Source organism: Mobula birostris, chromosome 3 (assembly GCF_030028105.1).
Source record: "Mobula birostris isolate sMobBir1 chromosome 3, sMobBir1.hap1, whole genome shotgun sequence".
NCBI classification, from domain to species: Eukaryota; Metazoa; Chordata; class Chondrichthyes; order Myliobatiformes; family Myliobatidae; genus Mobula; species Mobula birostris.
The window spans coordinates 175975847-176552562 of NC_092372.1; the positions used below are offsets into that span (position 1 = coordinate 175975847).

The window sequence follows — 576716 nt, forward strand, 5'->3', positions numbered from 1 at the left end:
CATATGTTCACGGCAACATCCTTGAAAGGTTCTCAAACTTCTAAACCTCAAAGTATGTATAAATCCCTGCTAAATGAAATGTGTGTCCTTGATAAAGATAACTGGCCTGCTGAAATACCACCTAGTTATGGAGAAGCTGCAATATCATCTCTCTGTAAGAGGTTTAAGCTTTCTTCTTCCTCTGTAATAACTGCCTTCAGAGAAAATGTGGAGGATCATGGACGCCTCATCCCCCAAGATTTACGCCCATTACTGAGCTGTTCACAAGTTATTCCTATTAGTACTGCTGAGTGTGAGAGAGGATTCAGTCACATGAACTTGATAATAACAACAACACGATCAAGAATTCTCATAAACATGTATCAGTACTTATGTTTGTTAAACTACACGGACCTCCTCTAGTTCAGTGGAATCCTGAGCCGTATGTCACATCATGGCTGCGGTACCACAGATCAGCAGATGACACTAAGACAAGAGTTGCTTCAGACCCCTGGACACATATTACACCTGACCCTTTGTGGAAATTATTGTGAAACTTCTCATTGGTGGCATTTGGTAAGTAGGTAATTACTTTTAAATTGGTAAAATACATGATTACTGTCTTTTTCTTTACTTGCTTGGTAATTATATTTTATGATAATTAGTAAGTGCAACTGTGCAATACTTTGTCATATTATTAAATAAGGTATTATATGTTTTATTGTACCATTTATACACTGAAATGTAGTGATAGGCTATAATCTTATTAAAGTCTTAACTATCACTATATTTCTGTGCAGCTCTGGAATTCATATATTTCTTTCATCTTGTTTTAGTGCTTGACATTGTAAGAAGCCATATATATATATATATCACACCCAATTTGTGTACCTGCTCATTACATGAATGGGGCAAGGAAGTTGCCCAGTACATGAAATGAGCAGGTACACAAATTGGGGGTGACATATATATAGAGAGGATATAGGAAATGGCAAGCATTTTGTCTACTCTGGCACCTAAAAAATTAGCACTGCACCCCTGGATGCACCTCTCATTTTCCTTCCTCAACCAAAAACAACAGTAATTATAGAGAAAGGATATGTTATGCTATAATTGGTCTTTGATGGCTCTAGGCCTGTATTTGCTGGAGTTTAGAAGAAATGGGTGGAGGGTTAACTTATTGAAACCTATTGAATAATGAAAGGCCTAGATAGAATTAACAACATGGAGAGGATATTTTCTACAGTGGGGTTGTCCCTTTCAAATGGAGATGAGAGGAATTTATTTAGACAGGATGGTGAATCTGTAAAACTCATTGCCACAGACAGCTGTGGGGGCCAAGATATTGGGTATATTTAAAGTGGGAGTTGATATGTTCTTAATTAGTAAGGGTATCAAAGGTTATGTGAGAAGGGAGGAGAATGTGATTGAGGAGGATAATAAATCAACCATGATGGAATGGTGGAGCAGACTTGATTGGCTAAATGGCCTAATTCTGCTCCCGTGTCTTATGACCTTATACATATAAAGGTTGTGGAATAATACATTTCTGCTTGCTGTTTATGGAACATAGAACAGTACAACACAGGCCCTGATGTGGTGCCAACCTTTTCAACCTGTTCCTTCCCTCCCACATAGCCCTCCATTTTTCTTTCATCCATGTGTGTCCTCACCTACCACCCCATCAGCCTCAGTGTACAAGATATACTTCTCCACAACTTCTGCCATCTCCCACCACCAAGTATATCTTACCCCCCACCCCACCCCACTTTCCACAGGGATCACTCCCTATGTGATTCCCCTGTCCATTCACCATTCCCCACTGATCTCCCTCCTGGCTCTTATCCTTGCCAGTGGAGCAAGTACTGCACCCACCTCTACACCTCCTCCCTCATTAACACTTTAGGGCCCCAAATAGTCCTTCTAGGTGAGGCAACACTTCACTTGTGAATCTGTTGGGGTCATTTACTATGCTTGGTGCTCCTGGTGTGGCCTCCTGTACATCTGTGTGATGCGACATGGATTGGGAGACTGCTTCGCTGAGTATCTACCCTCCATCCACCAGAAAATGCGGGATCTCCCAGTGGCCACCCATTTTAATTCCACTTCCCGTTCCCATTTTGACATGTCTGACCATGGCTGCTTCTACTGCTGTGATGAGACCACACTCAGTTTGGAGTAGCAGCATCTTATAGTCCATCTGGGTAGCCTCCAACCTGATGGAATGAACATTGATTTTTCAAACTTCTGGTATTTGCCCCCTCCATTACTCATTCCCACTTCCCTCTCTCACCTTGTCTCCTTGTCTGCCCATCACCTCTGGTGCTGCTACCCCTTCCCTTTCTCCCATGGCTTTCTGTCCTCTCCTGTTAGATTGCTTTTTCTCTCGCCCTTTATCTCATTCATCTATCGATTTCCCAGCTCTTCATTTCAGTCCTCCCCCTCCCAATTTCACCTATCACCTACTACCTTGTATCTCTTTCTCTCTGCACTATTCCCCCCCCCCCCCCCACACACGATGCTCTGACTGCTAATCTCTTTTTCCTGTCCTGACGAAAGGTCTTGGCCCAAAGCGTTGACTGTTTACTCTTTTCCATAGTTACTATCTGGCCTGCTGAGCTCCTCCATCATTTTGTGTGTATTACTTTGATTTCCAGCATCTGCAGATTTTCTCCTATTTGTGACTGAGTATAGGAATTGGGAACATTATGTCGTAGTGGTATAAGTCCTGCCGAGGCTGCTCTTGAAGCACTGTTTACAAGTTTGGTCACCCTATTACAAAAAAGATGTGGTTAAATTGAAAAGAGTGCAGAGAAGATTTACAAGGTTGTTGCCAGGACTAAAGTACTTTAGTTATAGGGGGAGTTTAGTCAGAATAAGTTTTTATTCATTGAAATAAAGGAGAATAAGGGATGACCTAATAGAGGCATTTGAAATAATGAGATGCATAGATAAAGTGAGTGTAAACAGTTTGTTCCCCCAGAGTAGTAGAGTCTAAAGCTCGGGGGCATGGGTTTAGGATAAAAGGGGAAAGATTAAAAAGGGACTTGAGGGGCAACTTTTACATGCAGAGTGTGATGAATACTTGCAACGGGTGCAAGAGGAAGTAGTTGAGGCAAGAAGAGTAGTGAAATTTGGATAGGTACTTAGAGGGTCAGTGCTTGGAGGGATATGGGCTGAATGCAAGAAACGGGTAACTGATTGGGTAGGCACTATGGTTGGCTTGGACTAGTTGGACCAAAGGACCTGCCTGTATCTGTGCTGTATTGCTCATTGACTATAAGAACACCTTAACTTTCATCATGGTGGAAGTGGGTTGGTACTGGAAATATTATCTGAAGTAACCCATGTATTGAGTGATGCAGCAAGATTATAATCAAGAATCTCCAAATATAAGATAATAGTTGCATTGTTGAAGTCCCAATGGTGATGAAGGCTGGCTTAAATACATTTCTTTTCTCTTATTTCAATCAGTACCTCCTTAGCAGTTTCTACAGTGGTATTGCATACACTGACTCTAATACAAGCAATCTATATCTTTGCTTGGAGCCTAGGGTCCACTCTGTGGTAACATCACTCACTCCTGTTTAACCCTGCATTAGACATTTTGCACAGCTGGCCAGCTTTTTCCTCCTCCCTATTTCACTGTTTTTGCATTTCATAAAACTGCTTTTGACTTCCCTATAGCTGTTTTAACTTTTCCTTCTGTCGGGAATATTGGGTTGAAATGACTTGGAGGCTGGAAATAAGAATTATTTTGTAAACATAATAAGCACCGAGCAGATCAACTTTCAGGAGGAAACAACATGTATGTTATTCCTTTTGGACCAAAAATGTTTGGAGAATTGCTCCAAAAGGAAGGAAGGCTCATACAACCTACCACACAATTGGTTGGTTGACAAACCAGTCTATAGAACCTTCTAATTTCTGGAGAGTGACAATCTAACAGGCTGTCCCTAATTGCCAGCAGTAGACAAGCAGGTTAGGCTAGAATTCCCAGCATTATCATGAAAAATACATTCGGTAGACTCAAATTGTATAATCAATCTAAAGCTTCTTAAAATCTCTTCCTAATCTATATTAACAACATGAGGTTGTGGGTACTGGACATAATTTCAAATCTTGAGGACATCAGGGAATTCAGAACAATAGTAATCATTGAAGAGGATGGTGTCACATCAAGGAGAGAATAAACGACCTTGAATGTGGGAGTATGAATAGAACGTAGCAGCATGTTGCTATAAGCAAAAATGAGATCATTACTACCCCCTTTGTTGTGAGTTGTGTGTCTCATGGACAAAACACAAGAGGTTACTCCCCTACTTGTCTTTGAAGATGTTTCCAGTGTCCTTCATTTCCTCATGAGTTGGCGTCTTGGTTTACCATCTGATTGGAAAGGTGGAACTTCTGCCAGTACAGCTTGCCTTAGTACTGTACTGGAGTGTTTGTTCAGCAATAATCTGCTGACTTCAGCATTGTGCTGCCTGCTGAGTCACTGATGTGTGGAGCAGTGAAACATAAAAGAAGTTTTGATTGAAGTAATCATGAATTGTTTGATAGAGTAAATAAAAAGATTGGTAATCACAGGGTTCTGATTTAAAGTGATTGGTTGAAAGACCAGGAGAAGCATTTTATGCTAAAGTTGGCATGCCTGTGGCAGAAATGCAACGGTATCTTTCATTGAAGAATTGAATAAATTCTCAAAGGGGTTGGAAGTAATAGGTTATAGAGAAAGAGCAGAAGAGCTGGACTAATCAGATAACAGCACCATAGAGCCAGTGTAGATATGATAGCTCAAAAAGCCTGTGTCTGTGCGATTTCATCCTATCATTCTAAGATTCCATAACATTTATATTAGCTGACACTAATTTCAACAGATCACCTTACAAAAAAGGGATTTGGTGCCTTCCTGGCGTATATGATGAATAAACTCTTTTCTGGCTTCCAGCTGGGTATGGGTATCAATTATAACTGATGCTTCGATGACCAACTCCACCACCTTCATCCCTGAGAAGAGTTTATAGATCACTTTACGTTGGCCAAGAAAATGTGGGTAATATCTTTTGCCAATTTCTGACAATAAGATGCTGAAGTTTTGAGAGTTTGTAATTAAATTGTCTCCACCCCAAAGTGCTCAGATATTTCTCATCATTGTAATAAGAACAGAGGAGATGGAATATTCTAAATTAATCAGTGATAGTGAATTATTCTTTCATTTTAAATGTTACTTTGCAATATAAACATTCTGACAGTAAGAGTAGAAAATATGTGGTAACATGAGGACAGTTAGGAACAGTCAGGATGTACTGTATATTGTATACATTCCTCTGACATTAAATGCACCTATTGAAGACTCCTATAACAATAAAATAACTGCATACATTGTTCCATTATCTTTCTAAAAATTGTCAAAGGAATTTCGGCTGCCTCAAAGATCCAGTATCATTCCAATTGACAGTCTTAGTAAGGAAAAGATAGAATACAGCATTGCAGGTGTAGAATATCGCTACATGGCATCTCTAATTTTTTTTTAAAAACTGCTTTTCATGAGCAGGTCAGCCAATGAATCATTGCATCCAAGTTTTTACATTAGGTATTGAAATTCGTATCTTATATTTGTTTTAAATTAATATTCTTGCAGTACTGAATTAATTTCCTTCCTTTGGATTCAAATTTAAATTTTCAAGTTAAATTACAAATATCTTATTTATGTGACTTCATGTTTTCATTTATATCGTAGCTGAACCCTTTGAATTATGTACAAAAGTGCTGCTGATTTACAAAGCTTTTATTTTTATACTGTAATTTTTTCTGTCTACCTTGGTATTCTTTACATCAAGAATTCTTTAATAATAACAACTAATTTATTTATTTAGAAAAGAGTGGCATGTTAGTGTAGTGGTTAGCACAATGCTTTTACAGCTCAGGGCATTCAAGTTTGGAATTCAATCCTAGCATCCTCTGTAAGGAGTTTGCATACCTTCCCCATGAAATGCATGGGTTTCCTCCAGGTGCTCTGGTTCCTTCCAAATGGCCAATGAAGTACCAGCTGGGAAATTAATTGGTCATTGTAAGTTGTCCCATGATTAGGCTAGGGTTAACTCAGTGGGTTACGGGTGGCGCGGTTTGAATGGCTGGAAGGTCCTGTTTCATGCTGTATCTCTAAATAGATAAAACTCAAGCTATTTGGAAGATAAAACTCAATCCCAGAACATAATCTTTTCCTGTTTTCAGTGGTTTGAGTGAAGCTTATAGTGATCAAAGCCTGTACACATTTTGGCCTGTTGCACTTCATTTAGATATACACTTTTGGTTACAGGATCTTTGACATATGTTTTTCAATCACTTTAAGTTAATAATTTATTAGTAGTATTCCTTATGTTTATAGAATATTCTTGTTCTCTTTTCAGTTATTTCTGGTTCACCTTAATGTATTTAATTGCCTTATTTGAACGATATTATTAAGAGGATAGTGTTTGGTTATGAATTTCTGAATGGAATGCTATCTTTATAACAATGTATGTACCAATCTTTGTGTGAGAAGCAAAGGTAGTGTGATCTGTCTTGCAAGCAGCATTGTAGCAAGTCTTAGGATGACTTATACTGTTTTTAAACAAGTAAATACATGTCCGCCATTTTTATACCAGGACAGCGAGATGTTTAATAATTTTTTATATAATTTGATGAATGTAATATGTTCTATGTCTTATTTTTGTAATGCCATTCAAATATTTTTTACAATACAGTAATCACTGAACATTTCATGAAATCTATTTCCACAATTGCAATTTTATGCTTGGATTTAACAGCAGCAGTTCAACAGACTCATTTTAAAGATGTGTCATGGCATAAAATTGCTCCAGTGTCTCATAATTAAGCCTGATCTCAGCAAGTAACATGAATGCTAATATATTCTTGATTTCCAAATGTAATCTGAAACCATACATTCTCCTCAGTTATTTTCTATATACTACCATGATATGATAAAGAAATGGGCAAACATTGATTAATACAGGAATACTTTGACCTTTGGAGGAATATTGCACTGATGCTATATCATTAAGATATTTGCTTTAATGAAAACTGGATTTGATGAATTATATGGTAACCTTTTCTATTATGCACTTAGGAAAGAGATCTTCAAAATGTTTTTGTGAAGATGGTACTGGTTTATTCAAAATAAACCACATAAAATAACTCTTGTTGTAAATAATGCCATAGGGAGGAACATATATATTTATTTGGGTGTTGTCTGAATATGTATTGTAATTGCTGTGCTTACTAGGATGGTGCTTTGGAATCACAGGTGTCCAAGGATATTTAACCTTTCAATTGTAAGTACTTTTCAATGTTTGCCTCAAACTATTCTGCCAGCTGAGGGTGAGAAGGTTTTTACTGTCAGAGAGAAATCATAGAGAAATACAACACAGAAACAGGCCCTTCAGCCTATTTAGTCCATGCTGAAAGCATTTTAACTGCCTCATCCCATCGACTAACACTGGGGCATAGCCGTTCATACCCCTACCATCCAGGTACCTAAGAAAACTTCACTTATATGTTGAAATAGAGCTTGCATGCACCACTTGTGCTGGCAGCTCATTTCATGCACTCAGGATCCTCCGAATGAAGAAGTTTCCCCTCAAGTTTTCCTAAAACTTTTCACCTTTCACCCTTAACCCATGATCTCTGGTTGTAGTCCCACCAAACCTCAGTGGAAAAATTCTGCTGGCATTTACCCTATCTATACCCCTCATAATTTTGTATGCATCTATCAAAGCTCCTCTCAATCTTCTACGTACTATGAAATAAACTATGCAATTTTTCCATATAACTCAGGTCCTCCAGACCTGGTAACGTCCTTGTAATTTTCTCTGTACTCTTTCAATCTTATTTACATCTTTCCTATAGGTAGGTGGCCAAGACTACACTCAATACTCAGGATTAGACATCATCAATGTCTTATACATAGCATTCCATCTCCTGTACACAGTAGTTTGATTTATGAAGGCCGATGTGCCAAAAGCTTTCTTTACGACTCTATCTACCTGTGTCACTACTTTAACAATTTATAGACCTGCATTCCCTGATCCATTTGTTCTACCACACTCCTCAGTGCCCTACCATTCACTGTGTAAGACCTACCCTGGCTAGTCCTACCAAAGTGCAACACCTTGCACTTGACTGCATTAAATTCCATCTGCCATTTTTCAGCTCAGTTTACCAGCTGTTCCAAATCCCTCTGCAAGCCATGATAGCCTTCCTTGCTGTCCACTATGCTCAAAACCTTGGTGTAATACACAAATTTGCTGATCTAGTTAACCACATTATCATCCAGATCATTGATATAGATGACAAACAACAATGGACCTTTCACTGATCCCTGCAAAATACCACTAGTCACAGGCCTCCAGACAGAGAGGCAACCATCTACTACCACTCTCTGGCTTCTCCCACAAAGCCAATGTCTAATCCAATTTACTGCTCATCTTGAATGCTGAGTGAACCTTCTTGACAAGCCTTCTATGCAGAACCTTGTCAAGTGCCTTGCTAAAGTTAAGTAGTCAACATCCACTGCCTTGCCTTCATCCACTTTCCTGGTAACTTCCTCAAAAAACTCTGAGATTGGTTAGACCTGATCTGCCACGCATGAAACCATGCTGACTATCCTTGATCAGTCCATGTCTATCGAGATATAGAGACTTTATAAAGAACTGGTGAGGCCTCACTTGGAGTATTATGAGTGGTTTTGGGCCCCTTATCTTAGAAAGGACATACTGAACTTGGAGAGGGTTCAAAGAAGGTTCATGAAAATGATTCCAGGTTTGAGCAGCTTATCATATGAAGAGCATTTGATGGCTCTGGGCCTGTATTAACTGGAACTCAGAAAACTGAGGGGTAACCTCATTGAAACCTAGCAAATGATGAAAGGCCTTGATAGAGTGGTTGTGGAGAGGATGTGTTTAATGGTGGGAGTGTCTAAAACCGGAGGACACAACCTAAGAATAGAGGGGCAACCTAAGAATTAGAATGGAGATGAGGAGGAGTTTCTTTCACCAGAGAGTGGTGAATCTATAGAATTCATTGCCACAGGTGGCTGTGGAGAACAAGTCTGTATGTATATTTAAGGCAGAAGTTGATATGTTCTTGACTGGTCAGGGCATGAAGGGATATGGGGAGAAGTCAGGAGATTGGGGCTGAGAGGAAAATTAGATCAGCCATGATGAAATGGCAGAGCAGACTTGATGGGCCAAGTGGCCTAATTCTGCTCCTATATCTTATGGTCTCAAATACTTATATATCCGGTCCCTTAGAGTACCTTCCAATAACTTTCCCACAGCTGATGTCAGACTCACTGCCTTATACTGTTCTGGTTTATGTTTAGAGGCTTTCTTAAACAGCCAAACAATATTGACTACTTCCCAATCCCCTGATACCTCTGCTAGGGCCCTGGCAATTTCTGCGCTTGCCTCCTGTAGTCTGAGGGAGCACCTTGTCAGGCTCTGGGGATTTATCTACGTTGATTTGCCTCAAAGTAGCAAACACCTCCTCCTCTGTAATCTGTACAGGGTCCATGAAGTTGATGCTGCTTTGCCTCACTTCTATAGAGAGAGAGAGAGAGAGTGTGTGTGTGTGTGTGTCTCCTGAGTAAATACAGAAGCAAAAATTTACATAAGATCTCCCCCATCTGTTTTGGCTCCACAAGTAGATCACCATTCTGATCTTGCAGAGGACCGAGTTTGTCCCTTGCAATTGTTTTGCCCTTAACGTTTCTGTAGAATCCCTTCAGATTCTCCTTCACCTTGTCTGCTAGAGCAACTTCATGCCTTCTTTGAGCCCTCTTGATTTCTTTCTTTAAGTGTTCTCTTGCATTTCTTATACTCCATAAGCACCTCATTTGTTCTTTCCTACCTGCCTATACTTGCTATTCCACCCCCCCCCCCACTTTTTCTCTTAACTAGGTCCTCATTATCTCTTGAAAACCAAGGTTCCCTACACTTGTTACCTTTATCTTTTATTCTGACAGGCACACGTAAGCTTTGTACTCTTAAAATTTCAATTTTGAAGGCCTCCCACTACCAATTCCACTTTTGCCAGGAAATAGCGTGTCCCAGTCCACACTTGCCAGATCATTTCTGATATTGGCAAAATTGACCTTTCTCCAATTAAGAATCTCAGCCTACAGACCAGACCTGTCTTTTTGCATATTTACTTTAAAACTAATGGCATTGTGATCATTAGTTACAAAGTGTGCTCCTACACAAACTACTGTCATCTGCCCTGTCTCATTCTCTAATAGCAGATCTAGTATCGCAGAATCTCTCCTTGGGACTTCTACATACTGATTAAGGAAATTTTCCTGAACACATTTGACAAACTCTAACCTATCTAGTCCTTTTATAGTATGGGAGACCCAGTCAATGTGTGGAAAGTTAAAATCACCTACTTTAACAATCTTATGTTTATAGCAAGTCTGCGATCTCTCTACAGATAGTAAATCCTTCGGGATGTTGAGTGGTCTGTAATATAGCCCCGTTAGTGTGATCATGACACCCATAACACCTCAGTAACCGAGTTCTCCAGTCTGCCCTAATGGAGCACTGCCATGACACTTGCCACCTCTCCTCTTTTAATCCTTCCCACTCTGTCACATCTAAGACAATGGAACCCCGGAATACTGAGCTGCCAGTCCTGCCCCTCCAGCAACCAAGACTTACTAAAGGATACAATTTCATAATTGCAGGTGTTTGATCCATGCCCTGAGCTCATCCGCCTTTCCTGATACTTTTTGCATTGAAATATATGCAGGTCAGGATACTAGTCTCACCATGTTCAACCTTTTGATCCCTGAGTTTGTATGGGGTCTTACGAACATCTGTCTCCACAATCTCTCCACTAAGTCTTCTGGCATTTTGGTTCCCATCCCCCTGCAACTCTAGTTTAAACCCCACCAATCAGCAATAGCAAACCTTTCCACTAGGATATTAGTTCCCTTCCAGTTCAGCTGCAAACTCTCTTCTCTACAGGTGCCACCTTCCCTGAAGGAGAGCCCAAAGATCCAAAAACTCCTGAGCCATGTATTAAACTATATAATCTTCCTATTTCTGGCCTTACTAAACTTGGCACAGGCAGCAATCCTGAGATCACAACCCTGGAGATCTTGCCCTTTAACTTAGTACCTAACTCCCTGAGCTCTCTTTGCAGAAACTTGTCAGTCGAACTACCCATGTCATTGGTACCTACTAGGACCATGATTTCTGGCTGTTTGCCCTCCCACTTGAGAATGTGGAGGATGCGATCTGAGATGTCCCAGACACTGGTGCCCAGCAGGCAGCAGACCATCTGGATCTCTTTCCTGTACCCCTTACAAATCCCCTATCAGCACAGTTTGCCTCTCCTTGCCTTCCCTCCTGAGTCACAGAGCCAAAGACCTGACTGCTGTGACTTTTCTCTGCTAGTTCACCCCCCCCCCCCCCACAACATCCAAAGTGATATACCTGTTTTTGAGGGCGATGGCCATAGGTGTACTGCACTGGCTCCTTAACCCCTTTCCCCTTCCTGACAGTCACCCTTTCTCCTGTGTCCTGCACCTTGGGTGTAACTACCACTCTGTATGTCCTATCTATCACTCCCTCAGCCTCCTTAATGATCCGGAATTCATTCAGTTCCAGCTCCAACTCCTTAACGCAGATTGTTAGAAGCTGCTACTGGATACACTTCTCACAGTTGTAGTTGTGAGGGATGCTGGAGGTCTCCCTGCTTTTCCCCGTCCCGCAAGAGGAGGATTCCACTGTTCTGCCTGGCATCTCTACTGTCTTAACTGATCAAATGTTTCAGATTTGTTTTTGCCTTCTCAATTCTCTTCTTTTTACTGAAGTCTCAAATCTCCATCCTGACTCTGTCCACTCCAACAGTGGCTATAGCGACAATAGCCACTCTGCTTGCCCCAGCCTTACTTTCATTTGATTTTGCAAATTGATCCCAAATACTGATAGGCTGTTGCTCAAAGCCCAAAAAACTGCGGCAAATCACTGCCTTTAATAGTTGGTCAGAGAACCTGAACGATTGCGTCCTCTCAAGGTTCTGATCTTTCCAAATGGTTTCTGTCTTGCAAAAAAGTTCCTTCTCAGGTTAAGTTCAGTTGAAACATGAACGTAGAACAATCGATATGAATGAGTGATTCAGCTGAGAACCATATTGATAGTCGTTTTGATTTATTATTGTCAGATGTGCCAAGACACAGTGAAAAGTTTATCTTGCATACTGCTTATTTCCAACAATGATGAAATAGCCTACAGAGGGGAAGTCAACGCCCTGACACAGTGCTGCCAAGAATACCTCAATGTCTAAGAAACAAAGGAATTGATCGTGGATTACAGGAGGAACAGAGATAGGCTGACATTAATGGGATTGTAGTTCAGAAAGTGAGCAGTTTCAAGTTCCTTGGTATACACATCACTGAGGATCTCACCTGGATTGTACAGTACATACTGGTGAGAAAAGCTCAACAGCACCTCTTTCACCTCAGTTGGCTGAAGAAGTCTGGCACGAGTCCCAAATGCTCCGGATTTTCTTCAGGGGCACTGTTGAGAGCATCCTGACTGGCTTTGTCACCGCCTGGTACGGGAACTGTACTACCCTCAATTGCAAGACACTGCAGAGAGTGGTGCGGACAGACGAGTGCCTCTGTGGATGTGAACTGTCCTCTATTCAGGACACTTACAGCAGAAAGATCATCAGGGACTCCACCCACCCCAACCACAAACTGTTTTCAGCTGCATCTGTCTGGCAGCCAGTATCTCAGCATTCAGGCCAGGACAACTTCTTTCATCAGGCCATCAGATTGATCAATACACATTGATCCGATTGTATATCTGACTGTGGACACACGTATACAAAACAATTATGTATACAATCTTAGTGTTTGGGCAATATCCTCCCAGATTTCCCTTCCTTATTGCTTTTACATAGCAATGGAAATACAACATGAAGATTTTTACTCCCTCACGTTATGAGATGGATGTAAGAAAAAAAAATAATCTATTCTATTCTATGCTTATACAGATCAAATCAATGCTAAAATAATGAGCAACAGATAAGACGTTGGAGGAACACAGTGGGTCGGACAGCATCAGTGGATGAAAATAGACAGTCAATGTTTTAGTATGAGGTTCTTCATTCAGTCCATCTGAAACATCAACTGTCCATTTCCCTCCACAGTTAACTGCCTTGGCCCATTGACTTCCTTCAATATCTTGTATGTTGTTCCAGATCCTAGCATCTGCAGTCTTTCATGTCTCCACTAAAATAATGAGACTGACCTGTATTCAGAGTCATTCAGGCATTACAACTCAGTTATTCATAGCCACTCCTAGTTCACTATTGCACTTACTGTGTGCCGTATCCTGCTGTGGTTTACTGTCATTACTTATCCGGTCAGGCCCTCTTTTACTTGGTTTCACCATCCCAGCTTTGACCTTTAATGAAAGTAGGGATCTCTGCTGGTGAGGGTTTCTTTGCTGGCAATTGCTCAGCAGCCCGAGTTAGAGAACTTGTCTTGGCACTTTTGGGAAGCTTCTGGCCTGGTCATCTGTCTATGGTTCTTTTCCTCATATTCTCGTCAGCATTTAGTATGTACTCAGACTAAGACATTTTAGGACATTCTGCAACCTACAGATTTTCTTTTGCTGCTCCTGAAAATTCAAATTTTTCCCTTTTAAAATGAACATTCACACTCAGTAAAGGTTATTGCCATGCAGAAAGGAGTTTTGTTCTGTTGATAATTATTGAGTTTGTTAATATATTCATATTATTTAAGTTTGATTCTTGATGTTTGTGCTAATTGTTGGTTATTGTCTTGCACTACTGTCTTGTAAATGGTTGGATGCTATTGTGTTGTCTGTTCTGGTATTGTCCTATGTTTTATGCTTGCACCAAACTACGATCAATTCTGGTATGTTTCACATTCTGGCAATAAAGTGATTCTGACTCTGAAGTTGGCAAGACATGTTGCGACTGTATAAAGCTTTAGTTAGCCCATCTTTGTAGTATTGTGTGCAGTTCTGTTGCCACAAATAGTTCTTAAAATAAGACCATAAGACATAGGAGCAGAATTATGCCATTTAGCTCATTGAGTCTGCTCCACCATTCAATCATCATTGACTCCCCTCCTCAGCCCCACTCCCCGGCCTTCTCCCTATATCCTTTGATGCCATGTCCAATCAAGAGCCTATCAGTTCTGCCTTAAGTACACCTAACGACCTGGCCTCCACAGCTGCCTGTGGTAAGAAATTACACAAGCTCACCAGGCTCTGGCTATGAAATTTCTCTGCATCTCTGTTTTAAATGGAGGTCTTCTATCCTGAGGCTGTGCCCTCTTATCCTAGACTCTCCCACCATGGGAAACATCCCTTCCACATCTACTCTGTTTAGGCCTTTCAACATTCGAAAGGTTTCAGTGAGATCCCCCTCATCCTTCTAAATTCCAACAAATGCAGAACCAGAGCCATCAAATGTTCCTCTTATGATACTCTTTTTATTCCTGGAATCATCCTTCTGAGCCTGCTCTGAACCGTCTCCAATGCTAGCACATCTTTTCTTAGATAAGGAGACCAGAACTGTTCACAATACTCAAGTTGAGTCCTCACCGGTGCCTTATAAAACCTCAGCATTACATCCCTGCTCTTGTATTCTAGACCCCTTGAAGTGAATACTAACATTGCATTTGCCTTCCGCACCACCAACTCAACCAGCAAATTAACCTTTAGGGTGTTCTGCACAAGGACTCCCAAGTCGCTTTGCATCTCAGGTTTTTGGATTTTCTCCCTGTTTAGAAAATAGTCTCCGCATTTATTTCTACTACCAAAGTGCATGACCATGCATTTTCCAACATTGTATTTCATTTGACACTTTCTTGCCAATTCTCCTAATCTGATTAAATCCTTCTGCAGCCTATCTGTTCCCTCAACACTTGCTGTCCCCAAATCTTTGTATCATCTACAAACTTGGCAACAAAGCCATCTATTCCATCATCTAAATCATCGATATACAGCATAAAAAGAAGTGGTCCCAACAACCACCCCTGTGGAACACCGCTAGTCACTGGCAGCCAACCAGAAAAGGATACTTTTATTCCCACTCGCTGCCTCCTACCAATCAGCCAATGCTCTAACTATGCTAGTAAATTTCCTGCAATACCCTAGGCTCCTAACTTGGGTAACCAGCCTCGTGTGGCACGTTGCCAAAGGTTTTTTCACAATCTAGCCATACAACATCCACTGCATCCCCTTTATCTGTCTTACTTGTAATCTCCTCAAAGACTTCCAACAGCTTTGTCAGGTAAGATTTTTCCTTAAGGAAACCATGCTTTCTTTGTCCTATCTTGTCCTGTGTCACTAAGTACTCCATAACCTCATCCTTAACAATTGACTCCAACATCTTCTCAACCACTGAGGTCAGGCTAATAATTTGTGGGCCAAAGGGCCTGTATTGTGCTGTAGGTTTAATTTCCTTTCTGCTGCCTTCCTCCTTTCTTAAAGTGTGGAGTGGCATTTGCAGTTTTCCAGTCTTCTGGCACCATGACAGAGTCCAATGATTTTTGAAAGATCATTACTAATGCTTCCACATTCTGTACCGTTACCTCTTTCAGTACCCTAGGGTGCAGTTCATCTGGTCCAGGTGATTTATGAACCTTTAGATCTATCAGCTTTTTGAGCACCTTCTCCCTTGTAATAGTAACTGCACTGACTTCTCTTCCCTCATACTTTGAACGTCTGGCTAGTGTCTTCCACAGTGAAGACTGATGCAAAATATTAATTTAGCTCATTTGCCATCTCCTTGTCTCCCATTATTATTTCTCCGGCCTCATTTTCTAGCGGTCTTATATACACTCTTATCTCTCTTTTATTTTCTTTTACATACTTGAAAAAGCTTTCATTATCCACTTTGACATTGTTTGCTGGCTTGCTTTCATATTTCATCTTTTCCCTCCTAATGATTCTTTTTGTTGTTCTCTATAGGTTTTTAAAAGCTTCCCAATCCCCTATCTTCCCACTAATTTTTGATTTGTTGTATGCTGTCTCTTTTACTTTTACATTAGTTTTGAGTTCCCTTGTAGCCACGGTCACACTGTTTTGCCATTTGAGTAATTCTTCATATATCAAATACATCTATCCTACACCTTCCTCATGTTTCCCAGAAACTCACACCATTGCTGCTCTGTTATCATCTCTGCCAGCAGCTCCTTCCAATTTACATAGGCCAACTTGCTATGTCAGACTTTACTTTCTTCTTATCAGATTTCAAGTTGTACTCAATCATATTGTGATCACTGCCTCCTAAGGCTTCTTTTATCTTAAGCTCTCTAATTGTCTCTGTCTCATTACATAACACCCAACCCAGTGTAGCTGATCACCTGGGAGGGTCAACGACAAACAAAAAGCCATCACATAGGCATTCAACAAACTCATTCTTTTGAGATACATTTCCAACATGATTTTCCTAATTGACCTGTTTGTTGAAATCTTCCATGACTATCATAATATTGCCCTTTTGACACGCCTTTTCTATTTCCTGTTGTAATCTGTGGTCTACCTCCCGGCTACTTTTGGGAGGCCTGTATATTACCACCATCAGGGTCCTTCTACCCTTGTAGTTTCTTAACTCAACCCACAAGGATTCAAACAAGAGAATATCTGCAGATGCTAGAAATCCGAGCAACATACACAAAATACTGGTGGAACTCAACTCTTTTCCATAGATGTTGCCTGGCCTGCTGAGTTCCTCCAGCATTTTGTGTGTGTTGCCCACAATGATTCAAAATCTTCCGATCCTATGTCATATCTTTCTACTGATTTGGTGCCATTCTTTACCAGCAGAGCTACACCACCCCCTCTGCCTATCTTCCTATCCCTCCAATACAAAATCTAACTTTGGGCATTCAGCTCCCAACTACAACCATCCTTCAGCCATGATTCGGTGATGGCCACAATATCATGCCTGACAATCTGTAATAATGCAACAAGATCATCCACCTTATTTCTTATACTCCATGCACTCAGATTTAACACTTTGAGTACTGTTTTTGCTATCCTTTTTGATTCTGCATCCCTAATACACTAATAATCATCCAGCTGGCTGCAATTTTGTCCTATCATCTGCCTGCCCTTCCTGACAATCTGACTGCACGCTATCTTTGTTTTTTTATCATCTGCCCTATCCTGAGTCCCTTCACTCCAGTTTCCACCTCCCTGCCAAATTAATTCAAACCCTCCCCAACAGCTCTAACAAACTTTCCCATGAGAATATTGGTCCACTTTGGGTACAGGTGCAACCTGTCACTTTTGAACAGGTCATACTTCTCCAACAAAGGATCCCAATGACCCAAGAACCTGAAGCCCTGCTCCCTGCACCAAATTCTCAGCCACACATTAATTTGCCTAATCATCCTGTTCCTACTCTCACTGGTTTATATGGCACAGGCAGCAATCCAGAAATTACTACCCGGGAAGTCCTGCTTCTCAGCTTTCAGCCCACCTCTCTAAATTCTCTCTTCTGGACCTCATTGCTTATCCTTCCTATGACATTGGTACCAATATGTACCACGACATCTGGCTCCTCTCCCTCCCCCTCCAAAATGCTGTGTGAATGATCCGAGACATCCCTGACCCTGGCATCTGGGAGGCAATGTACCATTTGGGTGCCCTGTCTGTTCCTCTTGACTATTGAGTCCCCAATCACTACCAGTCCCCTCTTCTCCCTCCTTCCGTTCTGCACCACAGACCCATGCTCAGTGCCAGTAACCTGGTTTCCGTAGCATTGCCCTGGGTGGTCATCCCCCACACCAGTGTCCAAAATGGTATACTTATTATTGAGAGGAATGCCCACAGAGGTGCTTTTTCTAACTGCCTATTCACATTACCATTTCTCCTGACAGTCACCCAGCTACTCACCTCCTGCATCTTTAGGGGTGACCACTTCCCTGTAATTCTGATTAATTATCTCCTCACTTTCCCGTACAAGCTGAAGGTCATCCAACTGCTGCTCCAGATCCCTAACACGTTCTTCAAATAGTTGCAGCTGGATGCACTTCACGCAGATGTAGTTCCCTGGTAGACTCTGCGTCTGCCAGGATTCCTAACATCTGCATGAAGAAAACACAATGGCCATTTACTACACTAGGTACAGTAAGAGGGAAAAAAAGGGAACCTTAACAGACACCTAGCCAGAGCCAACCCCTCTTTCAAGCCAAAGCCTCCTTTGAGCCAAAGCCTGACACTCCTACTTCACCACTGGCCTACTCCCAACAATGACCGCCCCACTTGTCCTTTCTTTTTCTACTTTTAAACAAGCATTGCCAACCTGCAAGAAACCTCCTCGCTGTGCTCTACTCATGCTCTTGATCGGGCCACTGGAATGAGCCCAAATGCCCGTGAAGCTCTCCTTTTAAATAAGCATCACTGACCTGTGAGAAATCCTGTTGTCTTGGGCTGCCACTACCGCTGATTGGGACACTGGAATGAGCCTGGACGCCCATGAAACTCTGCTTTTAAACATGCCGTTGTTGCTGACCTGCGAGAAACCTTGTCACTGTGGCCTGCTCCTGCTGCTGATTGGGTCATCGGAAAATAGGAAAGATGTGGAGACTTTGGAGAGGACCCTGAAGAGATTCACCAGGATGTTGACTGGATTGGAATGTATAAACTATAAGGAGAAACTGGACAAAATTGGATTGTGTTCTCAGGAGAGGCTGAGGTACAACTTGATGGAAGTGTATAACGCTATGAGAGGCAGAGATGTAGTAGGTGGTCAGGGTCTTTTTTTTCTCCCTAGATTGGAAGTGGCAATTACTAGAGGATATAACTTCAAGATAAGGAAGAAAAGCTTGAAGAAGATTTAAGAGTCAAGCTTTCTGCTCAGCGAATGTGGGTGCCAGTAGAAGTGGCAGAAGCAGATATGATAGTAATGGTTAAGAGGCTTTGGGAGAACCTCATGAATAGATAGACATAGAGGGATAAGGACAATGCGTAGATATAGAGGATTAGTTAGATCGACATCATGGTCAACTTGGTGGTTGAAGGACCCATTCCTGTGCTAGACTCTTTTATGTTCTGACATTTTTTTCAATAGTGTATTGAGTGAATGAATATGAGGAAATGTGACGTACTAATTACTGCTTTGCTCAGCGCACAAACATTTGGTAACTGGTCACAATTGAATGGCCTCCACGTTCTTTCCCTCACCCAACAGCATTGCGAGACTTGGAAAGGCCATGGTCAGGGCAGTGTCCACAGTGAGGGATCAATATGAAACGAGACTTTGTAGTTTCAATTGTAATCCTCAGATTCGGCCTGGCGGCTTTAGTCTAGGGAAAGCAGTCTCCGGCCCCGCCAAATGTATGAAGTCTCATTTGTGTGGATACTGTGTGATGTGTTACCCTGTTACAAATCAGTACCACAAAATATCAGACAGTACACCATATGCAATTAAACGACTTAGCTATATAATTTTAATTTGACTAGAGGATTAGTAAAGAAAAACAAAAAGAAAAGGGCCCATTTTAATGAAACAGTCTAATGTGCACGTTGGAGCTTATGGTTTCCCGTCCGTTAGTCCTCCATCGATATTCCCCCAGGCGTTATTGACTCACAGTCCCTCACTCCAAGTCCACTCCATCCGGCGGTCTGTGACCTCTCCTTTCTTGCGTCTTCTCTTTTCACCTCTCGCCGAACAAAAGACCGTGAATACCTCGCTCTCAGGCATACAACAAGAAAATACATGCCCTCATTGGATGGCGCACATTCCAAAGCCCCCATTATCTCTAGTCATAAACCAAACACTGCAGAGAGACCATAACATTAGCAGTGAAACCTTTCCCAAGGTGTTACAGAAGTCAAACTTGAGTTTATTGTTGTATGCACAAGCTTATGATATGGATGCACAGGTACAATGAAAAACTTGTATGCAGTAACATCACAGACACGTCACATCAGATACATAACATTCACAAGAAAAACATAAATTAAACACTCTTACAAGAAAGAACACAATTAGAACAAAATGCCATCGTAGTGCAAAGTGGTTGAAGTAGTCATAGTATTGCTATACTGAGATAGTATTGATTAGGGTTCTGCAGGTTAGTTCTTGAACTGAATGGTTGGAGGGAAGTACTTGTTCTTGAACCTGGTGCTGTCAGACCTAAGGCATCTGTATCTGCTGCCTGGTGGTAGATATGAGTAGTTGGCATGGCCCAAATCGTGCAGATCTTTGAAGATAGATGTTGCCTTCTTGAGAAACTGCCTCATGTAGATACTACCAATGGTGGGGAGGGATTGTTTTGTACTGTTTAGTGATTTAGTGATACATTTGAGTCCACAACTGTCTGTGCATTGGAATTGCCGTACCAGACCATGCTGTTGGTGTGGATTGGGATCAGTGGGTTAATTTAAGCCTTGGAGGCTGATTAGAGCATGGTACATTGAACCAGAACTACAGATAAGAGGCTGGGGATGAGGGTGGTGTTGCTATTCATGACCTAAGAATTGGATCAGGGCTGCAGAAAGGGAGCTGGATGATGTGAATGTGGCTGGTAGTGGGGGCATCATAGAATCAACACTTCCAGTTGGGTTTTGGATTGTGGCTAAATGTTCAGGGTCTGTGAGGGTACAATCAGATTTGGGGATCGGGGGAGAGTACCATATTGATGGATTGGGGCTTATGGGCTTGAATTGGGGCTTGGGATCAGAGAGTTATACTGTTGAGGTATTGGAGATTCAAATTCTGTTGGTTGGGGAAGGGTGGGGGTGGGGGAGGATCAGAGTTGCTTGTGGAACTTTTGGGAGGGTACTAGGCCAGAGCAGTGAGAGTGAAGTTTCACTGGCACAGAAGACACAACTTTCCAAATATATAATAGCACAAATGCTGAAAATCTGAAATAAAACCCAGAAAATACTGGAATTGTGCTCCAGGTCAGGCAAAATCTGAAACTATTAGTGTTCCAAGTTGACAGCCTTTGAACTTACTGGCACTCAATGTTCATTTCCATTGTCATGTGGGCTACTTTATGATTGCGATTCTCTGTTGCAGTGCTGAGTTACATTTACCATCTGATTTACAGTAGACAGATAATATCAGTGGAAGATATCTGGACTACATTAAACTTCGCAATGATAACACTGCAGACATTGATCAAAGTGCAAATTTAAACAAGATTAAATACATTTTAATTATTTTGATCCAATTATTTGCAGTATCGTTTGCCTTCATTGGAAGAATTTGAAAGTCTTCTAAATTGCACGTAGGTTTTGAAAGCCCTTTTCAGTGGCTCGATTGCCACTGTGGTTAGACGCATAGTTTGGTTGAAGCAGGAAGATTGTTAAAAGTTTCATTAAATGATTAAGGCTATCATCTGGTGTTTCTGACTCAATTAATATAAATAAGATTAAGTAGGCTCAAATTTGTTCCCAGGTGTACATGAGCTGGACAATGGCAGTAGATTATCAACAATCAGCATTATCAATTGAAGAACCAGTTTCTAAGACAGAAACAAAATACTGCTCAAATATAAATGGTTTTACAATGACTGAGTGAAAAGCAGTAGAAAAGGAATTTTTCAAAGCATTGGTTTTAACTTTATCAAATAATACCTAAGCTTTCAATTCTATAATAGACCATTTACAATCAAGCACATTGATAGTTGGCACTTCTAAGAACTCAATCAGTAACATTTTTAAAAAATGAATGAAAATTTCATATTGCAGCAGTCTATAAGAGATAAGAGACCACTTGTTATTTGATTGAATTATTTCACCTGCTAATATGTAATAAGATAAGAATACTTAATGAATGTTGCTGCTACAATCAGAGATGCACTTCAAAGCAACAAGTGCCCTGTGCAAGTAATGACACAATCTATCAGTACAATTCGATAAATTTAATTAATCTCTGTTTACTGTTAAGCAAAGCATTCAGTGTTTTTGTTAGGTTTATTGGCCATTCCTAATTGCCATTTCTTCCCAAGAAATCAAAGAATATTTTATAGGAGGGAAGGGGCAAAGAAGGGAATGCAGTAATAATCTCTGTCTATTAAATAGATGCAATTTTCAGCTCTTTCACAGAATATTTACAGGTATGCAGCAATATTATTGCATGCCTCAAGGCTGTGTGCTGAGCCCTGTTCTGTACTCCCTTTTCACCTATGACTGCATTCCTGTACATGGTTCTAACTCCATAATCAAGTTCGTAGATGACACCACGGTGGTTGGCCTGATCGGAGGGGATGACAAGACGGTCTACAGGGACGAGGTCCAGCACCTGGCCACGTGGTGTGCCGACAACAACCTGGCCCTTAACACTCAGAAGACCAAGGAGATCATTGTGGACTTCAGGCATGCTAGGAGCCACACTCACGTCCCCACCTACATCAACGGAGCTATAGTGGAGCATGTATCAAGCTTCAAATTCCTTGGTGTCCACATTTCCAAGGATCTCACCTGGTCCCTGAACTCCTCCATCCTGATCAAAAAGGCGCAACATTTTGAAAAGGCGGAGCATCAAGAAAGCTCACCTCTGTCCCAGGATACTGACGGACTTTTACCGCTGTACCGCTGAGAGCATACTCACCAACTGCATCTCACTGTGGTATGGCGATTGTCCTGTATCGGACTGCAAAGCACTTCAGCGTGTGGTGAAAACTGCCCAGCGGATTATCGGCACTCAATTGCCCAGCATTGAGAACATCTACCATAAATGCTGCCTGGGCAGGACGAAAAGCATTATCAAGGATGCATCTCACCCTAACCATGGACTTTTTACTCTCCTCCCATCCGGTAGGCGCTACAGGAGCCTCTGCTCCCACACCAGCAGGCACAGGAAGAGCTTCTTCCCTCAGGCTATGACCCTGCTGAACCTCACATCACAGCGCTGAGCAGTACTGCACCCATATTGTACTGTCTCAGTACTTTTATATTTGTGTGCTGTAGCACTTTTTTTATTCACAGTTATTTTGTAAATAACACTATTCTTTGCATTTCTGGTCAGATGCTAACTATATTTTATTGGCTTTGTATCTGTACTTGGCACAATGACAATAAAGTTGAACCTAATCTAATCTAATATTAGACATCTTATTAAATGGCCAAGCTGCTCAGTTACAGCTTCTGTATTTATTGGAAAGGATCGTTCAAACTGAAAGGAAAGCTGAGTTGGGTCTCTTTAATGACCAAAGAAAGTTGACTGTTTGCATACAATTGTAACAGAACATCATTTCACTCTCTCTTTTCTTTTTATACATTACTCTTTGTTTATTTGGAACATGATGGCGATTAGGCCCATAACCCATGAAAAGAAACTGATTGGTGGTTCATTTATGAGCAGAACTTAATTCAAAGAATCCAATTTTATTGACAGGTTGCCTAGCTTTGATCATTCTAACATTTGTTTAATAAACATACAGTATATTCTATGTTAATTCAGTCTTAGCAGTAAGTATGATTTTGTGACATTAACGTAAGAAGAATCTATGGGAAGCTTACAGAATAATATGCGGTGACCCAGGTGACATGGAGGATGAAGCAGACTTGATACAAGCTTTCACATGAGAATTTAATATATTCCTGCAAAGAAAGATCTTGCATGGCTTTGGAGAAAAAGTATGAAAGTGAGACTAATTGAGACTAATTGCTTGTACATTCCAGCACAGGCTTGATATAACTAGTATGCTGTTTCACAATTCTAAAAGAGTGAAATACTTGTTTTGGCCTGATCTGAACTGGTGGGCCAAATCTAGTTGACGGTTGCAATGTTTTATTTTACAGAGTTATCTGGAGCTTGCTGCCAAAGGAAACGGTTGAATCAAATACAGTCAAAAATCAAAAACATCTAAACTATGTTTAGAGCCATAGAGCAATACAGGAGAGATGCGGGGCCTTTGGCCCAATTAGTCCATGCCAACTACAGTAGTCCCAATTTCCTGCATTTGGCTCATGTCCATCTAAGTACTGCCGTACCCTCCCCCCACCCCCCCACATGCATCTATCCAATTGCTCCTTACATAATACTATTGTGTTGGCTTCAACCATGTTCATATACTCATCAGCCATTGTGTGAAAAAGTTGTCCCTCAAGTCCCTTTTAAATCTTTCCTCTCTCATCCTTAATCTGTGCCCTCTAGTTTTGGTCTCCCTGACCCTGGAGAAAAGGCTGTTACCATCTATCTTATCGATGCCTCATAATTTTAAACATTTCTGCAAGGTCATTCTCTATATTGTAAGGACTAAAGACCCAGCATGGGCAACCTCTGCCCATAACTCAGGTCTTCTAGTCTTGGCAACATCCTTGCAAATCTTTTCAAAAAGAGGCAAAAGGACAGGCACTTATGTAGATAAGGCATTGAAGGGTATGTCCCTAATGCAGAAAATTGTGATTTGGGTAAGTGACCAAAAAGATTGGCATGGACGTGGTGAGTCAAGATGCCTGTTTCTGTGCTGTACAGTTTATGACTCTGTGATTCTATTGGCACTGCCAACTTTCAACTATTGAAACTTGAAAGTACAGCAGTTCAAGACCTTCTGCATGACAGATTTATTGACTACTACAATGCTGTCATTGGGCTCCATGTGGTGGAAGGTAAAGTCCAGTAATGCTAAGATTTCCTAGCATTATGTTGGAAATAGTTTTTTGGAACTTCTCTCACTCCCTCTGTTCCTACCCTCCCTCCCCCCCCCCCACCATATATTACCATGAGATTCATTTCCTTGTGGGCATTTACAGTGAACACAAAGAAACACAATAGAATCAATAAAAAACTGCACACCACAAAGACAAGCAACCAATGTGCAAAACACAACAAACTGTTAAAATACAAAAGAGGAAAAGATTGAAATAATAATAAAAATAAGCAATAAATATTGAGAACATGAGTTGTAGAGTCCTTGAAAGTGAGTCCATAGGTCGTGAAACCAGTTTCCTGTTGGGGCGAGTGAAGTTATACCCTCTGGTTCAGTAGTCTGATGGTTGAAGAGAATGACTGTTCCTGAACCCGGTAGTATGGGACATGAGCTTCCTGTACCTCCTATCTGACAGCAGCAGTGTGAAGAGATTATGGCTTAAATGGTGGGGTGTCCTTGACGATGGATGCTGACTTCCTGCAATAGCACACCTTGTAGATGTGCTCAATGGTAGGGAGAGCTTTACCCATGATAGATTCGGCAGTATTGCTACTTTTTGTTGCCTATCCTGTACAAGGGCATTGGTGTTTCAATACCAGCCTACGATGAAACCAGTCAGTATACTTTCCACCATGCATCTATAGTAGTACATCAAAGTTTTAGATGTCATGTTGAGTAATTGCAGACTTCTAAATTTCTAAGAATTCCAGTTCTGATAATGCTCTCTTCACTTTATATTTATGATTGTGACGGGGAAAGCCACTGTAGCGTAGCAGTTAGTGCAACTCTAATACAGCTCAGGGTTTTCCAAAGTTTGGAGTTTAATTCCAGCACCGTTCTGTAAGGAGTCTCTGCATACCCTCCCTGTGGAATGTATGGGTTTTCCCTGGGAGCTCCAGTTTCCTCCCACAGTCCAAAGACGTACTGGGAAGGTGAGCTTGTCATTGTAAATTGTGCTGTGATTAGGTTAGAGTTAATCGTGGTTGTGGGGTTGCTGGGGTGGTGCGGCTGCGAGGGCCTGCTTTGTGCTGTGTTGCTAAATAGATAAATAAATAACTGGATGTCTGTGAGCCAGTCCTCATCAGGGGAATGGATATGCGGAGAGGCTCAGTAGATTTAAATTCCTTCGTGTCAACATATCAGGACATCTGTCCTGTGACTAGCAGAAAAGTCAGAATCAGGTTTATTATCACCGGCATGTGACGTGAAATTTGTAAACTTAGCAGCAGCAGTTCAATGCAATACATAATCTAGCAGAGAGAGAAAAAAAGAATAAATAAAATAAAATAATAATAATAAGTAAATTAATTACATATATTGAATAGATTTCAAAACGTGCAAAAACACAAATACTGTATATTTTTTAAAAAGTGAGGTAGTGTCCAAAGCTTCAATGTCCATTTAGGAATCGAATGGGAGAGGGGAAGAAGCTGTTCCTGAATCGCTGAGTGTGTGCCTTCAGGCTTCTGTCTCTCCATCCTGATGATAACAGTGAGAAAAGGGCATGCCCTGGGTGCTGGAGGCCCTTAATAATGGATGCTGCCTTTCTGAGACATCGCTCCCTGAAGATGTCCTGGGTACTTTGTAGGCTAGTACCCAAGATGGAGCTGACCAGATTTACAACTTTCTGCAGTTTATTTCAGTCCTATGCAGTTGCCCCTCCATACCAGACAGTGATGCAGCCTGTCAAAATGCTCTCCATGGAACAACTACAGAAGTTTTTGAGTGTATTTGTTGACATGCCAAATCTCAAGTGTCATCATAAAGACACTTTCTTAGAGGTAGATTCAGCATATCACCAAAAAATTGACTCATTTCTATAGATTCACAGTAGAGAGTATCCTAAATGGTTGCATCATTGCCCAGGAACATAAAAGGTTACAGAAAGTGGTGGATACAGCCCAGCTTTTCACAGGCAAAGCCCTCCTCACCAATGAGAATTTGTGTAAAGCACTGCCACAAGAAAGCAGCATCCAAATCAAAGACCCCTACTATCTAGGCCATGTCCTCTTTTCACTACTACCATTGGTCAGGAGGTACAGAAGCTTTAGGTCTCATGCTATCAGGTTCAGGAATAGTTATTACTTTACAAGCATCAGGCTCCTGAACTTCACTCACCACTACTCTGAACTAATTCTACAATGTACATACTCATTTTCAAGAACTCTTTACAACTTATGTTCTCAGTATTATCTTCACTTGTACAGCTTGTCTTTTGCACATTGGTTGTTTTTCAGTCTTTGGGTTTTCTTGAATAGTATTTTGTAAAATTCTATTGTATTACTTTTTTTTCTGAAAGTGGCAGCAAGAACAGAAATCTTAAGATATTATATGTTGACACATACATACTTTGATAATTTATTTACTTTGAACTTATATGCATACAGCTGCTTAGGAAAATATAAGATTAACTACATCATTTGTGTAGATCTAATTCTTCAGCTTTCAATTTATAGATTATGAGGTTTAATATTATATAGTTTAATTACAACTGTTATTGTAATATATTACATACCAGGAGCTCTGTGTGATACTTGTTGAATGAGAATTGAATTATTAATAAACTGCTATTTTTATGAAATGATGCTTTCTGGAAAATTAATTTAAAAATCTCTCTCATATAATTCTCTATTTAGTATCTGAAGTGTTATTGTGCAAGGCTGTTTATTTCTTGATGCATTTCTGAAAGTCTTATCTGGTAATTATTTAATATATATTAAGCAGTTTGAAGCATTTTCAGGTAGACTAATAGCTATTGCACATCAAGATTCTGTGTGGCAAAGATTGATTTCTACCTTGTCAGTGTAAACCAGCCTTCCATAATTTAGACAGTCATCATCCATTTGTAAAATTATAGCTTACTTTAAGCGTTAACTCTTTTCATTATATGCAGTATTGATGTCCTCTTCCTTTGTCCTCTTCTTTTGCATTGTAGGGTGTAAGTCTACCAAAGAGTGCAGAGCAGAGAATGCACACTGAATTCATTTGTAATTCTGAAATAAATACAGAAGTTAGTGCACATATTCATATCATGAAACAACATTCTATAGAAGGACTAACATCATTTATGATTTGGTCAATGGTCCTTCGTTGTAATAAGTACTCAGGACATCTTTAGGGAGCAGTGTCTCAGAAAGGCAACATCCTTTATTAAGGACCTCCAGCACCCAGGGCATGCCCTTTTCTCACTGTTACCATCAGAGAGGAGGCACAGAAGGCTGAAGGTACACACTCAGCGATTCAGGAACAGCTTCTTCCCCTCTGCCATCTGATTCCAAAATGGACGCTGAAGCTTTGGACACTATCTCACTTTTTTTTAAATACGCAGTATTTCTGTCTTTGCACATTTTTAAAAAATCTATTCAATACAATGTAATTGATTTACTTGTTTATTTATTATTATGTTTTTTAAAAATTTATTATTTTTTTCTCTCTGCTAGATTATGTATTACATTGAACTGCTTCTGCTAAGTTAACAAATCTCAGGACACATGCCGGTGATAATAAACCTGATTCTGATTCTGATTCTACTGGGGTGCCCATGATGGAGTTGGCTGAGTTCAATTCAAAATAGCACTGAGCTATGGTCTCTGTTGAGCTAGTGGTTCAGATTTAGTTAGTTTTTAAGTTTGTTTTAGCTTTGAAAGGATGTCTTTGGGGACAGAGAGGGGAGTTAGGGGTCAGTTTAGGGATTAGAGAGAGCGATATAGGAAAATTTGAGGATATGTTGGTGTCTAAGCCCAAATCTATGCCCGCGCTCCGCGTTCGAAGGCCAGCAGCATGGGTGTGATTGGAGTTTGAGCCTAGTTTTCAGTGTCTTGTTATCGACAAGCCTATTTGGGACCTGGAGTTTGTGTTCTCATATAGGGTCCTCATTCATCGTTACCCGCATTTGTCGGTTGATATTGAAGATCAAAGTCTGAAGGCCAATCGGAGGTCTGGATTGAAGCCCAAAGGCCAATCAGAAGCCCAATTGAGATCCAGTGGTGGAGCCCTCATGTTAGACGACTGTGCATGTGCCTGGGTATTGTTTGGGAGTATAGGATGAACTGGCTTGCTGGTCTGTTGTTGCTTTGTTTCTTGGTATGTTCTGTTTTATTGTGTTGTGTGTTGTTCTGCCAAGCACTGTGGGCATGCTACATTGGTGCTGGAATGTATGGCAACACATGTGGTTTGCCCCCTGCACATCCTCGGTTATGTTGGTTGTCAATGCAAGTGATACATTTAACTGTATGTTTCAATGTACATAAGACCATTAGACAAAGGAGCAGAAGTCGGCCATTTGGCCCATCAAGTCTGCTCTGCCATTTTATCATGAGCTGATCCATTCTCCCATTTAGTCCCACTCCCCCACCTTCTCACCATAACCTTTGATGCCCTGGCTACTCAGACACCTGTCAATCTCTGCCCTAAATACACCCAATGACTTGGCCTCCACTGCCGCCCGTGGCAACAAATTGCATAGATTCACCACCCTCTGACTAAAAAAATTTCTTTGCATCTCTGTTCTGAATGATGCCCTTCAATCCTTAAGTCGTGCCCTCTCGTGGCAACAACTTTGCCACATCCACTCTGTTCATGCCTTTCAACATTCGAAATGTTTCTATGAGGACCCCCCTCATTCTTCTAAACTCCAAGGTGTACAGTCCAAGAGCGGTCAAACATTCCTCATATGTTAACCCTCTCATTCCCGGAATCATTCTAGTGAATCTTCTCTGAACCCTCTCCAACGTCAGTAAATCCTTTCTTAAATAAGGAGCCCAAAACTACACACAGTACTCCAAGTGAGGTCTTACCAGTGCCTTATAGAGCCTCAACATCACATCCTGCTCTATACTCTATTCCTCTTGAAATGAATGCCAACATTGCGTTGGCCTTCTTCACCACCAACTCAACCTGGAGGTTAACCTTAAGGGTATCCTGCACGAGGTCTTCCAGGTCCCATTGCATCTCAGAACTTTGAATTCTCTCCCCATTTAAATAATAGTCTGTCCGTTTATTTCTTCTACCACAGTGCATGACCATACACTTTCCAACATCGTATTTCATTTGCCACATCTTTGCCCATTCTGCCAATCTATCCAAGCCTCTCTGCAGACTCTCAGTTTCCTCAGCACTACCGGCTCCTCCACCTATCTTTGTATCATCAGCAAACTTAGCCACAAAGCCATCTATTCCATAATCCAAATCGTTGATGTACAATTTAAAAAGAAGTGGCCCCAACACAGACTCCTGTGGAACACCACTGGTAAATGGCAGCCAACCAGAATGGGATCCCTTTATTCACACTCTCTGTTTCCTGCCAATCAGCCAATGCTCTATCCACGTATGTAACTTTCCCGTAATTCCAAGGGCTCTTATCTTGTTTAGCAGCCTCATGTGCAGCACCTTGTCAAAGGCCTTCTGAAAATCCAAATATACAACATCCACTTCATCTCCCTTATCTAGCCTACTTGTAATTTCCTCAAAAATTGCAATAGGTTTGTCAGGCAGGGTTTTCTTCTAAGGAAACCATGCTGAGTTCTGCCTATCTTGTCATATGCCTCCAGGTATTCTGTAACCTCATTCTTGACAATCGACTCGACAACTTCCCAACCACCAATGTCAAGCTAACAGGTCTATAATTTCCTTTTTGCTTCCTTACCCCCTTCTTCAATAGCAGAGTGACATTTGCAATCTTCCAGTCCTCCGGAACCATGCCAGAATTTATTGACTTTTGAAAGATCATTGCTAATTCCTCCGCAATCGCCACAGCTACTTCCTTCAGAACACGAGGGTACATTCCATCTGGTCTGGGAGATTTATCTACCCTTCGACTATTTAGCTTCCTGAGTACTCTCTCTGTCGTAATTGTGACTGCGCACACTTCTCTTCCCTGCCACCCTTGAGTGTCCGGTATATTGCTGATGTCTTCCTCAGTGAAGACTGATGCAAAATACTCATTCAGTTCCACCACCATCTCCTTATCTCCCAGTACAGTTTCTCCAGCATCATTTTCTATTGGACCTATATCTACTCTCACCTGTCTTTTACTCTTTATATAATTGAAAAAGCTTTTAGTATCCTTTTTGATATTATTTGCTAGCTTCCTTTCATAGTTAATCTTTTCCCTATTAATGACCTTCTTAGTTTCCTTTTGTAAGCTTTTAAAAACTTCCCAATCCTCTGTCTTCCCACTAATTTTTGCTTCCTTGTATGCCTTCTCCTTAGCTTTAACTTTGGTTTTGACTTCTCTTGTCAACCATGGTTGCATCCTTTTTCCACTCGAAAATTTCTTCTTTTTTGGAATATACCTGTCTTGCACCTTCCTCATTTCTCGCATAAACTCCAGCCACTGCTGCTCTGCAGTCTTTCCCGCCAGTGTCTCTTTCCAGTCAACTTTGGTCAGTTCCTCTCTCATGCCAATGTAATTTCCTTTACTCCACTGAAATACCGACACATCTGATTTTGGCTCCTCTTTCTCAAATTTCACAGTGAACTCAATCATGTTATGATTACTGCCTCCTAAGGGTTCCTTCACCTCAATCTCTCTAATCACCTCCAGTTCATTACAAAATACCCAATCCAGTACAGCTGATCCCCTTGTGGGCTCAACAACAAGCTGTTCTAAAAAGCCATCTCGTAGGCATTCTACAAATTCTCTCTCTTGAGATCCAGTGCCGACCTGATTTTCCCAATCCACTCACATGTTAAAATCTCCCACAGTTATCATAACACTGCCCTTCTGACAAGCCTTTTCTACTTCCAGTTGTAATTTGTAGCCCACATCACTGCAGCTGTTAGGAGGCCTGTAGATAACTGCCATCAGGGTCCTTTTACCCCTGCAATTTCTTAGCTCAACCCATTAAGATTCTCCGATCCTATGTCACCTCTTTCTAATGAGTTAATATATTTCTTACCAATAAAGCCACACCACCCTCTCTGCCTACCTGCCTATCCTTCCGATACACCGTGTATCCTTGGACATTCAGCTCCCAGATACATGCATCCTTTAGCCACGTCTCAGTGATGACCACAATATCATACCTGCCAATCTGTAGCTGTACGACAAGATCATCCACCTTTTAATTATAACATTTATCTACATTTAATTATAACACCTTAAGTCCAGTATTTGGTACTATTTGCTTTGATTGCACTGCAACGTTATTCCACTGCAACTCATCCCAATGGTTGCAAATTTGCCCCATCACCTGTCTGTCCTTCCTGACATCTTTACTGCTCACTATCTTAGATTTATTTCTGTTTTCCCCCTCCCCCACTCTATCATTCCTGTTCTCATCCCCTGCCAAATTAGTTTAAACCCTCCCTAACAGCTCTATTAAACCTTCCCACGAGGATATTGTTCCCCTTCGGGTTCAGATGTAACCCGTCCTTTTTCAACAGTTCATACTTCCTCCAGAAGAGATTCCAAAGATCCAAGAATCTGAAGCCCTGCCCCCTGCACCAGTCTCTCAGCCACGCGTTCATCTGCTTGATCCTACTATTCTTGGCCTCGCTAGCATGTGGCACAGTAGCAATCCTAAGATTACTACCCTGGAGGTCTTGCTTCTCAGCTTCCTTCCTAACTCCCAGAAATCTCTCTTCAGGACCTCCTCCTTTGCCCTATCTATGTCATTGGTACCAACATGTAGCAAGACAGCTGGCTGCTCGCCCTCTCCCATTCAGAATATTCTGGACCCGATCCAAGACATCCTGTACCCTGGCACCTGGGAGGCAACACACCATGTGGGTATTTCTATCAGGCTCACAGAATCTCCTGTCCATTCCTCTGACTATGGAATCCCCTATGACTAGCGCATTCCTCTTCTCCCTCCTTCCCTTCTGCAGAACAGCGCCAGGCTCAGTGCCAGAGACCCGGTCACCGTGGACGTCCCCTGTCAGGTCATCCCCCTCAACAGCATCCAAAACAATATACTTGTTGCTGAGGGGGCAGCCACAGGGGTGTTCTCCACTATCCGGGCATTTCCCTTCCCTCTCCTGACAGTCACCCAGTTTTCTGACCCCTGTAGCCTAGGGATGACTACCTCCCTGTAGCTCCTGTCTTTCACCTCTTCACTTTCCCTAATAAGCAGTAGGTCATCAAGCTGCTGCTCCAGATCCCTAACACGGTCTCTGAGGAGCTGCATCTCGGTGCACCTGGTGCAGATGTGGCCGGCATGGAGGCTGGAGGCCTCCCAGGATTCCCATATCTGACACCCTGAACAAAGAACTAACCTTGCAGACATGCTACCTAATTCTACAGGAATGAAACAGGGAAAAACTAGTCTACTCACCCACTTACCTTGCCAAACACACGAACTTTTTAAGCCGTTAGCTCATACCATTAGCTCTGTAAGCCCTGCTGTTCCTCCGTCTGTCTGGGCCGATTCGCCAAGGGGAAAAAAAGAGTTTGTGCCTCGCTGTTGCCTCTTCCTGGTACCGCCTAAGCCCATTGAGCCAAAGCCCTACACTCTGCTGCCACTCACTCCACTGCCCGCTGTATAGGGTGGTCTTCTTTTTAAATCCCCTGCACTGTGATGAATAAATCTGAATCAGAGCTTACAACCCTTTGCAGCTTCTTCCAATCCTGTGTATTGGTGCCTCCATACTAGGTAATCATGCAACCAGTTAGAATGCATCCATAGAAATTTGCAAGAGTCTTTGGTGCCACACCAAATCCTCCGAAGCTTCTAATGAAATATAGCTGCTGGCTGCTTTCCTTGTAATTGCATCAATATTAGATAGATTCAACTTTATTGTCATTGTGCCGAGTACAGATACAAACCCAATGAAATGCAGTTAGCATCTAACCAGAAATGCAAAGAATAGTGTTATTAACAAAATAACTGCGAACAAAAGGTAAGTGCTACAGCACACAGATATAAAAGTACTGAGACAGTACAATATGGGTGCAATGCTGCTTAGTGCTGTGATGTGAGGTTCAGCAGGGTCACAGCCTCAGGGAAGAAGCTCTTCCTGTGCCTGCTGGTGTGGAAGTGGAGGCTCCTGTAGCGCCTACCGGTTGGGAGGAGAGTAAAAAGTCCATGGTTAGGGTGAGATGCATCCTCGATAATGCTTTTTGCCCTGACTAGGCAGCGTTTATGGTAGATGTTCTCAATGGTGGGCAATTGGGTGCTGATAATCCGCTGGGCAGTTTTCACCACACACTGGAGTGCTTTGCAGTCCGATACGGGACAATTGCCACACTACACTGAGATGCAATTGGTGAGTACGCTCTCAATGGTATAGCGGTAAATGTCCTCAGTATCCTAGGACACAGATGAGCTTTCTTGATGCTCCGCAAGAAATAAAGGCACTGTTGCGCCTTTTTGATCAGGATGGAGGAATTCAGAAACCAGGTGAGATCCTCGGAAATGTGGACACCAAGGAAGTTGAAGCTTGATACACTCCACTACAGCTCCATTGATGTAGATGGGGATGTGAGTGTGGCTCCTAGCATGCCTGAAGTCCACAATGATCTCCTTGGTCTTCTGTGTGTTAAGGACCAGGTTGTTTTCGGCACACCATGTGGCTAGGTGCTGGACCTCGTCCCTGTAGGCTGTCTCCTCATCCCTTCTGATCAGGCCAACCACTGTGGTGTCGTCTGCGAACTTGATTATGGAGTTAGAACCATGTACAGGAATGCAGTCATAGGTGAAAAAGGAGTACATAAGAGGACTCAGCACACAGCCTTGAGGCACGCCAGTGTTCAGAGTGAGAGTGGAGGAGGAGAGGTTGTCTAACTTAACTGATTGGGGTCTGTTAGTCAGAAAGTTCAAGGTCCAATTACAGAGGGAAGAGCTGATACCAAGCTGGCGAAGTTTGGCGATCAGTTTGGCGGGGATCACAGTATTGAATACAGAACGAAAGTCAATGAACAGCATTCTGATGTAAGAGCTGGGGCTGTCCAGGTGGGTCAGGGTAGAGTGAATTGCTGTGGAGATGGCATCCTCTATTGACCTGTTGGTGCAATAGGCAAATTGATGGGGGTCCAGGGTAGTGGGCAGACAGGATTTCAGATGTGATAGAACCAGTCTCTCAAAGCACTTTGCAATGATGTGGGTGAGTGCAACTGGAGGGAAGTTCAGAGACATTGACACCCAGAAATTTGAACTGTTCACCTGTCCACTGCTGACCCCTTGATGAGGACAGGGTGTGTTCCCTCAACTTTCCGAAGTCCACAATCAGTTGCTTGGTCTTACTGATGTTGAGTGCAAAGTTGTTGTGACACCTGTCAACCAGCTGATCTATCTCGCTCCTGTGTGCCTCCTTGTCACCATCTGAAATTGTGCCAACAGTAGCTGTAACATCTGTAACTTTATAGATGGTGTTTGTGCTGTGCCTAGCTCTACAGTCAAGGCTGTAGAGAGGATAGAACAGCAGGCTAAGCACACATCGTTGAGGTGTGCCTGTGTTGATTGTCAGCAAGGAGGAGATGTTATTTCTGATCCACACTGTTTGTGTTCTCCTGATGAGGAAATCAAAAATCCAGTTGCAGAGAAAGGTATAGAGGCTCAGGTTTTGAAGCTTACTGAGGGAATAATGGCGTTGAACACTGAGCTGTAATTTATAATCAGCAACCTGACACATCTGCTTTACACCTCCTGTACCTAAAAAGAGGTCACCGATTGTATGTTTGTGGTCTTCTGCTCCTGTAGTCCATCCACTTGATGGTTTGCCGTGTTCAGAGATGCCATTGTTATAATAGTGGTTATTTGAGTTACTGTTGCCTTCCTATCAGCTTGACCCAGTCTGGCCATTCTCCTCTGACCTCTCACTTAGCAAAGCATTTTCACCACAGGTGTCACATGGTTGGCTGATTAGATATTTGCAGTAATGAGCAGATGTTCATGTGTATCTAATAACATGGTCACTGGGTGTATCGTGGTAGTAGGTGAATCACAGTGGGTCCAAGCCCATGCTTAGGCAGGAATTAATTCTAGCCATGATCTAGCTCTCAAAGTATTTCATCACAGTATGTGAAAGCAACTGGATGATAGTTGTTGAGGCAGCTCACCCTTCTCTTGAGTACCAGAGAGATTGATGTTCTTTTGAGCAGGTGGGAATCTCTGACTGTAGCAGTGAGAGGTTGAAGATGTACTTGAATACTCCAGTAAGTTGGTTAGCACAGGATTTCAGTGCCCTACCAGATACGCAGTCAGGGCCTGACACCTTACGACTGTTCTCCCTCTTTAAAGATGTTTTGATGTCGTGTTCTGAGGCAGATATCACAGGGTCACAAAGGTATAGTCATTCAGTTACCACATTGTTGTAAAAAATAATAGCTACGTGTTTCTTCCTGGATACTAAAATCCCATAGTCTTATTAAGTGGAGATATGGATATACTGCTTCAAACACCCAAGTACAAATAGTTTAGGGTAGGAATATTAAAATACTTAACTGGTATATGAAAAGCAAAGAACTCTTATTTTGATGGACAGAAGTAACTCAGAAGTCAGTTAGATCTTCCGAGATGCTACACTAGCACCAGCTATCTAAGAAGTAACTTGCAACCTCAGTCTGATGAATAAACTAAAGAAAGGCAGAAAGCTAGAAGGGAGCTTTGCATCTCTCCTTGTATCTCCAGCTCTTGGAGCTGTCAGATAACTGAGACACATTCTTATATGCGTGGACCTTCATGTATTTGAACATCTAACTTCCAGTGCAGAATTACGTATGGTCTGCAGACCTGGTTCTCCGCAGCACTACCAGCTGTTCGATAAGTGAGAGAGGCAGAAAGCTATTTAATATCTGTCACTGCAGGCAATGTGGAACAATTCACAATAGTCACTCAGAATCAACATGGTTCAATGAAAAGGACATCACATTTGACCAATTTATTGGAGTTAATTGAAAAAAGAACAAGTGAGTGGATTAATTGGAAGTAGTGATGGTTCTGTATTCTTATTTGGAGAACGCAATAAATAAAATGCTATATGAATGATTATTGAGAAAAATAAAATCTCATCGTATAATATAACATCTTAGCAGAGAAAGAAGATTGGTGGTTTAACGTAGACGTGAACAAGCTGGATGAGAATGTGGATGATATCATTAGTAGATTTGCAGGTGACACAAAGATTTGTGGAGTCATAGAGAGTGAAGGAGTTTGTCTAAATATACAGCAGGACTTGGGTCAATTGGAAAGTTGCATGGAGCAGTGACAGATGGAATTTTATCCAGACAACTGTGAGGTAATGCACTGTGGGAAGTCAAATTCTAGTTGGACATGTAGAGTAAATGGCAGGGTTCTTAACAGCATTCATGTACACCTTCGGATGGAAGACCATATCTCTGTGAAAGTGATGCCACAGCTGGATAGGCAGTAGTGAAGAAGGTATTTGGTATCCTTGTATATATCCTTAGGCTAAGGCATTGAGTATAAGATTTTTGACATCATGTCACAGCTGAATAAGCATTCATTAGACCATATTTAGAGTAGTAGTATGTACAGTTCTTCTTGCCGGATTATGGGATGTGGTAGCCTTAGAGAGTGCAAAAGAGAATCACCAAGATTTTGCCTGGTACAGAAAGATGTAGTTATAAGGAGAGATTGGATAGACTGTGATTCTTCTCACTGGAATGTAGAAGGCTGAGAGGTAACCATCCAGAGATCTATAAAATGATGAAAGGCATGACTGAATTAAAGACCCCAGGTTTAGGATGAGACAGGAAAATTTTAAAGGAGCTGTGAAGGGAAAGGTTTTCATACAGAAGCTGGTGAATATCTGGCCCAAGCTGCCACAGGAAGTAATGGAAGCAGATACTATTACAATGTTTTGAAAGCCATTTGGGCAGGGACTTGAATAGGAATGATGTAGAGGGATACAGGCTTAATGCAGGCAAATTGGATTAACGTACATAGGCGTCACAATCAGTGTGGACAAGGTGGGCTGAAAGGGACGGATACTGTGCTATACAATTCTATTATCCAAAAAGGCACTGAAAGTATACGCACTTGCTAAGTTTACGGATGCCACTAACGTAGCTAGTAAATGGTGAAGAGGCAGTCAGCAGGATGAGTTGAAATGTAACATAGGAGCAAAATCAAAAAGGTTATTAATACAGGACTGAATGTGTTACATTTGAATGCACACAATATATGGAATAAAGTAGGTGATTTATACCACAATTAGAGATTGGCAAGTTGTTGACATCAGAAGTTCAAAAGTTCAGTTTATTGTCAAAGTGCAAGTACAATACAACTTTGATAATTTGTCCACTCCTCATAGCCATGAAGTACAGAGAGACAATGGGTGTTGTTGAAAGAAGAGACAACAACTCATCCTCCCAGCACAAAAAGGAAAAAAAACAAAATTTGCAAACCCCGAAATTCCTCACTCCCCCTCCCTGTAGAAAAACAACAGTGCCAATAGCATCAAATCCCATATCCCCCTCTTGCAGAAAAAAACAGCAACAATAGCAACAAATCCCCAAGTAACAATCCCCAACTTCCTCACTTGCAAAAAAGAGCAATTATAGTAGCATCTGAACCCTCAACCCCCTCACACACACAAGAGACTAATAGATCACCCACCTGCCAATTGGCCACAAGGAAGAAAACACCAAAAAACAGAAGGAGGCCAATATAAAGTACAGTTCAATAATCACATAAATGTTAGAATATCAAAAACATCTTTCCATCAGCATGTGAGGAGAGCGGCTGCATGAACTCAGATCTTCTGTGAAGAGCGACCATACTGGGTCTGAATGCAGCTGATGACTGTCGTCGCCCAGGTGGATTCTGCTGGGAGCAATCCCTGACCAGGTCCAAACACCGCCAACCTGGCTGCTAACTGTTGTCCCAAGTGGCCTCCGTTGGGAGCGATAACTGACCAGCTCCAAACGCCGCCAAACTGGCTGCTGACTGTCATCGTCCCAAGTGGTCTCTGTTGGGAGCGATAACTGACCAGGTCCAAACACCACCAACCTGGCTGCTGACTGTTGTCACCCCGGTGGATTCCATTGGGAGCGATCACTGACCAGCTCCAAACACCGCCAACCTGGCTGCTGACTGTCGTCAGGAGACATTGCTGACTGAGTCTAAATACCACTGACCCAGGTAGGAATACCGCTAACCCAGTTGCTGACCGTCAATGTCTCAGTGGCCTCGGGAGCAATCGCTGATTCCCTCTGCATTCACCTTGATGCGTCAGCCTTCCTCGCTGTTTCGAGATGGAGTCATACATGATCTCGCGCCCTAACTCTGGTCTTTTCCACAAGTTAGCTCCTGCTCTCGGTCCTTTTCAGGTCCCCATCTCTGATCTTCACAATGCAGCTCTCCGGACACAGCAGAGCGCTAGATCATTTGATTGAGTTCCAAACCGCATGTAATCAGTTTCAACAGTTTCCGTAACACAAACAAGACAAAAAGAACAAGCAGAAGGCGTACAAAAAGTGAAATATTTTAAGAGCCTGGCTATCTGGAAGATGTTGTCTGAGGAATCATTGTTTGCTGGCTCCACCTTGACCGGAAGATCACTGAGTTGTGGTTGAAAGAAGCTCATAGTTGGGAGCTCCAAAAATGTAACTATGCGTAACGGCGACTCAGACCGCAACAACTGTGATTGGTCCGCTTGGTAGCATCGCATTTCCTCCTACGCATTTCTGGTTGCTTCTTCTCCGCCATTTCAGAATTGAGAGAGAAGAGAGAAGAAGAATGGGAGTTGAGCGTTCTTAGCTCTACATGAGCGCCAACTCCAACATGATGCACTCAGTTTCAATCGCCGTTGTTTGAAGTACAGGAAGAAACTCAACACAGTGGCATAGAAACCCCACCGCCAACTAGCGTTTTGGCAGTGAATTGCAGAGCGACGCAGACACACCAACGCACAAGTATAAATGCTCACAACGGTGTAGGCCACTTGTGTAGGCTACGGCGTAGCCCATACACACAAGTGTAAATCAGCCTTTACCGCTACACTATCATGCCACTTTGAATCTCTGCAATTTCCTTGCTTGCATGTTTACTCTGCTACATTTCCTCTTCCAGCTGGCTGTAGACTAATCCCACTAGTGTAATCACACCTCTATTGTTTTGTAATTGTGAACAGATGGATTTTGTCTTTATTTATTCCAGACTATTCTGTCTCACCAGCACTGCAATATTATCCTGAATCAACATTGCTGCTCCCCCTCCTTTATTCCCATCCCTATTTTTCTTAAATACATTCTGTCAAGGAACGTTAGAATCACTAATGTTGTTTGTTTAGTTGGGTCTCTGTTATTGCAATGACCTTGTGGGTAGTTGCACTTGTACTGTAAACTGTTCTTATATCTCCTTGTGCTCCATTTTAGCCTGGTCCTTCTAGCCTATTTCTTGTCCTGGTGCTATTTATTTCTCATAATTTTTTGAGTCTTTTTCTCCATTTCACTGCCACCTTCCTGAGTTAGGTTATCTGCCAAGTTAATTTAAACCTCTCCCTACAGCAATGCGTTAGTGTCATCTTAAAATAACACAAGGTTTCGGTTTGAGATTCTGACCTGTGCTAGGAGGCTGGGTTGGGAGAGGAATCAGAGCAACAATGGCGATACAAAACTTGCAGTGAACATCTCATCTCGGTTACACACTGGAGGTCCAATTGAATGATTAGCAATGATCACTTCAACAAAATGGAAAAAGGCAACAACCAGATGACATAATTGAGGCATACACTCAGTGGCCACTTTATTAGGTACATCTCAAAGTGTTATAAATCAATGCACGGAGTATAAGGAATAAGGTGGATGAACTTGTTGCACTTTTACAGATTTTCTAAGGTTAGACATTGTTTTGGAGCGATAGGAAGGTGGGTAGAAGGGGTGCCATGGCTATGATTAAGTTCAACTTGAAATTTGATCGAGACAAAATAAAGTCTGGCGTAGCAGTATGTCAGTAGAGTAAAGGAAATTACAGTGGTATGAGTAAATTAGAAGGAGATGCTGGCAGGGATGACAGCAGAGCAGCAATGGTGTGAGATTCTGGGAAGGTGCAGGATAGATGTATTCAAATGTCATAATCGAAACAACCATGGCTTACAAGGGAAGTCAAAGCTAATGTAAAAGCAAAAGAGAGGGCATATAACAAAGTAAAAATTAGTGAGAAGATAGAGGATTGGGAAGCTTTTAAAGACCTACAGAAAATAACTAAAAGAATCATTAGGAGGGAATAGATGAAATATGAAAGCAAGCTAGTAAACAATATCAAAGTGGATAGTAAAAGCTTTTTGAAGAATGTAAAAAATAAAAGAGGGATCAGAGTGGATATAGGACTGCTAGAAGATGAGGGAGTAGAAATAATGGGATAAGGAGCTGGCAGATGAACTAAATGAATATTTTGCATCAGTCTTCACTGTGGAAGACAAATAGCAGTGTGCCAAATGTTGAAGGGTGTAAGGGAAGAGAAGTGAGTACAGTTACTATTACAAGGGAGAAGATGCTCAAGAAGCTGAAAGATCTGAGGGTACATAAACAGCACCCTACGGTTCTGAAAGAGGTAGCGGTAGAGATTGTGGATGCATTAGTAATGATCTTTCAAGAATCAGGGACTCTGGCATGGTTCTGGAGGAGTGGAAAATTGCTAATACCACTCCATTCTTTATGAAGAAGGGAGGCAGCAGAAAGGGAATTATGGGCCAGTTAGCTAGACCTCAGTGGTTGGGAAGATGTTGGCGTCTATTGTTAAGGATGAGGTTATGGAGTACTTGGTGACACAGGACAAGATAGGACAAAGTCAGCATGGTTTCATTAAGGGAAAATCTTGCTTGATGAACCTGTTGGAATTCTTTGAGAAGATTACAAGTAAGATAGATAAAGGGAATGCAGTGGATGTTGTATATTCAGATTGTCAGAAGGCCTTTGACAAGGTGCTACACTCGAGACTGCTTACCAAGTTAAGAGCCCATGGTATTACAGGAAAGTCACTTGCATGGTTAGAGCTGATTGCTAGGAGGCAGTGAATGGGAATAAAAGGATCCTCCTGGTTGGCTGCCTGTCACTATGTCACAACCATGAATTCAGCAGCGCAGTAGATACGACAATTGTGCTTGTGAATTTGCATGTGTCAGGTAATTATTATTTAATTGTGATAGTATTTAACTCCATTATTGTCGTCGTAGTGCTTGTTGAGACTTGGACAGAGCATAGCAATGCTTCACTGCTGTTTTGTATTCGGCCTTTCCTGAGATATTGGACTTTCTAATCAATTGGCTTTGAAGACTAGCGGTATTCGTTTAATGTTTAGATGTTCTTTTCAGCTGCAGTGTAGGCTTCGTTTTCCTTTGAGAGTTTTAGTTAACAGCCCTGTTTGGCCTGGCGTTTATTATAGTCTGTGAACTATCGACCTGTTTCAGTGTCTCTCACTCTGCACTTGGGCCATATCCTAACAGTGGTGACACACTAGTGGTGGTCCACAGGGTTCGGTGTTGCAATTGCTTATTTTTATGCTCTGTATCAATGATTTAGATGATGGAATATATGGTTTTGTTGCCAGGTTTGCAGATGATACGAGGATTGGTGGAGGGGCAGTTAGTGTTGAGGAAACAGGAAGGCTGTAGAAGGACTCAGACAGATCAGGAGAATGGGCAAGAAAGTGGCAAATGAAATATAATGTTGAAAATTGCATGGTCATCCACTTTATAAATGGGGATTATATCCAAAAACCTGAGAAACAAAGGGACTTGGGAGTCCTTGTGCAGAAAACCTGAACGTTTATCTTGCAGTTTGAGTTAGTGGTAAGGAGGGCAAATGTAATGCTAGCATTCATTTCAAGAAGTTGAGAATTTAGGAGCAGGGATGTGAATCTGAGGCTTTAAAAGCACTGCTGAGGCCTCACCTTGAGTGTAGTGAACAGTTTTGGACTCCTTATCGAAGAAAAGATGTGCTGGCATTGGAGAGCATTCAAAGGAGGTTCACAAGGATCATTCTGGGAATGAAAGGATTACCATATGAGGGATGTTTAATAGCTCTGGGCCTGTACTCACTGGAATGTGGAAGGATGAGTGGGGATCTCAATGAAACCTTCCAAATGTTCAAAGGCCGAGACAGAGTAGATGTCGAAAGAATGTTTCCCATGATGGGGGAGTCTAGGACACGAGGGAATGGCCTCAGGATAGAGGCAAGCCGTTTAAAACAGAGATGTGGAGAAATTTCTTTAGCCAGAGGCTGTCAACTGTGGAGGCCAGGTTGTTGAGTGTATTTAAGGTGGAGACTGATAGGTTCTTGACTGGACACAGCATCAAAAGTTACAGGGAGAAGGCCAGGGGGTGGGGCTGAGGAAGGGATAAAAGAATCAGCCTGATTGAATGGCGGAGCAGACTTGATGGGTAAAGTGGCCTATTTCTGCTCCTACGACTGTCTCATTATCTGTATTAGCTCGTTAATGCAAATATCTAATTAGTCATTCATGTGGAGACAACTCATTACATCAAAGCATGCCCACATGGTCAAGAGATCCAGTTGTTGTTCAGACCAAACACCAGAATCGGGAAGGAATGTCATCTCAAATGATTGTTGGTGCCAAGCAGGGTGGTTTGAGTATCTTAGAAACTGCTGATCTCCTGGGATTTTAATGCATAACATTGTCTAGAGTTTACGGAGAATGTTTTTTGCAAAAAACAAAAAACATCAGAGGTCAGAAGAGAATGGCTAGAGTGGTTCAAGCTGACAGAAAGGTGACAGAAACTCAAAGCAACACACATTACACCAGTAGCGTGCAGAAGGGTATCTGAATGTACAACAGGTCGATCTCTGAAGTGGATGGCTATAGCAGTAGAGGACCATGAAAATACACTCAGTGGCCACTTTATTAGGTACAGGAGGTACAAAATAAAATGGCCACTGAGTACACTATCAATACAATTTATTAATTTACACAGAAGAAAAAGTAACATATGAACTGTTAGATCGGCCCGAAGTTCCAGCTCCTTTCTTCATCACTCAGAAAAATTGTGGCAGATTCTTCCTTGTCCCCAACACCATTTTTCTGCTCTCTGCTCATGTCCTGAGTCCCTCCTCACCTAGTCCATCCCTCTCACAATCCTAGATGATTCATTATGGTTATCTCTCACAGGCTCAAGCAGTTCATCCATTCTTCATGCAGAAATCTCTTATTCACTTTTTGACTTCCCCTCTGAATTTTTGCATCAGTCGGATTCTTCATTGTCATATGCTTTCTTTGTTTTGGTTTTTCTTTCCTTTACCTTCTTGGTCGTTGATGGAACCAAATTTTAATTTAATTAAATTGTTAATCAATAGCACACTTAATATCCTTCTTATTTAATAGCCTCCTGGATGCCAATCAAACTAGGTAGAGGCATAATTTGTCCTATGGGGATAGGTAGAGAAAGCTACAGCTTTTCTCTTTGGAGAAAATGAGGTTGAGAAATGACTTGATAGAGATGCACAAGACAAAAAGAGGCATAGATCATGTGGATAGCCAGAAACTTTTTCACAGGACAGAAATGGCTAATACAAGGCAACCTAATTTTAAGGTTTTTGGAGGAAAGTATTGGGGGGAGGGAGATGTCAGAGGTAAGTTTTTTTTACACAGAGTGGAGAGTACCAAGGGTGGTGGCAGATATATTAGAGGCATGCAAGAAACTTGTAGATAGGCACATGGATTATAGAAAAATGAAATAGAGGGCTTCATAGGAAGAAAGTGTTAGATTGTTCTTGGAGAAAGTATAGTATATGTTGCTATGTTCTATAATGATGGGAAATGTTCATATTCAATGCTTATAAGCACTGCCATCCATTGTCTGCATTGTTCAGAAATTATATTATGCCATGGGCAACACCCCTTTAGGATAAAGTGCCCCTGAAATGTATTAACTACATATTTTTACCTTCTTCCTAAAGTTGCAGGAGTCTGAGAAATAAACTACTGATATTCATGAGAAATAAGTGGTGCAGGAAGAATGGGCATGGGCACCATCAAGGGAGTGGCTGGCACCTACACAGGTGTTCAAGGTAGAAGCCAGGAGAGGAAGAATGGTCTCCTCTGTGCCATATTAAGAAGGAGGAATATTGGAAGGAAGTCACTGCATCTGTCCCAAGCACTTGGATAAAATACTTCTGTATTTTACCACTAAATATGCAAGTTGCAGATATCGCTGTTTAAATGTCCTTGTAATCACACCATTGTTTCTTACAAGCATGAAACTGAGAAAAATGTTTTGATCCCTTAAGAGCTTTGTGTGAATTATAACTGAACACAGATTGTGTTAACTACAAAAGTAGTAATGACATACACAGGGAGGATGGTGAATTGGTGCAGCTAGCAGCTGGCATTGTTGCCTCATGGTTCCAGTGATCCGGGTTCAATCCTGATCTCAAGTGCTGTCTGTGCAGTTTGCATGTTCTCCCTGTCACCATGTTGGTTCTTCCACGTACTCCATCTTTTGATCTTATCCCAAAAGTTGACAGAATATTAGGTTATTTGTCCACTATTTATTGTTCTTGGTCTGTAAGATGTGTGATGGAATCTGGGACTGTGAGGAGGAAGAAATGGGGTTTGAGTAGGATTACTGCAAATGTCTGTTTGATGGTCCAACACCTCTTTGCATCAATCCTACACTAAGTTTGTGAACCAAAGGGCTTGTTCCCATCCTGTATGGTTTTCGTTTTGGATGGTGCAGAGCTTATTAGACATTCTGGAGCATGGAGAGTTCTTTGACTTGTGTCTTTTGATGGTACAACAGCTTTAGTTAGTCATGGGATGGATGATATGGCACAGAATATCAATCCTCCCACCTGCTCTGTGGGTCTTACAATGGGGCTACAGACTTGCACCAGAAGATGATCAAGATTGATGAGACACCATCCCAAGGAGTGCTGGGTGTATTGGGTTGAAATTGATCATGGCTGCATCATGAAGTAGGAACTGGATGTTCTCTCTCAGGAATGCCACTCTTACCCTCCCACTTCTCTCATTCCACACAGGATTTTGCCATTCCCTGTTTGCCATCCAGCCCCGACTACTGTCACACGAGGCGAGTTGAATCTGTTCACAGCTGTCTTGACACAGTGCTGCTGGAGGTCATCTTGCTTATCCGTCTGTCAAGTCCACCACTGCATGTTTGAAGCTTATAGACACTGGAGCGGAATGGCAAATGACAGACACACAAACCCCAAAGAAACCTGGCACCAAGAAACTGCACAATGCAATTAGTTGATTTTTGGATACAGAATGTCCTGATCTCACCTATAAATTTAATTTTGAATATTTCATGTATAATAGCTTTAATAGTTTTGGATAATTGCCAAGCCCATGTCAGTGACAAAGGAAACGTAGGATGTGGAACTATTGTACCAAAGAGGAAAATCCAGGTGTTCCAAAACCATAAGTTATGGATCAAACTAGAAGATCCACTTCCAACTGAAGTACAGGTCTCCAGCATTCAAATCGGGTGACCTGACCTTTTCAAGAAGTTGAGATATGAAGTTGGCTTGCTGCTGCTTCTGCATGGGAGGGGGAGCTGGCGGTGGGGGGGAGGTTGCTTTGCAGTGCTAACATTTAACTGTCATTCATTCTTTGGGGCACTCCTCTGTTTTCATGGATGTTTGCAAAGAAAAGAATTTCAGGATTTATATTGTATACTCTTCTCTGAGATTAAATGTACCTATTGAAACCTATTGATCACCATAAAGCTATCCGGAGATGCTAAAATGTAGCAGCCCAAAATCGAGCCCCAGATCAGCCATCAGTTGTGGCAGGGCTTGCTTGCCATAAAATGTAGTCTGCCAACATCCCTTCCAGATGAGCTTAACACATTCTGTGTACGTTTTGAACAGAAAGGAATGATTATGTCACATCTCACCCTAACGGCCTTTAATGCACCTGATCCCACAGTCACCACTGCAGATGTCCAGAGTGGATGCATGGAAAGCATCTGGCTTGAATAGTGTCCTTGACTGTGTCCTTAGATCCTGTGCTGGTGAGAGCATTTGCAAACATTTGAACCTCTCCCTGCTTTAATCTGTGGTTTTCTTTCAGAAGACTATTATCATCCAGGTACCCAAGAAAAACAGGATAATGTACCTAAATGACGATCATCCAGAGTATGTGATATCAAATGTCATGAAGTGCTTTGGGAGGCAGGTCATGGTATACATTAACTCCAGCCTTACAGACAACCTTAACCCTCTGCTGTTCACCTACTGCTGAAACAGGTCCATGGTAGGTGCCATCTTCCTGGCCCTACACTCATCTCTGTAGCAGCTGGATAGTAAAGACACCGAAATCAGACAAATGCTTATTGACTATAGCTCCACCTTCAACAGTATGATTCCAACCAAAGTCATCACCTGAGAGACAATGTCTCCCTCTGCAACTGTATCCTTGACTTGCTGACCAATAGACCACAGTTAGTAAGGATAGGCAGCAACATCTCCACAGCGGTTATTCTAAACACAGCTGCTCCACAAGGTTGTTGTCATAAGGGGGCAATGGAAGCGGACCCAAATGCAACACACAGACACTGAAGTACTAGGAACTGGACTATGTTTATTAAGAATGCTAGGGAAGCCAAGGAGCAAGGACAAAATGATAAAACAAAGGTAGACAAAGAGTGACAAACCGGAAAACCTGGACTTGGACTTGGACTTGGACTTGGACTTGAACTTGACAGGGAACTCAGGTCATGACTCGGGACCCGGGTCTTGTCAGAGACTCGTACCTGGGTCTCAACTTGTCTCTTGACTAGAACTCGGGTTTGGCTTGGACTGGACTCAACCTAGGCTTGGACTGGACTCGGACTAGGCTTGGATTTGACTCTCGACTTGGATTTGGAACTTGACTCTCGACTTGGATTTGGAACTTGACTCTCGACTTGGATTTGGAACTTGACTCTCGACTTGGACTTGGAACTAGACTCTTGACTTAGACCTTGAACTTGACTCTTGACTTGGACTAGGCTCAGACATGACTTAGACACAGGACACAGAACACTGAGCCGGGGCTCCTCTTTGGACACAGGACATAGAGCCGGGACTCTTCTTCCACACAGGGGACAAAACACTGAGACCGTTCCCCCCTCAGGGTAGCGGCAAACGGCCAGACCTACCCAGTGGAGGAGAGAACATGGAGAGACAAAACTACACAACGATAGACTGTTCGTTATCTTGACATGAAAAGGCTCCAAGTAGTGGCAAGCCCTTGACGCAGCCCAGGAATTAAAGACAGCGGCTCTGGACTCACTCCGGCTGGTTAACTTGAAGGGGATTCTGACGAGGTTACTGACGAGGACGGTCCAGCAAGGAATCACTGGAATTCACTGAGCTATTTATTTTGCCAGCCCAAAACGAGAATCAGGTGCCTCAATTAAGGTGCCCAACGGAACAAGGGAAAAAAGGAGTAGCCGAAATACAGAATCCACGGACTGGATCGTGATCTGGAATGTGGACTTCACAGACTGGACCGTGACAGTTGTGTCCTCAACCCATTTCACTACTCCATGGCCAGATGGTGCTTTAACTCTAATTTTGTATATGACCCCGCCCTAATGGACCATACCTCAGGTAATATAAGTCAGAGTACAGAAAGGGCTTATAGTGATATGGTCTCAGGTCCTCAGTGTCAGCAAAACAAAATAGCTGGTCATTGATTTCAGGAAGGGCGGCTGTGTTCAAGCACCTGTCTTCATGAAAGAGTCTTGAGGATGAGAGGGCTGAGAGCTTCAGGTTCTAAGGAATGAACAACAACAATAGATTTTCGAGGTCCAACCACTGCAGATGTCATAGCCAAGAAAACTCACCAATGCCTCTATTTCCTCAGGAGGCTAAAGAAATGTGGCATGACCTCATCGACCCTTACCAATTTCAAAGTTCAAAATAATTTTTTTCTCAAAGTACATACAGCATAGATCAGCATATACAACCCTGAGATTCATTTTCTTGCAGGCATACTCAATAAATCCAAAATAGAAAAATAGCCATAACAGAAGCAGTGAAAGAACGCACCAACTTGGGTGTTCAACCAGTGTGAAAAAGTCAAGAAACTGCAAATACAAAAAGGAAGCAATAATAGTAATAGTAATCATTAAATAAACAATGAATATTGAGAACATGGGATGAAGAGACCTTGAAAGTGAGTCCAGAGGTCGTGAGAACATTTCAATGGTGGAGCAAGTGAAGTTGGGTGAAATTTATCCCCTTTGGTTCAAGAGCCTGATGGTTGAGGGGTAATAATTGCTCCTGAACCTTGTGGTGTGATTCCTGAGGCTCCTGGGCCATCTTAGTTGATGCATCTTATAAGATGGACTTGGGAGTCCTTGTGCAGGATTCCCCAAAGGTTAATTTGCAGGTTGAGTCTGGTGAGACCTCACTTGGAGTATTGTGAGCAGTATTAGACCCCTTATCTTAGAAAGGATGTGCTGAAACTGGAGAGGGTTCAAAGGCAGTTCATAAAAATATTCCGGGATTGAATAGCTTGTCATCTCAAGAATGTTTGATGGCTCTGGGACTGTATTCACTAGAATTCAGAAGAATGAGGGGTGCCTTCATTGAAACCTATCGAATGATGAAAGGCCTTCATAGAATGGATGTGCAGAGGATGTTTCTTATGATGGGAGAGTCTAAGACCAGAAGCCTCAGAATAGAAAGGTGTCCTTTTAGAATGGAGATGAGGAAAAGTTTCTTTAGCCAGAGAGTAGTAAATCTGTGGAATTCTTTGCTACAGGCAGATGTGGAGGCCAAGTCTTTATGTATGCTTATTTATGGTTGATAGATTCTTGATTGGTCAGGGCATGAAGGGATACTGGGAGAAGGCAGGAGATTGTGGCTGAGAGGAAAAATGGTGGAACAGACTCGATGGTCCAAATGGCCTAATTCTGCTCCTATATCGTATGGTCTTATAATGGCCTGGTAAGGCAACTGTTCTGCACGTGACTGCAAGAAACTGCAGAGAGTTATGAACACAGCTGAGCACATCACAGAAACCAGCATCCCTTCTCTAGACTCTGTCTACACTTCTCGCTGCCTCAGTGTAGCAACCAGCATAATCAAGTTCACCACCATCCCCAGACATTCTCTCTTCTACTTCTTCTATCAGGCAGAAAACACAAAAGCCTGAAAAAATGTATCACTGGGCTCAGAGACCGCTTCCACCCAACTGTTGTAAGACTATTATTTTTTTAAATTTAGTGATACAGCATAGTAACAGGCCCTTCTGACCTAATGAGCTTGCACCCATGTGACTGACTATCCTACTAACAGTTACATCTTTGGGATGTGGAACGAACCAGGGTATCGGGATGAAACTCAAGTGGTCACAGGGAGAACGTACAAGCTCCTTACAGACAGACACAGAAATTGAAGCCGGGTCACAGGCACTGTAATAGTATTATGCTAATCGCTACACTACCCTGGAATAGTTCCTTATTATGATAAATTGGATTCTTGACCTCACAATCTACCTTGTTATGATCTTGCACCTTCTCATCTATCTGCACCTTCTCTGTAGCTGCTTCACTGCATAGTTACTGTTTTACCTTGTTCTACCTACCTCAGTGCACTGTGTAATGCTCTGTTTTCTATGAACAGTGTGCGAGGAAAGATTTTCACTGGTATCTCAGAACATGTGGACAATAATAAACCAATACCGATGTACACAATTGCAGCACAGTCTCAAAACTAAAATCGTGATACCATATGATATCGCCAGTGAATGATAAACCACTCTTCACACCATGTATATTTGGCAGCCCCTATTATCTTCTCCTACTCATCCTGGCGAAGGTGACAGTGAACTACAGTGTAAAACCAAGGCAGCCCCATGCGTTAACTGTGTTTGCTTGGAGCTGCTGAGAAGAATGTTCCAGGGTTGTGACTTTGGTATAGTGTGATGCTGGTGATATATTTACAAAATAGACATGGCATGTGACTCAGAAGGACTTTTATGGACAACGATGTTCTCAAATGCTCACTGTTGTAACCATGCAGGCAATTGAAATCACAGTTTTGGTAGGTGCTGTGAAAGAGGTTTTGAGGAGTTGCTGAGTGTCTGTTTTGTCTTTCTAAACATCTTTTTTGCAAGTGCAAGATAATGCTGGACATTAAGAACTTTGTGTAGTTCAGGTCTACCCCATTATTAAGCTGCTCGTTGGCGGAGGAGCTGGACTTGATGCGGACCGTGTTACTGCCTGCTACAGGAAGGCATCAGAGTTGATGCACAAAGGCAGTGTGCAGTCTAACAGCGAGTGATTGTCTTGGGACATTTGGCTTGTGATCGTAAGAGTCTGTTGAACATTGGTAAAGCAAAATGCTGTAAATCTATTTTCTTTGTTTATTGGTGAGGCAGATGACTGAAAAGCTGTGTGGCCTCAGTTTTAGCAAGGACTAGGCCTCAAGCTGCTGGCTTGCCTGTTGCAACGGTCTGTGTGCGGCGTAGCGTGTGTCCATGTTGAGTTGGGGGCTAGCCCTTCCCATCGGTGCTGCCCTCCAGTGTTTGATCAGTGGAATGACAAGTTGGATTGTGTGTACATTCACCTACGGACTGCAGAGAACTGCCTGTTCTTGCCGATAATACCCATGCACCATCAATTTACAAGACGCGTCACTCAGGGACCTGGACTATATGTGTTATGTGACTGTATCTTTACTTGCTATCTTATATGTGCCTTGTGCTGTATATGACTGTTGGTACTGTGTTTGGTGCCTTGGCCCCAGAGGAGCACTATTTCATTTGGCTGTATTCACGTATGGCTGAATAATAATAAAAATTGAACTTGAACTTGAAGTAGTGCATGTTGTGGATTGATAATTTAATGGTGCATTAGTTCTAGAGGAAGTGAGTGCTTAACATGGTGGATAGCACTCCAGTTAAGCAAGCTGCTTTAAACTGGGTGGCTGTAAGATTCTTCAGTATCAATGGAGTTGCAGTAATGATAGAAGGTCTAAAGGCACTCAGGACAGGAGTCACTAATTGCAGAATCTCCAGCCTCTGATTTGCTCTCCCAATCACTTTATTGATTCAGTTGTCCTTTGCAATAGGTATTGCAAAAAGTGAAATCTTACACGAGTTAACAAAATATACAACTGATGTTATGCAAGAAATGATATTGTTGCCTTCAGTACAAATGTTTCTCTGCAGAAAAACTTGATAGCACAATATCTATGTCCCTGAAATTAATTTTGCATTTCACTGAAAAATGTAAAGGAGCCTTCCGAATGCAGGCAACAGTGAACCTTCAAAGGCAGACTTCTGAAATCTGAAGATACAATGCATTTTGTTGACTGCACTGTGTTTTCTTCTCTCCCTCCAGCCATGAGGGCTAATTGGCTTCTCAACCTCATTCAGCAGCTGCCAATTGCAGTGCTGCTCCTTGCAGCACTAGCAATGGATGGTAAAGTGAAAAGGCTGTTTTCTATTAGTTTAAAGGTGTTGCTCCAGGAAACTCTACAGTCCACTGGATTTGTTCTTAGACCCTAAAGCAGGTTTATTAGGTGCTGGGGCAGGTGCCACAGGCTGTGTATATGCTATGCCTGTACTCAAAATTGGTGGTTATTTTCAGAGTGTGTCCACATCCACTGTGATTACCTGTGCTCCACTAGGCAAAATATAGTACTGTAGGAGCTGTGAGCTTCCAGCAGCCATAGTGGAGGCCTACCTAGTACTATCAAAAAGCAACAAACTGAAGGATTCTACACATTCCTCTCTCCAATGCACCTTTCACTTTCATACACCACTGAAGAAGTTTTGAAAATAAAGGGAAAAGGCTTCATTGGAAAGAAAATGAGGTCGTCACATCCTTATGCTTCATATACAAAACACCTGCCTGATAAAGGTGGAAGCTTCCTTTGCTGTCAGTGGCCACTGCTGTGATCTGTGGTCTTAGAATAGTTAGAATGGAACAGAAAGAAAAATAGACTCCATTGTTTTTCTGAATACATGTGATAGATCAACAAAAAACATTTTAGAAGTATTTATCCAGAATCCAGAGACTTTAGAGATAATGAATAAGGGACTGGTTATCGTTGGAAGGAGAGTGATCAGGAGCAGAATTCATATGTTAGTTTATATTTTATTGATGAAACTGTGAATTTCCTCATTCCACAGTTAACCAAAAACAGAGGTGACTTTTCTGTTAGATGAAAAAAAGGTAATTTTTCCTTGCAAGAATATTTTTTGTTTAGATTGGAATATTGTTTCCTTGATTCATCAGCATCTTTAGCTCACTGCTGTTTTCGTACTTCATTTACATTAAGAACAGTAGGATGACAAATGGAATGTTGCTCCCTTTAGCTGTAGTCGTCTGTGTTCTCTGTATGAATTACCTCCAATTATAAATTTCCTCTGGGGTTGTCTGCCTGTTATCTATTGACCTATTAGACAGCATATGTTGTGGAAGTTACTATGTATGCCTGCAGCCATGTTACTACCAGAATAGCTTGATCGGTAGTTCATTAGAGTGGTAACCTTGTGCACAGGAAGATCTTAATCCAATATGTATAGAAGATAATCTTGTTTGTTCAATATAATTGCATTTCATTGGGTGAATGAAAAGCCTGTGTCAAATATGCATTACCTAATTCTCCCACAGCACTAACTAGGGCTATTTTAATTTATTTGCTTGAAACATGTAATTTTACAATTGCAACAGTTACTGTTGAAAGTTAAACAAATTAATTTTCTTAAGGGTTGCAATTTTTATGAAGTTGTACTCAACTGAGTTTTTTTTTTGGATCATTATTTTTGGGTCAGTGCAACTTCAGTTCAATGTTTAGATTTTTGTTCAAACTTAAATAGAAATTCATACATTTGTGGCATTCATAAGATACACAGTCCTCGTGTTTATATTACCTTGTTTCTTACTTCCTGCTGTTAAGGTGTGTATTTGTTCTTGTAGGATTACTAAAAAAACAGTCTATGAAAGCAGTAGGAATAGTCTCTTGGTTGCCTCATTTCTAAATTTTGTCACTTCAATTACAGAGACTTCCTATACCTGCTGACATTCAACTTCATTAGGGGATCTAATTCTTCTTATTCATCATTTTGCTGTGTATATTCTTGGATTATTAAAATAGATTTCTTGTATTGCACTGAACTTTCCAATAAAATAATTGCCTGTAGTAATTTCAGGTGATATATTTTCAAACATAGATGACTTTGTTTATCAGAATGAGCTGATTGCCATAGAATTGCTTTAGTCCCATTATACTGGCCACCTTCCCATCAGAAGCATATAGCTGTGGCTACAACAAATAGGTAAGCCATCAATGTTACTGTCTCTCCCAAACACACTGACAGGAGAAAAGCCAAATGTTTAACATCCTGCCAAATTGATTGTTATGTTTAACAATCTCTTCTATCTCCCAGATGACCATTTTTTATCAAAGAATGGTCTTACCTTAGGACAGCTCAAATACGGGTATAATTGTGTACCATTCATGCTCACTTGTAATAGGAAGAACTGGTGAGTACGGTAGACATGATGAAGAATGTGAAGTAAACCTCTGCACTTGGTATAGGATGTTCACCTAAACTGATGGAAAGACCTACTGTTCTCCTTATCAAATAGGGCCACTCTAGCACCTTATTCTGCTTTTTACTTCCATTACATTTGTAAGAAGCATTCCAACATATTCTAGTAATTACTCACTATCAGTCTCCGAAGACATCAAAATATTCCTAACGTAGTGTAAGTGTTGTCAGTAAGAAAATTGCCTTTTGAAAAAATTGCCCCTGAATGATTACTGTGTCTGGATAGTAAATAAGAATAAAACTCATAGAATAACGTGGTTTTGCATTGATGTCCAGTTTTAATTACATGAGAGAAGAAATTGGGACAAATGTAAATAATTGGCTGATTCACTTGAGTCTTGTTTTGAACAGTTGCACAGTCCAAATGCAAGGCCTGTGCTTGAAAACAATTTTTCACTGGGTCTGAACCGTAGAATGTTTGAGGAACATTCTTATCTTTAGTACTTGCATGTAATCTGATAGAAGGACTTAGCTATTGAAGAATCCCTGCAAATTTCATTTTGTTAGTTTTTTAAAAATTAAATGAGCCAATTCTATAATGGGAAAGCCACTTGGCAGATTACTGTCTCAGAGGTAAAGAAAAAAAAGAGTTGTAAGGAGGAACCTACAGAAAGAGGGAGTAATGGAGAAGACTGCTCAAAAAGGCATTTTAGAGCTTGTACCAATTGATGTACCAATTCAAGATTCAGAGATTCTAGTACATTTATTATCAAGGTACAGGTTTCCCCCGCCACCCGAAGGTAGAGCATTCCTATGAAACAGTTCGTAAGCCAAAATGTCGTAAAGCGAAGAAGCAATTACCATTTATTTATATGGGAAAATTTTGTGAGCGTTCGCAGACCCAAAAATAACCTACCAAATCATGCCAAATAACACACAAAACCTAAAATAACAGTAACATATAGTAAAAGCAGGAATGATATGATAAATACACAGCCTATATAAAGTAGAGATACTTCTCTACAACAATTGCCTGCACAGATCTCCGTAGCAAAAATCTCACGCAAGCACTCTCGTCAGAAAATCTCACACAAGCGCTGTTGGCATAAACACGCTCTCCAGTAACCTTTAAACTATGAAGCTGCCAAATCTACCAAATAACACGTAAAAATACACAGCCTATATAAAGTAGAAATAATGTATGTACAGTGTAGTATCACTTACCGGAATTGGGAAGACATCGAGCACACTGATGATGGTGTGTTAGACTGAGTCGTCGCAGGTTGGGTGGTGCAGTGGCCCCCATCCTCCAGGCCGCCGGCCGATACATTGCCGCGAAGAACGCAGGGGTAGCCGGGAGGCACACAGCACATCTTTAAGAAAAAAGCCAAAATAAACATGCTAATTAATTAGGTGCTGCCCGGCACTTAAATGTCAGCGCAGATCAGAGATGATTGCCGATTGCATCGGCACTGATCTGGGCCGACAATTACGTGTTGGGCAGCACCTAATTAATTAGCACGTTTATTTCGGCTTTTTTCTTAAAGATGTGCTGTGTGCCTCCTGGCTACTGCTGCATTCTCCGCGAATTGGTACAGTATCTGTCCGGGGCCCGGGTGTTGGGGTGGTGGGACACGGGGGTGTCATCTGATCGTCGATCAGGGCAGGCAGCTCATCTTCTCCTATGACTGCCCGCCTCAATGTCGAAGATCAAGGTTCGTCGTCTGCTGTGGCTGATGTGGAAGGCTTGCTTGACTGCTGAGCCTCGTGCATTTTTCTATCACACAGTTCTTTGTAAGGACTGAAACCATCCTGCAAATATCCCCTAAACCTACGTACCCTTTCAAAATTAAAGTCGTACTTTATCATTGCAGCGAAAAACTCATGCAGTTGCTTCACGTTCAGTTCCTGGATGACTTCACTTCTGCTATTGCATTCGATTTCGATTGTTATCCTTTCCTCTTCCAATTGCATCGGCTCTTCATCTATCAGTTCTTGGTCATGGGATGCCAAAACCTCTTCAACATCATCTTCATCACCTTCCACAAGCCAAACTCACTTTGTCCTTGCTTCGTTCACCACGATCAAAACGCTTAATTATGTCTAGTTTTATGCTAAGTGTAACACCCTTACGAGCTCTCTCAGGCTTTTCCAACACCGTAGAACTCATCTTGCTAACGGCTGCTCAATGCAACGTGTTTAAGCAATGCCGTTCCGAATCAGGGGGAGAGCGGCTGCTCGGGGTGCGCGCTGCCTTCTGTCACGCGCTGCCTTCCTTCGTAACAGTGAAAACACCTTCTGAAAGCGAAAACAGAGTACTAATGTAGGTCTTTCATAACAGTGAGGTTTTGTAAAGTGAACGTTCGAAAAGCAGGGGACACCTGTATGTATGCTGTAAACAACCATGAGAGTCATCTTCCCACAGACAGAAAGAGAACATTAACCCCCCCCCCAACGCACAAGAAAAGAACAAATCACTCAAACAGCAAAAAAACTAGTGAAAAACACAATATAAAACACCAAACCACAAATCATTGTAACAGTCCAGACATATTCATTTCAGCTTTATTCAGTTCAATTCAGAGCTGTGTCGTTCGTTAACTTCAGTTTGCAGAGCCAGTCCGACCCATTCAAAAATAGCACAAAATAGCAGTGAAAAATGAGTTACCAAAAACCAGAAACACTTCATAATGTTAACCAGAGTCCAATCCACAACCATGTCGATTGAACCTTGCCCAAAAACCAAGACTCTGGGAACATCCTCCGGCAGCATCGAGTGAGACGGAGAGAGAGACAATTTGAATGCAGGGACCTTCCTCTGGGAGCAGCAGATGAGAGGGACACAGGGACTATCACACATAGACACCTTCCTGCAGTAGAGGTGAGCGAGGTGGAGAGTGAGACTAGTCACCCAAAGGTAGTCGACGCTCAGCAGCCACCCACCTTCCACTCTCATCCTCAATGTTCTCAATCTAGCTTAATCAGCAAGATAGTGAGAAAGGGAGTCAATATTGGGGTCAGGCACCGTCTCCAGTTTCTAGGCCTTCCCAGACCACACACTTCCCTCAAAATCTCACTGAACCCCCTCGGAGACCACAAAGTGCCAGGTCGCTCAATTGGCCCGAAAACATGCCACCAAAATGTAGGTCACAAGCTCCAACAGTAACAGAACCATATTTGAAAGAAAAAGAAGTATAAGAAATGAAAGAAGTAGTTTTGTGAACCTTCTGAAGGATGTCACCCTTGGTCGCGTTGTTTGCTGGTACCATCTCAGATTCTTGGAAATTGTGGAATATACAGAGCAAGAGTTCAGAAGGTGTAAATTTTGGAAGATTATGGAACTAGAGAAGACAACTGAAAAAGAGATTGGTGACACTATAGAGAAACTTAAAAACAACAAAGCCAACTTTAATATGAAGGAGTTGCAGGCCGAGAGCCAGTTTAGGTCAGGAGGCTCATTGATAGTTTGTACTGTAGGTATTTAGGTCTTAGTGTGAGTTAGGGCAAACATGAAGTGCAAGTTACAATATTGGAAGGCAATAATTGTGTCCAAGAAGAAGAAGAATGTTTGTGTTTGGTCAGAATTCCACGTATGTTGTGCTACCAGTTCTCCCAGTTCCTTTTTGATTTATTTTGGCTGTGGATATCGCTCTCCCTATAACCAGAAAATCAGTGGCTTTGATCATCAGAGCTCATCAATTTCCTTGAGTCTCAAAATGTGCGTTTGACTCTTCAGCAAAAAGTTAAATTAAATTGCCAGTGTGAATATCTGAAAGAGATCCGGTTTTGGGAAATATCCCATTTTAATGGTCCTCAAGTGTGAAGTGAAAAAAGGACGCAAGACATAGAAGCAGGTGAGTGGTATTTGGACTTGCATGCTTGCTCCACCATTTAATGAAATCATGGCTAATCTTTTAATTTGGATGACACATGTCATATAAACAGGTATAATGAAATGCCATTTCTAACCACTAGACACATTTGTTAATTGCGTTTTCCTGCTTGAATTTCCACTTTATAGGTTAGTTATTTCAATCAAAGGGTACTCATTTCCCCATAAATCTATAACATTTTGCCTGTTAAAGATTGGAATTGCTATAAGGATTGTAAGAGAGATTTAGTGGCAGCAAGCAAACCAGATTTAACTAATGCAGTTTTATAAAATGAAATGTGACTGTTCCAAATCTGAAGTAAGGAAAGAGTTGTATGCCAAATTTATTGTCATTTGTAAAGAGGAAGTAATGTCACTGCCACTTAAACATTAGGAATATGGCTGCCATCCATGGTTCGGGAAGCTACCAGTCTGCATCTGCTGGGCAAAAAGGCCTTATCATTCAGTCTATAACATTAATGTTAGGCATAGATTAACATTGTTGTGAGTTAAGATCAATAGAAAGTAGAACGAAGGGATTAATTTTGAATTCATCTATCAAATTTCTGATATTGGAGCAATTAGCCAAATTGTTTTCTGTGCTAAAAGGGTTTATGTTTCTATGCTTCTATCTCTGTCCTGGCTGAGATCATCAGGTCTTTCACACTTTGGCTGATCCTGGCCTTCTTGTGAAATGCACTTGAAAAGCTAATGCACTGAACTAGTGAAGGAGAGCCATTTCTTATTTTGAACAATAAAAATGTTTTGTGGTTGAAATTAGCGCTTCTGACATCAAAATAAACTACGGCATTCTAGCTAGCATTCCCCAGTTGAATTATTTTGTTAATTTGTGAACAATTAGGAATTGAACCTGAGAGTGCCTGGTTTGAACAATGCATGCATGCCAGCTGTTTTTTTTGCAGAACTGCAAAGTGTAATGTTGAATGGCATTTTAATTTACTTACATTGTTGATTCTTCATCTGCCCTCTAACGCTGAAAATGACACAGTAGAACTATCTCCTTATTCTCCATTTGGTTCTGACATGTCATAAGTTACTGCTGCTGGATTTATTTAATCGAGTGAGCTTAGCTAAGCTATGCACCACTTTTGTTAAAATGTTGTCAGTTCATTAGCACAAGGAGAAATATTTGTTCAATTATCAGAATATGTATGGTTTAGCATGATAATATCTTTTTCTTATGAAACTATCAACATTTGACGTAATTCAATTATATAAATAGATAATTTATTTCTTGTAAATAAACAAGCTTGCAGTTACTTTGGCAATATTATCCAGTAGTAATAGTATCCTTTGGGGACTGCAGCACTCCGATTTGGGGCAAGAAACAGAGTGGTTAATAGGTTCAAAGCTAAGTACTCATAAAATCTTAGGGAGGTGAGTCCATCACTGATAAATGTCTTAAAGTGTTTTAGAGAAAACAGCAGATTCTAGCTACTAAAGCATATAAGCACATGAAGTGGGGGGGGGGCGGAGTGGGATTGGCATGAGCTGTGATTGGAGGGAAACTAAAACGAGATACAAGTTTGGGACTACAGCACATCATAATCAGCTCATGCCAATTCAAAACTCATTTTGTCCATGAAAGTCCCCCTGTGCTTTCTTAGTTGAATTCCCAATGGACTGCTGATCATTGTGCATATTTGATATTATAGCTGATAGAAGACTGTTCATTCTCCTCAGTTAATTGCTTTTTCCTTCACTTTTGCCATCATCCATCAAAAATGTTCACATTTTGACCTTATTCTTGCAAATTCTCCATCCTCTAGCCACCTTCATCTTACCTCTGTAATGATGGAATGTGTTGTGACTTTCTAAAATCATGCACAACATATCAAATAATGCTTCTTTATGTTGCTCCAGTTAGGTTTAACACGAATAAATAGATTTACCTCCTGTTATATCAAATATAATTATAACTGAATTAATCTGATCTTTGATCGCATTGTTGTGCGGCGACCAGTCAACAGAGAGGGAGTGTGTAAAAAGAGCTACCTTTTCAATTAGGTCTGCAATCGAGATTTAAAAGGCAGAGCTTTGCGGCAGTTTCTCTGAGCTGTGTGGTAACCATTCAACAGAGAGGGATTCATTAGAAAGGGCAAATAAAAGTAACGCAGGTGCAAGCAGAGTGACCATTCTTTTGAATGTGCCAGTTTTTAGAGTGGCTTTGTGCAAGGTAAAGTATCTGCCAACTTTCTGTTTCTGTCCTTAGTTCTCATTACTCGTCTGTTAGGGCATAGTAGTGAATGGCTCCAAGGGCAGTGTTTAGTACTGTGTGGGGGATAGGGGTAGTCTGGGAGACATCCGGTGCACCCAGCTGCAGCTTCTGAGAGAACGTGTTAAGCAACTGTAACTGCAGCTTAATGACCTTCGATTCATACGGGAGAATGAGGAGGTGATTGACAGGAGCTGCAGGGAGATAGTCACCCCTAGGTTGCAGGAGGCAGGTAACTGGGTGACTGTCAGGAGAAGCAGGGGAAATGCACAGCCAGTACAGGGTACACCTGTGGCCGTTCCCCTCAAATATAAGCATACAACTTTAGGTACTGCTGAGGGGGTTGACCTACCGGGGGGGAGAGCCACAGTGACTGGGTCTCTGGCACTGAGTCCGCTGCTGTGGCTTAGAAGACTAGCGAGGTTCAAAAGTTCATTTAATGTCAGAGAAATGTATACAGTATACATCCTGGTATGCTTTTACTTCACAAACATACACAACAACAGAAAAATGCCCCAAATAATGAACGACAGTTAAACATGAGAACCCCAAAGTGCCCACCCAGCTCCCCCCTCCTGTGTGTAAGCGGCAGCAAGCAATGATCCCCCTCCCCAGCAAAAAAAAGCACACCCGCTTCTGAGCTCAAGTGTGAACTAGGCGATAGCAAAGACATAGACTTTGCAGCTAGCCCAAAGACTATCACATTTCATCCAGCATTCGACAAACCACAGGATCTCTCTCTCCCTAATAAGGGAGAGGGAGGTGTCCCCCATTTTCACGGCGAGCGAGAGACATAACAACAACCCGTTGGTTTTTCGATGTGAAAATGTCTGTTTTGCCGCATTTTACGAGCTTTGTGCCTGAAGATCACAAAGATCTTGGGTCTTCAGGCCCACCCGTGACACCGACCTTTGATCCACTCATCTCCAGAGCCCGAGATCTTAGGCTTTCGAATTCAAGCCGGACTCTCAGGCCGAACCCTTAGGGTGCCAAACAACAGCAGTTGGTCCTGAAACCCCAAGTACGGGTCCCATTGCCACAAAGAACCGGTGTCTGCGTGTAACTTTAGGTCAGGGTCTTCAAAAGAACCCTGAAAGGGAAAAGATGGAAATGGAGCTGTTTCTGAAGATGCAAGCAAAGGAGTGGCCATTTAGCGCCATCTTAACTCCGCCTCCAACTCCAGCTGAAAGGTGAAGAGGACTGCAGCGATGATAAGAGATTCCATCATCAGGGAAATAGAGACAAAGTTCTGTGGGTGCGACAGAGACATCTGGATAGTATGTTGCCTCCCTGGTGCCAGGATCAGGGACGTCTCAGATCAGGTCCATGGCATTCTCAAGGGTGAGGGTGAGCAACCAGAAGTCTTGATGCAAATTGGCACCAATGACATAGTAATCTTTGGATTACTGCCTGAGCCACATGCCAGTGAGGGTTTGAAAAGGATGATTTGGTTGAATGCATGGCTGAGGAACAGCTGCAAGGGGACAGGGGTTCAGATTTCTGGATCATTGGGATCTCTTAGAGAAGGTACAACATGTACAAAAAGGACGGGTTGCACCTAAACCTGAGGGGGTCCAATGTCCTTGTGTGCAGGATTGCTAGAGTTGTTTGAGAGGATTTAAGCTAATTTGGCAAGGGGATGGGGACTGGATTGATCATGCTGAGGATGATGTAGTTGGTTTACAAACAAAGGCAATCTGTAATGAGACTCCTAGCAAGGAGAGGCTGATGACAAGGCAAAACTGCAGTCAACAGGATGAGTTGCAAAGTAAAAGGCAGACAAAATTGAAAATGGTCAATACAGGACTGAAGGTGTTATACAAGATTGAAAGTTGAATGTGTGCAGTATAAGGGATGAGGCAGATAAACTTGTAGCACAGTTACAGATTAGCGTTTATGATGTTGCAGGCATCACTGAATCATGGCTGAAAGAAGATTATAGCTGGGAGCTTAACATTCAAGGATGCACATTGTATCGAAAGACAGGCAGGTAGGCAGACGGAGTGGCATGGCTGTATTGGTAAAAAGTGAAACCAAATCATTAGAAAGAGGTGACATAGGTTCAGAATGTGTTGAATCATTGTGGGTCGAGCAAAGGAAATGCAAGGGTTAAGAGACCTTGTGGGAGTTATATACAGACACCCAAACAGTAGTAATGATGTGCTGTACAAATTACAATGGAGATGGAGATGAAAATACACACCTAAAGAGCAACATTACAAAACTCATAGAGGGATTTCAATATGCAGGTTGATTTGGAAAATCAGGTTGGTGCTGGATCCCAAGAAGGGAAATTTCTAGAATGCCCACGAGATGGCTTTTTCAATCATTTCTTGGTTGTGTCCACTTGCAGATCAGCTATTCTGGATTATGCGATGAACTGGAATTGATTAGAGATCTTAAGGTAAAAGAACCCTCAGGGGAAGTTGATTATAATTTGATCAAATTCACCCTGAAATTTGAGAAGGAGAAGCTAATGTTAAATGTATCAGTATTACAGTGGAATAAAAGGAATTACAGAGGCATGAGAAAAGAGTTGGCCAAAATTGATTGGAAAAGAACACTGGCAAGGATGATGGCAGGGCAGCAATGGCTGAAATTTCTGGAAGCAATTCAGAAGGCACAAGGATATATACATCCCAAAAAGGAAGAAGTATTCTAAAGGCAAGATGAGCAAAGAAGTGACAGATGGAATACAGTATCATGAAGTATATGGTCATGCAATTTGATAGAAGAAATAAAAGAGTAGACATTTTTCTAAATGGAGAGAAAATTCAAGTCTGAGGTGCAAGGGAGCTTGGGAGTCATTCAAGATTCCCTAAAGGTTAGTCTGCAGTTTGAGTCTCTGGTGAGGAAGGCAAATGCAATGTTAGCATTAACTTTAAGAGGAGTATATATAAAAGCAAGGATGTAATATTGAGGTTTTATAAAGCACTGGTCCCAATCATTGGGGACCCAAACCACTCCAACCACAACCTATTCCAACTGCTACCATCGGGAAATGGTACCGCAACATAAAAGCCAGGACCAACAGGCTCCAGGACAGCTTCTTCCACCAGGCCATCAGACCGATTAACTCACGCTGATTTGAGTGTATTTCTGTTATATTGACTGTTCTATTTATTATAAATTATTAAAAATTACCATGATTGCACATTGCACATTTCTACAGAGACATAATGTAAAGGTTTTTACTCCTCATGTATGTGAAGGATGTAAGAAATGAAGTCAATTCTATTCAATAAATTCAGTTTAGCGAGGCCTCACTTGCAGTCTTGTGAATAGTTTTGGACCCCTTATCTTGGAAAGGATGTGCTGAAACTAGAGAGGGTTCAAAGTAAGTTCACGAAGATGGTTCCAGAATTCAATGGCTTGTCATATGAAGAACATTTGATGGCTCTGGCCCTATATTTACAAGAATTCAGAAGAATGAGGGGTTACCTCATTGAAATCTATTAAATGGTGAAAGGCCTTAATAGAGTGGAGAGGATGTTTCCTACGGAGGGAGAAACTAAGACCAGAGGATACAGCCTCAGAATATAGGGGCATCCTTTTAGAATGGAGTTGAGGAGTAATTTATTTAGCCGGAGAGCAGTGAATCTGTAGAATTGGTTGCCACAGGCAGACGTAGAGGTGAAGTCTTTATGTATACATCAGGCAGAGGTTGATAGATTCTTGATTGGTAAAGGCATGAGGGGATATAGGAGAAGGCAGGAGATTGGGGCTGAGAGAAAAATTGGATCAGCCATGATGAAATGGTAAAGCAAACTCGATAGGCCAAATGGTGTAATTCTGCTCCTATATCTTATGGTCATACCACATCATCCTCTTTTAGTGTCTTTGTACCATTATCTCACTGCCTGGCTAATTGAGTGCACTCACCCTTATCCAGGAAATCAACAGCCTTGGCTTCTCTTCCTAAGCCCTATTATTGCCTTTAGTATTCTTTAAGAATCTATCCCTTGATCCTCCTCTTCTTTCTCACTTTCTAGCTCCTCTTTGCAGCATCACTGAAAAATGCTGTCAATTTCCTCATGTGCACTGATAACATCTGACCACACCTCTTCTCAAACACTCTTGACTACAACACTGCCCCTCTGAATTACATAATTGGTTGTTCGTCATTCAGAACTAGATGAGCAAAATTTTTTTCCAAACTACAAAGGTCAAAATGAGCATTCAGAGCCTAAGGTGGGAAGGGAGTGAGAGGTCTCAGAATGAGTCCCTTCCCACCTTACAGTTGCCTCATCACCTAACAACCACTTCTGCTCTATGTGCCCTATGTTCATTTTCCAAGGGAGCTTGGAGCTGTATTCCAAGGGGAAAGCCAGCAGCTGCACACGCCAGAGAGCAGCTGGATTGCAAATTAGATGGAAGTAAAGACAAAGTCTTTCGGAACTTAACATACAATTCCTGATAGTCTTCAGCAGCCTTAATAAGATTAGACCTTTGCACAATCACAACACAACCAGGAGAAATAAAGCAATATGTGATTTCTTTCAACTGATCAGGTTCGGATGGAGGTAGGGTGGCAGTCTTACTACTGAACACAAAATTATGTACCTCCAGTATTTATCTATTTCTCCTTGACTGTTGCTGCGACACGAGTGAGTATTAACTAGAGCATTAACTTCAATTCCGCAATATTCTTCAAATCAAATCAATGTTGCATGCTGATTGAAGACAAGTTTAGCCTGTTTGGCAGGCTTATGTCATGGTTTCAAGTACAATGATGCTCATGCCAATATGGAGCAATTAGCTCTCTAAGATGTTCATTAGCTGCCATGTTGGAATGAACATTGTACCCATGCAGCCAAACTACAGGTGCTTTCAAGCCAAATTTTGTGGTAATTATTTTTATCCTTTTTCAATTTATATTTTTGTTTTGTGCTTTTGCTTACACAGATAGATAAATGTTAACTTCATGCATTAAGAAGAGCTATGCATATGAAAAGAGTGAATACTTTCCCGTATATTTTTGTGTAGAAAATGAACAAACCAATTGTGAAAATGGAAATGGAAGGTGTGTAATTACTGAGTTGTTTCTGTGCAGATGAATTGATTTTCTCAATAATGGAGCAGGTGGAGGCTCAGGAGCATATTATTTTTCTGGCTTAATGGATGCAGCATATAACTCAGATAGGTCTTTTATGAAATAGTGATAATAAGTACTCTTATATAATGAAAGCATAGAATTGTGCAACAGAGAAGAAAGCCTTCGGTGCAAAGTGGCTATGGTGGTTCTTTTAAGTAATCAGACCTACTCTCTTTTTTTCCCTTCGTGCCCATGTAATTATCCACATTGATTAGGTATAGAGATCTGCAGCACAGAATCAGGCCCTTTGGCCCAGCACATCTGTGCTGACCTCTTTGCCCAATCTATACTAATCCCATTTTCCTGGATTATGGTTGTATCCTTCTATGCCATATCTAGGTACCCTTCCTTATCATGGAAAAGAATGACTCTCCATCCCATTTCTGCTTCTGATAACACTGGACAACAAATATTTTGCTTCCTGAATACATGGATTTTGGGTTGCTGATCATGAAAATCACCATGAAATTCCCCTCTCATACAGCATTTTTTAAAAAAATCACTTATATTTGTCTTTTCAATTCATGCTTCAAGTCAGAATAACTGATGCCAAGATTAAGGAAGGCATTTTTGTTGGTCCACAAATCAAACAAGCCCTCAGTGATCAGCAATTTGATGAACTTCTAGTGGGGCCAGAGAAAGTCACATAGAAAGCAATGAAGGACGTTGTTGAAAAATTTCTTGGCAACCACAGAATACCAAGCTACGTTCATCTGGTCGAGAACATGCTTTAAGCATACAAAACCATGAAGTGTAACATGCAATAAAGATTAATTTTCTGCATTCCCATTTAGACTTCTTCCCTGCAAATTCTGCTGCTGTCAGCATAGTGAGAGGCTTCATCAAGATATTGTAGTCATGGAGAAACTGTATCCATCAGTGTTGGGTAATTATTTTTGGACACAAGCAAAAAGCCTCAGACATTGAGTATAAATGAAAATCATTAACAAAACATTTTAGCTTAGTTGAACTATTGCTTAGAGTCAGCACCATTATGCACTTGAATGCATTGTATTCAATTTAAGTTAATTTCTTGTTTCTGCAAATTCCTACGTGATGCAAGTAGTCTGAAGTTATATTTGCGTTCAGCTTCAAGCAGTCTATCAGAAACAAAAATAAAATTCTGAGTAAGCAAAAGTTTTGAAAAACTTTGTTCTCAAATGTAATTTTTTATACTTCTATCAGGTCATCTTTCAGCCTTCTTCACTCTAGTGAAAACTATCCAATCTTACTCCATGACTAAAGTCCTCCAATACAGGCAACATCCTGGTGAATTTCCTCTGCACTCCCTCTAGTGCAATTGCATCCTTGAACACACATTCCTTAACCGTTTTTCCTTTGTAAGGTTTTGGTGAATCTGATTCCCTATCCTGTCAGTAGGACATCAACACGGCAGAAGACAAGCCACTTCCACCATTTTCTTCCGCCATGCTATCTCAGCTCCTTTTGCTTTGCTTATTGACTACTTTGCCACCATCAGCATTTTCTCTTTACACACAGTGTGAAATTGTTTCTGCATTATGAAGGAACTGTCCCATTGTGAGGAATCCAGCCAAAAAATAAATCACTTTTTCCTTCCAGGATAGTCCTAAATTTATCAATTTAATAGTAAATTTGGCTTTTCTAGCAGTACCCTATCACCATGATCACTAGTCTAAATTGATACTGGGAACAACAGCTTTAAAAATGTTATAATGGCAGAAGGTGGTAAGTATATCAGCTGCAGTCTGAATGGTGACTTGGATCTGCTCCAATTCGCCAACCAAAGCAACAGGTCTATAGCAGATGCTATCTCATTGGCTCTTCCCACAACCCTGGAGCATCGCATCTGAACAGCAAAGATACACACATTAAGTTACTCCTTATCAACTACAGGTTGGCAGTGAATACCAGCATCTCCTCAAAACTAATCAGTAAACTCTAAGACTTAGGCCTCAATACCCCTTTGCACAATTGAATCCTGGATTTCCTCACTTGTAGATGGCAGTCAGTTCGGATTGACAAAAATATCTCCTCCATAATCTCCTTCAGCACAGGGGCACTGCAGGGATGTGTGCTTAGCCCCCTGCTTGACTTGCTTTACACCAATGATTGTGTGGCTAAGTACAGCTCCAACACCATATACAAGTTTGCTGATGACACCACTGTTCTGGGCGGTATTAAATGTGGTGATGAATCGGCATACAGGAGAGAGATTGAAAATCTGGTTGAGTGGTGTAATAACAACAACCTCTCACTCAATGACAGCAGGACCAAGGAACTGATTGGATACTTCAGGAGAGGGAAACCAGAGGTCCTTAAGCTAGTAATCATTGAAGAATCAGAGGTGGAGAGGGTCAGTAAATTTAAATTCCTGGTTATTACTATCTTAGAGGACCTGTCCTGCATCCATCATATAAATATTATTGTGAAGAAAGCACAACAGTGTCTCCATTTCCTCAAGAGTCTGCAGAAGTTCAGCATGTCATCAAAAACCTTGGCAAATGTCTATAGATGTGTGGTGGAAAGTGTGCTGACTGGTTGCATTATGGCCTGGCATGGGAGCACCAATGCCTATGAGCGGAAAATCCTACCAATGGTAGTGGATTCATCAAGGGTAAAACCCTCCCAACCATTGAGCACATCTACATGAAATGTTGCCGTAGAAAAGCAGCATCAATCATCAAAGATCCTCACCACAAAGGGCATGCTCTTTTCTCACTGCTGCCGTCAGGTAGAAGGTACAAATACCTCAGGGCTCACTCCACCATGTTCGAGAACAGTCACTACCCCTCAACCATCAGGCTCTTAAACAAAAGGGGATAGCTACACTTAGTTAAGGACTCTGTTATGTTGTTATTTCATGCTCATTATTTATTACTATTTATTTTCACAGTTTGTTTTCAGTTAACAGTTACTGATGTTTACATTTTACAGTTACTTGTCTATAGATTTGCTAAACTTGACCCCAGAGAAAGACTCTCCGGTTGTATGTGGTGACATGTATGTACTCTGATAATAAATTTTACTTTGAACTGTGAAGAAAGGTGCAACTTTAAGGCAACCACACACAAAAACTACCCAAAAGTACATGGCACATTGAGCATGCTGGAATATCACTCCCCTGAGGTGTCACTTGGACCTGGTGTGCAGTCCTTATAATACCCTTGTCATGGTCTGGTCCGTGAAGTCCGGATTCTGGTTCATGGTCCGGTTCACAGTCCGGTCCATCTTCCCTATTCCAGGTTTTCTGGTTTTCCCCAGTTTCTGTTGAGGCAGCTGATTTTCGTTTGGGCTGGCTTCATAAATACCTTCAGGATTCAGCCTCTGGTGGCTAGGTTGCTCCTGTCCTAAACCCCTGTCTGAATCCCTACTCTGCCCCTTCCTCCTGAAGTCTCGCCTTGCCTCGTCTGAAGACTTGCCTCGCCTAGTTCTGGAGTCTGACCCCAAGTCAAGTCCCAGGTTCTGACATGAAGAATGAATTGAAAAGACAAATATAAGTGATTTTTAAAAAATGCTGTATGGGAGGGAAATTTCATGGTGATTTTCATGATCAGTCCCAGGCCACCCAACGCCCGTCCCCATTATGACAACCCTGTTTCAATGTAGATTTTTGCATTGAAGTATTTCTAGGCCTTTGCCTTTTTTTTTATAACCCCATGGGTTCTCTATACTTTTTGAGCATTTTCTCATCATGCCCTAAAGCAGGAAATCCCAACCTTTTTTATGTCATGGACCCCTACCATTAACCGAGGGGTCTGTGGATGCTAGTTTGGGAACCCCTGTCCTAAAGCATTAAGAGTTCCTTGGATTCTTCTCAAAAGAGCTCTCTATTTTGTAATATTTCGCAGTTCTGGTGAAAAATCATCATTCTGATACATCATCTCTGGTTCTCACTGCACAGATGTTGCCTGACCTACAAACTAATTCCAGCGTTTTTCAATTTGCATCTATATTCCTTTATTTCTTTTATTATTATGCCATGGAGTTTATATTGCATCTCCTCATTTGTTCTTTGCCCTAAAATCTCTTTTCTTGTGCTGTCCTGCCTCAAATTTTATCATTTCATCTGTGTTGCCTACTGGTTTTGAATTCCACTGCTAGCCTTCATCATTATTTTCAGCATTTCTGAGTGGGCTCTAAACTGAATGGATAAATATGTTGATACAGTAAGCAGTCGTTCGGTGGAGCTGGGTTCCGAGGAGTTGTACCAGTGCAAACCACAAAGCCGATGTGAACTGCGCACCCCTGTCTGAAGTGACGTGGGCTGGGAGTCTGAACCGTGCCACCCAAGTGGTAATCAGGGCTCTGGGGCACGTCTCCGTGGCCGTGTCAGCAAATGGGACAGCTTCTGGCCACCTCATGAACCTGTCCACCATGGTGAACAGGTATCTTGCTCCTCTCGAAACCGGCAGTGGGCCGACGATGCCCACGTGGACATGTTCAAACCTCCTACGTGTTGGCTGGAGGGGCTGCAGTGGGGCCCACACGTGCCTCTGGATTTTGGATGTTTGACAGTGCATGTATGTCCTGGCCCAGTGCCCGACCTGCTTGTGTAGGCCGTGCCACACAAACCTGTCTGCGATCAGCCGGATGGTCGCCCGGATGGAAGGGTGGGCTAAACTGTGCAAGGAAGGTGTCAAAAACGTGGCGCCTCCAAGCGGTCGGGAGAGTGGGTCGAGGTCGCCTGGTGGACACATCGCAAAGGAGCTTCTTACCTTTGGGCCCAATGGGTATGCCTTTGAGGCGAAGTTCTGAGACTGCAGTTCGGTACGCCGGCATCTCTCCGTCCAGCCGTTGCGCCTCAACTAATGCCGCATAATCCACCCCCGGAGACAGAGAGTGCACTGATTGGACGGAGGCGCGTGACAGCGCGTCGGCCACCATGTTGTTCTTCCCAGAGATGTGCTTGATCATGGTGGTAAACTCCAAGATGTACAACAGATAACATTGTTGATGGCCTGACCACGGGTCTGACACTTCGGCAAACGTGAAAGTGAGAGGCTTGTGGTCTCTGAAGACCGTGAACTCTCTCCCTTCCAGGAAGTACCAGAAGTGCCGGATGGCAAGGTACAGGGCCAGCAGCTCCCTGTCGAAAGCACTGTACTTAAGTTCCGGGGGTCATGGGTGCCGGATGAAGAAAGCGAGCGGCTTCCACTGGCTTTTGATGAGCTGCTGGAGCACGCCGCCAACTGCCACGTCGGAGGCATCCGCAGTGAGAGCAGTGGGGACGTCGACTTGGGTGTGGACTAGGAGCGTAGTGTTTGCTAGCGCATTCTTAGCTTGTTAGAAAGCCGTCTTCGCCTCCTCTGTCCAGGTGACCTCTTTGACCTTGCCGGACATCAAGCCAAAAAGGGACCACATGATCCGGGCCACTAAGGGCAGGAAACGCTGGTAAAAGTTAACCATCCCAACAGATTCCTGCAGGCCTTTAACAGTGCTGGGTCTGGCGAATTGGCGGATGGCCTCAACTTTTGCCGGCAAGGCACAGCTCCATGGCGGTCGATCCGGTATCCCAAGAAGTCAATGGCGGATAGGTGAAAATGGCACTTGGCGGGTTGATAGCCAAGCCGTAGTCGCTTAGGCGGCGGCAGAGCAGACGTAGATGTGCTAGATGTTCCTGGCGGAAGCGGCTGGCAATAAGTATGTCATCCAGGTAGATGAACAGAAAGTCCGGACCTTGCCCTACTGCGTCCATCAAGCGCTGGAAAGTCTGCGCTGCGTTTTTGAGCCCGAACAGCATCCTGAGGAACTCGAGCAGGCCAAAGGGGGTAATGAAGGCCGTCTTGGGTACGTCATCCGGGTGGACTGGGATCTGATGATACCCTCGGACCAGGTCAATCTTCGAAAAGAAGCGTGCCCCATGCAGGTTGGCTGTAAAATCCTGGATGTGCGGTACTGGATAGCGATCGGACGTGGTGGCGTCGTTCAGCCTCCGATAGTCACCGCACAGTCTCCACCCTCCCGCGGACTTGGGCACCAAATGGAGTGGGGGGGGGGGCCCACAGGCTGTTGGAATGCCGCACAATCCCCATCTCCTCCATTTTCTTGATTTCCTCCTTCGCAAGGCGGAGCTTGTCGGACGGTAGCCTGCAGGGCCGGGCAGGAAGTGGAGGTCCCTGTGTGGGGATGCGGTGCATCACGCCATGCTTGGGATTTGTTGAGGAAAACTGCGGCATGATGATAGATGGAAACTTCGATAACACTCTGGCGAACTCGTTGTCGGAATAAGTGACGGAGTCGAGGTGCGGGGCCGGTAACCTGGCCTCACCGAGGGAGAAAGACTGGAACGTCTTTGTATCGACCAATTGTTGTCCCTTCAAATCCACGAGCAGGCAGTGCGAGCGGAGGAAGTCCGCGCCTAGCAATGGCTGTGACACTGCGGCCAGCGTAAATGTCCATGTAAAGCGGCTGGAACCGAACTGCAAGGGGATGGTTCTTGCGCCGTAGGTGCAGATGGTGCTGCTGTTGGCTGCCGTAAGTTCCGGTCCTGTTCTTCTAGTTCGGGTATTGTGGCTCGAGGGGCGTAGAACACTGATCTCTGCCCCCGTGTCCACCAGGAATCTTCGCCTGGAGAGCTTGTCCCAAATGTAGAGGAGGCTGTCACGGTGACCAGCCGCCGTAGCCATCAGCGACAGCTGGTCCTGGTGTTTCCCTGGAACGAGCATGGCGGTCGGCAGCGGCGGGCCCCAGAACCCCACCTTTGATGATAAAAACACCAAGACTCAGAAGTGGTGCCGTCCCTTGGTGTGGGTGTTACGTGCTCCGCTGCTGGGGTGTGAGAGGGCCGGGCTTTCGGCCGTGCCGCAGCACTAATTCCGATGGTTGTTCCGCCAATTTGTTTGGCACGCCAGAGCACGTCTGCGCGGGGCTCTGAAGTCTTCATCTGCTAGCAGGAGGCGGATGTCTTCTGGCATTTGCTCCAAGAAGATCTGTTCAAACAGCAGGCAAGGCTTATGGCCGTCTGCCAGTGCTAGCATGTCGCTCATCAGGGCTGATGGTGCCCAGTTGCCCAGGCAGTCCATATGTAGTAACTGCGCGGCCCGTTCGCAGTGGGAGAGGCCAAACGTGCGGATTAACAGGGCCTTGAGTGCCTCGTACCTGTCTGTTGCCGGGGGCTGATGCAGGCGGCCCGCTGTGTCCTGGTCGAGGGCACCCACCACCTAGTAATACCTGGTGGCATCTGAGAGAATTTGCCTGACCTGGAACTGGGCCTCCGCTTGCTCAAACCAGACCAGGGGTTGGGTGGTCCAGAAGGTTGGAAGTTTAAGAGAAACTGCATTCTTCAGAGCCGAGTCGTTCATGCTGGGTCCAAATGCCGTTGGACCGTCGGGGTCACCAATGTGGTCGCGCTGATATGCAACAAGTGAAAGCAACACACTGAGTCGAGCAGGGTCGGCTTGAACTGTTTACTGTTTGAATCAGCGCGCGCTCAAGTAACCCGCTCCCAGCAACCCCCGCTCTTTGCAAGGCAGAAGCGACGTCGGCTTCCGGGCCGAGGTCTGCCCCGCACTCAGAGTCCTCTTGGTTGCCGCTGGCTGCTGAAGCTGGTTCGTTTGCCGCATGGGCGAGCGGCCACAAATATATATATAATTATATTTGAAATGAGCAATATATGCAAATGAGAACTAGCTAATTGAAATGCATCAAATTACTGATCATTCTTAACCCCACTGGAGTAATTAAATCAAAATTTGTATGTTTTATGTGTTATTTATGTTTTAGCGTTTATATATTTAATAAGTTTTCTTTATTATGGCCATTTCCAGACAACACATTTCCTGATGATCTGAACCATGTAGAAAGTTACCTATCTAAAGGTATTATTCAACTTCAAGATAAGTGGAGGAAAATAAATCTATAGAATAAAAACTATTAGAGACAATCAAATATGTTTTTAATCAAAATTCCAATAAATATGGCTATTCACTAAACTGTTCCATGCTCCCAACTGCTCAGTTTTGGAAGCTGACGCATTTGTTTGCAATGTCCTTACTACCTACTATTCATGGTCACCTTTATTTTGATGGAGTAAGGTCCATGCAAATTCATATCAAAACTATCCAGCTTTGATACTATTTGCCCATAAAAAATATTAGTATCATAGAATCTTAGTAGGAGGCCATTTTCCATATTCTGTATGCAATCTATTCAGTCCTATTTTCTTTTTCCCCTTTCCTCTGCAAAATATTTTCCCTCATTCCCCTGATCAATTTCCAAGTGCTGATTGATTGTTTCTTGCCCACTCTCATATACACAGAACATTCCAGATCATAATCACTTTATATCAAACATGGTTTCCTTTCATGCACTTTTGCTTATTACTTTAAATCCATGATTCTGGGATTCCAACTAATCTTCCAAGTATGCTGAGTCTGTTGAGCACCATCTATGAATAGACCCTTCCTTATAGCCAGGAGAAGAGTAGAGCAGTTACAGTTTACAAATCAGAGCTGGAAGTAAGGTGATGTGCCAAATAAAAGCTCATATCTGCAGGTGAAAACTAACCATTGAAGAGGTGAGGATAAGTATGATAATAGAAAACAATATGAGCCTATTTTATCAGAAATTGAAAAACTTACTGTTTGTTCCAGAAGGGTGCAAAGTGATGAGCTGAATTCTCCATATCTTTCCATCTTAGAATATAAGAGGTGGAGATGAGTAGATCCTTTAGTTAGCCAGAAGAAACTGCAGTCTGATCAAGGACAGGTGAAGCAGGCAAGCCAAGTGTCTTTGTTTCCCCCATTTTGTGGACTCCTTGCTCTGGGACAATCTAATCAGAGCAATGTACCTGAGACCATTCTCAGAGGAGTAGCTACTTGTTAAGTAAAATGCCAGACCTGCAATCGGTAATCTTGTCTGGGTTGCCTCATTTAACTGGTTTGGACCAGTCGGAGTGTAAAGACACAAATACACAAGGCTGGGGTGGGCAGAGCCATGGAACAATGTTGGCTGTAGCCCTGTACAATGACCAGAAAGAAGGTGACCCAGGTAGGTCAGGTGACCTTGAGCCAATTGGATGGAGATCCAATGGTTCAATTGATGAGGAACAGTATGAGACTAAGGAGCTCCAAATACGCACGAGCAATAACTCTCTAGCAGCCAGAGACCAACCAGCACGGATAAGGAGGACCCCACAGACACGTGGAGATCGGGACCACGAGCAACGCCTGGCCAGTGTAGACTGCTTTCCCGGGTAATATCCTTTTCTCCTCATTGACTGTTCATGGCCTGTCAGGGAATTCTAGTAGGGTGCACACAGAGACAGTTTGTAAACCCACGTGCTTTTAGTTGAAACAATAAAAGTTATTTGTCGGTAACTGCAGATTCTCTGTGCCTCACTGATCATTATTACAAGAGGTGAATCTTGTAACAGAATTGCCGTCCCTGGATGGGCTTGAGGATAAATCTCTTTGTTCAGTGGGAGTCTCGAGTCGGACCACGTGGGTGAGGTACAGAGATCTGGGACTGGGTAGCTAGCGGTTACTGACCCAGGATGAAGAATTCAGGAAATTCTGCAAGTCCACAGGACTTGGATTGTTTTGATTGGAGGGGAAACCTCCAGAAATATGTGTTGGTAAGTGGCCACAAAATGAGGAGTTTGTCAGTCACCCTGGTTGTGATGGGAAAACTGCTGGTGATGCTGTATGGAAAATCGCCCAAGGGAAGCTGTTGAGCAGGAAGTTTAAACAATTACAAAAACCAGTAGCAGTTGGTTGTTTAATTGAGGATTTGATAGAATTATGTCAAAATGCTAAAGGAGAACGGCATAGATTAGAATTGGCATAAAGCAGAAGTCGAGCGAGATAGGTTACGACAGGAAATTCTAGAATATCAGCATAAAGCAGAAGCCGACCGAGATAGGTTAGAAGGAGAACACAAATTGCTCCAAAAGGAGGTAGAAACCTTTAGAGAAAGGGTTACTGATTTACAGGGTCAGAGAGGTATGGGCTTGATGCATATGAACCAGTTTCAGTTGAAGTGTGAGAAATTACTTGAAGAGAAAAGTAAATGAGAGAAAGCAGCCACACTGGCAAAGGATGAAATGGAAGGATGAAGGAAACAGTGCAGTGATCTAAAGACGGCTATGAATGTGATTCAGAAATCAGCACAGGAAATGACGAGTAAGACTGGAGATCATGCAAAGTGTTTAAAGCATATTCAAAAGCTGTGGGACCAACTTGCAGCATAGCGAGGAATAAAATGTGCTTTTGGATCTGAAAAAGGGGAGGAAGGTGAATATGGAGATATTGATTGGCAGGATTTAGCAGATGAAGCTACTAGATACAGTTATGATAATTACTAAACACTATTTCCCGAGGAACTCCCACCGACACCCTACCAACGACAGCCGGTGCTACCGTCTGCACGATTGGCACCCCTAGTTACTATCATAGAGGGGGGAACAAATCAATATCAGTATATAACATACATCACACTGTTCAGGGTACAGCAGCTTAGAGATATCGCTAAAGGTATTGGGACGTGTGCTCAGAGATGATCCTTGAGAGCTCTTCCAAGCAACTCGACTTCAGAGAATAATACATGGCCTAGACAACTCTGAGGAAAGGAAATTGATTATAATATGTTTACATCCAAATATACACCCAGCTTTGCCAGATATACAACGACGTGGTGGGGGAAACAAGTAAGGAACTGAAAAGCGCAATAATGACTGTTATGGGAGTTAACAGAGGGAACGCAGTAGACACTCTAGCCAAATGTTACCAAAGGAGAGATGAACATCCCACTGTATTTGCATCCCGTTTATGGACTGTGTTCCAAGGGGTTTATGGGACAGCATTAGAGTGGGACCACTTAGGACCAGAGGCGTCAAATAGATGGTTGAGGACACTGGTGTCTCACTGTACTGATGAATCTAAAAAGGCACTGGATATGTTTGTTCCTTCTGAACCCACACATACTGAGGCATGAGTACTGAGGAAAATGTGTAGAGCATGGGAAAAGGAGACACAAAGACCATCTAAGCTCCCTAATGGGAAGGTGATGCCTGTTAAAAGTCAGGCACCTGCCTGGAGAAATGAGGGTAGGGGATGCACCCTGAGGACCTCCCTGCCACACCAGCCTCCACTAACAACTCATCCATATGGCCAGTGAAAAAACCAGATGGTAGTTGGAGACTGACAATAGACTATCGAGAGCTGAATAAAGTATCTCCATTAACAGCCCCAACTGTAGCAACTAATCCAGAAACAATGGTCAAACAGAATGAAAGAGTGCAATGGTTCACAGTTTTAGACATAAATAATGGATTTTGGTCTATCCCACTAGAAAGAGAGGGTCAATACAAGTTTGCATTTACCTTTCAGGGACAGCAGTATACATGGAAATAACGTAAATTGGGAGATACAAGGTAAAATTATCCTAAGTGGATTCACAGGACATTCACAAGTGGGACATGTGAGTGCACCATTGGAAGTTAGAATAGGAGACATAGCATTAGAACCTTCAGTAGTGTTGGTGAAATTACCTAGGGAGCAGGAACATATATTGGGGTGTAATTACATGGCCAAAGCAGGACTTTGTTTTGACCCAGTTAATTGTATGATTTGGCAGATGCCAACTGGCATGAATAACATACACCACATGCAAATACCAGTTGGAGAATATCAGAATAGAATATGCACAATGGGTGAAATGTGGATAAAACCAGGAGAGATGAGCAATGATCAGAAGGTGCAGCAAATTATTGCACAGAACTCGCGAGCATTTGCAAGGCATGAGTATGACTGCAGAAAGATGGCTGGCAGTGTGTGTGTACAAGGTTCAGACCCCAAACCACAGAAGCAATATGGGTTTCCAAAAAAGCAGAGGAAGATGTCAGTAACTACAGATTCTCTGCGCCTCACTGATCATTATTACAAGGGGTGATTCTTGTAACGCTTTGTACCTGATCCGCCATTCATTAAAATCATGACTAAACTTTAATCTGAGTGCCACTTTTTAGAATAGGGCCTTCGGTTAACCAGGGCATCCAGTTATTTGGGACAACGCTTGAAGAACAAAAACTAATTGGGATTTCTTGCATTTATTTGGGACACTATGGTACTTAATTGGAGCAGGAAACTGTTGCCGAACAGGTTCTAATGAGTGTCAGTCATGTGCACTTCTGTAGCCTTAAATGCTACACTGTGCTTAGAGCAAACAGTTTTTAACTAGCATTAGTTGCGTGTTTGTGTTCAAGAAGAGGTGATTTTTGTCACTGATAGGTGGTAATTCCAAACTGTTTTGCTCACTGCAGTTTTAAGCATTCAGGCTTGGAGAAGCGAGAAACAGCTAGGTGTAAAAGTGAAATGATTTCACAACTTCAGCAAATTAGGAACTATGAAGAATTTGTAGGTATCACAATCATTTGAATGTTACAAGAAAAATGAAGACTTTGAGGATGCAACTATCAATAGCTTTGTATGAAAGCAATTCATTATCTATTCGGTATCTGCACTGATTTTGTTCATTGCATACACTGGATGAATTTCTCCATGGATTCATCCATCAATAACTATTAGGAACTGATACACAGTTTTACAGTACTGTACTACTATTGATAGTGTTCTAGTTTGTTCTGTATTTCATTTGTGTAAGGGGTTTCTTCTTTATTATGTTAAAATTAAAATGGCTTCTTTGTTATGTTAATTGTTTATGTTGCATATGTGAATTAAAATGGCTTCAATGTTAAATGCTGAGGAAGTCTCTAGCTGGCACTTTGATCGGGTTATAAGAGATAGCAGATGTACTATGAGCCAATGGGTGTCCATGTTATTCTTTCTTGGGGTTGTATGTTGTCTCATATGGCTGGGAACCAGGGGCTTTTGGCGGGGAGTTGGAGGAGAGACTGTGAGGACGACGGACATGCAGGGAACGCTCAGGTTTATCACTCTGGGTGGTCCTGAGCCGCGAGTTGAAGGGGTCGGAGTGGTCTCGAAGAGGTTCCCGAGCTCCAACGTGTGCACGAAGAAATTGAACTTTGATAAGTCTGGCAGCTTTTCCATTCCTTTTTTGTATTGAACTTCTATTAATCTCATAGACCTAGTAATATCTATAAAGTGTAATTGGTGAAACGTTCGTTGTGTGCTGGCTGATGATTGATGTTTGAAGCCGAATCAGGTGGCAGTTGTACAGCAACCAACGTAGCCAGGAGACCAGGTGGGCAGTGAACAGGTTTCCCCGGATAAATATGAGCCAATGTAGCTGAGTGTTACATACACAATTTGTTACTCATTTCATCTTTTATATACCTTTTTAACTATTTCCATGAAACCTCGGTCAATTGGGGCAGCTGCTTAATATTTAAAAAATCTAATTTATTGTGAAAATCTCTTCTATAGAGTAGGTACAAGATCACCATGTTACTAACCTCTTCATGAAGGTGCATGTAATCTTACACAACAGATCATTTTATTAATGCTAACTGATAACCTCAGATAACTCTTTTAAGCCATGTTATGCATAGGATGTTGCACAATTTTTTGAGAAGTGTTCACAATTGAGTTCTTAAAGGTTGCAGTTGAGGTATTCTCAAGTCAGTTTATGTAAAAAAAAGTAGTCAGTTCACTGACATTTTGGATTGTTGAGTGGATTCTTTATACAGTTTATTTTCTTTTCAATATTATGGTTTATTCAATGATACAAGTAGTTGTAAAACAATCATGCAAAAACAATGGCCCAAAATATTCAATTATTTGTGTTTAAGTTAATTAGCTGTAAAGACTACAATCTTCATAAGTTTTATATTAATATGCATTTTGGTACTCATGCAATATTTCTACTTAATGAGAGAGACAGAACATCTTCTTTGATCGTAAAATCTAAATCTGACAGAATGTGTCATTGAGAGATTGACAGTAGCTCCCAGTTTCAAAGATCAGTAAGTAAGTGAGCATTATTGTGACTAACCCAAGCTGAAATTGAAGGCAAGGAAGCTGAGGTGTGTGTGTTCTTAAAAATCATGTGATGAAGGTCTTGTGCATTGGGGAGTAGTTTCCTCTTTTACATGCAATTGAGATGCACGTCTTTCAGAAATAATGGGCAATTTGCTATATTCCATCTGTATGGTTCCCCAATTGCCCTTGACAATCAGGCAAGGTATTCCAGCAATGCATCGCAACAGAAATTATAACATTGGATTTTGTAACATCAGTCTTCAAGGACCTGTTCCTGTACTGTACTGTTCTTTGTGAAAGAGCAATGTAAATCACAATAATCTGATGAATTTTGCTTGCTGTTTGCTTTGCTTGAAATGTTGTTACCCCTCATTCCCTGGGATAATACTGGGAACCTCTTCTTAATTTTTTGTTCTATTCAAAAATAGATGGAAAAGAATAATTCAAAAATGCCTCCCTAAAATATGTAATCAAAAGTACAAATTATAAAATTATCCTAACAATGCTATCTTCTGCAAGACAGGATATAATAATTTTGGCGGTAGTGAGAGCGGATGGAACTTTATTCATATGTGTATTGAAAAACCAAGTCAATAGCTGAAATTAAAAAAGGGCATTGAATGGGTGAATCAGATATGGGCTACTTATTGGGTATTAATCTCTTGCCATTTAAGTGCTCAAGGTTAGATTCAACTTGCATTGAGTTTGTTCTCTGCACTATCTGTAGACAAACACAGCAAAGTTTGGAAAATCTATCATGGAGAAAGAGTGCAGGGAGTTTAACATTCTTTTCTGCAGATGGCAATTGTTGCTAAATTAGTTCCAGTTTTAAATCTGAGATTGTTTTTTTTTGTTAACTAAAAGCTGGAAAAGGAAGTGGTGATAATGTTGGTATGTGGAGTTAAGTGATAGATTAGGTAAGATCTCTGTGGATGGTACAATAGCCTTGGGCACCAATAGTCCATAGATATTCCTATGTTCTAGAAAAGCTTTGACTGACCCATAGATAGAGATTTGACTGACCCATAGATAGAGATTTGACTGGCCCGTAGATAGAGATTTGACTGGCCCGTAGATAGAGAGTTGTTGACTGGCCTGTAGATAGAGAGTTGACTGGCCAATAGATAGAGATTTGACTGACCCACAGTTTTGTCAAAACAGAAAATACTGGAATACTCATCAGGTCAGGCAGTATCTGTAGAAAGAAAGGGAAACATTTTGGATGAGAAGTATTTTCAGCAATTTCTGTTTCATTTTCACATTTCCAGCAACTGCAATATTTTATGACACTTCACATGTTTAATTTAATTACTTTCTACAAATATTGTCATGGAAGGTCAGTGATCCCAAACAGTATTCGGATGGAACTCTGGCGCATGTGAACAGGAGACCTTTGTAGCAGCTGAGGAGGTAATGAATCTCATGAAGTGGAATAAACTAGTTTATCAGACAATTTTACATACAAAGTAGAGAAGAACTCACATCCAAAATTCCAAACAGTAACATGTTCAAAAATTCAAGGAGAGCATTAAGTTGGTGAACTTAAGGTAAAGAGATTCTGGTGGGGGGGCAGTTGTAGAATTTAACATTACAATTGGTGCAATTGACAGTTTGAAAGAACTGATTTTTTCAGGAACCATTTTTAAAATTACAACTTTAACAACAATCTTTGGCATTTCTCCCTCAATTCATTACTAACAACAAATAGCATGATGAGGATGTATTTAATGTTCCATAGGAAGATTTCATGTTTGCCAGTGAATTCTTGTGAGTCTGTGGTATGATTAGCCATCTGTCATTCTCAATGCCTCTGTCACTAATGTCATGGACGAATAACTTATTGACAACTGAGAGGAAAGAGCTTTCAGTGAAATAAGCCCATGTCTTGTATGAAGGTCTATTTTGATGGCCCTTTAGCTTTTCAATTGACAATTCAATGTGATGCTATTTGTCTCAATGTTTTGCTTTTGGAAGGCAAGTGCAGAGAGATGTACAGGTGAGGCACACAGCTATTGTCACCAACAAATGGTTAGTTCAAAATGATAGAAACTACTTTCCCAATTTTTAAGGCAATACTAAACTTTGTAATTTTGCGTGCTATGTCCAAGATCAATTTGAAAATATGCACTTAGCACTATACATTTAATTTTGACCATTTCAACCTGAGGAATCTATTAGTCTGTATTTCTGCAGTAATTAAATTTTCTATATGTTGTCAAACACAATGAAGTTCCTGGCAATAATTACTTTTTACAGTACAGCATCTCCTGTGTATCAATCTTTAAAACACTCTCTCTGTGGTAAGAACTTCAACAAATTATTGGGGTTGACCAGTTAATCTGAATTTTCTGTAGAATTGACCAGTTAAACTGAATTTTCTGTAGTATTGCTTGTGAGCTAAAAAAAAATGATGAGGAGACTGAGGGAACTCAGTGCTGCTGCTCCTCAGAATGTCGAAAGAATCTCCAACTTCCACCTGAACAGGCAGTTCTACAGCTTCACATCATGCCTCAATATTCCTTCAATATCCAAATGAAATAAAACCATAGATTAGGTGCTGAAGACCTGGAATGTATCCAAACCTTCAACTTTCTAACTTGGTTCCAAAAGTCCCATCAATTGAGCCCATCTGACAATAACAAATGGCACTAAGAGACTTCATAAATCATCTTCGCTTCATGATGATTTATTGCCGATATGCTAAAGGAGCACCAGCATCATATTAATAATTTACACTGATAGACCTCAAAGCAGAGGCACAAATCCAAACACAGATGACTTTCTGCAGAGCTTTGACACATTTCTGTATGAATCGAAACAGTTTCTCATAATTCCATTTCTGCTGAAAATCTGTTGCAATAAAATTCCTGCTCCTTATAAATAGAAACATGGGCGAGAGTAAGTCTTTTGTTGTGCCAGTGACCTTTGGCTGCTCTGCCAGATACTATTACTACCTGAAGGCTGACAATTATGCTTGAATTTAGATGAGCATTATTCAAGTCTATAACTGAATACATATTTTTTAGGAATGCAAACTGTTCAAATTAAAGAATTAATGTATTTGAAGAGATAGCTCAGGACACGCAGCCCCTGCAGTTACATAAGTCGATAATTCCAGCAAAAAAATAGATTAAACATAAAATGATAAAAGTCAGTGACATTTGAAAATTTCGACAAAGGATGTAAGAGGTAGGCAAAGGAAGTTGCATATCAGGAGAAAGCTTAACTGAAGAAATTATGTTATTTCCGGGCCTGGCCCACGCATTATTGCCATTCACTCCTGTAGTACTGTATTATATGATTCTCATATTCTAATCACATTGTGATACAATTCCTGTGAATTAGGGTAAGGCCTTCAATGGGGTTAAGTTCATAATCGGCCCTTTTGAGTGGTCTTGACCACATTTCTCTGGCCCATGGCCCAACGGAGATATTGCTGCCCCACTTAATGTATCTTCAAACAGAGACACAGGTTTCGCCTGAGATATGATGACATCATAACTTTTCCCCTTTATTAATCACAGCGCTCGAGGTTGAATTTAAACAATAGTTGAGTGACCGTGGTCATTAATTCATAACAAGAATAGTAGAAGCAGAACAAATGAAAAAGAAGAGTAGACAGTATAGTGTAGAGTATCTGAAATATGGATTTATACCAGCACCAAGTTGCCAGCAGCAGCCCATGTGTCTGTTGAGCAAAAAAGATTTTTTTCCAATGTGTTAATGAAACTGTCCAGGCTCCATGAACATTTGAAGAGTACACTCTGATAAAGCAAACAAGAACTTGGCTTAATTTTAGTCACTTCATGAAAACTTTCAGAAATGGAAAACACTTCAGAACATGTTTGCCAGCAATTCACAACAAAGCAGTGATAGTTTGTGTGCTTCCTACAACATTTCCTTGCTTGTTGCTACACTGGAAAGCCCTATACAATTGGAGAAGAACTGATTCTGCCAGCAGTAAGAGAGCTTGTGAGTAGGGTTTTGCATAAATCACCAAACCAAATAATTAAAGCAATTCTGCTCAGTGACTCCTCTGTTCTAAGACAAATAGATGAAATGTGAGAATGTGGAAGACACATTGTGCAACATACTTAGGACAACAGAATTTGCACTGTAGTTGTATGAGGCAACTTTTTTACATACTTACCTTTCACTGTGCAATTCACAAACAGCATCTTGTCAAAAAATACCTAATGGATCGGCTGCACAAATCATTAGAAACTGTTATCTCAGCGGTTAATAAAATCAAGACCCATGCTGTCGGTTCTCGACTATTTGTACTGAGAATGATGGAGAGTTTGAATGCTTGCTGTTGCACACAGAAATCAGATGGCACTCAAAAGGAAACTGCCTGAGGCACTTTTATCACTTTTAAAATTGTGGTAAAATTATTTGAAGACTCAAATTCTATAATCATCTCAAGAATATTAGACATGACTGCTTATTTGTCATAAATATTTGTAAAATTTAATTAAATCAATCTTCAATTGCAAGGAAATGATGTGAATCTTATCATCAAAGTTAAATCAGTTGTCTCCACATTTCTGTATGAATTAACTCTATTTCAGTGCGATATTGCCTTCACAACCTTTTCCAGTTTCTGAGCCTCTGAATTGGAAGAAAAAGAAAGAATATCAGATGATGATCTTCCAAGTATACTGTGCCCATTTGGGTGAAATGCATAAAACCATGTCAGAGAAATTTCAGGATCTTCTTTTGATCCAAATTCCAGATTGGGTAATAAATCCATTCCTGGACACTAGTGATGAGAAATTACCAGGGAGGATGGAGGACGATCTGATCTCACTACAAAATGACTTTGAGCTGAAGCTGAGGTTCAAAAAATCATATCAAGACTTTTGGTTGCAGAAAGAAATCTCAGAATGCTATCCTGCATTATGGAAATGATCCTTTAATGTCTTTCCAGCATCATATTTAGTGCAATTCAGTTCCAGTGCTGTCACCCAACTTCTTTCAAAGCAATGAAGCAGACTGCAAATTACTGAACGCGGGAATCTGAGACTCCTTCTGAGTGACATTCAGCCTGATGTCATTGATATCACTGCCTCAAATCCATCCCTCTCATTGAAAGGTGATAAAGCATTGAAGTAGTAAATTGTTGGACTATTAATGTCCACTCTAAAACTATTAATAAAAATTGTTTTTACTGTAATCACATAAAGAAATCATTTTATTTACAGCTTAAAGTCAATCGGAATAATTTTTGCAATTATTTGTCACTGCTTTGAATTTGCAGTTCCTATTTTTACTCACCGTGCATCATAAACTGATTTTTTCTAGTTTTATGAAATCATTGTAAAAGGATGGCAGGGGGCACTGAGGATGTGATCTAGGAGCCAAGGGGGTGGTAACCCAAAAAAGTTTGTGAACCACTGGCTTAAATTGATTTTGGAGTTGGTTAAAATGCACATCATCATGGGCCTAAGGGCCTGTACTGTGTCATGTTGTTCCATGGTTTGTTCTGTGTTCTGTTTTTTTTATTTTCACTTTGAGTATCACATGACATATGTACTTGGCCATTTCATACAATTAAGTACACCAGTGTTTTTCCCTTCCCAAAGACTAAAGGAAAAAGTAGATGTACTGTGTTGGAGACATAAGGACATTGCAGGTGCTGGGTCAGCAATCAGTTTGCTGGAAGAATTCAGCAGGTCAAGCAGCATCTGTTGCGGGAGAAGAATTGGACCGATTCTCTACCCCTCCTCAGTCACTCGTCATCTTCTCTTTATACTAGTTATATTCTATGTCCATCCTTGGTTCGGATGCAGAGCTTCACTTGAAACATCGACAGATCCTTTCTCCCCCATCGCTGTTGCCCAATCCGCTGATTATTCTTATGTCGCTATATTCCTAACACCACTTGTCCTACTTTTATGATGATGACATAAGAATTTTGATTTGTGATGCACAGGCCATGCTCTCTTCTCATTGCTGCCATCAGAAAGAAGGTGCAGGAGCCTCAAGAATAGTTACTACCGATTAACTTTCAGGCTCTTGTACCAGAGAGAATAACTTCACTCGCCCAATCACCGATCTGTGCCCTCAACCTATGGACTCCCTTATAAGGATACTTCATCCCATGTTATTGATATTTATTGTTTATTTATTTATTATTATCATTTCTATGTTCTTTTTGTATTTGCATTGTATGTTCTGTTAGGTGTGATCTTCCATTGATTCTATTATGTTTCTTGTATGTACTGTGAATGGGCAAGTGAAGTTGGGAGGTTAAAGATACAGGTTAGCACTCCAGCTAATTGATAACTGGAGTTGATCTGGTCTTTAGGACTCAGCCAGCTACCCTGTCTGGGCGAGATGCTTTCCGTGGGTTCACTCTAGAATGTTGATGAGGCATCTCCAGTCAGGTCAAGTTATATCTAAGAATTAAAATTACAAACACATAAAACCATGAAAAATGTCAAAAGCTTTTACTTTTTCTCAAGTTATAGACTTGATAAACAACACTGTAGCAGCCAGTGAATTGGAGTCAGATGATCAGGGTATATGACTTGGAGAAAGCTGTTTATTGCACATCAAGCAAAGTCAATTTACTGAGAGAGCAAAGTCTATTTGAAGAGCAAAAGAGACTGCAACAGCATCTCCTAGTAGAGATAGGGCAATCCCTCCAGGACAGTGCAATGAATGAAAGATGGTTACAAATAAATTATGCATTAAAAATCAATTTCACTCACCTCCTACAAAGTAGAGCCAAGTGACAAAAACAAGGTTGTGCTCCTAGTTGAGCTCAATGCCTTTCTAGCTCACTTTGACTGCCAAAACATGAAGGGACCTTCACGAATTCCCACAGCCACTGACAACCCTGTCAGGAGGGGGAAGGGAGAACATCAAGCTCCTTAGGGACCACGTTAGGGAACTGGAGCTGCAGCTCAATGATCTTCGGTGTGTCAGGTAAAGTGAAGCGGTGATAGACAGGGAGGTAGCCACCCCAAGGCTGCAGGAGACATTATTCGGTGACTGTCAGAGAGAAGGGAGAACATCAGATAGTGGAGAGCACACCTGTGGCCATCCCCCTCAGCAATAAGTATTCCATTTTCAGTACTGTTGGGAGGGATGATCTCCTGGGAGAAGGAACAGCAGCTGTGATCTCTGGCATTGAGTCTGGTTCTGTGGCTCAGAAGGGTAGGGAACTGAAAAGGATGGCAGCAGCAATAGGGGACTCTATAGTCCGGGGGACAGGTAGGTGATTCTGTGAATGCAAAAAGGAAACAAAAATGGTAGTTTGCCTCCCAGGTGCCAATGTCCACAATGTTTCGGAACGTGTCCACAATATCCTGAAAGGGAGCGTGAGCAGCCTGAAGTTGTAGTACATATTGGTACCCACAACATAGGTAGAAAAAGGGATGAGTTCCTGAAAAAAGAATGCAGGAAGGAAGCTGACAAGCAAGACCTCAAGGGGTAGTAGCCTCGGGACTGCTGCCTGTGCTATGTGATGGTGAGGATAGGAATAGAATAAGGTGGCAGATAGATGTGTGGCTGAAGAATTGAAGCGGGGGGCAATGATTCAGATTTCTGGATAATTGAGAGCTCTTCTGGGACAAGTGTGACCTGCACAATAAGGACGGGTTACACTTGAATCTGAGGGGGACCAGTATTCTTGCGGGCAGGTTTACTAGAGCTGTTGGGAGTGGTTTTAACTAATATGACAGGGAGATGGGAACCATTATGATAGAGCTGAGGGTGAGCCAGCAGATTTACAAGTAGATGATGGGTGTGGCATGAATGTAAGGAAGGGCAGGTCAATGACTGGGAACGAATGCAGGCAGAGCAAAGAGTTAAATTGTACCACAAAGGCAAAATTCAAAAGGGCAAAGAATACAGAACTGAAGGTGCTATATTTAAATACATGTAGTATTTGGAATAAAGTGGCCAAACTCGTGCCATAATTACAGATTGGTCGGTATGACATTGTGGGCATCACTGAGTCGTGGCTGAAAGAAGACCATAGTTGGGAGCTGAACATCAAATGATATACTTTGCACCAAAAGGACAGGCAGGAAGGCATAGGTTGTGGTGTGGCTCTGTTGGTAAGGGATGGAGTTACATCTTTAGAAAGAGGTGACGTAGGGCCAGAGAATTTTGAATCTTTGTGACTGCAGTTAAGAAACTGCAAATGTAAAAAAACCCATCATGGGAATCATATATAGGGTTCCAAGTAGTAGCCAAGATGTGGGCTTGAAATTGCAAAGGGAGCTGGAAAGGGCATGTAATAAAGGTGATGACACTATTATAATAGGGGACATCAAAATGCAAGAGGATTGGGAAAATCAGGTTTGTATCGGATCGCAAGGGAGTGAATTTGTTGAATGCCTACAAGATGGCTTTTTAGAGCAGCTTGTGCTTGAGTCTACTCGGGGAAAGGCTATCTTAGTTTGGGTGTTGTATAATTACCCAGATCTTATTAGGGAGTTTAACATAAAGAAACCCTTAGGAGGCAGTGATCATAATATGATTGAATTGAGAAGGAGAAGCATAAGTCACATGTATCAGTGCTGCAATGGAATAAAGAGAAATTACAGAGGCATGAGAGAGGAGCTTACCTAGGTGGATTGGAGGAGAATACTGGCGGGGATGAGAGCAGAGCAGAGGTGGCTGAACTTTCTGGGAATAGTTCACAAGGCACAGGATGGATATGTCTCTCAGAAGAAGTAGTTCTCAAATCACAGGGGTAGGCAACAAGGGAAGATAAGAACTGCATAAAAGCTAGGGAAAGGGCATAAAAGGTAGCAAAAGTGAGTGGGAAGTGGGATGATTAGGAAGCTTTTAAAATTCAACAAAAGGCAACGAAAAAGAGATAAGAAGGGAAAAGATGAAATATGAAGGCAGACTTGCCAGTAATATAAACCAGGATACTAAATTTTTTTTTCAGTTATCTAAAAAGAGTAAAGGGAGGTGAGGGCAGATATTGGACCACTGGAAAATGATGCTGGTGAGGTAGTAATGAGGGACAAAGAAATAGCAGATGAACTTAATGAGTACTTTGCATCAGTCTTCACTGTGGAAGACACTGGGAGTGTACCAGAGCCTGTAAGTGTGCGGGAGCAGGAGCGACTGTCATTGCTAATACAGAGGCAAATGTCCTAGGCAAACTCAAAGGTCTTAGGGTGAATAAGTCACCTGGACCAGATGAACTACAGCCCAGAGTCCTGAGAGAGGTTGCTGAAGAGATAACGGATGCATTGGCCATGATCTTTCAAGAATCAATTGATTCTGGCATGGTGCTAGAGGACTAGAAAATTATAGGCCAGTTTAGCCTAACCTCAGTGGTTGGGAAAGTGTTGGAGTCTATTATTAAGGATGAGGTTTCGGGGTACTTAGAGACTAATGGTAAATTAAGTCAAAGTCAGCATGATTTCTGTAAAGGGAAATCTTGTCTGACAAATCAGTTAGAGTCCTTTGAGGAAGTAACAAGCAGGGTGGACAAAGGAGTGGTAGTGGATGTCATTTACTTGGATTTTCAGAAGGCATTGGATAAGGTGCCACACATGAGGCTGCTTAACATGATAAAACCCTATGGTGTTACAGGAAAGATACTGGCATGGATAGCAGAATGGCTGACAGGAAAGAGGCAACTCATGAGAATAAATGGTTGGCTGCTGGTGACTAGTGGTGTTCCTCAGGGGTCAGTATTTGGACAGTTACTTTTCACATTGTTTGTCAGTGATTTAGATAATGGAAGTGATGGCTTTGTGGATGATACGAAGATAGGTGGAGGTGTAGGTAGTGCAGACGAACCAATGCAATTGCAGCAAGACTTAAACAAATTGGAAGAGTGGGCAAAAAAGTGACAGATTGAATACAGTGTTGGGAAATGCATGATAATGCATCTGGGTAAAATGAAGAAAAGTGCAGAATATTATTTAAATGGGGAGAAGGTTCAAACATCAGAGGTGCAGAGGGACTTGAGGGTCCTTGTGCAAGACTCCCAGAAGGTTAATTTACAGGTTGAGTCTGTGGTAAAGAAGGCAAATGTAACGTTAGCATTTATTTCAAGGGAAATGGAATATAAAAGCAAGGAGATAATGCTGAGTCTTTATAAGGCACTAGTCAGGCCGCACTTGGAGTATTGTCAACAGTTTTGGGCCCCATATCTCAGAAGGGATGTGTTAACATTGGAGAGGGTCCAGTGCAGGTTCACAAGGATGATTCTGGAATGAAGGGATTAACATGTGAGGGGAACTTGGTAGCTTTAGGCCTGTACTTACTGGAATTTAGAAGAATATGGGGGGACTCATTGAAACCTACTGAATATTGAAAGGACTAGATAAGTTGAATGTGGAGAGTATGTTTCCTGTGGTGGGGGTGTCCAGAGCTATAGAGCACAGCCTCAAAATTGAGGGGCAACTTTCTAGAACAGAGGTAAGGAGGAATTTTTTTGAGAGTAGTGAATCTGTGGAATGTTCTGAAACCTACTACAGTGGAGGTGAAATCCATGGGTATATTTAAAGTGGAACCTGACAGTTTCCTGATTGGTCAGGGCGTCAAAGGATATAACCATATAACAATTACAGCACAGAAACAGGCCATCTTGGCCCTTCTAGTCCATGCAGATATGGTGAGAAGGCAGGTGTATGGGATTGACTGGGATCCAGGATCAGCCATGTTGGTATGGAGGAGCAGACTTGATGGGCTGAATGGCCTAATTCTGCTCCTATATCAGAATCAGGTTTATTATCACTGGCATGTATTGCAGAATTTGTTAGCTTAGCAGCAGCAGTTCAATGCAATCCTATGGTCTTATGGTCTAACCCATGATTTCAGTCTCTGAGGCTTATGTGAGAGCATCGTTCAGGAATATGAACCCACGGAAAGTATCCCACCCAGATGGGGTACCTGGCTGGGAACTAAATACTTGTGCTGGTCAACTGGCTGGAATGTTCACCAAAATCATTAACCTCTTTCTTTGATAGTCTGAGGAACCCACCTGCTTCAAGCAGGCTTTGGTTGTACTGGGGATGGAGAGGAACATGGCAACCTGAATCAATGACTGTCATCTAATGGCACATTCATCCGCCATGATGAAGTGGCATTTAGTTGCTGACTTCCTGCACTCTCTCCATCTATCATCCTATCTTAAGGTCACAGTGTCTGTGCTGGGCTCTGCCTTTACTTGCTTATGGAGTTGCTTCTCTTCCCTTGCTTCCAAGTACATTTGCGATTTATTAGCTCCTCAATATTCTGGTGATTGTCATAACAAACAATCCCTGGTGGAGGAACAAGGAGCCTTTTCATAGCCGCCAATACGGAAGATTTAAGGAAGATCATATGCTGTGGAGGCTCTGTGTCTTTGTAGGCTGGCAGTCGACAGGTTGTCAGTGACTCATAGTCTGAAAAGAACTGCTTTGGTGGGGATCTTCCATGTGATAACACTTATGTTGATGCTGTTGTTTTGAGCCTGTGTTGATGGAGGCAGTGGTCAGTCCTGTAGTCATTAATGTATTATGTGTTGCGGTTGAGGTCAAACCCCAAACAGTTTTTCTAGAGGAAGAACCCATTGGAGTTCACATTCCCAACACATTCCTTCCCCACCACATTTTGCTGGGTCTTGTCAATTCCCACCTGATATTAACTTAACTCCAGGAGAATCAGTTTGCCTCACTTTAGTATGCAGACCATGATTGTTTCAGGCGCAGAATAAAAGTCCTCCTTGGTCTCATGTAGTTGGGAAACCCTGGTCTCCCAAGGTTGGGGTGTATGCATTGATGACCATAATACAGGAGTTTGTTCTATGCTGGAAGGTCTAATGCTATGAAGATGCATTTTATTATTCTATCATTTAAAATGCTTTATATTTCACTAATTTTTATACCTGTTAGTAACAAGTTGCTCTTATTTTGTTCTTATTAACAACTAACTTGGTTAGTGTTGTTAAAGTGAATCTCATTGAAGGTCAAAGATTATTCAAGCTAATACAGCTTCACTTGATAAAAAGAATGTTTACTGTACCTTCCTGGCAGCAGCACAGTTCACCAACCTTTGCTTTGAGTGACCTCATCTTCTACCTCAGTGCCATTTTTCAACAATAATTCCATAATTCTAATTATACATTATGTTTAGAAATTGATTGCTTTTGACTTTGAAAGAACACAACGACTGGGCCCACAGTATCATTCAGGGTGGAGAATTCCAAAGATTCATCACAGTCTAGGTGAAAACTTGGTCCTAAATGGCATACCCCTTTTAATGACACCGTGCCTTCGATCCTAGACTGCCAAAATGTGGAAAAAAGATCTCATTTACCTGATTAAGCTATTTTAAAATGTTGTTTGTTTCTATGTGATCTTGCATTTCTAAATTCTGGAGAATCCAGCCTCAGTCTCCATATATAACTAATCAACTACCTCTGGCATCAGTCTAGTGAAGCTTCACTGTATCCTCTCTATTGCAAGTATAATGTTTGCTAAGGTAGGAAGACTAAAACTGCATGAATACTTCAACTGTAGTCTCACCAAGACCCCAAATAATTACAACAAGACTTATTTACTCCTATATGCAAATCCTTTTGCAATAAATGCTGTCATACAAGTTACCCTTTAAATTACATGTTGTCCTTTAACACCTTGTGTTCAAGTACATCGAGATCCTTTTGAACATCAGTTCTTCCCAGTTTCTCACCATAGCACGGGTGTAGTTTACTAAAGTCATTATTGGAAAGAATGGACTGTCTCATCAGGAATGTTTGAACCGGTTAGACTCATGAAATTTAGACCTGTGACCTTTAAACTCCAGTGGAGGTTTAAACAATGAGAGGGTTCTTGATTGATCCTACTAAGACTCTGAAGAGGTCTTGATCTGATGCATGTGGTAAGTCTGATTTTGTGTTTTTTTTGTGAGGGAAGCTGGAACTAGGGGCCACTACTTAAAGATATTTAAAACCAATGTGAGATGTAATTTTTTCTTTCTCTCAGAGAGCTTTGGAAATCTTTGGAATTTTGGTCTTTGGAACTCATTTCCTTGAAGACCAGAGAAGCAGTGTTTGAATAATTTTATGGCAAAGTGATACAGATTCTGAATAAGCAAGGAGGTAGGTAAGAATGTAGAGATGAGGTTAGAAACCTACTGCTCCTAACTGGCATATTTCCATGTACTGGTGTGCACTGAACTCCATATAATTCAATTGCTCTCCCGAAAATTTAATTTAATTTTGCTGTTAATTAAGAAACTGTTTGTCAAATCACCCATGGCTGTCTTAATTTAGCTCACAATTTCAACTGCATGAGGAAAAGAATACAGAATAGTACAGGCCCTTCAGCCCACAATGTTGTGCCAAACATTTAACCTACTCAGTCTGACTCTTACTTCCCATATTCCCGTCCATTTTTCTTTCGTCCATGTTGCTATTTAAGAATCTATTAAATGTCCCTGATGTATCTGCCCCTATCATCATCCCTGGCACTACATTACATGCAGCTACTGCTCTCTGTGTTAAAAAACATACTACTGACATCCTCCCTATACTTTTCTCCAAACACCTTAAAGTTATGCTCCCTCGTATTAGACATTTCTGCTCTCATGCTGTCTACTCTATCCATGCCTCTTATTATCTTGTAGACTAATATCTAATCATCTCTCAACCTTCCTTGCTCCAAAGAGAAAAGACCTAGCTTGCTCAGCCTCTGCTCATTAGACGTGCTCGCTAATCCAGGCAGCATCCTGGTAAACCTCCTCCGCACCCTCTCTAAAGCTTCCGTATTGTTCCTACACAGAGGTGACCAGAACTGAGCACCATACTCCAAATGTGGTCTAACCAGTTTTATACAGGTGCAACATTACCTTCTAGGTCTTGAGCTTAATCCCCCAATTAATAAAGACCAACACACCATGTGCCTACTTAATCACCCATTGCAACTGTGAGGGATTTTTAAAGATGGACCCCTAGATACCTTTGTTCCTCCACACTATTAAGAATCCTGCCATTAACCCTGTATTCTGCCTTCAAGTTCAACCTTCTAAAGGGAATCACTTCACATTTTTCCAGATTGATCGCCATATGCCGCTTCTCAGCCTAGCTCTGCATCATATTTAAGTGCCGGGCTGAATTGGAAAAGTCGGCTCCAGGTCAAATTGGGGCAGTGAGGTCCAGGCCCCGGAGCATATCAGTGTGTGTGAACCCTGTGCTTTGATGATGATTTAAGTGTGAGGCCAGATTGAAAAGGTCAGAGTGTCGGGGCCCGATGTGAGGGATGGGCTAGTTCAGCTCGCTGCTCTGCAGCATTTATTCAGCTCTGCACTAAGCTGAGGGTCTGTGGATGTACTGTCTTTGTGGACTTCAGTTCAGAACACTACTTACTTGTTTTTATTGTTTGCATGATTTGCTTCTTTTCTTTCTGCACGGTGTGTGATGGTCTTTTTTATGGCTGTTTTGACTTTCTTTGATTTGTGGCTGCCTGTAAGGAGACAAATCTCAAGGTTGTAAAACATTTATATACTTTGATAATGAACTTTGAACTTCAATATCAAAGTCCCATTGTAACTTACGGCAACCTTCTACACTATCCATAACAGCACCAACCAGTAAGTAATGTAATGCAGGTAATAATTAGAGACATGATAGTAACGGAAGGTACTATTCTTCTTTGTCATGTTCTTTTATCAAAATGGTCAAACTGATGATGCTATAAAACTGGCATATGTTGAAATGCACACAATGATTAATGTTGGCAAACTTCCATCAATTCTATTCCTCTCTCTTCAGGTTTTGCCTAACCTGCTGATATTTTCTGTTATATATTAAGTTCTTTCAGTCTGACTTAGAAGATCTTTGATTATATTCAAAATATGTTAACTTAGTTAATCCAATGTTTTTACAAAATCATTAACTAAGCAAAAACTGTACATGTCAACTTTTAGTGTGATGGTACTGAAGCAAAGACTTGAAACTCTGCCGGATATCGCCACCAGTACTCTCACTAAAGGGAGATTATACCGTTAACTGCCCAATCTTAGTGTACATGCGCTGGTCGTGCATGCAGCCTGGTACAGCCATTCCGATCTATTCTTACCTTCTTCTTCTTACTTTTTAATTTACGTTATTTTTTGTATTTTTTTTTCTCACGGTAACACGTCGAGGCTGCACCCTCTCTAACATGCTGGTAGAGAGAGTTTTATTTGGGTTTTCTTTAGCACTGGAAATGGTTACATCCCGACACACAGTACAGAAGCAAGGTCGCATTGTGTATTCCACGGACCAGCAAATACCGGCCGGTTTAGCAAGCAGAGCGGCGGACACCCCTGCTGAAATCCGAAGGAAAACACACAGAGGATGCAGAGGGGGATCACAAAGCGGAGGAAAGAGGACTGGGTCGAGACAACAGAGACTTTTGGAGAAGAGGAGTTCGGTGGATAATACCATTCCGGCTGACTGGAAGTGCACTGAGAGCGGTAAGCGTAAAGGAATTGGGTGCTTACTGATCTGGTTAACAACAGTTGGTGCAATCCGGGGTATATTACGATCGAGGAATGTGTTTGCAGACTGGATATTGAACTTTTTACTGTTGGACTTTGGCCACATTCCACCATGATACAACACTTGGCGGCGCGGGAGGTCGTTCCTGCCTGTGGCCATCGAACATGCAGCTCCTCCCATGGAGGGTCAGACACCCTGAGCCAATAGACTGGTCCTGGACTTATTTTCCATCTGGTATAGTTTGCAGTTTGTTGTTTGATTGTTGGGGGGTTTTGTATTGCTATATTTACTCTCTATTCTTGGTTGGTGCAGCTGTAACGAAACTAAATTTCCCTCGGGATTAATAAAGTATATCTATCTATCTATCTATCTTCTAAGACTAGTTTACTTGCTGTTTATTCTCCACAGCAAGTTTAGCTGCCAGTACCCCCTTTTCAAGTGGTGGGTCCTCTCTCCCTACCAAGGAGAAGATATTTTCAGCTAACAATGTAACTTATAACACAGTGTTTTTATTTAAATCCAAACAACACTCTTGAAACACATTTGTAACTCACAAAGGATTTCCATCTTAAGCATTTCCCAATTCTTACAGTGGATTTCTATCTTGTCTTGAATCATTGAATCTTTATATTTAATTATGAAACATTTCCAAATTACAAAGCATTTCTAAAACACAAAACATAAATCACAAAGCACAGAGCATTTCTTAGCAAAAATGCTAAGGATTCCTTAAAGTCGAAGCATTTCTAAAATCCAAAGGATTTGTCAAACATAGAGGATTTTCACAATGCAGGTACAATTTCTATAAACTAAAAAGACATACCAACATGCAGACAAGCAAATTGTGTGTTGCTGGAGGAACGGATTCTCATTGACCCCTTGTTTCTGTCATGGCTTCTTGATGTTCTTTACTCTATTCCGAATAATCCTGAACTTCTCTCTACATTTACACCCTTTTTCTCCCACTTGGGTGACTCCGCAACCATGTGATATTTCTTCAAATATCCTTTAACACTAACAGTCTAAAAGCTCTTTTCGAGGCATAGATCTTAGCTAGCTGCCATTAACATAAGAAATCAAGCAGATGCTGGAAATCCAAAACAACACACAGAGAAACTCAACAGGTCAGGCAGCATCTATGGAAATGAATAAATAGTTGACGTTTCAGGCTAAGGCCTTCTTCAGGACTCATGCTGTAAAGCTAACTTCTTCGAGTACTGTACATAAATCTTCTACTGTAAACACCTTAGTTATTGATATTCTAAAAGTTATTTTTAATCTAGTTCTGAAAGCTTCCTTGAAGTAAACAGCTCAAGAGCTTGTCTGTTTTGAGCATCTCAAATTAAACAACCTGTTGTCTTCTACTACAACTTGACCAGTACGAAAGCAGATGTAGCAATAGCATCTGCTTCTACACAGAGCGTCTCCAAAATGCAGAACTTTTTTGCAAAGCTGCAATTTAACTTCAAGCCGATTACCATTTTCCATTTCCACTTTAAGAACTGAAGGCTGACTTCCTTTTACAATCAGAAGTTAAACAAACTGCTAGTTAGAGGTTTACTTACATGTGTTTTTGATCTTGCAAGTGGCAGCTGGTTTGAAAGCAAGGTTAGCACAAAAATGAGGAGTGAGTGTCTTATCACAAGGTAGAACATACAGGGTTAATGGTAAGGCACTGAGGAGTGCAGTGGAACAGAGGGATCTGGGAATACAGATACAAAATTCCCTAAAAGTGGTATCACAGGTAGATAGGGTCGTAAAGAGAGCTTTTGGTACATTGGCCTTTATTAATCAAAGTATTGAGTATAAGAGCTGGAATGTTATGATGAGGTTGTATGTGAGGCCGAATCTGGAGTATTGTGTTCAGTTTTGGTCACCAAATTACAGGAAGGATATAAATAAGGTTGAAAGAGTGCAGAGAAGGTTTACAAGGATGTTGCCGGGACTTGAGAAACTTAGTTACAGAGAAAGGTTGAATAGGTTAGGACTTTATTCCCTGGAGCGTAGAAGAATGAGGGGAGATTTGATAGAGGTATATAAAATTATGATGGGTATTGATAGAGTGAATGCAAGCAGGTTTTTTCCACTGAGGCAAGGGGAGAAAAAAATCAGAGAACATGGGTTAAGGGTGAGGGGGGAAAAGTTTAAAGGGAACATCAGGGGCTTCTTCACACAGAAAGTGGTGGGTGTATGGAATGAGCTGCCAGACAAGGTGGTAAATGCGGGTTCTTTTTTAACATTTAAGAATAAATTGGACAGGTACATGGATGGGAGGTGTATGAAGTGATATGGTCCGTGTGCAGGTCAGTGGGACTAGGCAGAAAATGGTTCGGCACAGCCAAGAAGGGCCAAAAGGCCTGTTTCTGTGCTGTAGTTTCTATGGTTTCTATGGTTTCACATTGGCTCTGAACATCTTTATGAAACTATTTCAAATTCCTTTTAAAATGTTGCCTTGATTTACTCAGACTTTACAGTGAAATTTGTCAATAATTAGCTTATTCTGGTATGTAACAAAAAAGCAACAGAAACAAAATAAGCTCACACAGTCCAATTCCTGAACATTCTCAACTCAAGAAGATTTACCATATAGTTTTCAGTAGCACATTGCACAGCTGAATTTCTTCCATTTCTCTGTAATCCTCAATTTCTTCATTTTTTTTTACAAATAAAAGCCGTGGAAAAATGTAGGTGATGCAGAGCAGTCCGTACCTGGGGAGATGAAGTCTGCTTAAAAATTCATTTCAGGGAGCCTAATGCCAACTGTTGGTGCGTGGCCAAGTGGTTAAGGCGTCGGTCTAGTGATCTGAAGGTTGCTAGTTCAAGCCTCAGCTGAGGCAGTGTGTTGTGTCCTTGAGCAAGGCACTTAACCACACATTGCTCTGCGACAACACTGGTGCCAAGCTGTGTCGGCCCTAGTGCCCTTCCCTTGGACAACATTGGTGGTGTGGAGAGGGGAGACTTGCAGCATGGACAACTGCCGGTCCAGGCCTGCACCCTGGAAACCTTCCAAGGCGCAAATCCATGGTCTCACGAGCCTAACGGATGCCTATAAAAAATGCCAACTAGCCCAGTGCTGAAAGCACTGCCACCCCGCTGTGGCAGAACCTCAATAACTCTACTCATTTGACAGAGCCGGAGCATAGATTATTGGAATGGTCTAGTATCTTCAGAGTCCCCTTGAATGCTGGTGTCCAGACCAATAATAACAGCATTAACATACAGAAAATGCTGGAGGGACTCAGCAGGACAGGCAGCATCCATGAAAATAAGCAAACGGTCATTGTTTTTGGGCCAAGACCCTTCTTCAACACTCAGCAGTATGAGCTTTCACGGCAAATGTTTAAGCACTCACTCCAGCATACAACAATTGGACATCCTTCACTTGTGCTGCAGTATGAGCTGAAATGTTGCCCATCAGATACTGCATCATGGTTGGGTGCACAAGTGCTGAAATAGAGCTGACCTGTACTGCTGTGCAGGGAAGGTTGGGCTGTGTGCCAGTTGGAACTTGTTTTCCTGAGCTTTCAAGTTCAACTCTCAAAGTTGTACTTTAGAACTAATTTCCCTCACAGCATTATTTCTGTACCCAACTCAATTCAGCTGAGGTTTGGGCTCTTAAAACCATCTATATATCTTAAGCCACTACCACTCCTCTGCATTTCAATTTTTGCCAACTTATTCCTTCATAGGATATGATTGTGCTAGAGAGTGTGCAGAAGAAATTCACTGGGATGTTGCCAGAATTAGAAGATTTCTTGTTATGGGGGAGATTAGATAGGCTGGGTTTGTCTTACCTGGAGTGAAGGAGGCTGAGGAGTGAACTAGTAGAGGTATTTAAGAATATGAGAGAGGCATAGATAGGGTAGGTTGTCAAAATCTTTAATTCCCATATAATTAACAAGAATGTATAGGTTTAAGATGAGTGGAAGAAGCTTTAAAGGTGATCTGAGAGGTAAGTTTTGACACTGAGAGTGGTTGATATCTGGAACTTGCTGTCAGAGGAATCATTAGACAAATGTTTAAATAGGCCAGGTTTAGAAGGATACAGTCCTACTCTGTGCAAATGGGATTAGAGTAGATGGCAACAAGGTCAGCTTGGACATGGCTGGTCAAAGGGCCTGTTTCTGTGATTGTGTGACATTCTCACTTCTCCACATCAAGGTACCATACACATTGATAGCTTCAAAACACAACATGGAGATGACTCAGTTTGTCATTTGTTTGCAATCACCTCATGCATGAAAGGTAATCAGTACACAAAAAGTAATATAATTTCAGAACATGTGCCAGAAATGTGATTTTCCCTAATTTTATTGAGCTAAATGGTCCTTGTTTGGGCATTCATGAGGACATCATATACAATAGGGTCTTTTACGAACTTTTGGATAGGTACATGGAACTTACAAAAAGAGAGGGCTATGGGTAACCCCAGTAATTTCTAAGGCAGGGACATGTTCGGCCCAAATTTGTGGGCCAAAGAGCCTGTTTTGTGCTGAAGGTTTTCTATGTTTCTATGACATCAGAGAGCAGCAGCAGGAGTGGGTCTTTTAAACCCACCAAGCCTGAGCCACCATTCAATATGATGATCGCTAATCTATCTAAGGCCTCAGCTCTTCTTCTGTGCCAGTTTCCTATAGCCCTCAATTAACTGTTCTTACAAAATTTTATTTACTTCCTCTTTAAATACTTCCAAAGATCTAGCCCCCGTTGAACTCAAGGGTAGAGAATTCCAGAGATTCACCCTCCTCTACAAGAAGAAGAATTCATGCCATTTGGCATCAGATGGTCCCCCATCCATTACAGTCAGTGGCAGCCATTGATTCGTGGATCATGGCATCCGTGAAGTGCATTTCAACCCTTTCAGTTTGTGGTACCCCTGTATGGATTGTGAGTTCTTTACAAAGATCATTAATCCAATCTGTTGATCCACTCTCTTAATAGGTGCTATACACATTGAAGACCTCAAAATGCAACCTATGAACTACTTCGGTAATAAAGTGAAGAGTGGGAAAAAGTGCCCCATAGGCAGACCTGCAACCAGAAAGAGAACCCTTTGTACCATTGGCACACAGATAAAAAAAAACTAAGAATATTCTACATCTTATTTAATTTCTGAGCTTATTTGTTAATTTGTTATCTGAAGCAATATACCATGTTATTTTGTGCAAAGGAAGCCTGATGTAATCTTTCCTAAAGCAATGAACTGTGTCAGGGAGTCTGATTCTGATTCCTAGCTTCTGAAAAGTATGATTAATCAACCTCATCTTGTTCCTGTTCCCAGCTTTATTGTACTTTTCACAATTCTTTGCAGTGTATCAGCATTCCCAATCACCTTATCTCCCAGTGAAAGAAATAATGTACTGAATTCAAAACTATAGATAGATGCTTAAAGTAATCCAGGTCTGTAGCAGTGACTTGACCAAGAGCGCAAATTTGGCAACACTCTGCTGCAAATACATATCAGCCTGATACCCAGTTATCCAAAGATTTGTTCTTCTTGAGCACACATGCCTTACAAAATTTATCCAAAAATCTGGCTTGGAATTTATATTAACTCTGGACATTTTCAACCAATCAACTTATCAAATGTCTGCTAGATTCCCCTGAAATGCTGTACCTTTGGCATTTTCCAACAACTTCGTTTCAAGCAGGATTCTTTCTGTTGTTACAAGATGTAATTTTTACCTAAATGACTGAAACTAGGGCCCATTGGAATAGTCACATTATCAACAACAAACCAAAGGAAGCAGATTAACAATTTGGTAACAATTAGGCAGATGCAGAGTAGTTCAGAGTCTGAGCGTTACCAGAATGGAATGAAGCGATCACAACCGAAAGAGTGGAATAAGTGGTGTCAGCATTCCTGGTTTAAGGAGCTCTAAATGGAGCAGAACTAATGGCAATTCAGGATGCTGAGGTGAAATAGTGAGCATGTACTCATTTGCTTGGAAGCAGAGATAAAGCCAAGTAATATGCTGGCATTAGAAGCACAGGCACGCATAAGTGGACCATTAGCTGCAGTGCTTGGGTCATCAATCACTTGTTGTCAACATATGGTTGCCACATTCAGGAGTTGTGAAAAGGTGGGAAGCAAATGAAAATGTATCTGCCTGGGAATGGATGGTTGTCCCATCTGCTCAAGTAACTTTTGCAGTAATGCAATGCTTGTGGTAGGTGATTCATAGACTGAGCAATTGGTAGTTATGGACTCTGTTGTATGTACTGTATGTCTGAATGGTGGCATTGACTTAACAAGTAGAAGTGGTTACTGATTGATTACTTTTGCTAAGTAAGGCAATCCAATGGATCACACCCTTAATTCTGTAAAAGACAAGCGAGGTCTCAGTTGAATTTATTTCTTTGAACCTGAATAAATGCCATAATTTAAATGATAGACATTCACTGTAAACAACAAAATTCAATGTTGTTTTTAAATTAACAAATGAGTTCATCATGTTTAGTGAAGCTACCACAGAAATGAGTGCTGTGTACATAGCTTTGCTGTACCTCATGTCAAAGAATTGTTGCCATGAATTTATTATTCCATACATGTATAGTTGGAGAATTAAATGTCAACATGCTAGAATGTGAATTTATGAGGTTATAACTCTATTTTATCTTGCAGAAATGAAATATTGATGCAATGAATTTATTCAGTTTTCCATTACTTGCTATTCAAATGTATTGCAGCATCTTCCTTTGCTCACTAGCCGGGTACTGAAAAGCAAAATTGCTGATCGTGAAAAGGCAAAAAAAAAAGACAAATATATTGCTTTCTGAATTCTTGATCAAATCACTGTCAGCAGTTAAGTAAGTGAATGCTGTAAGATTCATTTCTCTGACCAGTACACAAGCTTTCATCAGTATTTATGGCATCATGGGGAGTTATGATATCGATCTCAACTCACTGTGTGTGTGGAACTCTGTGAAATAAAAATCTGTTTACTAAAATCTGTAATTAAACAGAAGTCATTTTTAAGCAATAAAGGACATTTTTTTATATGATTGTGTTATGCTAATTGGAAGCTCTACTCTCACAGTTACAATTCTACAATTGATTTGATTAGACAGAAATCACCTCAGGATTAATCAAATGTGACCCTTTCCCATTTCCAATCCAATTTTCTTCTAAATCTAATACTGTAGTTGAAGCAAGAAGCTGAAGCCCTCAACTGTATCCAATACTTCAGCGATCTTCCCCCTCCCCATGCCAGAATATATTTTAAACAAAGTTTGTGAACAAAATCTAAAGTGGATTGGGTGGATTGGAGGAGGATACTGGCAGGGATGACGACAGAGGAGAGATGGCTGAAGTTTCTGGGGTAGACAACCGTGGCCAACAAGGGAAGTTAAGGACTCCATAAAAACCAAGGAAAGGGCATATAAGGTAGCAAAAGTGAGTGGGAAGTTCAATGATTGGGAAGCTTTTGAAATCCAACAAGAAGAATGTGAAAACCATTGAAAGGGTGCAGAGGAGATTTACAAGGATGTTGCCTGGATTAGGGAGCATGCCTTATGAAAACAGGTTGAGTGAACTCAGCCTTTTCTCCTTGGAGCGACGGAGGATAAGAGGTGACCTGATAGAGGTGTATAAGATGATGAGAGGCATTGATCATATGGATAGTCAGAGGCGTTTTCCCAGGGCTGAAATGGCTGCTACAAGAGGACACAGGTTTAAGGTGCTTGGGAGTAGGTACAGAGGAGATATTCGGGGTAAGTTTTTTACGCAGAGAGCGGTGAGTGCATGGAGTGGGCTGCTGGCAACGTGGTGGAGGCAGATACGATAGGGTCTTTTAAGAGACTTTTGGATAGGCATGGGGCTTAGAAAATAGAGGGCTATGGGTAACCCTAGTAATTTCTAAGGTAAGAAAAGTTTGGCACAACTTTGTGGGATGAAGGGCCTATATTGTGCTGTAGGTTTTCTATGTTTCTAAAAGGCAACTAAAAAAGTTTTAAGAAGGGAAAAGATGAAATATGAGGGCAGACCTGCCAATAATATAAAACAGGACACCAAAAGATTTTTCAGTTATGTAAGAGTAAAAGGGAGGTGAGAGTTGATATTGGACCACAGGAAAATGATGCTGATGAGGTAGTAATGGGGGTCAAAGAAGTGGCAGATGAACTTAGTGGGTACTTTGCACGGAAGACTAGCAGTGTACCAGAGGTCTGTGAGTATCAGAGAGCAGGAGTGAGTGCCATTGCTATTACAGAGGAAAAAGTGCTGTGCAAACTGAGCCAGATGGACTACATCTCAGAGTCCCTGAGAGAGATAGCTGAAGAGATAGCAGATACATTGGCTGTGATCTTTCAAGAATCGTTTGTTCCTGGCAAGGTCTTGAAGGACTTCTTCTTCTCCTTCTTCTTCTTGCGCCCTTAACTCCTGATGGTGTTGTTGGGGCGCCGTCATGACAAGCTTTGCATCAGCTTTTTGGTGTGCTCATCATGCAGCGTCTTGGGCATTTGAAACCTGGTGGAGCCCATCCCTCTCCAGGTTTGACCACAGCCGATTTCCTCTATCTAGGCCTTGGTCATGAACACATGGCCGTTATAGTTCATCTGAGAACCTTTCCATCCTGGCTGGTGACTTCATCATGGAAGTCATTCGCCCAGTGGTGCTGTGTTAACACCACCCCCTCACGTGGCTTAGCCCGCCAGCTGAAGTGGTTTACCGGGGTATGGCGCTTGGAGCCAACACGTGAGAGAATTAGGAGATGGATGAAGACCAGTGATGCCTGTCCACCCTGTCTAGTAGGGAGCAGCATGCCAGACATCAAAGGTACTACCTCTATCAAGAGCCCGCTATACCCCCCTGGAGGACTGGAAGATTGCAAATGTCACTCCACTCTTTAAGAAGGGAGGACGGCAATTATAGGCCAGTTAGCCTAACCTCAGTAGTTGGGAAAGTGTTGGAGTCTATTATTAGGAATGAGGTTTCAAAGTACTTGGAGACTAATGATAAAATATGTCAAAGTCAGCATGGTTTCTGTAAAGGAAAATCTTGCCTGACAGATCTGTTAGAGTGCTTTGAGGAAGTAACAAGCAGAGTGGACAAAGGAGAGAGAGGCAGTGGATCTCATTTACTTGGATTTCCAGAAGGCGTTTAATAAGGTGCCACACATGAGGCTGCTTAACAAGATAAAATCCTGTGATGTTACAGGACAGATACTGGCATAGGTAGTAGATTGGCTGACAGGCAGGAGGCAGTGAGTGGAAATAAAAACAGCCTTTTCTGGTTGGCTGCCAGTGACTAGTGTTGTTCCTCAGGGGTCAGTATTCGGACCACTGCCCTTCACATTGTTTGTTGATGATTTAGTTAATGGAATTGATGGCTTTGCGGTAAACTTTGCGGATGATATGAAGAGGATCCAGACTCAAAATTGAGAGGTGACCCTTTAGAATAGAAGTAAGGAGGAATGTTACAAGCCTGAGCCAGTAAATCTGTGGAATGCTTTGCCACAGACTGTGGTGGAGGTCAAATCCGTGGGTATATTTAAGACGGAAGTTGATGGTTTTCTGATCAGTCAGGGCATCAAGGGATATGGCGAGAAAGCAGGTGTATGGGGTTGAGTGGGATCCGGGATCAGCCATGATGGAATGGTGGAGCAGTCTCGATGGGCTGATGGCCTGCGTCTGCTCCTATGTCTTACGTGTAACTAAAATATCAAAGTGAATATACACTTCAGTTATACTCAAAGTGTTAAATAAATAGAATTGAGTGTAAAGCAGTTTCGATTATTCAGGAAAAATCAATGAAATCAGGACATTATTATTTTCTACGGTGCCGATCCAGCAAATAATGCTTGAACCAAAGGGTAGGTTACTCCAGAACTGCCACTTCAACTGTGTGAAAGGACCCGTGAAGCTGTGATCAGCAGGAAATGATTTACTTGAACAATTGTGAAAGGAGGACCTTAAGATTAACCCGCTTTCATTTGGGTCCTGATACAGCGGTGGATATCTAAAGCTATAATCTTGAAATGTTCAACACTACTTCCAGCTAAATACAAAAGCTGAGTACTGTGAATGCTGGAGATCTGAAATAGATATTGCTCAGCAGATCAGGTATCGTTGTGGAGTAAAAACAGTCAATAGTTCAGGTTAATGATTTTTCAAAAATATAGCCTGGTTCAATAGCAATGCCTAATGATGTCCTCGCACGATAATTGTTTTTACAGAAGTTTATATTTTCATATTTTGTCAGAGTATATAGACAATCAATTCAATGTAAATTTATTGGATGAACCTTTTCCAAAGATGAAAATATGTGTTTTAAAATGAAATTTCAAAAACGTATTTGTACTAACAGTTAACTAGAAATGGAGCGTCTAACTTTTGGGCTGAGGGGAGGTGTTTTACAAAGTGGTCACCAACTTTACATTTGTTTTCTCTAAAGTAAAGGAGACCACCTCAAGGGCAGTGAATAGAGTACACAGAATTGGAAGAATTACAAGTGTACTGCTGCTCCACACGAAGGATGTTTTGGTCTTTGTATGATGAGAAGGGTGAGGTAAAGGGCCAGGTTGAATTCCTCACAGTTGCATGTGAAAATTCAATGAGATGAGGAGTGGTTGATGGAGATGGGAGTTAAGCTGCTTGACCTTGCCAACATAAATGCTCATGCAGTTGGGGGCAAGTCAAGAATTTTTTCTCTGACCAACTGTTCCATCATAAACGTGCTGGCAAAACAAGGTCACAGAAACCCAGCAGCCAAAACAATTGCCTCTCTTTGATGTGTACATCCAAAATTTGCTCAGTTAGCAAATAAACAGAAATCTGAGGAAAACAACAGGAATTCTGCAGATGCTGGAAATTTAAGCAACACACATAAAAGTTGCTGGTGAACACAGCAGGCCAGGCAGCATCTGTAGGAAGAGGTGCAGTCGACGTTTCAGGCCGAGACCCTTCATCAGGACTAACTGAAGGAAGAGTGAGTAAGGGATTTGAAAGTTGGGGGGGGAGGGGGAGATCCAAAATGATAGAAGAAGACAGGAGGGGGAGGGATGGAGCCAAGAGCTGGACAGGTGATAGGCAAAAGGGATACGAGAGGATCATGGGACAGGAGGTCTGGGAAGAAAGACAAGGGGGGGGGGACCCAGAGGATGGGCAAGGGGTATATTCAGAGGGACAGAGGGAGAAAAAGGAGAGTGAGAGAAAGAACGTGTGTATAAAAATAAGTAACAGATGGGGTACGAGGGGGAGGTGGGGCATTAGCGGAAGTTAGAGAAGTCGATGTTCATGCCATCAGGTTGGAGGCTACCCAGACGGAATATAAGATGTTGTTCCTCCAACCTGAGTGTGGCTTCATCTTTACAGTAGAGGAGGCCGTGGATAGACATGTCAGAATGGGAATGGGATGTGGAATTAAAATGTGTGGCCACTGGGAATGTAGAAATCTGAGGATCTCCTTTAGCCAAGATGTATAAGAGAGTGGAATTTAACAGTTACTTTAACAGTTTACTTTCCATTCCCATACTCCAGTTGAATTCATTCTGTAAAATCTGGAATAACCCTACTAATGATTGGGAAGATTAAAAAGTGTGACTGCTTGTCCACTTGAAACGCAAAAGGCAGCCACTGCTTGTTCCTGCTAGGAAGTGGAACCAATGTCCCACTAACAAGACAGGAACACAATGCTCTTATCTAACCTGACCTGTTACAGCACATTGTTAATGAGGCCTGCTAATTAAAATAGCCCTTGCCTATTTTCTGCTGCTGATTCAACCTCACCATTACCAACCCAAAGATAAGTCTGACATAAACAAATAATATGCTCTTGGTGGTCTGATAATTTGTTCAGAAATGCAATTTTGAAAAGAAAATTTTGAAACCACTAATATTCAGCACTGACGTGAATTTATGACAGTGCAACGACACCTCACTTTGAACATCTTTGATAAGAAATATTGTTAAAATATCAAAATGCTGGAATGCAGAAGATTCAATCAAAATATTTCCACTAATATAAAAATATTAATACTTGAAGAACAATTAGCTTAGTTTAAACAAACATTTTGTGGCTCTTGTCTTTGTTATGTTGTGTTATGGAATTGTCATTTTGAGATCAGTGTCAGCTTGTTGGAATGCAATGTTTAATTAATGCCAAGTGAGAAACATAATGAAATGTAATGAGCAAAAAGATATATAGTTAACTATATACACTGTATTAGATAATCATTACATACATTGCACAGGATCAGCCGAGGAAGTCAGATGGTTTTCTTTTGGGAATTGTTTAATTTGCCCAGAAGAAACTAAAAACTACCGTTCATGTCATTTATCAGTGCAAATGATTGTTGGCATTGTTACATCCACATGAGGTCATAGACATGAAGCTTCTAAATTTTGGTGAGGCATTTCTGGAAAAGCAACTTCTGCCACAAATACCATAACTGGAATTATTATTGACTTTTCGTCTGGGTGATCTATAGTTCTGCATATGGTGTCTGGGACATTTATAGAGCTGTTGAAACTATCTCTGTGGTGATTCCTCCATGCACAACCAATGTCCCACTTCACTTCCGTCATTACTATAGTTTGCCACTTGTCCTAATCCTCAAATTAGAGCTCTGGATACCATAGTAGTCTTTTGGCTTGGGCCATCTCCCCAATACATAGATACTCACAAATGTGACATTTTTTTTCACTCTTTTCACAAGGAATGTAGACTTAAAATAATAATCAGATCGGCCTTGGTAGCTTTTAAAGGTCGAACTATAAGAAAGTTTATGAGCATATTATGAATGTCCCTGTTGTCTTCAAATGCCTACATGTTGCAGCAGATGATTCTATTGGATGTTCAAAACTTTCAAACATGGCAACATGTACCATGTGGTTCTCAGGTCTGAACTGGTTTACTATTGAATAATTAGTCCCTAACAATTAATGTCCTAAAATCTTGTGATAGTATTATGCGCCTTACAGAATCTTCTCTTGTGGTTCTGCCTGGGTTGGTTTAAGATAATTGCCAACAAATAATAAAATTGTAGAAAAACTATTTAGCCTTATGAAATTATATTGGAGGCTTGAGGGCTAAATGGTTAACTCCTGCTCATAAATTGCATGCTTGTATGTTCATCTTTAAGATCTGCATTTTTAACATGCCGATGTTTGGCAATAGAACATGACTGGCAAACAGCTCCAAGAATGACTGAGTGCAATTAATGATATTTTAAATACAGTACGCTTATCTTGAAGCTAGATGCAAAAAAATTGAAACTGAATAAGAAAATTTCAGATTGATTCATATCCAGACATCCCACCTCTCCGGGAAGTTCTGGGAGTCTTCTGCATATTAATAGTGGCTCCCTGATGCCCGCAAATTATATACAATATCACGGAAATCAATTTTTTTGAGAGCGAGCGAGCGCGAGAGCGAGAGAGAAAGTAAGAGAGAGCACGAAAGCGACCACAAGAGAGAGAGAGTGAGCACGCGCCATGGCAGAGTATTCCAAAAAAAGAAAATATAGAACGTACGTCACCCCAAACTACAGTAAAGTGTACCCCTGCTTAATAGGGGTCAAAATAATGACAGTATTGCTCGCTGCACTGTTTGCAACAGTGACTTTTCTATTGCCCATGGTGGGTTAAGAGAAAGACATGCTGAGGTGAGTTTAACAGGTGTCATTCGTTCATTAGCATAGCTAACGTTATTTAAACTAGCTGGTTAGCTGCTCAGGAGCTACTCTATTGCAGACATTCCACCTCTCCCAGAAGTTCTGGGAGTCTCCCGCAAATCGATGGTGCAGCCTCCCTGAAATGAGTTTTTGCAGGGTGGGATGTCTGGGATATCTGTACTGACTACTGAATTTTTATTTTCAGTTTGAGAAGTGTTAAACACAAGTTAATTTACTAACAAAGATGTAAAATAGTAAGCAGACTATTTTCTTATTGGTGTAGTAAGTATTTAGCCTGAAAATATGTCCATCAAAACCTGACCTCTATCCTTAAAAATCGAGCATTGGCTGAATTCAAGCATTTCATTTGTGAGCCAGAATAAGCAAGATTCAACTTGGAATTCATTTCATGGTCGACCCAAATTCACATACAATTCTGTTGGTTGGCTTGGTTCCATGATTTTCATATGATTACTGTCTGTTTACACTGCAAAATTCAGCAGCAGGCAAACAAAATTTCTCTCTCTGGTTGCCAGGCTCATTGCACATATGGAGCTTGAAATGGTTGGATTGTACTCTGATTTAAATCAGTGCCCAATGCCCCTGTGTGATCCCCGTGTCCATTTTACTAACTCACACAGCCTTACACAGAGCAGTGTAAGCAGTAGTCAAAATAGTCAAATTTAAACACTCCACTCCAGTGTTCTGCCAGTGCCTATACGGTTGCATCCCGCCCCTACAGCCCACAACTATCATAATTTCCTCCATCCACACTCATGTATTGCATTTCAGTCAAGTTTTGTGCTGGAACCAGCTAATCAACAGCCTGCCATGGAGTTCTCATGGCTTCATGCAAAAAAAAAATTGTCTCCAAGGTACCTAATGCCTCCTAATGCTGTGATCAGTTGAACAACTGTGTTTGAGGGAATGATAATGGCAACAGAGTAGTACTGCAGAGGCATGAACTGATAATTCAGAGTTTTGATTTAAAATCCCACCGAGTGGTATGGAATTTTAATTAAGCAAATAATTTGGAATTTCAAAAATGATTAGTAATGATGACAATGAAACCACTAGATTTTAGTAAAACTCATTTGGAACCAATGTAGATAGAGTGTAGAGAAAGCATTTGGCATGTTTGCTTTCATTGGTCAAGGCAGCTAGCATGAATTTTTAAAAGTTATTGAAGACTGGTGAAATCCCTAAGGACTGGAAATGGGCTAACCTTGTCCCAATATATAAAAAGAGTGACTGCACTGGCCCTGGTAACTATAGACCAGTAAGCTTAACGTATATCATAGGTAAGATAATGGAAACAATAATAAAGAATGAGATCGAAAAGTAGCTGATAAGAACAGGCATGTTAGCAGAAAGCCAACATAGGTTCAGAAAGGGGAACTCATGTCTTACTAATATGCTGGAGTTCTATGAAGAGACAAATAAAATTTATGATAACAATAGAGCGGTTAATATCATTTGTGTGGGCACGTGGCCAAGTGGTTAAGGCATTGGACTAGTGACCTGAAGGTCGTGAGTTCGAGCCCCAGCCAAGGGAACGTGTTGTGTCCTTGAGCAAGGCACTTAATCACACATTGCTCTGTGATGACACTGGTGCCAAGCTGTATGGGTCCTAATGCCCTTCCCTTGGCCAACATTGGTGTCGTGGAGAGGGGAGACTTGCAGCATGGGCAATTGCTGGTCTTCCATACAACCTTGCCCAGGCTTGCGCCCTGGAGAGTGAAGACTTTCCAGGTGCAGATCCATGGTCTTGCAAGACTAACGGATGCCATTATTATCATTTACTTGGACTTTCAGAAGGCTTTTGACAAGGTACCCCACGAAAGGTTAATAATCGAATTACAGCAGGTAAGGATTCAGGGTAAGGTGTGTGATTGGGTGCAGAATTGGTTCAAAAACCGAAAACAAGTTATGGTGAGAGGATCATTTTCACACCTAAAAGATGTTAAAAGTGGGGTTCCACAGGAATCGGTTTTGGGGCTATTGCTGTTTTTAATTTATATTAATGATTCGGATAATCACATAACAAATAAGCTGGTAAAGTTAGCCAATAACACAAAATTAGACTGACGGGCTGATAACATTCAGACAGCAGAAGCTATACGGTTAGATCTTAACAACATCCTGATAAATGGCTGATGAAATTTAATGTAAGTAAATGTAAAGTATTGCATGTAGGAAGGAGAAATATTAAATACAAATATACAAGGGGGATTTTGAGTTAGGAGGTCACGATATGAGAAGGATTTTGGCGTCCTGGTAGATCCATCACTATCAACGTCCAGACAATGCACAGAAGTGATTAGGAAGGCTGATAGAATTTTGGCTTACATAATGCACTCAGTGGAGTTCAAGTCATGAGGTGTTCTCCTTAAGCTGTATAATGGGCTTTTGAGGCCACACCTTGAATACTGTGTACAGTTTTGGTCTCTATATTTTGTGAGAGATGTGAGGGCACTGGAGGCAGTCCAGGGAAGGGTGACAAGACTCATTTCAGGTCTGCAGAGTATGAGCAATGAAGAAAGATTGAAAGAATTAAATCTTTTTAGCTAGGTAGATGTAGAATGAGAGGAGACATGATAGAAGTGTTCAAAGTCATTAAGGTTATAAATAAAGTGGATGCCAGCTGCTACTTCGAAATTAATCCATCATCAAGGACACGGGGTGATAGGTGGAGGCTGGTTAGGGGGATATTTCAGACTAACATCAGGAAGCATTTCTTTACACAGCGAGTGGTGGACACATGGAACAAAGTACCTAGTTGTGTGGTGTAGTTGAGAGTAGTACCTTAGAGACTTCCAAATTGAAACTCAATAGTTATTTCAACACAATGTGTGAATCGGAATTCGGCAAGCTTTGTTGGGCTGAATAGCCTGTTCTGTTCTAAAGTCATGTTGCAACCGCATAAAACTTCAGTTGGGCCGAACTTAGAGTCATACAGTCATACAGCATGGACAGAGGTCTCTTTGGACCACAAGTCCATGCCAACCAAGATTCCCATCTAAGTTAGCCCTATTTGTCCACATTCTACCTATATTCCTCTAAATCTTTCTTATCCATTTCCCTGTCCAAGTACATTTCACTTGGAGTATTGTGTGAAGTTCTGTATGTCCCATTACCGAAGGATTTGGAGGCTTTGGAAAAGGTGCAGAAGAGATTTACCAGGATGCTGCCTTTACTCTTTTAGCAGTAAGGATAGATAGGACAAATATGGATCGTTTTCTGTGGAGTGTCAGAGGAAAGCTGATAAGAGTTTATAAAATTATGAGAGGAGTAGATAGGCTAGACAGTCGGAGTATTTTTTCCCCCAGGGTGGAAATATCAAATACTAGAGGACAAAGCTTTAAGGTGAGAGGGGCTAAGTTTAAAGGGGATGTGTGGTTCAACGTTTTAGACAGATGGTGGTAGGTCCCTGGAAGGCACTGCTTGGGTAGTGTGGAAGCAGATATGATAGTGGCTTTCAGATAGGCACAGGAATATGCAGGGAATGTGGGATGCGGATCATATGCAAGCAGAAGGGACAGTTTAACTTGGAATGATGTTCTACACAGATATTATGGGCTGACAGGCCTGCTCCTATACAACACCATTCTATGCTTACTCATTTCCTTTACAATAGCTGCTCTAGCCTATACAGTGTATGACTTCTGGACCACAGCAATGTGGCTCTTGAATCACTTCTGAAGTGGTGTAGCAAGTCAGGCCAGTGAAAATTGGACAATAAGTTTAGGCTTTGGCAGTGATGCTCACATTATGAAAAAAATGACTAAATAAATTGGATAATTACTGCAGAAGAGAAAAAATAAGCCCCATATTGCCACTTTACTGGCATAATTTTAAACTGATGCTGTGACTAACTGATAATGGAATTTAACAACTTAAAAATGGAAGGAAACAATTTCTGCTGTGAAATTATCCTACTGCGAATGTAGACCAGCCTCACAACTCCAGTATAACCACCACATTACTCAATTTTTTATTGGTCCTTTGGGTATTATATGAATATTTCTGCACCAAAATCTGTGGTGTGCCAGTGAGCCTTAGCATATTTTATTCAGTGTTTGAAAAGTGAAATGTTGACGAGATTGTGTCAAAGGATTTTTAATTAATTTACTGTTCAAACATTTTCATCTTTTCAGATTCTACTCCATTGAAGCATGTTCAAAGTAAAATATTCGAAGTACAAAATGTAATTTATTATGTATTCTAATTATTTTTCTCTGTGTGCAATGTTTGATGGATATCTGCATATTTATATATAGTATAAATATGCAATTTGGATCTCATGAGATTTTGTTTATTTTATATCAGAACGTATGCTGCATTTTATAAGTGGGAGATTATGCCATGAAATTGTTTTAATGCATTGTTTTATTGCTGCAAAGCCTAATTGCTGTTAAGTAAACATTTACACTTTAATTGGGATTCAAGCTACAGCCCCGAACCTTCTTCTTATTTATTCTTCTTTGCATCAAAGTCAATGAAAATGAAAAAGTCATCTGGGTACTACACCAGATGGCTGATCTGCAAAGCCAGTTTAATGCCTGGGCGTTAAGTTGAAAATTCAGTCCTCTGACTTTGATGTGTACTGCATGCTAAACAGCTTCCTGTGACCCTTTATACTTGTGTTTCAATATGTGGAAGAAGTTATAGAAGGAAACCTAAAATTTGACAGACAAGAGCTGCATACTCAATAAACATTTCCTATATCCCAGTGAACTGTCTTCAGCACTACTCATGGTAAACTGAAAGGCACAGTATTTTCAGAGTTCAGGAATATTATACTAATAAATTCCCATTTTTCTTCCAATTATCTCAGCTGAAAAGTCTAATGAAAATGAGTCTGTGTGGACATATGATTTGGTGTGTGATGCCCTGCCCTTTCACAGGCCAGGTATGTGCAAAATAATTTCAAGCAAATGAGTCGAGAGTTTGTACTCTTTCACATCATTGTCCTTAGTACAACCTCCGTACAGGAGGAGACTGTGTGCAAAGAAGACAACAATTAACAGGGAACTGCATCAACATACATTAAGTATCTGAGCCGTGTAAATTTTATTGCAAAATGAGAGTGCACAGAAACACTGTGTTGTGGAATGGAACCTCAAGGCCAATATATCTTATGCTGAAATATCACATCCATCCCTCTGATGTCGCAGATTCTTATTCAATTAAGTATTTGCTGGATTTCTGCCCTGAGTGTAAGTTATTTTATGCACTCTTTGTTCTTCCATTCTCCTTCTAGAATTCTTCCTTCTCTTCACTTTCAATTGTCTGCCTAGAAATTCACCTCCAGTCAAGTACCATATAGTCGTGTCAGCACATTCTACTCTGTCTCTGAGATTCATCCCGTAGATTTCAATGCAGCTTTCCATCTTCTTCGCTCCAGTGGCCAAGGTTCAGGACTGACCTTGGGTGTTGTCTTTGGGAAGTTTGCGAACTATGACAGTTTCCTCTTACATCCTGAAGACACGCTGGAAACACCAGGATATCGGTTTGAGAATTTAGAACACAGAACAGTATCACACAGGAACAGGCTCTTGGCTCAGAACATTGTGCCAAACTAATTAAATTAATACTTAGTAGCATTGAAGTGCAGGAGGTCAAAAGAGAGAGGCCCACAATTAAACCCCAAATTCAATCAATAAGGGACTTTAAACAAAATGCCAAATACTTCAGATGCTAAAATCGTGAAATAAATAATAGATTTTGTTGGTAATATTGGTATTGGTTTATTAATGTCACATGTACCAAGATATAGCAAAAAAAGTATGTCTTGCATACTGTTCATACAGATCACATTGCTACACAGTGCATTGAGGAAAAACAAGGTAAAACCATGAAGAATAAAGTGTAAAAGCCACAAAGAAAGTGTAGTGTAAGTAAACAATAAAGTGCAAGATCTTAACGAGGTAAATTGTGATGTCTATATTTTTCTTAGCAGATTAGGCAGCAACTGTGGAGTGAGGAACATAGGTAATGCTTAACTTTGATAACACATCAGAACTCAGATGCTTTAAATTGTAGAGATTAAGTTGGGACAGAGAAACGCCATCCCCTTCTCGCAATTCCTCTGTCTCCGCCGCATCTGCTCTCAGGATGAGGCTTTTCATTCTAGGAAGAGGGAGATGTCTTCCTTTTTTAAAAAAAGGGGCTTCCCTTCCTCCACTATCAACTCTGCTCTTAAACGCATCTCCCCCATTTCACGTACATCTGCTCTCACTCCATCCTCCCACCACCCCACTAGGAATAGGGTTCCCCTGGTCCTCACCTACCACCCCACCAGCTCCGGGTCCAACATATTATTCTCCATAACTTCCGCCACCTCCAACAGGATCCCACCACTAAGCACATCTTTCCCTCCCCACCTCTCTCTGCATTCCGCAGGGATCGCTCCCTACACAACTCCCTTGTCCATTCGTCCCCCCCATCCCTCCCCACTGATTTCCCTCCTGGCACTTATCCGTGTAAGCGGAACAAGTGCTACACATGCCCTTACACTTCCTCCCTTACCACCATTCAGGGCCCCAAACAGTCCTTCCAGGTGAGGCAACACTTCACCTGTGAGTCGGCTGGGGTGATATACTGCGTCCGGTGCTCCTGATGTGGCCTTTTATATATTGGCAAGACCCGACGCAGACTGGGAGACCGCTTTGCTGAACATCTACGCTCTGTCCGCCAGAGAAAGCAGGATCTCCCAGTGGCCACACATTTTAATTCCACATCCCATTCCCATTCTGACATGTCTATCCACGGCCTCCTCTACTGTAAAGATGAAGCCACACTCAGGTTGGAGGAACAACACCTTATATTCTGTCTGGGTAGCCTCCAACCTGATGGCATGAACATCGACTTCTCTAACTTCTGCTAATGCCCCACCTCCCCCTCGTACCCCATCTGTTACTTATTTTTATACACACATTCTTTCTCTCACTCTCCTTTTTCTCCCTCTGTCCCTCTGAATATACCCCTTGCCCATCCTCTGGGTCCCCCCCCCCTTGTCTTTCTTCTCGGACCTCCTGTCCCATGATCCTCTCGTATCCCTTTTGCTTATCACCTGTCCAGCTCTTGGCTCCATCCCTCCCCCTCCTGTCTTCTTCTATCATTTTGGATCTCCCCCTCCCCCTCTAGCTTTCAAATCCCTTACTCACTCTTCCTTTAGTTAGTCCTGACGAAGGGTCTCGGCCCGAAACGTCGACTGTACCTCTTCCTAGAGATGCTGCCTGGCCTGCTGCGTTCACCAGCAACTTCTATGTGTGTTGCTTGAATTTCCAGCGTCTGCAGAATTCCTGTTGTTTTCTATTCCTTCTAGTCCATTTACAGTATGGGAGTCCCAGTCAATATGTGGAAAATTAAAATCACCTATTATCACAACCTTACGTGGTATGTCAACAAATACACTCAAAAACTTCTATAGATGTACTGTGGAGAGCATTCTGACAGACTGCATCACTGTCTGGTATGAGGGTGGGGGGACACTACTGCACAGGACCGAAAGAAGCTGCAGAATGTTGTAAATCTAGTCAGCTCTATCTTGGGTACTAGCTTACAAAGTACCCAGGACATCTTCAGGGAGTGATTTCTCAGAAAGGCAGCGTCCATTATTAAGGACCTCCAAACACCCAGGGCATGTCCTTTTCTCACTGTTACCATCAGGTAAGAGGTACAGAAGCCTGAAGGCACACACTCAGCGATTCAGGAACAGCTTCTTCCCCTCTGCTATCCAATTCCTAAATGGTCATTGAACCCTTGAAAACTACCTCACTTTTTAAATATATATTATTTCTGTTTTGCACGATTTTTAATCTATTCAATATCCGTATACTATAATTGATTTATTTATTTATTTATTTTTCTTCTATATTATGTACTGCATTGAACTGCTGCTGTTAAGTCAACAAATTTCGTGACACATGCCGGTGATAATAAACCTGATTCTGATTCTGATTATGTTTCTTGCAACAGCCTGCGATCTTTCTACATATTTATTCCACTAAATCCCTCGGACTGTTAGGTGATCTGTCATGTCGCCCCCATTAATGTGGTCATACCATTCTTATTACTCAGTTACCCCATAATGCCTCACTAGACGAGTTCTCCAGTCTGTCCTGACTGAGTATTAACATAGAATGGTACAGCACAGTACAGGCCCTTTGGCCCACAATGTTGTGCCAACCCTCAAACCCTGCCTCCCATATAAGCCCCCACCTTAAATTCCTCCATATATCTGTCTAGTAGTCTCTTAAACTTCACTAGTGTATCTGCCTCCACCACTGACTCAGGCAGTGCATTCCACGCACCAACCACTCTCTGAGTAAAAAGCCTTCCTGTAATGTCCCCTTTGAACTTCCCACCCCTTACCTTAAAGCCATGTCCTCTTGTATTGAGCAGTAGTGCCCTGGGGAAGAGGCGCTGGCTATTCACTCTATCTATTCCTCTTATTATCTTGTACACCTCTATCATGTCTCCTCTCATCCTCCTTCTCTCCAAAGAGTAAAGCCCTAGATCCCTTAATCTCTGATCATAACTTTTTCCTTGATTACTAACGCCACCCCTCCTCCTTTAATCCCTCCCGCTCTGTCATATTTAAAACAGAATGCTAAGCTTCTTGTCCTGTCCCTCACGCAATCAAGTCTCATTAATGGCTACGATATCATAATTCCAGGTGTTGATCCATTCCCTGAGTTCATCTACATTTCCAACGATGCTTCTTGCATTGAAACATATGCAGCTCAGGACATTAGTCGCACCATGCTCAACCTTTTGATTCCTGACTTTGCCTGAGTTCTTAATAACATCTGTCTCCATTACCACTCCAATATCTATTCTGGCACTCTGGTTCCCATCCCCCTGCAATGCTAGTTTAAACTACATTCAGCATGACATCTAAAACTTTGACAAACTTCTATAGATGTGTGGTGGAGAGTATATTGAGTGGCTGCATCACAGCCTGGAATGGAAGCACCAATGGCCCTGAACAGAAAATCCTACAAAAACAAATGGGTATAGCCCAGTCCATCATGGGTAAATGTCTCACCACCACTCAGCACATCTATATGGAGCAGTATCTATCATCAGAGATCCCCAACACCTAGGTCATGCTCTCTTCTTGCTGCTGCCATCAGGAAGAAGGTACAAGAGCCTTGTGACTCATACCACCAGCTTCAGGAGCAGATATTACCCCTCAACCATCAGGCAGAGGAGATAACTTCACTCAACTTCACTTGGCCCATCATTGAACTGTTCCCACAGCCCATGGACTCATTTCAAATACTCTTCATCTCATGTCCTCGATGTTTATTGATTATTTATGTATTTATTATTATTTCTGATTTTTTTCTTTTGTATTTCACAGTTCATTGTCTTTTGCACATTAGTTGCCTGCCCTGTTGGCTGTGGTCTTTCATTGATCCTATTGTGGTTATTGGTTTTACCGAGTATGTCTGCAAGTAAACAAATCTCAGAGTTGTATACTGTATAGTGATATATACAGGATATATTTTGATAATAAATTTACTTTGAACTTTGAACCTTGAAAAGTCAAGAGTACACTCCCTTCCACCCATATTTACCCAACCCACCTTGTCAAACACCTCCTGCCGCACTTGTGGCAGAACCTCTGGGTCTCAAATGGGCCTTATCAGCCATTTCTCAACCCAAAGAGCTGGAGTGGAAGCAAATCTCCATCAACGATGACATTTCAAATTAAATAGATAAAGGGAGTAGGTGGAGCAAGCAGTTAATTAAATGAGGCATTAACTGAAGTTCAGAATACCCCTGCAGGTGTTCTGTTAAAAGCGTGAGCTTTATCTTTTTCTTTTGTAACTCTCTCAGAAGAGATGTTGTGTTTCTGCAGTAATATTCAGTCAATGCAAATGAAGATCGCTGTTGTTCAGAGTGACAGAGTCACACAGCACAGAAACAGACCCTTCAGCTCATTATGGTTATGCCAACCATCAAGTACAGTATACTAATTGGTAAATTTGTAAATAGTTTAATTTTTGTCACATCAACCAAGGAAAAATGAAAATTCTTATTGTGCATGCCATCCATTACAAAGTGCACTGAGATAGTACAAGTAACGGGCTACAGTTACAGAGACAGCGCAGTGCAGGCAGACAATGAAGTATAAGGCCATAACAATGTAGATTGTGAGGTCAAGAGTCCGTCTCATTGTACCAGGACAACATTCAATAGTCTTATAACAGTGGGGTAGAAGCTGACCTTCAGTCTGGTGGTTTGGAGTTTCATGCTTACTCATCTATCTTACCAGAACTGGGACCACAGCTTCTTATTTGTTGGCATTTTGCATGCTTACCAGATACTTAATAAATGTTGTGCAATTACTCAGGGTGTGCAATTTAGATTCCCACAGCCCCTTCCACATATCACATCTAAACCTCTTTCCTCCTATCCTAAATGCATGCACTCTGGTTTTAAATGTCCCTGCTATGGAGAAAGGTTCTCTATTTTATACCCTAGTTACAGCCCCCTATAGATTCCCTCTCAGATTGCTCTGATGAAGCGAAAACATGCCTAACTCATCCAGTGACACCCTATAACTGAAATCCTCCATCACAGGCAACTTCCTGGTGAATCTCTCTGCACGCTCTCTAATACAGCCATCTCCTTTCCATAGTAAAGTGACCAGAACTGCACACAATATTCCAAAGGTGGTCTTACCAGTGGCAAAGCATAATGTCCCTGCTTGTAAATTCTATGTGAAGGCAAGCATGCACTATGCCTTGTTCACCACCCTAACTGGCAGCTATAAAGTTGAATTGCTCTGATCATCAATTTCCTAAGTGCCTTACCATTTACTGTGCATGTCCTACCCTGAATAGACTTCCCAAAATGCATTATTTTGCACTGATCAGGATTAAATTTTATCTGCCAGTGCTCTGCCCAACTTTCCATCTTATCTCTATGGGAATAACTTCCAATATTCTGGCACGACTGAAGACTTCTGTGTGCCACATTAGTGGAGTTTTACTGAACTTTGGTGGCCATGAGTTCCTTTAGAGATCCAAAATTGCCAGATTCTGAGTTGGTCTAGGCATTAACATAAGTGTAATGAGCACAGTAAGAAGTATGCAGTGTAATATTATTACAGCAGTCACTGTAATGATGTGCAACATTGATTTTACTGCCTTTCTGGGATGCTACATTTCTTCTAACCTTAAATGCTGATCGAGCCTTAAGCAACAGGGAGGACCTCATCGGTAATCGTAAAAGTAATAACGATACACTGAGATTACTAATTGAATTCTGGAGACTGCTGAATGGCAGAACAGGCGTATGAGGAAAACTGGCTGAAACTTGTTTCTATTTTTGTGCTGTTATGATGTGAAAGCTGTTCTTGTGAGCTGCACCCTCTTGAAATGCACAGCAGCTTTCTTCACTATCTACTGCTGAGCCTTATCAAGGGTGGTGGTAGAGTGGCAAAGGTAGGACAAGCAATGTTGTGAGCCTGGGAGAAGATAGTAGTTTCTGCTGCAAGGCGGCATGCTGGCATTGAATGACAGCTTTGACTGTCACCACAGAAAATGGATCTCATCCAGCACATTTTATCCACTTCGTGAACCAATTTCAATGAAAAATAAAATGAAAATCTAGGACCTCATGTGAGTTGAATGAATTCTGTGATCTTCCTTCTTGAATCCTCTATGTACCTGATACTTAGCATGTTTGACATGTGGCTTCCAGTGACGTACAATAAACCTGGTCACTGATTCTTAGATTCTCAATGGTGTTGGTTTGCACTGGCAAAGCTGCTTGTGCAACGGCTGCTTTAGTCTAATTTATTGGTGACCTCCCTGAGCAAGTACAAGGAGTACATTTCAATTCTCATTCTTGTTCTGACATGTCAGTCCTTGGCCTCCTCTTGTGCCATGATGAGGCTACCCTCAGGGTGGAGGAGCAACACGTAATATTCCATCAGGGTAGAGTCCAACCTGACGGCATGAAAATTGATTTTTCCTTCCGGTAAAAAAAATTCCCTCGCCCTCTCCTCTTATTCTATTTGTCAATCTGGCCTCTTACCTCTTCTTACCCGCCTATCACCCCCCCCCCCGGGTCCTCTCCTCCTCCTTCCCTTTCTCCTATCAGATTCCTTGCTCTCAAGTCCTTTACTTCCCCACCCACCTGGCTTTGCCTATCACCTTCTAGTTATTCTCCTTCCCCGTCTCTCACCTTTTAATACTGGCATCTTCCCTCTTCTTGTCCAGTACTGAAGAAGGGACTCGGCCCAAAATATTTTCCATAGATGCTGCCTGACCTGCTGAGTTCCTCCAGCATTTTGTCTGTGTTACTTATAACTAATTAAGGCACCTAACCTTTCTACAGACATCTCACTCACGCCCTAAACCCCACGTCCAGAGTTGTGACTTTCACCTTCCAAGCACACCTGACTCCTGCAGCCCAACACTTAATCTTGACCTCTTCAAAAACCCTGATCAACAACCAATGATCCTCTCCTCTCTGTTGACTCCCACCCCACAGTCCAACCAATGATCATGCTCTGACCTACTGCGGTTTACCCTCGACCAATCCTTGTTTCCTTTTCCCCTGGATCTAACCCCAACCCTACATATAGCTAATTTCATTTGTGGAGAGAAAGCAATAAGCCTGTTGGCCAATAAGGCCCATTCAGTAACGTGCATGACATTGGATGTTGTGCACTACTGGACTTTCTAATGGTAGACTTCCAATTGTTTGGTAGATTTTTGCAAGCACCAATAGAAAGTCCAGCTTTTATGTCTTCACCACCATTGTTAGTAGATGAGTAATTGGGATGGGTGATTGGGAACAGTGATGTGCTCACCTGTCAGGATTTTACTCCTGGCATTGATCCTAGGGATGACCTTTCCCACTTCTTCAAAAGGCCTCATAATTTCCTCTGGATCTCTCCCACTATCCAGCTCTCCTGTGAAGGCCTCCGGGACAGCAGCCAAGATCCCTGAAACCTATGTTCTATTATCTTGTGCCAATCTCCAGTGATTCCCAGGTCAGGTTCGATTGTAGTTACTTCATGGACAGCCTCTCCTCCAGCCACCATGCATTGCATCCCTCTGTTTAAGAGTTTCAGGATGATTTAAAACTGCTAGCGAAGGCTCTCACAATACTAACTCCTAGCTGAACAGGGCAGCTGATTCACCACATGGCTTAATGCTCTTGGATGAGACTATTATGGTCATGAGGAGACACCACATACATTATCATTTTATCTGCATCCAGGTTTAATTGCATCAATGAGCCCAGGTTAATCGCCCACTGTGATTCTCTCCCTGGCCTTTTAAAAGGGACTCTTGAGTTGTTTTTTTTCTGGGTCAGTAAGGCTAAATCAATTTTACAATGCAACAGTATTGACAGGGGTGTAATTCCTGAGAACCCAATTCTGTCATTTCAATTTATTGGCATCAAGAAACAAAAATTTATTTTTTTATCAGCTATGTTGAGCATTTTGAGAAATGTTTAACTTCCATATTAAATGGAAATGGAATACTTTGGATTAGTTAATGGAACGACTCTTGTTACAACTTACCTTCTGAAATGAAGATTATAAGTTACCAGGTAAATGTTGTGTTTCTGTGAAAGCTATTTTCTACTTTGCAAATTCGCCGTGATCTCTCAGTAAATAGGATCATATGCCCATGAAGAAATCATCTAGCTAATTTTTGCTACTTAGTATGGGTAGTTTTGAAAGCATTGGACCTGATCTTTCTTACTGGACTCCAAAAGGCATGTGATGTGTCAATTTATCCGTTCATACATCGTTCTTTTAAAACCATTGCCCGGTGAATTTCTCAAATTCAGTGTCAAAATTAGGATGTTTTGTAATTCTACATGGCTTAAATGCATTTGTTTTAATTAATATTTTATTTAAATATGTTTTGGGCCTTGTTATAAGTTTCTTTGAGGAATTAAACCATCACTTGAGGTTCATGATGTATGAGAGTTCTACTCGGTTTAAATTTAGCAACTTTAAATTCTTAAATGGGCAAAGAGCAGGATATTATATTCCTAAAATATGTATAAGATTTTGTATTTCTGAGATTCTTCTCCACTTGAGGTATAATTCAGCTCTTTCTTCTTTTTGTTGCAAAGCCTTGGCAGTGTAGAAGAGCCAGAAGATTATGGAAGATTTTCTAAGTATGCGTTACTGTTATATTTTTGTCTAATTTATTCACATAATTCCTTCTATATATAGTGTGAGCGTAATGCACAAAGATTTGCATCTGTCATTGCAAAATATGAAGGGAATTGCAGAGGAAATATTATTTCATTTCTCAATATATCAAAAGAAGAGAGATCTTGCCAAACGCTGAAGCTTATTAAACAGATGAAAGCTTGTGAATAAGCAAGTCTGTGTTAAAAATAGTAATCTTTACAGATAACCTTGCATCCTAGTAGTCATCTTGAGCAATAACAGAGAGAATGTAGAAGGGATTAAGTAATATTTCAAACAGAACAAAATGATTTTCTCCAATGTGGCCTTATTCAGAATGTTAAATCTAGTTAATTTGCCCAAGAATACTTGAACTATGAGGGGTGATTGATAAGTTTGTGGCCTAAGTTAGAAGGAGATGAGTTATTAACTTCAAACTTTCTGCATAATCACTCAAAGAGCTGAATTGCATGTGCATGTAACAAGAGCTGTATAACCCATCTCCTTCTACCTTAGGCCATGAACTTAACAATTACCCCTGCTGTGGACACTTTCTGGAGGTGCAAGATCAGTATGCTCCACGACCGCTGGACTAAGTGTGTAAATGTAGGAGGGGACTATGTTGAAAAATAAATGTGCTAGGTTTTCTAAAATTGACTCCTTCTACCTTAGGCCACGAACTTATCAATCACCCCTCGTAGTACAGGTCCGTGCAGTAGTAATTGACCCTGAGAGTACCCAACATTGGAAAGCAAGGTTAGTGAGTAACAATAAAAGAGCCAAATCATTCTGGGGTATCCTGTCATCATTGCAAGAGATTCAACCAAGGTTCTCTTAATCAAGAAACTTTGAATACCTCTTGCTTGTTTTCGTGCCTAGATCTTTATATGAGATCAAGAATATGTGCAGCTCTCACAGCTTGAGGAATGTTTACCAAAATTCTCACTGTCCATACTTCAGGCTCATTCCATGAAATCACTTGGCAGAGCACCTAATTTTAGACAGTTCAAGAGCAACTGAAAATAAATGAAAGAGTGTGATTAATTTATACCGAATTTGTGGCTTCTCTAAGGTATATCTATGCTATGGAAAATCAAAATATAAAGCCTCATCATTACTACAATTAATAAGGGTTTAATTCTCTCATAGATAAAAAGGATGCAAGGTTATCTGTATGGACTATATAAGAAGGAGGGTGCCCACCTGATGACCCCGATTATGTACCTACCTTCCTTGTCACCACTCCAAGCCCACTGCCAACATTGAGAGTGCCGACTTACCATAGGGATTCAAACATCAAGTCCTAGTAGCTCTACTGATCTTCTGGGAGAAAACCAGTGACTGCTGTGAAAGTGCAGCCACCAACAAGGGAAAGACCGTGTGACAGCTGGAGAGACAACTGACAGGAGGAAATAGACCCCAACGGGGCTGTTATGGGCTAGCTACCCATAACAGCAGGCTCCGTCACCTTGTCAGGGCACAAGAGCGACCCTCACTTGGCTACAGAAAGTTTAAAAAGAAGTATACCCCTAGAGCCTGCAAGAAGACTCTCTGACTGACCTCCTGGTAACGAACCTTGGTATGGACACGACAATGAATCAAGAATGTGGCAATACTCTTGACAAACCAGCAGCTGGACATGTTCTTCAGACCTGTAGGTGTGGCTGGACTAAAGTAACATCAACTCATGGTCTAGAAATTCATCAAGGACGGAAGAAATGCTTGAAAATCTCCAACCCAGGGCCCCGCATTGACCAGATTCTGTTAAGAGGAAGGTCAAATCAGTCTGATGAAACTCAGCAGCAGGAAGAAACCAACAGTCCGCAGAGTATCAGCACCCTACAGGATGTGGAAGAAGTTTCAGGCACAAGCAGCAGTCCAAGGCACAGCCAGGCACATCATAAAGTGGAGAACATGCAAGGACGTAAGTCGTTGGTGAAATGGCCAAAGTCTAACAGCAAGGAGTGGGAAACCATCAATGCAGATGTGAGCCTGATCTTAAGTGGCATCAAGGGATCAGCAGAAAAGAAGTTGGAGAAGATGGGTGACCTGATCTACAGCTACAGAAAGGAGAAATTTGGAGTGAAGAAACAAGTCTGCAGGAAAGATATGCCTCCTCCTCCCAAATCCTATCGTCTCCAGGAAATCCAACGATTTGTTAAAGAAAGAAGAGGCCTGAGGAAGGTGTGGAAAAAAGCAACAGCAGAAGAAAGGGAGGGCATCAACCTCCTTCAAGAGGACCTAAAACAGAGGCTCTCGAAGCTGCGCAGAGCAGAGAATTTAAGGAAACGACACAAAAAGAAGGAAAAAGCGAGAACAGACTTCTACAAAGATCCCTTTAAATATGTGAAAGGCACTTTCACAAAAGAGAAAAGCGGATACTTGAAAGTATCAAAAGAGGAGGTTGAAAGACACCTCAGAATCATCCACACTGATAAGCGAAAAGATGAACCGATGCTTGTCCCAGCTGATATCTCACCAATCGCACCCACACAACGTCAATTTAACATCAGCCCTCCCAAGCTGAGTGAGGTGAAAGAGGCAGTGAAGAAGGCAAGATCGGCATCAGCACCAGGCCCTAACGGTGTTCCGTATTGTGTCTACAAGAATGCCCCGGATGTTCTGAAATTCCTTTGGAAAAACATGAGGGTTGCGTGGGAAAAGCAAGTTATCTCCAAAGCCTGGAGAAGAGCTGAGGGAGTTCTGATCCCAAAAGAGAAGAATTCATCCACCATCAGGCAGTTTCGCCAAATAAACTTTCTGAACATAGAAGGAAAAGTCTTTTTCAGCGTGTTGGCACAAAGACTCACAAAGTATCTGAAACAAAACCATTTCATTGATACGTCAATCCAAAAGGCTGGAATAGCGGGTTTCTTGGGATGCCGTGAGCATATCAGCGTCATATGGCATCAAATCCAAATGGCTAAGAAAGAAAGCAAGGATCTACATGTCTTGTTCCTCGACCTGGCCAATGCCTATGGATCAGATCCTCATTCCCTACTGTGGACTGCTTTTGAATTCTTTCAGGTGCCTGCAATAATAAAAAATCTGGTAAAACACTACTTCCAGGATCTGCAAATCTGTCTCACAACATCAGACTTCACCACAGTGTGGCAACCACTGGAAGTAGGCATCATGGCAGGGTGCACCATCTCCCCATTGGCCTTCACTATGGCAATGGAGCTCATTATCAGAGCCTCAAAATGGCTTGCGGGAGGTAAAGGGCTACAGTTTGGTCAACAGTTACCACCGATACAAGCCTATATGGACAATATAACGATACTGACGACAACTGTCCCCTGCACCAAGAGACTTCTGGAAAAGCTTCATCAAAACATCACATGGGCGAGGATGAAGATCAAGCCCAGCAAGTGCAGAAGCATCTCCATTGTCATAGGTCAAGTCACGGATAAAAGATTTCATATTGATGGAAGACCTGTCCCAACTGTTTCAGAAATGCCAGGGAAGAGCTTGGGCCGACGGTATGATGCTAAGCTCAGGGACACTGAGCAGTTTGAACAACTCAAAAAAGATACCATCATGTACATAGCTCGCATCAACAAGACCTTGCAGCCAGGAAAACTCAAGCTGTGGTGCTTCCAGTTCGGCATACTCCCAAGACTCATGTGGCCTTTAACAGTGTATGAAATCCCCATCGGCAAGGTTGAAAAGCTTGAAAGAATGATCAGCACACATGTAAAACAGTGGCTTGGACTTTCATGGTGCTTAAGTCCTGTTGGACTGTATGGGAACGGCAAATTGGAATTACCAATTGCAAGCCTTGTGGAAGAATTCAGATGCACCAAAGCAAGGTTGGTCATGACCCTCACTGAATCTGAAGATACTGTTATTCGAACAGCAGCCCCCCGTGTGGCAATGGGGAGGAAGTGAACTCCATCTGAAGCTGTTCAGAGTGCTAAGTCTGCTCTTCGCTTCAGGGATATGGTTGGCCAAGTCTAACATGGGAGAGCCGGGCTCGGGCTTGATCCAAAAGTTCCTCAATGGCACAAGACAACATCAGTACAGAAGAGACGACTCGTGCTGGAGGAGTTGAGAAGACAGGAGGAGGAGAGCGACACGCCAGGGCCATCTCAATGGCCAAGCAGGGCCACTGGACTAATTGGGAGAGCCTGGAAAAGAGGAAACTTAGCTGGTGTGACATCTGGGAGATGGAGGGATCCCGGCTAAGTTTTGTCATCAGAGCCACTTATGACTTCCTACCCACACCCCAGAACCTGAGCCAGTGGTGGGGAGAAGACCTCGCTTGCTCTCTTTGTCAAGCACCTGAATCACTAAGGCACATTTTAACAGGATGCACCATGAGCCTGACCCAGGGGCGGCACATTTGGCGGCATAACCAAGTTCTCAGACAGCTGGCATCAATCTTGGAACAGAGGCGAATCTCCACAAATGCTCTCCTACAAACATCGGCAGGAAATGTCCACATCACACGATTTGTACTAGCAGGCCAACCTCCGGAGCACCATATGACATCAAAAGATGTAAGCATTCTGCAGGTTGCTCAGGATTGGAAAATGGATGTGGACTTGGAAAAAAAAGCTTGTGTTTCCCCCAGACATTGTGGCTACAGCAATCCTGTGGTCCACAACAGCCAAGCTGGCATTTGTTATGGAATTGACGGTACCGTGGGAAGATTATGTCGAAGAAGCTTATGAGAGGGAAAAGACCAAGTACTCTGAACTGGCAACTGAAGCTGCCCAGAATGGCTGGAAGACCAAGATTTTCCCTGTAGAAGTGGGATGCAGGGGATTCGTTGCTACATCTACGACCAGTCTATTGAAGAAGATGGGGTTGAGGGGTCACTCCCTCCAACAAGCAATCAAGTCCTTGTCAATTGCAACAGAAGAAAGCAGCAATTGGATTTGAATTAAAAGGAAAGACAACAACTGGGCTGCAAGATGAAGACAGGAGGGTATCGAACTGAGGGGGGTGTATCTGGGAACCAGGTAGCACCATTGAGCCCTCTGGAGACGTCGTGGGCTTATCAACGAAACGTCAAAGAAGGAGGGTGCCCACCTGATGACCCCGATGATGTACCTACCCTCCATCCTTGTCACCACTCCAAGCCCACTGCCAACATTGGGAGTGCCGACTTACCATAGGGATTGAAACATCAAGTCCTAGTAGCTCTACTCTACTGAAAGTAAAATTTGTATTTATATAGTCTACTTGATCTTTTGATGTTCACAGAATGATGCAGTGGTCTAAATTTTACTCCATACTCTAAGTATCTGACAACTTAGGAAGTGGAATTACAGTTAAGAGGACAAAGCACAACAGCCAATTTCTATAAAGCAAGCTCCCTCAAACAGCATTTTGTACTTTTAATGGTATTGTTCAAGAGGTAGTATTGACTAGCACCCCAGTGGAGATAAAATGTAACCAACTTGAAACTTCAGCTCTGTTTGTCTCTCTCCACAGCTACTACCTAACATGCTTAGTTCCAGAATTCTCAATTTTTTATTTTCTAGATTGAATTTGCTTTCCTTGTCCTGTTTCCATACTTGTTAGTTGTGTATTGATTTATGGGATGTTGATGTTGTTATTGATGCCAACGTTGATTGCTTACTGCTATTTGTCTTTAGAAGGTGATGACGAGCCACAGTCTTGAACTTTTGCCATCCCTTTCATGCTACGTTATTCTGTAAGAGTACCAGAATTTATATCTGATAATGTAGAGGGAACACTGATAGACACTCAGTGGCCACTTTATTTGATACAGGAGTAGAATCTGGTGTGATCTTCTACTGCTCTAGACCATCCACTTCAAGATTCAAGATGTTGTACATTCAGAAATACTCTTCTGTACACCACTGTTGTAATGCATGGTTATTTGAGTTATTGTTGCCTTCCTGTCAGCTTGAACCAGTCTGGTCATTCTCTTCTGACCTTTCTCATTGGCAACACATTTTTGCCCATAGAACTGCCACTCACTAGGTGTTTTTTTTTTTTGTTTTTGCACCATTCACTGTAAGCTCAGGAGACTGTTGTGTGTGGAAGTCCCAGGAGATCAGCAGTTTCTGCGATATTCAGAACCAGCTCTGTGGCACCAACATTCATTCTATCGTCAAAGTCACTTATATCACATTTCTTCCTCATTCTGATGTTTGGATGAAACAACTGAACCTCATGACCATGTCTGCATGCTTTTGTGCATTGAGTTTCTGCCAAATAATTGGCTGATGAGATATTTGCATTAAAGAGCAAATGTACCTAACAGAGTGGCAACTGAGTGAAGACATGTGATTTGGAGATGAACTTGTAAGTGCTGATATTCCTATGAACCTGTTTGTCCTCTCCTTCTCTGTGGTCAGCATTTGGGAAATATTGATAAAATAATCTTGCTAAGTATTGGCAGATTACTTAGTATATGGTACCCTCCAAAGTAAATTATTGGCAGGTGAGTGGACAGCCATTTCTAGCTAAATGCTAGAAATCTGTAACATCAAGCCAATCTCCAAAACTGTAACTACTTCCAGAACTGCATCTCTTTGTTTTCTAAACTGTTAAGTCCTCAAAGAAGAGCTTTCTCAAAATCCTTGAATAATTCTCTCTGGCCATTAAGAGGTAAAGATAGGCTTTATTTGTCACATGTACCTTGAAGCTCCAAACCATACAGTCAAATGCATTGTTTGTGTCACAACCAACACAGTTCAAGTGTGCGCTGGAGACAGCCCGCAAGTGGTGCCATGCTTCTGGTGGCAAAACAGCATGCCCACAACGTCCTAACCCTAATCCATACATCTTTGGAAAGTGGGGGAAAACTGGAGCACCCAGAGGAAAGCCACACAGTCACGTAGAGAGCGTACAAACTCCTTACAGACAACAGCAGGAACTGAACCTGGATCACTAGCGCCGTAAAACATGCAAAAGGAGAGCAAGGAATGTGGTTGAATATTACCAAAATTGAAAGAGTTGGAGAAACCTGCTATAAGTATAATTTCTTCAATTGCAACATAACAACTAAACTTCATTTATTAATATAGAACAGTTTTTGAAGAAAACTTCCCACCTTAGAGGCCTCCTAATTGCATAGGTAGTCAAGATCAAAAGATTATATTCCCACAAATTGATCACAAAGAAATTTCTCCCCTGCCATTCCCAGCTTGTCTCTCCCCAGACCTGAGGTTTCTCTATCCTAGGGAGCCCAGCCAAAGTCACTTCTGGCATTGGAGAATGCTTCACCCTTATAATTTGAATTTGAATTCAGGTATTTAGAATGATGGTTCCTGGCAAAATCTTCTGCAGAATAACAGATTTCCTGAATTTTGTTGTAAAATCTTGTCACATTCATTCAGGATTTAAATAGTGGAAAGAAGCAGACGAACACAGGTGACAAGTACATGGATGTAAGAATTTAAGAGGCAACCACAAATTGCACAATGAAAGAAGGTAGAACAATTTCCATTTTGTCTACTATTAGCAACACAGACTAGGAAGTTGTACATGATCTTAAGTGCTACGCTCTGCCACATTAAATCATTTGGTCTCACCTTATTATAAATGCTTCCTTTGTTCTTCTTGTCCCTTCCCACCTTCTCTGCAAATGAATATTCATATTTCCTAGTTGTCAGGAATTGGCTTTGATCAAAAAAAACAGAAATTGTTTCTCTTTCCACTGATGAGTATTTCCAGTACTTTTAGTTTATTTCTTTGAATAAAAATACATTTGCATTTTCTGATTAAAATAACTGCTCTTCATATTGCAGCAATTCTTCCAATTCAAATGAAATTACCCACTCATGATGGATAAGTCTGTTTATGTTTTAGTGCATTTACCTTTATTGTTGCATAATCCTTCAAGTCTAGACTCATGAATTCTATTTCCCATACCTCAATGAGACATGCACACACACACTGCACCAACTCTTCTATATACCTTTCTAACCTGTTTCTGCTCTGTATTATTCAGAGCATCTTACTAATGACTCCACAACTAGGATAGTGCCACTCTGTGTCAGTAGCTGAAAGTCACATCTTGCTGCTTGGAAAGCTAAAAAAGGGGTTAGGGATTTCAGAAATATTTATATTTCTGTTGGTTACTATCTCTAATATTTGTCAGCATCAAAATGTATTAAAGAGCGAATTTTAAAATGTGGAATCTCAAAGCTCATAAGAGACAATTATGGAAATATAATACTATTTGTCTAATGTGTTTACATTGATGAAAACTGATGGCAGGCGAGGAAGGCTTGAGCACTTCACCTTTGCTTAATGAGTTCAGAATTGCTTCTCACCATACTTTTCTCCAGAAGAAAGCTATGTAAATCTAAAGGTTGGAACTTTAGGTTTAAGACCAATTCAATGAGACACCTGAATTTTGGACAGCACTTGTTGCCTTTTATCTGCCTTGAAGCAATTCACAAGCATTCTGACATCAGTAAGTTATGCTGTGTGTTGCATTTTAAGTGTGGAGCTCTGACTTCCTTAGATGAAGTGCAATATGAATTACTGATGTCATCAAACAGGCACAAAGAGGTCCATATCATTAATGAAGCGAACCTGACACACAGACTGCTTTGTCGAGCACCTCCGCTCCATCCGCCACAACAGACAGGATCTCCCGGTTGCCACCCATTTCAACTCTGCTTCACATTCCCATTCGGATATGTCCATACATGGCCTCCTCTACTACCATGATGAGGCTAAACTCAGGTTGGAGAAGCAACACCTCATATACCATCTACGTAGTTTCCAGCCCCTTGGTGTGAACATAGAATTCTCCAACAACCGGTAATTCCCTCCCCCTCCCTTCCCCTATCCCTATTTCACTGTGCCCCCTCCCCAGCTGCCTATCACCTCCCTCATGGTTCCGCCTCCTTCTACTACCTATTGTGTTTTCCCCTATTCCTTCTTCACCTTTCCTGCCTATCACCTTCCTGCTTCCCCTCCCCCACCCCCTTATCTTTCCCCTTACTGGTTTTTCACCTGGAACCTACCAGCCTTCTCCTTCCCACCCTCCCCCCACCTTCTTTATAGGGCCTCTGCCCCTTCCCTGTACAATCCTGACAAAGGGTTCCGGCCGGAAACGTTGACTGTTCGTTTCCACGGATGCTGCCCGACCTGCTGAGTTCCTCCAGCGTGTTGTGAGTGTTACTTTGACCCCAGCATCTGCAGAGTATTTTGTGTTGAAGAGGCAAGAAGAATGGTTCAATTCCTGCAGGAATTTGTGTTATTCATTGTTGTGTAGATTTGATATTTACAGTGCTACACAAAGTCTCAGAAAATCATACAGTTAGCAGTGTTATCAGCATCTGTGAAGGGAGCTGTCATTTCTGGGCTTCCCAAGGAGGACTTGCAGTATAATTCCACTGCTCAGTTTCTTTGCTCATTGCTCATACTTATTATCTACTGAGGGTTTTTCTTAATAAAAATAAACGACTTGTTCTCTATCCAAATGGATAGCTAAATATGAATCTTGCAATAAAGAAATATTTAATCTCCATCTCATTTTCCCCTTAGAGTCTACTCAATATTAAGTTAATTGGCACTTGATTGGAGGTCATATCAAACACATCCTAGGAGCACCAGCAGAGTTACACAACATATTGCTTTAATTATTTCTAAAAGCTACCTAACTTTTATGTCTGATGTATAAATAAAATCACTATAGGTTAGATTCTCTAGTCATCAGGAATGTGTTTAGTATGTAAGTGGTGAACAAACTAATGGAGAGGGTTCTTAAGGACAGGATTTATGAGCACTGGGAGAAGCATAGTGTTATGAGGAATGGCTTTGTGAGGAGCAGGTCGTGCCTCCAGTGCCTGTTTGAGTTTGTGGAGAAGGTGACAAAACAAGATAAGGAAGGAAGAGCAGTGGTTTTGGTGACTTTGGATTTTAGTAAGGCAAGATTCCCCATAGGAGGCTCATTCAGAAAGTCATGAGACATGGGATCCATGAAGCGTGACCAAGTGTATTCAGAACTGGCTGGCCACAGAAGGCATGGGATGTAAGTAGATGGAACATATTCGTCCTGGAGGTCGGTGACTAAATGTGTGCCACATGGACCTCTACACTTAGTGGTATTTATAAATGACTTGGATAAAGAAGTGAAAGTTTGCTGATGACACAAAGGTTGGTGGTGTTGGGAATGGTGTCAGAGGTTGATGGTCTTGTGGATAATGCAGAAGATTGTTGTACAATGGGATATGGACAGGATGCATGCAGTGCTGGGCAGGGTTCAGTTATTGGAGTCAGACATAGGCCTGGCCAAATAAGGATAAATACTGCCTTTACCAGCAATCTGATAGGCTGATTGTCACCATTACTGGCATGAGACTTTTCATTTAGATTTATTACTATTCAGTGTTTACTTAATTAAATTAATTACAATTGGGCAGCTGTTAGGGTGGGATTAGTTCCCTGAACCTAGTGGTGTGGGGCATAATGCATGTTCCGGGACGATTCTGGTGCCTGCAGCATTCAGGGTGTTCCGGGCTACATGCAGTTTAATCACATAGAGCACTCCCTCAAAGAACTGCTGGAGGTAGCCGGAGAAAAAAGGAATACTTAGAAAGTATTTCACTGGATTGAAGCTACTGCTGTCTGTCATTTGCTTTTTTTCTGCTACCCCACTCCCTGACTTCCCAGAGATTCCAATACGAAATGATCTGAGTTAATACCAAATTACGTGCCTGCTTCTGGAACCTGCAGTGCACAAAATGACAGCTGCATTTATCTGCTTTACAACAATGGATGTACTTCAGGAAGTACTTCATTAAATCTAAAGTGCTTTGAAGTATTTGGAAATCTGAGCACAATACGATTTTCCAGCTAACATTCAGGACCTTTATTCAATCTATAAAGAGCCTGCATTTACACAGAAAGCATCTTTAAAGAACTGAAGGTGTCCCAAAGTCTTTACTGCCCACAAACTATACGATCTCTATTGTAACGTAGCAAATTACAACTATTAATTTATGCACAGTAAGGTTCCCGAAACATTAATTAGGTAATGACCGGATCACTTGTTTTTGTGATGTTGGTAGAGGGATAAATATTGCTCAGGGCAGCTGGATCTCAGTCAGTCTTCTTTGCATAGAGCCATTTTCATCCAGAAGATGATCTGTTACTTACTTGCTGTAGGTATACTGTAAACACAATCAACCTGGGCTTTCACAGGAGAACCGATAAGAATTCAGACAGGATAACTTGCAAGGGGAATAGGACTTAAGTGATTGCACCAATCCGAAGTGGCTTCCTCAGTAATTCTTAAACTGAATTGTAACCATTGTTGATATCCTTAAATTTTAGAGAAGGACTTACAACTACAGCCTTCCAACACATAGATAGAGTCATAGAGCACTACAGCACAGAAACAGGTTATTCAGCCCATCTAGTCTGTGCTGAATTAGATGGGCCAAAGGTGAGTCTTACATGAAAGTAAAAACAAAAATTAAGAACTTGCAGGATTTGTCATTATTCATTACCAACCCATTTCTTATGGTAGTTAGTGAAGGTTTTACAATGTTACACATAAAAAAATCTCAGCAAATATTCTGACATTACATGTTTGTCTAAAAGGCTGTTATAAACATTGCCTTAATTGGAAGATAGTTTTTGATTGGATGCAGATAGACTTGTATATATATTTCAAAGACAACTGCAAGCTGCCAGTTCTTTTATTCTTTATCACAGAGGTTTAGCTTACAATTTTATTGAAAGCTTTAATGGTTCTTAATGTGATAGATTTCACGGCATTCTCATAAATCTTTACTCATTACCTTTATTTAAATGTGCTGTCTGATTGATTAGTTTGCTCATATGGGTTGCTGCTATTTTATGTTACGGTGTGATCTGGCCAATGAATCACAACCTTTTGTCTACTTGTGAGCCCAGAGTACATAAAGAAACAATTCATACACAGTATAATTCAATCTTCAATAAAGTTTCTTTCAACAGAACTACAGCTAAACTGCTGAACATTCTTTCCTTTTAATTTAATATGTACAGAATATCAATGACAAGAGATCTAAGAAGGAAGTGAATTTTGGATACTTTCAAGATCGATCAAAGGAATGTCTTGCTGATTAGATTTTGCTGACCAGTTTATGCAGCAGCATCATATATTTTGTTTGAGCCATTTAATTTTCAGATTTTCTGTGCCAGTTGTCCATTAAGGTTTTCCTCATATGGTCAGCATCATGTACTGTTAGGACTGGTGTACATGACTTTAAATGCCTCCAAAGGCAATAATTATTAACTGAAACTGGTGTATACATGATGCATGCTCCTCCCAGCTGACCAAACCCAGTCTGATTGGCAACAATGAACATTGCACAAATCCCTCAGAATCATCTGAAGGATGTGACAGGACTTTCCTCAGTGATCTAATATTAAATGAATATCAGAAGATACTTTTTGAGTTCACAGTAGGTCCAAGACCCAATCTAAAACAGGGACTGGCAGCAGGCGGGAGCTGATTCAAATATGATCAACTCAGTTATGTGAAATGACTGCAGTGAGTTAACACGTGTCAGACTGCTTTCAAATGCCTACATTTGACTGACACCATTTGTGCATTAATAAAAATATTGGGTAAAAAGTACCCTAATCACCTTATTTTGCCTACTTGCACCCCTTTTTTCCCCAGAGCTTATGTGGTTCTGTAATTTAAGAACATAAGAAATAGGAGCAGGAGTAGGCCATGTGGCCTGTCGAGCCTGCTCTGCCATTCAATAAGATCATGGCTGATCTGGCCATGAGCTCATCTCCACCTACCTGCCTTTTCCCCATAACCCTTAATTCTCCTACTATGCAAAAATTATCCAACCTTGTCTTTATATATTTAGTGTGGTAGCCTCCAGTTCTTCATTGGGCAGAGGATTCCACAGATTCACCACCTTCTGGGAAAAGCAGTTCCTCCTCATCTCCATCCTAAATCTACGCCCCTGAATCCTGAGGCTATGTCCCCCAGTTCTAGTCTTACCTACCAGTGAAAACAACTTTCGTGCCTCCCTTATCCATCCCTTTCATAATTTTATATGTTTCTATAAGATTTCCTCTCATTCTTCTGAATTCCAGCAAGTACAGTCCCAGGCGACTCAATCTCTCTTCGTAGTCTAACCCCCATATCTCTGGAATCAACCTGGTGAACCTCCTCTGCACCACCTCCAAAGCCAGTATATCCTTCCTCAAGTAAGGAGACCAGAACTGCACGCAGTACTCCAGGTGTGGCCTCACCAGTACCATGTACTGTTGCAGCATAACCTCCCTGCTCTTAAATTTAATCCCTCTAGCAATGAAGGCCAACATCCCATTTACCTTCTAGATAGCCTGCTGCACCTGAAAACCAACCTTTTGTGATTCATACAGAAGCACTCCCAAATCCCTCTGCACAGCAGCATGCTGCAATTTTTTACTATTTAAATAATAATCAGCTCTTCCATTTCTCCTTCCAAAGTGGACGACCTCGCATTTACCAACACTGTACTCCATCTGCAGATTAGTTCAACCAAAAGTTTATGCTTTACCATAGAGGAACAATCTACCAAACTCCGTCTCCACCACCAAGACGAAAGCTGCATTTAATCCTTTAACTCTTTCTCATGATCAGTAGGGTAATATTTATTCTCATCAGAAGTAAGATAGTGATTTATTTTTCAATATCTTTAGAAGTACTGCATAATGGAGGAAGTAAACTGAGTATATGCACGTGGTCTGCTATTAGTGAAAATCCCAGGAGATCAGCAGTCTCTGAGATACTCAAACCACACCGTCTGGCAGCAGCTATCATTCTACAGTCAAATGTACTTGGATCACATTTCTTCCCCATTCTTATGTTTGGTCTGAACAACAACTAAACCTCTTGACTGCATCTGCATGCATTGATGCATTGAGTTGCTGCCATGCAGTTGGCTAATAATGTATTTGCATAAAGTAGCAGTGTATAAGAGTACCTTATAAAGTGGTTACTGAGTGTAAGGAGAACTTGCTGGTTCCCTTTGAAATACAGGTAGATATTTGAAGAATTCCATTGCACAATTCCTGTAACTGGGCACACTGATCAGGATGTGCAGATTTTGAATAATGTGGGCAGCGCCTCATTATTGGAGCATCCAGTAATTACTAACCATCTTGACTTTAGTAAAGCCTAATAATAGGCAACCAATGCCATGAATGGATGGTAGCAGTAATTATCCTAGCATAGGTAGCGTTTTGATACAGCTAATGTGGAAAATAGTTATAGACTTGAATCTATCTTGATGCAAAGGGCATGAGTGGGAGCTCCAGCTTTTTTTAAGATGCTGTTTCAGAGGCATTCATGGAAGAGATGGAAATTTGGAGATATGTCCTCCGGAGCAGGATGCGATGAACAGAATGCAGTGGGCAACACACAACAAATGTTGGGATGGCACAGTAGTACAGAGTTAGTGGAACGATTTACAGTGCCACTCTCCCCATGACTGCATGGGTTTCCTCCGGGTGCTCTGGTTTATTCCCACATTCCAAAGGCATACGAGTTAGGATTAGTAAACTGGGAATGATCTGTTGACACCAGAAATGCGGCAGCACTAGCGGGCTCCCCCACCCCACAACGTTGGCTACTGACGCTAAATTATGCACTTCACTGTACACTTAGATGTTTTAATATAAATGTGACAACTAAAGCTAATCTTTATCTCTATCTTTAACGCTGTGCAAACACAGCAAATGGGAAAGCATCTATGACGGAAATAAATGTTCACAAATTTCGGGCCTGACTTGCAAAGTTCCTCCAACGTTTTCTGAGTGTTGCTCAACATTTCCAGTATCTACATAATCTCTTGTATCTCAGAATATTGCGGGATTGGATTGCTTTGAAGACACGTCCCACTCTTAAGTTGGAATGCAGTGCCGAAGGGGTCCAGTGAGCACACACAATTAATCAAGGTTACTCAATACGTCTGTAAGTACAATAATTCCACCAACTATACAGTCAGCTCATCCCCTTTAGTCTCTGACCAGCACACTCAACTAGGTGATGGCGGGGGGAGTAAGAGGTACAGTACAAGACCTGAAGCTTATAAATCAGTAGATGCAAGCTCTCAAGCGAAAAAGCTTTGATAATGTTTCTGTATCAGGTGATTCAAATGAAAAGGGGTCAATAACTCTACTAAGTGTTTTTTATAGGCTACCCAATAGTAACAGGGATATCGAGGAGCAGATAGGGAAACAGTTCCTGGAAAGGTGTAATAACAACAGAGTTGTCATGGTGGGAGATTTTAATTTCCCAAATATCGATTGGCATCTCCCTAGAGCAAGGGGTTTAGATGAGGTTGAGTTTGTTAGATGTGTTCAAGAAGGTTTCTTGAAACAATATGTAGATAAGCCTACAAGAGGAGAGACTGTTCTTGATTTGTTATTGGGAAATGAACCTGGTCAGGTATCAGATCTCTCAGTGGGAGAGCATTTTGGAGATAGTGATCATAATTCTATCTTCTTTACAATAGCATTGGAGAGAGATAGGAGCAGACAAGTTAGAAAAGCATTTAGTTGGAGTAATAGGAATTATGAGGCTATCAGGCAGGAACCTGGAAGCTTAAATTGGGAAGAGATGTTCTCAGGGAAAAGTACAGAAGAAATATGGCACATGTTCAGGGGATATTTGTGTAGAGTTCTGCATAGGTACGTTCCAATGAGACAAGGAAGTTATGGTAGGGTACAGGAACTGTGGTGTACAAAGGCTGTAGTAAATCTAGTCAAGAAAAGAAAAGCTTATGAAAGCTAGGTAATGTTAGAGATCTAGAAGATTATAAGGCTAACAGGAAGGAGCTTAAGAAAGAAATTAGAAGAACCAGAAGGGGCCATGAGAAGGTCTTGGCAGGCAGAATTAAGGAAAACCCCAAGGTATTCTACAAGTATGCAAAGAGCAAGAGGATAAGACGTGAAAGAATAGAACCTATCAAGTGTGACAGTGGGAAAGTGTCTATGGAGGAAATAGCAGAGATACTTAATGAATACTTTATTTCAGTATTCACTATGGAAAAGGATCTTGGTGATTGTAGTGATGACTTGTAGCGGACTGAAAAGCTTGAGCATGTAGATATTAAGAAAGAGGATGTGCTGGAGCTTTTGGAAAGCATCAAGTTGGGTACGTCTCCGGGACCGCATGAGATGTACCCCAGGCTACTGTGGGAGGTGGGGAAGGAGATTACTGAGCCTCTAGTGATGATCTTTGCATCATTAATGTGGGGATGGGAGAGGTTCCAAAGGATTGGCGGATTGCAGATGTTGTTCCCTTATTCAAGGAAGGGAGGAGAGATAGCCCAGGAAATTATAGACTAGTGAGTCTTACTTCAGTGGTTGGTAAGTTGATGGAGAAGATCCTGAGAGGCAGGATTTATGAACATTTGGAGAGGTATAATATGATTAGGAATAGTCAGCATGGTTTTGTCTAGGGCAGGTCGTGCATTACCAGCCTGATTGAATTATTTGAGGATGCGAATAAACACATTGATGAAGGAAGAGCAGTAGATGTAATGTATGTATATGGATTTCAGCAAGGCATTTGATAGGGTACCCCATGCAAGGCTTATTGAGAAAGTAAGGAGGCATGGGATCCAATAGGATCCAGTTGTGGATCCAGAACTGGCTTGCCCACAGAAGGCAAAGAGTGGTTGTAGATGGGTCATATTCTGCATGGAGGTCGATGACCAGCGGTGTGCCTCAGGGATCTGTTCTGGAACCCTTGCTCTTTGTGATTTTTATAAAGGACCTGGATGAGGAAGTAGGGAGATGGGTTAGTAAGTTTGTTGATGACACAAAGGTTGGAGGTGTTGTAGATAGTGTGGAGGGCTGTCAAAGGTTACAGCGGGACATTGATAGGATGCAAAACTGGGCTAAGAAGTGGCAGATGGAGTTCAACCCAGATAAGTATGAAGTGGTTCATTTTGGTAGGTCAAATATGATGGCAGAATATAGTATTAATGGTAAGACATCAGAGGGATCTTGGGGTCCGAGTCCATAGGACGCTCAAGGCAGCTGTGCAGGTTGACTCTGTGGTTAAGAAGGCATACAGTGTATTGGCCTTCATCAATTGTGGAATTGAATTTAGGAGCCAAGAGGTAATGTTGCAGCTATATAGGACCCTGTTCATACCCCACTTGGAGTACTGTGCTCAGTTCTGGTCGCCTCACTACAGGAAGGATGTGGAAACCATAGAAAGGGTGCAGAGGAGATTTATAAGGATGTTGCCTGGATTGGGGAGCACGCCTTATGAAAACAGGTTGAGTGAACTTGGATTTTTCTCCTTGGAGCGACGGAGGATGAGAGGTGACCTGATAGAGGTGTGTGAGATGATGAGAGGTATTGATTGTGTGGATAGTCAGAGGCTTTTTCCTAGACTGAAATGGCTGCCACAAGCGGGCACAGGTTTAAGGTGCTTAGGAGGAGGTACAGAGGTGACGTCAGGGGTAAGTTTTTTTATGCAGAGAGTGGTGAGTGCGTGGAATGGGCTGCCGGCAACGGTGGTGGAGGCAGATATGATAGGGTCCTTTAAGAGACTTTTGGATAGGTACATGGAGCTTAGAAAAATAGAGGGCTATGGGTAACCAGAGGTAATTTCTAAAGTAAGTACATGTTCGGCACAGCTTTGTGGGCCAAGAGCCTGTGTTGTGCTGTAGGTTTTCTGTGTTTCTAAAATATGGAAGGGCAAAACAAGATACAGAATAGATTCTTCAGATGCTGGAAATGTTAAGCAATACAGACAAAATGCGGAAAAACTCCTCCAGCATTTCTGTGTTGCTTTGAAGCTGGAGAAATAGACTGAAACATATGCACATCTAAATATTTAGATCATTGGTAAGTTTGACCAAAAGACTAGTCTCATTGTCACCTGTTGTACCATGTCAGTTTATTGCCATGAAAACTCAGACTATGACTAACATGTCCTTGAACATAATTCTGGGGTTGGTGAAGAACTACTCTGGGGCAGCTTGTAAAACTAATCTGGTCTGCTTTCTCTCTGGCTGGCTTTACTATTCCAATTGTCAGTCAGCCTGCAATGATGCCATTCATTTTGAGACCTTGCAGTTCTCAGTTAGAACACTTATATCTTGAGCCACTGGGTATCATGGCTTAAAAGGCACTTGAGCAGGTAGTTAAGTGGGAAAAAAATTTAGAGGGATTTCGACCTAACACAAGCAAATGGGATTGTTGTAGATGTGAGTGATGAACAGCAGAGATGTAATGGGCCAACAGGACCTCTTTCTATGCTGTCACGAGGAAATCTGCAGGTGCTGGAATTTCAAGCAACACACATAAAAGTTGCTGGTGAACGCAGCAGGCCAGGCAGCATCTCTAGAAGAGGTACAGTCGATGTTTCGGGCCGAGACCCTTCGTCAGGATTGACTGAAAGAAGAGCTAGTAAGAGATTTGAAAATGGGAGGGGGAGGGGGAGATCCAAAATGATAGGAGAAGACAGGAGGGGGAGGGATGGAGCCAAGATAACATCTAATTACTTCATATTCTTATATATCTTAATTTAAGTTATATATAATTTATATTACATTATTATAATATCTAATTCTTCTACTGACATCTTCCCCCTTCCTTACCAGTCCCAAAGAAGGATCTCGGCCCAAAGCATCAACCATCCACTCACCTCCATAGATGCTGCCTGACTGCTGAGTTCCTCCAGTATTTTCCATGTGCTGATCTAATTTATATTGTATTACTTCCAGCAATCTTTCAAAATACTTTTCATCTCCCGTCAGTCAGTAGAAGATTTAGATATTATAATAATGTAATATAAATTCCCTTATATATAACATAAATTAAGTTATATATAAGAATATGAAGTAATTAGATGTTATCTTGGCTCCATCCCTCCCCCTCCTGTCTTCTCCTATCATTTCAGATCTCCCCCTCCTCCTCCCACTTTCAAATCTCTTACTAGCTCTTCTTTTAGTTAGTCCTGACAAAGGGTCTTGGCCCGAAACATCGACTGTACCTCTTCCTGGAGATGCTGCCTGGCCTGCTGCGTTCACCAGCAACTTTTATGTGTCTTTCTATGCTGTACTCAGATTGCACTATCTCTCTTTCTCTCATTGGGGGAGGAGAGTTTGTTGCTCATTCTTGAGTCAGAGAATTTGGAGAGGTAAAAAGTGACTCGGCAGACTTTAACATTGTAAATCAGCGATTTGTTTTGTTTATGTCTTCCCTCTTGCCAAGTGACACCTCTCTTCTTCTTTATTAGGGAGAGAGAGAGAGCCTGTGCTATGTTGAATTGTTGGATGAATGAAAGATCATGGTCTTTCTTGGGGGTGTTGCTATTGCTTGCTTGGTGAGTGGAGGGTGCTGATTCTTCTTGCTGAAGTAAGTAGCGGAGAGGAGGGTCGATACTTTGCTGCTGCTTGTGCGTGGGAGGGGGAGTAGGGGGCATTGGGGTTCTAACGTTTTTATGTTCACTCATTCTTTGGGGCACTTTTGTTTTCATGGATGTCTGCAAAGAACAAGAATTTCAGGTTGTATATTGTATACATTCTCTGATATTAAATGGAACTATTAAACTATTGTATGATTCCATGATTTTAGGAAGCTATCCATAATTACCTCTACTGAAAGTCAGTAATGCTTCCATCAGCCATTACAGTAGTGTTATACTATAGACTCTAGGCAGGCCATGTGATTTTTTTGATTAAAAATTGTTTAGAATATTAATTTAGTGTTACTGCACATTGATAGAGGAAAGGCATGAACTCTAAATGGCTACTGTCTCCTACGGTTTGCCCGACTCTGAATGCTGCATTCTGTTCCTCCCTATCATGGGAAAATGGGAATACTATATCCAAAGCAACCAGCTGGTGCCGAAGCCTGAAGTCAGCACCTGACTCTGCACTTGTAGAATCATATACTCAGTCCCTGTTCTACTGTTAGCCAGTCAGCCTGGACTACTCTCATCCATTTGACAATGATCACCAACAACCAGCCGTTAAGTTCCTTTAACTAGTAACTAGTATCCTTTCCACTGCTGAACACAGGTCTATCAGGGTGAGGTTAAGAGTGCTTTCTACTGGCATAATGAAATACAAATTAGAATTACATATAATTGACAAAGACTTACTCTCTCTGCTTCTAAATAATAGCATTGAATGAAGCACCCAATCTCTATGGTAACTGAAAATTTTAAAAAATGTAATACATTTGCTCTCACAGCCTCACCAATCTGACATCTAGAATAATTGGCTCTACAAACATGCTCTGTCATAAGCATAATTGTGGGTTTCCAAGGACCTTCATAGCATCGAGGAACAGCCACAAACAAATGGAGTATAGGCCTTTTAATTCCTCATTGATCAAATGTGGGCGGATTTTGAAAGATTGACTCTTGGCATTCTTACTATTTCCAGCCTCTACTTGTGAACGAAATGAAATACTAATTGTCTTTGTCTGCCTTTTCCTGTGGAAAACAAAAGTTGTAAGCATTTCTTTTACATCCTGCTGTCAAAATATAAAATGACAAAATTACTTCACCATTAAAGCCAACGATGTATAACAGCTAGGAAATTTCATGGAGCTCATACAGGACTTCAAGTAAGGTTTTAATAACAACAAAGTAGTTTTCAAGTAGTTTTTCAGTCTTTAATTCTCACTGTGTGTTTAGTTTGTCAAATCATAAAAGTTAAAAGAAGGTGAATCTGCTAAAGACTCAAAACTCCAAAGCATTAAAAATTCTAGGATTGAAAATAACGATAGTGTGTTTTCTGGTATAACTGCAAAAATGAGTGAGGTTTATTTTCTGAATTATTCTTTCTATCTAGTTTATTAACATTATTGCATTAAGGTAGTCAGATACTACAGGGGCATATTGTAGGCATAGAATCACCAGTGACATTATGATACCCACCATCTCCAAACCTTCATCAAAAGTCTTACAAGTTTTACAAAGTATTTTCTTAGTTTGCACTTTCAGTTATAATTTTTGGAAGTATAATTATGTAGGTGGGGGGGGGGGGCGCTGGAGCAGTTTTGGTATATTGAGAGTTTTGAGTGCAGTCAGCAAAGGAGTTAAAGTAGTTCCAGCAGGGAAAGAGTAGTGGAAGGATCTGTTTCATGTAGGATTTTAGCCATGGACTAACCTAAGAATGAAATTTTATGTGGGAGATACAGGCCATACAGAGCCCAAAGAGATATTCATAACTTCCATATGAAGGTGCAAGTGGTGATCTCTGAACAGAGTGTAGCAGCCATTTCATTTTGCTGGCCAGCATTTCTTGTCATTGGTGAAACACAGGAGCATGAGGTCCACAAAAGGATAAACTGGAACTGCATCAGGGTCTTAGACGGTAGGTCAAAGAAAGCTTGTGTATTTAAATACTGTTCATTCCTTTCACAAAATACTATACCAGGGCAGATAATAGCAAAGGTCCGGTGATTCCACATCAAAAGTCCATCTCTTAACTCTCCTCTTGCACCAAGTAGAGGTAATTTATTTCCTTCCTCAGTGTATGTAGTAATCTTCATTGTCTAATAAAAACTTATGAGTAGAAATTTGAGAATAATTCCTCCCATGACCATAATCAGTGATGTTTAAATAATATTGAGAACATGTGCATAATTCCTTTCAAAGTCACCAGCCTGGCTCAAGTGCTTTGCTAACCTACGAATTTAACAGTATCTAGAAAGCAACATAAGAAACACTAATAAATGTCCTGCTTCCAAGAGAAAATAAACACAGCTCTTAAAGATTTCTCATCCTTTAATTTTTTGCAGAGGTGCATTTGGTATATCAAATCATACCAACGGCATTGATGATGCACAACCCAAAGTGCTGCCAGACCAGTTAGCATGGTTGTTAAGTTACTGGATCCAGAGATGTGAATAAGCAACTCAGGAGTGAATACATATCCTACCTAGGATTGTGGAGTTTAGATTTGATTAATCATCTGGAATTTTATTAGTGATGAAGACTGCAAAACTACCTGATTATTGCAGAAGCCCATCTGATTCACCAATGGAAATCTTCCATCCTAACCTGGTCTGGCCTCCAAGTACTTCCAGACCTACCAATGTGGTTGACTTTTAGATGTCTTCTGAAATGCCCTAGCAAGTTACTCACCTTAAGGGCAAGGGTGGGCAATAACTGCTTACCTTTGCAACGATGCTCTGATACTGAAAAAAATGGCATTTAAGAAAATGGAAAAGTTTTCAGTTCTGAATTTGCTAGTTTTGTTATTATGATCAGTATTTCTGCTGTTTTGCTATGTCTCTATTTTTCTAGATTATATAAATTTAAATAACAGTTTTTAACCTGTAGCCTTTAGCTTGGCCTCAAGTTTTGTTTATGATTTCTGAGCTGATGAAAATAAAACATGGAAAACCTCAGCTTTTCAAGTGAGTAATTGATTGTGCTTGGGGATTAAAATGTAAATATGGGATTGCTAACCTGCATTTTGCCCAGAGTGAAGAAAATTCAGAGCACACTTGATTTTCTTTTGCAGAATGCTACCCATTTGCAGGGACAAATAAAAAATGTTCTCTAATCTCTAACCCTTGTCTCTGTACAACAGACTAATAATATAATATAGATTGCCACCGTGAAAGCATTTGCTTTCTTTCTTCTCACTGGTGACTAAATATGCAATAGTTTGCAGACTGATGATAATCATGAAGAAACTGCTGGTGTTTCTTTTGAAATAAAAATAATGGTAGGCAAGCACTTTTCCATCAGAACAAAATGTTTTAAAAAAATCAGCACAAGAAGAGTGACTGGAGCAGCATGTTAAACAGAAAACCCACTGGCTAATGCATTTATTGAATGGAATTGTGCTTGAACCTGTGTCTGCTTTATATTGTCTCATGGAAGCAGGGTATTTATCAAGTTGTATTAAATTACTGCATCAACAATGTTAAACCAAGGGTCAGCAAGACAATGAAGCATTTGGGCTTGGCTATTCACTAAGGAAAGAATTGTATGAATGTAGTTAGGATAAATGGATGTTTCTCTGGTTGACAGTCAGTGGTGAGTGGAGTGTTGCAAGTATCGCTGCTGGGTCCACAACGGTTCATGATATACATTACCGATTTAGAAAAGACAACCAACTATAGTATATCCAAGTTTGCTGGCGGAGTGAATATGCAAATTGTGCAGAATCTACAGAATGACATGGATAGGGTAAGTGAATGGACAGGGGTCTGGCAGATAGTGTGCAACGTTGGTAAATGTGAGGTCATCCACCTTGGGAGGGAAAAATAGAAAATCGGTGAAAGATTGCAGCATGCTGTTGTGCAGAGGGAGTGCTTGTGCATGAAGCGTAATAGTTGTTTTACAGGTACAGCAGGATATCAAGGGAAATGTAATATTGGCCTTCATTGCTAAAGGGATGACATTTAGGAATAAGACCATAAGATATAGGAGCAGGAGTAGGCCATTCGGCCCATCGAGTCTGCTCCACCATTCAATCATGGGCTGATCCAATTCTTCCAGTCATCCCCACTACCCTACCTTCTCCCCATACTCTTTGATGCCCTGGCTAATCAAGAACCTATCTATCTCTTCCTTAAACGCACCCAATGACTTGGGCTCCACAGCTGCTTGTGGCAACAAATTCCACAGATTTGCCACCCTCTAACTAAAGTATTTTCTCTGCATCTCTGTTCTAAATAGACACCTTTCAATCCTGAAGTCGTGCCCTCTCGTCCTAGACTCCCCTACCTTGGAAAATAACTTTGCCATGTCTAATCTGTTCAGACCTTTTAACATTCGGAATGTTTTGATGAGATCCCCACTCATTCTCCCAAACTCCAGGGAATACAGCCCAAGAGCTGCCAGATGTTCCTCATACAGTAACCCTTTCATTCCTGGAATCATTCTCGTGAACCTTCTCTGAAGCCTCTCCAATATCAGTATATCCTTTCTAAAATAAGGAGCCTAAAACTGTACATAATACTTTGTGTGATCTCATGAGTGCCTTATAGGGCCTCAACATCACATCCCTGCTCTTATATTCTATACCTCTAGAAATGAATGCCAACATTGCATTCGCCTTCTTCACCACCAACTCAACATGGAGGTTAACCTTTAGGGTATCCTGCACAAGGATTCCCAAGTCTCTTTGCATCTCTGCATTTTGAATTCAACCCCCCCCCCATCTAAATAATAGTCTGCTCATTTATTTCTTCCACCAAAGTGCATGCCATACACTGAATTTTATTTGCCACTTCTTTGCCCATTCCCCTAAACTATCTACATCTCTCTGCTGGCTCTGTTTCCCCAATACTATACACTCTTCTACCTATCTTTGTATCATCAGCAAATTTAGCCACAGATCCATTAATCCCATAGTCCAAATCATTGACATACATCATAAAAAGCAGTGGTCCCAAAACCAACTCCTGTGGAATTCCACTGGTAACTGGCAGCCAGCCAGAATAGGATCCCTTTATTCCCACTCTGTTTTCTGCTGATCAGCCAATGCTCCACCCATGTTAGTAACTTCCTTGTAATTCCGTGGGCTCTTATCTTGCTAGCAGCCTCATGTGCGGCACCTTGTCAAAGGCCTCCTGAAAATTCAAGTACACCACATCTACTACAATTCCTTTATCTACCCTGCTTGTAATTTCCTCAAAAAATTGCAGTAGGTTAGTCAGGCAGGTTTTCCTTTCAGGAAACCATGCTGGCTTTGACCTGTCTTGTCATGTGCCTCCAGGTACCCCGTAATCTCATCACTAACAATTGATTCCAACAACTACTCAACCACTGATGTCACCTTAACAAGTCTATAGTTTCCTTCCTGATGCCTCCCACCCTTCTTAAATAGTGGAGTAACATCTGCAATTTTCCACTCATCCAGAATCTATTCATTCTTGAAAGATCATTGTTAATGCCTCCACAATCTCTCCAGCTATTTCCTTTAGAACCCTAGGGTACATTCCATCAGGTCCAGGAGATTTATCTACCCTCAGACCATTAAGCTTCCAGAGCACCTTCTCAGTCATAGTTTTCACTGCACATACTTCACTTCCCTGACACTCTTGAATGTCTGGTATACTGCAGATGTCTTCCACTGTGAAGACTGATGCAAAATACGCATTCAGTTCCTCTGCCATCTCTGCATCTCATTACAATACCTCCAGCGTCATTTTCTATTGGTCTTATAGCTATCTTCAACTCTTTTACCCTTTATATACTTAAAAAAGCTTTTAGTATCTTCTTTGATATTAGTCGCCAGCTTCCTTTCATAATTCATCTTTTCCTTCCTAATGACCTTCTTAGTTTCCTTCTGCAAGTTTTAAAAAGCTTCCCAATCCTCTATCTTCCCACTAGCTTTGGCCTCCTTGTATGCCCTCTCTTTTGCTTTTACTTTGGCTCTGACTTCACTTGTTAGCCACGGTATTGTCTTTCCATTCGAAAATTTCTTCTTATTTATAATATATCTGACTTACACTTCCCTCATTTTTCACAGAAGCTCCAGCCATTTCTGCTCTGCTGTCCTTCCTACTAGTGTCCCTTTCCAGTCAACTTTGGCCAATTCCCCTCTCATGCCATTGTAATTTCCTTTATTTCACTGAAATACCGACATATTGGAATTTAGTTTCTCCTTCTCAAATTTCAAAGTGAACTCGATCATATTGTGATCACTGTTTCCTAAGGGTTCTTTAACCTTAAACTCTCTTATCACTTCTGGATCATTGCACAACACCCAATTCAGCACAGCCCATCTCCTAGTGGGCTCAACAACACGCTGTTCTAAAAAGCCATCCTGTAGACATTTTACAAATTCTCTCTCTTGAGGTCCAGTACTGACCTGGTTTTCCCAATCCACTTTCTTTCTTTTTCAATCTTTTTTTAAGTTTCAAAATTAATAAACATAACAATAGTAATGATACAAAGAGATTGGGATTACATTAATAACAGTTAACGTGTACAAGCACAGATTCCAAGTAACTAAATATAGTTTAGCCTCCCAATCTCAAAGTAACTAACCATGAAAAAGGTATTTTATAAAGAGGAAAAAAACCCTAAACTAAAAAAAACAAAGAAAGATTGGGCTGTCATATTACATTGGCTAAAATTATTACTATGGATCCTTCGGTTAAATTTGAAGGGACTTGGAAGCCACTTATTCAATATTTTCAAATGATGTAAGTTGACCCTTTCTGAATCCTTTGTAGTAACTTCTTGTTCATGTATAGAGGAGGGAGTTAACGACAAATAATAATTTTAGCCAATCCACTTTCATGTTAAAATCCTCAACGATTTTCTTGACATTGACCTTCTGACACACCTTTTCTATCTCCTGCTATAATTTGTAATCCACATCCCGGCTGCTGTTTGGAGGCCTGTATACAACCGCCATTAGGGTCCTTTTACCCTTGCCATTTCTTAACTCAACCCATAGAGACTCTACACCTTCCAATCCTATGTCATCCAGTGACGGTGGTGGAGGCGGAAATGATAGGATGTTTTTTAAGAGACTGTTGGATAGGTACATGGAGCTTAGAAAAATAGAGTGCTGTGGGTAAGCCTAGGTAGTTCTAAGGGAAGGACATGTTCGGCACAGCATTGTGGGCCAAAGGACCTGTATTGTGCTGTAGGTTTTCTATGTTTCTATACCCTTTCTAATAATTTAATATTATTTCTTATACACAGGGCCACACCATCTCCTTTGCCTACTAACCTATTTTTTTGATACACCATATATCCTTGGACGTTCAGCTCCCAATGACAGCCATCCTTTAGCCAAAGTTTCAGAGATGGCCACAACATCACTTGCCAATCTGTAGCTGAATTTCAAGATCATCCATTTTATTTCTCATGCTACATGCATTCAAATATAACACGTTCAGTCCAGCATTTGTTGCTTTCTGTTATAACTCATCCCACTGGCTGTGATTATGCTTCATCTCTTGTCTGTTCTTTCTATCATCTTTCTTGCACGCTATCTTTGATTTATTTCTGTTTTCCCCTTCCTCAGCCCTATCACTGGTTCCTATCCCCCTGCCAAATTAGTTTAAATCCTCCTTAACAGCTCTATTAAACTTGCCTGCTAGGATATTGGACCCCTTTGGGTTCAGATGTAACATGTCCTTTTTGTACAGTAGGGAGGTTATGTTGCAATTGGACATGGTACTGGTGAGGCTGCACCTGGAGTACTGTGTGTAGTTCCAGTCTCTGTACTTGAGGAAAGATATTCTGACTTTGGATATGGTGCAGAGGAGGCTCACCAAGTTGACTTCACACCTGAAGTTTTGGCCTATGAGGTGAGATTGAGTTTCCTGGGACTATGCCTCCTAGAATTTGGAAGAATGAAAGGGAATCTTATTGAAATATATAAAATTATGAAAAGGATGGATAAGGTAGATGCAGGAAAGTTGTTTCCACTGGGATGGGAGACTAGAACCAGGGGATATGGTTTTAAGATTCAGAGGAATAGATTTAGGATGGAGTTGAGGAGAAATTGCATTTCTCAGAAAATAGTGAATCTGTGGAATTCTCTGCCTGGGGAAGTAGAAGAGGCTACTTCACTAAATGTATTTAAGACACAGACAGATTTTTACTTTGCAGCAAAGTTAAGGATTATGGGGAAAAGCAGACATCCCACCTCTCCTGGAAGTTCCTGGAGTCTCCCGCATATTAAGTGGCTCCCTGATGCCCGAAAATTATATACAATATCACGGAGGTCAATTTTTTTTGAGAGCGAGCGAGAGAGAAAGCAAGCGAGAGCGCGACCGAGAGAGAGAGAGAGAGAGCGCGCGCGCGCCATGGTAGAGTGTTCCAAAAGAAGAAAATATAAAACGTACGTCACCCCAGACTACACTAAAGTGTACCCCTGCTTAATAGGGGTCAAAATAATGACAGTGTTGCTCGCTGCACTGTTTGCAACAGTGACTTTTCTATTGCCCATGGTGGGTTAAGACTATAAAAGACATGTTGAGGTGAGTTTAACAGGTGTCATCCATTCATTAGCATAGCAAACATTATTTAAACTAGCTGGCTAGCTGCTAAAGAGCTACTCTATTGCAGACATCCCACCTCTCCCGGAAGTCTCCCACAAATTGATGGTGCTACCTCCCTGAAATGGGTTTTTGCAGGGTGGGATGTCTGGGAAAAGGAAGGGGGTGAAGCTGAGTTTACTTCTAGATCACCCATGATCTTATTGAATGGCAGAGTAGGATCGATGGACCAGCTTGGCCTAGTCACGCTCCTATTTATTATGTTCTTACTGAAATTAAAATACAAAATGATAGGCTACAAAAACAATAACACAATGAACATTTCACTTCAAACTACATTGATGGACTTATGTAGAGCAGAAGCAGGGCCTTCAACCCAACTTGCCTATCTACCTTAATCCAATTTGTCTGTGCTTGGCCCTTTCCCTCTTTAATATTTCCAATTCAGGTACTTGTCCAAATATCATTTAAGACTTGTCTATGTCAGGAAGAAGGAATTGATATAAAAGATTTACCTTTATGTTGAAAAGAAATTGATTTAATTTCAAAATAAGACAAGTATATGTTTGTGTCTAATAGATTCATCGTAAGACAGGTCTTGAAATTTTCCTCAGTTAGAAAGCTTCTGACAGTCAAACTGAATCCAGGTGGAGACTGATAAGATCAACCCTTTGAAAACCTGGAAATAAAGATTAACATGTTGCTGAGGGAATGCAATGCAAGGAAATTGTCAAAAGTGATTTACTCTCCAGGCATAGGTCATACTTAATGATCCAGTGCAATTGGCCAAGGGCCAATGGTGTACAATGCCAATGTTAATGCAGTCCGGTTTGCACAGATCCCTGCTGATGTGCTGCAAGCATCCCCTGTTAGAGGCATACTTATCCAAAACTTCTGCAGTGGGAAATAAGTGATCACCAGGTGACTCAAATGATATAAATGGTTTGGAATTCTATGGATATTTTATTGTATCCACATATTTTTGGTTTTGAGCTCTGTTCACGGCTGTGCAAAGAACTGACAGTTGTTCATAGAGCCCAAAATCAAGAAAGAATCTTTTAACTAAAGTAGTGATTAAAAGCACCAGTATAACACACTACAGAGACTGGAAGGATCAGTTCTAGCTCTCTGTGGACTAGTGCAAGGCATTAAGGGACAGGAGCAATCAAGTTAATGCCACCTGTGAGTTTTCATTAAATGATGTAATTCAACAGGGCTAGCTTGTATGCCATTAGGTCTTGTCTAATAGCTAGTATATTCTCTACTGACAGTTATTAAGTATGTACAATTTCCACAGTGAATTGAGTATTTATTAACTAATCTGGCAGCAGTCTAACTTGGCTGTCTGTTTTATGGTTCACCCCATTTGACTTTACCCTCCAGTAAATTCAGTGAGGTTTAAAGTGGGGACCAACTCAAACCTGTCCATCCTTTGCTCAGTACATTACATTGTGATTACCCTCAAGGTTTCAAGCTACAACTCCTGTTGAAGTGAAATAAGGAGACAAAAGCTTTTTCAAGATCTGTCTGTAGATGAACTTAGTTTGACAGTGTCACTTTGCATATTTGATCTGGTAGGAGGAAGTATGATGAGCAAATTCACAGATGAGGTGTTGATAATGAAGAAGAGTACTGTAGGCTTCTGAGTGAAATTGATCAGTTGGTAAAATGGAGAAGGGATCACAGATGGAATTAAATCCTGGTAAGTGTTAGGTGATGCACTGTGGGAGGATTCATAAGGTAATGACATATGCAGTGAACAGTAGGGTTTTAGAGTGTTGAGACACACAGGGACTTGTGTATCTGAGGATTCCAGAGGAAGCAGCACAGACAGAAGGTTGTGAAGGCAGACTTATCTTCATTAGTCTTGGTATAGATTATAAGAGCAGTCATTATGGTTTAACTTTTTATAACATTGGTTAGTCACAGCTGGAGTATTATATACAGTCCGGGTCACTCTGCCAAAGGAAGAAAATGATTGCCATTTTCAACCTCTCACTGCCACATGCAAAAGTTCCCATTTGCTTCAAAAAAGCAACAATTATAGCAGTGCCTAAGAAGAATAATGTGAGCTGCCTTAATGATTATCACCTGGTAGCACTCACATCTACAGTGATTAAATGCTTTGAGAGGTTGGTCATGACTAGACTGAACTCCTGCCTTAGCAAGGAGCTGGACCCATTGCAATTTCCCTATTGTCACAAAAGGTCAACGGCAGATGCAATCTCAATGGCTCTTCACAAGGCCTTAGACCACCTGGACAACACAAACACCTATATGAGGATACTGTTTGTTCACTTTAGCTCAGCATTTCATACCATTATTCCCCCAATCCTGATGAGAACCTGGACTTCTATACCTCCTTCTGTAATTGGATTCTCGGCTTCCTAACCGGAAGACCAGTCTCCTCCTCACTGACTATCAACACTGGTGCACCTCAAAGGTGTGTGCTTAGTCCACTACTCTACTCTCTCTATATACCCATGACTGTGTGGCTAGGCATAGCTCAAATGCCATCTGTAAATTTGCTGATGATACAACCATTGTTGGTAGAATCTCAGGTGGAGATGAGAGAGCATACAGGAGTGAGGTATGCCAACTAGTGGAGTGGTGCCACAGCAACAACCTGGCACTCAACGTCAGTAAGATGAAAAAGCTGATTGTGGACCTCAGGAATGGTAAGACGAAGGAACACATATCAGTCCTCAGAGGGATCAGAAGTGGAGAGAGTGAACAATTTCAATTTCCTGGGTGTCAAGATCTTTGAGAACCTAACCTAGGCCTAACATATTTATGCAGTTATAAAGAAGGCAAGACAATGACTATACTTCATTAGGAGTTTGAAGAAATTTGGTATGTTAACAAATGCATTCAAAAACTTCTATAGATGTACTATGGAGAGCATTCTGACAGGCTGCATCATGGCTGGTATGGGTGGGCTACTGCACAGGATTGAAAGAAGCTGCAGAAGGTTGTAAATCTAGTCAGCTCTATCTTGGGTACTAGCCTACAAAGCACCCAGGACATCTTCAAGGAGCAGTGCCTCAAAAAGGCAGCGTCCATTATTAAGGACCTCCAGCACCCAGGGCATGACCTTTTCTCACTGTTACTGTCAGGTAGGAGGTACAGAAGCCTGAAGGCACACACTCAGTGATTCAGGAACAGCTTCTTCCCCTCTGCCATCTGATTCCTAAATAGACATTGAACCCGTGAACACTACCTCACTTTTTAAATATATATAATTTCTGTTTTTGCACAATTTTTAATCTATTCAATATATATATACTGTAATTGATTTACTTATTTTTTCTTCTATATTATGTATTGCATTGAACTGCTGCTGCTAAGTTAACAAATTTCATGACACATACTGGTGATAATAAACCTGTCACAATGGGGGGTGTTGGGAACAGACCCAAATGCAAGACACAGACACTGAAGTACAAGGAACAGGACTTGACTAGAGTTGGGACATGACAGGATACAGACAAGGACCAGGGACAAGAATGCAGACTTGGGCTAGGACATGGACAAGACAGGGAACCTGGACAAGGATCTATGCACTAGGAGCCTAGGCTTGGACTCCAAGCCAGAGACTAGACAAGGACCCAGAACCTGGGTCTTGTCTTGGGCTCGCTCCCCAGAACCAGGCAAGGACATGACATGACTACAGGACAGGATGTGGCTGGGGTCTTGGCTCTTGAGGCTTGCAGGCTGGGGTCTTGGTTCTTGAGGCTTGCAGGCTGATAACTCAGAAGCTGGAGCTCAGAGAGACTGGGAACTGTATATCAACGAAGAGCCAGGACTCATCCTTCAAAAAGCCAGGACTCATCTTTAACACGACACCAACATGAGACAGGACAGTACATAGACATAGAGCCAGGACTTAGACAAGCTAGGACTCAACTTCTTCTCCACACCAAGGTGGGACAGGACCATCTGTCAGGTAACGGCAGAACAGCCAGACTTACCCAACAGAGGCAAAGACAAGACAAGACAGATCCCCCCCACAGGGCAACAGCAGGACAGCCTGACTTACCCCACAGAGGCATGAACAAGAAGGGACAAACACCAAAGAATGACAGACAGTTCCATCTCTGCATCAGGGTTACTCCGAGTAGCAGTTACAGCCAGCAACCTCGGCTGGCTACAGAAACAGCCGGATCCCTACCTAGCTTGGAGTGGCTGACGGCCACTCAGCTGGCCCAGGAAACAGCCGAATCGATACCACAAAAACAGCTCCAACTACTAACAGCAAGGCTCAATGAGGGGATGATTCCTCAACACAGCCTAAAAATGGCAAGGTCACTCTAGCCTTCCACCAGCAAGTTGCTCCCAGGGGATCTTGACAAGACAACCCAGCAGCCCACACTCAACCCCAAGGCTACTCATATTCCAAGCTCAAGATGGGAATCAGGTGCCTATGATTAACTCAAACAAAACAAGGAACAGCTGGAAGACCCGGAGTCCTGGGTCCACGGACCGGACCGTAAACCGGAATGCAGACTTCACGGACCGGACCATGACAAAACCTGATTCTGATTCTGATTCTGAGCACATGCAGATGAGATTCATCAGAATGTTGCTTGAGATTAAGCATTTAGCTTTGAGAAAAATTTGAGATGATTTTCTTTCGAGCAGAGGGAGGACCTGATATAGATATACAAAATTATGAAGATAAGGTTGATAATACTAAAACTAAAATTAAAACTAAAAGAGATAGGATTAGGGAAAGGAGTAAGAGGTTTAGAGAGAGACTGATGAAGAACAATTTCACTCAGAGGGTGGTTGGAATTTGGAATGTGCTGAGACAGTGATGGAGGTAGATACTATCTTAATATTTCAGAAGTACCTGGACAGGCACTTGAATTACCAAGGTACAGAAGGCTACAGACTATATGTTAGCAAACGGGATCAGTAAAAATTTTTGCTTCATTGTTGGCCAAAGAGCCTATTTCTGTGCTGTATGCCTTTCTATCTGAATGAGAATTTCAGAGAATTGTCAAAGTTCAAGAGGAGAAATAAATATCCAAGGACTGCTTGTGTCCAAACAATTGAAGATTACCACTGAAATCTCAATACTGTACAGAGTGAACCATTGCAAAGAGGAGAGAATCCATTATAAACACGAGATTCTGCAGATGCTGGAAATCCAGAGTAACACAGGCAAAATACTGGAGGAACTCAGCAGGTCAGGTAGCATCTATGGAAAGCAATAAAAACTTAATATTTTAGACTGAGACCCTTCATCAGGACTGCATTACTGTGATCAAGAATCAAGCTGTCAATTTCTGGAGCATATTTATTATGAAATGTCAACTATTGAAAAGAAACCATAGGAAATTTCAGCATCAGTATTTTTGTTGGACAGTAGAAATAGAAACATGAGAATTACAGTCAGTTAAGGAATTGACACACTGATTAAACTCATTTGATTGATGAAGAATCCTGATGAATTATGATTTTGTGTTTGGAGCTATGTGATAGAAAAAGTTGAGTGAGAGAGCAAACAGTCTTAACAAAGAAATCAATGCTGTAAAAAGACCTGGAGCTTCACCCATAGCAGCTTGTCGCTTCCGATAGTATGAATGTATCAAGCTAAGGAAGAAAGCGGTTCATTTCAAAGAGACTGAACTATCATTCAGTGAAATCATAGAAACAAAGAATCAAGAATAGTTACAGCATAACGGGAGACTATTTGGTCTGACATGTCCATATTGGCTCCATGTAAATTAACCCAGCTGATCAAACTGCCCCCCCTCTTCTCATAGCCCTGCAAATTCTTTCCTTTTAGATATGATCCATTCACTTCTGAATGCTACATTCAACTCTTCCAGTTCCAGCTTCTTCTCCACATTCTCCTTAATTTCCTGGCCTTCAAATTCACATTTCCTGTCGGCTACCTCCATTGAAGGAGTGTATAGTCCTGCACTTGCTAGAAGAAATTAAAGGGTTGACTATTTTCTAAATGGTAAGAAAATACAAAAAATTCAGGTGCAAAGTGACTTGGGAGTCCTTGTGCAAGATTCTATAAAGGTTAATCTGCAGATTGAGTTTGCAGTGAGGAAGGCATATGCAATGTTAGCATTCATTTCAAGAAGATGAGAATAAAAAAGCAAGGATGTAATGTTGAAACTTTATAAAGCACTGGTGAGGCCTCATGGATTATTGTGAGAACGTTTGGGCTGCTCATCTTCAAAAAGATGGGCTGAAACTGGAAAGGGTTCAAAGGAGGTTCGTGAAAATGATTCCAGGATTGAATTGCTTGTCATATGAATAGTGTTTGATAGCTCTGGGCCAGAAAGTTTGAGGGATGACCTCATTGAAACCTATCAAATGGTGAAAAGTCTTGATTGAGTGGATGTTGAGAGGACGTTTGCTATGGTGAGAAAGTTTAAGACCAGAGGGCACAGCCTCAGAATAGAGAAGCATCCTTATCGAACAGAGATGAGAAGGAATTTCTTCAGCCAGAGAGCGGTGAATCTGTGGAATTCTTTGCCACAGGCATCTATGCAGACCATCTTTATGTATATTTAAGGCGAAGATTGATAGGCTGTTGATTGGTCAGGGCATGAAGGGATGCAGGGAGAAGGCAGGAGACTGGGGCTGAGAGGAAAATTGGATCAATCATGATGAAATGGTGGAGCAGACTCGATGGGCCAAAGGGCCTAATTCAGCTCCTATATCTTATGTTCTTATTCCCTGTCCATTTTTTCCGCTCCTCTGGGAGAATAGGAGAAACCTCAACCGTGAGGTCCTAAACTGAAGATGTTTCAATTTCAAGTCTCATGGTGTCCCATGATTTGTGTGAAATCAAAGTTTTAATTTTCCATGAAGTTCTAACCAAGAGAAGATAATACCATCATTCAGGAGTGACTAATAAAGACATTCCACTACTTAAAATCATCTCGTTAATAGATCTTTGCTGTAGCACCATTGACTCTGTAGACTACTTGTCTTCAATTCTCAAATCCAAGGCCACTCTTCACCCATAAAAGAACATATAATACATCTTGTGTCCTCACAATTTTCAGAATATTGCTTAATGAAACATCTTCCAAGCATTCAAGGAATGGCAGTGCCAATGTTACCCAAGAGAATAAAATGATAATAAACAACCTGGATTGAAAATGAATGGTCAGTGACCCAAGATACTTTATACTGAATTGTTAAACTGCCAAATTTGTGAAAAGATCTATCCTCAGGAAAGGAATCAATATTCAGCATTAAAGCTGACACAGAACAAGGGATTTCAAAGTTATTTTGCTGCTAGGTATAAGAGAGAAGTCAACCAATGCATATGAATGTGAAACATATGCACAAACTGTAAGTATTGTGAGATGTAAACAGTAAAATCTGCATCTTTAAAGAAAGGTATTATCACATATAAACTTAGAATTAAATAACTGTGCATAAAGCAAGCATGAGTTGGATCAGTGAGAGAGGCATTGACCACTGTAAAGGATGTAGAACCTATTTATTTATGGAGCAGTATTGTTTCAATTACAGGTAAATGTTTAGGATGAAATGAGGAGAATTTAAAAGAAGGATTAATGTAGAATTGGTGTAAGTATTGCTGTGGACTCAGTGGGCTAAGGGAACTGAGTTCATGTTGCATGTCTTGATGATTCTATAATGATGCCTATTGATGGATGATAAGATGGAAGTTGCGTGCTGTCGCTGTGGCTAATACCTTCAGCAGTTTAAGAGTGGGTTAACCAAAGAGGAAGAACAGATAAAAAGAAAGTTAGCATCAACATTAAGCGCAAGAGGCCTTAGATCATGCTGCCTCTCTTTAGCAAAAAGGTAGCCTGCAAGAGCAACTTAAACCAAAATTAAAGGGGTGTGTGCATCAATGTTAATGCCATTAACACTCAGATACTCAAGACAGTGCGCAGAAAGGATTAGTGACTCAATTGGGTTGGTATAGGAAGTACAGATAAAGCTCACATAAACTCTTCTTCATATTGTAGCGAAAAATGTAATAATTTTACTAGAAACTTGGATGTGGCAAATTAAACCTTATCTATATGTCAGTGATGAAAAGAGCAGCACTTCTGTCCACTCCAGCCAACATCACCATCGTGACTGATGAAAGGAAGTTTCCACATACTAGGGCTTCCTGCACCAAAGGTCTCTTGCCTGGTGGATCAACAATGCCTCGTTCTCTGGGCAATAGCAAGTTAGTCTGAGTGCACGGTGATGAACTAGGTTCACCTGGAGGTCAAGTTCTGTGTTGGAATTTGGTTCCCTACATAGGGCAATCTGTCATCACTTTGACAGCTAGCAAAGAGAGCAAAGTGATTTATTGGGTGAGAGGAAAGGGAATAGATGACCGATCTATGTGTGGATTGAGGAAAGGAACAAATAATGCAGTGTTGCTGTTGGAGAATATCTACCACTACTGCCAAAGCTACGGCTTGTGGATCTTTAGAACCAATAGGCAAACATTTGCGAGCAGGACAACTGCCCAGAATCACCTAGACCAGGGGTAAATGACCAGTTTCAGTGAACCTTTGCATCTGGGTAGTATCCAAAGCTACCTGAGTGGTGAGTCCTGATACTCATCCTAACCTTTCTTTCCCATAAATATCTGATGGGCTTTGACAGGAGGCAATCCTGTGGTTAAGGTCTTGGAGTCCTTTAGACTTTAAACATCCGATAATGAGAAGAAAATGATAAGTAAAAATATATGTAAAAATATAAAGAAATGTTTTTAATAGAAAACATGAAACAAATAGAAGTAAAAATAGTCTTAAAATAAAACAATTTTAAAAAATGACACAACTTCCCCATTCTCCAGATTAGTGAATCCACTTCAAATGAATTGCCATGTCAAGTCTGCCTGGATTTACCTGAATGGAAACATCTGAGCCTCTGCAATCCCACAGGAACCACTAGGTACATGCAGCATGGTTTTGCTCTTCTGTTTTCTGGAATTGAGGGCAGCTGCTACCCTACATTATTACATAAGACCATCAAGAAAACACTTACCATATGACTAACCTCTGAGAAAATTACCCATGTGTTTATTGATGCATTTGAAAACAACAGGGTGACCAAATATTGACAGAACGTGACGGACATTTAAATCGAAAGCAGCGTGAAACCAGTGGTGGATCCAACGAATATAATTTGTAATTAGTTAGGGAAATCAGTCAGGACAGAGTTGTGCAGTATGACAGCCATTAGTTAATTCTGTCCACTTAGAAATAAAATCATGAATAATGATATTTTCAGTTTTGTGACGAACAATTTGGGGTGGCATGGTAGTGTATCTGTTAATGTAATGCTAGTACAAGGCCAGAGACCCAGGTTCTGTTCTATTGCTGTCTGTCAGGAGTTTGTACGTTCTTGCCACCGCCGTGTGTGTTTCCTCTGGGTGCTCTGGTTTTGTCCTATGTTCCAAAGATCTATGGGTTACCAGGTCTCATGGGTGTCATCGTGGCTATCCCTCGAGGTTGAGGATGATGGTCTTCGTTCTGTTGACCTACTTATGGGCTCTCAAGTGGCTTATGAGTCCAATATTGGCTTTGAAAGTTCTTCCGCATTCAGGACAGGTAGTTCCAGATGGCAGATCGGGCTTTGGTTGTTGCTGCCTCTCTTTCCATTTTCTTCTCTTTTCTTCTAATTCTGCACATCTGTTGGCTTTGAAAGTTGCTGTTCCTTCTCAGATGATGGCTTGCCAGAGTTTCCTGTCCTTGGCATTGGTTTCCCAATTGTTGATGTTGATGTTACATTTCTTCATGTTGGCTTTTAAGACGTCTTTGAATCTCTTCTGTTGTCTGCCTCTTTTACGTTTGCCTTCTTTAAGCTGGGAGTAGAAGATTTGTTTTGGCAGATATTTGTCTTTCATCCGAACAACATGACTGCTCCATCTTAGTTGGTTCTTGATGACGTGGGCTTCAATGCTTGTTGTTTTTACTTGCTGTAACAGGAGGGGGGTGAGGGTGTGCTCTTTGGGCCAGAAGGCCTGTTATTATAGAGTATCTCTAAATAAATTACCATTGCCATTAGGATGTAAGTCTTTTACTGAAATTAGCACAGAACTGTGTGCTTTAAATTTTCTGCAATTGTTGGTAAGATGAGAAACATAGTTTGGAAGTGTTCTCTGATCATTGTGAGTTGTGCTAATCTTTCTCGTTTTTTTCTATCTGCTGTGATGTTGAGCATAACAGATGAGATGAAATCACCAGGTTTCAGTACCGTGCCAATGACAGGAATGTTATATGGAGAGACCACGATCACTGTTAATGACCAAACCCTTAATAACAGTCATCCCTCTCAGATATTTCTCTAGGTACTTAACTCAGTTCTCTCAAAATTTGCTGACACAGTCAGTCCCAATGCCTCTCCAGAAACACACTTTGAATGACAATCTATCATTTTGGCATTCTAAACCATCCACTCACCCCACCACCGACACACTGTAGCAGCAGTTTGTACATTCTACAGGATGCATTCCAATAACTCACCAGGACTCAATATTCAAAGTTCAAAGTAAATTTTTTATCAAAGCATATATATGTCACCAATTACTGAGATCCTGAGGTTCATTTTCTTGCATGCATTCACAGTAGAACAAAGAAATGCAAAAACTACACACAAAGACTGACAAATAACTGATGTGCAAGAGGAGACAAATTGTTCCTCTGCCTCTGCACTCCACCCCATCCTGTCCCACCTGGAAAAAGTGCCTCATATGCCAGGATGCTGCTTATCAACTTCATCTCGGTGTTTGATACAATCATCCCTCAGATGCTGGTGGGTAAACTGTCCTCCTTTGGGTCTCAGCAGGTCTCTCTGTAAGTTGATCCCGGACTTCTTGACAGGAGGATCACAGTCAGCCTCAGTGCATGTTGGCAGAAACATCCCTGGTTCCACCACGCGGAACAGTGGCGCTCCCCGGGACCACACGCTCAGCCCGCTGCTCTTCACGCCGTTGACGCATGACTACATTGCTAGATCCAGTTCAAGCTGAATCAATGAGTTCACTGACTTCATCAACAATGGCTACGAGATGGCATATACGGATGAGGTAAGCGGCAGATTGAATGGCACAAGCACAACAACTTGAGTCCCAATGTGGACAAGACCAGAGAGATGATTGTGGACTTTATGAAAGCGCAGGCTGACCACTCCTTGCTGTGCATACACGGTTCCTCCTTGGAGAGAGTTAGGAGCATCAAGTTTTCTGGGATTGCACATAACGGACGATCTTAGCTGGTCCCACAGCATATCTCTTTGGTCAAGAAAGCACAGGAATAAGTAAACAAATAATATTGAGGATATGAACTGCAGAGTCCTTGAAAGTGAGTTCGTAGGTTGTTGAGTCAGTTCAGTGCTGAGGTGAGTGAAGTTGTCCATGATTGTTCGGGAGCCCGACGGTTCCTGAACCTGCTGGTGTGGGACCTAAGGGTCCTGTACCCCTTTCCCAATGGCAGCAGTGAGAAGAGGGCATGGCCTAGGTGTGCGAGTCCTTGATGATAAAGACCCATTAGACTTTCAAACCCATGCCCTCTGCCAGGTAGGAGAACCAGGAAAAGCTTTGAGACACCACCAGCTGGAAGTTTCTCTCCAAGCCATACACCATTCTGACTTGGAATTATATCGCCGTTCCTTCACCATCATGAGACCATAAGATATATCAGCTGTATTAGGCTGTTTCGCCCATCAAGTCTGCTCCATCATTTCATCATGGCTGATCCATTTTTTCCTCTCAGACCCAGTCTCCTGCCTTTCCCCTGTATGGCCTGACCAATCAAAAATCTATCAAACTCTGCCTTAAATATGCATAAAGACTTAGACACCACAGCTGCCTGTGGCAATGAATTCCACAGATTCACCACTGTCTGGCTAAAGAAATTCCTCCTCATCTCATTCTAAAAAGACACCCCTCTAATAAGAGGCTGTGTCCTCTGGCTTAGACTCTGAAACCATAGGAAACATCCTCTCCATATCCACTCTACATAGGCCTTTCACTGTTCAATAGGTTTCAATGAGGTCACCCCTCATTCTTCTGAATTCTAGTGAATACAGGCCCAGAGCCATCAAATGCTCTTCATATGACAAGCCATTCAATCCTGGAATCATTTTTGTGAATCTCCTTTGAACCCTCTCCAGTTTCAGCACATCCTTTCTAAGATAAGGGGCCCAAAACTGCTCACAATACTCACCACTGCTTTATCAAGTCTCAACATTACATCCTTGCTTTTATATTCTAGTCCTCTTATATTCTAGCCTTTCTCACCAGAGGCTCAACCTGCAAGCTAACCTTTAGGAAATCCTGCACAAGGACTCCTAAGTCTCTTGCGCCTCAGTTTTTTTGTATTTTTTCTCCACTTAGAAAAAAATCTCCCTTTTTTCTTAAACCAAAGTGCATGACCATACACTTCCTGATTCTGTATTCCATGTTTTCCCATTTTAGGTAATCTGTCTTAAGTCCTTCTGTAGCCTCTCTACTTCCTCAAAACTACCTTCCCATGCACCTATCTTTGTATCACCTGTAAACTTTGCAACAAAGCCATCAATTCCATCATTCAAATCCTTGACATGTAACATAAAAAGAATCAATCTAACACAGAATGCTGTGGATCCCTTCTAGTCACACACATCCAACCAGAAAAGGCTACCTTTATTCTCTCTCTTTGCTTCCTGCCAATTAGCCACTGCTTTATCCATGCTAGAATCTTTCCTGTAATACCATGGGCTCATAACTTTTCAAGCAGCTTCGTGTGTGGCACCTTGTCAAAGGCCTTCTAAAAATCCAAGTACACAACACCAACCAATTCTCCTTTGTCTATCCTGCTTATTATTTCTTCAAAGAATACTAACAGATTTGTCAGGCAAGATTTTCCCCTGAGGAAACCATTTTGACTACAGTCTATTTTATCATGTGCCTCCAAGTACCCGGAAACCACATCCTTAACAGTTGACTCCAATATCTCCACTCCGTCCACCACAACGGACAGGATCTCCCAGTTGCCACCCACTTCAACTCTGCTTCCCACTCCCATTCAGATATGTCCATACATGGCCTCCTCTACTGCCGTGATGAGGCTAAACTCAGGTTGGAGGAGCAACACCTCATATACCGTCTAGGTAGTCTCCAGCCCCTTGGTATGAACATAGAATTCTCCAACTTCCGGTAATTCCCTCCCCCTCCCTTCCTCTATCCCTATTTCACTCTGCCCCCTCCCCCAGCTGCCTATCACCTCCCTCATGGTTCCACCTCCTTTTACTACCCATTGTGTTTTCCCCTATTCCTTCTTCACCTTTCCTGCTTATCACCTCCCTGCTTCCCCTCCCCCACCCCTTGATCTTTCCCCTTACTGGTTTTTCACCTGATACCTACCAGCCTTCTCCTTTCCACCCTCCCCCCACCTTCTTTATAGGGCCTCTGCCTCCTCCCTCTTCAGTCCTGATGAAGGGTTCCGGCCCAAAACGTTGACTGATCGTTTCCACGGATGCTGCCCGACCTGCTGAGTTCCTTCAGTGTGTTGTGAGTGTTGTTTTGACTCCAACATCTTCGCAACCACTGTGGTCAAACTCATTGGCCTACATTTTCCTTTCTTCTGCCTCTCGCTTGGTGAATGGAGAGAGATTTGCAATTTCCCCTCTTCTGGAACAACTGGATCAACATCCTGGAACTCCCTCACTAATAGCATTGTGAGGATAATCATACCTCAAGGACTGCACAGTTCAGGAAGGAAACACACCACCACTTACTCAAGGGTGAACATCTCTTGAAAGAATATAAGCAAAATATACATCAAAAATTACCGTCGATAAAGAGGACAAGTTTTGAGTTTTTTTTCAAAGGAAGACTGCATTATCTACATAGATGCTTGATTTCCAGAGCTTTCCCAAGTAGGAAGATAGATGTAGAGGAATCTGTTTCATCTTCTGTTGCAGCTCTAACAGGTTGCTGTCTGCATATCATGTATCATATTGGAGTGTTGCAATGGGTCCAAAAGATTTGTCTTAGTACCATAGTTATATCAACTGTGGAACATCGCAATCATGATTCACGGCCAGTTCCAGGATAACCCCTATCTTTCTCAGACATTTCTCTGTGCGTATTCAGTGAAAGACACTCTATAGGTAGGACGTTTATCAGGAGATGTGCTGGTCCAGCAGGCATGAGTTTCTCAGCAGCTACAGTAACAAGATGAACAAGGACAGAAACGTTCACAATTTCAAGCCACTGCTCACTGGATAAAAATTAAGCTTTCCTTCACTGAACCAAAGCCTTTCTTTGAAATATGTTGAAGACGATAAGCCCGGCTTTGGAAAAGATTTGGTACAAATGAAGTACTGGTTGTGATAACGATCTCAGACTTGTAAGATTAACTGTTTCTCTTTATGACAGAGTCTGCTTAACTTGTTCAGTATTTCTAGTATTTTCTGTTTTATTTTACGGCGAGGAAACAGGTCACAAGGCCAGAAGACACAGGAGCAGGTTTAGGTCCATCTAATTTGGTAGGCCTCTCGACCCAACCTGTCCGCACCAACTAATAATTGATTACTTGGCCTATATCCTCTGCTTCACATAACAGTGTGCATCTAGACATTTCATAAATGTTGTCGTCGGCTCTCTCCTGCAATGTATAGGCTTTGGTTTGGCCACATTTGGAGCACAACATCTACTTCAGGCTGCCAGAGCACAGGAAGGATGTGGAGACCTTGCAAAAGAGGCCAAGTCTCTTCCACTTGTGATTTTAGTCCCATTGCGCCTTGTTTGAAATTACTCTTTAAACCCAGTATCTTGTTTACTTTGAACTATATTTTATCAAACACATTGTTTCACTGTAATGGATATCTAGCAGATAATGATTTTGCTTATTCCCTTTGATATGTAGTGGATCCAGACTGATTTCTCATGACTTCCACCATCAGCGAGACCTGCTGTGACTGTCAAAGCTGACAGTTTTAATCCAGTTTCAGTTTATGCAGAAGATGGATTTCCAGAGACAGGGCTGATATTCCAGTTTGGACCAGCTTGTCAGAGGCACCATGTGACTTCAAAGATCCTTTCGTCTGTGATTTGTAATAGATATAACAAATACCACATGCTGAGATGTCATCTTTGATTTCAGCATTCATGCCAGGAATAGTATTAATATCTTCGGCTTAGTGCACACACACTTTAATTCAAAAATGGCCTGAGATGATATTCTGTATCATTGCTGCCATCAGACCTCCTGTGATGATGATTGTGCTTTTCATAGATCACCATACCTTGAAAAAATTAATGTTTTTTAATCATCAGAGGAAGCATTATATTTTGCAATCAAGCCTTCCAGTTTGAGCTGGAGTTATAAGTTCAACTCCTTTTTATAGCTGTATTTCATCAAGATGGCATTCTAAGGTCCAGAGTTACTCGGCAAAATTGATTTCTTGATCAATTCAGTGAACTTTGTTATGTTCTCATTCGTTTTGTCTGATTTTATCTATCTCAGCAATTAGTCCTCTCAAAACTTCGGGGATGAGCATATTGGAATTAAATTTTCCTTTGATCTTTAGTATTTAATCTGATGTGCTGAGCAGTGTTGATTGGTTTCACTGACATGTCATCAAGACTATAACACATAGGAACAGAACTAGATCATTCAGCCCATTGAGTCTGTTCCACCATCCCACCATGGCTGATTTATTATTATCCCTCTCAACCCCATTCTCCTGCCTTTACCCCATAACCTTTGACACCCTTATGAATCAAGAACATATCAGCCATCACTTTAAATATACCCAATGACTTGGCCACCACAGCTGTCCGTGGCGGTGAATTCTGCAGATTCACCATCCTCTGGCTCAGGACATCCTTCTTCATCTTTCTTCTAATGGGACATCCTTCGACTTTAAGGGTGGTCCCTCTCGTCCTAGATTTCCCATGCTATAGGAAACATCCTCTCAAGATATAACTGTGGGCATTGGTTATGGTGATGGCTATGGATTTGGAAAACATCTCAACTGTAATGCTGACTACAACGATGGTGTCTTCCCTTAACAAGGAGCATTGCACCATACCATTCACCAGTCTGGGCAAATATTGCATTTAGTTAAACCCTCAATTGTGCCCGACGCCGGCCCCCTAGGCCTGAGTCGATGTAGTAGTAGTAGTAGTAAACCCTCGATAGTCGGGTAATGGAAGGTGACTTAGTGACATTAATGTCCTTTATTCACTAATAACTTGGTCACCAGTGTTTATCTTTTGTTTTACCAGGATAACCAGGCTGCAGAACTGGTACAAAAATGAACAGAGGTCTTAAGTTATTGAAGTGAGGTGAAATGACATCAGAGTGCACTTAATTCAATGAGATCTAAGGGAGCTCTAGTAAAATATAATAAATGGAATTGAAAAAAATATATCCCCATTCACTGACTGGAGTCATTCCTATCTGAAAGAAAAATGGCTGTGGTTATGCTGGTCAGTCATCTCCGTTCCATTATATTACTTCAAGACAGTGTACTATGCCCAAACATACAGTGTCTATAAAAAGTATTCACCCCCCCCCTTTGAATTTTTCAGGTTTTATTGTTTTACAACAATGAATCACAGTGGATTTAATTTGGCTTGTTTGATATTGATCAACAAAAAAGGACTTTTTCTTGTCAAAGTGAAAACAGATCTCTATAAAGTGTTCTAAATTAATTACAACCACAAAACGCAAAATAATTGATTGCATAAATATTCACCCCCCCTCCCTTTAACATGACACACCAAATCTTCACTGGTGCAGACAATTGGATTTAGAAGTCACATAATTAGTTAAGTAGAGATCTGTGTTTGGAGATCACCATGTGCAGTCAAGGTGTTTCATTTGATTAGAGGAAAAATACACCTTTATCTGTAAGGTCCAGTTGCTGGTGAGTCAGTATCCTGTCAAAAACTACACCATGAAGACAAAAGAACACTCCAAGCAACTCTGCAAACAGGCTATTGAAAAGCACAAGTGAGGAGATGGATACAACAAAAACTTCCAAGTCACAGAATATCCCCTGGAGTACAGTTAAGTCAATCATCAAGAAATGGAAAGAATATAGCACAGCTTAAATATGCCTAGAACAGGCCGTCCTCAAAAACAGAGTGACCCTGCAAGAAGGGGACTAGTGAGGGAGGCCACTAAGAGACCGACAACAACTCTGGAGGAGACACAAGCTTCAGAGACTGAGATCGGAGAGACTGCGCATACAACTGTTACCCAGATGCTTCACCAGTCACAGCTTTATGGGAGAGTGGCTAAGAGAAAGCCACTGTTAAAAAAACTCACATGAAATCTCGACTAGAGTTTGCCAGAAGGCATGTGAGAGACTTTGGGGTCAGCTGGAAGAAGGTTCTATAGTCTGATGAAACCAAAATTGATCTTTTTGGCCATCAGACTAAACACTACGCCAAACACAGCACATCATCATAAACACACCAACCCTTCCTTGAAGCATGATGGTAGCTGCATCATGCTGAGGGAATGCTTCACTGCAGAAGGTCCTGGAAGTCTTGGGAAGGTAGCGGGTAAAATGAGTGCAGCAAAATACAGCGAAATCCTGGAAGTAAGCCTGCAAGAGAACTGTGACTTGGGAGGACCTATTGACTCCAACACTGGCAGCCCTGGATCCTCCAGATTGTGATTCCTGCTGCTGACCTCAATGGCTCTAACAACCCAGAGCAGGCTCAAACCCCAGACATCCCCGCCATAATGCAAGTTCCAATGACCTCGGACACCTCCAACTCTGACTCTGGCCTTGACCGCAAGGACGGGTCTTCACACGCTGCCATTGGAACCACAGTCTCCTTTTCCCCCCATTACCACTCCACAATCCTGTCTCTCTCAAGTCCCAACACTAGCTCCTGGGTCCTTGGAGACTCCACCTTGCTCTTGCCCCGCCATCCCTGACCCCAAACCCCCCGTTCTCATCAGACACCACCAATCCCCTTCCCTCCTCTGATCCCAGCTCTCACCCATGCCAGGTTTTCAACATTCTCTCTGACCTCCCCTCTCTGAGACAGAACGTTCTGTCCTCACTTTTGTCCCCCTGCACCCACACCTTAGTGAGTTCTGCGCCTGGCATGACGCTGACCTCTTTTTCCACTGCCTCTGTTCTCCAAGCCTATTTAGACCATAAGACCGTAAAATATAGAAGCAGAATTAGGCCATCTGGCCCATCGAGTCTGCTCCACCATTCAGTCATGGCTGATCGTTTTAGTTCTCTCCTCCTCAACCCCAATTCCCGGCCTTCTCCCTGTATCCTTTGATGCCATATCCAATCAAGAACCTATCAATCTCTACCTTAAATGCACCCAATGACCTGTCCTCTACAGCTACATGTGGCAACAAATTCCACAAATTCACCACCCTTCAGCTAAAGAAATTTCTCTGCATCTCTGTTTTGAAAGGGCACCCTTCTATCTTGAGGCTGTGCCCTCTTGTCGTAGACTCCTCCACCATGGGAAACATCCTTTCCACAGCTACCCTGTCTAGGCCTTTCAACATTTGAAAGGTTTCAATGAGATCCCCCCCTCGTCCTTCTGAATTCCAGTGAGTACAAACCTATTTCTTTGGCAAGGACCCCCCACCCTGCACCAATGACTCCTTCTCCCATCTTCAACCCTCCTCCTCTTCCTGTTCATCCTGTCCTGGTCTCCTGCCTGCTCTGGACCTTTTCATTGCCAACTGCCAACGGGACATTAACCGTCTAGACTTCAACACTCCTCTCGCTTATTCTAACCTCAGTCTTTCCGAATGCTCAACTCTCCACTCCCTCCAGACTAATCCTAACCTCACCACCAAACCAGCAGATAAGGGAGGGGCTGTAGTAGTCTGGCACACTGACCTCTACCTTGCTGAGGTCCAGTGCCAACTCTTAGTCACCTCCTCTTACTTTACCCTCGAACAGGACCCCACTAAGAAATATCAGGCCATTGTCTCCCACATTATCAACAAGCTTATTGACTCTGGGGATCTCCCATCCACTGCTATCAGCCTCATAGTTCCCGCCTCCAGCACCTTCCTTTTCTACCTCCTACTCAAAATCCACAAACCTGCTTGTCCAGGTAGAACCATTGTTTCAGCTTGTTCCTGCCCCACTGAACTCATATCTGCGTACCTCGACTCTGCTTTATCTCCCCGGTTCAGTCCCTTCCAACACACATCTGTGACACCTCACACGCTCTTGATCTTTTCCAGGATTTTAGGTTCCCTGGCCCCTATGGATGTCCAGTCCCTTTCTGGACAGCAGTCCCAACCAGTTCCCCTCCACCACCACTCTCCTCCACCTAGCGGAACTTGTCCTCACTCTAAATAATTTCTTCTTTGAGTCCTCCCACTTCCTTTAAAGAAGAGGGGTAGCCATGGGCACTCGCATGGGTCCCAGCTATGCCTGCCTGTTTGTCGGCTACATGGAACAGTCTGTGTTCCAAGCCTACCCTGGTGACTGTCCCACACTTTTCCTACGCTACATCGAAGACTGCATTGGTGCTGCTTCCTGCACCCGTGCTGAACTTGTTGATTCCATCCAGTTTGCCTTCAACCTCCACCCTGCCCTCAAATTCACCTGATCCATTTCTGCAACTTCCCTTCCCTTTCTCAATCTCACTAGGTCGATCTTTCTTGATCTCCGGAGACAGCTTAACCATGATGTCTATTATAAACCAAGGACTCTCACGGCCACCTGGACTACATCTTGGCCCACCCTGCTACTTGTAAAAATGCCATCCCCTTCTCTCAATTCCTCCGGCTCCACCACATCTGCTCTTAAGATGAGAAGTTTCATTCTAGAATGAAGATATCCTCCTTTTTCAAAGAAAGGGGCTTCCTTACCTCCACCATCAACGCTGCCCTCAACCACATCTCTTCCATTTCGTGCATGTCTGCTCTTACCCCATCCTCCCTCCACGCTACCAGGGATAGGGTTCCTCTTCTCCTCACCTACCAGCCCACCAGCCTCCGCGTCCAACGCATAATTTTCTGAAACTTCCGCACCTCCAACTGAATCCCACCACCAAACACATCTTTCCCTCCCCCCACTTCCTGCTTTCCCTAAACGACTCCCTTATCCAATTGTCCCTCCTCACTGATCACCCTCCTGTGCTATACCTCTTCCCTCACTACCATTCAGAACCTCAAACCTGGAGTCCTTCCAGGTGAGATGACACTTCACTGTAAATCCACTGTGATTCAATGTAAAACAATAGAACATGAAAACTTCCAAGTGAGGGTGAATACTTTTTATAGGCACTGTATTCGGCATGTACTTCACTGGCCATAGGGTCAAGATCAGGGTAGATGCACAATGACTGCATAATGCTTCATTCCATTTCCAGCCCTTCAGAAACTGAAACTGTCCACAGCTGCATGTAACAAAAGCTGGACAGCATTCAGGCTTGCACTGCAAAATGGTCAGCAATACTTGCATTGTACAAGTGCCAGACAATGACCTTCTCATTGTATCTAATGAGCTCTCATTGACATTTAACAATATAAGCAATCACCATTGGCTTTAGATTCAAGTAGATTAGTTACCTAACTGCTGTAGAACAGTCAGAGCTAAGTCTTCACATCCGGACTCCCCCAAAGCCTTTCTGCTCCTGTGAAAATATACTCTTTAAGTCGTAACCATGCTGGAAGGATTACACCTGAACTCAAGAGGGACCGATATCCTTGCATATAGGTATGCTAACAGTTGCTTGGGAGGGTTCAAGCTAATTTGCCAGGGGAGTGGCAACCGGAGTGATTGGACTGAGGATGGGGTAGTAGGTTTACAAACAGAGGCAGTATGTAGTGAGACTGCTAACAGGAGAGGCTGATGAAAGGGCAAAATTGCAGTCAAGGGGATGAGTTGCGATAGAAAAGGGTGAAGTATACTGGGCTGAAGGTGTTATATTTGAATGTAGCAATATGTGGAATAAGGTAGATAAAGTTGTAGCACAGACTGGCGTGTATGACATTTTGGTACTGCTGAACTGTGGCTGAAAGAAGATTATAGCTGGGAGCTTAACATCCAAGGATACATATTGTATCAAAAGGATAGGCAGGTAGGCCGAAAGGGTGGGGTGGTCCTGTTGGTAAAAAATGAAATCAAATCATGAGAAAGAGGTGACATGGTTGGTGTAGAACTGTGGGCCAAGCTAAGAAACTGGAGGTTAAAAGACCCTGTTGGGAGATTGATACAGACCTCCAAACAATGGCAAAGATCAGGTCTACAAATTACGATGGGAAGTAGAAAATGCATGTCAAAAGAGCAATGTTACGATAGTCATGTAGGATTTCAAGGTTCAGGTAGATTGTGAAAATCAGAGTCATTGCTGGTTCCCAAGGGGAAATTTGCAGAATGCCTACAAGAGAAGGTGCTTAAAAAGTTGAAAGACCTGCAGGTACATAAGTCACCCGGACCAGAGGAACTGCACTCTAGGGTTCTGAAAGGGGTAGCGTTAGAGATTGTGGTGGCATTAGAAATGATCTTTCAGAAATCATTGGACTCTGGCATGGTGCCAGAGGGCTGGAAAACTGCAAATGCCACTCCACTGTTTAAGAAAGGAGGAAGGCAAGTGGTTGGGAAGATGTTTGAGTCAATTGTTAAGGATGGGGTGATGGAGTACATGGTGACACAGAACAACATAGTACAAAGTCAGCATAGTTCCTTTAAGGGAAAATCCTGCCTGACGAACCTGTTGGAATTCTTTGAGGATATTACAAGTAGGACAGATAAAGGGGATGTAGTGGATGTTGTATATTTGGACTTTCAGAAGGCCTTTGACAAGATGCCATACATGAAGCTGATTACCAAGTTAAGAGCCCATGGTATTACAGGGAAGTTACTAACATGGTTAGAGCATTGGCTGATTGGTAGGAGGTAGCAAGTGAGGAAAAAAAGGATTCTTTTCTGGTTGGCTGCCAGTGACTAGTGGTGTTCTGCAGGGGTCGATGTTGGGACCACTTCTTTTTATGTTGTACATAAACAATTTAGATGATGGAATAGATAGCTTTGTTGCTAAGTTTGCAGATAGTACAAAGATTTTTGGTGGAGGGGCAGTTAGTGTTGAGGAAACAGGAAGGATGCAGAATGACTTAGACAGATTAGGGCAGCGGTCCCCAACCACCGGGCTGCAAAGCATGTGCTACCGGGCCATGAGGAAACGATACGAGTCAGCTGCACCTTTCCTGACTCCCTGTCACACACGGTTGGACTTGAACATAGGGTTGCCAACTGTCCCGTATTTGCCGGGACATCCCGTATATTGGGCTAAATTGGTTTGTCCCATATTTCCCCCACTAAGGTAGAGCGTTCCTATGAAACCTTTCATGCCGAAATGGCGTGAAGCGCAGAAGCAATTAACATTAATTTATATGGGAAAAATTTTTGAGCGTTCCTAGACCCAAAAGGTAACCTAGCAAATCATACCAAATAACACATAAAGCTGAAAATAAATAACATTAACATATAGTAAAAGCAGAAATGATATGATAAATACACAGTCTATATAAAGTAGAAATAATGTATATGCAGTATAGTCAGGAAGATGAAGGTAAAACTGATTAGCGGGGGAAAAAAATCGGCACGTACGCACATGTCATGCATGCGCACACAGGTGCCCGCGCAAGGCTTCATGGTCATGGTAGTCTTCCCTGGGGTAAAGTGTCGCGGGATTTGACTGCTACTTTTGTCCCTTATTTGGGAGTGAGAAAGTTGGCAACCCTAACTGTAAAAGACATATTGAGGTGAGTTTAACCCTACTTGAACACTCCACCCCCTGGTCGGTCGGTCCGCAAGGATGTTGTCAATATTAAACCGGTCCGCGGTTTAGGGGAATTGGGGATTAGGGGAATGGGAAAAGTGGTAAATGAAATCTAATGTTGAAAAATGCATGGTCATGCACTTTGATAGTAGAAGTAAATGTGCGGACTATTTTCTAAACGGAGAAAATCCAAAAATCTGAGATGCAAAGGGACTTGGGAGTCCTTCTGTAGAACACCCTGAAGGTTAACTTGCAGGTTGAGTCGGTGGTGAGGAAGGCAAATGCCATATTAGCATTCATTTTAAGAGGTCTAGAATACAAAAGCAAGGATGTGATGCTGAGGCTTTATAAGGCACTGGTGAGGCCTCACCTTGAGTATTGTGAACAGTTTTGGGCCCCTCATTTTAGAAAAGATGTGCTGGCTTTGGAGAGGGTCCAGAGGAGGTTCACAAGGATGATTCCAGGAATGAAAGGGTTATCATACGAGGAATATTTGATGGCTCTGGGTTTGTATTTGCTGGAATTCAGAAGGATGAGGGGGGATCTTTATGATACCTTTCGAATGTTGAAAATCCTAGGCTGAGTAGACATGGAGAGGATGTTTCCCGTGGTGGGAGGGTCTAGGACAAGCGATCACAGCTTCAGGATAGAGAGGTTTCCTTTCAAAACAGAGATGCAGAGAAATTTCTTTAGCCAAAGGGTGGTGAATTTGTGGAATTTGTTACCACAGGCAGCTGTGGAGGCCAGGTTATTGGGTGTATTTAAGGCAGAACTTGATAGGTCTTGATTGGACGTGGCATCAAAGGTTATGGGAGAAGGCTGGGGAGTGGGGCTGAGGAGGGAAGACAAGTGTGATTGAACAGGATGGTCCAGATAGATCTAATTCTGCTTCTATGTCTTATGGTCTTATAGCCTTACAAGTTGCTTTTTACAGCAGCTTGTGGTTGAGCCTACTAAGGGATCAGCAATTCTGGATTGGGTGTTGTGCAACAAACTGGAATTGATTAGAGAGCTCAAGGTAAAGGTACCTATAGGAGAAATTGTTCATAATAAGATAGAAATCACCATCAGTTTGAGAAGGGGATGCTGAAGTCAGATGTGTCAGTGCTACAGTGGAGTAAAAGGAATTACAGAGGCATGAAGACAGGAGCCGGCCGAAATTGATTGGAAGGGAACACAAGCAGGGATGATGGTGGGGCAGCAACGGCTGGAGGTTCTGCAAGAAATCCAGAAGGTGCAGGATAGATACATCCCAATGAAGAAGTATTCTAAATGCAGGATGACACAACCGTGGCTGATAAGGGAAGTCAAAGCCAACATAAAAGCCAAAGAGAGGACATATAATAAAGCAAAAATGAGTGGGAAGTTAGAGGATTTGGAAGCTTTTTAAAAACTGACAGTAATCAACTGAAAATGTCCTAAAGTAGAAAAGATAGAACACAAAGGTAAGCTGACCAATAATATTAAAGAGGATAGCAAAAGTTTCTTGATTGATAAAGTGCAAAAGCAAGCTGAGAGTAGATATAGGACTGCTGAAAAATGATGCTGGAGAGGTAATTATGGGGGACAAGGAAGTGGCAGATGAACTGAGTAAGTATTTTGCATCGGTCTTCACTGTGGAAGAAATTGGCTATATGCCACAAGTTTGAAGTTGTCAGTGGGCAGAAGTGAGTGAAGTTAGCATTGCTTGGGAGAAGGTCCTTGGGAAGCTGAAAGGTCTGAAGATGGATAAGTGATGAGGACCAGGTAGTTTACACCCTGGTGTTCTAAAAGAGGTGGCTGAAGTGATTGTGGAGGCATTAGTAAGGATCTTTCAAGAATCAGTGGACTCTGATATGGTTCTAGAGGGCTGAAAATCTACAAATATCACTGTGCTTCAAGAAGGGACAGAGGCAGAAAAAAGGAAATTATAGGCCAGTTAGTATGACCCTAGGGGTTGGGAAGATATTGAAGTTAATGTTAAGGATGTGGTTTCAGGATACTTGGAGGCACATGATATAATAGGCCAAAAAGCATAGTTTCCTTGAGGTTAAACCCTACCTGACAAATCTGTTGGAATTCCTTGAAGAAATTACAAGCAGGATAGACAAAGGAGAATCAATGGGTGTTGTGTACTTGGATTTTCAGAAGGCCTTTGATGGGGTGCATACGTGAGGCTACTTAACAAGATAAAAGCCATGGTATTACAGAAAAGATTCTAGCATGAATATAGCATTGGCTGGTTGGCACAAGGCAAAGAGTTGGAATAAAGGGTGCTTTTTCTGGTTGGCTGACGGTCATTAGTGGTGCTGCACCGGGATTTGTGTTGGGACCGCTTCTTTGACATTATATGTCAGTGATTTGGATGAAAGAATTGATGGCTATATGGTCAAGTTTGCAAATGACAGAAAGATAGGTGGAGGAGAGGTAGTGCTGAGTAAGCCAAGTGGCTATAGAAGAACTTAGACAGATTAGGAGAAGGTGCAAAAAAGTGGTAAGTGAAATACAGTGTCAGGAATGTACGCTCATGCACTTTGGTGGAAGAAACAAAAGTGTATGCTATTTTATAAATGGAAAGAAAATTCAAAACTCTGAGGTGCAAAGGGACTTGGGAGTCCTCATGCAGGATTCCCTAAAGGTTAATTTGAAGGTTGAGTCAGTATAAGGCTTTATTAGGCGATTGTGAAGCCTCACTTAGAGTATTGTGAGCAGGTTTTGATCCTTCTCTAAGAAAGGATGTGCTGACATTAGAGAGGGTTCAAAGGAGGCTTACGGAAATGAATCTGGGATTGAAAAGTTTGTCATATAAAGAGCGTTAGGTGGCATTAGGTGTGTACTCACTGGAATTCAAATGAATGAGGGGGAATCTCATTGAAATCTGTCAAAAGCAGAAAGGCCTTGGTAGAGTAGATGTGGAGAAGAAGTTTCCAATGGTGGGGGAGTTAAGACCAGAGAATACAGCCTCAGTATAGAGGGATGTCCATTTAAAGTGGAGGAATTTCTTTTGCCAGAATGTGGTGTATCTGTAGTATTTGTTACTACAGGTGACTGTGAAGGCCAAGTCATTGCCCTATTTAGGGCAGAGGCTGTTAGATTCTTGAATTGTCAGGGCATGAAGGGGTGCTGGGGAAGGGGGGGGGTGGAGGCAGGAGATTGAGTCTGAGAGGGAAATGGAGCAGCCATGATGAAATGGTGGAGCAGACTCAATGAGCCAATTGGATTAATTCTGCTCCTATATCTTATAGAAGCTAAGCATTCACTTTGATGAGTGCTGCTCCAACAGTACTAAAAAAAAAAGCCTGAGATCTTCCACAGCAAAATACCCTTTCAAATGTTCACAGGTTTCATTAAACCTGCAGTACGTATCATCTACAAAATGTGCTGGAATCTCTCACTAGTATCATCTGCACCTCCCAAACCCTCAGTCTGTACCACCTGGAGAAGCATCCTTGAATGCATGACCTGCTGATTCCCTAAAGAGCAACACAATATCCTGGCTTGGAAATGTACCATTAAATGTTCACTGTCAATGGGCGCAGTCCAGCACTCACATCATTGGAGTAGTTTCAGCAGCTCATGAGGGTAGCTGACCACCACTTTCTCAAGGGCATTAATTGTGGGCCTTGCCATCAGCACACTCAGAAAGAGTAAGAAAAATCAGAGTCTCATTATGCCTGAACATGGAGCAGTTGTCTCAGTTGTTTCTGAAAGGCTTGCAGATGCTGCAACAGCTGTTATAGTCGTATCCTCTGATTGCCCTCCAACTAAATGACTGCTCCATCATTTATTTGGATATAGCCATACCTTTGGGTGCTGTGTGTTGACTGGCTGTCCCATTCAATTAGTAAGAGGCTTGAGGCAAGGCCTGAGGCCTGTTGCTTTTGGAAACCCTGATAACAAACAGAAAAGGAATCAGGAATGTGCACCACAGCCTATTTCAATGCTTTGCCTTTAGCCTGCACTTACCAAGTACTCAGGCACACTCTCTCATGTTTTTTTCTTATTGAAAAGAAGTATGTTGTAATAATATTGAGACCACAAGCATAGTACTAATCTATTCTGCGATAAATATGTAAAATAAGGCAATTAGTAAATTATACAAATACACTGATTGACAGTTTCAAAGTATAATACCGTATATTAGCTGTATATATTTAAAAGAAAGCTTTCAAAAAATATACTGGTGTGGATGTGTTTGGCCTATATTTTGCTAACCCCTACCACAACTCATGGTGCAGATCAAGGATTTTTTTTCCCCTTTTTACATTCCTACAGCAGCCTGCACTCAATACAATTGACTGATTTTGGAACAAAACTTGAATGTCAGTCACTTAGCATACATAGCAATCATGGACAGGGTACAACTGCTCACTGGAAATGAAAATGTTTTAGTTGAGTTTTTGGATAAGCAATTGGAAAAGGAAGAACCCACCAAAGACCTGCTGGGTTTGGGGATGAATCTGATATCATATCAGATTCGGGTTTGATATCACTGACAGATGTCATGGAATTTGTTGATTTGCAGCAGTGATACAGTGCAATACATAAAATACTACAAATTACAACAAGAAATATATATACACACAGTATAATTATGTCGTGCAAGAAGAGCAAAAGTAGTGAGATAGTGTTCATGGGTTTGTTCATTTTTCTGACAGTGGAGTGGAAAACACTGTACCTAAAACATTTGAGTTTGTGTCTTCAGGCTCCTGTACCTTCTCGCTGGTGGTAGTAATAAGAACGGAACAAATTCTGTGTGATGTGGGTTCTTAATGATGGATGCTGCATTCAGGACACTGCTGCTTTTATTCCTTTACTTTACTTTTTCAATCTTTTTATTAATATCAAATTGTTAAACATAACCTAGTATTAATACAAAGCTATTGGGATTACATTGTTAATAATTAACATAAATATAAATACAGTTGGCAGACAGGTACTAGACTTCCCAAAATCGTACAAAATACGACTATAATATACAAAAAAAACCAGAAATAGCATGAAAAAGGGAAAAAAAAACAAAATACCGCACCCCCCCCAAAAAAACTAATCTAAACAATGCTAACCAACTAAACTTAAGGAAAAGAAAAAGACATGGGTGTTGTGTAACGTCAAAAAGAACCATTAGTGTCATTGACTCCGCTCCTCTCTGCATACATTTAAAAGAAATAGAATAGGTTTGGAAAAGGTCAAATTACATCATATGAAAGTGTTGAATAAATGGCCTCCAAGTCTTTTCGAATTTAATAGAAGGATCATAAATGACACTTTTAATTTTTTCTAAATTGAAACACAACATAGTTTGAGAGAACCAATGAAATGTGGTGGGAGGATTGATCAATCCTGCTTTTATTCCTAGAATAATTTTTTTTTAAATTTTCATTTCTGACTTCTGGGCAGAATTGCTGGCTTCTGAATGTGTAACTATGGGGTATTTGATCACTTGATCAGAACAGCAAAATGAGAGTGGTGCGCTGGTGTTGCAGTGTCTACAATACCTTGTGTTGCCAAAATAGCTTAATTGTCTTGATTGGACCTGCCTGAGGACAAATGTTAAGTGAGGAACACTTAAAAAAAGCCAAAAGAAAAAGAGCCAGAAATGAATAAGCTGTACCATCCCAGACGGTTGCAGCTTTTGCCAAATTTACCTGCAGAGACAAGATTCCATAAATTTAATTCTTAAGATTTGTAAGGAAGATACAGTTTGGGAAGTTGATATTTTGAGATTTTAAAAGTTCTAGCTATTAATCACCAGCCACTGGCATTTTTGATGGGTCCAAGAAAACAGTAACTTTGTGAATTGTTTTGTATTATATACAGTCAATTTGCAAAGTTTTGCTGCTTCTCATTATAAGTGCCCTTTTAGTCAGGGATAGATGCATAAGAGACTGCAGATGGTGGAATCTGGAGCAAAAAAGTAAATTGCTGGAGGAACCCAGCAGGCCAGGCAGCATCTGTGGAGGCAGATAGATGATTGATGTTTTGGGTAGAGATCAGAGTAAAAATTTGGTCTGGGCCCAAAACATCAATTTAAAAAATTTGAAAAAAAATACTCAAGTTAAATTTTGAGAGTGCAGATTTTATGTTCCTGTCAGAGTAAAAGACAAGGTTAACAGGTTTATGGAACCTTTGTTTTTGAGAGCTATTGAGGCCCTAGTTAAGAAACAGAAGTATGTGCATAGCAGGTATAGGCAGACAGGAACAAATGAGCAGTATAAAAAATACAAGAGAACAATGAAGGAAATCAGGAGGGCTGAAAGAAGACATGAAGTGGCTCTAGCAGACTAGATGAAGGAAAATCCTAAGGTTTGCTGTAGATATATATTAAAATTGGTCCTCTGGAAGATGAGAGTGGTAATCTATGTGTGGAGCTGAAAGAGATGGGGGAGATCTTAAATGGATTTTTTTGGCATCTGTATTTACTGGGGACCCTGTAGGACAGTAATACAAAACTTGCAGGGGCTCTAGCAGAGATATTTAAAACACCCTTAGCCACAGATGAGGTGTCGAAGGATTGGAGGACAGCTAATGTTGTTCCATTGTTTAAGAAAGGCTCTAAAGATAAGCCAGAAAATTTAGATTGTGAGAACACTCAGTTTATAGGGCAGTGAGCCTGACATCACTAGTGGGAAAGTTATTGGAAGGTATTCTAAGGGACCAGATATGTAAGTATTTGGATAGTCAAGGACTGATTAGGGATGGTCAACATGGCTACAGTAGTGCTAGAGAAATTTTTCAATTTCTGCTTAAATGTGACCTAAAATATGATCAGTTCTTCACGTAGGTCCAAAAACAAGATAAATAGAACCCAATTAAATAAACAACACAAAAAACATTATACTTGTTCATTTACTTATTGAGAAAAATTATCCAATATTACATGTATTTGTTGGAAAAAGTATGTGAACCTCTGGGGTAATGACTTCTACAAAAGCTACTTGGAGTCAGGTGACCAACCAATGAGATGAGATTGGAGGTGACGGTTGTAGAGGTGCCCTGCTCTATAAAAAAAACATGCACAAATTCAGCTTACAGACAGAGCCTGCTCTTCTCAAGAAAGATCTGTTTATGTGCACAATGCCTCAATCAAAACAACTTCAGAGGACCTTAGAAGAAACATTGTAGAGATGCACGAAGCTGGAAAAGACTATAAGAGCATTTCTAAAGACCTGAGTGTTCATCAGTCCACGGTAAGCGAACTTGTCTACAAATGGAAGAAACTCAGTACTGTTGCTACTCTCCCTAGGAGTGGGCATCCTTCTAAGATCACACCAAGAGCCCAACATGCAATGCTGAAGGAGGTGAAAAAGAACCCAAAGGTAACAGGAAAAGACCTGCAGAAATCCCTAGAACTTGCTAAAGTCTCTGTTCGTGTGTCCACTATAAGAAAAATACTGAATAAGAATGGTACTCATGGAAGGACGCCATGGAGGAACCCACTGCTCTCAAGAAACAAAAATAGCTGCATGTCTCAAGTTGGAAAAGACCACTGGGATGTTCTACAGTGCTTCTGTGGACAGATGAGACAAAAGTTGAACTTTTTGGGACAAATGCATACCGCTATGTTTGGAGGAAAAGGGGCACTGCACACCAACACCAGAACCTCATCCCAGCTGTGAAGCATGGTGGATGGAGCATCATGGTTTGGGGCTGCTTTGCTGCCTCAGGGACTGGACAGTTTATAATCATTGAGGGAACTATTAATTTAAAATTGTATCAAGACATTTTACAGAAGAATTCCGGGATAGCACTCCATCACCTGAAGCTTAATAGAAGTTGGATAATGCAACAAGACAATGATCCATGGTTTAAAAAGAAGAAAATTTGTGTTTTGGAATGGCCGAGTCAAAGTCCTGACCTTAATCCTATAGAAATGTTGCGGAAGGACCTGAAGAAAACAGTTCATGCAAGGAAGTCTACCAAAATCCCAGAGTTGAAGCAGTTTAGTAAGAAGGAATAGCTTAAAATTCTTCCAAGCCAGTGTAATGGAATTCAATGCAGACAAGTGTGAGGTTTTGCACAATGAACGGTAGGGCACTGAGGAGTGCAGTAGCACATAGGGATCTGGGAATACAGATCTATAATTTCTTGTAAGTGGTGTTACAGGAAGGTAGGGTCATAAACAAAGCTTTTGGCACACTGGCCTCCAGAATTCAAAGTATTGGCTACAGGAGTTGGGATGTTTTGTTGAAATTGTGTATGATGTTGGTGAGGCCTAATGTGGAGTATTGTGTGCAATTTTAGTCAGCTACCTACAGGAAAGATGTGAATAAGTTGGAATGAGTGCAGAGAATATTTACAAGGATGTTGCCGGGACTTGAGGACCTGTAATCGGGAAAGGTTGATTCCCTAGAATTATAAGACTGAGGGAATATTTAATAGAGGTGTACTAAATACAAAATTATAAGGGGTATAGTTACGGTAAATACAGGTTGGCTTTTCCACCGAGGTTGGGTGAGACTATAACTAGAGATCATGGGTTTAGCATGAAAGGTGAAATGATTAAGAGGAACATGAGGGGGATCATCTTCACTCAGAGGGTGGTGAGAGTGTGGAACAAGCTGCCAGCACAAGTGGTGGATGTGGGGTCAAATTCAACATTTAAGGGAAACTTGGATAGGTACATGGATGGGAGGCGTACGGAGGGCTATGATCTGGGTGCAAGTTGATGGGACTAGGCAGATTAAGGGTTTGCAACAGACTAAATGGGCCCAAGGGCCTGTTTCTGTGCTGTAGTGTTCTGTGACTATGATCCTGCATCAGGACTGGGACTATAAAGGGAAGATAGCCAGTATAAACAGATGAAAGAGAGGCTTGGACAGCAGCTGATAGGTGGTAGGTAGAGCCAGGTGAGGACGAAGATGATGGAATCAGGTGAGGGGGGAGGGAGGAGTTTTGAGACAGATGATGGTAGAAGCAGGGAAAAATAACCATGGGCAGTTGAAGCCATGTGGGGAGTGAGGAAGCAAGAACTTAAGAAAGAAATTAGGAGGACAAAAGTGGCTATTAATATCCTTGTTAAGTAAAAGTAAGGAGAGGAAACAAAGAGACTACTAAACCAGAGGAATACAATTCCTTATGCAGTGTGATTGGTAACCTAACTTAATACATCTGTCAATAAACCATATTCCTTAACTTCAGTTAACAAAATCTTACTAATCTCAAACTAACTTCATCCGGCACAAAATATTCACACACTTCACCACTACAATGAAATTATTGTGTAGTATTCTAAATTGCAGAGAAGAACAACCCTAATTTTTTGGAATCACTCTTGGTAATTTAATCTTTGGAATGTAAGAATCGTGACTGTGCTAGGCTCTACCAGTTCCAAAGCTGTGGTGCAAAGACCTGTGAACAACCCTCCAGGTTAAAATGATTTACACAACTATCTCGTTGTATTCAGGTCCTCCAGATATAAAGGCCAACTTTCCACTTTTGATTCTTTTCTTCATCTATTATGACTATAATGATTTGTATCCATAAATTCCTTTGTCTTTCCCTTGCTTCCACAGTTTCACCATTTAAATAGCATTCTGTGCCACCTTTTAATGGTCCTAAGTGAACCTTACCTTTGTCTATATTACCAATGCTTTGACTCCTTTGCCCATTTACCTATTAAAATCTCTTCCTAATTTAAAAATAGCTTACAGGCTACTTACAGTGTTACCTATCTTTTGTATTATTAGCAGTCTTGGATATCTGGTTCTCTGCTCCATTATAGTAATTGTTAAGAAATAGTAGGTATTAGTTGGAATCCCATCGGGATTCACACAGGGCTCCAAGAGTCAGATCCCGGCTGTTATTGGATTTACCTATTATCCCTTTCCTGCGTTTCCAGCGTGAATCATACCGTGCTTAAAATGGGTAGGTGTGATGATCAGAGTTCTCAGCAATATACATTGAAGCGAATTTGATTTACTTTGCCGAAACAATGATGACATTTTCTGATAGCAATAATTGAGAGGATTGTGAAAAGCTATTTGGGGTAGGGAGATGGCAGATGCACTTCATGATTGAAAAATGCAACTTGATTCAATTTGGAAGCTGGGATAGAGCAAGAAAGTATTGCTTATTTGTGTTATTTTAAAGGAAGCAAGAAAGTAAGGTACATGGTGTTGAGAGATACAATTCATTCAGAAATACTTTCTACTCATAATTGTTTGCAAAGCACCTTTTGTGTATATATGTTTTACTAATGTGTTACCATTTATCCATTGAAGTTCTCATATTTGCACTGCATTTTACAGGGAAACTAAGACTGGAGTAATTGCAGTGCTAAGCCATCTATGTGCTTCACTGTGCATTGGAACTAAGCCTTAAATCTTTGAATCTTATTTATTGTGTGGCTTATTTAAGCTATTCAGCTTTATTCAGCTATGTCAAACTGAAGCAAAGTTTATACCTTGTCAGTATGTTGAACCACATTACCAGATATGGTGACACTTAAGTCATTGCAGTTTTTAATATTTAAAAGTATTAATGCAGGTTTATTTCACATTACCCTGGTAAGTAAAAAAAACAAATTTCCAAAGACCAGTGTGAAAAAAGACTATTATTGAAATGTAGACATTGCAAAGAATAAATTATTAAAATAAAATGTGCCTCTTGATGCTCCAATTTTACTTATAGGCAATGAATAATGTTTTTTTTTCCATTTATGTCAGTCTTGACTTGGCAGCACTCTCAACTCTGAGCAAGGATTCTGTGTTTAAATTCCACTCAAGAAATATAGACATAAAAATCTAGACTAAAATGACAGTGCAGAAATGAATAAGTGTGATGTCTTTTGGCTGAGGCATTAAACAAGGTGAAAGACAAAGATCATAAAAATATTAAAGGCTTCAATATTTTCAAGTAGTGATGCAGTGTAGAGCAGTACAGAATGGTACTGCACAGGAACAGGCTTTCTTGCCCACGATGTCTCTGCCAAATTATCCTTTGTGCCTATACCCTTCCAATCTCTGCCTGTTTGTGTACCTGTCATAAACATTGCTATTGTTTGGGTCACAATTACTTTTATTACAATATCAAACTGATTTACTCAACTATACCTATCCCTATAATATCTCTCAAAATAATGAAGTCCATCACATTCTAATAAAGACTTCTTAATTGTAAGAAGTCATCTTACTTTTACTTCCCTTTAATATATTGCATCTCTTAAACTTCATTCCACTCTTTAAGAAAATGGTACATTATTTGTTCTCTTTTTCTCTTACTAGCACCAGTCATCTATAAGATCTCATTGAACCCAAGGATCAGCAGTGGGTCTCTGTTGTTTGTGATATATGAACAATTTGGATGAAAATATCAGTGGGATGATAAGAATATTTGTAGGAGTTGGCATGGGTGTGGATAGTGAGAAAGGTAGTCAAAAGATTCTGCAGGATACGGACCAGTTGTAAATTTAGTCAGAGAAATGGCAGATGAAGTTTAATCTGTGTAAGTCAGAGGTGTTGCACTTTGGAGGTCAAATGGAGCATGATGGATATTAAGATCTTGGGTACAAGTCCATTGCACCTTGGAAGTGGAGGATGGTAAAGAGGATGTGCATTCATTAGTTGGGGTGCTGAGTGTAAAAGTTGGGGAGTTATATTGTAGCTGCGTAAAATTTTGGTTAGGCAACATTTGGTGTATTGCATGCAGCGATGGCCGCTGCATTGTAGGAACAATGCAGAGGCTTTGGAGAAAGTGCAGAAGAGGTTCACTAGAATGCTTCCTGCATTAATGAGTATAAGGTATGAAGAAAGTTGGACAAATTTGGACTGTTTTCTCTGGAGGCTGAGGGGTAACCTTATAGAAGTATATTAAAATAATGAGAGGTATAGATAGGATATGTATTCAGAGTCTTTTTCACAGAATGAAAATGTCAAATACTGGAAGCCATAGATTTTAAGGTGAGAGGTGAAAGTTTAAAGGAGATTTGCAAGGTATATTTATTTACACACAGAGTGGCGGTTGCCTGGAATGTGCTGCCAGAGGAGGTTGAAGAGGCAGATATGATAGCAATATTTCAGAGAATTTGTTATAGACATATAAACGGGAAGGGGTGATGGAATATGGACCATGAGCATGCAGATGGGGTTTATTTGGCATTGTGGTCAACACAGACATCATGGGCAAAAGAGCCTGTTACTGTGCTGTCTTGTCCTCTGTTCTATGTTCTGTCACTCATGCTATGATGACCATGCTTACTCTGAAGGAAGTGATATCCTTAAGGTGAATAAAAAGACAATCAATTCTATCAGATGCCTCCATCAAGCCTTTTAGTGAATGGGAGGCTGACCAAGCTGTGTGTTCTTGGAAAGCTATGACTTCTAATTTTCCCTGTGCTCAAGCAGAAGTAATAAGATTTTACTTAGCATCTTCCTGTAGAGGCACTGTTCACAGTTAGGAGCTGCAGCAGGATCTGAGCATTGGGGCAGTAAAAATGAAACTAGAGGTATATTTGAATGTAAATAAATAATTTTAAAATTAAAAGTATTTTAACACACAAGAAAATAAAATGTTTTACAAAGACACAAAAGCATCTAAGTAATTACAGAGGTTTTACTTAGAAATTCCTTTGTCTTCAAGACTGCAAGTCTAGAATCCCCATTATAATCAGTGGGGTTTTGGATCCTGTCCAATTTGGCACAGGATTTACGTAACAATGTTCCAAGATAATGCTAGTGCGCTCCAATGGTAAGTGAACAGACAGATTCAGCCCCCTACTCTGTCAGTAAGCACAGTTTGTTCTTTAGGTTCAGCCGTCCCTTCTGCGTCAATTGTTTAGTGTCAGCAGTTCTAACCAGGATAAAACCTATTGTGTCAGTCTGCAGTCTAGTAATTATGTCTTGTTCTGCTGTCAAAGTATTTCCAGTATTTCCTCCCAGAAGTTAAGCTACATTGAAGTTTGTTTTTAAAACTAAACAACATTTGAGTTGTCTTCCACAAGAGATTTTTCATAAATATCAACCCAGTGCAGACATCCATCAAATAGCATCTCATTTAGAAGCCAGTTCATGTTTCTGGAGATTAAATGCCTAACTGCAATGAGCCTTTCAGTAATAAACAAATAATTTACATGGAGACCTATGGATTTAACTTTTTTAGGTTCTATTTTATTTTGACCTATGCTGAATTTTTTTTTCAAAGAAAGTAAATAAATAGGTAGGGGAAACATAATTTCTATCTTAACCCCTTCAAGTGACCTTAGCTCCACATATTCTCTCAGAAAATTGATAAAGTCCTGTTCAGTTGCCCCACTAACAGGAAGGATGTAGAGTTTTTGGTAAAGTTTCAGAAGAGGTTTACCAAGATGCTGCCTAGATTATTGAGTATTAGCTATAAGGAGAGGTTGGGCAATCATAAGTTGTTTCCTCTGGAGTGTTGGCGGCTGAGAGGAGATCTGATAAAAGTTTACAGAATGATGAAGGCCCTTTCTCCCAGGGCAAAATGTTGAGTACTAGGAGGCATAGTTTTAAGACATGAGAGGAAAGTTTTAAGGGGATTTGTGAGGTAAGTTTTTTATATATAAAGTGGTCAGCGCAAGAAACACTCTGTTATGATAGAGAATTCAATAATCTCTCTGATAGGTACCTGAATATGCAGGGAATGGAGAAGTACAAATCATGTGCAGACAGAAGGGTTTAGTTTAATTTGGCATCATGCTTAACACAGACCTCATTAGCCAAAGGGCTTGAGTCCTGACGAAGGGTCTCAGCCTGAAACGTCGACTGTACCGCTTCCTAGAGATGCTGCCTGGCCTGCTGCGTTCACCAGCAACTTTGATGTGTGGAGCCAAAGGGCTTGTTCGTGTGCTGTGCCCTTTGTAACTGCATGTTTAAGGAATCCTTGTAACCACCAAAACAATCTGAAACACCTTGAGCTCTTAAATCTAAGCCGCATTTGCTTAACTTACCTGTCTGGCGACACAGGAATTTCATCTGGCAATAATTTCTAGCTCTGGACCTGCAATGTACAAATTGGATGATATGGTTGTATATACAGTAGGTATCATTCAAATCGCATCACTAATCCAAGAAGCTAGAGATCTAGAACTTGCCTCTATTGTCATTTTACTTTAGGAGTTTCCTATCCTGGAGCCCAGCTGTGAGATTACTTTTACTCATTTTGAGTTATGAGTCATATCTGATCCAGACTAGGGACACAAAAGACTACTGATGATGGAATCTGGAACAAAAGAAAAAGCAAAGTGCTAGAAGAATTCAGGAAATCAGGCAATGTCTAAGGAGGGAAATGGACAATCAATGTTTCAGGTCAAGGCTCTTCATCTGGATTGGTGACAAGATAGAGTCAAAGAATGAAAAAAAAAGCTCAAAGTAAATTTATTGCAGGATTATTCACAGCAGAACAAAGAAATACAGTAAAATCAATGAGAAATTACACACAAAGACTGACAAACAACCAATTTTCAAAAGAAGACAAACTATGCAAGTATAAAATAAATAAATACATGCATATATACAAACATAGAGTACTTACGGAGAACGAGTTGTAGAGTCTTTGAAAGTGAGTCCACTGGTTGTAGAATCAGTTCAGTGTTGAAATAAGTGAAGTTCTCCACGCCAGTTCAGGAGCCCGATGATCGAGAGGTAATACCTTTTTCTGAACCTGATGGTGTAGGATCTAAGGCTCCTATACTTTCTCCATGATGGAAGCAGCAAGAAGAGAGCATAGTCTGGATGGTGGGGGTCCTTGATAATGGATGTTGCTTTCTTGTGGCAGTACTCCTTGTAGATGTGCTCAGTGGTAGGGAGGGTTTTTTTTCCTGTGATGGGCTGGGCTGCTTATGTTCTTGGGGATTGGTGTTTCCATACCAGTCCATGATGCGACCAGTCAGGATACTCTCCACTATGCAGCTATCGAAGTTTGACAGCATTTTAGATGACATGGTATATCTGGTCAAGCCTCTGAGGAGATCGTACCCAAGTTCCTTGTAAAGTTCAGGCAGGGGTTTTACCATTACTTGCTGAAGATATGTAAAGGCGAAATCCCTGCACAAACTTCACAAGCAGCACAGTGATTGCTATTGCCTTGCAGCACTGGAGACCCAACTTCATTCCTAACCTCTGGTGCAATGTGAGTTAGTTATGACTGTGCAGGTCCTGCAGGTGTTCCGGTTTCTGTGCACATTTCAAAGAAGAGCAAGGTGATTGGTTTATTCGCCACTGTTAGAATTGCCCTAATCTGTAGGTGAGGGGTAGAATCTGGAGAAAGTTGATGAGGATTAGGGAGAACAGTTAAAGTTCTATCAGATATTTTGCATGAGAGTAATGAGAATAAAACATGGATAAGTGTATGCTAAATGAGAGCAGAAGGGACCACAGATTCTGGAATCTGGGGGCAAGCAATGTGTTGGAGGAAATCAGCAGCTTTCAAAGGAAAGAAATTGCCGACATCTCGGGTCAAAACCTTGCGTCAGGCCTGAGAGTAGAGAGGTGAGATAGCCAGCTTAAAAGGGAGTGGCGAGAAAGGATTCTGAGATGATTGGTGGACTGATGAGGGGTGCAAGATGATAGACAGGTAGTGCCATGTAGGGAAGGTGAGCAGGGCGTGGAGTTGGAAGAAACTGTAGCAAATGAATGATAAATGAAAGCAGACAAAATACAAGAGGAAAAAACAATTGGAAGCAGGGGAATGGAGTGTGGAAGATAGGAGGCAGCTGCTGGGGGCAGATAAAAAGGAACATAAAGCACTCCCAGTACTGGATTCAGATAAGTAAAGGAGTTGAGAATGAGAGCCTTTAGGCAAGAGGTGAACAACTGTTGGAACCAAATTAAGAATAAATGAAAATGGATGTTAAATAGTTGGCACAGACTTGGTCGACCAAAGAACCCTGTTCTCTATTTCTCTATATTCTGAAGATTTCAAGAGATTCTCTTCAGTTGTGGGCCTCTTTTTACCAAAAGAGATCAGTTGTCTTTAGCAGTATGAGACTAATCCATCAACTCATCCCTCTGGGAGTTCTTCTGTGCATATAAGTTTGATCCATTATCTGCAGGTATGGTGCCATCCATCACATTAGGGCTCCCAAACTAATTCATCAAGTGTAAAGGACTTTGAGTTTTCCTGCAGATACAGACAAAATCATCTTCAAGAGAGGATCCAAAAGAAAAATTTGCTGGTACTACAGATATAAACTCAATACAAAATGAAGGTTCTAGTGAAAGTGCATTAACCTCTTCACAGATGCTGCTGAACTACTGAATATTTCCAGCATTTCACAAGGATGCCTATCTCAGCATAAATCTAAGTTAAAGTGTGATGACAGCCTAATAACAGTAACGAACTAAAGAGAAGATTTTCCACTGGCAACACACAGAGGGATTACTATCATTCCTCAACCCAGAAAATAAGCCTTAATTGATTTTGCACCCTTTGCTTCTTGTTACATGTAACAGGAACTTTGCTATCTGCATTTTAGACTTGTCTCCCCAAATGGAGGTATATATTTGACCCATTTCATTGATTGCATCTTCGTGTGAACTAGCCATTACTTGTAATCAAAAATTGTCAGCATGGAAAATTGTATTTTTAATCAAGCACATCACTTCAGTAATAAGGGCATATATATCAGAGTCTTGCTGCATTAATGTGAGAATGAAAGGAGGAAGGGCTGGATTTCTTCTATCTATTTTCTCATTTTTCTGCATGCCTGGAACAGCCAGTGATAGAAGGTAGGTGCTTCAAGATCAAAGTTCAAAGTAAATTTATTATCTAAGTACATCTATGTTACCATATATTTCCCTGAGATTTATTTTCATGAGGACATTCACAGCAAATAAAAGAAACACAGTAAAATCAAGGATAAACCGCACATAGCATAGACAGAATACAAAAAGAGAGAGAAAAATAATAATAATAAATAAATAAACTATAAATATCAAGACCATGAGTTGTAGAGTCCTTGAAAGTAGGTTCCTGGGTTTTGGAATCAGTTAATTGTTGGGATGAGTACAGTTGAATGAAGTTATCCCTTCTGGTTCAAGAGCCTGATGGTTGAGGGGAAATAACTGTTCCTGAACATGGTGGTGTGGGACCCAAGGATCCTGTACCCCCTTCCTGATGGAAGCAGCGAGAAGAGAGCATGGCCTGGATGGTGGGGCTTCTTGATGATGGATGCTGCTTTTCTGTGACATTGTTTTGTGTAGATGTGCTCAAAGTTGGGGAGGGCTCTACGTGTGATAGACAGGTAAAAAAGTATCCATTACTTTTTGTAGGTTTTTCCATTCAAGGACGTTGCTGTTTCCAAACCAGCCAGTGATGCGACCAGTCAGTATCTATAGAAGTTTGTCATAGTTTTAGAGGACATGCTAAATCTTCGCAAACTTCTAAGAAAGCAGAGGCACTGCAGTGTCTACTTTGTAATGGCACTTACTTGCTGGACTCACCGATCAACTATGTCTCTCACCTAAAACCCTATTAACAGACATTTCTTTCCTTTGCACTTTCTTTCACTGCAGATGAGCAGGTGAAAACCAACACTTTTAAGGTTTCTGTGAACTTAAGTTTGTGTGGTGCTCAGCAAGTTGCATTGAAATTATATCAAAAAGCAAAATCACAAAACAGGCAGGCAGCATTCATGTTAGTAAAGCAGAATTATTGTTGCTGGTTCAGAAATCATAGAATCATAAATCACATAACTGGCCATTCAACCCACTATATCTATTCTATCAAATATCTATTTATAACTAATCCTATTTACCAGCACATAGTCTGCTGAATGTCTATGTTCTGGAAATTTAAATGCTTATTTAGATACTTCTTAAAAGTTGTAAGAGTACTTGCCTCCACTGCTCGCTCAGGCAGATGTTCCAGATTATAACTCCTCAGTGGGTGAAGACGCTTCAAACTAGATTTGTTATGACATTATGTATATGTCACCAGCTACTACCTTGAAATTCATTTTCTTGCAGACATTTACTGGAAAATAAAATACAAAAGAATTTATGAAAAGCTATAAATAAGCCAAGACCCACAAACAATGAATGTGCAAAAGAAGATGAGTCATGAAAATAACAACAAAAAGTAAATAAATAATACTGAGAATATAAGTTGTAGAGTCCTGGAAAATGAGTCTATTTGTTGTGGAGTTTGTTCCGCATTGAAACATATATCCCCTCTAAACCTCTTGCTTCTTTTGCTATGGGAAATAGTTTCCTGCTACCTACTGTGATAGTGCCCCTCATAAATTTCAGCTTCCTCCATTCCATGGAAGACAAACCTTGGCAATCCAGTCTTTCCTCATAACTCAAATGTTCCCTAATAGCCAACATCTAAATGAAATTATTCTGCACCCCCCTTACTGTGGTGCAGTCACATCTTTCATGTAGTGTGGTAAGCCAAACTATATGCAGCTCTCCATCCCTAGTCTAACTAATGATTTTGTTAAGTTTCACCATAACCTCCCTGCTCTCACACTTTCTGTCCCAGATGATGATGGCAAGTTTCTCTTCCACCTAATTGGAATATTGCATTGAATTTTGCTTTGCATTAAAGGAAGGATGTGGAGGCTTTGGAGAGGGTGCAGAAGGCCTTGCCTGGATTAGAGGGCATGTGTTATAAGGAGAAGGTGGACAAACTTGGGTTGTTTTCTCTGGAGCAGTGGAGGTTGAGGGGAGATCTAATATTGATTTAGCGATACAGCGCAGTGAAGGACTTTCTGGGCATTAGAGCCATGCTCTCCCAGCAACCACTAATTAATCCCAACCCAATCACAGGACAATTTACAATGACCAGTTAACCTACCTGGTACATTTTTGGTCTGTGGGAGGAAACCAGAGGACCCAGAGAAAACCCATGCATTCCATGTGGAAAACTCCAAAATCCGGAACAACTCAAGCTGTAACAGCTTTGCTGTATCTGCTACACTATCATAATAGAAGTGTATAAGATTATGAGGGGAATAGATGGAGTAGACAGATGGATCTTTTTCCTAGGATAAAAATTGCTAATACTGGAGGACATGGATTTAAGGTGAGAGGGAGTAAATTCAAAGGAGATATATGGGCAAACTTTTTTTACGCCATGATTGATGGGTGCTGGAATGCATTGCCAGGAGTGGTAGTGGAAGCAAATGCAAAGAGCTTTTAAAAGGCTCTTAGATAAACGCATGAATATGTGCTCAGTGGAGGGATAGGGACATTGTGTTGGCTGAAGAGATTAGTTTAATTAGCCATTTAATTTCTAGTTTAATTATTTCAACACAACATTGTAGCCTGAAGGATGTGTTCCTGTGCTGTAGTGTTCTATGTTCTATCCTGTATGCCCTCTTTACTATATGTACACGTGCTGACAGCGTCAGGGATCCTTGGTCTTGTAAACAATGGCACCTTTGTTCTTCAATACTCCCCAGGGCCCTATCATTCAATGTGTATGGCCTCCCCTTATTAATCGTCCCAAAATGCATAACTTCACCCTTATCAGGATAACTTATCTGCCATAGCCCTGCCTCAATTACCAACTGATCAATATCCCATTCTTTCTCCTCCTCACTGTCAATAGCATAATGACCTTGTCCAGTACCTTCATTTTTGTTTATTTTATTTTAGATTTTCAGCACTTGTAGAGATTTGACTAAGGATTCTTGCTCTGTGAATGCCTTTGTCCACGTCTTAGCTCTTTACAAAATCCTCACAATTCCTGCTTGACTTTACAAGTCACAAGCAATGTCTTGTCAATTGGCGAGCTATGGTGTTCTGGCTGAAGTTTCCAAGGCAGCCACAGAAAGCAGAGTGAGGGGGTAGGATGATATGCCCATTCGGACAATCGAACTACAGTCTTCGCATTGCTGAGGTTATTACTCCAAATATGAGTTTGCATTCATAAGTGTGCCTGTTGCTGACCCCATGAGCAATCTGCAGCCATGTTTTCTTTGTCTGAATGGTAGGTTTTCACTAGGGCTGTAAGGGACCAGGGTGGGGGACTGTATATTTTTGCACATCCAGGGAGTTCCCATCATAACAAAGTGCAGCCTCTGGATATGGATGCTGTTCGCCAGTTTCCTTCCCAAGCCCAAAATCCATCAAATTGAGCATTTAAAATGTCTCTTTAAATAATTCAGTTGAAATGAGTTCAGATTTATTGAGAGATTCAGCACAGAATAGGCCCTTCAAGGCACACCACCAGCAACCCCCGATTTAATCCTAGCCTAATCACAGAACAATTTGCCACGACTATTTAACCTACTAACTGGTATGTCTTTGGACAGTGGAAGGAAATTGGAGCACCCAGAGAAAATGCATACATTGCACAGGGAGAACGTACAAACTCCTCACGGAGGACGCTGGGATTGAACTGTGAACTCCGACACCCCGAGCTATAACAGCATTGTACTAACTGCTGTGCTACCGTGGTGCCCATTGGAGCGGGTGATGGTCCATTGGATGGGAAACCTCAGACTATAATCCAGAGACTAGTTCAAAATCCCACAACAGCAACTGGGGCTTAGACTCAGCTGATAACCTGGAACTTTAAACTAGCAGTAGTCACGAAAGCACATTTAAAGTCCGTCAGAAGCAGCAATCCGTACCTGGTGTGAACTATATGTCACACCCGCTCCATCTATGTGGTTAATTCTTACGTGCTCCTTTATGATAGATTGTGAGCCACTCAATTAAAAGCAGATGGATCACAATCGCTGAGCTCTAAAGAAGCCCCAAACTGGAAAAAAGCTAAGTTTTCTAATTTGTTGAAACACTTGAGTAACTTTTAAACTAATGAGCCTGGGAAGTAACCAAAAAAGCATGTGGTTGTTTTACAACCCACCAATTTTGCTTCCCATTGAGAATTCAAAAAATGGGATTAATGTAGGATTAATGTAAATGAATGCTTGATGGTCAGCACTAAGAGCGGGCCAGAAGGCCAGATTGAATCTCGCTATGGCTCTTTCACCAGGATTTAAGAGAGAACAGGTCTTATAGTCTGCTGTTCTGCTAACTAATGCAGCAAATGAATTGGGACCATTGTGGATAAAATGCAATTAATAATGGTCTACCTGCAAAAAGATCGAAGATGCCTATGCAGAAGTTTTAACAAATTCTCCCTTGGCACTTTAGATGAGATCAGTAGTTGACTTGTCTTTCTGCAAAGCTGACTACTTGTAAATAATTCATTCTTGTCTTTTTATTTCATAGGTTTATTGCATATCTATATTCAGTTTCACTCAACATCTCTTCACTTCTCCAGAACAGATACTCATTTGGGAGTCAGACATTTGTGCTTGAAAAACACATTCTAAAAGAAAAATAAACGTCACTCACCTCAGAGGTTTCAGTTTTCAAATGCCAGTTTCCCAGCAACACACAGTGATAATATTGCATAACTCCCTTAATAGCAGAAGAAAATCACTCATCACTATGGCCAGAAAAAAATATGACTATGAGTGGAAGATAGATGGGTGCAAAAGCTGTGCAAATCTCTTTTCAGCATAATTTGATATTTTTGTTTCTTCTTCCTGAATTGTGGGTGTACAAGTTGTGTTTCAACTGACTGCTTGTGAGAACACATCAAGCCCACATTGATTATCAGGAGACAAGTACTGTTGTTTTTTAGTGATTTCCTAGATTTGCTACATGAAATTGGTGACAATAACATAAAAGCTCCGACATTCCTTCAGCACTTACAAAAATATAATTCCTATTCTGTGCATGTATGTGTGCGTGTTTGTGTATATGCCTGCAAGCTCATGCATGTGTGTTGTACGTGTGCATGGTAAGGATGCTTTGTGTGTGTCTGTGAGTTTACTGTGACTAATGTAAACTGATGGATACACTACTGAAATGTAGTGAAATTAGGTCAGATTCCAGAAGTATGCTGAGTAAGCTTGCAGCTATTTTAATTTAAATTATATTGATTTGTAACCTACTTTTATATTATGTAGGTTACAAATGAATGTAAGAGGGCTCTGGGTGCGTTTAATTTGAATTTACATACTGAAAATGGGCTACGAAGGCTTTGGTTGAACTGGTTTATATTTTGTAGAACTCCATCGTAATTTTCATTCACAAACCAGAAAATTATATTTGCAAGATCTTTTAAAACAAAGTGGCTGTTCTCTACAGATGATTTTTTTTGTGTGTGTAAGACCATAAGGCATAGGAGTAGAATTAGGCCGTTTGGCTCATTGAGTCTGCTCCGCCATTTAATCATGACCGATCCTTTTTTTCACAATGTAGTTATACTATTGTCCATTCATCCTTCCTCACATATCTCTATACCAGCACTTATCCCTGCAAGTGGCCTACAGTGATATGCAAAAGTTTGGGCACCCCTGGTCAAAATTTCTGTTACTATGAATAGCTAAGTGAGTAAAAGATGAACTGATTTCCAAGAGGCATAAAGTTAAAGATGACACATTTCTTTAATATTTTAAGCAAGAAAACTTCTTTATTTCCATCTTTTACAGTTTCAAAATAACAATAACGGAAAAGGGCCCAAAGCAAAAGTTTGGGCACCCTGCATGGTCAGTGCTTAGTAACACCCCCTTTGGCAAGTATCACAGCTTGTAAACGCTTTTTGTAGCCAGCTAAGGGTCTTTCAATTCTTGTTTGGAGGATTTTCACCTATTCTTCCTTGCAAAAGCCTTCTAGTTCTTTGAGATTCTTGGGATGTCTTGCATGCACTGCTCTTTTGAGGTCTATCCACAGATTCTCGATGATGTTTAGGTCGGGGGACTGTGAGGGCCATGGCAAAACCTTCAACTTGCGCCTCTTGAGGTAGTCCATTGTGGATTTTGAGGTGTGCTTAGGATCATTTCACAGCTTTTTCACAGACAGTGTGATGTTTGCTTCCAGAATTTGCTTGTATTTAATTGAATTCATTCTCCCCCCACCAGTAAATGCTCCCCGTGCCACTGGCTGCAACACAAGCTCAAAGCATGATCGATCCACCCCCGTGCTTAACAGTTGGAGAAGGGTTCTTTTCGTGAAATTCTGCACCCTTTTTTCTCCAAACATACCTTTGCTCATTGCAGCCAAAAAGCTCTATTCGAAAGGTTCAAAGGAACATCTAAACAAGCCTGATGCATTTTGGAAACAAGTCCTGTGGACTGATGAAATTAAATAGAACTTTTTGGCCAAAATGAGCAAAGTTTGGAGAAAAAAGGGTGCAGAATTTCATGCTAAGTACCCCTCTCCAACTGTTAAGCACGGGGGTGGAGCGATCATTCTTTGGGCTTGTGTTGCAGCCAGTGGCTCGAGGAACATTTACTGGTAGCAGGAAGAATGAATTCAATTAAATACCAGCAAATTCTGGAAGCAAGCATCACACCGTCTGTAAAAAAGCCAAAGATGAAAAGAGGATGGCTTCTACAATAGGATAATGATCCTAAACACACCTCAAAATCCACAATGAACTACCTCAAGAGGCGCAAGCTGAAGGTTTTGCCATGGCCCTCACAGTCCCCTGACCTAAACATCATTGAGAATCTGTGGATAGACCTCAAAAGAGCAGTGCATGCAAGACAGCCCAAGAGTCTCACAGAACTAGAAGCCTTTTGCAGGGAAGAATGGGCGAAAATCCCCCAAACAAGAATTGAAAGACTCTTAGCTGGCTACAAAAAGCATTTACAAGCTATGATATTTGCCAAAGGGGGTGTTACTAAGTACTGCCACACAGGTGCCCAAACTTTTGTTTCGGGCCCTTTTCCTTTTTTGTTACTTTGAAACTGTAAAAGATGGAAATAAAGAAGTTTTCTTGCTTAAAATATTAAAGAAATGTGCCATCTTTAACTTTATGCTTTTTGGAAATCAGCTCATCTTTTATTCGCTCAGCTATTCACAGTAACAGAAATTTTGACTGGGGTGCCCAAACTTTTGTATGCCACTGTAAATGCTACATCTGCCCATTCACCTGCCCCCCATTCAGGGCCCCAAACCGTCCTTCCAGGTGAGTAGGTGCTTCACCTGCGAATCTGCTGGGGTCTTCTACTGTGTCCAGTGTTCCCTATGTGGCCTCCTCTACATTGGTGAGACCAATTGTAAATTGGGGAACTTTTTTTTTAAGCACCTCTGCTTCATCCGCCAAAAGCGGAACTTCCCGTTGGCCAAACATTTTAATTCTGATTCCCATTCCAACATGTTGGCCCATGGCCGCCTCTTGTGCCACGATTAGGCCACCCTCAGGGTGGAGGAGCAGCATCTTGTATTCCATTTGGGTAGACTCCAACCTAATGGTATGAATATTGATTTCTCAGTCCCATAAAAAATATCCCTCCTCCTCCCCTCTCCTTCTGTTCCCCAGCCCCTTACCTTTCCTACCCACTTGGCTTCACCTATCACCTTCCAGCTAGCCTCCTTCCACCCACTTTGCCCACCATATTTTTATTCTGGGTCTTCCCCCTTTCTTTTCAGCCCTGAAGAAGGATCTCGCCCCAAAACGTTGACTGTTTATTCATTTCCATAGATGCTGCCTGGCCTTCTGAGTTCTTCCAGCATTTTGTGTGAGTTACTCTGGATTTCCAGCATCCGCAGACTTCCTCATGTTTGTGTTATACCACTAGTGGAGCTGCTTCTTCCGAAAACCAGCAGAGCCCTCAGTTGCCCCTGGCAGGACGATATAGTAGAAGAGGTTTATGGGAGAATTGATTGGTCAGTGAATCTGTCTCAAGATAGAGATTTGATATCCACCTCAGTGACAACATTGCCGATAAAATGGTCCATCACTGAACCACATGTCCGATGGTGATCAGCTTTGAGAAATTTTACAACCTTGACAGTGCTGACAGGCATATTCCTAGGCTGACCACAACAAAGCTTTGTGCATTGATCATTCATTGATATCTGTCTGCTCAACTGGAGTTGACCCTGGGGAAGAGCTTGGCTGACATGAATACACACGGTTGAAGCTGATCCAGCAGTAAGCACAGGATATGTTCACCTGGTAGCGCTCTACTGAATGAACTGCACTTCAGCAACAGGGATAGTTAGTATGGATGCTTAGTCTTTTTCCTAGGGAAAAGGAACAAAAATCTAGAGGGCAGATGTTTAAAGAGAAAGGTGGAGAGATTAAATAGGGACCTGAGGGGTAACTTTTTCACATGAGGGCTGGTAGGTATATGGAACAGGCTGCCAGAGGAAGTGGTGGAGGCAGGTACAATAACAGTGTTTAAAAGATAATTGGACTGGTACTTAGATAAAAGAGGTTTATAAGAGTAAGGTCCAAACATGGGATGGGACATTTTAGTCAGTATGGATAAGGTAGGCCTGTTTTGGGGCTATATTGCACCATAATTGCAGATACTAGCAGCAAAATTCTGGATGGATTTAATTCAGCCAAATATGAGGAATGGCACTTTGGGACACCAAATGTAAATGGAAGGTACTCTGTGAATAGCAAAATCCTTAACAGGGTTGATTTGCAGAGGGATCTTGAGGTCCAAGTCTTCAGCTCCCTGTACGTGGCTGTAAGCATTGATAGGGTGGTAAAGCTGACGTATGGCTTGCTTCCTCTTATTAATCAAGGCATTCAGCTCAACAGTCAGAAAGTTATATCTCAGCTTTATAAAACTTTAATTAGGCCATGTTCTGGAGCATTGTATTCAACTATGCTCCCCTCATTATGGGAAGGAAGTGAAGGCTTTAAAGATGGTGCAGAAAAGGTTTACTTGGATGAAGCCCAGATCAGAGGGCATGTGCTGTCAGGAGAGGTTGGACAAACAGGGTATTTTCTCTGGAGCAGAGGGCAGATTTGATAGAGGATTATAAGGGAAAAGTTGATGAGCGTGGACGATGCCACACTGTAACTTGTGAATGTAACTAGGTTACATTCATATTCTTGTCAGTAAAATAATCAGGATGAATACATCCAGGATTATCTGCAATTAACTAAAAAAGTCTCTGGATCCCTATAACCTTCAGGTCCACAAGATAAAATTAGCAGAATTGTTTTCAAGGAATGACAAATAGACAATAAAAATATTTGCACTGAAAATTTTAGTCAATTCATACACCTTAATAATGCTTTATAGAATATGGAATTAGTGTGAATATTCAAGTGATAATTAGGAAAATTACTTTTGATTAATTTTACAGTTAATTATCATGTTTGTGAGCTGTGAAATGGCTGTGTCTATGTCACGGGGTTAGGTATCTTAAGTTAATCACTCCGTACTCAGATGTTATAGCAATCATTTCAATTTAATTTTCTATTATTTCTCAAAGAATAAACAGTGAAAAATGTTTGTTTCAACAGTGGAATTCTCTCCATAAGATCATAAGGTATAGGAGCCGAGTTGGGCCATTTGGCCCATCAAGTTTGCTCTGCCATTTCATCATGGCTAATCCATTTCCTTCTCAATCCCATCCCCTTGTCTTCTCCCTGTAACCTTTCACACCCTCTTATCAAGAACTATCAATCTCTGCCTTAAATGCACCCAATGACCTGGCTTCCACAGCCAGCTGCGCAGCAAATTCCACATATTCACCACTCTGGCTAAAGAAATTCCTCCTAATGGATGTCCCACTATTCTGAAGGTTTGCCCTTTGGTTGTAGACTCACCTGCCATAGAAAACATCCTTTCCACATCCACGCTATCATTTCAACATTCGATAGTTTTCAATGAGGTCCCTCCCCTCATTTGTCTAAATTCCAGCAAATAAAGGCCCAGAGCCATCAGTTGTTCTTCATACAATAAGCCTTTCATTCCCAGAGTCATTCTCATGGACCTCCTCTGAACCCTCTCCAATGTCAGCATGTCCTTTTTAAAATAAGGAGCTCAAAACTGCTCACAATACTCCAAGTGAGGTGCCATCAATGCCTCATAAAGCCACAGCATTACAACCTTGCTTTTATATTTTTGTCCTCTCAAAATGAATGCTAACATTGTATTTGCCTTCTTCACCACCAATTTAACTTGTACATTAACCTTTAGGGAATGCTGCACAAGAATTCCCAAGTACCTTTGTAGGTCTGATTTTTCTTTTTTAATTTCCTCCCCATTTAGGAAATAGTCCTTGTTTTTATTCCTTCTACTCAAGTGCATGACCATACACTTCCCATTTGCCATTTCTTTCCCCATTCTCCTAAGTCGTTCAAGTTCTTCTGCAGCCTCCCTACTTACTCAAAACCTTCAAGTCCTCCTGCAGCCTGCCCTTCCACCAATCTTTGTATGGTCTGCAAACTTGCAGTTAATTCCATCATCCAAATCATTGACATATAATGTAAAAAGAAACAGCCCCAACACTGACCCCTGTGGAACACCATGAGTCACCGGCAGCCAATCAGAAAAGCCTCCCTTTATTCCCACTCGTTGCCTCCTGCCAATCAGCCAATGCTCCAATGCTCTATCCATGCTAGTATCCTTCGTGTAATACCATAAGCTCTTATCTTGTTAATCAGCCTCATGTGTGGCACCTTTTCTTAAAATCAAAGTACACAACATCTACCAATACTCCTTTGTGGTCTGTCCTGCTTCCCAAGCACCTTCTCCCTGGTAATAGCAGCTGCATTTACTTCTGCCCCCTGACACTCTCAAACTTCTGACAACCTAGAAGACTGATGCAAAATACTTATTCAGTTTATCCACCATATCCTTGACCCCCATTACTACCTCTTCAGTATCATTTTCCAGTGGTCCAATATCTACTCTCATCTCTCTTTTACTCTTTATATTATATATCTGAAAAAAATTTTGGTATCTGCTTTGATATTGTTGCCTAGCTTACCTTTATATTTCATCTTTCTCTTCATTATGTTTTTTTAGTTGCCTTCTGTTGGTTTTTAAACGTTTCCCAAACCTCTAACTTCTCACTAATCTTTATTATATGCCCTCACTTTTGCTTTTACGTTTGCTTTAGTCTTCCCCTGTCAGCCACGGTTGTGTCATTATCCCTTTAAACTTCTTCTTCTTTGGGATATGTCTATCCTGTGCCTTCTGAATTGCTCCCAGAAACTCAAGCCATTGCTGCTCTCCCGTTATTCCGGCTAGTGTCCCCTTCCAGTCAACTTTGGCTAGCTCATCTCTCATGCCTCTATAATTCCCTTTACTCCACTGTAACGCTGATACATCTGACTTCACCTTCTCCCTCTCAAATCGCAGGGTAAATTCTATCATATTATGATTTGTATCCCTAAAGGATCCTTTGCCTTAAGCTCCCTAATCAAATCCGGTTCATTACACAACACCCAATTCCCTAGTGGGCTCAATCACAAGCTGCTCTAAAAAGCCACCTTGTAGGCATTCTACAAATGCTGTCTCTTAGGATCCAGCACCAACCTGATTTTCCCAATCTACCTGCATATTGAAATCCCCCATGACTGTTGTAACAATGTCCCTTTGACATCCCTTTTCTACCTCCCATTTTAAGTTGTAGCCCACATCCTGGCTACTATTCGGAGACTTGCACATAACTTCTAGCAGGGTCTTTTTACCCTTGCAGTTTCTTAACTCTGACACAAGGATTCTACATCTTCTGATCCTATGTCACCTCTTTCTAAGGATTTGGTTTCATTTTTTACAAACAGAGCCATGCCAGCCTTTCTGCCTACCTGCCTGTCCTTTCAGTACAATGTGTATCCTTTGATGTTAAACTCCCAACTGTGATCTTCTTTCACACACAATTCAGTGATGCCCACAACGTCATACAGGCCAATCTCTAACTGCACTGCAAGGTCATCTACTTTATTCTGTCTACTGTGTGCATTCAATTATAAGATCTACAATCCTGAATTCTTCACCCTTTTCAATCTGGTGGAGCCAAAGGTCTCAGGGTTTTTGCACAACCTTCAGTCTCTAATAAACTTTCACTTCATCATTCAACTTTCAGGGAAGGGCTGAACTGAGCTATGTGTCTGCCTTTGGTGTGGGACTAGTGAGTTAACACTCCTGATCCTGTGGATCCTAGTAGGATTAACAACAAAGGACATGGAAGTTACACAGTTACACTCAAAACCATCCCAGTTGCCCTTTGGAGTTTTGGCCCCCTCGAAGTTTTAACCTTTCTTTTGAAGAAATAATTTTGATACTTGATTAGGTAGGAAACATATTAAAGAAACCTTCGTTATTATTACCACTCATCGAATGAGTTTGTTGCAAATGTAATGTATAAATATGCAAAACAAGAATGTCATTTGAGATCAGGGTGGAAGAAAAGTAAGGTCTAGTGAACTTTATTTGAAATACCGTTGAATATACTGTAGCAATTTTGGCTACATATTGTGCTGTGTTAAGCTTTTTCTTTCCTTTATATAATTTGATGCGTGTGAAAAGTGACTTAGACTGTATAGCTCTTTGATGAGCTGTAATAGCTGTGACAATTATAGAATCTTTTATCAGTTTGAATGGCAGATGCTGACAGAAAAGCAATACTTTAGTTGTGGCCAACCTGGTGGGCTTTATGGATACAACATTGATGGAGGGAATAGCAAAGCTGTATCTTACATGAAAATAGGCTGCTTGTTATATCAGGAATGAGGAAGATAGTGCAAGAGACAGCTTGACAGCTGACTTCAGACTGGACTTTAAAAATGCATGGTGGCATTGTCTTAAGATAACACTGGATTTCTGGTTCTAAATTTAATTTTAACATTAGCATTAAGTTTTCTCTATTTTTATACTATAATACTTTTGACCAGACCATATTTACAATGTATTAATAAGAAAATCATTCACAATACATTCCAATACAATAATCGTTTATTTTAGGACAATTAAAAAGCAAACCAAACCATAAAATAATAAAATATTAAAGCACGAAGTACTAGTTGTCATCAAATGGTAGATCTACATTTTTGCAGACTGTAAAGTGTCTCAACAAAGGAAGAACCCCTGAGTTCCATTCTGGTTGAATTATAGAAAATGCAAGGTAGGCACAACAGTGTTGCACAGCTACTTCAGAATCAGAATCAGGTTTATTATCACTGTCTTAAATAACATGAAATTGGATGTTTTATGGCAGTAGTACAGTGCAAAGAAATAAAAATACTATGAATTATAAAATATATTAGAAGTGCAAAAAAAAGGAGTGATGAGATGTGTTCATGTGCCATTCAGAAATCTTGTGGTGGAGTAGAAGAAGCTATTTCTAAATCATTGAATGTGGGCCTCCTGTAGCTTTTTCCTGATGGTAGTAATTAGAAGAGAACATATGAGATGGAATTTCTTTATATTAGGAAGAAGGTGGTGAATCTGTGGAATTCATTGCCACAGACAGCCGTGGAAGCCAAGACTTTGGGTACATTAAAGCAGAGGTTGAAAGATTCTTGATTAGTAAGGGCACCACAAGTTATGGGGAGAAGGCAGGAGAATGGGGTTGAGTGAGCTAATAAATCAGCCATGATCAAATGGCAGAATGGCCCAATTCTGTTCATATGTCTTTTTGTTTTATGGTCTTATTCCCAATGGTGAGGGTCCTTAGTGGCAAATGCCACCTTCTTGGGGTACCACCTCTTGACGATGCCCTTAATGCTGTGGAGGGTTGAGCCCTTGATGGAGCCAGATCAGCCTACAGCCCTCTGTAACCTCTTGCAATCCTTCTTTGTGATTGCATTAATGTGTTGGGCCCAGGACAGATCATCTGAGATGCTGACACTCAGAAGCAAAGAGATGAGGAAAAATAGTCTCTGTAATTCTCTAAGCTTTGTTGTTATTTCCTTTTGCATCTAGTGCACTTTTTGGGGAAATTTAAACATGGATGAGTGGGTGTGATTGGGCAAGAGTGGGGATGGGGTTATAAGCAGTGAAGCTTACAGCTTGTTAGGAAGCACATCCATTCTGTTGATTTCCTGAGAGGCAGGTTGACAGTTGGCATGTTAATACCTCAAGTGGAATGAGAGTGACCTAAATTTTTCCGCTTAATATCAAGGCTATAGCTTTCTCAGAATTCCTGACTGAAATGTTCATAAGAAAGGAGAAAATTGATTTTGAAAGAAAATCAAGCGGAATAGCTATGATTAGTATGAAACTTCCAGAGAATGTACTGTAATTGGAGAATTAACATCAGGAAACATGGAAATTGCAGATGTGTTCAACAGAGTTTTTGCATCAAATGAAATGCAAAACTTGAATCGTATTCAATAGCAGGGCGGGCTTGATGGGCCACGTGGTCTATTCCCGCTCTTATTTTCTTGTGAATGTTCAGTGTGAATTACATTCAGTAGCAAGGTTTGCACCTGCAGGAGGAGCAATGGAGGGCAAATCCTCATGGGAATATTCAATAGCAAGGGAGGAGGAAGGTATAAGAGCAAAGCACCAAATGTTTAGGCGCATCAAATAAAGAAATGGAACCTAAAAATAACATAATGTCCAGATTGTCACTGTGGACGCGCCTGCACGATCGCAAATTTTTAATATTGTAAAATCTCCATCACTGGCACCATTGAGGACATCTTCAAGAAGCAGTGACTCAAGAAGGTGTCATCCAGTGCAAAGGACCTTTACTATCTGGGATATGCCCTCACTTTTATCATTAGGAAGGACGCACAAGAACTTGAAGCCCCACACTCAATGACTCAGAAACACCTTCTTTTCCTCCACCCTTATTGAACATTGCATTAACCCTTGATTACCTTGCTACCATAGAAACTACAGCACAGAAACAGGCCCTTTGGCCCTTCTTGGCTGTGCCGAACCATTTTCTGCCTAGTCCCACTGACCCGCACACGGACCATATCCCTCCATACACCTCCCATCCATGTACCTGTCCAATTTATTCTTAAATGTTAAAAAAGAACCCACATTTACCACCTCGTCTGGCAGCTCATTCCATACTCCCACCACTCTCTGTGTGAAGAAGCCCCCACTAATGTTCCCTTTAAACTTTTCCCCCCTCACCCTTAACCCATGTCCTCTGGTTTTTTTCTCCCCTTGCCTCAGTGGAAAAAGCCTGCTTGCTTTCACTCTATCTATACCCATCATAATTTTATATACCTCTATCAAATCTCCCCTCATTCTTCTACGCTCCAGGGAATAAAGTCCTAACCTATTCAACCTTTCTCTGTAACTGAATTTCTCAAGTCTTGGCAACATCCTTGTAAACCTTCTCTGCACTCTTTCAACCTTATTTATATCCTTCCTGTAATTTGGTGACCAAAACTGAACACAATACTCCAGATTTGGCCTCACCAATGCCTTATACAACCTCATCATAACATTCCAGCTCTTATACTCAATACTTTGATTAATAAAGGCCAATGTACCAAAAGCTCTCTTTACGACCCTATCTACCTGTGACGACACTTTTAGGGAATTTTGTATCTGTATTCCCAGATCCCTCTGTTCCACTGCACTCCTCAGTGCCTTACCATTAACCCTGTATGTTCTATGTTGGTTTGTCCTTCCAACGTGCAATTCCTCACACTTGTCAGTATTAAACTCTATCTGCCATTTTTCAACCCATTTTTCCAGCTGGTCCAAGTCCCTCTGCAGGCTCTGAAAACCTTCCTCACTGTCTACTACACCTCTAATCTTTGTATCATCAGCAAACTTGCTGATCCAATTTACCACATTATCATCCAGATCATTGATATAGATGACAAATAACAATGGACCCAGCACTGATCCCTGTGGCACACCACTAGTCACAGGCCTCCACTCAGAGAAGCAATTCTCTACCACCACTCTCTGGCTTCTTCCATCGACCCAACGTCTAATCCAATTTACCACCTCTCCATGTATACCTAGCGACTGAATTTTCCTAACTAACCTCCCATGCGGGACCTTGTCAAAGGCCTTACTGAAGTCCATGTAGACAATATCCACTGCCTTCCCTTCATCCACTTTCCTAGTAACCTCCTCGAAAAACTCCAACAGATTGGTCAAACATGACCTACCACGCACAAAGCCATGTTGACTCTCCCTAATAAGCCCCTGTCTGTCCAAATGCTTGTAGATTCTGTCTCTTAGTACTCCCTCCAATAACTTACCTACTACTGACATTAAACTCACCGGCCTATAATTTCCCGGATTACCTTTCGATCCTTTTTGAAACAACGGCACAACATGAGCAATCCTCCGGCACTTCACCCGTAGACAGCGACATTTTAAATATTTCTGCCAGGGCCCCCGCAATTTCAACACTAGTCTCCTTCAAGGTCCGAGGGAACACTCTGTCAGGTCCCGGGGATTTATCCCCTTTAATTTTCCTCAGGACAGCAAGCACCTCCTCCTTTTCAATCTGTACAGTTTCCATGGTCTCACTACTTGATTCCCTCAATTCCATAGATTTCTTGCCAGCTTCCTTAGTAAATACAGACACAAAAAACCTATTTAAGATCTCCCCCATTTCCTTTGGTTCCACACAAAGTCGACCACTCTGATCTTCAAGAGGACCAATTTTATCCCTTACAATCTTTTTGCTCTTAATATACTTGTAAAAGCTCTTTGGATTATCCTTCACTTTGACTGCCAAGGCAACCTCATGTCTTCTTTTTGCCCTCCTGATTTCTTTCTGAAGTATTTTCTTGCACTTCTTATACTCCTCAAGCACCTGATTTACCCCCTGTTTCCTATACATTTCATACAACTTCCTCCTCTTCTTTATCAGAGTTGCAATATTCCTTGAGAACCAAGGTTCCTTATTCCTATTCAATTTGCCTTTAATCCTGACAGGAACATACAAACTCTGCACTCTCAAAATTTCCCCTTTGAAGACTTCCCACCTACCAATCACATCTTTGCCAGAGAATAACCTGTCCCAATCCACGCTTTTTAGATCCTCTCTCATTTCTTCAAATTTGGCCGCCTTCTAGTTCAGAACCTCAATCCTAGGACCAGATCTATCCTTGTCCATGATCAAATTGAAACTAATGGTGTTATGATCACTGGAACCAAAGTGCTTCCCTACACAGACTTCCGTCACTTGCCCTAATTCGTTTCCTAACAGGAGATCCAATATTGCATCCCCTCTAGTTGGTCCCTCTATATACTGATTTAGAAAACATTCCTGAACACATTTTACAAACTCTAAACCATCTAGACCCCTAACAGTATGGGAGTCCCAATCAATGTATGGAAAATTAAAATCCCCTACCACCACAACTTTGTGTTTCCTGCAGTTGCCTGCTATCTCTCTGCAGATTTGCTCTTCCAAGTCTCGTTGACTATTGGGTGGTCTGTAATATAATCCCACTAATGTGGCCATACCTTTCCTGTTTCTCAGCTCCACCCATAAGGACTCAGTAGACAAGCCTTCTAATCTGTCCTGCCTGAGCACTGCTGTAATATTTTCCCTAACAAGCAATGCTACTCCCCCACCTTTCATTCCTCTGCCTCGATCACATCTGAAACATCTGAACCCTGGAATATTAAGCTGCCAGTCCTGCCCCTCCTGTAGCCAAGTTTCACTAATTGCTACAACATCATAATTCCATGTGTCAATCCACGCCCTCAACTCATCCGCCTTCCCTGCAATACTCCTAGCATTGAAACATATACACCTCAGAAGATTTTTACCACCACTCACAACCTTTCTATCAGCGGATTTGCTTAAACTTTCAATATCATTTATTTTCACCCCAGCCACACTGTCAGCTCTGGCACTGTGGTTCCCATTCCCCTGCAAATCTAGTTTAAAGCCTCCCCATTAGCACTAACAAACCTCCCTGAAAGGATATTGGTCCCCCTGTGGTTCAAGTGTAACCCGTCTCTCTTGTACAGGCCCCACCTGCCCCAGAAGAGGTCCCAATGATCCTGAAATCTGAAACTATTCCACTTTCTACACTATTTTTGCAATTTATAGTACTTTCCACTGTAGAAATGTTAGTGCATCTAAGTCAGTGATAAAAAATCTAACTCTGATTGTTGTAAAGACTCACTTGGTTTACTAATGTTCCTCAAGGAATGAAACCTGCCATTCCTACCTTGCTAGCCTGGTTGACTTGTAACTACATCATTAGAATGGGGGCAAGTAGGGTTAGGGAAATTGTGCTGGCCTAGCCAGCAAAGTCTGCATCCCAGGAAGAAACAAAGAAAGGGAACCACTGCAAGGATGTAATTTGAATATGAAATGTGGAATGGAGCAAAGCATTATGTGAGGAAACAGTAGCAGATAGCTGATAGACATGAAGTCTTTATTTCCATCAATGGCATTCCTGCAAGATCATTGAACTTCTCTTGGAACTGCAGAAGTAGGATCAGAGGTAGAGAGCGTCAGCATCTTTAAATCTCTGTGTTATCATTTCAGAGGACCTGTGTTGGGCCCAGCATGTACAATTATGAAGAAAGCACAGTAGCGTCTCTACGTCCTGAGGGACTTATGAGATTCAGCATGACATTTCTTAACTTTGATAAACTTCTAGATGTGTGGTGGAGAGTACAGTATATTGACTGGCTGCATCACAGTCTGGTATGGAAACACTAATGTTCTTGAACAGAAAATCCTACAAAAAATAGTGAATTCAGCTCAGTTCATCATGGGTAAAGCCCTCCCCACCATCAAGCACATCTTCACGAAGTGTTGTCACAAGAGAGCAGCATCTGTCATCAGGGACCCCTACTACCCAGGTCATGCACTCTTTTTGTTGCTGCCATCGGGAAGAAGGTACAGGAGCCTCAGGACCCACACCACCAGGTTGAGGAACAGTTATTACCCTTTAACCATCAGGTATTGCCCCATCATTGAAATGTTCCCACAATCTATGAACTCACTTTCAAGGAATCTAAATATCATGTTCTTGATATTTATTGCTTATTTATTTATTATTATTATTTCTTCCATTTTGTATTTGCAGTTTGTTGTCTTTTGCTCGCGAGTTGAACACCCAAGCTGGTGCTATCTTTCATTTGATTCTATCATGGATTTATTGAGTATGCCTGCAAAGAAATGAATCTCAGGGTTGTACATGATGACATACAGTATTTGTACTTTGATAATAAATTTACTTTGAGTTTTGTACTTTGAATGCTTCAGAGTGTTTGCCTAGGAAGCTTTGTGCCTCAGTGTGGGATGGGAGCCTCTTTTGGGATGTGCAGTTTCTCCATTAGGACATCAGCTCCTTTGCTACTGTATGGCAGGGCACTTCTGATTCCTGCCCCTCCACCACCACCTTCCATAACTAAGTCCCAACTGCTGAAGATGTACAGCGATAAATCTAAAACGTTATCTTAAATGTTGCAAGGATTCTTTAAATCCCATCACAAAACTGCTGAACCATCCAATGAAGCTAGCAATGTGTGGACAACATATCAGTCACATTGAGATGAGGTTCAATCATGCTGATCGTTAGATCTCTCAGCAGTGACTTTGGGCAAATCACCTAACTTACTGTCCCCACCCCCAACACCCCTCTGCAGAAAGAATTCAGACTGAAAATCACTCACTACTTTTGTTAGTGGTAGCTGTGTTTTCCATCCTTTCTAATTAAAAACTCAGCTGAGATGGTCACTATGAGGTAGAGTTAGTGAATTTTATTTTTTACATTCTGTTAAATTTGGTTAACCCAGAACATGGGATTTTAAGCCTGTTTTCCATTCATCTGTTGCAATCAGTAGTCTAAAAGCTTATTCTCACAGTGAACTTTCAACTATCGCTCAAACAATCCCCAGGGTGAAATGTAGTAACCCAAAATATGAAACCATCTAGTTTTAATTCAGCAATCTTCTTATAGTTTTCCTGTCTTTATTTTTATGGGTCACTGAACCAATAAAACTACAAAATGATTCCTACTTTCTGCTAATTACATGTGTCCTGTTGTATTTTATGAATTCACTTTCAATGAGCACTGAATTGCTACAGCATTAATCTGCTACAGCTTGTGATTGATGACCTTATTAGAACTTGCACAGTCTGCAAAGTTTCATTATGGTTTGCAACTAGAATAGGAAACTTCAAAGATTCAAATATAAATTGAATTTTCTATCAAAAAGAGAAAATATTGATTACTAATTCCTTACAATTCTTCGGGCTAGAATCATGCCTCGTGGTGTCTGATAAAGCTTCTGTGATCAGTGAGAGGAAACTACATTTACATTAGTCAAGTAGGAACCACATTGTTTTCCTGAAGATGAACGATCATGATACAACTCAGGTGAGTGGGTGTGGCCAGTGGCCAGGACCATTGTCTCTTCAGACTTCCAAGGGATTGGTTTTGAAAAGTTGAAACATGAAATCAAGGGTTGTAATGCATCTTTCATTTATCTGCTCTCAGACTCCCAATGCCATTGCCAGCACACATATCAGTGGAAAGTGCGCCACCTCCATTCACTTGGTACACCAGTCATCAGGGTGTAGATCATGAATGGGAATTCCGGGCTTTGGGTAGCCTCAATTCCTGTCTATTATTTCTTTTGCTAAGGCTATAAGGAAAGTTTATGTCGCCAAGGAAACTCACTGAAATAATGGATATCTAGCTGAAAACTTCTAGAAGTAATTACTATTCCTAGGTTCAAATTTGATTCCTAAGAAATGACATGAATTGAAGTATTGTATTTAGCTTCAAAATAGGCAACATACTGTTTAAAGAATTGTTCAAGTTAATAGTTATGGCACCTGGGGTGATTGCTTCATGTTAAATTTACCTCTAACATACAACAGCCAAAATAACTGGTGAAGTTAGAAATTGTATGCTGCTCACCCGCAGATTTTTTGAAACTAATCCATATTTTGAGTTGGGTGATTGTCCAATGATTGGATCTGACATTTCTATCAATTATAATAGATGTATTTTAAAATTATGTTAGAGATTAAAGAAGTTGTGTTTGTCCTCTTCATAAAATAGCAAATTTTGATTTGTTCTCTTTGATCTTATAAAGGGTACGAACAAAGTCCATTCAACCAAGTTGTTCAAAGACTCCTAATACTTAAAGCTAGGCAGCCTGTTTATGCTGATTCAGCAGAGCTATTTACCATAGGTGATATACAGAGTTTTATGAAGAAGCATAGTTAGAGACTACATTTCATAAAAGTATAATGTAGCTTGGTACAGTATATGTTGTCGTGAAATAGTACTATTACAAATAATGGAATGAATTTCAGGATCAATTAAATGAACCAATATTGAACCTAACAAAAAAAATGTGTTAAAATAGTGCCTCACAGAGGAACAGTACCAAAGCTACCAGTAAATGATTTTTGTGCATACATGGTGCTTTTCATTTCCACAGATGTCTGCACTAGCCATGCATTATCTTCAGAGTGTCATGTGGCTTATGCACAGATACAAAAGATGTCTCAATACAGTTGCAGTATGGGCATCTTGTTCCTGTGGCATTGGGTTGAACATTGTGACAGCAGAAATGGACATAAGGATGATCCATTTTTTATTCTATTTTTCCAGTTTCTCCATCACAATTGTTCTATCTCCGAAATCTGTACTTCAAATTTATTTTATCCCAATGGAGAGTTACCTTGAATCATGATTCAGTCATTTTTTATTACCTATTTATTGCAAATTTCATCACATTGTTGCTCTCTCCTTCCCAGAATCACATCGGAATGTCCCTAATCCTCACCTTCCACCCTAATTTCAAGTACTTCTTGTGTGGTGATGGCAAAAACTTCTCTTCCCATCCCTTTTTTAACATTTCAGATTATTGATTCTACATCTAAATCAATCACTCTCAGTATCTGTTTCTACTCCATAGCACTGTTACGTATAAATGTGTAAATAAGTCCTGCAGTTATAGAAAGTAATGACATAATCATGGACATCAATTTGAAAGCCTTTATACAATTTTGGTTCTCACTACATTTTTCATTTACACCACTTTGCACTTTAGTTGTCAGTTTTTGTTCATGTATAGTTTTTCTTGAAATTCTTTTTTATTCTCTTTTCTTTAACTGTGTGCAAAGGAAATTAATCCCAAGGTAGTATATCGTAACATATATGGCCAATCAAATGAGAAGGAGCACCTGGAAGAGAAATGAGATCCTTGTAAACCTTCAGGAGCATGCAGGATTGGTGGGAGAATTCCATCTCCTTTCCTACTGACTCCCCTGCCACATAAATCACCTTTTTCACCAATTCTGGCGGTGTCTGTGGATCCCAAACCATTAGCCACCTCAGAACTGGAGTGAAAGTGAGTCATCTTCATCCACAAAGTGACACCCTCAGAGAAGGGGTGAAACTCGGGGCTGCTCAAATCTATCAGTATGACACTGGCAATAAAACTAGGATGCTGTCATTAGAGTGCACACAGTAGGAAGCAATTTTCAGAGTAAATGCTAGTAGTTATTGCCTTATGGTATCAGTGGAAAACTCATGTAGTAATGACAACAGCATGCTGTTTTATTTATATATAAAAATGTGTGTACACATTGTGACTTGTTGTTATATGATGCAAGCTCCAGATATTGATGTCCCTTTCTGTTAGGTTAGAATAGAGCACATAACTTTATTTCTGTAGATAACATTGTAGATAGTTTTCTTGCAGGCTTAGCACAGTTATATAAAAAATATAACAAGCATCTTCCCCCAAAAAGACAAAAAAAAAAATCAGCACTTGTCCTTTAACATCCACTTCCCCATGGTTCGAACAACTCCTTTTGGCTGAAACAATGATTTACTTGAACTTCTGACAATTTAGATTTTGCTTTTCAATATGTGGCCTGCTACAGAAACTTTTGGGAGTGATCATAAAATTTTTTAAAAAATCAATCATACCTGCAAGTTTGACAGACAGAATTAAATCTCAGGTTTAAATATAGCTAAGCATTGATTGGATTTCCAGCATTTGCAAATGTTCTCTTGTTTGTGATTGGATTTAATACAACTAGTTTCTGAGATATGAAGAGTGATAAAGCTAAATGATACTGTACTGGGTAATGAAAGTGTTTAAGCAAATAAACAAAATTCTCAACAAATATCGTATGTAAAAACTCCATTGCTGCAACCAAAACTAAATGAAGAATTAATTTGACTGAAAAAGCTTACAACTTTTTGAATGAAAAAGCTTTGTTGCCAGGAAGAGTCCCCCGGGATCAATAAAGTATGACTATGACTATAGGACTGAGATAAGAAGAAATATCTTCACCCAGAGATTTGTGAATTTTTAATGTAGAGGGCTGTGGATGCTCAGTTGATGAATACATTTAAGGTTGAGGTAATGGGTTTCAGAGAATCATTGCATATGTTAATGCAACTAGAAACTGCAGTTAGTGTAAAAGTTCAGATTTGATCTTACTGATTAAAGGAAGCAAGCTTGAAAGATCATCTGAAGTACACCACCTCTTTCTTTTGTCGGTTAATCTAGTGGAATCTTTCACAGATCTTTCCTTCATTGTGTTCCTCTTCCACCAGCATCCCACCTGAACTCTATACTTTTGTGCCTAATTAATGCATGTTATATGTTTTACATTTCTTCTATTTTTTAGATTAGATTTTTTTTAGATTATGAGGACACTCAGTCCTCGTTTATTGTCATTTAGAAGTGCATACATTAAAAAATGATACAATGTTCCTCCAGTATGATATCACAAAAACACAGGATAGACCAAGGCTAAAACTGACAAAACCACATAATTATACCATATGGTTACAACAGTGCAAAGCAATACCATAATTTGATAAGAGCAGACCATGGGCATGGTAAAAAAAAAGTCTCAAAGTCCCGATAGCCCCAACATCTCACGCAGATGGTAGAAGGGAGAAACTCTCCCTGCCATGAGCCTCCAGCGCCGCAAACTTGCCGATGCAGCACGCTGGAAGCACCCGACCACAGTCCGACTCTGAGTCCATCCGAAAACTTCGAGCCTCCGACACCAAGCACCATCTCTGCCGATCGCTTCGACCCTGCCCCAGCCACCGAGCAGCAAGCAAAGCCGAGGATTCGGGGCCTTCGCCTCTGGAGATTTCGGACCACACAGTAGCAGCGGCAGCGAAACAGGCGTTTCAGAAATTTCACCAGATGTTCCTCCGTGCTCTCACGTCTGTCTCCATCAAATCAGAATTGTGCACGGCACCCTACTTGACAGATAACAGATATTCATCACCGGAGAGGCCGTGCGCGCTGCGTCGCGCCTCCATCTTCTCCATTTCTGATGGAAAGCTTTAGACCCAACATGGTAACAGCTTTCTGCACTCCACCCATATTTTTTTCACCTCAGCACTTTATCCTTATTTCAAAAAAGATGAGAGTTTTTATTTCGAAGAGGTTAAAGGTATAAAACAAAGAGGTAATGGCAAGCCAAAATAAAAATAGACTTCAATTGGACCTCACTCTATTTGAAGTATATTTAGAAAAGATACAGTAATGATCTATTAGATTTCTGCCTTGAATGAGTAAACACAGATAGGAAAGACTGAATAAAATTTGGCCACTTCAACAGAACAATATAGATTGTAAGAGATATGAAAGTGTGTAAAATTATGAGTGTGAGAGAATATAAATAGACTATTGCCAGTAACTGAGATGTCAAGTTTATATATAAAGTTAAATTACAACTATATAATACAGACTTCACATGAAACTTCTTTACGTGAGACCATGGACTTTGCTTCTTGACTTATCGGTTGTGACAGAAATTATGTCAAAATATAAAAAGAAACTGGATGAAGGGATATTAGAAAAGGCAAGCTAAAAGTAATGTGCACTACTAAACTGTATGAGTCATGGCTAAATCCTCAGGGCATGACTAAGTGCACTATTGGACATTGTGGGAAGCAAGGGAAGAGATCACCGAAGTTCTTGCAGAGATACTTGCATTGTTGTTAGCCTTAGGTGAAGTTTTAGAAGACACTAGGGTGGCCAATGTTGTACAACTATTTAAGGAAAACAGCAAAGGTAGGCCAGAGAACATCAGGCCAGTGATCCTGACAACAGTGCTGCAGGAGAGGGTTCTTACAGTTAGTGTCTACCACCCTATAGATAGAAAAGGATTAATCAGGGATACCCAGCATAGCTTTGTACAAGGGTATTCATGTCTTGAAAATTGGTTAGAGTTTTTTGAAGAAATAACCAAGAGGATTAATGAGGACAATGTGGTGAATGTAGTCTATGTGAACTTTAGAAAGACCTTCGACAAGGTCCAGCATGGAAGTCTAGTCTAAAAATCTAAATGACAAAAGATCCAGGTAGAGCTAGCTAATTGGATTCACAATTAGTTTAATGGTAAGAAGAGGAGGGCAATGGTGGAAAGTTGATTTTCAGACTGGAGGCCCATGATTAGGGTGCTTCCTAGGGATTGGTGCTAGACTCATTGCTATTTGTCATCTATATCAATGAATTGGATGAGAATGGACAGGCAGAGTTAATAAGTCTTCAGGTAGCTCTAAAATAGATGGTGCTGTAGGCAATGAAGATGGCTATCAAGAATTTCAGAGCAATCCTGATCAGTAGGGTAAGTGAACCAAGAAATATCAAAGAGTTTAATTTAGTTTAATGTGAGATGTTGCATTCTGGGAAGACAAATTGGAGCAGGACTTTCACAGTGAACAATACAGCTTTGGGAAGTATTGTAGAACAGACAGACCTAGGACTACAAGTACATACAGTAGATCATTAAAAATTACATTGCAGGTAGACAAGGTAGTGAAGAAGGTGTTTGGCACACTTGCTTTAGTTTTATTTATTTGTTTATTTATGTAGCACAGCAGCACAAACAGGCTATTCTGGCCTTCCAAGCTGCACTGCTCAGCCAGCTACTGATTTAACCCCTAACCTAATCACAGCACAATTTACAATGACCAATTCATCTACATCAATCAGTGAATTAAATATAGGAGCTGGGGCATTATGTTGCAGATGTCCAAAACACTGTTGTAATTGCACCTTGGGTACTGTGTATCATTTTGGTCAACCTACTATAGGAAAAATGGCATTATACTAGAAAGAGTGCAGAAATAATTTATGAGGATGGTGACCTGGGATTGAGTTGTGGAGAGAGTTGACTAGATTGAGACTTTCCTCGTGTTTAAGACTTACTTTCATCGGAATGTAGGAGAATGAAGGGTGATCTAATCGATGCGTATAACATCATAACAAGCATACATAAGGCCATAAGGTATAGGAGCAGAATTAGGCCATTCCATCATGGCTGATCCCGGATACCACTCAATCCCATACACTTTCCTTCTCGCCACATCCTTTGATACCCTGACCAGTCAGGAAACTATCAAATTCTGCCTTAAATATACCCTCGGTCTTGGACTCCACCACAGTCTGTGGCAGAGCATTCCACAGATTCACTACTCTCCGGCTAAAATATTCCCTCTTTACTCTGTTCTAAAAAGTCACCTCTCAGTTTTGAGGCTGTGCCATCTAGTTTTGGATACCCCCACCACAGGAAACATCCTCTCCGCATCAACCTTTTCTAGACCTTTCAACATTCAATAGGTTTCAATGAGATCCCTCTGCCGCCTTCTAAATCTCAGAAAGGCAGCATCCATTATTAAAGACCTCCAGCATCCAGGGCATGCCCTTTTCTCACTGTTACCATCAGATAGAAGGTACAGAAGCCTGAAGGCGCACACTCAGTGATTCAGGAACAGCTTCTTCCCCTCTGCTATCCGATTCCTAAATGGACATTAAAGCTTTGGACTCTACCTCATGTTTTTTTAATATACAATATTTCTGTTTTTGCACATTTTAAAAAATCTGTTCAATGTACGTAATTGATTTACTTGTTTATTTATTATTATGTTTCATTTTATTCATTATTTTTTCTCTCTCTCTGCTAGATTATGCATGCATTGAACTGCTGCTGCTAAGTTAACAAATTTCACATCACATGCCAGTGATAATAAACCTGAATATGATTCTGATTCTGAGTACAGGCCCAAGGCTGCCAAATGCTCCTCGTATGTTAACACTTTCATTCCCAGAATCATCCTCGTGAACCACTTCTGGAATCTCTCCAATGATAACACATCTTTTCTCAAATATGGGCCAAAACTATTGACAATACTCCAAATGTGATCTGACTAGTGTCTTATAAAGGCTCAGCATTATCTCCTTGTTTTTATCTTCTATTCCCCTTGAAATAAATGCCAACATTGCATTTGCCTTCTTTACCACAGACTCAACCTGTAAATTAACCTTCTGGAAGTCTTGCATGAAGACTCTTAAGTCCCTCTGCACCTCTGATGTTTGAACCTTCTCCCCATTTAGATAATAATCTACACTATTGTTCCTTTTACCAAAATGGATTATCATACATTTCCCAACACTGTATTCTGTCTGCCAATTTTTTGCCCATTCTTCCAATTTGTCGAAGTCCTGCTGCAATCGCATTGCTTCCTCAGCACCTCCTACCCCTCCACCTATCTTTGTATCATCTGCAAATTTTCCACAAAGCCATCAATTCCATAATCTAAATCCATTGACAAACAATGTGAAAAGTAGCAATCCCAATACTGACCTCTGAGGAGCACCACTAGTCACTGGCAGCATCCAGAAAAGGTTCCCTTTTATCCCCACTTGCTGCCTCCTGGCTGTCAGCCATTCCTCTATCCATGCCAGAATCATTCTTTCCTGTAATACCATGGGATTTTAATATGTTAAGCAGCCTCATGTGTGGCACCTTATCAAATGCCTTCTGAAAATCTAATTAAATGATATCCTTGTAAAATGATATCTAAGTAAATGCCTCTCCTTTATCCACCTTGCTTGTTACTTCCTCAAAGAACTCTCACAGATTTGTCAGGCATGCTAAATTTGACTTATTTTATCATTAGTCTCCAGTAATACAAAACCTCATCCTTATTAATAGACTCCAACACTTTCCCAACTACTGAGGCTAGGCTAACTGGCCTATAATTTCCTTTCTTTTGCCTTCCTCCCTTTTTAAAGAGTGGAGTGACATTTGCAACTTTCCAGTCCTCCAGGACCATGTCAGAATCAAGTGATTCTTAAACAATCGTGACCAATGCATCCATTATCTCTTCAGCAACCTCTCTCAGGACTCTGGGATGTAGTCCATCTGGTCCAGGTGACTTATCCACCTTAAGACCTTTGAATTTGCCTAGTACCTTTTCCTTTGTAATAGCAACGAAACCCACTCCTGCTCCCTGACACTCACGGATCTATGGTACATAACTAGTGTCTTCCAAAGTAAAAAACAATGCAAAGTAGCCATTAAGTTCATCTGCCATTTCTTTGTCCCTCATTACTACCTCAGTAGCATCATTTTCCAGTGGTCCAATATCAGCTCTCACCTCCCTTTTACTCTTTATATAACGGGAAAAAAACTTCTCGTATTCTGTTTTATTTATTGGCTAGTGTGCCCTCATATTTCATCTTTTCCCTTCTTGAACATAGAATAGTACAGCACAGTACAGGCCCTTCAGCCCACAATGTTGTGCCGACCCTCAAACCCTGCCTCCCATATAACCCCCCACCTTAAATTCCTCCATATACCTGTCTAGTAGTCTCTTAAACTTCACTAGTGTATCTGCCTCCACTACCGACTCAGGCAGTGCATTCCATGCACCAACCACTCTCTGAGTAAAAAACCTTCCTCTAATATCCCCCTTGAACTTCCCACCCCTTACCTTAAAGCCATGTCCTGTTGTATTGAGCAGTTGTGCCCTGGGGAAGAGGCGCTGGCTATCCACTCTATCTATTCCTCTTATTATCTTGTACACCTCTATCATGTCTCCTCTCATCCTCCTTCGCTCCAAAGAGTAAAGCCCTAGCTCCCTTAATCTCTGATCATAATGCATACTCTCTAAACCAGGCAGCATCCTGGTAAATCTCCACTATACCCTTTCCAATGCTTCCACATCCTTCCTAGAGTGAGGCAAGGTTTTCTTATAGCTTTTTAGCTGTCTTCCCAAACATCCACCTTCCCACTCACTTTAGTCATCTTATGTGCCCTTTCCTTGGCTTTTATGCAGTCCTTAATTTCCATTGTCAGCTACAGTTGCCTACCCCTGCCATTTGAGAACTTATTTTTCTGTGTGACATATTCCTGTGCTTTGTGAACTATTCCCAGAAACTTTCTGCTGTCATCCACGCCAGTATCCTACTCCAATCCACCTGGGCATGCTCCTCTCTCGTGCTTCTGTAATTCATTTTATTCCATTGTGATACAGATACATGTGAGTTATGTTTCTCCCTCTCAAATTGCAGTATGAATTCAATCATATGATCACTGCCTCCAAAGGGTGATCAAGCACAAGCTGCTCTAAAAATCCATCTCATAGGCATTCAACATATTCCCTCTCTTGTGATCCAACACCAACCTAATTTTCCCAATTCCCTTGCATATTGAAGTCTCCCATTACAATTGGGTCATTACCCTTATTACATGCCTTTACCAGCTCCCTTTGCAATCTAAACCCCACATCTTGGCTACTATTTGGAGGCTGATATATGATTCCCATGATGTTTTATTTTACCCTTGCAGTTTCTTAATTCTACCCACAAAGATTCAACATTCACTGACCCAATGTCACTCTTTATACAGAGCCTCACCACCGTCTATGTCTTCCTGCCTTTCCTTTCAATACAAAGCATATCCTTTTATGTTATGCTCCTAACTATGGCCTTCTTTCAGCCATGACTTAGTGATGCCCACAATGTCATACCTACCACTCTGTAAATGTGCCACAAGTTCGTCCACCTTATTCCGAATGCTACGCACATTTAAATACAACACCTTCAGTCCTGCATTTTTTGCCCTTTTGAATTTTGCCCCTGTGGTACAATTTAACTCTTCGCTCTGTCTGCATTTGTACCCAATCACTGGCTTGTCCTTCCTTACATTCATGTATTCACTTATTTGTAAACCTGTTGGCTCATCCTCAGCTCTATCATGCTGGTTCCCATCCCCCTGCCATATTTGTTGAAACCACTCCCAAATGCTCTAGTAAACCTGCCCGCAAGAATATTGGTCCCCCTCAGTTTCAAGTGCAGCCCTCCCTTTTGTACAGCTCACACTTGCCCCAGAAGAGGTCCCAATTATCCAGAAATATGAATCACTGCCCCCTGCTCCAATTCTTCAGCCATGCATTAATCTGTTACCTCATTCTATTCCTATCCTCACAGTCGCGTAGTACAGGCAGCAATCCCAAGAGAACTACCCTTGAGGTCCTGCTTCTCAGCTTCCTTCCTAAATCCCTGTATTCTGTTTTCAGGACCTCCTCCCTTTCTCTACCTATGTCGTTGGTACCAATATGTACTACAACGTCTGGCTGCTCACCCTCCCTTTTTGGGATATTATGGACACGTTCAGAATCATTGCGGACCCTGGCACCTGGGAGGCAAACTACCATTCATATTTCCTTTTCGTGTCCACAGAATCGCCTATTTGTGCCCCTGACTAGAGAGTTCCCTATTACTGCTGTCAGTTCCTTATCCTTCTGAGCCACAGGACCAGACTCAAAGCCAGAGGCACGACCGCTGTTACTTCCCCCAGGAGGTCATTTCCCCTGCCACCCCCAGTAGTACTCAGAATGGAATACTTATTGTTGAGGGGGCGGCCAAAAGGGTGCTCTCCACTATCTGACGTTCTCCCTTGCCTTTCCTGACAGTCACCCGTTTATCTCTCTCCTGTAGCCGTGGGGTGACTCCCTCTTTGCATCTCCTGTCTGTCACTGCTTCAATCTCCCTAACAAACTGAAGGTCATGGAGCTGCAGCTCCAGTTTCCTAACGCAGGCTCTAAGGAGGTGCACTTCCATGCCCCTGGCACAGATGTGGTCAACGGGAAGGGTGGTGGACTACTGGAAATCCTACATCTGACACCCAGAATAGAACACTGGCTTTGTGGACATACCCTACTTCCTCTTGAGAGCTAATTCAGAAAATAAGAAATAAGGAATGAACTCGTCTACTTACCTTGCCTCCACCTGTTCTCACCGAAGCCTTGTTGAGCCAAAGCCTTACTACTCTGACTCAGACTACTCCGATGACAACTGTTTCCATGATGACAGTGCCCCTCTTTTATAGAGACTGCGTTTTTCAAAACTCTTCACCGGACATGTGTGGGAACGCTTCTGTTGCGTCTGCACAGTGCTCCAATCGAAGTCAATACACACAATATTTTTATCAGGGTTGGGGAATCAAGACCTGAGAACACAGGTTTAAGGTGAGAGGGATACATTTTAAATGGTCCTGAAGGGCTATTTCTTCATAGAGAGGGCAGTGATATATGGAATGAGCTACCAGAAGAAGTGGTTGAGGAATTGTATGATAACAATACTTATAAGATAATTGGACAGGTAGTTGAATAGGAAGGTTTAGATGGATTTGGTCCAAATACTGGGAATGGTACCTTAGATGGCCATTTTGGTCGGCATGGATAAGTTGCACCAAAGGCCCTGTTTCCATGCTTTATTATACAAAGACTCTATAAAATTGAATCAGACTGTTGAGTGTAAAAGGTAGGCTAGTTCAACTCTGTGGTTAGGATAAATGTCTCAACATCTGTGCACATATATGTACTTCCTCAACTTGACAAATCTTCAGTACAGGTGTCTTCCGCTTTTCGAACGTTCGCTTTACGAAACCTCACTTTTACAAAAGACCTACATTAGTACGCTGTTTTCGCTAACAGAAGGTGTTTTCACTGTTATGAAAAAGTAGCGCACGATAAAAGGGGCCGCGCGCCCTGAGCAGCTGCTCTCCCCCGGATTCGGAACTGCATTCTAGCCGGCATTGCTTAAACATGTGCCTGTGAGCAGCTGTTTGCAAGATGAGTTCTAACGTATCGGAAAAGCCTGAAGGAGCTCGTAAGGGTGTCACACCTAGCGTAAAACTAGACATAATTAAGCATTTTCATCATGGTGAACGAAGTAAGGACAAAGTGAGTTTGGCTTGTGGAAGCTGACGAAGATGATGTTGAAGAGGCTTTGGCATCCCATGACCAAGAACTGATAGATGAAGAGCTGATGCAATTGGAAGAGGAAAGGATAACAATCAAAACCGAATGAGTAATGAAAAAGTACAACTTTAATTTTGAAAGAGTATGTCGGTTTAAGGGATATTTGCAGGATGGTTTGAGTGCTTACAAAGGACCGTATGATAGAAAAATGCACGAGGCTCAGCAGTCAAGCAAGCCTTCCACATCAGCCACAGCAGATGACGAACCTCAACCTTCGACATCGAGGGGGGCAGTCATAGGAGAAGATGAGCTGCCTGCTCTAATGGAAACAGGCGACGAGATGACACCCCAGTGTCCCACCACCCCAACACCCAGGCCGCGGACAGATACCAATTCGCGGAGAATGTAGCAGTAGCCAAAGAGACACACAAGCACACCTTTAAGAAAAAAGCTGAAATAAATATGCTAATTAATTACGTGCTGGGTGGCACCTAATTAATTAGCATGTTTATTTTGGCTTTTTTCTTAAAGATGTGCTGTGTGCCTCCCGGCTACCGCTGGACCGCTGCATGCTTTACGGATTGGTATCGGTTCGCTACCTGCAGGCCACTGCATTATCCAAGCTCCGACGACTCAGTCTAACACACCATCATCAGTGTGCTCCGCGCTTTCCCAATTCCGGTAAGTGATACTACACTGTACATACATTATTTCTACTTTATATCGGCTGTGTATTTTTACGTGTTATTTAGTATGATTTGGCAGCTTCATAGCTTAAAGGTTACTGGAGAGTGCTTGTGCCGTGTTTTTGCCGACGGCGTTTGCGTGAGATTTTCAGGCAATGATTGTGGAAAAGTATTTCTACTTTATATAAGCTGTGTATTTATCATATCATTCCTGCTTTTACTATATGTTACTGTTATTTTAAGTTTTGTGTGTTATTTGGCATGATATGGTAGCTTATTTTTGGGTCTGCGAACGCTCACAAAATTTTCCCATATAAATAAATGGTAATTGCTTCTTCGTTTTATGACATTCTGGCTTACAAACTGTTTCATAGGAACGCTCTACCTTCAGATGGCAGGGGAAACCTGTAAATATCTTTCAAACTGAATTCCTTTCTATGTCATCATGAGGTGAAGTTAACTACTCTAACTTAAAATAAGTCACTAATTCCTCAGGGGCAAGGTAGTATTTTCTTATACTTATTAGACATGCAGCCAGAAGTCGGATCTTTGATGCAGAGAGATAACTTGGAATCCCACCATTGTAGCTGGGGAATTTAAATTCAGGTAATTAATTGAGATTTAAAAAAAATGTGTCAGTGATAGTAACCACGGAATTACAGACATTGACAAAACAAAACAGCAGTTTCTTTCATTCGCTTGAATATAGCAGATGAAATAAGTGGAAATGCATAGTTACTTGATCTTGCTTGGAATTTCATTCTTGCTTGTTCACTTCTTAAATCAAAAGTCTGGGGTGTACTTTTTTAGGAAGTCAGTGCTTCTTCGACATTGCAAACTAACAAAACCTGATGTGCTTTTGGCCTTATCATTGAACAATCTCTACAGCGTTTGGAAGCGTTATCATTCTCCAATGTTCAAACCTTCAGTTTAAGTTAAGCCCTTTTAGTCACCGATGACTGCATTGCACTTACTGCAAACAAAATCATCAATTTCTTAAAGCCTAGATTGTGCATAGATAAGATGATCTGCTGTCTGACCAGTGCTGTATTTTATCCTTGCACACTTTAAGTCTTTACTGATTGATCACCCATGAGGTTAGTTTGCTTTTATATGTTGAGAAGAGTTTATGGAAGATAAATTGTTGCAGAGCTGCTGGGAACCATCAAAAGACTTTAGCTTTGCAGGGATTGTACTCTTATTGATATCGTGATCCATCCTAACAGTGAAAAATGTTTGCACAATTTCCAATATAGTGACAAATCACTGTTTAGGTGTACAGTATAACAGAATCTTGTGTAAATACTGCTTTATCATATTTGAGTTGAAGTGCAGGAAGCATTATGTGAAGAATTAGTAATCATACTTACACTTAAATTAATTCAAAACAAAAAAGTAATATTTTTAGCTGTTTTTCAAACGCAACAAAAAGCAGTTCCACTAAAATCAAAGCAAACTCCCAGGAGTTATTAAATGTCAGGCACAGGTTCAAGGTTTATCAGAACTGCAAGCATTTTGTTATCTTAACTTGAACCTTGAGGTTAACTAAATGTTCCATCCATTCTTAGCCCATGTATGAAAAATGTACGTCACCGATATGCAGTCCATCCTTTAAGTTTTTCTCTATCCCTTTAATGGGTTCTCATTTAGAGCCATTTCAGTTGAATACATAAATTAGTTCCTTTGGCAGATGGGTCAGGACACTAAAGGAAGGTGATTGATAAAAGGATCAAAAGTGAAATGAAGAGTAACGGTTACGCAGTGAGTGGCTTGGTTGTGGATTGCAGTGCCAAGGGTGCAGAGGAGGCGGATTCAACTGTGGTATTCAATAGGGAATTAGCTATTAACACAAACAGTTACACTTACAAGACTATGAATATAGAGACAAGCTATGGGAAATATGGATTCACACTTTTCTGAAGCTCCCGTTATTCTCTGACTGGGTTAAACTCATTTCGTGTCAGTATCAGTTGTTTGTAAGATGACCTTGATTTGTATATTTGCTCAAATCTTGAATGTTGGTATTGTTGGCAAGGGCAACATCTCTCACTTATCTCCAATTGTTCTTCAGAAGGTAGGGGTGAACCATCTTCTTCAACCACTGCAGACCTTGTGGTGTAAGTATTCCCATGATGTTGTCAGATAGAGGGTTTAATGTTTTTATATTAGAAATAAGAAAGGTATCAGCTTGTACTTGCTAGGGATGTTCCTAGTCCTCTTAATAGATCCAACATAAAATTCTTCCATTTCTTCATTGCCTTCATCTCTGCAGCCTTCTCCAAATTCAACAAGAAGTTGCAGATCACAGCATTCAGAAGCTGAAGTTTCAGCCAGTTTTTATTGTTTTGCCTCCACTGAGACCAAACTAAATAACTGAGAAGAACTAAGTGACCTGAATCTCCAAATCTGAAGTATTTGTGTGCAATTAAGAATAAAGTGGCCTTGTTTAATTTACCTTTACAATGTAAACAAGAGAAAATGTCTCGCCTATACAGCGGGCACAGGCTTATTGACTGTCTTACAAAATATGGATGCATAGAATCATCGAGAAATACAGAGTAGAAACAGGGCCTTCAACCCAACTGGTTCATACAGACCATAGCATCCTTTTAATCTCAGTGAACTGCATTCAAACCTATCCCCTTCATGTCCCCGTCCAATGCTTCTCAAATATTGTAGTTATACCCACCAGATCCATTTCCTCTGGCAGCTCATCCCAAGTTCTCACAATCCTCTGTACAAAAGGTTACTTCTCAGGACTCTTTAAAATCTCACCTTTTTATCTTGTGTCTGTTTTCTCTAGTGTTGCACTCCCCAACCTTGGGGAGAAGACTGAGGGGGATGGATAAGGCTGCCAACTTATGATTTTATCGGCTTCTTTGCGGTTGCTCCTCACTCTGCAGCTCTCCAGGGAATAAGGATTGAACATGACCTACCTCTCCCTTATTAACCAAGCCCTCTAATCCAGCAGCATCCTTTCAGCACCCTCTCCAGCTTAACATTGTCCTTCCTACAACAGGGTGACCAAAATTGTACACAGTACTCCAAGTGCAGCCTCACTAACGACTTGTGTAACTGGAGCATTATGAGCCAGCTCCTAAATTTGATGCCCTGACTTATGACGGCCAGCATGCTGACTGCCTTCTTCACCATCCTTTCTACTTGTGTGGCTAATTTCAGCAAATCGCACTTGTACTCCCAGATCTCTTAGTTCCACAACACTTGTCAGTGCCCTGCCCTTCACTGTATAGGTCCTAGCCTGATATGACTGTCCAAAATGCATTGCCTTGCATTTAACTAAGCTGAAATCCATTTGCCATTCCTCAGCTCATTGCCAGAGCTTATCAAGATCTCTTTGCAATTCATTGTCTCCTGCTTTACTTTAAACAAGATCTTCAGCAAAATTGCTAATGGTGCCATGAAAATTCTTATCCAAATCATTGATATAAATAATGAATAACAAGACTGATACTGACCTGTGGGACATCCCAGTAATTACAAGCCTCCAATCAGAGAATTTACCTTCAACCATCAGCCCCTGTGTCCTATCATTGAGCCAATTCTGTGAATATAAATAATTACGTATAGGAAGTAGAAATATTAGATATAAATATACAATGGGAGTTCTGGAGTTAGAAAGTACACTGTATGAGGATTTTGGGATTCTGTTAGACTCATCACTATCAATGTTTAGACAAAGCACAGAAGCAGTTAGGAAGGCTAATAGAATGCTGGGCTACATAATGCAGACTTCAAGTCAAGAGACATTCTCCTTAAGCTGTAAACTCCACTTGTGAGGCCACACCTTGAATACTGTGTACAATTTTAGTCTCCACACTGTGTGAGGGATGCGAAGGCACTGGAGAGAGACTAGAGAAGGGTGACTGGACCCTTTCCAGGTCTGTAGGGTATGAGCTATGAAGAAAGGTTGAAAGAATTAAATCTTTTTAGCTATGTAGACATAAAATGGGAGGAAATGATAGAAGTGTTCAAAATCATTAAGGGTATATGTAAAGTGGATGCCATCATCAAGGACATGAAGCCATAGGTGGACGCTGGTCAAGGGCAGATTTCAGACTAACATCAGAAAGCATTTCTTTACGCAGCAAGTTGTGGGCACGTGGCACAAACTACCTAGTTGTGTAGGTGAGAGTAGTACCTCAGAGACTTTCAAATCTAAACTCGATAGTTATTCCAACACACTATCTGAATAGGAATTTAGCAAGCTTTGTAGGGCTGAATGGCCTGTTCTTGTCAAAAAATTTCTCTGGTTCTAGTATGGTAGCTGCAGTCCCTATGGCAAGAACTTTACAACAGTGATTCTTAGATTATAAAACTAAAGGCTCACATTCTAGGAAAGTGCTCATCTATCATCCATTATGTGGCATTTCACACCTTCAATAATAGATGGGACCTTTACAAACAAGATACAGGCTTCAGATGAATGGGTATTCCAGGGAAAGTAAGAGTGTTCACAGACAGTGCAGCATTCCCCTGTCGCCATTCCCCTCACTGGCAGGTATGCCTCTCTGGATACCGCTGAGGACGATATTCTCTCCCGGGGTTAGCAGCAGGAGTCAGGTCTCTGACTGTATCACCAGCTCGGAGGCTCAGAGGGAAAGGATGCAGTCAGAAAAGGCAATAGTACAATCATTAGTGAGGGCGATAGACAGGAGATTCTGTGGTTACAGAAGAGACATCAGAAAACTGTGTTACCTCTTCTGTAACACGATTTATGATCTCTTCATGCATCTGCAAAAAAATTTCAAGCCGGACACCAAACATCCATAGGTGATTGTACACGTTAGTATAACTGACATAGATAGGACAAGGGATGAGCATAGGGAGTTTGGTAAGAAGTTGCCATTCAGGACTGCAAGGGTAATTATTTCCGGATTACTCCCCATATCACGCCAGTGACATCAGAAATAGAAAGGTAGGCCAGATTAATTCATGGCTGAGGAACTAATGCAGGGGGCAGGAATTCAGGTTCTTGGACCATTGGGATGTCCAAGAGAGTGGATTGTTCTTGAATCAGAGGTGAACCAATATCCTTGAAGGGAAGTTTGCTAGTGGTAAATGGGAGGGTTTCAGCTAGATTGGCAAGGGTTGGGACTTTGAGCAGGAGCAAGTCAAGGGATAAAGCAATAGCCAGGCAGAACAAGTTTAATCATCAGCATAGCCAGGAGCAAAGTAAAGGCAGGGAAAGAAACACCCAGTTAAACTGAATTTATTTCAATGCACAAGGATTATCAGGTAAGGTGTACAAACTCAGAGCATGAATTGACTCTATAGACCGGGATGTTATAGCCATAACAGAAATATAGCTTTGAGAAAACCAGGAGTGGCAACTCAGTGTTCCAGGATACAGGTGCTACCCGTTTGACAGAGGTACAGGTAAGCAAGGAAGGAGTGTTGCCTTTTGATAAGGGAGTTTCTTGAAGAGGTAACCACAAAGGTAGGTAAGTGTATGATGTTAACAACAGGAATTCTGCAGATGCTGGAAATTCAAGCAACACACATCAAAGTTGCTGGTGAACGCAGCAGGCCAGGCAGCATCTGTAGGAAGAGGTACAGTCGACGTTTCAGGCCGAGACCCTTCGTCAGGACTAACTGAAGGAAGAGTGAGTAAGGGATTTGAAAGTTGGAGGGGGAGGGGGAGATCCAAAATGATAGGAGAAGACAGGAGGGGGAGTGATGGAGCCAAGAGCTGGACAGGTGATTGGCAAAAGGGGATACGAGAGGATCATGGGACAGGAGGTCCGGGAAGAAAGACAAGGGGGGGGGAACCCAGAGGATGGGCAAGAGGTATATTCAGAGGGACAGAGGGAGAAAAAGGAGAGTGAGAGAAAGAATGTGTGCATAAAAATGAGTAACAGATGGGATACAAGGGGGAGGTGGGGCCTTAGCGGAAGTTAGAGAAGTTGATGTTCATGCCATCAGGTTGGAGGCTACCCAGACGGAATATAAGGTGTTGTTCCTCCAACCTGAGTGTGGCTTCATCTTTACAGTAGAGGAGGCCGTGGATGGACATGTCAGAATGGGATGTGGAATTAAAATGTGTGGCCACTGGGAGTTCCTGCTTTCTCTGGCGGACAGAGCGTAGATGTTCAGCAAAGCGGTCTCCCAGTCTGCGTCGGGTCTCGCCAATATATAAAAGGCCACATCGGGAGCACCGGATGCAGTATATCACCCCAGTCGACTCACAGGTGAAGTGTTGCCTCACCTGGAAGGACTGTTTGGGGCCCTGAATGGTGGTAAGGGAGGAAGTGTAAGGGCATGTGTAGCACTTGTTCCGCTTACACGGATAAGTGCCAGGAGGGAGATCAGTGGGGAGGGATAGGGGGAACGAATGGACTATTCCTCTTCTCACCCTGTCTCTTGCAAAAACACCATCCCCTTCTCGCAATTCCTCCGTCTCCGCCGCATCTGCTCTCAGGATGAGGCTTTTCATTCTAGGACGAGGGAGATGTCTTCCTTTTTTAAAGAAAGGGGCTTCCCTTCCTCCACTATCAACTCTGCTCTTAAACGCATCTCCCCCATTTCACGTACATCTGCTCTCACTCCATCCTCTCGCCACCCCACTAGGAATAGGGTTCCCCTGGTCCTCACCTACCACCCCACCAGCCTCCGGGTCCAACATATTATTCTCCGTAACTTCCACCACCTCCAACGGGATCCCACCACTAAGCACATCTTTCCCTCCCCACCTCTCTCTGCATTCCGCAGGGATCGCTCCCTACACAACTCCCTTGTCCATTCGTCCCCCCCATCCCTCCCCACTGATCTCCCTCCTGGCACATCCCATTCCCATTCTGATATGTCTATCCACGGCCTCCTCTACTGTAAACATGAAGGCATATTCAGGTTGGAGGAACAACACCGTATATTCCGTCTGGGTAGCCTCCAACCTGATGGCATGAACATTGACTTCTCTAACTTCCGCTAATGCCCCACCTCCCCCTCGTACCCCATCCGTTATTTATTTATATACACACATTCTTTCTCTCTCTTTCCTTTTTCTCCCTCTGTCCCTCTGACTATACCCCTTGCCCATCCTCTGGGTTCCGCCCCCCCCCTTTTCCTTCTCCCTGGGCCTCCTGTCCCATGATCCTCTCGTATCCCCTTTTGCCAATCACCTGTCCAGCTCTTGGCTCCATCCCTCCCCCTCCTGTCTTCTCCTGTCATTTTGGATCTCCCCCTCCCCCTCCAACTTTCAAATCCCTTACTCACTCTTCCTTCAGTTAGTCCTGACGAAGGGTCTCGGCCTGAAACGTCAACTGCACCTCTTCCTACAAATGCTGCCTGGCCTGCTGCGTTCACCAGCAACTTTGAAGTGTATGATGTTGTCTATTATGACTTTAGCAAGGCCTTCGACCATGTCCTATATGGAAGCTGAACCGGAAAGTTAGGTCCCATAGAATTCTCCCATAGAGAGCTGATGAGGTGGATTCAAAACTGGCTCAAAAGTTGGTAGCAATGAGTGGTGATTGAAGATTACTTCTTGGAATGGAGACTAATGACTGATGGTGTGTCAAAAGTATTAGAAGCCTTATTATTAGTTATTTATATAAATGATTTCTGATGTAAATGTACAAGGCTTAATCAGAAAGTTTGCAAGTGACACAAAATTAGGAGGTGTTGCTGACAGTGAGGATTATCAAGGATTACAAAGAGGACTTGATCAGTTAGAGAGTGAGCCAAGATCAATACTTCCTATACCTAATAAAGTGGCCACTGAGTGTTTGTGGTCTTCTGCTGCTATAGCTCATCCACTTCAAGGTTTGCCATGTTGTGTGTGAAGAGATGCCTTTCTGCACACTACTGGTGACAGAGGTGTCTTATGGTCTTATGGTCACTGTTGTAATGCATATTTAATTGAGTTACTGTCAGTTTGAATGAGTCTGGCCATTCACCACTGACCTCCCTCATTAACAAGGCAATTTCACCTGCTCACTTGATGTTTCTGTTCTTCATGCCATTCTCTGTTAACTCTACAGACTGTTGTGTATGAAAATTCCAGGAGATAAGCAGTTTCTGAACTACTTAAACCACCCCATCTGTCCCCAAGAATCATTCCATACTCAGAGTCACTTAGATCACATTTCTTCCCCATTCTGGTGATTGATCTGAACAACAACTGAACCTCTTGACAATGTCTGCATGCTTTTATGGATTGAGTTGCTGCCATATAATTTGGCTGATTAGATTATTCGTATTAACATGTAGGTGTACAGGTGCACCCAATAAAGTGGCCACCTAGCAGGGCACTAGGGAGCATAATGGAGCAGAGCATAGTTTGTTGGTGTCACAAGTAGATATTTTGATGAAAAAGGCATTTAACATGCTGGTCTTCATCATCCGGCTGGTGGCGTAGTGGCATCAGCTCTGGACTTCGGGATGAGAGGTCCCGAGTTCAATTCCAGCCAGCACCCTCCATCCGTGCTGGGTTAAGAGCTGGTGATCTCTTTTATAAAAAAAAACTCACCCAGCAGAAGGCAAACCACTGCTGTAACTTGCCTCGTACATGATTTCCCAATACATCAGAGTGACGTGGAAGGAAATCGCCCGTTAACCGGAAAATTCCAGATGCGACATACCTTCATCAGTTCAGGGAACTGAGTACAGGAGTTCAAAAAATAACTTTCAGTTGTATGAGCAGTTGATGAGGTCACACTTTGGAGTAGTTTTGGTCACTCTGTAAAAATAAAGATGTGCTTAAAACTGGAAAGAATGTATAAAAGGTTTACGAGGATTTTGCAAGGATGAGAAGACCTCAGTTAAGGGAAGAAATTGGTCTGGCTAGGTCCATATTCCTTTGAACATAGAAGAACGAGGAGTGAACCTATAGTTGCTATAAAACCATGAGGAACGTAGATAATGTGACTGATAGGAGCCTTTTCCACAGGTGAGGGAGGTCCCGAATTAAGGTGTGTAGTTTTAGGGTGAGAGGGAAAGTAATTAAAAGGTACTTGAGGGACAACGTTTTCATGCAGAGAGTGATGAGTATGTGGAATGAGCCAAATGTCAGAAAGAACTCATTGAGGCAGGTACAATAGTATGATTTAAGAGGAGGTATCCACATGCAGGGTTGGGGCTTAGAGGGAAATGGGCTGATCACAGGAAATTGGGACTAAGTATGGGGGCACTGTGGTCAGCATGGACTCCTTGGGTTTGTATTGCTCTGTGACTCTGCTTCAATCAGCATTGAGGTGTAATCACTATTGCTATATGGGCAAATGGGTAACCTGTTTCACATAAAGGAGTATCTCATATGCAATCAAGATGGCTTGACTATTGGCCACAACACCAGAAAGATGCCCCAGAATATTCTCTAAGTAATGCAGTATATTCCACTTGAATAAATAATGCAGTAACTCTAAGTATTTTCCACCTGAAAGGACAAATGAAGACATGGTTTAATATGGTGTGCAGGAGGCAGCACCACTGATGCTGGATAGCCGTTTTCTTGCCGTACTGCAGGATGAACAATGAGAGATTCATCCTCTGTTGCATAAACTAAACATCTGGTATAGTAATAAATGCATGCTGGATTCTTCTTTTTCAAATTGATTTCCACTGACAAGAAAAAGCTGAAATAGCTATTAAAGTCTTCAATATTTTAACTATAAATAATACCAGAAGCATTTTGTGACAGATGCATATAACTAGTTTTCAATTCAGTAAGTGAGATGAGAATGGCAGCAAGGGTATTGTTTCTGATGATATAATCTGTAGAATTGAAGATAAAATGTTGGTAAACATGCTCCCCAGATTGAATTTCAGATGAATATCTGAGCAGACGCCTACTATTTTATATAATGCTATTAGAATTATTTGCAGTTTAAACCCAAAGTTGCTGACAGCTGCTGCAGAGATTGCTGCTGAATTTACACCTACTACAGTTCTAATCTCCCACAGCTCTATGTTCCCTCTGTAGCAATTGCATTGCCAAACAATTTACTGGGGATCAGTACTTCTGCACTCACAGGAGGTATTTGTTAAGGAATATTGCAGCTGAGCATCATGTCACTCTCCTATTTAAATCAATGGGCAAAAAATCACTGGCTTTACATCTGTGTGTTTTTTTTTTAACTTGAAATTCCAGTCAGTGCTACTGCCAGGAGAGTACCCCCCCTTATAGATCTGGGAGAAATATTGCAGGTAATATTCTTTCAGTCATAGGAATGCTTCATTTAATTGACAGTGGTATATTTTCCTAATTTAGGACTTTGTCACTTTAAATGGATACAACCCTTACTCAGCTTCAGATATGCCAGATACAAGAGAGCATTCTTGTGTGTATATGCATGCTTGCGTGTGTGTGTGTGTGTGATTGTGTATGAGTATTTGTAAGGTGATCAGATAGATACTGAAGGTAATGAATGTAATGCTTCCATGAAGGAAATTGGTTCATTTATCTGCCAACACAAATGTCTTTCCTGATGGTGAAAATTGAATGTTTTAGGAACTTCCCATGGGTTTTCAGCAAATATTTAATAGGGATGTGTGGTGCTAATATATAGTACTATGCTGAAGTCTTAGTCACATGTATATAGCTAGGATCCCGAAGGCATTCGCACAGTACTGTTTTTGTCAACATAAAGTGGATAGTGAATTTGTAAATCTGGGCTGGAGCAAAGGGTGTTGGGAATGGCGAGGGTGGAGTGCAGTGGGAGGGGTGTAGGACAGGTGGCAGAGAAGGAGTGTCAGGCGGTGGGGGGGGTTGTGCAGGTGCAGACACACCCAGCCCCGAGACACAAGGCAAGGTCATTTGATTTTAAACAATTGGTTTATTGATCATTACAGAATGTCTCTCCAGTGCCTCCTGCTCCCTCCCCATCCCTTCCCCTCTCCTTGTCAACCTTCCACTCTCAGTCCACAGTTGAGACCTATATCAGAATCAGGTTTATCATCACTTTGAAATATCATGAAATTCGTTTTTTTTTGCAAAAGCAGTACAGGAAAGTACATAAAATTACTACAGTTCTATGCAAAAGTCTTAGGCATTCTAGCTCTATAGATGTGCTTAAAACTTTTGCACAGTACCATAACACAGAGATAAGCAACATATTGTGCTAGGCACTTTCAAAAGTTATCTTAAGAACTCAGATACTTAACAATGTAAAGTCTACAAGATATTGCAAGTCAAATGTCTTTGAAAGATCTAGTCAGCTTGTTCTGAGAGTAGCTGAAGATTCCACTAAGTTTCACGACAACGTAAAAGGTGGACAAAATTGAAAAGGATGAATACTAGACCGAAAGTGCTATGTTTGAATGCATGTGGTATACGGAATGAGGTAGATGAACTTGCAGCACAGTTGCAGATTGGTGGATATGATGATGTAGGCATCACTGAATCATGGCTGAAAGATGATTATAGCTGGGAGCTTAATGACCAGGGATACAAATTGTTTCAAAATATCAGGCAAGAAGGCCCAGGGGGTGGCGTTGCTCTGTTGGTAAAAATGAAATCAAATCTTTAGAAAGAGGTAACATAGGGTCGGAAGGTGTTGAATCATCGTGCATAGAGCTAAGGAACTACAAGAATAAAAAGACTTGATGGGAGTTGTATACAGACCCCCAAACAGTAGTAAGAATTGTAGCCTACAAATTACAACAGGAGATAGAATTAATTAGAGAGCCAAAGAGATAGCATATAATAGAGGAAAAATTAATGGAAAGTTAGAGGATTGGGAGACTTTTGAAAACCAACAGCAGGCAACTAAAAAAGTAATTAGGAAGTTAAAGGTGGAATACAAAAGTCAGCTAGCCAATAATATTAAAGAGGGTGCTAAAGGTTCCTTCAGATACATAAAGTGTAAAAGGGAGGTGAGAGTGGATATCAGACCGCTGGAAAACAATGCTGGAGAGGTAATAATAGGGGACAATGAAATGGCGGATATACTGAATAAGTACTTTGCATCATTCTCCACTGTGGAAGACGCTAGCGGTATGGTGGAAGTTCCAGGTTTCAGGGTCATGAAGTGTGTGAAGTTACCATAACTAGAGAGAAGGTTCGTGGGAAGCTGAAATGTCTGAAGGTAGGTAAGTCACCTGAACCAGATGTTGTACACCCCAGGGTTCTGAAAGAGGTGGCCGAACAGATTGTGAATGCATTAGTAAAGATCTTCCAAGGATCACTAGATTCTGGAATGGTTCTGGAAGACTGGAAAATTGCAAATGCAATTCTACTCTTCAAGAAGGGAGAGAGAGGCAGAAGAAAGGAACCGATAGGCCAGTTAGTCTGACCTCAGTGGTAGGGAAGATGTTGCATTCGATTATTAAAGATGAGGTCTCAGGGTACTTGAAGGAATATGATAAAATAGGCTGTAGTCAGCATGGTTTCCTCAAAGGAAAATCTTGCCTGACAAATCTTTTGGAATTCTTTGAAGATATAACAAGCAGGGTGAACAAAGGAGAATTGGTTGGGTTTTCAGAAGGCCTTTGTCAAGGCGCCCACACATGAGGCGGCTTAACAAGCTATGAGCCCATGGTATTACTGGAAAGATTCTAGCATGGATAAAGCAGTGCTGATTGGCAGGTGGCAAAGAGTGGGAATAAAGGGAGCCTTTTCTGGTCGGCTGCCGGTAACTAGTGGTGTTCCATAAGGATCTATATTGGGACCGATTCTTTTTACGTTATATGTGAATAATTTAGATGTTGAAATTGATGGCCTTGTTGCAAAGTTTGCAGACAATATGAAGATAGGTGGAGGGGCAGGTAGTTTTGAGGAAGTAGAGAGGCTACTGAAGCACTTAGACAGATTAGGAAAATGGGCAAAGAATACAGTGTCAGGAAGTGTATGGTCATGCACTTTGGTAGAAGAAGTTAAAGGGTTGACTATTTCCTAAATGGAGCGAAAATTCAAAAAACTGAGGCACAAAGGGACTTGGGAGTCATTGTGCAGGATTCCCTAAAGGCTAATTTGCAGATTGAGTCTGTAGTGAGCAAGGCAAGTGCAATTCTAGCATTCATTTCAAGAGGACTAGAACATTAAAGTAAGGCTGTAATATTGAGACATTGTAAAGCACTGGTGAGGCCTCATTTGGAGTATTTGGGCCCTTTACCTTAGAAAGGATGTGCTGAAACTGGGGAGGGATCAAAGGATGGTCACGAAAATGATTTTAGGATTGATGACTTGTCATAGGAAGAGTGTTTAATGGCACTGGGCCTGTGTTCACTAGAATTCAGAAGAATGAGGGGTGACCTCATTGAATGGTGAAAGACCTTAACAGAGTGGATGTGGAGAGGATGTCTCCTATGGTGGGAAAGTCTAAGACCAGAGGACACAGCCTCAGAACAGAAGGCCATCCTTTTAGAATGGAGATAAGGAGGAATTTCTTTAGCCAGTGAGTGGTGAATCTGTGGAATTCTTTGCCACAGGCAGCTGTGGAGGCCAAGTTTATATGTATATTTAAGGCGGAGGTTGATTGATTCTTGATTGATCAGAGCTCAAAGGGATACGGGGAGAAGGCAGGAGATTCAGGCTGAGAGGAAAACTGGATCAGCCATGATGAAATGGCGGAGCAGACTCAATGGGCCTAATGCCCTAATTCTGCTCCTATATCTTAAGATAAGAAACCTGATTCCAGCTTTGGAGTTCACACTTTAGGAAAAATGTGAAGGATTTAGAGAAGGTAAAAAGTATTAAACCAAATGGATTCCAGAGACAACCAGATTTATGAAGGACAAATAATTTTAACAAATCTGAGTTCTTTGAAGATGTGACCAGTTGAATGTTGAATAGAGAAGAGAAATATCCTGTAGACGTAGTGTATGGGTTTTGAATAAGATCTTACATTGGAAGTTAGCTAATTGTTAGAGCACATAGAGTTCAGGATAATGTGCTGAAATGGATTGGTAGCATGTTATTGGAGTAAAGGCAAAGAATAGATGAGAAAGATCACAAAATGCTGGAGAAACTCAGCAGGCCAGGCAGCATCAATGGAAAAGAGTAAATAGTCGAAGTTTCAGGACGAGACCCTTCATCAGGACTGGAGAACAAAGGTGAGCCGTCAGAGTAAGAAGTTGGGGGGAGAGGAAGAAGAAGTACAAGGCAGTAGGTGATAGGTGAAACCAGGAGGGGGGAGTGTGAAGCAAAGAGCTGAGAAGTCAATTGGTAAAAGAGATAAAGGGCTGGAGAAGGGGGAATCTGATAGGAGAGGGTAGAAGGCCATGGAAGGTGGGGAAGTGGGAGGAACACCAAGGGAAGTGATGGGCAGGTAAGGAGATAAGGTGAGAGAGGCAAATGGGAAGGGGAATGGTGAAGGGATGGCGGCATTACCAAAAGTTCGAGAAATCGATATTCATGCCATCAGGTTGGAGGCTACCCAAACAAGAAGGCTGAGACTTGGGCTCTGAGGTTTTGACAGCAGCTAGTCAAGATCTACATCAGCGATCTGGATAAGAGTGAACATCCATATTTGCTGCTGATACTCACTGAGAACACTATCTGGAGAGAAAGGGGTTGTAGACTCAGGCATCTCCGTCACAGACACAACTCTTCCCACCATCGAGAACATCTTCAGTATATGGTTTCTCAAGAAAGCAGCATTGTTCATTAAGGACCTTCACCATCTGGGTAATGCCCCCTTCTCATTCTGCTATCAATGAAGAAGTAGAGGAGCCTGAAGACCCATCTTCAATATTTTAGGAACAGCTTCTTCCCTTTTGCAATCAAATTTCTAAATGGTCCATCATCTCTACCTTGTTCTTTCACTTTTGCACAATCTTTTATGTATGTTTTGTAACTTATAGTAATCTTTATGTCTTACTCAGTACCGCAGCATATTCCATGATATGCCAGGGATAATAAACCTGATTCTGATTTTGATGTAACAACCCCAAATGCATGAACTATTTGAAAACCTGGATAGGTGGACTTTCGGGTGAAATTCACGGTTAGTGTGATCTCACTGCAGCTGAAGGTCAGAAAAATTGGGGCCAATGTGAGCAACATCAGAAAATATCTATCTTACATAATTTACACAATTTGTTTGATGTGTTACATACTTCCTGTAATTTTTTTATTTCAATAAACTTGTGATTTCTTTTGTCCTATTATAAAGATTCTGGCTGGTTGTTCCATGACTTGATAAAGGCTGCATTGTTCCTGACACCGTTGATTTAAAGCTCAGCAGTGCTCAAGACATAAAGCTTTGGGCACAAGTGTAAAGCTGATCCAAAGTTTTCTTCACATGCATCGTTATGGGTGGCCCAGTCAGAATCGGAGAGTAGGGGTGGATGTAGAAGGGTTCAGGACCAGGAGCAGGGGTGTAGTGATGGAAAGGGATCTGACCTTATCAATGTGGTCAGAAACCAGGCCTATTTGCATGTTGCGTTGTGAATGATAGCCTCCTGTTGTATGATTCATCCAAAGACAATGGTGATCAGCTCCTGGAAGTGTCCAGTCAGTTTACCTGAATGACAGGATTTGGCCAAGAAATATTTCAAATCCACTTCGAAATTTGGTGCACAGTGTTGAGAGCTTTAAGTTAATTTCTAAGCCTCTGAGTCATTCTTAAACATAAACATTTGTATTATAATCAATAGTAAACAATGTACTAGGCAAATTTATTCGAGCCTTGGGAAATTTACTCTATCATTTATTTATTCCCTCTAGTAGTTTATCATTGCTTTCAAGGCCATTGGCAAATAACAAATAAAAAACACAACCTGGAAGACACTGAGCAACCCCAAACAATATATGTAAAAGGAAAGTTTCAGCTTTTGTTTCCCTGTAATAATCCTTAAAGGGAAAATAATTTAACCTTGTCAATTTAATTTTCTCACTTAAGCATGAAAATCAGTTTAAAATCACAGTGAAGTACAGCTCTATTTCTCCAAGTCATAAGAATTCTGTACTGGCGCCAAGAACTTAATTGACCTGTCAATCAAGCAAACTGGAGGTTCTCATCTGTCACTTGTCCTGTGAGGGAAACAACCAATTTATTTCAAGAATGCAAAACAATTACAACTTTTAGCCCTGAGACATGCACACCTATATCCTAATGTAGCTTACCAATGTCATTATAAAGCAATACATACTCTGGCTCACCACAACCAGGGCCAAGGTGAATTCACTTATCGTATTACAAAATTGGACACCTTCCGTCATGTCATCCCACTTTCTTTCCTGTATGTTGTCCTTCACACTTCAGCACAGATTAAGAAATAGCTGGAAGTTTCATTTTATTTCAATTTCCACAGATGTTGCCCTATTTTGAAGTTGATGGGATTTCTCAACCCTAACAGCAGGTATCATTTTTTAACATTTTGTCCGTGTGAATTGGGCATTCACTTGTCTACAGGGACACTTGAAAGACAATCCGTAGTTTCAATTGATATTATTTATTACATTATTATTACATTATTTGCTTATGCTGATAACTCTGTAGCTGAGGGCAGTGAGACATTTTGGTGTCATCACAGTGAAACTCATCAATAATTATTTGCATAACTATTCCCATTTCTCTGTCAGAAAATATGACCTTTTATTTGAACATGCTCAGCTCCTAGGAAACCAAACTTTCCACTGATGGCCTGACTTGTAGCACTTGCCCAACAGTCACATAAAAATACCAAACAGGTTCAGGGATGAAAAGCAGCAAGCTTAGGCCTTGCATAGGTAATAACAGAAAGGCAGAGAATCAGAAAAGGAAGCGGAACCACCCCAGAATATAGTATAGTTTGAGCAACGTATTTCACATTTTTTCTACTTTTCTGCATTGTGCAGTATTTGTACTTCTATTAGGACCATCTTCAGGAGGAGACAAAAAACCTGAATCAATCTGCTGGACTGTGATAAATTCTACAGCATTATTTCAAGAGTAGTCAGTTTACAGCCATCTTTTCTTCGCAACTTAACAAAAAAAAATTAACTGGCCCTTTTTCTGTCTTGCTACTTGTGGGACCTTGTGCATAAGTTGGTACATAAGAGCACAGAAAGATTTATTTGTTTGTTTGTGACACATATGTCGAAACATAGAGTGAAATGCATCCTAAGGATGTGCTGGAGGCAACCCTTAAGTGTCAACACACTTTCTGGCGCCGATGTAGCATGCTCACAGTATTCAACAGGACAACAGCAGCAAAACAAGCGAGCAGGAGTAGACCAACAGGCTCCTGAAACCTGCCCCACCATTCAACACAAGCAAGACTGATGTATCATAAACAAGTGAAAATCTGCTGGTGCTGGAAATCCAAGCAACACACACAAAATGCCGAAGGAACTCAGTAGGCCAGGCAGCATCTATGGAAAAGAGTGCAGTCAATGTTTCGGGCTGAGACCCTTAATCAGACTGATGTATGCTGACCTTAACTCCTCCTCCATCCTAATTTCCCATAGGCTTCAATTCAAAAAACAGTGTTTCAAAAAATGGTACCGTCACCTAAAATACTCTAATGATCTAGCTTCACAATCCTCTGAGGATGACGATCCCAGAGATTCAACACTCTGCATAAAAATAAGTTCCATGCACCCCTGATTTAACATAACCACATCCTTATCTAGTAACTATATCCACTTGCTCAGCACTCTCCCACCACTGAAAACATTTCTATATCTATCCTGACATTCCCTCTCAGAATTTAACATGTCTCAGTTAGGTCACCCCTCATTATTCTAAACTGCACATACCTTGTAGCTATCACTACTGCATTCCCAAGTTTCTATTGACACATTTATCAGTGTGTAGAGAGGACATGAGATATGCTGCAAATCTGAAGGTATAACCCATCTCTTGTCAGATATCATGATTGTGTCAGATGGAACTGCCCCAAGTGACCTGGCCAACTGCCTCACCTTTCATTTCATACTCACACTTTTACCCTGGAGACAACTTTTTTACACCTTACTCTTTAGTAGGTGAAATGTGATTTATTTCAAAGAATGTAATCATTGGTATGACATTCAGAGAAATTCCCAGACCATAACAGAGATTGTTATAAGCCATTTTATTTCTTTCTGACATCATTAAACATCACTTTCTCCATCTTATGTAAAAACTACATATTATTTTCACATCTCCCAAATTTACTTGAGAGACCAACTCTTTGTAGTTTACTGCCACAGGTATACGGTATGCGACAAATAATACATCAATAATTATTTGATGCACACAATAAGAAATCAGACATTATAATAAAATCTCATAAAATGGTTCCAAGAAATATATATATATAATCAATTATCTGACAGCTTACATTATTTTGGACAATACATATTGTCTTAAACTGCATTTTATAGGATGACAAATCTATGGAAATTTTTTACTTTGTTCCTGATTCTATGTATTTTTTTTTCCTGTTTTTTAGAAATTTATTTGCAAACAGAGTAGATAAGTTAAATCTTATAAACCTGTGGCCCTTCAATCTATGTGATAATGCGATTGAGTGGTTTAGGACAAGTTGCACATTTGGCATGGTGTTATGATTAAATTTTTATATTCTCCCTTCAAGTAAAGTTGGGATCTCAGAGGTACCTTCAGATGAAGTCAGTAAAAGTCAGGCATTGAAATGAGGTTGTCACCACACGAAGAAAGATCCTATAGATGAGTAATTTGTCAGAATTTGATATGGTTCCTTCTGTGCAGGTGTGTGCATGGTTAGATGAAAGATGAAAATTTCACACAAGAAAACACATAAAAAGATTGCCCTTTTGACACTGACAGTTTATTCTGCTGTTTTTAATTTCTCTTCTTGATGCACCTTCTCTTCACTTTGATCTCTATGGTCTCCATTTGCTGCTGCTCCACTTCAGTTTCACACTATTTAATTTGATGCATGTTTTAATACTGCTGCCACAGATTTTGTTGTCATGCCTGGAATATATACAGTATGTATAAGAAGTATTCACCCCCCCCCCCCGGAAGTTTTCTTGTTTTATTGTTTTACAACATTGAATCATAGTGGACTTTACTTGGCTTTTTTGACACTGATCAACAGAAAAAGACTCTATCATGTCAAAGTGAAAACAGATCTCTACAAAGTGATCTAAGCTAATTGCAAATATAAAACAGAAAAAAAATTGATTGCATAGGTATTTACCCAGCTTTAATATGACACACCAAATCATCACTGGTGCAGCCAATTGGTTTTAGAAGTCACATAATTAGTTAAATGGAAATCTGTTTTTGGAGCCCTGTGCACAGTCATGGTGTTTCAATTGACTGTAGTAAAAATACACCTGTATCTGGAAGGTCCAACTGCTGGTGAGTCAGTATCCTGGCAAAAACTACACCATGAAGACAAAAGAACACTCCAAGCAACTCCACAAAAAGGTTATTGAAAAGTACAAGTCAGGAGCTGGACAGAAGAAAATTCCCAAGTCACTGAGTATCCCTTGGAGTTCAGTTAAGTTAAGGAAAAGAATATGGCACAGCTGTAAATCTTCCTAGAGCAGACCGTCCTCAAAAACTGAGTGACCATGCAAGAATGGTGAGGGAGGCCACTAAGAGACCTATGACAACTCTGAGGAGTCACAAGTTTTATTGGCTGAGATGAGAGAGACTGCACATACAACAACTATTTCCCGGGTTCTTCACCAGTCATAGCTTTATGGGAAAGTGGCAAAGAGAAAGGCACTTTTGAAAAAACTTACGTGAGTTTGTTAGAAGGCATGTGGAAGACTCTGAAATCAGCTGCAAGAAGCTTCTATGGTCTGATGAAACCAAAATAGAGGTTTTTGGCCATCAGACTGAACACCACAAATAATCAAAACAACACCATCCCTACCATGAAGCATGGTGGTGGCTGCATCATGCTATGGGAATGCTTCACTGCGGCAGGTCCCGGAATGCTTGAGAAGGTACAGGGTAAGACGAATGCAACAAAACACAGGGAAATCCTGAGGGAAAACCTGATGCAGTCTGCACGAGAACTGTGACTTGGAGAAGATTTGTTTTCCAGCAAGACAATGACCCCAAGCATTAGCCTAAAGCTACACAGGAATGGCTCAAAAATAACAAAGTTAATGGCCTGGAGTGGCCAAATCAGAGTTCAGACCTCAATCCAATTGAGAATTTGTGGCTGGATTTGAAAAAAGCTGTTCATTCAGGATCCTCATATAATCTGACAGAGCTTGAGCAGTTTTGTAAAGAAGAAAGGAGAAAAAAAATGTAGTGTCCAGATGTGCAAAGCTCATACAGGCTGTTCTACACAGACTCAAGGCTGTAATTGCTGCCAAAGGTGCACCTTCTAAATACTGGCTCAAAGGGAGTGAGTATGTATGCAATCAATTATCTTGTGTTTTATATTTGTAAATAATTTAAATCACTTTGTAGAGATCTGTTTTCATTTTAACATGAGTCTTTTTCTTTTGATCAATGTCAAAAAAGCCAGATCAAATCCACCTCGATTCAATGTTGTCAAACAATAAAACATGAAAAATTCCAAAGGGGGGGGTGAATACTTTTTATAGGCACTGTATATTAACTTCCTTTGCTTTGCAGTTTTCAAGCTTAATATTTTCTGACCCAACTTAAACAATCCTTTGCAACCTAAAATTATTATTGGGCGAGGGTTTCAGTATGAGATTTATGGTTATCCTCAAACGCCTTGGTGTATCAATGGATGTTGGGGACATTGCTTGGAATTCAACCTGCTTAACAGGATTAGCAGCCTGCCAGAGAGGGGAGGCAGATATCTTAGTGGGAGTTGCAGGTGAGGGAAGAAGTGAATAGTCAAAATCTTTGGAAGGCAGGGGTGTTTTGGATGTTCAGTGATATGCCTGAGTGGGGTAATACATGAGGTATCTGAAGACTATCTAAGAATGGGGATCAATGATGGATGCTTTGTGATCATTATGGGGTTGATGGGCTTTGGGAAGCAATTGTTTAGGTGGGGTATGTGTTTAGATTGATATTTATAGAACGGGAACAAGCAATCCTGCCTCATTTGGACCAGAGTCAATTCTCTATTTATATGATTTACTAGATGGATCCAACCTTGCCTCCTTTTATCTGTTAGGTTTCCTGAAGCCTAGCAAATCAGAACCAAATAGTTTAAACCTGTTAAATTAAGCCACATGGCTCCCTTGAAACATTTTACGTTTGCTCTGCCTGTCTCTCATCCTGACTCCCTTAAAATTAGACTGAATGGGTTCCTGGTTGGTCAGGCCCTGTTTGAGATGTTCAACATTTTTAATTTCTATTTGACCAAACCCAACAGTTTTTGAGTACTAACTTATTTGCAATGCTGAGTTTCTATTGATGTGGTAAGCATTCTGTTTTTTCTACAGTTTCACGAACATCAATAAGAAAAGAATTGCTATCGTTGGACCTTGAAACTTAGATGAAGGGTTACCATACATGCAAAGTAATGTTTACATCTCTTGCCCTTACAGTCCCAGTCAATCTCCCATGATGATTGTTTGTATTAAAAACTTACTCTTTCAAATGGATTTTGCAAGCAGAAGAAAAAAATCTTTGTTGATTGAAAGCATTTAAAAAAATTCTTTAATGACAAGATGTTAATAGTAGGGAAACAGGAAAATGTTTCGAATGTACCTTTCTCTTTAGATGCTGACTAAGCCTTGCTTTACGACGGGCTAATATGAACTCAATCACAAGATGATGCTTAAGATGAATTCTTTCATCTTCATATGTGTTTTGATATTGAGAATATACTGGACATCGACTGCATACTTATTTGCAAAGGTGCACCAAAGTAATATTGAGGAAAATGACCAGAATCTGCAAATTCTGGAATAAAATCAGGAGTTAATGGAAATGCAAATTGGGTCATCTGAAATCTGTGAAAAGAAAGCAGGAGTTTATGCTTCACTTGTGCACGCTTCTGAAGCCCTAAATGCTGAGCTTAGTGATTCTCAGCTTCACTACTAAGCTAATCACTGACTCCGTCAATTTTTATTACAGCAGCAGGGTTGTGCACTTCTCTCTCAAAAGAGGATGTGTTGCAGCAGAGCTACAAAGTTCTGGAGATTTTTGTCCTCCTATTTTCATATATTGCGAATGCTTAAGAAACTTAGTTTTGAAGTAAACATACCTACAGGATTTTGATACAGGTGCGGAAGAATTTACATAGATTGATATCAATAATAGTTTTTATTTTTATAGCCAAAACTCAATAACACTTATTTGCTGATTGTGGAAAGGCACAGTATTTTGAGCACATTCTGGATGTATTGATCTGTGAAACTAGAAGCTTGTCATTCATTTAGGAGTGCATGGCTTTAAACAACGTTTCCTCAGGCAAAATTCATCTACCCCAGGAGAAATATAGTCGTAGGTCCATACATCATTTGATCTCAATTTGTTTTCTTTGCACTCAGTAATTTAAATGTAGTTTTGTGGTTCTGTAGTTTTTTGAATGCTGCAAGTCCAGTTCTCTGGTTCATTGGTGAGACTGACAGCAGGGGAGCTGCATGGCCTCAGTTGTTGCATGGATCAGGCCCTTATGGTGTGGGGGGGTCACCTGTTGCAGCTGCCCAGGGAAGGATACGCTGGGGCAAGTGTGGGACAAAGCTGGAGTCCATGTTGGGTTGAGGGCTAGGCCCTTCCCTTCGATACTGCCCTCCAGTGTTCGCTCCGAGGATGACAAGCTGGAGTGCGTTCTACTGCGGCTGCAGTAGCCCGTGAGGAGACACTGCTGCACCATCAATTCACAGGCCATGATGCTCAGGGACCTGGGCTACGTATGTACTTGTAACTGCATGTTTTTCTGTTATTGTAACTAGAGGCGCTGCTGTATGTGCTGTATGCTGTGTGTGACTGTTGGCTCTGTATTTTGCTCCTTGGCCCTGGAGAAACAGAAATGCTATTTTGTTTGGCTATTTGGTTGAATGACAATTAAACTTGAATTTGAATGTGAGCTTGAACTCGAAGGTAGCCACCAAGTGCAGTAATCTAATTCTTCTACTCTGATATTACTATCTGGCCATGTCTTTAAGCTCTGATTAGGGCAAACGGAAAAAGATGAATATTAGGCAATTTGCATCAAAAGCAGAAATAGAAAATTAAACAGAATATATTTTTCACGCAACATGAGACTTAGCAGTATTATATAATTTAGATTTTGATCTATTAGAAAGTAACACTGAGGCAAACTAACATGGTAGTATTTTTATGATTTTTGCAAGACATGCAAGGGATAACTTCATTTGCAATTTTATTTTCTTTCATGATCACAGCTCAATCACAACTGTGTCACTGACACCTGAGCCATCCCTGGGGTATCCCAGGTCAGCACAGCATGTTTGCACACTTGCACAACATTTCTTCAGTCACTGTTTTTAAAGTTTCATTACATTTCGACAGTGTAATTGTTACTAACATTATCCATAAACAGCTTCCCTGACACAAACCAGTAACTGATACCCTTTTATTTGTGGTTGGCCTCCTTATAAATTTCCAGATAAACTAAATAAGATGCAGGGACACCAAACCATTCACGGTGGTATGAGTAATTTATATAAGATGATGGATCAAAGCCAATTTCAAACTGATGAGAATTATTCTTGCACTGTACCTAAAGTCTACAGACATTCAACTAATATTCATTATCTCCTAAATGAAGTCTAGGTCTGATCCTTCACTTAATAAATCTTATAAGATCTTCCTATCCATGTTAATTATAAAACAGTAATTTAACTGATCAGGATCAAAATTAAGATTGTTTAATATCATTTCCAGCACACAAGTGTAAAGGAGAACAAAATAATTGTTACTCCGAATCCGATAGAGCACAAAAAAACCACAATAAGATAAAGAACACAATAATTTTTAAAAAACATTAACTTGTATACTCAGGTTGATTTTAATGTACATAAAGTGGCACTAGGCACAGGAGTGTCTCATAGGGCGATTGACAGGAAATGATGAAGTAGTGGTGATGGGGGTGTGATAGGGTGGGTGGTGAGTGGAGGCGTTGATCAACTTTACTGTTTAGGAAAATAACTGTTTTTAAATCTCCTCTGTATCTCCATAGCCTCCTCTGATGAATTTTGGACGAACAGACTATGAGCAGGTTGAGTGAGATCCTTCATGATATCTTTGGCCTTTTCCAGGCACCTTTTTGAATATACTTCCTTGATATCAGGTAGGCTGGTGTCGGTGATGCTTTGGGCAGTTTTGATAACCTGTTTAGAGCCTTCCTGTCCACCAGAGTGCAGTTTCCGTACCATGCAGTGATGCAGCATATTACGATGCTCTCTACCGTGAATCTGTAGAAGGTCATGAGTATTGATATGCATAGTCCAGCTCTCTTCACCTTCCTCAGAAAGAAGAGGCATTGGTGAGCTTTCTTGATTGACTATGGTGTGTTCTGAGACTATGAGAGGTCTTGTGTGAGATGTGCGCTCCCAGGAGCTTGAACCTGCCCACAGTTTCTACTGACGTAAAGAGGGGTGAGAGTGGTGTGAATTCTCCTGAAGTCATAATTTATAAACATATTTTAAGTCATTTTGGTAAACCTTTGTTTAGCTTTGTGAATCAAGGAGTGTCTGGGTGATAGTGGATCAAGATTACAGTCAGATGTACAGTATATGGTTGTACACAGTGTTCATGAATAAGCACAGTGGAATGGAGATAGTGTTGTACAGTATTATGGATTACACTTCTGTAATTTGTAGTAAATGATCAATGTTAAAAGAAGTGAAATAAAAACAAGCCAAAGGTTTTGTTTTTTGTTTTGTTTTTATTGTTATTTTTGAGACTCTATCTGCTTTTCAGTAAGATCCCATGGTGTTTTTAGGATGAAGGGGGAGCATTTCTCAATGCTGCTAACATCCAATATTTTTCCCTCAATTCATGCCATTAAAATTGAGATTTGCCTATAAATATCCCCTTGATCAGTAGCACAAAATATAGTGCACAGTAGTGCCAACATGTTGTATTTTTCTGCCAAGATAAAATGCATTTCAGAGGCAGAGTGCAGCATGCACTCTGTTGTACGGTATGTTTTGTCTGCAGATAGGAAGCGATTTCACTCATTAATCCATTTTCATGGAGATTGTCACATTGTAATTTATCTGGGCTTGTTCACAAATTGGTTTGCTTTCTCTTAATGACACCATTTCAATTCAGAAGCATTTCATGGTCTTTGAAGCATTTCAGATAGTTTGAAGCTGTAAAGGCCACTATCCAAATGAATTCATTTCTTTATTGCACTGAATAAAATGGTGGCAATGTTTTTAAGAAGTATCGTTCATGACTGTGTTTAGAGTTCTGCTTTAAAGATTCTTAATTCTCCATACTCATGTTTGAAAATCTTAAAACTGAATGCAAACAAGGGTCTGAATTTTTTTGAGCAGTTGCCAGTCACTTACCACTTTGTTGCTTTCAAGTGACAGAACTGAAGGTGTCAATTTGCCTTGGGTACATAACTTCTTGTTTGAGACTCAGTTTCATGATTAACATAAGTTTGTTTTTAATACATGAATTTTCATAATGGTTAGAAGTCCATCTTGACTTTCCTGGCATCATATTTTTTCTCAAACACAAGAAAACCTTCAGATGTTGGAAATCCAAAGGAGTATACACAAAATGCTGGTGAGGCAGTGTCTATGAAAAAGAGTGAACAGTTGACACTTGGGGCGGAGACCCTTCATCAGGACTCATGTATGATGCCTTTCTTTCTCCTTGTCTTGGTGCAACTTTAGGTCAGCCTCCCATGCAGTAGGTGGATGTTATTTCTTTTTGAAGAGCAGGTGAAGACAAGATTACACTCCCCTTGCAGCAACCAAATCCTGGGAGGTTACTGCTGCTCAAGCTTCTGCCTTGCTGTCCACCCCTGCTTCCTGTTGGTGTGAGGCTGTTCACATACAGTTGAGTCAATTTTTATCATAAGATCATCTGTGCCCTTTGCCATTCAGCAAAAGAAGGTGTGGATTGAAACAGGTTAATTTGAGCAAAAACATTCATTCCTTCCAAATATTATCTTGTGTCTTCTTCTTCTTTTTAAGCCCACCACCCCAATTGGAGCATAGGCCACCGACAGCAGCTCTCCAGAGTCGTCAAACCTGGATCGATGTTTGATCGGCCCTGTGCCTTCTGCTATCACCACACGACTTCATATGACTTGCCACAGGCAGCTGTGAAAGCCAAGTCTTTATATATACTTAAGGCAGAGGCTAATAGATTCTTTATCAGTCAGGGCATGAAGGGATATGGGGAAAAGGCAAGAGAACGGGCTCTGAGAGGAAAATTGGATTGGTCATGATGAAATGGCGGAGTAGACGCAATAGGCCAAATGGCCTAATTCTGCTCCTATATCTTATGGTCTTATAGGTGACGATTCTCTGCTCCCAGGAATGAGGAATTTGGAGCTTCTGTTGGCATTTCTGTATCTTTATGGGATTTGGTTTCTTGACCCATTCCCCACCCTCCTCCTTTCACAGCTGGGCTTTGGACCGTCCATGGAGAAGTTCTTTTGCCTTGGAAAGAAATAAAAATGAAAGTGGATGGCAATTACAGCAATGAGAAGGGATTATATATTAGAAAGTTCATTAAATAAAGATTGAATTTTTGACATTTCTCACTTTCAATAAAAGATCATTGACCTGAAATGTTAATTCTGTTTCTCTCTCCAGAGATGTGACTTAACCTGCTAAGTATTCATTCTCGGTATTTTATATATTTTTTAAAATTTCAGATTTCCAATAACAATCAATTATTTTGCTTTTCAAGCAATCAAAGGCTTTATGGGGATGCACCAAAGAACAACAAGGAAAGACCTCTGAATAGTTCTAGGGAGTTAAGAACAAACATCTTAAGGCAAATTTCTGACAGGTGAAAATACTATAGGCTGTATTAGAAGGAGATTTCAATTACCTAAGAGTAACAAAGATCCACAACCTGAGGCAATTTTGAACATACAGACCATCTCCAGATTAACCCAATTTACGGACACCTATTTTTACATGTGAGCTTCTGTAATATTATTAAAATTTGAAAGTCCTGTGTATGAATATATACTCATCCATATTACCTACAGAACTATTTCCTCTCTCTCTCTTTCCACTTTAAGTATTTGTTGGTGCTGTTCATTAGAATAATGTCGAAGTGCAGTGCCATATCAAGTGGATTTTGTGCATTTTCTAACATGGAAAAAATTGACGTAAGAACATCTGTAAAAACTGACATGGTCTTTCCCAGAGACAGCCTGCCATTTCAGAGAATGGGCTGGATAGATTGAAGGAATATCAGTGGGAGACTAACAGTTGTGATCATAATTGAGTTAAACTATCATAGTTACAGAAAAAAGTAAAGTCTCTAAATTTAAGGAAAGCTAATTATAACAAAATTGAAGGAAACATCTGTGTGAAGGTGCTTTCTGACTCTGTGACTCAGAGAGCATTAGATTGTAATAGAACTAGAATAGGCCATGGCCCCTCAAGCTTACCCTGTCATTCAGTGTAATCATGGCTGGTCTACCATCATCCTCATCTCCTCTTTTCTGTTGGCTCTCCATGGCCTTTGTTTGTATGATATTTCAACTTCTTTAAGTGGCACCAGTCATCTATCCTATACAACCCTGCAGGGTGCAGAATTCCAGATTCACCACCGTGAGAAAACCCTACACTCCTCAAGTTTTAAATCACTATCCCTTGATCTTTTAACCTGTCCCTTCATTCAAGGATTTCCCACTAATGGAAACATCGCAACATAAACCTTGTCATGACCTCACTGGATCTCACATGTTTCAATAACTTTTATTCTCTTTTTACCTTTGGAAGATTCAGCCATTGTAAAGTAGAGGTCAACAATAGCACTGACCTGCTGACAAGGTTGGAAATGAACTTTAGTAAGCTGAATGCTTACAGGTTCAGGGGGAGGGGAGGTTATGGTGAGGAGTGATAGTGGAAAAAGTAAGGGTTAGCGAGTATTATGTAAATATAGGGCTGTTCCATTCTGGGTCCACCACGCTCAGTACTCTGTCCCTTGGTTTTTGTGGGATGTCTTGATGATTTAGACAAATGAGGAGTAAGCTTGTAGATGGTACTAAAATTAATCATGTGATGACAGTAAGGAAGAAGAAAGTTCTAGACTGCAGGAAACTGTAGATGTACTGGTCATTTGGACATAACAGTGGAAAATGGTCTATCGTCAGAGGAGTGTGTGATAGTGTGTTTGGGGAGTAATAGAATCGATCAAACTGTAAGGACAACCAGTGGGCGAATGACACTAAACTCTGCAAATACAAAAAGAAAGATGAATAAATAACGATAAATACTGAGAACATGAAATGAAGAGTCTTCAACAGCAAGTCCATACATAGCTTGTGGGAACAGTGAAGTTGAGTGAAGTACTCCCCTCTGGTCCAAGAGCCTGATGATTGAGGGGTAGTAACTGCTCCTCAACCTGGTGGTGTGAGCCCTGAGACTCCTGAAGCAAACTGAAACATGAGGCAGGATTGCTTGATAATAAAGGTTGGAAGAAAGACCATACAGAAGAAGAAGAAGCTTACTTCGGAAAATAAAGTAGAATCAGTCTGGGTCCAGCTAAAGGGCAGAAACATTGATGGGAGCTGTATATAGGCCACAAGACTGTAGTGGTAATTAGGACATAGCATCACTTAGGAAATTAGAAGTACTTGTAACAAGGGTGATACAATAATTATGGGGGACTTTAATTGGTATAGATGGGGCAAATAAAATTAGCAGTAAAAGTGTAGTAGATAAATTCATGAAGTGTATAAAGATGGTTTTCTAGATCAGTATGTTGTGAAGCCAATGAGGGAGTATCTTGCATTGCAAATGAGAAAAATTAATTGATACATATCTGGTATTTAAGAGGCCTTTAGGGAACGGTGTTCATAAAATGATAGAATTTTACATAACAATTGAAAGTAAATGAGTTTGTTTTGAAACCAGGGTCTTAAATCTGAAGGAAGGAGGGTACAATGGTGTGAAGCACGGGTTGGCTTTAGTAGACTAGAAAGTAATGTGAAGCAAATAACGTCAAATAAGAAATAGCTAACTTTTAATGAATTAAGGCAAACTTCTTCAGTGATTTAGCTGCAGTGAAGACTAAATGACAATCAGGAAAAATGTTCCAGCTATGCTCACAAAAGATGTTAAAAAGTAATTTTAGATCAAAGTATGGACAATATTGCCTTAAATGCACTAACCCTGACAACTGGGAGTTTCAAGATTCATCAAAGAGGAATAAAGCCTTATTGAGGTAAAGGGAAGTGGTGTATGAGGAGAGTCAAGCAAGAAACATAAAAAAAAGATTGTAAGATTTTTTGTAGAAGCATAGAGAACTGCAGCACATTACAGGCTCTTCAACCCACAACATTGTGCCAACCATGTAACCTACTTTAGAAACTGTCTAGAATTTCCCTACCCTTAGCCCTCCGTTTTTCTAAGCTCCTTGTACTTATCTAAGAATCTGTTAAAAGACCCAATTGGATCTGCAATGTAGTTAATGGTTACACTGGTTGTCACCTTCCAAAACTCCATTGGCTTTATAATGATTCTCCTGGAGCAGAAGACAGCAAATATCCTCTCTACGGCAGAAAGCAGGGAGAGGGAAAGCGGCCACAGCATTTATAAGGAGAGCTGGAATGGAAGCTGTAGTTATAAGGAGAGGTTGGATAGGCTGGGTTCATACTCAGTGGAATATAGGAGGATGTGGGATACGTTCATAGATTAGATTAGATTAGATTCAACTTTATTGTCATTGTGCTGAGTACAGATCCAAAGCCAATGAAATGCAGTTAGCATCTGACCAGAAATGCAAAGGATAGTGTTATTTACAAAATAACTGCGAATAAGAAATAAGTGCTACAGCACACAAATATAAAAGTACTAAGACAGTACAATATGGGTGCAATACTGCTTAACGCTGTGATGTGAGGTTCAGCAGGGTCACAGCCTCAGGGAAGAAGCTCTTCTTGAGCCTGCTGGTGCGGGAGCGGAGGCTCCTGTAGCGCCTGCCAGATGGGAGGAGAGTAGAAAGTCCATGGTTAGGGTGAGATGCATCCTTGATAATGCTTTTCACCCTGCCCAGGCAGCATTTATGGTTGTTGTTCTCAATGGTGGGCAGTTGGGTGCCGATAATCCGCTGGGCAGTTTTCACCACACGCTGGAGTGCTTTGCGGACCAATACGGGACAACTGCCATATCACACTGAGATGCAGTTGGTAAGTATGCTCTCAATGGTACAGCAGTAAAAGTCCGTCAGTATCCTGGGACAGAGGTGAATCATACCTCTGGAGGCAGACTGTTCAGCACAACTGGCCCATGCCAATTCCACCCTAAGCCATTCTCCTAGAAGTATATAAAATGAGGGGCATAATGGGATAGATAGGAAGAGTTGTTTTCCTAGGCAGAAGGCGGGAATAGAACTGGGGGACACAGGTTAAGGTGAAAAGGGGAAGGGGAAGGAGATCTAAGGAAGGTTTTTCGCACAGTAGGGATAACTAGCTGAACTGAGCTGCCAGAGGATGTGGTGGAAGCAAACACAATTGCAATGTTTAAATGGCATTTGGACAGGTACTTAGATAGGAAAGGTATTATGGATAATTCCATTTACTACTGTTGGCTGGATCTCTGATCTATTGTCCTCTTGGAATAAGCTGTCAATAGTTAAGCAAATGCTCATTTATGGCTTGAGAATGTTCATCATAGCTATTAAGTTTGACTACAATCACCTCGTTGCTGCAAACAATCACACACTATCATGATTTGCATATGTAGAGTTGTGTGTTTATCAACAACTCAAATAATACAGAATAAGGCCACTTGTCACATCATACTTGTGCCAACTTTTCAAAGCAGATACGCAGTCATTCCCACATACTTGTCCTTCAGAATGGGAAGGAGTTATTCAATTCTCTTTCAAAGAATACTTTTGACTCTGTTTCTTCCACCCTTTCAGGTAATTCATTCAGGTTATAACAACCTACTGTGCAAAAAAAATCTCTCCTGCACCCTACTAAGGATATTTTGCCACATATTTTAACTCCGCGTCCTGTGGTTCGTGACCCTCCTGCCAGCAGAAATGTTTTTTCCCGATTTAACATCAAAACATCTTATAGTTCTAAAGATTCCATTCCATCTCTCCTGCATATTCTTCGCCCTGAGGAGAATAACCCCAGCTTCTCCATTGTATTAAACTGAACCTTAAGCCCTGCTACTTTGCCAGACAAATTTTGTTGCACAGTAGCACATGGATGATTTAAAATTAGCCATCTCTGTTATTTTTGAAAGAAGGATTCTGAATATGCACTTAATCCAAAATTATCAAAATTGAAACATTAGAAAAGGTAATATTAATAGTAATCCTGTGGTTTCAGTTACAGTCACGGAACACTACAGCACAGAAAATATGCCCTTTCGCCCATCCATTCCATGACAAAATGTTTTCTGCCTAGTCCCTTCAACCCGCACCTGGAACATAGTCCTTTATATCTCATCCATCCATGTACCTGTCCAAACTGCTCTTAAATTGTGCAATCAAACTCGTATCCACCACTTCTGCTGGAAGCTCGTTCCATACTTGTGTCACCTTCTGGGTGAAGAGGTTCCCTTAAATATTTCATCTTTCATCATTATCCTACGACCTCTAGTTCAAGTCTCACCAAACCTCAGTGGAAAAAGCCTGTTTGCACTTACCCTATCTATACCCCACAAAATTGTGTATGCCTCTATTAATCTTTCTTCATTCTCCTATGCTCCAGGATAAAAGTGCTAATCTACTCAAACTTTCCTTATAACAAAGTCCCCAAATCCCAGCAAAACCCTTGCAAGTTTTCTCTGTACTTCTCCAATCTTATTCATATCTTTCCTACTACCCAAACTGCACATGATGGAAACAGAGTGGCATCTATGGAATGACTGCGGTGGAGGCCAAGTCCATGGGTATATTTAAGGTGAAAATTGATAGTTTCCTGATCAGTCAGGGCATTAAAGAATATGGTGAGAAGGCAGGTGTATGGAGTTGGGTGAGATCCGGGATCAGCCATAATGGAATGTTGGAGCAGACTTGATGGGCTGAATGGCCTAATTCTGCTCCTATGTCTTATGGTCTTATGGCACAGTGGCCTAGCAGTCGGTGTAATGATTTACAGCACTAGCTGTAAAATCAGGGTTCTTTTCCCACAGCTGTCTGTAAGGAGGTCGTCCATTCTCCCCATGACCACGTGGGTTACTCCAGGTGCTCTGGTTTCCTCCCATATTTTAACGATGTACAAGTTAGCATTAGTAAGTTATGTTGGTGCTGGAAGTATGTCAACACGTGCTGCCCCTAGCACCTCTTGGACCATGTAGGTTGTTGACACAAGCATCTTACTTCCTGTACCTTTCGATGTTTTGATGTACATGTGTCAAATAAAACTAATATAAAAAAATCTTTTCAATACTTCAAATTTAACCTCACCAACATCTTATACAATAACATCTCAACTCTTATACATAATACTATGATTTATGAAGGCCAATGTGCCAAAAAATCTCAATGACTCCATCTGCCTGTGACACCATTTTCAAAGAATTGTATATCTGTGTTCCCATTTCTCTTTGTTATACCACACTCCTCAGTACTGTACCATTCACTGTGTAAGATCTACCATGGTTTGTCCTCTCAAAGTGCTGCGCCTCACATTTGTCTGCATTAAATTCCATCAGCCATTTTTCAGCCTTTTTTTCCAGCTGGTTCAGGTTTCGCTACAAGCTTTGATATCCTTCTTTGCTGTCGACTGTGTCCTCAATCTTGGTGTCATCCACAGATTTGTTGGTCCTGTAGCACTTGTTTCATCTAGTGGCATGATCTCGGGGGTGGCGCCCCCCTACCTGGCCAAACTTTAGCACTCTTGTTTGGGTGGTTGCTGTGTGTTGTGTCCCCTGTGTAACATCAGTATCCCGAAATAACATTCAGTCCACAGTGTGCAGTTAAACGATTAAGATTTTATATTTAAGTATGGGGTTAGTAGAGAAACAAAAGAAAAGGAAAACAAATAAAAGGCACCAACATGTCCAGTGCACAAATGTTGGAGCTCACGGATTCCCTTTCGCTCGTCATCAATCCCTGGGCTCCCGCCCCAAGCCCAGGCCCAGCGGGTCCGGCAACTGTCTCCTCAAGCCACGTCTTCTCTCTTCATCCTCTTTGCACCTTCTCCCCCAAGTCCACGCAAACTACACAGACAGAAAGAATACATCTATCCCAATTGGTTAGCAAATCAATATAAGTCCTGTTATCACTAATTATAACCCAAACATGCCGCTGCAGAGAACATTACCTCATCAGTTAACATCACAGAGAAGCCATTTCATTATTAGCCTTAGCAAGTAGCATGAAAGAAGAAACTCTTACAATCCAGTTTACCACATTATCATCTAGATCATTGATATAGATGACAAACAACAACAGACCCAGCACCAGTCCCTGTGGCACACCAATAGTCACAGGCCTCCAGTCAGAGAGACAACCGCCTTTTATTTGTTTTCCTTCTCCAATTAAGCTAATGTTGAATCCAGTTTATTACTTTATCAAGAATGCCAAGCAATTGAACCTTCTGGACCATACTCCCTTGTGGAATGTTGCCAATGGCTGAAGTCCATGTAGACAATTTCTACTGTCTTTTCTTCATCAACTTCTCTGGTAACCCCTTTGGAAATCTGCATAAGATTGGTTAGACACAACCTACTACACACAAAGCCATGTAGACTCTCTCTAATCAGGTCCTATCGATCCAAATACTTGTATATCGTATCCTTTAGTGTACCATACAATAATTTACCCACTACTGATGACAGGATCTCTGGCCTATAATTTTCTGGCTTATTCTTAGAGCCTTCCTTGAACAACGGCAACATTAGCTACCTGCCACTCCTCTAGCACCTCACCCATGGCTGAAGACGCTCTGAATATCTCTGTCAAGGCCCCTGCAATTTCTGCACTAGCCTCTCTCAAGGTCTGCAGAGACACCTTATGGGGCTGTGGGGATCTATCCACCCTAATTTGCCTCAAGACAGTAAGCATCTCTTTTCCTGTAATCTGGAAATGGTCCATGACCTCAGTACTGTTTTGCCTCAGTTTTGTACACTCTGTGTCCATCTCTTGAGTAAATACAGATGCAAAAATTCCTGCTAAGATCTTCCCAATCTCTTTCAGCTCCATGCGACTCTTCAAATGGAACAATTTTGTCCTTTTGGTCATAATATATCTGCAGAAGCCCTTGGGATTATCTTGTCTTCCAGAGCTGCCTTATACCTTTCAATCCTTTTGATTTACCTCTTAAATATTCTACTGCATTTCTGAAACACCTCAAGTGCCTTCCACTTACCTGATACTTTAATTCACTATCTTACTCTCACTCTAACTTTTTGGTCTGTGGCCACTTGCGCTGGTACAGTGAGGTACAAAGCAAGCTTGACAAACATCTCAATTTCTGTTTGAGAATGTTGTCACCTTCTGAACTGAACATACAATTCTCCAACTTTAGGTAATTAATTCTTTCTTTTTGTCTGTACCAGAAATGCCCATTTCTGCCTATCATCATTTTGGCTTGCTAGGCATGTCTTGTATGTATCAACAAAACATTAGATAAACCAAGAAGCATAACGTGCTTCCTATTGATACTAAAACCCAGCCTTTGCTTTCTTCTCTCTTTCTCAGTTCTTATATAAGTTCTCGGACCTAAGACTAAGAGATTGCAGATTCTAGAATCTGGAGCAATGACAAATAATTGGGGGAGCTCTGTGGGACAGGCAGCATCTATGAAGGGAAGTGAACAGTCAATATTTTGGTTTGAGAACCTTCTGTTTCCCTTTCACAAATGCTGCCTGAACTGCTGAGTGCTTCCTAAACTTTCTTAGTCATTTCAGTTTAGCAAGTTGATAAACTGGAAAACAAAATAATGAGCTGTGTTTGTATTGATATATGCATTTAATTTCATTTGATACCAATCCCTGAAAATAGATTCCTCTTAAAATGTTTTTTATCTGTAAATCATGGGGAGAAAAGCATTCCCCACCAGTTTTGAAGTGTCTGCAACAATTTCCTGTTGAATTCTTCCCCATCAGGAAATTGGACTGAGCACTTCTTTCTCACTTCACTCTAACCTGGATATCAATTATCCATCGTAGTATACACTCATGATAAACCATCAAAAAGCCCAGTACCCATTGATCACTTGCAGGCAGGAACCAATTCAAAAATCGTGACCTGCAATTCTCAATGGTAATTCTGAGTGAAACACAAAATACATCTCACTGAAAGTACAAGGCATTTATAATTCCCTATTAGGCTTTTTTGGAGTGTTGAAAATCTCCTTGTCAGCAGCACCAGCCACAGAACAAAGGTCCGACATACAGTATTTATGTCCTCATATCACTAACATAACCTATTTTTGACCCCAATGCTGCTGGAGCCAGGTGATGCCAGGTCCTGGACCTCCGTAGGCCATCTCTGCAAGGAACATTGGAGCCTTTATCTCTGCCCCAGTTTTCCAAGCTTTCCGCAGTTCACCACAATCCTCCTGCTTCCATATTCCTCATCTCCATGGCTCCTAAGGAGAGAACTCTTTAATATAAAGTTCTGTTCTGGGACCCTTCATCTTTGTAATTTTTATAAATGAACTGGATGAGGAAGTAGAAGGGTGGTTTACTAAGTTTTCTGTTGGCACAAAAGTTGTTGGTGCTGTGGATAGTCTAGAGGGTTGTCAGCTGGGCATCGATAGGATGCAGAACTGGGCTGAGAAGTGGCAGATGGAGTTCAAACCAGATAAATGTGAAGTGGCTCATTCTGGTAGGTCAAATTTGAAGACAGAATATATAATATTAATGGTAAGACTCTTGGCAGTGGGGAGGATCTGAGAGATCTTGGGGTCCGTGTCCATAGGACACTCAAAGCTGCTGCGCAGGCTGACAATGTTGTTAAGAAGTGTATAGTGTGTTGGCATTCATCAACCACGGGACTGAGTTCAAGAGCTGTGAGGTAGTGTTACAGCAATATAAGACCTTGGTCAGACTCCACTTGGAGTACTGTGTTCAGTTCTGGTCACCTCACTACAGGATGGATTTGGATAATATAGAGCGAATGCAGAGGAGATTTACAAGGATGTTGCCTGGATTGGAGGGTGTACCTTATGAGAATAGGTTGAGTGAACTCAGCCTTTTCTCCTTGGAGTGACAGAGGATGAGAGGTGACCTGATAGAGGTGTATACGATGATGAGATGCTTTGATTGTGTGGATAACCAGAGGCATTTTCCCAGGACTGAAATGGCTAACATGGGTGGGCATAGTTTTAAGGTGCTTGGAAGTAGGTACAGAGGGAAGGTCAGATGTAAGTTTTTCACACAGAGTGTTGGGTGTGTGGAATGCACTGCCAGCGATGGTGGTAGAGGCGGATACAACAGGGTCTTTCAAGAGACTCTTAGATAGGTACATGCAGCTTAGAAAAGTAGAGGCCTATGCGGTAGGGATATTCTAGTTAGCTTCTAGAATAAGTTGCATGGTCAGCACAACATTGTGGGCTGAAGGACCTATAATGTGCCATAGATTTCTATGTTCTATGTTCTATAAAACACTTAGGTTACTCCATGAATGGATACTGCAGCAACTAACTTTTAATCATACAGGCCCACTTATAATGCTACTCAAATGGAGAAAATCATGAGAATAATGCCTTGAAAGCAAGGATATAATAAACTTGATTTAACTTCAGCTTATCAAAATTATAAAATATAGTTTCTATGCAGAAAACTTCGGGTCATTTTAACAACTTGCTTTTCTGCTGGGCCCTTTGTGTGAAGAGAGACCTCTTTAATGTGAAGAAAGATGGCTCAGATTATTTTCTCTCTGTTTTAAGTCATTGGATCCCTGGTGAGAGAGATAAAGAAAAATTAACAAGATGAAAATGACAGGGAGGAACCAAAGATAGAATTGAAGATAAAGCTAAAGCTGTTCTTATACATGGGGAAGAAGGTGGCACACAGAAAAAGTATAGTTATCAATTCTTGTTGGAAAGGTTAATGTGAATATTATAGTTTAGAAACAGTCCCTGAACATTGATAATGCCCATTGGAACCAAGACAAAATTGTAACTTGAGTACAAAGGATAAATAGATAAAGAATTGGCAAAGTAGAAACTTAGGCCTTGGTGTAGGGAATAAAATTGTTTCATGGGTTCTTTAATATCAAAATTCCACCTCAATCTGAAATGCTTATGTTATAAACTTCAAGATATTCTGTTATTCCTCAAAAGGATTTTCCTTCATATAACTGAATCTTTGAATAAATGCCTTTCTGAAATAAATGTAATATGCGGTTTATGTAAAACTACTGAAGTGAATTGTTTTTCAGGTTTTTTTTTCATGGCCTCGTATCCCTTAAGCAGTGCATACGTCATATATAATCCAATGTATGTGATGTACAGATGGGGCTTTGCTTAGGCTCTTTACCAGATCCAGTGAAAACCATTTAACTTCATAATGAATTTTAAATCATCAGCTGGAAATGCATATTTTGAAGCTGTTTTATTTTTAAGAAGGAATTTAACTTGGATTATCTGCATCTTTTATATGAAACTGAATTTGGGACTTCCCCTTTAATGGGGCAGAAGGCAATTAATGCTCAAACTATCCAGGGCAAAAGAATTTGCAAGGAACTTGCATCTTAAGCCTATCTAGACAAATCCTTTCAGTTGATTAATGGCTGAGTGTTTCAATAAAAATGTGAAAATGTGCGACCTACTAAAAACTATACATTTCAGTCCCAGAGGACTCTTTAGTGCAATCTGGCAGCCCAGCTTAAAGAGCTTTCATCATCCTTTATCTGTTTCATGAGGCACAGAACCTGGTGGTTGTGAGGTTTTGTTAGGGCATCAGTCCTCAGTTGAATTGAGCTTCCTGCAGGTCAATCATAGGGCAACCTTGAAAATGGTTACAGAGAAAAGCACAAGCAGCACGAAGAAAGATGATCAAGATGAACAGGCAATCGTCTGGCAAAGGATGAAGAGGAATGTAAAATTTATTCTGAATTGGCCAAGTAGTCCAGTCCACAGAAATGAAGATTGTTCATTTGAAATAGTCCTTCCTTTGATTTAATTCCTCTAATTCTTGCAAATTGCTTACAAATGTGATGACAGCATTTTCAGTCTGTGCTTCAAGAGTGAATCCATGGAGCATACAAAAACATTTTTATTACAAGGTTCAATAAGACAATTCTATATCTTAAATTCAGTCAACGAGAGAGAAGTCCATCACATTTAGTGTAAGTGTCTTCCTAATGTAGCAGCTTTATCATCTTCATCAGAGCGGGTAGACATTATTGCGAGAATGGAGAGATATGTTTACCCACTTTCACAACACCTCCTCCACTGCTGTATAAAGGAATTGTAGTTCTCCTCTTATCTACCTAAATGTGAATAGAGAATCACCTACAAAGGGTTATCTTCCTACCTATGAATGCTACACGTTATGGCTCCAGTGTAGATTTTTGTTGATGTCTCCAAAACGTGGACCCTGTGGAGTTTGTATGTTTTCTCTGTGACTACATGCGTTTCCCCAGGGTGCACTAACTTCCTCTCACAGCCCAAAGACATATGGGTTGGAAGGTTAATTAAATACTGTATATTGCTCCAGTGTGTAGATGAGTTGTACAATCTAGGGGGAGTTGCTAAGAATGTAGGGTGAATGAATAATGGGAATAATACAGGATTAATGGTTAGGACTAGCATGGCATCAGTGGACTTAACGGCCTGATTCCCTACTGAACCATTCCCTGACCCTGTGACTTATTTTGCACTCTGAATTCTCATCCAAAACTTATCTACTCTTGTCTAACCTTGGACTAACACAAATACACACACACACACACACACACACACACACACACACACATTGAAGCTCCTTCAATAATTCCAAAAGACTGAAGTAGGGTAAATACTGAAAGGCTTTTATTTGCAGTAAGATGTGACCTCCATGCTGAGTGTCTGCCCCTGGTCTGAGGGGGAGGAGCAGGGCGAAAATGCCTTTATACAGGACTCTGTGGGAGGAGCCACAGGGGCAGTCAGCAGAGGGGCGTGTCCAGACAGTTAACCCAGTTACAACATATATGGTTTACCACATTCACCCCTCCTTTTTTTAAAAAGAGTCCCGCGGGGTGAAGTGACTGACAATATTTAAAACAAGTATATTTACAGGTCAAGTCTATCAGGCGGTCGAGTCCGTCGCTGTGATCTACGTAGCACCAGTGGTGATTGCACTGGCGACGGCGGTTGTGCTGGCTCCGGCCTGACTTGAGGTGCCTGCACGGTGATCTCTCGTGTGCGTCGAACCCGGTATGGGAGTGTCATGTAGTGTCTGTGTAGGGCTTGGAGTGTGCAGTGTCTGATGGGTATACATATTGGTGGATATGGGGTTAATAGTCACCACGGAGTGTTCAGGGTAGGGGCCCAGTACTCCTGCGGGCGCCAGGTCGCAGATAGAGACTGTGTCCTCCCGCCCATCAGGTAAAACCACGTAGGCATACTGGGGGTTCACATGAAGTAAGTGAACCCTCTCGACCATCGGGGAGTATTTATTGCTCCTCGCATGTTTCCGGAGCAGCACTGGCCCCGGGGACGTCAGCCAAGTTGGTAGGGTGGTCCCAGTGGTCGACTTTCTGGGAAAAGAAAAGAGCCGCTCATGAGGGGTGGCATTGGTGGCTGTGCATAACAGGGAGCGGATGGAGTGGAGTGCCTCGGGAAGGACCTCCTGCCAGCGGGAGACCGGCAGTCCCTTTGACCTGAGGGCTAAGAGTGTGGCTTTCCACACCGTGCCATTCTCCTTCTCCACCTGTCCATTCCCCCAGGGATTATAGCTCGTGGTCCTACTAGTTGCAATTCCCCTTGGCCAGTAGGTATTGGCACAGCTCGTCACTCATAAACGAGGACCCTCTGTCACTGTGGATATAGCATGGGTATCCGAACAGAGTGAAGAGCTTGCGCAGGGCTTTTATAACTGACGTGGTAGTGGTGTCGGGGTAGGGGATGGTGAAGGGGAACCGCGAGTACTCGTCAATTACATTAAGAAAGTACACATTGCGGTCGGTGGAGGGAAGGGGGCCCTTAAAGTCAACACTCAGTTGCTCAAAGGGGCGGGTGGCCTTGATGAGTTGTGGCTTTTCGGGTTGGTAGAAGTGCGGTTTGCACTCTGTGCAGACTTGGCAGTCCCTGGTCATCATCCTGATCTCCTCAAGGGAGTAAGGCAGGTTCCGGGCTTTCACGAAGTGGAAAAGCCGGGTGACCCCGAGTGGCAAAGATCTACATGTAGGGCATATAGCCGGTCAATCTGAGCGTTGGTGCACGTTCCCCGGGATAGGGCATCGGAGGGCTCGTTGAGCTTCCCAGGCCTGTACATGATGTCATAGTTGAAGGTGGAGAGTTCGATTCTCCACCTCAGAATTTTATCATTTTTGATTTTACCCCGCTGTTGGTTATTAAACATGAATACGACTGAGCACTGGTCAGTTAGCAGGGTGAACTTTTTGCCGGCGAGATAGTGCCTCCAGTGCCTAATAGGTTCCACTATGGCCTGGGCCTCTTTCTCCACCGCGGAGTGCCGAACTTCAGGGCCTTGAAGGGTACGGGAGAAGAACGCCACCAGTCTTCCCGCCTGGTTGAGGGTAGCATCCAGATCAAAGTCGGAGGTGTCACTCTCTACTCTCTACTTGGAAGGGAATGGCCTCATCCACCGCATGCATTGCTGCTTTGGCAATGTCCCCTTTTATGCGGCTGAAGGCCGCGCAGGCCTTGGCTGAAAGGGGGAATGTGGTGGACTTGACCAGGGGTCGGGCCTTGTCTGTGTAGTTAGAGACCCATTGGGCATAGTATGAAAAGAAGCCCAGGCACCTTTTGAGGGCTCTGAGGATGTTGGGAAGAGGGAGTTCCAACAGGGGGCGCATATGGTCGGGGTCAGGGCCAATGACTCCGTTCTCCACGACACACCCAAGGATAGCAAGTTGGGTGGACCCGAACACACACTTATCCTTGTTATAGGTGAGATTGAAAGCTTTGGCCGCTTGGAGAAATTTTTGGAGGTTGTTGTCATGATCCTGCGGGTCGTGACCACAGGTGGTGATGTTATCCAGATATGGGAACGTGGCCTTCAGTTGGCACTGGTCCACCATCCGGTCCGTTGCCTTCTGGTAGACAGATACACCATTCGTGACACCGAAGGAGACGCGCAGGAATTGATAAAGCCTGCCGTCCGCCTCGAAGGCAGTGTAAGGGCCGTCCTCCCGGCGGATGGGGAGCTGATGGTAAGCGGATTTTAGGTTTATGGTCGAGTACACCTTATACTGTGCTATCTGATTGACCATATCCGTGATGTGGGGTAGAGGGTACGCGTCGAGCTGTGTGAACCTATTGATGGTCTGGCTATAGTCCACGACCATCCTATTTTCTCCCCGTTCTGAACAACGACCACCTGCGCCCTCCAAGGACTTGTGCTTGCCTCAATGACCCCCTCCCTGAGCAGCCACTGCACCTCCGACTTAATGAAAGCTCTGTCCCCCGCGCTGTACCTCCTGCTTTTAGTTGCCACAGGTTTACCGTTGGGATCAGGTTGGCGAACAGCGGTGGAAGAGGGATCTTGAGGGTGGAGAGGCTGCAAATGGTGTCGGTAGTGCGGCAGTTGGCATGGTGTTGGGTGGGATGTGCGGGTCGGTGTGTGTGTGTGGTCAGTAGCGGGGTATGTGATGTATTCCTACCAAACTGGGGATTTACGACAGTGATTGGTGGGAGGGGCCCGTCATACTCCATTGTCACGCTTTTCAGGTGGCTCTGGAAGTCGAGCCCCAATAGTACAGGGGCACACAGTTGAGGCATGACTTATCCTTGTTATAGGTGAGATTGAAAGCTTTGGCCTCTTGGAGAAATTTTTGGAGGTTGTTGTCATGATCCTGCAGGTCGTGGCCGCAGGTGGTGATGTTATCCAGATATGGTAAAGTCTCTATATTCTGTGCCCTGCACCACTAGCGTCGCTACACAACCCCCCCCCCCCCCCGGATGTCTGTTATATGCGACCCAGTGAGCCTCTGACTTACCGGCCATATCGTGAGTCCGCAATGCTGCACCGTGTCCAGGTGGATAAAACTCTCCGTGCTGCCTGTGTCAAACAGGCAGCTTGTCCTGCGCCCCTCCACCAGCATGTCCATCATTGACCTTGCAAGCTGGTGGGGAGCGCTTTGGTCGAGGGTCACGGAGGCCAGAGTTTGAGTCACTGTCTTGGTCCGGTGCAGTGGGGTGCCCCATGAGCACCTGTTGGTCGTAGGCGGTGGGAGGTGGCGCTGACCAAGGTGGCCGCCCCCATGTCTTGCACGTGGTGGCGGCATGCAGGGAAGATGGCGATCCTCATACCTCGCATGCGGCGCTGCTCGATCCTGCTCGCGGTTTGGACTTACAGACCTTGACGAAGTGGCCCTTCTTTCCGCAGCTGGAGCAGGTAGCTTGTCGGGCCGCGCAGTGTTTCCGGGGGTGCTTCTCGAGTCCACAGAAGTAGCACTTCGTGGACTCGCCACTGGCAGCAGCTGAGGTCGATTTGCCGGCGGGTTGCGTGGTCTGTGGCGCCCACATGGCCATCGGGGGATCACGTACCTGGAGAGCCTCAGAGTTGTGCAGAGCGGCCTCCAGTGTGTCGGCCAGCTCGATCGCCGAACTTAAGGTGAGATCAGCTTTTTCCAGCAGCCACTGGCGCACATACACTGACCTGGTCCCCGTGACGAAAGCGTCTCTCACTAGGAGCTCTGCATGCTGTGCCGCCGTCAGCTCCTGGCAATTTCAGGCTTGCACGAGTGTCTGTAGGGCTCGGACGAACTCAGCACTTGATTCCCCAGGCCGCTGGTTTTGAGTCGCTAAATGATGTCGCGCGTAAACGCTGTTTACTGGCTGCAGGTATTGTCCTTTGAGGACGCTCATCGCGCCGTTGTAGCTCGGCTGGTCTCTGATCAGCAAATAGACCCATGGACTGACCCTGGAGAGTAGAACTCTGCGCTTCACTGTGAGGTCGGTCACTTTAATCTGCTCTAGGTACGATACGAAGCAAGCCAGCCAGAGTTCGAAAGTGTTTCCAGCTTCAGGCGTTTGCGGATTGAGGTCTAACTTGTCGGGTCTCAGGGCGTGTTCCATGCTTTAAAATTTACTGCAAATAAAATTGAAGATCCTTCAATAATTCCAAAAGACTGAAGTAGGGTAAATACTGAAAGGCTTTTATTTGCAGTAAGATGTGACCTCCATGCCGAGTGTCTGCCCCTGGTCTGAGGGGGAGGAGCAGGGCAAAAACACCTTTATACAGGGATCTGTGAGAGGAGCCACGGGGCAGTCAGCAGAGTGGTGTGCCCAGACAGTTAACCTGTTAACCTAGTTACTATATATATATATATATGATTTACACCCCTCCCCACACACACACACACACACACACATTCACACATCTGGAGCAGTGTTTGGCCTTAATGATAATCCAAGTACCAAGGAATGATGTCACATGAAGCTTCATGATTTAAGCAGATATATCAAGGTGACAAGTATTGATTATTTTATATTTACTCACTATCCCCTTTCACACATGGAAAGTATATATACTAACACAGCGGTCCCCAACCACTGTGCCGCAGTCCGGTACCGGGCAGCAAAGCATGTGCTACCGGGCCGTGAGGAAATGATATGATTTGGCAATATGAGTCAGCTGCCCCTTTCCTCATTCCCTGTTACGCACTGTTGAGCTTGAACGCACGCAAGGTCATTACCCACGCTTCATCCATGTCAATGCGGGAAGGAGATCAACTCCTCAAGCTTGCAAATGACGGCGGGCTGAAAAGTATGTTTGACATAACATCTCTGCCGGCATTCTGGATCAAAGTCAAGGCTAAATATCCTGAGACAGCCATGAAAGCACTGAAAACGTTGCTTCTATTTCCAACATACTTCTGCAATGAATGCAACAAAAACTAAATTGCGGAATAACTGGACATAAGGAACCCCCTTTGAGTATTGCTGTCTCCCACCACCCTTCGATGGGACCGTCTTGTTGCAGGGAAACAAGCCCAGGGCTCCCACTGATTCAGCGATATTGGTGTGTTGCAATGATTTTATATGTTCATACGGGGAAAATATGTGCTGTGTGTTTAATATCCAAAAGTTACTTAAAATGTTATGAAGCTGTTGACTTATAAGTGACTTATATAACCATATAGCAATTACAGCACGGAAACAGGCCATCTCTGCCCTTCTAGTCCATGCCGAATGCTACTCTCACCTAGTCCCACCGACCTGCACTCAGCCCATGACCCTCCATTCCTTTCCTGTCCATATAGCTATCCAATTTTTCTATAAATGATAATATCGAACCTGCCTGTACCACTTCTACTAGAAGCTCGTTCAACACTTACTTCAAGCTCCCCTGTCCTCCCCTGATAATTGACTTATCACTATATTCATGCAAGGAAAATATGCGCTGTGTTTAATATTAAATTCGTTAGATAAACCCTTTTAGAAAAAAAACTGAGTGTATTAACCACTTATCACCTATATTCTGGTCATGATTAACCCCCCCCCCGCCAAACAGAATTGCCAAAAACGATTTGTAGAAAAAAATCGACACGTACACGCATGTGCAAGTCAAGCATGCGCATACAGGTGCCCGCGCAAGTCTTCACGGTCATGGTAGTCTTTCTTGGGGTAAATACATCGTATTTGACTGCTGCTCTTGTCCGTTGGCAATCCTATCCCCTCCCCAGCCCCCCGGGTCGGCCAGTCCGCAGGAATATTGTCAATAATAAACCGGTCTGTGGTGCAAAAAAGGTTGGGGACCCCTGTACTAACAGAGTAAAAATGGTATTTCTAGAGGAGAGGCAGAAAAAGAGGGCTGGGGGGGAGAGAGATGAGGTCACACTTGAGTGTATTTGAGCTAATTTTTTAAAACAATATATGGAAAAACCAATTAGGGAGTGGGTTCGTTTAGATGTGGTATAATGTAATGAGACAGGATTAATTAATGATCCGCTAGGAAAGAGTGATTATAGCATGGTAAAATTTAACATTCAGCTTCAGGGTAAGAAACGCAACTGAAACTAATATCCTAATCTGAATTCAAGACAACAACAATGATATGAAAACAGAGTTGGTTAAAGTGTAGTGGCAAAAAAAGATTGAAAAGAAAAGGAAGAACATGAAATGGTTGAGGAAAGAGAAAATTTGAAAGTTAGGGAAGAAAAGAATATTAGGGAAAACAAATGGCCCATTGAAGCTTTTATGTTAGTCACTGGAAAGTGGTTGGCCTGGTCAATTTTCCAATTGCCCAGTACCATTTACTCTGGTCCTGTCTGGCTGTACAGCCACATAAAACTGACAAGAGCTTGCACAGTGCATGGTCTGTCCAGTTAGATTATAATTTTGGATCACGCTTTCATTGACCTGCACTGTGCTGAGTCACTATATTATTCTCACTCTAGTTTCTCTTTTTTCAGTCGTAATGAGAAAAATGCTGGGATTGTCTCCAAAATGTTCTGCTTTTATTCCAGCATTTGATTTTCAAATACAGCTTTAACTAGCTGAAAGAAAATGTCAACTTGTTGCCCAGAAATACTGTCAGAAGAGTGTTGGTCTCAGCTCAACATTTGCACTTGATCTCCATAATCCTTTATTCCCTTATGTTCCACACATACTGAGAATGCCAGTGGGTCTGTATAGAACTAGCCTAAGTGCCACCGAGTTTGGGATTCTCACTGGCATGCAAACAGCTCCACTTAACCAAATCATTGACTCCTCCATTGTTGGAGTCTAGCGGTGAAACACACACTTGCAGCTCTAGGGAATCTATTTGTTTAATGTACACCAGATTAGACCAGCTCCACAAATAGTAAGTTAATTTATTTCAGTGGAACGGACTGGCAGCAAAGTGCCTTGGGAGGTGTATTACATTTCTATACTAATGTATTTTTTAAAATTAAAATATTTAAAAAATTACATTTAAGTGTTTTAAAATTATTTTCAGTAACTATAAAGCAACCTTAAATGTTTGCATCGCAATAGCTTTTGAATGTAGCAGGGGCGATCAGAAGCATTCATTCTATTGTCATGTAATTAGCAAGCATAGCTTTATGGACAAATTTTCAGTGTTTTTGATCTGTTTTCTTAGAGCAATATGTTGAAAAACCAACTAGGAAGTGGGTTTGCTTAGGTCTGAGGCATCTATTTCAGTGATGCCAAACATCAATTCTCTAACATCTTCCTTCACGTCACCCTTGACCGTGAATATATGGGATAGATTGCAGACGGATTGTATAGCCATGGTAAAGACGAGTCAGTTAGGACTGCCAAAGTGGTGGAGGACATTCGAGGTGTCACATTGCTAAAATGAGATGGGATGGAAGCAGATGAGAAAGGATGGAGTCAAGATAGGAAGAGAGGAGCAGGCTGAAACAATGGGTCTGCCTGGACAGCTTTCATGGGGACATGAAGCAGGAGACAGAAGTGAGTAGTGCAGTGTTGGGGGACTATAAAGCTTGAGGTTGTAGATAGGAGACATTCCATGGACACATGGCCAGTAGTTGTATGGGACCTATGTGCACCGATAAAGACATTGATCCTGAGCAAGTGAAGGTGGGGGTGGGGGGGGAGGGGGAGTACTTAAGGATGTTAGACATATGAAATTGTATTGCAGAATTGGTTTGGGCTGTAAATATAAATAGCAGGAGAAGGCACAGGTGGGGTTAGGCTCTAGGCCCTGAAAAGTGACCTCTTGTTAGGCAGAGCACAATTATCATGGGAGATTTTAATCTACATATTGAATAGACAAGCTAACTGACAAGAATATTATACAAGAATTTGAGCAGTGTGTCAGAGATTGCTTCTTAAACAAGATGTTGTAGAACCTACTCAGGAACAGGCTGTTTTAGATTTATTCATGAGAAATAAGTGAAGGTTGTCTGTCGTATCCAACAGTGATAGAAGACATGTGCATGAAAGCTTTCATAGTGTAAACACCATTGCACTGGAGCAGTTCCACTTTCTCAACCTCGGAAGCCCGGGTTCAGTTGTACAAGTAGATATCACTAACTGGGGATTTCTTTGGTTGCAGCGGATGACCATGACTTGCTTTGCTCTCTACTCTCAAAGAATTGTTGCAGAACTGGCCGTTGGAGCTCATTGTTGATCTCACCCACCCAGTCCGCCAGAGCTGACTTCACATGCTAGGACAAGCACGCCCCAATCATAGCAGTGTATAAGACCTGCTGGCTACCGTCACCTAGTTTATCCCGCCTGTCCAAGCGGTGTTTTGGGTGTGGCTGCTGCCGCATGCAAACAGCTACTTGGAGCCAGAAGGTGAGAGTTGAATGTCCGGTGGGGCACAAAGGTGGGTGAGCTACCTCAGAATGGGTACAATAAGCCCCTTTGCCATATGTGCTACCACTCCCTGGACACCACATATACCCCAGAGAAATAAGGAAAGAGTAATAAGAGATCTTATGGCTAAAGATCACTTTTGAGGTAGTGACCGCATTGTGATAGAATTCCAAGTGCAGTTTGAGGGTGAACACAACAGGACCATAGCCACTGCCTTTAACTTAAATAAGGACAATTTAAGGCGTAACGATGGAGTTGACTAAGGTGGACTGGAGAAATAAGCTAAGAGACAGGTTAGTGGATGAAGAGTGGCAGATATTCAATCACCTGGTCCATGACTCTCAGCAGGGGTTTAGCTCAAACAGAAAAAGGATTATATGACAAAGAGGTGCATTCTGTGGTTACTGAAAGAAGTCAAAGGTAATGTTTAATTGAAAATTAGGGCAAACATAATGGCTAAAACTAAGAGGTTCTTAGGATCCAGGAGCAAAAGATTGAAGGCTCATAAGAAGGAAGAAAATTGATTTTGAGAGAAAACTTGTTTGTAAAATCAAAACAAACAGCAAAAGCTTCTTTAGATATACAAATAGAAGAAGGCAGCTAATTTTAGTAGAGGAGCTCTAGGGAATGAAGCTGGTAAATTAGTAACAGGAAACAATTTGCAGTTTTTTTGCCGCATCAGTCTTCACCATGGAGGACACTGTAAGTATCGCTAAAATGGAGTACAGGAGGGATTTACCTGGAATGGTGGTCTTTCCTGATAGGGAGAGATTGGGTAGGCTGGGTTTACTGGCACTGGAATATGGGAAGCTTACTGGTGAGATTTATTAAATTATGAGGAGCATGAATATTGCAATCATATTTTTTCCCATGGTGGAGGAGTTTTACAGGAGATAAACCTAAATTGTAAGTGGAGAAATTTGAAGGAGAATTGAGGGGCAAACTTTACAAGTGTAGATGGTGATTATATGAAGTGATATGCCAGCAAAAATGGAAGTGGCAGGTACAATTACAGTGTTTAAAAGGCAATGGGATAGGCACTTGGATAGGAATGGAGTAAAGGGATATGGTTTTAATGAGGGCAAATGGGATTAGCATAGATTGGTAGCATGGTTGACGTAGGTGAATTGAAGCAAAGGGTCCATTTCTGTGCTGTACACGTCTACAACAGGTGGACTAATTTTAAGTTACAGGAAAGAACTTGTAAAATTATAGAAACTCATAGTGTTAACACTGAGAAATTACTGTGACCAGGTAAATTGCACCCAAGGTTTCAGAAGATGTGGATGTAGAAATAGTGTATCCATTGGCTGAAAATTTTCCAAACTAGCTAAATTTATGAAGAGTACCAGAAGATGCTCTCCCTTTTACAAAACCTGAAAATTCAAAGTTCAAAATAAATTTATTATTAAAGTACATATGTCACAATATACTACCCTGAGATCCATTTTCTTGCAGGTATTCACAGTAGAACAAAGAATATAATAGAATCAGTGAAAAACTACGCACAGAGAATGACAGGCAACCAATGTGCAAAAGAAGACAAACAATGTAAATAAATAAATGATTGATTGATTGATTGATAAATACTGAGAACATGAGTTGTAGAAAGTGGGTCCATGGGTTGTATTCAGTGATCAGTTCACTTCACTGAACTATAGGACAGCAAGTTAATTATCTTTTATTGCATGATGTCAGTCAATAAGGCATCCGTTAGTCTTGCGAGACCATGGATCTGTGCCTGGAAAGTCCTCACTATTCAGGGCGCAGACCTAGGCAAGGTTATATGGAAGACCGGAGTTGCCCATGCTGCAAGTCTCCCCTCTCCACTACACCGATGTTGTCCAAGGGAGGGGCATTAGGACCCATACAGCTTGGCACCAGTGTCGTCGCAGAGCACTGTGTGATTAAGTGCCTTGCTCAAGGCATGCTGCCTCGGCTGGGGCTTGAACCTTCAGATCGCTAGTCGAACGCCTTAAACACTTGGCCATGTGTGTCAGTCAATAGAGAGGAAATAACTAATCATTTAAGAAAGCCACATATAGTCAAACCTAGTGAATGTGGTAAATCACGTTTGATAAATTTACTGTAAATATTTAAAGATGTGACAGGGAAAGTTGACAGAACAGAACGTGTAAATGGAGTGTACTTAGATTTCCAAAAAGCTCTTGACCAGGTACCATGTAAAATCCTGGAGTGTAACTTAATTGGCTTCAGGGTACTGGAGGAATTATGTTAGCAAGATTGGAAACTAGCTGTCACATAGAAAACATACAGACAGAATCGATGAAGGGATGTAACTACTGTAGTACCACCAGTATCAGTTCTTGGGTCTCAGTCGTTTAGTGTGATGTTATGGAGGAGAGGACAAAACATAATGTTTTCAAGCTTGCCAATGATGCAATAATAGATGGAAAAGAAAGTTGTGATGAGGACATTGTGATTTTGTAACAGTATATGGATAGATTGGGTGATTGGGCTAAAACATGACAAATAGACCTTAATCTGAGGAAATGTGAGGTCGTTATCTCCAGTACAGGGAATCACCACTGTCACTGGCTGAAACAAGAGAGGTGATGAATCAGCATGTAGGAGGGAGATTGAGTATTGTTGGGAAGACCAAGGAGATGATTATTGACATCAGGAGGAGGAAACTAGGGGTCAATAAACTAATCCTCATTGGGGGAATCAGAGGTGGAGGGGGTCAACAACATTATTTTCTTTGGTGTTATCATTTCAACAGATCTGTCCCTGGGCCCAGCACGTTAGTGTAACTACAAAGAAAGCACGTCAGTACCCCTACTTCCTTAGAATTTTGTGAAGATTCAGCATTGTATCTAAAACTTTGATGAACTTCAATAGATGTGTGGTGGAGAGTACATAGACCAGTTGCATCACAACCTGGTATGGAAACACTCATGCCCTTGAATGGAAAATCCTACAAAAAAGGAGTGGCCATCACCCAGTGTGTAAAGGGTAAAGCCCTCCCAAAGATTGAGCACATCTCCATGGAGCATTGTCGCAGGAAAGAAAGGTTCATCAGCTGAGACCCCCACCAGCCAGGTCATGTTCTCTTCTCACTACTGCCATCAGGAAGAAGATACCAGAGTCTCAGGACCCACACTGCTAGGTTCAGGAACAGTCATTACTCCTCAGTCACCAGGCTCTTGAATAATGTTCCCTCTATTTTTATCCACAGCTGTGCGGACCGACCATTGCTCTGAGCAGGAAGTCTTACAAGGCTTGAAAACTGAGCTGAACTTTATTAAAACATTGTATAAAAGAAAATTACAGCTGCACGAAAATAAACGCTATATGTATGGGGGCATTTCAGTTAAGCTGCACAGGTGCATGGCCACACAGCCATGCACCTGTGCAGCTTAACCCATGCAACTTTAGGAACAGTGCTTTTTAAGCAGTGGGGATAATTTCACTTGACCCATTATTGAACTGTTCCCCCAACCTATGTATTCATTTTCAAAACTCTTCTTTTCATGTTCTCCATATTTATTGTTCATTTGTTTATTTATTTATTGTTATTTCTTATTTTTCTTCTGTATTTGCAGTTTGTTGTCTTTTACACAGTGGTTGTTTGTCCTGTTGGGTGTGGTCTTTCATTGATTCTATTATATTTCTTGGATTTACTGCATATGCCCATAAGAAAACAAATCTCAGGGTTGTATATGGTGACATATGTGTACTTTGATAATAAATTGACCTTGATTTTTGAACAAATCGATGATTCTTGTCTAAGTGAAGGGTTCTGCAAGTTAGAGGTGTTCCAGTGCATGAATTGCAAAGAGTTAGCAAGCAGGTCCAACAAGTCGTTAAGAAGACAAACAGCATTTGGCCTTTATTGTAGAAGGGTTGGTGTTTAAAAATAGGGAGATTTTGTTACAGTTGTATAAGATGTTGGAGAGGCTACACCTATGCACCCTTTTGGTCCTCTTACCTAAATGAAAAAAACAGTACAATTAGAGGCAATCAAAAGGGAGTTCATCAGGCTAATTCTTGGGATGAGAGGGATGTCCTATTAAGGGAGGGTTGACAGTTTGTGTCAGTATTCCTTGGAGTATAGAATGGTTACCCTATTTAACCATTAAGATCTTAAGAGTGCACAATGACTTCGCACACCAATTCCTCCAATGCCTTTCTGATGTAGGGATGGTGGCATCTGTTAGTCTCACGAGACTATGGATCTGCGCCTGGAAAGTCTTGCTTCAGTCTGTGTTAGAGCAGCATCTGTTGTGGCTGTAGAGGCCCACATGGGAGTGACAGTCTCGGCTGCAGCGACTGCACTCGAAAGTGCTGTCCTCCAGTGTTGTCTTGGTGCTGTTTTTCCGACGAGTGTGCTTTTCTTCAGCAGCAAGCCTCAGCTTCTCTTCTCCTCTTTTTAGACCTCTGCGTAGTTCCAGCCTTCAGTGAGAGTGATCGCTTGCGATGTCCTCCCACCTCTCGACGTTCATTTTCAGTGACTTCATGTCTCTCTTGCAAATGTCATTGAAACAAAGATGGAGCCGCCCTTGTGCTCTCTTGGCGGAGGCCAGTTCCCCGTACAGCAGGTCTTTCGGGATCCTCCCAAAAGCGGAACAATCTGTACCAAGTGCAGCTCCTTCACCTTCTCAACCAACAAGCAACTCGCTGACGGGGTAGACCTGCAGTACTTTAAGTTGTAAATCTTTAGCAGGGTCTTGTAATCATAAAAAATACGTTTAAAAACGACAATAACAGCTTTGACCCCATAGAAGCCGCTGTCGTCAAACGCTCACCATCTTACTGCAAGTGTTCAGATGAGATCTATAATTGGTAAGAGGCCAAAAGGAAACATCCAGATGGATTATGAATTCTAGAGGCAACAGGCAGAAATTGCGGAACACCATGCTAGGCTTGGAACTCATTGAGCTGAAGATGTAAGGGAATGAAACTGAGGCCTTTACTGAGAAATGAATGATCAAGATTAGAGAGGGGCAGATTACAAGGGACTGAGCAGACATGGCAGGGCATGGATAGATGAGCTCAAAGAAAATTGAAGTGGAAGAAAGAATCAAGGGATACTGGACACCGAAAGCTGTTGAAGCTTGTCATCTTTGATATCTGAAAAGTAGGGAAAAAATAATCTGTTTCAGCATGGGATACTGCAAAACATAATGTGGGAGATAGCTTTGATATAGATTCTGATACAGACAGTTGGTGATGTAAGAATGTAAGAGCATGCAAGTAAGAATTTAATGAAAGCACTGATCTAGAAATACTGGATATTGTGAACATAATCAAATGGTCCTCATTGTGCAGGACACAGTTTCAGTTGGAATCCTTTTGGAATGATACGGGACTGGAGATGTTTACATATTTATTTGGGAAATAACTGTGGGTATGGAAACAATTTTTTAAAAAACATTTATTGAAAATTAGCAGAGAAACAGAAACCTCTGCAAGGGAACAAGGCAAGAAAGACAGGCAGAAATCCCATCGGAAAGAGGAATGGACTTTAAAGATGATGTAAGGGGGTTTCGATTTTTATGTTACTGCGGAGGCTAATTAAAATGGCGTTTTTGTTATGTTAATCTGGGGAATGCGGCTTTGTTGTGCTTTAACGTTGAGAAAGTTTGCGCTAGCAGCTTATTGTGGTTTAGAGGGTGATAAGAGGGTGCTATTAACCAATTGGGATAGTTGTTATGGTGTTGGTGTATTTGAAGATACTGTATGCGCGGGGTTTTGTGGCAGAAGGCGGGAGAGCGAGACAGAGGATGGACCAGGTGCTGTGAGTCCGCTAACGGGGTCGGACCCCGAGCGGGACGTTCGGCGAGGAGACGGAGACGGACTCGTGTGGAGCGTCTGGTCGACCACCGTTGTTGGTCCCAGGCGGCCGGTCGAGGTGGTCCGAGGGGTCACAGGGTGAAGAAGAAGGTCCTTGAGCTCCAACGGTTCTGTGCACGAAGAGATTGAACTTTAATAAGTGTGGCGCCTTTTATTTTCCTTTTATATTTTATTCTCTTTTAATTATATAGTCCCAGTAATGTCTATAAACTGTAAATCATTTAATTGCATCTGGTGTAATGTCTGTTATTTGGGCGGGGTGGGGTACCTCACACAGCATCCACACAAACGAATTACCCAGTTTGGCGGGGCCGAGGCTGTTTCCCTAGACGACAGCGAGCCGAGCGACCCTAAGGGTGGCCAGGGGGGCTGCATTGTGGGGGCTTTGTCCGGGATGCTTGAGTCTGTTGGTATGCTGTGTGGGTGCCCTGATTAAATCTGTAATGTGTGTCTCTGTGGGTTATTTGCTGTTGATTGCTGTATGCGTTGTGGGTGCGGTCTTTGTTCGAGTTCAGATTAGCATTGACGAGTTAGAGGTGGCACTCGGGGCTGTACATGCTGTTGGGAGAGAGAGGAAAGAGTGGTCTGATTTGGAGGTAGAGTCTGCGAATAAATGTTCTAGCTCTAGCAGGCTCCGCCTGGCACTGGGGATAGTGTCCACCCCAGGAGGGGCGGAGGCGTGCGAGACGTGGGCGGAGCGGATCTCTCAGTTGTTAGATGAGTGGCAGTGCTCGGTTGAGGGAGAGCGACAGGGATTGGTTGAAAGTTTGAGTAGGCGGGCTGGTGACAGTGTTAGAGCTGTCAGGCTCACTCACACCGTAGTGACAGCTGTCAGTTATTTGAAAGAGGGGGGAAAGTTTTCAGTGTGTCTTCTCTGGCGAGGAGGGCGGCTAAATTGCTTGTAGTGCCAGGCGGATCATTTCAGGGGATCAGTTGTTCAGCTGATCAGAGAGGTGTCGGGAAACTTAGTGGAGGCCCAGTGAGGGGAACGGCTTGGGGTCTCTGGGGAAGCACGTTCCTAGCAATGTACCACTGAACTTCCGCAAGGAAAAGACCCTATTCCTGAAGACTTAGAGGGGCCACGCCCCAGGGTGTCGTTATGGATAGAGAGAAGCGATGCTAAAGCTATCCTCGACCCCGGGGCACAGATCAAGTTGTTTTACAGTTCGTTTTACAACCGGTGTCTGAAGCATTTATCCTTGACAACCGCAAGGGCACCGGAGACTTTGGGTACTAGTGGCAGTAGTTATCCAGAAGATGATGATTGGTTAATGACCCTGGAGTTCATGGAGGCATTTTCTGGGCACCCAGTGTGTCGAGTTGCTTCTGAGGACGTGTGTAGCAGCCTTGAGCCAGTACCGAATTTAAATGAGACCCAGCGGTGGTACGGCTTGGGGAAAGTAGCTGAGGGTGAGACCCTCTTAGTAGATGCTCCGAACCACCACGAGGGAGGGGAGTTGACCGCTGAAGACACCTCAGTGAGAGAGAGGTCGCGGCAACTGGACCCTGGCGGCGTGGAAGATGAAGGCAGCGTGTGTGTGGATGATGCGACGTGGTTTAATGTGCTGCATCTGAGGGGTGGATGTTGCCAGATCCTGAGGAGTGCGGCTGTTGATCCGAAGATGGCCTTTACTAGTTCCCTAGGATTCTTCCGATCCGAAAAGATGCCCAAGGGCATATTCGGAGCCCCTGCATCCTTCCCGCGGGGCATGAGGAAAACCATGGGGGAAGTGAAGGTGTGTGGAGTTTTGACGTATGTGGATGACTGCCTAGAGCTTGGATTCGTCTGGGGGGACTATGAGGCGAGGCGAGTGGCTGAGCCCGGGCGACCGAAGCGAAGTGTCAAATGTGGAGGAGTTTTTGGCCGGAGGAGTTTGGTGCAATGTGAGGAAAATGACCCGACATACCAGTTGAACTTCCTGGTGTTGGGACAGACGGTGGTGGACCGGGGGATGGAAACCCAGGTCGTCAATCTGAATGAGACACAGGGAAGAGAGGGGATTTGCACCGCACTGCGGTCATATACTGACGAATTAATCCAGCGAGAAGAAACAATGACCCACCTTCGAAGGGATCAGCAGAAACTCAAGACGTCCATTCAGAACAGATTGGAAGATTTACAAGTTGGGGAAGATCAAGGAAGTGTTCTGACTAAGGTCAACAGAAAACCGAGAGCCCAGGGAGGGGAGTTTGACTACACTCCCGAGGAGGTAAAGAAATGGAGGACAGATCTCGGAAAAGGGAGGCGGACGCTTGAAAGGAACCTGAAGGTGACAATCGTGAGTTTAAATGAAGTGGAAAAACTGAAAGTTGACCTGGAAGACGTCCTCAGGAAGAAACAACCGGAGGCTGAATATTCTTTAACTGCTGCTTTTCAAGTCAGGGTGGAAGAAGCTGGTGGGGTAACTGCGTCCCAGATTGAGATGGCCAGGAACCCTGAGTCAGAACTGCTGAGGCTGTGGCGAGAGTTGAAGGAGTCCCCGAAGAAGCTGACGTCTCGACTGCAGGAGGCTGAAGGGGTATCCCCAGCTAAATGTTTCAGTTTGGAGAAACTCAAACAGCAGCTACCGATCGAGGGAATGAGGAAGGATACGGATTCGAAGGATGATGTGCTGCACATGTGGTACATGCTGCCTTTCGCTAACTTCCTCGTGATTGAGGAAGAGACCTTTGGCCCTTCTCCCACTGAGTCAGGTGTAGTGGGGAGGGCTAGCTGTGGGCAGTCTGAGTTACGGCAGGATCAGGAAGGAGGAGAGGCGGGGCCCCGGCCACGGGACAGGGGGCTCCAAGCTGTAGTGGTGGCCTGAGTGAGAGAGGAGTTGAGAAGCAGGCCCGAGGTATCCCTAGTAGTGTCTGAGCCTTGTGGGTTTAGGTGAGGGGGTACGGAGGTCTCAGAGGGTTAAGAAGCTCCCAGATAGGTTGGCCTATTTAGCGCCCGTGGGACAGGAGTAAGGTCTACTGTTTGGGGAGCACTGTCACTGTGAGTATCTGTGTATGTGTGTGTTGTGTGTCTGTAGGACTGGGTGGCGAGTTATTTAGAAGTCATGAGGACATGACTTTATTTGGTGGGGGGAGAGTGTAAGGGGGTTTCGATTTTTATGTTACTGCGGAGGCTAATTAAAATGGCGTTTTTGTTATGTTATTCTGGGGAATGCGGCTTTGTTGTGCTTTAACGTTGAGAAAGTTTGCGCTAGCAGCTTATTGTGGTTTAGAGGGTGATAAGAGGGTGCTATTAACCAATTGGGATAGTTGTTATGGTGTTGGTGTATTTGAAGATACTGTATGCGCGGGGTTTTGTGGCAGAAGGCGGGAGAGCGAGACAGAGGATGGACCAGGTGCTGTGAGTCTGCTAACGGGGTCGGACCCCGAGCGGGACGTTCGGCGAGGAGACGGAGACGGACTCGTGTGGAGCGTCTGGTCGACCACCGTTGTTGGTCCCAGGCGGCCGGTCGAGGTGGTCCGAGGGGTCACAGGGTGAAGAAGAAGGTCCTTGAGCTCCAACGGTTCTGTGCACGAAGAGATTGAACTTTAATAAGTGTGGCGCCTTTTATTTTCCTTTTATATTTTATTCTCTTTTAATTATATAGTCCCAGTAATGTCTATAAACTGTAAATCATTTAATTGCATCTGGTGTAATGTCTGTTATTTGGGCGGGGTGGGGTACCTCACACAGCATCCACACAAACGAATTACCCAGTTTGGCGGGGCCGAGGCTGTTTCCCTAGACGACAGCGAGCCGAGCGACCCTAAGGGTGGCCAGGGGGGCTGCAATGACATTCCTGGAAGAGGCAGAAAATTTAACTTTAACATACTGAAGAAATTTGCTTTCACATTTCAAAGCTAATGGAATTTTTCATATATTGCTGGGTTTTTGGAAAAAGGGAGGTTTTGATGCAAATGTAAAGGTGCTGGTGAGACTGCACCTGCAATTCTTCATGTATCTCTTCCTACTTTCGGAATGATATACTTGCATTGGAGGTGGCATAGTGAAATTCTATTAGTTGATTCCAGAAAGAAAATGCGTTGCCATTAGAAAAATAGTAGGTATCTTATTGGCTCAAAATGCTAGAGGAACTTAGCAGGCCAGGCAGCATCTATGGAAAAAAGTAAACAGTTGACATTTCAGGCCTATTTCCTTCATCATGTCTCCAGATGAAGAGTCTCGGCCTGAAACATCGACTGTTTACTCTTCTCCACAGATACTACCTCGCCTGCTGAGTTCCTCCAGCATTGTATGTGTATTACTTTGATTTCCAGCAACTGCAGATTTTTTCTTGTTTGAGATATTTTGTTGAAGCAGGGTTCTGAGGGGATTGGCACAGCTGTCCATTTGACATAGAGGTAAGGAGGAATGTTATCTCTCAAAGGACCATGACTCTGAAATTCTGTACCTTAGAAGATTATGGAGGTAGAACTAATGATTTTATTTGAAATAGGAAGAATCAATTATTGAATGACAAAGATTTTAAAGAGTATGAGGACGGATGGGGGCAAATGGTGTTGAGGTCAAAGTTGGAATAATATTTTTGAACAGTAGTACAGCCGCGTCTGCTTGGCCCACTTCCACTCCTCATTCTTATGTTCTTATTTGCAGAGCTGACAGGTAGTTAAGCTGGTGACAAGCCTTTGTTGGCTGTCAACTTTCTTTTCAACTCTTTATGGGCAGCGCTCGACTTACCACTCCTTGAGGTAGTATTACATTGCACATTGAGAAATGAGCCAGAACGTAGCAGGAAATTTTCAATGATGGGTCTGCAAATAAGTGTATGCTTACCATGTAGGTCAGCAGGTTAGTGTGGGCAGCTTGTTACTTGCAGCGACTCTGATCCATTGATTTGAGGCAGCTGCAGGAACTTGGAATCAGCTCTCGGAAAGCAGTGGCAATCAGTGCATCTGCATCACTGGTTGTATTTAATGAGATGAAATTATCTGTTCCAATCAGCCTCACCAACATTAATAAAAACTTACCCCCCTGAGCCCCTGTTCATTTAGACTGCCTACAAAAATGTGCAGAACGTGCACAGTTTGTGGTCCACCCAGATGGTTTCTAAAATTACCTGTGGGCTGGTGGGATCCTAGTTGGTATATCTGAAACAAGGAGGCACTTTTTTTCGCGTGGAAAGTAGCAACTGGGACTGGAGCAGGAAGGGGACATTATGTCCTCCCCTACTCACATTCTGAATTTTGGAACTTGTTTGCTTCTTAATGGTGCCATTGTAGATGTTAAATATTTCTGTTACATTAATTACATGAGGAATTACTTCTTGAGAGTCCTCTCAGCAGGGAGACTGAGGTTCCCTTTACTATTACGTAATTGAAGAGTTCTAATTAATTTTAATATATGTCTAACAAACATGGCCAAAATAGCTTTTTTATTCTCCTTTGGTTCATTCTGTACCTGCTCTTAATATAATCATATTTATTAAGTTTGCTTGATATTTATTACAATGTCTGATGTCCAACGTTAGCTTCCAGAGATATTATTAAATTTTGAAAGCCATCTTTCTAGACAGCCATTAATATTTTATATATAAAGGAATCATCTTCTACACTCCACTCATCCAAATTAGCTTGCTTCCTTTGGGATTCGCCTCAATCGATATAGCCATGACAAAATATGAAAAGGGAAGTTCTTTTTTGGACTAAAACTTTCCGGAACTAAGTGCTTGCTCTGGAGTATTTACAAAATCCTGTGTTAGTTGCTAACTGTGAATATCAGTAAATACAAATGAATAAAAGGCAGCATTCTTTTCTTCACAAGGCTTAAGAGAATTTCTACTGCAGTGCAACTGTAACCTTAATAGGTTTTTGAAGAAGTAGATAAAGTAAACACTTCAAGTCACGTGAGGGGATTGGGTTTGGAAATCATGCTGGTTTTAGTGACTGCAGCACTAATATTGTAGATATAATTAGTCTTATTGTATGCCTTGCATTATATAGGTGGGAGAAATATTTCTTGTGATGGCATAATGAGTTATGAGAATGGTAAGTAAAGACAGTGGAAATTAGGAAATGCTTCAAAGCTACAAGTTTGATTTTATGAGGTAAATTGTGATAGAATACCCAGAATTCCAAAATACCTCTAAATTGTGAATATGACAGACAAACTATGCAATGTTTCCAAGAGATCCTCTACTTTAATTGCTTCTAAAATGGATTTTCCCAAGCACCCAGGAGAGCATTGCTATCGAGATACAATCTGGATAGATACAAGATGGGGATTCAAACCCATTCCAATATGTAAACTTCCTCTTTTTGTTCGGTCGTAAAGATACTTAATGAAAAGGCATTATGCGGTGTTCAACACAAAACTGATTTAGAGCTGACAAATTCACTCAGGTGAATGTTGCAGCAAAGTGGAGAAAATAACAGTATGGTTGCTGCTTATGAGGTGGAATAGAATTGAACCAGCTCTAGGTCTAGCTGTGAGTATTGATTCCAAAACAGGGAGTCTCAAACAGGATGTTTTTCAAGTGAATATTTACTCAATAATGCATTTCTATAACTGTGAGGGGAGCCTAAAGCTATGGTCTCTACTACAGTTGAAGCGAGCAAAGTGGGAGCAATAATAAACCAAAGGAGCCAGATGGGGAACCTCTTTTTCCATTTAATGTGAGGCTTTATGCGTTAGTCTTTGAATAAGCTAAGAGCACAAAATTTCACTAGGATATAAGATGTTCCTGTGCATAGCCAAGCAGAACACCTTATGAGCGGGACAGCCTATGTTGCTGAACATTTGATAAGGAAAAAGAAATAAAATGAAAAGTTGAGTGGACAAACCATAATGCCAACAAATATGTTCTTCGTCTTAGGGAGCCCCTCGAGGTTGATGATGGCTTGCTGCTACTCCACTTCTGTAGATCCTGAAGTGGCTGATCAGGCAACAGAACCTTCCATCAGCCCCTTAAGGAAATTAAGCCTTCTTACAATTTTTCCAATATTTGCAGCAGTGTAGCCCTGGGCATGTAAGTTGGAGTGTCTGGGCCAACAGCTTTCCTGTTCTAAATTCTGCCAGCAGGAATATGCTGGAATCCAGCAAGGACTCTTCTGCCTTCTGAATGTTACATTAGGTGAAAGGAGCTACAATTGATCAATTAGTCTTTCATTTTGAGCAGATTCTTAATGTGGGCAACCTACTCGTCCAATGTGTAACCACTTGTTGTAAATTATGATCTTAAAAATTTTTTATTTCAATTCAATTCTTAGTTTTCTTTTATCAAAATTGAGCTGATTTGAGTGGTACTTATAATTTTATAGTAACCAATTGTCTTACATATTTAAAAAATGCAATTACAGTTTAAAATAAATTCAATGGCAATTGATTGGTTAAATTCTAATAAATGTTCCCAGCACTTAATTCTAGTTTTTGCCTACATCTTTTTGAGCAAAAATGTCTACATTATTGCAATAATTAGAAATATTTAGGTCCCTGTAATCAAACCTTAGCATTGAGTTTATTCTATTATTAAGTATCCCATTGAGAAAAGACAGTGACAGTTATAAATCCAAAGGTAAATAATAATCCTTTGATTACTTTAAAATTAGGCTGCAGTCTAATGGATCTTACTTGTCAGTATTAATTCTTCTTAATCTTTGTCTGTTGTTTCATTAGTCAAGCTTTAAAAGAAGCATGGCCCATGTGTCATTATTCCAACTGAGCAATGGGATATTCTTACTGATAAAATACAATGCGTGTCCGTTTCTGTAACCTTAGAGATAATTTGAAAATGATTGGTTTGCTAATCAATTATCCTCTTTGGAAAAGGAATATTACAGAAGATATCCATTACTTACGGGGAAATAAAGCACTAGCACTGCAGTAATCTTCCCTGACATAATCCACGAAACAAATGCAGTTGCCGGCAATTCAAGCAACCGTTTTTATGATCGATATTGTACTTCAGAAACAAATGCAAAGCACTGCTTGTGAAATCCAGACTTTGAGCTTCTCAAACAGATGAAAAAGGTAAAGCAAAATTGTTCTGAAATTATACACCACAGGTTATGATATTGTGTCAGGAAGTTCGCTGCAATAGATTTGTAATTGTGGTCCTAATTGTTTGCAGCTGATTTTCACAAAAGAACCAGAGCACTGGAAGGAATTAGACTTTTTGGCTCTTGTCAAATCTAGTGTCTCATCAAGCATCTGAGCAAATATGTATCTTTTGTTAAAAGTCTTCTTTGAAATTGTCTGAGATTCAATGCATTCAACGCATACTCTCCCATGATTCATGTGGAGATTAATTTCTTAGATTCTTGAATAGCTAATACAGTGTTAATCATAAAACATTAAATGAAATGAATGAACGTGAACAAAATACTGTATAATACGAAGTTGCAGGTTTGTTTTTTATATATTTTATTGTTTAATTTGCTACACTTTCCAGATTATGCAAATTTTGAGGTATTGTCTATACCTCTAAGTGCAATTTTGGATCATATTCATTCCATGTCTAATGTTTGTATTGAAATTAACAATAAGCTGTAGAATATGCACCTCACAAAGATTCACAGACATGAGAAAATCTGCAGATGCTGGAAATCCAAGAAACGCACACAGAATACTGGAGGAACTCAGCAGGCCAGGCAGTATCTATAGAAAAGAGTAAACAGACGACATTTACACTTTTCTATAGATGCTGCCTGGCCTGCTGAGTTCCTCCAGCATTCTGTGTGTGTAACTTCACAAAGGTTGTTTTTTGGAAATAATGGTGCCCTGCTGTGCAATTAAGTAATGTAGTTTGTGATGCCAAATTCAATACAGATTATCAACTGACTGTTAAATTAAACCAGGTACAGCTGGATGTTGGATAAGAACGGAGGTAATCTGCCAAATATTTAGAAGGGGTTTTGCTACCAGAAATTGCTGTTGTTAGCTGCAACAAGTAGCTAGATATTTGATCAATCATGTAGGATATTTTGGTTATTTGAATCTGATACTGGACAGTTTTTAAAATAAATTGCAGAATAAAATGTGATTTCATTGTTTCGTGGATGAGAAAGGTAAGTCCAGGTGTTGCTGGTGCAGACCAGCTGTCCATGATCACAGTGCTCTCAGACGTACCTGGCCTGGATACAGAAAGCATATCTTTCCAATTGAGGTGGGGGGAGGGGGTCACAAGTCCAGATATGAGGTCTGGAGCAGCAGTAGGATATTGAATGATGCAGTGGATTTGCCATGAGCTCCTTGAGAGCTTTGACAGGAAGCAAAGCCCCACCTTTGGCTCTGCCAACTGGCAAAGCTGCCACAGTGATTTGAAGGACATTTAAAAACTACTAACATGAAGTCAATAGTTTAAAATAATTGAATGTTATTAGAATCTTTTAAAATTAAAAGGATGAATATAACTAATAGTATGCATGTAGTTAAATAATAAAAAATAAACATTTTTATTAACAAAATATCCTTGTGAACTCCTCTCTTCTTTCTTGTCGCTTACCATCCCCACCCTCCATCAGGTCTAACTTGGGGCCATCAGCCAGTTGCAGTGTCGAGAATCTTTGCAACATGGTGCAACACTGGACTCTCAGGGGAGGCTAAGAGGAGAGAGTATTGAGATACACTGTGCCAATTATTAGTAAGCTCCCAGCTACGCATATGTGAATGTTGCAGGGACTGCACATTAAACAGGCTACTGCCAATGGCTCCATTTACAAGCCCCGATATTCACCGGAAAAGTTCAGGCTCTAAACTAGCATGTGTTTTTTTTAAATTTCAAAAACTGCTAACAGATTTTTTATGTCATTGCATATGGAGTGGCAGGCAACAGGTAGTCCATTGGATGCGATATTAAATCTGTCCCTTGTTGCACCATCAGATGGCTGTTAACGATCCCACTGTACTATTTCAAAGACAGATAGTTCTCTTTGATGCCTAGGCCAACATTTGTCCCAAAGCATTAATAGTATTTTGGTGGTGTTGATGATGGGATTTTGCTTTGCACAGATTGACTGTCACATTCTCTATCGAAAAAAAAGTAACTTAATTGGTTAAAAACCAAGATGCAACTTCCTGCTGTTGTATGAATGCAAGTGTTCCTTTGCCTCTACAGTGTTGTGAGGAAGTGTTATGTGAAAAAGGAAGAGCTCAGGTAAACTTAAATACTTCCTATCCATTGAGCTGATTTTAAAATGTTGTTCCTGCTGCTATGTGGGCATGCCATATAATGTATACAGTGATGTTCAGCTGGCTTGACACGGGGTAAAAGACATAATCATGTAACAGGACAATGTGATTACTCCTAAAAGTTAGAAATAATTAAAACAGTCCCTGGGTGTAAATCAAGGACCCTGGGCTATTAGAGATTGTAGAATCAGGCAGAATTGTAAGTCGCTGGAATGAAAGGAGTTCTACTAATGGATGGGAAAGCTCCAGTGTAGTAGCTGCCCAGCTTGCTTTATGCAAGACAGACAAATGTGCATACTTCCTCAAAATAGATCACAACCTGCCCGCGGTTAAGCCATTACACCATAAGATATAGGAGCAGAATCAGGCCATTTGGCCCATAGAGTCTGCTCCACCATTTCATCATGGCTGATCCAATTTTCCTCTCAGCTCCAATCTCTTGCCTTCTCCCTGAATCCCTTCATGCCCTGACCAATCAAGGATCTATCAACCTCTGCCTTAAATATATCTAAAGACTTGGCCTCCTCAGCTGCCTGGGGTAGAGAATCCCACTGAGTTACCACGCTCTGACTAATCTCCATTCTAAAAGGACACCCCTCAATTCTGAGGCTGTGTCTACTGGTCTTAGACTCTCTCACTAGAGGAAACATCCTCTCTATCAAGGTGTTTCACTATTCAATAGGTTTCAATGAGGTCACCCCTCATTCTTATGAATTCTAGTGAATACAGACCCAAAGCCATCAAACACTCTTCATATGACAAGCCATTCAATCCTGGAATCATTTTTGTAAACCTTTTTCAGTTTCAGCACATCCTTTCTAAGATAAGGGGACGAAAACTGCCCATAATACTCCAAGTGAGGCCTCATCAGTGCTTTATAAAGTCTCAAAATTACGTCCTTACTTTTATATTCTAGTCCTCTTGAAATGAATGCTAACATTGTATTTGCCTTCTTCACCACAGACTCAACCTGTAAGCTAACCATTAGGGAATCCTGCACAAGGACTCCCAAATCCTACCGCACCCCAGGTTTTTTTTGTATTTTCTTCCATTTAGAAAATAGTCAATCCTTTCATTTCTTCTACCAGAGTGTGTGACCGTACACTCCCCGACACTGTATTTCATCTGCCACTTCTTTTCCCATTCTCCTAATCTCTCCAAGTAAATCTGTAGCCTATTTCCTCAAAACTACCTGCCCCTCCACCTGTCTTTGTATCATTTGTAACCACTAGTCATGGGCAGCTAACCTTTATTCCCACTCTTTGCCTCCTGCCAATCAGCCAGTGCTTTATCCATGTTAGAATATTTCCTGTAATACCATGGGCTCACAATTTGTTAAGTAGCCTCATGTGTGGCACCTTGTCAAAGGCCTTCTGAAAATGCAATGTTCACAACATCATCCGATTCTCCTTTGTCTATTCTGCTTGTTATTTCTTCAACAAATTCCACTAGTTTAGTTAGGCAAGATTTTCCCTTGAGGAAACCGTTCTGACTACAGCCCATTTTATCATGTCCCTCCAAGGACCCTGAGACCTCATCCTTATTAATCGACTCCAACATCATCCCAACCCCTGAGGTCAGACTAACTGGTTTATAGTTTCCTTTCTTCTGCCTTTCTCCCTTCTTGAAGAGTGGAGTGACATTTGCAATTTTCCAGTCTTCTGGAACCATTCCAGAATTTAATAATTGTTGAAACAGCATTACTAATGCCTCCAAAATCTCCTCAGCAACCTCTTTCAGAACCCTGTGGTGCAGACCATCTGGTCCAGGTGATTTGTCTACCTTCAGACTTTTCAATTCCCCAAGAATCTTCACACACTTCATGACCCCTGGCATCTGGAACTTCCACCATACCGTTTTGTCTTCTACAGTGAAGGCTGTTGCAAAATACTTATTCAGTTTGTCTGCCATTTCATTGACTCCCATTACTACCTCTCCCGCATTATTTTCCAGCAGTCCGATATTCACTCTCACCTCTCTTTTATACTTTATGTATCCAAAGAAAGTTTTGATATCCTCTTTAATATTATTAGCTAGCTAACTTCTGTATTCCATCTTTACTTTCTTAATGACCTTTGTAGTTGCCTTCTGTTGGTTTTTTTAAAGCTTCCCAATCCTCTAATTTACCACTAATTTTTGCTCTATTTTACACCCTCTCTTTGGCTTTTATGTTGGTTTTGACTTCTCTTGTTAGCCACGGTTGTGTCATCTTGCCTTTGGAATACTTCTTCCTCTTTGGGATGTATATAGTCACAATGGGGGGCGTTGGGAGCAGTCCCAAATTCAAGACACAGGCACTGAAGTACAAGGAACAGGACTTGATTAGAGTAGGGACATGACAAGATACAGACAAGGAGCAGGGACAAGAATGCAGACTTGGGCTAGGACATGGACAAAAAACAGGGAAACCGAACAAGGAACTATGAACTAAGAGCCTGGACTTGGACGCCGAACTAGAGACTGGACAAGGACCCAGAACACGGGTCTTGCCTCGGGCTCAGGCCCCAGAACCAGGCAGGGACATGACATGACTGGAGGCTGGGGTCTTGAGGCTTGAGGTTTGCAGACAGGCTTGGGGTCTTGAGACTTGAGGCTTGCAGACAGGCTTGGGGTCTTGAGGCTTGAGGCTTGCAGACAGGCTTGGGGTCTTGGGTCTTGGAATGCAGAGGCTGATAACTCGGAGGCTGGAGCTCGGAGACAGACTGGGAACTGTACATCAACATGTTGCTGGGACTTATCCTTCGAAAAGCCGGGACTCATCTTTGACACGACACCAACATGAGACGAGACAGTACGTAGACATAGATTGGAGGCTTATACTTAGACAAGCCGGGACTCAACTTCATTTCCACACCAAGGTGGGACAGGACCATCCATTGGGCAGAACGGCCTGACTTACCCCACGGGGGTGAGGACAAGAAGAGACAAACACCGAAGAACGATAGACAGTTCCATCTCTGCATTGGCAATAGAACTAGACAGTGGTGCAGGCGAGGTATCCAGGCAGAGAGTCAGGTGAGGTATCCAGGTAGAGAGTCAGGCGAGAGGGGAACAGGACAGTCCAGCAGGGAATCCCTGGTTTGCAGAGGTATTTATGTCTCAGCCCCAAAACGAGAATCATGTGCCCACAATAGAAACTGGGGAAAACCAGAAACCCCAGAACAAGGAACTGTGAACCGGAACACAGACTTCACAGACCGGACACTGACAGTATACTATATATCCCGTGCCTTTCAAATTTCTTCCAGAAATGCCTGCCAATGCTGCCCTGTCTTCTTCCCTGTCAGTGTTCTTTTCCAATCAATTCTAGCCTTAAGGTGAGAGTCTGAAGAAGAAGGAGATACTCGTTAGCCACTGAGGAAGTTCTAGAAGATTGGAAAGAGGTTAAAAAGGGTTGCAAGGCCAAGCAGAAGAACAGGCTGGTTAGCCTGACCTCAGTGATGGGAAAGTCAGTGCAGGGAATTCTGAGGGTAGGATCTGCCAGCATTTGGACAGACAGAATTTGATTAGGAGAAGTCGGCATAGCTTTGCGTGTGAGAAGTCATGCCCAGCAGACCTTTTAGACGTTTTTGAAAAGATAACTAAAAAGGTAGATGAGGGTAGGGCAGTGATTATCGGCAAGGCCCTCAACCTGCATTGTAGGTTGATCTCGAAGATTAGATCCCATGGAGTCCAGGGAGAACTAACATTGGCTCAGGGGTGGTAGTTGCAGGTTGTTTCTCAGAATGGAGGCTGATGATTAGTGGGGTGCCGCAGGGGTCGATGTTGGGACCCTTGTTATTCATTTTTTACATGAATTATTCGGATTACTTGTTCACTAAGTTTGCTGCAGATAGATTTCTCAGAGTTCCCGAGCACGTTGATAGGGTGGTTAAGAAGGCTTAGTGTGTTAACCTTCAAGACTGAAGATTCAAGATCGTTTACTATCAGACTTCATTGCACAAATGTAATGGAGAATAGAGTGATTGTTTCTCCAGATCCAATGCAGCATTAAAAAACACAATAAGCATAAAGAGCACCATAAAAATAAAAGGAAGCACAATAAATATATATACCTAAGCAATCCTATAAAACACAATGTACAAATAACTGCGATATAAATAGAATAAACTGAATGTTTATACAAAAGTGATGTAAGGTGCAATGTCTGTAGCAATAATGGGTTGGTTAATAGTTGTAGGTGTTGATCAACCTGATGGTTTGGGGGATGCAACTGGTTTTGAGTCTAATGGTCCTGACATGGACGCTGCATAGCCTTGTCCCTGGTGGGAGTGGGACAAACAGTCCATAGCAAGGTGGATGTGATCCTTCATGATAATGCTGGCCTTTTCTGGCATCTTTCTATATATATATGTTCTTGATGGTGGGTAGGCTGGTGCTGGTGATGCACTAGGCTGTTTTATTTTCCTGTTGTAGATGCCTCCTGTCCATTGCAGAGCAGTTTCCATATCACACAGTGATGCAGAATGTTAGGATGTTCTCTGTTGCACAACTGTAAAAGGAAGTGAGTATAAACATGCGTAGACCGAGACTCTTCAGCCTCCTCAGAAACTTACATCACGTTACACCTTGCTGCTGCTCGTCTCACTTCTTTAACTGATCAAGGTGACCCTTTAATCTACAACAATCTTCTATACTATAGACAATACTTCCTAATTTCATGTTATAGAACATAGCAGATCAGTACATGCGCTTCAATGCAAAATGTTGTGCAAACTTTTAATTTATTCTAAGATCAGTGTAATGCTCTGCTCCCACATAGCCCTCCTTATGTATTCATCGTCACTGTCCAGATGTTCCAGGATTGAGTGAAGAGCCAATGAAACCACCTATCATGTTACACACCTCTACCAAGTCACACTTCATCCCCATCACACCAAAGAGAAAAGTCATAGCTTGCTCAACATATCTTCATAAAATATGCTATCTAATTCAGACAGCACACCGGTAAATCCCCTCTGCACCTTCTCTAAAGCTTCCATGTCCTTCCTATAATGAGGCGACCAAAACTGAACACAATTCTCAATGCGTGGTCTAACCAGAGTTTTATAGAGCTGCAACATTACACCACAGCTCTTGAACTTAATCCCCAATTAATGACTACTGTCCTGCAGACCATTTTGAACAAACTGCTTTTCCTCACTCTAATTCATCACTGTGCAACTGGGTGCTGAACTTCCTAACCAACAGACTTCAGACAGCCAGGAAGCACAACCACTCCTCCCTCCCTATCATCCTTAAGATTGGTGTGCCCCACAGTTGTGTGCTGAGCATTCTGTTCACACATGACTACACAGCCAAACACCTAAGAGTGATGGAGATACCTACTATTTTATGGCAGCAATTGATTGATGACCTAAGGCTGCAGTCAAAAGGTAGATGATATTAGATGGTGGAGCAGACTTATAAGGCCTGATTAGTCATACTTGTATATTCATAATTATGGTGGCAAGGGTAACATGGTCATTCGACAGTGATCAGTTTTACAATACTTGCTGAAGCTGAAATTGAACCACAATTATCAAAGCAACCAGTACGTGCCATGTACTCCTGGAGCAACTCGGGCAAGGGACGTTAGCAGGTAACTCTTCCAATTGAAATAAGCTGGTACAATTCATACATTGGAATGCATCTTACAATAATGAAATATGGTAAATTGCAACTTTGTTTTTTCAAATGGCTTGCTTAGCGCTCCAAGTATTGAGTCATGTTTCATTAAGAATAGTTTTGAGTGGGATTTCATTGGTGAATCAGTTTATATCTATCATTCTCCTGATATCACTTGATATTCCAGTCATTAAATTTCACTTATGAATGCTTAACACTACCCGGACAACATTTCTGTGAATCTGCTTTATGTCGGCCTAAAAAAGATAATATTGAATTAGATTCCTGCTAATAATGAGCGAGGATGATGGCTAAATCCAATGATGGACATCACAGCAACAGTTAGGGATTTAGAATGTTTTATTTCTTTAAAAAGGTCAATTAAACAAAAGATATGGTGCAGTTTCATGTATCAAGAAAAACAGACATGAAAATAATGAAATAATGGATTCTGTGGATAGTGGAAAACTTTAAACAAGATATTTCTGTAAGTTCTATGTTAACACCAAGGAATTTCTATAGACTGTCTGCTCAGCACAATAAGAAATAAATGCTCTTTGAAAAGTTGTGAAGTAAGTGCAAAAAGTTATTTTACTGAGAAACTTCAGTCAACCAAATTTAAGCAGGGAAACCCCATAGTGGTTTAGAGACAGTGTTAGAATATATAATGCGCAAGAAAAGAGTTTAAAGATATAATACACAACAGCTCCTTGTCAGATTGTGTTAAGAATGCCAGAAAAGACAGTGCTAGCATTGAACTGGCATTTAGTAATGAACCAGAAAATGTGGAAAGAGTGATAGCAGGCTTGGGGCAGTTAGTGCTGAGTGATAAGGTTTAATATAAAGTGAGCACTGGATATTCAAACTTGGAATCAGGTGCATAACGTTAGAAGGGCTAAATTAATGGATTAAGAGAAAATAAGTATAAGTATAGGTATTTTAGTAACAATATACTTAGCATTGCTGAGGACAATGAAATTGTAGTGCTACCTCATTCAGTGCAAAGCAGCATACTGGCAACTTAATTACTAAAATGGCAATTTCTATGTTTAAAGTGATCTCTGAGTTATTTAGAATGGCATCTAACTTAAAACTGAATTAAAAACAAACACGAAAATTAAAACAAGCAGGTGCTACCCCCTTCAAGTATTGCACATACCCAGGTTATGAAATACGATTAAATATAAAATAGCATCAAGAATTAAAGCTGAAATGTAAAAAAAGCAAAAGGCTCTAATATCAAAGGAAGCAACACACACAAAATGCTGGTGGAATGCAGCCGGCCAGGCAGCATCTATTGGAAGAGGCACAGTCGACGTTTCGAGCCGGGACCCTCTGTCAGGTCTAACTTCCCTTTTTTTCTCTCTCTCTTTTTTCTGCCTCTGTCCCTCTCACTATAACTCCTTGCCTGCTCACCATCTTCCTCTGGGCTCCCTTCCCCTTTTCTTTCTCCCTAGGCCTCCTGTCCCATGATCCTCTTCCTTCTCCAGCCTCGTATCCCTTTTGCCAATCAACTTTCCAGCTCTTAGCTCCATCCCTCCCCGTCCTGTCTTCTCCTATTATTTCGGATCTCCCCCTCCCCCTCCCACTTTCAAATCTCTTACTACCTCTTCTTTCAGTTAGTCCTGACGAAGGGTCTCGGCCCAAAACGTCGACTGTACCTCTTCCGAAAGATGCTGCCTGGCCTGCTGTGTTCCACCAGCATTTTGTGTGTGTTGCTTGAATTTCCAACATCTGCAGATTTCCTCATGCTTGCATTTTTAAGGAAGGTTGCCGCTCCATTTAAATGTACGTATTGCACTTACAGACTATCCATAGTGTCTATGAACTATGGGGGGAGCGGGGTGTCCATTGTTCAGCTGCGTGACAGCCCTGGGGAAAAGCAGTTTTTCAGTCTGGATGCCCATGCAGAGATGTTTCTGTATCTCCTGCCGGATGACTGGAGATTGAACAGGTAATTATCGGAGTGGGATGAGTCCAACACTATGTTTCAAACCTGCCAAAAACAGCGTGAGTAGATGGTTTCAATGACTGATTGTTGAGTTCCATTGATGTTCTGTGCAGTCCTGGTCACTCATGGAAGTGTTTTCTGGTTGATATTGTTGCAGCTAGTGCACCATTCTGTCATGTAGTATGTCGGTGTGCTCTCATTGGCACACCTGCAGCTTTTGGGCAGATTTGCTCTCGTGAAACTCCTAAATGTAGGCACTGCTGAGTTTTCCCTTCTATCAAGGAGGTGCAGGTGGTCCAGGAGAGCTCCTCGGTGATGCTCATGCTCAAGAACTTAAAGCTGGAGACCTTTTCCACTGCTTCACCATTTATGAGTAGTGGAGCTTGTTCATATCGTCTTGGTTTCCTGAGGTGATTATTATCCTGAGGTGATTCTTTGTGCTTTTTTTTTACGTTGAGTAAAAAGTTACGGTTATTGCACCACTTAGACAGTTTCTGCACCTTCTCTTTGTTTGCTGTTTCGTTGTTATTTACAATTAATCCACTCACTGTGGTGCCATCTGCAACTTTGATGATGGATTCGGTAGCATAGGCGGGGGCACAATCCTGGGTGAAAGGAGTGTGTAGGAGTGGGCTGAGTACACATCCCTGCAGTGCACCAGTATTCAGAGTCAGGGAGGTTGATATGTACTTGCCTAGTCCAACTGTCTGGCTGCGATTGGTAAGAAAATCCAGAAATCAGTTGCAAATTGATGTACTGAGTCCCAGATTGTGCAGTTTACTGACCAGCTTGTTGAGGAGTATGGAGCTGAATGCAGAACTATGGTCAATAGAAAGCATTCTGGCGTAGGTGTCCTTATGCTCCAGGTGTTCCAGCACGATGGAAATGATATCCCCAGATGATCTGTTTGCCTTACAGGCAAACTGGTGCTGTTCCAGAGTAGCAGGGATGAGTGGCATGCAGCAAGCATTTTGCCAAATCATTCATCAACTCTCTAATTAATTAGCAAATAAAATAAGTACTAGAGTATGAATGGGACTGACATATCTGATGTTGTGCCAGAAATTTTCCAGTCCTTTTGGGATGTCAGTGACAATGATTTCAATACACAGCTTTCTCTGTGACAGGTGACTTGGGTCAAACATTTTCACGTTGCCTATATTCACAAAACTTTTTATTTGAAGAGTGATTTTAAGTTTATCAAAAAGAGGTTAAAGGGAGCATGGGAATGGAGCATGGGTGAGGTTAAGCAAAGGACTGGAGGAGCTAGGAGAATGGAATGGAGTCCTCACAGGAAACTGTGGAGGAGTCTGTGAGAGTCTTTCATTATATACCTACAGGCGCTCACAAAAATCTTGTTTTTATCAGTTTTAGTTCTTGTTCGTCAATACTTCTTTTTGATTTTCAGCAGTCATTGGAATCATTTATGTGCCCAAATAATTGAATTGCATGCTTTATTTTAAACATATCAATCTATTAGGAAAACCTTCCTTGTCAGTGTTATGATGGAAAAAGAAACTTTAGTTCTTTTCTATATAATAATAAATAAGTTTCTGTGGTTCACTCCTCAACATGATCCCTTCTACAATCATACAAAACTGTTTTAAGTAAATTATAGTTTTTGTCCTACTTTTCACAATCTTTTTATGAAAGCAATACATTTTAAATAGCTTCCACAATTAAAGTATTACAAAATACAAACACTTTCAATAAGTATTAATAGAACTGAACAGACTAAGAAGAGCAATATTTTCGAAGAATTTAGAAAAATAGGTTACTATGCACTTTTGCCTGAGTGATGTAGCAAACTTTCTTCCAGCATAATCCCTTCAAAATTTAAAAGGCATCCGTTAGTCTTGCGAGACCATGGATCTGCGCCTCGAAAGTCTTCACTCTCCAGGGTGCAGGCCTGGGCAAGGTTGTATGGAAGACCAGCAGTTGCCCATGCTGCAAATCTCCCCTCTCCAGGACACCAATGTTGTCCAAGGGAAGGGCATTAGGACCCATACAGCTTGGCACCAGTGTCGTCACAGAGCAATGTGTGATTAAGTGCCTTGCTCAAGGACACAACACGTTCCCTCGGCTGGGGCTTGAACTCACGACCTTCGGGTCACTAGTCCAATGCCTTAACCACCTGGCCACATGCCCACACATAGAGTACGTATAGCTGTACCTTATGGTATGTCAGTATTTCTTCCAGAATAAAAATACATGACAAATTATGTATAGTTGGTTGAATATATTTTGTTCATATCATTCAATAAAACAGTTATCGGAGCTGGAAATATTGATTTACATTCATTATTCTACAAGAGTGTTCTTTCCAATAAAAAAATTAATGGTTATCTTGCTACATATTTATGATTTTTCCTGGGGCTATCACATTTGACATGGGATCTGCTTCTTTGGCAGTCTATTGAGATCAAGGATGATTTCCTTCCCCTCAGGTTTCCTGAGCTTAGTGGTCATGAAGTCTATGTAAGAACTGCAGACTTTTCTATAACTGGACATGGTAGATAGGTGAGTAGTTGTGAGGTGGTCCATTCCTTCGGTCACATGAATGTCTAGAGAAACATTTCTCAGGAGCCAGCAGGGAAGTTGCCTTTCTTCAAGGAGGCTTAGAGCACATTCTTGAATTCTTTCTATTTTCCACATGGGAATGTCTTTGCTTGACAGCTTGGAGTAAAATCTGCTTTGGAAGTATGGAGCTAAGTTTAGGGAAGTCATGGCTTGCCCACCTTAACTGATTGTAACCAGAGCCTCATTGTTTGAAGAGGGCCTCACTGCTGGAGGTGAATATGTGTAACAATCTGGTGGTAATGTGATTTAGGTGAACTGAACAGTTCAGAGAGGACAGGGATCATTTTTGGAAGGTAGGGCAGAAAAGGTTACATTGTTTTCCCAAGTGTATAGAGGACTTCTGGAACAGTTTACCTGTTTTTCCAATTAATAATAATTTGCAGTAAACCATTGAAAGAATTCTTTTATGTTCCTGTCTTAGAGAAGAGAAGACTTTTTTCAAATACATATTATATAATACAAGATAGGTATCCTATAAGATAAATCCAGGAACTATCCTGGAGGTGGTACTGATGCAGGATCTCAACCCACAATTGTGAATATCACTTTCCTGCCACAAGTGCTACCTGACATGTTGAGTTCCTCCATATTTTTTGCTCCAGATTATAGCACCTGCAGTCTCTTGTGTTTCCAGGGGATGGTACAGTCTTCTGCACTAGTTTTTAGTGGCCCAAAGCAATCAAAGACAAGTTTTCCACAATAACATTGATCTATTGTGATCCAGCACAGCCCTTCCAGTAGGACTCTTTAGTATGACTGTTTTGGAGGCTGTGACGTCCTAGGGTGGTGATAATGATGGTGAATCAGAATCAAAATCAGTTTTAAAATCACTGGCATTGTCATGAAATTTGTTGTTCTGCAGCAGCAATATAGCGCAATATATAATTTAAAAAACTATAAATTACAATAAGGAACATATATGTGTGTGTGCGCGTGTGTGTGCGTGTGTGTGTGTGTAGTCAAAGAAGTTGTGCAAAAAGAGACCAAAATAAAGAAGAAGTATTGCACGTGGATTCATTCTCTATGCATAAATCTGATGGCTGAGGGAAAGAAGCTGTTCCTAAAACGTTGAGTATGTGTCTTCAGGCTCCTGTACCTCATGGCACAGTCTAAAGAAACCAGCCAAATGTGTCAATTGTTCCTTATTCTGATTGGTTGCTATCTGGATTAATTTCTATCAAATATCATTTTATTACACCACAAATCCTGAGCTTTACAGAATGTGAGCAGTAGTTCAGTGAAGATAGCAGATACCTACTGCTTTACCAAATGAACTGCTTTAAGGGTATACTTAAATTCTATGAACCTGATACATTGATTGCTTTAGGTTTCAGTATCTCAGTAAATGAAGGTGAAGCAAACCTTCAAATCCTGGAAACCGGAAACACTCAGCAGGTCAGGCCATACCTGTGGAAAGAGAAAGAAAGTTGAAAATATTAAGCCAGTTTTTGTTTCCGCAGATGCTGCCTGACCTTCTGCGTTTTTCCAGCATCTTTTGTGGAAAAGAGAGATGCATGTTCACCACAGATTATTCCTCAAGGCCATATCTAACATTGCCTTTCTGTACTGGACAGATTTAAACCATATTTTAATAAGGAAGTTGATTAAAGTATATTACATTAACCAAAAAGGTAGCAAGGGCAGGTATTATTATTTTTTTTAACAACTTAATAGCTTTTCATGGAGAAGTGTCTGAAGAGACTTTAACTTGTCTTAACTGTTCATTTTATAAATGCATTGGGCAGTGCACTGTGGGGCCTGGTGAAAAGTCAACTTTATTAAAATTTTATTGTTCATCCTCAATTTAAGCCGAAATTTACAGATCTGTTGTTACTCTACTGTCTGTTTGACATCTTGTCATGCTCCTTGATGCAGACAGAAGGTAAGGTACACCAAAAGTGTCAATGAAGCATTTCAATTCATGAGCCTATTCTTCCATGTGGATCTTTCTAGACAATATTTTACGGTCAGCAGATGTAAACAAAAGCAGCTGAGGATGTTCCCCCCATCCCTCCCCACTGATCTCCCTCCTGGCACTTATCCGTGTAAGCGGAACAAGTGCTACACATGCCCTTACACTTCCTCCTTTACCACCATTCAGGGCCCCAAACAGTCCTTCCAGGTGAGGCAACACTTCACCTGTGAGTCGACTGGGGTGATATACCGCATCCGGTGCTCCCGATGTGGCCTTTTATATATTGGCGAGACCCAACGCAGACTGGGAGACCGCTTTGCTGAACATCTACGCTTTGTCTGCCAGAGAAAGCAGGATCTCCCAGTGGCCACACATTTTAATTCCACATCCCATTCCCATTCTGACATGTCTATCCATGGCCTCCTCTACTGTAAAGATGAAGCCACACTCAGGTTGGAGGAACAACACCTTATATTCCGTCTGGGTAGCCTCCAACCTGATGGCATGAACATCGACTTCTCTAACTTCCGCTAAGGCCCCACCTCCCCCTCGTACCCCATCTGTTACTCATTTTTATGCACACATTCTTTCTCTCACTCTCGTTTTTCTCCGTCTGTCCCTCTGAATATACCTCTTGCCCATCCTCTGGGTCCCTCCCCCCGTCTTTCTTCCCGGACCTCCTGTCCCATGATCCTCTCGTATCCCCTTTTGCCTATCACCTGTCCAGCTCTTGGCTCTATCCCTCCCCCTCCTGTCTTCTCCTATCATTTTGGATCTCCCCCTCCCCCTCCAACTTTCAAATCCCTTACTCACCCTTCCTTCAGTTAGTCCTGACGAAGGGTCTCGGCCTGAAACGTCGACTGCACCTCTTCCTACAGATGCTGCTTGGTCTGCTGCGTTCACCAGCAACTTTGATGTGTGTTGCTTGAATTTCCAGCATCTGCAGAATTCCTGTTGTTTGAGGATGTTACTCACCATGTTTCTCAGCTAAGAATCCCTATTGGCCTCAAAATCTTCATTGGGCATTTGATTAAGGCAAACTACCCCAGGCACTCTGTGCTAATGATGTATGAAGCTCATGAAAACTCATGGAAATTAATGAGGATCTTGACTGTTTACAACCAGGAATGTTCGACTTTACTTCAAATTCTCAGAAGATGCACTTTAATATGTCACTACCATTTCAGCTTCTGTCAATTCAGTTGGCTCTCAGCATTAATTCCTGACTTTCTTTAGAATAATAATACTGATTGTTTATTACTTGGGTATGAGTCAAAGAAATTAACTTATTTAATATTCGTTTTGAAATATACAGTATATGTTGATCCAAGATAAGAACTTTTGAAGAATTGTTCAAACCACTTGAGAACTGAAACTTTGCAGCATTGTTGTTTCACTGTTGTTTCTATTTTTATTTTTTGAAGTGAAGAAGTGTTGCCATGGAGACAAAAATATTTAGCAGCACACTGTGGGCAAAAATTTTTAATACACGTGACAATGATAGCTGCATGCAATATCAACATGAATTGTAGTTTAGGTTTTGATTAATTGTATAAATGTTATGAAGTGAATTTGCAGAAATACTGAACCTCCTGTTACTTGCTCTGATGACCACAGCATTGTTTATAGAATTCACTAACTATAGTTTTCTTACTAATAACAGCCCTTATAAAAAGATCTCCACTTATCAAAGTTCAAAGTTAGTTTTGTTATCAAAGTACGTAAATGTCCTCAAATACTACCCTGAAATTCAATGTCTTGTAGGCATTCATAGTAGAACAAAGTACAATAGAATCAATGCAAAACTAGACACAAAGACTGACAAATTATGCAAATACAAAAAGAAACAAGTAATGATAATTAATAAGACTGAGAACATGAGTTGTAGAGTCATATCATATGGTAGTTTTCACAACTTTGGTATATACTACAACAAAACCTATTACCACTGAAAAAGCATTTCTGAAGAAGCGTCACAGTTTTAAAATGGTAGGGACAGCGAATGCCAATTTCTACAGCCAACATGTAGAATGCAAGGAAATAGAAGCAGGAGGAGACCATTCAGTGTTTTATGTTTGATTTGCCATTCAGTAAGATAATGGTGAATCTTTTACTCCAGCAGCACTTTCTTTTGCTTATTCCATACACTTAATTCTCTTAAATTCCAAAAATCTATCAAACCTTGATCGAATCAATCATGGCCAAACAACTGCAGTCTCTGGTCATGTTGACTGACCGTTATGGCGCTGGCATTTTGGGCAGAACTGAAGATCTTCCATCTCTGGCGGTGTTCAGGGCTTCCTTCATCATATCAGTAGCTTTCTCTCTGTTTACCATCAGTCATACAAGTCCTGGGTGGAGACTCAGGAATACTGTCACACACAGATGTAGAAGTTTTGTTTGACCAGTCAGGAATGTTAGCCCTGAGCTCAACCTGGAGGTTCGGTGGACAACTCTTAGTCTGGCCTCTACCCTTTGACCTGTTTGGCATGGGTGACTCTACCAAGAGCCAAAGCATAACATCCTGACTCAAGCCAACATTAGCCCCCCGGATCATTGAGGCAAGCAAGTCTCTACTTCACAACAAGGTTGTGGTCTACTTGGAGGAAAGCGTTTTTTATATCATGTGAAATAACTCTTTAGTATCCAATGTGAAATAAGGCACCTCTAATTGACTAACATTCCTTCAGTATTGTACTGGAGTGCTAGCCAAAACGTCTCTGGAATGAGTCAATTCCAAAACCCTCTGACCTTAGAGGTGAGACTGTTTTATAAAACACTTATACTTTCAAATAGACTATTGCGAGGAGATTATTCCTTATGGAATTGAGAAGAATTGCAGAAGCTCAACATTTTGTGTTTTGTTTCTTCTCAGCAGCTAGATTTCAAGGTTTCACCATTTTGTCTTATCACAGCCCCAAAAAACCTAAAAAATCTATGAATGGTAATAGGAGTAAATGTTTCACACCTGTGGTTGCTTTGCTTTAACTGTCTTCTCAATATAATTTTTAGCCCGGTGGTAAATAGTCCGGCTAATATGCAGATACATATGTTTATGTGCTTAAATAAATAATTCTTACGAAAGATCAACTTATAGAAAATCTGTTTCTATATTAATGCACAAAACAATCTCCGTGAACCAAGAAGCAACACTGAGGAAAATACCAGTCACATCTGAAATTAGAATATACGTTCCAATCTCACATTGAGTGGAGGTGAAGGTAAGCAAATGATTCAGATATAGGACATAGGACACATAGGAACACAAGAGCAAGATTGGAACAAAAACAAGTTATGCACAGCAGATTGGATATAATCATCTATCTTCTACCTGTCCAAGCTCGCTGACTCTTTTCAGATGTCCATCTGATGTTTCTCTGCTTGATCAGCTTCACCTATGACTAGAAGAAGTTATTAACTGATGAACAGGTGGTTTTAATTTACAGTATATGTGATCTTCCACCTGCACTGTACAGTGACGAATTCAAATATTAGTATGTTCTACTTCTGGATGAATTACTGTTATACACATTATCATATTGCTGTTTGGGGATGCTGGAGATATGAATCTGTGTTATATACAAGAGATTATGTAGCATGCAGGCAGAGCACTTTTGCCCAGTTTCTGCAGTGTCTGAAGAATCTTGTTAAATCTTGTCAATGCAAAATGAAGACCAGTTTCAAGGATACCTTAGGCCAGTTGATCACTGATCTCCTGTCCTTTCATCTACTACGCTGTTATTTCATCCATGTTATTAATTAGAACAAAAAACATTGAACATGGAAATCTACAGCACATTACAGATCCTTGGGCCCACAATGTTGTGCCAGCTATGTAACCTACTCCAGGAACTGCCTAGAACTTCCCTACCATATAGTCCTCTATTGTCCTGCGCTCCATCTAACTATCTAAGAGTCTCTTAAAAGACTCTATTGTATCTGCCTCCACCACCATCGCTGGCAGTGCTTTCCACAACTCTGTATGAAGAACTTACTTCTGACATCCCCCTTGTACCTACTTCCAAGCACCTTAAACTATGACCTCTCATGTTAGGCACTTCAGCCCTGGGAAAAAGCCTCTGGCTATCCATACGATCAATGCCTCTCATCATCTTATACACCTCTATCAGGTCACCTCTCATCCTCTGTTGCTCCAAGGAGAAAAGGCCAAGTTCACACAACCTATTCACATAAAGCATGTTCTCCATTCTAGGCAACATCCTTGGAAGTCTCCTCTGCACTCTCTCTATAGTATCTACCTCTTTGCTGTAGCGAGGTGACCAGAACTAACACAGTACTCCAAGTGGGGTCTACCGATGTCTTATATAGCTGTAACATTACATCACGGCTCTTGAACTCAATCCCACGGTTAATGGAGGCCATCACACCATACGCCTTCTTGATAGCACTGTCAACCCGTGCAGCAGGTTTGAGTGTGCTGTAGACACGGACTCCAAGACCTGTCTGATCCTACACACTGCCAAGAGTCTTATCATTAATATTATATTCTGTCTTCAAATTTTACCAAAATGAACCACTTCAAACTTATTTGGGTTGAACCCCATCTCCCACTTCTCAGCCCAGTCAATGTCCTGCTGTAACCTCTGACAACCCTCCAGACTATCCACAACACTCCCAACCTTTGTGTCATCAGCAAACTTACTAACCCACCCTTCTACTTCCTCATCCAGGTCATTTAAAAAAATCACAAAAAGGATTTCATATTCTTCTGAGCAGAATATGAACCATCTACAGCCACCCTTTGCCTTCTGTGGGCAAGCCAATTCTGGATCCACAAAGCAAGGTCTCCTTGGATCCGATGCCTCCTTGCTTTCTGAATGGGCCTCGCAGGGGAAACCCTGTGTTTTGTTACATCCTCAAAGAATTCAATCAGGTACGTAAGGCATGACCTGCCCTTTACAAAGCCATGCCGACTATCCCTAATCAGATTATGTCTCTCCAAATGCTCAGGAATCCTGCCCCGCAGGATCTTCTCCAACAACTTGTCCACTACTGAAGTAAGACTCACTGGTCTATAATTTCATCAAAGTTGCTGGTCACCAGCAACTTTGATGTGTGTTGCTTGAATTTCCAGCATCTGCAGAATTCCTTGTGCTGGTCTATAATTTCCTGGGTTTTCTCTACTCCCTTTCTTGAACCAGGGAACAATATTTACAACCCTTCAATCCTTTAGTAGTTCTCCTGTCCCTATTGATAATGCAAAGATCATCGCCAGAGGCTCAGCAATCTCCTCCCTTGCTTCCCACCGTAGCCTGGGCTTCCCACAGTTGCCAGGTCTTGTCCAGACCCGGTGACTTACCTAACTTAATGTTTTTAAAAATTTCCATTATATCCTCTTTATTAATGTCTACATGCTCAAGCATGTCAGTCCACTGTAAATCATCCCCACAATTGCTAAGGTCTTTTTCCCTGGTGAATACTGAAGCAGAGTATTCATTAAGTACCCCCGCTACCTCCTCCGACTCCATGCACACATTTCCACTGTCACACTTGATTGGTCCTCTTCTCGCATTGCTCATCCTCTTGCTCTTCACATACTTGTAGAATGCCTTTGGGTTTTCCTTAATCCTGCTCACCAAGGCCGTCTCATGGCCCCTTCTAGCTCTCCTAATTTCATTCTTAAGCTCCTTCCTGGCAACCTTGTAATTTTCTAGAGCCCGGACAGTACCTAGTTTCCTGAACCTTTCATAAGCTTTTCTTTTCTTCTTCACTAGATTTTGTACATTCTTTGTACACCATGGTTCTTTTACCCTATCACCCTTTCCCTGCCTCAAGGGAATACACCTGTGCGGAATACCATACAAATGTTCCCTGAACATATGCCACATTTCTGCTGTGCATTTCCCTGAGAGCATCTGCTCCCAGTTTATGTTTCCAAGTTTCTGCCTAATAGCATCATATTTCTCCCTACCCCAATTAAGTAAGTGGAAAGCTGCATCCCTAGCTCTGGGGATCAAAGTGCCAGTGAAGATCATTTGGTATGCCATATTTCATGATAATGTCAAATTTGTTATAAAACTATAGATTTCTTTGAGAACATTATCCACAAAAGCATCCATTTAAGCAAAGTATGTGATTATGGTAGCACATAACATGAATCCTATACTGAATTTGACATCAATCAAGTTCTGTATCCATTACTGTCAAATGGTTCTCCAGATATTGGCTGCACTCTGTTACTGGCCCAAAATTCAGTTCCATAGCCCATATTTTCTCACAATGGACGTTACTTTGTACCAAAATTATGTCAGCATCTCTTGTGGTCCAATCTCACCTAACAAGATCATTTGCTAGATTGTTAGTATGTAGATGCAAAAACATCCATATTGGTCTATATTCACTGAAATTTAAAAGAACAAGAAGTGACCTTCTTGAAACATACAGGATTTTTAAAATAAATGACAGATCTTGAGGTCAGTCGACATAGAATACTAATTATGAACACAAGATTCTGCAGATGCTGGAGGAACTGAGTTCTTACTCAGTCTGCTGAATCTGCTGAGTTCCTCCAGCATTTTGCATGCAATTGACTCTAGTGCAGCTATTTGGGAGCTTAGTTCTCCAGTTATTGCCCTCCGTTGACCTCACACGGCGCAATACATGTTCAGCAGCAGGAAGGCACTCTTCTCCCACCACACCCATCTGTAAACAGTTTTAATTATTGGTTGATTTCTACTGGATGTGCCTTTGATTTTGAAAATATTTGATATTGTTTGGGGTTGTCCCAAGTTCCAAAAGACGTTAAGGATTGTGTGGCAAATGCCGAAGGATGCATTGCTGGCATGTTTCTCCTACAGTAACCATCAACAATGGGAAATATTATGGAGAAGGTGGCATAAATGTACTGGTTAGTTTACTGGTATTTCCACATGCTTGCTCCCTGTGTCTTTCCTGATGGTAGAATTTTTGGACTTGGGAGGTGCTGCTAGGGTACACAAGTGTCGAAGGCTGAGAGATTGAATGTTTAGGATAGAGGACGAAGTGCCGATCCAGTGGGCTCTTTTGTCCTGGATGGTATTATTATTCCTCAGTGTTATTGGATCTGTGGTTATGCAGGAAAGTAGAGAGGATGCTTTCACATTCTTGATTTGTTCCTTGGAGGTGGTTGGTGACAAAATATCCAGGTTCTGATTACTCTTCCAGCCACAACGTTCATTTAGCTAGTCCATCTGGGTTTCTAGTCAATGGAGACCACTGGGTTGTTGATGGTGGGCTCTCAGTGATAGCAGTGCTGAAGGGATGCAGTGAGACTCACCCGTGTTTCAGATGCTTGTTACCTGGCATGTTTTGTCGCAGGAACATTACCGCTTGTGCCTGTGTCTAATATTATCTAGGTCTGCTGAATGCAAATACAGATTATTTCAGTTGCTGAGGAGTTGCAAATAAAATTGAGCTTTGTACTTTCATCAGTGAATATCCTCACATCTGATTTATAATAGAGAAAAGGTCACTGATTAAGCAGCTTAAGATAGTTTAAGATACTACACTGAAGAATTCCTGCTGGAATGTCCTAGGTTTGAGATGGCTAACCTCAAACAATTATCTTCCATCACTACAGCCAGGTGCTTTATTTCACTTTGGACGCTCTTTGATTTCAATTTTATGAGGACTCTGAGACCACACTTGTAAATGGCAGACACACTCGTCTCACTTCTGAAATTAATTCCCTTGGTTTATCTTTGGACTAAAGCTGTGGAGAGACCATGCTGAAATCTGAGCTGAACATCAGCGAGTTGGCTATTGGACAGGTAGGTGCTGCTTGGCAACACTGTCAACAGCACCTTCCATCACTTTGCAGATGAGGACATAACCGGGCAATTTTCCATGTTGTTAGATGGATGCCAGTATTACAAATGCTGGAACAGCTTGGCTGGAGGTGCAGTTACATTTGGAATCCAGGTCCTCAGTACTACAGATGGGCTGTTGTCTGGTTCCATAGGCTTTGCTGTATCCAGCTTATTCATGTGGAGTGATTTGAAATGGCAGAAATCTGGCTTCTGTAACTCCTTCGCAGAAGGAATTTGAGATAAATCATCAACTTGGCACTTAGACTGAACATGGTTGCGAATGCTTCACTCCTGTCTTTAGCCCTTACATGCTGTAACCTGCCACTGTTGAGCGAGAGGATGTTCCTGAGCCTCCCTACCCCACCCTTCATCCATTTGCAATGGTTAGAGCTGATTAACTCTGTGCTACCATTTGCAATGTATGTGTCATTGCAGAACTTTGAACCAAACCATCGATCATCTATAGTAACAACTTCTAAAGGACAGGTGGACAGGTACATGGGTTGGAAAGTCTTAAAAGGCTATGGGCCAAGCACTGGCAAATGGATTCGCTTGATGGGCATGGGCCAACTGAGCCACAGGGCCTGTTTCTGTGCTGTATGGCTCTGAGACTGTGTGCTGCAAGTCTACGCCTCATGGTCTATGCTCCTGCAAGCTGATGATGCTCCTTTCCTCACATGCAATCATATGTAACAAGATCACATCTGATTATTGGGTACACCTGATACTGCTCAAAGCATGCCCTTCTACGGTCCTTATTGAACAAGGACAGTTGCAGTGGTACAATCATAATGACAGAGTGGGGATTGTGTTAGGTTTGAGATTACAGTTTGTGATGGTGTACCTTTCTGCAGCTGCTTGATGATCCACTGTTCCTTGAGGATGCCCGGTTGTGAGCGCAAGGGTAACACTTGATTCCCAGTGTGAAGTCAGGACAGATTGTCCGATCGTCTCTTCTACTAATGCTGTCACTTGCATCAGATTGCTCATTGAGGATCAGGTTGAGTAGGTTTCACCTTCATGTTGGTTTGCTTGCTATGTGCTGCTAAAAGGTCCCCTAGTATAAGGTGATTAGATGGACTGTTCACAGTCTAGTTCAAGTTCAAGTTGACTGTCATTCATTCAACTGTATACATATATACCACAAACTAAACAACATTCCTCTGGACCAAGGTGCTCAACACTGTAACTCACACACAACACAAGTAATATTACCACAAATAAGTTAACAAATAACAAAATATATTCCAGAACTGTAACTCACACACAACACGAGTAATATTACCACAAATAAGTTAACAAATAACAAAATATATTCCAGAAGATTGACATTTAGCATAAGGTGCATTTATGACACTAGTTAAAAGGTAAATGGTATAATGCAACTGGCACTTCATAAGAGATGAGACTTGTGCAGTGGCAAATAGTTGAGGTGGCTCATGACCTGTGGGTAGAAGCTGTTTCCCATCCTAACAGTCTTTGCCCTAGTGCCATGGTACCTCCTGGCTGATGGTAGGGGTTCAAAGAGATTGTGGGACAACTCTAAGGGTCCTGTGTACACAATGCTCCTGATAAATATCTCAGATGGAAGGGAGACCTGAATGCTTCTCTCAGCAGTCCTTGCAATCCATTGTAGGGACTTATGGTCAGATGCCTTGCAATTCCCATACCAGATGGTGCTGCAGCTGGTCAAGACACTCTCAATTGTGCTCCTATAAAAATTGGTTAGAATGGGGGTGGAGCCTCACTCACCTTAATCTCCTCAGGAAGTGAAGATGCTGCTGTGCTTTCTTGACTAAAAAGGTGGTTTTGAGGGACCAGGTGAGATCGATCATTATGTGCACTCCCAGAAACTTGGTGCTCCTAACTCTCTTCATGGAGGAGCCATTTATGTGCCGTGAAGAGTGCTCAGCCTGCACCTTCCTGAAGTCCACAATCATCTCTTTAGTCTTGTCCATGTTGAGTCTCTAGTTGTTGTCTTCACACCATACTACAAGCCACTCTACCTTCTCCCCGTATGCTATCTCGTCATCATCGTTGATAAGGCCAACCACTGTTGTTTTTAAAAATTAAAGTCTGTCACGAGCCCTGTGGCCCATCAGGCTGGTGCTTATGCCGGTTTCCATGGCGTAAAGCGACTGAGAGTATGAGACTGCCCCGCCCCAGATAGGACGCCAGTCTATCAAGAGGTTAACACCCGGCATTTTTGCCGGTACCCATTCTCAGCTGGATAGATTGAAGCATTGGGTGGTTAAGTGCCTTGCTCAAGAACACACACGCTGCCTCTGCCGAGGTTCGAACCCACGACCCTCAGATCGCTAGTCCAACGCCCTAACCACTTGGCCACGCACCACACCAACCACTATTGGGACATCAGCAAACTTGATGATTTGGTTTGAGCCAGATCTAGCAATACAGTCATGCAACAGCAATGTGAACAGCAGCAAGCTGAACATGCAGCTGTGGGTAGTATCGATGCTCAGTGTGATGGAACTAGAGATGTTGCTGCCAACTTGGACTGACTATGACCTTTCTCTCAAGAAGTTCAAGATCCAGTTACGAGGAGAGGTGTTGAGACCCAATGAGGACAGTTTATCCACCAGTGTCTGTGGGATGTCTATGCCATTATAGTCTTACATCTTTTTATCTACCTGCATTGCACTTTTTTTGTAACTTTATTTTGCATTCTGTTATTGTTTTCCTCTGTGCTGCATTAATGCACTGCTGTAATGAAATTATCTGTGTGGATGACATGTAAAATCAAAGTTTTTCACTGTACCTTGGAACGAGTGACAATAATTAATTAATTTACCAATATTTTTCAGAACTCAGACAGCTTGGTCAGTAGTGGTGTGATCACACTACCCTTGATTATAGACTATAAGAATCCCCTGCTCAGAGTGTACCCTTATGTCCTTGCCACTTTCAGTAATTATTCCAAGTGTTGCTCAACATGGAGAAGCATTCATGCATCAGCAGAGAGGGGACAGGAGGTGATAATCAGATTGTTTCCTGCTACAAGTGAGATTTAGAAGGAAGTAACCCTCTGAATTTAGGTGTTCTCTGCCTGTAGCATAGTGCTACAGCTCCAGTGCCCTGTGTTCAAACCTGACCTTAGGTACTGATGATGTCAAGTTGACACACTCTCTCTTTAACTGAATGATGTTCTGTGGTTGCTACAGTTTTCTTCTAGATCTCAAAGAAGTGCATATTAATTTGTTAATTAGCCACTATAAAATTGGCTCCTCTGTGTGGCAGTTGAGTGATAGAAACTGAAGCTGATGAGAAACATGGGGAGAATAAAACAGGACTTGTTTGGGAAAAGTCCAAATGGATGTTTGAATAAGCTAAAGAACTGGAAGACACCTTGCTTCAAAGCTAAAGCTGCTCCACTTATGATAAAACTCCAGTTATGCTAGGCTTTGGCTGTAATGAAAGACCCACGGCTTCCTGAAAGCTTTAATGACTGAATCTATTTTTTGTTCTGTTGTTGAGAAAAGAATAAAAGAACACCTAATATGCTGGAATATGTCGCTATTAAGAAAAGGCTGTTCTGGAGCTTTTGGAAGACATTGGGACAGGTTATATCTAGGTTACTATGTGAAGTGAGGAAAGAGATTGCTGGAACTTTAGCAATGATCTTAGCATCCTCACTGGCCACAGAAGTAGTGCGAGAAGATTGATAGATGCAAATATTATTCCTTTATTCTACAAAGGTATTAGGAATTATAGACTAGTTAGTCTTACATCAATGGTGGGTAAACTGTAGGAGAAGATTCTTAGTGACAGGATTTACAAGCATTTGGAGAAGCAGTCTGATTAAGGATAGTCAGCTTGGCTTTGTGAGGGGCAGGTCGTGCCTCACAAGCCTGATTGAACTCGTTGAGTAAGTGACAAAACAAATTGATGAAGGTAGAGTGTTGTATATGGATTTTGGTAAGGCATCCGACAGGATTTCTCTGTGGTAGGCTCATTCAGAAAGTCAGGAGCATGAGATCCAGGGAAATTTGGCTGAGTGGATTCAGAATTGGCTTGCCCATTGCTGGCAGAGGGTGGTAGTAGATGGAGCATATTCTGCCTGGATGTCCATGACTAACGGTGTTCTGCAGCGATCTGTTCTGGGATTTCTGCTCCTTGTGATTTTTATAAATAATTTAGTTGAGTGGAAGTGTGGATTAGTAAGTTTGCAGATGACACAAAGGTTGGTGGTGCTGTTACTAGTGTAGATCGTTGTCCTTGGTTACAACAGTACATCGATAGGATGCAGAGCTGGGCTGAGAAGTGGCAGATAGAGTTCAATCTGGAAAAGTGTAAAGTGATACACTTTGGATGTTTGAAATTGAAGACAGAATACAAGGTTAATGGCGGGATTTTTAGTGTGAAGGAACAGAGGGATCTTGGGGTCCATGTCGACAGATCCATCGGAGTTGTCTTGCAATTTGATAAGGGTTGTTAAGAAGGTATGTGATGTGTTAATCTTCATTAGTCAAGAGATTGATTTCAAGAGCTGTGAGGTGTTGAGTACAAGAGTAAGGGATCATGTTGCAGCTAGGAAAACATTAATCAGACCACACTTGGAGTATTGTGTGCAGTTCTGATTACTCCATTATAGGAAGAATGGGGAGACTGTGGAAAGAGTGTAGAAGACATTTATCAGGATTCTGCCTAGAATAGAGCATGTGTTGTCAGGAAAGATTTGACAAACTTGAATTGTTCTCCTCAGAGTGTGAGAGGCTGTGGGGAGATATGATAGAGCATTGAGTGGCAAAGACAGAATAGATAGTCTGTTCCTCAGAATCTGTTCCCCAGTCTAGATATGTCAAACACCAGAGGACATGCTTTTAAGGTTAGAAGGGTGTTTAAAGGTGATGTGAGGGCTAAGGTTTATACACAGAATAGTAGGTGCCAGAAATGGGTTATTGGGGCAGTAATGGAAGCAAACAGCTTGGTAAGGTTTAAGGTTCACGTACATCTGCTCTCACTCCATCCTCCCGCCACCCCACTAGGAATAGGGTTCCCCTGGTCCTCACCTACCACCCCACCAGCCTCCGGGTCCAACATATTATTCTCCGTAACTTCCGCCACGTCCAACGGGATCCCACCACTAAGCACATCTTTCCCTCCCCACCCTCTCTCTGCATTCCGCAGGGATCGCTCCCTACACAACTCCCTTGTCCATTCGTCCCCCCCATCCCTCCCCACTGATCTCCCTCCTGGCACTTATCCGTGTAAGCGGAACAAGTGCTACACATGCCCTTACGCTTCCTCCCTTACCACCATTCAGGGCCCCAAACAGTCCTTCCAGGTGAGGCAACACTTCACCTGTGAGTCGACTGGGGTGATATACTGTGTCCGGTGCTCCCGATGCGGCCTTTTATATATTGGCGAGACCCGACGCAGACTGGGAGACCGCTTTGCTGAACATCTACGCTCTGTCCGCCAGAGAAAGCAGGATCTCCCAGTGGCCACACATTTTAATTCCACATCCCATTCCCATTCTGACATGTCTATCCACGGCCTCCTCTACTGTAAAGATGAAGCCACACTCAGGTTGGAGGAACAACACCTTATACTCCGTCTGGGTAGCCTCCAACCTGATGGCATGAACATCGACTTCTCTAACTTCCGCTAAGGCCCCACGTCCCCCTCGTACCCCATCTGTTACTTATTTTTATGCACACCTTCTTTCTCTCACTCTCTTTTTTCTCCCTCTGTCCCTCTGAATATACCTCTTGCCCATTCTCTGGGTCGTCCCCCCGCCCCGTCTTTCTTCCCGGACCTCCTGTCCCATGATCCTCTTGTATCCCCTTTTGCCTATCACCTGTCCAGCTCTTGGCTCTATCCCTCCCCCTCCTGTCTTCTCCTATCATTTTGGATCTCCCCCTCCCCCTCCAACTTTCAAATCCCTTACTCACTCTTCCTTCAGTTAGTCCTGACAAAGGGTCTCGGCCTGAAACGTCGACTGCACTTCTTCCTACAGATGCTGCTTGGCCTGCTGCGTTCACCAGCAACTTTGATGTGTGTTGCTGGTAAGGTTTAAGGGGCTTTTTGATAGACACACAAATATGAAGGGAATGGAGAGATATGGATGGTACACAGGACGACACTTACTATAAATTGGCAGCAAGATCGGCACAATAGCTGAATGGCCTGTCCAGTGCTGTTCAGTCCTATGAGTTATTAAATGGCAAATTTACACTATTTCACTTGCATGATGCCTGTGATATCTGAATCAACGAGGGTCAGTTGGAATGCTCCCGGACTGAAAAAAAACTTTTGTTTTGAGTATGTATAATTCTATTTAATTAGTGTATCAAAGGTGAGGTTTTGGTTCATTTGCCTGTGTAATGTACAAATCCCTGAAGGCATGGCAGAGCAGTGATTCCATGAATGAGATTTCACTAATTGGTCTTAAGCAGACTATCAAAGAAACTTGAATCAATTTCAGTCAGGGAGATAAAGAAATCCTGTGCAATTGACAAGAGATGGCTGACAAGGTGAATTCAAGCAATGGGCATGCTTCCTCGGTAAAAAAAACTCTTCCATGAGTTGAAGAAGGCAAAAGGGAATACAGTAACATAGAACAGAGAGCACAGTGTAGGCAATGCAGCCCATGGTGTTGTGCTGACTTATTTATTTACTTATTGAGATACAGTGTGAAATTGGCCCTTCCAGCTTTTCAACCCACACCACTCAGCAATTCCCCAATTTAATCTGAGCCTAATCACATTGTAATCACAGGACAATTCACAATGACCAATTATTCTATCAACTGGAACATAATATACCGGTTAATTGGCCATTGTAAATTGTCCTGTGATTAGGCTAGGATTACTGGGCGGCATGGTTTAGTGGGCCTGGATCTCGAAACAACTGTAATACCAGGTGTGGTAGTAAAGGCAGATACAAAGATGTATCGATATATGAAAAGCCTAGATAGAGTGGACATAGAGAGGATGTTTCCTATATTGTGGGAGTCTAGTTCCAGAGGGCTCAGTCTCAAAATAGAGAGACATCCATTTAGACAGACATCCCACCTCTCCCGGAAGTTCCGGGAGTCTCCCGCAAATTGATAGTACTACCTCCCTGAAATGAGTTTTTGCAGGGTGGGATGCCTGATTTAGAACAGAGATGATGAGGAATTTCTTTGGCCAGAGGGTGGTGAACCTGTGGGCTTGATTGCAGCAGACGGCTGTGGAATCCAGGTCATTGGGTATATTTAAAGCAGAGGCTGATAGGTTCTTAATCAGTCAGAGAGACAAAAATTACAAGGAGGAGGCAGAAGAATGAGATTGAGAGGGATGATATTATAAATCAGCAGTGATGGAATGGCAGAGCAGACTCAATGGACTGAATGGCCTAATTCTGCTCCTTATGGTGACTATACGATATTCCGCACTACTTTTAGATAGTCCTTTACACTGTCTACAACGCCACCAGTCTTAGTGTCTAGTGTCATCTGCAAACTTGCTACTCTACCCATCTACATTTTCATCTAAATCATTGATATAAACTGTATTACAAACCATATAGGTCCCAACACTGATAATGTGGCTGTTCATTGACCTCCAGCCAGACCTTCAGCTCCGTCTCTCCGTTTTCTATGGACAAGCCAATTATGAATCCAAACCTTCAATTCACTCTGGATCACAAGCATTTTTATCTTCTGAATCACCTACTTTGATGGACCTTATCAAATGCCTTACTAAAGTCCGTGTACATAATGTTCACTGCTTTGCTATCATCAAGCACCTTTAATATCTCCTCAACCAAGTTTGTAAGGCCTGCTCTGCTCCACAAAAGTCATACTGACTGTCTCTAAGCAGGTCATGCCTTTCCAAATGTGCATAAGTTCTGTATCTCACTGCCATTTCCTATAGCTTCCCATCCATTAACATGAGGTTTACTGGCCTATAATTATCTGGTTTATCCCTATTTCCCTCTTGAACAAAGAAATAACATTTTTTACACATCTGACTTCCAGGACGTCAGCCGCTGTTTGTGAGGAATAAACTAACAATTTATTCTTAATGCCCTCGCAATCTCCTCACTTTCATCTTTCAATATTCTGGGATATATGCTATCAGGCCATGAGGACTGATCTGCCTTACTGTGATTCAGAAGACCCAGCCCCACATTCTCCTTAATCTCAAGATATCCCAATACATTAACATGCCCCACTCTGTTTTCACTGTCTTCCATTTCTTTCCCAAGTAATACTTCAGCCACAAACTTAGTACCTCGGCCACTTGCTCGGACTCCAAGCACAAATTTCTCCCTTTGTTGTTGAGTGGACCTTCCCTCTCCTTACTTAGCACCTTTTTCTTAATGGAAATATAAAATGCCTGAGGATTATTCTTATTCTCTAAGGATATTTCGTTGTCCCTTTTGGTCTTCCTAATCACCTGCTTGAGCACTCTCCTGCTAGCTTTATATTCCACAAGGGCACAGAATAATTTAGCTTCCTAAACCTTACATATGCTTTCCTTTCCTTCCTGATTAAATTTAGGACCTCTTGGGTCATCCAAGGTTCCCTTACCATCCTTGTCTGTAGTCCTCACCAAAATATGCTGATCCAGACTCTGATCAGCTGGTCTTTCAACAGCTCCCACATTTCATATGTGGACTTGTCGGACAGCAACTGCTCCCAATCAATGCTCTTTTGCATTTGTTTTATCCTAAATGCAAGAGATTCTGCAGATGCGGGAAATCCAGAGCAATAAACACAAAATGCTGGAGGAACTCGGCAAATCAGGCAGTACTTATGGAAAAAACAGTTGATGTTTCAGGCCGAGGCCCTTCATCAGGACTTGATGCTGGTTTTGTGTGTGTTGTACATTTTGTGTATGTTGTTCCTATTTTATCCTATTGTAATCTACCCTCTCCTAATTTAGTACCTTCTCTTTAATTGCCCATACTCATAACTAGTTTAAGACATAGTTGTGGTCATTATTCTCAAAATGTTCACACACTATCAGGCCTGGCTCATTTCCCAAAATTAAGTACACGATGTTCTCTCTGCTAATTGGAATCTCCACTCACCGTTACAAAAACTCCTCTTGAATGCTCTGAAGAATCCGTACCCCATCTCACCTTCTCATATTGAGGAAAGTCCAGTCAAAACTGGGGAAGTTAAAGTCACTCACCATGACAACCCAGCATCTTTCCATAATCTGTCTATATATCTTTTCCTCCACCTCAGTGGGCTTATAGTTATAATTCTATCAGTCTAATTGCACCCGTTCTGAGTTCCACACAAATTGCCTCTATGGATGAGCTCTCCAGTGTGGTCTTTATTCTCTACGGGAAATTCGCCCATATCAGTAGTGCAACTCTTCCACTTCTTTCACCCTCCTTTCCACTACATTGAAAATAGTGAAACCCAAAAACATTGAGTTGCTAGTTCTGTCCCTCACACAACCAGGTCTCTGTAATGGCAACCACATCGTAATTACATGTACTGATTCAAACTCTAAGTTCATCCTCCTTACCCGTAATACTCCTAGCATTGAAATAAACATATTTCACCCATCAGTACCACTGTGTATATTAGCCTGTCCCACATTGTCCTTCCCTTCAGTTTTACTTGTCATACCATCTTGCCTTCATCTGTACCATGGTTCCCGTCCCTCTGCCACTCTAATTTAAACACACCTGAGTAAAACTAACAAACATCCTGACTAAGATATTGGATCTTCTCCAGTTCAAAATCAAACCATCTTGTTTCTACAGGTCTCATCTGCACTGGAAGAGAGCCAGTGATGCTTAAATCTGAAACCTTCCCTCCTGCACCAGTTCCTTAACCACTTATTGAATTCCGCTCTGCATGTACTTCCCATCTCACTGGCATGTGACATAGGTAATAAACCTGAGATTACAACTCTGGAAGTCCTGCTTTTTAACTTTAAAAGTTCTCCTTGCAGAAACTCGTCCCTGCTCTTGCCTTTGTCGTTAGTGCCAATATGGACCACAATCTCTGACTGGTTACCCTCCTTGCTTGGATTGTCTTTTACCTGTCGCAAGACATCTTTGACCCAGGCACCAGGGAGGTAGCATACCATCCTGGAGTCTCAGTTGCAGCCACAGAAACCCTTACTATCATGTCCTCTATCACTATCACTGTGCCTGACTTCACCTTTTTCTTCTTCACCTCAGAGACTGGCATTGTGCCACTAACCTGGTCTCCAAAAGGTCATACCTCCCCGGCCCCCCAACAATAGAGTCCATGTTAGTGAGGCAATGGCCACGGTGTGGCTACTCCCCTTAATTCACCCATCTTATCTGTGGCTTGCTCCAGAGGTGGTCACACCTCACTAAAATTCTCATCTATGATCTCGAAATCCAAGATGACCTAAAGTAGATGCAACAATGATCCTAAGTATGTCCAGCGCCAGCTCCAGTTCCTTGAGTTGGTCTGTCAAGAGCTGCAGCTGGGTGCACTTCCCACAGATGTAACAAATCACTCATTACATTTTGCAAAACAAATGTTAATATTACATAACTACTAAAAGATAAAAAGGTAGCACAGACAAATAAGAACACAAATTATGACTGCAAAACATTCCTGGAAAACATAATTTGGTTATAAATATGGGGACAAATCGGCTTTGATTCTGCTGAACATTATATACCAGAGCCCTGTCCTTATTTGTAAAAGATACTTAAAGGGTGAATATTACAAAATTCTGCTGCAAGTGATAACTTAATCGGTGTTAATTTAAGATGTTGTTCACTGCTGATATAAAGAGAACAATTGGTTAAGTATGTTTATGCATTGATCCTCTGTAGCACGAGTTTTCTGTTAACGAAGAACTTCAGCAGAGCATGGTCCTGCAGGGCATTGGTACCGTCTGGCATTTGAGATCCAAAAAGTAGGAGTAAAACAGCTTGGAGTTTTCTGGTTTATTCCATAGCCTCAGGACATCCTGAAACAATTTTGATCAGGGTCACTGTTGCAATGCAAGAAACATGGCAGTCAATTTATACAGGGGAATGAGGAGGTGTTAAACAGGGATGTAGTCCTAGGTTGCAGGAGACAGGTAAGTAGGAGAAATGCACAGCCAGTGTAGAGTACACTTGTGGCCATTCCCCTCCATAATATATAACTTTAGATACTATTAAGGGGGACAATCTACCAGGGAGGAGCCACAATGACTGGGACTTCAGCACTGTGTGGTGCTGTGGCTCCGAAGAGCAGAAAGGTGAAGCAAACAGCAAACAGTTGATAGGAGATTCTTTAATCAGAGAAACGGAGACGAGGTTCTGTGAGCTCGACAGAGACACCCTGATGGTATGTTGCCTCCCTTGTGCCAGGATCAGGGAGTGTCTCAGATTGTGTCCATGGCATTCTCAAGGGCGAGGGAGAGCAGCAAGAAGTTTTGGTATATATTGGCACCAATGATGTAGGTAGACAAGATGAGGTCCTGAAGAGAGATTTTAGGGAGCTAGACAGAAAGCTGAGAAACAGGACCTCTAGGGTAGTAATCTCTGGATTGTTGCCTATACTACGTGCTAGTGAGGGTAAGTATAGGATGATTTGGCAGGTGAATGCGTGGCTGAGGAACTGGTGCAGGGAGCAGGGGTTGACATTGATGGATCATTGTGATCTCTTCTGGGGAAGGTATGACTTGTACAAAAGGGACGGGAAACACCGGAACTAGAGTAGATCCAATATTCTTGCTTGCAAGTTGGGCAGAGTTGTTCGGTGGATTTAAACTGATTTGGCAGGGGGATGGGAACTGGAATGGTAGTACTGCAGATGAGGTAGTTGGATTACAAACAGGGGCAATGTGTAGTGAGACACTGAGTAAGGTGGAGCTGATGATAGGGCAAAATTGCAATCAACAGGATAGCTTGCAACATAAAAAACAGACAAAATCGAGAAGGGTCAATACAGGACTAAAGGTGTTATATTTGAATGCGCGCAGTATACGCAATAAGATTGATGAACTTGCAGTACAGTTACAGATTGGCAAATATGAGGTTATAGGCGTCACTGAATCATGGCTGAAAGATTATAGCTGGGAGCTTAATGTCCAAAGATACACATTGTATCAAAAGGACAGGTAGGAAGGCAGAGTGGGTGACATGGCTCTGATGGTAAAAAAGTAAATTAAAACATTAGAAAGAGGTGACCTAGGGTCGGAAGATGTTGAATCATTGTGGATAGAGCAAAGGACTGCAAGGGTAAAAAGATGGGAGTTATATGGAAGTTATATACAGAGCCCCAGACAGTGGTAAGGATGTGGTCTTCAAATTACAGTGGGAAGATAGAAAATGTATGCTAAAAGGGCAATGTCATAATATTCATGGGCAGTTTCAATATGTGAAGATTGTGAAGATCAGGTTGCTATGGGATTCCAAGGGGGGAGTTTCTAGAAACCTACGAGATGGCTTTTTAGAGAAATTAATGGATCTCCTATTATGAATCCCTATCCAGAATAGGGGATCAGCTATTTTGGATTGGGTGTTATTAACTGAACTGGAGATGATTAGACAGCTTAAGGTAAAAGAACCCCAAGAGGAAAGTGATCATGATTTGATCAACTTCACCCTGAAATTTGGGAAGGAGAAGCTATAGTTAGATGTATCAGTATTATAGTGGAGTAAAGGAAATCATAGAGGCATAAGAGGAGTTGACCAGTATTAATTGGAACAAAAACTTGAACGAAATGATGCAGAGCCGCATTGGCTGGATTTTCTGGAAGCAATCAGAAGGCAAAGGATATATGCATCCCAAAAAGGAAGAAGTATTCTAAAAGCGAGTTGACACGACCATGGCTAACAGCAGAAGTCAGAGTCAACTTAAAAGCCAAACAGCGGGCATATAGTAGAGCAAAAATTAGCAGGAAGTTAGAGAATTGGGAAGTTATAACAGAAGGCAACTAAAAAGTCATGAGGAAGGTAAAGATGGAAAACGAAAGTAAGCAAGCCAATTATATTAAGGAGGATATATCAAGTGTAGAAGAGGTGAGAGTGGATAACAATGCTGGAGAGGTAGTAATGGTGAACAAGGAAATGGCAGACAATAAGTATTTTCCATCAGTCTTCACTGTGAAAGACACTAGCAGGATGGTGGAAGTTCCAGGTGTCAGGGGTCATGAAGTATGTGAAGTTACCATTTTGAGGGAGAAGGTACTTGGGAAACTGAAAGGTCTGAAGGTCGGTAAGTCACCTGGACCAGATGGTGTACACACCCTGGGTTTCTGAAAGAGGAGGCTGAACAGATTGTGGAGGCATTAGTAATGATCTTTCTAGAATCATTAGATTCTGGAATAGTTCTGGAAGAGTGGAAAATTGCAAATGTTACTCCACTCCAAGAAGGGAGAGAGGCAGAAGGAAGGAAACTATAGGCCAGTTAGTCTGACCTCAGCGGTTGGGAAGATGAGGTCTCAGGGTCCTTGAAGGCACATGATAAAATAGGCTGTAGTCAGCATGGTTTCCTCAAGGGCATATCTTGCCTGACAAATCTGTGGAATTCTTTGAAGAACTAACAAGCAGGATAGACAAAGGAGAATCAGTTGATGTTGTGTACTTGAATTTTCAGAAGGCCTTTGACAGGGGGAGTAGATTTAGAATGGAGATGAGGAGGGAACTGCTTTTTCCAGAGAGTGGTGAATCTGTGGAATTCTCTGCCTAATGAAGCAGTGGAGGCAGCCTCAGTAAATGTATTTAAGACAAAGTTGGATAGATATTTGCATAGTGGGGGAATTAAAAGTTATGGTGAAAAGGCAGGTAAGTGGAGATGAGTACATGGCCAGATAAGCCATGATCTTATTGAATGGTGGAGCAGGCTTAACGGGTCAGATGGCCTACTTCTGCTCTTTATGGCAGAGGTTGATAGATTCTTGATTCGTCGGGGCATAAAGGGATACAGGGAGAAGGCAGGAGATTGAGGCTGAGAAGGAAAATGGAACAGCCACGATGAAATGGCAGAGCAGACTCGATGGGCCAAGCGGCCTAATTTTGCTCCTTTCTCTTATGATCTTCTGATCAATTTGTACAAAAACGATCCCACAAGCAGCAGCATGAAGGTGATCAGATAACCAATCTAAGTAATGTTAGTTAATGGACAAATATCAGCCAAAACACTGACAATAACTCCTCTTCTTCATCCATACAGTATCATTGGAATATTTACATCCAGTTTCTTTTGGGAATCTGGCATGACTCCAGCATTTATGGCCAATCACTTCCCTTGAATTATCTTAGCCATTTCAGAGGGGGTTTAAGAGTCAACAACAATGGGGGACTGGGATTACATTTGACCAGGTAGGATGAGATTTGAAAATATATCTTAATGGCTCAGATGTGAATACAGGAGTTATGATTGGTAAGTTGGCAAATGATATTGGTGGTGTTGTAAGGAAGAGAGTCTTTGCCTACAGAATGCTACAAATAAATTGTTAAAATGGGCAGAGCAGTGATAGATGGAATATAATCTTGAAAAATGTGAGATGAAGCAATAAAGACTAGGGTATACACAATTAATGATAGGATCCTAGAAAGTAACAAAGAGCAAAGGATTCAAGTGCAAGTTTAATTGTCATTCATTGATACATATGAATACAGCCAAAGAAAAGCACATTCCTCCAGAGCCAAGGTACATAACACAGTACCAACAGTCACCCGCAGCACACAGCACATACAGCATATATAGTTATGGAAGAAGAAAAACATACAGTCACAAAAATATAGCCCATGTCCCTGAGTGTCATGGCCTGCAGATTGATAATGCATGGGATGTTGTCTTGAAGCTATGTTTCTGCAAGTGCAGGTACTTATGTAGCAGTTCTGCTCAGATGCTAGTGCAGCTGCAGATGAATTAATCCAGTTTGTTTTTCATCAGCTGAATGGTAGCGAGCCAAGTCCCAACTCAGGATGGACTTCTGCTCTCACCCTGACTGCCTCTGGTGTCTCTTCTTCTGGGCACCTACAACAGGCAAGCTCTCGACGTGAGGGCTGGATCCGTGCAACAACCAAGGCCATGCAACTCCCCTGCCGGCCGTCTGTTCAGTGAGCCAGGCTTGTTATCATTATCCAACAGGGTCTTGCAATCACAAGAAATCATTCGCACCGTTTGTCGGACCTTGCACTACCTCTGACTTTTCCTCCTTGGTTCGCTGTAACAGGCAGCAACACAGTGCACAACATGTCCAACTCCACTGCCATCAAGCGACTCGCCAGTGGGACAGATCTACAGCACTGGATGTTTTCAATATCCAGCAGGGTCTTCCGATCACAAATAAGATGCAGAGGATGAACAATTACACCATTGTTTGGACCTGGAGTCTGCTGCAACTGAGCTCACGGCCATCTTACCAGAACTGTGCATGCAGTATATCCTTTAACATTTTATGTAACAAAATACTGAATTGCTGATTGACCTTTACAAGAAGGCAAGAAGAAGTCTGAGTGATATCAGACCTTACCAGTTGTTCTGACTCATGGTGAATTAGCTATGAGAACAAAGGAAGACAGTACAACTGGCTGCCAATTTGTTCAACATGCATAAAAGTTGCTGGTGAACGCAGCACAGCAGGCAGCATCTCTAGGAAGAGATACAGTCGACATTTTGGGCCAAGACCCTTCATCAGGACAGGCTTCGCAGTAGTGAATTTAAAAACGCAAACACGAGGGAATCTGCAGATGCTGGAATTTCAAGCAACACACATAAAAGTTGCGCCTAACAAAGGGTCTCGGCCCGAAACGTCAACTGTACCTCTTCCTAAAGATGCTGCCCGGCCTGCTGCATTCACCAGCAACTTTTACATGTGTTGCTTGAAATTCCAGCATCTGCAGATTTCCTCGTGTTTGCCAATTTGTTCAGCTGTTTTGCATTTGTGGTGTTTTAATCTTGATTTTCAGAAGTAAACAGTTAAGAGTAAAATTATGTGTTCGTCCATCGTCAATGTCGATGAGGACCTTGACACCATTATGATGATGCCAAGACTAGTGCGTGATTTGGATATAAGTGAGGGAGAGTCGCGCAGCGTCAGCCTCACTCTCTCTTCCCAATTCCCATCTGGATCCAGTGGCAAGACAGAGTCAAGATGGCTGGAGATGGGACTAGGCACAGTGGATGACCAGGGCGTCTTCTGTGTCTTGTCCTGCTCTACACATTCCATGACGCTTGCAGAGACCGCCTTCTTGACTGCTGGACCTTCCATTGGTCTCAACTGTTCAATCTGCCGGAGTCTGTCTTCACATGCCGGGATAGACAACTCCCTATCTCACCGAGGGTTTGAGACCCATCACCTGGTTTAGCTGGCTTGTCGAAGCCATTGCCTGGGGTGTGGCCGCTGTTGCATGCAAACAGCTACGGGGAGTCACAGGTGAGAGCTGAGTGCCAGGTGGGGACCAAAGGTGGACTAACCGCCTTGAAAAGGACGCAACATGTTCCCCCACCAGAGGTGCTACCCCTGCCTCACACCCCATACACCCATACTAATTATAATAATAACATGTAGAGAGAAACAAAACATCAGCTGCACTCCAAAGGAAGGGGTTAGTTGGCATGGTCAAAGACATAAATCAGGAAATGGATTTCAAAGAAGAAGATAAAGTAGAAGCCACAAGAGAGAAAATCACAGAGATGGAAGACTTGTGAGTGTACTAGTGATAAGACAAAGAAATGTGGGATGGACAGAAGAAAAGAGGTGGAGGAATACTAAATATATACCCAGTGGCTACTTTATTCGGTACATCCTATACCTAACAAAGTAGCTACTGAGTGTACGTTCATGGCCTTCTGCTGCTATAGCCCATCCATTTCAAGGTTCAATGTGTAGTCCATTCAGAGATGCTCTTCTGCACATCACAGTTGTAATGCATGATTATTTCACTTCCTGTGATCTTCCTGTTCGCTTGAACGAGTCTGGCCATTCAGCTCTGACCTCTCCAATTAACAAGGGGTTTTTGAGCACAGAACTGCCATTCACTTGATGTTTTTGTGTTTTTCACGCCACTCTATGTAAATTCTCGAGAATTTGTGTGTGAAAATCCCAGGAGATCAGCAGTTTCTGAGATACTCAAACCACCCCATCAGGCACCAATAATGATTCCACAGTGAAAGTCATCTAGATCACAGTTCATCCCCATTCTGGTGTTTGGTCTGAACAACAACTGAACCTCTTGACCATCTCTGCATGCTTTTGTGCATTGAGTTGCTGCCACGTGATTGGCTGCTCAGGTATTTGCATTAACGAGTAGGTGAACAGGTGTGCCTAACAAAGTGGCGACTGAGTGTAGGAGCAGAGGAAAATTATGAAGTAGGAAAGGAACACAAAACAACCTAAAAGTCAGCCAATATGGTCAGAAATGAGAATGCTGATTGATGATGGCATATGACAGGCAAGGGAGGCTTTGGAACTATGCAAGATAGTTGAGAGATCACTTAAAGGCTAGTAGAATACCCTTGACACTGAGTAAAGTACCACATTATAGATTATTATACAAAATAAAAACTCCTGGTGTGGGAGATAACAGTGGTGTGGAGGGAAGATCAGCTGTATAACAGAAAACAAAGAGCAGGCATAAAAGAGTCTTTCTATGACTGGCAACATGTAATGAGTGGTGGATATTGATTTGGACTAAGGCGCTGAATATTTGGCAGCTATTTTTTCTTATTACACATAAATTGGTGGGGAAGTAAGTTGTGAAAAAGAACATGTGAGGGAATAAATGGATATGGACAAGTTAATTGACTGGAGTATAATATGGGGAAATGTGAAATAAGGAGAAACACATTCACTCGATGATGAAAGATTGAGAAATTGTGGAAATATTATACAGCAGGATCTAGGTCTTCTAACCCATGATTCATAAAAGGCAAGAAAGTGTACATTAAGTAATTAATAAGGCCAAAGTATATTGTGGTTTATTAGTTGGTGAATCAAATACAAATATACAGAGGTTATGCTGGAGTTATGTAGAGCATTACTGAGACCACATTTGTAGGTGTATGCAGTACTGACCTCGGAATTTCATTAAGAATAGTAGTGCATTGAAAGCAGTTTATTGGTCTGGAATAACACTTCGAATGAGTAGATTTATGACGCAGAAGACTGGACAAGCTATACTTGTACAGTTGTTTAGAAGACCATAGGATATAGAACATAAAAACCTACGGCACATTACAGGCCCTTCAGCCCACAATGTTGTGCCGATCATGTAATCTACACTAGAAACTGCCTAGAATTTCCCCATAGTGCTCTATTTTTCCAAGCTCCATGTACTTATCTAAGAGTCTCTTAAAGACCCTATTGTATCCGCCTCCACAACCCTTGCTGGCAGAATATTCCGTGCACCCACCACTCTCTGTGTGAAAAACTTACCCCTGACATCCCTCTGTACCTGCTTCCAAGCACCTGAAAGGTATTCCCCCTGTGTTAGCCATTTCAGCCCTAGGAAAAAGCCTCTGACTATCCACACGATCAATGCCTGTCATCACCTTATACACCTCTATCAGGGCACCTCTCATCCTCTGTCACTCCGTGGAGAAAAGGTCAAGTTCACTTAACCTATTCTCATAGAGTTTAAAGAAATCTGACTGAAATGCTTTCGAATCTGACAGATCGTGACAGAGTGGATTTTAGAGGATGTTTCTTCTTGTGGGAGAATCTTCAAAAGGCAGTGCCTTAAGAAGGTGGCACCCATCATGAGGAACACTTACCACCATTCAGAAGGAGGCACTGGAATCTGAAGATATGCATTCAGTGTTTTAGGAACAGCATCTTCCCCTCCGCCATCAGATTTCTGACCAGTCCATGAACCCATGAACACTACTTTACTATTCTTTTGCTCTACTTAAAATTAGCCAGAGAAAGTGGCTCACCTGAGGACTGGGAGAAATTCAGAGTTCAGCAGAGGAGGACAAAGGGCTTAATTAGGAAGGGGAAAAAAGATTATGAGAGAAAACTGGCAGGGAACATAAAAACTGACTGTAAAAGCTTTTATAGATATGTGAAAAGGAAAAGACTGGTAAAGACAAATGTAGGTCCCCTACAGACAGAAACAGGTGAATTGATTATGGGGAGCAAGGACATGGCAGACCAATTGAATAATTACTTTGGTTCTGTCTTCACTAAGGAGGACATAAATAATCTTCCAGAAATAGTAGGGGACAGAGGGTCCAGTGAGATGGAGGAACTGAGCGAAATACTTGTTAGTAGGGAAGTGGTGTTAGGTAAATTGAAGGGATTGAAGGCAGATAAATCCCCAGGGCCAGATGGTCTGCATCCTAGAGTGCTTAAGGAAGTAGCCCAAGAAATAGTGGATGCATTAGTGATAATTTTTCAAAACTCGTTAGATTCTGGACTAGTTCCTGAGGATTGGAGGGTGGCTAATGTAACCCCACTTTTTAAAAAAGGAGGGAGAGAGAAATCGGGGAATTATAGACCGGTTAGCCTAACGTCGGTGGTGGGGAAACTGCTGGAGTCAGTTATCAAAGATGTGATAACAGCACATTTGGAAAGCGGTGAAATCATCGGACAAAGTCAACATGGATTTGTGAAAGGAAAATCATGTCTGACGAATCTCATAGAATTTTTTGAGGATGTAACTAGTAGAGTGGATAGGGGAGAACCAGTGGATGTGGTATATTTGGATTTTCAAAAGGCTTTTGACAAGGTTCCACACAGCAGATTAGTATGCAAACTTAAAGCACATGGTATTGGGGGTAAGGTATTGATGTGGATGGAGAATTGGTTAGCAGACAGGAAGCAAAGAGTGGGAATAAACGGGACCTTTTCAGAATGGCAGGCGGTGACTAGTGGGGTACCGCAAGGCTCAGTGCTGGGACCCCAGTTGTTTACAATATATATTAATGACTTGGATGAGGGAATTAAATGCAGCATCTCCAAGTTTGCGGATGACACGAAGCTGGGTGGCAGTGTTAGCTGTAAGGAGGATGCTAAGAGGATGCAGAGTGACTTGGATAGGTTGGGTGAGTGGGCAAATTCATGGCAGATGCAATTTAATGTGGATAAATGTAAAGTTATCCACTTTGGTAGCAAAAATAGGAAAACAGATTATTATCTGAATGGTGGCCAATTAGGAAAAGGGGAGGTGCAACGAGACCTGGGTGTCATTATACACCAGTCATTGAAAGTGGGCATGCAGGTACAGCAGGCGGTGAAAAAGGCGAATGGTATGCTGGCATTAATAGCGAGAGGATTTGAGTACAGGAGCAGGGAGGTACTACTGCAGTTGTACAAGGCCTTGGTGAGACCACACCTGGAGTATTGTGTGCAGTTTTGGTCCCCTAATCTGAGGAAAGACATCCTTGCCATAGAGGGAGTACAAAGAAGGTTCACCAGATTGATTCCTGGGATGGCAGGACTTTCTTATGAAGAAAGACTGGATGAACTGGGCTTGTACTCGTTGGAATTTAGAAGATTGAGGGGGGATCTGATTGAAACGTATAAAATCCTAAAGGGATTGGACAGGCTAGTTGCAGGAAGATTGTTCCCGATGTTGGGGAAGTCCAGAACAAGGGGTCACAGTTTGAGGATAAAGGGGAAGCCTTTAAGGACCGAGATTAGGAAAAACTTCTTCACTCAGAGAGTGGTGAATCTGTGGAATTCTCTGCCACAGGAAGCAGTTGAGGCCAGTACATTGGCTATATTTAAGAGGGAGTTAGATATGGCCCTTGTGGCTACGGGGATCAGAGGGTATGGAGGGTAGGCTGGGGCGGGGTTCTGAGTTGGATGATCAGCCATGATCATAATAAATGGCGGTGCAGGCTCGAAGGACTGAATGGCCTACTCCTGCACCTATTTTCTATGTTTCTATATATGTATTTATCCATTTATTGTAACTTAGGAGTAATTTTTTTCATTTTGCCCTCTACTGCTGCCACAAAACAACAAATTTCATGATATATGTTGATGATAATGTACCTTATACTGGTTCTGAGAAACTAGAACTAGGGGTTACTGTTTCTAAATAAGGGGTTGGTCATGTAAGACAGATAATGTAATGCTTTTTTTTCTTTGAGGGTTGTGAATCTTTGGAATTCCCTTAAAAAATGTTCAAGACAGAATCCTTGAATATTTTTAAGGCAGAGATAGATACCTTCTTGGTTAGCAGGATGGTGGGGGGGAGGGGGCTACCAGGGTCAGAATGGGGGAAGGCAAAGGGCAGGTTTAATCATCTGTGAACTTATTAAGTGGCATAGTAAATCCAAGAGGCCGAATGGCCTTTTCTTGCCTCTAGTATGTATCTCTGTATAAAGGTAAAGGTTGTGTTATCTTACCTATCTCAGAAATGGTGGAAAGGAAATGGAGTCTGCAACTAATTTCTGGCTCAAAACATATGTTATATCAAGGGATGCTGTAGAATGATCGTAGAGGAAGAAGGATTTGGATGCAGTGCGGGCTAAAACACAGCGAAGGTTAAAGTCAATGACTTTGTTCCCAAGTTTCCCACAAGGCTGAGCTTTGGAAGTTCCCAGCTCATCAGAGGCTGGAAACTGACCAAACAATTTGAGGGACAGTTGCAAAAAACAAGTCAAACAGAACGGAGAGATGCATTAGGTGTCATTGACACTTGTGAAAGTTCATTGCAAATTGAGATAATATTCCCAAAGGCCAATACATTGTTAGGAAAATATAATGATGTGGGGTGGAGATCAGTGTGATTGAGTCATAGGGAGATACATCATGCCTCTTGAGCACACCGAGTCCACACTGACCATTGTTCATCCATTTTACACTAATCCTATCCTAACCCATTTTGTTAAGACCATACAACACAGGAGCAGAATTAGGCCATTCAGCCCATTGAGTATGCTCTGTCATCCGATCATGCCTCACTTATTTTTCCTTTTCATTCCCATTCTCCTGCTTTCCCCCTGTAACCTTTGATGCCCTTACTAGCCAAACTTAAACCACCGCTTTGAGTATTGTATACTCAGTGACTTGGCCTCCACAAACATTTGTGACAATGGATTCTGCAGATGTACTACTAGCTGGCTAAAGAAATTCTTCCTCATCTCTATTCTAAAGGAATGTCCTTTTATTCGGAGGGTGTGCCATCTAGTCTTAGACTCACCCACTGCTGGAAGGAAGCTGTCCATGTCCACCCTATCCAAGCCTGTCAATATAGGTAAGTTTCAATTAAAACCCCTTTCATTCTTCTAAATTCCAGCAAGTACAGGCTCAGAGCCATCAAACACTCTTCATACATTAATACTTACATCTCCTGGATCATTCTTGTAAACCTCCTCTAGACTGTCTCCAGTGCCAGCACATCCTTCCTTAGATATGTGGCCCAAAACTGCTCACAATACTCCACGTGCAGAGTCACCAATGACCTATAAGTCCTCACCATTACCTCCTTTCTTTTAGATTCTAATCTTCTTGAAATGAATCTTAACATTGCATTGGCCTTTCTTACTGCCGACTCAACCTGCAAGGTAATCCTTAGGGAATCCTTCATTAGGACTCCCAAATCCGTTTGCAGCTCGAATTTCTGAATTCCCTCACCATTTAGAAAATAGCCTGCCTCTAATTGTTCTACCAAAGTGCATGACCAAGCCACTCCCTGAGCTGAACTCCATCTGTTACCTCTTTGCCTATTCACCCAACCTGTCCACATTCTTCAGCAGACTCCCCGCTTCTTCAACACGACTGACAAGGATTTTACAAATCCTGATCCTATATCACTTGCTAAGGATTCAATTCCATTGTTATACCAACAAAGCCACCTATACCCCTCTGCCCACCTGCCTGTTTTCTCGATTAGATGTTTAGCTCCCAGCTGAGATTGCCTTTCATCCATGACTCAGTGATGTCTACAACATTATACTTCAATTTCTAATTGCATTTTAAGTTAATATACCTTGTTTTGTATACTGCAGGCAGTCAAATATAATGCTTTCAGTCCTGTATTCACCAACCCTTTTCTCAAATTTGTCTCCGTGCTGCCTGAAGTTAAATTCTCATCTTTTCTAAACTTTGACTTTTTTATTCTGGAAATTTCCGTCATAATTCCTGCACTCTCTTTTCCTATTATTTTATCAATACACTTCAAATCTATTGGACCAATCCCACCCCACCCCCTAATATTTAGTTTAAAATCTTATCCACAGCACTGGTCATGTGATTTGCCAGGCCCCTGCCCAGCGTAGTTGAGGTGAAATCCATTCCATCAGAACAGCTCCCCCCTTCCCTAGTACTGGTGTCAATATCCCATGAATTCAGACCCACTTCTCCCACGCTTATCTTTAAGCTATACATTTAACTCTCTAATCTTATTAACCTTGTGCTAAATTGCAGGGTGGCTCAGGTAGCAATCCAGAGATTATTACCTTTTTGGTTCTTTTTAATTTAGTCTGCAGCTGCTCAAGTTCCTGAACACAATTATTTTCCATGTGCTCCCTACATTGTTGATACCCACATGGACCACAATAGCTGGCTCTTCCCCACCTCCACCCCCCCCCCCCCACTACTCCTGATCAGATGAGATATCCTGAACCCAGGTACCAGGCAGAAAACACAATCTTTGAAAGTCTCAGTCCTTGTGATAGGGTATTGTGTCTATCCCCAATTACAGCAACATTTCTCTTCTCACCCTGTCTTGAATGGTTCCCTGTATCACGATGCCAGAGAGCTATTCAAGAAGGGGGAAGGGAAGAAATATGGGGAGCCATATTCTGCCAATATTTTCATCAAATTCCCATTCACCATCCCACTTTGACTGCCAAAATTCTACCACTCATCTACATGCCAGGGTCATCTTACGTGTGGCCAGTTAACCTATCAGCCAGTGACAGCACTGGGAGTCAGAATCAAACCGGGTTTTCAAGAGCTGTGTGGCAGCGACTGTACTAACTTTGCTACTGGGCTGTCGGAGAAAAGCTTTACCTTTTGGCTGGCATGGCCTTATAAATTTCAATGATATTTGATTTTGTTAGGAAACTGTGATGATATATTATTTCCTTTTGTGGACAACTTATAAATATCTTCTATCAGGACTTCCACTGATTCAGTAGAGGTTTGACTGCTTGGCACCATTATCGGAGCATAATTTGCTAAGATTTTTTGTCAGTACTTTATGAGATCATTTCATAGCTGTTCTATCTCTGAAACATACTGTGGAACATTTGAGCAAATTTTTGTTTTTCTACTATCCTGGTGTTGAACAGTGAGAATGTACATTGGGATTATGATTGTGCTGAGAACTTTACTGGTTTGTAAAACCGTAATACCGTAGATTGGTAATTAACTTATTGTTGTCATGTGTACCAAGGTACAATGAAAACTTTGTTTGGCTTGCCACCCATACAGGTCATTTTGTTAGATCAGTTCATTAAGATAGTACAAGGGAAAGACAACAACCAAATGCAAAATAAAGTGTTACAGTTGCAGAGAAAGAAACATAATATTGCTTAAAGCTTGAAATAGACAACAGTTAAGCAACATCTGTGGCAGCATTTCAGATTGATAACTTTCTCTACTCTGGTGTCCACTGCTCCACTGGTGCTGTTGGTCTGGTACTGGATAGTACCTAACCAATTAAAGATCCCTGGTTCTCCCCTGTCCATGTATCAGTCTACTTCCATTTGTCAGCAACTGATTGCAGCCAACTACAGTGCTGCTGAGTCACTTCTGCTCACTAATAAGCAAATCACCAATACTCAATGGGATCTGTCAGGACCATGAAATCCCAGCCAAACAGGATAAGATCTAAGTGATCATCTAAATGATAGGCTTTAGGTGAGAGGGAGGAAATTTAATGGGAATTGAGGGATAACTTTTATATCCGGAGAGTGGTCTATCTATAGAATAAGCTGCCCGAGGAAACAGTTAAGACAGATATATAAGACTATAAAATAATACATTTATTATATAAAACATTTGTACAGTTACCTGGATAGGAAAGGTTCAGAGAGATACAGTATGGGCCAAACATAAGCAATAAGACAAGCTAGATGGGCATCTTGGTCAGCATGGATGGGTTGGGCCAAAGGGTCTATTTTCATGCTATGTGACTGTATTAACAACAGCAAAGAAATGCACAAGAAAATTAAGGAAATTACTGGAATTAAGAAAACCTCCTCTACAGGATGCATAAGATCAGCAGACAGATCCATACTAACAGATCCAGATAAAGTATGTGAGAGGTGGATTCAGTATATAGAGCAGCTTTTTGAAGATAATAGAGGGAAACCCCCAGGTATTAAACACCCTACTTCTGGCCCATCTATTACCAAAGAAGAAATAACTAAAGCAATGAAAAGCACAAAACATGGTAAAGCCACTGGACCTGATGAAATTTCAGTGGAAATGATACAAGCCCTAGAAGATCTGGGCATAGATATTCTTTTGGAATTGTTTAATGGCACATATGAGTCTGGTGTATTGCCTGACGATTTCTTGAAATCAGTATTTATAACTCTGCCAAAAATTCCTGGAACTATTTGACTGTGAAAATTATAGAACAATCAGTCTTATGAGTCACATAATAAAGATTTTGTTGAGAATTGTTCTGAGTCAAATTAAAAACAAGTTAAGGCCAGAAACTTCTAAACTGCAATATGGGTTTATTGGGGATAGAGGAACTAGGAATGCAATTTTCATATTACGAATGCTTTCAGAAAGGGCAATTGAATATCAAAATGATGCCTTTTTATGTTTTATTGATTTCACTAAAGCACTTGACAAAGTGCAACATGAAAAATTATTTCAAATTCTCGCTAAACAAAACATTGACGGAAGGAACCAACAACTGTTTCAAAATTTATATTGGAATCAAATGGCAACGGTAAAAACTGATGATAATATAAGCAGTTGGACTAAAATTCAAAGAGGAGTTAGACAGGGATGCGTTGCCTCACCAGAATTATTTAATATCTATAGTGTAATGATTCTCAGAGAAATAGAAGACCTAGATGGGATAAAAATTGGAGGTGTTAACATCAACAATATAAGATATGCAGACGATACCACCCTAATAGCAGTGTTGCAGAAGACCTACAAATCTTCCTAGACAAAGTAGTACAAACAAGTGCTGATTTTGGTCTAACCATCAACTGTAAAAAAACCAAATGTACGGTAATATCAAAGCAGCAGGATACTCCCAACTGCCAATTGTACATTGGTAACCAAGAGATTGAACAAAAGACCAGCTTTAATTACCTTGGTAACTTTATATCACAAGATGCTAGAAGTAGAAATAAAAAGAAGAATTGCCATTGCCAAAACCAACTTCCAAAAAATGAAACCCATTTTTAACAACAGACACATTTCTATGACAACAAGGCTTAGGCTACTAAAATGTTACATCTGGTCAATCTTGCTGCATGCTTCCAAAGCATGGACTATAACACCAGAACTTCAAAAGAACTTAGAAGCAACAGAAATGTGGTTTCTTAGAAGAATGCTGAAAATATCATATAGAGATAGGGTAACTAATGAGACAGTACTCCAACGTGCCCATACAAAAAGATCTTTAATGAGAACATTAAATGAGAGGAAACTTAATTTCCTGGGCCATGTCATCAGAAAGGGAGAAATAGAATGCCTTACATTACAAGGCCTGGGAAACGCGGAAGAGGAAGAAAAAGAAGAAAATATATGGACACTGTGAAAGAATGAACAAATCTAGATGTGCGAGATATCATTGACACTGTGAGGGATCGTTCGATGTGGAGAGCCATGATCGCCCAAGCACGTAACGTGCAAAGCACATGAAGAAGAAGTGACTGTAAGAGGTAAAATTGGCTCACCTTGATTTCAAGGCAGCATTTAGTATGTGGCATTAAGGTACCGTATTAAAGCAATGGAAATTAAAGAGAACTAGTCGGGGGTCTAAAAACACAAAGGAAGGTCGTTATGGGTGTTGGAGGACAATCATCCTAGTCCCATCCCCTGGATCTCACTCCAGGGTTCCTCAGAACTGTGCACAAACATCCTTAGCTCCTTCCCTCCATCACCAGTTCTCAGGAATGTTTGCTGATGATTCTTCCACTCACAACTTCTCTTGTCAGTCAGTTCCTAATGCATCAAGGCCCAGCGTTCTTTCAGCTGGCTGATAAATGAGAGTAGTGTCATTGTTAAACAGGTGCCAAATATTGACTATATGTAACAAGATCAAGGTTAATCTTTTCAGTGGCATTTCAATTGCCAGGTGCTCCACAACAACATCTTGAGAGAAGTCATCATAAGCTCAAAAAGATCACTGCAAGCACAGTTCAGTGGCTGAGTATCCTTCGGCTACCTCCCAAATCCTTTCCACTTATGAGGCAAAAGTCAGTAGCAAAACAGAATAAAATTATTGATGTGTACAGCTCCAGCAATATCAAAGAAGCTCAACACCATTACAAACATAATGGCTTATTTGATTTACAACTAAATCTACCACCATATTTTTCACTCCCATCACTGCTGGTGCATAATGGCAGCATGCAGACCATCTGTAAAACACATTGTAGTTCTCATCAAAGCATTATTGATAGTATTTTCAAAACCTGTTGCTCGCCCAACCAGCAGAACAATGGTAGCCAGCATATGGGAACACCATTTTCTACAAGGCACTCTCAAAAGACATGCACCATCCTTATCCAGATGTGTACCACCAATATATCATTGTCAATGAGTCTAGAATTCTCACACCATCAGCACTGGGAGAGCACCTTTACTATCTTCATCATCACACCGATTCAAGAACATAGTTTCCTACCACTTTCTCAAGGACTCTGACAGTTCTAAGATTCCCATATTCCTGTCCATGAGTAATGAAAACAAACCCCAGCATTGTTGGTACTGCCTGAAATAGCTAACTGGCTAAGAATTCATCACCCATGTTGTATTTATAAATTAAAGTTGCACAGCTAGGGATTTCCCTTTGTAAACCAAAACTAGATCTGAATCTCTGCACTGAGCACACCAATTATTGTTTCCAGAACATACACAACTCTTGTTCTGTGCTCCTGTTGTTTAAACCCTGATTAGAATCTAGAACCTGGTGAGATAATCCTCCAATGAATTTTACTTCCATCAGTACCCATCAAGCTTCTAATCCATTAAGGATCTCTCTAAATAGTATATGTAGAAAGGTGAGCTTCCATTTATTAAAGAATACAATAATGCATAGTATCAGTGGAATTTCTGCCAGCTAGTTTGTCAGGGTAGATGTCAAGTCACCATTGCACAATGATATAACCATATAACAATTACAGCACGGAAACAGGCCATCTCGGCCCTTCTAGTCCATGCCGAATGCATACTCTCACCTGGTCCCACTGACCTGCACTCAGCCCATAACCCTCCATTCCTTTCCTGTCCATATACCTATCCAATTCTTCTTTAAATGACAATATCGAACCTGCCTCTACCACTTTTACTAGAAGCTCGTTCCACACAGCCACCACTCTCTGAATAAAGAAGTCAACTCTATCTATCCCCTTCATAATTTTAAATACCTCTATCAAGTCCCCCCTCAACCTTCTACGCGCCAAAGAATAAAGACCTAACTTGTTCAATCTTTCTCTGTAACTCAGGTGCTGAAAGCCAGGTAACATTCTAGTAAATCTCCCCTGTACACTCTCTATTTTGTTGACATCTTTCCTATAATTCGGTGACCAGAATTGTACACAATACTCCAAATTTGGCCTTACCAATGCCTTATACAATTTGAACATTACATCCCAACTCCTATACTCAATGCTCTGATTTATAAAGGCCAGCATACCAAAAGCTTTCTTCACCACCCTATCCACATGAGATTCCACCTTCAGGGAACTATGCACCATTATTCCTGGATCACTCTGTTCTACTGCATTCCTCAATGCCCTATTTTGATTAGTCCTACCAAAATGTAGCATCTCACACTTATCAGCATTAAACTCCATCTGCTATCTTTCAGCCCACTCTTCTAACTGGCCTAAATCTCTCTGCAAGCTTTGAAAATCTGCTTCATTATCCACAATGCCACCTATCTTAGTATCATTTGCATACTTACGAATCCAATTTACCAGATCATTAATGTATATGACAAACAACATTGGACCCAGTACAGATCCCTGAGGCACACCACTAGTCACCCGCCTCCAATCTGACAAACAGTTATCCACCACTACTCTCTGGCATCTCCTATCCAGCCACTGTTGAATCCATTTTACTACTTCAATATTAATACCTAACGATTGAACCTTCCTAACTAACTTTCCATGTGGAACCTTGACAAAGGTCTTACTGAAGTCCATATAGACAACATCCACCGCTTTACCCTCGTCAACTTTCCTAGTAACCTCTTCAAAAAATTCAATAAGATTTGTCAAACATGACCTTCCATGCACAAATCCATATTGACTGTTATACCATCTCTAAGAATACTTTCCATTAATTTACCCACCACTGACGTCAAACTTACAGGCCAATAATTGCTAGGTTTACTCTTAGAACCCTTTTTAAACAATGGAACCACATGAGCAATATGCCAATCCTCCAGCACCATCCCCGTTTCTAATGACATTTGAAATATTTCTGTCAGAGTTCCTGCTATTTCTAAACTAAATTCCATCAAGGTCCTAGAGAATATCCTGTGAAGACCCGGAGACTTATCCACTTTTATATTCCTTAAAAGCTCCAGTACTTCCTCTTCTTTAAACATCATAGTTTTCATAACTTCCCTACTTGTTTCCCTTACCTTACACAATTCAATACCCTTCACCTTAGTGAATACCAAAGAAAAGAAATTGTTCAAAATCTCCCCCATCTCTTTTGGCTCCACACATAGCTGTCTACTCTGATTCTCTAAGGGACCAATTTTATCCCTCACTATCCTTTTGCTATTAATATAATGGTAGAAACCCTTGGGATTTATTTTCACCTTACTTGCCAAAGCAACCTCATATCTTCTTTCTTTCTCTCAATTTCCTTTTTCTCCCTCTGTCCCTCTGAATATACCTCTTGCCCATCCTCTGGGTCCCCCCCTCCTTGTCTTTCTTCCCGGACCTCCTGTCCCATGATCCTCTCGTATCCCCTTTTGCCTATCACCTGTCCAGCTCTTGGCTCTATCCCTCCCCCTCCTATCATTTTGGATCTCCCCCTCCCCCTCCAACTTTCAAATCCCTTACTCACTCTTCCTTCAGTTAGTCCTGACGAAGGGTCTCGGCCTGAAACGTCGACTGCACCTCTTTCTACAGATGCTGCCTGGCCTGCTGCGTTCACCAGCAACTTTGATGTGTGTTGCTCATATCTTATTTTAGCTTTTCTAATTTCTTTCTTAAGATTCTTTTTACATTCTTTATATTTCTCGAGCACCTCATTTACTCCATGCTGCCTATATTTATTGTAGATATCTCTCTTTTCCCAAACCAAGTTTCCAATATCCCTTGAAAATCATGGCTCTCTCAAACTTTTAACCTTTCCTTTCAACCTAAGAGGAACATAAAAATTCTGTACCCTCAAAATTTCACCTTTAAATGACCTCCAATTCTCTATTACACTCTTCCCATAAAACAAATTGTCCCAATCCACTCCTTCTAAATCCTTTTGCATCTCCTCAAAACTAGCCTTTCTCCAATCAAAAATCTCAACCCTGGGTCCAGACCTATCCTTCTCCATAATCATATTGAAACTATATAGTGACAGATATCACCATCTGGTTAATCTATGTACAACTGGCATACACACACACGTCATCTCCATTGCACTATCGGATTTGCCGGCTTGTGCAAGCTGTGCCAAAACTGTGCACGCAAACAAAATTGGAAGTGAACTGTGATGCATAGCACTGCAAAGATGCCACAAGGTCTAATTTTGTTGTTTTTGTGCTTGCTGCTGATGCAGTTTTATTAGATTAGGTTCCATCTGGTCTGTCCTATCATGCATTCTCTCCACATGTGTTCTTATTGGATGGTCCCTGAAGATTTCATTTAAGCCCTGGGGAATGAACAAACAGTTTTTCTATTGGTGATTCACACATCCAACAATGCGTTTATTATCTATTTGAAAATAGATTTTCACAGAAATATGAGAATTCACTTATAAAATATTGTAACATGACCTATGGTGTTTTAAAATGATTTATTGTCTGATTATAGCGCAAGTGCAGCATTATTGCTGTAAACTGATTTTAAAAACATTATCTGAGCTTTTGTTAGTGCTACTGCTGTGCCTAGCATCTCAAACCATCTGTATCTACTTTGTGTAAATTGGTTCCATTGACTTCTATGCATTTACTTGCAACATAAATACAATTTTTCAATGAAAGAAAATCATTGAAGATAGACAAAATAACTAATTTGACAGTTAGTGCAGTGCACAACAATCATTGGTCTTCTTGCTCTTGATTTACCAACAGTTGTTCAGCATTTATGAATAATAGACCGAGGGCACACTGTGCTAATGTTTAATTTTCTCTTAGCTGAAATATGTGGAATTCATATTTGATGTCCTAAAAAAATGCGATGTAATTGTTAGGTGATTCCCACCTTGCATCAGGTAATAACAACATTTTTGTTTAATTGTAATTGTGCCAGAATTGTGTATTATGTTATGAGTTATAATTTGGAATACACTGCCTAAAGGCATGGAAGGGATTTGATTATTAGTTGCTTTCAAAAGAGAAATAGATGAGGGTTTTTTTTTGGTTGTGAAGAAATGGGGCTTATGGGATTGTTTCAAAGAGCTGGCATAAATACATTGGGCCTCTTTTGGTACACTGTCATTATATGATAGAACAATTACTAGTAATTAAATTGCAAAGATAGAATTAGGGTACATAGGTCCAAAACAATAAAATGTCCTTGTAGATCAGAGATAGGGAAGCAGCACACATAAAATGCTGGAAGAATTCAGCAGGTCATCCAGCATCTATGGAAACAAATAAAGAGTCCACATTTCAGGCCAAGACCCTTCTTCAACACTGAAAAGGAAGGGGGAAGATGCCAGAATAAAAAGGTGGGGAGAGAGGAAGGAGACTAGCTGGAAGGTGGTAGGTGAAGTCGGGTGGGTGGGTGGGAAAGATAGAGGGCTGGAGAAGAAGGAATCTGACAGGAGAGGAGGGTAGATCATAAGAGAAAGGAAAGTAGGGGGCCCAGGGGGAAGTGAGAAGTAAAAGACCTGAGCGGGGAATAGAAGGTGGCTGGGAGTGGGGGGGTGAGGAAAACAAATTTATTGGAAGGAGAAATTTTTTATTGATGCCATCAGGTTGGACGGTACCCAGGGAATTTTTGTTTCTAAAAGAGGTGACTGATGTGTGAATGCACATCTGTAATCTATATTTAAATGTGGTTAATATGTTTACTTTTACCATTCTATAGCATTTCTTACTTTCCACTCAAAAGCATAAGGGATGGAACAGCAAAGGTGATTAAAAGCTACCTTTAAGCATTATCTTCCTTTGATCCTGAAGGCATTGTTAATGAGTTTCCAGCCGGGACTTTAGCAGCACAGCATTGAGTTCTCCTGCCCTCAGCTGGCTCTCTAATTTAGTGATAGGTCAGCACTTCAGAAGTCAATGTAAAACTGAATCTGCGGCAGTTGTTTCGTTATTTTGTGTGGTGGTGTTGGTGATGGGAGAAATGGAGGTTTGAGCACTGGGGATATACAACTAACTGCTAAATACAATAGCACTTCATCAGATTTGTAGCAACTCTGCCAATTACCTGGGAATTGTTAACCATTAATGAGCACTTTAAACAGCTGGGCAGCACCAGGCTTTCAAGTAGTCTAAAAAGATGAGCAGTTTTATTTTAGGAAACATTGCAGTGCCTGCTTGTAGACCTTAAGTGTATTACCAAACTGTTTAGCTGTGAATTTCACTTTTTCTCATGGGAAATTTTAAACTTCAATGTAAATTGCATAAACAGAAAACATATATCATTTCAAAACTTGAACTAAAGTTCATTCTTTGTTTATGATTTTAGAGGTCAATTGTATTCAAAGGTTACTATTAGCTTCTCAAGATAATGATGCATAAGGAAGGGAGTTATACCCATCTCAGCAAGGCCATAAAGTCATTTAGCTGCAACATTAAAAGTTAATTATGCCTAAATAAACATTCTACTTCTCTTCTTGGGAGGCCCTCCATGCCTTGTTCATTCCTTATGTGAAGAAGTGCTTCAAGCAAATACCTTTCTGTTTGCTTCCTTCTTATTTAAATTTCTGACCCTCTGTTCTTTGCTCACAGATTAACAAAGCAATTTTTTTTAATCTAATGACGACAGTTGCTCAAAATCTGAAGTAAAATTAGGAAGTGCTGGACACAGTCAGCAGGTTGGGTTGTGGGAAGAGAATGTGAGTTCATGTTTTAGGTTGATGAACCTTTATCAGAACCAGGAATAACATGAAACAAATTGGCATAACGTTGATAAATTGGTTTGTTATTGTCACATCCACTGAGCTTCAGAGAAAATTTTGCTTTGCATGCCATCTATATTTAATCATTTTATTACGTGTTCATTGAAGTAATACAAAGAAAGCCAATAAAATAATGCAGAATAAATTGTTACAATTACAGAGAAAGTGCAGTGCAGGCAGGCAATAAGATGCAAGGTCATAATGAGGTATTCTGTGAAGTCAAGAGTACATTTTATCACAGAAGGGGACCGTTCAATAGTCTTACAACAGTTGGGGTAGAAGCTGCCCTTCAGCCTGTTCTTTCAGGTGTTTGTGCTTTCTGCCCAATGTGAAGCAGGAGGTGGGAAGAATGGGACAAAGAAAATATTGCTGATTAGTTGAAGGTAAGATTACCATAAGGATAAGACGTAAATGGGGTCATCCAATTGAAGGGTTAATGGTGGCAGTAGAGAGAAAGAACACAAACAAAGAAACCAAAACTGCAAAGAGAGGGCATTAAGAGACCAAAGTTGCAATATTCAGAGTTGTAGAAAATGTCAGGAGGTAAGATAGTGCTAATGGAGAGAAAAAAATAACTCAATCACCACAGTTCTATTCCAGAGAGCATTTTTCCTGAGGTTGTAGAACGTAGTATTGAGTTTAATTTTCTACCTGTCTTTTTCAGTGGAATGAATAAGAATAATATATCTATGTCCAGTTAAAAAAAAATGTTCTCCCCCCTCCCCCCACTCTTCTTCTATTCACCACTCTGGCCTTTTACCTCTCCTCACCTGCCTATCAACTTCCCATTATGTCCCTCTCCTTCCCTTTCTCCTCTTTTCTATCACATTCATTCTTCGGCAGACCTTTACCTTTCCCACCCACCTGGCTTCACTTTTTTTATTCTGGCATCTTCTCCTTCCTTTCCAGTCTTGAAGAAGGGTTTCAGCCCAAAACATCAATTGTTTGTTCATTTCCATGGTTGCTGCCTGACCTGCTTAGTTCCTCTAGTATTTTGTGTGTGCTGAATGAATATAGATCCCAGAAGGTCCCAATTAAAGTATTTTCAGTGAAGGTAACCTACATGGTAGTCTCCAACGCTGACAATCAATAAAACACATAGGTAGAAATAATTAGGTAGTTGTGTGATGGATATTCACTGTCCAGGGCTCCTGGGGGGGGGGGGAGGGTCCTTTTTACCAAGCTTAGCTTTCTAACACAGCAGCGAATGCTTCCAGGAATCAAAGAATTGTTTTTGAGTAATTTAAACTCACAACCAATATTCCTTGCACAATTTCTTGTTGTGAATAAGAGCCAGTCTTCAGTTCTTAATGTAAATTGCAAACAATAATTAGTCTGAAGTTAAAAAGGACAGCTTTGCAAACAGACAGCACTGCCCTTTGACCATAGGCTGCTGGCCCCAGCACAGGCCTAGCTGCTCAAGAGTTGCAGTGTAAGGCAATGGGTTATATTAATTGGGCCTGCATCAAACCAGACAATACTGGTTAAGTTATTTAGTTCAAAGAAGCCTGCAGACCAGACTGATACCATTACTTAGCACATTAAATAGCTGATATATCACGGTTGGGAGATTTGTGTACTCAGGGAGTCAGCACTCACAGCATTAATTTTGGGTGTTTGGGGTCTCTGTCTCCAGAAGCTTTTAGTCAATCTGTGCAAACTTCCCAGCAAAGGTACCTGAACAAATATCCCGCATGTGACGTCACCAAGTGGTGGGGAAAAAAAAGCAGTTTAAATGTGGGAGAGCAGCCAAACTTGTTAGGAATGATCAAACAATGATAAGAAGAATGACAGGAAGACACGGTGACTGGAATCCATTTCTCTGTCTTTGATGTCTGTGACAGGTTACTCGTTTGTCTGCAACTCATTAGTATACCTTTTTAGCTTATAGGAATTGTACCTGTGTTTTGGAAATCCTTTGTATTTTAGAAATTGTTTATAAATTGGAAATATTTCATAAGAAGGAAATCTTCTGTGAGTTTTACATGTATTTTAAGAATTTTATCTACATTTAAACATGTATCCCAAAAAATAAATGAACTATGTTTAAACTACTTTGCCAGCTGGAAGTATCCCCTCCTTGGTAAGAAGGGTGGCTGACCACTCAAAGAGCAGGTATTGGCAGCAAAACTTGCCATAGACAGTAAAGAAGGAAGTGATTTAATCTTTGAAGAGTAGGTGGCTACAGTATAATCTCCCTTTCATGAGGGTACCTGTCGCTATCTATATTGGGTAGAGCTTAAGATCTTTATTTGAATTCAGAATTTCACAGACAGCGGACCCACTGCCATCACAGTTTCTGCAGAAAAAGAAATAGCAGTAGTGCCTCAGGTTGGTCAGCTTTCTTCTGAAGTGCTCAAACATCAACGTGGCATTGTACAGTTTGATCATAACTTATTCTGATTCACGTTTAGCTGGCTTGGCCAATCCTCTGTTTTTGTTTAATCAATTTATGGGATGTACTAGTGCCAGCCAATCTCAATTTTATTTGTAGCCAATTCAATCATTCATAGAATCCATACATTACCTTCCACTCTGAAGCACTTACTTACTTACTGCCTGCTAGGCCTTGGCATTTAGGGCAGCAATGAAGGTCCTCCATCTCTGTCAGTACCATCGTGCACAAATGTAGAAGAATTCCTCATTGATGTTTCCATAACAGTATTATTTGACTAGTTAGTTCTGTTAGCCGTGAGTTGAACCCCCTAAACTCCAAACCTGGACCACTCTTTATCCGGCCTCTACCCTTTGACCTGTTTTGCATGGGTGACCTTACCAAGAGCCCAAACATGAAGCCTTGACTCCAGACAGCATAGCCCTCCAGTTTATTGAGGCATGCAAATCTCCAAACTATGACATGGTTGTGGTCCTTTTGGAAGTCCACTCTGTAGTACTTCACATTTATTTGCATTTAGTTTCTTCTGCCATCATTCTTCCTAATTTTGCATTTTCAAACATTGATGTCATCTATATTTTGAGCTGTCTCCTCCAATTCACTGAAATGTTCTGTTTGATATAATTAACAAATTTGCTCATTTTGCATTGGGTTTTTGCATCAAAATAATTAATGCAAAGTCAGTGAGGTTACATCATTTATTCTTAATGTTCTCTACTCTGCGCTAATCCTCACAATCAAAGTCACTGTACACTAATACATACCAATTGTTTTCTCCCTGCAAACTTTGAACAAAACTGGCAGATTTACGGTACTGATAGCTAAAATCTATAAATCGGTCTTTCAGAATTCAGCAACAGTTGTACTGGTGAATGGAGCTGCACAGATTTGCCACACTGTTTAGTTTCCTGGTTTCCTGCTCTCTCGAGCTGAAATAATGCCTTTGGCTGCTGTAGAACTGACTGAATCACATCTATCCAACAGAGAGTTCTGAAATGATAATTACGGCTGAATCTTGATTGGTGCATTTATTTCATTGAAATGATGATCATGAAGATCCTATAAATGTTCCCAATGGAAAACGTAGAAGCATTTCCATTTGAGTTCTTTGCTGCTAAAATGAACAACATTATTACGTGCAATTTCAAAAGCAGATAATACCCCAAAATATGGAACTTGTTGAGCTGCATTATAAAACAAGTTGAAAAATATTTACATGAGGAATTCTGCAGATGCTGGAAATTCAAGCAACACACATCAAAGTTGCTGGTGAACGCAGCAGGCCAGGCAGCATCTCTAGGAAGAGGTACAGTCGACGTTTTGGGCTGAGACCCTTCGTCAGGACTAACTGAAGGAAGAGTTAGTAAGAGATTTGAAAGTGGGAGGGGGAGGGGGAGATCCAAAATGATTGGAGAAGACAGGAGGGGGAGGGATGGAGCCAAGAGCTGGACAGGTGATTGGCAAAAGGGATACGAGAGGATCATGGGACAGGAGGCCCAGGGAGAAGGAAAAGGGGGAGGGGGAAAAAACCCCAGAGGATGGGCAAGGGGTATTGTCAGAGGGACAGAGGGAGAAAAAGGAGAGAGAGAGAATGAATGTGTGTATATAAATAAATAACGGATGGGGTACGAGGGGGAGGTGGGGCATCAGCAGAAGTTAGAGAAGTCAATGTTCATGCCATCAGGTTGGAGGCTACTCAGATGGAATATAAGGTGTGGTTCCTCCAACCTGAGTGTGGCTTCATCTTTGCAGTAGAGGAGTCCATGGATGGACATAGCAGAATGGGAATGGGATGTGGAATTAAAATGTGTGGCCACTGGGAGATCCTGCTTTCTCTGGCGGACAGAGCGTAGGCTCTGAAAAATGTTTGGAAACATTTAACAGGTTATTTAATGTTTGTGGAAGACTTTTCAACAAGAGTGTAAAATGCTATTGCTAGTAATTGTAACAGATTGTGCAGTAAGATATCTAATTCACTAATGTCCTTCAGAAAAGTAATCTACCATGCTTACCCTAACTTCGCAATGGACAGTCCCAAGCCTGACTGTGAAAGGAGGAGGGTTGAGCATAGGGCTAGCAGCTCCATCTTGTAAAACCCAGTGCTACAGGAACACCAACAGAAGCTCCAAAGGCCTCATCCCTGGAAGAGGAAGGATATACAAAGATGAACTATAGCTGGGGACAACTTGAAAGACTGTCTTAGGGCAGAGGACTCTGGCAAGCTGCTGTGGGGGACCCATGCCCCAGCAGGGGTGAAGGGCTTAAGAAGAATGCTAATCCTGAATGGGTTGCATGTGGCTTCAAACTCATTCAAGATTCAATGTCATTTCCTGTACATAAGGTAAAGGAGAATGAAATAATTGTTCTTCTGGATCCAATGCAGCGCGAAAAAACACACAATAAGGTAAATAATACATTAACAAAAACACTATAAATATATAAGATCATTTATATGCATAGATTGATTGTATAATTATCCATAAGGTGACACTAGGCATAGGAGTCTGTACATAAAATGACTTTGACAGGAAATTATATAGTAATGGTGGGGGATGCAGTGGGGTAGGGTAGTGGATGGAGGAGTTGTTCAACCTTATTGCTTGGGGAAAGTAACTGGTTTGAATCTGGAAGTCCTGGAATGGATTCTGTGTAGCCTCCTCCCTGATGGGAGTAGGACGAATCGTCCATGAGCAGGGTGGGTGCAATCATTCGTGACCCATCACCTCTACTGCACATTTTCCAGCACTTTTCTGTATATATGTTCTTGATGGCGGTTGGCTGGTGCTGGTAATGTGTTGGGCAGTTTGATACCTGTTGTAGAGCCTTCCTGTCTTCCACAGGGCAGTTTCCATACCATGCAGTGATACAGTATGTTACAGTGCTCTGTACTGCACATCTGTAGGAGGATGGAAGTATTGATTTGCATAATCCAGCTCTCTTCAGCCATCTCAGAAAATAGAGGCATTGGTGAGCTTTCTTGATTGTTTAGGATATTTCCTGGGACCATGAGAGGTCGTGCAAGAAATGCACACCCAAGACTTTGAACATGGCAAAGTGCTGTCCTGATGGTTTTAGCATGGAATTCTTCAAAGTATTTGGTTCAAAATTGTCACCTCTGCTCTTACGAATGTTTAATCACTCTAGGACAGCTTCCAGATTGCCACCCACTTTATGTAAAGCCAATGTTTCTCTGATTCCAAAACCAGACCGTGATCCCAAGGTGGTTTCATCATATCGCCCCATTTCGCTGCTGCCCATTGAAACCAAAGTTCTTGGGAAAGTCCTAGCTAATAGGTTAAGAGAATGCACTTGTTCTATTATTCATCCAGACCAAACTGGCTTTGTGCCAGGTAGACATATGCATTTTAATTTGCATCATCTTTTCAATATTTTATATACAAAATATGCAGAAGAGGCTGTAGTCATTTCACTAGATGCGCAACGTGCGTTTGACCAAGTGGAATGGCCATATATGATGTTTGCACTTAAGAAATTTGGATTTGGATCATCTTTCATTAAATGGATTGAGATAATTTATTCACACCCATCTGCTTCTATTATCGCTAATCAGAATATCTCCTCCCCTTTTGCAATTCATCGTGGGACTCGTCAAGGCTGCCCCCTTCTCCGTTTTTGTTTGCAGTTATCACTGAGCCACTGGCTGTTAGCATCAGACAGGACCCTTTGATATCTGCCATTGATATGCATGGACATAAACATCACCTTTCGTTATACGCTGATGATGTCCTTTTATATATCTCCAGCCCACAAACATCAATGCCCGCCCTTCTGACTCTAATTAATAACTTTGGTAGTTTCTCCGGTTTCTCTATTAATTGGGATAAGAGTGAACTAATGCCAGTCACTGCAGTGGTTAATACAGCGTATTTACAGTCCATTCCCTTTAAAATAACTTACCATAATTTTTCCTATCTTGGTGTGACTATTACAAAAAACCCAGATGACCTTTTGCAAGTGAATTGGCGAAACAAAGCTGAGCAGGTTAAACGCAATATTGACTTTTGGAAAACCCTTCCAATTTCTTTGGTGGTGAGAGTTAATGCAATGAAGATGATTGTACTGCCACAATTTCTTCATCTTTTCCAGTCAATATCATATTTTATTCCTCTGTCATATTTTAAGCAATTGGATTCAATTATTATACCCTTCATTTGGAATTGTAAAGCCATTAGAATTACTAAAAAGCACTTGTCAAAGCCCAAGGAAGCAGGTGGTTTTGCCCTACCAGACGTTAAAATGAATTACTGGGCTGCCCACCTATCCATTCTTGCATGGTGGAAAAAAGGCCCACCCTCTACCTCAGACTCGTGCCCAGCGTGGTTACTCATAGAGCGAATGTTTTGTAAGAAGACTTTCTTACCAGCTCTCCTTAATAGCCCCACTGCAGCTAATAAGTCACATTTTAGTAACAGCTTCGTGGTTGGCAGCACTATAAAAATTTGGAAGCAGACTCAACTACACATTAAGGCCCCAAAAACTTATATTAACACTCTGATTTGTAACAATCATTCCTTTTTGCCTGGCCTGAATGATACTGTTTTTACTACCTGGAAACAGAGAGGCATCTGTAGTGTAGGTGATCTATATATTAAAGGAAACTTTGCCTCATTTGAGCAGTTACAAGCAGTTTACGATATCCCTGCATCTAGTTTTTTTTAGATATTTACAAATTCGAGATTATGTTAGGAAATATATACCTAACTTCGAAGTTTTAGACAAACATGAGTCCCTGGAGGCAATAAATAAATTTGATCCTGTTACTGGTAGTGCGGTATCCTATTTTTATCAGACCCTACATAATGGAGCTCGGGTGAATACTACAGGTCTTCAGTGGGCATGGGTGGATGAATTGGGTGTAGAACTGACAGAGGAGGTCTGGGATGAGTGCTTAAAGAGTATACATGATTGTTTGGTCAAAATCAGACACAGACTTATACAGTTTAAAACAATACATAGACTCAATTATTCCAAAGAAAAGTTGCACAGTTTCTACCTGATGTTTCACCAGTTTGTAATAGATGTAAATCTGTGAACAGTAACTTGTCACATTCATTCTGGTCATGTTGTAAGCTTTATGCATACTGGAAAAGTATTTTTCACTGTTTCTCTGAGGCTTATGGAAAGCAGTGGGAACCAGACCCGCTCATAGCCATCCTTGGAGCAACAAGCTCCCTATCTTCAGCCAATAAGTATGAAAAAAAAGGCTGTATTATTTGGAATGGTGATTGCTAAGGAGTTAATCCTGCAAATGTGGAAAATGACTCTGTCCCTACGTACGATCTGTGGCTGAGAGAACTGGCAAATACTTTACATTTGGAGAGACTGAGACTGTGTAATGAGGACAGAGGGGACATCTTTGAAAGGATATGGGGCCCTGTATTGGACTTTCTTACGGGGTGAGGGCTGCGGATTTTTGGTGCAGTGCACCTCTGCTGTGTATGTTTACTTTTGCCTTTATATCTTTCTGCGTTTTGCTGCTCAATATTTAACTTGATTTTGTTAAGGTCGTGGTTTTTGTGAATGTGCTGTAGTTTTTTTTGTTTTTTTGTTTGTAAAAGAAAAATTTTTTAAAGTGCTTGACTCTTAACTGTCCTCTCAATGGCCTGGCAAGAAACTCAGTGCAAGAGCATTTAGGTGTGGGCCATAACTGCACCTCAAGCTTATACAAAAAAAAAAAGGTTCAGGGCTGTATTAAAAATCCCAGATTGCCTATTCAAACTTCCCACTCTCTGACTCAAGCAGGCAGTCTGGTCACACATTGATGAATCCTGGCAAATGTTGACATTGCTCTATGAATGACAGAAAGATCCTCCCTATTTCTATCAGATGAGAAATTGTACTTTGGAAATACACTAGCTGGCTGATGGTCATGGGAGTGATTCATTTATGTACTGCGTTTACATATTTAGTTAATTAGTAATTGGCTTATTATAGTCACATGTACTGAGATACAGTGAAAAATTTTGTCTTGCATGCTGACTGTGCAGATAATTTCAAAACGTAAATACGTTGAGGATGCACAAGAGAATGGCAGTAACAGAATGCAGAATATAATGTTATTGAGGAAGTGTGGGTAGCTAGTGAGGTGCAAGGGCCATGGTGAAGTAGCTCATCACTGTCATACAAGTTGTTCATTCAACTGTCTTAGAACAGAAGATAGAAACTCTCCTTGAGCCTGATGGTGCATGTTTTCAAGCTTTTGTATCTTGTGCCTCATGGGAGGGGTAGAAGAGAGAATGACCAGGGTGGAAAGAGTCTTTGATTATGCTGACTTCTTTGTTAAGGCAGCCTGAGTCACTGGACGGACATCTAGTTTTCATAATGGACTGAGAGGTGTCTGCAATTTATTGGACTCTTGGGCCAAGCATTTGCCATACCATGGTGCCTCCCATAGCTTTCCATGATGCATCTGAGGGTCAACAAGGCTGTATGAAATTTCCTTAGCCTTCTGAGGAAGTGGAGGTGCTGGTGTGTTTCCTTTGCCATTAGGTCTACGGGGTTTTCTGAATCATACAGATCTTCTCAAAGGAACTTGTGACTTCAGCATTTTATCCTCATCTTGACTTGAGTAAACCTTTTGATTCAGTTCAATAGAATGTTTCACCTTTTCTCTCACAGTCCCTACAAGGTCATCATCCTCTGCCATACACACATAATTACATAATTGTTTGATATTTTCTTATATCACTTATTTCTAGCAGTAAATATATATGTGTATACTTAAAAAATTATCACTTTGTATGGTGTATTTTGACTGCTACTGCAAAATAAGTTAGGCTACAGATAGAGTACTGTGTACATTTCTGATGGCAATGCTATATGAAGCAGATGATGGCACTGTCGAGTGAGAACAAATATACTTTTTCTTTGTATTTGCACAATTTGTCATCTTTTGCACATTAGTTGTTAGTTCATCTTTGTGTGCCATTTTTCATAGATTCTATTATGTTTCTTTGTGAATATGAACACTCACAAGAAAATGAATCTCAGGGTTGTATAGGATGACATATATGTACTTTGATAATAAATTTACTTTGAACTCTGAGGAGTGTGCCAAGCAGATGTACTGTTGTGTTACTTTGGATGGATGGTTTCAGTTATGAGGAGAGGTTGGTTCGTTTCCTTGCTGAAGTAGAGTATGAAGAGGGACATGATGAAGGTATGCAAATTATGAAAACATAGGTAGGGTAGAAAGTAAAAAGATATTATCATGGCAGAGGTTTCTAAAACTGTAAGGTGAGGTGAGGTGTAAAAAAAAAGTCTTAAGAGGGATGTGAGGAAGACATTTTTCGCCCGGAGTGAAATACACTGCCTGAAAAGATAGTGAAGGAAGATAACTTTCACAACACTCTGGAAAAGCTCTTGAATCATTAAATCATGATGGGCTACAGACCAAGCGCTAGTAAGTGGGAATAGTCCGGACTGAATCAGAATCAGAATCCGGTTTATTATCACCGCATGTATCGTGAAATTTGTTAATTTAGCAGCACCAGTTCAATGCAATACACAATAGAGAAGAAAAATCAATCAATCAATTACAGTATATGTATATTGAATAGATTAAAAATTGTGCAGAAACAGAAATAATATAAATTAAAAAAGTGAGGTAGTGTTCACAGGTTCAATGTCCATTTAGGAATTGAATGGCAGAGGGGAAGAAGCTGTTCCTGAATCTCTGAGTGTGTGTCTTCAGGCTTCTGTACCTCCTACCTGATGGTAACAGCTGGACTTGATGGCTGACATGAATTGATGGACAGAAGGGACAATTTCTGTGTTGTCGGTCTCTATGATCCTATAAGATATTACTTTTAAAAAATCCAATTTCTCAGTTGGTGTTAAGACATAAACTTAAAAGTTTGAAGTAAAATTTATTATCAAGAGTACATACATGTCACCACATACAACCCTGAGATTCTTTTTCTGTAGTCATACTTAGCAAAACTATAGAACAGTAGATGTTCAGGATCAATGGACATCAATATCATCTAATATAAATTGTATCTCCCTTGACATGATTCAATCCACGCTATCTAAACACAGCAGTGTTCTGAGTCATCTATACAAGGCTGTGTTATTGCCGCAATAACGTTCTCAAACTTTCTCACCACAATATTATATCTCATTGCCTACAAATTTCCCATGGCAGTGGAACTAATCTTCCCAGCTAATGAGAGATGATTCAACCCATGGTGACTGTGCTTTAGAACCAAGGACACCTGGGATGAACCCGAGTACAAATTAACAATTAGTTGAGGTAACCAGAATAAAACTTTTTGAATGATAATTACATGTTTCTTGGGAGCACATGCTTGTCAGCTTTGCATAATTTTCTCATTCTAATTCTCAGTTCTGAATTTCGAAGTGCTACATTCATGCTGACTTATTGACCCTTTATGCCCACACATGGGCAAAGGAAGTAAGCTTTTAGTGGGGGAAAATAAGCACTTCAGCATACTTATGTCTTTTAAAAGTGGATTCAGAGGTAGCCAGTGAGATCAGAGAGTCCAGCATTTAATGAATGATACCTATCACTCGGAGAAGAATGTACATAGAACGGTAGCGATACAATATTTTGAAAGAGAGAGAAGGTTGGAAAAACAGCATCTGCTATTTTTTTCCCTGGCTCACCAGCACTCCTCATCACTGTTCCATTCCAGCAGGGTTCTACAGTAGGCTGCAGGCTAGATCCACTGCACTTAAACAGCTTCAAAGGCAGGTTCTGCTGAGTTTAAAATGTTTCAGGATTTCCATCCCCAGGAAGGTGATCCTCATTCAAAGGATTCAGAAGATAAGGCATACATCATTCAATGATCTGCGCTGTTATCTGACTGAGAATAAAGCACCTATATTCAATATTTAGTGTTTGTTCTATTTCCAGTAATGGTGCAACACTCATATAGCCAAGTAGTCAGATCAGTGGAATGGTGTTGAAGTGTAACATATGCTCTAATGGGCTTTGCAGAATCTAAAAATTATGTGGATCTGGTTCACCAATTGCCACTTTCTGACAACAGCCATTACTGTATTATTATGGGAAGCATTTTCACTTGGAAAGTAATTTTGGATCACTGGCCTTAGTCTCTTAGCTGACGATGCAGTCAAAGGCATGAAATAGACCATGCCGCTACCAGGGGAAAAAATGAGAATTACTGTCTGTGTAATAAGGGAAATGCAATTAATGGCTCAAAGCATGGAACTTCATGCTTCTAAGGTGAAACCGATTTTATGTAAATTAAGTAAATTAGAATACATGAGATAATAACTAATTTAGGTTTATTTGATATGCATGCCTAGTTTTACAAGAAACGTGCTACTGCGCATGCAAAAAACATAAAATCTGAGATAGTTTGAAGTGCGTTGGTTATTTTAATGTATAAAACTTAACAGTATAATACTGAACTGCTGATATTCTACAATCTAAACATAAATACTTGACCTTGTAATTTTGTGGTCAGCAGAATTTTAACTACATAGTGCTTATTATCACTTTACTAAAAGGTGTTTTTGCAATCTAGTGAGGATGAAGATCACATCTACAAACCTTTCATGGGCAGTCCAATTGAGTTCTGAACAATAATGAAGCTTCATAAGCAAGAGAAGCATGAAGATGGATGCGAAGGAAAGATATAAGGAATATGCAAACTGAGATGATATATGGTTTCTGAGTGCTTCCTTAGTTGGACTGCTACACAGTGGTTAGGAAAAATGTATCGTAATCCAATTCCACCATTATAGAGTGAGCAATGCCATGTAAAGATCCCAGAGCTAAACACAATGTCTCTCATATTTTTGTGGAGCACAGAATTTAAATATTTTTCTTTGGTTCTTTCTGAGATTATCCTCCCCTATTAGCGTAGGCTGGTGTCAGTTAAACATTCCTACTGCTGCTCTCAAGCCAACTTTGTAAATGTATCAGTCACACATACAGTATGTAAATAGATCCAATCCCATGGACTGGAACAGGATGTGACAGTTACTGTCCAGCAGTTCAGATAAAGAAACACTCAAAGGCCTTATTGCTGGCTTTCCCGTTCCCTTTTTACACAAACGAAATGTGTTTCTAATTTGCATATTTCATATTTTTCTTCCACATGTATCTTCCTAATTCTCTTGTTTCAGTTCTTGTTTATTGCAGTTCAAATACCACTAAACTGAAAGGTTTGTATAAGTGATTTGCTTTCTCTCCAGATGTCAAGAACATCTTGTGAAGAAGTGATAACTCAGATGTGACTGTCTTGCCTTTTTGTTTGAGCTGATAGATTGATAGGCCTATCCGCAGACAGACACATAGTCTAAAGTGCTACTTCAGTATTTTACACAGTACACTCCTTCTCTGTCAGAGGTGCCTTTGGTTTAGACAGAATTGTCTGGTCATCCTGTTGTAGAATAGACAACATCCGTTGGGTGTTTACAAGATAGAAAAGAAATGAGAAACAATATTTATAGGGCAAAAACATAGAACCTAGAAATGTACAGCACAGGAGCAGACCCTATGGCTCACAACGTTGTGCAAATCTAACTAAACTAGAAATTACATAGCTAACTGTCTGCCCTATCCCTCCATTCTTTGCACTTTCATGTACCTATCCGAGAGTTTCCCAAATGTGTGCATCATGCTTGCTTCCACTACTATCCCTGGCAGCGTATTCTTGGCACCAATGACTTTCCGTGCAAGGTACTTGCCCTACATATCTACTTTGAACTTAGCTCCCTCACCTTCAATGCACACCCTCTAGTATTTGTCAAATTCAGATGCAAGAATTCTTCAGTTTACAAATGTTACAGTTACATTTTTTCCATGCACTGTTGACTCTTGATTTATAATTTTTTTTTATCATTAATCTGAAAGTTAGGCTAACTTCATCTCTTAATGTCTGCTGCATTTCCACCCAAATTATTTTCCTTTCTTGAAGTTATTCAGTTCATATCGCTCCTCTTTGTTATTGGGAGTGATTCATAGAGTCCAAGAGCATTCAGCACAAAAACAGGCCCTTTGGCCCACCTAGTTCATGCCAAACTATTCTACTACCTTTTCACATTTAATCTCTGATTCTTTCAAACTAGCTTCAAAACATTGCAGCAGTTCTGTAAATTGAAGCTTGTCTATGAAACTGTGTTAAATTATAAGATCTTGAATATGATTAATAGAAGTGAAAGGCGAGTTGGTGGTGGAATTGTCCATTCATTGAAAATCCCAGCATCAATGGGGCAAACAATTCTAAACAATGCACACAACGAGAAAATTAGTGCCCTAAAATGTTTACTCTTGGAAGTGCCTTGCATATTACAAAGGGCAGAGATTTTATATTGCGGACAATGGTAATTGTGTTATTAGAAGATCACAATCAATGGCATGTTCTCTGAGTTTGATGATAATCTGGAAAATAATGGAGGCAGCAAGTGAAGAAGCAGAATCAGGTTTATTAAAACTGACACGTCATCTTTTTTTTGTTTTAGTTCTGTGTCAGACATTAAAACACTATAATTTACAATAAAAGTAGAACAAATAAATAGTGCAAAAGCAGAACAGTGAGGTAGTGTTAATGGATTTGTGGACCCTTCAAGAACCTAATGGTGGAGGAGAAGGAACTGTTCATAATACATTAAGTTTTAGGCTCCCATATTTTCCCCTCCCCCCCACCACCCTCATGGTAGTGTGAGAAGAGTTATGTCCTCCCCCCACCACCACCACCCTGATGGTAGTATGAGAAGAGGCATGTCCACCCCCCACCACCCTAATGGTAGTGTGAGAAGAGTTATGTCTTCCCCCCACCACCCTGATGGTAGTGTGAGAAGAGGTATGTCCCCTCCCACAACCACCCTGATGGTAATGTAAGGAGATGGTAGTGTAAGAAGAGGCATGTCCTCCCCCCACCACCCTGATGGTAGTGTGAGAAGAGGTATGTCCTCCCCCCACCACAACCACACTGATGATAGTGTGAGAAGAGGCATGTCCACCCCCATGGTAGTGTGAGAAGAGGTATGCCTTCCCCCCACCACAACCACCCTGATGGTAGTGTGAGAAGGGGCATGTCCACCCCCCCACCCTGATGGTAGTGTGAGAAGAGGTATGTCCCCCCCTCACCACCCTGATGGTAGTGTGAGAAGAGGTATGTCCTCCCCCGACCACCACCACCCTGATGGTAGTGTGAGAAGAGGTACGTCCTGAATGGCGAGGGTCCTTAATGGTGGATGCTGCCTGTTGAGGTACTGCCTTTTGAATATGTCTTTGGTGAGGAGGGTTGTGTCCATGATGGAGTTAGCTACAACCCTCTGCAGCCTCTTTAGATCCTGTACATTGGAGCCTCCATACAAGGTGGTGATGCAATCAGTCAGAATGATCACCACAGTACATCTGTGGGAATTTTCCAGAGCCTTTCTTCTCAAACAACTAATAAAATATTGTCATTGGTATGCCTTCTTTGTGATTGCACCAATATGTTGAGCCCAGGAAACAGTAGATCATCAGAGATGTTGATGGCCAGGAACTTAAAGCTGCTCACCCTTTCTACTGCTGACCCCTCAATGAGTAGTGGCGTTCCTTCCCCTTCCTGGAGTCCACAATCAATTCCTTAGTCTTACTGATGTTGAGTGCAAGGTTGTTGGTGAGGCACCACTTGAACAGCTGATCTACCTCACTCCTGTGTGCCTTCTCGTTGCTATATGAGACTCTGCTAACAACAATGTTGTCATTGGTGAATTGATGGATGGTATTTGAGCTGTCCCTAGCCACACAGTTGTGAGTATAATGAAAGTAGAGCAGTGAAATGAGCATGCATCCTTGATGTGTTAATTGTCAGAGGGAGATCCAAACCGACTGTAGTCTCCCAATGAGGAAGCCAAGGTTTTAAGCTTGTTGTTTATTACTAAGGAGATGATGGCTGAGCTATAATCAATAAACAGCAGCCTGACATAGGTATACTGTTGTCCAGGTGGTCCAAGGCTGAATGAAGAGCTGGTGATATTGTATCCACTGTGGACCTGGGATTGTGGTAGGCAAGTATCCGTGGCTCCAGGTCCTTGCTCAGGCAGGAGTTAAGTTTAACCATGACAAACCTCTCAAAGCACTTAAGAGCAGTAGATATCACAGAGCAGAATATATCACTGAAAAAAGTGGCTTTATTGTCCAGGTAATTCCTTGCCAAATTTGAAGGGGGAGAGAAATTATAAGATAAAAATCTTGGCAGAACAGTTCCATCATTCCTCATTTCTTGTTGAATACCACACCACAGAATGATATGCCTAACCATAGCTCCTCAGTGCCCAGAAGACCTCAGAATGGGCAATTAAGAGTATCTTAGCATTTAATATGGATGAACTGAGTCTGTTTCGAACAGGGATGCCTTCATGTCTGCTCATCGCAAGGGATACAGAAACTGCTTCAAGACAGATAAAGGTTGCCTTATTCTTCTTTTTGGAGGTAACATTGAAGGTGACTATACACTTGGTACTCTCAATCCACTAATCAGAGAACTCTTGGGCACTGAAAAGATACTATGTGTAAAGACACATCTTCCTACGGTATGGTGATCTAATAAAAAGAGCTTGGGTGACAGAATTGTCCTTTCCAAGATTGCCTCATTTCTGTTCCCCTGCATTGTACAAGATGATGCAAGGAATTACCTAGATAAGAAAGCATGGCTGATGATAGACAATGCTCTCGATATCTAAATAATATTGAGGATGTGCCTGACTTTTTTGATCCCGAAAATTACTTTATTTTCATGACCAATGGGCCAAGGTGCTATCTCCAAGCTTAAGGCACTCTACTTGCAGAGTGTAAATAGGGTAGCATCTTATGTAGAAGGGTGAATGTACACTTCAGGAAAAGACGCAGTATCAAGATAGCCAGAGACCGTACTGGTGCTTCTTGGGATGTCATAGCAATGAATGGTATATGGAGCAAATCAGGGCCAGAGTGTATGCACAACTCCCGTGAGTTTAGGAATTTGAGAAATCTCCATTGTCAAGTTGGTAAATGAGGCTGTCTTTGATGAAGTAGACCTGGGTAATGCAGAGGAGTTGCTGGAATTACTGTGAAGAGCGCATACATGACAATCTGTTACAGCTTGAGGAACAATGTTCAAAAGAGGAATAAGAATGAAACACGGCACTGCCAGCACTGAAACAACAGTGAAGCAAATTCTTCTGAAGGTGTTCTGTTATACTGAGAAGGTGATAGTGGTCTTTAAGAATTATTATCCCAATATGGAGCGCAGCACTCGATGTAGCTACTGCTAGAAGCTGCCATGGTTTTCTTCAAGGGGTTTTACCAGATGAAAAAGGAGAAAACTGCATGTTTCTAACATCGTAGTGGTATAGCTGGTAGAAGCACCTGCCACACGGTGCCAGAAACCTGGATTCAATCCTAATCTCAGGTGGAGTAAATATGAATATGCACCTTCTGCCTCAATGCATTGGTGTCCTCAAGGTGCTCCACTTTCATCCCACATTCCATTGGTGGGCTGTTAATAGGCCAGGGTAAATTGCCCCTGGTACGTAAGTGAGGGGTAGAATCTAGGGGGAGATGATGAGGATGTGAGGGGAAGAACAAACAGTACTAATAGATTTGGTATGAGTAGGTGGTTGATGGTCAGCATAAACTTGATGGGCTGAAGGACCTGTTTCACACAAAGTATCTGTCTTTGTGTGAAATTTTCTACCAGCCTCAATAATCAGACACACAGAAGTGGTTTACAAGAGGAACCTTGGCCATGAAAGTCACAAACTCTTATCAGGCTCAGCACTATTTTCCAGGCCATTAATGGAATCTCTGCCTCTCACCTCCTGTGACTTTAATGTGTACAGGTATGATCAAGCATCCATTGATCATGCAAAGCAAAAGCTAACCATTCATTGCAGTGCAGCAGCTTGTCAAGGCCTTGTTTATCAAGATATTACCCAAAGATTCCACTTTCACGACTTTTTAAGGAAGGTCAATTGAAGGACCTACAGCCTTCTGAGAGAAAAGAAATCACCTTACCTCTACCTTAACAGGAGGAGTCCTTTTCTGAGACAGGACTCTGCATTTCCCATTCCTCCAAGCAGAAGAACCATTCTCCCCTCATCCTCCCTGTCAAGACCCTCAGGATCTTAAGTACCTTAAGCATGTGGCTATTTACAGAAGATAAACACTTACTTTGCAAAGACCATTGAAATTGACATAGTTGAGATGCTGAGTACTGGATTAACTGCAGTGTGTAACAAGTCACTCTGAGCTGATGGGAGGAGTAGGTAAGAAAAGGTTGAATTACACACGTGTATGAAATCCCCATCAGCAAGGTTGAAAAGCTCGAAAGAATGATCAGCACACATGTAAAACAGTGGCTTGGACTTCCGTGATGCTTCAGTCCTGTTGGACTGTACGGGAACGGCAAATTGGAATTACCAATTGCAGGTCTTATGGAAGAATTCAAATGCACCAAAACGAGGTTGGTCATGACCGTCACTGAATCTGAAGATACTGTTATTCGAACAGCAGCCCCCCGTGTGGTAACGGGGAGGAAGTGAACCCCATCTGAAGCTGTTCAGAGTGCTAAATCTGCTCTTCGCTTCAGGGATGTGGTTGGCCAAGTCCAACATGCAACAGCCAGGCTCGGGCTCGTCCCAAAAGCTCCTCAATGGCACAAGGCAACATCAGTGCAGAAGAGATGGCTCGTGGTGAAGGAGTTGAGAAGACAGGAGGAGGCAGAGCGACACGCCAGGGCCATCTCAATGGCCAAGCAGGGCCAATGGACTAATTGGGAGAGCCTGGAAAAGAGGAACCTTAGCTGTTGTGACATCTGGGAGATGGAGGGATCTCAGCTAAGTTTTGTCATCAGAGCCACTTATGACCTCCTACCCACACCCCAGAACCTGAGCCAGTGGTGGGGAGAAGACCCCGCTTGCTCTCTTTGTCAAGCACCTGAATCACTAAGGCACATTTTAACAGGATGCACCACGAACCTCACCCAGGGGCGGTACACTTGCCGGCATAACCAAGTTCTCAGACAGCTGGCATCAATCTTGGAACAGAGGCGAATCTCCACAAATGCTCTCCCACAAACATCGGCAGGAAATGTCCACATCACACGATTTGTACCAGCAGGCCAACCTCCAGAACACCATATAACATCAAAAGATGTAAGCATTCTGCAGGTTGCTCAGGATTGGAAAATGGACATGGACTTGGAAAAAAAAGCTTGTGTTTCCCCCAGACATTGAGGCTACAACAATCCTGTGGTCCACAACAGCCAAGCTGGCATATGTTGAGGAATTGACAGTACCATGGGAAGATGGTGTCGAAGAAGCTTATGAGAGGAAAAAGACCAAGTACTCTGAACTGGCAATTGAAGCTGCCCAGAATGGCTGGAAGACCAAGATTTTCCCTGTAGAAGTGGGATGCAGGGGATTTGTTGCTACATCTACGACCAGCCTATTGAAGAAGATGGGGGTGAGGGGTCACTCCCTCCAACAAGCAATCAAGTCTTTGTCAAATGCAGCAGAAGAAAGCAGCAATTGGATTTGGGTTAAAAGGAAAGACAACATCTGGGCTGCAAGATGAAGACAGGAGAGTATGGAACTGAGGGGAGTGTATCTGGGATGCCAGGTAGCACTGTTGAGCCCTCTGGAGATGTCATGGGCTTATCAACAAAACGTCAAAGAAGGAGGGTGCCCGCCTGATGACCCTGACAATGTACCTACCCTCCCTCAGTGTCACCACTCGAAGCCCACTGCCAACATCGAGAGTACCGACTTACCATAGGGATTGAAACATCAAGTCCTAGTAGCTCTACTCTACTGACAGTAAATATTTTGAAGGTCAGTTCAGTGCTGACACTAGGATTGCTTCCCTGGCTGTGGTTTCTGAACAGTAAAGACGTCTAAATCCGACAACAGTTCTGCTTTCATTACTATTATTTCAAGCAAACACATCACCAAGCTCCAGACACCAGGAGCTAATGTCTCTCCCTGTAACTGGATGCTTGACATTCTGATCAGTGGACAGTAATCAGTAACAACTCTGCCACGATTATTCTAAACACTGATGCTTCACAAGGTTGCATCCTCAGCCCCTGAGCAGATTTTGCTTTAACTCCATCTGCAAGTTTGCAGAAGATACCAATATAATGGGCCACATCTCCAATAATGATGAGCTGGAGTACAGGAACAAGATAGAGAGCTTAGTAATGTAGTGGCATAACAACAACTTTTTCCTCAATTTCAACAAAATAAAAGAGCTGGTCATTAACTTCAGAAGGATAGTTGGGGTGGGGTGGTGCTGTTGTATAGTGCTTGCTCCTGTTTTCATCAACAGTGACCAATAATCTGTCCTGTTCCATCAATGGTCACCAATTGTCTATCCTGCTCCACCAGTAGTCACCAATGGTCTGTCCAGCTCCATCAATGGTCACCAATAGCCTGCCCTGTTCCACCAATGGTCACCAATAATCTGTTCTGCTCCACCAATAGTCACCAATAGTCTGTCCTGCTCCACCAATGGTCACCAATAGTCCGTGCTACTCCACGAACATTGATGACATGGCCATGAAAGTTCAGCAATGCCTCTACTTCCTTAGAAGGCTAAAGAAATTTGACATGGCCCCATCAACTCTTACCAATTCTTATCAATGCACCACATAAATCATTCTGTTTAGCTTTGTATGGTAACTGCTCTGCATGTGACGTCAAGAAACTGCAGAATTGTGGACACAGTTCAACACATCATGGAAACAAGCCTGCTGTCCATGGTCTCTAACTATACTTCTCACTGTCTCAGTAAAGCAGCTAGCGTAATCAAAGGCCCACCGACGCCAGATATTCTCTCTTCTCCCTTCTCCCATCAGGCAGAAGATACAAAAACTTGAAAGCATGTTTCACTGGGCTCAAGGACAGCTGCTATCCCACTGTTATCAGATTCTTGAATAGACCTCTTGTAAGACAAGATAGACTCTTGGCCTCACAGACGACCTTGTTATGATCTTCCACTTTGTTGTTTACCTGCACTGAATTTTTTCAGTGGCTTTTACACTTTATTTTGCATTGTTATTGTTTTATGTTATTATAGCTTAGTGCACTGTGTAATGATTTGATCTTGTCACGTACCCCATGATGGGTTAAAGATCCAGCAGGAATGGAAAATACCTTGGAGTCCAGTATTGCTATTAACTAATGGTATTTATTAGTAACTACGCAATACAGTGTATATATGTGTGTGTGTGTGTGTGTGTGTGTGTGCGTCTGTGTGTGTGCGTGTGCGGAAATATATGAAAATCAAGCTTCAAGTCTAGGGGTAAATAGATAGTCTTACGATGATGACTAAAGTTCAGTTCAGTTCGTGGTAGTGAGTTGAGTAGTGATGGAGAGAAAGAGAGGGAGAGATTTAAGTCTTCAGGTGAGCTGACGCCGTCGATCTTCCCATTGTCCTCCGAATTCCTTTAGAAGTCACCGACTGTGACTGCAACAAAGGAGACCGTTCTTCTGTGGTGGAATTATCAACCCAGCTGAGGGTTGACACACAAATAACTCCCCAACGATCACGCCCTGTTCACACTGCGAGAGACACTGATCGATCCACCTGATCGATCCTCCAAAACCCACCTTTTCTGTGGGCACAACAAAGCTCACTCTGTGTCCAGAACCATGTGTCTGTCTGTTTATCATCTGACATTCTATTTATCTCACCATGCCGAATTCTAGCTGTCTATCAACCAGCTCCTCCCTTCTCTCTGTAAGAATACAGAAGCTGAAACCAGTGTCCTTGTAAAAATGTAAGCATGCTGCAGAAAACCCATAACATCATCCAAAGCTATCTTCGTTTCTTTCTCTCTCTCTCTCTCTCTCTCTTAAAAACAAGATGTCGGTGTTAAATAACCCTCTCTCTCTCTTTTCAAAAGCACAGTTCATAGGGGTAATTCAGGACCCCGTCACACCCCCTTCCTTCAAAAAAAAATTTGACAAAGGCAAAATTTTTGTTTAACTGGAAATTTCAGAGTTTGAAACAATACATGTATAATCATCAGATGACAGAGCAAAAACGTACAATTTCTAACTTAACATCTGGATAAACAATCAGCTATAATATTGTTAGTACCTTTCAAATTTTGATTTTTAAGTCATATTCTTGCAATATCAGACTCCAATTTAATAGCCTTCTATTCTTATCCTTCATCTTAGTTAGAAACACCAATGGATCATGATCCGTGTAAACCACAAGTGGTCTCTGGGCAGGACAAACATAGACTTCAAAATGTTGTAAAGACAGAATAAGTGCTAGCACTTCCTTTTCAACAATGGAATAATTTTTCTGGTGCACATTAAATTTCTTTGAGAAATAGGCTGCTGGGTGTTCAGTGTTATCCACTCCCTTCTGTAACAGTACTGCCCCAGCAGCTTCGTCACTAGCATCTGTTGCTATAGAAAATGGTTTGGAAAAATCAGGTGCCTTGAGCACAGGATGATAACACAGGATGGTTTTTCAGGTGTTCAAATGCCTCCTGGAAAAAAATCACTCCATATAAATCTTCCACTCTTCCCTAGGAGTTTTGTTAGGGGGAGAGCGATGTCAGCAAAGTTCTTACAAAACTTACTTTATCAGTAAGGTCTTTCAAAATAGTGGAATTCTCAAGTCTTGTTGATAAAATATTCAGTTTGTCGAAATGATCTTGTACCTCATTATCAGATTCCACAGTCCCATTTGTTTTCATAACAGTACTTATTGGTACCATCTCAGAGTCATGAAAAGGCTTCAGCATATTTACGTGTACCAGTTTGGTCGCCTTCCTTCTGTCGGGAGTTTCAATAACATAATTCAAAGAATCAATTTTCTTAATTATGTGGTATGGTCCATGGAATTGTGCTTAGAGGGGGTTGATCACAAAAGGGAACAACACCAGCACTTTATTTCCAACCTCAAACACCTGCTCCCTCGCTCTCTTATCAAACCAATGTTTCATTGTAATTTGGGAGTTTTGCGGATTCTTCTTAGCAAGGTCACAAGCTTTGTTAAGTCTTTTGCGAAATTTGAAAACGTAATCTAACATGCTGACACACACTTTTGGGTTAGACCATTGCTCCCTGAGCAAGGTCAAAGGTCCTTTGGACCTATGGCCGAAAATGAGCTCAAACGGGCTGAACCCCAGGGACTCTTGAATGGTGTCTCTCACGTCAAAAAGTAATAAGTAAAAAGTAATTCCTTCATCCTTGTCCCTGTCATTCTCATAAAAGTAGGGTTTAATCATGGTCTTTAAAGTGGAATGAAACCACTCCAAAGCCCCTTGAGACTCCGGGTGGTAGGCAGATGACACAATTTGTTTAGCCCCCAGCTCAGAAACTCTTTGCTGGAATGTTCTTGAAGTAAAGTTACTACCCTGGTCAGATTGAATTTCTTTAGGTAAACCTACCAGTGCGAAAAACTTGCTGAGTGCCTTTACCACAGTCTTGGCCTGAATGTTTCTGAGAGGCACAGCTTCAGGGAACCTAGATGCAGCACACATAATTGTTAACAAATACTGATAACCAGCTGCAGTCTTTGGCAACGGGCCTACACAATCCACTATGACCCTAGAAAATGGTTCACCAAAAGCAGGTATCAACCGAAATGGTGCCTTTGGGACGGCTTGGTTAGGTTTTCCCACCACCTGGCATGTATGACACCCTCTGCAGTAATTGACAATATCTTTCCTCACGTTAGACCAATAAAATTCCCTCGTAATCCTGTGCACTGTCTTCTTTACTCCAAAGTGTCCGCCTAAAGGCATCTTGTGGGCCAGGTTTAAAATTTCAGCCCTGTAAACCTTTGGAGCCACTACCTGATGCACAATAGCCCAATCCTCACTTGCAGGCACAGTGGCTGGTCTCCACTTCCACATCAACACCCCATCTTTAAGGTAATATCCCACTGTCTCTTTCTGAATTTCATCCTCAGAGACAGCTGTCTCTTTTAAAGCCACAATTTCAGGATCTTTATTCTGTTCCTCTATAAATTCCTTCCTCGATAAGGACAAGTCTTTCCCTTTCTCCTTAGTTCATAAAGGTAATTCAGGACCCCATCACAATCTGTATAAACATTATGGAAGACAAGTTTTTCATTGTATTTTAGTACATGTGACAACAATAAATCAATACCAATATCAACTCATGTACACTTGTGAGTTTGACAAATGTGACAAAGCCAAATGAATTTAGATTGTATTTGTCAATGGAAAGGTTTGCTTTGATAGCCAGAATGGAATATTCTAATTGCATGCTTTGTCATCACCTGATTAATTACTGTGGGAATTTTCTTATCCTGATCTATTGTGGTAGTGACTTTGAGAAATGAAATTGCTATCCATATATTGGCAAATTGAGAATACATCTGAAAAACTTTTCCATGGTGTTACAAGAACAGATTCTGAAGGATGCTAAGACTTGTTTAGATACTATTTTGTTAAGGGTCACAGGTATAGAAGTGTTCACATAAAATTATATTTCAACCTGGCACAGCAGTTGAAATGTTTTCATGGAATGCAAGCGTGTTGCTAAGAAACAAAAGTATTGTATTAATTTTAACATCCAGCAAATGCATTAATATGTGCAGAGACTATACACATTCATGTCATGTAATAAAAACACCAGGCAGTATCATCTCTCTGAAATGCTTCTGATTTAATGGGGTAGAAATGTATATTGGCTGCTGCTGTGAGAAGTGAGACTGACCTAATTTCAATAATTGAGATGAGTTGTTGGCACTGTCAAGTCATTTCGTCTCTAGACTGGACAAGTCTAAAGTGAATAAAAGACCAACCCTGCTCCCTACTTTGGTTTATTATGTAATGCACCATTGTGAAAAGATTTTTTAATAGACAGTGTATGTAAAAAATCGAAAAGATTGCTAAACACTTGGCAGTCATCAGCCTTCCAGCGCTCATCCTTTACACAGGTACGCATTTGGGGCGGGGTATCTAAAAGGTGTTAGGTAACTGTGTATTTGTGTATCTTCCTCAACATGGGCAACAGTTTCAAGAGGGGGAGGGTGGAAATGGGGAGCAGAAGGAATTAGTGTGGACAAATTAAGAAGTTGTGTATTGCAGCAGTTAGATCTGAACAGGGAATCGTTTAATTGTCCTCTGATATGAGAATATCAAATGTATCTGGAGCATGTTATAGAAAAAGCCCAATGGGTGTTCAACGTGGGTAATCAAGTTTCCTGTGATGAATTTTATAGTGAAACCAGAGAGACGTGTGAGCTCACTCTGGCAATATGACTGTGAAGAAGAGGCAAAGAAAGGCAGTATTGGTATTGGTTTATTATTAAGATGTGTACGGAGGTACAGTGAAAAGCTTGTCTTGTGTATTGTTCATTCAAATCAGATCATTACACAGTGCATTGAAGGAGAATGAGGTAACACAGTAACAATGCAGGATAAAATGGAACAGCTACCTAGAAGGTGCAGTGCAGGTAATGATACAGTGCAAGGTCATAACAAAGTAGACTGTGAGGTCAAGTTCACCAAAGCTTACAAATGGTCCTTTCAAGAGACAGTGGGATAGAAGCTGTCCCTGAGCTTGGTACTAAATGCTTTCATAGAAACATAGAAAACCTACAGCACAATACAGGCCCTTCCGCCCACAATGCTGTGCCAAACATTTACTTACCTTAGAAATTACCTTGGGTTACCCATAGCCCTCTATTTTTCTAAGATCCACATACCTATCCAGTAGTCTCATAAAAGACCTTATCATATCCACCTCCACCACCATCACTGGCAGCCCATTCCACACACCTTAGCCATTTCAGCCCTGGGAGAAAGCGTTTGACTATCCACACGATCAATGCCTCTCATCATCTTATACACCTCTATTAGATTGCCTCTCATCCTCCGCCGCTGCAAGGAAAAAAGGCGGAATTCACTCAACCTATTCTCATAAGGCATGCTCCCCAATCCAAGCAGCATACTTGTAAATCTCCTCTGCACCCTTTCTATGGTTTCCATGTCCTTCCTGCAGTGAGGCGACCAGAATTGGGCACAGTACTCCAAGTGGGGTCTGACCAGGGTCCTATATAGCTGCAACATTACCTCTCGGCTCCTAAACGCAATCGCATGATTGATGAAGGCCAATGCACCGTATGCTTTCTTAACCACAGAGTCAACCTACGCAGCAGCTTTGAGTGTCCTATGGACTCAGACCCTAAGATCCCTCTGATCCTCCACACTGCCAAGAGTCTTACCATTAATACTATATTCTGCCATCATATTTGACCTACCAAAATAAACCACCTCACACTTATCTGGATTGAACTCTATCTGCCACTTCTCAGCCCATTTTTACATCTTATCAATGTCCCACTGTAACCTCTGACATCCCTCCACACTATCCACAACCTCCAACCTTTGTGTCATCAGCAAATTTACTAACCCATCCCTCCACTTCCTCATCCAGGTCATTTATAAAAATCACGAAGAGAAGGGGTCCCAGAACAGATCCCTGAGGCACACTGACCTCCATGCAGAATATGACCCGTCTGCAACCACTTCTGCCTTCTGTGGGCAGCCAGTTCTCGATCCACAAACAAGGTTTTCTTGGATCCCATAATTCCTTACTTTCTCAATAAGCCTGGCATAGGGTACTTTATCCAACGCCTTGCTGAAATCCACATACACTACACCTACTGCTCTTCCTTCATCAATGTGTTTAGTCACATCCTCAGAAAATTCAATCAGGCTCGTAAGGCATAACCTGCCTTTGACAAAGCCGTGCTGACTATTCCTAATCATATTATGTCTCTCCAAATGTTCATAAATCCTGCCTCTCAGGATCTTTTCCATCGATTTATGAACCACTGACGTAAGACTCACTGGTCTATAATTTTCTAGGCTATCTCTACTCTTTCTTGAATAAGGAAACAACATCTGCAACTCTCCAATCCTCTGGAACCACTCCTGTCCCCATTGATGATGCGAAAATCATTGCTAGAGGCTCAGCAATCTTCTCTCTCGCCTCCCACAGTAGCCTGGGGTACATCTCATCCAGTCCTGGAGACCAACTCGAGCTTTCCAAAAGCTCCAGCACATCCTCTTTCTTAATGCCTACATGCTCAAACTTTTCAGTCTGCTGTAAGTCATCCCTACAATCACCAAGACCCTTTTCCATAGTGAATACTGAAGCAAAGTATTCATTAAGAACTTTTGCTATCTCCTCCGGATCCATACACACTTTTCCATTGTCACACTTGATTGATCCTATTCTCTCACGTCTTAACTTCTTGCTCTTCACATAATTGTAGAATGCCTTAGGGTTTTCTTTAATCCTGTTCTCCAAGGCCTTCTCATGCCCCCTCCTGGCTCTCCTAATTTCATTCTTAAGCTCCTTCCTGCTAGCCTTATAATCTTCTAGATCTCTATCAATACCTAGTTTTTTGAACCTTTCGTAAGCTTTTCTTCTTGACTAGATTTTCAACAGCCTTTGTGCACCATGGTTCCTGTACCCTACCATCCTTTCCCTGTCTCATTGGAACGTACCTATACAGAACCCCACGCAAATATCCCCTGAACATTTGCCACGCTTTTGCTGTACATTTCCCTGAGAACATCTGTTCCCAATTTATGCTTCCAAGTTCCTGCCTGATGGCTTCATATTTCTCCTTACTCCAGTTAAACACTTTGCTAACTTGTCTGTTCCTATCCCTCTCCAATGCTATGGCAAAGGAGATAGAATTGTGAACCCCATCGAATTCCAACTCCTTAACGCAGAGTGTTAGATGCTGTAGTTGGATGTGCTTCTCGCAGTTGGGATACTGGTACTCTCTCTGCTTTCCCACATCCCATAAGAACATTCAGCTATCCTCCTGGCATCCCTATGTACAAATATAAGGAAAGAAACAATAAATAAACTGGGGAAAAATAAAATCTATCTACAGCTTTTGCACCTTCTTTCACTAAAGCCTCAAATAACCACTCTTAACACTGTCCACTCCAACTATGGCCACTCTGCTTGTTCCTGCCTTATTTTTATTTGTTCCTGGCAATCAATGCCGATCATTAATTGGACACTGTTCAAAAACCAAACTGCAGTGAATCATTACCCGATGTACTCAGTCAGCAATCCTGAGTGAAATATGTCTTCTCACGCTTCCTGAAACTTTTCAAAAAAAACCTCCAGACCGCGAAGAATCCTGCCATTAAACTGCTATTCTGCCTTCAGATTTGACCTTCCAAAAATGAACCATTTTACAGATTTCCAGATTGAACTCTATCTGCCACTTCTCATCCCAGTTCTGCATCCTATCAACGTCCTGTAGTAATATACAAAAACACGCTACACTATTCACATCTCCACCAAACTTCATATTAGCTTCCACTTTGTTCTCAGACTTGTCTCTATACTGTTCTTCAGCTTGTATTGCAAGCCTCACCATCATATCAGCCGCTACACCTCTCGCTGCCTTGGCATCTTTAGGTTTTGGACCACCCATCCTCTGACTCAGCTCTCCCCTGAGCTTCAGCTTGTTCAATAAACTTCATCTAGTTTGATTCCAATCTGTCTGGGCCAGATTCCTTAAACTCCCCAAATTCAGGCCTCTTCCCCTCTGTATGAGATGCACGATTGAACGGGAAGTAGCAGGGAAGGGTAAGAGAGGGTCACACACACAGATGCATGTATACACTCAGACACACAGAAACTGAGACTAGCATGGAAAAAAAGAGATGAACCTGTACACCATTCCATGGTAGACAATGACCGTGCCATCGTCAGATGCCGACACAAAAAGTGGATAATGCCTGTGGAAAGCTACACCTCTCAGAGCTCTCTTGTGTTGCCTGAGCACCTTGTAAGGCTTATGTTTTTGTATCTTCTGTATGATGGGACAAGAGAGGATGTATGGAGAGGGTGGGATCTTTGATTACGCTCACTGCTTTACTGAGGCACCCAGAGGTATAGATTGAGTCCACGGAGGCGAGGTTGGTTCCTGCAATGTGCTAAGCTGTGTCCACAATCCTCTTCAGTTCCTTACTGTCACTTACCATACCAAGCTGCTATGCATCCAGATGGAATTTTCGCTGTGATACATTGATTGAAAATGGGTAACAGTTGATGGGGACATTTCAAATTTCTTTAGCCTTCTGAGGAAGTAGAGGCATTGGTGGACGAGGACAGCCTACTGGTGATGTTCATTAACGAGGAACTTGAAGCTCTCTATCCTCACAACCTCAACATCGTTGATGTAGACAGGAGCATGTACACTGACCCCTTTCCAGAGTCAATGACTTGCTCTTTTAATTTGTTTTGTTGACATTGAAGGAAAGGTTGTTGTCAGGACACCTTGTCACCGGCCTGCGTATCTCCTTCCTGTACTCCAACTCATCATTATTTGAGATATGGGAGTATCATCTGCAAACTTTGTGAATGGAGTTAGAGCTGAATCTAGCCACGCAGTCATGAGTGTAAAGGGAGTAAAGTAGGAGGCTGTGGACACAACCTTGTGGAGCACTAGTGTTTAGGATTATCATGGCTTAGGTGGTGCTGTCTAATCTTACTGATTGTGGTCCGTTGGTCAGGAAATCAAGGATTCATTTGAGGCAACAAAAGTGGCAGATGTAACAAGGTGGGAAAGAGGAAAGTGAATGTGGAGCCAACTGTTGGAGGATGATAAGCAGAAACACATAGACTAGGTTCTGGAATCAAATAAGTAACAAAGATGACAATAAGAACCATTTGAGGAGAGATGAAAGACAGACAAAGCCTGAACCATGTTGGGTGGGGGCGGGTGCAGACCTGGTGGGTGAAGTGCATGGGTACCATGTTGATAAAACCAGGAGGAGAGGAAGAGGGATGAAAATGTGTGATGGGTGGCCGGAGAGATGATGCAAAAGGGAACAAAAAGAGGGGGAAGTGGAGGAGGATCAAGAAAGGAGGAGAAGACAATAAAGTTGAGAGTTAACTGAAATTGAAAAATTCAATGTTTTTGCATTTGGGTTGTAGACTATCCAGGCAGAATATGAAGTGTTTGCCCTCTGGTTTATGTTGGACCTCACCCTGGCTGTGAAGTAGTCTGAGGATGAACAGGTGGGAATGGGAAAGAGAATCGAAATATTATGCAGCCAGGAGCTTGAGTTGGCCATTATGGACAGAGCAAAGGTGCTCTGCAAATCAGACACTTAGTCTGTGTTTGGTCTTGCCAATATAGAGGAGTCCACATGGGAACATCAAATGCAGTAGACGAGACTGGAGGAGGTTGATGTGAGTCCTTGCTTCACCTGGGAGGGCAGTTTAGGTCTCTGAATGGAGAAGGTGTGAAAAGTAGTCTTGAATCTCCTGCATTTGTTGCAAAGGAAAGTACCAGAGGTTAGGGAGTGGTGGGTAGGGGCATCGAGCGGACCAGAGAGTCACAGAAGGCAAGTGACAAGGAATGGGAATCAGAGGAAGTAGCTGTTACTCAGATCTAGAAATCTATACTTGCAACTCACACTGTAATAACTTACCTCTTTCATTGTATCTTGGTTTAATTGGATAATACAGATACAAATAAATAGCAGACAAGAACAGACATGCAGATCCATCAACTTTGTCCTGCATCTATGATTATTGAACTATGATCATGACCAGGCACTTCCTACATCACATCACTGAGTAACTACCACAAAAGAAGTAGAAGTCCAGAAAATTCTACGTACCTAATCCCTGCAGATGATTTTAAATTGTCTATAAGATCATATAGATCATTTGTCTTGTTAATTATACTTTTTTAGTTGATTGTGACTCTTTACATTTCTATTTCTCTTGAAATGGAGATGCTTGTTGGCCTATGATTTTGCATGCAGCTGGAAATTCACTAGTACCTCAATATTCCATAGCCCACACACCAACTTCAATCCAGTCTTCATTCATTATTTTCTTCATAGATTTTCAAATGAGTGACATTTTAACATGGTACAAAAGTAATACAGTAATGAATATAGAGATAAAGGCACATAGCATGAAATCTCAGCAGAACATACCTAACAAAATTCATGCAGCTGAGGTAATGGCTGAGCAGAGATGGGTTTATGATAAAAAATTGTGCTGCATGTATGATAATAATTCCAAAGTGACATTTAAAAGTTGGAAATAAAAACTGCTTTAGTGTATTTCATCTTCTGTTCAAACAGCTGAAAAGGGGCAAAACCTGTCACAAATGATTTTATCTTTACCACTTCAGATCTAAAGTCAGCAATAGAGAAGGTATTCGTCGGCATCGTTTGTGTTGCCCAGCTGATATTTGACATGATTTTGCTGCTGCTGATTTGTCTGGAATCTTTTTCCATTGTCAGCGGGAGAAATGTTTGCCAGTAATTCCATGAGGATGTGTTTTGACATGTGCTTTTTCATTTATGTGTGACCTATTCACTTGTGCATTTCACAGGGGAGAGTCTGGCTGAACCATGATGTATAATTCATTTGTTATTAATGTACAAAGAAAGCAGCATTAATAGGAAAAAGTAAATATATTTAAAGCAGAAGATTTTAAAGCAGGATCTGCACAAGCTGTTTACAACACGTGCAACATGATCTAATTGTGTATTCATCATCACATCTCTACATGTTTATTTTTTTATCTTGGCAGTTGTTTTTTTCTATTGGAGTGCAGGAACAGGGAGCACCTACTGCCACATTTATGGCAATGTTTTCCTGTGGATAGTTGCCAGTACGTTACCTTGCCTCATGTGCCAAGTATTTTCCAATTCCAGCAACCGCCAGTTGAGTCTGATAGACTCTAAAGCAGGAGAAAAAGGAGCACAGAGCCTGTGAATTTCCCTTGATAGTTAGTATTCTGTATTTCCAGTGATCAAGGAGAAAAAGCATCACATAATTTATGAAACTTGTGGAGACAGGAAGAATTGTAGAGGATTTTGACTCAGTCACCTCACTGGCATTTTAATATTCAACCCTTGAAGCTTTTTTATTCTCATGCTCAGAATGAGTATTACAGTTTAAGATGGCACTACCAAAGATGTGCGACAGCTTACTGGTAAATCATAACACAAGAGAATTGACTAAAAACACTACTTATCTTTTATGAAGCAAATTGTGATGAACTATCTATCGCCGAAGACAGTGAGGAGGCAGGCAGAGGTGAGGCTAGTTTAGGGGATGAGCTGTGCTGTGGCATTGCAAGGTGCAACATGTTCAGGCCACCAGGTTCGCAGATGGAGCTCATATCGCTACCAGAGATGAAGTGAGCGATTTGGAGAGGTATCAACGTGGAAGAATTTCGATGCCTGTCCATCTATCCCAGGTGCGAGTTTAGATCGCTTCAAGTGCCAAGCCAATTTGATGAGATTGAGAATGGCTTCAGGTGGGGTAGCCTGGGCCTACAGGGATGCTTAGGTTCGGGTCCTAGAACGTGGCAGTACTCAGTGCTTAGACAATTTAAACATTGACCCAGAAAGACAGGAAGCCTGCGTGTCAGGTACGGAGGCGAGGGTCGTGCTGATTTCACTCGCTGTCCTGTGAATGTTCATTCCTTTCTCCACAGCAACAAGACGATAAACTAATCGAACTGCTGTGCATTTCAGCCCTGCTGGTGTGAAAATTGACAATCGAGGCTTGGCTTGGGCTTGCTTTGGCCACTTCAGGAGTGGATCTGGGATTCAGGCTAGTTCAAAATGCTGTTGGCTTGCTTCTACTGTTTGTATGATGTGTTTTTTTTCCTCTCTCTCTCTCTCTCTCTCCTTTCTCTGCAGTGGTTTTGGGGTTTTTTGTTTGTTTTTATTTTTTTAATTAGGTCATTCGAGTTTCTTGCTTTGTGACTGCCTATAAGCAGACAAATTTCAAGGTGTATAATTTATACATTCTTTGATAATAAATGTGCTTTGAATCTTTGAATATTTGACTATGTGTGGATTTCTGGGAAATCCAATAGAGGCACAACATTTCTATGTGCAAGGACGTGGAGGTATATTTACAAGCCAGCAGAAGACATATTGAGTCTCTATTGTTGTTACAAACAAAATACTGGTGAAAATGCTTCATTGTTGAGAAATAGGCATTCCATTTGGTCCTGCTGTCTAATCACAATCACAGTATAAATATATCCCTGAAAGAAGAGGAAAAAAAAGCAACTTTCGTATTTAAAGATACAATACACTGCTTCCCATTTTTAAGCAGTAACTTAATATTGAATGAATAATTGGTTATAAATTTAGCCCAGTAGTTTTTGGAATCTTTCTGATCCTTTTACAGGTTTTCACACTGAATGCATTTTTATATTGTTCAGATCAGGACTCTGTGTGTTCTGTGTGACTGCCAGGCTTGTGTGTATTTCGGTGTTTCACATTGTGAAGTCAGTACCAGGACCAACTCTGATGCACCTCAATGATCATCCGGTTCACCGTCTAGCGGAGATCACTTGACTTTTATGAGCATTCAGGTTGTTTCACCAATTTCAGTCAAGTATCTCTTGGGTTCTGCAATCCTTTATAAAGTTTCCTATGTCCCATTTCCAAGATTCAAGATTGTTTAATATCACTTCCAGTACACAAGTGTAAAGGAGAACAAAATAATTGTTACTCTGGATCCAATGCAGCACAAAAAACTCAATAAAGTAAAGAACACAATAATTTAAAATACACAATCAGTGTCTTGTAAAAGTATTCTGCCCCCAACCCTCTGTTCACATAAATGAATATTACAACCAGGAGCTTTAATCAATTTAACTGAGAATTTTTCTTCGTGAATCACATGCTCCTTTTTTTCACAGTGGAGCCAAAAAAAAACTGAGAAAATTGTAAAGCATGAAAAACTAAAAATTCTAAAATGGAGATGTCAGTAGTTCAAAATTATTCACCCCCCCCCCCCGCCCTTTGCTCAGTGCTTGTAGATGAACCACCTCTCACAGCTATTACAGCCAATAGTCCTTTAGGATCAGTCTCTATTAGCTTTGCACAATCTGATGGAGCAAAATTTGCCCTTTCTCCTTGTAAAATTACTCAAGTTGTGTCAAGTTGGGTGGGGAGCTGTGGTGGTCACCAACCTTAAGGTCTTGCCAGGGATGTTCCATCGGGTTAAGGTCAAAACTTTGACTGGGCCACCCAAGGAGATCAATTTTCTTCATGTGAAGCCACTCAAAGTTCAAAGTAAATGTATTATCTAAGTACGTGTATGTCACCATGTACAACCCTAAGATTTATTTTCTTGCAGGCGTACTCAATAAATCCAAAATATAATAATAACCATAATAGGATCAATGAAAGACTGCACCAATTTTAGTATTCGACCAGTGGGCAAAAAAATGACAAACTGTAAACAAAAACAGAAAGAAACAATAATAAACACATAAGCAATAAATATTAAGAACATGAGATGAAGAGGTCATAGGTTGTGGAAATAGTTCAGTGATGGGTGAACTTATTCTCCCTGTTCAAGAGCCTTAGTTGAGGGCTAATAACTGTTCCTGAACCTGGTGGTGTGAGTCCTGAAGCTATTGTACCTTCTTCCTGATGGCAGCATCGAAAAGACAGCATGTCCTGGGTGGTGGGGGGTCCCTGATAATGGGTGCTGCCTTCCTGTGACAACGCTTTATGTTGATGTGCTCAATGGTGGTGAGGAGTGGCCGTGTCTACTATCTTTTGTAGGATTTTCTGTTCAAGGACATTGGTGTTTCCATACCAGGCTGTGATGCATCCAGGTTTAGTCCAGAATTGCCATTTCACCTGTGAGATGGCTTTCTGGGGATCCTGGACCTCATGCAACTTGCTTGGTCATCAGATTTGAATGTCTCTGATCTGGTCCTCAGCAGATTGTAGATCTCGTGGTTCATCCAGCATTTCTGGTTGGGGAAGACTCTGGATGATTTTGTGGGGACACACTCGTCTACAACTGGTTCCTTTCGCAGTGTTGGCCTGCTGAAAGATGAACCTCCTCCCCAGTTTGAGCTTTTTTGGCAGAGAATAGCAGGTTTTTATCCAGGATCTCTTTGCATTTAGCAGTGTTTATCTTCCCTTCAATCCTGACCAGATTGCTAGTTCCTGCTGCTGAAAAGCTTCCCTATTAGCATGAAGCTACCCCCACCATACTTTACAGTAGGGATGCTGTTACCTGGCTGATCCGCAGTATTAGATTTACACCATATGTATCACTTTAAAAAAAACATATCCCTGCCCACAGAAACTTTGCAAAACATCACTTAGAAAATACTGTAAAGATGTAGAAGAAGGTCTTGTCATTGGATGAGACTAAAGTCATCCAACTATGTTCTTTTTGGCCTCAAAACTAAGCAGTTTTGACTACACGTTGTACAGCCTTCTCTCACCTTAATTGTTGGCTTGGGTAAATGCACACTTGCTTTGCTTCAAAATACATTCTTTCAGATTAGTATTATAGAAACTGTTGTAACTTAATTGCTGTTATTCATCTCTGGGAGTCAAATTTGACTAAGCAAGGCTGATGCCTTGAACACCTGAAGCTAGAATTCTTCAGGTGTTTATCAGATGGTTGCATGCAGAGCTGTTCTGTACTTCTGCAAGAAATTGGTCAAGCATTGTTCCATTTTGAGTTTAGAATATCCTAGCAATATTTGGCCCTGGAGAGCTTCTTTGACTGTATAGGGCCTAACAGAATTTCTTGACTCTTAGCATTTTCCAAGTGCTTCTTCATTATCTGTGCATAATTATGCTCACTCTATGAGAAAACAAAAAGTGGAAGCAATAGCTTTCTCTTGTCCATCACTCATCACCTGCCTTATTACCACATCTACACCATAACAATGTATTAACACACTGCAGGTGATCTGAAGTCTACATGTGCCTGTTATTGTTCGCCTGAGGTATGGGTGACTGCTGTTGACAATAAGAAAGTTCTTGACCAGGTGTAGCATCGGGTTTGTGGGGGGGGGGGGGCGGGGGTGGTCCTTGGGTGAACTGAAATCAAAGGACTTCATCCTAAAAACACTCCAACAGTTTGAGATAAATTTTGCAAGTGGAAAAATGGTTGTTGGTGTTGGAGATTAATCAGAGTATTGCATATGATTTACTTACAGCAAGTCCTGGCAATATCCTAGTCTTAACCATTTCAGCTACTTCATTGATGACCTTTCTTCCATTGTAAGGTCAGTAGTAGGGAAACTGACTGATTACACAACGTAACTCCACAGTAAATGAAGCACTTCATGCTACATGTAGTAATACCGAATCTAAAATTTCGGCATTGACTGATAACAAGCGAGTAATATCCATGTGAATATAATGGTAGCAATGACTATCTCCAACAACGATGGTTTAAGCACCTATCCTTGACATGCAGTAGTATTACCTTAACAGAGGCACACACCATCAATATCCTGAGTAACTTGTTGACCAGAACCTCAAATAAACCATGGGCATAAATACCATACCTTCAAGATAAGGTCAGAGACTGGATATTCTGTGGCCAGAGGCCAATCTCTGGACATTTCAAGGTCTTTCCACTATCTGTGAGGCACAATTTAGGAGTGTGGAAAAATTGTCTCCATTTCTCTTGAAGCATGATGCTCAATAGATTCAACATTATGCATGATAAAACTGCCCATGCAACACCCCAATATTTATTTGGCTGCAGTGCATAAAATTTTACTTGCCTAGGTTACTCCAGCAGCATCTCCTAAACTCACAAGCTCTTAATACCAAGAAGGTAAAACAAGAGATCCTTCCAAGTTGCAAACCTATATCACTCTTCCTTCATTGTCACTAAGCATGACTCCAGAAGTTTCTTCGCCAATAGCCATGTGGGTGTACCTCCACCAGAATGAACATAATACTTCAAGAAGGCACCTCACTACTACCTTCTCAAGGATAATTAGGGAAGGCAATAAATACCAGTTCCACCATATCCCAAAAATATGATTAATCAAGAAAATATACATGCCAATTTCAAGTTGTATCCAAAAGAGAACTTCACTTTCTAACTCCTCCTGCATTCACAGAATGCACTTCATTGCTTTCTTGTTCAACATTCATTTCACATCTTTTATCTGAGCATGCTTGGAAGATCTGGAAAGAATTATGCATGATACCATACTTTATCTAAAATAACAATGGCTCTACTAAACATGGTTTTGGCACATTAGTGGTCAAACCAAGGTGCATAATTTCTTGGTGTAAAACTGTACACTCACATGAGTTCATCCTCAAATTCTGAAGTCATTTCATCTGATCATTTCTTCCTAGGTATGGAAGCTTTCTTCCTCTGACTGTCAACAAATGTCCTTGGTTACAGCGTTTATTCATCATGGCCTGCAAAATTCTGACTTTGTTGAGTAAACGTGTCTGAGTAAGGCTCTTTGTCAATGGTCAAATACCATGGTCGTTCATCATGCAGAAGTGTGTTAGAGGTTCAATTCTATATATATCTTTGATCCTCCTAACTCTGTGAACATCTTGATTGATCTAGTGTTACTTTGTAGTCACTACATAGCTGCACTAATTCATCTCCCTTAAGTGCAATCACAGTTGGCATGACCTACTTGCTCAGGGTGATTTCATATGCACATCATTTTGTTCTGGCTACCCAGTTTCACCTCAGCTTGATTCATTAATGCATGTGGGCTTGGTCTGTTGCAATAGACTGCTTTACATCTGGTAGGGGGTGAATGTTGAATGTGCTCACTGTTTCCAGTTATCTCAGTAGTGCCGTTTCTCTACATCTCCAACAGCATGATTTTCAAGTATCAATATGAACAAAATTTTCAAATCTCTTCCAAGATAGTGCTAGTGAACCACAGTGACATTCTGTGTGCTGCTTACAAAACTTTTAAATATGCCTCTGTTGAATTGCCCTCAGTGTAATCTGCAGCATGTAATTTTCCTTTAAGCAATGTGCTTTTGAACCATCTTAATGAACTAGGAATTTCACAATCTTCTGAATGGCTTAACCCTCAAGCATGTAGGTATGGCACCTTTAAGCAGATGAAGGTATATTGCCATGACCAGAAGCGGGGGAGGAGGGGTGGACTCCAAGCTAGACTGCAATACAGAGGAATGAGTTCCCCTGTACCCAGCATCTCATTAGCAAATGTGTACTTAATGGAGAACAAGATTGAGGACCTAAGGGCTGTATCAGAGGGAATTGCTGTGTTCTGTGTTTTATGGAGACATGGCTCACTGTAGAGTCTAGACACTACTGATGCATTGGTAAGACCCAAAGGCCTCTTCATACACAAGAAGAACCAAACTGCTGATTCGGAAAAGGCAAAAGTTGGGGGAGGGGGTTCTCCTTTGTGGCAGTTTTGTCATACTCTTGTTCCCCCAACCTGGAACATCTAACGATTAAGTGCCAACCATTCTACTTACCAGGAGAGTTCTCTTCCCTGACCCTGACTGTAGTTTATATATCAACAAAAGTCGATAGTAACCTGAGATAGGCACTTGAGATATTGAATGCTGCCATCATCAAACATGAAACCAGTCCAACTGAAAAATTTCAGATCATAATCAGGGATTTAAATCAGGTTTGTTTGAAGAAATCTCTGCCCAATTACCATCAGCACATAATATGCAGCACCAGGGGTCCCAACACACTAGACCACTGCTATACTATGATAAGGAATGCCTACCATTCCATGCCCAGACTACATTTCGGGAAATCTGATCACTTAGCTGTTCTTCTCCTATTTGCATACAGGCAGAGGCTAAAGAGCAAGGCTCCAGAGATGAGGACAACAAAGAGGTTGTCAAGGGAGGCAGAGGTAGAGGAGCAGCTAGAGGATTGTTTTGAGTCAATGTGCTGGGCCGTGTTCAAGGACTCAACAGAGGATTATGGTTGTCATGGACGTCAGAAAAGCAGCGTTAGACAAGTATGTCCCCAGAAAGCCATTCAGTGTCTTCTGCAAGTAGAAACTACGGATGAACCACGAGATCCACAGTCTGATGCGGCCCCGATCAGTAACATTCAAGACTGGCAACCAATAAAAATACAAGAAGTCCAGGTATGATCTTCAAAAAGCCATCTCATGGGTGAAGTGTCAATTTCAGACCAAACTTGAATCACAAAAAGATGCTCAACAGCTGTGGCAGGTTGTGAATGCGATCACCTCTTAAAAAGTGAAAATAAGTGACATATGAGCTCACTGCTCACTATGCTCACTTTGAGTGCTATAACATGGAAAGATCTTCACAAGCTCCCTCACTACCCCAATGACCCTGTGATTTCTGTCTCTGAGGCTGACGTAAGAGTGTCCTTCAGGAGTGTGAACCCACGGAAAGCACCCCGTCCAGTTGGGGTACCTGGCCCAGTACTTTAGACCTGTGCTGGTCAACTGGCTGCAATGTTCACCAATATCTTTAACTTCTCACTTGGCAGGCTAATGACAATCCTCAGTAGCTCTTACTGTGATGAAGTATCTTGAGAGATTGATGATAAAGCATATCAGCTCCTGCCTGAGACACAACTTGATCCACTTAAATTTTCCTACCAGCACAACAGTTCCAAGCAATTGGTATTTCATTGCCTCTTCATTCAACCCTGGAACATCTGGACAGCAAAGATGCATACACCGGGATGCTCTTCATCAACTACAGCTGGACATTCATAAGACCAGACAATATTGGAGCAGAATTAGGCTATTTGGCCATCGAGTTTGCTCCACCATTTCATCATGGCTGATCCATATTTCCTCTCAGCCCAATCTCCTGCTTTCCCCCTGTATCCTTTCATGCCCTGACCAATCAAGAATCTATCAACTTCTGCATTAAATGTACATACAGACTTGACCTCCACAGCTGCCTGTAGCAATGAATTCCAGAGTCACCACTCATTGGCTAAAGAAATTCCTCCTCTTCTCCATTCTAAGAGGATGCTTCTGTATTCTGGGGCTGTGTCCTCAGGTCTTAGACTCTCCCACCATAGGAAATATCCTCTTCACATCCACTCTATCAAGCCCTTTCACTTGTCACCCCTCATTCTTCTGAATTCTAGTAAATACAGGCCCAGAGCCATTAAATGCTCTTCATATGAGAATCCTTTCAATCCTTGGATCATTTTTGTGAAACTCCTTTCAACCCACTCCCATTTCAACACATCCTTTCTAAGGTAAAGAGACCAAAATTGCTCACAATGCTCTGAGGCCTCACCATTGCTTTAGAAAGTCTCAACATCACGTGCCTACTTTTATATTCTAGTCCTCTTGAAATGAATACTAACATTGCATTTGCCTTCCTCACCACAGACTCCACCTGCAAATTAACCTTTAGGGAGTCCTGATCAAGAATTCCCGAGTCTGTTTGAGCCTCAGTTTTTTTGTATTTTCTCTCCATTTAGAAGATAGTCAACCCTTTCATTTCGTCTACTTTGTAGACCACATTCTTACTACTGTTTGGCGGTCTGTATAAACCTCCCATTTTTATCCTTGCAGTTCCTTAGCTCCATCCACAATGATTTCAACACCTTCTGACCCTGTGTCACCTCTTTCTAATGATTTGATTTCATTATTTACCAACAGAGCAACATCACCCACTCTGCCTACCTGGCAGTCCTTTGATACAATGTGTATCCTTGGACATTAAGCTCCCAGCTATAATCTTTCAGCCATGATTCAGAGCTGCCTACAGCATCATACATGCCAATCTGCAACTGTGCTACAAGTTCGTCTGTCTTATTCCATATACTGTGTGCATTCAAATATAACGCCTTCAGTCCTGTATTCACCCTTCTTGGTTTTGTCCTCCTTTTGTGTTGCAACTCATCTTGTTCACTGCAGTTTTGCCTTATCAACAGCCTCTCCTTGCTAGGAGTCTCACTACACGTTGCCTCTGTCATTCAACACTATCATCCCTCAAAACAAATCAATAAGCTTCAAGACCTGGGACTTAATACCTTCTTTTACAACTGGATCCTTGATTTTCTCACTTGCAGACACCAGTCAGTTCAGATTGGCAACAGCATCTTCTGCACAATTTCCCTCAGCACAGGTGTACCACAAGACTGTGTGCTTAGTCCCTTGCTCTTTTCACTTTACGCTTATGACCAATGCCATATTCAAGTTTGCTGCTTTGGCAGAGTCAAAGGTGGTGATGAATCAGCATTTAGAAAGGAGATTTAAAATCTGGCTGAGTGGTGCCACAACGACCTCTTACTCAATGTCTGCAAGACCAAGGAGTTGATTACTGACTTCAAGAGGAGGAAACCAGAGGTCCATGAGCAAGTCCTCATTGGAAGATCAGGGTTAGAGAGGGTTAGCAACTTTAAATTCCTCAGTGTTATTATTTCAAAGGACCTGCCCTGGGCCCAGCATGTTAATGCAATTATGAAGAAAGCACAGCAGCGCCTCTACTCCCTGAAGAGTTTGTGAAGATTTGGCATGCCATATAAGAGCTTGACAAACTTCTGTAGATATGTAGTGGAGAGTATATTTACCAGCTGTATCGTGGCCTGGAATGGAAACACCAATGTTCTTGTATTGAAAATCCTACAAAAATATAATGGATACAGGGCAGTCCATCACAGATAAAGCACTCTCCACCACTGAGCACATCTACATGAAGCTTTGTCACAGGAAAGCAGTATCCATCATAAGGGATTCCAACAGGAAGAAGGTACATGAGCCTCAGGGCTTTTAATACCAGTCAGTTCATATTGGCAACATCATCTTCTCCACAGTCTCCATTAGCACAGGGACACCACAAAGCTGTGTGCTTAGACCCTTGCTCTACTTGCTTTATACTTATGGCTGTGTAGCTAAACACAGTTCCAATATCATATTTAAGTTTGCTGATGACACCATTATCATTGACTGAGTAAAAGGTGGTGACAAATCAACACATACTGTAGGAGGGAGATGAAAAATCTGTCTGAGTGGTGCCATTAACAACAACCTCTCACTCTATGTCAGCATGACCATGGAGCTGATTATTGACCTCAGCAATAGGAAACCGCAAGTCTAAGAGCCTGTCCCATTGGGAGATCGGAGGTGGAGAGGGTCAGAAACTTTAAATTCCTCAGTGTTATCATTTCAGAGAATCTGTTCTTGGTCCAGCGCGTAAGTGCAATTACAAAGAAACCACAGCAGTGCCCGTACTTCCTTAGGAATTTGCAAAGATTTGGCATGACATCTAATATCTTGATAAACTTCTATAGATGTGTGGTGGAGAGTATACTGACTGGTTATATCACAGCCCAATATGGCAACATCAATGCCCTTGAATGGAAAATCCTACAAAAAAATAATGGATATAGCCCAGTCTATCACAGGTAAAGCTTCCCCACAATTGAGCACTTCTAGATGGAGTGCTGTTGCAGGGAAGCAGCATCCCTCATTAAGGGCCCACACCATCCAGGTCATGCACTCTTTATGCTGCTGCCATCAAGAAGAAGGTACAGGAGCCGCAGGAATCACACCTCCAGGTTCTGGACCAATTACTACCCCATCAGGATCTGGAATCAGTGTTATTAGCTTCCCTCAACTGTACTCCCCCATCACTGAACTGTTCCCACAAAATATGAACTCACTTGCAAGATTTTTCATCTCATGTTTTCGATATTTATTGCTTATTTATCTATTAATATTATTTTTGATTTTCCTTATGTGTTTGCACAGTCCGTTGTGTTTTGCACATTGATTGTGCGTCCATCCTGTCAGGTGCAGGCTCGCACTGATTCTGTTATGTTTCTTCGAATTACTGAGTGTGGCCACAAGAAAACAAATCTCAGGATTGTATTGGGTGGCATAAATGTACTTTGACAGTAAATTTACATTGCACTTTGAACTTATAATAGGTAGCCTATTTCAGTCATACTATTCATGAGTTGTAGTGACACTCCATCTGAAAATGTGCAAAACCTCTGGGGTAGGTTTTCTGTTTGATAATGCTGTCAGTCAACATCATAAGTCCAATCTGATTACCTTGACTTGTTAGGAAGTAGACAGAATTATATCAATTCATACAAATAGTCATAGAGTTACACAGGCAACACAAACAAAATGCTGGAGGACCACTCAGGCCAGGCAGCACCTGTGGAAAAGAGAACAGCCGGATGTTTCAAAGCTGTACGGCATGGAGACAGGCTCTTTGGCCCAACTGATCAAGCTAATACCATTTGCCAAAGATTGGCCCATAGCCTTCTAAACCTTTCTAATCTATTGCCTATTCAACTGTCCTTTAAAAGTTGTTATCAGAATCAGATTTAATACCACCAGCATATGCCATGAAATGTGTTGTTTTATGACAGCAGTACATTGCAATACATAATAATAAAATCTGAATATTACAATAAGTATATATAAAATAAATTAATTAGGTATTATGAAAAGGGAGGTAAAAATATTGAGGAAGTGTTCATGGGTTCATTATTCATTCAGAAATCCGATGGTGGAGCGGAAGAAGCTGTTCCTGAAATGTTGAGTGTGTCTTCAGTCTCCGGTACCTCCTCCTTAATTGTAGCAATGAGAAGAGGATCTGTCCTGGGTGATGAGGGTCCTCTCACCTTAAACCTATGCCATTTAGTTCTTGACTCCTCTACCCTGGAAAAAGACAATGCATTCACCCTATCTACACCCTCATGATTTCATACAGCTCTATGAGATCACCTCTCAGTCTCCTACACTCCAAGGAATAAAGTCCCAGCCTGTCCAACCTCTCCCTATAACTCCATGCCTCAATCTTGGTAATATTCTTGTAAATTTTTTCTCCCTCTTTCTGGTTTAATAACATCTTTTTCCATACAAGGTGTGCCACGTGGCCAAGTGGTTAGGGTGTTGGACTAGCAATCTGAAGGTCGTGGGTTCAAGCCTTGGCTGTGCGGTGTGTGTGTCCTTGAGCAAGGCACTTAACCACACAACATTCCAGTCTACCCAGCTGAGTTAACCTCACGATAGACTGGTGTCCTATCCGGGGGGGGGGGTGGGGGGGGGGGAAGTCTGGTACTCTCAGTTGCTTCACGCCATGGAAACCGGCATAAGCACCAGCCTGATGGGCCACAAAGTGGCCTTCCAAGTGAGGCAGTATAGTCACATGTGAATCCATTGGTATCATTAATTTCAGCCTATGTTCCCAGCTTATCCTCCTCTACATCAGTAAGACCCTATGCATGTTGGTGAATACACTTTGTCAGGCACCTTTCCTCTCTCCACCATAATTCAGGATCTCTTGGTGGCCAGCCACTTTAATTCCATGTCTGTCCACTATTGGCAAGTTGAGGCAAGGTGCAAATTAGAGTAGCAGAACTACATTGGTAGTCTCCAATTTGAGACATGAACGTCAAATTTTCTAACTTCCTGTCACCACTTCTCTCTCTTTCCCTCTCCCCTTTGATCTCTCCTTATCAAACTGGCACCCATCACCTTTCCTCCTTTGCCTCCTCTACCCTCTCCATCTACCCATCACCTATACACTCATCCCACTGGTTCCCCTCCTCAGCTCTTTTTCTTTTATTCCATAGTCCACTGACCTCTCATGTCAGATTCCATCTTTTTCTGCCCTTCGTCGCTTCCACCTATCACCTCTCAGCCCAGTTTTTGGCATCATTCCCACTCTTCTCCCTCACTCACCTGGTTTTCACCCTCATCACCTGGATCCTTCTATCACCCATCAGTTCTTGCTCAACCCCACTCCCCCAACACACATCAATTTTCATCCTCTCTCCCCTTTAAATTCCATCCCAATGAAAGATTTCAGCCCAAAAAATCAACTGTCCATTACTCTTCATTGGTGCTGTTGGACCCTTTAAGTTCCTCCAGGTCCTTTATATTCAGATTTCTCGAAGTTGCAGGGATTTGCAGAGACTCTTCTGTCCACAGCACAAGCAGACATTGAAGTATGAGTGAAAGCATCATCTGCAATGTCTAATGGTATGTAGAACTCCCAACACTCATTAAAGGCATCTGTTAGCCTTGCAAGACCATGGCTCTGTGCCTGGAAAGTCTTCACTCTCCAGAGCGCAGGCCTGGGCAAGGTTGTATGGAAGACCGGTAGTTGCCCATGCTGCAAGTCTCCCCTTTCCACGACACCGATTCTGTCCAAGGGAAGGGCAAGGGCCGATACAGCTTGGCACCAGTGTCGTTGTAGAGCACTGTGTGGTTAAGTGCCCTGCTCAAGGACACAACATGCTGCCTCGGCTGGGGCTCAAACTCACGACCTTCAGGTCACTAGTCGAATGCCTTAACCACTTGGCCACGTGCCCACACTAATACCCTAATATTTATCTCCAAGTTTCTTACTCTGTTGTCAACAAGTGGCTGTTGATCCAAAGATACTGGAAATCTGAAATAAAAAATCAACATGCTGAAAAAAATACTCTGCGATCTCGCAACATCTACAGAAAGAGAAACAATTCGTCTGAATTGTAAAATCATCAATCTGAAACAGGAACCTTGTTTATCTTTTACAACAGATGCTCTCTAATATGCTGAATTTTTCCAGTATTTTCCCATTAATTTCAAAAATTCATTGATCTTAATCTTGCAAGCTACAATTTTATCAGCAACGATACCATGATGGAGGAGAAAATTCACATTTCTACATCTATTTTGTCATGCTCCTTCTTGATTTCCCAACTAAATTGCACAGATATGATTTTAAAACCAGTATTAAAATTGCAATTCATTTATCACTATCAAAAGATTGTTTATTAACCTGTAAGACCTTTTAAAATTTTAAACATCTCAATCTGATTACCTCTCAATCTTTAAGAGAATATTCATAAATTCATAAATATTATGCAAACACTCGTCTTAAACATCCATAGCCTCATCTAATTCTAGTGAATAGCTTAATGATGCACTATCCTGAGTGGAGACAAGATGACCCATCAAGAAAATCCAGTAAACAACCATTCAATGGTCAAAACCAGCTTTCAGGATTATGGGGTCATACAGTGTGGAGGCAGACCTCTTGGCCCACTAATTTAGCATGGAAAACTAAGTACCCGTCAATACTAAGCCTACACTAATTGTATTTTATTCTGATCATATTTACACCAAGCAGCTCTATACTCTACCATTCACCTTCATATTGGGGACAACTTACAGCATCCCTTCACTTCTGTCACCTGTGTGAAAGGAACTTTCAAGTCCAGATTGGTATAAACAGCCATCTCTGTGAATAATGCAACAGTACAGACTTGATGTCAGGGTCTCATTTAGTAACAAGTGAGGAACAACAAGAAAGACTGTGTGCAAACTCCACAAAGACCCAAACTGCTGAAGCTGAGGAGCAGCAGCGGTACTGTGCTGCTTCTGTGTGTGTCCAGGGCTGTAGTGGTGCTTCATTTGCCAATCTATCAACTAAAAATATTCAAAGTATCTAGATTGATGCCAACTCTTTAAAAATTAATAAACTTTATCAGGTGTAATAAAAAGGAAGTTGGAACGAAGCAGGACATGAAACCCTGCATATAAAGAACTCAAGGTTATTGGCCGTAACATATAATAGAGGCAAAAAAGGAATTCTGGAGATCAGAGAACCAGGGTCATTTTATTTGGAAACAAATAACTCTACACATCTTGTTCACGTCAAGGCCTGCAGCAAGTAAGTTGACAACAAGGAGTTTGGAGAATTAACTGATGCCCTGGGAGGGATTATAAAGCAGCTTCACTTGCCGATCAGATTCTTATATTGTCGTCTCAGTGAAACCATGGTCTCCATTGCCTTCCCCCTTCAGTGCCGTATTATCACTTTTCATAATGGAATTACCTATGCATTTTGTTAATTATTCATTTATATTGAGGGTGAGAATCATTAATATTGTAGCCTTTGTAATGCGAGTGGCTGTATTAATTCTGGTAATTCCACAATTAAATAGCAACAGCTGATGGTATTTCATAAATCATAAATTGGGAGGAATTATTAATATATAGCAATGAATAAGTCATTACTGTATGGGGGCTAAAATTCAGCTCTTTGTACAAACCTCTCCTGTGCTCAGTTCTTTGATCACTGTTTCCTTCGACATTTTCAAACAGATGAGCTTCAGTTTTAATCTTACAAATGCAACTTAAAAATAGAATAACTATAAATGCAATATTTGACAGCTGTTGAAGTTGTGTGTACGTGTGCAGGCACACTTGATGAGAATAGTTACTGTTTTTGATTTATTGAGTTTTTTCCCCATAAATTCTGAGAAAATGAATGAGAAGCACTTCGATGCTGCAGTTTTCTTAAAGCTACAAGATCAGATGATTAAGGCAATTGATCTATACATTATTTTTAAGGAAAGTTAACCTCTTACAAAAGTTAATCTTTTTCAAATGCAGAAGCTTAACAATCAAAACAACAAATCATGAGATTAAGTTACATTTTGAACAGTTTTCCTTTTGTTTGCATTATTCTCATGCATTTGTGTTCCCAGCTCTCTCAGAATAAATAGGTGTTTACTATAACCAGGCTTCCTACCTAGGTTACTACCTCCAGCAACACAGAAGATTTGCAATTTTCCTCCCTACCCCACGCCCTCAAGGTCTCTAAATGTCTGAACTGCCAGACATTAATATGACCACTGCAGGCCAATCAGCAAAGTAATAATGCTCTTACATGGATCCTCTGAAATTTGCAGATGTTTCTTCCATGACCCACTATCCTTGCTTATCCTTCTTCTTCCTTTGTCTCCTATGTCTGTGTGTCTTCCTTCTTGATCACCAAGGTGCCTGCAAAGCTCTTTTGATGTATTAATAATAAAGCCTGATCGTGAAACCTTACACAGGTGCATTGCTCCCCTGCTTTCAAAATTAACTCATTAAATATATGGAAGATCACAGGACAAGGGAAATAGGCAGGAGCTGCCATCCAGCTCAGCCATCTAATTAGATCAATGTTGATCTTGTGCCTAAGGTCTACCTTGTTGTCCAGTCTCCATATTTCCTCATTGCCTTAATATCCAACACATTATTAAACTTAGCCTTTAAATGGGCAGAGAATTCCAAAGAATAAAATTGCAAGACAATGTCCCCTTAGCTCAATTCTCTTATTGTAAATTTGTGCTGGCTGGTGCTATTGTCTGCAGTTATGCTGTATCTATCCAGTTAATCCTCCCAGATTATAGGAAGAGATAGGGGAAAAAAAAGCAAGTAGCTGGAAGTAATTAAGAAAAAAATTTTCATTTCCATTATTCCCAGTTCCCCTATACTTGAAAGCCAAAGAGATAGCCTAAACACATGAGAACTTGGGGATAATCCGTGACAATGATCGTTGATATCAGTGGAAATACTGTAGAAAAACGCAAGTGGCAAAATCACAAATGGGCAGAATTCATCAGAATTATCCCAAACAGTACTGGATCTTCTGAGTCTAATTCTTCTCTGTCCTTAAGAAAATAACAGAAATTTCTAAGATACAAAGATGTGCTCTTTTTTAATAAACACAAGAGGTTTTGCGGATACTGTAAATCTTGAGGAAAACATGCAATGTACTGGTGGAACTCAGCAAGTAGGGCAGCATCTATGAAGGGGAATAAATAGTCAGTGTTTCGGGACAAGATCTTTCAACAGGACTGGAAAGGAAGAAGGGGGAAGCCAGAATAAGAATGCAGGGGAGGGGAAAGCATACAAGCTAACAGGTAACAGGTGAAACCAGGTGAGGAGGAAGGTGGTTGGGGGAGAGGGGAGGATATAAGAAGCTGGCAGGGGGTAAGAGGAAGAGGTAAAGGGCTGCAGAAGGAATCTAATAGGAAAGGGCAGTCAACCATGCGAGAAAGGGAAGGAAGGGGAGTACCAGAGGGAGGAGATGGGCAGGTAAGGAGAATCGAAGGGGTGAGAAGGGATTCTCTAACTTCTAGTAACATTCAATTTCTCTATCTTCCAATAATTTTACCTCCCCACCCCCCCACCCACCTCCTCTTTATCCATTCTCCATACTGGCTGCCATATTAGCCCTTCTGTTACCTTATTATTCTTTTAAATAATGGTCACCTGTGTGGCTCTGTCATTCCTACAGTGACATATTAGCACACACAGCTTAGCATGATTAAGATTTTGTTATGTTTTCCCTATTTTTGTTGTGTGGAAGAAACTCACCACCATATATTGGACATCATGAATAAAATATTTTGGCAGCAGTTTTCCATATTACTGCTGACCGAAGAATTGGATTAACAGACCTTGATATCTTAAATAATACTTATAGTCAGTATTCCTATTTCCCAAAATAGAGTACTTAACACTTCCCTGTACAAATTCCCTCTGCCACCTATTTACCAAATCTGCTAATGCATGACTTTCTGAAATCTGCCACATTCCAAGTGTGATTGTATTAGAAAATATTCAGTAATATTGATCAACACACAGAAAATGCTGGAGGAACTCAGCAGGCCAGGCAGCATCTATGGAAAAAAGGTACAGTCGACGTTTCGAGCCGAAACCCTTTGGCAGAACTGGAGAAAAAAAGATGAGGAGTAGATTTAAAAGGTGGCAGAGAGAAGAGAGAAACACAAGGTGGTAGGTGAAACCAGGAGGGGGAGGGATGAAGTAAGTAGCTGGGAAGTTGATTGGTGAAAAAGATACAGGGCTGAAGAAGGGGGAGTCTGATAGGTGGGGATAGAAGGCCATGGAAGAAAGAAAAGGGGGGAGGAGCACCAGAGGGAGGCAATGGGCAGGCAGGGGGATAAGGTGAGAGAGGGAAAAGGGGATGGGGAATGGTGAAGGAGAGAGGAGGGGCGGGCCATTATTGTAAGTCTGAGAAATCAATATTCATGCATTTGGTGGGAGGCTACCCAGACAGAATATAAGGTGTTCCTCCCACCTGAGTGTGGCCTCATCGCAACAGTAGAGGACACCATGGATTGACATATCGGAATGGGAATGGGAAGTGGAATTAAAATGGGTAGGCACTGGAAGATCCCACATCTTCTGGCAGAATATTGATCAACTGTTTGCGAGTAGAGACCAACAATTGCTCCATAAATGTAACAGAATAAATGAGGTAAATATATTATAACAACCACATTATTAATTGTACTTGCAGTTTATCACAATTCCCAGGATAATAAATAAAGGCATATGTTAGTCTTGCGAGACCATGGATCTGCGCCTGGAAAGTCTTCACTCTCCAGGGCGCAGGCCTGGGCAAGGTTGTATGGAAGACCAGCAGTTGCCCATGTTGCAAGTCTCCCCTCTCCACGACACCAATGTTGTCCAAGGGAAGGGCATTAGGACCCATACAGCTTGGCACCAGTGTCGTCGCAGAGCAATGTGTGATTAAGTGCCTTGCTCAAGGACACAACATGTTCCCTCAGCTGGGGCTGGAACTCAACGACCTTCAGGTCTCTAGTCCAATGCCTTAACCATTTGGCCACGTGCCAGGATAATAACAACCTTCCAATAGAGTTTTATTTAAGACTGGAACAAAAACAAACTGCTGGAGAAACTCAGTGGGTCAGACAACATCTGTGGAGACAGAGGGATAGTCAGTGTTTCAGGTCAAGGCCCGGCATTATAGCTGATATGGGGTCTCGACCAGAAATGCCAACTAATCCCTGTTTCCATAGATGTTGCCAGATCTGCTGAGTTCCCACAGAAGTTTGATTTTCTCCTCCAGATTCCAGCATCTGTAGTTATTGTGTCTCTTTTTATTTTAGACTGCTTGCAATAATAGTGAAGTGAGATAACAAAAAGGGATAATGTTCACCAGGAACTATTATATTCACATCCTGAAATTCCTACTTTCAGCCAGATTTTCTGACTCTTTCCTGAGCATGGAACTATCATATAGTTTTCTGTTCTGTGTGCAGACCGATTGGGAAATATGAACTTTAGAGTATGGTGTTATTAGACTTTGCAGTAATTTCAGCCTCTCATCTATTTGCTCCATTGAAAAGCTCCCCAGGGTGAACGGTGGTGATTTCTTCTTTGACTTTTCTTTCCATTTTAGTGCGCTTGAGACAGTAACCATGGAAACCACACTTTGCTGAGGTGTGCATTGTTTCTGCTCACTACCATCTCAGTTGAGTACAACATGATAACCTACTAATTTTATCTCTGCAGGATGCTGGAAAGGAGAAGGCCATAGCAAAAGCTCTTGAAGACCTGAAAGCCAATTTCTACTGTGAACTATGTGACAAGCAGTATCACAAGCATCAGGAATTTGATAATCACATCAATTCCTACGACCATGCTCACAAACAGGTTGGTGGCAGATTGTTTAATTTTAAGTGCACTGCAAGTTTTTGCATTTTGTGGAAGTTTGCTTGCGTCAAGAGAGGTGTCCATGGAAAAGGTTTTAATTAACCAGAAGAATATCAGCTTAATTTGAAGCTGCCAAGTCGTTATTAATCGCAGCCTTGTGGATTGCAGATCAGAATTAAATATTGGTTATATTTTGGTGGGAAATCAGTTGGTGCCTCTAACCAATTCTTGGTGAACTGTTAGAAACTGGCTTCTGCTGCTGTTTATTGGAAACAAATTTTGATCCAGTTTAGCAACTTGGCTATCATACTGTGTCTCTTGCTGGAAACCTCATATAAATATAATCAATTCATTAATCAAGTCATTAGTCTGCATTTGAAAAGTAAGAAAATTATCAGTGTTGACAGCCCAAAAAACAATTCAAAGTTCTGTGTAGACATCCCAAATTAATTTAAAGGTACTTAGAGGCTGGTTCCTTTTTGGGGTTCAACATTGGACTTCCTATAGATCACAAACTTGTGACAATTCCCACACAGTTTTACTAGGGAATCTCTCAACCGAACTGGCACTCTGTCACACCTGTGAGATATAAAGATGACTAATTTAAAGTGCTTTAAATTTTCTATAATAACTGTTTTAAATAGGTTGATTTGTGGTTATTGATCTGTGGCTGTGGTTATTGGTAATGATGGATACTATAAGCTATTAGCCCTTTGCACATGATGCAGTGGCTAAGTATTGGGATCAGTCACCTCAGTTCTGGATCATTGATCCAGAGAAATGAGTTCAATTACCACCATGGCACTGGAAGAATTTAAATCTGAGTTTTTTTTTTAAGAGAAGCTTGTCTTTTTAACTATGAAACCATCAAAGTGCTGTAAAATTCCAGTTGATTCTCAAAGCAGGAAATCTGCCATTCTTACCTGGGTCTGGTCTTTGTGTGACCCAGATCCACCAGTGGCCATGATTATCTAGTTAGGGATGTCTAAGAATGAATATTGCCGTGCACAGATTAGAAGAAACCTGAAGAAGTCCTAGAGTTCAAAATCGGTGTCAGGTTTGGGAATTCAGATGTGGTGAAAGGTCTAAGATTATGTTGGATTTCAGTGAGGAATAGATAGAGTGGAAAGCCAGCGCCTCTTCCCCAGGGCACCACTGCTCAGTACAAGAGGACATGGCTTTAAGGTAAGTGGTGGGAAGTTCAAGGGGGATATTAGAGGAAGATTTTTTACTCAGAGAGTGGTTGGTGCATGGAATACACTGCCTGAGTCAGTGTTGGAGGCAGATACACTAGTGAAGTTTAAGAAACTACTAGACAAGTATATGGAGAAATTTAAGGTGGGGGGGTTATATGGGAGGCAGGTTTAAGGGTCGGCACAACATTGTGGGCCGAAGGGCCTGTACTGTGCTGTACTATTCTATGTTCTATGTAGTGAGGATTCTAGTCTGTGTGTTTTTTAAAACATTTTATGTTTTAAATATTCTATTATTCCTGTGCTGTTATGTGTTTTAGTCATTCTTATTTGCTTTTAAAATTACACTATTTATTTCAGTTTTACCCATTTGATTGTCACAGAACATTAAAGACATGCAAAAATCCATGGCAGCTTAGACACAAGTCAATATTCGATTTCCAGCCTTAGTGTCAGCCAAAGCCTTTCAGAGGTGAGGCCTCCCCACTGCATCCAACACGGGCTGATGGATTTAAAGCAGGAGTGGGGCAAAAGTCAGAATGAGAATTCAGGGGATGTGGGTGGCGATTCCAGGTAGGAAGCCAAGTCCAGTCTGAGGTGGTGCAGTGTTTTACTTTGTAGTACTGTTATTTTTTAAAATATTTTTCATGTTGACGTACACTTCCCAACACTATATTTCATCTTCGCCCATTTTCCAAATCTGTTTAAGTCCTTCTGCAGCCTCTCCGCTTCCTCAACACTACCTGTCCCTCCACCTATCTTCATATCATCCACAAACGTGGCCACGAAGCCATCAATTCCATCACCCAAATCATTGACATACAATATTAAACGAAGTGGTCCCATCACTAACCTCTGTGCAACACCACTATTCACTGACAGCCAATCAGAAAAGGCTCCCTTTATTCCCAATTTTGCCTCCTGCAATCAGCCAATGTCAAAGGCCTTCTGAAAATCCAAGTACACAACATCCAGTGATTCTCTTTTGCCTATTCTGTTTCTAATTTCCTCAAAGAATTCCAACAGATTTATCAGGTAAATCTTCCTTAAGGAAACCATAGTGACTTTGGCTTAGTTTAGTTGAATTGGGTAATTTCAAGTATCCCAAAACCACATCCCTAACAATTGACTCCAACATTTTACCAACCACTGAGGCTCAGCTAACTGGCCTCTAATTTCCTTTCTTCTGCCTCCGTTCCCTTCTTAAAGAATGGAGCAACATTTGCAATTTTCCAGTTCTCCAGAACTATTCCAGAATCTAATGATTCTTGAAAAATCATTACTAATGCCTCAACAATCTCCTCAGCTACCTTTTATCAGAATCCTTGGGTGTCCATCTGATCCACCTTCAGTCCTTTCAGTTTCCCAAACCACTTGTCCCTGGTAATAACAACTGCACTCGCTTCTGCCCCCGACACTTCTGGCATTCTGCTAGTGTCTTCCATCGTGAAGACTGATGCACGATACTTATTCAGTTTGTTCACCATTTCCTTGTTCCCCATCACCACCTCTCCAGCGTAATTTTCCAGCTGTCTAATATCTATTCTCGTCTCTCTTTTGCACTTCCGAAAAACCTGTTGTATACTCTTTGATATTATCGCCTCGCTTACCTTCATATCTCATCTTTTCCTCTCTTATGGCTTTTTAGTTGCCTTCTGTTGGTTTTAAAAAAATTACCAATCTAACTTCCCGTTAATTTTTGCTCTATTATATGCCCTTTCTTTTGCTTTTATGTTGGCTTTGACTTCCTTTGCCAGCCACAGTTGTATCATCCTGCCTTCAGAAGACTTCTTCTTTGTGATGCATCAATCTTGTGCCTTTTGAATTGCACATAGTGAGTTCCTTGCTGTCAGAGTAAAGACACTCGCTTTGAGCTCCTATTTCCTGTAATAGTAATTGTAGGTAGAATTTACCTGAACTCCAACAGTGCACAAGTTCTACCTACAGCCCCCTAAATCTGGATTGTTTGTTGGGTAAGTGTTTCTTCTATATCTACCTCTATTTAATATGGGCCAGAAAAGAACTACCATCTGATGCCATGCTGATCTACCTTTCAATGACTTGAGAGTTTACACTGGTTTCAATGTATTGCAGAACACTTCTCTCTCACACACACACACACACACACACACACTCACACTGTGTACACTAGGGTTGCTCATGGGTCAACCTGTGAACAATTTGATGAGGTGCATCCTCTGGTCTTTGATTATGTCACCATTTCTCAATTGGCTAAGTGGTCAACACACAGATATCTCTTAGTGACTAAGCATACCACTCTTCTGTGACCACTGTGACAATGTAACTGGTCAGTTCTCTCGACCCAAGTGCTACCGCCTATTTCTCCAGCTCCTCTGATTTGCAGCTAGGGTTTCATGACCTCCCTCTTCAGCCATTTCGGAATTTAAACAACTTACTCTTTGTCTTTCTTGAATCATATCTCAGCTTTATATTGAAAATAACAGTCAGAGTATGTCCTTCACTTTGGGTATGCCCACTATTCAATACAGTCAAGGGTGATCACCAATCTCAATATATATTCTAGCCTGTTCTACATATTGGTGGAAATTGCTGGGAAACACCAACTACAGCAGTGAGAGATTGGTAATGTCTTTGAACACTCCCTCCAGTTGGTTGGCACAGATTTTCAGTACCCTACCGTGTACACCATTAAGGCCTGACACCTTGCCAGTGTTCACCCCCTTGAAAGATCTTCTGAAGTCAGCTTCTGAAACAGAATCACGGGGTCACCAGATTCTATAGGGATTCACACAGCTGCAGTTTTATTCTCCCTTTTAAAGTGTGTATAAAACATATTGAGTTCACCTGGGATTAAAGCATCACAGCTATTCATGATATTAGGTTTCGGCTTGTAGAAAGTGATGGCCTTCAAACCCTACCAGAGCCGACGTGCGTCTGATTACATCTCTAAATTCTGTTGGTCGTATGTGGATATCTTGTATAGTTTTGTTCTTGAACCTGATGGTGTGGGACTTTAAACTTTAGTACCTTCTATCTGAAGGTAACTGTGACAAGATAGCGTGGCCCAGATTGACTATAGACATTGTAATTTTTCAGACAGAGCCAGCATTCACACCCTATTCTCTAGATGTTCACAGCAGAATAAAACATTTCTCCTTCATTCACTCTGAATAACCCTGTCAGAATTTTGTATGTTTTCATTAGTTATGTTTAATGCTTGATTACAAACCCAGTCAGTCTAATTTCTTTTTGTATGGCATTTCCAGGAATAAGTCCAGTAGAGGTCAAAGCCTGCACTCAGAACTGCAGGTATTCTCTCAACAAGGCCTTATTGCAGCGAGACTCTCCTAAATTTCACAGTTTGTAGGCCCATGTTCTCTTAGGATAATATCATGGGGATCTTTGCTGCACCGCCTTGAACACAAATATATGCTTCTTTAAATAAGGCAAACAAAACTGTACCACTCACAACACACTGGAGGAACTCAGCAGGTCAGGCAGCATCCATGGAAACGATCAGTCAACATTTCGGGCCGGAACCCTTCGTCAGGACTGAAGAGGGAAGGGGCAGAGGCCCTATAAAGAAGATGGGGGGAGGGTGGGAAGGAGAAGGCTGGTACGTTCCAGGTGAAAAACCAGTAAGGGGAAAGATAAAGGGGAGTGGGAGGGGAAGCAGAGAGGTGATAGGCAGGAAAGGTGAAGAAGGATTAGGGGAAAACACAATGGGTAGTAGAAGGAGGCGGGACCATGAGGGAGGTGATAGGCAGCTGGGGGCGGGAGCAGAGTGAAATAGGGATGGGGAAGGGAGGGGGAGGGAATTACTGGAAGTTGGAGAATTCTATGTTCATACCAAGGGGCTAGAGACTAACAAAACTGTATGTAAGATACTGGGAGTGTTTTCACTTAAGCCCTGGATGGTTTTGCAGTTTCAGAAAGACTTTACAACCTTATACCCCACCACCCTTGCAGTAAAAGTCAGCACTCTATTTGCCTTTTTAAGTTTCTTGCTGTATATGGATGCTAATGTACAAGTATACATGTATCTCTGAATATTATTTAATTGCCTTGTACTATTTAAATATATCTACTGTGTTTTTAATTTATTTATTGCGATATGGTGCGGAATAGGCCCTTCTGGCCCATAGAGCCATGCCACCCAGCAACACCCAATTTAACCCTAGCCTAATCATGACACAATTAACAATAACCAATTAACCTACCAGCGTCCTTGGGCCATGGGAGGAAATGGGAGCACCCAGAGGAAACCCATGCAGTCACGAGGAGAAGGTACAAACTACTTACAGGCACTAGCAGGAATTGAACCCAGGTCTACTCATTCAATTGACAAATTCATTACCCTGTATTTTTCACTTCATTGCCCATGCACTTAATCTGTAGCTCTTTGATTTCCTCAAAACTTTCTTTCCCCTCTTTGTGTTGTTAGAAAACACCACCAAATCATAACTAATCATGCATGTGCTGTAAATAACTGAGGATTCAGCACTGATCCTTGAAGGAGCACACTAGTTACAGGTTGCCAACTTGAAAATGATCTGTTACCTCCACTCTGTTTTCTGTCCCTTAAACAATCCTCTATCTTTGCTAATATATTACCTCAAACCCATGAACTCCACTGCATGACAGCATCCTGCTCTCCAGGCATTTAAATCAAGCACTATAGTGTTGCAAGTGATTTCCATCACTGATTTGTATGGTAGTTTTGACACTGCACCAGATTTACACACCCATGCAGTATTAAACCAAGCTGTGTGAGAGTATTGCCTCGAGGGAGTCACAACTTGTTCACTTTATAGTCAGGCTGGGCCCCCAAGTCTGGATTTATGCTATCAATTTAGTGCATTTTATTGTTGACTGGAGGAGAGTTGAGCTTTCATCTGCAGCTGGCTGCACAATAACCTGCGTGTACTTGATGCTGAATGGGGAATGAACAACACTTTTATGAAAACGGTATTTATTAGGAGCATGGGCTCTGAAATGCATTAAAGTTCAGTCCTGACAGTTGCCTTCATCATTGAATCTGGCAAACACAACTACTGATATTCGATTCCATAGTCAGGAAGAGTTCTTAATTGCAGGGTGTCTTCTCAAATCCTCAAATGAGGATTTTTTTAAAAATGCCTTCTTGCTGACAATCAACACTGGCACACCTCAAGGATGTGTGCTTGGCCTACTGTTCCACTCTCTCTACACCCTTGACTGTGTGGCTAGGCATACTCAAATTCCATCTATATATTTGCAATGACACATCTATCATTGATGAGAAGGCAAAGAGGAGCAAGATAGATCAGCTGTCTGAGTGGTGTTGCAACAAAAACATTGCAAACAACATCAGTAAGACCAAGGAATTGATTGTGGATTTCAGGGTAAGTCGATGAAACACACACCTGTCCTCATCGAGGGATCAGCAGTGGAATGGGTGACCAGTTTCAAGTCTCTGAAGATCCATCCTGGACCCAACATATTAATGCAATTACAAAGAAAGCACAACAGTGGCTATATTTCATGAGGAGTTTGAGGAGACTTGGTCCGTCACTATTTTTTACAGATGTACCAGGGAGAGCATCTGAACTGGTTCCATCACTGTATGGAATGACCTTCACACAGGATCAGAAAAAGCTGCAGAAAGTTGTAACCTCAGCCAGCTCCATCATTCCATCATGGGCATGACCCTCCTCAGCATTGAGAACACCTTCAAGAAGTGATGCCTCAGAAAGGTGGCATCCATCAGTAAGTATCCCTATCATACAGGACATGCCCTCTTCTTAATGCAACCAACATGCCCTCAATGTTATATACACGCAGTATATAATGTAGGCACCACTTGTATTGGCTGCTCATTCCACACTCGCACGGCCCTTTGAGTGAAGAAGTTTCCCCTTGTTCCCCTTAAATATTTCACCTTTCACCCTAACCCATGATCTTCAGTTGTAGTCCCACCCAACCTCAGTGGAAAAAGATTGCTTGCATTTACCCTATCTATGCCCTTCATAAATTTATATACCTCTATCAAATTTCCCCTCAGTCTTCTAAGTTCCAAGGAATAAAGTCCTAACCTATTCATGCTTTCCATATAACTCAGGTCCTCTGGACCCAGTAACATCCTTGTAAATTTTCTCTGTACCCTTTTAACCTTATTTACATCTTTCCTGGAGGTAACTGACGAAAACTGCACACAATACTCCAAATTAGGCCTCGCGAATGTCTTATACAACTTCAACGTAAAATCAGTAGTTTAATTATGAAGGTCAATGTACCAAAAACTTCCTTTATGATCCTATCTACCCATGCTGCCACGTTCAATGAATTATGGACCTGTATTCCCAGAACCCTTTGTTTTACTGCACTCCTCAGTGTCAAACCATTCATTGTGTAAGACCTATCCTGGTTGATTCTACCAAAGGGAAACACTTCGCAGCTGTTTGCACTAAATTCCATCTGCCTTTTCTCAGCCCATTTTTCCAGCTAGTCCAGGTCCTGCTGTAAAGTCTGACAGTTTTCTCCGCTGTCCACTACACCCCCAGTCTTGGTGTCCTCCTCAAATTTGCTGATCCAGTTGACCACATTATCTAGATCATTGATATAGATAACAAACAACAACAGACCCAGCACCAATCCATCACAGGACTGAGGTGGAGAATAAAGAAGTCACCCATTTGCACCAGGAGGAGGAGAACTGTCTTTAGTCGTGGTCTCTGTGATTATTGGATCCCCTTTCCCAGATCTCATAGGTTCATCATTGAGCACATTCAGGGCAGGAGCCAATGCAGTGGAATCGAGGCATGAACCAGCCATGATTGTATTGACTGGTGGAGCAGATCTGAGGAGTAGTGTGGCTCTTCTTGTTTCCATCACTTACCTTCTTCAAAATCTGCAGCTTGAAGTAATTAGAAAAAATCAATACCATGCCAGTGCATCAGGTTCTCATCAGTAGCCCGGCAGATTTGAAATAGCAATGAACAACATGGACAAATATAATTCAATCACATTTGAACAAGACATCAGGACTTGCTTTCACTTGCATTTGGATAAGAAATATTGGAAGTCAACTTTTACATGAGGTAGAAGTGAACGATATTTATGCTTGTGTGAATTACTGTGGTGACAGGAATGAATTCTATAGCTCAAATTTAACAGCAATTTAAAAGTTTCTTCCCACACCAGTCTGGTGCTGCAGGCAGCCACCTTGCCACCTCTTCAGCGCTTGCCTGTCTTACAAGTCCGAGTTTCTAGCTCAATGCTCAACCCCACACAAGTAGAACTCGTGCAAGATTTGAACCCTGGACCACTCACCACGAAGTCTGGTGAGGATGCCACTACACCACCAGCACATGGGCCTGAAATTAGTCGAATGTGTTGGCTCAGAGTGTGTAACAAAGCATTCCTGCCATTCTGTGTGTTTCCTGATGTCCTGTTCCATTGACCAAAAGACACAGGAGCAGAATTAGGCCATTTGACCCATTGAGTCTGCTCTGCCATTCAATCATCGCTGAATCTTTTTCCCCTCCTCAACCCCACTCCCCGGTCTTCTCCCCCTAACCTTTGATGCCATGTCTAATCAAGAACCTAACAATTTCCACCTTAAGTACACCTAATGACCGGCCTCCACAACTGCCTGTGGTAATAAATCCCACAAATTCGCCACTTTCTGGCTGAAGAAATTTCTCCGTATCTCTGTTTTAAATGGACAGACATCTGTCCTGAGGCTGTGCCCTCTTGTCCTAGACCCCCCACCAAGGGAAACATCCTTTCCATGTATACTCTATCTTGGCTTTTCAACATTTGAAAGGTTTCAATGAGATACACCCCCCCCCCCCCACAACATCCTTCTAAATTCCAGCGAGGCATCAAACTTTCCTCGTATGATAAGCCTTTCATTCCCGGAATCACCCTCGTGAACTGCCACTGGATCTTCTCCAATGCCAGCACATATTTTCTAAGATGAGGAACCCAAAACTGTTCACATTACTCCAGGTGAGGCCTCACCAGTGCCTTATAAAGCCTCAGCATCACATCGCTGCTTTTATATTTACGACCTCTTGAAATGAATGCTAACATTGCAATGGGAGTGAATATCATGCAGGACCTTTATCTGATCATGCACAACTAGTTAGTTATATTGCATTTTGTAATAATGCACTATTAACTGACAAGCAGAAAATATTTTTAATACAAATAAATGCAACAATCACGGTCAAGCCATTTTTTTGTTCCGATACATGCTAATTTGCAGTCATGGGCTCTAAAAATCCATAGTGATAACTTTGTCAGCAATATGCTGCTTTATCCAGACGCCAGGATTGTATTCAATTTCAATGCCTTTTTGCGTTTGAGGGTACAGAATCTTTATGGTCCTGTTCAGTTGAAAGGAAAGGTTAAAAGTTTGAGAGAGCCATGGTTTTCAAGGGTATTGGAAACTTGGTTTGGAAAAAGAGAGATATCTACAATAAATATAGGCAGCATGGAGTAAATGAGGTGCTCGAGGAATATAAAGAATGTAAAAAGAATCTTAAGAAAGAAATTAAAAAAGCTAAAAAGAGATATGAGGTTGCTTTGGCAAGTAAGTTGAAAATAAATCCCAAGGGTTTCTACAGTTATATTAATAGCAAAAGGATAGTGAGGGATAAAATTGGTCCCTTAGAGAATCAGAGTGGACAGCTATGTGTGGAGCCAAAAGAGATGGGGCAGATTATGAACAATTTCTTTTCTTTGGTATTCATTAAGGAGCAGGATATTGAATTGTGTAAGATAAGGGAAACAGGTAGGGAAGTTATGGAAACTATGATAATCAAAGAAGAGGAAGTATTGGCGCTTTTAAGGAATATAAAAGTGGATAAGTCTCTGGTATATATAATTATCTGGATAGATAGGGTCTGATTAGGAACAGTCTAGGAAAGTTGACGAGGGTAAAGCGGTGGATGTTGTCTATATGGACTTCAGTAAGGCCTTTGACAGGGTTCAACATGGAAGGTTAGTTAGGAAGGTAAAATCGTTAGGTATTAATATTGAAGTAGTAAAATGGATTCAGCAGTGGCTGGGTGGGAGACGCCAGAGAGTAGTGGTGGCTAACTGTTTGTCAGTTTGGAGGCCGGTGTTTAGTGGTGTGCCTCAAAGATCTGTACTGGGTCCAATATTATTTGTCATATATATTAATGATCTGGATGATGGGGTGGTAAATTGGATTAGTAAGTTTGCAGATGATACTAAGATAGGTGGAGTTGTGGATAGTGAAGTAGATTTTCAAAGCTTGCAGAAAAATTTAGGCCAGTTAGAAGAGTAGGCTGAAAGATGGCAGATGGAGTGTACTGCTGAAAAATGTGAAGTGCTACATTTTGGTAGGACTAATCAAAATAGGACATACGTGGTAAATGGTAGGGCATTGAAGAATGCAGTAGAACAGAGGGATCTAGGAATAATGGTGCATAGTTCCTTGAAGGTAGAATCTCATGTGGATAGGATGGTGAAGAAAGCTTTTGGTATGCTGGCCTTTATAAATCAGAGCATTGAGTATAGGAGTTGGGATATAATGTTGAAATTGTACAAGGCATTGGTAAGGCCAAATTTGGAGTATTGTGTACAGTTCTGGTCACTGAATTATAGGAAAGCTGTCAACAAAATTGAGAGAGTACAGAGAAGATTTACTAGAATGTTACCTGGGTTTCATGTCCTAAGTTACAGAGAAATGTTGAACAAGTTGTGTCTTTATTCTTTGGAGTGTAGAAGGTTGAGGGGGGACTTGATAGTGGTATTTAAAATTCTGAGGGGGCTAGATAGAGTTGTCATGGATAGGCTTTTTCCATTGAGAGTGGGGGAGATTCAAACAAGAGGGCATGAGTTGAGAGTTAAAGGGTAAAAGTTTAAGGGTAACATGAGGGGGATCTTCTTTACTCAGAGAGTGGTGTCTGTGTGGAACGAGTGGAACGAGCTTCCAGCAGAAGTAGTTGAGGCAGGTTTGATGTTTTCTTTTAAAGTTAAATTGGATAGATATAAGGACAGGAAAGGAATGGAGGGTTATGGGCTGAGTGCAGGTCAGTGGGACTAGGTGAGAGTAAAAGTTCAGCACGGACTAGGAGGGCCGAGATGGCCTGTTTCCATGCTGTAATTGTTATATGGTTATATGGTTGTCTTTAAGGGTCAAAGTTTACAGACATAAGAGTCAGAGATACACATCACAGAAACAAAACCTTTGTCCCAACTTGCTCACACTGATCAAGATGCCTACCTACAGTATGCTTATCCCATTTGTCTGCATTTGGCCTGTAATATGCATCATACATGTATATCACAAACAGCAAGGGTCCCAGCTTCAATCCCTATTAAACACCACTTATCACATGCACCCAAGCAGAAAAACATCCTCTACAATCTTCTAGCTCCTATTCTCAAGCCAACTTTGTATCCAGTTTGGCAATAGCCCCAGAATCCCATGGACCCTAGCTAGATTCCCATGTGGGATCTGTCAAGGGTCTTACTGAAGTACACGTAAATGACATCTATTCCTCTGCCTTCATCAATATATTTTGTTATTACCTCAGAAATTCAATCAAGTTGGTCAGAACAGGGCTGCCTTTAACAAAGCCAAGTTAAATGTTTCTGATTATTCTCTAAGTGATCATTAATCCTGTTTGCCAGATTCTTTCCCCAACAACTTCCTTAAACTGAATCAATGGCATTTTCTGGACCTACAACAAATTAATTAGTTATCCTAATTTCCAAGGTACTGCCAAGGAAGAAAAGCAGGTCCTGGGTCAGGAGTGGAGGTCAAATGTGTGGGCTAGAAGTTCTTGCATTAACATTGCACCATCCATGGCCTCAGAAGGTCCCAAAATGCCTCATGGCAGATACTCTGTCTTCTCATGTTGCTGATTTAGAAAGCTTTCAAGGGTATATGAGATTTGTCTGATGTTCTTCAGCATTCTTCGACAATGAAGGAAATACCATATGTGCATATGGGTGCAAAAGCCATTAAAATCACTGTTGCACTATGGCGATCTGATAAATATTAATTTACGAACATTTAGATTTACTTTCATTGTCACAGATTGAAGCTTTGAACACAGTTCCTAGATTTAAATAATTACTTTTCTAGTAACATTCAATTTTCTGTTGTTTACTGGATATCTTATCTTTAGTAACTGTGCATAGCTAATGCGTTGTTCAGAGTTAATGGTATATTCCTTGTGTCAGACGTGGCAACTTTGGGAGACCTCCAGTCTCCTTGGTAACTACATCTGCATGAAGTGCACTGAACTGCAATTCCTTAGAGACTGTGTTAAGGAACTGGAGCTGCAGCTCAATGACCTTCGGCTCATATGGGAAAATGAAGAGATGATAGCTAGGAGTTACAGGGAGGGAGTTACCTTGCAGGAGGAAGGTACCTGGATGACTGTCAGGAGAGGAAAAGTGAATAGGCAGCCATTGCAGAGTATTCCTGTGGCCGTTCCCTCAATAATAAGTATGTTGCATTGGATACTGTTCGGAGAGGGGAGTACTACCTTCCAGAGCAAAGCCGCAGTGACTTGATTCCTGGCATTGTCTCTTTGGCTCAGTAGGGAGGTGGTGGGGTGAAGAGGAGTGCAGTAGTGCTAGGGGATTTCGTAACTAGGGGAGCAGACAGCAGATACTGTGCACGTGAAAGAGACAGCCAGAAGGTATGTTGCCTCAGAGTTCCAGGGTCAGCAATTCTTGGATCTGGTCCACGGAATTCTACAGGGTTAGAGTGAACAGCCGAAAGTTGTGGTATTGTATGCTGTATATTAGTACTAGGGACATACCTGTAGGTAGAAAAAGGGGAGGAGGGTCTGAAGAGAGAATATGGGGAGTTAGGTAGAAATCCGAGTAGTAGTCTCTGGATTATTGTCTGTGCCACATGCCAGTGAGGCTAAGAATAAAATGATTTGGCAGATGAATGTGTGGCTGAAGAATTGGTGCAGTGGGCAGGGTTTCAGATTTCTGGATCATTGGGTTCTCTTCTGGGGTAGGTATGACCTGTACAAAAAGAACAGTTTACACCTGAACCTGAGTGGGATCAATATCCTTCAGCGCAGGTGTGCTAGAGCTGTTGGGGAGGGTTTAAACTAATTTGGCAGGGGGATGGGGATCAGAGTGATAGAGCAGAAGATGATGCAATTGGTGTATAATTAGATGTGTAGTTGGACAGACAGATGATAGGACAAATTTTCAGTCAACAGGATGAGTTAAAGTATAACAGGGAGCCAAAATCAAACAGGGGGATGAGTACAGGACTGAAAGTGTCACATTTGAAAGCATGCAGGGAATGTAATAAGGTAAATTATCTTGTAATGCAGTAGAGATTGGGAGGTATGATGTTGTGGGCATCACTGAGTCATGGCTGAAAGAAGATTATAATTGAGAGCTTAACATCCAAGAATACACATTATAACAAAAGGATAGGCAGGTAGGAAGAAGGGCTGGGGTGGCACTAATGGTAAAAAATGAAATCAAATCCTGAGAAAGAGGTGACATAAGATCGGAAGATGTAGAATCCTTGTAGGTAGAGTTAAGAAACTGCAAGGGTAAAAAAGACCGTAATGGGAGTTATACACAGACTCTGAACAGTAGCCAAGATGTGAGCTACAAATTATAATAGAGATTAAAAAGGCATATAGAAAGGGCAATGTTGCCATAGACATAGGGTATTTCAATATGTAAATTGGGAAAATAAGGTTGATGCTGGATCAAGAGAGAGAATTTGTAGAATATTTATAAGATAGCTTTGTAGATCATCTTGTGGTTGTGCCCACAGGGGGAACAACAGTTCTAGATTGAGTGTTATTTAATGACTCTGATTTGATGAGGGAGCTGAAGATAAAGGAACCCTTAGGAAGCAGTGACCATAATATGATAGAGTTCACCCATCCCAGCAACTTGGATCAGCCCTATTTTGCCTGCTGGCACAACAGGTCCACAGTAGATTCCATTACATTAGCTCTTCACACAACAGTGGAACATCTGGACAGCAAAGATGCATACATCAGGATGTTCTTTATTGTGTACAGCTCAGCATTCAATACTATTATCCCCTTATAACTAAGCACTAGGCTTCAAGACCTTGGCCTCAATGCCTGCTTGTGCAATTGGATCCTCGATTTCCTCATTCACAGACCCCAGTCAGTTTGGATTGGCAACAACATCTCCTCCACATTCACCACAAGGCTGTGTATTTAGCCCCTTGCTCTGCTCACCTGACGCTTATGACTGTGTGGCTAAGCACAGCTCCAATGCAATATGTAAGTTTTCTGGTGACACCACTGTCATTGATTGAATCAAAGGTGGTGATGAATCAGAATATAGGAAGGAGATTGAAAATCTGACTGAGTGTTGCCACAACAACAACCTCTCACTCAGTGTCAGCAAGACCAAGGAGCTGATTATTGACTTCAGGAGGAGGGAACTGGAGTCCGTGAACCAGATCTCATCAGGGGATCAATGTTGGACTGGGGCAGCAACTTTAAAATTCCTTAATATTGTCATTTCAGAGGATCTGTCCAGTGCCCAGCACGTAAATGCAATTATGCAGAAAATACGTCAGTGCCTCTACTTCCTTCAGAGTTTGCGAAAATCCGGCATGGCACTGGAAGATTTGACAAACTTCTATGGATGTGTGGTGGACTCTTCAATTCCGTATGTAGTAAATGCACCTTTGGCAGCAATTTCAGCCTTGAGTCTGTGTAGATAGGTTTCTATCAGCTTTGCACATCTGGACACTGCATTTTTCCCTATTCTTCTTTACAAAACTGCTCAAGCTCTGTCAGATTGCATGGGGATTGTGAATGAACAGCCCTTTTCAAGTCCAGCCACAAATTCTTAATTGAATTGAGGCCTGGACTCTGACTTGACCACTCCAGGACATTAACTTTGTTGTTTCTAACCCATTCCTGTGTAGCTTTGGCTTATGTTTGGGGTCATTGTCTTGCTGGAAAACAACTCTTCTCCCAAGTTGCAGTCCTCTTGCAGACTGCATCAGGTTTTCCTGTATTTTGCTGCATTCATTTTACCCTCTACCTTCACAACCCTTCCAGGGCCTGTTGCAGTGAAGCAGCTGCACAACATGAGGCAGTCATCACCATGCTTCATGGTAAGGATGTTGTGTTTTTGATTATGTACTTTTATAGCCAAAAGCCTCAACTTTGGTTTCATCAGGCCATAGAACCTTCTTCCATCTGACTTCAGAGTCTCCCACATGCCTTCTGGCAAACTCTAGCCAAGATTTCATGTTAGCTTTTTTCAACAGTGGCTTTCTCTTTGCCACATTCCCATAAAAGTGTGACTGGTGAAGCACCTGGGTAACAGTTGTATGTGCAGTCTCTCCCATCTCAGTCACAAAACTTGTAACTCCTCCAGAGTTTTTATGAATCTCTTGGAAAGCTCCCTTCTTGCACAATCGCTCTGTTTTTGAGTATGGCTTGCTCTAGGCAGATTTCCAGCTATGAAATATTCTTTTCATTTCTTGATAATTGATTTAACTGTACTCCAGGGGATTTTCAGTGACTTGGAAATTTTTCTGTATCCACCTCATAACTGGTGCTTTTCAATAACCTTTTCATGAAGCTGCTCAGAGTGTTCTTTTGATTTCATGGTGTAATTTTTGCTCAGATACCAACTTACCAGCAGTTGGACCTTCCAGATACAGGTGTATTTTTACTACAATCATTTGAAACACCTTGACTGCACACAGGTCTCCAGAAACAGATCTCAATTTAACTAATAAGGTGATTTCTAAAACCAATTGGCTGTACCAGTGACGATTTGGTGTGTCATATTAAATGGGGTTGAGTACTGATGCAATCAATTATTTTGTGTTTTATATTTGTAATTAATTTAGATCACTTTGTAGAGATCTGTTTTCACTTTCACACGAAAGAGTCTTTTTCTGTTGATCATTGTCAAAAAAGCCAAATTAAATCCACTGTGATTCAATGTTGTAGAACAATAAAACATGAAAACTTCTGGCGGGGGGGGGGTGAGGGTGGGGTGAATATATTGTATAGGCACTGTATGTACTTTGATAATGAATTTACTTTGAACTTTGAACCTGAGAAAGAAAAGCTAAAATCAGATTACATTGTAGTAAAGGGAATTACAGAGGCATGAGAGGAGCTGACCAAAGTTGACTTGACGGGAACACTAGCATGGATAGAAGATTGGAGGCAAAGTTGGAATAATGGAGGCCTTTTCTGGTTGGCTGCCGGTGATTAGTGGTATGTCACAGCAGCTGGTGTTGGGTCCAGGGAGACAATGTGCAGAATTCCTTAATGGTTAACTTACAGGTTCAGTCAGTGGTGAGGAAGACAGATGCATGTAATATTAGCATTCATTTTGAGAGAACTGGAATATAAAAGCAAGCCTGTAATGCTGAGGCTTTATAAGGCATTGGTCAGACTACACTTGGAGTATTGTGAGCAATTTTGTCCACTGATTTAAGAAAACATGTGCAGGCATTGGAGAGGGTCCAGAGGATGCTCACAAAAATGATCCCAGGAAAGTAAGGATTAAAATATGAGGAACATTTGATAGCTTTGGGCCTGTGTTCGCTGAAGCTAGAAGAATGAGCGGGGAATGGGGAATCTCATTGAAAACTATTGAATATTGAACGGCATAGATAGAATGCATGTGGAGAGGATATTTCCTTTAGTGGGGCAGTCTAGGAACAGAGGACACAGCCTCAGAAAAGAGGGACATCCATTTAGAACAGAGATTAGGAAAAATTTCTTTAGCCAGAGGGTGGTAGATCCGTGGAATTTATTGCCACGTACGCCAGTGGAGGCCAAGTGATTGTGTATATATAAGGTAGAGGTTGATAGGTTCTTCATTAATCAGGGCATCAAAATTAGGAGTTGAGAGGGATAATAAATCAGCCATGATAGAATGACAGATCAGACCTGATAGGCTGAATAGACTAATTCTCTCCTATATCTATGGTCTTACTTTGAATCGATACCCAAAATCAGAAATCTACACTCCATAAGACCATAAGACATAAGAGCAGAATTAGGCCTTTCAGCCCAACGAGTCTGCTCTGCCATTCCATTATAGCTGATCCTGGATGCCACTCAACCCCATACACCTGCCTTCTCGCCATATCCTTTGATGCCTCGATCAATCAGGAAACTGTCAACTTTTGCCTTAAATATACCCATGGACTTGGCCTCCACAGCAAATCTAACTTTGATCTAAACAGTAAGAAAAAGCTATGTACATGTTGTACTCTACTAAAGTTGTTCATTGTTATTCATAATATATTTATTCTGAAATAGTTGCAGCTGTGAAATCACTGAATCAATATAAAATTGAATTTTAAAGATAAGGGAAATGTATAGTAGCCCAGGTTTTCAACAAGGAACTTTTATTCAGGATAGGAGTGTTGATATATATATTTCTGTAACAATACTGAAGCTTGGGATATCTCCACGCGTTCAGGAAACACAAATCCTGGCTTCCCAAGGTATGTTCAAGCCAACTTCCTGACTGCACAATACTCCAGCAGTACCATGCCAATATCCAGGAATTTCTAAGCAATTTTGCATGAGAATCTGCCCAGTGCACCTGATGCAGTTTCAGAATTTCAACTCCTTTTATTTCAATCATGGGGGATGTGTGCGGCCAATCTATACTGTATTTCTTTGAACGAATTGACTCAAGTTAAATGTTTTTAATATTTTCTGGTCACTTAACTATTTTTGAAGATATTCACAAGCACTCAAATCATTTGACAGCTGGTTAAGCCTTGGGGTATAGCATATCTGGTCATCAGGGTATGCTATGTGCAGGGCTTCACAATACCTGATTCATGGTGCTAGTTGTGATTAGCAGGCCTGAGCAGGATGTCCTTTCTCATTGGAACTGGCTTCATGGAGGAAAATGTCATTACATATTTTGCTCCAGTTAAGTATTGTTGCTGGTGATGTAAATGCTGAACAAAATTTCCAGCACAAAATATTTTTTCTGATGTATCTCTCAGGTTTTATTATTAGGAACATTCAGAATCTGTCGAGAAATTCTAAGCTGGAACTAATATCCTATTGCCATCTTGTTGTATTCTTAACTGCAGAAAGAAAACACAAAACAGAAATTTACTTGTCACTGAAAGCATGGGGTACAGGTTTCCCCTGCCATCCGAAGGTAGAGTGTTCCTATGAAATAGTTCGTAAGCCGGAATGTCGTAAAGCAAAGAAGTAATTACCATTTATTTATATGGGAAAATTTTGTGAGCGTTCGCAGACCCAAAAATAACCTACCAAATCATGCCAAATAACACATAAAACCTAAAATAACAGTAACATATAGTAAAAGCAGGAATGATATGATAAATACACAGCCTATATAAATTAGAAATATTTCCCTACAATCATTGCCTGCACTGTTCTCCATAGCGAAGATCTTACGCAAGCGCTCTCGGCAGATACACAGTGCAAGCGCCTTCGGCAGAAAATCTCACGCAAGCGCTCTCCATTAACCTTTAAACTATGAAGCTGCCAAATCGTACCAAATAACATGTAAAAATACACAGCCAGTATAAAGTAGAAATAATGTATGTACAGTGTAGTATAATCACTTACCAGAATTGGGAGAGCACCGAGCACACTGATGATGGTGTGTTAGGCTTCGTCGTCGTAGGTTGGTGTAGGGCAGTGGCCCCCAACGTCCGGGCAGCGAACCAATACTGATCCGCGAAGCATGCAGGGGTACAGCGGTAGCCGGGAGGTACACAGCACATCTTTAAGAAAAAAGCCGAAATAAACAAGCTAATTAATTAGGTGCCGCCCGGCACGTAAATGTCGGCCCAGATCAGAGGTGATTGCCGAGTTAATAAAGTCAACGAGTTCTTAGTCCTTACTCTTAATAATTTCTCCTTTGGCTCCTCCCACTTTCTCCAAACTAAAGTTGTAGCTATGGGCACCCGTATGGGTCCTAGCTATGCCTGCCTTTTTGTTGGGTTTGTGGAACAATCTATGTTCTGTGCCTATTCTGGTATCTGTCCCCCACTTTTCCTTCGCTACATCGACGACTGCATTGGCGCTGCTTCCTGCACGCATGCAGAACTCGTTGACTTTATTAACTTTGCCTCCAACTTTCACCCTGCCCTCAAGTTTACCTGGTCCATTTCCGACACCTCCCTCCCCTTTCTAGATCTTTCTGTCTCTGTCTCTGGAGACAGCTTATCCACTGATGTCTACTATAAGCCTACTGACTCTCACAGCTATCTGGACTATTCCTCTTCTCACCCTGTCTCTTGCAAAAACGCCATCCCCTTCTCGCAATTCCTCCGTCTCCGCCGCATCTGCTCTCAGGATGAGGCTTTTCATTCTAGGACGAGGGAGATGTCTTCATTTTTAAAGAAAGGGGCTTCCCTTCCTCCACTATCAATTCTACTCTTAAACGCATCTCCCCCATTTCACGTGCATCTGCTCTCACTCCATCCTCCCGCCACCCCACTAGGAATAGGGTTCCCCTGGTCCTCACCTACCACCCCACCAGCCTCCGGGTCCAACATATTATTCTCCGTAACTTCCGCCACCTCCAACGGGATCCCACCACTAAGCACATCTTTCCCTCCCCCCCCTCTCTCTGCATTCCGCAGGGATCGCTCCCTACACAACTCCCTTGTCCATTCGTCCCCCCCGTCCCCCCCATCCCTCCCCACTGATCTCCCTCCTGGCACTTATCCGTGTAAGCGGAACAAGTGCTACACATGCCCTTACACTTCCTCCCTTACCACCATTCAGGGCCCCAAACAGTCCTTCCAGGTGAGGCAACACTTCACCTGTGAGTCGACTGGGGTGATATACTGCGTCCGGTGCTCCCGATGTGGCCTTTTATATATTGGCGAGACCCGACGCAGACTGGGAGACCGCTTTGCTGAACATCTACGCTCTGTCTGCCAGAGAAAGCAGGATCTCCCAGTGGCCACACATTTTAATTCCACATCCCATTCCCATTCTGACATGTCTATCCATGGCCTCCTCTACTGTAAAGATGAAGCCACACTCAGGTTGGAGGAACAACACCTTATATTCCATCTGGGTAGCCTCCAACCTGATGGCATGAACATCGACTTCTCTAACTTCCGCTAGGCCCCACCTCCCCCTCGTACCCCATCTGTTACTTATTTTTATGCACACATTCTTTCTCTCACTCTCCTTTTTCTCCCTCTGTCCCTCTGAATATACCTCTTGCCCATCCTCTGGGTCCCCCCCCCCTTGTCTTTCTTCCCGGACCTCCTGTCCCATGATCCTCTCGTATCCCCTTTTGCCTATCACCTGTCCAGCTCTTGGCTCCATCCCTCCCCCTTCTGTCTTCTCCTATCATTTTGGATCTCCCCCTCCCCCTCCAACTTTCATATCCCTTACTCACTCTTCCTTCAGTTAGTCCTGACGAAGGGTCTCGGCCTGAAACGTTGACTGCACCTCTTCCTACAGATGCTGCCTGGCCTGCTGCATTCACCAGCAACTTTGATGTGTGTTGCTTGAATTTCCAGCATCTGCAGAATGCCTGTTATATAGCCATAGATTTGCACAGCACAGAAACAGACCATTGGCTCACTGTGTCTAAGATGATCATCATGCCTACCTATTCCAATCCCACGTGCCTACATTAATTCCATAGCTCTATGCCTTGCTCACTCAGGTACATACACAGATGTCTTAAATATTGGTACCATTCCCACCTCCACCAACACTAGCAGTTCATTCCAAGTACCAACTATGCTGCATGTGGAAACATGTACCCCTCAGATCATCTTTAACCCTCCTCCCTTGCACCTTAAGCCTATGCCCACTCATTTTTGACACAGCGTTCATGGAAAACAGACTCTAGCTATCTACTCTATGTTTCTCGTAACTTTATATTTCTGTACCGAATCACTTAACAGCCTCTTTTGCTCTAGAAAAAAATGTCTAACCTATCCAATTTATCCTTATTACTTAAATAAGACCATAAAATCATAAGATATGGGAGCAGAATTAGGCCATTTGGCCCATAGGCTCTGCTTCGCCAATTCATCATGGCTGATCCAATTTTTCTCTCAGTTCCAATCTCCTGCCTTCTCCCCATATCACTTCCTGACCAATGAAGAATCTATCAACCTGCCTTAAATAGACAGAAAGACTTGGCCTCCACAGCTGCCTGTGGCAAAGAATTCCACAGATTCATCACTCTCTGGCTAAAGAAATTCCTCTTCATCTTTGTTCTAAAAGGACACCCCTCTATTCTGAGGCTGTGTCCTCTGTCTTAAGACTCTCCCACTATAGGAAACATCCTCTCTACATCTACTCTATCAAGGCCTCACCGGCGCTTTATAAAGTCTCAACACTCCATCCTTGCTTTTGTATTCCAAACCTCTCGAAATAAATGCTAACATTGCATTTGCCTTCCTCAACACAAACTCAACCTGCAAATTAAACTTTTAGGGAATCCTGCACAAGGACTCTCAAGTCCGTTTGTATCTCAGTTTTTTAATGGTTTCTCTCCAGTTAGAAAATAGTCAACCCTTTTATTTCTTCTACCAAAGTGCATGACCATACACTTCCTGACACTGTATTCCCCCTGCCATTTCTTTGCCCATTCTCCTAATCTGTCTAAGTCCTTCTGTAGCCTCTCTACTTCCTCAAAACTACCTGCCCCTCCACCTATATGACATGGAGCATAGAATATCTACAGCACATTACAAACCTTTCGACCCACAATGTTGTGCCGACCATGTAACCTACTGTAGAATCTGCCTAGAATTTCCCTACCGCATAGCCCTCTTTTTTTTAAGCTCCATGTACCTATCTAAGAGTCTCTTAAAAGGCCCTATTGTATCTGTCTCTACCACCTTCACTGGCAGTGCATTCCACGCACCCACCACTCCCTGTGTGAAGAACTTACCTCTGACATCCCCTTTGTAGATACATCCAAACACCTTAAAACTATGCCCCCTTGTGTTCACCATTTCAGCCTAGGAAAAAGCCTCTAGCTATCCACATGATCAATGCCTCTCATTATCTTATACACCTCTGTCAGGTCACCTCTCATCCTCCGTCGCTCCAAGGAGAATAGGCCAAGTTCACTCAACTTATTCTCATAAGTTACACCCTCCAATCCAGGTAATGCCCTTGTAAATCTCCTTTGCACTCTCTCTATACCATCCACATCCGTCCTGTAATGAGGTGACCAGAACTGAACACAGTGGGGTTCAGTTCACTCCAAGGGTCTAACTAAGGTCTTATATAGCTGTTATATTACCTCATGGCTCTTGAACTCAATCCCATTGTTAAAGAAGGTCAACACACCATACACCTTCTTAACAACACTGTCAACCTGTGCAGCATCTTTGAGTATCCTCTGGACATAGACCCAAGATCTCTCAGATCTTCCACCCTGCCAAGGGTTTTTATCATTAATACTATATTCTGTCTTTAAATTTGATCTACCAAAATGAACCACTTCACACTTATCTGGGTTGAACTCCATCTGACACTTCTCAGCCCAGTTCTGCATCCTATCAATGTCCTGCTGTAATCTCTGACAGCCCTCAAGACTATCCACAACATCTCCAACTTTTGTATCATCAGAAAACTTACTAACCCACCCTTCTACTTCCTCATCCAGGTCATTTATAAAAATCACAAAGAGGAGGGGTTCCAGAACAGATCCCTGTGGAACACCATTGGTCACCGACCTCCATGCAGAATATGAACCATCCACAACCACCCTTTGCCTTTTGTGGTCAAACCAACTCTGGATCCACAAAGCAGGGTTTCCTTGGATCTCATGCCTCATTACTTTCTGAATGAGCCTCGCATGGGGAACCTTATCAAATGCACGTCCTCTTTCTTAATGTCTATACACTCAAGTATTTTAGTTCCCTTTAAGTCATCCCCTCAATTGCCAAGGTCCTTTTCACCGGTGAATACTGAAGCAAAGTATTCATTAAGTATCTCCGCTACTTCCTCCAGCTCCACGCGCACGTTTCCACTCTCACTCCTGATTGATCCTGTTCTCACACTGCTCATCCTCTTGCTCTTCACATACTTTTTGAATGCCTTGGGGTTTTACTTAATCCTGCTTGACAAGGCCTTTTCATGGCCCTTTCTAGCTCTCCTAATTTCATTCTTGAGTTCCTTCCTAGTAATTTTCTAGAGCTCTAACAGTATCTAGTTTCTTGATTCTTTTGTAAGCTTTTCTTTTCTTCTTAACTAGATTTTCTACATCCTTTGTACACCATGGTTCTTTCAACCTACCATCCTTTCCCTGCCTCGATGGAACATGCCTGTACAGAACACAATGCAAACGTTCCATGAACATTTGCTGCATTTCTGCCTTGCCTGAGAACACCTGCTCCTGATTGATGTTCCCAAGTTCCTGCCTAATAGCATCATATTTCCCCCATCCCAATTAAATGTTTTCCTAAATTGCCAGCGCTATGGTGAAGGAGGTAGAGTCACAGCCTCCAAAATGCTCTCCCACCGAGAGATCTGACACCTGACCAGGTTCAGTTCCCAATACTGTATAAAGTACAACCTCTCCTCTAGTTGGCTTATCTACATATTGCATCAAGAAACCTTCCTGAATGCACCTAACAAACTCCACCCCATCTAAACTCCTTGCTCTAAGGTGATGCCAGTCAATATTACAAAAGTTAAAATCACCAATCACAACAACCTTATTGCACCGTTCCAGAATCTGCCTCCCTATTTGCTCCTCGATGTCTCTGTTACTATTGGGTGGTCTATAAAAAACATACAGTAGAGTTAATGCCCCTTCCTGTTCCTGACTTCCTTCCAAAATGACTCAGTAGACAATCCCTCCATGACTTCCTCCTTTTCTGCAGCCATGATACTATCTCTGATTAGCAATGCCACTCCCTCCCTGTCCTTTTTGAAACATCTAAAGCCTGGCACACTCAGCAGCCATTTCTGACCTGAGTCATCCAAGTCTCTTTGCTCTGTCATCTGCCTATCCTTCCTCATAATCTCCCTACAAGCTGTCACTATTTGTGCGCCAACCACCCCATCCTCTGCCTCTTCACTTCAGTTGCCAATCCCGCCCCCCCCCCGGCAAATCCAGTTTAAACCCTCCCCAATAGCATCAGCAAACTTTACTCCCAGGATATTGGTTCCCCTCTGGTTCAGGTGTAACCTGTCCCACTTGTACAGGTCACCCCTTCCCCAGAAAAGGTTCCAATGATCCAAGAACTTGAAACCCTGCCCTCTGCACCATCTCCTCAGCCACTCATTCACCTGCACTATCTTCCTGTTCTGACCTTCACTAGCTCATGGCAGTGAGAGTAATCTGGAGATTACCACCTTGGATGTCCTGCTCTTCAGCCTCCTTCCTAACTCCGTAAACTTACTGCGCCAGACCTCTACCACTCTTCTGCTTATGTCATTGGTACCAACATGTACCATGACCTCCGGCTGCTCACCCTCCCCTTCAAGAATACTCTGCAGCTGCTCAGAGGCATCCTAAACCCTAGTACCCGGGAGGCAACACACTATCCTGGTGTCTCTTTTGCTGCCGCTGATTTTCCTATCTGTCCCCCTATCGAGTCCCCTATGACTATATCTCCTCCTAACTTCACCCTTCCCTTTTGAGGCTCAGAACTGACAACAGTGCTATTGGTCTGCCTGCTGCTGCCTTGCCCAGATAGGTCATCCCCCTCAGCAGTACACAAAGGGGTATACCTGTTGCTGAGGGAGTGATCACAGAGGGACCCTGTACTGACTTCCTTCTCCCTTTATCTCTCTTGGTGTTCACCGCTCTACTCCAGAATTCTGCACTCTGGATGTAACCACCTGCTCAAAAGTCATATCTATAAACTGCTCTGCCTCCCAGATGATCCTAAATTCATCCAGCTCCAGCTCCAGCTCCTTAATGCGGTCTTTCATGAGCTGAAGTTGGCTGCACTTTCCGCAGTAGTCATCAGGGAGACTATCAGGTACCATGTTCCCCACATCTTACAGGAGGAGCGTTCCACTGCCATATCTGCCATCCTGCCTGCACTGTACAATGGGCAACAAAGACCAAATCTTCTTACCTGTGTCTTTGCCTCAGCCTCTTGAGTCAAAGCCTGATGCTCCTACCCTCACAGCTAGCCTACTCCCAACAATGGCTGCCCCGCTTGCCCCTTTTGTACTTTTATTTAATTCGCAGTGCTCGGCTCCCGGCGCTGATTGGACCTCAATGTCTGAACGCCCACGAAGTTCTCCTTTTATACTAGCTTCGCCGACCTGTGAGGAAACCCTTCGAAGTGCTCTGCTGCTCTCTCCAACGTAATTACATCTTTACTTCAGTGTGGCAACCAGACCTGACACAATCCTCCAAGTATGGCTTAATCGATGTTTTATACAACGGTAGCATAGAAGTCCAACTCTTGTATTCAGATACTAAAAACTTGACCTTTAATTAGGCCAGCATTAAATCCAGGGATTGCTGGGTGGCGGGGCTCGAAGGGCCTATTTCACGCTGTATCTCAATAAATAAAATTAATAAATAAAATCTAATTGAAATTTAGGATCAGAGAAAGAAAATATCACCAACAGAAAGGTTAGTAAACATGGTATATGGATCTAAGGTAATTGTCAGAAGAATCAAAGAGGCAGTGGATATAAGTATCTACCACAAGCAGTTGAACAATTTTGTATTTTTCCTTTGGAAATAATTCTTATAATGTTTAACTAAGCCATGGAATCTAACCACATGCTACATTTAACAATAAATCTATGAAACTTGAATGTGGATCATTGTATTTTACCTGCAATTATTTATTTTTGTTATCAAGGGAGGACTTATAGTCATTGTGCTAGTAGTATTTAACTGACTATGGAAGCTTTGCGACTGGTTATCAAATATTCAATTAGTTTAAATCACTGATTGTTTGTAGGTTATAGTGTACTCAGAATCGCTCAGATTCCCATGGAGGACAGGTATTGCTTCCTTCTTAAATTCTTTAAACCCTTCAAATCAAGATGGCGCCTACATACAACACTCCCACGGTCAACATCTTCTGGATAGATCATGAAATCATATATTTCATTTCTTTTATGCCTTTCATGTTTGTTTTAATCTTGAATGTGAATCTGGAACTGTTGGAGCCTGTGATTTGCAGTTTGGAAAGCGTTTGGGTGTACTCTGAGAGTTCTCCAATTAAAGTTTCCATTGTTCACCGATTCAGGCAGCAAGGGAGATTGAAATATTGAGGCCAATGCAGAACGTTAGCCTCCGCTACCTCCTTTTGATGACTGGTGGGATTACTCTGCTGCAGGAGAGGGAGACTGCTTATTGATCACTGGTGGGATTGCTATGCTCCTGGAGACAGGAGACTGCCTTTTAATCACTGGTGGGATCACTCTGCTGCTGGAGAGGGAGACTGCCTTTTGATCACTGGTGGGATCGCTCTGCTGCCAGAGACAGCAGACTGCCTTTTGATCACTGGTGGGATTGCTCTGCTCCTGGAGACAGGAGACTGCCTTTTGATCACTGGTGGTATCACTCTGCTGGAGACAGGAGACTGCCTTTTGATCACTCGTGGTATCACTCTGCTGCTGCTGAGGTAAAGGTCTGCCACTGTGCCCAGAGAATGTTACGTTGGTTTTCTGCATTTTGGAAATGGACTTGGATTATGAATTTTTTTTCCAGTTGTTCTGTTTTTTCACATTCTGTGTTTTTTCACCTAATCTTTCTTGATTTTTTGTGTGCAGGGGAGGAGAATTTGGGGGCCGATGTGCCTGTTCCAGTTTTTCTCATTTTTTATGCGAGGAGGATGGGTTTAGGAGTTGATGATCATGCTGCCATTCATTTCTTTCTTGGTTTTGTGGGTATCTGGAAAAGAAGAATTTCAGAGTTGTATACTTTGATAATAAATGAACTTTTGAACCTTTGAACCAATAGATACTTGGTGTTACCATATCCATTTTCAGAATTTTGCCTATATACTGCTGCACTGTATTTCAGATCCTAAATACATTGAGACATCACTATCCTTCAAGACGAATTATATTGACATTCAAGGAAATAACAACACACTATATTTTACCAAATGATTTTCAGCACTTGAACAGTTCCTCAGAATTGGTGTAAGTCCAAAATGGTTATACGTTATACTTAGAAGCTGAAAAAGAATACCTAAAAGACAAAACATGTAAAGTGAAAAAGAATCATAATGATTTTCTTATAGCAACATGGAAGGGAGCCATCCAGTCAATCAGAGCCATGTAGGCCTCCAGTAAAGTAATCCCATCAGTCCCAGTTCTCTGTATCTCGGCAACATATTCTCCCTCATGTGTCGATCAACTCTTGTTTGAGTATTTTGCAATCTACATCCAGTGACAGGTAACTTACATCTTCCAATTAACCTGAAACTATTGCTCCTACTAAACTACTCTTGAAAACAATTTATACAGTGAAACTGAGAAGAAGTCTAAAATTATTCTTAAATATAGAATTGGAATAAAGGAAAAGTCAAATACTCTACATTACAACCAGGATTTTAGTTTTGAAAAAATACTGGGTACAGATATTTTAATATACTCTGGAGGTTATGCAAGACACTATATAAATGTAAATTCTTAACCATAAATGATGTGGGATATAGGCTAGAAGCAGATAGAATAAAATGTTCAAGCTTAAAGGCTTTTCTCTGAAAGATTACATTTTCAGAGAGGAATATTTCAACATATTACAGATTAATCCAGCTGATATCAGTAGAAATGAAAATGCTCCAAGAAGCACTGATGTAAAGAATGGTGATAAAGGAACATTGACTGAAACACTTAAATACACTGAAACGGATTTTTGACAGTAGATTCCGACGAGGTGTTCAGGGCGGTCATGGGGGCACGACCATAGGCTACATCATCCAGAAACCAGTTTGCAAATCACTAAGTGGGGACCACAAAACAGTTCCCAGCTAGGTGACTGTCTAAAGCTAAAACAGCTGTAGGGTTCCCGTTGGCTGAGGGTTTGTAGATGGGGGCACATGGGTCATATCAAATCCAATTCAGCCCAAAAACATGTGGAGAGTGTGGGTCTTTGAGATTAGTCCTGTGCCTCTCAGATTGTGACTTAGTGTTAGGTGGATTATAAAAAATAGTGTTTGCTATCATAGAATATACCATTTTACACCACTGTGATATCTCCCCAGTCACAAAATATGCCCAAAATAGAACAGACTCAGTATGCATATCTATTTCCTGAAACTTGATTTCAGTATTGGTTTCCTGGGGTACACTTTATTCCATATGTTTAATTATTCATCAAGTTTTCATTGATTTCTTTCCCTTTTTTAATCTTCCAGCACTTCTGAAATTGTGAGCACAGAAAATGAGAGTTCAGAAGGAGAGAAATCATAATATCTATGACAAAGACATAGTACTAAAATATCAACTAGAGTTAAAAAATAGATTTGGGGTCTCCAATGCATTCTTTAAACAGTATTAAAAAATATGGGGGTGGGAGGTTAGAAAAGCACAAATGGCATGTAATACTAAACTGGAATATCTAAGTATTGCCTATAAACTGGATAAAGTGTTTTTGGATGGGCATATGGTCGGTACTGGCCAATGGAGAATTTAAAGGACATAAAAGGATACTGTAATTTGACATGTCTCAGTTGATCTGATGTCATCAGCAACAAAGTAGGCATTCTTAAGATGAAATGAGACACCTAAGCAGAGAGATTATATGCTATATGAATACTTATATTTTCACATATTATTTTAACCAAAATTTGTTTTGCCAAAAGCATGGGATGTTTTATTGAAAGTTTGTCATGCAATTTTATGCATGCAGTGATTACAGATATATAAATGGCAAATACTGAACCTGTAATATAAACCTTTTAACGACAATCTGAAATTAAGGTATTCAAAATGAAGACCATGCAATTGTTTTAAATGCATTTTCATTCAGGATTTGACAGGTTAAAGAGTGATAAACACACAGAACTAGGAAATGCAAAGCTTTTTTGCTCCTCTAGCAATCCCAGTTATTAAAATTTTAAATATCTCAAAACTGTTGTATTATTTCAAAATGGATTCTAAATACAACAGAAGCAAAGACATACATTGCAAATTCAACCAATTAAACTCTTACTTTAATTTGCAATCACTTAGTCATTTGTTAAACTTTCTTCAAAACGCAAGTATCACCTTAACATTTGACAAGAATGCAAGATATCAGAATAGCTACTAATTATTTATATATCATGAAGTTGACAGAGCTAAAAGGTAAAGTCTGGTCCACCAAATCCAAATTTATATTATTACTGTAATTTATGATGTGTAGCAACCTCATTAGTGTAGAAACATAGAGCAATACAGCGGAAGAACAGACTGCTGGCCCACTGTGCCTGCACCAATTAAAGACTTCAAAGTACATTTATTATCAAAGTATGTATACAGTATACAACCTTGAGATCTGTCTTCTTGCAGACAGCCAAAAAACAAAGAAACACCATAGTAGCATTTAGAGAAAATCCCCACACAACAAGACCATCAGACGTGCCCGAAAAAGAACAAATCGTGCAAACAGCGATCTACGAACAAATAACAGATAGAACAAAACATTAAACTTCAGACTGTAGAGTCCCCAAAAGTGAGTCCACAGCTACACGTCACCGAGGTGAATAAATCCAGTCTAGGTGCAGGTGGTAGCGGCTACAGCCGCCAAGTCAGTCAGTTCAGCGCCATGTCGTTGGCTTCAGACCACAGCCATAGATCCAATTCTGTGCCGAAGCACTTCAATAAAATCACACAAATAGCAAAGTACGTTCAGCTCTGAGGACATCAAACATCAAACCACAGCTGAAAGTAAGTCCACAGCTATGAGCCATGAGCTGCCAAGGCAATCGAACCTTGCAGCGTATACTCAAGATTCCTGGACATTCCACCGGCAGCAACATGAGGGAAACTGGTCAAACGCAGGCAGACATCACTGAACACCTGATCAATTTTAATCTTGCTCAGTGCTTCAGTTAGCACAGAGTAATGGAGCCATGGTTTGTACTCAGCCATGAGGAATCGATGCAGTGTACACCCCCAGTGACGGCCATAGCTACACAACACACCGAATTCCCCAGGAGACCGCAGAAGTGTCAGATCATTCACTCATCCCAAAAATACATTCTTAAAAGAGAAATTACAGGCTGCAACTAATCCCAGTTCAGAGGAAGAAGCAGAAGTATATTTACAAGAACAGTATCCAGTAGTTTTGTTAGCTGTCTGCAAGATGTCTCTGTTGGTCACTGGCACCATCTTGCTGCTATGATGCCAAATTAATCCCATCTGCCTGAACATAGTCCCTATCCCTTATTCCCATGTCTGTTCATCTATTTGTCTCATTCCTCTTAAATATTGCTGTCATGTCTACTTCTGTCTCCTTCCCTGGCAACACAATTTATGCATATACCACTCTGTCTAAAAATCTTGCCTTGCAAAGCTCATTTATATTGTTCCCTTCAATCTATGCCTTCTTGGATCTACATTTCCACCTGGGGAAACAGATTGACTACCCTATTTAAACATCTTATGATTATATTTCTATACTTCTATCAGATAAAGCACACAAAATGTAGAGGAACACTGCAGGTCAGGCAGCATCTACGAAAAGGAATAAAGAGTCAACATTTCAGACAGTCCTGGTGAAGGGCATCAGCCCAAAATGTTGACTCTTCATTCCTTTTCATGGATGCTGCCTGACCTGATGAGTTCCTCCACATTTTGTGCGTGTTACTCTGCAGAATCTTTTGCATTTACGACACTTCTATCAGATTGTCCTTTCTGCCCCTACCGTCCAGAGAAAACTCGTCTTATAGCAAATGCACTCCAATCCAAGCAACACACACAAAATGCATAGGTTTTGCTGAAGGGTTTTGGCCGGAAACATCGACTGTACTCTTTTCCATAGATGCTGCCTGGCCTGCTGAGTTCCTCCAGTGTCTTGTGTGTGTTGCAGATTTTCTCTGGTTTGCACTCCAATCCAAACATTGTTGCATATGAGGATCAAATCATACATTACAAACCTATGAACTTTCTTGGTTTAAATCATTGTCCAGCTTGTGTTTCCAATCGAAAAACATAGTATCTTACAAAATAAATGGCATTGGTCTTATGGTATTCAAATAGCAATGTGAAGGTCATTGGATCAATGGCATGGAATTATACTACAACAAATTGTGAAAATGAAGTTAGTATGTTAATTTATTTGTTTTGGCCAGGAAATTGCCTCTGAAATATGTTGGGAAGAAGGAATCAAATTAATTTATTTTTGTCTGGCTAATGCCTTAGTCCAGTTTTATTCTGAAATACTGACTCCCAGTGCCCTCTAACTTGATCCACCAAGCCGTCCAGTTATAAAAATAATCACCAGGGTATCAGAGGATGGGCAATAATGCCCTTTTAGGATGCAACTATGATCTTGTACATGGTGCACTTTCCAAGCATATATATTTATAAATAAACTTAGTTTTGAACTGATTCCCAGTTATTGACTGTCAAGATTTTTTTAAGATTAGCTCTATTTGTCACTTGTACATCAAACTTTTAATCTTCACTCAAAATATCTCAGGATATGATGGGAGGGCAATGTACACCAGGAAGATGCTCCAACCCTGTTAATTTCTACTGTATGTTAATTAATTAGTTATGCTTATTTGTCCCTGAATCCTACAGAAGAGGTAGATTGACAATTTAAACATGAATAGATTGGTTTACGATATCAACGTGATTTCAGATTTAATAGAAAGCCACAGGTTTGCTGAAACTTGCCACTGAATTTCAGGTGAGAACATCATCTCAGGGCTTCTTAAGATTCAAGCAAACTTCACAAGTTTACAAGTACTGTAATCATTTATATCCTCTACTGGGCAGGAAGTATTTTGTGTCATAGAATCCTAAGACGCAGAACAAGGCCAATTGATCCACCTTGTCCATGCCGACCATCAAGTTCCTGCCTGCACTAAATGGTCTATTATTGTCACCTCTAAGCAAGGCACTTAGCCACACATTGCTCTGCAACGACACCGGTGCCAAGCTGTATCGGCTCTAGTGCCCTTCCCTTGGACAACATCAGTGGCGTGGAGAGGGGAGACTTGCAGCATGGGCAACTGCTGGTCTTCCATACAAGCTTGGCCAGGCCTGCGCTCTGGAAACCTTCCAAGGCGCAAATCCATGGTCTCACGAGACTAACGGATGCCTATATATATATGTCACCTCTACAAGGTACAGTGAAAAACATTTGTTTTGTATGCCATCCATACAGATTAATTCATTGCAGCAATGCTTTGATGTAGTGCAAGGGAAAAGCCGGAAAAGAATGCAGAGTATTATCAACACCTTGCCCATTCCCCACTCTATTTTGTCTTTTCGAATGCTCTTCCAGGTGCTTCTTAAGTGTTGTGAAAACACCTGCCTCCAGCCCCTCTCAGGTAGTGCTTTCCAGATTCTAGCTGCAGTTCTGGATGAAATATTTCTTCCTTGCGTCTCATCTAAACCTCTTGCTCACCTTAAGCCTGTCAGAAGACCTGTCCTCAACTGGACTTGGTTGCACAAATTACCAGTGGCTGTGAAATTGATCACCTTTGTGACATGAAATTTGTTGTTTTGCTGCAGAATTTCAGTGCAATATATAAATAATACTTTAAGTTACAATAAGAAATATAGAAAACATATAAATAATGCAAAAAGATAACAAAGTGGTGTGGTAGTGATCATGCGTTCATGGACCATTAATATGTCTGACAGTCGAACGGAAGAAGCTGTTCCTAAAATGCTAAGTGGCTAATATTATTCATTGGTTCTGAAAAGCTGGAAATTTAACATATTCACCAACCGTGGGATTGAGTTTAGGAGCCGTAAGGTAATTTTACAGCTATACAAGACCTTGGTTAGACCCCACTTGGAGTACTTTGCTCAGTTCTGGTCACCTCACTACACGAAGGATGTGGATACTATAGAGAGAGGGCAGAGGAGATTTACAAGGATGTTGCCTGGATTGGAGAGTGTTCCTTTATTAGAATAGATTGAGTAAACGTGGCCTTTTCTCCTTGGAATGACGGAGGATGAGAGGTGACCTGATAGAGGTGTATAATGTGATGAGAGGCATTAAACGTATGGATAGTCAGAGACTTTTTCCCAGGGCTGAAATGGCTAACATGGGGGGGATGTAGTTTTAAGGTGCTTGGAAGTAGGTACAGAGGGAATGTCAGAAGTATATTTTTCACACAGAGAATGGTGGGAGCGTGGAATGCACCAATGGTGACGGTGGTGGAGGCGAATACATAGAGTCGTTCAAGAAACTCTTGTATAGGTACATGGAGCTTAGAAAAATAGAAGGCGCTGCGGTAGGGTAATTCTAGGCAGGTTCTAGAGTAGTTTACATGGTTGACCCAACATTATGGGCCAAAGGGCCTGTAACATACTGTAGATTTCTATGTTTATCTTCTATGATGCAGTCTATGATACAAAACTATATTCTTTTTTACAGTACATAGTGTAATCCCTGTGACTCAAGTATTGACAGAGATATGCTTAACTGTTCCTTAAATAGATTTTTACATTGCTTGTTTAGAAACCAAGTCTTTATAACCCACAAGGTCACTGCCAAATAGCAATCTACCCACACCTGAGCAGAAGCCGCCACTAGCAATGATGGAAAGTGCAAGTGTTTTTGAGTGGAAATGTTTTCAACCTTTTGTGCATTTGTTTGGCTGATGTAAAACAAAGATAAAGCTAATATTTCTCTCTCCTTAATTAAGGCACAATGAGATTGTCACCATGAGTCCATGAAACCAAAGTCATAGATTTATCCATCCATCATATTTTAGTATGACATTTTAATGTTAATTTGAATAGAAGTGGCAAATCTATAAACATATAGTTCACTTTATTTAGTAAATCAATCTTCAGGATTCAAAGAGTCTGGTCTTGCAGTAGCAAAGTGACAGGCAGCTGCTAGCAATGAATAAACCTTGTTTCAAAAATCTAACAGTTTTGCATTGCACAGATTTCACTTTTTCTGATTTTAATTATATTCCAAAAACTGCTATAAATAATTTCTGCTGACCAGCAACACTGATATCATCAAGCCACTGAATAGTTAGGTTGTAATATACTTAAAGATAGTAAACTAGGAAATAATGTGTAGGTTTTATTGTTCTTGTTTTTTGTTGTTGTTGTTGTTGTTCGTCCTTCGTAGTCGAAGATGACCATGGCTTCAAAGTCAAATGGGAGATTGGTGGCTGTGGGTCCGGAGGTGACTGATGAGGCCAATCCGGGCCCTGAAGGCTCGCCCACATGTGAGACACAAGTGGGTGGGTGCTGTCGTGGCAGTGGATGCTGCTCGGGCCTTGCGCACAGCACGCTTTCGTTGCGCCTCGATGATGCGCCTGACTTCAGCTGCATGGGCTCCTGTGGTGATCTTGCTGCGCCAAGCTGGACGGTCGAGGGCAAGTGTCTCCCACGTGTTGATGTCGACACCCAGGCCTTTGAGGGACTGCCTCAAAGCATCTTGTTTTTTAATAACTTTATGAAAACAAAATTTAGTATCACATTATTTTTAAAAGTCATTAAGACTTTACCATGATAAAAAAAATTAATTGAAATTCCACAAATATAAAATTACTTTTTCCAAACCAAAGAGGTTGTTCAGAAGTAATTTTTGGTTAAGTACAGTGCAAACCTCTCCATTCTACCTCAGTCAACAACAGTTAGCTTTTTCAAAGGTTATTACAGAGAGCACATCAAAAAGTTTACATTGACTGGATTACAGTAGCAGGAATCTGTGAAGACTTTAATAGCAAACTCATGAAGATGTGATGTATCATTGAGAACAGCTGTGAACTTCTGCATTTCATTGTTCGTGCCCAGGCTTCACTTGTGATCTGGTTCAGTGTCTGTTGATAGTAAGTAGCACTGACCGGTTCACCATCAGAGTAAGCACAGTATCTAGAGCAAAATCTTTTATTGTGCATAGATTTAGCTACGTATTAATTCACATGCATTTGACCAGCAACTTCAAGTATTAAACTCTTGAAGGTAAAAATAGAAAAAAATGTTTTCACAGATTTTGTAAATGCAACAGAACAGAAATCACTACACTTAGTTACTGTAAGCACTAAGCACAGTGGCTGTGTGGAGGTAGCAGTGACCTAGATACAATCTTCTCTCAAGCTTTTAAAGTTCTCCTTAACTCCCTAGAAGCACTGGGTTTTACTGCATTGCTCTTTTGCTTTATTGTGCACAGATAAATCATTGCTGATAGACTCAATCATTTTTTAATTACTAGTCATATAATTGTGAGTGGTACTACCATAAATTCCATTGCTTTTTTATTAACTTAATTACATCCCTCATGTTAACATACTCCTTGGTTGAATAAACCCAAACCTATAAGGTTTTTATCAATCATTTTAGGTAGAAAGACCCTTTAGAAAGTATATTCTCCGTTTCTCACTGGAAAGCTGCAAGTACCGGTGTTAAGACCTTGAGAATGTCCTAACATGTCAGCTGTAAGTCTTTCTCATACTCAGCAGGAAAGTGAAAGACATGGGCTTGAAACAGTGTTTAACTGGAGATAATTCAAATTACTTCAAAATGTTTATTCAAGAGAAGCTGCTATGATTCGGCCAGTAGGATTACAAAGAATAAACGATATAGAATGGGTCACTTGGCCCAACCCAACCACGGCAGCATGACCCACTGGAGCCTACAAATGTGAGTTACAGTGAACGAAAACCCTAATAAAACATCATTTGTGATTTTATATAAAAATAATGAGAGTTGATTAATTCCTTAATTCCCTGCAAGTGCTAAGAGTGAAAATAATTAAGCATCAAGGTTTCACCAGGAAAATGTAATTCAGAACTATTTCCAATCTTGGTGTAATTAACAAGTAAGAGGGTGGATATAGATGTCTGATTTACTTTACAACAAAAATTTGTTTTAACTTCTCTCACGGATAGAAGCAAAAAAATTAGAGGTTGAGCAGTAGAAATGATTGGAGAAATTTTGACATTTAAAAAATGGTTTGTTTTACCATCACCCAAAGATGAGACATTGCTCTCTGGAGTACATGTATAAGTCACCAGGCTCAAATGTAATAGATCTCATGTTCTTAAAGAAAGCACGAGAAGGAAATCTCTGACTACAGGACCAACGTCAAAGATTTGGAGTAAAAAAAGGTAGTCTTTATTTGTCACATCTACATTGAAACATACAATGAAATGCATCGTTTTCTCGTGTGACCAACACAGTCTGAGGATGTGCTGGGGGCAGTCGACAAATGTTACCAAGCTTCCAGAGCCAACGTAGCAGGTTCTCCATTTACTAACCCTAATCCACATGTCTTTGGAATGTGGGAGGAAACCGGAGCACCCAGAGAAGGCCCATGCGGTCACGAGGAGAACGTACAAACTCTTTCCGGATAGTGGCAGGAATTGAAACCAGCTTGCTGGCACTGTAAAATCTTATGCTAACTGCTACACTACAGTGCCACTCTACCTCAGTCATTTCACCTTTGTTCAACAGCAAACAGTAATTACGTGACAGTTTCACTTTGGCACGCATAAATTATTGTAAAGTATTCTAAGGAGTAATACTTTCTGGCAACAGATTAATCCAAGGCAGGCAGCAGAAGTTCATTGAGGAAGCAATGTTTTTGATTAAAATTTAATTTTTTAAAGGAAGTAGCAAGCAAAGGTTGATCTAGCTGTGACCTAGCTGGTTCCCTCAGACTTGTTGCTTGGGGCCTTGCTTCTTGTTGCAGCAATTAATAACTTTGAGAGTAATGAAATATAACAGAATAAAAACACCTGCAGTGGTACAAAATTGGCTGCAGTGAGGAGGAAGGATTTAGACTGCAGAGAACTGTGAGCCAATGTACTGTGGGAGTTCAATAAAGCTAGACCTTATACAACACATAGCAAGATGTGGCAGGATATTGAGTCAACAGAGGACCTTGAAGTTTACAGACCCTTAAAGGTAATGTTCAATCCAGTAAGATGCTTAAAAACGAACACCTGATCATACAGTAGAATGAAGCATCACAGAATGATTGGAAAACAGAAAGAGGCTGTTGGCTCATTATGTCCACACACACTCTACCAGAGCAAGTCACTGTTTCCACACATGGCCTTCTTTGGGAACGATCTCACAAGTCCTGATAAAGGGTTTTGGCCCAAAGCATCGACTGTTTACTTTTTTCTATAGATGCTGCCGGGCCTGCTGAGTTCCTGCAGTACCTTGTGTGTGTTGCATAAACAACCTTCTCTTACTTTACCTTTCTCTGTATCTCATTAGTCAGTTTCAGGTGAACTGTTTTCTCTCTGTCCCTTGTCTCCTCTGATCATACAACTCTTCTTCATCCTTCCTTCACCTTCTGTCCCCTCCTCCCACCCTCTCCATCTGCCCATCACTTATGCACTCTTTCTACTGGATTATCTCCCCTCAATTCCCATCTGCCCACCCCACCTCCCTTCTTCAATTCCATGCTCTACCTTCACCTTTCCTATCAGATTCCATCTTCTGCAGTCCTTTGTGACCTCCTCCTATCATCCTCCACCCTCTGTCACTATTTTCACTCGTCCCTTCTCCATCCTCCACCCTCTGTCACTATTTACACTCGTCCCTTCTCCATTACTGGTCACCTATCACGTGCCAGCTCTTGCTGCACCCCTTACCCCTCTTTGTACAGGTGATTTCCCCTCTGACTTTCAGTCCAGCACTGTCTGGCTTGCTGAGATCCTCCAGCTCTTTGTTTGTTGCACTATATTTTAACAGTATTTGATGTTTACTTAAATAAGAACCTGTAGATTTGTGAACCTATGCAGCACTGATATAATGGGCTGAACGGCTTCCTTCTGTTGAAACATATCCCATGGTCTTGCTCAGTGATTGTTTAATGAAGGCACTTACACTTGTAACGTGATGAGTCAGATTCATTTTGAGAGAACGTACAAGATCACTTGGGTTCCTCATTATCCCCCAGTCTATGTACATCATTCCCTGAATCCTGTATCTAAACTGGTGGAAGAGGTCTCCTAATCTTGATTAATCTTCTGGAATTTTTTGAGGATGTAACTATGAAAAAGGACAAGGGAGAGCCAGTGGATGTGGTGTACCTGGACTTTCAGAAAGCCTTTGATAAAGTCCCACATAGGAGATTAGTGGGCAAAATTAGGGCACATGGTATTGGGGGAAGAGTACCGACATGGATTGAAAATTGGCTGGTTGACAGAAAACAAAGAGTAACGATTAACGGGTCCCTTTTGGAATGGCAGGCGGTGATCAGTGGGGTACCACAGGGTTCAGTGCTGGGACCACAGCTGTTTACAATATATATTAATGATTTAGATGAAGGAATTAAAAGTAACATTAGCAAATTTGCCGATGACACAAAGCTGGGTGGCAGTGTGAAATGTGAGGAGGATGTTATGAGAATGCAGGGTGACTTGGACAGGCTGGGTGATTGGGCAGATGCATGGCAGATGCAGTTTAATGTGGGTAAATGTGAGGTTATCCACTTTGGTGGTAAGAACAGGAAGGCAGATTATTATCTAAATGGAGTCAAGTTAGGAAAAAGGGAAGCACAATGAGATCTAGGTGTTCTTGTACATCAGTCACTGAAAACAAGCATGCAAGTACAGCAGGCAGTGAAGAAAGCTAATGTCATGCTGGCCTTCATAACAAAGGAAATTGAGTATAAGAGCAAAGAGGTCCTTCTGCAGCTGTACGGGGCCCTGGTGAGACCACACCTGGAGTACTGTGTGCAGTTTTGGTCTCCAAATTTGAGGAAGGACATTCTCGCTATTGAGGGAGTGCAGCGTAGTTTCACAAGGTTAATTCCCGGGATGGCGGGACTGTCATATGTTGAAAGATTGGAGCGACTGGGCTTGTATACTCTGGAATTTAGAAGGCTGAGAGGGGATCTTATTGAAACATATAAGATTATTAAGGGATTGGACACGCTGGAGGCAGGAAGCATGTTCCCGCTGATGGGTGAGTCCAGAACCAGAGGCCACAGTTTAAGAATTAGGGGTAGGCCATTTAGAACGGAGTTGAGGAAAAACTTTTTCACCCAGAGAGTGGTGGATATATAGAATGCTGTGCCCCAGAAGGCTGTAGAGGCCAAGTCTCTGGATGCTTTCAAGAAAGAGATGGATAGACCTCTTAAAGATAGCAGAATCAAAGGTTATGGGGATAGGGCAGGAACTGGATACTGATAGTGGATGATCAGCCATGATCACAGTGAATGGCGGTGCTGGCTCAAAAGGCAGGATAGCCTACTCCTGCACCTATTGTCTATTGTCTATTGTCTATCGTCTCTCAGTTAATGCTTTGTTAATTCTGGTCGTCCTTCAAAAGCTAACATTAGAGCCTGTCAATCAAAATCACTTATCATCCTTCAGTAAGATGGCGGCGCGCTCAAATGCAATGGCCACTCCGGGTACATTCAAACATATATTTATTTGTCTTGAATGTCTTTTTTACAATCTCAAGTCACTGCTGGATACTAGATGGAAAACATCTAGTACTCCAGAACAATCCCATCAGCGAGTTGCTCCATAGCAACTGAGCTGGACTAACTGCATACCGTTGTTATGTTGTCACCTAGGCGTTGTGTGCCATTGTGCCAAGGGGTGCAAATGATTGTCTTGGGTGTTTTTATTGTGATTGCACAGAATACTGCAAGTCCAGTTTACTGATTCGTTGGTGAGACCGACAGTGAGGGAGCTGCATTGCCTCATTTGTGGTGAGGACTAAGCCTGGGCTACGGGGTCGCCTGTTGCAGTCTAAGGGGAGGAGACACTGTGGCAGTGTGGTAGAGGCCTCTGTGGGTGTGCTGGTATTGATTCTGGGTTAGAGTCTGGCCCCTCCTGTTGGTGCTGCCCTCCAGTGTTTGCTCAGTGCTGCCCTCCAGTGTTTGTTTTGTGCTGTCCTCCAGTGTTTGCTCAGGCTGCCCTCCAGTGTTTGCACAGTGCTGACCTCCAGTGTTTGCTCAGTGCTATTCTCCCGTATTTGCTCAGTGCTGTCCTCCAGTGTTTGTTTTGTGCTGTCCTCCAGTGTCTGCTCAGTACTGTTCTCCAGTGTTTGTTTTGTGCTGCCCTCCAGTGTTTGCTCAGTGCTGGCCTCCAGTGTTCACTCGATACTGCTCTCCAGTGTTCACTCGATACTGCTCTCCAGTGTTTGCTCAGTGCTGTGCTCGTGTTCACTCAATGCTGCTCTCCAGTGTTTGCTCCGTGCTGGCCTCCAATGTTTGCTCAGTGATGGCTTCCAGTGTTTGCTCAGTGGAAGAACAAGCCTGACCAGGACAACTTCCCATGCCATGCCAGTTATGCCACTCCAGGACTTGGGCTAAATCTATTTTTCCTTTGAGACTGTATGTTTTTCTGAAATTGTAACCATATGTGCTATTTGTGCTTTGTGCTGTAGGCAGTGTGCTGTTGGTAATGTATTTTTCACCTTGACCACAGAGGGATGCTGTTTCGTTTGGCTATATTCACGTGAGGTTGAATGATAATTAAAGTTGAATTTGAGATTTTCCCCATTTCCCTACAAGGTGATTTCTCTCTGTAGAATTACATAACTGAGTCTGGAACTCAAGAAGACTGACCCTTCGCCTTGTCCAGCTCCAGCAACAGCAGCTTTGTGCTTTACTTGTTTTTAGAGGAGTTTGTTTTGCTGGAGCAGAAGTCACGATGAACACTAATGATCAAATGCAGCAGGCACTGATACTGCCAACACTGTAAGAATGAAACCTAGTTGATTATTGAAGGCAACACTCAGTGTATTTGTTTGTGTTTCCTCTAAGGAGCAGGCCCTGTGCAGCCTTCAGAATCAGGTTTATTGTCACCAACATAAGTTATGAACTTTGCTGTTTTATGGCTGCAGTACAAGGCAGACATACTAAATTACTGTAAAGCATGGGGGTGTAGCAGCTAGCATAATATTTTACAGCACCTGCTACCGGAGTTCAACTCCTGATGCTGTCTATGAGGAGTTTACACTTTCTCTGCATGAACGTGTGGATTCTTCCAGTCCTCTGTGTTCCTTTCACATACCAAAAACACACGATTAGTAAGGGTTGGTAAGTTACGGACTTACTAAGTTGGTTCTGGAAGCTTGGTGAGACTCGCGGGCTGACCCCTGCACATCCTCGGACTGTGCTGGCTGTTGACACAAACTCAGTGTTTTGATAAATGAAGCTAAACTCCGTTGCAATAAATAAATAAATGAAGAGTGCAAAAGCGGAGTAGCGGGGTCAAGTTCAAGTTCATGGACCATTCAGAAAGGTAACGGGAGAAGCTATTCCTGTTCAGGATTCTTTACCTCCTCCTCCATGGTGGCAATGAGAAGAGGTCATGTCCCAGATGGTGAGGGTCTTTGATGGTAGGTGCTGCCTTCTTGAGGCACTGCCTTTTGAAGGTGCCTTCAGTGGTGGGGCGGCTTGTGCCTGTGATGGAGCTAGCCTCCGAAGCCTGTGATGATCCTGTGCATTAGGTCCTCCTTACCAGACAGTGATGGAACCAGTTGGAAGTCAAGAATCCACTTGCAGAGGAATGCGCAGAGGCCCGGGTTTTGAAGCTTGTTGATTAGTGCTGATGTTGAAGGCTGAGCTGTAGTTGATAAACAGCAGCCTGATGTAGGTATTGCTGTTGCCCAGGTCGTCCTAGGCTGAGTGGAAAGCCCGTGAGATTGTGTCCACTGTAGACCTGCTGTTCTGGTTGGCAACTTGCAGTAGGCCCAGGTCCTTGCTCAGGCAGGCGTTAATTGTGGCCGTAACCAACCTCTCAAATCACTTCACCACAGTAGAAGTGAGTGCTACCGGGTGATAGTCGATGAAGCAGTTCATCCCGATGACCTTGGGCACTGGTATGATTGATGCCCTTTTAGATCGGGTGGGAACCTCCGATTGCAGCAGCGAGAGGTAGGAGATGTCCTCAACACTCCAGCCTGATGGCTTGCACAGGTTTTCAGTGCCCTACCAGATACATCATCAAGGCCTGATGCCTCTTGAAGCATGTTCTGACATTGACCTCCAAGATAGAGATTACAGGGTCACCAGATACTTTGGAGATTCACACAGGTGTAGTTTTATTCTCCCTTTCAAAGAATGCGTAAAAGGTGTTGATGCCACCAGGAAGTGAACCATCACTGCCAGTTATGCTGTTAGGTCTCGCCTTTCAGGAAGTCATGGTGTTCAAACCCTACCACAGCTGACAGTGCGCCTGCGCCGGTCGTGCATGCAGCCTGTCACAGCCGTTCCGATCAGTACTCTTACTTTTTAACTTACGTTATTTTTTTGTATTTTTTTTTCACGTTAGCACGTCGAAGCTGCACCCTCTCTAACATGCTGGTAGAGAGAGTTTTATTTGGGTTTTTAGCGCTGGGAATAGTTACATTCCGACACGTCTCATTAGCGGGACAAAAGCATAGTCGCATTGTTTATTCCAGGGACCAGCTGCTTGCGCTTATGCTGGCTGGTTTAGCGAGCAGAGCAGCGGACACCCCTGCTGAAATCTGGAGGAAAATACACAGAGGATGCAGAGGGAGATCACAAAGTCAAGGAAAGAGGACCAGGTTGAGACAACAGAGACTTATGGAGAAGAAGATTTCGGTGCGTAATAAAATGGACGAGTTTACGGTGCTAGCCAGGCGTCAGAGAACATTTCGGGAGTGCAGTGTTATGTGTTTCACTGGAACGGGGCTGCACGAGGACATACCCGATCGAAACTTTTCCATGGACGGCTTCCAGACTGTTCAGGCTGACCGGAAGTGCACTGAGAGCGGTAAGCGTAAAGGAGTTGGGTGCTTACTGTTCTGGTTAACAACAGATGGTGCAATCCGGGTCATATTACGATTGAGGAACGTGTTTGTAGACCGGATACTGAACTTTTTGCTGTTGGACCCTGGCCATATTCCACCGAGATACAACACTGGGCGGCACGGGAGGTCGTTCCTGCCTGTGGCCATCGAACTTGCAGCTCCCCCTGTGGAGGGTCAGACACCCTGAACCAATAGACGGGTCCTGGACTTATTTTCCATCTGGCATAGTTTGCATTTTGTTGTTTGATTGTTTGTGGTTTTTGTATTGTTATATTTATGCTCTATTCTTGGTTGGTGCGGCTGTAACGAAACCCAGCTTCCCTCGGGATCAATAAAGTATATCTATCTATCTATCTATCTATCTTTCTGTCTATCATTCAGTTGTGTGTCTGACTTTACACAGATTTTCATTTCAGTTGTGGAGGCCAAGTCACTAGTGTTATTATGGCAGAGATGGATTCTGGGTTGATAAAGGGGTTAAAGGTTTCAGGGAGAAGGCAGTAGAATGTGGTAAAAGAGAACTCAGCTGTGGTTGACTGGTAGAGTAGACTGATGGACTTATTGGCCTAATTATGCTCCTATATCTTACGGTTTTATCGTATTGTGTGCAGTATCCTCAGGTGACAATACCCAGCAGTACTTGTCAGATGGTTCAAGATTTTTAAAAAATCAAATAAATGAAAACAAACCTACAAAATCTTGCTGGGAAACATGGCCATTCAATTCAAACCCTCACACAAACCATAGTACGAAGGTGGCCATCAAAAGAACCAGAAGTAAATGCAGAAAGTGTGGACCGAATCAGTTATAGCACTCTGAAAGTAGTGGGTAAGTATTGTGACAGGAATGACCTTGCAGAGTATGGGGAAAGGGCGTGTGATGGAACTGGTAGTGTTATGCTTTCATAGACCCAGTACTGACATTGACTGACCTAAACATATGTGGGGCAACCTTATTGTGATTTTTGTGCCTGGGTACAGCATACATTGCTGTTAGCAGATGGCTATCTTTAAAGCTCCCTGGATACATAATTATTGTAACACATCACACCAGGCAGAGTAACATAGTGGTTAAGTTACTGGACTAAAATCCAGATCAGGAACATCAACTTAGAATTCAAATTCAAGTAAATAAATAAATCTGAAATAATAAAAACTATTATTAGTAATACTGTTAAATCTTTGAGGTTGGTGAAACAGATGGGGCTTTATAACAGTGTCCTTCAGGAGCAAAGCGGGCTGCTCCTCGTAGCCTACATAGACAATGCATGTTACTTGTGCCTGGAACAGCCTTATAGAGCAGTGTATGTGCTTAAAGGTGTATAGTGCTGATTGATACAAAGGCAAAGTCACAATCATTTTGAAGCACTGGTATGGAATATTCTGCTTAAAATATAGTTTGAGCCTCAATGGTTCTTCCACTCACAGTTGCCTACTCCAAGCAGGAGAGGTGCTGCAGTCCCTCATTTGCTTCCCTTAACACCCTAGGATACACCTAGTCAGGCTCTGGGAATGCATCCACCATAATGGATTTAAAGACCTCCAATACCTCCTCCTTTGTAATGTTGATGTGCTTCATGACATCACTGTCCTCTCTCTGATCTCAGTAGCTGTCATGTCCTTCTCCACAGTAAATGCAGATGAGAAGTGTCCAGATATGACTTGGTCCAATTCCAGTGGCTCCACACATGGATTGACACAGAGTCTTAAAGGGACATACTCTCTTTCTGGTTACTGTTTTAATCTTAATATATATTTTTTAAGATTCGCCTTTTTCTTACCTCTCAGGAATATCTCATGGCTCTTTTTGTTCCACTAATTTCCTTGATGAGCATACTTTTACATCTTTTGTACTCCACAAGGGTTTTCTTGATCCCAGCTGCCTGTACCTGCCACAAGCTCCCTTTTCCCTGATCAAACGTTCTCTTATAAAGTAAGATTCTCTGATGGGAACCTTCACTCTAACTGGAACATGCTGGCCCTAAATTCTTCATATTTACTTATTTAGAGATGCAATGTGAACCAAGCCCTCCAGCCCAACGTGTGGCACCGCCCAGCAAACCACCTAATCCTAGCCTAATCACAGGGCAGTTTACAATGACCAACTAACCTACTAACCACTACGTCTTCGGATCATCGGAGGAACCCAGAGCACCTGGAAGAAAGTCACACGGTCGCGGGGAGAGCATACAAACTCCTTGCGCAAGCCCAAAAAATGAACATTAGCACTTTTAAGAGTTTTATTTCATTTTTTAAAAGCCTCCCACTTGACAATGGTCCCTTTACCAACAAAAAGTATCTCCCAATCAACTTCTGTAAGTTGTCTGTTGCAATCAAAATGAGTGTTAAGTTATTCCATAACGATCTTGAAGCTAACAGAATAATGATCACTGATCCCAAAGTGCTCCCACACTGACAAATTCTGTCCCATCTAATCTGCTAGCATCAGGGCAATGCCAGTCAATATTAGGGAAGCTAAAATCCCTGACTATTCCCGACAGTATCTGAGATCATAATCAGATTTATTATCACAACAAATGGCATTAAATGTATTGGCTTGTGGCATTGGTACTCTGCAGAGACATAAAATTACTATACGAGGGGTGATTGATAAGTTCGTGGCCTAGGGTAGAAGGAGCCAATTTTAGAAAGCCTAGCACATTTATTTTTCAACATAGTCCCCTCCTACATTTACACATTTAGTTCAGCAGTCGTGGAGCATAAGGATATTGGACCTCAAGGAAGTGCCCACAGCAGGGGTGATTGATGAGTTCGTGGCCTACGGTAGAAGGAGATGAGTTATTAACTTCAAACTTTCTGCATTATCACTCAAAGAGTTGAATTGTATGTGTATGTATCGAGAGCTGTATAACTCATCTCCTTCTACTGTAGGCCACAAACTTATCAATCACCCATGCTGTGGGCACTTTTTGGAGGTCCAAGATCCGTATGCTCCACGACCACTGGACTAAGTGTCTAAATGTAGGAGGGGACTGTGTTGAAAAATAAATGTGCTAGGTTTTCTAAAGTTGACTCCCTCTACCCTAGGCCACGAACTTATCAATCACCCCTCGTAAATTGCTAACTGAAATAAATAGTGCAAAGAAAAAGTAAAGAGGTAGTGTTCCTGAGTTCATGAGTGTCTGAAATACGATGGTGAAAGGGAAAAACTGTTTCTGAGTTGTTCAGTGTGGGTCTTTAGGCTCCTGTATCTCCTCCATGATGGTAGTAGTGAGAAGGGGATATGTCCTAGATAGTGAACTATCTAACTCGTGCTCACTATTGAGGGGCCTGTAGTACAATCCAATTCAAGTGATGACTTCATTTTTATTTCTAAATTCTTCCCGCATGGCCTTGCTGGACAATTCCAACCCCCCCCCCCACCCCCTCGACCCCAGTATATTCACACTAAACACTGCATTGATGTTCTCCCTAAACAATGGCACAACCCCACCCCCTCCTCTCTTACCTTCACCACTAACAGACCAGAAGCATCAGTAGCCCAGAACACTGGGCTGCCTGGCCTGCCCTCTGACAACCATGTTTCTGTAATACCTGTAGTTTCACAATCCTATGTACTAATCCTTGCCCTGAATTCTTCTGCCTTACTGGTGATGTGTCATGTGTTAAAATAAACATAATTTAGCTTATCAGACATTTCCTGCTCCCTGTCCTGCTCCTGACTAATCGGCCTTCTGGTCTTGCTTGCCTCAACCTCTACATTTGCTTCAACTTTCTGTCTTTTTTCCCCTGGTGTGACAGTGTTGGCTATTGTTAATGTTGTTGTTACTCTCTGACTGAAAAAGAACTTGCAATAAATACTTCCACAAAAGCAACCAAACCTTCTGACTTTAATGAATCTGCCAATCATACCCAATTTAAAAAAAATCTAAAAGATAGCTGTACTTAAATTGAATGTCAAGGTCATCTAGAATGAGGGAATTGAAAAAAGAAACAGCAGGCTAAATCTTGGTGCAAAACTATATGATATTGACCTGGTACTATCTTCTCTATGTAACAGCAGGAAAACTGTTCCAAGCCTTTCTTCAGTTCTTCCTTTTGTACTTCTTTAACCATTATCAATAGCCATTGTTATTCCACTGCCACCTCATTTTTCCACTAGTAGAAATTCTACAGTGAGAGTTCAAGTAAAGTGCACCCAATTTATTAATATTCTTAGCGTTTCGTGCGCAAATTATATTGAAGTCTTTTCCCATGCCATTTTCCTTTAGTACTGTTATGTTGTGCATGACTTCTAATCTTGAATTTGTGACTTCTAATAATTTTGCTTATGGAGGGAGCGAATGAGTTGCCTGCTGCTGGTTAACATTAGGAGCCGTGTGTGATTTAGATTAGTTTTTATGCTGAGTCCTAGGATGAACCTGTACTCGATTCGACCTAGCACATCCTTACTATTAACCATTAAACTGGTTAGTTTCTGTTCCAAAATACCATTGTACTATTGTACGTATTTGTGCTATTTGGTCACAATTTCCACAACTTGGATCAGAATTATATTCACTGCATATGTCTGCTGGAGGACTGGAGACTATTCAAAACATCATCATTTTTTTTAGAAAAAAAGATAGATCCAGCCTAGGTAATTACAGATCATTTACTTTAGCATCATTGGTAAAGAAATTTTTAAATATTTAATTAAAGATCAAATTGCTAAGCATTTAGATGTGAAGAAAATAATTAAAAGCAAGCAACAGGGATTCTGGAAATGAGGATCATGCATGAGTGAGTTTATTAGAATTACCTGAGGAGGTCATGAATCTGGTGGAGAAGGGGAAATTCAGCTGTGCATGGAACACAAATTGCCTTCAGAAGCCTTTGATAAGGTACTCTGCAGGACATTATTGGAGAACATCGAACAGTCTGGATATAGGCGAGTAGTTAAAATGTAGGGTCGGGAGTAAGCAAGTTAAGTTAAATTCTTTGGCGGTTGCAAGTGGTAGTGGGATCACATGAAATTCATTTCTGAGTGTTTCTCTTCACTCTGGAATGACAGCTTGAGTGTTGAACTTGAGACTCGGATATCAAAATTTTCTTTTGCTAGTACAATGGATAGCATTCTGAAAGCCAAAGAAAGCTGGAAGTCAATATTGACATGGTGGTGCTACAAGGTTTTAAACATTGCTCTGTTTACCAGGAGGCCTTCTTGATCACCCTGCAGTTTGATGACGTAAATCATGGTATTCCATTTAAAAGAATAGGACATATGAAATCTGTTACCTTCTTTCTAGATTCCACCATCAAGCATTAAGAAATGATCTCCTGTCAACAGAGCAAACAATAAAACAATCAAAACGCCCTTTAGTGAGCTATAGAACATGAAGAATATGCCCCAGGATATAGATCTAAAATAAATAATATTGAATGCATAGCAAGGGCAAGCTTTGATTTTCGGTATTCAATGTTCTTGAACATCATCAATACCCATGCACCACAAGAAGCTTAAAACAATGCCCAAGCTTGCCTGTAGAAGATTAATGGATGTGAACTTGTGTCAAGTTTGCCAATTTGTAATATAGAATGGCCAACAGTCTGAGAAACTAGACGACCAAGTGGAGTGAGTTGTCAGCAGAAGACAGACACAACATCCCTCAGTGTTGCTATGTTCACAATTTTCAACATAAACATACTGAATTCTAGCATAACCAACCTTTCCTAAAACTGAATACAGGACAATGTGACCTTCTTAACCTGAACACAGAACAACTGGAGACTTTATAGTAATGTTATAAAGTTAAGTACATGCACCAGTACATATACGTAAACATACAATGAAAAACAACTAAATTAGCATCACCAGCACATAGCATCATGTAAGCAGCATTCATAACAAAAACATAAATTATACACAGACTTTACAAGAATGCAATTAAAGCAAAAAAGAAGTCTATTATAGTGATCAAATTGTTGCTCATTATGCTAGGATTGTTTGGGTCCAGTCAAGAACTAAAAGGTTGAAAGGAAGTTCAAGTTCACGTTTAATTGCCACTTTGCCATTCATGAATACCCATGAATACAGACAAACGGAACGTCATTGCTCTGGGGCAAAATACAGTACCAACAGTCATACACAGCACAAGGCAGATTTAGCACATAAAAGATGGAAAGCTATAAGACAGATATAAGAAAGAGCTAAGATAGATATTAGTAAAATACAGTAACAAGATAAAATATAGTCTGAGACCCAGAGTCCATGAATGTTGCAGCAGTCTGCAATTCAAACATGATACGGCTTGTCTTCTGCCAAACAAACACTGGGGGGCAGCACTGGCTCCAAGCTTGGATGCTGCACCACACCACCCTTGGCATTCCTGTGGAATGCACCAACTCCAATGCCTCTCTCCTAGGCGGCTATAAACAGGTGACACTGTGGCTTGAGGCCTAGTTCTCACTACAACCGAGGCCACGCAGTTCCCCTGCAGTCCGCCAATAAAGCAGTGAATCAGACTTGCAGCATTCCACATTAACAATGTCTAACAGGGTCTTGCGATCATGAGAATAGTGACTAAGACGATCAGTCACTGTTAGATTGCACACCGCCTTCGCACAGCTGGTTGTGGACTACAGGTGGAATGGAATCAGGCTAACCCCTATTGACATCAATGGATTTGGGGATGAGAGGGTGAACAGCTTTAAGTTCCTCAGCATAAACATCACCAAGGATCTCACATGGTCTGTACATACTGGCTGTGAGGTGAAAAAGGCACAACAGCGCCTCTTACACCTCAGGCAGTTCAAGAAGTTTGGTATGGGCCCCCAAATCCTAAGAACTTTCTATAGGGGCACAATTGAGAGCATTCTGACTGGCTGCATCACTGCCTGGTATGGGAACTGTACTTCCCTCAATCACAGGGCTCTGCAGAGAGTGACGTGGACAGCCCAGCGCATCTGTAGATGTGAACTTCCCACTATTCAGGATATTTGCAAAGACAGATGTGTAAAAATGGCCTGAAGGATCATTGGAGACCTTTTTACCCAGCCACAAACTGTTCCAGCTACTACCATCCGAGAAACGGTACCGCAGTATAAAAGCCAGGACCAACAGGCTCCGGGACAGCTTCTTCCACCAGGCCATCAGACTGATTAATTCACACTGACACAACTGTATTTCTATGTTATATTGACTGTCCTGTTGTACATACTATTTATTACAAATTACTATAAATTGCGCTTTGCACATTTAGACGGAGACATAACATAAAGATTTTTACTCCTCATGTATATGAGGATGTAAGTGATAAAGTCAAGTCAATTCAATTTACACGGTCTCTTCCAGCTGCTCTCTGATGCAGGCAGAAGCTTGATCTGCACAAAGTGCTGTTCCTTCAGTTGCTCCAACAACAAGCAACTCGTTGATGGGGTGAACTTGCAGTACTTTAAGCCCTTAATGTCTAGCAGGATCTTGTGATTATAATAACTATGTTAAAAAAAAGACAATAACACTTTTGGTTGATCCTGTAGAAGCCACTGCGATGGAGCATGCCACGCTTTACAAGAAATAGCTGTTCTTGAAACAAGTGGTGTGGGACTTCAGGCTTCTGGACCTTCTGCCTGATTTTAACTGCCAGAAAATGGCTGGCAGAGCTAGTGGGGATCTTTGATGATGACTCCACAGTCAGTGTTGAAAATGGAGAAGGCCTGACTGATTGGACGTCTTGTCAGGATTAACATGATTGATGCAAAACTTTTGTAGCCTTCATTTCTATGAGCTGTGCTTAAGAGTACAATCCTGAACTAAACATCTTGTCAATCAACATCTGCTCTGCCATGCCCCTATCAGATTTTCTGTGTATTCTGCACAGGTCATTTTCTAAAATAAAAGTTTGGCACAAATCAACCATTATCCATGTCAGAACTGAAATTTAAACCAAATATATTAAGTTTGCTGATGACACAACAATTGTAGGCCGTATCTCGGGTAATGATGAGTTTGAGTACAGAGAGGAAATTAAGAACCTGGTGGCATGGTGCGAAGACAATAACCTATCCCTCAACGTCAGCAAGACGAAGGAATTGGTTGTTGACTTCAGAAGGAGTAGCGGACCGCACGACCCAATTTACATCTGTGGTGTGCAAGTGGAACAGGTCAAAAGCTTTAAGTTCCTCGGGGTCAGTATCACAAATGACCTGACTTGGTCCAGCCAAGCAGAGTTCACTGCCAAGAAGGCCCACCAGCGCCTTTACTTCCTGAGAAAACTAGAGAAATTTGGCCTGTCCCCTAAAACCCTCACTAATTTTTATAGATGCACCGTAGAAAGCATCACAACCTGGTATGGAAGTTGTCCTGTCCAAGACCGAAAGAAGCTGCAGAAGATCGTGAACACGGCGCAGCACATCACACAAACCAATCTTCTGTCCGTGGTCTCACTTTACACCGCACACTGTCGGAGCATTGCTGCCAGGATAATCAAGGACACGACCCACCCAGCCAACACACTTTTCGTCCCTCTCCCCTCCGGGAGAAGGTTCAGGGGCTTGAAGACTCGTACGGCCAGATTTGGGAACAGCTTCTTTACAACTGTGATAAGACTGCTGAACAGATCCTGACCCGGATCTGGGCCATACCCTCCAAATATCCGGACCTGCCTCTCGGTTTTTTTGCACTACTTTACTTCCCATTTTTCTATTTTCTATTTATGATTTATAATTTAAATCTGTAATATTTACTAATTTTAACTTTTTAATATTTTTAATATTTAATATTTGTAATCCAGGGAGTGGGAAGCGCAGAATCAAATATTGCTGTGATGATTGTACATTCTAGTACCCATTGTTTGGCGACAATAAAGTATAAAGTATAAGGCCACAATGCATAGGAGCAGATGTAGGCCATTCAGCCCATCAAGTCTGCTCCACCAGTCAATCACAGCAGATTTATGTTTCTCTCAACCCCATTCTCCTGCACTCTTCCCATAGTCTTATTAATGGAGAACTCATCAACACCCGCTTTAAATATACCCAGTGACTTGGCCTTCATTATGGTTGTGGAGAAGATGATAAGGGAATCAGTGAACAGTGGCAGGTTATTGATTCCAAGCTGTAGTGTATAAAGCATTTGGCCAAATTCCATTACACCAATGAATTATCAGCAATTATCAGCCATTTCCTGTCTCCACCAGAAATGAGTTTATCAAGTAGATGGGTCCTCCACTGCTAAACTTTTCTCTTATAATATGAGCAGTTGCTAACAGGACAATGTAAATAAGTGAAAGGCATAAAGATAGAATGAATGCATGGAATCTCTAGAGATAGTAGTCTGGGAACTTTGCACCTTTTGTTTAAAATCACAAGATGGATGGCGGGGGGTGGGGTAGACAAAAGTCCTGTGTCATTCACCTAGCTACGCCCAAAACTATCATGACAACTTTTATAAATGACCTGGATGAGGAAGTGGAGGGATGGGTTAGCAAATTTGCTGATGACACGAGGTTTGGGGGTGTTGTAGATAGTGTGGAGGGCTGTCGGGGGTCACCGCGGGGCAGTGATAGGATGCAAAACTGGGCTGAGAAGTGGCAGATGGAGTTCAACCCAGATAAGTGTGAGGTAGTTCATTTTGGTAGGTCAAATATGATGACAGAATATAGTACTAATGGTAAGACTCTTGGCAGTGTGGAGGATCAGAGGGATCTTGGGGTCCATAGGTTACACAAAGCAGCTGCGCAGGTTGACTGATTAGGAAAGCATACGGTGTATTGGCCTTCATCAGTCGTGGAGCTGAATTTAGGAGTCAAGAGGTAATGTTGCAGCTATATAGGACCCTGGTCAGACCCAACTTGCAGTACTGTGCTCAGTTCTGGTCACCTCACTACAGGAAGGATGTGGAAACTATAGAAAGGGTGCAGAGGAGATTTACAAGGATGTTGCCTGGATTGGGGAGCATGCCTTATGAGAACAGATTGAGTGTACTTGGCCTTTGCTCCTTGGCGGGATGGAGGATGAGAGGTGACCTGATAGAGGTGTATAAGATGATGAGAGGCATTGATCGTGTGGATAATCAGAGTCTTTTTCCCAGGGCTGAAATGGCTATCACAAGAGGAAACAGTTTTAAGGTGCTTGGAGGTAGGTACAGACAAGATGTCAGGGGTAAGTTTTTTATGTAGAGAGGGGTGAGTGTGTGGAATGGGCTGCTGGCAACGATGGTGAAGGCAGATACGATAGGGTCTTTTAAGAGACTTTTGGATAGGTACATGGAGCTTAGAAAAATAGAGGGCTCTGCCGTAAACCTAGGTAATTTCTGAAGTAAGTACATATTCAGCACAGCATTGTGGGCCAAAGGGCCTGTATTGTGCTGTAGGTTTTCTATGTTCTAAGAACCATCACAAGTGGTTCCCCATTCCTTTGTCCTCTGTGCGCTTTCTACAGAATGAACACTCCTTGGCTGCTACCATAGGAATGTCACAGTCGGTGCATTTTATTAATGCAGGATATCAAATTTAAACATCATTCCTCGCTCAGAAATGCCATGAAAAAAATACCCAACCAATCATTATTTAAACATCTTTAACTTAAACTAACATACCGTCAATCTGCGCTGACAGAAAATGGGCTCAGTAAGGCTTTAACCCATCCCTCAACAAAATCTATGTAAATTCCAGAATCTATTAACCTAGTGATGTGAGTGACCTCAAAGGAAAGGTTTGGAGCCATTGTTTCCTTTTAACACACAGTCGGTGTGTTCATGTGGAAAGCACAAGCTGCATACAGAAGACACACATCATTCACATATATTGCAAGGCAGCACTGGGCAATATTATGGCAGATGAGGCTAGTTTTGGAGATAATCTGTCCATCACACTGTGTAGGAGCAAACAAGCTTCCTTCCTACTGAGATCATAATGCTTCACAGCTCTGTTAAGGCTTCCAACTACCACAGGGAACAACAACTGTTTAGAAGTTGCTGATGTGTTACTAAATTTAGAACACAAGCCTGCATAACGTCTTTCAAGTTGCTGAAGTTCCCAAGATTCATTGTAAATTCTGGAAATGAAAGCCACACAGAAAGTTAAAATTGCAATATTTAAATAGTCTTATTTCTGAATACATTACTATATTAATAGATGATTCATTCCATTCATGATGAAGATTTTAGAGAAATCTGTTATCTATTTTCATTTTTTATTCTGCAAAGCAATACACTAAAGTCAACAGTGCCTATTTTTACACATAGTACAATAAAAATATTTATCCACTCTGAAATTTATATGGTTATTTGACTAGCAGCTCATTTTAATTACCAATTTGTCCTCATTCCCTTATTCAGTTTTATAAACATCAAAAATGAAGAGGACATTGACACTTCACAGGTATTCGTGCTATTCTCAGTAATTATTGAAATTTCTGCTCTGTGCAGTACTTATCCTTTAAGTGCTCTGTTCATTAATCTGTGCATAAACATTACAGTGCAATCTAGCTAGGCTTGTTGAAAATACAGTATTGGATTGAACAACAGTAGTTTTACATGGGAAATACAATTAGATACAAAGGGTGATATTAAATGCATTTGGTGCTTTGCATCAACTGTGGGTAATGCATACCATTTCAAAATCAAAATATGACTTGTAATTAAATTGGATTTACTGCTCATAATTGACTAAATTAGCACATTCAATTCACTAACTGTAAACTTTATTTTCTATTAAGCCTCTAATAGAATATACAGCAGCATTTCGGCAATTAAAATTACCTTTACTACTGAGGTTACAATTAAACCTATTATACTCAGTATAACTAGTGTAGCTGAAGTGAATAGCATAGATTTGCTAAGTGACAACAAGTGCATGAGTGCAAAGAGTAGAAAGATACTCTAGTGAAATAAAGTGTGTTAGCCTTCATAGCATATGCCCTGCACTAGAATAGAAGACACTGCAGAGATTTGTGGACACAGTTTAGCAGATTACCAGAACCAGCCTCTCTTCTCCCTTCCATGGACTCCATCAGCACCTCTTGCTGCTTTGGTAAAGTAGTCAATAAAATCAAAGGCCTCTCATATCCCATATATTCTCTCTAACCCCCCCCCCCAACCCCATGGGGCAGAAGTACTACGCTCAAAGGCAGCTGGTATCACACTATTATAAGGGGATTGATAGGACCTCTTGTGTGAAAATGTAGACTCCTGATCGCCCAATCAGCCTTGGCATAGCCTTGTATCTTATGGTCTGCCTGAGCTGCATGTCCCTGTAACTGTAAAACTATATTTGGCATGTTGTTTTTGTTTTCCCTTGTTTTACCTTAACGTACCATTATGATGAAGTGATCCATGTAGACGGCAAAGAAAACGTTGCTTTATTTTACTGTACTTTGGTATATGTGACAGCAATACACCAATTTACCAATATAAACAGAGCTTAAAAGCATTTTCTCTGTCCTTTTAGTATTATGTAGCTGTTATGCCATTGATAATTCTATTGGCTATTAGCTGGATCTAACATCCTGATAAAATGAGAGCAGTTACTTTGGTTGCATAAGACAGAGAAAATGATGTTGAAATTCGAAGCGTTTTTTTCCAGTTCCTCCAACATAACCCTAAGGAGAAGCCTAAATGGCACTTACTCTGTTTATGCAGGATTCTGCATGTCATCCTCAAGAGTTACTCTACATAAAGGTTGACCTGTACCCAGGAGTATCAGGATGTGAAATGAGCCTATGTGTTGGTATTGCTGCTTTTTTTTATGTCTGGTTCGCTCAATTCTTTATAATTTGGGGACTCCCAATGGGAGAGAAATTTGTGCTCAGATGCTTGCAATATACCATAAATATAGTGTTGGCTTCAAAGGAAGCAAATTTCAGAAGCGGTTCTACTATTTTGCATGTTTGGTGATTGTGACAGAATAAACTCTGGGTGAGTGGATCAGGTTTTGTATCTCTAGTGTACTTTTGTTTTTGCAGATTTGACTTTCAGTTCCTATAAGGGTTAAAGTTATCTTCATTTCGGGAAAATAGACCCATAGTCCCTTGTTCCTCCATACACAATTAAGCCAATATGCCCCTATTATTTTTTGATGTTACATTAGATGGGTTGATTTTTCAGGGAGGAAATTTCAGAAAACCAGCAGTTTTAACCGAACATTAAATAAACATATGATCCTATACTTGAGCTTTCCAAGCATGGAGTGTCAATCTCTTTGAAGATCTATCCTGGGTCCAACATATTGATGCAAGGCACGACTGCGACAATATTTCATTAGAAGTTTGATTAGACTTGGTATGTCATCAAAGAATCTCGCAAATTTCTACAGATGTAGCGTGGAGTGCATTCTAACTGGTTACATCACTGTTTGGTATGGCAGTTGGGGGGGGGGGTGCATTGCACAGGATCAGAAAAAGCTACAAAGAGTTATAAACTCAGCCAGATCCATCCTAGCCACTAGCCTCCCCAACATCGAGGACACCTTCAAAAGGTGATGCCTCATATAGGCAGCATCCAGCATTAAGGGCCCTCATCATCCTGGACATGCCCTCTTCACATTGCTACCATCAAGGATGGTAGTAATGAGAAGAGAGCATGTCCAGCTTAACTGAACGTTTTAGGAACAGCTTCTTTACCGCTACCATCAGATTTCTGAATAGACAATGAACCCGTGGACACTACCTCGGTATTTTTTGCCCTCATTTTGTGCTACTTAATTTATCTATATGCATATTTCTTATTGTAATTCATAGTTCTAAAAATTATTATGTGTTGCAAAGTACTGCTGCCATAAAACAAAGCATTTCATGACAGATATCAGTGAGATTAAACCCGATTCCGATTCTCATTCATGACCTGACAGCCCTGCCCCTGCCTAACACATATTCTGTGGCATTCTGCTTATCAAATTCCTATGATTTCTATGGCTACAGAGTCAGAATCAAGTTTATTATTACTGACATCTGTTGTGAGATTTGCTGGCTTGCAGCAACCGTACACAATGGAATACATACAAATTACTGTCTTGCAATAAAAAAGTATTTACAATAAATGGGCAAAATGAGAGCAAATTATTGAAGCAGTGTTCATGGGTTCATGGGCCACTCAAGGGTCTGAAGGCAGAAGGAAAGGAGCTTATTTTTGAATCTTCGAATGTGCGTTTTCAGGTCCTTGTATCTCCACTCTGGCAGTAATGAGAAGAGGGCATGTCCCAGAAAGTGAGGGTCCCCAATGATGGATGCCCCATTCTTGAGGCACTGTCTTTTTAAGAGGTCCTAGATGGTGTGGGGAGCTGTGTCCATGATGAATCTAGTTGAGTCTACAACCTTCTGCAGCTCTTTTCAATCCTGTGCTTTGGAGTCTCCAGAAAGTTCTCAAAGTGCTCTCCACTGTACACCCATAGAAATTTGCATACCAGAAGGGTGGCGGAGTGCAGCAGAATGGTATAGAACTATCTTTTGCACTAGTGAATTTTGTTGGTCTGTGCTCCATTGGTCCTGATGATCCTGCACCATTGACCGTATTTTGTGTATGGTGCAAAGCCAAGTGTTGCACGATGTCAAGTTGAGTGCCGAGGGAACAATAAAAGGGACACGCATGGAAAGGGAGATGAGAATTGCTCTCACTGTAGCAGTTTGGAAAAATAAAAACAGATCTTAAGAGTACTGTGTGGTCTGTGAGGACTGTGTGACACTGCCATTGTAAGATCCTATGAAGGCTTGCCACTTATTCCTTCTACAAGAGACTACAATTGTCTGTAATGGCCTGCTTGGAAAGTGGCCTTCCAATCAACCTGAATCAGAAAGGTGAAACAGAACCTACAGTATGTGATGAACTGCTGCCCCCTACAGGCTAAACCTGTCACCTCTCCAAGAGCCATTGTGTTACACAGCATAGAAAAAGGCCCTTCAGCCCAACATGCCCATGTAAGTAAGCTTGAAAGAGTACAGAGAAAATTTACAAGGATGTTGCCAGGACTGGACGACCTGAGTTTTAAGGAAAGATTGAATAGGTTAGGATTTCTATTCCTTGGAATGTAGAAGACTATGGGGAGATTTGATAGAGGTATACAAAATTGTGAGGGGTATAGATAGGGTAAATGCGAACAGGCTTTTTCCACAGAGGTTGGGTGGGACTATAACCAGAGGTCATGGGTTAAAGGTGAAAGGTGATAAGTTTGGGGGGAACATAAGGGGAAACTTATTACCCTGAGGAGCATAAGAGTGTGGAAAGAGCTGCCAGCACCAGTGGTGCATGCAAGCTCAATTTCAGCATTTAAGAGAAGTTTGGATAGGTACATGGATGGTAGTAATATGGAAGGCTATGGTCCTGGTGCAGGTCAATGGGAGTAATCTGCTTAACTGGTTTAGCATGGACTAGATGGGCTGAAGAGCCTATTTCTGCACTGCACTTTCTATGACTCCAATCAACCTATGTCAACATTATTACCTATCTACAGTAATCCCATTGTGTTTTCTACACCTCACCTATTTAACTGCACGCCTCTAAATCATAGTAGTTGTATCTGATTCCATCATCTTCTCTGGCAGCATGTTCCAGACATCAAGCACTCTCTGTGTAAAAAAACTTTCCTATTGGCACCACTTTAAAACATCTTTGGCTCAACTTAAATCTATGCCCTCTTGTTTTTGATAGACATACAATAGGAAAAAGAGTTTGGCCTATCCTCTATCCATAACCTCTTATAATGACAGGTCACCACTCAGCTTCCTGATCAATATAGCAATTTCTCCTTATAACTGAAATCGTTGAATCTGGGCAATGCCCTGGTTGATTTCCTCTGCAATCTTCCCAATGCAGTTGGGAAGAGGATCCTTAGTGAAGGGCATTTTTACTGTCTGACTGAAATAGAAACCCCTTAGACTTTGGCATCCCTGAGAAATATTTCTGTCCCAGAACCAATATGAAACATGTTAGGGAATCAGGAGTTATGGGATTAAGTGGCTATTACATTAATTTAAATAGAATCCAGTCTTCAGGCAAAGCTGTTCAAATGTAAATTGCAAGCAGTTTATCATTTTGAAATTAAAAAGGACAGCTTTGTGAACAAACAGTTCTGTCTGCAAGGAAAAGGCTACTCAAGAAATATTGTTTGCAAATTCACATCGTCGTGCACATTTCTTAAGTGCATCACCAAAACATAAAACAACGAGGCTATGTTAATTGGCCTGTGTCAAACCAGGCATCAGACACCAGATACAAACAAGAGAAAATCTGCATCCATCTCTCCATATCTCTCTCTCTCTCTCTCTCTCTCTCTCTCTCTCTCTCTCTCTCTCTCTCTCTCTCTCTCTCTCTCTCTCTCTCTCTCTCTCTCTCTCTCTCTCTCTTTCTCTCCCTCCTCCATTCTAGCGCTTCCATTGTGGCTTGCTTACACACGCTCTCATTCCCCATTCTAATTCCTATTCCATCCCCATTCTTATTCCCATTGGCATTCCCTTTCATCCCTAGCTCTGCTTCCATCAGGAGTGGACACGTGTGAAGCAGGAGATGGATGGTCATCATTTAAATTCTCTGTAATGTGCGTGTTGGTGGTTGGGTTTGGACCTTTGGTCAGTCTGGGAGAGTGAGAAGAAGGTCAGTGGTAACATTCTCTCTGACTCCGGAGTTTCCACTGGCTGCCTCACTGGGTTTACACGGACACAGGTGTCATATCCTGTGATCCTATCCACATGGGAGTGAACATTGCCTTTCCAGACAGTTCCCTCACTATGATTTGGTCATCTGGCTGAGGGAGGATTACCTTCGCTCCCTGTAGCATTTATTGCTCATTAATGTGATGCTACTGTTTTGGTCAGTCCCTCAGCATTTTTAAATGGTTACAAAGGTTCTTCACGCCTTTGTCTCAATTGGCTTTGACAGTTTCTTCCTCTAGACCAGTACATTATTCACTGTCACCTCTTTGCGCAGCCACACTGCTTTTAACAAACATTGTGTTTGGCACATATCCATGGGAGCTCTTAACATAATCCATACTTTGCTTCCTGGCTCCTGGTCCAGTCAGGTCCTGACTGTGGGTCTGCTCTGCGATCATACATGTTTGTTGCCCTGATCCCTATCTCATTCTTATAATCTGTACCTTCCCTGAGTCTATGATAGTGTGTGTCTTAAGTATGATCTACCTGAGGATGGTGCCCTCATTGTTTGGACAAAACCAGAAATCCAGCAGAAGCTGGTGCAACATCTCTCTGCTCTCACTGTCTCCCCCCACCCCTCCCAACTCCTACACCAGTAATATAAACAGTCTCTTCAGTCATTGGCAAGAGCAGCTTAGCTTTCGATACCAAACACAGGAGATTCTGCAGGTGCTGGAAATCCAAAGCAATGCACAAAACGCTGGGAACTCAGCAGGTCAGATAACATCTACGGAAAGGGATAAACAGTCCACATTTCATGTTGAGACTCTTCATCAGGAACGGAAAGGGAGGGGGAAGAAGCCAGAATAAGAAGGCGGAGTGGAGAGAGAGGGCACTTCTATTTCCTCCACCATCTTATTCTGGGCTCTTCATACTTCCTTTCCAGACCTGATTAAGGATCTTGACTCAAAACATTGACTGTTTATTCCCCTTTGTAGATGCTGCCTGACTTGCTGAGTTCCTCCAGCATTTTGTGTGTATCGATACTGATGATGTTGTGCCTACTGACGCCTCGTATCACTGACCCCCTGGCACAGATCTTGTGTGCGTTTGTATCTGACCAGTAATAGCAATGGAGCTTGACACTAGCTGCCTGTCTGCCCTGGGGTACTACCCTCACTAATGCCATGGTCTGGTCATCAGACAGAGAGGACACTGCTGACATTTCTACCTGTTTTGGTAGGTGGCTTTCACAACCACCTCCAATTGTAGTCTGAGAGGCAACTACTGTAAGGCGTCATCTTGGTTCGATTCTGCATCGCCTGGGCCCTATTGTCTCACATATTCCTTGGGCATTTAGGTGTATCTGGTAAATTAAATTTCTTCTAACTTGCACTACAATTCTGCATGTCTACACACTACCCTAAGTGAGGGCAGCTCAGACATAATGCTCTGGTTCTTCCCAGTGGTGAACAGTGTCAGGACCTGGCTGGGATTGTCACGATTCTGAGTCTGCCAACATCTTACCTCGATAGGTACCATCCTAACAGGCACTCCCTCAAATACTTCATACTAATTCCCACTGTAAACAAAAGACAAGTGAAAGATAAAAATATAAGAGCAGATTGTTAAAACCAGCAGACTTGCCACTGAGCTCATGATTCCAGCTGTATTTCCTGCCATGCAAAGCATTAAAACTCCTACTCTATCACTCACCGTGAGTCTTGTTCCAAAGCTATTCCTTACACACACAAGCACAGTCACAAACAAGTGTGCTACTGTACAGTCTTCCAAATGCGCGCGTGCACACACACACACACACACACACACACACACATGCGCACCACACACGTACGCACCACACACCCCCACCCCTGGTATCCTGAACTCTATGTAATCACTTCAGAGTCAGGTTTAATATCACTAGCATATACGAGGGGTGATTCATAAGTTCGTGGCCTAAGGTAGAAGGAGATGAGTTATTAACTTCAAACTTTCTGCATTATCACTCAAAGAGTTGAACTGCATATGCATGTAACGAGAGCTGTATAACTCATCTCTTTCTACCTTAGGCCACGAACTTATCAAGCACCCTGCTGTGGACCACGTGGAGGTCCAAGACGCTCTTGTTACATGCCCAACAAGCAGGCATTCTCTTCGAGAATCTCCCCAAACTCAAAGTATATTAATACTTATAATATCAAAGATAGCAGTAAGTGATCAAATACAATTTCAATCACCGCAATAACTTTGCTTATTTAATATTTTTAGACTGACAAATGGTTCCATTGAATTACGTACTTTCTGGGGTGCCCACTGTAACTGTTAGGACACCTCTGAATACTCTGACACCTCTGAATATTCTGACACCTTTGCTGGTACAAGGAAATTCACATGGATGGTCTGAAAACTTTTTGTTTTTTTTTGGAGATACAAAGCAGAACAGGCCCTTCCGGCCCAGTGAGTCACATTACCCAGTAACCCACCTACGTAACCCTCACCTAATCACCAGACAAGGTACGACCAATTAACCTACTAACCAGTTTATCTTTGGACTGTGGGAGGAAACAAGAGCACCTGGAGAAAACCAACATGCTCACTAGAAGAATGTACAAACTTGTTACAGACAGAGACAGAACTGAATTCCAAACTCTGATGCTCAACCCAGATGCACAAAATCAGTGATGTACAGGCTGACTCTGAGAACACAAAAATCCCAATTATTGGTTGTCAGAACAAATATGTTACAAGATAAGTCTGGTCTGAAAACTTCGCAAAGTAACTCAACTGATGTTTGATGTCTGGTTTGACGTAAGCCAATTAACATAGTCACATTGCCTTAAGATGTATACAAGAACATCCCATGATTATACAGATTTTTGATTGGTCAGGGCACAAAGGGATACGGGAAGAAGGGAGGAGATTGGGGCTGAGAGGAAAATGGAATCAGCCATGATAAAATGGTGGAGCACACTCAATTGGCCAAATGGCCTAATTCTGCTCCTACATCTTATGGTCTTATATGAGTTTGCAAACCACACTCTTGAGTAGCTTGTGCTCTTTAGACAGCCCTGTTTGCTTACAAATCAGATCTTTTAATTTTGTCACAGTTTATAATTTTTCCGAAAGACTGGTAATGCTTGCATATACACATCATCTCACATTTCCTGAATCCCTAACATTTCTTACCATTGACTTTAGAGTCTCTGGTCTATGATTACCTGGTTTATCCCCGCTGCCCTTGTTAAATAAAGGAACAACATTAGCTATCCTCCAGTCTTCAAGTATACTTCATACCTTATTGTCTCCAAACAATTGATACTAGAACGTACAATCATCACAGCGATATTTGATTCTGCGCTTCCCGCTCCCTGGATTACAAATTGATAGTAAATATTAAAAATTTAAATTATAAATCATAAATAGAAAATAGAAAAATGGAAAGTAAGGTAGTGCAAGGAAACTGAATGGCAGGTTCGGATATTTGGAGGGTACGGCCCAGATCCGGGTCAGGATCTGTTCAGCAGTCTTATCACAGTTGGAAAGAAGCTGTTCCCAAATCTGGCCGTACAAGTCTTCAAGCTCCTGAGCCTTCTCCCAGAGGGAAGAGGGACAAAAAGTGTGTTGGCTGGGTGGGTCGTGTCCTTGATTATCCTGGCAGCACTGCTCCGACAGCGTGCGGTGTAAAGTGAGTCCAAGGACGGAAGATTGGTTTGTGTGATGTGCTGCGCCGTGTTCACGATCTTCTGCAGCTTCTTCCGGTCTTGAACAGGACAACTTCCATACCAGGTTGTGATGCACCCCAGAAGAATGCTTTCTACGGTGCATCTATAAAAATTAGTGAGGGTTTTAGGGGACAGGCCAAATTTCTTTAGTTTTCTCAGGAAGTAAAGGCGCTGTTGGGCCTTCTTGGTAGTGGACTATGCTTGGTTGGACCAAGTCAGGTCATTTGTGATATTGACCCTGAGGAACTTAAAGCTTTTGACCTGTTCCACTTGCGCACCACCGATGTAAATTGGGTCGTGCGGTCCGCTACTCCTTCTGAAGTCAACAACCAATTCCTTTGTCTTGCTGACGTTGCGGGATAGGTTATAGTCTTTGCACCATGCCACCATGTTCTTAATTTCCTCTCTGTACTCAAACTCATCATCACCCAAGATACGGCCTACAATTGTTGTGTCATCAGCAAACTTATATATTGAGTTTGATGGACACTTGGCTACACAATCATGGGTTTACAGTGAGTACAGCAGGGGGCTGAGTACACAGCCTTGTGGGGCACCGGTGCTCAGAGTGATTGTAGAGGAGAGCTTGTCCCCTATTTTTACAGCCTGGGTCCTGTCTGTGAGGAAGTTGAAGATCCAGCTGCAGATCTGAGTGCTAAGGCCCAGGTTCCGGAGCTTAGGAATCAGTTTATTTGGAATGATGGTATTAAAAGCAGAGCTTTAGTCACTGTACGCCAAGTACTTCATAAATGGCTAACATAAGTGCAAAGTGCTCCAGTGGGACCCCAGCAATTTCTTCTCTTCTTTCCCATAGCATTCACAGATAGATCTCATTCAGTCCCTAATCATCCACCTTCTTAATACTGATATGCTTCAGATTGTCAAATTATCCCGCCCGGAAGTTACTATCCTCCACATCCTTCTTCTGGGTAGATAGTGATGAGAATAAATCTTTGGTTAGGCTCCCATTGTCCTGGTGAGTCCTGATGAAGGGTCTTGGCCCCAAACGTCGACTGCTTACTCTTTTCCATAGATGCTGCCTGGTCTGCTGAGTTACTGTAGCATTTTGTGTGTGTTGCTTTGGGTTGGCAATATTTATGTACAGTTCTAGTTGCTACTTTACAGGAAGGATGTGGAGACTTTGGTATAGAGAGCATTAGCCATACAGAGAGGTTGGACTGATGGAGGCTGAGGGGCAACCTGATTAAAACAATCCAATTATGAAATGCACAGATCAGATAAGCCGTCAGTCTTTTCCCCAGTGTGGAAGTGTCAAATATTAGAGAGCATTTAAGGTGAGAGGGAAACGTATGAAGGAGATTTAGAAAGCAAAATTTTACACCAAGATTGAGAGGTGCCTCAAACACCTAGTGGAAGCAGGCATATTAGTAATGTTTAGACAAACAGACGGGCAGGCAGGGAATGAAGGAGTATACACGGTGGATTCATGTCAGCACAGAAAGGTCTGTGTGGTACTGTTCTACAGTATGTTCAGTTCAGAACGCTGCCCACATCCTGTTGTCTCATGAGATCCAAGTGCGGGTTGTTGAGGTTTTGGCTCTCTCTCCCATCAAACAAAGAGGTTACACTGATACCGGTAGTGTGTAGAGAAAGCTTCCCGAAGGATTGTAAAACCTTAAGAGTAAATATTGATCGAGAAGAGAGAACATATTCTTTACAGATAACAAACAATCTACAGACCCAGCACTTTTTACTCTGGGTTTAAGTGAGTTAAAATCCGGAGTTCGCCTTTGATCTGTAAGTGAGTCATGAGGGGTCATGAACGGTGAGACGTGAAGGGTGTTGGCAGTGCCCAGAAGCAAACTTACCCTGACCAGACTTGTATCTATCAAGCTGAAAAGGTTGCAATTTGTCCTTATGTCCTAAGACTATTCTATGAAAAGATTCCTTTTAACAGAATAATTGCAGTTGGATGAAGCTATTGCTGTGTACATTTTATCCTCACATTCTTTTAAATTACTGTTTTATTGATTTTCATTGCCAAAAGGTTATCCTATCCTTTCAGGAATATTAATATGCTGAAAGCTTTTATATTTAAGGGAATGGACACAATTCTATGTCTATACAGAAATTCCAGCCTTAACAGATTACAGTCTAATACACTATCCTGAGACATGAATACTCAAAAGATACATCTTAAGGTGGTGACAGTCTCATAGAAAACCATCTTGCTAGTTTATTACTCTGCATTCTGTGATCTTGCATCTGATTGCCTCATCACTCTCACCTTCTAACCTCTGCTTGTAACTGTTGCAATTCCAGCTCTCAATATATTGCTTTGTGTTGAATGTTTCTTTTATCAGATTTTTTTTCTATCCTGTTTTAGACTCCTCTCATTATTGAGAAGAGGACTCGGTCTGCAATCCTGGTACTTTAAGGCTACACGTTAGTTATATTGGTACCAGCAACCCATCTGTACTTACCACAAGTAATCTTTCTCAGTGAATGTGGATAGACTGAAAAGTGCGAAGCATCATATTTGTACTCAGACCATTGTGCACTTTCCTAAAAAGCTTACTGGATCTCGCAGATGTATCTCCAGAGGCATACAGTATATCAAATGTAAGGAGCAGCCCCCATGTCCTTTTCCACAACTCGATCAAACTACAGATACCTTAGCAGGCTTGCTTCAGTCCAAACTGCATGTTGTACCAAAATAACAGATCTCTTCATTTTCCTCTCTCACTATTTAATATTATGCCGAGTGGTGCATTTACCAACCTCACAACTAGACAACTAGTTGTTTCCTCTCCTATGTATCTTCTCTAATTCATATGGTGATCGCTCGATGTTAAAAGGCTGTGGTTTCAAGCCCCACCTTTGAGAACTGAGGACACTGAGTGATGCACTATGGGAGCTGTTGTCCTTTGAGTGGGATGTTAAATCACAGATTTTTTTTGCTCTCTCTCAGTTGAAAAAGGATCTCAAGGCATTAATTTGAAGGAGAGCAGTGATGTCATCCCTTTTATGTTGGCTGACATTTATCTTTCAATCAACATCTATGAGGCAGATTATCACATTTTTTGTGTGAGAATTTGTTGTGTGCATATTGGCTGCTGCACTTATAATAGCTAACACAGTCAAAGGCATATTACTTTAAAGTTTTTTTGGCACATCCTGAGGTCATGATTGATGGGGTATAATTTCTAATCTTCTTTTTGTGCATTCATTTAGATGTTTTAAAACAGTACCTGTTTTATGCTATTATAATAATGCAGCTCACTATGTTCATACATAGTCTTTTAATACCTCCCATGAGTTTAATTATTTTGGATGAATGAATAAGAATTTATGTTACACTATCCTCCACAAAACAACATACTGCTGTGGGGAATTGGGGATGCCAATGATTTCTTAAGGAGGTTTGCTGGGGATGAGTTAACTGTTTCTTTATGCTTTAAACGGAAGTGGAAAGTATGTTGCCTCAGGTTGGAGGGAATAAGACATAAATACTCTTATTAAAGTCAAAGGGCTTCAGGGACTGAATTGTACATTCAGCTAAAAGTTCTTTGAAGTCAAAATTTAATAAAGTACGCTTTCTGAAGAAGATGAATAATCATGGAATAAAGTACAGGCATTTTGAGTGGAATTTTAAATGTTTGTTGAAGCAATATTCCATTAGAGAAAATCACCATTAATGCATTGGTTGAGAAAAGTGCTGTGAAATATATACAGCTGCATTATGATATATCCTAAGAATATTTAAAAGAAAACATAGCTGTTGCCGAATTTCATCATTTAGGTAATGCTGTAAATCTCAAAGCAAAGGCCAAACCTTTTGTAATTCTCACAATTCTTAGATTATGTTATACAATCACTCAGGTACCTATTTTACATGCAATTTCCTCTTTTATAGTTGGCTTTCAATTTGATTGTTGTGCTGTTGTTACTGATTCAAGTGGCCAACATGAAAAACATGGTCACGGTATATGTTGACAGAAAGAGAATACTTGATTTTATTGCAAATAGTTTATAACACATTGCCTTTATTTTACATTTCTGGCATTTTCTGGATTTTGCTTTTCATATACAAGTAGGGCACCAGGCATGGGATTCACAAGAAGGAGATCCATGCATCTGTATTTCCCCTGAGAACCCTGAAGAAGGCCCCATTTGGGAGGACTTCATGAAGAGACTGATGCAGTTGCATAATGAGATGGCTGGTGTGCTGTTGGCCCTATCAGCTGAATGAAAGAGATGGCAAGGAGTAGACAGAGGCCATCTCCATGGCGTTGTGGAAGGTTGTACTGTATGCAGTCAGAACAAGGCCTCATCTCCACTTAGTAGTGCAGATGACAGCCAGTGTAGAGACACAGTCTGAGACCACAAATCATTTCTATTAATGAATTGGATGACGGAATTGATAGCTTTGTTGCAAAGATTACGGAAATAGGTGGAGGGGCAGGTAGTTTTCAGGAAGAAGAGAGGCTACAGAAAGATAGATTAGAAGAATGGGCATAGAAAGGCAGCGTCCATTATTAAAGACCTCCAGCACCCAGGGCATGCCCTTTTCTCACTGTTACCATCAGGTAGGAGAGACAGAAGCCTGAAGGCTCACACTCAGTGATTCAGGAACAGCTTCCTCCCCTCTGCCATCTGATTCCTGAATGGACTTTGAAGCTCTGGACACTACCTCACTTTCTTAAATATACAGTATTACTGTTTTTGCACATTTTTAATAATCTATTCAATATACGTAATTGATATATTTGTTTATTTATTATTATGTTTTATTTTTTTTCTCTGCTAGATTATGTATTGCATTGAACTGCTGCTGCTAAGTTAACAAATTTCATGTCACATGCCGGTGATAATAAACCTGATTCTGATTCTGATTCTGAGAAGTGGCAGATGGAATACAATGTTGGGAAGTGTATAATCAAGCAACACACATCGAAGTTGCTGGTGAACGCAGCAGGCCAGGCAGCATCTCTAGGAAGAGGTACTGACGAAGGGTCTCGGCCCAAAACGTCGACTGTACCTCTTCCTAGAGATGCTGCCTGGCCTGCTGTGTTCACTAGCAACTTTGATGTGTGTTGCTTGAATTTCCAGCATCTGCAGAATTCCTCGTGTTTGCATCTTTAAAAGTGTATAGTTATGCTCTTTGGGGAGAAGAAATGGAAGGGTTGACTATTTTCTAAATAGAGAAAAAATACAAAAAACTCAAGAGCCAAGGGACTTGGTTCTTGTGCAGAATTCCCTAACGGTTCATTTGCAGGTTGACCCTATGGTGAGGAAGGCAAATGCAATGTTAACATTCATTTCAAGAGGACTAGAATATAAAAGCAAGGATGTAATGTTGAGACTTTATAAAACACTGATGAGGCCTCACTTGGAATATTGTGAGCAGTTTTGGGCCCCTTATCTTAGAAAGGATGTGCTGAAACTGGAGAGGGTTCAATGGAGGTTCACGAAAATGATTCCAGGATTGAATGGCTTGTCACATGAGGAGCTTTTGATGGCTCTGGGCCTGTATTCACTAGAATTCCGAATAAGAGGTGACCTCATTGTAACCTATTGAATGGTGAAAGTCTTTGATAGAGTGAATGTGAAGGGGGTATTTCCTGTGATGGAAGAGCCTAAGGCCAGATGACGCAGCCTCAGAATAGAGGAGTGTCCTTTTGGAATGGAGATGAGGAATTTCTTTAGCCAGAGTAGTGAACGTGTGGAACTTGTTGTCACAGGCAACTGTGGAGGCTAAGTCTTTACACATATTTAAGGCAGAGGTCGATAGATTCTTGATTGATTAGGGCATGAAGAGATACAGGGGAAATGCAGTGGGGGGAAGGAAGGCGATTGAGGCTGAGAGGAAAAATGGAATCAGCCTTGATGAAATGGCAGAGCAGACTTGTTGGACCAAATGGGCTAATTCTCCGATATCTTACGGTTTTAGCTGCTTAATAGTTCAATGCAATCTCACCACGATCCAATAAGGTGTCTTGTCTCCTGTTACATGGTAACAACCCCTAAAGGCCTGCAAGAACAGCACTTGTTACCAAGAGCCACTCATGGGCAGGTTTCTGCTCTCAATGGACAAGAGATGCACCCCCCGAGCAGGTCAGTGTTGTCCAGAAGTGAAACAGATATGACACATCAGCAGTTCATTCATGCATGAACAAGGAGATGCTACACATCAGAATAATGCTTTAGTGCATGAACAGAGTGATGCAATACCTGAGCAGCTGATGTATGCAAGAGCAGTGTCACAGTGCAAAGAATCTTTGAGTCGTGCAACATGGAAATAAGCTCTTCAGCCCAATTTAATGTATCATTTGATTTCCCTCTGTTATAATCATAACCCATGTTGAAAATAATTTAGTAGATGACATTGCAGAGATAAGCAACACTGGTGTGACAGCTGTTGGCATCACTGCGCACCCAGCCATGCCTCACCTAGAAGAGCTGTTAGGCAGCCCTGTCATCACTGAGAAGTCTTTTGAATGTGTATGACAGCAGCTAATTGGTGAAAAAAAAGCTAACTTTCAGTGTACATCAAAATCACACACACACTGTAAGCTTGGGAAGGTGAATGAGAGTACTACAGCCAGATCAGAAGCTGCTCAGTTAGTACCCCAGCATCAGCAGACGCAGCAAACCAGTACAGACTCTTACAAGTTAAGATGGCTGAATGAAGGTTGTAGGTTGAACTGAAACTCTAATTTACAGGTATATTATTTGGAGAGGAAACTGGCAGTTGAGGCAGTGGAATGCTCCTCCTGAAAGATGTTGGAAATCAGGGTGCTCACGGTTTCCCTGATGACTACATCTGCGAGAAACGCACCCTGCAGCAGCTCTTGACAGAACAGCGCAAGGAAATGGAAGTGCAGGTAGATGCACTCAGCATCATCTAGCAGGCTGAAGAGATCACGGTTTTGGTGAGGTGCAGGTTATAGAGAGTTGAATGACCACCAGGAGAACTACAGGGAGTAAGCAGACAGTGCAGGATTCCATTATGGCCATTCCTCAGAAACAGGTATAGCCCTTTGGATATTGCTAGGAGTGATGGCCTTCCAGAGGCCATCATGATCAAAGACATCTTGTAGTGGGTGCAGGACATTCTAAGAAAGGTGTGAGCAGCCAGAAGTCGTAGTCTAGATGGGTAACAAGGACAGAGGCAGGAGCAAGGATGAAGTCTTACAAAAGAATTTTTAAGGAAGTAGGTAAAAATTTAAAAGCAGGACCTCCAGGGTTGTAATACCCAGGGTATTAAACAGGAAATTAGAAATGTGTGCAATAAAGGAACAGCAGTTATAATGGGTGACTTCAATCTAAATGTAGATTGGGTGAACCAAATTGGTAAAGGTGCTGAGGAAGAGGATTTCTTGGAATGTATGCGGGATGGTTTTTTGAACCAACATGTCGAGGAACCAACTAGAGAGCAGGCTATTCTAGACTGGGTTTTGAGCAATGAGGAAGGGTTAATTAGCAATCTTGTCGTGAGAGGCCCCTTGGGTAAGAATGACCATAATATGGTGGAATTCTTCATTAAGATGGAGAGTGACATAGTTAATTCAGAAACAAAGGTTCTGAACTTAAAGAGGGGTAACTTTGAAGGTATGAGACGTGAATTAGCTAAGATAGACTGGCAAATGACACTTAAAGGATTGACGGTGGATATGCAATGGCAAGCATTTAAGGATTGCATGGATGAACTACAACAATTGTTCATCCCAGTTTGGCAAAAGAATAAATCAAGGAAGGTAGTGCACCCGTAGCTGACAAGAGAAATTAGGGATAGTATCAATTCCAAAGAAGAAGCATACAAATTAGCCAGAAAAAGTGGCTCACCTGAGGACTGGGAGAAATTCAGAGTTCAGCAGAGGAGGACAAAGGGCTTAATTAGGAGGAGGAAAAAAGATTATGGGAGAAAACTGGCAGGGAACATAAAAACTGACTGTAAAAGCTTTTATAGATATGTAAAAAGGAAAAGACTGGTAAAGACAAATGTAGGTCCCCTACAGACAGAAACAGGTGAATTGATTATGGGGAGCAAGGACATGGCAGACCAATTGAATAATTACTTTGGTTCTGTCTTCACTAAGGAGGACATAAATAATCTTCCAGAAATAGTAGGGGACAGAGGGTCCAGTGAGATGGAGGAACTGAGCGAAATACATGTTAGTAGGGAAGTGGTGTTGGGTAAATTGAAGGGATTAAAGGCAGATAAATCTCCAGGGCCAGATGGTCTGCATCCCAGAGTGCTTAAGGAAATAGCCCAAGAAATAGTGGATGCATTAGTGATAATTTTTCAAAAGTCGTTAGATTCTGGACTAGTTCCTGAGGATTGGAGGGTGGCTAATATAACCCCACTTTTTAAAAAAGGAGGGAGAGAAAAACCGGGGAATTATAGACCGGTTAGCCTAACGTCGGTGGTGGGGAAACTGCTGGAGTCAGTTATCAAAGATGTGATAACAGCACACTTGGAAAGCGGTGAAATCATCGGACAAAGTCAGCATGGATTTGTGAAAGGAAAATCATGTCTGACGAATCTCATAGAATTTTTTGAGGATGTAACCAGTAGAGTGGATAGGGGAGAACCAGTGGATGTGGTATATTTGGATTTTCAAAAGGCTATTGACAAGGTCCCACACAGGAGATTAGTGTGCAAACTTAAAGCACACGGTATTGGGGGTAAGGTATTGATGTGGATAGAGAATTGGTTAGCAGACAGGTAGCAAAGAGTGGGAATAAACGGGACCTTTTCAGAATGGCAGGCAGTGACTAGTGGGGTACTGCAAGGCTCAGTGCTGGGACCCCAGTTGTTTACAATATATGTTAATGACTTGGATGAGGGAATTAAATGCAGCATCTCCAAGTTTGCAGATGACACGAAGCTGGGCGGCAGTGTTAGCTGTGAGGGGGATGCTAAGAGGATGCAGGGTGACTTGGATAGGTTGGGTGAGTGGGCAAATTCATGGCAGATGCAATTTAATGTGGATAAATGTGAAGTTATCCACTTTGGTGGCAAAAACAGGATAACAGATTATTATCTGAATGGTGGCCGATTAGGAGAAGGGGAGGTGCAATGAGACCTGGGTGTCATTATACAGCAGTCATTGAAAGTGGGCATGCAGGTACAGCAGGCGGTGAAAAAGGCGAATGGTATGCTGGCATTTATAGCGAGAGGATTTGAGTACAGGAGCAGGGAGGTACTACTGCAGTTGTACAAGGCCTTGGTGAGACCACACCTGGAGTATTGTTTGCAGTTTTGGTCCCCTAATCTGAGGAAAGACATCCTTGCCATAGAGGGAGTACAAAGAAGGTTCACCAGATTGATTCCTGAGATGGCAGGACTTTCATATGAAGAAAGACTGGATGAACTGGGCTTGTACTCGTTGGAATTTAGAAGATTGAGGGGGGATCTGATTGAAACGTATAAAATCCTAAAGGGATTGGACAGGCTAGATGCAGGAAGATTGTTCCCGATGTTGGGGAAGTCCAGAACAAGGGGTCACAGTTTGAGGATAAAGGGGAAGCCTTTTAGGACCGAGATTAGGAAAAACTTCTTCACACAGAGAGTGGTGAATCTGTGGAATTCTCTGCCACTGGAAACAGTTGTGGCCAGTTCATTGGCTATATTTAAGAGGGAGTTAGATATGGCCCTTGTGGCTACGGGGATCAGGGGGTATGGAGGGAAGGCTGGTGCAGGGTTCTGAGTTGGATGATCAGCCATGATCATAATAAATGGCGGTGCAGGCTCGAAGGGCCGAATGACCTACTTCTGCACCTATTTTCTATGTTTCTATGTAATCTCAGGATTACTACCTATGTCATGTTCTAACAAAGTGAGAAGTAAGTATCAATGCTGTTTAGTGCATGACGAAGGAGCTGGTGCAGGAGGGAGGACTTCAGATTATAGATCACTGGGCTCTCTTCCTGAGGAGGTGGAACCTGTACAGTGTAAATCTGAACAGGAAGGTAACCGATACCCTTGCCAGAAGGTTTGCAAGTGCTATTCAGAAGGGTTAAACTAGAGTGGAGGGGTATGGGTATCACAGTGGCAGGGAAACAGATAGCAGGGTTGGGGCAATAAAGATGGTATGACAAGTAAGACTGAAAGGAAGGACAGCAAGGTGCAGCATAATAAACATGGTGGCCTCCTGTATACCAGTGAGACCCGACATAGATTGGGAGACCACCTCACCGAGTCCGCCAGAACAAGCAGGATCTCCCAGTGGCCAACCATTTTAATTCCACTTCCCTTTCCCATTCTGACATGTCAACCCATAGCCTCCTCTACTGTTGCGATGAAGCCACACTCAGGTTGTAGCAGCAACACCTTATATTCCATCTGGGTAACCTCCAACCTAATGGCATGAACTTCAATTTCTTTAACTTCCAGTAATTGCCCTTCCCCTTCACCGTTTCCCATCCCTTTTCCCTCTCTCACCTATCTCCTTACCTGCCCATCGCCTCCCTCAGGTGCTGTTCCCCTTCCCTTTCTTCCATGGATTTCTGTCCTCTTCTATCAGATTCCCTCTTCTCCAGCCCTGTATCTCTTTCACCTATCAACTTCCCAGCTCTTTACTTCACATCTTCCCCCATCCCGGTTTCGCCTCTCACCTACTACCTTGTGTTCCTTCCTCCCTTCCCCCACCTGCTTACTCTGACCCCTCATCTTTTTTTTCCCAATCTTGATGAAGGGTGTCGGCCTGAAATGTCATCTGCACTCTTTTTCTTGCATGCTGCCTGGTCTGATGAGTTCCTCCAGCATTGTGTGTGTGTGTTGCTTGGGTTTCCTGCATCTTCAGATCTTCTTTTGTTTGTGATGGGACTGCTGGCTGGAATATGTTTACTTCAGTGCTAGGAGTATTATGGGTAAAGAGGGTTTGGATCAGTACATGGAATTGTGATGTTGTTACCATTACAGAAAATCTGAATCAGGTTTAATATCACTGGCATATGTCATATAATTTGTTGTTTTGCAGCAGCAGTACATTATAATACATAAAAATTTTAAAAAACATAAATTGCAATAAATATATATATATAGTGGATTCCAGTTAATTGGGACACATTGGAACCAATACATTTTGGCCCAATTAAGTGGCTGCCCCAATTATCCAGATTTTCATGGAATAGTTGGGAACTCCTTCACCAGGCTTGTATGCACACTTAACTCATTAGCCAGCTCTGCCACGTACTCAGTGGTGAGAAGGCCACCTTTCGCAAACACTATACACCTAGGGTTGGCATGATTTGGGGTTCAACCAAACAGGAACATCGTCATGTTCTAATTTTAAAATTCTCAGTTAGAGCATATGCTTTGTAAATACTGCCCATACAATTATCAGTCAGCAAGTAATAACAGATTGTACGCTGCATAAAATTAAAAAGAAAGTTTATTTATTAATTTCAGCTTTATCAAACAGTTATTAAAATAAAGAAAAGAGAGAAAAAGTTTAAAGGGCTTCTTACAGTTAAACCAGTCTAAATGTGTATGTGACCGTTGGAGCCTATCTCTTCCAAAAGCTGGGTATAACCATTACTCATGACACTGAATTCTCATCACCAATCACCAGTAGAGCTTCCCTTCTTGGACTCCTTCATCTCGTGAAGCACTCCTTGCAGTCACATCTTCCCGTCAGATCAAACCCTACGGCTTTCTCTCCCAATCTTCTCTTCTCGGCATATCCCGCCCAAAAGACCACAAACCCCACCAGTGTCCATCACAAATCTCTCTTTGCCCACCCTTTCTAGAACCTTCTCCCAGTTCCACCATCCTGATTGGTTGACGCAACATTCCTAAATTGAGCATTATAGCCCCTTATAATTTAGCTGAAACAAAAGACATTCTACCAGCAGGACACACTGCTTTTTCAGAAAGCTACTAAATGAAATACCCCACAGCATAGCAGAAGAAATCTTAACCAGGGCATTACGTCCTTATAAAAGGGAAAAAGACAAGCTTCTGGTTAACTGAGTAGCAAGTTATTTATTTAAATGAAATGCAGAACAAATTAGGACACTACAAATACCTCTACAGTACTATAAAACTGTGTATTACAAACGTTTGTATTTCTGAACAGTTATTGACAGAGATACTCATCTACTGTGTTCTTTTGATTGACTGTAAATGAACAAAATCAGCACAGACACCCAGTGCAGATTATGGACTGTCTTCATACAATGTTTTAGACGGTTGCATCCTCCAAATCTTCATTGGCGTTGTAAAATTCAAGGTGATTGTTGATATCTTCATAATTCCTAACTTGTTGAAGTAGTGCAATCACTTAATTTTCACTCCTGTTTGTTTCTGACCTCTCCAAGCCTAAATGTTTGAAAACAAGGTGAGTAAAACAGTTCCAAATTGTCTTACTGCTTATTTCTCTCCAACATTCAGTGACAAAAATCCCTGCCTTTTTAAAATCTAAATCCTATTTAAAAATGAATTGCTCTAAACATGGAGTAATGTCTAATGGCCATGCAACTACATGAGTCTGACATTAGTTAGAAGCTGTTTGACAACAGAATCCTGCCCAAATAAAGTGGTGTAGTGCCCCAAATAAAGGAAGGGACTCCAAGCTATTTTATCAATTGTGGTTTTGTTCTTTAAGAGTTGTCCTGAATAAATGGCTGCCCTGATTAACTGATGGCCCAATTAAATGGAATCTGCTAGTATGTAAATATTATATATATATTAAATTAAGGGAGCCTATTCAGAAATCTGATGGCAGAGGGGACAAGCAGCTGCCCCTGAAATGTTGAGTGTCTTTCTTCCGTCTCCTGTACCTCCTCCTTGATGTTAGCAGTGAGATGTGGGCATGCCCTGGATGCATTAGGTACAGGACTGACAGCTCAGTGTTTCTGGGTTTCATTGTTTTATACATAATAATGGATTGGGGTGGTAAAAGCCGTAGAGGGTTTGCATTAGTGATAAGGGAGAACGTCACATCAGTACTCAGAAAGAGCACAATGGAAGGCCCATCTACAGAGCCAATTTGGGGAGAGCGTCAACATAAGAAAGGTGCAATTACTCTGATGGGATAATACTCTTGTACGTATTATATATGTTCAATTATATATACTGTATATTATACTATATGGCCACTGAGAAGTGGAGGAACAAAAATGTAGAGAGATTATGTAAAGGTGCATGAACAACAGGGTTGTTATATTAAGTTCCCTAGTTTTGATTGAACTTCCTTAATACATGAAACTTAGATGGGCTGGGATTGCAGGAAAGTACTCAGGCACATGATTAGGAAGGCTGAAGGGAGCTATGAAATGTCCTAAGCAAGCAGGATCAAGGAGAACCCCAAGGTATTATATATTTACATTAAAAAAAGGATAACTGATGAGAGGGTGAGTCCATTTAAGGATAAAGGAGGGAATTTGTGCTTAGAGTTAGAGCATGTGGCTGAGGTACTAAATGAGTACCTTGTGTCAACATTTGCCAAAAATAAAAGGATTTGGAAGACAATGAAGGCAGGCTGTTACATGCTAATGTGCTGAGATGCTTTGAGATTAAGTAGGAGGTCATGCTGGATCTTCTGAAAACCAATCAAGTGGATAAATCCCCAGGGCCTGATGGCATATATCCCAAATATTGGAAAAAAATGCAGATAAGGAAATTGCTGGGGCTGTCCTCAAGATCACTGAAGTCCCAAAGGACTGGTGAGTAGCAAATGCTGTGCCGTTGTTCATGAAGGGAAGTGGAGATAATCCAGGTAATTGTAGGTCAGTGAATCTCACATCAGCTGGAGAGGATACTGAGCAATAGGATTCTCGTACATGTGGAAAGGCATGTCCTGCTTATGGATGGTCAGCATGGCTTTGTGTGGGGCAGGTTATGCTTTACAAACTTAATTTAATTTGTTAAAGCAGTGACAAAGGAGCTAGATAAGACAGTGATCATTATCTACATGGACTTTAGTAAAATATTTGATAAGGTCCCACATGGTGGGTTGATACAGAAGATAAAGATACATGTCATCATGAGTGAATGGCTTGCCAGTAGAAGACGGAGAGTAGGAGTGGAAGGCTGTTATTCTGGCGGGAAGTCTGTGACCAGTGGTGTTCCACAAGGATTGGTACTGAGGCCTCTGTTTGTCATGTATATGAATGATTTGATGAAAATGTTGATAGGTGGATGGATTAGCAAATTTCCATATGACACTATCAAAGGACTATGAAAGTAAATAGCAGGATATAGATCAGTTACAGGTCTAATCAGAGGAGTAGCAAATGGAGTTTAATCTGGGCAAGCATGAGGTGTTGCACTTTGTGAAATCAAAGGAAAGGATAAGGTATACAGTTAATGGCAGGCCCCTTGAAGGCACTGAGGTATAGAGGGATCTTGCGGTTCAAGTACATAGATGAAGGTGTCCAAACAAGTAGCTGAGGTGGTAAAGAAGGCACATGGCATGTCTGCCTCCATTGCTAGGGTTGGTGAGTATAATGTTTTATTGTGCCCGCACTTGGAGTACTGTATGCAGTAATGGTTGCCCCTTTATTGGATATTGAGACTGTGGAGAATGTGCAGAAGAGGTCTTCTAGGATGCCGCCTGGATTAAAGGGTATGAGCTATAAGGAAAGGTTGGCCAAACTCGGGTTGTTCTCCCTGGAGCACTGGGGGCTGAGGGGAGACCTGGGGTAGGATTTTTTTAATTATGAGAAGCATAGTGTCACAACCACGGATTTGGCAGAGCAGTAGCTACGGCAGTTGCGCTCATGAACATGCATGCGTCATCTAATTATTATTTTATTATGACAGTATTTAACTCCATTCATTCCATCGTAGTATTTGTTGAGACTTGGACACAGCAACGCTTCGCTGCCTGCTTGCATTCTGCCTTGCCTGAGAAATTGGACTGTCGAGTCAACTGACTCTGAAGACTAGCGGTATTCATTTTTATTGTTGGTTGTTCTTTTCAGCCATAGTGTAGGCTTTGTTTTCCATTTGAGAGTTTTAGTTAACTGCTCTGTTTGGCCTAGCATTTATTGTTTTCTTTTCCCTTTAATACTGTTCGCATTAAAGTCTGTGAATTATTGACCTGCTTCAGTATCTCTCACTCCGCACTTGGGCCATATCCGAACCAGGTGACAGCAAGTCTCGACAAACCAAATATAGACCCAGCAGAGAGAGAGCAGCTGACCTTGGCCGTGAGATTCACTGGTCAGAGTGATTCGTCAAGGCAACAATGTTCCGTCGGAATTCCCATGTATTACCTGTTGTTTCTGTCTCCATCGTGACAGAAGGATCTTGCCAAGTAATGGACCCAGCAAAGTTTGAACAGTGACGTTTTGACATTGGTGGCTTGAGGAGAAGGTGCCTTTATTCTCAATGCATGTTCTGACTCTACATTCCAAGAGTCCCAAGTATACTGAGCTTCTCTAGTCTACATTGAGTTTATCCGGTATCCATTCCAAGCGTTAAGTCATAAGTGCTCAGGTTCCCAGCTTTGTGGTCCCATGACGCAAGTTTGCTTAACAAGTAAGCACTTCAAGCAAGCTTATCAATTGACTCAACAAATCATCATTCAAGTCAATAGTGTAAATTCTGAAAAAGCCCTACTCCAAAAGCTGATTCTTGGCTGGAGTATGCAAATACACAAGTAAAGTAACCCTATCAAGAGTATTTTTAACCCCTTGATGAAAGTCATAGTACAGACTGGGAAAATTGAACTTTCATGTAGCAAATTAAACAGATCTACAGAACCAGCTAGCTTAGCGATGAAAGAAACCTATGCTGCCTTGATCTGTAAAACTGAGAGTAACTGCCTTTGGAAAAAGTTGTGGAAGATAAAACAATGTGAGCAAGATTTGAAAAGGTTCCTTCTCTAGGTTTCATGTTTCATGTTTTCATGGTTTCCCAAGGACTTTTCTCAATGTTCCCAAGGATTTTATTTTTCTGATTGTTTCCAAGGCTTATTCAATGTGTTTAGGGTTTCTTAATGTCCTCCCAATCTCGAGGACTCCCTAACCTCCCTCTCAGCCCCACCTGAGGTTTCTTGATCTCAGTCTGTTGGGGTTCCTAGGTCTCTCAGGATTCCCCAGTCTCTCAGTCTGTTGGGGGTCCCAGGTCTCTCAGTCTCTCTGGATCCCCAAATCTCCTTGTCTCTCGAGTTCCCCAGGTCTCTCAAGTCATTTCTGGATCTTGCATTTTCAGGACTTCTTGGGTCATCAGGTGCCAGCTATAGGGAGGGGGTTCTTGTAGTGACTACTTCAGGCCTGTGCAGGGTATCAGAGGGCATTGGGCTCTGAGGTTTTTAGAGCACCTGAATTGGTTAATTGTGCTTAACAACAGTTATTAATGGTTTAAGAGTTCCTTGTTCTTTTCCTCGAGCGACTCGCTCTTCGTAATGCAGTTTCCTGGTGCCTTCTGTTTAAGTTTAAGTTTATTTTGATATGCTCAATTTCTGTGTTAGTTTTATTGTTGAAGCAGATGCCTGATTAGCTCTAATCGGAGGGTCCTCATTTTGAGAATGATCCGTCTCATAGTGTCACTTGGTCGAGCTACCTCTGTAAAAGCTCTTGTTTCTGTCTCTACATGGAAGTCTTTGGCTCCAGTATTGGCAGGGCACACCATGGCACTTATCTACCAGCATCACTGAAGGACATCTTGGACAAGTCCCTCATCCAGGACTTCCAGCAGACACAGCTCTGTGGCACCTCAGGGCCTGCGCCTAGAGAGGGGGCCCTGTCACAACCATGGATTCAGCAGTGCAGTAGATACGGCAATTGCATTCGTGAATATGCATGTGTCAGATAATTATTATTTTATTGTGATAGTATTTAACTCCATACATTTCGTCGTAGTATTTGTCGAGACTTGGACACAGCAACACTTTGCTGCCTGCTTGCATTCCGCCTTGCCTGAGAAATTGGACTGTCGAGTCAACTGACTCTGAAGACTAGCGGTATTCATTTTATTCTTAGTTGTTCTTTTCAGCCACAGTGCAGGCTTCGTTTTCAATTTGAGTGTTTCAGTCAACGGCCCTGTTTGGCCTAGCATTTATTGTTTTCTTTTCCCTTTAGCATTAAAGTCTGTGAACTATTGACCTGCTTCAGTGTCTCTCACTCTGTACTTGGGCCATATCCGAACCGGGTGACACATAGATAGTGTAGACTGTCAGAATCTTTTCCCCAGGGTAAGAATGTCAAACACCAAGGACATGTTTTTAAGGTTAAATGGGGAGAAGATTAAAGACTATGTGGGGTGTAAATTCTTTTATGGAGTGTGTTAGGTGCCTGGAGTAGGTTACTAGGGTAATAGTGGAACCAGGCAGCTTGGTAGAGTTTAAGATGCTTTTAGACAGACACATGAATATGTAGGGAATGGAGGGATAAGAATGACACACAGGAGGACATTCAGTATAAATTGTCAGCAAGACTGGCACAGTGTCATCTAGTGCTGTACTATTCAATGTTCTTTTAAACATAGGGTGCATGATTAGTCAGGGCATCAATGGGTAGGCATCAGACTTTGGAATAATGTGTGGTCAAAACAAATTGTGTATGGAAATGCCTGAACCAACTTACAAATCTTAGACAAACATTCCCGAAGTATGCTGCATCTTTCAAGGCCTACTTGCACTCTGTTAGGCTGCTTAAGACGTGAGGAAAGCTTGTTTCCATCTTGCCACAGGCCAACTTTCGAGAAAAACCTTGTGTCGTAAAGCAGTGGTGGAAACAGGAGTGAAACTTTGATGAGCTCTGCTGTGATAATTCAAGCCCCCCTTCCTGGGGACTTCCGGCTGCTGCATTTTAGTGCCTGCCAGATGTCTGCTGAGCAGCAGTTCTGTTTAGTTGAATAAAACACAATCCTACAAATCCTATCTTTTTTTTTCCTATTTGATTCTGAGCCACAGATCGAACAGTCTGAGGAAGGGACTGACATAGTCTCCAACATAACAAATTAGTTCGAATATTCAAATGTTACATAGCTCTCTTGAACTTGTTGCATAGATAATGATAAATGTTTCTGCAATCTGTTTTTTATCTTGGAATTACAGAAAAGGCTCTGTTGTTTTGAGGACAAACTATCTTTTGAATAACATTTTGGAACAGAAAGATTACTTACTTAAGTATTAGCGCAAATTCTTGTTGTTTTCTGAGCTTTTTGATCAAATATGGTAAACTGATTAACTTAGCCAAGCCTTTTGAATCCAGAAGAAAGAAGGGATATGTGGCAAAGCAAAGGATATTTTTGTGTGATTGGTTGTGCCAAGATTTCATTGTCAGGGCTTGTTGATGAGAGAATTTCTTGATAGAGATTATAATAATCATTCTGTCCCAATCCTCCTCTATTAGCATGAATAGCATTAATAAACTAAACATTTTGTTGTGTGGAGACATTTTAAAACCCTGGAGAGAAAATATAATTTGCCTGCCTTATAATGTTTTCTGTGTGTTTTCTTGTTCCCTCACTGCTTCGCAGTGTGACGTTTTTAGCTGATGTGTTGAAAACAAAATACTGCGCTGTACAGTGGCACAGTTCACCAGAGTGAGTTTCTTTTTGCTAGTGTAAATAGCTGCACATCTTTATGTTCCTCGTTTCTCTAGTGCCTGCATCATTAGTGTAAATGTGCTACGGGCAGTTTGGTGTCCTGTTTTTAGTGCTGTTTTTATTTTGGCCTTGTTTGGTTGTCATGTGGACTGTAAGTAGTGAAATGGCATTTGCTCTCCACTGCCTACTATCGGCAGTACCAAAAAAAGCATTACATTTTTCCCCTGACAGGTAGAAATTTGGTCTTTTTGCCTCTTGCACAAATATGTTTGCAGATGAACAATATGCAGTGGCAGCTGAAATGCAGCATGTGACATGTAGAAAAAAGAAACCTTGCAGCAAATTGCTGGACCATTTTTCAGATTTGACAGTTGAAGTAAAACCTTTTGCATATGATTGAGGCAAAGACCGGAGCTGTACTGTTCCAGATTTCTGCCTGCTTTATGCTTGGGCACAAGGTTAGATTATTTGTCTTCCTATGCTTTGTATTGTATGTCATGTGGTATTAAATTGAAATGTAGCTGACCATTGCACTTCAAATATATTTGTAGATCGTCAGCTTTAATTATCATTTTGGGTGATTTTTTAACAGCTCCCCTCAGTTGCAGTTTCAACATTGCAAGACATAAAGGAATGCTTGCAGTGATTTAATAACTGATGTATATCAGAAACCTTCATGCTGACTTTTTATTATATTATTTTTAACTTGTGCAAAGGGGCACATTTCCAAGGCAGGAAAAGAATGGATTTTGACTTTGCTAATTGAAAGTGTTTGGTTCATATGGCAGGCCTTAAATAGACATATTTCCCAAAGACCAAGTGATCACTGAACCTTCTGCATTTTTATAACAGAGACTGAAAGAACTAAAACAAAGAGAATTTGCTCGAAACGTAGCTTCGAGATCAAGGAAGGATGAAAGGAAACAGGAAAAGGCCCTCAGACGTCTTCACCAGCTTGCAGAGCTACGGAAACAGTCAGAATGGTCAGTCTACATTAATGTTCAAGTTATAAATGTTTAAACCAATATTACACTCTATTGGGAGAGATACTTATTTTTCAAATTTTCACAGCCCCAAGATACGTGTATATATTAAGATTGTTTTAGCTATTGTATCATAAAAATAATAACTAAATACTACACTTCAAAAAAAAAGAAATAAGTTGTTACATTGCGTGCACAGTGCATGATTTTGGAGACTGTGCAAAATACAGGAGTTACAAATGTTCATGAGTAAAGTTTAAGGGGTAGATAAAGTTGGCATTGAGGTTATCATAGTATAGATATGCTGCAAGTGAAACTAGCAATCATGTATTAGATCAGCACTTTCAAGATAATGGGTAATTTGCAAGTTAATATCAGCTTCCAGGATGTTAGCAAAAAAAACAATATAAGGGTAATTGAGTCATAATTACAGCAGAAAGGAATGAATATTTCATTGACTTTGAGCTAATATACCTAGACTGTGCATTTAACTATCTTTGCAGTCTTTTGCCTTTTATATGATAAAAATAGTAACTGTGCAATATTGTACAACCTTTACATTCCCAATGTTAGACACCTAAAAGCTAATAATTATGCATTGAATATTTTTTCAGAACAGTAAAGTGAAAAGCTCTTATAACAGTTATTTCCTGTTCATTTTGCTGTCTGAATAGCTGATGCCTACTAATTGACTGGTGTTTCAACTCTGTGAGTCTGTCTTTCCAATTGTTACTCATCACAAAAGATAGTTTTCTTCTACATTGGATTTGTTTGTGCAGACATTAGGTAATGTGCAGCATTTCCTGAAATGAAACAACAGTAATCCTGTCAATTTGCAGCCATTTTCATTGGGCAAAGGCTAATTAGTGGAATCAGCCTAATTTAAGCTCATAATGTCACATCAGCTTTTGGAGGAATGAAGGATGATCTTGTCGAAACAGATAACATCCCGAAGAGGCATGACAGAATAGCCACTGAGATGCTCTCACTGACGAGAGTCACTTGGAACTGGGGACGTTGAAACAAAAAAACAAATGATCATTTAAGATCGTAGTGTGTCGTAAGTTCTTCTCACAGTGTGTGGTGAATCTCCGGAACTCCCGATTCCAGAGAGATGTGAAGGCTAGATCATCAGAGATGTTTAAAGTGGAGGTAGATGAGTTTTTGAAAGTTCAAGGAATTGAGGACTGTGAGGAACTGTGCAAGAGAGGAGATTGAAGATTCAGGTTTGCTTACTGTCAGTCTGCAGCACATGAGGGTAAAGGAGAACGAAATGATTGTAACTCTGGATGCACTGCAGCATAAAACACAATAAATATAAATATAAAAAAATTATAAACTACAATGTACAGATAACTGTTGGTTGTGGTCATATATACATAAGATTATTTTATATGCATGGACTGATTGTACTTACATAAAGTGATGCTAGGTGCAGGAATATCTGAACATAAGGTAACTCTGACAGGAAATGACTCTTGGCAAAAAGAACTCCTCTGGGTAGCAGCAGGGCACATGAAAGCACAGTCGGACTGTGGCTGTGTCCGTGTAGGTGTGAGGTGTGAGTGTAAGTATAAGTTGGCAGCGCAAGGGGGATGAAGGATGCTGAGGGGCTGTGGATAGGAGTGGCTGTAATGGACGTAGTGGTGCTGAGGTGGCTTAATAAGTGCAAGTGTTGGATCAGCCTGACGGCTTGTGGGAGGTAACGGTTTCTGAGTCCAGCAGACCTGGCATAGATGCCGTGTAGCCTCCTCCCTGATGGGAGTGGGACAAACCATCCATAAGCAAGGTGGGTGGAATACTTCATGATATTGCTGGCCTTTATCCAGCATCTTTCTTTATATACGTGCTTGATGGCGGGTAGGCTGGTGCTGGTGATGTGTGGGGCAGTTTTAGCCACCCGTTGTAGAGCCCTCCTGCCCGCTGTAGTGCAGTTTCCATACCACACAGTGATGCAGCATGTTAGATGAGGCCAGAGGCCCAGCAGCCATAATCATATTGAATAGTGGAGCAGGCTTCAGGCAGGTAGGTGTTCCTGCTCCTGTCTTCTGTGAATGATGATTCCTTTACTGATGAAGGTAATTGGTTACACAACATTATTATGCCAAAGTAAAGCTCAGTCATTGTGAGATTATTATAAATGATAATATAGTCTGATATATACATATCAGACTATTTATATTCTGAAAACCTAAAGCAAAATAAATTGCAGTCTCATACTATGAAAGTTGCAGCAGGTATAGCAGTTAAATGTTTCTGTCACTGTCAGTTATTCCCAAGATGCAAATATATTCCAAACAAAGCTCAACTTAGTTTTGTAGTGCAAAATAATATTCCCTAACTCTACCCAATAAGTGTCTTGCATTGCAACAACATGAGGCTTGAATCAAAATTAATCAACTAAATTCTTAATTATTGATTACCAGAATGCCTAAAGATATTGAAATTACAAGTACTTATTTAAATAGCTGTCAGAATAAAGAGATCTGAGAGGATGTTACTTTTTGCATTATGATCTTGTTTATTATGGCAAGGTGACTCAGCATGTACTCTGTCTGGTTTTCATACAGCGCCTCAGGAAGTGGTCCCATGTTCAAACCAGCAACAGTAGCCATTGACAATCACGGGAAGGCAGCTGTTGGTGGGTCCATTGCCAAAGGCAGAGATAACGAAAGAAGGAGCAATACCCAAGCATCTTTCATAAAAGAAGAGGCTCTGAAAAGAACTCAGGGAAACGGCCTGCATTGTCCCCCACATGGTGGCCAATACGATCAGTTCGGCTTAAAGCCCTTGGGTCTCTTCACAAAGAAAAACAACCCATGCATCCCCACTCACAAGGGCAGTGTCTCCTTTTCTTTTTCCAAAAAAGCTCCAGTGAAGTTGGAGTCGTCTGCTTCAGTTTTCAATGACATTGTTGAGGAGAAGCATTATGAACAGGAGCCACCAAGCCATAAAGTGAAAACAACAGCTGAAGCACTCGTCTCACTGGTAGGTGCAGGGATAAATAGCATTACAGACACTGGACAAACCAAACAGTCCCAGACTTTCAGTAGCACTGAAAGCAATCCTTTTGCAAGGGTTAAGAAGCTGAAGGCTCTCATGTTAAAGGAAAACAAGGACGAAGCTGAGAAAGAATATCATTGCTATAGTCCTACACATTGCAAAACCAACACAAATTTTCCCTTCTTGTTTCTTATGAAATCAACAGAGAAGGCAGACATGGCTAAAGTGGTAAGTCGTAATGATAACGTTCGTGACTCTCAGACTGATGATTCTGATGTGAAACGTTCCATTGTCCCGGAAATTGTGAATGAAAAGCATGAGAACACAGATGCCAAGAGAATGGTTGCAGCACAATTGAATTCTCCTGCACAGCTGCAAACAAACACACAAGAGGCAGAGGAAACACTGGATCAGGATGCTTGCAAGATGAAAGCTGAACAAACGTTAAAGTTGAATGAAAAACAAACTGAAGCCGTAATACCTGCTCAAGGAAAACTGAGCAAGGTAGAACCAATAAACAGGCCGCACCTTATAACTGAACCCTTTCTCTCAGTGCTAAGTAAAGATGAATCAACCAGACTTCAGTGGCCGTCCGAACTTTTACTCTTCACACAGACAGAACCATCCCTATCGTACAGCTGCAATCCTTTGTATTTCGATTTTAAATTGTCTCGAAATAAAAGTAGAGGGAGTGGTGCCACAGAGGGGAAAAACAATAAGGACTACCAACAAAATGCAGCCGTTGCAACTGAAGGAGATAATAGGTCAAGCGCAGTTGCAGAACAAAATGGAAGTACAGAAAAAGAGCCAGATCCAAATATGGGGAAGTCCGTGGTGTCACACAAATCAAAGAGCCGAAGAAGTCACAACCGATTCAGCAAAAAATCTAAACAGAGATTAGACTCTGGCCGTGTGAGGAAGAGAAAGAACAAACTGAAGAAAGAGGATAAACATGCATGGAAAGTCACAGAGCCTGGATTGCAGAATACTGAAGGAAGTTTGAAAGAAGGGAAGAATTCCAAACTCATTCCCAAACGGCCTTTAGAAGGCATACATGCCCATTCTGGTGAGGAACTAGAACAAATTAGCAGTAGTATTACCAATAAACAGTCAGTTCCTCCTGTTGATTTAATCAACAAAAAGCAGAAAGTGTCAAGTAGTAGTCCTTTGAATATTAATCAAGGATCATATGAAGATCAAAAGGCACACAAATCTAGGCATGACAGCCTAAATTCCAACACTAATGACAGTGACGGCACTGAGGAGAATCACAGAGAGTGTCATAGATCATTTTCTCACTGTAGTTATGAAGATGATTCTCAAAGTAATACAAGCGATTGTCGAAAATCCAGAAGCTATTCATCTTCACAAGGTTCATCATTGAGGTCATCTTCTGATACTTCAAGTGACCACAGTAGAACTAGTTACAGAAGCAGAAATTATTCTGACAGATCCAGTGAATACAGCAACAAAAGCCGGTCTCGGCATTGTTCCAAGAGGCATCATAGGTCACATTACAAGTGTCATTCCAGACAAAAGAAGAAAAAGCACAGCTACTCCTCAAGTTCGTCATTATCTTCTGATGATGTTCATTACCATAGGAAAAGAAGAAGCAGTCACAGCAGAAGTCGAAGCAGTGCCCAACCTAGGGTGCAGATGAGCAGAACAGGCCAATTACACAGTAGGACCAGGAAGTCCAGGAGCAGACAACCCCACAGTCGGAGCAGAAGTCGATATAGGAGTAGATCAAGGCATAGTAGGAACAGACAAGAAAGCAACAGAGGTTCCAGTTTGAGAAGGTCACGTTCCAGAAATACAGATAATTGCAGGCATGAAATATCCAGTAAAAAGCTATCAAGGCACAGATCTTTCTCAAAAGGCAGAGGTTATCATATAAAGTCATCACTTTGCAACAGCGAAATAAAGAGAGGTTCAGGAAAGCACCATGGAATAATAAAGAATGAAGATACAATGCAGAATTACAGCCCCATCGCCCCTAGTTTATTCCAGAGAAATATGACCATTGGTTGCTCCATTTTCCCATTGAAGGAACTCATTCAAGATGAGAGAAAATCCCATGTGGCAAAGCAGATTTTGGAAAATGAACAATGTCAGGACAATGAAGCGAAAACAAACACCAGAGAATCAGCATCAAGCATAATGGGCCTGAAGTCGAAGGATTCTCCAGAAGCTTACTTTGGTCCCAGGCTTCCCCCTTCAATGGATAATGTGACGTTATGGTCTTTAATTGGGAAGTTAACAGCATCAAAAAATGTAGGTGCAAAAAAAGATAATATTAGCAAAGGGAATGAGCCCGAGCACTTGGAATGGAATGGGAATGAAACACAATCTACTGGCTCCAATGAAGAAAGCCTTGAGTTCAAAGAAGCACATGAGAATAAAGTGGCCATTAATCAAAGTTCAACATGTAATGCATCAGAAGCGGCTGAGAAGGAAAAGATTGGCCTTTCAATATATCAAGTACAGGCTACTGAAGAAAGTATTACTCCAGTCCCTGAAGAAATGTCTAATGTTGTTTCTTCCACTGCAGATGTTTTTACTGATAGTCCAACAGCAGTCAAAGAGAAGAATTCCCGAATGACATTTTACGATTCTAGTAGTATAAATTCAGTTCCATTGGGAGAGATTGTGTTTGATTATTATGGCACAAACTCACAGAGTGTTGATGAAATGGACCCTCAATTCAAGGAATGTTCTAAATCAATCTCACCCCCTCTGGCAAGTCAACCCATAATCTTCTTACCGGAAGAAATGGAAAAATATAGTAAATTACAGTTCCAGGCACAACAGCATATCCAGCAGCAGCTCCTTTCCAAACAAGTCAAAACTTTCTCATCATCTGCAGCAGCAGTTGCTTTCACTCCAGTACCGGCATTTCAACCAGTTTCCCTTCAACAGCCTCCTGTTTCTACTGCCTCTTCTGTTACCACTGTTCATCACACTCTGCTCCAGCACCATGCCGCTGCCTCACTCACAGCTGCTCTCCACCCTGGCGCCCATCACCAAGTGATGTCTCAGCTTCACCATATCACCCAGCCACATGTTGCACCCTTTACTTTCTCTCCAATCACTCAAGCCATCATTCCCGCTCACCCCACCACCTTCCTGGCGGGCCATCCACTGCATTTCATCCCGGCAGCAACCATCCACCCAGCCCACCTGGCACTTCACCCGCTGCCTCACACCGCCCTCTGTCCAACACTGTTTGCTCCTCACCCTGCCGCCTCAGCTATTCACCTCCACCCTTTACTTCATCCGCTGTTCCCAGGGCACAACCTGCAACATCGCTCTGGTCCAAGCACTTGAGACAAGCAGCTGAAGTCTACAGCCTACAGCAATTAAAATGTTAGGATGTTCATTCACGGTGGCAAACTTGTGTGCATTCAGCTGCTGAAACAAATATGCTATAACTCTCTTTATTTCAACATTTTTTTTGATGTTTCTAATCTAAAATATCCTACCTGAGTCCCTATTGAAGTTTAGCTTTCTATGAATGAAGTTATTAGATGGTGAGACTCAAGGCCCTGTACATTAGAATAGGTTTCTGTGTCGTAGATTCCATCTGACTTTCTAATAATGATAATTAAGTGGAAGTGTCATAGTGTTTTCCAGATGTTCTCTTCCAATTTGCCCTCAGGAGAGAACAATTCTTGTTAGGACATTGAGGCCAGCAATCCATTTTCTTTATTTTAAATCCTTCAAGCCCTTCAAAATCAAAATATGTAATTTTTATCACACTTTCCACCTGTTTTTTCAGATATATTATCTTTTTGTTACCTTGACTGTATCACATTGTAATTATGCTGTTAATAGTTACTTAGGCTTTAGTTTAAACTGAAAAAAAATCTTTAAGGCATTTGTATTTTGTGTAAAAAAAAATATGCAGAGTACAGTGTACGTGGGTAGAATTGGACTGGATACTCTATATCCAGTGCTATTGTTTAGGTTTTTTCCATGTAATATGGAATTATTGTACTGTATAATGCAATAATATTTTTCCATAATAAATTTTGTTCGATCAATGAATGATAATGTACAGTATATAACATAATTCCTTATGTAAATAAAGTCAATACAGTAAAGCACTATAATTTAGAAGTAAAATTCTGTACTATATTCTCCCAACCAGGTATATTATCTTTTTATTCAATGTATTGTATATTTGTCTTGAAATTTGTTAGGATTTAAATACAGGTGTCTGTATAATATACTGTCCTGAAAAATAATAATTGTGGTATGACAGAACTTGGAAATAAATTATGATAGAACAGACTGACGAAAAGATGTAACGTTTACTGAACTTTGTGAAATTTGTGTAATTCTGATTATTTTTTAATTGCAATGTAAATTTACGTATATTTTATAGCACATTAAAACAACTTTGAGCTTTTATTTTTGACAGAAATAAAACTTTGTTTTTTTTTAAGCAGGCCTGTAACTGATAGGGCAAATGGGCTCCTTTTATATTTAGGAAAATCTGAAATAAATAAAATGAAAAGGCACCATAAAGCACATTTCATAGATCAATGAGTGGGCATTACTGTAACTACTTTTATTTTGTAACGAGACTATTGAGTAAGTTATAGGTTGTCAGAGCCATTTCAAGCCTGACATTATAGGGAAGATTAAAAAGTATTTTGATGGACATTGCCAGCAGAGTAGAGTATTTAAGCTGCAGGTGTATGCGTTCACTGATGTAATATTACAAAAGGTTCAATCATGTAGAACCCACAAACCCTATTGACTTTTGATAGCAATTATATTCCAATCATCAGATAATCTCTTTTATGGGAAATGGTTCAATGAAATAAATGGGAAAATGCCACATCATGGAGAGAGCTCCATGACAAATTAATATCTGGGTATGTGTTTTAAATAAAGCATTGCAGTATAACTCCCAAAACGAATTTACTTTCTTCTTCTCCTCTTTCTCCTGAAAATCTAAATACAGAATAGTATGTCACCTTACACCTTTTCAAGGCATCGGTGAGACCACACCATAATGTGTACAGTTCTTGCTGGCTGATGATAGGAAAGATGCTATTAAGCTAGAAGGGATGCAGAAAGTATTTGCAAGATTGTTACTGGGACTAGAGGCCTTTAGCTTTAAGAGGCTGGATAAGCTGAGACATTTTCCCTGGTGCGTAGGAAGTTGAGAGGTGACCTTATATGGTTATATAAGGGGGATGATCACATTTTTTCCCCAAGGTGACAGAGTTTAAAACTAAAAATGACTGGGGGAAAGATTTAAAGGGAACCTGAGGGGCATTTTTTTCCACACAGAGGCTGGTTGGTATATGGAACAATCTGCCAGAGAACGCTGTAGAGATGAAGACAATTACAAAGCTTATAGACATTACGATAGGTACATAGATGGAAAAGGCCTAGAAAGGTATGAGAAAGCACAGGCAAATGGGAATAGCTCAGATAAGTATCTCAGCACAAATAATTTGGGCAAAAGGGCACATTTTTGTTCGTTTAACTCTGACTCTAAAGACAACACAGCTGAAGTAAGTAATCAATCAATCTTAATATAAAGTGGGTAATATCATCAACCTGTTTGACACTATCAAAGCTAAGTTCAGTCCTGCCCTCATCCATTATTCAGTTGGATCCTGGCAGGACTTCTGTTCACTTTCTACCATATTGTTCAGAGACAGAGATAGCAGTTCAATTGCCCAACTACTTTCTTCAGTAAAAAATTATTAACTCAGTATCTACCAGGAATTAAACTTCTACTGGTCCAATTCAATAGCAAAACCATGTGTTTTCTTCAAAAGCTGAGCAATCAGATGCTTTTTTTTTTAATTCTTTCAGTTATGTTTAAATATTAAACTGGTCCTGTGGTCTCATCTGGGACAAATATCTATTATCACTAAATTCAGTTTATTGATCTGTTATTATGAGGATCATATGCATAATGACATTCCAAGCAGTGGTGATCAAAGATAAGTAAAAATTGAAGATATTATTACCAGAAAATCTGATTTACGGTGAAAAAGAGTAATTAATGCATTTCTTCACTTTACATGGCTGCGTACATGGTCCGTGAGTCATGTTACCGCATCGACTAATGGGTAGCTGGCCAAATATGGATCATACACACTGATCTGGGATGATGCGGATTTCTTCCTGATCTTTTTCTTTAATCTGCTTCTTTGAAATCATTTGTGCTTCCAACTAATTTAACATTTTAAACAGCAGTCTGCATGCAAATCATGCTGTCTTCTGACCTTCTCTCTTGACACCACTGTGCTTGCCTTCAGGTCTGCAAAGCCACCAAATAGCATCTGGTGTAGTTATTGCATTAATCATGACCTTATATATGTACTTCAGTGAAACATCTTTTTGTTAGCAGCAGTGACAACATGGCATGACAAACAAGAGAAAACTTAAGGTCCTGGCTGATTTTTGAATATCTTCACTTTATATGACATTGCCTTCACAGACCAGATGACAGGGTGTGAGATGACCCAAAAATAACACTTGTCCCAGAAATACAACCTTCTGGTTGTACAGTAAGACTGCAAATTAAGTAAGTCAGGTCTCCAAAGGAAGCTGTACAGATGTCCTGTTAAAACAAGTCAAACAGTATACAAAATATATTGATATCTTGGTTAGTTTAGAAAACTCAAATTTAAAGTAATTTGTTTTCAAAGTACGTATATGTCACCATTTTCTACCTTGAGGTTCATTATCAGAATCAGGTTTATTATCAGCATTCAAAGTTCAAAATTTAAAGTACATTTATCATCAAAATATGTATGCTGTGTACAATCTTGAGATTTGTCTTCTTGCAGGCAGCCAAAGAAACAAGGAAACACAATAGAGCCCAGTAAAAACACACACAACAAAGACTGTCAAACACCCAATGTGCAAAAAAGAATAAATAGTGCAATTAATAAAAAAGTAAACAAATAACACACTGAGCATCAACCGCGGAGTCCCCAAAAGTGAGCCCACGACCTTGGAGCCAATTCAGCGCTGAGGCAAGTGAAACCTCCAGGAGCCTGATAGCTGCAGGCCACAGCCACAGAATCAGTTCAGTGCTGAGGTGAGTGAAACCTCCAGGAGCCTGGTAGCTGCAGGCCACAGAATCAGTTCAGTGCCGAGGTGAGTGAAACCTCCAGGAGCCTGGTAGCTGCAGGCCACAGCCACAGAATCAGTTCAGTGCCGAGGTGAGTGAAACCTCCAGGAGCCTGGTAGCTGCAGGCCACAGCCACAGAATCAGTTCAGTGCCGAGGTGAGTGAAGCCTCCAGGAGCCTGGTAGCTGCAGGCCACAGCCACAGAATCAGTTCAGTGCCGAGGTGAATGAAGCCTCCAGGAGCCTGGTAGCTGCAGGCCACAGAATCAGTTCAGTGCCGAGGTGAGTGAAACCTCCAGGAGCCTGGTAGCTGCAGGCCACAGCCACAGAATCAGTTCAGTGCCGAGGTGAGTGAAACCTCCAGGAGCCTGGTAGCTGCAGGCCACAGCCACAGAATCAGTTCAGTGCCGAGGTGAGTGAAGCCTCCAGGAGCCTGGTAGCTGCAGGCCACAGCCACAGAATCAGTTCAGTGCCGAGGTGAGTGAAGCCTCCAGGAGCCTGGTAGCTGCAGGCCACAGCCATAGAATCAGTTCAGTGCCGAGGTGAGTGAAGCCTCCAGGAGCCTGGTAGCTGCAGGCCACAGCCACAGAATCAGTTCAGTGCCGAGGTGAGTGAAGCCTCCAGGAGCCTGGTAGCTGCAGGCCACAGCCACAGAATCAGTTCAGTGCCGAGGTGAGTGAAGCCTCCAGGAGCCTGGTAGCTGCAGGCCACAGCCACAGAATCAGTTCAGTGCCGAGGTGAGTGAAGCCTCCAGGAGCCTGGTAGATGCAGGCCACAGCCACAGAATCAGTTCAGTGCCGAGGTGAGTGAAGCCTCCAGGAGCCTGGTAGATGCAGGCCACAGCCACAGAATCAGTTCAGTACCGAGGTGAGTGAAGCCTCCAGGAGCCTGATAGCTGCAGGCCACAGCCACAGAATCAGTTCAGTGCCGAGGTGAGTGAAGCCTCCAGGAGCCTGGTAGCTGCAGGCCACAGCCACAGAATCAGTTCAGTGCCGAGGTGAGTGAAGCCTCCAGGAGCCTGGTAGATGCAGGCCACAGCCACAGAATCAGTTCAGTGCCGAGGTGAGTGAAGCCTCCAGGAGCCTGATAGCTGCAGGCCACAGCCACAGAATCAGTTCAGTGCCGAGGTGAGTGAAGCCTCCAGGAGCCTGATAGCTGCAGGCCACAGCCACAGAATCAGTTCAGTGGAGAAGTGAGTGCCAATGGTTGCAGGCCACAGCCACAGAATCAGTTCAGTGCCAAGGTGAGTTAAACCTCCAGGAGCCTGGTAGCTGCAGGCCACAGCCACAGAATCAGTTCAGTGCCGAGGTGAGTGAAGCCTCCAGGAGCCTGATAGCTGCAGGCCACAGCCACAGAATCAGTTCAGTGGAGAAGTGAGTGCCAATGGTTGCAGGCCACAGCCACAAAATCAGTTCAGTGCTGACATGAGTGCGAAAAGTAAACAAAGACACATGGAACATGAAGTAAAGAGTCCTGAAAGTGAGTCTACAGCTGCGGAGCCCGATAGCTGATGAGCAACAACTTCTCCCTACCTGGCGGTGTGGCACCCAAGATTCCTATACCTCCTGCCTGAAGGCTACAGGACAACAATTTCTCCCAAACTGGCGGTGTGGCACCCAAGATTCCTGCACCTCCTGCTCAGTGGTAGTAGAGGGAAGGGAGGAGGACAGGTCAAACGCAAGCACACAGCACTGAATACATGTTAGTTTTCCGCTCTCCTCCTCGATGATTTCAATCTTGCTCACTGTGTTAATCGGCGTAGAGTAATGGAACCAACTGTGGGTTCGTCTTCCACCATCAGACCTTGACTCAGCATCCACAGCCAGCGATGGCACCCCAGCCGTACCTGCACTCTCATGAATCTAGTTCGCTGGATCCCCCCAGGAGATCACAAAAGCACCAAATCGTTCAGTCAGTTCAAAAGAACATCCTTAAAAGGGAAATTACAGGCTGCAGACTGAAGAAATCGCAGTTTAGAAGAAGAGTTGTGTCTATACTAGAGTATCTAGTAGTTTTGTAAGCTGTCTGTGAAACAAAGCCATTGGTTGCTGGCACCATCTTGCCATTCACTTTAGAATAGAGAAATGCAAAAGAATCAACGATCAACTGCATAAAAAGACTAATAAACAACCAATGAGCGAAAGAAGACAAACTGTTAAAATAAATAAATAAATGTTGAGAAAATGAGCTATGGAGTCTTTGAAAGTGAGTCCATAGATTGTGGAGTTAGTTCAGAATTGAGGTGAGTGAAGTTATCCACGCCAGTTCAGTAGACTGATGGTAATAACTGTCCTGAACTTGGCAAGGTGGGACCTAAGGCTCCTGTACCTCCTTCCTGATGGCAGCAGCAAGAAGAGAGCGTGGCCTTTATGGTGGGGGTCCCAGATGATGGATGCCGATTTTTTTTTTTGAAACTTCACTCGTTTTAGACGTGCTAAATGGTGGGGGAGGCTTTGCCTGTGATGGACTGGGCTGTGTCCGCATTCTTGTTTTTGCATTCTTGGGTAATGGTGTTTCCATATCAGTCCATGATGCAACCAGTCAGGGTACTCTCCACTGTGCATCTACAGAAGTTTGTCAAAGTTTTAGAAGACATGCCGAACCTGCAAAACCTTGTAAGAAAGTTGAGGTGTTGCTGTGCCTTCTTTATGATGGCACTTACGTGATGGTCCCAGGACAGATCCTCTGATATGATTACACTAAGGAATTTAAAGTTAGCGACTCACTCCACCTCCTATCCCCTAACAAGAGCTGTCTCATGGGCCTGCAGTTTCTCCCTCCTGTATGTCACCTTTATTTTAGCCAATAACAGTGGTGTCGTCAGCAACTTAAATACGTCATTGGAGCTGTAATTAGCCACACAGTCGTAAGTATAGAGCGAGTAGAGGAGGGTGCAGAGCACACAGCTTCCTGCTACACCTGTGATGGTGGTGATTATGGAGGAGATATTGTTGGCAATCCATGATGACTACAAGTGAGAAAATAGAGGATCCAGTTGCACAAGGAGGTATTGAGACCTAGATCTTTGAGCTTAGTGATGAGCTCCGAGGGACAATAGATTGAATGCTGAGCCGTAGTCAATGAAAAGCACCCTGATGTATGCATCGTCACTGTCCAGATGTTGCAGAGCTGAGTGAAGAGTCAATAAAATGGTGTCCGCTGTTGACCTGCTGTGATGGAATGCAAACTGAAGCAGATCCAAGGCAGGAGTTGAGTTGTTTCATGATCAACCTTACAAAGCACTTCACCAATAGATGATGTAAGTGCTACTGGATGATAGGTCATTGAGGCCACTTTCTTCTTGGGAACGAGTATGATTGAAGCAGGTACGAAGCAAGATGTTGACGATTTCAATAATCTCTCCAGCTGATTAATTTCCACAGGGCCAGGTACACCATCTGGGCCAGATTGTCATAAGGTGGGGTGGCTGGGAACAGACCCAAGTGCAAGACACAGACACTGAAGTACTAGGGACAGGACTAGGATACAGGGCGAGGGCAAGGACATGGACAGGAAAACCAGGAACCTGGAACAGGACTGAACAAGAGAGCTAGGAGCCCGGGCTTGGACTCCAAGCCAGAGACTGGACAAGGACCCAGTATCTGGGTCTTGCCTCTGACTCGGACCCCAGAACTAGGCAAGGACGAGGCTTGGCAGGCAGGCAGGACGAGGCAGAAATCTACAGGCTTGAAGCTTGAGGCTAGAGGCTAGGCAGAAGGCTGGAGATTTGAGACAAGGCTAGGCAGAAGGCTGGAGACTAGAGGCGAGTCTGGAGGCTGGAGACTAGAGGCGAGGCTGGAGGCTTCAGGCAGGAGGTATAGGAATCTTGGGTGCCACACCACCAGTTTGGGAGAAATTGTTGTCCTGTAGCCTTCAGGCAGGAGGTATATTTACTCTGGATACTGACACAGAGCGAACAGAAGTGAGGCAAAGCAGCAGCAAGGTCATGGAACCTATACAAAGGAGGTGTTAGCTTTCTTGAGACAAATTAGGGTGGATAAGTCCCCAGCGCCTGACAAGATATTCCCTCAAACACATTGGCTTTGTGGGAGAAGACATTGCGGTAGTAGATGGTTGCCTCTCTGACTGGAGGCCTGTGACTAGTGGAGTGTTGCAGGGATGGGTGCGTGGTTCATTGTTGTTTGTTATCTATATCAACTATCTGGATGATAATGTGGTAAACCCGATCAGCCACTTTATGGATGACTCCAAGAAGAGGGTGTAGTGGACAGTGAGGAAGACTATTGAAGCTTGCAGTGGGATTGGACCCAGTTGGAAAAGTTGGCTGAAAAATGGCAGATGGAGTTTAATGTGGACAAGAGTGAGGCATTGCATTTTGGGGAGATCAGCTTACACCGTGAGTGGTAGTGCATTGGGGATTGCAGTAGAACAAAGCGATCTGGGAGTACAGGACCAGAGTCCATTGAAAGAGGGATCACAGACAAATAAGGTCATAAAGAAAGCTTTTAGCACATTGGCCTTTGTAAACCAAGAAGTTGGGATATTATTTTGAAGTTTTATAAGACATTGGTGAGGCCTAATTTGGAGTATATTGTGCAATTTTTATCAGCTACCTACAGGAAAGATATAAATAAAATTGAAAGAGAAAAGTAACGAGGATGTTTCTCGGGTCTGGAGGACCTGAGCTAGAAAGAAGGATTGAATAGGCTAGAACTTTATTTCCTAGAATGTAGAAGATTGAGGGGCAATTTGATAGGGTAAGCAGGCTTTTTCAGTTGAAGTTTGGTGAGATGACAATTAAAGGTCATGGGTTAAGGGTGAAAGGTAAAATGCTTAAGGGGAATGTGAGGGGAAACTTCCTCACTAAGAGTGTGGTGAGAGTGTGAAATGAGCTGCCAGCACAAATGGTGGATATGATTTTGATTTCGACATATCAGAGAAATCTGGATAGGTACATGGATTGGAGGGGTATGGAGGGCTATGGACTGAGTGCAGGTCAATGGGACTAGTCAGTGTAAATGGTTCTGCATGGGGTAGATGGGCTGAAGGGCCTCTTTCTGTGCTGTAGTTTTCTATGTGACTCTAAGTAAGCGAGTGCCCCAATCAACTGATGGACCAATTATCCGGAATCCACTGTATTTCAATAATATTAGGTTGACCAATAGTGCTGAGACATGTGAAGGACTCCTGGAGTGCAGGGAATTGTTTCTGGATTCGGTTGCAGCTGATCATAAAATAAAATTCATTGACCTGGGGCTAATGCTCTGGAAATGAGGAAGAAAAAGTTTGACTGTTCAATGACATTAAGTAGCATGTCACAAACCGTCTTGAACTGATGGTTTTTCAGTTAAGGAGAAAACAAAAAGGCGAAAACATTCATTTCTCATGGGAATTCATGTTGATTTTTCTTCCATCATTAGCTGTCTGGTCGGGATCCTGCCTACGCAAACAAACTCCCTATTATGGAGACCTACATGCTGTATACCTGCTGCTTCAATTTAAATGAATTGGCAGCATTAACTCAAGAAGGAGGTTAAGGGCTAAACATCAGAGAACATTGCTATGATGAATGAATATCTTTCCACATTGAAGTATATCGCTTAATGGAACCATGTGCTTTTGATATACTGCTGCATTGAATTAATGGAACGAGAGCTACAATGGATGACACTAAATATATTCATTCTTAAAATCCAAAACAGATCAACTTTAGTCTGCACAAGCCTAAGGAAGAAGGTGTGATAAGTTTTTGATTTGAGATTGTACGTTACACATGATTAGTTTGAATCACACAGCACTTTGTGAAAACATTTCAATCCATTAACATGAAATAAATGAAATTTAACTGCAAGACAATTCTGAGTTCCAGCAAATTCTTTATTGTGATTTTAAGTCTGGTAATAATTTAAAATGAGATTATTTTCTCCTTTGTTCAACTTTTGAATGAAACTTAACACTTTAGTTGGTTTAAACTGTGATGGTTTAAACTGTGATAGTTCAAAGTATATTTTATTATGAGGATACATATATATTACCAAATATTACCCTGAGATTCATTTTCTAGCGGGCATTCACGGTAGAACAAAGAAGTACAATAGAATCTATGAAAAACTACACACAAAGACTGACAAGTTGTGCAAATATAAAAAGAAAGAAGTAATAATAAATAAATAAACAAACAAATAAATAACTGAATGGATGGCTATGGTCCGAGTGTTGGTCGATAGGACTAGGCAGTTTAAATGGTTCAGCACAAACTTGATGGGATGAAGGGCCTGTTTCTGTATTGTAGTTTTCTATAATTCGCTCTGAATGAATGATCAAACAAGCACATAAATAAATAAAGCTGAGAACATGAGTTGTAGAGACATTGAAAGTGAGACCAAAGTTTGTGTTGAATGATTGTGGTTAGTGAGAAGGTCCACAATGAATCAGGCGCCTGATGGCTGAAGGCTAACAGCTGTTTCTGAACTAATGGTATAATACCTATGGTTCCTGTACCTCCTTCCTGACGGTAATAGCAAGAAGAGAGCCAGGCCTGGATGATGGGGGTCCTTGACAAAGGATGCTGTTTTCTTGTGGCTGCAGTATCTGTTGATTGAATTGAATTAAATTGACTTTATTACCTACATCCTTCACATACATGAGGAGTAAAAGTCTTTACATTATGTCTCCATCTAAATGTGCAATGTGTAATTTATAATACTTTGTAATTAGCAGTATGTACAACACGACAGCTCCTCAGTGGTGAGGATGGCTTTCCCTGTGATGAACTGAGCTGTATCTACCACTTTTTACAGGCTTTTCTATTCTTTGCCACTGGTGTTTCCATACCATGATACAGCCAATCAGAATGCTCTCCACTGTGCATCTATAGAAGTTGGCCAGAGAATATTCACTTTCAGGGCCTGAGAGGCTTATTGCTAACCTAAGATTTCGAGCACAGCAGCACGACCTTTCCAAAGGGTCAGAGTTGTTTTTGATGAAGTTAAACTTCTAATCAATTTTTCTTGGTCAGCTTCTTGTTGTAAACAAGTAAACAGTGAGGTCTTGTGGGCCCATGTTTAATCGACATAAGACAATGGTCTTATGTTAATGGCCTGCATCAAACCAGAAAACTGGCTAAGTTATTTGCACCATTGAGACTGTGTTCAAAGACGCTTGCCGACCAGACTGGTTTTGTAATTTAGCGCACCAAACATGGTCACAAGCCCAAAAAGTTGAATATTTACTTTTTTCCATAGATGCAGCCTGGCCTGCTGAGTCCCTCCAGCATTTTGTGTATGTTTGTTCGGATTTCCAGCATCTGCAGATTTTTTCTTATTTGTGATTGAATAGTCACAGATATAGTTGATCAATCAATATTTGAGATAACACACATCAAAGTTGCTGGTGAACGCAGCAGGCCGGGCAGCATCTCTAGGAAGAGGTACAGTCGACGTTTCAGGCCGAGACCCTTTGTCAGGACTAACTGAAGGAAAAGCTAGCAAGAGATTTGAAAGTGGGAGGGGGAGGAGAGATCCAAAACGATAGGAGAAGACAGGAGGGGGAGGGATGGAGCCAAGAGCTGGACAGGTGATTGGCAAAAGGGATACGAGAGGATCATGGGACAGGAGGCCCGGGGAGAAGGAAAAGGGGGAGGGACCCAGAGGATGGGCAAGGGGTATAGTCAGAGGGACAGAGGTAGGCTTATCTACATACTGTGTCAGGAAACCTTCCTGAACTCACCTAGCAAACTCCACCCCATCTAAACCCTTTGTTCTAGGGAGATGCCAATCAATAATGGGGAAATTAAAATCCCCCCATCATGACATCCCTGCTATTACAGCACCTTCCTATCTGCACCTCGATGTCCCTGTTACTATTGGGTAGTCTATAAAAAAAACACCCAGTAGAGTTATTGACCCCTTCCTGTTCCTAACTTCCACCCACGGAGACTCCGTAGACAATCCTTCCATGTCTTCCTCCTTTTCTACGGTCGTGACACTATCTTTGATCAACAGTGCCATGCCCCCACCTCTTTTGTCTCCCTCCCTGTCCTTTCTGAAAAGCCTGGCACTCTAAGTAGCCATTCCTGCCTCTGAGCTATCTAAGTCTCTGTAATGGCCACAACATCATAGCTCCAAGTACTGACCCATTTCGTTCATAATGTTCCTTGGGTTCATAATTCTGCATGATTTTACTTGATAGGTAAAGGGAAATATATGATAGTTAACAGCATTTTTAAGTAGTTTTATTTTTCATAATTTTTGACTTGTTTATATTATTCACATATATCAACATCAATTTTTAATTATCAATTAATTAAATACCAATTTTTAGTTTTATTTTTCATAATTTTTGATGTTTTTATTATTCACATATATCATCATCAATATTATGTGTTGTGTTGTAGGACATGGGTGATCATGGGCTTCCATCTGTCCCTAATCTGTGAGTGATTGCAGCATGTGGAGAAGACTCCACTCACACTGCCACTCCCACTCCTTTCTCTATCCATAACTATGATTATTCTTGGCAAGTCTTACTACAGAAGTGGCTTGCCATTGCCTTTACAAGACAGGTGACCTCAGCCATTATCAATACTCTTCAGAGGTTGTCTGCCTGGCATCAGTGGTCGCATAACCAGGACTTGAGGTATGCACTGGCTGCTCATTAGACCATCCACTACCTGGTCCCATTGCTTTACGTGACCCTGATCAGGAGGCAAAGTAGGCGCTACACCTTCCTGCAGGCTGGCGGAGGGAAGGAGTGCCTTATACCTCCTTTGGTACAGAGGTGGCTCGACCTCACCATCCATCATATATGTACATATGAATGCTTTTTAAGCAACTTTTGGCTCTGACAAAATCTAGCAGAAGAGTCACAGGAACCAGTACGAGACCAATTTACTGACTGGGCTCTGTTCTGCTTCATGAGGCATCTGTAATCCAATCACAGAGTCACCGAAGGAACGCTTGGTCACAGGAAGTGTGTGATGGGTGAGAGTGGATAGTGGGTTATACTGGGATAGTGTGACATGAACACTCAAGACACATATGTGGGAAGAATGCTTGCCCCATGCAAAGACTTGCATGCCATGATTGTAACAATAGAAGTTGCATGAAATGCAACTCAGTGTTAATGGGAATACTTGAGACAAAGTATTTATAATTTCAGTTAGTGTCTGAATGTTTGGAAATGTTTTTTTCTAAGAAATGTTTTGTCCTGGTACACTGCCAACCTCACTTCAAAGCTTCCAGCATTCCATGGACTCACAGGCTCACAAGGAAATTACACAAGACTGATTATGTCTCACCTGACCGATGCAGCAGACTCTATGAGCCACAATTTAGGAAGGGCAGAAAGACCTCAGAATGGGTATGGAGAACATTTGGATTGATGAAAGACTGTGAGGTGAGTGAATCTATGGTGATTTTCCCTCAGGGGAGAATGGGTGAGGATGAGCAGATAGCAATGCTTGCTATATTTGAAAGGTTTTGGTGGAATGAATATGCTTCCAGCATGGGCAGGTCAGTGACCAGGTGATGACATGTTGAAGTTAAATAGCAAAATGGGGAAATGGTTTTCAATGTAGTGACTTGTCTTAATTTGAAAATGAATATCTGAAACATTGGTGGAAGCAGATGTAATATTAAGCTTTATTAGAAAATTGGGGTGCGAAAAGACAACAAAATGCTGATTTGGAGGGGTTTGGGGTAGACAAAGTAGTTCTTCCAAATTGCCAACATCACCAAGACGGCTGGATGACTTCTTTCAATCTATCCAATAATATTTTGTTTTATCTCTAAGCCACTATTGGTAAATTTCAATCTTGTCTTTCTGATGTAAGTGATAATTATAGGCCTACAGATTAACTTCAGTACATATGAAAAGGGCTACAGGCTTCAACCACCCTCAGCTTGTCATAATAATAATCAGATTTTCAACTATGATTGCACATATCAGAAGATTGAGAAGTCAAGGTCTGAATAGATGACAAAGAAAAGAGAATTCTGTTTACCTTCCATATTCAGCATATTGTCTAATTTTAAAACAATGTCATTAATGACTGAAGTCTAATTTCTGGAAAGTAATAATTGCACCATCATACATAGGAAGGGAAGGTGGAAAACAATGTCACCAAGGGTGGAAAGCAGTCAAACTGAACTTGTTAAACCAGACTAAGATCAGATGATATATTTTTCCACTGACAAATAGCTTTTCTGGTTATCACATGATATAAAAAGCGATATAAACAGGATACAACACATAGAAACATAGAAAACCTACAGCACAATACAGGCTCTTCGGCCCATAAAGCTGTGCCAAACATATTTCATGTACTCCAAGATTCACGGTTGATGTTGACCTGGAGGAATTCAAGCATGTGTTGTATAATGTAAGTGTTAAAATGCATTTATTCATGAGAATTTCTATTAACTCTTTGAGCAGAGAACTGGATAACATAACAGCGACACTCAATCTAATAATGCACATCAAGATCCATTGCTGAATGCAAACCCAGTATGTACCACCTTCCTCTCTGTTCCCTCCATGTGATAAATTGTACTTGTTATAGCTAATGGTTCAAAAGTAGGTTTAAGAGTCCCAGGACATAGGAGGGAATAGAATTGAGGTCACAATCATGTCAGCTAATTGAATGGTGGAGTAGGCGTAAGAATTCTGTCCTAATTCAGAAGTTTGTATGTCAGTAAATCACAGATGTGGCAAATGGCCAAGTGCTGCTGAGTGACAGAACCAGTGCAGGGTTCAGTAACATGGCCCAGTCATGCTCACATTCCTAACCAGGACAGGAGTCTCTATTTAACTGAATGGGACTTGCCAATCACAGAATATTGGTAGGAAAATGGAATAGTAAATTCATTTATTTACTAACTTTATTCAAATCTCTTTTTATCTATTTATTTGCATCTTGAAATGTTTAGTCACTATTTTAATTGTTTAAATATGCAGCAAAGATTTATGTTTTTTAATTATTTAAATAAGTATAACAAGTTTTAAATTTTGCTCTACTCTATTTGAATACCTAAATCATATTAAAACTGTGACAAAGCCTTGACAGATTAAGCTACTTAGAAAAGTATCGAGAAGTTTGAGCCATTGATCCTGGTGCAATGAATACGACTAATATTCAGGGAATCTAGCATTATATAATTAAATCCCCTCTTCCATCGAGCAGAAGCTACATGTCCTGAAAGCATGCACAAGGCCCAAGGATAGCTTCTAAACCACTGGTATGAGGCTGTTAAACAATTTCCTCATATGATATGAAGGACTCTTGACCTCACAATCTATTTTGTTATTCACAATCTACCTTGTTTTTTTTACACAGACGTTGGTTGATATCTGAAACATACTGCTTGAGAAGGAGGTGGAATCTGACACAATTACTATCCTTAAGACAAATTCAGATACACAATCAAGGCATAGAAGGACATATACCTACTAGGGACGAATAAGATTAGTGTAGATTGGTATAAAGGCCAGCATGAACAAAGTGGGCTGAAGGGCCTGTTTCTGTGCTGTACAATTCCATGACATCATGAACGAGTGTTTGTTAAGCTTTAATGATATATTACTCAATAACATACTATTTCATAAAGTAACTACCTTAAACACTGAATATGAATTAAATATCCTTAAATGGGCATTTCAAAATATGAAGTACTTCCTCAATGGTCATGATAATTCATCTTGTAGCTACCTCTGCCTTAAAGGTATTCAAGGATTTGACTCTTGTTACTCTTTGGAGATGAGAGATCTGACAACTAAAAAAATACAAAATAATTGCCATAATCTGTCACAGTTACTTATTTATTAATTTATTTATTTTAGATACAGCTCAGTAACAGGTCCTGTGCTGCCCAATTACACCTTTGTGACCTATTACCTACTAATGCTCGTAACCAATCACCTACTAACGCTCGTAACCAATCACCTACTAACGCTCGTGACCAATCACCTACTAACCCTCGTGACCAATCACCTACTAACCCTCGTGACCACTCACCTACTAACCCTCGTCACCACTCACCTACTAACCCTCGTCACCACTCACCTACTAACCCTCGTCACCACTCACCTACTAACCCTCGTCACCACTCACCTACTAACCCTTGCCACCACTCACCTACTAACCCTTGCCACCACTCACCTACTAACCCTTGTCACCAATCACCTGCTAACCCTTGCCACCAATCACCTGCTAACCCTTGCCACCAATCACCTGCTAACCCTTGTCACCAATCACCTGCTAACCCTTGTCACCAATCACCTGCTAACCCTTGTGACCAATTACTTACTAACCCTTGTGACCAATTACTTACTAACCCTTGTGACCAATCACCTACTAACCCTTGTGCCTTTGGGATGTTGGAGGAAACCGGTGCACCCGGAGGAAAGCAACTGTAACTCCCTAGCTCTAGATTCTCCTCCAAGAGGAAACAGTCTTTTCACAAACGTTAAGGATACTCTTAAGAGAGAAATCAGGATGTCGATGAGAGGGGATGAGATGGATCTGGCAGGCAAAGTTCTTAAGGAAACTCCAAAGAAGTTCTATAGCTATATTAAAAGTAAAAGGATGACTAGGGAGAAAGCAAGTCTCTTCGGAGATCAGCAGGACCTCCAATGTCTTAAGCTGCAGGAGTATGTAGAAGTTTTAATGAATATTTCTCCTCGGTGTTTATTAAGAAGATCATGATACTCAAGAGATAAGGAAAACAAGTGGACATGTTTTGGACAGCATTCAAATGAGCAGGAAGGAGGTCACAAGATCACAAGATAAAGGAGCAGAAGTAGGCCATTCGGCCCATCGAGTCTGCTCCGCAGCTCCCCCATGAGCTAAACTATTCACCTATTCACCTGAGCTAAGGTATTTGCAGCCTTATAGCAAATTAAAATGGATAAATCCCTAGTGTCTGACTGAGTGCACCCTTGGACATTTTGGGAAGCTAGAGAGCAAATTGTAGATGACCTTGTAGATATATTTGCTTCATCATGAAGTTCCCAAAGATTGGTAGATGGCTAAGCATGTTCCAATGTTTTAGCAAGGGTTTCAATGACCAGGCAGAGAACTACAGGCCAGTCAGCCTGACATCATTTGTGGGAAAGTTACTGGAGGGGAGTTACTGGAAGTTGTGTGTGCAAAATCATGCTTGATGAGACATTCAGAGGTTTTTAAAGAGGTAAACAAAAAGGTAGCATAGGGCAACGTACATTGTCTCTTTGAACTTTAGCAAGGCCTTCAACAAAGTCCCACATGGTAGGCTGATCTTGAAGATTAGGCCCCATGGAAAACTAGTTAGGTCAATTCAAAATAGGCTCCGAGGTGTGAAGCAGAGAGTGGTGATAGAAGGCTGTTTCTCGGAATGGAGGCTGGTGACTAGTGGTGAGCTGCAAGGTGAAATATTGGGACCTGTGTTATTCATTATTTATATATATATATAAAAACTAATGAATACACAAGATCAGTATGTTTGCAGATGACACAGTAACCAGAGATGCTGTTGAGAGTGAAGAAGGTTACCATAAATTACAAAGGATCTTGATTAGTTAGGGAAGTGGACTAAAGAGTTGCAAATGGATTTCAATACAGATAACTGAGAGGCGATGCATTTTGGGAAGTCAAACCAGTGTAGGACTTATACTATTAACTTGTTCTAGGAGTACAAGTGCATAGTTCATTGGAAGCAGCATTGCAGGAAGAAAGAGTGGTAAAAAGGATATTTAGTATGGTGACATTCATCAGTCAGAGTATTGAGTATAGGAGTTGGAATATTGTGATGCAGTTGTATAAGTCATTAATGAGGCCTTTCATATGGTACTGTATACAGCTTTGATCATCCTGTTATAGGAAAAATGTGGGCAAACTGGAAAGAGTGCACTAAATATTTATGAAGATGTTGGCAGGTCTAGAAGGTCTGACTTATAGGGCGAGGTTGGCCAGACTAGTATTTATTCCTTGGAATGTTGGAGGATGAGGAGTGGCCTTACAGAACTCTGGTATTTAAAATTCTGAGAGACAAAGATAAGGTAAGAGCCTTCCTCAAGGTTGGAGACCAAATCTAAAAGATAAAGATTTAGGGTATGTGGGGAAAGATTTAAAAGGCAATTTTTTTCCTCAGAGAGGGTGGTGAGCATATGGAAGATGACAGAAAAAGTGTTTGGGGCAGGTAAAACAACATTTTTTACGAAGCACTTGGACAGGTGCTTGGAGGAGTGAAGCATAAGGGAATATGGGCCTATAACAGGAACAGAGGGCTGGGTGGGCACTCTAATCGCCAAGAACTCCTAGGGCCCAATGGCTTGTATCTGTGCTGTATTGCTCAATGGCTCTGTGACACTGTGATTCTATCCATTCTGACTTAAATCGAGTCATTTTTCATTCTTTTAAATTTCAGCAGACACAGTCTGTCCAATATTTCCTTGTAATACAACTCACCATTCCAATATTAGTCTGGCAAATCTTCTCTGAGCTGCTTCCAATGCATTAGCATTAAATAAGGGGATCACAAATGAACACGGTATACTAGATGTAGTCTCACTAAAGCACCATATAACTGAAGCATAGCCTCCATATCTTTATCTTTAATTCCTCCAGCAATAAGTCATACCATTCTGAAAATCAGAAATGATCTGAAATCACTCTGCAGATCAGGCAATAGCTGTAGAAGTAGAAACAGTTAACATTTCAGATTAATTGTTTGTCAGAACTAGGAGGAGAGATTGCAGTTAGTGTCAAGTTAGGACTGCAGGATATTCATTCACAGCGGGTCAGTCTGTTCTAATAGACAGAAAAACACTAAGCTAAAATAACAGATGGTAAATAACCTCACATTCCTTTGAAGGTGTTCTCACTAAATAAATGCTCTCTTTTCATAGTTTTGATGAACAAAGGACCATGGTGACTCTCTCCAAATACCCCATTGTTTCATGAACCTCAGATGGCATCATTTAAGCTCCTCTCCATAGCACCCCCAGGATTTGTCCTAGCAAAGATGTTCCCTCTGTCCTATAAATCCATCCCTGCAATTTTAAAACAAAGTTGTTTTCTCTCCAACTCAGTTCTCACAAAGGGTCTCAGACTGTAAGGAAGAACCTTTTGTTGGTTTCTTTTTCATAGAATTATAAAGAAATACAGCACAAAAACAGGACCTTCAACTGCTGTCCATCCTGGCCATCAGGCACTCATTTACCATCATCTCATTAATTTCCCAGCATTGTCTATTGCAAGCATGCAAATCCCCCTACATCGCAGAGCTCTGAACTGTCCCACTCTTTAGAAAGTATGTTTTTATTTTACCTGTTTCTTGCAGGGTTTCGTGCTGAATGGAGAGGTTCATCTCTGTACAGTAGTGTGCAGGGTCTCTCAGCTGCACTTACAGAATGGCTTTGACATTCAGCAAGGTTTATCCTCAGGTCCAGCCAACTGTAACGGGCATTGATTGCAGCAAACGTCAAGCAGCATCTGTGGGGGGGATAACTGTTGATGTTCTGAGTCAAAACCAAGTATCAAGATTGGAATTGCTTTCCTTGATGTTCACAAATATTCAAAAAGATTGGAAGGTAATAACAGAAAAATATTAAATAGTAAGACTAACAAACATTTGCTTGAAATATTTTTAAATTTACTGGCCTCAGTGTACCTTCTGTACTTGCGGTACATTTAATGCAGGCTTGGAGGAAGATTTCTTAGGAGAATGGAACTTAACTGCAGTGAAAGTCTGCTTATAAGTCTGGGGTTAGATTTAATTTCCCAATCCGTTTTCTTGTTTAAGAAACTGCAAATCCACCAGCCTTGTTAGTTATATGATGTAAAGCATGCACATGTGAGTGAGAGCTGCTGAGCTGGGTTAAACAGTCGGGTTTTATGTTGTGTTGCACTTCTGACCAATGATCACTCATTCTCCTTATATCGCTACCTTCCTATGAGAGAGAACAAAGCTAGATAGGAATAAGCGCCTTCATTACAGTTTGGGGTGTTTTCTTCTCAGAGACTAGCTTCTTAAAGCATTTTGTCAAATACAATCACATAAAATATCATTGAATCTAAAAATAAAAATTCTCTGGTGCATTAACCCAATCTTAGATTAAATATTCATTTAGCTATGTATTGACATGCCATTTATTGCTTTGAAGGATATATTTCCACTCAAGCCCTGTAATGATGCAGTCGATGAGAATTTTGCTATCTTACTTTAAGAACAAGCGTAAAAGAGGACTGAATTAGTTCTCTCCTATGTGTCATAGCAACAAAGGAAGACTGATGTGAAGTCAAATGCATAATTATTTTCCATACATGTGACATGGGCAGCACTACCAATTATACAAAGATTGTTATCAAGATGAAGTTTTGATGTGTAGCTGGTTGTAATTTCGTCAGTCGAACAAGAAGTGAAATGTTCAGACCAGGAGAGTGTTTATCAATGGCATACATAAGGGATGTAGGAGCAGTAGAGAAACTGCAGAAGAGGTTCACCAGGAATGGAGGACTTTGATTAAAAGGAGTGGTTGGATGGGTTATCAACTAAAGCCACTAAACTGAGTAAATACCTGAGAAAAATAACAAATGATTGGAAAAGAAGAGGGAAGAAAACTTAATTGGGTGAGACATTTCAAAGCAACAAATGGACTCCTGATTTGCTTGATATATCAATAACTCTATGATTAATTTGATGGACCAATTCAGCAACTTAAAAGAACTTGTTCATTCCTGAGCTTCAAATATCTTGCAGTCTGGTGACTAAATAGTGAAAATGCAATGAAACAAATTGCCACAGGCTACTTCAATGGACCTCTGAACAGATATCCATAACAGAGTGACAAAGTCATAGAGCACTACCACCCAGAAACAGGCCTTTTGGCCTGTCAATTGTGCCAGCCTGGTTTTCTGCCATCTACCTGTACCAGACCATAACCCTCCATGCTTCCCTCTTGCATTATCTATCAAAACTTCTGAAAAATGTTACCATTGAACTTCTACCACTCCCACTGGCAGCTCATTCCACATTTGCACCTCCATCTGACTGAAGAGGTTCCGTTAAATATTCATCTTCATCCTAAACCTATGACCTCTAAGTCTAGTCTCACCCAACTCAAGGGAAAAAAAACCTGTATCCATTCACTCTATCTATACTCCTCATAACTTTGCTTACCTCTATAAGATGTCTGCTCATTCTTCTTGCTCCAGGGAATATAGTCCTTACCTATTCACTCTTTTACTGTAAGGCACGTACTCATGCAACATCCATGTAAATATTTTCAGCACTCTTTCAAGCTTATTGATATCTTTCCTGTAGGTAAGTGACCAGAACTGGGACCTTGACAAGAGCCTTGCTAAAGTCACGTAGATAATGTCCACCACTGATTGCAGAGGTCTACCAGAAATATGCAGACATTATTTCAGCAGATTTATAACTATAGTATAACACACGAAATGGCCATTTGACTCAACAAGCAGAGAGTAACAGAGTTGTCCTATGCAACAACAGGTTCTTTAGTCCATCATGTCTATGCAGATCCATTTGCCCAATTCCTTCTACATCTTGCCTCTTTAGATGACTGTCTAGATGCCTCTTAAACAGTGATTATAGTTGATTCCATTCCACCTCATCTAGCAGTGAGTTCCAGATATAAATCACTCTCTTTGTAAAAACTTTCTATTCAAATACCCCTTAAAGCTCCTTCCTCTCACCTCTTTTGTTTTAAATACCCATACCATGCTTCTTATAATTTTATACACTTCGATCAGGTCACACCTCAGCCTCTTTGCTCCGGGGAAAACTAGCGCAGCTTATACTATTTTACACCTATAACTAGAGTCCTCCAATCCAGGCAGAATTCAGGTGAATTTTCTTAGCACTCTCTCCAGCACAATCACATCTGTGCAGTGATCAGAACTAAACACAATACTCCAAGTGTGGTCTGACCAGTGTTTTCAAAAGGACCTCTCCCACCTGGTCATTCTCTCTTCACCCAACTTCCAATGGGCAGAAAACACCAAAGCTTGACAACACATACCCCCAGGCTCAAGAATAGCTTCTCTCCCGTTGTTTTAAAATTCTTGAACCGGCCTGTCGTTTGACACAGATGATTTCTTGATCTTTATATGTACCTCTTCATAGCTCTTGCTTTTTATTTGTCTGCCTGTGCTGCACTTTCTCCCTAATAGTAACACTATATTCTGCATTCTGTTGTTGTTTTCCTGTTATACTACCTCAGTGAACTTATAAAACCATAGGTATGCAATGAATGGACAGCGTGGAAACAACAATTTTCACTGTACCTCAGTACATGTGACAATAATAAACCAATTACCAATATTCCACCTTATCTACCTGTATTAGTACTCTTAGCAGAGTACGGATTTTTGAACCCCACCCTAAGATTCCTCTGTTTGCCAATATTCTTTAGTGCTTTACCATTTACCATAAGTGTTCTTCTCCAATCTGGCTTCCCAAAATGCATCACCTTGTACTTGCTGCGATTAAATTCCATCTGCCATCACTCCATCCAGCTTTCCATCTGATTCATAAATTGCCGTACCTGTGGCAACCTTCCTCACTATCCACACCACTAACTTTCATGTCATCCATAAATTTACTTGTCACACTTTGTACAATCGTATCCCAAGTTTTTAATACGCATCACAAACAGCAAGCTTCTCAACAGCAATCCCTATGATTCACCACGGCTCACAGAATTCCTTCTTCTTCTTCTTCTATTGTTCTTCCTTTTATCATATGACCAAGCCAACTTTGGATTCAATTAGCTAGCATGCTTGGATCCCACTTGCATTGACTATCTGAACCGGCCTCCCTTGCAGTACTTTATCAATACCTCACTAAAGTCCATATAGACATTATCTACCACCCTGCCTATGTTAATCTATTTAGTTACCTTTTCAAAACCTCAGTCAAATCAGTGATGCTGGATTTATCTTGCAGAAAGCCATATATATGAAGCTTGATCAGCCTTGTTAAATATAAACATAGACTTTTCATCTATAACTTCCATACTACTGATGTAAGGACTAGTGACCTATGGTTTCCTGAAGCCCTTCTTACTAGGTGGAATAACATTAGCTATCTTTTAGTCTTCTGTCACTTCACCGGTAACTAACAAAGATGTAAAAGTCTCCTACAGGGCACAGTTTTCTCTTTTCTTTCTACCAATAGCTACCCGCAATAGACTTCCTTCGACCATGATGATTTATCAAACCTTATCTGACACCTTCTCTTTCCTACACTGACTTGCTTCAGATTATTCATTTTATCATCACTGAACTCACTATTTTTCATGTCCTTCTCTTTGATAAATAAGGCCATCACCCAATTCAAGATATTAACTTGAGGACTAACCTTTTCGCTCTCCATAATAACTACTGTAAAACTTAGACACAGTTCCCAAAGTGTTCCCCTACTGACCCTTCCATCACCTGTCTGATTTCATTTCTTCAGATAAGTTTGAGACTCTAACAGGATCCTCTGCATATTGTCTTACAGAAGCTTTCTTGGACATATTTAACAAATTCCATCCCATATAAATCCTTTGCATTAATGCAATCCCAGTGAATATTGTGAATGGTAAAATCACTCAGTACTCACTGGTCTATAATTTCCTGGGTTATCTCTACTCCCTTTCTTGAACAAAGGAACAACATTTGCAACCTTCCAGTCTGGTGCACTATCAATTACTCCAAAAGACTGGAAGTAGAGTAAATACTGAAAGGCATTTATTAACAGTAAAATGGGTCCTCGTCCATGCTGTGTCAGTCCTGGACTGAGGGAAGAGCAGTGGCACAATGGTCTTTATTCAGGGGTCTATGGGAGGAGCCATAAGGGCAGTCAGCAGAGGAGCATGTCCAGGCAGGTACATGGTTTACCACACAATCCTTTGGTACTTCTCCTGTCGCTATCGATCATCACCAGAGGATCAGCAATCTAAGTGTAAGGGGGTTTCGACTTTTATGTTACTGCGGAGGCTAATTAAAATGGCGTCTTTGTTATGTTAATCTGGGGAATGCGGCTTTGTTGTGTTAAACGTTGAGAAAGTTTGCGCTAGCAGCTTGTTTTTCCTTTAGAGTGTGATAAGTAAGTGCTATTAACCAATTGGGATAGTTGTTATGGTTTTGGTGTATTTGAAGATACTGTATGCGCGGGGTTTTGGGGCAGAAGGCGGGAGAGCGAGACAGAGGATGGACCAGGTGCTGTGAGTCCGCTAATGGGGTCGGACCCTGAGCGGGACGTTCGGCAAGGAGACGGAGACGGACTCGTGTGGAGCGTCTGGTCGATCACCGTTGTTGGTCCCAGGCAGCCGGTCGAGGTGGTCCGAGGGGGTCGCAGGGTGAAGAAGAAGGTCCTTGAGCTCCAACGGTTTTTGTGCACGAAGAGATTGAACTTTGATAAGTGTGGTGCCTTTTATTTTCCTTTTATATTTTATTCTCTTTTAATTATATAGTTCCAGTAATATCTATAAACTGTAAATCATTTAATTGCATCTGGTGTATTGTCTGTTACTTGGGTGGGGTGGGGTACCTCACACAGCATCCACACAAACGAATTACCCAGTTTGCCGGGGCCGAGGCTGTTTCCCTAGACGACAGCGAGCCGAGTGACCCTGAGGGTGGCCGGGGGGGCTACATAAGTACTAGCATTCTGTACTTCCTAATCACAAATAGGCCTCCCCAACCTTGTTTGCATTCCCCGCCCTCAAATCTATGCCTTCTGCACCCAGAGCATTAAATTGCTTTCCCTTCCCTTTGTCATGCTCCCATGCTTTCAATAATATCATAATTCCAATGTTGATCCATGCTGTAAGCTGGTCTGATTTACATGCAAGGTTCCTCGCATTAAAATGCCTGCCAGCCCTCTCTAACCTGCCTTCGTCTGCTCTTCCCACTGGACCTTCTTAATGAATTCTCGACATTTTTCTTCCCACTTACTGCACTGCTCCTCTGCTTGTTTCAGTCTTTATACGCCACTGTAGTTTCCATCCATTCCACAGCATATCTTCTCTTCACCTTCTCCCGTGTGTACTTACCTAGCTTCTCTATGTCATCTTCACATACAACATATACTCGCTGTGATTCCCTATGCTGCACCATTCAAAAACATTTACTCTCATAAATTGCTGAATTTCAAGTCACTATTGAGCTCACAATTTCTTCCTCTTTTCCCCGTATCCTGTGCACTTATGGTGTTAGATGTGGCAGTTTGTTTTCCTTGACCCTTGCGTCAAAAAGTTATTGGCTCAAATTCACACCATAGAACTAAACCCAAAACTTTATGCTGACATGCCAGTACAGTGACACAACAGTGATGTGACATTCCAAAGCCTCCTGGATGGTGATAAAAATATTCTTTAAAATGCACAATCTTATTTTTTAATGGTTTTTGTTCCATTTTCAGTTTCATTATGCTGATAAATGGCTCGTGGCATATGTGGAAAAGAGTGGGAGGTACCCCAGGCCTGCTGACCATTAATTACATTTCAATCAACACACCAAAACAAATCACTCATTAGGAGTTCATCACGTTGCTAATCATGGAATATTTCTGGGCACAAACCAGTTTCCATGTTTCCTATGTTATGACAGAGGCTCGATTTCAGGGCTTGGGGCCTCCCAGGGTCCAGAAAAGGCATGATAAAAAACAAAATTATTTTGAACATTTTATTTAAAAGATTAAATGTAACATGGCAATGGTCACCTGTGACTTGTCAGTGTTAGTAACAGTCCTAGTCAGTTTCTCTCCTAACAACTCAGCAACAGATTGTGTTTGTAAACTACACTAACTGGCCATTTTGAGACTAAAGAATTGTTAGGAAAATGAACCTCTTTAAATGGGGATACAAATTAACAATTTTTGGCTTGCACTTTGTAAGCCAGCAGAGACGGCAATTATTTTCCTGCTGGGTAATTATTCAGCTTGTAGTCATTTAAACAGAAAGGGGTATGTGTAGAGTCATTTTAACTTACACTTCCCCAGACAGCTTGCAAAATGATCTTCAGAGACATGAATTTTCTCTTCCAGGGTTTAACTGATCTCACTTTCATTTTGTGAAGTTATTAAGTTACCCAGATTATTGCTTCTTGCTGCAGATCTCTATCAATAATAAAGTTCAATGTAAGTTTATTATTAAAGTACATATACGTCACCATATACAACCCCGAGATTAATTTTATTGTGGGCATACTCAATAAATCCATCATGGAATAATAACCATAATAGAAGCAATGAAGCATCGCATCAATGTGGGTGTTCAACCACTGTGCAAAAACTGTGCAAATACTAAAAGAAAGAAATAATAATAATAAATATATAAATGATAAATATCGAGAACATCACATGAAGAGTCCTTAAAAGTGAGTCAATAGGTCGGGGGAACATTTTACTGTTGGGGCAAGTGAAGTTGAGTGAAGTTATCCCCTCTGGTTCAAGGGCTTGATGGTTGAGGGATAATAGCTGTTCATAAACCTGGTTGTGGGGGTCCTAAGACTCCTGTACCTTCTTTCTGATGGCACCAGCAAGAAGGGAGCATTGCCTGAGTGGTGGGTGTCCTTGATGATGGATGCTGCTTTCCTGCAACACTGCTTCGTGTAGATGCGCTCAATCCTTGAGAGGGCTTTATCTGTGAGGGACTGTGCTGTATTCATTAGTTTTAGTCCAATTTTCCATTAAAAGACATTAGTGTTTTCATACCAGGCTGTGATACAGTCAGTCAATATACCCTCCACCAAACAACTATAGAAGTTTTAGAAGTCATGCCAAATCTTCACAAGCTTTTAAGGAAGTAGAGGTGCAACCATACTTTCTTCCTGCTGGGTTCAGGACAGGTTCTCTGAAATAATAACACAGGAATTTATAGTTGTTGACCATCTCCATCTCTGATCACCTATTGAGGACTGGCTCATAAACCAATGATTTCCTTCTCCTGAAGTCAATAATCAACTCCTTGGTCTTGCTGACATTGAGTAAGAGATTGTTTGTTGTTGTGGTACCACTCCGCCAGATTTTCAGTCTCTCTCCTATATGCTGATTCATCACCACCTTTGATTCGGCCTCGGGTAGTGGTATCATCAGCAAACATAAATATGGCATTGGAGCTGTGCTTAGCCACACAATCATGAGTGTAAAGCGAATGGAACAAGATGCTAAGCACACAAACTTGTGGAGATTGTGGAAGAGATATTTTTGCCAGTCCAAACTGTCTGAAGACTGCAAGTTAAGAAATTGAGGATACAATTGCACAAGGTGGTATTGAGGCCAAGGTCCTGAAGCTTGTTGATTACTTTTGAAGGGTTATTGATTAGTTATAAAGAGCAGTTGGATGTTGGATAAACTGAACCATGACTGGAATCACTGAGCATACGGGCCCTGATATTTTGGGCTTTTTCACTTTGGCAGAAATATTTATAGGGGTAAAAATTAGCAGAAAGTGTGTTCAACCTTTGTAGAAAAAAAGAAAAAAGGCTAATATTTGTCTTCCGTATTTCTGATGATTCTAATGTCTTTGAGCTGCTTCACATCCCCCACACTTCAGCCACTCTTCGCTGTCCTGCAATCTCTCTAAACTATTTTGCTCTCAGTTTAAAATACTCATCCTCCATTGCCACACACCCTGTCTTGTGCTCTTCGTACCAGCTCAGGGTGCTGGAGAGCATCAGGCCTCAGTGTGCAGACGCACCTGAACATCATTGTTTTGTTTTAACTAGAAATTGTTAAGTGACTGGTTTAGTCATTATGGTTTCATTGAGTTTATCGTGCCACTTGCTTTTTGAATGCGGGTTCCTTGTGCATCCTGTTTTTGGATTTTTGAGTTTTGATTTTGATACACATGGGTGCCCATGCGATATACGCTATTTTAGTCCATCACCGCTAGCGTTCATTGCTGAATCCTGAATTGGGTTCCAAGTGATCTAGCGTTCTGTGTACTCTAGTCCTCTCAAGTAAGTACACTCTGATCATTAGTTATTCCTCTGTTATGTTCTTTGAATGAATCCTCATCATTACTTTCTAACTTTGAGTCTCGAGTTTACTCCGTGCCTGGGTTTGCTTGTCTGAAGACCTTGTACACATCCATATGTCTATAATACATCCCACCTCAGCTACTTATTCAAAGTTGAAGGTAAATTTATTATCAAAGTAAATACATGTCACCATACACAGCCCTGAGATTCGTTTTCTTTTGGGCATCCACAATAAATCCAGGAAACGTAATAGAATCAATGAAAGACCGCACTCAACAGGACGGACCAACAACTAATGTGCAAAAGACAACAAACTGTTCAATTACAAAAGAAGCAAAACATAAACTATAATAATAAATAAATAAGCAATAAATATCAATAACATGAGATGAAGAGTCCTTGAAGGTGAGTCCATAGGTTGTGGGAGCAGATCAGTGATGGGGTGAATGAAGTTGAGTGAAGAGTTAGCCCCTCTGTACAAGAGCCTGATGGTTGAGGGGTAATAACTGTTCCTGAACCTGGTAGTGTGGATCCCGAGGCTCTTGTATCTTCTTCCTGATGGCAGCAGGGAGAAGAAAGCATGAGCTGGGTGGTGGGGGACCCCGATGATAGATGCTGCTTTTGTGCAACAGTGCTCTGTGGAGATGTGCTCAATGGTGGGGAGGGTTTTACCTGGGATGGACCAGGCTGTATCCACTACTTTTTGTGGAATTTTACTTCTGCCCTAAACTCTGCAACCCTTGCCAAAGCCTTATTTCAGTCCACAACTCTCCTCCCCCATAGGCACCCTCAGTTGATGGGTTGGTAAAGAAGGCATATGGTATGCTTCTCTTTGTTGATCAGGGCATTGAGTATAAGAGTCAGGAAGTTATATTCCAGCTATATAAAACATTAGTTCGGCTACATCTTGAGAACTGTAGGCAATTCTGGTTGCCCCATTACAAGAAGCCATGTGAAGGCTTTAGAAGGGGTGTAGATTTACCAGAATGCTGCCTGAATGGGAGCATATGAACTAGGAGGAGAGAATGGGCAAACTTGGGTTATCTTTTTCTTGAGCATCAGCGCCTGAGGGATGACTTGATAGAAGTTTGTAAGATTATGAAAAACATGGATATGGTTGGCGATAGAAAGTTTTTGCCAGGATAGAAATATCAAGGACTGGAGCTCATGCATTTAAGGTGAATGAGGGAAGTTTAAAGTAGATGTGCAGGGAATATTTTTTACACAGAGTGGTAGGCGTCTACAAGTAGTGGTGGATGCAGATACAATATTGGAATTTAAGGGGATGGTGAAGATGAAGGGACTGGAGAGATATACTGTAGATCATGCCCAAGCAGAAGAGAAGCAGCTTAATTTGGCATCATTTTCCTTGCAGGTATTGTGACCATAAGGCTTGCTTCTGTTTCTGTGTTCTATTATCCAGTCAAAATGGCGCCAGCATACAAAGCTCCCTGGGCCGACATCTTCCGGATGGCTCACAAAAATATTCTTTTTACTTCTTTTACATCTGTTTTTCACCTTAAATATGTTTCTGCAACTGTTACAGTTTGGAGATCGTTTGAGTGATCCAGCACTTTACTGGCTCCGAGAAGATTCGGGGAAGTGAGTGCATACTCAGACAGCCTCAATGTGAAGAAGCTTCAAAACAGGGCATGAGCCAATGTTTGAATCAATTTCTTTGTCTATAGGGTGGTGTGTCCATTAATCACCAATTAAAGCTTCGAGGTAGATTGAGGCACCGAGGCGAATGCGAAAGCGAGGGGATTAAGGGTGAAGGGGGAATAGTTTAAAGGGAACATGGGGGGGGGGCTTCTTCACACAGACAGTGGTGGGAGTGTGGAATGAGCTCCCAGATGAAGTGGTAAATGCGGGCTCACTTTTAACATTTAAGAACAACTTGGACAGGTACATGGATGAGAGGTGTATGGAGGGATATGGTCCAGGTGCAGGTCAGTGGGACTAGGCAGAAAAATGGTTCGGCACAGCCAAAAAGGGCCAAAAGGCCTATTTCTGTGCTGTAATGTTCTATGGTTCGATGGTTCTATGTTCTATGGAAAACTTATGGCCATGTCTTTCTGGCACGCTGAACAAAGTTACAGTTTGATGCTTGGTAGACAATGGTTAATATGAAGATGATCATTGAGCTAAGAAAAATGATGGCATTCTAGAGCTGATTGTCATTAGAATATACACTCAGTGGCCACTTTATTAGGTACACCTGTACACCCGCTCATTAATACACTTATCTAATTAACCAGTCATGTGACAGCAACTCAATGCATAAAAGTATGCAGACACTTTCAGGAGGTTCAGTTGTTCTTCAGAACAAACATCAGGAAGGAGAATAAGTGTGATCTAAGTGACTTTGACCATACAATGTGTTTGGTGTCAGACGGGGCTGTTGAAGTATCACAGAAGCTACTGATCTGGGATTTTTATGCACAAGAATTTACAGGGAATGGTGTGAAAAACAATAATCATCTGGTGAATGGCAGTTCTGTGGGAGAAAAAGCCTTGCTAATAGAAGAGGTCAGAGGAGAATAACCAGACTGGTTTGAGCTGACAGGAAGATGACAGTAACTCAAATAACCATGTGTTGCAACAGGGACGGGCAGACGAGCAACTCTGAAAGCACAACTCATTGAACCTTGAAGTAGATTGGTTACAGCAACAGAAGACTACACTGGGTTCCAAGGTGTACCTAACAAAGTGGCCAATGATTGTATATTGCTATTGATACATGGCTGGCAAGCTGGAAAGAAATTTCAGGAAGACAACTTTTGACCTCAAAATGTGTTAAATAAAAGCCCTACTTTACTTCAGGAAGCTTGATTTAGTTAAGCAGGAAAGATGTAACAACATCTTGAATCACTTGAGGCCTTCGATGCGAAGTTCATAATTCAATATATGAGTTAGAAATATTTTTGGACAGTATTTCATTCAAAATAATACAAAGGCATTATTCAAAAGAAACAAAATCAAAATACTATTTAACAATTGCTACAGTTACAGTGGTAACACAATCAGAAACAAATGGAACTGAAGAACAATGAAATGGTTGGCCATTCCTTCAACTTACTGTTCTTAGTCAGATCAAAGGTTCAAAAGTTCACTTATTATCAAAGTATGTATGCATTGCACAGTTCTGAGATTCTTCGTCTCCAGATAGCCATGAAACAAATAAAAACCATGGAAGTCAGTTCAGAGAGAAACAGCAAATACAACCCCCCCCCGCACTAAAAAAGAATGGTGGCATGATGATCGATACCCTTCCTCCCACAGGAAATGCAACAAGAACATTGGCCCCCAAATTCTCTTTTCTCTGCACAAAAAATGCAACAAGAACATAGATCCAGAAAGCCCCCACCCTCCTGCATGAAGTGCAACAAGAACATTGACCTCCAAATTCCCTTCTCCCCACACAAAAAAATAACAAAATCGTAACAAGAACATTGACCCCCTGAACCCCCTCCCCCACACAAAACGGCACATCAACCCCAAATTCTCCTCCTCCTCCACAGAAAAAGGCACCAAAAGAAAGAACAGGTGAAAATACAGAACATAAAAACCATAAGGCTGAAAAAATCCATAGTTCATAATCCAAATCTATAAAGACAGAAACTTCAGTAACATCTTCCAATATTATCAAATGAGACAGGCCCAGAGGCCTACCCTCTGGGCACTGCAAAAGACCACACAGGCTCCCTCTCTAGCAGCAGAGCAATCCCACCATCAACCATAAGCTGGCAGTCAGCCCTCTCTCTCCGTATTCACCTCAATGGTTTAATCTTCCTTGTCACTTTAATCAGCGAACAATGGAAGCTTTAATTGGCGAAATGAAGACAAACATAGGATTGCATAGCTCGCGGAGGTAGCTTCTTCGTCTCCAGGCTCATGCTCAATGCTTCCTGGAATCTTCTCAGAGACAGCAAAGCATTGGATCACTCAATAGCTCTCCAAACTGCTTTACGTTACAATATTTTTATTAGCAACTGCACATCCTGTTGTATCATTATAGCAACCTCAGAACGATTTACCTTTTTGGTAGCTTGATATGGCTGACAGTCTCTTCAATTAAATGTATTTGGAAATTCTAACTACTTCTACAACAAAAGTTAACTTACAATTCTAATATCTACCAAGAAGCTTCCAACACTCAATCTTTTTTGTTCTATAGACAGAATTTCTTGAGAACATCTACAAATTCTTCTGATTGTTCTCACCAGCAGTATTTATAATCCATTCATTGTTGTGCTTAGGTAATATATCACAAATTTGGATTAATTGCAGTTTCTCATTTTGTTTCATACTAACCCTCTCCAAGGCATACTTCTTAATTTTATAGGAAAAGAAAAGAATGTGTAATTGCATTTCTCCCAGTGCCTGAAAGTCATCTCATATCCTTATCAAAAACCTGAAGCTCTGGAATCTGGATTTTAAAGCATACTGTACATCAGACCAGCTTTCACCATTATTCCTTCCATCTCCATTTTAAAACTGTCCATGTGATCTAAATGCTAATATTTTTCAACAGGATAAGCACATTACTGAATTATTTCACAAGCAACACATTTCCTAACTGCTCTGTCAGGGTGTAAGTGATATTTATTACTTCAAGGATGTCAACCATTGAAGGGATGTGGCAATAACTAACTGCTCCTGGGTCTGCCTCGCTGGGTGAAGGAGCCCAATATGAAGAACCGTTGGCTAAACTACACCTGTTAAAGTTCCGTTGCCTGACATATGTAAGTGATTATATGTTGCAATGTTCTCTGTATGAAATTAAGAACAGACCAAACACACAACTTTCACACAGTCTTTATTCATTTAACTATTCTGCTGTGACATAACCACAGGTCTGTGGTGGCCAGTTCTATCATGTTTGCTGTTATGTGCTGGGGCAGCAGGCTGAGAGTAGCAGACACCAACAGAATCAACAAACTCATTTGTAAAGCCAGTGATGTTGTGGGGATGGAACTGGACTCTCTGACGGTGGTGTCTGAAAAGAGGATGCTGTCTAAGTTGCATGCCATCTTGGAAAATGTCTCCCATCCACTACATAATGTTCTGGGTGGGCACAGGAGTACATTCCGCCAGAGACTCATTCCACTGAGATGCAACACAGAGCGTCATAGGAAGTCACTCCTGCCTGTGGCCATCAAACTTTACAACTCCTCCCTTGGAGGGTCAGACACCCTGAGCCAATAGGCTGGTCCTGGACTTATTTCATAATTTACTGGCATAATTTACATATTACTATTTAACTACTTATGGTTTTATTACTATTTATTATTTACGGTGCAACTGTAGCGAAAACCGATTTCCCCCGGGATCAATAAAGTATGACTATGACTACTATGACTACTAGGTATTACTCATATTCTCCTTTAAGCTAAAGTTTACAATGTAGTTACTGAGATAATATGCTCCATATCCTATTATCAATAAAACAATTCACAAAATATTCGCATCCCCAGTGTTGTCAGAACATTAAAATGGCTGCTTAGGAGTCCTGATGAAGGACTCTGCCCAAAATGTCAACTGTTCACTCTTTTCCAGAGATGTTGCCTAGCCTGATGAATTCCTCCAGCATTGTGTGCTTAGATTTCCGACGGCTGCAGATTTTCTCATCTTCATGCCCAACATTTTATCTGTTTTCGCATTTTGATTGACCTATGATGTAATTCCAGCATTTTCAATCATTTATGATTGGAAAAAATGTTAAATAAAACATTTCCATTACTTCTGCCTCCAGGCCCTTTCAGATGACCAGTTGCCGTTTCAAATTAAGATTTAAATAAAACCCCAGCTAAGCTTCTCCGAAAGCATATATTGGTCCCTCAGGTCTGCAAATTCTGGTATGTCCTTATACATAGGTAGCTCTTCGTTTTGGATATTTCAAAATCTATAAATGTCAGCAATGCCTCTTCAAATAAATTATAAATTATGCAGTGTGATTAAGGAGGTTAAGGTAAAGGAATCCTTAGGACATAATAATCATAATATGATCAAACCTGCAGTTTGAAAGAGTGAAGCTAAAATTGGATGTATCAGGATTACAGTTGAGTAAAGGTAACTACAGAGGCTCAAGAAAGAAGCTGGCTAAAATTCATTGAAAGGGGATATCAGCAGGATTTACAGTAGAGCAGCAATGGCTGGAATTTCTGGGAGTAATTCAAAAGACGCAAAATAGGTTCACCCCAAAGAAGAAACATTCCAAAAGAAGGATATGGCATTGTGGCTGATGAGGGAATTCAAAGACAGCATAAACGAGAATGAAGGGCATACGATATACAGAAAATTAGTGGGAAGTTGCAGGATTAGGAAGCTTTTAAAAACCAGCAGAAGGCAAATAAAAAAAGCAATAGAGAGAGAACAGATGAAGTGTGAAAGTAAGTTAGCCAATAATATAAAACGGAACACCAAAGGTTTTTGCACAGTACTGTGCAAATTTCTTAGGCACAAATATACCTAGGGTGTCGAAGAATTTTGCATAGTACTGCATTTGTCAACGGTGAGCAGAGAACAAATGGGTAAATCTGGCAGGAGCAAAGCATGTTGGGAATGGGGCTAAGCTACGGGAGGGGTGTGGGACAGGTGGCAGAGAATGAGTGTCATGGCGGGCAATGGTGCGGGTGCAGACACACGCAGCCCTGAGACACCAGGCAAGATCATTTGATTCCAAACAATTGATTTATTGATCATTACAGAATGACTCCTGGTGCTTCCCACTCCCTTCCCCTTTTTCCATGCCCTCTCCTGGCACCCTTCCCACTCTCAGTCCACATTAAAGACTCATCAGAAATCAGGTTTATCATCACTCAAACATGTCATGAAATCTGTTTTTTTTTGCTCCAGCAGTACTGTGCAATACATAAAATTACTACAGTACTGTGCAAAAGTCTTAAGCACCCTTGCTATAAATATTGCCTAAGACTTTTGTACAGTACTGAAGATATATAAAAGAGAGGCAAGAGAGGGTATTAGACCTCAGGAAAATGATGCTGGAAAGATAGTAATGGGGAACAAAAAATGGCGAAAGAATTGAATTTTATGTCAGGGCTCACAGTAGGAGACACCAACAGTATGCTGGAATTTTGAGAGTGTCGGTGGGGGGGAGGGGGGGCAGAATCAAGTGTAGTTGTTGTTACTAAGAAGAAGGTGCTTGAGAATCTAAAAGATCTGAGGGTAGATAGTCACTTGGACCAGTTGATGTACGCCCCAAAGTTCTAAAAGGGGTAGCTGATGAGATAGCGATCTTTCTAGAATCGCTAGATTTTGGAATGGTCCCAGGGAATGGAAAATTACTCCACTCTTTAAGAAGAGACAGAGGCAATTGTCAGGAAATTACAGGCCAGCTAGCCTGACTTCAATAATTGACAAGATATTAGAGTCCAATATTAAGAATGATATTCCAGGAAGCTGAGGGGCACACAAAAAAAACGCCTAAGTTAGCATGGTTTCCTTAAGAGGCAATCTTGTGGACAAATCTGTTGGAATTCTTTGAGGAAATAACAGGCAATTTAGACGAAGGAGAGTCAATCGATGTCGTTTTCTTGGATTTTCAGAAGGCCTTTGTCAAGATGCCACACATGAGGCTGCTGAACAAGATAAGAGCCCAAGGTATTCTCAGGAAAGATACCAATGTGGGTAAAAGATTGGCTGACTGGCAGAAGGCAAAATAGTTTAAATAAAGGGGGACTTCAGTGGTTGGCTACCGGTGACTAGTGGTGTTCCACAGGAGTCACTGTTGGGTCCGCTACTTTTCACATTTTATATTAATGATCGAGGTGACAGAATTGATAGCTCTATGCCAAATTTTGCAATGATACAAAGAGGTGGAGGGGCAGCTAGTGTTAAGGAAACAGGGAGCTTGCAGGAGGACTTGGACAGATTAGGAGAATGGGCAAAGAAATGGCAGGTGGAATACAGTGTAGGAAAGTGCATGGTTATCTACTTTAGTAGAAGAAATATAGGTCTAGATTATTTTCTAAATGGAGAGCAAATTCAGAAATTGGAGGTACACATGGGTTTGGGGATTTCTAGTGCAGGGTTCCCTAGAGGTTAACTTGGAGGCTGAGATGGAAATATGGAAAATGCAACATTAGAATTAATTTTGAGAGGACTAGAATATGAAAGCAAGGATGTAATGCTGAGAAGAGAAAATCTGCAGATGCTGGAAATCCGAGCAAGACACACAAAATTCTGGAGGAACTCAGCTGGCCAGGCAGCATCTATGGAAAAAAATGCAGTCGACGTTTCAGGTCAAAGCCCTTCGGCAGGACTGGAAGAAAAAAGCTGAGGAGTAGATTTGAAAAGTGGGGGGCGGAGGGGAGGGGAGAGAGAAACGCCGGGCGATAGGTGAAACGGAGGGAGAGGGATGAAGCAAAGAGCTAGGAAGCTGGTTGGTGAAATAGACAGAAGGCCATGGAAGAAAGAAGGAGGGAGGCGATGTGCAGGCAAGGAGACAACGTGAGAGAGGGACAAAGGGATGGGAAGTGGTGATGGCGGGGTTGAGTGGTGGAAGCATTACTGAAAGTTTGAGAAATCGATGTTCATGCCATGAGTTTGGAGGCTACCCAAACGGAATATAAATTGTTGTTCCTCCGACCTAAGTCTGGCCTTATCCCACGAGTGGAGGAGGCCATGGCTGGACATATCAGAATGGGAATGGGAGGTGGAATTAAAATGGGTGAACACTGGGAGATGCTGCTTGTTCTGGCTGACAGGTCGTAGATGCTCAGTGAAGCGGTCTCCCAATCTACAACGGGTCTTACCTATATTAAAGAGGCCACACCAGGACCCCAACAGACTCACAGGTGAAGTGTCACCTCACCTGGAAGGACTGTTTGTGGCCTTGAAAGGTAATGAGAGAGGAGATGTAGGGGCAGGTGAAGCACTTGTTCTGCTTGTAAGGATCAGTGCCAGGAGGGAGATTAGTGGGGAGGGACGAATGGACAAGGGAGTATCATAGGCAGCGATCCCTGCGGAAAGCAGAAAGTGGGGGGAGGGAAAGATGTGTTTGGTGGTAGGATCCAGATGGAGGTGGAGAAGTTTTGGAGAATTATGTGCTGGACACAGAGGCTGATGGGTTGGTAGGTGAGGACAAGAGGAACCCTATCCCTGGTAGCGTGGCGGGAGGATTGGGTAAGAGCAGACGTGTGTGAAAGGTAATAATGAGACTTTATAAGGCATTCATCAGACCTCATTTGGAACATTATGAGCAGTTTTAGGCCCCTCCTCTAAGAGAGGTTGTGCTGGCATCGGAGAGAGTCCAGAGGAGGCTTATAAGAATGAGCCCGGGAATGAAACAGATTATGCACAGGGAACATTTGATGACTCTGGGCCTGTAATCACTGGAGTTTAGAAGAATGGTGGGGATTCTCATTGAAACTACTCAGTATTGAAAGGGCTGGATAAAGTGGGTGTAGAGAAGATGTTTGTAATATGGGGAGGGACTAGGACCAGTTTAGAGCAGGGATGAAGAGGAATTTCATTAGCCAGAGGGTGAATCTGTGGAAATCATTGCCGCAAATAGCTGTAGAGGTCAAGTAATTGAATATATATTTAAGCAGAGGTTAAAAATGCAAACAACAGGAATTCTGCAGATGCTGGAAATTCAAGCAACACACATCAAAGTTGCTGGTGAACGCAGCAGGCCAGGCAGCATCTCTAGGAAGAGGTGCAGTCGACGTTTCAGGCCGAGACCCTTCGTCAGGACTAACTGAAGGAAGAGTGAGTAAGGGATTTGAAAGTGGGAGGGGGAGGGGGAGATCCAAAATGATAGGAGAAGACAGGAGGGGGAGGGATGGAGCCAAGAGCTGGACAGGTGATTGGCAAAAGGGATACGAGAGGATCATGGGACAGGAGGTCCGGGGAGAAAGACAAGGGTGGGGGACCCAGAGGATGGGCAAGGGGTATAGTCAGAGGGACAGAGGGAGAAAAAGGACAGTGAGAGAAAGAATGTGTGTATAAAAATAAGTAACAGATGGGGTACGAGGGGGAGGCGGGGCACTAGCGGAAGCCAGAGAAGTCGATGTTTTTGATGATTTTAAGTTTCCTGGCCCCCACCGCTTTATTTTCACCATGGATGTCCAGTCCCTATATACTTCCATCCCCCATCAGGAATGTCTCAAAGCTCCCCGCTTCTTTTTGGATTCCAGACCTAATCAGTTCCCCTCTACCACTACTCTGCTCCGTCTAGCGGAATTAGTCCTTACTCTTAATAATTTCTCCTTTGGCTCCTCCCACTTCCTCCAAACTAAAGGTGTAGCTATGGGCACCTGTATGGGTCCTAGCTATGCCTGCCTTTTTGTTGGCTTTGTGGAACAATCTATGTTCCGTGCCTATTCTGGTATCTGTCCCCCACTTTTCCTTCGCTACATCGACGACTGCATTGGCGCTGCTTCCGGCACGCATGCAGAACTCGTTGACTTTATTAACTTTGCCTCCAACTTTCACCCTGCCCTCAAGTTTACCTGGTCCATTTCCGAAACCTCCCTCCCCTTTCTAGATCTTTCTGTCTCTGTCTCTGGAGACAGCTTATCCACTGATGTCTACTGTAAGCCTACTGACTCTCACAGCTATCTGGACTATTCCTCTTCTCACCTTGTCTCTTGCAAAAACGCCATCCCCTTCTCACAATTCCTCCGTCTCTGCCGCATCTGCTCTCAGGATGAGGCTTTTCATTCTAGGACGAGGGAGATGTCTTCCTTTTTTAAAGAAAGGGGCTTCCCTTGGTCCACTATCAACTCTGCTCTTAAACGCATCTCCCCCATTTCACGTGCATCTGCTCTCGCTCCATCCTCCCGCCCCACTAGGAATAGGGTTCCCCTGGTCCTCACCTACCACCCCACCAGCCTCCGGGTCCAACATATTATTCTCCGTAACTTCCGCCACCTCCAACGGGATCCCACCACTAAGCACATCTTTCCCTCCCCCCTGTCTCTGCATTCCGCAGGGATCGCTCCCTACGCGAATCCCTTGTCCATTCGTCCCCCCCGTCCCTCCCAACTGATCTCCCTCCTGGCACTTATCCGTGTAAGCGGAACAAGTGCTACACATGCCCTTACACTTCCTCCCTTACCACCATTCAGGGCCCCAAACAGTCCTTCCAGGTGAGGCAACACTTCACCTGTGAGTCGGCTGGGGTGATATACTGCGTCAGGTGCTCCCGATGTGGCCTTATATATATTGGCGAGACCCAACGTAGACTGGGAGACCGCTTTGCTGAACACCTACACTCTGTCCGCCAGAGAAAGCAGGATCTCCCAGTGGCCACACATTTTAATTCCACATCCCATTCCCATCCTGACATGTCTATCCACGGCCTCCTCTACTGTAAAGATGAAGCCACACTCAGGTTGGAGGAACAACACCTTATATTCTGTCTGGATAGCCTCCGACCTGATGGCATGAACATCAACTTCTCTGGCTTCAACTAGTGCCCCGCCTCCCCCTCGTACCCCATTTGTTACTTATTTTTATACACACATTCTTTCTCTCACTCTCCTTTTTCTCCCTCTGTCCCTCTGAATATACCCCTTGCCCATCCTCTGGGTCCCCCCCCCCACTTGTCTTTCTTCTCGGTCCTCCTGTCCCATGATCCTCTCATATCCCCTTTGCCAATCACCTGTCCAGCTCTTGGCTCCATCCCTCCCCCTCCTGTCTTCTCCTATCATTTTGGATCTCCTCCTCCCCCTCCAACTTTCAAATCCCTTACTCTCTCTTCCTTCAGTTAGTCCTGACGAAGGGTCTTGGCCTGAAACGTCGACTGCACCTCTTCCTAGAGATGCTGCCTGGCCTGCTGCGTTCACCAGCAACTTTTATGTGTGTTGTTTAAGCGAGGTTGATAGTTCTTGATTAGTAAGGTGTCAAAGTTACTGGGAGAAGCAAGTGAATAGGATTAAAAGGGAAAATAACTCAGCCATGATCGAGTGACAGAGCAGACTTAATGGGTCCAATGGCCTAGTTCTGCTCCTATGTCTTATGGTCTTAAGGTCAAACATATATAAGGTTCGTCCATCGTCATCGATGAAGACCTCGACACCATTAGTACCTTTTACGAGGTCGAGTTGCTAGCTCGACACTCAACCCAGCATGGATGGAAAGCGTGCCCAGGAGCGGCTCGACTAGATTCGAACTTGGGAACCTTCGCTCCTGGAGTCCAGCGCTGATGTCACTGCACCACCAGCCGGCTTGGTGCTGTCGAGACAAGCGCTTGATTTGGATATAAGTGAGGGACAGTTGCGCAGTGTCAGCCTCACTCTCTCTTCCCAATTCCCAACTGGATCCAGTGGGAAGACAAGAGTTGAGACGGCTGGAGATGGGACTAGGTGCAGTGGACGACCAGGACCTCTTTTGTGTCTTGTCGTGCTCTACGCAATCCATGACACTTGCAGAGACCGCCTTCTTGACCATTGGACCTTCCATTGGCCTCGTCTGCTCAATCCGCCGGAGTCCCTCTTCATATGCTGGGATAGGCAACTCCCTATCTCACCGAGGGTTTGAGACCCGTCGGCTACCCGCACCTGGTTTAGCTGGCTTGTCAAAGCCGATGCCCGGGGTGTTGGCGCTGTCGCATGCAAACAGCTACGGGGAGCCACAGGTAAGAACTGAGTTCCAGGTGGGGACCAAAGGTGGACAAACTGCCCTGAGAAGGACACGACATGCTCCCCCACCAGACGCGCTACCCCTCCCTGACACCCCATACACTCCAATGTCAAACATAGAAACATATAAACATACAGGCCCTTCAGCCCATAAAGTTGTGCCAAACATGTCCTTACCTTAGAAATTACCTGGGGTTATCCATAGCCCTCTATTTTTCTAAGCTCCATGTACCAGTCCAGGAGTCTCTTAAAAGACCCTATCGTATTCGCCTCTACCACCGTCGCCAGCAGCCCATTCCATGCACTCACCACTCTCTGTGTAAAAAGCTTACCCCTGATATCTCCTCTGTACCCACTTCCAAGCACCTTAAAACTGTGCCCTCTCATGCTAGCCATTTCAGCCCTGGGAAAAATCCTCTGACTATCCACACGATCAATGCCTCTCATCATCTTATACACCTCTATCAGGTCACCTCTCACCCTCCGAAACTTTGAGAGTAACCCGGCTATTTCTGAAACCAGAGTCTTAAATTGAAGGAAATATGGTTATGGAGTTGTGAGGAAAAAGTACATTGTACTCCAGGTGAGCTCTCATCAATTACAGCAAGTCTTTCAATTCACATAATGTATTCTGTTATAGCATTTGCCTTCCTAATTGCTTGTTGTACTGCATGTTAACATCTTGTGATTTATGTATCTGGACACACTCATCCCACTCGTACCAATGTTCATCAGTCTGTGAATTTTGAAAAGCTACTTTGATTCTTCTCTTCAAACCAAGTTGGGTATTTTTGTAATTCCCTATGGTCTATACCATCTGTTACTTTCTTACCCATTTTTAAACTAGTCTTTGTACTTTATTTGTTTTCTCCTCAGAGCTGTTTTTTATACCTTGCAGAATTACCGGCGAACTCTGACACCTTCCAATTACTTTCTTCATCAATGTCATTGTTAAAGATTGCATATTGGTATGGCCCCGCAACTCATCCTTGCAACACTTTATCGTTACTAACTCATTTTTCTGGACTAACTAATGCTTAATGACATACCTTTTGACGCATCTACAATTCTCTGGTTTGGCAGTGCAGATGCAGAGTTGCTGCTTAATCTGGATGGGATGTCCAGAATCCAAGGGGTTGCATTTGTGATCAAACATTTAGGTCGAAATGAGTTGAGAAGAAACTCCTAAACAAAGAGGGCAGTGAATCTTTGGAATTATCTAACTAACAAGGAATGTGGAGACACTGTCACCAAATATGTTTATACCAAATTTAATATGTATTTGCATATTTAGGGAATCAAGAGATGTGGGGTCAGTTCAGGAAATAAAATATCATCTATGATCTTATTGAATGAAAGTGCAGGTACAAGGGGCCAAATCATCCACTTCTGTTTTTACTTCTTATACTTTAATGTTGTAAAAGGAAAGAACTGTGTCTCACCATTTTGGAATTATGTACTTTTGATTGAAAAGTATTAATATGAACAATTACTATTTTTCCATGAATTTCTACTGGGTTTCATTTGTTAGCACAGTGCTAATGGCATCATTGAGAAAATTTGCTTTAAAGCGCTATTGAGTCAAGATTGTTGGTGAGAGAGAATTGCTCTGGTTAATATTGGGATGATGCATAACTAGATTTAAAAGGCATGACTTTCATACACATAGCAACCTGCATAATTCGTCCCTCACTGTGGCCTACAGCTGAAATGAAATGATTGCTTGGTTATGGATTATGTAGAGGAAAGCTTCCTGAAGGAGGTGCACAGACAGCCAAACTGATGGGCTTCAGGAGAGCTATCATTATTTGCCCCTAGCTGATTCAGAGCTTCCTATATTGCTTCTAATTTTTTATTCATGTTGAATGTCTGCCCATGCAGGCAACAGCCTGCAGAAGTTTCCATGCATAGGTAATAAGATTTAGAGCATTGCAGCAGTTGCTTAACGGACTTTTATTTTATATGAGGCAAACATTAAAGGATTAAGCAGAGACAGTATTTATCACCATCAGATAGCCCTAGTAAAGGAAGGATCTGTTTATAAATGGTGTCCTTTTGGTCCTAAAACCAAGTAAGGTACTCAACCGAGCACCTTAAGGTACTCAAAAATCCAGCTGAAGCAGCTGGTCTGAGATTACTTTTCCAGCAACAAGACACTGGTCACTTTGACATTAATCACTAGTCTTTTAACTTCTACATTTCAACTTCAGTTCTCTATTTGTTATGGCAAAGAAGCCCAGCTTGGGAGAAACTCTGGAAAACATAAAAACATTAGCTGCCAATCCCCATAAGAAGACCAGCCTGGAGATATAAGGTCGCAAACACGAGGAAATCTGCAGATGCTGGAAATTCAAGCAACACACATAAAATGCTGATGGAACACGTTCCACCAGCACTTTATGTGTGCTGCTTGGAGATATAAGGTTATTGTTTTCTAACTCTCCTTATATTTGATGCCTTACTCGGATTCATATGCACTTTCACAATATAGTATACTGTATTGCAGAGGAAATTCTTTGAGCCTTGACCCAGCATCTTTAACAAATTACAAAACTGCACTTTACAGCTGTTCCATCCATGTGCATTCCAGCCAAAAAAGAACTGTTAGTTAATCCCACCTCTGAGTTCTAGATCCATGGTTGGGAGAACGATCTTCAACACTCATCCAGGCACTTGGTTAATGCGATGAGTGCCAGCAATTTTCCAAGCTCCTAGTTACTGACCAACTCTATAGATCCTAGTTACTGGCCTCTCTCTTAACAGAAATAACTGTGTCCTGTACATTCTGCCTAGATCTCTCCCAAATTCATGCACTTCAGTTAAATATTTCCATAAGCTCTGTTATTTCAAAGTATGCAACTCTAACCTGGCCACTCACCCCTCAAAGCAAATTGAAATTTGCACGGGTACTTAAATAGTCAAGAAGGATACAGACCTAACGCAGACATATGGAAGTCGTGTAGCTAGGCAAAATCAACATGGATAACTTGGACTGAAGTTCCATGTTGCACAGTTCTATGACAATCTGTTTCGAGGACGGTGGCAGAACTGTTCAGTACAGCCATGGCTTACCTGGTGTTTTACGTCATTCTCGCATAACCACATTGTTCTTGAACTCTGTGTCTTGGCCAATGAAGGAAAGTCATGCCTGATTAAAGACTGATAAAAAAGATTATGTTGTTATAGGTTCATACAGTGCAGATATGGCAGGGGTTACTTCAGTGGTTAATTAATCCAACAACCTGCAAGTCTTTGAGATGTCGCAGAAAACAGGAGCACCTGTGGGAAACCAGTGTAGTCACAGGAAGAACTATCAAACACCAAGCACACAGCACTGGAGGTCAGCATTAAACACTGCTTGCGGGAGCTGAGGTGTGCTGCAATGCCGTCCCTGTTGAGGTTTTCTGAAAAAGGCCATCATTTTCACTTCAGATGGGGTAGGAAACTGGGTATTTGAGGTTTATTATGCAACTGCCATGGCTTACACTGCAACTCTGCAATAATGGTTTCCTCAGAAAGCATTCAAGCTCTTAAGCTAACAGTATGACGGATCTGAAAACATAAACTGGAGACAAGTAATGGGATGAAAGTTCATGTGAATCTTTAATCAGCCTTGCTGTGCAACAGCATGAAAGAAAATGTAATTTATAGATATCAATATACCACAGTCTCACAACACACCCAGCGAGCTCAGCAGAGTGTCAGCCACTTGGTAATGGAAGCCAATCTAATTTTAAAGTATGCTGCTCATTCTCCCTGATAATTGAGATAATAACAGGAATTACCAGTTCTGTGGTACGAACAAAACCAATTTGTGTTTCTTGGGCTGCTGTTTAAAACTGCAATTTCTTCTAATAGTTGTCAGTTTGTGAATTTGAGGATAGGCATTATATGAAATTGTTACGGAAATCAGAGATTCACATATGTGCCTAAAATTTATATGATGCATTTAAAGTTGCACAAATCTTCAGTGGTGGGTATAAAATCAGTGTAGAATCTGTTTGTGCCATTCCTGTGATGGTACCTGCTGAAAATCTCCTCATGGTAGCTGATAATTGCTGAAAACTGTCTTGAAGATCAACCTAAAGCAAAGGAATTCTCATTCTGATTTCAGCTCAGTCTCCCTGGGATTAAAGTCAGGGTAGAAGAGTGACAAAGACAGCTGGCAAATATATGTAGACAACCTAGAAACTATCATCCAGATTTTTCTCTTTCTGAAACTTCTTCTTTTGTATGACCAGATTTAGTCTGTCAATCTACTCAATGGCTTCCTGAGATGCTATATGGAGAAAGAAGTTGTTTCTTGCAACAGGGCTCAACCAGTAAATCAAAGTATTGTTCACCATGCATTATGACTTATGGCTATAACTGCAAGTCGGCCATATTTGCCATGGCCTATGTGTGTACAGTGGAAGGTTATTCACTGTCTTTGAGAGTGGTTGAAGGCTGTGACCTTTCCATGTGATCAATCATGAAGCATTTCCTCCCTGTGATACACAATTCCTTCCATTTGGAGAACGGGTTTATGCTCATGGATTGCGTTTTGGCTCCAGATTTCCAAAATACTTGCTGTGATTTTAAACACTTTAGTAATGGCTGTGCTAAAGCTTTGTGCATGGGAGGCTGGTGTTGCCCATGGTCTTTCCACTTTGCAGAGCATGCTGGAATCATGCCAAATATCTGTCAGGGCAATGCAGCCTGGTGCCAGTGTAGCCACTCAGATGACAGACTTAGAGATCTTTGCTGCCATCCACATGATGTTGTTTAGTTGCACATCTATGAAGCTTGACTGATGATTCAGGGATTATAAAGCTGAACTGAGTCCTGGAGCAGAGTATTCAAGGGGTAGAGATACAGTGTGGTTTGTTCAGGCTATGCTCCTGCATAATGTTCCAGTGAGTTTCCAGAGCTGGTACTTCCTTGAAGTAAGTCCTTTGTGCTCCATTTTTGTAAAAAGAGTATGATTCTTAAACAGGGATGATTTTTGCTATGTGACATAAATAACATGAATCAAAACTTATCAAAGAAAGCCATTGCAATATTATCCCTTGAGCAATTTTCCTCTCGCGGGATCCATCATCCACCCTTTATTCCTTAGTACAAAGCAGGTTTATTCATTATCATGGTGAGTTCAGTTTGATAATGGTGAACAGAAAGATTTATACTCATTGGAGGAGAGATTCATATTTAGGATCCCTGTACAGTATTAGATTCACAAGTATTTCTGGAAATGTTCAGGCAGGGTGTTTACAGGAGAATCATTGATTACATCTCCTTTCCTTTGGGTTCTGTATGTGCTCAGAAACTAATTCCAAAATGCTACAGCTGACTCCCTACAAGCAATATCACTGGAAGTAGATCCAAGAACATTCTATTTGTTTCTTAATGCATTAATTTTATGAAGCTTGAACAGGTGATGCAAGAGCACAGAGGTTCATTAAATGAAGAGGTCATTCAGTGTTGATTAAGTACTGCTGATACAGAAAGAAACTTGGAGCCCTCGTCTCCTTGGAGAGAATTAAGTTTCTGCCAATACCATGTTAGTTTTGCAAATGTCATTGCAATGATACAAGAAGATAAGCACATAAATGCACATGATAATGCTAAAGCTGATGGAAAATACATGTTACAGTTGCCAAGTTTCATCACAGGATGAGTTAGCATTTTGGATATTTACTAACTTCCTTGCATTGATCTTGTTCTTTAACATCAGCTAGGGAGCCTTTACAGCACCCCCCCCACCCCTCACCAATTTTCACTCATGGTTTTATCACCAACTTGGCACCCGAGAGAGTTCGCTTCATAGTTGCAGTTTTCAAACAAAGAAAACCAAAAACAAACCACAAAGCAGGCAGATATACAGTCTGTATTGGAAAATTGCAATGACCCAGGGATATACTGTGTGGCTTGAGGTTTGTCAATGTTTTCCTAATCCTAAACACTTGATGATGAACTTATATTGACATCTCATCATTGAATCATTAAACAGAGAAACTAGGGGGAGATTTCCTCTCTATGGAGTTTTTGGGTAACTGACTTATGAAATGCTCCAGCTGACCAGCCAGTAATGCTCATGGAAGTCCTGTCCCACCTTGAGGAATGGCTTTCTTAACGTGGCCAGCAGTAAATAGAAGGCAGACATCTAGGGCAGTCCCTGTCAGGAGCACTTCGTAGTTTGTCATGTGTGATCAAGCTCAAGTTCAAGTTTAATTGTCATTCAGCCATAAGTGAATAGCCATGAGTACAGCCAAACGAAACAGTGTTACTCCAAGGACAAAGTGTAAAATACAATACCAATAATCATGCACAACACAAAGCACATATATCACATATAAGATAGCAGTAAACATGCATACAGTCACACACACACAAAAAATAGTCCAAGTCCCCGACTCCATGAACATTACAGCAATCTGCAAGTGCACGCAATACAGCTTGTCTTTCACTGAGGCGGCATCAACACCAACATGGATGCAGCACCACACCGCCTCCAACAAACACCAACACCAACCCTCCTAGCTGGCTACAAACAGACAACATTGAGGCCTCAAGTCTGGGATGGGTGAGACTTAGACTTCTCAAGAGCAAGAAAACTTTATTGTGCATGACAAGATGAGCAGGAAGCAGCAATGTTTCTGTGCAAAATCAAGTTTTATTAATCAAAATTCTATACTTAACAACTGCCAATATTTGATGAATAGTTCACAACCTTTGATCACTAGACCCATCTGGAGACAAATGACACTGTCTTACATGTGTCCCTTTGTCAATAGAATGTAAGCCTATGCAGACATCCCACTCTGCAAAAACTCATTTCAGGGAGGTAGCATCCCCAACCCCTGCAATCCCATATCCATTCCCCACCCCCCCTCCCGCGGTCGACCTCCAAGGGTGTATGTAATACTTCGTTTTGTGATTTTGTCTAATCTGTAAACCAAGTTGTGTATATGCAGAAAATGTAACATTAAAATATGTACTTATATTATATTATTATGTTTATTCTATTACAACTTTAAGCAAGTCTACAGGGACTTTGGCCTCACCACATAGGACATTAATAGCGTAGCTCCTTAGCAGCCAGCCAGCTAGTTTAAACAATGTTAGCTATGCTAATGAATGAATGACACCTGTTAAACTCATTTCAACATGTCTTTTACATTTTAACCCACCATGGGCAATAGAAAAGTCACTGCTGCAAACAGTGCAGCGAGAAACACTGTCATTATTTTTGAGGTCGACTGTAAAGCCCGCCCACAGAGAAAACTGATATGTCTACTTAGCAGGGGTCCCCAACATTTTTTGCACCGCGAACCAGTTTAATATTGACAGTATTCTTGCAGACCAGCCAACCGGGGGTGGGGGGGGGGCGGTGTTAATCACAACCGGAATATAGGTGATAAGTCAATTATAAGTCACTTATAAGTGGCTAATACACTCAATTTCGTTTCTAAAAGGGTTTATCTGACGAATTTAATATTAAACACACAGCATATATTTCCCCACATGAATATAGTGATAAGTCAATTATAAGTCAAAAGCATCATAACATTTTAAGCAATGTTTGGTTATTAAACACACAGCGCATATTTTCCTCATATAAAATCATTACAACACACCAATATCACTGAATCAGTGGGAGCCCTGGCTTTTTTTCCTGCAACAAGACGGTCCCATCGAGGGGTGATGGGAGACAGCGATACTTGAAGGGAGTTCCTTATGCCCAGTCTATTCCACAGTTTTGTTTTTTGCATTCATTGCAGAAAACCCCGCTTCGCAGAGATATGTTGGAAATGGAAGCAACTTTTTCAGTGCTTCCGTGGCTACCTCGGAATATTCAGCCTTGACTTTGATCCAGAGTTATGGCAGAGATGTTATGTCAAACATACTTTTCAGCCCACCATCATTTGCAAGCTCGAGGAGTTGATCTTCCCGCGCTGACATGGATGACGCGAGCATAATGACCTCGCGTGCGTTCAAGTTCAACAGTTCGTGACAGGGAATGAGGAAAGATGCAGCTGACTCATATTGCCAAATCATATTGTTCCCCCGCGGGCCAGTGGTTGGGGACCACACTTAGCATGAAGAGAGACCATTCAGGATGCTCACTCTCCCTCTCCCTCTCTTTCTCAAAAAAAAAATCGATTTCCGGGATATTGTATATAATTTCTGGGCGTTAGGGAGCTGCTATCAACATGCGAGAGACTCCCGGAACATCCGGGAGAGGTGGGATGTCTAGCCTATGTGAATCTTTCTTCCATGTGCTTAAAGTTATCCCTCAGTCCAGAGACGAAAGCTACTCAATCTATATCTATGCAGATTCTACTTAGTTTCACTGTCTCTGATGATCAAAAACTCCATCAATACTTAAGGTTGTGCGCAACCTTTCATTTCAAAGCTCAGGTCAAAACTACATGATGGTTTAATGTTGATTATAATAATCTTTCTCACATGAATACTTTCCTTTTGCAACATTAAATATGATTTTTTTTTTGAAAATTTAAAAAAGGATAAGAAATAGAAAAGCCGCTGCTTCAGACTCTTTTTGATTGTTTCTACTTTTCTAACATCACACTTACACCCATTTTGATACCATTCTTCTGCAACTTTTGTCATGTAGGATTGTAGAACTGCTCTTCCTTATATCCAACAGCCAAGTGACCACACAGATTTGACCTTTTTCAGTCTGCTGTCTAAACTTAGTCAATAAAAGATAGTCTTAACATTTACTGCACCTTTTAGGCAACTTTAACATCAAGATATTTCTGCATCATCTCAGTCAGCAGCTTCTTCGCAGATTGTTACAAAACAAAAAATCCTTATCACAGTTTACTTATTAGCTGCATAACTCTTGTAATCCTCAACTTACTTACTTTTGCTTGTTCCCATACCTTATGATTACAATTTCATCATGATTTTCAAATAAAAGACCAAGAGAGTTTCATTTGATGCTACACTGCATGATTATTTGTGCAGAGTTCAGAGGCCTTCGATACAATTGACCATAACATTCTCCTGGATCACCTTGAGGACTGGGTTGGCCTTTCTGCTGGGGCCCTTAATCTTAAAGATTTTTTTTGCTTGTCATAGAGATCATTTTTCTAAGAAATACAGTATCCCTGGTGTTGTTCAGGGAAGCTGTCTTGGTCTCCTTCTCTTTCCCTTTTGCATGCAACATTATACATGTGACATTATTAGTGTAAACTTGATTTGCAGACAGCTGAATATCTTGGTTGAGCTTGACGATTGAGCTTGGATTTGCAGCATCTGCAGACGTTATCTTGTTAATGATAACACCCTATCTTCCTAACATCTGGTGTGGTTGCAATAATTTCCTAAAACTAAATGGAGCTAATACTGAAATACTTTTAGTTGGTCCAAAGGCCAAAATAAATAACCTTCTTGATAAGCAACACACATAAAAATTGCTGATGAACGCAGCAGGCCAGGCAGCATCTCTAGGAAGAGGTATAGTCGACGTTTCAGGCCGATATCCTTCGTCAGGACTAACTGAAGGAAGATTGAGTAAGGGATTTGAAAGTTGGAGAGGGAGGGGGAGATCCAAAATGATAGGAGAAGACAGGAGTGGGAGGGATGGAGCCAAGAGCTGGACAGGTGATTGGCAAAAGGGATACGAGAAGATCATGGGACAGGAGGTCCGGGAAGAAAGATGGGGGGGGGGGACCCAGAGGATGGGCAAGGGGTATATTCAGAGGGACAGAGGGAGAAAAAGGAGAGTGACAGAAAGAATGTGTGAATAAAAATAAGTAACAGATGGGGTACGAGGGGGAGGTGGAGCATTAGCAGAAGTTAGAGAAGTTGATGTTCATGCCATCAGGTTGGAGGCTACCCAGACGGAATATAAGGTGTTTTTCCTCCAACCTGAGTGTGGCTTCATCTTTACAGTAGAGGAGACCGTGGATAGACATGTCAGAATGGGAATGGGATGTGGAATTAAAATGTGTGGCCACTGAGAGATCCTGCTTTCTCTGGCGGACAGAGCGTAGGTGTTCAGCAAGGCGGTCTCCCAGTCTGCGTCGGGTCTCGCCAATATATAAAAGGCCACATCGGGAGCACCAGACGCAGTATATCACCCCAGCCGACTCACAGGTGAAGTGTTGCCTCACCTGGAAGGACTGTTTGGGGCCCTGAGTGGTGGTAAAGGAGGAAGTGTAAGGACGTGTGTAGCACTTGTTCCGCTTACACGGATAAGTGCCAGGAGGGAGATCAGTGGGGAGGGATGGGGGGAACGAATGGACAAGGGAGTCACGTAGGGAGCGATCCCTGCGGAATGCAGAGAGAGGGCGGGAGGGAAAGATGTGCTTAGTGGTGGGATCCCGTTGGAGGTGGTGGAAGTTACGGAGAATAATATGTTGGACCCGGAGGCTGGCGGGGTGGGTGGTGAGGACCAGGGGAACCCTATTCCTAGTGGGGTGGTGGGAGGATGGAGTGAGAGCAGATGTACGTGAAATGGGGGAGATGCGTTTAAGAGCAGAGTTGATAGTGGAGGAAGGGAAGCCCCTTTCTTTAAAAAAGGAAGACATCTCCCTCGTCCTAGAATGAAAAGCCTCATCCTGAGAGCAGATGCGGCGGAGACGGAGGAATCGCGGCAAGGGGATGGTGTTTTTGCAAGGGACAGGGTGAGAAGAGGAATAGTCCAGATAGCTGTGAGAGTCAGTAGGCTTATAGTAGACATCAGTGGATAAGCTGTCTCCAGAGACAGAGACAGAAAGATCTAGAAAGGGGAGGGAGGTGTCGGAAATGGACCAGGTAAACTTGAGGGCGGGGTGAAAGTTGGAGGCAAAGTTAATAAAGTCAACGAGCTCTGCATGCGTGCAGGAAGCAGCGCCAGTGCAGTCGTCGATGTAGCGAAGGAAAAGTGGGGGACAGATACCAGAATAGGCACGGAACATAGGAACAAGGGGGGATAAAACCGTGTCGAGGTATGCAGAAATGAGTTCGGTGGTGCAGGAGCAAGCTGAGACAATAGGTCGGCCACACCCGTATGGGTCTTAGCTATGCCTGCCTTTTTGTTGGGTTTGTGGAACAATCTATGTTCAATGCCTATTCTGGTATCTGTCCCCCACTTTTCCTTCGCTACATCGACGACTGCATTGGTGCTGCTTCCTGCACGCATGCAGAGCTCGTTGACTTTATTAACTTTGCCTCCAACTTTCACCCCGCCCTCAAGTTTACCTGGTCCATTTCCGACACCTCCCTCCCCTTTCTAGATCTTTCTGTCTCTGTCTCTGGAGACAGCTTATCCACTGATGTCTACTATAAACCTACTGACTCTCACAGCTATCTGGACTATTCCTCTTCTCACCTTGTCCCTTGCAAAAACGCCATCCCCTTCTCGCAATTCCTCCGTCTCCGCCGCATCTGCTCTCAGGATGAGGCTTTTCATTCTAGGACGAGGGAGATGTCTTCCTTTTTTAAAGAAAGGGGCTTCCCTTCCTCCACTATCAACTCTGCTCTTAAACGCATCTCCCCCATTTCACGTACATCTGCTCTCACTCCATCCTCCTGCCACCCCACTAGGAATAGGGTTCCCCTGGTCCTCACCTACCACCCCACCAGCCTCTGGGTCCAACATATTATTCTCCGTAACTTCCGCCACCTCCAACGGGATCCCATCACTAAGCACATCTTTCCCTCCCGCCCTCTCTCTGCATTCCACAGGGATCGCTCCCTACGTGACTCCCTTGTCCATTTGTCCCTCCCCACTGATCTCCCTCCTGGCACTTATCCGTGTAAGCGGAACAAGTGCTACACATGCCCTTACACTTCCTTCCTTACCACCATTCAGGGCCCCAAACAGTCCTTCCAGGTGACATGATGGCACGAACATCGACTTCTGTAACTTCCGCTAATGCCCCACCTCCCCCTCGTACCCCATCTGTTACTTATTTTTATACACACATTCTTTCTCTCACTCTCCTTTTTCTCCCTCTGTCCCTCTGAATATACCCCTTGCCCATCCTCTGGGTCCCCCCCTTGTCTTTCTTCCCGGACCTCCTGTTCCATGATCCTCTCGTATCCCTTTTGCCTATCACCTGTCCAGCTCTTGGCTCCATCCCTCCCCCTCCTGTCTTCTCCTATCATTTTGGATCTCCCCCTCCCCCTCCCACTTTCAAATCTCTTACTAGCTCTTCCTTCAGTTAGTCCTGACGAAGGGTCTTGGCCTGAAACGTCGACTGTACCTCTTCCTAGAGATGCTGCCTGGCCTGCTGCGTTCACCAGCAACTTTTATGTGTGTTGCTTGAATTTCCAGCACCTGCAGAATTCCTGTTGTTTGCGAATCTTCTTGATAAACTTGGGAAATTGGCTCACCTTGTAAAATCAGAAGTAACAAACCTGTTGTTATCTTTGATTCAGATTGAAATTTTAAATTCCACATAAAGAAAGTGGCCAGAGCAGCATTTCTACATTTAATAAATATTGCAAAGGTTCTGTACACCAGTTTCTGTCATGTAATCATGCTGAAAAACTAATTCACACCTTTGTATTGAATACACTAGATTACTGCAATGCATTTTTTACTGGTCTTCCAAAGCAATCTATTGACAAACTTTAATTCATTCAGAATGCAAACACCAGGAAATCTGCAGATGCTGGAATTTCAAGCAACACACATAAAAGTTGCTGGTGAATACAGCAGGCCAGGCAGCATCTCTAGGAAGAGGTACAGTTGACGTTTCGGGCCGAGACCCTTTGTCAGGACTAACTGAAAGAAGAGATAGTAAGAGATTTGTAAGTGGGAGCGGGAGGGGGAGATCCAAAATGGTAGGAGAAGACAGGAGAGGGAGGGATGGAGCCAAGAGTTGGACAGATGATTGGCAAAAGGGATATGAGAGGATCATGGGGCAGGAGGCCTAGGGAGATGAAGCCATACTCAGGTTGGAGGAACAACACCTTATATTCCGTCTGGATAGCCTCCAACCTGATGGCGTGAACATTGACCTCAAACTTCCGCTAATGCCCCACCTCCCCCTCGTACCCCATTCATTATTTATTTATATACACACATTCTTTTTCTCTCTCTCCTTTTTCTCCCTCTGTCCCTCTCACTATACCTCTTGCCCATCCTCTGGGTTTTTCCCCCCTCCCCCTTTTCTTTCTCCCTGGGCCTCCTGTCCCATGATCCTCTCATATCCCTTTTGCCAATCACCTGTCCAGCTCTTGGCTCCATCCCTCTCCCTCCTGTCTTCTCCTATCATTTTGGATCTCCCCCTCCCCCTCCCACTTTCAAATCTCTTACTATCTCTTCTTTCAGTTAGTCCTGACGAAGGGTCTCGGCCCGAAACGTCGACTGTACCTCTTCCTAGAGATGCTGCCTAGCCTGCTGCGTTCACCAGCAACTTTGATGTGTGTCATTCAGAATGCCGCTGCTAGAACTCTAATTTAAACCAGAATGAGGGAGCACATCACTCCTGTCCTAACTACTCTGCATTGAATTCCTGTAACTTTTAGAACCGATTTTAAAGTTCTCTTACTGGTTTTTAAAGGTCTTCATGTTCTGGGACCGGAGTATATCACAAAATCACTTTAGTGTTATAATCCTCCTCAAGCTCTCAGGTCTTCTTCCACTGGTCTCTGAAATTTAATACTCTCCCTCAAAAGATAGCTGGCATGTCAGCTTTCCTGAACTATGTTTCTAGTGTGGAACTCAATACCTAAAACTATAAGGGATGCAGACTCAGTTGACACTTTCAAACACCAGCTCATTTCTATTCTGTCAGTTACATAGATTTGACTGATTAGCAAGCACCCTTAACTATTTCAGAGAGCAGTTAAGAATTAACAATATTGCATGTAACCAGAGCAACGAGTGCATCATTTTATCATTTGTGTTAGTGAATTAAATGTTCTATTGGAGAATTGTTTCATATTTACCTTCACTAATCATCCAAATACTGCAGGTGCTGCTAATTTGCAAAAATAGGCAGAAAGTAATTAGCAGGTTAGAAAGCATCAATGAAGAATGAGGCAGTTCTAATCTTTCAGATGGATAACCCTTAATCAGTTTACTTCTGCAGACACTGGACAACAAAGATTTGCTCCCTGAATACCCTTGGGTGCATCTTATGGATTTTGGACTGCTGAAAATCACCACGAAATTTCCCTATCACATGCCATTTTTCTGAAATTGCCTATATTTGTTATTTCAATTTATAATTCAAGTCAATTAAAATGTTATCCGCAATGTAAGCTGAAAAATTGTCTATCTTTTCCAGGCGTGCCTTGGCCTGCTAAGGCAGGGAGGATGCTACATGGCAGGCCAGGTTTTCAAAAGGTTATACATTTCTGCGAAGGATTTCAATATTTGAGACAGATGTTTCTCAGAGTAACTGATGCCAAGATGCCAAGATTTTTGTTGGTCCACACATCCAACATATCATCAATGACAGGCAATTCGAAGAACTTCTAGTAGGACCAAAGAAAATCACATGAAAGGGATTCAAGGATGTTATCGAAAATTTTCTTGGCAGCTACAGAGCACCAAACTACGTGCAGCTAGTTGACAACATGCTTCAAGAATACAAAACAATAAGTACAACATGTCACTCAGGATTCATTTTCTGTATTGCCATTTAGACCTCTTCCCTGCAAATCTTGGTGCTGTTAGTGACAAGCATGGTAAAAGGATTCATCAGGATATTGCAGCCATGGAGAAATGGTATGAGGGCAACTGGAATCCATCAATGCTGGCTGATTATTGCTGGACACTTAAGTGAGAAGCCTCAGACACAGTAGAAATGAAAATCATCAACAAAATATTTTTTTAGCTTAATTGAACGATTGCAAAGCATCAGCACTGTTATGCAATTAAACACATTATATTCAATAAAAGTTAATTCTCTAAATTCTTATGTGATATAAGTAGTCTGAAATTATATTTGTGTTCAGCTTCGAGTAGTCTGTCATTAAGAAAAAATATTCTGAGGAAGCAACGCTTTAGAAAAAATGTTTTGTCCAGGGTAAGCAGCATGCAATTTCTCAAATGGTTGTGGTGGACTTTAAACTGGCAATCCACTGGATTATAGACTCGATCTCTGGATTCCCCTCTCCAAGAGATAATCACTAGTCCATCAATTCTAACAGATACTTGTTCGAAGTTCCATTCACCACCACTTTCCCATCCCTGCAGAAAAAAAATGGAAAGTTTTAAGATAATAATTCAGTCATCTTTCCCATAGGTGGGCAGAAATCTAAAGGACTGCACTGAAATGTAAAGGATGCTTAGCTTTATAAGCTAAATAAAAATAATCCCTATTCATAAATGCATATTAAGAAGATGCTGGTGCAACACATTGTGGTTGCCAAGGTGATGCCGGTCGAAAAGCATAGTTTAGCTTTAAAGAATTATAGTAACAGTAAGTTGTTCATTGAAAAATCTTAGGTAAGATGTTAACTAATTTTTCAATTTATTTCTATAAAAATAATTGCCTGTTTACTGTAGCATCTGCCAATTTAATTAAGTACTTATTGTTTGCTGTTACTGTCTTTTATAACTTCAAATGAAACAAGATCAAAGAGGCCAGTGGATCCTCTCTGGTTGCATTTTTTATTAACCAATTCCAAAATAGACATTCTTTTGTTTTCAAGAACCCAAAGGTTCTGAATCAGATATGCTTCATGGTGTGCCATAGATTCACCAAGTCCAAAACAATACCAGATTTCATTCTTTAGCTTGTGATATTGGCCAATTGTACCTGTGGAGTCAATGTAAATAGATGTATTGTCAGAGGAAAATAACTAAATATGTATTGACTGATAGAAGTAGAACACAGAGGATAATGAGTTGAGATAACTACACCCCTATTAAGGCTTTATACCATCAGAAGAAAAGAGAAAAGGGGAACAAATATGGTGGAAAACGTAAAAGGAATAGAACATAGAACATTACAATACATGACGTTATGCCAACCTTTTAACCTACTCCAAGATCAATTTAATCCTTCCCTCCCATACTGCCCTCCAATTTTCTTTCAACCATGTGCCTACCTTAAATGACCTAATATATCAGCCTGCACCACCATACCAGGCAGCGTATTTCATGTACCTCTTATACTCTGTGTAAAAAACCTACCCCTAACATCTCCTCTATGCTTTCCCCCAATCACCTTAAAATTATACGCCATTGTAATAGCAGTTTCTGCCCAGGGAAAAATAATATGCCAGCTTTCTACAGCTCTGTCAAGTCAGCCCTCATCCTCCTTTGCTCCAAACGAAAAGCCCTAGCTTGTTCAACCTTATAAGGCATGTTCTGTAATCCAGCCAGCATCCTGGTAAATTGTCTCTGCATCCTCTCTAAAGCATCCACATCCTCCCTATAATGAGGAAACCAGAACTGAACACAATACTCCAAGTCAGGTCAAATCAGAATCTTATGGAGCTGCAATATTACCTCACAGTCCTTGAACTCTGTTCCTTGACTAACGAAGGCCAACACACCATAAGCCTTTTTAATCTCCCTATCAACTCGTGTGGCAACTTTGAAGGATTCATGGATGTGGACTCTAAGATCCCTCTGTTCTTCCACACTACTAAGAATCCTGCCATCACGCGTGTACTCCACCTTCAGGGTTGACCTTCCAAAGTGTATCACTACACACTTTTCTGGATTGGCTCCAGCTGCCACTTCTCCACCCAGCACTACATCAATAACCTGTTTGTAACCTGCAACAATCTGCTACACTATCCACAACGCCACCAACCTTCATGTTATCTGCAAACTTACTAACCCAACCTTCCATTTCCTCATCTAAACCACTTGCAAAAATCATAAAGAGCTGAGGTACCAGGACGGATCACATAGGAACACCACTGGTCACCGACCTCTTGCACACCATGCTCTATCTATTACCACTCTTTGCCCTCTGTGAGAAAGTCAATTCTAAATCTACACAGCCAGGTTTCCCTGGAACCCTGGATCTATCATGGGAATCTTGTCGAATGCCTTTCTGATGTCCATATACACCATATCCACCACTTTACATTTATCAATGTGCTTTGTCACATCAGAATTGAATCTGGCTTGTGAGACATGACCTGCCCCTCATAAGCCATGCTGACAATCCCTTATCAGATCATGCTTCTCCAAATGTTTGTCAATCCTATCCAAGAGGACATTACCACTAAATGTAAGACTCACTGGTCATTAATTTCTAGGATTAACCCTATTAACTCTCTTGAACAAAGGAATAACATTTGCCATCCTCCAATTTTTCCGGTACTCCTGAGGGTAGTGATGAAGCAAAGCTTATCTCCAAAGGTGCAGCATTCTCTTCCCTCACTTCCTGTAGTAATCTGGTGTATACCCCATCCATGCAGGGACTTAATCATCCTAATGTTTTACTTTCTTAACCTCAATATGTTCCAACATATTACCCTGTTTTACAGTGGCCTCACATTCATCAGGGTCTCTCTCGATAGTGAATACTGAAGCAAAGCATTCATTAATGATCTCCCCTACCTCCTCCAACTTCAGGCACGTGTTTTCTCTCTTATCCATGATCTTTTCTACCTTCACTCTACTCAGCCTCCTGTTCTTCACATACAGTACATGAAGAACACTTGGGTGTTTTTCTTAATCCTACTCACCAAGGCCTTCTCATGCCTCCTTCTAGCTCTCCTAAGTCCGTTCTTAAGCTCATTTCTCTTATAAATCTCAAGATCCTTGCTTCCTAAACCTTACGTAAGCTTCCTTCTTCCTCTTTACTAAGAGTTACGGTTCTCTTGTCAATCATGGCTTCTACACCCTTCCAACCTTTCTCTGCTTTAATGTGACAAGGACCCTATGAACCATCCAGAACTCCCTCAACAATTTCCACTGCTCATCCAGTGCTCCCTCAGCAATTTCCAGTGCTCCCTCTACAATTTCCACAGTGGCATGCAAAAGTTTGGGCACCTCAGTCAAAATTTCTGTTACTGTGAATAGCTAAGCGGTTAAAAGATTAACTGATTTCCAAAAGGCATAAAGTTAAAGTTGACACATGTCTTTAATATTTTAAGCAAGAAAACTTTTTTATTTCCATCTTTTACAGTTTCAAAATAACTAAAAAGGAAAAGGGCCTGAAGCAAAAGTTTGGGCACCCTGCATGTTCAGTACTTAGTAACACCCCCTTCGGCAAGTATCACAGCTTGTAAACGCTTTTTGTAGCCAGCTAAAAGACTTTCAATTCTTGTTTGGGGGGTTTTGCCCATTCTTCCTTGCAAAAAGCTTCAAGTTCTGTGAGATTCTTGGGCCGTCTTGCATGCACTGCTCTTTTGAGGTCTATCCACAGATTTTAGATGATGCTTAGGTCAGGGGACTGTGAAGGGCATGGCAAAACCTTCAGCTTGTGCCTCTTGAGGTAGTCCATTGTGGATTTTGAGGTGTGTTTAGGATCATTATCCTGTTGTAGAAGCCATCCTCTTTTCAGCTCCGGCCTTTTGTTTTACAGACAGTGTGATGTTTGCTTCCAGAATTTGCTGGTATTTAATTGAATTCATTCTTCCCTCTACCAGTAAATGTTCCCCATGCCACTGGCTGCAACACAAGCCCAAAGCATGATCAATCCACCCCCGTGCTTAACAGTTGGAGAGGTGTTCTTTTCATGAAATTCTGCATCCTTTTTTCTCCAAACATACCTTTGCTCATTGCGGGCAAAAATTTCTATTCAAAAGGTTCAAAGGAACATCTAAATAAGCCTGATGCATTTTGGAAGCAAGTCCTGTGGACTGATGAAGTTAAAATGAAACTTTTTGGCCGCAATGAGAAAAGGTATGTTTGGAGAAAAAAGGGTGCAGAATTTCATAAAAAGAACCTCTCTCCAACTGTTAAGCACAGGGGTGGATCGATCATGCTTTGGGCTTGTGTTGCAGCCAGTGGCACGTGGAACATTTCACTGATAGAGGGAAGAATGAATTCAATTAAATACCAGCAAATTCTGGAAGCAAACATCACACCGTCTGTAAAAAAGCTGAAGATGAAAAGAGGATGGCTTCTACAACAGAATAATGAAGCTAAACACACCTCAAAATCCACAATGGACTACCTTAAGAGGTGCAAGCTGAAAGTTTTGCCATGGCCCTCACAGTCCCCTGACCTAAACATCATCGAGAATCTGTGGATAGACCTCAAAAGAGCAATGCATGCAAGATGGCCCAAGAATCTCACAGAACTTGAAGCTTTTTGCAAGGAAGAATGGGCGAAAATCCCCCAAACAAGAATTGAAAGACTCTTAGCTGGCTACAAAAAGCATTTACAAGCTGTGATACTTGCCAAAGGGTGTGTTACTAAGTACTGACCATGCAGGGTGCCCAAACTTTTGCTTCAGGCCCTTTTCTTTTTTTGCTATTTTGAAACTGTAAAAGATGGAAATAAGAAAAGTTTTCTTGCTTAAGATATTGAAGAAATGTGTCATCTTTAACCTTATGCCTTTTGGAAATCAGTTCATCTTTTACTCGCTTAGCTATTCACGGTAACAGAAATTTTGACCAGGGGTGCCCAAACTTTTGCATGCCACTGTATGTCAGTTGTACATTTCCCTGAGAACATCTGTTCCCAATTTATACTACCAAGTTTCTGCCTAATAGCATAGAACATAGAACATAGTATAGTACAGCACAGTACAGGCCCTTCAGCCCACAATGTTGTGCCAACCCTCAGACCCTGCCTCCCATATAAGCCCCCACATTAAATTCCTCCATATACCTGTCTAGTAGTCCCTTAAACTTCACTAGTGTATCTGCCTCCACCACTGACTCAGGCAGTGCATTCCACGCACCAACAACTCTCTGAGTAAAAAACCTTCCTCTACTATCCCCCTTGAACTTCCCACCCCTTACCTTAAAGCCATGTCCTCTTGTATTGAGCAGTGGTGCCCTGGGGAAGAGGCGCTGGATATCCACTCTATTTATTCCTCTTAATATCTTGCACACCTCTATCATGTCTCCTCTCATCCTCCTTCTCTCCAAAGAGTAAAGCGCTAGCTCCCTTAATCTCTGATCATAATGCATACTCTCTAAACCAGGCAGCATCCTGGTAAATCTCCTCTGTACCCTTTCCAATGCTTCCACATCCTTCTTATAGTGAGGCGACCAGAGCTGGACACAGTACTCCAAGTGTGGCCTAACCAGAGTTTTATAGTGCTGCATCATTACATCGCGACTCTTACACTCTATCCCTCAGTTTATGAAAGCTAACTCCCCATAAGCTTTCTTAACTACCCTATCCACCTGTGAGGCGACTTTCAGGGATCTGTGGACATGTACCCCCAAACCCCTCTGCTCCTCCACACTACCAAATATCCTGCCATTTACTTTGTACTCTGCCTTGGAGTTTGTCCTTCCAAAGTGTACCACCTCACACTTCTCCTGTTTGAACTCCATCTGCCACTTCTCAGTCCACTTCTGCATCCTATCAAAGTCTCTCTGCAACTTTCGACAATCCTCTACACTATCTACACCACCACCAACCTTTGTGTCGTCTGCAAACTTGCCAACCCACCCTTCTACCCCCACATTCAGGTCGTTAATAAAAATCATGAAAAGTAGAGGTCCCAGAACAGATCCTTGTGGGACATCACTAGTCACAATCCTCCAATCTGAATGTACTCCCTCTACCACGACCCTCTGCCTTCTACAGGCAAGCCAATTCTGAATCCACCTGGCCAAGGTTCCCTGGATCCCATGCCTTCTGACTTTCTGAATGAACCTACCATGTGGAACCTTGTTAAATGCCTTACTAAAATCCATATAGATCATATCCACTGCACTACCCTCATCTATATGCCTGGTCACCTCCTCAAAGAACTCTATCAGGCTTGATAGACCCGATATGCCCTTCACAAAGCCATTCTGACTGTCCCTGATCAGACCATGATTCTCTAAATGCCCAGAGATCCTATCTCTAAGCATCTTTTCCAACAGCTTTCCCACCACAGACGTAAGGCTTACTGGTTTATAATTACCTGGACTATCCGTACTACCTTTTTTGAACAAGGGGACAACATTCGCCTCCCTCCAATCCTCTGGTACCATTCCCGTGGACAAGGAGGACGTAAAGATCATAGCCAGAGGCTCAGAAATCTCTTCCCTCGCCTCATGGAGCACCCTGGGGAATATTCTGTCAGGCCCTGGGGACTTATCCGTCCTAATGTATTTTAACAACTTCAACACCTCCTCTCCCTTAATATCAACATGCTCCAGAACATCAACCTCACTCATATTGTCCTCACCATCATCAAGTTCCCTCTCATTGGTGAATACCAAAGAGAAGTATTCATTGAGGACCTCGCTCACTTCCACAGCCTCGAGGCACATCTTCCCACCTTTACCTCTAATCGGACCTACCTTCACTCCTGTCATCCTTTTTTTCTTCACATAATTGAAGAATGCCTTGGGGTTTTCCTTTACCCTACTCGCCAAAGCCTTCTCATGCCCCCTTCTTGCATTTCTCAGCCCCTTCTTAAGCTCCTTTCTTGCTTCCCTATATTCCTCAATAGACCCATCTGATCCTTGCTTCCTAAACCTCATGTATGCTGCCTTCATCCACCTGACTAGATTTTCCACCTCACTTGTCACCCATGGTTCCTTCACCCTACCATTCTTTATCTTCCTCACCGGGACAAATTTATCCCTAACATCCTGCAAGAGATCTCTAAACATCGACCACATGTCCATAGTACATTTCCCTGTAAAAACATCATCCCAATTCATATCCGCAAGTTCTAGCCTTATAGCCTCACAATTTGCCCTTCCCCAATTAAAAATTTTCCTGTCCTCTCTGATTCTATCCTTTTCCATGATAATGCTAAAGGCCAGTGAGCAGTGGTCACTGTCCCCCAGATGCTCACCCACTGAGAGATCTGTGACCTGACCCGGTTCATTACCTAGTACTAGATCTAGTATGGCATTCCCCCTGGTCGGCCTGTCAACATACTGTGACAGGAATCCACCCTGGATACACTTAACAGACTCTGCCCCATCTAAACCCTTGGAACTAATCAGGTGCCAATCAATATTCAGAAAGTTAAAGTCACCCATGATAACAACCCTATTATTTTTGCACCTTTCCAAAATCTGCCTCCCAATCTGCTGCTCCGTATCTCTGCTGCTACCAGGGGGCCTATAGAATACCCCAATAGAGTAACTGCTCCCCAGTTACTCCCCAGTTAAATATCTTCCGATACCATCTGCTCTTACAAGGAAGTTGGAAAGTTGGAAAGGTCAGGAAGCTGTGGTCTCTGTCTCTGAAACGCTCAGCAATGGAGAGATCTGTCACCTGACTAGGTTCAATAAAGGACTTGTGTATATGACTAGAAAGGGCTGCATTTTTCATAAGGAATATAAATAAGAACATAAGAAATAAATTCACATTCAGTTTTTAGATATGTGATATATCTGCAACTATAGTACATAGGTTGCTGGGAAATGTTGACAATTCCTTGGATTGACAACCTATATCAGGATTTTCAGGAAAACAAAACAACACACCAGTCGATTCCTTGATTGCAAAGCAATGCTGGACTTCTTGCAGAGTCTAAAGCAAAGCACGGACCAATGAGAGTCCCTGGCACTAAGAAATTTGCCCACAAATCTCCAAGTCCTGTTAGACCTGTCAAAGAAACAGAGAGTCCTTTCCTTTCAGTGGAGAAAAGCAGTGCAAGGGACTGAAGGTATTTTCAGTTTTGCGGTTTTTGAATTAATCAAGTCTGGTTATATTTTTATATTTTAAATTATCCATAGATGTTTTTGAATTATTAATATAAATAACACAATGTAGGGCCTCACAAAGCTCAAAGTAAATTTAATATCAAAATGCATATATGTCACCATATAAAACCCTGAGATTCATTTTCTAGACAGCATTCACAGTTAATACAGGAAATACAATAGAGTCAATGAAAGATTGCCCCCAACAGGATGGACAAACAAACAATGTGCAAAAGATAACAAACTGCAATACAAGAAGAATGAAAAGAAATAATAATAATAATCCAAAATGGATTAATATTAAAGTTAGTAGAATATAAAATAAAGCAGGAGGATACAATACAATAAATAGATGAATATGAAACAGGTAAGTTCTTGGAATAACAACAAGCAAAACAAATAAATCATAGTGTAATAAAGAGAAAAACACTCAACGGAATTTATTTCAAGGCTTAAGAAAATCGGTCAAACAGAGCTCGATAGTAACAATATAACAAAGGCAATGAACACTTTCCCTATACCCTTATTAATGTATTCTTCTCGCATAATATTTTGATTCAAAACTGATCTGGAAAATTTACAATGAAAAATAAGAACTGAAATGACAAATTTTAGAAACCACTATGTATGATTTTCATGTATTTAGATTAACATGACCTAGGACAGAAGGAGGAGGAGGAATAACAGACATAAACCATTTACACAACAGTCAGATAAAACTTCTAAGGATATATTTTCATCAATGTAAACAAGATTCAGCTCCCCACGCGAGCATATGCAATTCTAATAAGAAGTATACATCACTAAACTTAAATGAAAGCACAACCCATAAAATGAAGAAATTATCACTACAGAAAAAAGTTAATCAATGGAAGAGCATGGCCTTCCATAGAAGACATCCCCACAATCTGAGTTGAGTTGATTGCAACAAGGAAGTGTAGAAAGTCTGGTTCAGAGATGAAGAACTCTTCCCAGAAACAGAAGGGTTCCTTGTGGCAATACAGGACCAGGTGGTTAACTCAAAAAAATAATTAAAGACCAGCAAATTCAAGATGATAAATGCAGATAATGCCAAGTGAAAACAGGGACAATCCAAAAAATTACAGGATACTGTTGCAATTTAACTCAATCTGATTACTTACACAGCAACCATCAAGTGGCAAAAATCATTCACCAAACTCGTAAAAGACGCAATACCTTACAAGCCTGATCCAGTTTTAGAGTTAGAGTCCTACAAATTATGTTACAACTGATCTGTTATTACAGAGAGGACAATCCATAATAACCTTCTGGATATAATCTTACAGGATATATCAGCAAGAACAACTTACTTAATAGATATAGCCATTCCAAACACATAACATACAGAAATCAACAAGTGGAAAACAGCAGAAATATACTGAATTAAAAGAGGCCTCCTTAGAACACCTGGAGAATAAAGACACATACGTAAGGTTCCTTTTCATTGACTACAGCTCTGCCTTTAATACCATCATTCCAAATAAACTGTTTCCTAAGCTCTGGAACCTGGGCCTTAGCACTCAGATCTGCATCTGAATCTTCAGCTTCCTCACGGACAGGACCCAGGCTGTAAAAACAGGGGACAAGCTCTCCTCTACAATCACTCTGAGCACCGGTGCCCCACAAGGCTGTGTACTCAGACCCCTGCTGTACTCACTGTACACCCATGATTGTGTAGCCAAGTTTCCATCAAACTCTATATATAAGTTTGCTGATGACACAACAGTTGTAGGCCGTATCTCGGGTAATGATGAGTTTGAGTACAGAGAGGAAATTAAGAACCTGGTGGCATGGTGCGAAGACAATAACCTATCCCTCAATGTCAGCAAGACGAAGGAATTGGTTGTTAACTTCAGAAGGAGTAGCGGACCTCACGACCTAATTTACATCGGTGGTGCGCAAGTGGAACAGGTCAAAAGCTTTAAGTTCCTCGGGGTCAGTATCACAAATGACCTGACTTGGTCCAACCAAGCAGAGTTCACTGCCAAGAAGGCCCACCAGCGCCTTTACTTCCTAAGAAAACTAAAGAAATTTGACCTGTTCCCTATAACTCTCACTAATTTGTATAGGTGCACCGTAGAAAGCATTCTTCTAGGGTGCATCACAACCTGGTATGGAAGTTGTCCTGTCTCTGTCCAAGACCGAAAGAAGCTGCAGAAAATCATGAACACGGTGTAGCACATCACACAAACCAATCTTCCATCCGTGCACTCACTTTACACTGCACGCTGTCGGAGCAGTGCTGCCAGGATAATCAAGGACATGACCCACCCAGCCAACACACTTTTCGTCCCTCTTCCCTCCGCGAGAAGGCTCAGGAGCTTGAAGACTCATACGGCCAGATTTGGGAACAGCTTCTTTCCAACTGTGATAAGACTGCTGAACGGATCCTGACCCGGATCTGGGCTGTACCCTCCAAATATCCGGACCTGCCTCTCGGTTTTTTTGCACGACCTTACTTCCCATTTTTCTATTTTCTATTTATGATTTATAATTAAAATTTTTAATATTTACTAATTATAACTATTTTTAATATTTAATATTTGTAATCCAGGGAGCGGGAAGCGCAGAATCAAATATTGCTATGATGATTGTACATTCTAGTACCAATTGTTTGGCGACAATAAATTATAAAGTATAAAGAAATTGAAAGACTCTGGAACATGAGCAGCGTACATTGTCCCAATAGTAATATCTACCACTGGTGTCATCCCAAAGTCACTACATAGTAGCATTAAACAATCAGGCCTACACAGCAATATTTGTGTAAATCTCCAGAAAGCCACAATACTAAACACCACTAGAGTATAGTCCGGAAGTTCCTAGATTGAAAAATGAGTGAGCTTGGCTATGCCTGTATCTCAGGTTTTACCAGCTTGAGCTGAGAAAAAAAATAAAATATAATAATAATAAGTAAGCAATAAATATTGAGATGAAGAATCCTTGAAATTGAGTCCATAGGTTGTGGGAACAGTTCAGTGATGGGACCTCATAGCTGAGGGGTAAAAAGTGTTCCTGACCCTGTTGGCGTGGGTTCTGAGGCCCCCATACTTTCTACCTGACGGGAGTAGCGAGAAGAGAGCATGGCCTGGATGGTGGGGGTCCATGATGATAGATGCTGCTTTCCTGCAACAGCGCTCCATGTAGATGTGCTCAGCGGTGGGGAGGTTCATGGGCCTTCAGCTTCCTCCTTCTGAAATCAATAATCAACACTTTGGTCTTGCTGACATTAACTGAGAGGTTGTTGTTGTGGCACCACTCAGCCAGATTTTCAATCACAACTTAGTTTCCAGAAGACCATAGGACATTGGAGCAGAATTAGGGCACCTGGCCCATCACTATTCCATCATGGCTGATTTATTATCCCTCTCAAACCCATTCTCCTGTCTTCTCCCCATAGCCTTTGATACCCTGATTAAGCAAGATCCTATCGACTTCCACCTTAAGTGTACCCAATGACTTGGCCTTCTCAGCTATCTGTAGCAATGAATTCTACAGATTCACCAAGAAAGAAAAATTAGCTTCATAAAGACTACTTTGAACCTGTGCTCTTTGGTCCAAGACTCCTACATTACAGGAAAAATCCTCTCCATATCCACTCTGTCTAGGCTTTTCAATATTCCATAGTTTTCAATGAGATTCCCCACCACCCATCATTCTTCTAAACTGCAGGGAGCACAGGCCCTGAGCCATCAAATGCTCCTCATTCATTAACCCTGTCATTTCCAGAACTATTCTCGTGAACTTCCTCTGGATCATTTTGAATGCCAGCGAATCTTTTCTTAGCTCAGGAACCTAAAACTGCTCACAATACTCAAAGTGCAGTCTGACCAATGTCTTATAAAGCCTCAGCATTACATTTTTGCTTTTATATTCTAGTCTTCTTGAAATGAATGCTAAGATTGCATTTATCTTCCTTACCACCTACTCAACCTGTAAGTTAACCTTTAGGAAATCTTGCACAAGAACTACGAAGTCTCTTTGCAGATTTTTGAATTTTCTTCTCATTTAGAAAATAGTCTATGCCTTTACTCCTTCTACCAAAGTGCCTGACCATACATTTCCCTGCACTATATTCCATCTGCCATTACTTTGCCCATTCTCCTAATCTATCTAAATCCTTCTGCAGACTTCCTGCTTCCTCAACACTATCTGCCTCAGTGTATCATCTGCAAACTTGGACACAAGGCCATCAATTCCATCATCCAAATTATTGACAAGAATAGAAGCAGTCCCAACACCAACGCCTGCAGAACACCACTAGTCACTGGCAGCCTTCTAGAAAAAGCCCTCTTTATTCCCACTCTTTGCCTCCTGCTAGTCAGCCAATCTTCTATCCATGCTAGTGTCTTTCCTGTAATACCATGGACTCTATCTCATTAAGCAGCCTTGTGCATGGCATCTTGTCAAAGACCTTCTGAAAATTCAGACTGCAAATTCATGCTGGTGGATGTACTAAGTATTTAGTAAGCCAAGCAGCTCACTGCTGTTGGCAAGTTCTGGTGCATAAAGTTGAACATTTATTTAACAACAAATTTCAGTTCATATACACTCAAGAAATGTAATGCATATAGTTAGATAATGCAGACACTGTCAGAATGAAAATAGTAATTTTCATATCAACTAAAGCAACCAGCAAATTACATGCCAATCATGTGAGCAAAATCAGAATATTTTGTTGAGAGATATCGTTGAAACTATTCAATAAGTTATTCTGTGTTCTTCTTCAATTACCAGCAGCAGTCTCCAGTAATGCATACATAAAGACAGATATTATTCAGACTGTTTGTCAGAAGCAACACTATTTTTGATCATTTGTAATCCAGAACAAAAATGATTCCTTAATATTCACCCTTCCAATGTCACCACTGGAACAGAGTTTAAGCTTTAGTTATGGAATAAGCTGTAACACACTATGAAAAATTTAATTTTGAATCTCTATCAGAGGGACTAAAAAATCACCACATAACACTTAAGATGTGAATAGATTAACACTATTTACATCTTTGGAAATATGTAATTTCTAGCTGTTCCAAATCATAAATAATTCTCTTTTCCTAGTTGTCAATCATTCAATTATGTTACATGCTTTTTCTCCAAGATAAATGAACTGCGTCTTTTTGAAAAAGGATCTAGTGCTTTCCCGGTGCACATGACAAATAAACTCTTCTCAGGCTTCCAGTGGGGAGAGGTATTGATTATTATGTGTCTTTTTGCCTCTTCTTATATGTTTTTTACTTTATATAAAGGATCATTTTGCTGTATGCATTAAACTTTGACACATCTAAGTGCATCTGTTCTGGATGTACTTATTGCCATAGCATAAAAATAAACATCGACAGCTGTGGAAGACTGGATGCAACTGAAGTTATGAAGTTATCCCATGATAAACTTGTCAAGTTGAAAGTTCACTACCCATTGAAAAATAAACCAAGACAGTCACTCAATCATCTCACATACCCGTAACTATTGGAAAGATATCTGGGTTTGTTTATTTCTCATTAAGGCCTCATGAGAGAAAAGTCACTTCTGATGATATCGACCAGAATGAGAAGGAGAAATAGTCACTTCCAATATCATCGTTTTATGTCCCTGGCCAAAGAGCAAATTATCTCTCACACACAAATATTAAATGAAGCCCAATATTCAAAAGGAGCATATGGGAATGACTGAAATAAATTCAGTTTTCTTAAAACAAAGTATCCAAACATACTTTAATGGCCACATCTACACAAAAATACATGACTGATGCCTGTCTGAGGTTATATTGATTTCCTCCTAATCTCACGTATTTAATTTCAAACTTATATGGATGGCTCCTCATCACTGATTCTTCAACCAGAAAAAATAAGGGAAGAGTTTCAGTCTCTAGTGTTTTTAGGTACCTGGCTCAGGACCTGCAGCACCCAGCCAATCTGTAGAGGTAACAGGCATCCCCATATCACAGTTTTCTTCAGTATTCTGCTTGAAGAGCTTTGGCACAGTTGTCTTTATGAAGGGCAACCTGAGAGGGTGTGGTCCCTACTGCAGATTGTTGTTCATTGCCACAATAGCAATTCAGTTCTGATTAAAGCTGATGTGGAAGGGGTATAACTCACTTTCTCATTCTGCAGACATTCACATGGTTGACCACAGGAATAGCTTTTGAATATCTCCCAACTGGCACCTGGTGCTGTGGGGCCACAATCACCTGGTTCTATTCATATCTGCCTTCTCCTCCGATACCTATACTGTATCTTTTCCTGTGTTATTTCCACAACATCTTTCTTTGACTTCCACCTTTTCCTGACCTACATGCTACCTTTGTCCATATACAAATACGTATTGTTACCATCTTACACATGCTTAATTTTACTGCTCCTTCCTTGACTTCTCATTTGCCTCTGAATTTTCACGCTGTGGAACATCTACATAGTATTAAATGAACAGTAACCTCCTCCAAGTAAATACTGGGAAGATTGAAGCCAACGTCTTGATCACATAACAAACTTCATGCCTAAGGCATTGACTCTATCCCTTTCAATGTTAATTGTCTGGATCTTCAGCCTTGATGTCATACATATTCCTGAGTTGAGTGTGCTTTCCTACGTCCATACATTTTCACTTCCAAAACAACACCCCATGCAACGCATGCCTCAGCTCATCAACTGTTGAAGTTCCCATCTGCTAGACTTCAATACTCAATCACTTCTCCACATGGGAAGCTCTCTGCTTCCCATGTCCTGTCCACATACAATCCAGTATCTTCAGTCTCCAGTTAAAACAATGCCTTGGTTTTAAAATTCCAATCAATCCGAAGTAGTTCCCCACTCGTTCTCTACAAACTTCTCAGCCTATTCAATGCTCAGACACTCAGTGGATTCTTGTTAATTGGGGCACTTCAAGTGGCTGCCTAATTAGCTGAAGTTTCATAAAAATAGTTACATGGTATATAAAAAAAGACAAACTGTCATTTAACTGAGTAACAAATCATGTATTTAAATGTAAAATCTGACCAAATTAGAGCACTACCAATAGTACTACAGTACTACTGCATAAAACTGTTAATTCCTGATAGTTGTCAATGGAGGAATTAAACCAATGTACACTGCCATGTTCTTTTGATTGACTGTAAATAAACAAAATCAGAAGACACCTAGTGTAGAAAATGGACCACCTTCATACGATCCTTTCAACAATTGCATCCTCCAAATCTTCATTCTCATTGTAATATTTAAGATGATTGTTACCTTCAGATAGTTTGCTGTTGAAGTAGTGAAGTCATTTCATTTTCATTCTCTGCCGTTTGTAGCATCTTCAAGCCTGAATGCTTGGAAACATAGCAAGCAAAACAGTTTTGAATTGTCTTACTGCTTATTTCTCACCAGCTCTCAGTGGCGGAAGTCACACGCAACTGATGCTATTTAAAACTGATTGCTCTAAGCACGGTGTAGTGTCCAATGTCCTCGTAAGTGCATGTAGCTGATGCTACTTTGGCAACAGCCTGCAGCCCCAATTGAGTAGCACAGTGTCCCACATAAATGAAGGGATCCATGCCATTTTCTCAATTAACTTTTGTTCTTATTTCTCCCAAATAAATGACTACCTCAATGAACCAATTAACCAGAATCCACTGTATTGAATTTCCTCTAAACGTTGACCATCCCTGAATTTAGTTGTTACTTCATTAGTGATTGCGCTTTCTGCTGTTGAAGTGCAGATAGTGGAGTTCCCTTCAAACTTCTCCACATTGCCATCTCTTTCCTTTTTCCTTCCTTCTTTGTCCATCTCTTTACACAAACCTTTGGCCTTCTTACTTAATCTCTCTTTAAAGGGTTACTAATCTTGCAACAAAAAAAAATCCAGTGAACAGTAGTTCTGTGGATGAAAACATCTTGTTGATGAGAGAGGCCAGCAGAGAATAGCCAAAGTGGCTCAAACTGACAGGAAGGCGACTGTATCTCAAATAACCATGCATTACAACAGTAGTGTGCAGAAAAGCATCTCTGAATGCACAACACATTGAATCTTGAAGTGGGTGGGCTACAGCACACCAGGTTCCAAGTGTACCTACTAAAGTGGCCACTGATTGTATATTGCTATTGCTACAAGGCTGGCAAGCTGGAAAGAAATTTCAGGAACAGAAACTTTGACCTGAAAATGTGTTAAATAAAAGCCTAGTTTACTGCAGAAAGTTTAATTTAGTTAAGCAGGCAAGATGTAATAACGTCTTGAATCACTTGAGTCCATTGACGCGAAGTTCTGTTTTACAAGAGAAAATGAATTATAAATGCAGATTAAATGCCTCACCCGTTCAAACTTACTCTATTCAGATGTAGGTATGTTAATGAAATTAAAACTGAAAATGCTGGAGATACTCAGACAGCATCAATGGAAAGTGAAACAGATTTAGCATTTCAAATTCATTCAGAATTGCATCATGAGCTAGAAATATTTTTGGATAGTACAATATATCATTCAAAATATTACAAAGGTGTTATTTAAAAGAAAACCAATCAAAATGCTATTTACCAATCATTATAGTTACAGTGGCAACATAATCTGAAACAAATGTAACAGAAGAACAATGAGATAGTTGTCTTGCTCAGTGATAGAACTCTTTCCAATCCTTTAACTTACTGTACATAGTCAGCTTATGAGCTTTATATTTTATTCCCAGTTGCCAATATCTGATAGCATGTACCCATAATGATAGTTTGCATCATTATAGCAATCTCAGAACGATTTACCCTCTCAGTAGCTTGATACAGTTGACAATCTCTTCAATTAAATGTATTTGGAAATTCTAACTACTACTATAACAAAGGTTAATTTAAAATTCTAATATCTATCAGGAAGCTTCCAACACTCAATCTTTTTTGTTCTATAGACAGAATTTCTTGAGAACATCTACAAATTCTTCTGACTGTTCTCACCAGCAGTATTTATAATCCATTCATTGTTGTGCTTAGGTAATATATTACAAATTTGATCTAATTTCAGTTTCTCATTTTGTTTCATACAAACCCTCTCCAAGGCATACTTCTTAATTTTATGGCAGGAAAAGAATGTGTAATTGCGTTTCTCCCAGTGCCTGAAAGTCACCTCATATCCTTATCAAAAACTCGAAGCTCTTGAATCTGGATTTTAAAGCACACATCAAACCAGCTTTCACCATTATTCCTTCAACCTCCATTTTAAAACTGTTCATGTGATCTAAATGCTAATATTTTCAACAGTATATGCATATTACTAAATTACTTCACAAGCAACACATTTCCTAACTGCTCTGTAAGGATGTAAGTGATATTTATTACTTCAAGGATGTCAACCATTGAAGGGATGTGGCAATAACTAATTGCTCTTGGGTCTGCCTCGCTGGGTGAAGGAGCCCAATATGAAGAACTGTTGGATAAACTATACCTTTTAAGGTTCTGTTGCCTGACGTTTATAGTTGATCACACTCTGCAATGGTCTCTGTTTGAAATTAAGAACAGACCAAACACACAACTTTTACACAGTCTTCACTCATTTAACAATTCTGCTGTGACATAACCACGTATTGCCCATATTTTCACTTGAAGCTAAAGTTTACAATGTAGTTACTGAGACAACATGCTCCATATCCTATTATCAATAAAACAAATCACAAAATGTTTACATCCCCAGTGTTGTCAGAACATTAAAATGGCTGCTTAAAGAAAATTAATTTACATTTTGAGGAAGGTGATATTCTGCAATGTTTTCCTTTACCAAGTTCTCAGAATCTCAGAAGTTCATTACCATTGCATTTAAAATATCAAGCCCATCACTTTATCTGTTTTCACATTTTGATTGACCTATGATGCAATTCCAACATTTTCAATCATTTATGATTGGGAAAAAAATGTTAAATAAAATATTTCCATCACTTCTGCCTCCAGGCCCTTTCAGGTGACCAGCTGCCATTTCAAATTAAGATTAAAAAAATAAAACCCCAGCTAGGCTTCTCATAAAGCACAAATTTGGTCCCTCAGGTCTGCAAATTCTGTTATGTCTCTGCACACAGGCAGCCGTTCTTTTTGGATATTTAAAAATCTATACATTTCAGCAATGCCTCTTTAAACAAAATATAAGTTGTGCATGGTGAGATAGAAGAAACTATAAACTAAATTCTTAATTTTCAATGATCAAAATAATTAAAATGTGCCAAATGAACACCACACCAATCAATGACATCCGATGAAGTCCGCCAGCTGGTTGGCTCACAACAGAGATTATATTTTGGAAAGTAGAAATGGGTATATATGTAAACCTTATGAGGCATTAAATATTAATCCACTTCAAATTTAGCTATGTGAACCTTCTCTGAGATAGGAATAATTGTATTAATTGGAGATTAGACAGTGTGAAAATTAATTTCCAGTAGAAATACATATTCTCTTTGCTATTTGAGGTGGTGTATTAAAAATACCTTCTTTTATTCTGTGCTTAAGCTTTGCTGAAAAATTCTAATTGCAGATGGAACATTTTCTCCAAGTTAGTTATGAACTGGGCATCATAATTACAAGGTATGTTGTGCACTTGCTTCTCATTTTCTTTTACCCTTCGGCTATAGAATCACTATTCCCTGGCTACCATTGTTTCATGTATACATACACACACACACACACACACACACACACAAACGTTTGTATATATAAAATTTAAGCCTCAAACACTAATCTGATTTGCATTGTATCCATGCAGAAACATATCATGAAATACCATTCATAACGCCGGTGAGGAAAAGTCATTTGCTCTGTTTACATTTCATAGGTTTTTTCACCAGCAGGTAACTGCTATGAAACATTGTCAGGCATCTGTTAAAAGTGGCAGGAAGGATTACTAAAGTAAAGGTTTCACTTTTTATTTGTTTACTGCCCTGTAGAAATCATTTTGTAAGCTGTAATGATGTAAAGGAGAAGGTAGACAACTATGTCTCCGTTATTCTGCACAATTCCATGTACAATTCCAGTGGATCAATGCTTGGCACATAAAACTGCATTTTAGGAGTAAGGGATATTGAAGACCATATTCAACATCCTTTCCTTTCCTTTTGGCTGACAACAATTTCAATAAATTTGTTCTGAAAATTGAGCATTCAGTGTTGCCTCCCAAGTACCTTTGAGTTCAAACTTTATTTTAAACAGACAAGTTTTACCTTATTGTCATTCATGAGAAGTTTCATTAGAAATATCAGGTCTTTTCAGTTGCATGGTTTGGGTTCGGAAGGCTTTTGAAAATTGTCAGACGATCGTGAGCAACATGTGCAAGATGCTGGAGGAACTCAGCTGGCCAGGCAGCATCTGTGGAAAAGAGTACAGTCAAAATTTGGGCCAAGACCCTTCGGCAGCACTGGACAGAAAAAAGATGAAGAGTAGGTTTTAAAGGTGGGGGAGGGGAGAGAGAAACACAAGTGATAGGTGAAACCAGAAGGGGGAGGGGTGAGGTAAAGAGCTGGGAAGGTGATTGGTGAAAGAGATACAGGGCTGGGGAAGGGGGGTGGTGTCTGACAGGGGAGGGCAGAAGGCCGTCGAAGAAAGAAAAGGGAGGAAGGTGTCAGAAATGGACCAGGTAAATTTGAGGACAGGGTGGAAGTTGAAGGCAAAGTTGATAAAGTCAACGAGCTCCGCGTGGGTGCAGGAAGCAGCACCAACGCAGTCATTGATGTCGACTTCATCAACTTTGCCGCCAACTTCCACCCTGCCTTCAAATTTACCTGGTCCATTTCCAACAATTCCCTCCCCTTTCTCGATCTCACTGTCTCTATCTCTGGAGACCGCTAACCTACTGATGTCTATTATAAACCCACAAACTCTCACAGCTACCTGGACTATACCCCTTCCCACTCTGTTACTTGTAAACACGCCATCCCCTTCTCTCAATTCCTCCATCTCCACCACACCTGCTCTCAGGATGAGGCTTTTCATTCCAGAATGAAGGAGCTGTCCTCCTTTTTCAAAGAAAGGGTCTTCCGGTCCTCCACCATCAACACTGCCCTCAACCACATCTTTTCCACTTCATGCACTTCTGCTCTTACCCTATCCTCCCACCACCCTACCAAGGATAGGGTTCCTCTAATCCTTACCTACCACCCCACTAGCCTCCGCATCCAGCACATAATTCTCCAGAACTTCCGCCATCTCCAATGGGATCCCACCGCCAAGTACATCTTTCCCTCCCCCTCCACCTTCTGCTTTCCGCAGGGATCGCTCCCTACGTGACTCCCTTGTCCATTCATCCCTCTCCACTGATCACTTACAGGAACACTTCACCTGTAAGTCTATTGTGCTCATATACTGTTTCCAGTGCTCCCGATGTGGCATTTTGTGTATCGGTGAGACCCGATGTAGATTGGGAGACTGCTTTGCCGAGCACCTACGCTCCATCCGCCAGAAGAAGCAGGATCTCCCAGTGGCCACCCATTTTAATTCCACTTCCCATTCCCATTCCGATATGTCTATCCAAGGCCTCCTCTACTGTCATGATGAGGCCACACTCAGGTTGGAGGAACGACACCTTATATTCTGTCTGGGTAGCCTCCAACCTGCTGGCATGAACATCGATTTCTCGAACTTCGGTAATCTCCCCCCACCCCTTCACCTTTCCCCATCCTCTTTTCCCTCTCTCAACTTATCTCCTTGCCTGCTCATTGTCATGCTCTGGTGCTACTCCTCCTTTTCTTTCCTCCTGTCCTCTCCTATCAGACTGCCCCTTCTCCAGCTCTGTATCTCTTTCACCAATCACCTTCCCAGCTCTTTACCTCACCCCTCCCCCTCCCGGTTTCAGCAATCACCTTGTGTTTCTCTCTCCCCTCCCCCCACCATTTATACCTACGCTTCATCTTTTTTTCTCCAGTGCTGCTGAAGGCCCAAAAACATCGACTGTGATTTTTTTCATAGATGCTGGCTGGCTTGCTGAGTTTGTCCAGCACGTTGTGTGTGTTGCTTGGATTTTCAGCATCCGCAGGTTTTCTCTTGTTTGCGAGAAGACAGTGAGGCTGAATGTTTACCTGCTATACAGGCAGAGAGCTGATACTGTGGATCGGCCCCATGTATAGAATTAGCCTGCTTTCCAGATCTTACTCCTCAGATGGAAAGATGATGCGGCTTAGCTGATCTTTATTGTGGCAAAATTACTAGTTGGAGTCAAGTTTTATTACAAACATGCAGGAAATTGCTTCATAAATAGGATTTTCTCAAAATAGTGAAGATTAGCTGTATTTGTCATATGTACATCGAAACATTGAAACATACAGTGAAATGTGTCAATTTGCATCAACAACCAACACAGACTGAGGATATTCGAAAGGCATCCCGCAATTGCTGCCATGCTGCTCACAACCTAATAACCCTAACCTCACGTCTTTGGAATGTGGCAGGAAATTAGAGCACCCAGAGGAAACCTGCATGTTCATGGGGAGAACGTACAAACTCCTTAGAGACAGCGGTGGAAGTAGTACCCTGTTTGGTGATCACTGGTGCCATAAAGTCTTACATTAACCACTACACTACTGAGCCATCCGCAAACAGGTAATTCCACCTGGAGTAATAGTCAAGGTATTCAATATATTAACACTTTATATGTTGCTAACAAGTGCATATTATGGTCAAATTTAACAGATATTCAATTCCTATCCTTAGCATGAATGTGTTAACAGATAGTTCTCTGGTCTTCAAAGTTTATTGAAGAGCAATCTCAGAATGCTAATACAATCTCTTGATGAAATGCTAGCTCCCACATATGTGGTCTGTGTTCCTTCTCTTGCAGTTACCATAGCAATCTAATAGCATGATCTTTAAGTCATAGAAGCTCGAAGTTTTGTTAAGTATACCCGCAACTATACAATCGTAGTTTATTGTCAGCATCCTGAGCAATCCTCATCTCTTAACAATTACCACAAAATCTCATTTTTCTTATGCACTACCTCATCTTCCAAATATTCATTAAAAATTGATATAGTTATCATAAAAATGTGAAATCTGTCATTCAGGGCAATATCAATGTTTATCATTTTAGCAGAAAGATGTATTAAGCAGGATGTATTGTGCAAAAATTGGCATGGGAATCAATCATTGAGGATCAATCTTTCAGCAAATCATTGGTGAAAGAGAATTAACAACAAAAATTACAGGAAAAACTCAACAGTTCAGGCAGCATGTGGCAAGAGAGAATTAGAACTAAAATAAAAGGTCATCAGCCAGAAATACCAACTCAGCTTACCTGCTGCTTGATTTGAGTATGTGAGCATTCTGTTTTTATATTAGCTAATAAGTGTGGCAGAATAACAGTATCAGCCATCCCTTCCCCTACTTTGCCGACAATTGAGCATTGAATATTGGGACAACAGCTGGGTTGGATTTCTCCTACTTCTAGTGGGTCTGTCTTATCAGGGCAACTTTCCAAATTGGCATCTGTGTTCTGCTGGGGCAGCTCAGTAACACAGTTAGTTCTGAAGTGCTATTATTTGACATTGAAATCAGAACACTGCCAGATTCCATCATAATAAATGAATCAATCGCATGGACTGATTTATCAGATGGCAGAGAACTCGGGAGAAAGCTGAGATTGATTGTTCCCCTGGCACATCTAGTCAGTTTTAAATGTTCCAACCTCCTCTTTGGCACCACTATTACTGAGGTAGGGATCTTAGAGGTACCTCATTAATAGGCTTCTATGTCAATTTTATTCCAAATTTATTTAATTACTTGAAATTTAGTCCACAAAATGCTGTAGTGAATCTGAAGTCATGTACTTAGATGAAGAGCCCAGATCTCAGGGTGCTGGTCCAGTAATATAGCCAGTGTCATCAAATCTGATTTTATATTAATAATTTATGTTAACTGTTATTAAAATAGAAACCATTCTGTTTTAAATTCATATCAATGAACAATTCAATTTAATTGGAAAATAGAGGCCTCAGAATCAATAAATATACAGTTTATAGCAATCTGAATATTTTTTCAAGACAAGAGTAATTTGATCTACTTACTCACATGAATCTTACAATACATCTGATACTGGGATATATTGTCTGGCAATGAGGTAAATTCAATCCTGCTTCATAAAATGATATGAGAAGCATCTCTGCATGTAAGCCAATGCTTTGCCTCACCAGTGGGATTGCGATTATTGGCTGGAATTTTTGCTAAGATTCTGCTGCTAGCCCATTGCAGCTTTGGTAAAATTCTGAGAATAATCAGCATTCATGGCTAAAAATAGCCTTTTGCACTTTTGTTACCAGATGTCTCACTTGGCTATCAATGAACTACAGTGGAAGATCAGTCAAATCACTGTAAAAAATTAAGCATTCAGAGGTGCTCAGTGACTTTAACCACAATGGACAACAAAGATTTTGCTTCCTGAATATGTCTGGATGTATTTTAAGGATTTTAGGCTGCTGATCATGAAAATCACCATGAAATTTCCCTATCATACACAATTTCTTTGAAATCACCTTTATTTGTTATTTTGATTAATAGTTCAAGTCAAAATAACTGTTGCCAAGATTAAAGAAGGCATTTTTGTTGGTCCACAAATCAAACTAGTCATCAATGACTGGCATTTCCAAGAACTTCCAGTGGGACAGAGAAAATTGCATGGAAGGCATTCAAAGATATTGAAAACTTTCTTGGACACCACAAAGCACCAAACTACATGCAGTTGGTTGACAACATGCTTCAAACATAGAAAACCATGAAGTGCAACATGTCACAAAAGATTCATTTTCTATTTTGCCATTTAGACTTCTTCCCTGCACAGCTTGGCGCTGTCAGTGATGAGCATGGTGAAGGGTTTCCCCAGGACGTTCCAGTCATGGAGAAATGGTATCAGGGCAACTGGAATCCATCAATGCTGGCTGATTATTGTTGGACACTTAAGAGAGAAGCCTCAGACTCTGAGAACAAGTGAAAATCATCAATAAAACATTCTTAGCTTAGTTGAACTATTGCAAAGCATCAGCACCGTTATGCAATTAAATGCATTATATTCAATAAAAATAATTTTCTTGTTGCTCCAAATTCCTATGTGATACAAGTAGTCTGAAATTATATTAGCGGTCAGCTTCAAGCAGTCTATCAAAACAAAAAAAAAAATTCTGAGGAAGCAAAACTTATGAAAAAATTTGGTGTCCAGTGCATTCATATAGACATTATTTCACTTTAAAATGAAGTCAAGGAAAACTGTCTACCAACGCAATTTTACATGGAGGAACGAGATTTAGTTTAACCTAGTCGAAAGTAATGAAAGAGCACTGGATCGTAGTTTGCCCAAGTTGCAAGGGTAGATCTGAACCTCATTTCAATAAATGAAATCAAATTTGCACGTTGAAAAGTGACTGAAAAACAGGTAGAGACTATGTTTGCCAATCATTTTAAATCAATGCAAATAGAAGATACAACCAAACAATCTATTTTAGTGAGGGAGAGTTTATCTCTTATACTCTTCTTGCTCGGTGATGCTGCTGAACACAAGTTGAAGGGAGCCAGTGAGAAGTTGTAGTTCCATTGGTTTGAACTGTTCAAGCACCAACCCTGAGCTGTAGAAAAGTGGGCTGTGGATCAGGATTCTCAAAGTCCATTTACCAATGTTAATTGCTCATGTGCAAAAGAAATGAACAAAATCCACCCATTCACCATGCTCGCCAACCCTTGTTACAATATGCAACATTGGTTTACTTACCACAGGGAAGATCCACCCAACGTCTCGTTCAACTCCTCTAATTATTTGGTTCACTTACCTTTAAGACGTGATTTTGAAGAATAAGTGTACCGGAGCTCTGGCTTATGTGGGATAGAAAATACATTTTCAAATTGCCATAAAAAGTAGATTTGATCATTTTCCACATCAATGCTTTCTATAAGGCAAATTTTCAAAATAGTGATTGATTTTTTTATTGCACTCAGCTTAGCTGAGTTCAAAAAAATACTGTGGTGAGTCAGTGACTGGGGTTGAGGTTCAATAGCACAAATTGAAATTTTGTTTAACAAAGGTCAAGCACCTCACATGTATTTATTTCAGAACTCTGTGTTGGGTTCCATACAAAACCTGACTGGACAGTTGCAACGCAGGAATGAAAGGTTAAGGTGATGGTATTGATTCTGTCTCACATCTTCAGTGAAAACACCATCAAAACATTCAAACAGACACACAAGATATTACTCCAAGAAGATGAATAGGATAATTCTTTTTTATAGATTGGGGGATCAAGGTCATAGCTCTTAATGTTTGTTGTATTGAGGTTGGTATTAGGTCTCACAGAATCTAAAGCTGAACAATTGGATTTCAGATTATTCAATGTGGTATGAGATGAAAATTGTGGGGCAATTTTTACTCATATTGCAATGGAAACCAAGGCTGTGCAGAGAAGCAAGGGCAGGGGAAGTAAGAGGCAGTTAAAAAGCAGCAAGTTAATTTCTCACTCTCACAATGCAAGCTGTCTGACTGATCCATCCCCTCACCCATTGTGAAAAACACCAGACACTGGTATAGTAACAGGAGTAGATCATTCAGCCTTTCAAGCCTGCTCCATCATTCATGACAGATTCTCTAACTCAATATCATATTCCTGCTCCTTTTTTATATCTCTTGTTTTCTTTTGTGTCTAGAAAGCTGTTTGTCTCTTTCTTAAATATGCTCATCAACTTGAGATATGAGAAGATTGCAAAAGTTTACCACCTCTGAATGAAGAAATTCTTAGAGTCATAGAAAAGTATAGCATGGAAACAGGCCATTTGGCCCATCTAGCTCGTGCCAAACCGTTTAAACTGCCTACTCCCATCAACCTGCACCAACTATAGCTCTCCATACCCCTATAATACAAACTTCTCTTCACCATTGAAATCAAGTTTGCAAGCACTACTTGTGCTAGCAGCTCGTTCCACACTCTCACGACGCCTCTGAGTGACGAAGTTTCCCCTCATGTTCCCATTAAACTTGTGTAAATTTTCTCTGTACTCTTTCAACATTATTTCCATCTTTCCTGTGGGTAATGGACCAAAACTACACACGATACTCCAAATTAGGCATCACCAACATCTTATACAACTTCAACATAACATCTCATCACCTATACTCAATACATTGATTTATGAAGGCCAATGTGCCAAAAGCTATCTTTACAACCCTATCTATCTGTGGCACCACTTTCAGTGAACTATGGACCTGTATTCCCAGATCACTTTGTTCTACAACATTCCTCAGCGCATTACCATTCACTGTGTAAGACCTACCCTGGTTGGTCCTCACAAAGTACAACACCATGAACATGTCTATGTTAAATTCCAACTGCCATTCTATAGCCCATTTTTCTCAGCACCCACTGCATGCCACAATAGCCTTCCTCACTGTCCACTATACCCCCAATCTTGGTGTCATCCCCAAAATTTGCTGATCCAGTTAACCAGATCATCATCCAAAATGCTAATAAAGATGACAAACAACAAAGGACCCAGCACTGACCCCTGGGGCACTCCACTAGTCACAGACCTCCAGTCGAAGAGGCAACTATCTACTACCACTCTCTGGCTTCTCCCACAAAGCCAATATCTAATCCCATTTACAACCTCATCTTGAATGCTGAGTGACTGAACCTTCTAGACCAACCGCCCATGTATGACCTTGTCAAGTGCCATGTGGACAACATCCATTGCCTTGCCTTCGTTAACTTTCCTGGTAACTTCCTCGAAAAACTCTGTAAGTTTGCTTAGACATGACCTACCACACACGTAGCAATGCTGACTATTCTTAATCAGTCCATGTCTGTCCAAATAATTATATATCTGTCCCCTCTTCCAATAACATTCCCACTACTGATGTCAGGCTCACCAGCCTATAATTTCATAGTTTAATTTTTAGAGCCTTCTTGAACAGCAAAACGACAACAGTTATCATCCAATCCTCTTGCAACTCACCTGTCATGAAGGGTGATTTAAATAACACTGCCAGGGCACTTGCCTCTCATAGGATCTAAGAGAGTACCTTGTCAGGCCCTGGGGATTTCCACCATAATTTGCCTCTGGACAGCATATAACGTACCTTCTGTAATCTGTATAGGGTCCATGAAGTTGATGCTGCTTTCCCACACTTCTATTGAATCTGTCCATCTCTTGAGAAAATACAGATAAAAAAAAAATTATTTAAGTTCTCCCCCATCTCTTTTGGCTTCACATATGGATAACCATTCTGATTTTCCAGAGGAAGTATTTTGTCCTTTGTAATACTTCTGTTCTTAACATATCTGTAGAATCCCTTAGAATTGTCCTTTGCCTTGTCTACCATACCTTATTTTGGCCTTCCTGATTTCCTTCTTATGTGTTCTCCTGCATTCCTAATACTCCATAAGCACTTCATTTGTTCCTACCTGTCTGTCCTTGCTTTGTCCCTCATTTTTTTCTTAACTAGGGCCTCAATATCTTTTGAACACCAAGTTTCCCTAAACCTGTTATCTTTACCTTTTATCCCGACAAGTGCATACAAGCTTTGTACTCTCACAATTTCACTTTTGAAGGCCTCATGCTTACCAAGTACACTTTTGCTAGAAAACAGCCTGTCCTAAATCCACACTTGCCAGGTCCTATCTGATACCATCAAAATTTACTTTTCTCCAATTTAGAATCTCAACCTATGGACCAGACCTATCTTTTTGCATATTTACTTTGAAACGAATGGCATTGTGATCAATAGATGCGAAGCGTTCCTCTACACAAGCTTCTGTCACCTGCCCTATCTCATTCCCTAACAGCAGATCCAGTATTGCACATTCTCTTGTTGGGACTTCAATGTACTGATGGTTACATTAATCCAGTTCTGTTATATGGCTCAGAATGTTGGACAATATCTAGTAACATGAGGAAATGAACTGAAGTAGCAGAGATGTGGCTTTTGAGGAGGATGCAAAGAATATCATGGATGAAACGAATATCTAATGAGGATGTCTGAACAGAGCAAACACAAAAAGAGCTTGCAACCAGGCTGTTGAACCTTGTCAGAATTAGAATCAGCAGTTCTAGGTTTTATTGTGAATCACAGAAACAGGTTATTCAGCACAACTCTTTCATGTTGACCAAAATGTCTATCTAAGCTAGCATTTGCCAGCATTTGGCCTCTAGATCTCTAAACCTTTACTATCATCTTCAAAAGTGCAGAAGTAAGTTAGGAAAGAGGAGTTAGAATGCACAGTAATTAGGGGAAAGATTGAAGGGAAGAAAGCAAGAGGAAGACAAAGACAAATGATGATTGGGACAGCAGCCAGAGAACTGGAAATGAATACCAGTGAATTGATCCACTTGATCTGAAATAAGGGTGTGTGGGCCATGGCAGTCAAAGCTCAAACTGGACACGGCACCTGATGATGATGATGATGTACTGATGAAAGAAACTTCCCTCAACACATTTGACAAACTCTATCCCATCTAGTCCTTTCACAGTATGGGAGTCCAGTGAATATGTCGAAAGTTAAAATCACCCACTATAACAATCTTATGCTTCGTGCAACAGTCTGCAATCTCTCTGTTCCTCTAAAGCCCTCGACTTTATACTTTACTTTATACTTTATTGTCGGCAAACAATTGATACTAGAACGTACAATCATCACAGCAATATTTGATTCTGCGCTTCCCGCTTCCTGGATTACAAATCGATAGTAAATATTAAAAATTTAATTATAAATCATAAATAGAAAATAGAAAAATGGAAAGTAAGGTAGTGCAAGAAAACCGAGATGCAGGTCCGGATATTTGGAGGGTATGGCCTAGATCCGGGTCAGGATCCGTTCAGCAGTCCTATCACAATTGGAAAGAAGCTGTTCCCAAATCTGGCCATACCAGTCTTCAAGCTCCTGAGCCTTCTCCAAAGAGGGAAGAGGGACGAGAAGTGTGTTGGCTGGGTGGGTCATATCCTTGATTATCCTGGCAGCACTGCTCCGGGCAACAGTGTGCGGTGTAAGGTGAGTCCGAGGGCGGAAGATTGGTTTGTGTGATGTGCTGCACTGTGTTCACGATCTTCTGCAGCTTCTTCCGGTCTTGGACAGGACAACTTCCACACCAGGTTGTGATGCACCCTAGAAGAATGCTTTCTACAGTGCATCTATAAAAATTAGTGAGGGTTTTAGGGGACAGGCCAAATTTCTTTAATTTTCTCAGGAAGTAAAGGTGCTGGTGGGCCTTCTTGGCAGTGGACTCTGCTTGGTTGGACCAATTCAGGTCATTTGTGATATTGACCTCGAGGAACTTAAAGCTTTTGACCTGTTCCACTTGCGCACCATCAATGTAAATTGGATCATGCGGTCCGCTACTCCTTCTGAAGTCAACAACCAATTCCTTTGTCTTGCTGATGTTGAGGGATAGGTTACTGTCTTTGCACCATGCCACCAGGTTCTTAATTTCCTCTCTGTACCCAAACTCATTATTGCCCGAGATACGGCCTACAATTGTTGTGTCATCAGTAAACTTATATATTGAGTTTGATGGAAACTTGGCTACACAATCATGGGTGTACAGTGAGTACAGCAGGGGTCTGAGTACACAGCCTTGTGGGGCACCGGTGCTCAGAGTGATTGTAGAGGAGAGCTTGTCCCCTACTTTTACAGCCTGGGTCCTGTCTGTGAGGGAGTTGAAGATCCAGCTGCAGATCTAAGTGCTAAGGCCCAGGTTCCAGAGCTTAGGATCAGTTTATTTGAAATGATGGTATTAAAGGCAGAGCTGTAGTCAATGAAAAGGAGCCTTACATATACATCTTTATCCTCCAGGTGTTCTAAGGAGGAGTGTAGGGCCAGAGAGATGGCATCTGCCGTTGACCTGTTGCTCCAGTAGGCGAATTGCAAAGCGTCGAGGTTGACCAGTAGGCTGTGTTTGATGTGTGCCATAACCAATCGCTCGAAGCACTTCATAGCAATTGCTGTCTGAGCCACAGGTCGATAGTCATTCAGGCATGCCACCTTGCTCTTCTTCGGCACCGGGATTATCGTTGCCTTCTTAAAATACGGGGGGATCTTAGACTGAAGCAAGGAGCAGTTGAAGATGTCAGCAAACACTCCAGCTAGCTCGCTTGCACAGGCCCGGAGAACCTGTCCCGGGACGCCATCTGGGCCCATCGCCTTCTTTGGATTTATCTTCAGGAAGGCCCTTCTAACGTCCTCCTTAGTGACGATGAATCTCAATGCCACCAGGTCCGGTTCATCCGGAGGGAGCGGGACGCTCCTCTTCTGTTCAAATGTTGCGTAGAATACGTTAAGTTCATCAGGAAGAGAAGTGCCACAGTTATTGATATTCCCAGCCTTTTCTTTGCGCCCAGTGATCTCATTTAGACCCGGCCATAGTCTATTGGCATCCCTCTGGTTAGTCTGGGCTTCCAACTTGGCTCGATATTGCCTCTTGGCGCCCTTAATGGCTTTCCGGAGTTCACGCCTGGATTCTGTGTAGCGACTGGTATCCCCGGACCTAAAACCCGCAGCTCTAACCTTCAAAAGGGACTTGACCTCATAATTCATCCAAGGTTAGGTGATCTGTGATATAGTCTCATTAACATGGTCATACGTTCCTTATTTCTCAGTTCCATCCATAATGCTGCACTAGATGAGTTCTCCATCTGTTCTGACTGAGCACTATCGTGACATTTTCCCTGACCAGTAATACCACCCCTCCTCCTTTAATCCTTCTACTCTGTCACGTTTAAAACAACAAAACCCCAGAATACTGAGCTGCCAGTCCTGCCCCTCCTACAACCAAGTCTCCCTAACGGTTACAATATTGTAATTACAGGTGTTGATCCATGCCCTGAGCTCACCTCCCTTTACTATGACACTCCTCATCTTAATGTTCCCATTGTGCATCCTAAAATTGCAATTACTAGTTCTAGGTCTTCACTCCCCTCACCCTTCCTGCAACCAGCCTGTTGAACCTTGTCAGAATTAGAATCAGCAGTTCTAGGTTTTATTGTGAATCACGGAAACAGACTACTCAGCACAACTCTTTCATGCTGACCAAAATGTCTATCTAAGCTAGTTCCATTTGCCAGCATTTGGCCCCTAGATCTCTAAATCTTTACTATCATCTTGAAAAATGCAGAAGTGAGTTAGTGAAAATCGAAATGACTTTTAAACATTGTGAGTGTAGCTGCATCTATAGCTTTGCATTTAGTGTTTCAGTGAGATCTTCTCCCATGCTTTAAACTCAAGAGATTACCGGCCTAGTCTTCTCAAACTCCTCTCACACAACAGTCCTGGTATTCCAGGCATCAAACTGACATGTCTCTACTGTAAATTCTCAGAGGTAACTATATCCTTCCTTCGGTAAGGAGACTGCTTTCAGCCATTGAACTTCCAGAAGACTCGGACCGAAACGTTGACTGTACCCTTTTGCATAGATGCTGCCTGCCCTGCTGAGTTCCTCCAGCATTTTGTGTGTGACACGTGATCTTACCTTACATTTGGTGTGGGTCGACAGCCAGTGTGAAGTAAATTAAACCCAGATATTAAGCTACTCAATACTGAAATTTATGGACCCTTTCCTTAATCATTCTGTGCCTGTCCTCCCCATCACCAAATATATACTCACTGAAAAAAAAGCCTTTCATAACCTGCTATTTCTGTAGTTATGCAGAATCAGGTCTACAGCCGATTACTTTCCACAATTTGGTTGTGATGTGGCCTGTGGTTAACTTGCTACTAATTTTACAACATGGTAGATTGTTTCCATGGCTGGAAACACTACACCTGCATTTATCTTTATAAGTGCTATTTAGTTCCTGGAGTTCACAAATGATTCAAAAGATCAATTAAAAACAGGGCTAGGAATAACTTGTTCTGCTTGGGAAAACCTCAGCAGGATATGTGTATGGCCTGCAGTTTCTTCCGTCTTCAGGAAGGTCAAGGTCAAAGATATTTAAAAATCTTTGACTGCCATGGTCACTCCGGCTGCACATTAATCACTGTGGGTCAGACCTTGAAGCCTAAGCACAGATATACTAGAGTGTCCTTCAGAATCCTATCACTGATTTCTCCGTAGAATGCTCAGAAAGATGAAACATTGCCGTAGCATTCACATGCTGAAGAACACACAGATAAACTAAGTAAACAGAAACAGTGTTAAAGATCTCACTATTATTAATCACTTTTCTGTGGTATCTAGTCTATTCTACATCACTGTCTCCATGGCAATGTCTCTTAAATACATAAAACCTGCAACTTTTATAAGAGACTTAAAGCAACAGCCTGACAATACTTAGTCGATGTTAGAGAAAATCCCAATATGAAGGCATGGCTCTCATGTGATTTTGCAACTAGACCCAAGGGTTCCAAATCTGCAAGAATTGGAAATATTCTCACTTAAAGTTGTGCTACTATATGTGCTTGATTTGACAGATAGTCATGAAAATTGTTGGAGGGGGAGGTAATTTTTGGGAGAGCGGTACGTTTGGAGAGGCAAAAGGCTGCAAGCCTGCTGCCCCCAGCTGACAATGGTAATGAGAAATTCACTGATTTTAGTGGTTACATCTGATTTAATTTGAACACACTTACTGTGAGTGCAAATCTCACTGCTCACAGACAGCATAGTGTGTGGGAGGACAGGGCTCATGGCCACCAGTGGTTTGCAATAGCTCTTTAGAGGGGAGTATCTAGTATTAAACAGAGCAGAAGATTTTAACAGTACAGAAATTTTACTCTGACACAATTATAACAGTGGGAAGGAGTTAGAAAACGAGCTATTGCCGTCATTAGGTGGTCCTTTATTGGCTGTCATCTGACATAATAACAGCATTGGTGTTCTGGCAAGATCAACTGACCCGTTTAAATATTTTGTTTAGCCTTTTTCATGTTTCTGCTGACAAGAGCTCCTATCTGAGCTAAGATCTGCCCAATAATCAGATTGGCAGAACTCCAGGTGTGAATGTGGAGAAGGGAAATGAAAATCAGTCCTGTGAAGTTGTCTGATAGATACTGAACTGATGGAACTGTTCACTGGAATGTGTTGTCATTAATATATCCAGCATGAATGATAACAGCACCTCTAGGTTTTACTGCCAATCCATTTGCCTTCACACTCTGCAATATATGCTGTACTGTCATAGACAACACTGGCTAATGTATCAGCGATTAATAATATTACCTCATAGTCACTCAATGGGCTTCAATGAGTAACAATGAGTGAGTGGAGGTCCATTATTAAGGACCTCCAGCACCCAGGGCATGCCCTTTTCTCACTGTTACCATCAGGTAGGAGATACAGAAGCCTGAAGGCTCACACTCAGCGATTCTGGAACAACTTCTTGCCCTCTGCTGATTCCTAAATGCACATTGAATCTTTGGACACTACCTCACTTTATTTAATATACAGTATTTCTGTCTTTGAACATTTTTAAATAATCTATTCAATATACGTAATTGATTTACTTGTTTATTTATTATTATGTTTTATTTTATTTATTTTCTCTCTCTCTCTCTCTGCTGGATTATGTATTGCATTGAACTGCTGCTGCTAAGTTAACAAATTTCACATCACATGCCGGTGATAATAAACCCGATTCTGATGTATAGTCGTGTCCAGAAGACGATATTTTCACTGTTAAAGTAGCATGCTGAATTGGTGCAGCATTGCAAATTTGGAGTCTCATGTACTGAATGAATACCCTTTCATACATTGTTGAACATGGGCTATTAGTAGGGAGGACTCTAACCAATTCCACCCAGAGGGTGTTTGCTGGTTGACTTCTTCCCACTGCTGTTACAAAAGTTTAATGCTGTCTAGAATTCCCTTTTAGTTGTTAAAGATTCTGGGAAATATTTCATCAGGTGCTCAATGACTCTGTTCTGGTTTCAAAGCTTCGACACAGACCAATTACAGACATGAGGGTGTTAGTAGACACTTATCTTGAAATGCAGCATGGTTGGGAGGAGAGAAGATGCAGAGTAAGAAAATAGCCAAAAGAAATGAGATGGTGTGGTGTGGTGTGGGGAGAAGGGGATCTCTAGTGCAAGCTACATCTGTCAGAAGAGATTAAGAAGCAATTCTCTGATCAGAACCTCGGTGAGCAACAAGGTGTGAGATGTCCTTACTGAGATATGCCTTCTAATACTCCTAGCAAAGCTGTGACCTCAGAGCTGTGGCTGGAAGCAGAGAGGAGAGAAATGTAAGATATGCATGCTTTCCCTAACCTGTACTGCAGAAAGCAGACGAGCATAAAGGATAATTAATACGACAGTATCTTCATCTTCTCAGACCCTTCTGCCTTTGCAACATTTCTTATTTTGTGCTTTTTTTCAAAGTTATGATGACCTTTACATCAATTTTGACGAACTGTTGTAGCCACAGTGTAACTCCCCTTTTGTTGGTGCGCAGCAGTATAGATGGCTTGAACTGTTATTCATCAGAATGGCCTCCTACAGATAAACAATACACTTAAATCAGGTTGCATGCAGCAGTCATATAATTTAGCAGGAGGGCAGTAAGCTGGTCTCACAAACTCTACTACTAAGTCGACTGAGGGCTAGGGGGCCGGCGTCAGGCATCACAAACTCAATATCCCCTATTCTCCCTCCTATTTATGTGGATCTCATTTTCCGTTTAAAATTATAATTTTACAGAAATGTTGATGGGTTCTGGTCAATTCTAGTAAGAGACAATGACAGTCCAGAGAAATGCTGCAAATCAGTCATTTATAACCATATCACCATATAACAATTACAGCACGGAAACAGGCCATCTTGGCCCTTCTAGTCCGTGCCGAACACTTACTCTCACCTAGTCCCACCAACCTGCACTCAGCCCATAACCCTCCATTCCTTTCCTGTCCATATAGCTGTCCAATTTTACTTTAAATAACAATATCGAACCTGCCTCTACCACTTCTGCTGGAAGCTCATTCCACACAGCTACCACTCTCTGAGTAAAGAAGTTCCATGACTTTAGTCAATTTCCAACTCAATTACAAGTCAATTTTGAAATCTGAGGAACCACTACGAGAAATCCAAGTGAAATACTTTTTCAACTCATACCTAATGGCATAAATTCATTAACTAATTGAAAAGGATAAACACCATTCTGCAGTGCTCCATTTTCATTGATTAATGAATTAAGGCAGTAAGTAGCTTTTCAGGCCATGAAAATGCCACAAATCCTCAGAGCAAAAAAAATTATTTCCAAAATATTCAGATGTATGTAATGTTGGTAGCTAGGTGGCACAAAGCAATGAAATGATAGGCTGTTGATTCATTTTTTAATATAGAGGTGGCTGAGGAATAAACTTGCCCAAGACGTCTGCTTTTCTTCAAAGGGTGTCATGGGATTTGAACAGATGGAGATGTTTCATTGGATGGACAGCATCCAGCAAAGCAGTGCTCCCTCAGTGCTGCACCAAAACGTCAGCCTAGATTTTGTTATGATGTCCTGTGGTGGAGCTCAGACCTGCAGCCTTCAGAGATGAGTTTGCACCACCAGTGAGTCAAGCTGACATTGAATCACAAAGCTATCATGAATTCTGCCATGTAAAGTTTTAGATTGCTAATTGAGTGAATGGAGAGGGAACTCCAGAATCCTGAAGTTTAAGAAAGAACTAATTAGAAAAGCAATCTTCATTTCAGCAAACTGAGAATGCTTGGATGGGAATTCAATAACAAGTGTTGAAATAATGTGAATTTAAACAAATTCAGAAACGATTGTCAACACTTCTAAGCTGACTTTTAAAAGACTATTTTTATACATTCCAATAGATTGTCCCAGTTTATTAAAGCAATAAGGTTAGAATATGGTGTTGGTGCAGTGGATCCGCTTCTGTTATACAGACAGTAATTCAGCAACCTGAGTTCAAACCCCATCAAGACACTTTTGGGATTTAAATTCAGTGAATAACTTAAACACTTAAACAAACCTGTTTAATGATGACATCAAAACTATTTGATTGTTGCAAGACCTTTTTCAAGCCCCTTTAGGGCAGGGAAGCCCACACTGGCCAATAGAGGAGCTTAGCCGAATACTTTCATATAGAGGTAAAAGTTCCATTATGTTCCAGCAGTTCTTTGCCTCAATCAGAGATGCCCTCTTACATAATATTATCAATGCTGGAAGTTTGTCCCAATCTAAGATATCCTCTTACATAACATAGGCAATACTGGAAGTGATTAATAGGACAATCACATTTGTGGAGAGAGAAACAGAGTTAACGTTTCAGGTAAATGGCCTTTATCAAACTTCCCTGATTTTATTTTCGGATTCTGGCATCTGTAATGTTTTGCTTTAGTATTGACCTCCTGTAACCCCTTGTATTTTTCCTGTGTGATGTTATATGCATCAGGAAGCTGTTAAGCTATGTGAAAGCGAACTTAATAAAATCTTATTAGAAATAAAAAATTAAAAATGCAGATGCTGGAAATTTGACAAAACAGATAATATTGTGCCTGACTTTCTGTCTGTTTCCAGCAACTTACGCTTTTATTTAAAATGATTTAAAACTCTTTTTTATATCCTTCCTCTTTTGCATCCTGCAACTTAGAAGGGTCCAATTGATAACAGAGCTATTGGTCTCTTGCAAAAGAAATCATTCATCATATGAATGACCTTAGATTATAAAGAGTGACAGAGTATGATTGGAACACAGTCAAACCCAATGTTGTCATTCTGTTCAAATTGCAAGATGTTTACTGTCCAATGTTGTAAAGCCTGAGGAAATTTGAATAAAAAGTGGATGAGTTGAAGGCAAGATTCGAGATCTCAGGAACAATCATAGAAGTGTCTGCTGAGGACGACATAAACAGCCATCAAGAACCATGAAAAATGGAGAACTATAAACATCAGTAATCTCTGGTTGATAAGCAACTGATATTTGCGGGAGAGAAGAAATGAAAGTAATTTTATTTATGAACAAAATGTTTGTGCTACAAACTGATTACTCTGTTTCAAACAATAGGGTGGAAATATTAAGAAGTCAAAATATTAATTTGGTTGGAAAATCTCTTGCCATTACTGGGTGAAAAATGTTCAACAGAATTTTTGTACATTACATTCAAGTGATTTGTAAACGTACATTGACTTAGAAAATATTTGACATCTACTACAAGGAACATGATATATAATACAAAAACACGCACATGTATTGCTAATTTATTATCTAAGGTAATAATCAAATTATTAGTTAAGTAATAGAAAAATAGAATGGAATTCAAAAACATTGTGAAGGTGTACAAGAATATTTTTCCACTATGGGATTCAATAGCATCATTTCACAGGAGTTGGTAAAGTATCTGTGAACGATGTACATTATTCAGTGTTAATATCGTCATTTTTTAACCTGTTAAAGCAAAGACTTGTTTGTTCATTAATCAAATATTTTCAGGCTAAAATGCAATTTACAACAGAATGATAAAATGTAAAAGGAAAATTAGAAAGAACATGAAAAATGTTCATGTGAATGTCATTTTAAATCCCGTGAAAATATACATTGATTGCTTCCTTCTTGCTTTCTTCAATGTTATCCCAAAATAATTGATTATTATTTGAGAAGTTTCAGATCATCTGACAAATATTAAGGATATCAACAATCTCTCTGACCTTACATCAGAATATGCTGGAAATACCAATCAGGTTAGACAGCATCTGTACAGAGAGAAACTAAGCTGTGTGCTCGTATCACTGAGCTTTCATTCATAATAGAGAGAAAAGAGAAGAAAGGAGTTTTAAGATGGAGAGAAAGGGACAGAACAGAAAGAACAAAATAGCAAATAGGAATAAAGGAAATAGAAAACATTTAGGATGAACGAGATTTAAAAAAAACAATGGAAATTCAACTAGAGAGAAGGACAGAATTGCTAACAGGTTGGCACTCCTGAAAAATAGCATCATTTATGGTAACAATATTGCAAATGGAAAATATTGCAGAAAATGGGAATCTGAAATAAAAACAGAGAGCTGCAAGGTCTCAGCAGGTCAGGCAGGTTCTGTAGAAAGATGAACAGAGCTGGTGAAGAAAAATATTTCTAGGTGACTATGGAAAGCATAAGATTAATACAAAATAATAACCCTGTTGTAACTTTAACTATGCTCTTGTGTGATAATGAAATCACATTGGAGTAAACTCAGTTTCTGCTGACGATTTTTAGACCTGAGGTATTACCTGTTTCTCCTTTCACATTTGCTGCCTGACCTGTTGAATGTTTCCAGAATTTTATTTAATGCCAGATTTCATAGAATTGTGCAGAATTAAAACAGGCCATTTGGCTCAACTGAACTATGGTGACCAGTGGATACCCTCTTGTATTAACCCCAACACCCAGCACTTGGTCCATAACCATCTACAAGCAATTGAAATGTTCATCTAGACCAGGGTTTCTCAACTGGGGTTCTGTGAGAGGTCGCTGGGTGTTCTGCGAGAGATCATGATTAAAAAAGATAAGCATCAGTTTTTGAACTGCGTAATGGGCGATGGTGGTGTGCAGTGACCGAGCAACCCCAATAGCAATCTCGTTAGAGGTCTCGCAGCCCAGTGTGGCAGTACGCAGTAGGGCTGTGATTACTTGGTTAAGTCCATTCTCAGTTTTTGACGCGAGATAATGGATGCTGTTAATAACTAGTGAGCTCTGTATTGCATGTAGGGGATGACAGTAGGCTGATGGGGAGTGTGGTGTGTTTTCTCAGCATTGAATGGACTTGCCCAATTTGGGTTGTGACATCAGCCTCTCCCTCCCAAATTACCTCCCCAAATTTCCCCTTACGCACCACCGACTGACTTATGGGAGTGAATAAACTCTACCAGTGCAGAAAATTGAGGGAGGTTTTCATTCTAAAGAAGGAATTTTAAAGACATGTCTGACAGTCCGATGTTGCAGTTTTTGAAGAGGACGTGTGAGATGTAAGAGGAGGATTCTAGGCCTAGGCCTACAGACAATTCTGATAATGTTAATGATGAAGACTTACAATCTTCTTCTGCACTAGTGCGACATCAAACACAAAAAAAGTTTGTCTTTACAGTGGAAGCTACTTATCAATGGATTTTACATAGACTAATGATCCAAGTTTCCTATTCCATTGTGCCTAGTTTGTGGCAAACAACTTACAAATGCAGCAGTGGCTTCAGCAAAATTGAAAAGCCACTTAACTACAGATCACGACCATATGACATGTAAAAGTGATGATTATTTTAAATGGCCATTGGAATCTCAAAACAGAGTAAAGCTTTTGTTAATAAAGTCACAGTCAGTAAAAATATTCAGAAAGCAAGTAGCTGAACTATTTAGCAGCAGAACTTTTTACTCAGAAAAGGAAACGTCACACAGTTGGTGACAACCTAATAATGCCAGCATATAAAATTATAGTGGGTAAAATGCTAGGACAAGATGCAGTACAAGAAATTGAAAAGGATTCATTCTCAAATAGTTCGATAAGTTGATGTATTGATGACATGCTACATGATACTGAAGAGGTTTTGTGTGACAGACTGAAAAACAACAGCCTCCCTACCCAGGTTTATGAGTTGACAAATTTCACCAATAAATATCATGTTGTAGCATTTGTAAAATTAGTAAATGATGGTGAAATTCATGAAAACTTTTTCTGTTGCAATGAGCTGCCCGAAACCAGCAAAGGCCAAGATATATTTAACGTTTTGTTTTCATACCTGGAAATAAAAAGTCTGTCTTGGAGGAACTGTGTTGCCATCTGTACTGATGGTGCCCAATCAATGGTTGGCTCCATAAGAGGTTTTGTTTCTCTTGTTAAAAAAGAAAATCCTGATGTTTGAGCTGAAAGGTGAATTGCAGGAGTACTTTCAAGAAAATAGCAGGCCAGATTTTGCTGAGTGCTTTGAAGATGAAGAATGGCTGCAGAAACTAACCTACTTAACAGAGATTTTTCATCCTATGAACCAGTTAAACAAGTCCCTACAAGGCCCTGGAGAAAATTTTTTGACTTCAAGTGACAAGATTCTTGGATTTAAAAGGAAACAGAATCTTTGGAAAAATCATGTTGCAAAAGGAAATCTTGAAATGTTTCCACTGCTGCTTGGACTTGTGAGTGAGGAAGGATATCAGAAACTCTCGAGTCTTATTTAAAACCACTTGGAAGAGCTGCAGAACAAAATTGAACAGTATTTTTCCTGTCTTTCAAAAGTGTATGACTGGGTGAGGGACCCTTTCTCTGAATCATCTGCTCAGCCTGAGGACTTGAGTTTGAGAGTGAAGCACCTTCAATAACTCCAAAAGACTGAAGTTGGGTAAATACTGAAAGGTTTTTATTCGCTGTACAATACGACCTCCATGCTGAGCGTCTGCCCCGGACTGAGGGGGAGGGGCAAGGCGAAATCACCTTTATTCAGGAATTGGGCAGTCAGCAGAGGGGCGTGTCCAGACAGTTAACCCAGTTACAACATATATATGGTTTATCACAGAGAGAAGAGAAAGAACTTTGTGAGCTGCTGTCTGATTGTGTACTCAAGATAAGATTTACTGACCTGCCGCTGGACAAGCTCTAGATTTCTGTGAAAGAAGAGTATCTTGCCATTAATCGGAAAGCAATGAACATTTTGCTGCAGTTTTCAACTTCTTACAAGCGTAAACAGGCTTTTTCTTGTTTAATAAGCATCAAGAGCAAGGATAGAAATCGTCTCATTTCAGTTGAAGGTGAAACGTGTGTGCTTACCTCACATTCGGCCCAGAATTGAGCCCTTACGCAGCAAAAAACAAGCACTGGATTCACATGCTAGGCCTAGAGTTGAGCCTGATCATGTCATTTGGTAAGAAAATGGTTTTTCAAAGTCTTGTATAAAATTGTGTCTTAGGCTATATTTTTATTCATATTGCTTTGGCTTATGGTTTTTAGTAACTTTGCTATTCAGCATTGTCAATAAATTTTCATGTTGTAAATAGCATTAATTAAAATCAATTTACAACCTTTATTTAAATTAAACCTACTGAGCCTACCTTTAGAAAATTAAATCCCATTTTGGCTTCAGCCAGTTACTCAACAGAAATTTAGAGCTTTTAGAATTTATGGAAGGAAAAGAAAGAGATTAATTTCAACAAAGGAAAGCTAAGCTTAACTATCTGCTTTTTTTCAAGAAGGTTTGGCTAAAAATTCACCCTCTACTCAAAAGAACATTGACAATTATTTTTGGATTATTATCTCTACAACTTACTGATCACGCTGACGTACTGTGAGCTGTAGATAGAATAATTTTTACGCAGGGTTTCCATGAGACCTGAAGATTATTTCAGAGTTTCCTCCAGGGCAAGAAGGTTGAGAATGGTTGAGCACTTCTTAAATGCTGTCAGTGACCCACTTTCAACTAATCCCGCTAACAGAGCATTCCAGAAACTTGCTACTCTCTGACTGAAGAAAGTCGCTCTAATATCCCCTCTGAATTTCCTCTCCCTTTGCCCTGAACCTATACCCTCTAGTTTTATCAATCACTGATATGGGGGAAAGTTTCCTGAAGTCTGCCCTATCTCTCCATCTCATTATTGTACATTCCTCAGTCATATTCCCTCTTAATCTCCTCTGCCCCATGGAACAAAGACCTAACTTCTAGTATAGAAACATAGAAAACCTACAGCACAATACATGCTCTTCGATCTACAGTGCTGTGCCAAACATGTACTTACTTTAGAAATTACCTAGGGTTACTCATAGCCCTCTATTTTTCTAAGCTCCGTGTCTCTCCTATATTCAAGATTCAGAATAAAGCTCTTCTGGTCCAGATGAAGAGCCGTGACCCAAAATGCTGACTGCTCATTCCCCTCTATAAATGCAGCCTGACTTGCTGAGTGCCTCCAGCATCTCGTGTGTTTCTGTGGTTCATCTGATTGTCACATTGAAAACATACCTATTCTTTATGCTCCTTCGCTTGGCAAGAAAAGCCAAGGGTGCAGAAAAATTGTTAAAATACAAACGGTACTTCAATTGGATTTTGGTAGGCACAACTTTGTAAAACGTATTGCTGGATTAAACAGTGTTACGTACCCTGTAACTGGGTTGCCAAACCAGCAGAAATGGATCACTCAGTTGGAGTCTGGATTACTAGAACTAAGAAAGTTTTATTAAAGAAACAAGCAACACATTAATCGAAAGGATAATAAATGCAACAGTTCAGCAATGATAAACACACATGTGCACAGAATTAAGATAACAGCATCAATCAAGCTCTATCGTTGTCTAGGGGTAAACGACCAAATTTCAAAGTGACACAAAAGTTCAGTCCAATTTAGTTCAGTTCGCAGTAATCGTTGCCATGGCGATGGACAACGTGGGGGGGAGAGAGAGAGAGAGAGAACGGGAACAACTGATCATTCAGACACGGCTTCCACTCACAGACCGGCGATATGGCTCACAAGCAGCTTTTGGGCAGGTCCTTGATGATGTCACCTGAGGTCACCGACTGTGACCCCTCCTCCAGATGCGGTCGATCCTCTGCGGTGAACCCGGCACCCAAGCAAGGGCGGACACACACCGGGTTCCCGCTGATCATACCTTTCCACCCTGTGCGTTGTCTGGTACTTCCCACCGACTTGTAAGAGGCGCACCGCTTCCGGGTCGTTACCTCGGGTGTCGTGTGTCCTGCCTTAGCGAACCGGTCCCTTTTTATCCCCCTGCTAGGGTATCGCCTGTCCATCACTTCAAACAGTTCAGGGTTCAAAGGGGGAGCCGCTCCAGACAGCTCTCTCTCTCCCGTCCCTTCATTACACATCTCCAGACGCTGCTCCATTGTTCCTTATCTCTCCTTCCCCTGAGGACAGGTGGCAGACCAACTGCTGATGTCACTGATGCTAACCCAGGCCAGCAAACATCTTAATTTTATGTGTATTCTCGTCACAACAGCTATGCAAGACACTGTCAGTTTATAAACTGTTGTGCAAAGATGAACATGAGTCAGGTGAATATTGATTAGAGTGCTATGACAATAAAATAATCTGATGAACTGAAGCCATAAGCAGCCAGGTAGGATTATATTATAATGGCAAAAATAGAGACCTGCCACAAGCAGATTGAGAAATGAACACTTAATATTCCTGAGGGCAATGCATTCAGCAAAGGTAATGGAGATTAAAGAAAAAGGGCAGGGGATGTCGATGTTGATCAAAAATACTATTACAGTATCAGAAAGGGATGATGTACTTACGGAATAAATGATAGAATCTATTTGGTTAGTATGAAAGAAAATATATTCAAACACCAGGGGCACAGCACAGGTTAATACATAGCCGAAAGTAAATTTATGGGCAAATTGCAAAAAGATTTAAGAGCTTTGGAATAGAGATAATGTGGCACTTAATTTATTCTAACACGTAATGGAAAAACAGCAGAAATGAGGGGAAGGAATTGTTGAAGCATACACAAGAGAATTCTTTGAACGGCCTAAAACAAAAAGAAGCAATGCTTAACTGAACTCTGAAATGAAGTGGAGCATGTTTTAGTGCGAAGGCATTTTTGACATGGTGATCACATGATTTAGAGTAAGAGTGCTCCTGAAGTAGCCCCGCCCATAGCCAAGTTGTTTCAGTCCTGTTATAACACTGGCC

At 41.5% G+C, this 576716-nt stretch overlaps 1 protein-coding gene across 1 annotated transcript; it reads left to right on the plus strand.

Annotated features, from left to right (window-relative positions):
• Positions 1–161218: 161218 nt before the first annotated feature.
• On the plus strand, positions 161219–478332 carry znf804b (zinc finger protein 804B). The gene is made up of 4 exons (XM_072252024.1): positions 161219–161284; positions 388990–389130; positions 471715–471845; positions 474416–478332. Exons 1-4 carry the CDS (start codon positions 161267–161269, stop codon positions 478173–478175), a joined length of 4050 nt encoding a protein of 1349 aa, XP_072108125.1. The 5' UTR covers positions 161219–161266; the 3' UTR covers positions 478176–478332.
• The last annotated feature ends 98384 nt before the right edge of the window (positions 478333–576716 follow it).

Bases quoted from the DNA above. Each gene is read 5' to 3' on its own strand.
- znf804b (XM_072252024.1), top strand. The intron at 389,131-471,714 runs GTTGGTGGCAGA...TTTTTATAACAG, and splicing joins ACGACCATGCTCACAAACAG to AGACTGAAAGAACTAAAACA. The intron at 471,846-474,415 runs GTCAGTCTACAT...GTTTTCATACAG, and splicing joins CTACGGAAACAGTCAGAATG to CGCCTCAGGAAGTGGTCCCA.